This window comes from Coloeus monedula, assembly GCF_965178545.1.
Source record: "Coloeus monedula genome assembly, chromosome: W".
In the NCBI taxonomy this organism is placed as follows: Eukaryota; Metazoa; Chordata; class Aves; order Passeriformes; family Corvidae; genus Coloeus; species Coloeus monedula.
The window spans coordinates 20,668,948-21,245,663 of record NC_138821.1 but is presented as its reverse complement, the minus strand read 5'-3'; positions in this window follow the sequence as shown (position 1 = coordinate 21,245,663).

Here is a 576,716-nt window from a genome sequence, read left to right as displayed (position 1 = left end):
AAGCTTCCTCTGTTTGGGTAGCTATTAGGAAATCATCCACGTACTGCAATAGCTTTCCTTCTCCTGGTGGGGCTTCCCAGGACTCTATGTCTTTTGCGAGCTGTTCTCCAAACAGGGTGGGACTGTTCTTAAATCCCTGAGGCAACACCATCCATGTGAGCTGGGTTTTGCGCCCACTCTTAGGGCTTTCCCATTCAAATGCAAAAATTTTCTGGCTGGCTTCATGGAGAGGGAGGCAAAAGAAGGCATCCTTTAGATCTAAAACAGTAAACCAAGTTAGCTCTGGTGTTAAGCATGTTAACAGAGTGTAAGGATTTGCTACCACAGGATAGAGATCCTCAGTTATCTTGTTAACAGCCCGTAAATCCTGTACCACCCGGTAAGATCCATCAGGTTTACGGACAGGCAGGATAGGAGTATTGAAATAAGATTGGCACTCTTTTAAAAGTCCTAACTGTAAGAATTTTTCAATTATTGGGCCAATTCCTTCCTTGTCTTCCCTTTTAAGGGGGTACTGTTTAATTCTAACTGGTTGTCTCCCTTCTTTGAGTTTGATCTGTATTGGGGTTGCATTTTTGGCTCTCCCAGGTACATCTGTGGCCCAGACTCCTGGGAACACTTGGCTCATTATCTCTTCCCTAATTTCCTCTGCAGGGTCTTTGGTTGTTAATATTAGGCTCAGTATTTCCACATACTGTTGATTGTTTACCTCCAGAATAATTTCCCCATTCCTAAAAGTAATTGTTGCTTGTAATTGTTCCAATAGATCTCTTCCTAAAAGTGCTTTTGGAGAATTGGGTAAGTATAAAAACTTGTGAATACCCCATTGTTTCCCAATTTTATATTTCAACGGCTTGCAAAAATATGCTTTTTCAGATTGGCCAGTTGCTCCATGTACCACAATATAGTCATCCCCCACAGGCATTAAAGCTTTATTTAAAACTGAGTATGCTGCCCCCATATCCACCAAAAATTCTATTTCTTTTTCCTTTTCCCCTAGCTTCATTATAACCAGTGGATCTGATAGGGTAAAATCCCCCGGTCCTCTTCAATCTTCTTTCACGTGTGCAATCACCCTCCCTCTTCCTCATTTTCCCCTCTTCTGGCAGTCTTCTTGTCTTCTTTCTGGGCACTCATTTTTCCAATGGCCGGACCTTCCACAAATTGTGCATTGGTCTCTACCCAGCCGGGGTGGGCCCTGTCTGGGAGGTCCTTGTCTGGGGGGTTCTTGTCTGGGTTTTTCTCTTCCTTTACTACTGCTACTAATTTCCTCATCCCTTGCTTGTAACTTTCTTCTCGATTACTGAATACCCTCCAAGCTACATCTAATAGAGTTTCTGGGTTCCTCCCTTCTGGACCCTGAAGTTTTTGCAATTTACATCTCATATCTCCTGTGGATTGTCCGAGAAACAAAGATACCAGCTGTTGTACCCCTACCTCGGTCTCAGGATCCAGCGATGTACTGCGGCACATTGCGTCCCTCAGACGATCCAGGAATTCGGATGGTGACTCGGAAGGACCCTGTCTTATTGCGTACAAAGCTGACCAGTTTAGGGTCTTGGGAATAGCCTTTTCCATCCCTTTTGCTATCCATTCTTGATAACCTTTTAATTTCTTTAATTCAGCTGTTCTATTTGGACTCCAGTGTGGTTCCTGGAGTGGGAAGTAATCTTTTACATCTAATTGTTGTGCTTTGTAATAGTCCTCTGCCAAGACTCGAGCTGTTTTCAAAACTAACTGTCTTTCTGTCTCTGTTAGTCCACCCAATAATAATTGTATATCAGCCTGATCTGGATTATGCTGTTTAATTATAAGTCGCAAGCGCTCAGCAGTACCCTCTGGATCACTTCGGTAATTTTTGGCAACGTTATACCATGCATCTAGGTCAACAGTAGAGAAAGGTACTCTAATCAACACTGTATTCCCATCAGGTGCCACTGCCTCTCTCAGAGGTGCCATCAGTATCTGTTTCCTGGTTCAGGACGAGACCGGACTGCCCAGGGGACAGGGGGTTTGCATTGGTGTTCCTTCCAAGTCTGCATCCTCTTCCCGTCTCCTAAGGGGAGGCTTAAGCAAATCGGTTAGTTCATCATCATCTTATCCCTGAGCTGCTGCTTGATAGACTTTGTCTGACCTTGTACATCTCTGACCTATACTGCACAACAAACAGCACCGCTTAATTCTTCCTCGGCCTTTTTTATTTTCTTTTTCCAGAGCTAGCACCATAGGATCACTGGGGGGTTTGATTCCACAATCTCTCTGCCATTCAGGGTGTTTTCGGAGGGAGAACAATGCATCAGCGTAAGAAACTTCTTCCCATTTACCTTCCCATCTCAGAAACAGCATTAACTGAAGCAAGGTATTATAATCTAAAGTTCCATTAGATGGCCATTTGGCTTCATTTTCTAATTTATACAGTGGCCACCACTGGGTACAATATTTTATAAGGGTTCTTTTATTTTCTGTTCCTCCAGCTCCTACTGTCTCTTTCCAATGTGCCAAGATACAGCCCAGTGGGCTTGCTCTGGGAATTTCCTTACTTTGTCTGGTTCCCATCCTATTCAGAGTTTGAGTTTACTCAAATACGGTGCCACCCCTTTCGGGTCAATTGTATGGTGTATAAGCCACTCTTTATAAATTCTCCTATGCCTTCTATTACCGCAGGCCTGGTTCCTACGGTATATCACCGTGTCCCGCAGCCATAGGGAGGAGGAGGAGGAGAAGATCCAGCAGGCAGGAATTGTGCAGCAAGATTGGTTTATTTAATTATTTTACAAACTTTTTATAGACGTTTTTCTTCATGGTCTAATTGGACAAGGACCAGCCACCCCTTGGGGGTGATTGGCCAAAATCCTAAAACATCCATTATCAAAATATTTTCTACTATACCATAAATAAGACTTTCCAAGGTTGAAGGTGGCTTGGTTGTTTACATTCCCTGCTACCTCTTCTGTGTGAGAGAAAAATCTCTCACGGACTTAGAAAATAGCAAGAAATCCTCACTAACAGCATTTTGTACCTACAATTCCCCCTTTTTGTTTTATAAGATAACAACTCTACTATTAATCCTAAATAGAAATCTACGTCGGTTATTAATTCTAAATATGTCCTTAAGGCTTTATCTATCTGACTCCATAACAAGAAATTTAAAATTCAGTCTCTGCTTGTGGAAGGACCATCCCAGTCTCTGCTTGTAGGACCATCTGCCTGATGGTCGACATCCTGGTCATCATCAGAAGAGTCATTAGGCTGATGATCTACATTCTGGTTGCCATTTGGATGGTTGGCGTTCTGGTCATCATTTGGAGGTTGCCTGTTCTGCCTCTGGTGCCGTAGGTCTGGATGAACACATTTTGCAGGTAGCCACCGTACCCCAGTATCTGTGGAAACGCAAGCATACCCACGACCCCAAACTATAAGCTCATGTGGGCCTTCCCACTGGTTAGTGAGTAAATTCCGTACCCAGACTTTTGCCCGGGGTAGTTGTCTCTCGCCTGCAGACTGCAATGAGAGAAAATGATTCAGAATAACAGGATTATTTGAATTTTGTGGTACTGTAAGGTGATTAATTGTATACAAAGCTTTTGCTAGTCGGCTCTGTGGGGTTTCTCCATGCATTCCCCTTTTCTGCTTGTCCAAAACACGCTTCAAGGTACCATGAGCGCGTTCGACAATGGCTTGGCCAGTAGGAGAATGTGGGATACCAAAGGTATGGTCTACACCCCATAGGTGTAAAAACTGCCGCGTCTTCTCCGAGGCGTAGGCAGGACCATTATCTGTTTTCACAGAAGCTGGCACGCCCAGGACTGAGAAAGCCAATTTCCAATGGGCAATGACATCACGGCCCTTCTCTCCAGTGTGAGCAGTAGTCCACATAGCCAAGGAGAAAGTGTCAATATACACATGGACATATTTCAGCCGACAAAATTCTGGGATGTGAGTTACATCCGTTTGCCAAATCTGCAAGACTTTTAGCCCTCTGGGGTTTACCCCCGCTGGCAAAGGCACAGTGAGTCCGTGACAGTCAGCACAAGCGCTGACAATGTCGCGCGCCTCGGTTGGCGTTAAATGAAACTGCTTCTGCAGGGTATGTGCACATTGATGGAAGAAACCGTGCGATGCCTTGGCTTGTGCAATTTTGTCAGGCTGAGGCCCTACCCACACAGGGTTGGCCAGCATGTCAGCCCTGGCATTGCCTTCTGTTAGAAACCCTGGTAAATTGGTGTGGCTTCAAATGTGCAGAATGTAATATGGATGCACTCGAGTTTGAATTGCAGACCACAAGGTTTGCAACAGCAAAAACAGAGCCGCATTGCTCACCTCCTTCAGAAGTGAACAATCTAAGCATTGGGTGATATCTGCTACATAAGCAGAGTCAGTAACCAAATTCAAAGGTTCCTGTGAGAATTGCTGAAAAGCCATGGTAACAGCCCTTAATTCAACTAACTGAGCAGAGCCTGACTCGTGTTCCTTCAGCACCTGCCATTCCGATCCCTCCTTCCAGGTAACAATGGCTTTCCCAGTTTTCCCTGAACCATCCATAAAGACGGTGGGTCCTTGCACCGGTACTCGACTATTTCTCCGCCGCAAGGAAAGTACGGTCGATTTTGCCAACTGCAGTAATTTATGGCTGGGCAGATGGTAAGTGATCTGCCCTGAAAAGTTTTGCCGTGCGCTTTGCAAAGGAGCACTATGGATGAAGCTCCACTCAAAGTATTCCTTTGAGATCGGAATGACAATTACTGCAGGATCCGCAGCCATCAGTTGCAAACACCGTTGATGGCATTTGATTATCAGAGAAGCGACCAATTCAAACACTGTGGTCACAGTCCTTTTTGGCTGGTGAGGCAAAAAGTCCCATTCTAGGATGTGCAAAGGATCAGGCCATTGTGCATTCCACTGGCCAATGATACCTGTAGGATGGAGGTCTGGAATAGTAATGAAAACAGTGATAGCAATGAAGGGATCCACTCGATAAACCTGACGAGTGGAAACAGCCCGTTGGACCTCCTGCAGTGCTTGTCGTGCTTCCGGAGTCAACTCCCGAGGTGAATTCAGATCAGGATCCCCTTTTAATGTATTAAAAAGAGGGGAAAGCTGCTTTGCAGTTAGACTTAAATAAGGTCGTAACCAATTGATGACACCCAACAGCTTTTGAGCATCATTCAAGGTTTTAATCGAATCCGGGAATCGCACCTCTTGGCGTTGGATAGTTTGGTCCAAAATTTTCACTCCTAAATATTTCCAAGGAGGATGCTGTTGAACTTTCTCCGGAGCTACCTCTAATCCATAGGAATGCAGAGCTGTGAGCAGCTGAGGCTGTATTCTCAGCAGCTTGTCCCGGGTGGACGCTGCCACCAGGATATCATCCATGTAGTGGCAGCAGCGTGCATCAGGAAACTGCTTGAGAACTCTGGCTAAAGCTTGAGCGACATACCACTGACAGATAATTGGCCTGTTCCTCATCCCTTGAGGGAGGACCTTCCATTGGTATCTCTTAACAGGTTCAGCATTGTTAATGGCAGGCACAGTAAAGGCAAATTTTGGTTTGTCATCAGGATGCAAAGGAATTGTGAAAAAACAATCCTTTAAATCAATGATCAGGATGTCCCACCCCGAAAGAATCATGGTGGGAGAGGGCATGCCAGGCTGCAATGCCCCCATAACTTCCATTACTGCATTAAGTTTCCGGAGGTCCTGCAATAATCTCCATTTCCCTGATTTCTTCTTAATTACGAAAACAGGAATGTTCCAGGGGCTAGTAGAAGGTTCAAGGTGCCCCTGTTGTAACTGTTCCTGAACTAGCTGATGAAGGGCGTCTAACTTCTCTTTTGGTAGGGGCCACTGCGGCTCAAAGACTGGTGTGTTAGTCAGCCACCGCAAAGGCAGTGTAGGATACTGTGCGCCCTTACACACAGTGACCCCTGCTAAAAATTTGTCCCAATCTGTACGCCCTTAGCTGCCAACACATCCCACCCCCAAAGGTTAAGGGAAGCGGTAGCAATATAAGGCCTAATCGTAGCTGTGTGCCCCTCTGAGTCCTTCACCACCACAGGCCGTTCGCTTAAATAGCTCTGTGTGGTTCCTCCTAATCCTGCGATGGCCGATCCCACCGGGGCTAAAGGCCATGAGGGAGGCCATGCAGAGAAGGAGATGATAGTTACATCAGCACCCGTATCAATCAAACCTCGAAGCTGAGTCCGGGGTGGACGGGCGTTCGGCAGGATCAGGGTATATGTCATCTGTGGCCTTTGGTCAGAGATGTCTGCAGTCCAGAAAGCCAGCGGAAGTCCCGTAGATCCACTGCCGTTATCTTCGTGAGTTTGTTGCTCTATCCTGGGGACACAAGACTTAAAAGGCACTAATTTAGCAAGGCAGGTCTTTTCAGGAATAGTTACAGGGGGTTTTTGAGTGGAGACCATAGCGCAAATCTGACCTTTAAAGTCAGCATCAATAACTCCTGAGCGCACTATGATTCCTTGATGGGCAACGTCAGGTTTTCCCCACCAGCATCGCACTGGATCCCTGGGCAAAGGGTCCATATGCGTCCAAGGGAACCTTATAAATGCCGCTAGAGTCTAAGACGACTGCGGCTGCGGTGTGGACGTCAAACCCGTCTGATCCGTGGGTGCCGTCTGATCCCTGGGTGCCGTCTCTAGGGTGGCTGGGTAGGCCTGTGCCTGTGCCTGTGCCACTCTCTGGGGGAGCGACTGCATCGGAGAGCAATTCCCCCTCCTTGCACCCACGCAGAAGTCTCCTGGTAACGGCCGATCATCGGCATGAGTCCGGGATCTACAGCAGCCCGTGCAATGCCCTGGCCTGCCACACCTTTTGCACTGGGGGATAGGTGTGTTCTCTTTTTGGCTCGGCTTAGGCCGCTTCCGTTTCTTCACCTGTTTTGGTTGCTTTGGTTCACGACCACAAGATGCATGAACAGGCTGCAGGAACGCAGCCAAAGCAGACCTTTTCTGGTTCCCAGATCCCACCTTAGCGCAGGCTTCGACAATGTCTGTTCCCTCAGGATCCCCTGGTAAGGCATCTATGATTTTTCTGCACTCCTCGTTTGCGTTACCTCTCACTAACTGCCTTAACAACAACTGTCTTAACCCGTCATCCTCAACCTGCTTCTCAAGAGAAGCAGCGACTTTCTCTACAAAAGAAAGGAATGACTGATTTCCCTTGAACTATTTCAGTATAGCGCTTTCTGGGTGCTGACAACTCTATGGTTTTCAACAGGGCAGCCATGCCGACCTGTTGAGCTGGCTGCAGGACGCTAGAGGACAAGTTACCCTGTAGACTGGGATCAGAGAAGGGACCAGTCCCCATCAAAGCATCCACTCCTGCTGTCTGTCTAGGATCAGCAGCAGGGAGCTGCAAATTTGCTAATGCAGTCTTGCCAGCCAGCTTTCTCCAGGTTTTCTCAAAAACTGTAAATTGTACAGGTTGAAACAGATTTTGACCTGTCTGATATCAAATGGAGAAAGCAAATCTGTATTTATCACCCTTATTATTTGCATAACCTCAGCAGAACCTAGTCCATATTGTGCCACCTTGGATTGGAGGTCCTGGGCAACCTTCCAAGCAATTACCTCATGCTTGTCATGCTCCCCTGAATCTGGGAGAGCCTTATACACTGGGAAAGCTTGGATCTCTTTTGGGGAACCAGTACCATCCTGAACTTCTGGCACAGCCTGCAGATGGAATGTCACAGCTCCCCGGTTACCCCCAGAATCCTCAGATCTATTTGGCATTCCAAGGATTTCTAATAACCTCCAGTCACCCTCCTCCAATGCTTGCATCTTAAGAGACTCTAGGAAGCAATTATAATGCGTCGGACGTACAGTTACCGTGCAGTCCGGAAAGGTCCAGGGTCGAGACCGGCGCAGCCTTTTTCTTCGCCGCGTGGCTACAGCCGCCTGACAGCCTGGGGCCAGAACCTCATTTGCCTCACTGTCTGACGAGGAATCATCAAAGGCAATTTTGGGGTGCTGGGAGTGAACAGAAATGTGCAGGGAGGAGGGGCACTTTGGCTAAGTTCGCTAGAGCCAGAACAGACAGTACAGACTGCATCTGGCTGTGCGGCAGCTTTTACAGCAGTTTCTTTACGGGACGCCGTCTCGGCCAGTTCCGACCGAGCCAGTACTGAAGCTGCAGCCACTGTCTCTAGGGCTATGGCTGCGCCCGGCGCCGCGGCTGGCACCGCGCTTGTCTCTCGCACAGCAGCCGCGTTCGGCGCAGTCGCCGCTTCCACTGCTGTTTCGCGCTCCCCGGGCGCGCTCGGCGCCGCTGTCTCTGGCCTGTTCTCTGCGGACGCGCCCGGCGCCGCCGCCTCTGCCCGCCACTCCGCAGCCGCTGCCGCTTCCGGGTTTTCCAGCGGCAGCGCTGTTTCCGGTTTCGCCGCCGGCTGAGCCGTTTCTTGGCTCGGAGCCGTGTCTCCCGCGTCTGGCGGGGGGGATGCGGGCGGCGCGGGCGGCGCGGGCGGCGCGGGCGGCGCGGGCTCGGGCATTCGCCGCTCTAACAGGCTGAGCAAGTCCTCCATCCTTCGGGATAGGTTTCGTAGCTCTGCCAGAAAGGGTAGATGCTGCATTAAAAAATCCATGGCTCGGTTCTGCGACTGCGCAGAACAGTCCAGCGCCAGGGAGGGCAGCGGACCATAACCAGGCAGTCCCGGGGCAGGCACGCCCGGCGCTACGCCCGCTAAGTTAGATCCAGGTACATACGGAACTGAACTAGGAGCCTCCCTGGGCATCCAAGTTGCTAAGCCGCTGATCTGCGGCCCTGGATAAGCCGTGGCTGCCGTCCAGCCAAACGGCAAGGCAGGCTGTGTGCCCTCTCGCTGCCCTGACCTCCCCGCCTCTGGCGGCGCGGGGTTCCTGGGGGCTGCGGGTCCTGCGACTGTGCAGGGTGAGCCGGCGCAGGCTCTGCCTGTGGAGCCGGGGGGGTTATTCCGAATCCACCATCATTTTCCTCGGAAGCCCAGTCAGCGGGGCTCCCCTCGGACATTCCTCCGTCACTCATCACCGAGATAGGCGATCCAGCCCTGCTATCACAGTCAAGGGCTGTCAGCAGAATAAATAACGATTGCCAGGTTTTGTATAATTCTAACGCTGCTGGCTCCCCAGTCGGGAGCTCGTGTCGGACAGCAGAGCCGAGTTCCTGCCATAAGGAAAAGTCCAAGGCAGTTTCTCTGTCCATGGAAATCCCTTTTAAAGTAGCCCAGTCTAATAATTCCCGAACTGAGTTTTCAGGAATGGAGGTGCGCAATATGCTAAACACACCTTTCCAGACCAGTACGACAGCGTCGGTTTGTGAGCCGCTGTTCGCCATTTCTCAGTCCTGTCGGACCTCCCGGTCCCGGGGGGGGAAAAGGAACAGCGTACCTCTACAGGAATTCGGCTTGGCTCGCAGCAACAGGACACGTCAGAGAGTGCAAATCACGTCGGGCAGCACCAAATATTACCGCAGGCCTGGTTCCTACGGTATATCACCATGTCCCGCAGCCATAGGGAGGAGGAGGAGAAGAAGATCCAGCAGGCAGGAATTGTGCAGCAAGATTGGTTTATTTAATTATTTTACAAACCTTTTATAGACGTTTTTCTTCATGGTCTATTTGGTCAAAGGACCAGCCACCCCTTGGGGGTGATTGGCCAAAATCCTAAAACATCCATTACCAAAATATTTTCTACTATACCATAAACAAGACTTTCCAAGGTTGCAGGTGGCTTGGTTGTTTACATTCCCTGCTACCTCTTCCGTGAGAGAGAAAAGTCTCTCACGGACTTAGAAAAATAACAAGAAGATCCTCACTAACAGCATTTTTGTACCAACAATATCCCACACGGTCTCATTCGCACCGTAGTCCGGTTTCATTATTGCTAAAGCAGAAGTGTATTCTTGTGGCCCAAGTTGTATGAGTTTTCGCCACATGTATGGAATAACTCTGGCCTGGTCTGGACTCCTCAATCCTGGGTCATTTGCAAAGACAACCTCTACCACCCCTCGTTCTCTCAGGCGTTGGATCCCTTGTTCTATGGTCTTCCATGGGGTTTGCTGCATGTAGAGATCATCTCCACACATATATATCTTTCAGTCACGCCTGTCAAAACCCGTCTCCAGACACTGGTAGAGTCAGCCTCCCTTTTCATCGCTTGGTCGATCACTGGATCATGTGCCAGGGATCCCAAATGCCTTGCTTCAGCCCCGTCCAGCATCACATCATCACCTGCAGCATCCCAAATACGGACCATCCAACTTATTATGGATTCATCGGACCGTTGGGTGTAATCCTTTCTCAGGCTGTGAAGGTCCTTTATGGACATGGACTCAGTAATGGTTTCTGTTCCTGAGTCAGTTGGTGGTTTTGAAGTTCCTTCCCCTGCATTTTTGAGGTCCCTTCCCCTGCATCATCATCATCTTTCACTGGGTGATCAGTTTTGGTTGTGTGCTTTTTCCTCGTGACAGGAGCCACTGTCAGTGGCTTAGACTCTCCATCTGGTTTGACCTTCTGTCTGGTGTGGCTGCAGTCTGAGTGACTGGGGTGTCTGCAGGCTTTGCTGATTGATCTTCCTGCCCCTCTACCTTTACATTTTGCCGTGTGCGATAGGCATATGCCAAAGCCCAACATATTGCAAGGAGTTTGTTCTCATTAGAATTGTCATTGTATTTCTCTTTCAGATATTTTGCCACCTCAGCTGATTTCTGAACTTGTTCAGGGGGAAAATTGCAAACCATTGGGTCAGAGAATTTCTTCAAGATTTGGCCCATATCCTCCCATTCCCCACACCACTCAGGATGTTCCACCTCTGGGTCAGGTGTCTCGGCAGTCGTCCAGGAAATCTGAGCTCTCATTCTAGACAAGCTGTGAACCACATAGAGGAAGCTTACCAGATAAAATACAAGAAATACCAGGAAGGTGGTCTCTTTAACATCCAGGGGAAACTGAACACTCTCAAAAGATAACCTATCAAATTTAAAGAGAAGGGAAACCCCGTCTCCTCCTCCTCTAACAATCTGGGTGCAATTACTAATAAATTCCCAAAACAGGCTACCGAAGCTAGGACTGGGGTTAGGACGGAGAAACCACTTATCATACACACTTCGAACAGCTGCCTGTACCTCTATCAACTTCTTATAAATCATTATCACCGAGCACAAGAAGATAAAAATCCTGATTCATCTCCCTGCTCTGTAAAATTTACATATCAGGGACAAGATTGGAGCAAGTTGTGGATAGGCAAACAACCCTAGGGACCAAAAAAGCACTAGTACCTCAATGAAGCCTAAGGACCAGAAAGACATGAGTACATTGAGCCAGAGAGACATTATGAACTCAACCAGCATGGTGATTACTTTACCCCAACACAGAATAAGTAAATTCAAACCAAAATGTAATTAGCACAGGTTTTTTTTCACTTTCCTTCGAGCCACGCAGTTGGGCGCTATTACCGCTGGTGGTGGGGTCCGAGGCTGTGACCCAGGAAGAGATGACCGGTCCGGGCAGATGGTCCCGAAAGGAATCGCCTTCCCAAGGCCCGGTGTCTTCCTCTCAGCTGCTGGCAGAGGAGCCCTTGCAGAAGCTATCAGCTCTTTAGTGATTATCAGCTTGTGATTTCAGCTCAGCTCTGCAGGGCACCTCTAGGCCAAACCAGACCAGAGAGAGAGACGAGAAGACCCGTATGGCTGGTTCCGCATGAAGGTAGCTTTATTGTGGGTTACCTCCAGCGAAGGGAAAGCCAGGGACGAGCTCTCCCCTACAGAGGCGAACTGGTCTTGTTTTATAGGGATACAGGGGATCAGCAAGGGGACCAATGGATTACAGAGGGTCTGGGATAGACCAATGGGTTACAGAATGATCTGCATAGGGTATCCCAAAGGATTGTGGGTCTACTTTTCCTCACCATGACTCAAAAGTCCTTTCCAGGGAGTCCTGCTGGGCGATTGCGAAATCCTTTATCTCAGCAGACATCCCTCCAGGGCAGGGGCTGGGCATATCCCACAACTCCCCCTTCTGCATTTATTAAAAAGGCATTCCCAGCAGCCTTTCTGCAGCAACGTAGGAGGCAAGAGAACATAAGTAACACAGTAATAATTACAATGAATACCCACAGAGCTCCCTTAATCAAAGATGCAATCCATCCCGTTATTCCCCATCATACAAAAAGGTCATTGTCTACTTTTAGGTCATCAAGGCTGTGGTGAGGACAGCATCAACGTAGATACATTTCATCTTTGGGCAGGGAGGGGGCTTCTGAGAGGGAATACAAGCAAGATTTGTTAGCTTTGTGGTGAGAGGGGAGGTTTTGGGGTTTAGGGAAGTTAAGCAAGGGTTGAGGGAAGGGGATGTTCTGGGGTAACAAGGGGTGATAACATATAAACTAAGGATCAGCTTTCTCAGGCTGTGTCTGGCCTATGGCTTGACTTTTTGCTGTAGCTTCTTGTTCAGCTTTCTGTTTCGTCTGCTGCCATGTGGTGGGACGATCTTTTTCCTAGTTGGTGGGCATCCGGCGACGTTTTCGTCTCCATGCCGAGCTGGTCTGGTTTTGTGGAGGTCCTGTATTTGTCTCAGGAGAGTTCTTGGTGTTTGTGGTAGCAGTGTTTGTAGGGCCTAAGTATGGTTTAATGCTTTTTCCTGGGAACCACTTTGGGCCAGATGGTAGCTGGACACAAGCGTAGCCTCTCCCCCAGGTAATCAATTGGAAAGGCTCAGATACCTGGTGTGTTTCAGGGTCCTTCACCAGCACTGGTGGCTTCTCCGTGAGCTTAGCTTGGGTTGAATTTGAGAAGTGGCAGAGTACTGGTGGGTCAGGCTCTGATGATGTACCATTTAGGAAGTTAATGACATAGAGATCCTTACAGAGTCTTTCAACAGGAGACAAGATTTCTGTTTCTCTCCGTTGCTGGTTGAGGACTCTTTTGAGGGTTTGGTGGGTCCTTTCTACGATGGATTGTCCTGTGGGATTGCCAGGTATGCCTGTCTTGTGTTTTATTCCCCATTGGTTGAAGAAATCTTTTAACTTGTGAGAGGTGTAGGCAGGCCCATTATCTGTTTTGATTTCTTCAGGGATTCCCAGGGTGGCGAAGGCAAGGAGAAAATGCTTGATGACGTGGATGGCACTTTCTCCTGCATGGGCTGATGCAAACACTGCCCCAGAAAATGTGTCAACTGACATGTGCACGTATTTGGATCTCCCAAAGGATGGGAAGTGGGTTACATCAGTTTGCCACAATTGGCAGCTGTTCAGACTGCGGGGGTTGACTCCGGTACCCATAGATGGTATTTGGTAGTTCTGGCAGTTCGGGCACGTTGCAATGATAGCCTTTGCTTGATCTTTTGAAAGCTTGAACATTCTGACGAGTGCAGGAATGTTTTGGTGAAAAAATGCATGTGACAACTTTGCCTGGGCAAAGATGTCAGGGACGTTTGCAGTCTCTGCTGGCATGGCCAGTGCATCTGCTCTCCTGTTCCCTTCAGCAATGGGACCAGGGAGGTCAGTGTGTGACCTCACATGCATAATGTAGTAAGGCTGTTTTCTGTGCAAGATTAAATGGATTAATGTAGAAACCAATTGGTATAGTTTTTGGTTGGAGACCTCCTTTAGAAAAGCATGTTCAGCCCTCATAGCTATACCAGCGACATAAGCCGAATCTGTGACCAGATTAAAAGGTTCATCTTTAAACTTCTCAAAGGCTCTGACAACAGCTGCTAATTCAGCAATCTGTGGAGATCCCTCTACTATTTGGATATCAGATTCCCATTTCTGGGTATTGGGTTGTCTCCATGTCATGACAGACCGATGTGACGAACCATCAGTAAAGATGGTCAGAGCTTTAAGAGGTTTCCTACTTTGGATTAATTTTGGAATCAATTTAAAAGCTGCTTCACAGTAGAAAAGTCTATGTTTTGGCATGTGAATGGAAATTTGGCCTGTGTAGCTATCTAGGGATAACTGGAGGCTCCCATTGGTCCGGAGCAACAGCCTCAGATCTTCAGTGGTCAATGGCAAGTATACGCATGTGAACTCACACCCTGCAAGAGAGCGGAGACGAGCTCTGGCCTTTTTTATTAAATGTGCCATTACTTCTTGGAAGGTGGTTAATCTCTTTGTAGGTTGATGGCTTGTGAAGACCCATTCAAGTATCAGCAAAGGGTCTCTGAGTTTAGGGTCCCATTGGAAGATCAGTCCATGGAAACAGGGAGCTTTACCCAAAACTGCAAACTGAAGAGGCAGGCTGGGTTCAACGCGATGGGCTTGGCGTGAAGACAGGGCTTCTTGAACTTTAGTGATGGTATCTCGGGCTTCAGGTGTGAGGACGCATGGAGAGTTCAAGTCTTTGCCGCCGTGGAGGAGGTTGAAGAGGGGATCAAGGTCTTCATTTGTAACTCCCAGTAGGGGGCGTATCCAATTTATGGATCCACACAGGCTGTGTAAGTCCCTTAGGGTTTTAGGGTCCTTTTTGATGGAGAGTTGCTGGGGTACGATGGTTCTCTCACGGATCTGGAGGCCAAGGTAAGTCCATGGGCTGGAGTGCTGCACTTTGTCTTCATGAATCTCGAACCCTGCTTCTTCTATGGTTTCAATTGTCTTTTTAAGAGTTCTGTCCGAGTAAGTTTTTTCTGATGCACAGATTAGTATGTCATCCATATAGTGGTAAATGATTGCTTCTGGAAACAGGCTTCTGATGGGGGATAGAATGTGGGCGACATACCACTGGCAGATGGTCAGGCTGTTCTTCATGCCTTGTGGGAGGATGAGCCAATGGTACCTTCTGAGTGGGGCTTCATTGTTAAGAGAGGGGATGAAGAAGGCGAACCGTGGTGCATCCTGGGGATGGAGCGGGATGTTAAAGAAACAGTCTTTAATGTCTATGATGGCCAGCAGCCTGTCTCGGGGCAGTATTGATGGTGATGGTAGGCCGGGTTGGAGGGGGCCCATGTCTTCAATGACCTCATTGATCTTTCGTAGGTCATGGAGTAGTCTCCATTTGTTTGTGCCGGGCTTTTTCAGTACAAAGACAGGAGAATTCCAAGGACTTGTAGTCTCAGTGATATGACCTTTGGCAAGTTGCTCTTCCACCAGGGCTTCCAGCGCACTGAATTTTTCTTTATCAAGGGGCCACTGCCTTGTCCATTTTGGGTTGTCAGTCTTCCAGGTGAGCGGGGGAGTAGATGGCAGCGCGCGTTTCTCAGTGGCCCCAGTCAGAAATCCTGGCTGGGAATGGTAAGAGTGGCACCCCACTGGGATAGAAGGTCTCTGCCCCATAAGGTGATGGGGGCTCTTACCACGAATGGTCGGGTGGTCGCTATCTTGCCCTCAGGTCCTTCAATGACAACATTTTGTTTGCTCCTCATGGATACTGCAACTCCACCAATCCCGGAGATCATACCTGCCACTGGCTCCAGTTCCCAATTCCCTGGCCACTCGGAGTGGGCGATGATGGTCACGTCTGCTCCGGTGTCCAGCATCCCTGGGCGGTAGACCCTCTCTCCTTTACAGAACAAGCTGCACTCGATGGTCGGTTTGTTTGAGCCCACGATCTCTATCCACATTGCTGTAGGATTGCGAGGAAGCTGTTCTGGGAGGTTCTGTGGAAGTAAAAAAGCTTGAGCAATCGGTGTTCCCTGTGGGAGAAAGAAAGGTGTGTCCGTGCAGCAAAGCTGGACAAGAATCTCTTGTCCAGGGTGCACTGTTTGTATCTCAGGTAATACAAAGAGTTGTTCTGGACCATGGAGGGTTTCGCTTAGGATAAGAATGTCCCATGGGCCGTCATGCGGTCCATACTTTCCTGTGGGAATACGATAAAAACGCTTGTCAACAAAGTTAATTGGCAGTGATGTTACCAGTTGGCGTCTCATTCCAATCGGTAGCGCTCCGTGTGTTGGATCCTTCTCATGTGTTCTGGGATCGACTGGGATGATGGTGCTGGGCGAGGTCCAGCTGTCTGCTCTCGGTGGTCCGATGTGGAGTTCACAGCTGAAGCGGGGTAGTATGGCCTTTGATTTGTTGTCTGGGCGCGGGGCCTTGACACCGCGCTCCGATAGAAGTTTTTTGGACGCTGCCGGTGCTGTTGCTGTCTCTGGTGCCTTTGGTAGGTGGCGCGATGGTCCTGGGTGGGTGACCTTTGTGGGCAGTCCTTTATAAAGTGTCCAAGTTCGCCACAATAGAAACAGCGGGCATTCTCCTTAGAGACTGCTGCAGCAAATGCACCGGAAACTCCCTCTGTGATGCCCAACTGCTTGGGTCATTGTGTTCTCTGTGGATGTGTGTCTAGTATAGGTCTCTATCATTTGTTCTATTGTGGGTTCTGTGTCCATGGGTAGGGCCCTCAAGATATTCTTACATTGTTCGTTAGCATTTACCATGGCAAGTTTGCCCAAAAGTTCTTTTCGTCCATCTGGACTTTCTATCTGTTTTTCTAAGCTAGCTTTCAAACGATCAACAAATTGAATGAAGCTTTCATTTTCTGACTGTTTGATGTTAGAGAAATATTGTGTAGGAACAGAATCATCAGGGGTGAGAAACAGCGATGTCTTAGCTGCAATAGCTATGTCTTGTAATGCTACTTCAGGTAAGGTTGTAGCTTGATCTAAGGGTTTTTGGAGGTCACCTTCTCCAGCCAGTTGTTCTATTGTCCAATCTGTCTGATTTGCATCTTTAGCATAAGTGTCAGACAGTGTTTTTAAATGTCTTTTCCAATACCTTTCCCATAACATATATTTGGCAGGGGAAAGGATGCAGTTAATAATGTTTTTAATATCATGTGGTACTAATGTATAGGCAGAGAAAGTGGCTTCCAATAAGTTTCTAAAGAAATATGACCCTTTCCCATGGTCTTTTGCTGCCTTGCTAAGCTCTTTGATTTCTTTGTATGGGATAGGTTCCCATGTTTTTGTAGATGGACCACCCCTCCTCCCTCTCCCTATAATGACTGGAAAAGCTGAAATTTTCTGAGCCAACTCCCAATCCCCCTCCCGGTTTGCTTCCCTGCGTGTCTGTGCCCATCGGTCTTCAGATTCAGAGTCAGAGCTGCTGCTACTGTCATCTGAACAGGAGGGATAGGCCGTGGCAGGGCGGGGCTGGGATACAGGGGGCGTAGCACGGCGTTTTTGAAATGCCAGCTCTGCTTTACCCAGGGTGGGAATGGCGGGGGGTCGGGGGTGCTTTGAGGGGTGGGAAGGGGTCCTGTTATGGCAGCATGTGGGTGGAGAGGTTGTACAGCAGGAGGTCGTTTGGGGGGGCGGATTACAGGTAGTTCCGATTTCGCAATTCCATGTGGAGTCGGGGTGGGCGATAGGAGGATGGGGGGGGGGGGCAGTAGGCTCTAGCGCAGCAGCGGGGGGAATGGGGATTGCGCAAGAACCCGTAGTAGGGGGAGGGGTGGGTGCAGGGAGAGGGGGAACATCAGCAGGGATTGCGCAAGATGCAGCTGGGAGGGGGGAGAGCGGGTGTGCCGGCGCCTGCCAGGGTGGCAGAGCCATTTGCGGTGGGGGAAGGGGGGAGGGAGATTCCATTCTATGGGCGATAGCCTGAGGCGGTGCCGCGGATAGCTGCGTTCCGCCAGCGGCGAGGGGGGCAGACGCTGGCGGGGGGTGTGACGCTTGTTCCGTGCCCCACGATGTGTGCGCGGAGCTCTGCGGGACCGGTCCCGTGTTGTACCATGCTTGCTCCGTGGGTGCGGGGAGGGGCAGCGGCGGCGGGGCGGCTTGCTGGGACGGGGCCGCCGCGCTGGGGTGTGGGGGGGCAGGGCCGCGTGGAGCAGGGACGCGGCAGGGAGCTGGGAAGCGGCAGGAAACTGGGACGCGGTGGGGTGGGGGGGGTCGGAGGCACCGCGGGTCGGTGCGAGAGGGGGAAGGGTGGTGTCGTGCGGGGAGGGTTGCAGGATACCAGGGGCACAGGGAGACGGGGCTGCGGGGGCTCAGAGTCATCTATCCCGGGGAGTGGGGATGAGTCTGGGATGGGTGCCGCGTGCGCTGCCTGGGGGGTGACAGCGGAACCGGGGGACGAGCAGGGGGGGCCGGACACGGGGGGACCGCCGGGAACAGGGGATCGGGGAAGGGAAGTGGGGGGGCTGGCGCCCCTGCCGGGCCAGAGCCGGGGCAGCTGGCTGGGTCCGCGCTCTGGCTGGCCATTACCAGAGGCGGAGAGGGGGGGTGGGAGGGGGGAAGGGCAGAGAAGGGGTTTGGCTGAGGGGGGGTTTTCGCACGACACGTTTTAACCAGTAAATGAAATAAAGGAATGAATTTTGAAACTGAGGTTTCCCGAGGCTTGAGAGGAATACAGTTTGTTCCCCACACTGTTCCAGAACGAATCAGAAAGAACAGAATCGATGGTAGTTTCAGGGAAATTTAGAGATATCCAATTACTGAAAGATTTGAGATTTTTCTTAGAAAGATCACCTTTACGGAATTTAAAGTCAGATTTTAAGAGAAGGGTTAGAAGAAAGGGGTATAGGTCTCTCTCAGATTGGGAAAGGCTGGGTTTAGCTTGCCTATGTCCCATCTTAGTTCCTCCCTCAGCAGAAAAAGAGAAAAAAACCCCAAAATGACGTAAAATGCGCGCAAGAGGAGAGCAGAGCCCCAAGTTTAAACTTACAAATCCCGTTTTCTGGTGGGGCTGGCTCCTGGAAAGTCTGCTGAAGGGGTCGTCTGGCAGTTCGATCCTCAGGGACTTTGTCCGAGGTGGGAGATGAGGGACTCGAACTGTCCCCGTCCGAATGGCCTGCTAAAACATAGGTCTATTTTCAGAGGAGCAGCACACGAACGGCTGGTTCTGTCTTGGCGATCAAGACTCAGCTCAGGCCAGGTCCGGGGCTCCGGGGTCCAATGGCTGTTCGGGCGCCAGTTATTACCGCTGGTGGTGGGGTCCGAGGCTGTGACCCAGGAAGAGATGACCGGTCCAGGCAGATGGTCCCGAAAGGAATCGCCTTCCCAAGGCCCGGTGTCTTCCTCTCAGCTGCTGGCAGAGGAGCCCTTGCAGAAGCTATCAGCTCTTTAGTGATTATCAGCTCGTGATTTCAGCTCAGCTCTGCAGGGCAGCCTCTAGGCCAAACCAGACCAGAGAGAGACACGAGAAGACCCGTATGGCTGGTTCCGCATGAAGGTAGCTTTATTGTGGGTTCTCTCCAGTGAAGGGAAAGCCAGGGACGAGCTCTCCCCTACAGAGGCGAACTGGTCTTGTTTTATAGGGATACAAGGGATCAGCAAGGGGACCAATGGATTACAGACGGTCTGGGATAGACCAATGGGTTACAGAATGATCTGCATAGGGTATCCCAAAGGATTGTGGGTCTACTTTCCCTCACCATGACTCAAAAGTCCTTTCCAGGGAGTCCTGCTGGGCGATTGCGAAATCCTTTATCTCAGCAGACATCCCTCCAGGGCAGGGGCTGGGCATATCCCACAGGGCGCCACTAAATTTGTTCCGGTTTGGCCAAATTTAGAAATATATCCTCTGAGAGAAGGCACAACCACCCCTTCCCCCCCCAGGTTCAGGAAAAAAAAAATTTTCCTCGAAGGACAGTGAAGGAGATAAAACTATTGATTTACCAAACACACGGTAAAAGGAAAATAAGGCTAAATAATAAAATGTTTCGCTGTGGAGGAAAATCCTGGGAAAAAGTGTTAGAGTCCTCCCTTTGGTCTCCTTGGAGCTGGGGCTTGGCCCAGGGCCAGGCCCCCTGTGCCCGATGGAAAGTCCTCCCAATGTGCTTTGAGGTTGAAAGCAGTCCAGTAGAAAAGGGAGAAAATCCGGAATTCCAGAGAAGGTAAAGCAAAGTCCAGCTCTCAGTCTCTCTTCGGAGAACAAGAAACTGAAACAACTGGCCAAAAACTGACTGGAAAGCAGCAAGCCGGGTGCTTCCTCGGTCCCCTGCTGCAGCTGGGGAAAAAAAATTTGCTATCTCTATGTGACCTTGAACAAGCTGCAAACTGCTTTGAAAAAGTTTTGCTCAGTTTTTTCCTTCCCCCTCTCAGGCTCAGTTTAGAGGCATGGAAAGGCACAAAAATTAATTTCTGGGCATAGGCAGCGATATGGGATACACATCATAAGGTCACCCCAAGACACCCCTGTAGCTCTGATCACATCCACAGTGTCTTGACTCAGTTTACCTTTTAAAGTATTTAACACAGAATATGTTATTAACTCAACAACCACCCAGTTCTGATATCGCTTCAGCTTTTCCATCTGTTCTGGGACATTGGGATCCCAGACAGGGTTTGCTAGGGGATAGATATCATTAACTGACCCTTGGAGACTCCCAGTTGCAATTTGAGTTTCTATAGCAGATATAGCAGCTTTGTTGACCATTTCTCTCTCTGTTTTATCCAATAATTCATCTAGCATAACATTTAGATCACCTCAATCTGGGTTTGGGGATTTTATGGCCATTTCTACACGCATAGCTACTCTCTCTGGGTTGTCCCTGTACTTCCCAATTGAGTTTTTCCACTGCTGTAATTCTCCGAGGGAAAACGGTGTCTTTATATAAATGACTCCTTGATTTCCCACAGCCTGTCTCAGAGGTGCTTCTAATGCAAGTTCTTTCTCCCCCCCTTTACCTGCTTTGGACTTTGTGTGTTTAGCGACAGGACTGACTGCTTTCATAGCTTCTCGGGCTATTCTGCCCCTCCTTCTACCACCCTCCCCATGAGAACCATCTGTACCGGAATCATCCCATTCGCTTTTAATTGTAATTGATTCATTGGTTTTAAAGATTGTTCCAGGCGAATGTTGATTGGGAACTGTCTTGTTTTTTGCGGCAGTGGAGGGGTAGGGAGGCAGGGGCTGCAAGCAGCTTCTCCCATCCCTAGCTCTTCAAGAGGCACCTGGGTCGGGGACATCCTGTCTCTGGCTCGGAAACTTGCGGTTCACTGTATTGGGGAATGCCGCCGCAATTGCCCGTGTCCATTTCGGCTTTTACTTCCGTGTTCAGAGTATTTGGGGAAAGGTGGCCAGCCTGCCCCTTCCCCTCCCCCTTCCCCGTCTCTGCCTCTGGAAAGGTCACGGGGCGGCAGCCAGTCTGCACCTTCTCCGCCTCTGGGGCGGTCAGGGGGTGGTGGCACACCCTAATCTCTCCCGCCTCCGTGCCCGCCTTCCTCCCCTGACGAGGCTGGGGGCGGGGAGGCCCCGCGCTGCTCCGCCGGCTTGGAGCTGGCCGCTCGCCCCTTCCCCTGCCCTCGCTCAGGCAGCGGCGGAGGCGGCGGCGGCGGAGGCGCCCCCACCCCCACTGGTGCGGGCTGCCCCGGAGGCAGAGGCGGAGGTGGCGGAGCTGCTGCTCCCCCATCCCCCCCCCCCTCCCCCCACACCTGTGCAGGCCACCCCGGTGGTTGAACGGGGTGGGGAGACCCCCCCCCATTGCGCAAAGCTGGTGCTACCATATCCATATCTGTATCTGTCATATCAATTTCTCTGTCTGTATTAGTATACGAGCTAGCTTGCTGCAGCTTTTTCTTTCCCTTTCTCCTCCCCAAAGTCATTTCCATATTACTTTTGTCTACCACATATGCTTCTTCCCTGTTCAGATACATAGTAAAAAGTTCTGCATATCTTAGTTAATCAAACCTACGTAATGATCTCAATTCTACCATCAGGTCAGTAATGATGTTATTTTCCAAACTCCCATAGCAAGGCCAATTTCCTTGACTTAATTTTAAAGTCGGCCAAACCCGTGTGGACAGTCTGATCAATTCTCGGGTGTCCAAAGTAGTTTTTCGCCCTGTCAGCCATCTCCAGTGTTTTATTATCAGCTCTAATGTGCTGTTAGGAGGGATTTTTTCATTCACACCACCCATGTTTGCACACAGACAGGAAAACTCTGCCAGAGGGAAAGCTCTTAACTCTGGAATTCAGCCTGCAATCTGGCCTTGGAATTCCGATTTCCCAGGCAGTTTATCTAGGTGACTACACAAACACTTCAAAACAGCACTTTAAAACACTAAAAAGCAACTAGTTTTAGCAAGCAGTAATTGCACGCGTGCAAAAATCTGGTCTCAACAGGATTTGAACCCACAACTTCCCGACGTCCCAACCAACCAACCAACCTCTGAGCCACTCCTGCGGCTGCGTAGGGTGCAGCCTCTGGGCTCCTGTGGACTCCACGGAGGGCGTCCCCTCCTTTCCACAGTTTGCAGGGGAAAAAGTTTAAGCTTTCCCCTTTTGTGGGCTTCTATGCCCCCAACCTTTCCAACCCCCTCGGAGATCTCCTCCCCTAGTGCTAGCACAGTCTCAGTAATATCGGTCCCCTTTTCACTAACCTCTTTCTGTGCTTCTGCCTTTCTGTGCTGGGTCCTAAAGTCCTGGTCACAGTCTTAAATTGTTGTTCTGGCTCCTCTGTAATTTGCCGGCAAAGAGAGGGGTAAAGCAAGATGTGTTCCAACCTAAGACTGCGAGTTTCAAGGTCTTTAGGATCCCTTTGTGGTTGCCAGGACCTGATGCGTTTTCCTGGTCTTAAAATCAAGCGTCATACACGCTTAGAAGGGGAAAAGGGATTTTACTTTGGTATTTATTTCAAGGATCCTTAGGTGCACACGTCCAGGTCATATGCATCGAGATGCACCCCACCGAGTGTGTGTGTCCCCCCAACATCGGGTATAATCTTAGACGTTTTACTAATTAGCATATCTATCCAAGATTCCCCAATGAGAGGCTCAAGTGAGCCCCCCTCCCCAAGGAACCTTCTCCTGGATGGTTGTTGCCTCTCAGAGGCGTAGCGACCTGGTTTAAGAACGGCACGACGACCACCTCAAGGTCGTTCGGGCCATCAGCTCACAGACACCAATGTGGTGGACAGCAAATGGCGTTTATTCATGGGTTACATAGGGTTAAATAACCTGGGTTTACCGCGTCACTTCCTTCTGCTCACATATTACCTGTAGAGTGGAGGGGTTCTACCTGTCTTCCTAACGCCTGTCCCTAATCTCCTACATTACCCCCCCTCTATCCTGAATTACCCACATTCCCCCCCCCCCCCATGATTGATTAAAAAACATGCAAAGTATAAATGGTATAAAATTTCAAGAACTAGTAAAAACCTACATAACAAGTTATAAAAAGTGATATAACATTTACAAAATAAATGCGCTCTAGAGCAATTGTTGGCGGTCAACAAATAGAATGTTAACCTTTTCTAACCGGCTTTTAACAAATGACACTAATTTGTTTAGTATGCAAGGCCCGAAAATCAGCGTTAGGAGTAACATAGTGAGGGAGCCTATTAGAGTGGAAACAAGGGTGGTCAGCCATGGAGACTGGTTAAACCATGACTCGAACCATCCTTGTTGGGCTTCTCTTTCTCTTTTTCTCTGGGCTAGCCTTTCTCTTAGTTCAGTCATTGAGTCCCGTACAACTCCGGTGTGGTCTGCATAAAAGCAGCATTCTTCTTTCAAGGCTGCACACAGGCCTCCTTGTTGCATGAGCAAGAGGTCCAGTCCTCGCCTGTTCTGCAGGACGACTTCTGAGGAAGAGGAGACAGATTTCTCTAGAAAGGAGATGGATTTTTCAATTCTTTGCAAGTCCTCATCAATAGTCATCTGCAGCTGAGAAAGTCCCTGGTGTTGGGTCACGAGGGCTGAAACACCTGTGGCCGCGCCGGTGGCTCCAAGGCCGAGCAGCATTGTGATGGTTATGCCTGTTATTACTTCTCTCTTGTGGAGCCGGCTAGGTTCTTCAAAAGGGTGGTACATTTCTTCTTCTTGGTGATACAGGACTCTGAATGGCTGGTGAGGGTGATGTTCTGCATCGGCTTGCCCTCTGCCAAGGAGCTGTAAAAGCAAAATTATGCAAAGATACCGTTGTTGCTTGGATTACACTGGTGTAGGATTCTTGGGTGCTGCTGGGCTGCTCGATGACTTGTTGCTTCCCTCAGGCACAGGGATGTATGGGTCACGGGGGCGTCCAAAGATCCAGTCCTGCAAACAAAACTTCGCAGCTTTCATTAGTCTTATTCTGAAGGTCAGGTTTGATAGACTTAAGTGGACACCTTTTGACTCTACCATCTTTTTTAACAGCCGCGTACCCTCGCCCAATGAGCACTAGTCTCCAGCCTTGTTCCCATTCCTCCAACTCATTTTTGATTACAACTTGCGGGTCTTCATCTAGTGCTCAAGTGGCCCAGTGTTTTTGGGCGGGACTATTTGTCTCATCCCCCCTAGGGAATTGGTTCAGTGCTAGCAGGGCAGTTGTCAGTATGCGCGCCTGGTCTCCTGGGGGAATAGAATTGGTAAAGCCCTCTGTTTTTGCTAACACTTCTAATTTGGTTTTCAGGGTTTGATTTGCCCGCTCAACAATGGCCTGCCCGGTGCTATTGTACGGGATGCCATGTACCAGAGTGATACCCCACTTTGAAACAAATGTTTGGCTCGTTTTTGAGATAAAGTTTGGACCATTGTCTGTCTTGATCTGCTTCGGAACGCCGAGCCACGCCATAGCTGTTAGCCAGTGTTGGATGGCTGCTTTAGAATCAGTTCTTAGGTGTTGTGTGGCCATGATCATTCCGCTATATGTGTCCACAGTCACTGCAAGCCACGCTCGGGGTTTTAGCAGATGTCATAGTGTAAAGTCTGTTTGCCATATCTCTGAGGCTTTAAGACCTCGGGGGTTGACTCCACTGGACCACAGCGGTGATTTTTGACAGTGGGGGCATGTGGCTACGATGTGTTTCGCATCAGCAGTCGAAATCCCGCACCTTTTTGCTAGTGCTTTAGCTCTGATGTGGAGAGACTTGTGTAGCTGACGGGCATCTCTCAGTGTCCACAGTCCTTTTGCGGCGGCGTCTGCCTTGTCGTTTCCGATTTGAAAGAATCCTTTAACCGGATTGTGGCTGTTAACGTGGATGACAGATATGGTGCCTTTCCGCGAAGAGAGTGCTTGTTCAAGCATCACAGCCACCGTGGACACTGACACGCCAGGCCCTGACATGGCTAGGCAGAGCTTAGCCACAAACATAGAGTCAGTTACAATGTTGAGGTGCTCTTCCGGGAACAGTCCACACGCCAGCACAACGGCGGCTGCTTCGAGTTGTTGGACTGAAAGTGTAGGGTCGGTTGCTTTGATGCACTGCCACTGCCCTCCCGACTGCCACACCGCTGCTGCGGTTGAGGTTAGCAAAGATGCGTCTGTGAAGACCTTCGGTCCCGGTTGCGGTCGGTCGATGACTTTTGGCGGGAGATCGATGTCGATGATCGCAAGCAGCTGGGTCCATGGGGGTTTTGCAGCATAGCGAATCTCTCCTCCAAAACCAGTGAGGGCTATGGCTAAAAGCTCTGATATTGTCGGTGATTGCGCGGAGAGCTGTTTGCGGAAGGGTAGGTATATCTTGGCGGGTTCCGTGCCCAAGTGCCTTAGGGCAAGCCTTCTCCCTTTCATGATAAGGTTGCCAAGACACTCAACTCCCGGGGAAAATGCATGCGACGGCTTTCCCAAGACTACCCACTGTATCGGTTGGGCTTTGTCAGGGGGCCCCTGGGCTAGCGCTCCTACCCCTCCTTTCTTTGTAAAGTGGGCATACAAATCAAGAGGTGCTCCTGGGTCCCACCTGGTAAGCGTACTCACAGACATTTGCTGCTCGATAAAGTCGAGCGAGCTTGTTGCTTCTGGTGTCAGAACTTTCTGTTCCCATGAGTTTTTTCCTCTCAGGAGGTCATTTAAGGGGTCCATGACCTCGGGAGGAATCAGGATGATGTTGCGGAGCCATTGTAGAGATCCCACCAGCTGCTGCATATCGTGGAGTGTCTTGATATCCCTGCGGATTTTTATCTGGAGCGGGGTTATGTAGGAGCTTGTAATTCCCACTCCTAGAAAGGTTACACATGGTCCCTTTTTTATCTTTGCGCTCGCGATTTCAAAGCCATTTGCTTTCAGGGTTTCTGAGACCGTCGACACCAGTCGGTCTACCTGGCTCGTTGATGGCGTGGCGATCAGGATGTCATCCATGTACTGAATGATGGTCGCGGCTGGGTCGCTGCACCGGACTGGCGCTAGTGCTCGGTCCACCGTGATCTGGCAGATGGTGGGGGAGTTGACCATTCCTTGGGGTAACACCTTCCACTGGAAGTGCAGGTTAGGCCGTTGGCTGTTTGGGAAGACGATGGAAAAGGCAAACCGCTCTTTGTCTTCATCATGCAGGGGTATGGAAAAGAAACAGTCTTTAATGTCAAGCACCGCGCAGGGCTGCCCTTTTGGTATCATCGAGTTCATGGGCAGCAAAGTTTGGACTGGACCCATTGGTTGGATTTTCTTGTTCACCTCCCGCAGGTCGTGCAGGAGGTGAAAGCCCTCGCCAGATCGTTTGGGTATTACGAAAACCGGGGTGTTCCATGGGCTTGTGGAGGGCTCTATGTGGTTCCGCTGTAGCTCGCGGCTAACTAGCTCGAGGAGGGCGGTCATTTGAGGCTTTGACAAAGGCCACTGCTCGACCCAAACTGGATCAACCGATTTCCACACCAGTTTGATGGGCAGCGGTGGGTATGCGGCAGTGGCCCTTAGAATAAATTTGTCACCCTGACTTTCAGTAGGGCAAGGGCATCCCTCCCCAACAAGGGTGGACATTTTAGCATAACATATGGGAAAAGGGTCATAGTTTTCTCCGGTCCTCTTTTGGTGCGGAGCGTTATCGCTATCAGTTGGGTGCTTTTTTGGGCCCGAGATAGTCCCCCAACTCCGCCCACCATGGGGGCCTCCTCCAGTTCCCAATGTATAGGCCAGTATGTTTCTGGGACAACGGTAACATCTGATCCCGTATCAATCAAAAAGGGGAGACGAATAGCAGAGTCACCTGGGTTGTTATGGAGACAGCAAACTCCCCACACGATCGGCGGGTGGCTGCCCACCTTCATGGCCAAAGCCACCCAGGGATCTCGCTCCCAGGGGTTTGTTCCTGCTGTGCCTGGAGCGCAGACAGGTTTAACTGAGCTACCAGTTGAGCTGTGGAATTGGTCATTTCCCGGGGGGGCTGTGGGTGCGGGAGCTCCATGGCCCATTGGGGATTGGCATAGCTGGGCCGCTTCATGTCCTGAGTGGGAGGGAGCTGTGTGCGGCCCGGATGCCCCCTCCTCCTCCCGTTTCCCTGGAGCTTGGATCTGCATTCTCTGGCAAAATGTCCCTTTTTCCCACATGCCCAGCATGGCCCTCTAGGTCGGGTCTGGCGTGGGGGAACCGCTGTTGATGGAGGCTCTAATTGGGGGCAATTCATTACAACGTGGCCTGCCTGGCCACACTTAAAGCATGTCATTACACTGGTTATTGCAGTGCGGACGGCTGCCTGGATTGGGGCCAGATGTTCTTTTGCGACATGCTTAATCATATCTGCAATACTGGACCCGGCTGGTAATGACCGTAAAATGTCCTTAGTGGCTGAATTGCATTGTTGACGCAAGCATTCTGCCACCACAGGGCCCTTTGCTTCTGGGGGCAAAGCAGAGGAATCGACTGCTGCCTGGAGGCGGTCCACAAACTGTGTGAAACTTTCGCTCTCGTTCTGCTTTATTGTGGACCATGGCGATGGTCTGGCAATAACTCTGGAAGCAGAGCGAATAGCCTCTCTGGCGGGGCGGGTAGTTGCCATGACTTCGTGGGCCCATAGGCCCTCGGCCTGCGCCTGGGGTGTGATCATGGTTGGGTCCGTGCCCATTAGCCGCTGTAGGCTGGAGCCGTGTAGGAGGTGGTCTGCCCCAGCTACTAGGGCTAGTTGCTTTGCTCAATTGTCTTCCCACTCTTGTTTGAAAACAATCATCCCTGCCCCATCAAAAATTAATCTGCAGGTTTGTTTAATGTCAAATGGGAGCATGTCATCCCCTCCAAATAGGCTGTCGATGAGGGTGGAAACCATAGCCGAATTAATCCCTCTGTCTGCAATTGCTTTAACAATTGCTTGTATATCTTTAGGATTTATCGGTGAGTAAGTCCTCTGGTTTCCGGCTTGCCCTCCTACCCGGACCGGGAAAGCTAGCGTGGCTGAAGGGGCCCATTCAGCACAGGCTGTTTTTATCTTTCTCCAGTCTGTAAGCGGAGTACGTTCTTTTTCAAATTTCCCCTTGTCCCGAGTAGGAGCGCGGTGGTTATAGCTTTCATCTATTCTTAAATAATCTTTGTCGGAGTCGGTTACGGACCATTCGTCAGGCCACTCGCTCCAGCTATAGTCTGACTCGGAGCCGGAAGTCGACTGACTGGATGCTTCCGGGCTCCGGAGCTTTTTCACCGGGCTTCTACCCCGCCCCTTTCTCTTAGGATTGGGCCGTTCCTTCCCGCTGGGATCACCCCGCCTCCTGCTGAGGGAGGCCCTTGCTATATAAGGGCATGTTTCCGGGCGAGCGCTCTGGTTGGCCTTGGTTCCCCGTCCAGGATTCCCCCCCCTTTTCCGTTCACGCACGTCTGCGGTATCTGGCGGACCTTCTTTGATCCCGCCGGCTGTTGGGGTCCCTCCCCTGCCATGTAGCCCTGGGAGAGGGGCCCTGAGGGGACAGACACAGGGTTTCCCTGCCCCTGCTCAGCCTCGTTCCCATTGGTTGGTTTGTGTTCCCCTGCGCGGGCAGAAGGACCCTTGGTCCCGTGACTGGAACAGTTCCTCGGCAGAGCCCCAGCCATGCGGCTGGAGAAATAAACATCTCTGAAACAGCTATCAAGAATCTGTCTGTCCATATATATACTTCGTTTCCACGGGACTCCTGGTTTGGTATATGCATGTTGCAGTATCCCCACTGCGACAGCCGGCTGCGTCTGTGTTACCTGGAGCACCCCCCCCACTGCCGCTGGCCGCGTGTGTGTCTCGTGGCACACCTCCCCCGCTTGTGCCGGCCGCGTGTGCGCCTCCCCCATCCCCTCCGGGGTCGGCGCCATTCTGCGGGGCATAGGGCGGGGGTCTCGCCCCTGCCGTTTCGGACTCCGCTTTAATGGCAGCCCCCCTTGCCTCCTCCACCAGCCCGCCCCAGAATGACTGCGCCCGCTCCTTTCCCTCTGTAGGTAGGGTTGGGCTGGGGGGCGTGGAGAGGGTGCCTGCTCCTGCGAGTCTGTACGCTCGGCAGGGCTGCTTTCATCTGCAGTTTGCGTAGCCGCCCCAACTCCCAGCCGAGGTGTGGCCAGCAAACAGTTCCGTGCGGCTTTCCAGGTCTCCTGCTCTTGCAGAGCCTTATGCAAAGCCTGCACGACTTTTCCCCATAATTTAAGGTATTTCCCTGAACCCGAGGACATTGTTTCATCAGCTAGAACCTTGGAACATTTGTCCCATACTTCTGGGTGGAGTATATCCACCGGTCGGTCTATGACCCCAATTTCCAAAAGCCTCGCAACAGAGAGAGTAAAATCTTTTGGCTTGCAATCAATACCCCATTGCTTATGAATCTGAGATACGACCTTTGTGAGAGCTTCCATCCTCCTTGCTGGTCTGGGAGCATCCTCCCCGCCGGGCTGGTCCAGCCACGCCGGCCACCGTTCACCCGTCCAGGCGAATTCCCGATCCCGATTCCGATTCCGGATCCCGGGTTTTGGCACCACTTGTTGCCTCTCAGAGGCGTAGCGACCTGGTTCAGGAACGGCACGACGACCACCTCAAGGTCGTTCGGGCCATCAGCTCACAGACACCCATTTGGTGGACGGCAAATGGCGTTTATTCATGGGTTACATAGGGTTAAATAACCTGGGTTTACCGTGTCACTTTCTTCTGCTCACGTATTACCTGTAGAGGGGAGGGGTTCTACCTGTCCCGCACAACGCGATATCTTCCGAACGCCTGTCCCTAATCTCCTACATTTCCCCCCCTCTATCCTGAATTACCCACAGATGGTTCTATCTTGGTTTACAGAGTGTGTTCTGGAGAGGACCTTGGCGTCTGGGGCACACTGATCCCTAACTACGAAGCTTCTAAAATGTTTAGTCTCTTAGCCTGACAAACAAGTCCAGGAATGTAGGCAAAAAACACTAGGAATACAGAAGTTGTAAAAAAGTATAACAGGGGTATAAAAGAAAAGGCAAAAGTCTTCATGGCATCAGTACGATGGCTTTTTCAGTACTTTCCTAATCTGACCTCCGAGGACATAAGATCTCCTGAGTTTTGGGATAAGGTGGGGAGAAAACTCTCCTCTCTTAGGCATGCAGGAGACGAAACAGTTTCAAAATTCTTTCCTCTCCTGTTACTAAGTTATACTTTGCCAGAGAAAAAAGCAGTACATGAAAAGCCTCTGCAAAAACCCCCTGTTAATTCCCTTATACCCTCTTCCAACCCCTGTGTCCCAGACCCCTCTTCCCCTACGCTGGAAAACACAGCTAGAGCAGACTGCTTTTTAGCACAGGAGAGCTATCGTCCTCCTGGCTCACCCGTGTTTTCTCAGCACCCTGCCTTGGATGGGAATCCGCAGCCAGTCCCAGGACCTTTCCAAAACCTCTTCTCCACTCCCTTTTCCCCAGTTTCTAGCCCTCATGTTTCAAGCGCGCGTAAAAACCCCTTCTCCCCTGATCTCTTTGTTCCCAGGGACAGCCATTTCCATGTGCTCGCAGCCCGGGAAAAACCCCCTCCCCCCAACCCCTTTTCTCCAAGTTTGTTTGTCTCCAATAATGGCGGATGCAATGTTTTTTCATCTCCAAACTACACCTCCCACAATCCCTTTCTCCCCCACCCCACAAATCCCTTCTTGTCCCTATCCCCACCCACTCCTGCAGCAGAACCTGACCCCGCCACTAACCCCGCCCCCACAGCGTCGTGTTTCACCCCTCCCTCTGTTCCCACCCATGACTCAAGTACCACCCCCGCCTCCACTCCCCGCCCCTGCTTCCCATTCTCCCGCCCCAGGTTCCCACAATCCTGTGACTACCTCTCTAAAGCCGGGAACCCATGGCTACCAGGAAGTAACTCCAAATGCTACTACTACACTCTCTCGTATTAGCAATGGATCAAACCCTAGCTGGACACTCTTTCCTTATTCTAATATTAAGGATTTGTGCAAGGCAATTAAGGAGTTTGGAATGCATAGTAATTATTTTAAGAGCCTTTTAAGTGCTACTTTTGCAACTCACTTACTTGTACCTCATGATTTAATTACAATAATGCAAACCCTTCTCACACCTGGTGATTTTATGATGTGGAAAAAGCAATGGAAAATAATTTTATCTGATTTATTGAAAATTTTGTGGCAAACTCCAGATAATTACCTGGACTTTGACAACAATTATATCACATTCGACCTTTTATCTGGTGACAATAATATGGCAAATCCCCAAAAACAAGTAATGCTTATCCCTCGTCCAGTCCTTACTGAAATCACACGTGCTGCTGAAAAGGCCTTAACATTACTACCATCTCAAACTCCTACCTCTCATTATACCACCATCAAGCAATTGCCAAATGAAAATATTATTCACTTTTATAACCGTTTGTGCGAAGCTGTCTTTTCCCAGGTCCCTAATCCTGACCTCCAACAAGCACTCCTTCTCGAACTTCTCCAAGTTAATTCGAATGATGCTTGCAAACAAGTCATCCTCACTCTCCCTTTGCATCCTCCCCCGACTGTTGAATCCATCCTCTAAGTCTGTACAAAGAAGGTGCAGCTGAACACAGCTGCTCCCTTTTTGAAAAAAGTGGGGATGGTTGGGGAGGTTGTGCAGATTGCTATGGGTACAGGGGAAACTCACTCGCGAGGTAACTTTATATAGTATCGTTGTCAGAAAAAGGGACATGTAGCTGGCAATTGCAGAACGATTATAACTGCTGATAAAAACTCTCCAAAGACTGTTTCCCCAGGTCAACAGCAGGGAAACTAACGACTCAACGCGTCCTAACAGCTCCGCATTCCGACATAAATAGGGCTGCAGACAAAGCAACTTGGACTTCTGGACTCAGGTATAAGGTAACCTGTGATGAAACACACCATTTCAACAACAACAAACAGACTGTAATACCCATCTCATTCCAGAATGTGGACCACATGCCAGACTTTACATACCTTTTTTTGTTATTGGGGACACTCGGGAAACACCTGCTGGGATAGAGGTTACACCCACACTCATGAAAGTGGATCAGAGCGGGTGTTCTAACCTAATTGTACAATGTATATATCCACCGTACTTTATGCCAAAGGGTCAAGTCATTGCACAGGCCATTCCACTGCCCAAATACCTGCCCACAGATGGTCATATCCCAGCCATCTGTTGGACTGAGGTTTTGGGAAACGATAGACCTGTAATAGAATATAAGCTCTGTCACAAATCACATAAAATCAGTATCATGGGAATGATAGACACAGGTGCTGATGTGTCTGCCATTCCATTTGTTAAGTGGCCTGAGCAATGGGAATTGCAATCTTAGGGCATCATACGAGGGATTGGAGGTACCCAAATTGCGAAGCAATCCAAAAACACCATTCAAATTGAAGGTCCTGAAGGACAGATAGCAACACTTCGTCCATATGTCCTAGACACCAAATTCACCCTGTGGGGAAGGGATGCCATGTCTCAGTGGGGAACAAAAATTGATATCACCCCTAAACATCAAAATTTTCCCTTGCAGGCCACTGAAGCAGAGTGCCATCCACAAAAATTAACTTGGAAAACAGATGAACCCGTGTGGGTTAACCAGTGGTCGCTAAAAAAAGAAAACTTAGAGGCACTCAAAACATTAGTAGCTGAACAATTGGCTAAAGGAAATATAGTTCCAACTAACAGCCCATGGAATACACCCGTGTTTGTAATACAAAAACCGGGAAAGAACAAATATAGGCTCCTCCAAGATCTTAGAGAAATTAATAAGGTTATTGAAGACATAGGACCCCTTCAACCAGGTATGCCATCACCTTCAATGCTCCCACAACATTGGCATTTAGCTGTTCTTGACATTAAAGATTGCTTCTTTCATATTCCACTCAGATCTGCAGATGCCCCTCGATTTGCATTTTCTGTACCCTCTATTAATTGTGAAACTCCCATGGAACATTACCATTGGTTTGTGCTTCCCCAAGGTATGAAAAATTCCCCAACTCTCTGCCAAGAGTATATTGCTAAAATTCTATCTCCCATCTGTGCCAAAGCAGAGAAAGCCATCATCCTACATTACATGGATGGTGTGCTGGTATGTACTCCCAATAATCAGTATCTCGAGCAGACACTTAACATGGTGATTGAGGCCCTAGAGGCCAAGGGCTTTGAATTACAACCTGAAAAAATGCAGAGAACAAGCCCTTGGAAATACCTCGGACTCAAAATCACAGAAACTTCTATCACCACAACACCCGTCATGATTAATAGTAACCCAAAAACATTAGAGGAAGTGCAACAAATCTGTGAGACACTGACCTATCTAATGTCCTTTATAGGACTCACTGACACTGAACCGTGCCGTAAATTAAGTCCCTCCTGATGGGAGAGAATTTGCTGAAAGTCCTTGCAACGAGTTTCCAAGATAAACTGAGACTTTTCCTTGAGTTTCAATGTTTCCAGATAGTTGTTTATTAAGTCTTATCAGAGGAACAGAGCCACTAGCATGACCCAGGTACAGCATAGAAGACAGAAAAGCAGGAATGAGCTCAATTATCAAGATTTACACAGCCTTTTAAAGATATTTTAACCAATAGTTTCTGAAAATGTACATTATTTTCACTTTCCTACCAATTATTCAGTAACACAGGCAGGAACTGCGGAATTCTCTATCCAATCATCCCAAACTACTTTTACTGCAGAATATGGAGTAGTAGAAGAAGGAGAGGAAGGTTTAGAGAACAACAACAATCCTCAATTTTGATTTTTTTTACTCTTATCTATGTACTACAAAGAGAAGCCCAAAACCTCTAAATTTTTCACCCTGTGACAATCTTACATAGTAGTCTATCACCTAATTCACACCAGTGTATTTTCTAGTTCTTGTCTGACTGTTGGTAATTTTTTCCAAGGTTTGAAACTAAAACAGTGTTGTTCAGGGGGGTAAGAACCCTTAAAAACAGGCAGAGAAATATTCTCAGCACTCTGTGTTCCTACAGTCCCCCTCCTGTTTGAACCAAAAACACTTCCTTGGCAGCTTTGTCCGTGGCTCATCTAGCACAGTGGAGTATACAAGGTACAAATACTAAAAGAATAACAACAATTAAGACATACAAACCTATTTTCAAAATTTTTCTCCATAAGGGTGTAAGGTCAAACCAATTGAACAAATCGTTCAACAGTGATCCGCTTTCTTCTCCAAGTTTAGCTATTCCATCCTCTAACTGCCGTATACTTTCATGGATGGATTTTGAATGATCTGACAAATTCATACAACACATACCTTCAAATTCTTCACATCCATGTCCATGCACTAATAGAAGATAATCAATTGCCGCTCTGTTTTGCAGTCGCTTGTCTCACACTCTGAACATCAGTTAACATATCGCTCAGTGCGAGAGAGACAGCACGAGAGTTCTTACTTAGCCAACAGCCCAATTGATCCAATTGTCTTAAGGCTGCTCCTGCAGCAGCACCAGGTAAAAGGAGAGCTGCAGAAAACCTTTGTCCAAAATTCCAAGCTACAAATTTGTCGTTACAATCAGATTTATATTGCTCAACAAATCTTTTCTCCCTTCTCTTATGTTCTTTTATCATTTTTGCATTAGGTGTTAGCAAAGAAAGCTTTCCTGTCCGTTTCCCGCGCTTCACGTGTCGGAGGAAAATAACTTTAAGGGATGGGACTATGCAACTACACGAATTTATTGTTTAAAATAACAAACGCATCAGTCGAGGCGTGAGATTTTACAACACCTCCGAGTAATGGCGACTAGTCACAAGATTTAGGGTTACATCGTAATTTATAACTTTCTAATCCAATAGATACTTAAAACGACACTTTGTTTTAGATTAATGACCTATCACCTGTGGCACTTCTCACTGCAATGCAGCTATGTCTTGACCAATAACTTCTCATGTCACGTACACACAGTTGTCTCTCTTATACCATCTACATTGTTAACTTAAACTATATAAAACCACACTATTATATTTTAAAACCCTTCACCAAAACACCCAGTGTACAATTTTACTTATAATGATAGGAACACAAGTTTGTAATCCTTTTGCTTAAAGTCCACAAATCTCTGTCAATTAAGCCAGACCTAGTTTCTTCCAGGGTTGTAAATCAAAGCCTCCTTTAATTGCAGGATTTTCTACTCCTCTGTCTCCCACACTTTCCAAAGCTGCATGGACCACCCTTGACATTTGAGGGAATTGCAGGCCAAATTCTGTCTCCACAAATGAGAAACATCCCTCATGGCAATTGTAATGGATCCTGATTGAACGATATGCTCATCTTTACTGTTGAATTGCACCAAGATGTTGCATTTCTATATATTTTGTAATTTGGAATGACATCTGTTATCTTGTCTTTATTTTGTTTCAACCCCGGAGAACTGAATACTACACAAAACTCCATTTTTATTGAACCAAGAATTTCCAATTCCTGAGGTTCGTAAGGAGCCTCCAGAAGGGATTTGGTCCAAGCATCCCAACTTTCCACTGGATTTGAACCGAATCGTGAAAGTTTTAGATTAGCATGTTTGGAAGGTGGCCATTTGTCTGCTGGTAAACCAACTAAACGTTGAAAATGGCTTCTTTGGCCTTGTATGAGTTAGACAGATGGTATCTAAGCCTGATGCATTGGCCAAAGTCTCCCAGACATTTTCTTTTGGTTGTTTTACTGGGAAAGCTGCATTGCTTAAGGGAATCAGTGGGATGATAAGGCACAAGTGTAATACCTGATTGAGCTTCATTCTCAACAGCTTTATCCCACATAGGAATCTCTGATCTGTAACACAACTTCTAACACACTTACATACAAAATTTACACCATTAACTTTCCCACTTTTTGCATAAGACTCAGTCCACAGTTCTTGCACAAAAAGACAACTGGTGTCTGTGGCATCGACAGTAGTGTTGACACTGATTCACGTCTGCGTGCTTGCCTCCTTGTTCCCGGAGTCGATTCCTGCTTGTTTCTGGACTTGATAAGGTTTCACGTTTTTTGCTGGAATCCATTTTGGTCCTGCACCTGCCATTGTTAGTAACCTTGCTCTAGCTCTATAATTTGAGCTGCCATTTCTAAAGTTGTGAAAATTGTTTTAGGGGATCTGTAAGGCAGAAAAATCAACTCTAATATCAATAGAGGATCTTGCTGTGAAGAGTCCCATTGAAATATGAGACCATACAGTTGCATATTCTCTCCTAACACTGCAAGGAAAAACGGTTGGCTCAGTATAAAGCGATGTGCTTGTTTCTGTTGAAGAGCTCCAGCAATCTTTCCAAGAGCTTCTTGAGCTTCAGGTGAGAGGGTTCTAGGTGAATTGATATTACAGTCTCCCCTCAAGAGATTAAAAAGTGGTGCAAGTTCATCATTTGTGATTCCCAAAATTGGTCTGATCCAGTTGATCTCTCCCAAAAGCTGTTGTAGATCTCGCAGATTTTTAACTTGAGTTCTGACTTGTATCTTCTGTGGTCTTATTGCTTGCTCTGTAAGTCTCCATCCTAAATATCTCCACGGTGAATTGTCTTGAATTTTTGGAGTAGAGATTTTCAATCTGGCATTTTGGACTTCTGTAATCACACTGTCATGAGCTTCTTGTAGCTCTTGTTGTGTGGATGCTGCAATGAGCAGATCATCCATATAATGAATAATTATCGCTTGTGGGTGTTTCCTTCGCGCTGGATATAAGGCTCGCGCCACTAACCATTGACAAATGGTTGGAGAATTTTTGAGTCCTTGTGGAAGAACAACCCAGTGATATCTTTGCAGAGGTTCTTGTCTGTTGATGCTTGGGACAGAAAATGCAAATCGAGGAGCATCCTCTGGATGAAGTGGGATGTTGAAGAAACAATCTTTGAGATCAATGATTACAAGTGGCCAATCTCTTGGAATCATTGAGAGAGATGGAAGTCCAAGTTGAAGTGGTCCCATTTCTTCAATGACCTCATTAATCTTTCTGAGGTCATGGAGCAATCTCCATGAACCGGAGGTTTTCTTGCGAATCACGAATACTGGAGAATTCCAGGGAGTATTAGTTGGTTTTATGTGGCCTTTTTGCAATTGTTCTTTAACCAGACTCTTGAGAGCACTCAATTTCTTCTCTTCCAGGGGCCACTGGTCCACCCATACAGGTTCATCTGTTTTCCAGGTTAATTTCAAGGTGGTGAGTGCTGCAGCGACCCCTATTAAAAATCCACTTCTATCTTTGTTCTCCATTGTGATAAGATGTCTCTTCCCCATACTGTGATGGGCTTCTGCACAATGAAAGGACAAATGATTGCTGTTTTTCTTCCTGGTCCTGAAACAACGATTGCATGCTCACTCTGCAGGCATAGGGTATTTCCTCCAATACCTGAAAGCGAGTTCAGAGCTGCTCTCAAGCGCCATTCTTTGGGCCAAAAGAGATAAGAGATGACTGTAACATCTGCACCAGTGTCCAACATTCCCTTGATTGAAATTGTCTTGTGTCCACATGTTAAGCTGCAAACGAGCACAGGTCAATCACGGCCTATACGCTTGTAGCGGGTTGAGTTCGAAACTGGGCGGAAACACCAATGAAGTGTAGTGGTTTTGGTTCAAAATATTCATTACTTACTTATTTTCCTTCTGTGAGATAAGAATTAGGAGAAAAGCAAAGCAGGCACAAACCTTAAACAGTTGCAGTACAATGAAAGAGTTTTATTACTAATAGAATTAAAAGTAAAGAGAAAATAACAAGAAATTAAAGCAAATCCCCCTCCCCCCCCCCCTTCCAGCACTTCTCTCCTTTTACCCAGCTCGCACAAAGGATAACAGAACATGGGATGTTAGTCAGTGTTCCAGTTCTTGAAAAGTCTATTTCTTATGCTTAAGGAAAAAAGGGTTTTTCTTCAGTTGCACGTGGTTCCCAAACTGCTACTAACAGCAGACCCGCCCGGAAACAATCAATCTGCTGTGTGTAAAACATCTCTCCCATGAAAAAATCTCACAGTTCCTTCATACTGCAAAACATGGGCCATCACATGGGGTTATTAATCTTTTTAAGGATAAGTTATTTGTGCCTGCACACAAAGGCTTTTCTTCGCCACAAGTCTCTAACAGCCTCTTACTACTTCTATATAGCCTGGCATAGGCACTCTTCACAATCTTCACAGGCCACACAAGGATTCTCCATCCCCCCATGTACTTCAAATGGTTTAAATAGACAAACAGTTTGTGGTATTACAGTTTCTTACCACGGCATGCAAGAAGGTTTTTTAAGCTACGCGCGAGAATCGCGGCACTGCCCTCTTTTCTCCTGTCGCCATTTTCAGTTTCGTCTCACGTGACTCACTTTCTCTTTCTCTCTGACTCTGAAGCCGCCATGCTGAAGTGTCCTTGTTCAGGCTTTACAGTAGAGAAAGCCTCTCTCCCTTTGTGCTGCTGGTTGCGTGGTGTCTTCTTCAGTTTAGCACGAAGTGTGCTGGCTGCAGACAGGAGGCTCTGCTGGCTCCCATTGACTCTGCCGGCTCAGCATGGAGAGGAGAAGGACCCGCCTGTCCCCAGAAGCCGCGCTGGATGGGTTTAGCTGTGAGCAGTCCATGGCTGGTTTTAGCTGCCTGTGGCTCTGGGACAGTCCCCCCCCAGCGACCCAGGGTCCGTGCCGCAGTGTTGGGAAAGGGGGGAAGGGGCAGTGGCCCCCGTCCGGCCCAGCGGGGCCGGGAGGCTCGGAGCCCCCCCACCTTCCAGCAGGCGAGCTCCGACAAAAAGGGGAAGTCCCGCCTTTCCATGCGGTTTAAATATGTAAATTGTGAGAAGTGTCATTGGTCTAAAAGACTGTCCATCAACTCAGGTTCAACCCAATACACTGCTTCATCCAACTGGCATGAATATCCATGTCTTCAATGCCAAGTGAAGCTTGTTGATCAGTCACTGGCATGATCTGTTCTGTTGCATGAGATAGTAAGGCAATAGCTTTGGCTATTGGAGTATTTTCTGGAATAACTAGTGGAGGACGTAAAGGTTGAGCCAAAACTGTTAGCTCTTCATTTTGATCTGCTGAAACAATTGATGGAAAAACAGTGAGCCCTATGATGCTACATCTTTCCTTGCCTACTATTAAAAAGTCTTGTCTCTTCCAAGATGTTCCAGTGACCCCTGTGGGTATCACTGCATGATTTTCATTCATAAAACATACTAATTTGGAAGTTGCCAATTCGCATTGCGCCCCTGGTGGTAGCAATTCTGGGTCACTGGGAAATCTGCAGATGGTCCGGCTGACGGAGTTTGATTGACCTTCTCTGATAACTGTGTTCCTTGTGGGATTACGGATTGAGCCGTCACCATCACTTGTGTCGTAGCGTGTTGGCGTCCCGCACTCCTTTTCAAGTTTCCCGGAAGTGGCAAAAGATTCCCATCCACATCTGTTCTGGCCTCGACATTGATTGGCATGATGCTTTCCTCTTCTACATCTTGGACAGAGGCCTGACATTTTCACATTTTTTTCCGGTCCTGGACAATACTTTTTCATATGTCCATATCTTCCGCATTTAAAGCATGGTCTCCCAATGAATTCTGCTGCCATCACTTCCGTGGAGTTACTTCGTTGCAGATCTGAGCGAAGCGCTGCTATTTGCTCTTTAAGAAGTTTTCCAAGTTCTTGTCCAAAAGCATTTGCTTGGACTGTTGCAACATGCTGAGGTGTGCCCACCTTACTGCATGCTTCTATCATTTCAGTTATGGTTGCCTGACCAGGTATAGCACTGATTTTACGTTTGCACTCTGCATTAGCGTTTGCAAAAGCAAGACTTTGTAGCAGATATGGTTTTGCCGCTTCATCACTGACTTTATCCAAGGCTTGCTTTAGATGATCGACGAATCAGGTAAAAGTTTCAGCAAGACCTTGCTTTACTTCTGTGTAAATGCCCTCTGGGGTTCCAGTAGGTGGAATTTGTAAGATTGCTGTTTGTGCTGCTTCTTTGATATCTTTAAGCACATTTCGAGGCAAAACCACTGCCTGATCTTCAGGTCTAGCATGAGGTTCATCACCAGCCAATTGCTCTAATGTGAGAGCTGCATGTGGTCCTCTTGCATATTTTTCTCTCAGCTCACGAAGTGGTCTTCTCCATCTTGCATCCCATAGCAGGAGTTGTGCATCTGTAAGTATTGTTGAGGCAATACTTCTACAATCAAAAGGTACCAAATCATAATTGTTAAATGTGCCTCTCAAAAGCTGTTTGAAGTATGGACTTCCCAGTCCATGATTCTTCACTGCATCCATTAAATCTTTGATAACTTAATGATCCATAGGTTGCCATACAGGAGGATTTTGATTGTGTCTGGTATACGTAACTGGCATTACAATACTATCTGTTTCGGCCATAGTAAAATCTCCAAGTCCTTTTTTCCTAATACTTGACCAGTCTGTTGTAGCAGACTGTCTTGGGGTGACCTTATGATGTGTATCCCATATCACTGCCTATGCCCAGAAATTAATTATTGGCCTTTCTATGCCTCTGAACTGAGCCTGAGAGGGGGAAGAAAATAACTGAGCAAAACTTTCTCAAAGCAGTTTGAAACTTGTTCAAGGTCACATAAAGATAGCAGGTTTTTTTTCCCAGCTGGGGCAGTGGGGGGGGAGCGAGGAAGCACCCGGCTTGCAGCTTTTCCAGTCAGTTTTTGGCCAGTTTTTTTTCCGGTTCTTCTTGTTCTCCGGAGAGAGACTGAGAGTCGAACTTTTCCTTCTCTGGAATTTCGGATTTTCTCCCTTTTCTACTGGACTGCTTGATTGCTGTAACATCAGAGCACATCGGGAGGACTTTCCACCGGGCACAGAGGGCCTGGCCCTAGCCAAGCCCCAGCTCCGAGGAGACCAAAGGGAGGACTCGAACACTTTCCCAGGTTTTTCCTCTACAGCGAAAGATTTTACCATTTAACATTATTTTCCTTTCCCGTGTGTTTGTTAAATAAATAGTTTTATTTTCTTCACTTTCCTTCAAGGAAATTTTTTTTTTTTTTCCCGAACCTGGTGGGGGGAGGGGTGGTTGTGCCTTCTCTCAGAATATATATATATTTCTAAATTTGGCCAAACCGGAACAAATTTAGTGGCGCCCAACTGTGTGGCTTGAAGGAAAGTGAAAAAAAAACCTGTGCTAATTACATTTTGGTTTGAATTTACTTATTCTGTGTTGGAGTAAAGTAATCACCATGTTGGTTGAGTTCATAATGTCTCTCTGTCTTGATGTACTCATGTCTTTTTGGTCCTTAGGCTTCATTGAGGTACTGATTTTTTTTTGGTCCCTAGGGTTGTTTGCCTATCCACAACTTGCTCCAATTTTGTCCCTGATATGTAAATTTTACAGAGCAGGGAGACGAATCAGGATTTCTATCTTCTTGTGCTCAGTGATAATGATTTATAAGAAGTTGACAGAGGTACAGGCAGCTGTTCGAGGTGTGTATGATAAGTGGTTTCTCCGTCCTAACCCCAGTCCTAGCTTCAGTAGCCTGTTTTGGGAATTTATTAGTAATTGCACCCAGATTGTTAGAGGAGGAGGAGATGGGGTTTCCCTTCCCTTTAAATTTGATAGGTCATCTTTTGAGAATGTTCAGTTTCCCCTGGATGTTAAAGAGACCACCTTCCTGGTATTTAATCTGGTAAGCTTCCTCTATGTGCTCTGTATGTCTCGCAGCTTGTCTAGAATAAGAGCTCAGATTTCCAGGGTGACTGATGAGACACCTGACCCAGAGGTGGAACATCCTGAGTGGTGTGGGGAATGGGAGGATATAGGCCAAATCTTGAAAAAATTCTCTGACCCAATGGTTTGCAAGTTTCCCCCTGAACAAGTTCAGAAACCAGCTGAGGTGGCAAAATATCTGAAATAGAAATACAATGACAATTCCAATGAGAACAAGCTCCTTGCAATATGTTGGGCTTTGGCATATGCCTATCGCACATTGCAGCAGGTAATGGTAGAGAGGCAGGAAGATCAGTCAGCAAAGCCTGCAGATACCCCAGTCACTCAGGCTGCAGATAAACCAGACAGCAAGCCCAAACCAGACGGAGATTCTAAGCCACTGACAGTGGCTCCTGTCACAAGGAAAAAGCACACAACCAAAACTGATCGCCCAGTGAAAGATGATGATGATGCAGGGGAAGGGACCTCAAAAGATGCAGGGGAAGGAACCTCAAAACCACCAACGGACTCAGGCACAGAAACCATTACTGAGTCCATGTCCATAAAGGACCTTCACAGCCTAAGAAAGGATTACACCCGACGGTCTGATGAATCCATAATAAGTTGGATGGTCCGTATTTGGGATGCGGCAGGTGATGATGTGATGCTGGATGGTGCTGAAGTGAGGCATTTGGGATCCCTGTCACATGATCCAGTGATCGACCAAGTGATGAAAAGGGGGGCTGACTCTACCAGTCTTTGGAGGCGGGTTTTGACAGGCGTGGCTGAAAGATACATGTGCGGAGATGATCTCTACATGCAGCAAACCCCATGGAAGACCATAGAACAAGGGATCCAGCGCCTGAGAGAACTAGGGGTGGTAGAGGTTATCTTCACAAATGACCCAGGATTGAGAAGTCCAGACCGGGCCAGAGCTATTCCATACATGTGGCGAAAACTCATACATCTTGGGCCACCAGAATACGCTTCTGCTTTAGCAATAATGAAACCGGACTATGGTGCAAATGAGACCGTGCAGGATATGGCAGTGAAGCTCTGAGCATATGCAGACTCTGTGCATGGCCCAACACATGCAAGAATCGCAGCTGTGGAAACACGTATGCAGAAAATGGAAGATAAGATGGAAAGGAATCACCAGGAGATTAAAGAGTGCCTTCTCCGTGGACGTTCCCCAGAGAGAAGGTACATCCCACGAAGTGAGCTGTGGAATTTCCTGTGTGACAGTGGGGAAAACATGAGGAAGTGGGGTGGACAACCCACTTCTGCTCTGGCAGCACGAGTGTGTGAATTGAAGGAGCGCAAGTCTCAGAAAGGAGGATCTACCAAAAAGGAAGTAGCTCCAGTTGCATGTAGCCAAACAGCCGGAAATGATGGAAAAGACGATGGCATGTCCAATTCCCATGAAGGAACCTCTAAGATACAGGCCCAGGGAAAGAAGGATAACCAGGCATAGAGGGGCCCTGCCTCTAGCCAGGTAGAGGTCAGGGAAAACCGTGTTTTTTGGACTGTGTGGATTCGTTGGCCTGGTACATCAGAACCACAAAAATATGATGCCTTGGTTGGCACTGGTGCGCAGTGTACAATAATTCCATCGCAGCTTGTGGGGGTAGAATCTGTTTCTATTTCTGGTGTAACAGGTGGATCACAAAATTTGACCTTGGTGGAAGCTGAGGTGAGCCTGACTGGAAATGAGTGGAAGAGACATCTCATTGTGACTGGCCCAGAGGCCCCGTGCATTTTGGGCATAGACTTCCTCCGGAACGGGTATTTTAGAGACCCAAAGGGACTCAAGTGGGCTTTTGGAATAGCTGCTGTGGAGACAGAGGGCATTAAGCAATTGAACACTTTGCCTGGGCTATCAGAGAACCCATCTGCAGTCGGCCTTCTGAAGGTGGAAGAACAAAGAGTACCAATTGCCACCTCGACAGTGCATCGCCGACAGTACCGAACAACTCGAGATGCTGTGATTCCCATCCACAAGATGATCCGTGAGCTAGAGAGCCAAGGGGTGGTCAGCAAGACCCACTCACCCTTCAATAGTCCCATTTGGCCTGTGAGCAAATCTGAAGGAGAATGGAGATTGACTGTGGACTATCGTGCCTTGAATGAAGTGACTCCACCATTGAGCGCTGCTGTGCCGGACATGTTGGAGCTCCAGTACGAGTTGGAGTCCAAAGCAGTGAAGTGGTATGCCACTATTGACATTGCTAATGCATTTTTCTCCATTCCTTTGGCAGCAGAGTGCAGGCCTCAGTTTGCTTTCACCTGGAGGGGTGTGCAGTACACCTGGAACCGACTGCCCCAGGGGTGGAAGCATAGCCCCACCATCTGCCATGGACTAATCCAGACTGCACTAGAAAAGGGTGAGGCCCCAGAACATTTGCAGTACATTGATGACATCATTGTGTGGGGGAACACTGCAGCAGAAGTGTTTGAGAAAGGAGAGGAAGTTATCCGGATTCTCCTGGAAGCTGGTTTCGCCATCAAGAAGAGCAAAGTCAAGGGACCTGCTCAAGAGATCCAGTTCCTGGGAGTAAAGTGGCAAGATGGACGGCGTCAGATTCCCACTGAGGTCATCAATAAGATCACAGCGATGTCTCCACCAACCAACAAGAAGGAAACACAAGCTTTCCTAGGTGCCATAGGCTTTTGGAGGATGCATATTCCTGAGTACAGCCAGATTGTGAGTCCTCTCTACCTGGTTACCCGCAAGAAGAACGATTTCCATTGGGGCCCCGAACAGCAAAAAGCTTTTGCCCAAATCAAGCAGGAAATTGCTCACGCCGTAGCCCTTGGCCCAGTCAGAACAGGACCAGAAGTGAAGAACGTGCTCTACTCTGCAGCCGGGAGCCATGGCCTGTCCTGGAGCCTTTGGCAGAAGGTGCCTGGTGAGACTCGAGGTCGACCACTGGGATTCTGGAGCCGAAGCTACAGAGGGTCTGAAGCCAACTACACCCCAACAGAGAAGAAAATCTTGGCAGCCTATGAAGGAGTCCAAGCTGCCTCAGAGGTAATCGGCACAGAGGCACAACTCCTCCTGGCACCCCGACTACCAGTGCTGGGATGGATGTTCAAAGCAGAGGTTCCCTCTACCCACCATGCCACCAATGCCACATGGAGCAAATGGATTGCTCTCATCACACAGCGCGCCCGAATCGGAAAACTGAATCGCCCTGGGATTTTGGAAATAATTACCAACTGGCCTGAAGGTGAAAACTTTGGTCTCGCTGATGAAGAACAAGTGACACGCGCTGAAGAAGCTCCACCGTACAACCAACTGCCATCAGAAGACACACGCTACGCTCTTTTCACCGACGGTTCTTGTCGCATCGTAGGGATGAAACGAAAGTGGAAAGCAGCCGTATGGAGTCCCACACGACGGGTTGCAGAAGCTACTGAAGGAGAAGGTGGATCAAGCCAACTCGCTGAACTCAAAGCTGTTCAACTAGCCCTGGACATTGCTGAAAGGGAGAAGTGGCCAAAGCTCAACCTCTACACTGATTCATGGATGGTAGCCAATGCTCTGTGGGGATGGTTAGAAAAGTGGGAAAAAGCTAATTGGCAGCGTAGGGGAAAACCAATCTGGGCTGCTGCAGAGTGGAAAAACATCGCTGCCCGAGTAAGAAAGCTGGTTGTGAAAGTCCGCCATGTAGATGCCCATGTCCCCAAGAGTAGGGCTAATGAAGAACACCAAAACAACAAGCAGGTAGATCAAGCTGCAAAGATAGAAGTGTCACAGGTAGACTTGGACTGGAAACACAAGGGAGAGTTGTTCCTAGCTCGATGGGCCCATGATGCCTCAGGCCATCAGGGCAGAGATGCCACCTATAAGTGGGCACGAGACCGAGGGGTGGATCTAACCATGGACAGTATCTCCCAGGTTATCCATGACAGTGAGACATGCGCTGCGATCAAGCAGGCCAAGCGGGTGAAGCCCCTGTGGTATGGTGGGCGATGGTCCAAATACAAGTATGGGGAGGCCTGGCAGATTGATTACATCACACTGCCTCAAACCCGCCAAGGCAAGCGCTATGTGCTCACAATGGTAGAAGCCACCACAGGATGGCTGGAGACCTACCCTGTGCCTCATGCTACTGCCCGGAACACCATCCTGGGCCTTGAAAAGCAAGTCCTTTGGAGGCATGGCACCCCTGAGAGAATCGAGTCTGACAATGGGACTCATTTTAAGAATAGCCTTATTAACACCTGGGCTAGGGAACATGGCATTGAGTGGGTGTACCACATCCCTTACCATGCACCAGCTGCAGGCAAAGTGGAACGATGTAATGGGTTGTTGAAAACCACTTTGAAGGCACTGGGTGGGGGAACTTTCAAAAATTGGGAACAGAATCTAGCAAAGGCCACCTGGTTAGTTAACACCCGAGGTTCCACCAATAGAGCTGGTCCAGCCCAGTCTGAATCCCTGCATACAACCGATGGAGATAAGGTCCCAGTAGTGCATGTCAGAGGTCTGTTAGGAAAACCTGTGTGGATAAATTCTGCCTCGAGTACAGACAAACCCGTCCGTGGGGTTGTCTTTGCTCAGGGACCTGGTTGCACATGGTGGGTAATGCAGAAAGATGGCACAACACATTGTGTACCACAAGGAGATCTGATTGTTGTGTGAAAACCACCTATAATGTGGAATGCCTGTGTACCCCTGCTTGCTGATTGTCACTGTCACTGTTCGTATATAGCTGTATATATATATATTTACATATGTATTAATGTGTGTGTAGAATTAGAATATCTTCGTTTGGGCATTGAGCCAACAATATGGGATAAGGGGTGGAATGTCTTGGGGTGACCTTATGATGTGTATCCCATATCACTGCCTATGCCCAGAAATTAATTATTGGCCTTTCTATGCCTCTGAACTGAGCCTGAGAGGGGGAAGAAAATAACTGAGCAAAACTTTCTCAAAGCAGTTTGAAACTTGTTCAAGGTCACATAAAGATAGCAGGTTTTTTTTCCCAGCTGGGGCAGTGGGGGGGGAGCGAGGAAGCACCCGGCTTGCAGCTTTTCCAGTCAGTTTTTGGCCAGTTTTTTTTCCGGTTCTTCTTGTTCTCTGGAGAGAGACTGAGAGTCGAACTTTTCCTTCTCTGGAATTTCGGATTTTCTCCCTTTTCTACTGGACTGCTTGATTGCTGTAACATCAGAGCACATCGGGAGGACTTTCCACCGGGCACAGAGGGCCTGGCCCTGGCCAAGCCCCAGCTCCGAGGAGACCAAAGGGAGGACTCGAACACTTTCCCAGGTTTTTCCTCTACAGCGAAAGATTTTACCATTTAACATTATTTTCCTTTCCCGTGTGTTTGTTAAATAAATAGTTTTATTTTCTTCACTTTCCTTCAAGGAAATTTTTTTTTTTTTTCCCGAACCTGGTGGGGGGAGGGGTGGTTGTGCCTTCTCTCAGAATATATATATATTTCTAAATTTGGCCAAACCGGAACACAGACGTATCTCTTGAAACATATTTGTCAGGTGAAACCATGTCCATACCAGCATTTCGTGAACTTGCAGCTTGATTGGACTGCAGGGATGCAGGTTCTTCTTCACCAAAGAATCCATGCATTCCATCTTCTTCTCCCCCTCCTGGATGAGGAATAGGGGACGGTATTCGTGGCTGTGCACTGTAGGGTAATAAACGAAGAGTGGCTGAACCTGCCATCGCAGGTGGCTTTGATCTGGATACTGAAGGAGAGGGTACAGTGGATCTGGATAGGGTACTGCCATCATGCGGGATGGGTGAGGGCTGGGGACCCAGTGCATCAACCTCTTGAGGTAGATAATCTCCTGTACATTCTCTGAGTTGGAAATAAAGATGACGAACAAAGTCATCTGAAAGCCGAAAGTGACCGTGGAAAAATGAGGGATCAGATGCCTGTTGTTGTGGAATTCGAAACCTTGAAGAAGGCATACGAGAAGTTGGAGTTCTAGTGCTTGTTGTAAAAAAATGAGATGAAGCTCGAGAAGATAGAGGAATGCCTTCTGAAGCTGTGATGGTCACCATATCGTCTCCACTGAGGTCCTGAATAGGCACTTGAGGATGAGAAAGTCCCATAAAATCAGCTGAATGTCCCTGAGAAGTTCGAGAAGAATGTGCATGAAGTGGAATGTCTCTCTCCGAGACTTCACTTTTAATATGAATAACACGTGCTTGGCCCTGTTGTGATGGACCAGGTGTCAGTATACAGCTGAGAAAGTCCTCTCTCTCTTCTGGAGATAAAATAATTTTTGTTTCGCCAAAATCGTATGGGAAATGTGGTTCAACATAGTGTGATTGTTGTAATAATTCTCTGAGTGGCGTTGTCGGAGGGATGAGAGGTAGTAAATGCGATGATGACACGGTAGTTGCTGACATGCTTCTGCTGTGTGCCTTCGGCCGTGGCTGCGGTGCAGACGGGGGCTGTGTTGACACAGAACTGGTAGGAGGTGTAGCTGCTGAAAGCTTGTATGATGGAGCTGCCGTAGCCGAAGGAATTGCAGAGCTGGCTGGAGGTGCTGTGCGCACCGGCTGTGCCGGCGTAGCAGCTGAGGTGTCCGTGCCTGGTGGCCGTGCGGAGCGAGCACTCGGGACCGGGGGCAGGGCTGGGCTGGTCCGAGAAGTGCTGGTGCCGGGCAGTGGGGGCGTGGCTTCGCTGGAGCCGGGGTCATGGCTGACGCCAGGGCTGGGGGTGGGGCCAGGAGTGGCTCGAGCCGCGAGCAGCGTTGCCAGGGTAACCGCGGTGTCTGTGAACGGGTGGCTTATGCCGCGCCGCGCAGGCGTGGAAGTGATGTCTCCCGAACGCGGAAGTACAGCTGGGTCGGCAGGGACAGTGGCGGGACCCCAGACCCGGGAGGTACGGACCTGCCCCTGACTTGCGCCGTAATGGGTGGTTCGGGCAAGATGGAAACCACGCCCTCCAAGGTAGGCTCCATTTTTAGGGAGGTGGTCGGGGACCCCCCTCTTCCCCCCGGGCATGCGCGCGTGAAGGGAACTCTAAAATTGTCGTATCATGCTCCTCCGTCAGACCGATCAAAAGTTTTAATTTCGGGTGCGGCAAAAATTCCCGTTCCACATCCAGAATGGCCGTGCTCCCCCCCACCCGCCGCCTGCGGTGCCTGCAGGAACTCATAACCACTTTTGCTGAAAGCCTCGGGGACTTTGGCACGAACATCGCGTTTTCCGTCCGTCTCTGAGGGTGGGGAGAGTTCGAGCGGGGTTTTAAAAACTCCCGCTGTTTTTATGGGTGTCAACGCAGTTTCCGCGAGAGTTTTAAACATCTCCTCTTCATCAGAAGCAGGAGGTGCCACCTCTAAAACCGTTTCATAAATTCCTCTAGCTGGTGATATTAATTTTTGAGCCGTTTCATCTCTTAGATTAGCGTGGTGGTATAGAATAGTATTGATATTCTCCCAAAAAGATGGTAAATATAAATCTCCAATCACTGCATCAGGAAATTCTCTTTTTATCCAGGACAGCAAGCAACGTATTTCTTTTTTAGATGCTGGTAAGGGATGGTTTCAAACAAAGTTTTCAAAACTACGGACCACATTTGCCTCCGCTTAGGATGGAACTGCACCCATAATTTGTTTCTTGGTCTGGTTTTGGACAGTTTACCTTGTTTTTGGTAGATGTTATCGGCTCGTGAAATCCCAGTCCGAGTTCTGTCCAGCAGACCACGGCTCCTCCTCCCCCCTGTGCACTGAGGTTAGGAGATCCTGGAGTTTCAAGGCCGACCCCGGGGTTTTCTTTTCTTCTGTTTCTGGTTGCGCGCTGCTGTCCAAAAGGTTCTGGGTTGTTTCGTTCCGATGAGGTCGAACACGGGGCACCAATTGACACTGAACCGTGCCGTAAATTAAGTCCCTCCTGATGGGAGAGAATTTGCTGAAAGTCCTTGCAAGGAGTTTCAAAGATAAACCGAGACTTTTCCTTGCGTTTCAATGCTTCCAGATAGTTGTTTGTTAAGACTTATCAGAGGAACAGAGCCACTAGCGACACCCAGGTACAGCATAGTGAATCAGGGGGATGGGAAGCAGAAGAATTAGTTTGTTAGAAACAATGCATCTAGCTTGGTCAGCATACCAAAGCAGGAAGAAAAGATAAGAGACCACTGATAAGGGCAGGGGGAGTCTCAGACAGACATCCTGTGCTCAACCCAAAACTAGCTCAAACCAGTCTCGAAGCTTGAACTCGGGCCAGGGGTATAAAGAGCACGCGCAGGGAGGAAAGGTGAAAAGTTCAGGATGAGGAAGACTCCTGACTTCATATGAGGAAGACCCTAGGAGACCCCTGCCCAAGACCAACAGACAGCACTGCGCACGCGCAACGTGGATGTAAATGACTTTTTGGTTCATTTTAATACGAAGCGAGGCTGGGCGGGGCTAGGTGATGAATATGTATAGGCATATTGGGAAACTTAATGAATATCAAACTTGTAACCCAATAAATACCAAGCTGAATGCAGCTGTCGGCACGCATGGTTTTGGAGGAGCTATCCCTCATGTGTCCCAGCGCTGGAATAAACATACCTACTTTACTACTTATTTAGTAGTGGAGTCTTTTCCAATCATCATTTTGGCGAGCAGCCAGGAGAAGCTGTCCGGCTGCAGGATCGGCTGAGGAGCAGATGTCCTAGGCGCGCCCCAGGGCTTTCCTGGAGGATCTCCGCCCCTCAGCTCGCTCACTGCGGCGGACAGACAACGACCTGCTGAAACTGCGGATAAACGGTATGTTTTGCATTTAGGGTGCCTGTAAGTTGTACCCGTGGCAAGAGATGCTGGTAAGCCGCGAGGAGACATCCCGCGCACAGCGTAGTCCCTGTGAGGGTAAAGCTGGGGCTTGCAAGCAACCGGCTACGGGAGCCGGTAGGGGGAATTGCTGACCGGCAGAGTGACTGCTGGCGATCCTGAGAGTGGATCGGGTGATTCCAAAAGGGGGGTCCCGCCGGAACTTGTTACTGTGTTGGGAAAATATAAGTGGGACCCTGAAGCTATTACAAGTGAGTGTTGTTAACATTTTTGCTACTAGTAGCTGGTTTGAATGTTGTTGTGTTGCTTATATGTCTGTGTGGATATTGGTTGTTGTTGGATTGCTTTTATGTGTATGTGGCTGTGTATTAGCTCGCCTATTCGTTTGTAAATTGGAGACGTGCATGTTGCTGTGTGTTGTTTGAGAGTGTGATATTGAAGCATTTGTTTGGGGTGGTGCTTGATTGTTGAATTTGGAATCGTGGCTGGGAGAACCCCTTCCCCTCAGTGGTTTGGTTTGGATTTGTGGGAGTTTATAAATCCAATAGGACACTGGATAGAGAGGAGAGGCGAACGAGTTCCTTTAGAGGGAATATACAGAACCTCTACTGGAAGATTAGTGGCTTTAGATTCAGAACAACCAGCAGCAGAGGATTTAGGGTTTGAAAGAGTACATGGAATAGCTTGTTTCTGTGGATGTATCAGAACTTTTCACTCAACAAGAGGGTGGCATGTTGCATGGGTATTAATACAGTGTAAAGTTTGTAAGAGGAGGTGGTAGTGCTCTTCTGCCAGGTGGCAGAGCCTGTGTTCTCAGTGCTATCAGGGGTACCCTAGTGAAGTTGATTTTGAGCCTGAGATTTTAAAGATTGTGTGTGGAAAGTCGCATTTGGTACCTGAGATGTGGGAAGTTCTGGAAAAAAACTGGGAAAGAACTGTGAGAGAGTGCGAAGAAAGATTTGGGTGGAAGCGAGATAAAACTAGGAGATGGAGATAGAAACAACAGTGGCTAAGCAGGGAGGGAGGTCGTTGCCCCCCCATCCCTCAGTAGTTATATGGTAGAAGCATAGCCCCGACTCTTTCCGTTCATGTGTCCTATCTGCACAAGTGGTAGAAGGGACTCCCTGCTTTGTGTGTGAGTATAAGAAAACTCCAGCCCCACACCGGCTGTGGGTTTTAGCTCAGTGCGGATTTTGTAGAAGTCGGAGACGTTATAATTCTATTTATTTAGCAAGCAGAGATCCGTGCCCGGAGTGTTGGGAAAGCAAGGAACATTCTGTGTTGAAACTTTTGTGTGGCAAGGAGCATTACATTCCTAAAATAGCATGCTAGGAACAGATTGGGAGGAGATAATAAAGACTTTTGAAGAAGATTTTAAGTGGCAGCGAAGCAGGCTTGGCAGAAGGCATAGGAGAATTTATAAAGAGTGGCTTATACACCATACAAGTGACCTGAAAGGGGTGGCACCGTATTTGAGTAAACTCAAACTCTGAATAGGATGGGAACCAGACAAAGTAAGGAAATTCCCAGAGCAAGCCCACTGGGCTGTATCTTGGCACATTGGAAAGAGACAGTAGGAGCTGGAGGCACAGAAAATAAAAGAACCCTTATAAAATATTGTACCCAGTGGTGGCCACTGTATAAATTAGAAAATGAAGCCAAATGGCCATCTAATGGAACTTTAGATTATAATACCTTGCTTCAGTTAATGCTGTTTCTGAGATGGGAAGGTAAATGGGAAGAAGTTTCCTATGCCGACGCATTTTTCTCCCTCCGAAAACACCCTGAATGGCAGAGAGATTGTGGAATCAAACCCCCCAGTGATCCTATGGTGCTAGCTCTGGAAAAAGAAAATAAAAAAGGCCGAGGAAGAATTAAGCGGTGCTGTTTGTTGTGCAGTATAGGTCAGAGATGTACAAGGTCAGACAAAGTCTATCAAGCAGCAGCTCAGGGACAAGATGATGATGAACTAACCGATTTGCTTAAGCCTCCCCTTAGGAGACGGGAAGAGGATGCAGACTTGGAAGGAACACCAACGCAAACCCCCTCTCCCCCGAGCTGTCCGGTCTCGTCCTGAACCAGGAAACAGATACTGATGGCACCTCTGAGAGAGGCAGTGGCACCTGATGGGAATACAGTGTTGATTAGAGTACCTTTCTCTACTGTTGACCTAGATGCATGGTATAACGTTGCCAAAAATTACTGAAGTGATCCAGCGGGTACCGCTGAGCGCTTGCAACTTCTAATCAAACAGCATAATCCAGATTGGTTTGATATACAATTATTATTGGGTGGACTAACAGAGACAGAAAGACAATTAGTTTTGAAAACAGCTCGAGTCTTGGCAGAGGACTATTACAAAACACAACAATTAGATGTAAAAGATTACTTCCCACTCCAGGAACCACACTGGAGTCCAAATAGAACAGCTGAATTAAAGAAATTAAAAGGTTATCAAGAATGGATAGCAAAAGGGATGGAAAAGGCTATTCCCAAGACCCTAAACTGGTCAGCTTTGTACGCAATAAGACAGGGTCCTTCTGAGTCACCATCCGAATTCCTGGATCATCAGCGGCACGCAATGCGCCGTAACACATCACTGGATCCTGAGACCGAGGTAGGGGTACAACAGCTGGTATCTTTGTTTCTCGGACAATCCACAGGAGATATCAGACGTAAATTGCAAAAACTTCAGGGTCCAGAAGGGAGGAACCGAGAAACTCTATTAGATGTAGCTTGGAGGGTATTCAGTAATCGAGAAGAAAGTTACAAGCAAGGGATGAGGAAATTAGTAGCAGTAATAAAGGAAGGAAATGGAGAAAAATCCAGACAAGGACCCCCCAGACAAGGACCTCCCAGACAAGGACTACCCCGTCTAGGTAGAGACCAATGCGCAATTTGTGGAAGGTCCGGTCATTGGAAAAATGAATGCCCAGAAAGAAGACAAGAAGACCACCAGAACAGGGGAAACCGAGGAAGAGGGAGGGTGGTTGCACATGTGAAAGAAGATTGAAGAGGAACAGGGGATTTTACCCTATCAGATCCACTGGTTATAATGAAGCTAGGGGAAAAGGAAAAAGAAATAGAATTTTTGGTGGATATGGGGGCAGCATACTCACTTTTAAATAAAGCTTAAATGCCTGTGGGGCTGACTACATTGTGGTACATGGAGCAACTGGCCAATCTGAAAAAGCATATTTTTGCAAGCCGTTGAAATATAAAATTGGGAAACAATGGGGTATTCACAAGTTTTTATATTTACCCAATTCTCCAAAAGCACTTTTAGGAAGAGATCTATTGGAACAATTACAAGCAACCATTATTTTCGGAATGGGGAAGTTATTCTGGAGGTCAATGACCAACAATATGTGGAAATACTTAGCCTAATATTAACAACCAAAGACCCTGCAGAGGAAATTAGGGAAGAGATAATGAGCCAAGTGTTCCCAGGAGTCTGGGCCACAGATGTACCTGGGAGAGCCAAAAATGCAACCCCAATACAGATCAAACTCAAAGAAGGGAGACAACCAGTTAGAATTAAACAGTACCCCCTTAAAAGGGAAGACAAGGAAGGAATTGGCCCAATAATTGAAAAATTCTTACAGTTAGGACTTTTAAAAGAGTGCCAATCTTATTTCAATACTCCTATCCTGCCTGTCCGTAAACCTGATGGATCTTACCGGGTGGTACAGGATTTACGGGCTGTTAACAAGATAACTGAGGATCTCTATCCTGTGGTAGCAAATCCTTACACTCTGTTAACATGCTTAACACCAGAGCTAACTTGGTTTACTGTTTTAGATCTAAAGGATGCCTTCTTTTGCCTCCCTCTCCATGAAGCCAGCCAGAAAATTTTTGCATTTGAATGGGAAAGCCCTAAGAGTGGGCGCAAAACCCAGCTCACATGGATGGTGTTGCCTCAGGGATTTAAGAACAGTCCCACCCTGTTTGGAGAACAGCTCGCAAAAGACATAGAGTCCTGGGAAGCCCCACCAGGAGAAGGGACGCTATTGCAGTACGTGGATGATCTCCTAATAGCTACCCAAACAGAGGAAGCTTGCACAGCCTGGATGGTAAGCCTCTTAAACTTCCTGGGACTTCAAGGGTACAGGGTATCCAAGAAAAAGACTCAGGTGGTGAAACAGAAAGTGATCTATCTGGGCTATGAAGTCAGTGCCGGGCAACGAACTTTGGGGCAAGATCGCAAAGAAGCGATATGCCAAACCCCAAAACCCCAGACAGTGAAAGAGTTACGGACTTTTCTGGGGATGACAGGATGGTGTAAACTGGATTTACAATTACGGGCTGCTCGTGAAACCACTATATGAGCTCATTACAAAGGAAAGCAGAGATCTCCAGTGGACAAAGGAGGCCACGCGGGCCTTCAGCCAGTTAAAGAATGCCCTCATGTCAGCTCCAACTCCAGGACTTCCAGACGTGAGTAAGCCACTCTTTTTATTTTCCCTTCAGAAATGAGGGCTCGCCCTGGGAATACTAGCACAGGACCCGGGCCCATACCGCCGGGCAGTTGCCTATTTCTCTAAGCAGCTAGATGCAGCAGCCAAAGGATGGCCTGGGTGCCTCAGAGCTGTTGCAGCAGTCATGCTAAACATCCAGGAAGCACGCAAGTTCACCTTGGGTCAGAAAATGACTGTGCTAGTGTCCCACATGGTGTCCATAGTGCTGGAAGTGAAAGGTGGGCACTGGCTCTCCCCACAAAGGTTCCTGAAATATCAAGCCATCATGGTGGAACAAGATGATGTGGAAATCGTGGTAACTAACATTGTCAACCCAGCTTCCTTTCTCAGTGGAAATCAAGGGGAACCGGTATGCCATGATTGCCTGGAAACTATCGAAGCCACCTACTCCAGCCGCCTGGATCTAAAGGATACCCCTTTAGACAACGCAGAGACCTGGTTTACTGATGGGAGCAGCTACGTCATCAATGGAAAGCAGCATGCTGGGTATGCAGTTACCACCTGCCAGGAGGTGATAGAATCCGGACCCTTGCCAACAAACACCTCTGCGCAAAAGGCTGAAACAATTGCCCTAACCCGTGCCTTAGAGATAGCGAAAGGAAAGAAAATAAACATCTACACATACTCAAGGTATGCGTTTGGAGTTGTACATGCACATGGGGCCATTTGGAAAGAAAGAGGACTATTAAATTTGCAGGGAAAGAACATCAAACATGTGCAAGAAATAATGCGGCTGTTGGAAGCAGTCCAGCTACCTGAGAAGGTAGCAATCATGCACATAAAGGCACATCAAAAGGTGAGCTCAGAATTGGAAGAAGGAAATGAACTGGCAGACAGAGAGGCAAAAGAAGCAGCAAAAGGTGAGGTAACAACAACTGGAGCCTTGATCCCAGATGGACAACCTTCCATAGAGGGTAAGCCAACATATGATAGAAAAGACAGGAAATTGATTAAAGATGAAAGGGGAACATTTAACCAAGAGGGATAGGCTATCACTGCAGAAGGAAAATTGGTTATTCCCTCTCATTTGCTATGGGCCGTAGTTAGAGAAGAGCACCAGAAAACACATTGGGGAACAAATGCCTTATATAACCTCTTAATTGGGAAAATTATCGCCAGAAACTTATACGAAACTGTTGTGCAAATAACTCAACAGTGCAACCTTTGCCTCCAGACTAATCCCAAAAATACCCCCAAACCAAAAATGGGCCAGACTGGGAGAGGCCATGGGCCTGGACAGCAGTGGCAAATTGATTTCACGGAACTTCCAAGAAAAGGGGGGTATCGATATTTACTAGTGCTGACAGACACTTTTTCAGGATGGCCAGAAGCTTTTCCTACTAGGACCACTAAAGCTCGGGAAGTAACCAAAGTGTTACTACAAGAAATAATACCGCGCTTCGGAGTTCCAGCCACAATATCCTCAGATAGGGGACCACATTTTATTTCAAGGGTTGTACAACAAACTAGCCGACATTTAGGCATACATTGGGAACTACACACTCCATACCATCCCCAGTCGAGTGGTCAAGTAGAGAAAATGAATCATTTGATTAAACAGCAAATTGTGAGATTAGGGCAAGAAGCTAACCTACCCTGGCCCCAATCTCTTCCACTTGCATTGTTGCGAATTCGGACCAAGCCCAGAATTAAGGAAAAGCTAAGTCCCTTCAAAATACTTTATGGGAGACCATATGGGCTACAGAAAGTAATATCTACCTAAATAGGGGAAGAGACGCTAACCACCTATATGATTGCTTTAGATAAACAGCTTAGAGAAATTGTAAAACATGTGGCTGGAACTCGAAGTCGAGGCTTGGACGGTCCTGTACATGACATTCAGCCTGGAGATTATGTATATGTTAAGTCTCTTACAGAAAAGACTCTGGAACCACAGTGGGAAGGACCATTCCAGGTGCTTCTCACCACTTACACCGCAATTAAGATCAGAGAACAGAGTGCCTGGATTCACCATACCCGAGTAAAGAAGGCTCCAGAGGCCCCTTGGAAAGTGACCCCTGGGGATGATGAACTGAAATTGAAGTTTACCTGAACAAAATGAAAATGTCAGGGTGGCACGCAAGTATAACTCAGAAAATTGTTTTTTTCACAGTCATAATTGTAACCTTCAGTTGGGAAGTTATTCATGGGAGAGAAGACATATGGTCCCAAGCCTTTATGCGGTTTACTGGACTCATGGGGAAATATTCTGATTTAAAGGATTTAAACCTGTTGACTGTGGTCATGCACGGAAACCAAGTGTATACAAAGCAAGAATGGAAAAAACAAAAAACTTGGTAGCTCCAGGGAACTGTAGGAGAAAAAATCAAGATAGGATGCCGAATGATTAATGGAACTACTCATAGAAAAGCAACCCAAATCAGTGTCTCAACTACTCCTACAGACAAACACCGTGAGATCTGTAGTCATTCAAGTGAAGCAGATTGTTGGTATAATTTTACATTAGTACAGACCGTTGAAGTGGTTTGTCTTTGGGGCCAAGACAGTAATGGACTCTCATTCAAATTCCAGATAAATGCCATGGCTAGGCCTACTATGACCTAGTCTGGCAATCAGATCCAAACCCAGGTCACATCACTTAAATCTGAGCCAAAGGTTTATGAGATTGGCCCTTATGTAGTGAGGAACACAGGCCAGCAATTACTGCTGTTTAATCCAGAGTGGTCTCTTAAGTGTGTAGAAGTACTAATGCAAATTAACATTTCTGAGATCCAACCAGCCTGCTCCCCTTTAATACAAGCATCCTTTGAAGGGTGGACAGCCTGGCTGCAGAAGCAAACCCCCCTCCAAGGGTAGAATGCAGAGAGACCTGACTGGCATTCTGGGAACAGGACTGGGAGTCATAAATGGGATTGATTCAGAGATACTGATGAATAAATTGGCCACGGCAACCAGTGGCCTGACCAAATTAAAACAGCCCCTACAATCTGCCCTATTAGCATTGGGAAACAGCCAGTGGCAAGTCTCAAAAATACTCCCAGACCTCACAAAATTCAGCGACCAGGACCACGAACTGATATTAAACACACTTGGCACAGCTCAGGACAATGTCTCATTAGCCCTTAGCTGCATACCAGCTCAATTATGGATGCAGTCCACAGCTTCCTTAATCATAAGAGAAGGTAATGAAGGTGTTTTTCCTATTGAAATCCGAGGAGCTGTTTGGAATAATGCTACTAAATTAGAAAGAAAGCTCCAATCCTGGTGGACCTTGGTAAATTTCACCTATGACCCAATGACTAACATAGCTACTGCCTTTGTGCTTACGATACAGAATGCCACAGTTTATATAATTCATCCTATTGTTGCATTGGGACTAAACCATGAAGGGACAGTTTTTTACCCCTCCGAACATTGAGTATGGGCTCGGATGGTAGGAGGAAAATGGCAAACAGTAAATTTAGAATCTTGCATCACACGGGAACAACAAGGATTTATCTGTGAAAGTAATACACTTGATGCCAGAGACATATGTCTTGATGCAGAACAAGGCATATGTCACTTTGAGATCCACCCAGACACTTCACCAAAAACTGTACTTGTATATATTGGCCAAGTCTGTGTATGCTTAAGATCTGCACTTTTATGATGATAGATGACAGTAATATAAATGTAGCTGCCAAGAATCACTCTAATTTTTGTATTTGTAATGTTACCAAGATTGTTGGGTGTGACTTTTCATATTTAGCGCCGGTCGTGTCTCATCAATTAATAAGGTCTAACTACACCATTTACCATAAATTGCTACCCACACCTATTGGGATGGACCTAACATTAGTAAAGCAATTAGTGAAACATCAGGACCTAATGGAGATTTTAAGAGAAATCCAAAGAAACAGGGAAAGGACCTTAATCACTGTCCATTATGACACACAAGAAATCAGCAGAATCTTGCAAAGAGTAAAACAAGATGCAAGCCATAACTGGTGGGACTCGCTTTTCGGGTGGTCACCTACTGCGACTGGTATCCTAAATACATAATGTCACCCCATCATTGTCTTATTAACCTTGGTTAGTACCTGCCTCGTGCTGTCTATCACGTTACTTATTTGGAACTATAGAGTACTGAAAAGGTTATCAGTTTTAACTACTTTGTCAAATGCACACGCGAAAACATTAAGGGGTGCCTACCAAAAAATTCATTAGGCAAAGAATTGTGGAAGGTATCTTTTCAGCTTTATACCGGCTAGTGCTTGTATTTCAATGCCTTAGAAAACCTCGAGCAGCCTTGAGAGGTAGCATGGGCGATCTAGCACTTTAGTAGCTCTAAAATCGGTACCTGAATCAGCTGCAGAGCAAATACCATCAGCAGAAGCAAAGAGGGAGAAATATAGCTCCCTGCTCGCTCAATTCCCTGCAGTTAGAAGCTTTCAAATGAGACAGACAACCAGAGATGTTCACAGGAAAGTAGCTGAGCTGAGAGATGTTTATTTCTCCAGCCGCATGGCCGGAGCTCTGCCGAGGAACTGTTACAGTCACCGGACCAAGGATCCTTTTGCCCGCACAGGGGAACACAAACCAACCAATGGGGAACGAGGCTGACCAGGGGCAGGGAAACCCCGTGTCTCCCCCCCAGGGCCCCTCTCCCAGGGCTGCATGGCGAGGGAGGAGACCCCAACGCCTCACCCATTTTATTTTAATAAAAGGAGAATGAAAACAACTGGATAAACATAACAAGAACAGTTTCAAAACAAAACAAGCCACCCTCCTGAGCCTTTAAATGTCCAAACAGATTCTGTGGAACATCTTAGGGCTGACAAAGGGAGACAGAAGTCTCTGAGCATGCTTTGTGGGGAAACTGAGGCAGGAGAGGGTTTAACTTCTTCCCTCCCCCTTTTCATCCCCCACATGGCATTGGAAAGGGATTTTTGGGGAAACAATTGGCAAAAGCATGGTTTTGTGAGGGAAACCATGGATGAAAAACGGATTGGGAATACACTGGGGGTAATAGGACATAGGGTAAAAGGGAAAGGTGGGATTAGGAAAGGGAGACTGTAGGGGGGACTTACAATGGAGATATTGTCTAACATGACTACGATTTTTTGCATATATACTGCCTTTTACAGGAACACCATCAGGCCCAGTGACCTGCGATGCTTGTAACCCTTTCCTACCTCGTATAATTTTGAATTCCACCACCTCTCCATCTCCCAAGCTTAGGATGCATTTTTCAGGGTTATTCTTTTTAATAGCAGTTCTATGCACGAATATGTCTTGCTGGTTGTCACACCTTGTTATAAAACCATAATTTTGCTTAACATTATACCATTTTACTATCCCTAAGATCTTAGCTACTATGATCTTTTCCTTTTTCCGAGTAGCTGCTGTTTTCTGTCTCGCTGCATCTTTGCTCTCTCTTTTGGTCGCTCCCGTGTTGGAATTGTCGGAGCTGCTGGTGCCCGCGCGCTCTTCCCGGGGTCGCGTTCGGGGCTGCGTGGGCCGGGCCGGGCCGCGCCGCTCAGTTCTCCGTGCGTCGCCTCCTCTGGTCGCAGCTTCGCTGCTGATGCCAGCCACTGTACCCACGTCTCGGCCGGGCCCCCGAGTGACGACCCCCCCGTGCCCTGCTCCAGCGCGTGTTTCAGCTGGGCGCGGCTCCGCTCCACCGCCGCCAGCCGCCGCCCGCGCGCCGCCCCTCTCGGTCGGGTGTTCATGGGGCTCCCGCCGTGCCTCGCTCTGCTGCCGACACTGCGGCTAGCTTGGTTCCGCCTGCACGCGGGAATTGCCTTGCTGCTGCTCGCAGGGGGCTCGGTGCACGTGGCCTGGGTCGCACGGTCCCTGCGCCAGGCTTCCCTTCGCCAAGACACAGCTGACATTGCTCAACAGTCTTGGTAATTAAATAATATTCATGAAAATATTCTTCCATCGGCATATATTTTGACTCCAATATTAACTGTGTCCAAACGGTTTTCCAAAAGCCCTTTGTAAGAATTAAATCCCAAGAAACATAGAAAAAGTTCTTAAACAACCATGCCAGGAAGTGTTTCAGTTCTTTTTGAGCTTGAATCAAGCTAAAATTTACAAATCAAGAATCATTTTAAGTTTAAGATAAATGTCCATATGTGGCTCTGAGAGCCAAGAGTCTTCCCACGGTTCCTCCATAGTTTAGATATGGAATGGCAAAGCAAAAACAAGAAGAGGAATCCAAAGTTTCCAGGGTTTACTCACACAAATCAGTCGCTTAGGGATCGGGGATCGTTCTGCTGCCAATTCTCCACCATTTGCTACAGTGGGTATACTGTGACGCCTATATCAAACCAGGAGGCCCGTGGAAAAGAAATATATATGAACAGATTCTTGGTAGATGTTTCAGAGATGTTTATTTCTCCAGCCGCATGGCTGGGGCTCTGCCGAGGAACTGTTCCAGTCACCGGACCAAGGGTCCTTCTGCCCGCGCAGGGGAACACGAACCAACCAATGGGGAACGAGGCTGACCAGGGGCAGGGAAACCCTGTGTCTGTCCCCCCAGGGCCCCTCTCTCAGGGCTACACGGTGGAGGAGGAGACCCCAACAAAGAATTTATGTATTAGTAAAAGAATTTACTAACTCTTTAGAAAAGGGGGGACTGAATCAGGGGGATAGGAAGCAGAAGAATTAGTTTGTTAGGAACAATGCATCTAGCTTGGTCAGCATACCAAAGCAGGAAGAAAAGATAAGAGACCACTGATAAGGGCAGGGGGAGTCTCAGACAGACATCCTGTGCTCAACCCAAAACTAGCTCAAACCAGTCTCGAAGCTTGAACTCGGGCCAAGGGTATAAAGAGCATGCGCGGGGAGGAAAGGTGAAAAGTTCAGGATAAGGAAGACTCCTGACTTCATATGAGGAAGACCCTAGGAGACCCCTGCCCAAGACCAACAGACAACACTACGCACGTGCAACGTGGATGTAAATGACTTTTTGGTTCATTATAATACAAAGCGAGGCTGGGCAGGGCTAGGTGATGAATATGTATAGGCGTATTGGAAAACTTAATGAATATCGAACTTGTAACCCGATAAATACCAAGCTGAATGCACCTGTTGGTACGCATGGTTTTGGAGGAGCTATCCCCCATGTGTCCCAGCGCTGGAATAAACATATCTACTTTACTACTTATTTAGTAGTGGAGTCTTTTCTGCTTATCAATAAACGACAGAAAAGCAGGAGTGAGCTCAATTATAAAGATTTATACAGCCTTTTAAAGATATTTTAACCAAGTTTCTGAAAATGTACATTATTTTCACTTTCCTACCAATTATTCAGTAACATGACTAGGAACTGCGGAATTTTCTATCCAGTCATTCCAAACTACTTTTACTGCAGAATATGGAGTACTAGAAGAAGGAGAGGAAGGTTTAGAGAACAACAACAATCCTCCATTTTGTTATTTTTTACTCTTATCTATGTACTACAAAGAGAAGCCCAAAACCTCTAAATTTTTCACCCTGTGACAATCTTACATAGTAGTCTATCACCTAATTCACACCAGTGTATTTTCTAGTTCTTGTCTGACTGTTGGTAATTTTTTCCAAGGTTTGAAGCTAAAACAGTGTTGTTCAGGGGGGTAAGAACCCTTAAAAACAGGCAGAGAAATATACTCAGCACTCTGGGTTCCTACACTCACGACAGAGGATGTAGCTCCTAATGCAAACCTGTTAAAAGGGGAAGGTGGTCCAGCATCCCCTAGATCCCTGACAGAAGAGGCAAGGCAGTCTCTCAAAAAGATACAAGAGCTCATTTCCACCAGACAAGCACACAGGTATCACCCCTCCCTACCCTTTAAGCTTGTCATTCTAGGGAAGGTACCATGCTTTCACGGCCTCATATTTCAGTGGGACAAAGAGCAGAAGGAACCCCTCATCATAATTGAATGGGTATTCCTTCCACTCCAACCTCCTAAAACCATCACACAGCCACAAGAACTAATGGCAAAAATTATCATGAAGGGTAGAGCAAGGCTCCACACCCTGGCAGGATGTGACTTTGCATGCATCTACTTACCTGTAACAACAGACTCAGTAGATCACCTACTTCGAATAATATAAATTTACAATTTGCTTTAGATAGTTACTCAGGCCAAATCTCCAATCATTACCCAAAACATGGCATGTTTAATCTGCCATTCTCTTTCATCCCTCGAGAGATTCAAAGTAGAAAACCCCTCGATGCGATTACCATTTTTACCGATGCTTCAAAAAAAAGTAAAAAGTCAGTGATCACATGGAAAAACCCAAAGATGCAAAGTGGGAATCTGACATCAAGGTAATCCAAGGATCACCACAAGTAGCTGAACTAGCAGCTGTCGTTAGAGCATTTGAGAGGTTCAAAAAACCCTTTAATTTGGTCACAGACTCAGCATATGTAGCTGAGGTAACTGTTAGAGCTGAGCATGCTCTCCTAAAAGAAATCTCAAACAAAAAATTTATGATTTGCTCTCAAGGCTAATTTATCTGGTTTCCCACAGAGAGCATCCCTATTTTGTCATGCACGTGAGGTCACATACAAACCTGCTAGGATTTATTGCAGAAGGTAATTGTAGAGCTGATGCTCTGGCTATGCCAGCAGACATAGTTCTATCAGCCGACTTACCAAAGCTCCCCCAAGTTTTTGAACAAGCAAAATTGAGCCATGCCATGTACCATCAAAATATTCCTGCTCTTATCTGCATGTTCCACCTATCACGGACACAGGCAAAAGCAATAGTGGCAACATGTCCCAACTGCCAGAAGCTACAGCTTCCATCACTGGGCAAGGCATTGCTGAACGTGCCCATCAAACCCTCAAGCGAATGCTGCTACAACAATCAGGGACCACTAAACTCAACTCACCTGTCCTCAGACTCAGCAAAGCACTGTTTACCATAAACTTCCTGAATGGCATCTTTGAGGATCCAAACCCTCCCATCTATCGTCATTTCCAGAACACCGGGAGACAGAAACTGAAGGAGGATCCAGAAGTCCTGATCTGGGACCCAGAGACTCAAAAAAACCAAGGACCATTGAAACTTGTAACTTGGGGACGTGGGTATGCCAGTGTATCTACCCCTCAAGAACTGAGGTGGATGCCAGGGAAATGGGTAAAACCTTATGTCACTTCCTCAAAAATTAAGGAGGTTAAAACTGCCTCCTGGAGGAGATGCTGTAAAAAGGATCCTGATTTTACACCCTCATGTAAACCCCCTACTGCAGATTTTGATGTTAATCCCTTAAGTTGTTGCACTGTTTTGCACTCACGTTTTGCACTGTATTTTGTAAATCTTCGTCCTGATATCCCATACCATAGATGTCCTGACTAACCCCCTGAGTTTTGACTGGGGAACTAGTTTAAAGACATCCTAGGTACTGTCGAGTTGTAGGGACAATAGATTCCAATTATGTTTTGCACTGTTGTTTTGTTACTGTTCTATGCACTTTTAAGTTACTAAGAGTTACAACCCAGCTTTAAAGAAAAAAAATAGGGAATTGTTGCTGCCTGTTTAGAGCTGCCCCTCCCCCTCCCAAAGACACTTGCCTCTGCCATGTTCTCTGGACCCCTTTGTTCCAAAGCTCGGGCAAAACCAAATGTAACTCAAACTCTTTAGCAGTGTCTGGCCGGTCACCCCGGGTCTGCCCCCAGTCCTCCCCTTTCCCCTTCTCCTAACAAAAGAGAAGATCAAGGGAGCCCCGCCCTCTCTTGGCTCTGCTACCTTTCTGCGAACATCTCTTGTCGTCTGTTTCTTTTGAAAGCTTCTAACTGTGGGAAATTGAGCGAGCAGAGAGCTGTATTTCTCCCTCTTTGCTTCTGCTGGTGGTGTTTACTTTGCAGCTGATACAGGTACCGATTTTAGAGCTACTGAAGTGCTAGATTGCCCGTGCTACCTCTCTAGGCTGCTCGAGGCTTTCTAAGGCATTGAAATACAAGCACTAGCCGGTAAAAGCTGAAAAGATACCTTCCTCAGACTACTGTCAAGTTGAATAATTTTTTAAAAACTAGGCTACTTATATTTATCAAAATGATTTTATGTACCTCTTGTGCATGCTGGCCTTCAGGCAAAAGAACTGTATCAAGCAAGCCCTTTCCTCCTACCTCCTCTATTTCAGGTAAATAGAGAAATGGACCTTTGCATAAGTTGAGAGAAATGTGTCCAACATGCCTGTGGCATGTGAGCACTGGCAAAACAAAGTGTGATTTCTCATTTACAACCCAAATACTATGATCATTTCTATCAAATGAGAAATAAGCTGAGACTTCAAAATCATGAACCTGTTAGTGTCAAAAGCCAAACAAGAAAAATAATTTCTCCCCTCACATATCTTCTTTTCCTGGCATGTATATACATCTATTCATTGTCAATTGGTATAATTCTCTTGAAAAATAATAGGCTTATAGTAAATCTCTAATCAAAAGTGCATATGCCAGTTTACCACTGCAGCATTCTAATAGGCTTTTTCTATTGAAAGTCTTCACTGACTCCCATGAGGAAAAGAACCAAGTCACTGCTTAAATAGTCCCTTTACTTTTATAATGCTTCTCTATTAATTTACACTGTTTGAGGTTTTTTCCCCCTTTTTGCATGTTTTATAAAAATTTCAAAACTTTTTTCTTTGTTTGTCTAAGGAGACAAAATAAAAACTAAGTTCCCTATGAAAATATTTGAACTCAATTTAGTAGCTGATCATGGAGACATTCCTAATGGGATATTAGTTTAGAAGTGGTTTGCAAGTAGCAATATCAGTTAGATTCAAGTGCTAACAAGCTCAAAAGACACAAAAAAGTATTTTTGCAAACATAATTGTGAATACATATGGGTAGAATTATGTCAATATTAAATTAAGGGGAAATGGTGATTATACTGTCTTTTCCCCCTTCAGATCTCTGTTCAAATCACATCAGCAGTACTTTCAGTCCAGTATACCCATTTTCCATTTTAGTCTCCTATATGTGGCATCTTTGGGAGCATAAATCATGCAGAGACACTTCTGCTAAGGTCTCTTGCACTCAGGAGAAGTTTTTAAAATGGACTATAATTTAGAAACATTGTAAACAATATTGGCTTTCTTGGCAAGTAATATCTTATTTAGAAACCATATTGTAATACACATAAGGGAATCAGAACATTTTGCCTTTGAACATGACTGGAAACATGTAGCTGAGACATTTTTTCACACCACTTTTAATTCTATTTTCTTCTTTCTGCCCCTGTCTCCTGAGTGGTTTTGATCTCTGCTATATCTGCATGAATGCTATATCTTCATGAATGCTTATGTAACATTTATGAGTTGTGCATCACTTAAAAAAAAAAAAAGTTATGTAAGTTTTTTTAGTAACAGCACTTTCATGATGCTTCTATTTTGCTAAAAAATGCAACCACTTTATACTTCATTCTTCCACGTATCTTTAATTCTAATGTCCTAAAAAACAAGAGACCAAATAACTAAGTGTTAATTATCATTACAAATCAATCAATAGTCCTGGGAATTCGGTCACAATCTCTTGTGGGTAGCAAGATCCTTAAACTCTCTCCTTTTTTCTTTTTCTGTCACACTCAATCATCGTTCTAGTATAATTTTTAAAAATTAGTTTTCTATAAGAAAATGGATATAAACAGAGCAAGTGACAACATGAATGTTAGACATAACACAAGAGAAGATGACATGATGTCCTTTTGATATGTCTGTTCAATATTTACTGTCGCCTTCAACTAACATTTATATAATAGGAATATTTTAAACCAAACTCATTACTACATCCAAGTACTTGGGTAAATGTGTTACAACCAGCTCCACCCTCCTATGTTCCTTTAAATGCTAGCTAGTTGTCTGTGCAATGAAAGAGCAAAAAATCAGGAAATAATGGAAAATGAAATTGCTCTGATAGCTCTGATTTGGCACACTGCTCCTTCATAGGAGCTCTGTCATTCTTCCTTGTTTACCAGCAGAGTATCTTGAGTATTACCTCTATATTCAGAATTGACATTTTTAAAAGATGTGATAATTCTCCAATTTTTATATTAACTTCATGTAAGGTATTTTGGTATACAAATAAGATAAAGTGAAGATGAAAAAGAATCTGCCCTGGAACAAGGTCACGGTTCTGTGAACTACTGAAATGTGAGCTTTTAAGGTTCATGGTTGTACTGTCATACTAAGGTAGATATCCAGAAAAAAACTGAAGTTATAAATGCTGAAGATTCTGATGTATACCTAAAGTGATCTTATCTTCTGGCATCTCTTCTTCCCCTCTTTTCTTGTCCAGGGCTGAATTTTTGTGACAGGCCAAAAAATGGACTGATATACATAGTCTTTTAGGCAGTCATTGGCACCAAGTATTACATCCCCTTCTACATATCTGTCTCTATCAGCTCTGCTAGAGGTTCCTTATTTGTTTGTTATCGCTGAGCTAGCACCTTTGAATAAGGAAAGCAATATAAGAACCAGATATTTTTGTCTTTTTCCTATTGTCTTGCAACTTGTGTCTTGCTATGCTTTTATTAGGTGTACTCTGTGCTTGACCCACAAGGAAAATTGAGTTTGGTACAGCTTCTAACCACAAAAGCTGACTTTTTAGCTTTAGCTGTAAGACTAATGTTTAATTTTAGCAGCTCTCCATTCAATAGCTTGTGTTGGCCAAAAATATAACTCTCACATTAGAATATGATATAGTTATCTAGAAATTGTGCATTTAGTATGCATCACTGAGCCATTTCAACATTAGATTATCTTCATGTATTGATTATTAGCTTTATTTTAAGTTACACTGCTTTTTTGTTTGTTTGTTCGGTCTGTACTGAATGGACATCCTGACTCATAAAATGTAATAGATGTGATAGCTTATAGGAAATATGAACACAATAATATGTAGGGAGCACATGTTACAAAATCATCTACACAAGATAGCGCTAAGGAGTGTGAGCAAAGGCTGAACTTTATTAAAATAGATGAGTTAACAGGAGATACTCCAACAATCCTTTCAAGGAAACTCACTGATCAGGAGCAGTGTCTCAAAGACGGAAGGAATTTATCTAATTTACAACTTACTGACTAGTCCTAGAAAGTTGTTAGCCAAACAGAACTCAAATTAGGCAGGAAAGTGTTCCCTATATGTGGATGCTGAAAGCTTGATCGCAGAGAAATTTTCCGGCTTTCTGCCAGCATCCGTGTGAAAGTCTTGCTTTCACATGCACACTAGCTGGGAACAGTGAGAGGTTTTTGTAAACCAATACCTTTTATCTTGCAGCTGCAGTTTGTTATGCAATTTGTTACGTTACTGACTGGAGAAATATTTTAAAATGGGTGTTGTAGGGTTTAACCAATCATTCTAAGAGGTGGATGGTCAAAAGAACCAATAACCTTATGCCATTCAAGCGAACAAGGTTATATAAACGACTTTGGAAATTAATAAAAAAAGCCCCTTCCTCTCGACTGGAGTCCACGCCACTTTTCTCGCCGTCCCCGGTACAACAGCGACATCTGGTGACCCCGACATGTATTACAACCGCACGAGACGCGCTTACAACTTGATGCCTTTTCCTGGTCTTAAAATCAAGAGTCAAACACGGTTAGAAGGGGAAAAGGGATTTTACCTTGGTATTTATTTTAAGGAACCTTAGGTGCACACGTCCAGGTCAAATGCACCGAAATGCACACCCCCAAAAGATCTGGTCTAACATTATAGGTTTTACTAATTAGCATATCTATCAAAAATTCCCCAATGAGAGGCTCGAGTGAGACCCCCTCCCCAAGGAGCCTTTCCCTGGATGGTCCTATTTTAGTTTACAGAATGTGTTCTGGAGAGGACCTTGGGGTCTGGGGCACACTGATCCCTAACTATGAGGCTTCTAAAATGTTTAGTCTCTCAGCTTGACAAACAAGTCCAAGAATGTAGGCAAAAAGCACTAAGAATACAGAAGTTGTAAAAAGGTATAAGAGGGGTATAAAAGAAAAGGCAAAAAATCTTCATGGCATCATTTCCCCCCTTTGAGAGACTAACAAAACTTTACCTTGTCTAGTCTCTATTTTTTACCCACAGAACCGGTTTACACAACTGGCTGCTCCACAGGCAATTACACAGATAATAACTACAACTACAGCTATTATGAATATTTCTTTTACCCAGGCCCAGTTTGGTAACCATGAGGTGAGGGTATCAAAAATATGACCAAATTCTAAGGTTTTATTTCTAGAAGCTACTTCATGTAGAATTTGAGTTCCCTTCCAAATTTCATCTAAATCTTTCTTCTTCCATTTTGGTCCACATAAGAACAACAGGTGGTATTAATAGCACATACACATCCTTGTGTGGCAAGTATGAAATTGAGAACTATCCTATTTTGCATAACTGCACGGGACAGACTGTCAGCTTCCTCCTGTAAGGCTGAAATTGCATCTGCAGTATGCTGCTCAATACGTTCAATGACGGCCAAGATGTTTACAATTGCTCTCTCTAGTTCAACCACTCCGTAAGTGGGTACAAGGGCTCTGATTATGCTATGGAAAAGTGTGGGACGTTCAATGAGGGGATTAAGAGATCTTTTTCTCTTCTCATTTGGTTTTTCAAAATGGACAAATATTGTTATATTTGGGACCACAGCCCCAATAGCACAAGCCTGGTCTTTGTTCACGGGCATAACTTTCCAGGCCTGATCACCACATATCCAATGCAACCCTGTCCCAAATGGCTGAGCCAGTCTCCACCCTGTCAATTTCATCTTTGCTGCAATTCTTGGGTCTATTATTTCTCTGAAATGGGTCTGATGACAATATGAAGGAAGAACGGCTTTTCCTGTGGCATTTGCAATTGTACAAGGAACTGTATAGTTTGCACGCTCTACTAGGCCACTCAGGGTAATGGGGGGCAGAAGGGTGCTATTCATTGGTTCCCACGTTTCAGTGCGGTTCTCTTCTATTAAAATGCCAATGAATGGCCAGTGACCCCTCTTGTCTAGGGGTGGTAACTGAGTACAGATCTAGCAATCGCTCTTATTAAGAATTTTGGACGCATTTTGGACCACAGTCTTATGCAAATCATGGGGTGAACCCGGAACCATGGTTACCAGTTGGGCAAACAGCAAAAAACAGTTTAGACTGCATCTTTCTGATTTGTATCAGTCTCTGTCTTCTTGGTGATTTCGGGAGCAGAAGCTTTCTTCACCTTGGAGTAGTGAATCCACGGTCCTTTGCCAGCAACCTTGACCGCAGTAAAAGTGGTCAGCAAAACTTGGAATGGTCCCTTCCACTTGGCTTGCAAGGGGTTGCTGTCCCACCACTTGATGTAGACATAATCTTCAGGCTGAAACGGATGAGCAGGTGTATCCAGTCCTATTGATTTGGATAACACGATGAATCTCTGGAGCGTCTGCAAAGTGGAACTCAGAGTCATTAAATACTTCTGCAAATCATTTTTACCTCTCATATGAATTTCTCCTGGGATATGTGGAACCTGGTATGGCCTGCCATAAAATATTTCATAGGGACTGATGTTGTCCCTTCTCCTTGGCTGTATGCCGACTTTCAGCAAGTCTATAGGCAGGGCTTGAACTCATGTCATGGATGTCTCTTGACAGATCTTGCAAATCTGAGTTTTGAGGATCTCATTCATGCGTTCAACTTTACCACTTGCCTGGGGCCTGTATGGTGTGTGCAGGTCCCAGGTAAGTCCCAAAATCTTGCTAACTTCCCCAACCACTGTTGCAACAAAATGTGGTCCCGTATTTGATGACATTCCCAAAGGAACTCCAAATCTTGGTATTATATGATTGAGCAAAGCTTTCACTACTTCTTTTGCTGTGTTGGTGAGACAGGGGAAAGCCTCAGGCCATCCACTGAAGGTGCCAACCAGTACCAGTATATACCTGCATCCCTCTTTGCGTGGCATCTCAGCAAAATCTATTTGCCAATAATCTCCCGGGAGATCTCCTCTTTTTATCACTCCTAACACAACTCTCTTGCTTGTGTCAGGGTTGTTTTTACAGCAGGTTTCACACTTGCTTGTTACAGATTGTACAATATCAGTCATCTCTCTCCCTATCACTACTTTCCTCAAATGTTTTAAAAGATTTTCTGTTCCCCAGTGGGTACTTTCATGCTCTCGTTGAGCTATTTCCCGAAGGATCAGGGGTGGAACTACGACTTGTCCTACCGGGGTAACAGCCCACCCACCTTCTTTGATTTCAGCCTTAAGAAACTTAATTAATTTGTGATCCCTCTTGTTGGGGTGGGTCAGCCTGCTCTCGGGCTGAAACCATCAAATGTCAGTCACCAGAAGAGATCACTGAGGTCTAGGTTACCTCCCCCTGGGTGGCTCCCAATCCTAAATCACCTCCCCCTGTTCCAGAAAGTTCTCCCTTTTGTAGTTATTAATTGGTTCCCTGTTATGACTCCTGCCTCCCCGTTTTCCCCATTTGTTCTGAAAAATTGTATCCTCCCCTCTGCTTGTACCCCATTGGTTGTTTTCTCTTTCCCTGCCTTACTCCACCCCCCCATAAAGGGGCTAGCTTGCATCTCCTCAGGGCTTTTTTGCTGGTCCCTGGTCCCTCCTGCAAATAAATCTGTTGGAACTCACACCAGAAGCCCCTCCCGCCTTCTTTGCCTCCGGGCAAATGCCAGCCTGATCATCGGCTGCCCAACATGCTTCCTCTGAGGAGGAGCCAGGGCACGCACCCATCTCACGCTGATTCCACTGAGCTGTCCAGCGAGGACGCTGTGGAGGCTAACGCTGCGTCCCCTCTGCCCGAGGACACGCCGGGGCTTGTGATTACAAGCCCCCGGTTGCGTTAGGTTGGCGCACCGAAGAGGGACGACACACACGTGCGTTCCTGCATCGTCCTCGCTGCCAGGAGGCTGCGAGTGTGAGCGATTCGGAGCTGCCGACGCCTCTCGAGGCAGCGCGCTCTGTTTTAAAAGCCGCACTCTGAGAGGAGGCTGCCAACTCCTGCCAGGAGAGCAGCCTGTCCCGGAGGACCCCACCGTGCCTTTTTGTTTCCAGGACTGGACGCCTGTGTCTTCTTGTGAGTATTCTTGTGATTCCCGGCCCCTGGAAAATTATTTTTAATTTCTCCTTTTTGCCAGTGGTGGGTGAAGTTGAGGCTGAGGTTTAAGATGGGAGCTAAGCTTTCCCAGCCTCAGCGGGAGGTTTATCTCCAAGTTGGGGAGTCCCTGAAGAATTGTGGGTTAAAGTTATCAAAGGGGTTTTTGAAAAGGTTTGTTAAGTGGCTGTTCTTTTATTTTCCCCAGATGTCCCCTGCTAATTTGAAGTCAGCCACATTTTGGCAATTTGTGGGGGACAAAATATTAGAATTAAACCAAAGGGGAGATCCCTCTGGAGAGAGGTTTCTCTATATGGTCTGGGCTTTGAGAGATATGCACAAAGCTAATCGGAAAATAAAAGAAAAGCCCCGAGTTCTCCCCAGTTCTTCCCAAGTCCCTCCTCCCCTCCTCGCGTTCCTCATCCCACTACCCCGTCGCTGAAAAGACCGGGAGTTGTAAAATGCCCAGAGGCACAGGGCTGCCACCGTCTCCCTGACTCTCCTCGATTCTCTCAGCCGCCCTGCCGAAGTAGCCCTGGCCAAGCTGTTTCGGCTTCTACCCAAACCCGCTCTCCTATGCCGTCTTCCCCGGTTGTTCTCCCAAAAAGCGGTTCCCAGTTTTATTGCCCTGAAAATGGCGGCGAAGGCTTTTCTTCGTCCACCGTTTTGTCCCCTTTCCCTGCTGTTCCTGCACTCCCCCAAAATGGAGGAGACCGCATGGCACAGCCTGTCTTTTTTTCTTCTTCTTCCCGAAATCCTCTTGCCTCCCTCCTCCTCGCCCTGTCCTGGCCCTGCCCCCTCCTAACGTGACATCTGTGAGCTCCTCCTTCGCGTCGGGTCCCGCCCCCTGCATCGGGAGTCCCCACCCTTCCCGTGGCCACTCCTCTTTGTCCTCAGCCCTCGCCTACCGGGAGGAGCCTTCTGGTTCCCACGCCTCATCTTCCGGTTCCCACGCTGTGGAAACCGGAACTGACGCCATCTTGAACCCGGAACCAGGAGCCTCCTCCGGTCCCTTCGCTGCTCCGGTTACTTGTAACCAAGCTGGTGGCAACCCCACCTGGAAACCCTTTGACCCTGCTGGGCTCAAAGAACTTTGTAAAGCCCAGAAGGAGCTTGGGAGGGAGAGTCCCTATTTCCGGAATCTCCTGCGGGCCACCCTCACTAATACAGTCCTGGTCCCAGCAGACCTCCAAAGCATTTTTCTTGCTTGCTTTCTCAAGCGGAATTCGAGTTGTGGGATGACGGGTGGAGAAAGCAACTAAGAGAGGTCCTCCCAATCCCGTTGCAAGACCCTAATAACGCAGGGGTTTCCATGGACCACCTTACCAGTGAGGGGTTGCTTGCCAAGCCACAAGACCAGGCCCGAAACACCCCAGAGCCGGTCTTAAATGCTGTTAAACATGCGGCGGAGCAAGCATTTTTAATGATGCCCCCTAAATCGGCGCCTCTACTAAATTTTACTGAGATTCAGCAACTTCCAAATGAGCCATTTATTGACTTTATTGACAAATTAAAATTAGTGGTGGAGAAGCAAGTGGAAGATACAAGAATTAGAGAAAGCATAATCACTCAAATAGCAAGAGCTAATGCAAATGAACCTTGTAAGAGAGTGATTATGACCCTTCCACTTGATCCTGCACTAACATTAAAGCAGATGATTCGACACTGCACAACCTTAGTTCCAATTGGCCAACCAAATTTAAAAAGGAGGGGGAATGTGGTAGGAGCTGCGGGTGCCGCTGAGGCAATGGCACCTCAGGACAAGACGATGACAAACAGAACCTGGACTTGTCACAGATGTGGCAAGCCAGGACATGTGGCCCGGAACTGCAGAGCTCCAGCCCCGATTAATCAAAGTTCCCGAGCTGTTTCCCCAGGGCAAGTAGCATTGCCCACTCCTGTGGAGGGACAGCCGGGAAACTGAGGACCCAGCGCAGATAAAGAAGCCGCAACCAGAAAAACTGTGACTGCAGCCACTGTGACCACGATGGACTCCATCACACCTCGGCGGGTCCTCGTGAGCTGCGAAGGACTGAAAGACTGCTGCTTGTTTGTTATAGGAGACACCACACGCACACCACCAGAGATCTCAATAACACCAGAGATCGTCCAAGTAGGATCACAAGGACTCTTTACAATTAACATCCAATGTATTCACCCGCCTTTCTTTCTTGCAGCTGGCCAGGTTCTCGCCCAGGCCATCCTCATGCCCAGAAGTTCACCAGATAACTACAACCCATCTGTCTTCTGGGCTGAGGTGGTAGGGGAGGATAAGCCAATGCTAAGATGCAAGATTTCATGCCAGGGCTCGGACATCAGCCTATCAGGGATGATGGACACAGGGGCAGACGTGACGGTCATGGCCTCCAACAACTGGCTGTCACATTGGGGGTTGCAACCGGCAGAAGGTATTGTTACGGGTGTGGGAGGATCTGTGGCTGCCCAGAGAAGCAGGACTCTTGTCCAGATTGAGGGCCCAGAGGGGCGGATTGCAACAGTCCGTCCATTTGTTATTGACTCCGGGTTTACATTGTGGGGCAGGGATCTCATGTCCCAGTGGGGAGCCCGGGTTGAGATCCCATCTCAACCCCGGGATTTTTAGTAGGGGCCACTGTGGAGCGCCCCATCAAGAAATTGAATTGGCTCCCTGATAAAAGGGTCTGGGTGGATCAGTGGCCTTTAAAAACACACCAATTGAGAGCGCTCACTGCACTCGTGGAGGAGCAGCTGGGGAAGGGGAACATTGAGCCTTCCAACAGCGCTTGGAACTCCTCGGTCTTTGTGATCCGGACAGACAAGTGGAGACTCCTTCACGACCTGCGGAAAATTAATGAAGTCATTGAGGACATGGGACCTCTGCAGCCCGGAATGCCATCACCCTCTATGTTCCCTAGGCAATGGAAACTAGCAGTCATAGACATCAAGGACTGCTTCTTCCATATCCCCCTACATTCAGACGATGCACCCCGGTTTGCCTTCTCAGTGCCTTCCCTCAACCGAGAGGCTCCCATGCAGTGCTACCACTGGCAAGTTCTGCTGCAAGGCATGAAAAACTCACCCACCATCTGCCAGTGGTATGTCGCTCGCATTCTGTCCCCTGTCCGGAAAAAGGCAGCTAGAGCTGTGATCCTACACTACATGGACGTTGTTTTGGTGTGTGCACCCACACAGCAGTACTTGGACTGGACTCTGGGGGAGGTAATCAGGGCTTTAGAGGCAGATGGATTCGAAATCCATCCCGAGAAGGTCCAGAAGACCTCACCTTTTAAATATTTAGGACTAAAAATAGAGGAGCAGACGGTGGTGCCCCAACCATTAAAGATCAATGATAACCCCAAGACTCTGCAGAAACTCCATCAACTCTGTGGGTCCATCAACAGGGTGAGGCAGCTCCTGGGACTGACGACTGAGGACCTTGCCCCTCTGTTCAACCTGCTTCATGGGAACGAGGATCTCAAATCCCCGAGGCAGTTGACAGGAGAGGCAAGAAACTCCCTCATCAAGGTCCAAGAGGCGCTGTCATCTCGCCAAGCCCATCGTTATGCCCCAGGTCTGCCCTTTCAATTTATAGTGTTGGGGAAAATGCCATACCTCCATGGGCTGGTTTTCCAGTGGGACAAGGTGCAGAGGGATCCCCTTCTGATTATTGAGTGCGTTTTCCTCTCGCACCAGCCGTCCAAAAGTACTACCACGCCACAGGAGCTCATGGCTCAGTTGGTGATAAAGGCTAGGTCTCGCCTCCATACCCTTGCGGGGTGTGATTTCACGTGTGTTTACCTGCCACTGACAACCAATGCACTGGACCATCTCCTTCAAAACAACAATCATCTCCAATTTGCCTTTGATAGTTATTCGGGACAAATATCGGCTCACAACTCGAAACACAAATTGTTCAATTCGGCCTTTAAATTAATTCCAAAAGAAATTCAGAGTCGTGAACCCCTCAATGCCCTGACGATCTTTACGGATGGTTCTGGGGCATCTCACAAGTCTGTCATCGCTTGGAGGAATCCTTGCACTCAGAAGTGGGAGTCTGATGTGCAGGTGGTCGAAGGATCACTGCAGGTTGCAGAGCTTGCCGCAGTGCTCAGAGCATTTGAGCGGTTCAACGAACCTTTTAATTTGGTAACAGATTCTGCATATGTAGCAGGAGTAGTGTCCAGAGCAGAAAGAGCATCACTCAGAGAGGTGGCGAATCCAAAAATCTATAACTTGCTTTCGAAGCTAATCCAAATTGTCTCCCACCGAAAGCAACCCTTTTATGTAATGCATGTGAGGTCATGTTGGAGAATGGTTAGAGGATCAGGGACATTGATCATTGATAAAACCAGATCAATAAAAGAACTGTACAAGCAAAGGCCTGCAAGCAAAGGCCTGCGTGAGAAACAGGCCTGAGAACCAAAAGGGAGTTTTAAGGAGGTACAGTGCTGTGCTGATAAGATGTACTGACCATGAGAAGGGAGGAAGATCTTTGATCTCTCAAGTCAAAACATAAATAATAGAAGCTTGCCAAATGTAGTCTTTTATCTAACCCAATTATCTAGAAGTAAGAATGCGCTTTCGTAAGTTTGAACCAATTAAAGAACTGATAAGCATGTACACTCAATACTATATAAGTGCCTCTGTATTGCTAATAAACGAAGCTTGCTTTATCAATCACATTGATTGTCTGCATGTTTTCCCCCACCGAAGTCAGCAATTTGGTGCCCGAGCAGAGACTGGCACGTCGTTTTCTTGACTAGGCGGGAGACCGAAGAGGCACCGATAGCAGTGATCGGGGGACAGAAGATCAGCAGCTGCAGGCAAGCATCTGATCTGTGCCTGGACTGACCTGACAAGAGGGGTCTGCCGTTCAGCTGACAAGGGCAAACCTGATAAAGGCTGCACAATTCCTGTCGACAGGGACAGCGGTAAGACGCAGATTGCGGTAGGATGCAGATATGGAAACAGAGGTGGCCCTTGATTTATTTTTACGCTTTTTAGAAAAGCGGGGAGTTAAAGAAGTAAACCTTTGTAAGGAACTAGCTGACCCAAGATCGTTCAAAAAGAAAGCTAAGGAAGCAAAAGCTCTCGGCTTATCCTGGAGAGCAGTAACTGGCACTCTCGCAGAGATGAAAACAGAGAGAACTGTGGCCACAGCCGCCATAGAGGCTTTAGAGAGTGGCAGCTCTGGGTGTCGCAGCTCCGAGAAAGGAACAGACGGGGGTCTTACGGAGCAGCGGCCAGAGACCAGAGAGGAGTCCAGGGTAGCACGTTTCTTCGGGCTTGCCGCGAAAAGACCGATTAAAGGCACAGCAGCACCCGTCCGCTCACTGCAGGAGTTGCTGAACTCAGCAGGGCAAGAAGTTACCCTTCCAACGTCTGAGAGAGAAATGGACGCGAACGCGGAAGCAGAGCCGCCCGACCCAGGGGGCGGGGCGCAGGCGAGCCAAGGAGACACAGGCAGTCCGGGTGCCCGGCCGAAAGCGGCAGAGCAGACATGCGGTCCTAAAGCCCCTCTGCCAAACAGCGGAACGTCCGGCAGCGGAGCAGCTTCTGCGGTTTCTTCGGCTGCAGAGCCAGAGCCAGCCAGGGCTGCCGGGGGTCAGCCCCAAGAGGGGGAGAAGCACCAAGAAATGAGCAAACATCAAGGTGAAACACAAGACCCACTGTATGCACTCCAAGCTGACATGCTAACTGGGAGCAGAGCTTACAAGGCGACAGTAACACAGCTGACCATGTCCGTAGTCATTCATCAGTTGTCACAGACTCTTGCCCACAAAGCCTTGTTGTCAGTTCCTGAAAAGAAGAAGTCTCCCCCATATGCAGCAGTCCAACAGGGGCTGTCAGAACAATATGGTGTCCTGGATTGCAGTGTATTCTATTACCATCCCCATCAGCCGTTGAAATCAGGTGGGGCAGTGTTTCCTTGCCTCCTCCCCCCAGACTATCTTGCTGTTAATGGCCCATCATTGTCCTGCCGCATGACTCATAGATAACTCCCTCTGGACTATCATCTGTTAATGAGCCCAATCAACACCTGGCCTTATGACTCATTACCCCATTGTGAGATGCTCCACCCAGAGGGAGGAACCAAGCATCCCAGCATGGATATAAGCTGAGGTTGAACACCAGAGAGGAGGCCTTTCCACTGGATTTCCAGAGGACAGGAGCTACACAGCCACCACTGGACCTTCTGAGGAAGAGCAGACCCTCTTTTCTACAGGATCACCGCTTCAGAGGACTGCAGCCACCATTCTAGCAGACTGCTACCACCACCCTGCCTAACAGGGACTCAGGTTGTATCTTGACTCTGTCAGTTTGAACCAGTGTTTTCTTTTAGTTTTTTTTTCTTTCCTTTTCTTTAACTTCCCCATTAAATTGTTATTCTGACTTGGTGCCTCCCACTGGTTTGTTTTCAAACTAGTACATATGGTCAGTTCATCGACCGTTTGTCAGCAGCCTTAAAGGATGCAACTGAGCTCTCTGAAGAGCTCCAAGAGCAAATGTTCCGAACACTTGCCTTTGAAAATGCTAATAGGCAAACTAAGACAATTCTTGCCACACTGCCCCAAGGAGCAGGTGTAGACGAGATGCTCATACGTGCTACCCGTGCGGAACAGTCATCTCAAACAGCTGCTTTTACTGCAACACTGCAGAATGTCCTGCAACAACAGGGACAAGTCATCGCCGCAGCACTGACCAGAGGGGTGCCCAGCAAGCGGTGCCATGCTATGCATACAGGACCCCGAAGCGAGAAGGTGCAGTCAGCATCGGCTCCTGAGGAAAGTGACGCCACTACTTCAACAGCTGGAACTCTGAGACCTCCGTCCCGAGAAGCCTTGGGAGAGGCTGCAGACGTGGCTGAGTGAAGGAGCTGGGGACTTGCCAGATCCACCACTCTCCGTAGCAGGAGAAATAGCGAGACCCTGGTGTTGCAGTGGGGATACTGCAACATACATATATCAAACCAGGAGTCCCGTGGAAAAGAAATATATATGGACAGACAGGTTCTTGATAGATGTTTCAGAGAGATGTTTATTTTGCCAGCCGCATGGCCGGGGCTCTGCCGAGGAACTGTTACAGTCACGGGACCAAGGGTCCTTTGCCCGCGCAGGGGAACACAAACCAACCAATGGGGAATGAGGCTGACCAGGGGCAGGGAAACCCCGTGTCTCCCCTCTGGGCCCCTCTCCCAGGGCTACACGGCGGGGGAGGAGACCCCAACACCCTGGGGCGAATGTAACAGCTGCCCTAGGTGGTTGCTAGTGACTTGTAGTGGGTGTCGGGGAACCCTCTCCAAAGGCAAAACTAAGAAGAAGAGTTGCATAAATTTTTGGGTATAGCACCAAACACAGAGGTAGAGTGAGAAATTGTTTTTTTGACTGTCTTGAGACAAGAGCATTAGTGGACATTTTCAATCAGCTGTCCGTCCATTTAGATCGAGTGAAGGCAGTCAATTTGGCTAGCATCTATGTTTTTACCTGGTGCTTCAGCAGCCAGGGCTTACGCTATTTTGCATAAACTTGCTTGCTGGGAGAGAGATAAGTTAAACATAACTTTGCAGATGCTTGATGAGTTAAGCGTAGATGTTACTAGTGTTAGACATACAATATTACAAAATCAAGCAGCCATTGATTTTCTACTATTAGCTCACGGCCATGGCTGTGAAGAGTTCTAAGGTATGTGCTGTATGAATCTTTCTGACCACTCTGTCCTAATTCACAAGTATATAAGTGATTTACATCAATTAACCACACAATTACAGAAAGAAGATCGTCTCGGCTTAGAAGGATGGTTAAAGTCACTAGGTTTAGGACCATGGCTAGATTCACTCGTGCAGCATTTGATTACTGTAGGACTAGTAATATTATTAGTGTGCTTACCTTGCCTGTGCCAATGCTTGCAAAAGATGATATACAAAGTTACTACATCTGTAGCCAATCAAGTATTGCTTTTACAAAAAGAAAAAAGGGGAATTGTTGGAGAATGGTAAGAGGATCAGGGACATGGATCACTGATAAAACCAGATCAATAAAAGAACTGTACAAGCAAAGGCCTGCATGAGAAAAAGCCTACATGAGAAAATGCCTGCGTGAGAAAGAGGCCTGAGAACCAAAAAGGAGTTTTAAGGAGGTACAGTGCTGTGCTGATAAGATGTACTGACCATGAGAAGGGAGGAAGATCTTTGATCTCTCAAGTCAAAACATAAATAATAGAAGCTTGCCAAATGTAGTCTTTTATCTAACCCAATTATCTAGAAGTAAGAATGCGCTTTCGTAAGTTTGAACCAATTAAAGAACTGATAAGCATGTACACTCAGTACTATATAAGTGCCTCTGTATTGCTAATAAACGAAGCTTGCTTTATCAATCACATTGATTGTCTGCATGTTTTCCCCTGCTGAAGTCAGCAAGGTCACACACTGACCTGCCAGGATTTATTGCCGAAGGGAACAGGAGAGCAGATGCCCTAGCTATGCTCATCGAATTAGCGAATCTGCCTAACAGATTCCAGCAAGCCCAGCTGAGCCACGCAATGTTCCATCAAAATGCTCCAGCTCTCATTCGAATGTTCCACCTCACTAGAGACCAGGCGAAAGCCATTGTAGCAACATGCCCCAGCTACCAGAAACATCAGCTTCCATCATTAGGTCAGGGGGTTAACTCCCGAGGCCTAGGCAGTTGTGAGGTATGGCAAACAGATGTTACCCATTTCCCCCAATTCGGTTGCCACAAATATGTACATGTATCAGTAGACACCTTTTCTGGTGCGACCTTCGCCTCAGCCCATCGTGGGGAAAGGGCAAAAGATGTCACCAACCACCTGGTTCAAGCCTTTGCTGTGCTGGGGACACCGAAAAAAATAAAAACAGACAATGGCCCAGCATATACATTGGCAGAATTTAAAAGATTCTTTGATGAATGGGGTGTGGAACATGTCACCGGCATCCCCCATTCTCCTACAGGCCAGTCAATAGTTGAGCGCAAACACCAAACATTAAAAAGACTGCTTGAACAGCAGAAAGGAGGCCATGAGACTAATGCCCCCGTTTTAAGACTCGCCAAAGCGCTCTTCACTTTAAATTTTTTAAACTGCTCCCATGAAGAACCGAACCCCCCTATTTTAAGGCACTTTACAAATTCAACCAAGGCTAAGCTAACTGAAAGACCCGATGTCTTGGTAAAAGACCCAGACACGCTGCAAATATGCGGCCCATACCCCTTAATCACATGGGGAAGGGGGTATGGAAGTGTATCAACCCCAGAAGGACCTAAATGGATCCCTGGAAAGTGGATCAAACCTTTCTTAACAAAGACATCAACACCAAAGCAGCCTGAAAACGCAGTAGCAACTGCCTGGAAAAGGAGGAGAAACAAGACCTCCTGAATAAACAAGAAATTCTCCTCCCAGGCTGCAAAGACAAACATTCCCTTTCCCACCTTCTCTAATGTGTTTCCCTCCCCTAAGTGGCCCTTTGTTTTGAAAGAGGGGGAGTCTAAGGGAGCCATTGTTATTTGTTAATTGTATTTGTATTAATTTTATTTATGTTACACTGTCCCTAAAGTTATCTCCCATGACTGCGTGATGACATCCTACATGCTGCTGTCCACCTGCTGCTGCAGCTCCTCCTGTACACCGGGAGCTCCAGTGGCTGGATTCCTTCCATTATCAAGGACATTGTTTGGGTTTTGTTTATAGTGTTGTTAATTTTTTTAGCCCTTCCCATTTTAAGTGTTTGGTTTTGAAATCCCTTAAGCCTTTACCCTCATTTCAATGTAATAAAAAAGGGGGAGATGTTGGGTGGCTCAGCCTGCTCTCGGGCTGAAACCATCAAATGTCAGTCACCAGAAGAGATCACTGAGATCTAGGTTACCTCCCCCTGGGTGGCTCCCAATCCTAAATTACCTCCCCCTGTTCCAGAAAGTTCTCCCTTTTTTAGTTATTAATTGGCTCCCTGTTATGACTCCTGCCTCCCTGTTTTCCCCATTTGTTCTGAAAAATTGTATCCTCCCCTCTGCTTGTACCCCATTGGTTGTTTTCTCGCTCCCTGCCTTGTTCCACCCCCCCATAAAGGGGCGAGCCTGCTTCTCCTCAAGGCTGCTCTGGTCCCTGGACCCTCCGGCAAATAAACCTGTTGGAACCCACACCAGAAGCCCCTCACACCTTCTTTGCCTCCGGGCTAACGCGAGCCTAATCCATCAGCCGCCCGACGTGCTTCCTCTGAGGAGGAGCCAGCGCACGCACCCATCTCGCCTATTCCACTGAGCCGTCCAGCGAGGACATTGTGGAGGCTAACGCTGCGTCCCCTCTGCCCGAGGGCATGCCGAGGCTTGTGGTTACAAGCCCCCGGTTGCGTTACTTTAGATGCACCTGTTCACCCATGCCAACCTGGGGACTCTGTATATGTAAAGACCTAGAACTCTGAACCCTTGAAAGAAAAGTGGATAGGACCCTTTCAAGTCCTCCTGGTAACATACACTGCACTTAAGGTGGAAGGAATCAAACCCTGGGTCCATCACATGTGAGTAAAACCAGCAATCACACATTAAACACAGCAGAAACAAGATTAACACTGTGGAGTTTTCTTGTATATAAATCCTATTGTTTTACATATATGATGTGATTTTCTACGGGGATATTATTTATTGGATCTAAATGAAGATGATAAATAATTGCATATTTATTATAATAATAATAATAGAAACTATGTTGTTAATCTCTGGGAAGGGAAATGCGATCTTAAAGCTAGTGCAAGATTTTGGCAGATTACAGAATGTAACCGCTATAACAGCTTGTTTGCCAACACCAACCTCCACAGAAAATCCAGTTCTGTGGGGACCTTTAGTCAGCAATTTGACAAAAATTTGGGAACACGTGGGAAGGAAATAGTACCCATACCAATTGGACAGGGATGGAAGGAGAATACTCCTTACAATGGACACGTAAGAATGATACTGTTGAGAATTGTGATATCTCAAAACCAGATCTGGAAATAACCTCAGGAAATATTTATTGGCCCACAGACTGCACTAATACCCCTTGGGGATGTCAAATACTGGAAATATGGAACAGCACTCAAACAGGACAATGGGAATATATCCAGCCAGTTCAGTGATGTCTGGACTGAGAAGGGAATCCAGGCCTCCCAGAAGACCCCTTACAGGTCAGTATAGAATATCCTGATTTAATAAGGTCAAGGCAAAAGAATCCAAAGATAAAAGAAATGTGGAATTGCACTCAAGTATACACTTGTAAGAATCCTGAGATACAGCGACTGATGACTATTGCTCAAGCTCTAAGGTTAGGATGTGTTTGTAGAAATTATTCTACCTTTCTTAATGACACCTGGTCTCACCTAACAAATAACAAGACTTGGAGATGGACTGTCAGCAGGACATGGTAAAATCATTAGGACCCGCAGTATGGGTGGGAAGTAATGGAATCTGGACCACACATTTGCCCTTGGGAGACTCAAGAGTGCAATGGACACTGGGAATATTAACATTATGTCCCTTGTGGAAGGACTCACCACTGGGAACACAACTATGGAGAAAAGTTAAACACAATGAGACTTGGAAAAACCCCAGTACAGGAACCATAGCAGGATGGATTTTAGAATCCATCTTCACTTCCCAAATATCTACCTTCAGAAACAGACTTACCATACACAATTTGACTCTGCAAATGGAAACTTTAGCAAATGCAACTCAATTTGGGTTCACTGAAATAAATGAACAATCGCAAGACACAACTAAAATGACCTTACAATACAGATTTGCCTCAGACATTGCTGTTACATGAACATAGAGTATGTGGATACTTGAATTTAAACAACAACACTTGTTGTGTCCATATTACAAATGTGACTACTAAATTGGATGATCAAATAGAGAGGATAAAATCAGTTGCTGCATCCAGCAGAGAATTAAGGGCAGGATTAGAAAGTAACTGGCTAAACAAAATATTTAAAGGATTTGGATTTTCTCTAACTGGTTGGTTGGCCTCACTTTTGCAAAGTATAATTGCGATCATAGTAATATTTGTGATTATGATGTTTGCTTTAAGCTGCATAAAAAACATGATTGCTAATGCAACACGAGGAACTTATACGATGTTAGTAAAAACGAAAAGTGAGGCTTATGAAGGCTTGCAAAGAAGACAAGCTTCACAAGCTTTAAAGGGGGGGAATGTTACCAGATGATAAATGGCCTACACCTGGTGAACTAACACAATGCTTGTTCTCCAAAACTACTGGCCTACGGAAACTGCACAATGCCCATTGTGTAAGAAGGAGAACTGGAAGTTCACCAGCCTCAGTGTCCTGCCAACTCACCCAGGTCACCTGGAACATTGGGGTCTACGACCACCAGGGACCACCAGAAAGACCCCAGGACAGAAGAGGGGAAATGTATTCATGAATTCAGGGAAATGATTATCATATATATGTTTAGTCCGGGACAATCAATGAATATGTATGCAAAATACAGTATATAAACAGAAACATTTTGTACTCATGTACTAGTTTGAAAACAAACCAGTGGGAGGCACCAAGTCAGAATAACAATCTAATAGGAAATTAAAGAAAAGGAAAAAAAAATAAAAGAAAACACTGGTTCAAACTGACAGAGCCGGGATACAACCTGACACCCTGTTAGTCAGGGTGGTGGTGGCAGTCCAATAAAATGGTGGCTGCAGTCCTCCTGCAGTAGTGGATGTGGTTCTGTTGAAGCGGTGATCCTGTAGAAAGGGTCTGCTCTTCCTCAGAAGGTCCAGTGGTGGCTATGTAGCTCCTGTCCTCTGGAAATCCAGTGGAAAAGGGTGTCTGTGGTATTCAGGATCTCAGATTATATCCAGGATGAAATGCTTGGTTCCTCCCTCTGGGTGGAGCATCTCACAATGGGATGATGAGTCATGAGGCCAGGCACTGATTAGGCTCATTAACAGAAGATAGTCTGGAGGGAGAAGGCAAGGAAACACTGCCCCACCTGGTTTCAATAGCTCATGAAGATGGTAATAGAATACACTTCAACCCAGGGCATTATCCACCCCTTATTCTATTAGCATCTACATCATCCCAAATCAATACCTTCCTTAAACTCTACACATACACACACGCATATATATATACAATGAAACCCAACACACAGTTCTCACATAAGATTAGGTCTCCTTGTGGTACACAACGGGTTTCCCCATCTTTCTGCATTACCCACCAAGTGTAACCAGGTCCTTGAGCAAAGACAATCCCACAGATGGGTTTGCCTTTGCCTGAAGTGGGATTAATCCAAACAGTCTTTCCTAAAATACCTCTCATACGTACCACAGGGACTCTATCTCCATCCACTGTGTGCAAGGGTTCAGACTGGGCAGGACCAGCTCGATTGATGGACCCTCGGGTATTGACCATCCAGGTGGCCTTTGCTAAGTTCACTTCCCCATTTTTGAAGGTCCCCCCACCCAGTGCCTTCAGGGTGGTTTTAAGTAGTCCATTGCAGCATTCAACTTTCCCGGCAGCTGGTGTGTGATAAGGGATATGATATATCCATTTGATACCGTGTTCTCTGGCCCAGGTGTTGATGAGGCTGTTCTTAAAATGAGTCCCGTTGTCTGACTCGATCCACTCAGGGGTGCCGTGTCTCCACAGGACTTGCTTTTCCAGGCCCAAGATGGTGTTCTGGGCAGTAGCATGGGGCACAGGGTAGGTCTCCAGCCATCCAGTGGTTGCTTCCACCATGGTCAACACATAGCGCTTGCCTTGGCGGGTTTGGGGAAGGGTGATGTAGTCAACTTGCCAGGCTTCCCCATACCTGTACTTTGACCATCGTCCGCCATACCACAGAGGCTTCACCCGCTTGGCCTGTTTGATTGCAGCACAGGTCACACAACTGTGTATGACCTGTGAGATGCTGTCCATGGTAAGGTCCACCCCTCAGTCACGGGCCCATCGGTATGTTGCATCTCTCCCCTGATGACCAGAGGCATCATGGGCCCAACGAGCTAGGAATAATGCTCCCTTGTGCTGCCAGTCTAGATCCACCTGTGATACTTTCACCTTGGCAGCTCGGTCCACCTGCTCGTTGTTGCGATGTTCTTCATTAGCCCGACTCTTGGGTACGTGCGCATCCACGTGTCGAGCCTTCACGGTCAGCTTCTCTACTTGGGTGGCAATGTCCTGCCAAATCTCAGCAGCCCAGATGGGTTTCCCTCTGCGCTGCCAGCTGGCCTATCTCCAGCGATCCAGCCTTCCCCACAGAGCATTAATTACCATCCACGAGTCGGTGTAGAGATAGAGCCTCGGCCACTTCTCTCGTTCAGCAATATCCAAAGCCAGCTGGACGGCTTTAAGCTCTGCAACCTGACTCGGTCCACCTTGTCCCTCCGTAGCTTGTGCAACTCATCATGTGGGGCTCCATACTGCAGCTTTCCATTTCCGGTTAGTGCCTACAATTCCGCAGGAACCATCAGTGAAGAGGGCATAACGTCTTTCACTCTCCGGTCGCTCATTATATGGTGGGGCTTCCTCAGCACGGGTCACTTGCTCTTCCTCTTTTTCAGAAGATAATCCAAAAGTCTCACCTTCAGGCCAGTTTGTTAAAATTTCCAGAATTCCGGGGCGATTTGGGTTTCCAATATGGGCACGCTGTGTGATGAGAGCAATCCATTTGCTCCATGTGGTGTCGGTGGCGTGATGTGTGGAAGGAACCTTTCCCTTGAACATCCACCCCAGCACCGGTAGTTGGGGTGCCAGGAGGAGTTGTGCTTCAGTGCCGATTACCTCTGAGGCGGCTTGGACTCCTTCATAGGCTGCCAAGATTTCCTTCTCTGTGGGAGTGTAGTTGGCTTCGGACCCTCTGTAGCTTCAGCTCCAGAATCCCAGTGGTTGGCCTCAAGTCTCACCAGACACCTTCTGCCAAAGGCTCCAGGACAGGCAATGGCTCCCGGATGCAGAGTAGAGCACGTTCTTCACTTTGGGTCATGTCCTGACTGAGCCAAGGGCTACCGCATGAGCGATTTCCTGCTTGATCTGGGCAAAGACTTGTTGCTGTTTGGGGCCCCAGTGGAAATCATTCTTCTTGCGGGTAACCAGGTAGAGAGGACTCATGATCTGGCTGTACTTGGGAATGTGCATCCTGCAAAAACCTATGGCACCTAGGAAAGCTTGTGTCTCCTTCTTGTTAGTCGGTGGAGACATCACAGTGATCCTATTGATGACCTCGGTGGGAATCTGAGGCCGTTCATCTTGCCATTTCACTCCCAGGAATTGGATCTGTTGGGCAGGTCCCTTGACTTCACTCCTTTTGATGGCAAAGCCAACTTGCAGGAAAATTTGGATGATTTTCTCTCCTTTCTCAAATACTTCTGCTGCTGTGTTCACCCACACAATGATGTCGTTGATGTATTGCAGATGTTCTGGAGCCTCACCCTTTTCCAGTGCTGTCTGGATCAGTCCATGGCAAGTTGTGGGACTGTGCTTCCACCCCCAGGGCAGTCAGTTCCAGGTGTATTGCACACCCCTCCAGGTGAAGGCAAACTGGGGCCTGCACTCTGCTGCCAAAGGAATGGAGAAGAAGGCATTGGCAATATCTATAGTGGTGTACCACTTCGCTGCCTTGGACTCCAGCTCATACTGAAGTTCCAACATGTCCGGCACAGCAGCATTCAATGGTGGCATGACCTCATTCAGGCCACAGTAATCTACCGTCAGTCTCCATTCTCCACTGGACTTATGCACTGGCCATATAGGGCTGTTGAAAGGTGAACGGGCCTTGCTGACCACCCCTTGGCTCTCGAGTTCATGAATCATCTCATGGATGGGAACCACAGAGTCTCTGTCGGTGCGGTATTGCCAACGGCGCACTGTTGCTGTAGCGATTGGTACTTGTTCTTCAACTCTTAGCAGTCCCACAGCAGAGGGGTCATCTGAGAGGCCAGGCAAGGTACTCAGTTGTCTGATAACTTCTGTCTCTACAGCAGCTATCCCAAAAGCCCAATGATATCATTTTGGGTCTTTGAAATATCCATTTCTGAGATAGTCTATGACGAGGATGCATAGGTGTGGGATATGCCCAGCCACTGCCCTGGAGGGATGTCTGCTGAGATAAAGGATTTCGCAATCGCCCAGCAGGACTCCCTGGAAGGGACTTTTGAGTCATGGTGAGGAAAAGTAGACCCACAATCCTTTGGGAGACCCTATGCAGATCTTTCTGTAACCCATTGGTCTATCCCAGACCCTCTGTAATCCATTGGTCCACTTGCTGATCCCCTGTATCCCTATAAAAGACCAGTTCGCCTCTGTAGAGGAGAGAGCTCGTCACTGGCCTTCCCTTCGCCGGAGGGAACCACCAATAAAGCTACCTTCGTGCGGAACCAGCCATACGGGTCTTCTCGTCTTTCTCTCCGGTCTGGTTTGGCCTAGAGGCAGCCCTGCAGAGCTGAGCTGAAATCACGAGCTGATAATCACTAAAGAGCTGATAGCTTCTGCAAGGGCTCCTCTGCCAGCAGCTGAGAGGAAGACACCGGACCCCGGGAAGGCGATTCCTTTCGGGACCATCTCCCTGGACCGGTCATCTCTTCCTGGGTCACAGCCACGGACCCCACCACCAGCTGTAATATCTGGCGCCCGAACAGCCATTGGACCCCGGAACCGGACCTGGCCTGAGCTGCGTCTTGATCGCCAAGACAGAACCAGCCGTTCGTGTGCTGCTCCTCTGAAGATAGACCTACGTTTTAGCAGGCCTTTTGGACGGGGACAGTTCGAGTCCGTCATCTCCCACCTAGGACAAAGTCCCTGAGGATCGAACTGCCAGACCATCCCCCCAGCAGACCTTTCCAGGAGCCAGCCCCACCAGAAACGGGATTTGTAAGTTTAAACTTGGGGCTCTGCTCTCCTCTTGCGCACATTTTAAGTTATTTTAGGTTTTTTTTTCTCTTTTTCTGCTGAGGGAGGAACTAAGATCGGATAAAGGCAAGCTAAACCCAGCCTTTCCCAATCTGAGAGAGACCTATACCCCTTTCTTCTAACTCTTCTCTTAAAATCTGACTTTAAATTCCGTAAAGGTGTTCTTTCTAAGAAAAATCTCAAATCTTTCAGTAATTGGCTATCTCTAAATTTCCCTGAAGCTACTATCGATTCTGTTCTTTCTGATTCGTTCTGGGACAGTGTGGGGAATAAACTGTATTCCTCTCAAGCCTCGGGAAACCTCTCAGTTTCAAAATTCATTCCTTTATTTCATTTACTGGTTAAAACGTGTCGTGTGAAAACCCCCCCTCAGCCAAACCCCTTCTCTGCCCTTCCCCCCTCCCACCCCCCCTCTCCGCCTCCGGCAACAGCCAGCCAGAGCACGGACTCCGCCAAACGCCTCGACCCTGGCACGGCTGGGGCGCCGGCCCCCCCACTTCCCTTCCCCGATCCCCTGTTCCCGGCGGTCCCCCCGTGTCCGGCCCCCCCTGCTCGTCCCCCGGTTCCGCTGTCACCCCCCAGGCAGCGCACGCGGCACCCACCCCAGACTCATCCCCCCTCCCCGGTGTGGATGACTCTGAACCCCCCCCAGCCCCGTCTCCCTGTGCCCCTGGTATCCCGCAACCCTCCCCGCACGACACCACCCTTCCCCCTCTCGCACCGACCCGCGGTGCCTCCGACCCCCCCCACCCCACCGCGTCCCAGTTTCCTGCCGCGTCCCAGCTCCCTGCCGCGTCCCTGCTCCACGCGACCCTGCCCCCCCCACACCCCAGCACGGTGGCCCCGTAAGCCGCCCCGCCGCCGCTGCCTCCCCCCACACCCACGGAGCAAGCATGGTACAACACGGGACCGGTCCCGCAGAGCTCCGTGCACACCCTGTGGGACACGGAACAAGCGTCACACCCCCCGCCAGCGTCTGCCCCTCTCGCCGCTGGCGGAACGCAGCTATCCGCGGCACCGCCTCAGGCTATCGCCCATAGAATGGAATCTCCCTCCCCCCTTCCCCCACCGCACATGGCTCTGCCACCCTGGCAGGCGCCGGCACACCCGCTCTCCCCCCTCCCAGCTGCATCTTGCGCAATCCCTGCTGATGTTCCCCCTCTCCCCGCACCCCCCCCTCCCCCTACTACGGGTTCTTGCGCAATCCCCATTCCCCCCGCTGCTGCGCTAGAGCCTACTGCCCCCCCCCCCACTCTCCTATCGCCCACCCCGACTCCACATGGAATTGCGAAATCGGAACTACCTGTAATCCGCCCCCCCAAACGACCTCCTGCTGTACAACCTCTTCACCCACTTGCTGCCATAACAGGACCCCTTCCTACCCCTCAAAGCACCCCCGACCCCCCGCCATTCCCGCCCTGGGTAAAGCAGAGCCGGCATTTCAAAAACGCCGCGCTACGCCTGTATCCCAGCCCCGCCCTGCCACAGCCTATCCCTCCTGTTCAGATGACAGTAGCAGCAGCTCTGACTCTGAATCTGAAGACCGGTGGGCACAGACACGCAGGGAAGCAAACCGGGAGGGGGATTGGGAGTTGGCTCAGAAAATTTCAGCTTTTCCAGTCATTATAGGGAGAGGGAGGAGGGGTGGCCTATCTACAAAAACATGGGAGCCTATCCCATACAGAGAAATCAAAGAGCTTAGCAAGGCAGCAAAAGAACATGGGAGAGGATCACATTTCTTTAGAAACTTATTGGAAGCCACTTTCTCTGCCTATACATTAGTACCACATGATATTAAAAACATTATTAACTGCATCCTTTCCCCTGCCGAATATATGTTATGGGAAAGGCATTGGAAAAGACACTTAAAAACACTGACACTTATGCTAAAGATGCAAATCAGACAGATTGGACAATAGAACAACTGGCTGGAGAAGGTGACCTCCAAAAACCCCTAGATCAAGCTACAACCTTACCTGAAGTAGCATTACAAGACATAGCTATTGCAGCTAAGACATCGCTGTTTCTCACCCCTGATGATTCTGTTCCTACACAATATTTCTCTAACATCAAACAGTCAGCAAATGAAAGCTTCATTCAGTTTGTTGATCGTTTGAAAGCTAGCTTACAAAAACAGATAGAAAGTCCAGATGGACGAAAAGAACTTTTGGGCAAACTTGCCATGGTAAATGCTAACGAACAATGTAAGAATATCTTGAGGGCCCTACCCATGGACACAGAACCCACAATAGAACAAATGATAGAGACCTATACTAGACACACCTCCACAGAGAACACAATGACCCAAGCAGTTGTAAAGGGCATTACAGAGGGAGTTTCTGGTGCATTTGCTGCAGCAGTCTCTAAGGAGAATGCCCGCTGTTTCTATTGTGGCGAACTTGGACACTTTATAAAGGACTGCCCACAAAGGTCACCCACCCAGGACCATCGTGCCGCCTACCAAAGGCACCAGAGACAGCAACAGCACCAGCAGTGTCCAAAAAACTTCTATCGGAGCGCGGTGTCAAGGCCCCGCGCCCAGACAACAAATCAAAGGCCATACTACCCTGCCGCAGCGGTGAACTCCACATCGGACCACCGAGAGCAGACAGCTGGACCTCGCCCGGCACCATCATCCCAGGCGATCCCAGAACACATGAGAAGGATCCAACACACGGAGCACTACCGATCGGAACGAGACGCCTACTGGTAACATCAATGCCATTTAACTTTGTTGACAAGCGTTTTTATCGTATTCCCACAGGAAAGTATGGACCGCATGACGGCCCATGGGACATTCTTATCCTAAGCGAAACCCTCCATGGTCCAGAACAACTCTTTGTATTACCTGAGATACAAACAGTGCACCCTGGACAAGAGATTCTTGTCCAGCTTTGCTGCACGGACACACCTTTCTTTCTCCCACAGGGAACACCGATTGCTCAAGCTTTTTTACTTCCACAGAACCTCCCAGAACAGCTTCCTCGCAATCCTACAGCAATGTGGATAGAGATCGTGGGCCCAAACAAACCGACCATTGAATGCAGCTTGTTCTGTAAAGGAGAGAGGGTCTACCGCCCAGGGATGCTGGACACCGGAGCAGACGTGACCATCATCGCCCGCTCCGAGTGGCCAGGGAATTGGGAACTGGAGCCAGTGGCAGGTATGATCTCCGGGATTGGTGGAGTTGCCGTATCCATGAGGAGCAAACGAAATGTTGTCATTGAAGGACCTGAGGGCAAGGTAGCGACCACCCGACCATTTGTGGTAAGAGCCCCCATCACCTTATGGGGCAGAGACCTTCTATCCCAGTGGGGTGCCACTCTTACCATTCCCAGCCAGGATTTCTGACTGGGGCCACTGAGAAACGCGCGCTGCCATCTGCTCCCCCACTCACCTGGAAGACTGACAACCCAAAATGGACAAGGCAGTGGCCCCTTGATAAAGAAAAACTCAGCGCGCTGGAAGCCCTGGTGGAGGAGCAACTTGCCAAAGGTCATATCACTGAGACTACAAGTCCTTGGAATTCTCCTGTCTTTGTACTGAAAAAGCCCGGCACAAACAAATGGAGACTACTCCATGACCTACAAAAGATCAATGAGGTCATTGAAGACATGGGCCCCCTCAAACCCAGCCTGCCATCACCATCCATGCTGCCCTGAGACTGGCTGCTGGCCATCATAGACATTAAAGACTGTTTCTTTAACATCCCGCTCCATCCCCAGGACGCACCACGGTTCGCCTTCTCAATCCCCTCTCTTAACAATGAAGCCCCACTCAGAAGATACCATTGGCTCGTACTCCCACAAGGCATGAAGAACAGCCCGACCATCTGCCAGTGGTATGTCGCCCACATTGTATCCCCCATCAGGAGCCTGTTTCCAGAATCAATCATTTACCACTATATGGATGACATACTAATCTGTGCATCAGAAAAAACTTACTTGGACAGAACTCTTAAAAAGACAATTGAAACCATAGAAGAAGCAGGGTTCGAGATTCATGAAGACAAAGTGCAGCACTCCTGCCCATGGACTTACCTCGGCCTCCAGATCCGTGAGAGAACCATCGTACCCCAGCAACTCTCCATCAAAAAGGACCCTAAAACCCTAAGGGACTTACAAAGCCTGTGTGGATCCATAAATTGGATACGCCCCCTACTGGGAGTTACAAATGAAGACCTTGATCCCCTCTTCAACCTCCTCCACGGCAGCAAAGACTTGGACTCTCCATGCGTCCTCACACCTGAAGCCCGAGATACCATCACTAAAGTTCAAGAAGCCCTGTCTTCACGCCAAGCCCATCGCGTTGAACCCAGCCTGCCTCTTCAGTTTGCAGTTTTGGGTAAAGCTCCCTGTTTCCATGGACTGATCTTCCAATGGGACCCTCAACTCAGAGACCCTTTGCTGATACTTGAATGGGTCTTCACAAGCCATCAACCTACAAAAAGATTAACCACCTTCCAAGAAGTAATGGCACATTTAATAAAAAAGGCCAGAACTCGTCTCCGCTCTCTTGCAGGGTGTGAGTTCACATGCATATACTTGCCATTGACCACTGAAGATCTGAGGCTGTTTCTCCGGACCAATGAGAGCCTCCAGTTAGCCCTAGATAGCTACACAGGTCAAATTTCCGTTCACACGCCAAAACATAGACTTTTCTACCGTGAAGCAGCTTTTAAATTGATTCCAAAATTAATCCAAAGTAGAAAACCTCTTAAAGCTCTGACCGTCTTTACTGATGGTTCGTCCCATTGGTCTGTCATGATATGGAGACAACCCAATACCCAGAAATGGGAATCTGATATCCAAATAGTAGAGGGATCTCCACAGATTGCTGAGTTAGCAGCTGTTGTCAGAGCCTTTGAGAAGTTTAAAGATGAACCCATTAATTTGGTCACAGATTCGGCTTATGTCGCTGGTATAGCTATGAGGGCTGAACATGCTTTTCTAAAGGAGGTCTCCAACCAAAAACTATACCAATTGGTTTCTACATTAATCCATTTAATCTTGCACAGAAAACAGCCTTACTACATTATGCATGTGAGGTCACACACTGACCTCCCTGGTCCCATTGCTGAAGGGAACAGGAGAGCAGATGCACTGGCCATGCCAGCAGAGACTGCAAACGTCCCTGACATCTTTGCCCAGGCAAAGTTGTCACATGCATTTTTTCACCAAAACATTCCTGCACTCGTCAGAATGTTCAAGCTTTCAAAAGATCAAGCAAAAGTGATCATTGCAACGTGCCCGAACTGCCAGAACTACCAAATACCATCTATGGGTACCGGAGTCAACCCCCGCAGTCTGAACAGCTGCCAATTGTGGCAAACTGATGTAACCCACTTCCCATCCTTTGGGAGATCCAAATACGTGCACGTGTCAGTTGACACATTTTCTGGGGCAGTGTTTGCGTCAGCCCATGCAGGAGAAAGTGCCATCCACGTCATCAAGCATTTTCTCCTTGCCTTCGCCACCCTGGGAGTCCCTGAAGAAATCAAAACAGATAATGGGCCTGCCTACACCTCTCACAAGTTAAAAGATTTCTTCAACCAATGGGGAATAAAACACAAGACAGGCATACCTAGCAATCCCACAGGACAATCCATCGTAGAAAGGACCCACCAAACCCTCAAAAGAGTCCTCAACCAGCAACGGAGAGAAACAGAAATCTTGTCTCCTGTTGAAAGACTCTGTAAGGCTCTCTATGTCATTAACTTCCTAAATGGTACATCGTCAGAGCCTGACCCACCAGTACTCCGCCACTTCTCAAATTCAACCCAAGCTAAGCTCACGGAGAAGCCACCAGTGCTGGTGAAGGACCCTGAAACACACCAGGTCTCTGGGCCTTTCCAATTGATTACCTGGGGGAGAGGCTACGCCTGTGTCCAGCTACCATCTGGCCCAAAGTGGTTCCCAGGAAAAAGCATTAAACCATACCTAGGCCCTACAAACACTGCTACTACAAACACCAAGAACTCTCCTGAGACAAATACAGGACCTCCACAAAACCAGACCAGCTCTGCATGGAGACGAAAACGTCGCCGGATGCCCACCAACCAGGAAAAAGATCGTCCCACCACACGGCAGCAGACGAAACAGAAAGCTGAACAAGAAGCTACAGCAAACAGTCAAGCCGTAGGCCAGACACAGCCTGGAAAATCTGATCCCTAGTTTATATGTTATCACCCCTTGCTACCCCAAAATATCCCCTTCCCTCAACCCTTGCCAAACTTCCCTAAACCCCAAAACCTCCCCTCTCACCACAAAGCTAACAAAATCTTGCTTGTATTCCCTCTCAGAAGCCCCATCCCTGCCCAAAGATGAAATGTATCTACGTTGATGCTGTCCTCACCACAGCCTTGATGACCTAAAAGCAGACAATGACTTTTTGGACGATGGGGAATAACGGGATGGATTACATCTTTGATTAAGGGAGCTTTGTGGGTATTCATTGTAATTATTATTGTGTTACTTATGTTCTCTAGCCTCCTACGTTGCTGCAGAAAGGCTGCTGGGAATGCCCTTTTAATAAATACAGAAGGGGGAGTTGTGGGATATGCCCAGCCACTGCCCTGGAGGGATGTCTGCTGAGATAAGGAGATTGAGTAATCTCCCAGCAGGACTCCCTGGAAAGGACTTTTGAGTCATGGTGAGGGAAAGTAGACCCACAATCCTTTGGGAGACCCTATGCAGATCATTCTGTAACCCATTGGTCTATCCCAGACCCTCTGTAATCCATTGGTCTCCTTGCTGATCCCCTGTATCCCTATAAAAGACCAGTTCGCCTCTGTAGAGGAGAGAGCTCGTCACTGGCCTTCCCTTCGCCGGAGGGAACCCACAATAAAGCTACCTTCGTGCGGAACCAGCCATACGGGTCTTCTCGTCTTTCTCTCCGGTCTGGTTTGGCCTAGAGGCAGCCCTGCAGAGCTGAGCTGAAATCACGAGCTGATAATCACTAAAGAGCTGATAGCTTCTGCAAGGGCTCCTCTGCCAGCAGCTGAGAGGAAGATACCAGACCTCGGGCAGGCGATTCCTTTCAGGACCATCTCCCCGGACGGGTCACCTCTTCCTGGGTCGCAGCCACGGACCCCACCACCAGCTGTAATACATAGGGCCTCTGGGCCAGTCATGAGGGGGTGTTTCTGCCACTCGTTCCCAGTTAAACTCACTTCAGCTTCCAGTACAGTCAGCTGCTGGGATCCTCCTGTCACCCCAGAAATAGAAATTGGTTCTGCTCCCACATACCTTGATGGCATCAGAGTACATTGAGCGCCAGTGTCAACCAAAGCCATGTATTTTTGTGGGTCAGATGTGCTAGGCCATCGGATCCACACAGTCCAAATGACCCAATTGTCCCTTTCCTCTACCTGGCTAGAGGCAGGGCCCCTCTATTCCTGGTCATGGTACACGTTGCTCCCCTCCGTTGAATATGCTCCTGAGGTCCCTTCAAGAGGATCAGTCATATTATCATTCCTATACCGTCTGGAGTTCTGTGCATGAGACACCAGAGCAGCATTGACTCCAGATGAGCTTCTTGTGGTGGTTGTCCCTCTTTTTAGTTCACGTACCCTGGCTGCTAAGGAGGAGGTGGGTTTTCCATGCCACTTACTCATGTCTTCTCCATGTTCCTGAAGAAAAAACCAGAGATTACCTCGTGGAGTGTATCCTCTCTCCCTGGTTGGGGGACGCCTGCTCCTAATGGCAGAGACTCTTGTTGGTTCTGGCGGGATGTGGTAAATTTCTCCCTTAAGTTCCTTTTTCAGTTTCTGATGGCCTTCTTCAATCAAGCTCCGGACTTGCTCAGTCAGCCTTGTTTCTACGGACAAGACATGGGTGCAAAATGGGGCTGTGACAGTGTCCTCGTAAATCCTCAGTTTGTTGACCAAGACGTCCACCCTGTCCTCGCCTTCCCTCCATTGCAGCGTTGCCAGGTAACGGGAGTACATCTCTGGTCCAAGGCGTGCGAATCTCAACCACATCTGTGATGTGCACTGGACACCATCTGGGCTCTTAGGAAATCTCTTGTCTTCTGAGAAAATGACCTCCAGCACAGCCAATTCCCTCAGGCATCAGATACCTTGTTCCATTGTGCTCCATTTCCCTTGGTGCACCTGGAGGTCTTCTTTACAAAGGTACCTGTCCCTTACACTTGTCAGAAGTTGCCGCCAGAGGCTGAGAGTTTCTTGGGTTCTCCCGATCTCCTGGTCAATGACCACATCCCGGGACAGAGATCCCAGTTGCCTGGCCTCACTTCCGTCCAGAGTGGTGTCATTGGCTGCAGAGTCCCAGATACAGAGCAGCCAGGTCAGGATGGACTCGTTTGTCTGGTGGGTGAATTCCCTCCACAGGTCACGCAGCTCACCCAGGGATAGTGACCAAGTGATGATCTCTGGCTCTGCCTCTTCTGCTGTGTGCAAAGGTCCTGCTGTATCCTCGTCAGTCACTATGCGGACTGATTTGCTTTTTGATTTCTTCTTCTGAACGGGGGCAACTGCTATCGGTTTAGGCTGTTCTGGTTCAGTGATGGTTTGCGTGGAGATGCTGATGGTGCTTTTGGTTTCTTTCTCTTCTGCAACAGTCTGTGTAGACATGGGGTTTATTGCTTTGCTCCTTTTTTCCTCCTCCTCAAGCAGACATTGCACCACACCAAGTAGCGTTTTGTTTCTAAGCATGGTGTACACAATGCAGGCCATAGAGAAAAAAGATAATAGAACTGACAAGAAAATTATTCCATCCTTAACATCCAGAGGGAACCCAATATTTTCAAAAACTGCTGTGCCTGGCCTGAAAGGCTGGAAGAAACCACTCTCTACTCTTCCCACCAGGGGCTGGGTGCAATTGTTGAGGAGATCCCAGACATAGCAGCCCAGACTAGGACAGCCAAACAAAATTGAGTATATATTCCGAATGGTATTCATCGCCTCGCAGGTTATTATGCTGTAGACATAATAAATCAATAAAGCAATTCTCATACCATTCCCTGGTTTTAACAGGAGCAATACAACAGGCAGGTAGTTCCTCATGTGAGGAAAAATATAGAGCAAGATACAGTACCCATATAAACAAGCTGAGCACCATGGTGAATAGGTTTCTGTTAATAGAAAATTGTAATTCTGACTTTTTCTCAGAGCAAGCCCCACATTGGGCGCCAACATATGTACTAATTTGAAAACAAACCAGTGGGAGGCACCAAGTCAGAATAACAATCTAATAGGGAAATTAAAGAAAAGGAAAAAAAAATAAAAGAAAACACTGGTTCAAACTGACAGAGCCGGGATACAACCTGACACCCTGTTAGTCAGGGTGGTGGTGGCAGTCCAATAAAATGGTGGCTGCAGTCCTCCTGCAGTGGTGGATGTGGTTCTGTTGAAGCGGTGATCCTGTAGAAAGGGTCTGCTCTTCCTCAGAAGGTCCAGTGGTGGCTATGTAGCTCCTGTCCTCTGGAAATCCAGTGGAAAAGGGTGTCTGTGGTATTCAGGATCTCAGATTATATCCAGGATGAAATGCTTGGTTCCTCCCTCTGGGTGGAGCATCTCACAATGGGATGATGAGTCATGAGGCCAGGCACTGATTAGGCTCATTAACAGAAGATAGTCTGGAGGGAGAAGGCAAGGAAACACTGCCCCACCTGGTTTCAATAGCTCATGAAGATGGTAATAGAATACACTTCAACCCAGGACAACTCAGCATGCATGGCTTTGGGAGGAGCTATCCCCCCATGCATCTGGCCAAATAAAGAATGCCTGCTACGTTGGTGTTAAGTAGTTTTTTATTTTACTGAAATTTTGGTAACATACTGATGGGAGGGCAATGTTGGAAAGACATGCTGTGGAGCACTGCTCAGCAGTAGCCAAAACACTGGTGTGTTATCAACATCTTTCTAGCTCCCAATGCAAAGCACAGTGCTGTGAGGGCTGCTATGAGAAAATATACTCCAGCTCAGCCAGACCCAATACATATACACATGAGAAAAAGGGAGTAGCTGGTGGAGTAATTACACAGAAATCCTGACCACATCAGAGGCCCATAGCATTTTATTCAAGTTAGATCCTGTTGTATCCTCAGTGTATTAGGGCTATAGCCCCAGCAGCTGAGATGGTAGAGAAGAGCTGTCCTTTAATTTTAGGACATCAGTTATATGTACTTGTGCCACATGAAGTGGGAATATTGTTGGAACAATGCGCAATTCAGGCCCTATCACCACAAAGAGCTCCCATGTATGAGCTTATTTTGCTGATTGCAGGCAATAATTTAAGGTGGTGTAATCCCTTGAACCCTGCTAAGGTCTTGCCACGGCCAGAAGATATTACTCCGCACCATGATTGTTGAAAAGTCATTATGACAACTAGCAAACCAGGGGAGAATTTAAAAGATGAACCTATGTTAAACCCTGATTTAACCTTTTATGTGGATGAATCCTCATATTACCAAGATGGAAAATGTGTGATGGGATATGCAGTTGTAGACAATGAAGACAGTCTGGTGCCTTGCCAGCATAAATAAATGCTCAAGGTGCAGAATTGATAGCCCTTACACAAGCATTGAAACAAGGTAAAAATAAGTGAGCGAATATTTGTAGACTCACAATATACTTTTGGAGTGCATCATGCTGTAGGGATGCTATCGAAGGAGAGAGGATTTCTAATTACTGCAGGAAAAGAAATGGTAAATGGAAAAGAGGTAAAGAAACTGTTAGAGGCTATACACTTGCCAGAGAAAATATCAGTGATACACTGTGCAGCCCATACCCTGGGGGATAATTCAGTCACCCAGAGAAATGCCCTGGCCAGTGCTGCAGGTACTGGTTTCTATGTTTGTGTCTCCGAATCTGGAAGGACTGAATTTACCAGTGTCTTGCGGTGACTTTATGGTGTGTACCACATATCGCTGCCCTATGCCCAGAAATTAATTTTTGTGCCTTTCTATGCCTTTAAACTGAGCCTGAGAGGGGGAAGGAAAAACTGAGCAAAACTTTTTCAAAGCAGTTTGCAGCTTGTTCAAGGTCACACAGAGATAGAGACTTTTTTTCCAACTGCGGCAGGAGAGCGAGAGGGAAGGGAAGCACCCGGCTTGCTTTCCTTTCCAGCCAGCTTTCAGCAGTTTTTTTCCCCAGCTCCTTTTCCTCTGGAGAGTTGAACTTTTGTTTTTCCTGTGACTTCGTTTTTTTCCTTTTCTCTCTGCTGGACTGTTTCAACATCAGAATACATCGGGAGGACTTTCCACCGAGGCCTTGGCCCTGGAGGTGGGCCCACCACCCCATCCCAGCTCCAAGGAGGGGGAGAGAGAGATCTGCGGAAGGACTCTGAAATTTTCCCAGGTTTCTCTCAGCAGAGCGAGAAGTTTTATTATTTAGCATCATTATCCCTTTTCCTGTGTGTTTGTTAAATAAATAGTTTTATCTCTTTCACTTTCCTTTGAGGAAAATTTCTTTTTTCCCAAACCTGGTGGGGGAGGGGTAATTGTAGCCTGCCTTCTCTCAGAGGATATATTTCTAGATTTGGCCAAACCGGCACAACCAGGTATAATTGAACTATAAAAAGAATAAGCCTGGAGGAGAAAATCAATTGGGAAAAGTGGGAAGCAGTCCAAGACAAAAATGGTGCGTGGACAATAGGAGGAAAGCCTGTTTTACAAAAAAAATATATTTATTGGTCATTGATAGATGGTTCCACAATAAATCTCACAGTGGAGCAGAAAATATCACAAAGTGAGTGCAATGAATGTGGGCAGCATCAAGAATTTATGCTGCTGCAAAAAGGATTGGGGGGGATACAAAACTTTTCAGCAATTTATTGTTACCAATACCCATGAGCATAAGGGTGTTAGACCCCCAGCATGCTTTCCTTTTCAGAAGTTACCAATTAATTATACAGATGTGCCATCATCATTAGGATATAAGCATTTGTTGGTGACGGTGGAACAATTAACAGGGTGGGTGGAAGCTTTTCCTACCCAAATGGCAGATTCAGGAACTATAGTAAATATTTTACTGAAGGAAATCATTCCTACGTATGGAGTACCAGACACAATACATTCAGATAGAGGCTGGCATTTTGGAGCAGCTATATGCATTCAAGTATTCAAGGCATTGGGGATTTTACAACAATTACATACTCCTTACCACCCTCAATCATTAGGGAAAGTAGAGAGGACGAATAGGACAATCAAAGAAAAATCAGCCAAAGTACGAATGTAGACAGGATTAAAATGGCTGGAGGCTCTAAGTCTAGTTTTATGGGACATAAGAAATGTGCCCAAGCAACCAAAGTTTTGATAAGATAGAAAGAGGCAGCTCAAATCTATCTCATGATCATGAAATTACAAATCTTAGGACTCTGTCTATGGTGGGATGTGACCAGGGCATGGTTAGCTATAAAAAGAACAGGTGGCCTCAATGGGACACAAACAAGGGTTGCTGAAAATCAAAGAAAAATAGCCTGAGTTATAGGGGAATAGTGGTTCCCATCCCCAGTGTTCCAAGAACCCCCTGTTTTCTGCTATGAAACTGTTGGGGTCACTGAGTGTTGCAGTGGGGATACTGCAACATGCATATATCAAACCAGGAGTCCCGTGGAAAGGAAATATATATGGACAGACAGATTCTTGCTAGATGTTTCAGAGATGTTTATTTCTCCAGCCGCATGGCCGGAGCTCTGCCGAGGAACTGTTACAGTCACCAGACCAAGGGTCCTTCTGCCCGCACAGGGAACACAAACCAACCAATGGGAACGAGGCTGAGCAGGGGCAGGGAAACCCCGTGTCTGTCCCCTCAGGGCCCCTCTCCCAGGGCTACATGGCAGGGGAGGAGACCCCAACACCTCACCCGTTTTATTTTAATAAAAGGAGAATGAAAACAACTGGATAAACATAACAAGAACAGTTTCAAAACAAAACAAGCCACCCTCCTGAGTCTTTAAATGTCCAAACAGATTCTGTGGAATATCTTAGGGCTGACAGAAGGGAGACAGAAGTCTCTGAGCATGCTTTGTGGGGAAACTGAGGCAGGAGAGGGTTTAACTTCTTCCCTCCCCCTTTTCATCCCCCACTCGGCATTGGAAAGGGGTTTTTTGGGGAAACAATTGGCAAAAGCATGGTTTTGTGAGGGAAACCATGGATGAAAAAACAGATTGGGAATACACTGGGGGTAATAGGACATAGGGTAAAAGGGAAAGGTGGGATTAGGAAAGGGAGACTGTAGGGGGGGCTTACAATGGAGATATTGTCTAACATGACTACGATTTTTTGCATATATACTGCCTTTTACAGGAGCACCATCAGGCCCAGTGACCTGTGATGCTTGTAACCCTTTTCTACCTCGTATAATTTTGAATTCCACCACCTCTCCATCTCCCAAGCTTGGGATGCATTTTTCAGGGTTATTCTTTTTAATAGCAGTTCTATGCACGAATATGTCTTGCTGGTTGTCACACCTTGTTATAAAACCATAATTTTGCTTAACATTATACCATTTTACTATCCCTAAGATCTTAGCTACTATGATCTTTTCCTTTTTCCAAGTAGCTGCTGTTTTCTGTCTCGCTGCATCTTTGCTCTCTCTTTCGGTCTCTCCCGTGTTGGAATTGTCGGGGCTGCTGGTGCCCGCGCGCTCTTCCGGGGTCGCGTTCGAGGCTGCGGGGGCCGGGCCGGGCCGCACCGCTCAGTTCTCCGTGCGTCGCCTCCTCTGGTCGCAGCTTCGCTGCTGATGCCAGGCGCTGCACCCACGTCTCGGCCGGGCCCCCGAGCAACGACCCCCCTGCTCCCTGCTCCAGTGCGCGTTTCGGCTAGGCGCGGCTCCATTCTACCGCCATCGCCGCCCGCCGCCGCCCGCGCGCCGCCCCTCTCGGTTGGACGTTCACGGGGCTCGCTCCACCACGCGCTGCGCGGGGCCGGGTGGGCACCGCCGGGTCCCGCCGCGCCTTGCTCTGCTGCCGACGCTGCAGCTAGCTTGGCTCCGCCCGCACGCGGGAACTGCCTCGCTGCTGCTCGCCAAGCGCTCAGTGCACGTGGCCTGGGCCACACGGTCCCTGAGCCAGGCTTCCCTTCACCAAGACACAGCTGACATTGCTCAACAGTCTCGGTAATTAAATAATATTCACGAAAATATTCTTCCATCGGCATATATTTTGACTCCAATATTAACTGTGTCCAAACGGTTTTCCAAAAGCCCTTGGTAAGAATTAAATCCCAAGAAACATAGAAAAAGTTCTTAAACAACCATGCCAGGAAGTGTTTCAGTTCTTTTTGAGCTTGAATCAAGCTAAAATTTACAAATCGTTGTTCAAGAATCATTTTAAGATAAATGTCCATATGCGGCTCTGAGAGCCAAGAGTCTTCCCACGGTTCCTCCATAGTTTAGATATGGAATAGCAAAGCAAAACCAAGAAGAGGAATCCAAAGTTTCCAGGGTTTACTCACACAAATCAGTCGCTTAGGGATCGGGGATCGTTCTGCTCACAATTCTCTACCATTATGTTGCAGTGGGGATACTGCAACATGCATATATCAAACCAGGAGTCCCGTGGAAAGGAAATATATATGGACAGACAGATTCTTGATAGCTGTTTCAGAGAGATGTTTATTTCTCCAGCCGCATGGCCAGGACTCTGCCGAGGAACTGTTACAGTCCCGGGACCAAGGGTCCTTCTGCCTGCGCAGGGAACACAAACCAACCAATGGGAACGAGGCTGACCAGGGGCAGGGAAACCCTGTGTCTGTCCCCTCAGGGCCCCTCTCCCAGGGCTACACAGCGGGGAGAGGAGACCCCAACAACTGAGCCAGCAGCTGTGATGGTTGAGGGGCCAGGGAGCCCCGAAATAGCAAAGGCCTGCTGGTGGAAAAACTCAGAGGTTTGAAAACTTCCTTCTTACCTTGTGTAAAGAAAGGAAAAGCCTCTCCCACAATGCCTTGTGAATGAATTGTAACCCTACACACCTCCAGACCTTCCCTATTGGTTCCCTTACCCTAGTCCCGCCTTGGTACCGCCCTTGTGCCCTCAGATCATTAGCTCTGTAACACTATGTAAGCCTGCTTCTGAGCAGGCCACTTCCTCTTTCTCGTATCCGGTCACCCTTCACGGTGAGACTGAAATAAACCTCGTCCGTGGAATTATCATGCAGGAGAGCCTTCCTGACTCCTTGTCTCTGGTGATATTGAGCTATCTCGCTTGAGTGTGTGTGTCTGTGTAATTCGTGCCTAAACAGCTGCGCAGGAGGAGGGTGTAAGCTAGCTAGTGTGCTATACAGCCACACCCTAAGCGAACTCTTGCCAGAGACGCTTCAGGGGAAAATGCAGTGAACTCCTCTCCACCCGAACACCACCACACGTCATGAAACAGATAGGGCCCAAGATTTACTTCTGATAGAACATACTAGTAGACAGAAATCACACTGTTTTGAGAGCACCTCTTGCTGTTTAATACTAGATTCTGGATGTTGTGGGTGGGAGCTTCCTAGAGTATCTGCTAAAAGGGTATTTATTTGTTACAGTGGGGATACTGTAACACAATGTATCAAACAAGGAGGGCCGTGGAAAAGAAATATATATGGACCGATTCTTGATAGATGTTTCAGAGATGTTTATTTCTCCAGCTGCATGGCCGGAGGTCTGCCGAGGAACAGCCACAGTCACAGGACCTGAGGGTCCTTGCCCGCACAGGGGAACACAAAACAACCAATGGGGAATGAGGCTGACCAGGGGCTAGGGAAACCCTGTGCCTCCCCGCCAGGGCCACTCTCCCAGGGCTACATGGCAGGGGGGAGGGACCCCAACACTTATTAATGTGTCTTGTGAGATTGTCATACCAGTAAAGATAACTGTCTCTTCAACTACTGGGTTACCAACTACAAATGCCTTGAAAATGAAGAAGCGGACCTCACTAATACAAAATTGGGACATAATTTATAAAAAAATGTGGATTAGCAGCAAATGCTTTTTAATCATTCATGGTCATTAAAACGAATAAAATTGTCAATGCAGGTAAATGTTACCTCCATGAAGCCAATCTGTGTACCATATATAGGTATGTGCTCAGCAAGGTGGCTAGCTGGGCTACATGGACAAATTTTGTCCCGTGCCAAACTATTCCGGTTTGGCCAAATTTAGAAATATATCCTCTGAGAGAAGGCAGGTCACCACCCCTCCCCCACCAGGTTTGGGGAAAATAAATTTTCCTCAAAGGAAAGTGAAAGCGATAAAAACTATTTATTTAACAAACACACGGGAAAAGGATAATGATGCTAAATAATAAAATCTCTCGCTGTGGAGAAAAAACCTGGGAAAGTGTTAGAGTCCTCCCTTTGGTCTCCTCGGAGCTGGGGCTTGGCCCAGGGCCAGGCCCTCTGTGCTCGGTGGAAAGTCCTCCCAATGTGTTCTAATAATGAGCAGTCCAATAGAAAAGGGAGAAAATACGAAATTCCAGGGAAGGGGAAAAAAATCAATTCTCAGTCTCTCTCTGGAGAAAAAGAAGTTGAACAACTGGCCAAAAAACTGATTCGGGAAACAGCAAGCCGGGTGCTTCCTCCCTCCCCTGCCACAGCTGGAAAAAAACGCTATCTCTGTGTGACCTTGAACAAGCTGCAAACTGCTTTGAAAAGGTTTTGCTCAGTTTTTTCCTTCCCCCTCTCAGGCTCAGTTTAGAAGCATAGAAAGGCACAAAAATTAATTTCTGGGCATAGGCAGCGATATGGGATACACATCATAAGGTCACTCCAAGACAGTAAGTACAGATACTTTTGCTATTGTTAATACAAAGGCTGTAGCTTTATGGTTGTCTGGGTTGTAAGTGAAATTAACTAAATACCACCAGGATTTAAACTCCTTTTCAAATTTAGTTGTATTGTTGGTTCAGTTTTCCCAGCTCACTAAATGTTGTACTGAATTTGTGTGCAAGTATCTCAGCATCCATTCCATTAAGTATTACAAGTCTTGTTCCTAATCCTGAGGAGACAGTAATCAGACTTCTTTTCATTTGTTTGTGTCTTGGGGTGACCTTATGATGTGTATCCCATATCACTGCCTGTCACACAGAGATAGCTTTTTTTCCAGCTGCGTCAGGGGAGGGAGGAGGCACCCGGCCTGCTGCTTCCCGGTCAGCTTTTGGCCAGTTGTTCAGCTTCTTTTTCTCTGGAGAGAGACTGAGAGTTGAATTTTTTTTCCCTTCCCTGGAATTTCAGATTTTCTCCCTTTTCCACTGGACTGCTACAATATTAGAACACATTGTCCTCCGACTTTCCACCGAGTGCAGAGGTTCTGGCCCTGGGCCAAGCCCCAGCTCCAAGGAGACCAAAGGGAAGACTCTAACACTTTCCCAGGTTTTTTCTCCACAGCGAGAGATTTTATTATTTAGCATTATTTTCCTTTTCCTGTGTGTTTGTTAAATAAATAGTTATTATCTCCTTCACTTTCCTTTGAGGAAAATTTATTTTTCCCGAACCTGGTGGGGAAGGGGTGGTTTTGCCTTCTCTCAGAGGATATATTTCTAAATTTGGCCAAATTTGGCTAAATTTGCCCAAACCGGAACAAATTTAGTGGCGCCCAACTGCGTGGCTCGAAGGAAAGTGAAAAAACCTGTAGTAATTACATTTTGGTTTGAATTTACTTATTCTGTCTTGGGGTAAAATAGTCACCATGCTGGTTGAGTTCATAATGTCTCTCTGGCTTGATATACTCATGTATTTCTGGTCCTTAGGCTTCATTGAGGTACTAGTGCTTTTTTGGTCCCTAGGGTTGTTTGCCTATCCACAACTTGCTTCAGTCTTGTCCCCGATATATAAAATTTACAGAGAAGGGAGACGAATCAGGATTTCTATCTTGCTGTGCTCGGTGATAATGATTTATAAGAAGCTGACAGAGGTACAGGCAGCTGTTCGAGGTGTGTATGATATGCGGTTTCTCCATCCTAATCCCAGTCCTAGCTTCGGTAGACTGTATTGGGAATTTATTAGTAATTGCACCCAGATTGTTAGAGGAGGAGGAGACAGGGTTTCCCTTCCCTTTAAATTCGATAGGTTATCTTTTGAGAGTGTTCAGTTTCCCCTGGATGGTAAAGAGACCACCTTCCTGGTATTTTATCTGGTAAGCTATGTGTTTTGCAGCTTGTCTAGAATGAGAGCTCAGATTTCCAGGGTGACTGCCGAGACACCTGACCCAGATGTGGAACATCCTGAGTGGTGTGGGGAATGGGAGGATATAGGCCAAATCCTGAAGAAATTGTCTGACCCAATGGTTTGCAATTTCCCATCTGAACAAGTTCAGAAACCAGCTGAGGTGGCAAAATATCTGAAAGAGAAATACAATGACAATTCTAATGAGAACAAGCTCCTTGCAATATGTTGGGCTTTGGCATATGCCTATCACACACAGCAGCAGGTAATGATAGAGGAGCAGGAAGATCAATCAGCAAAGCCTGCAGACACCCCTGCAGTCACTCAGACTGCAGCCACACCAGACAGCAAGCCCAAACCAGATGGGGAGTCTAAGCCACTGACAGTTGCTCCTGTCATGAGGAAAAAACACACAACCAAAACTGATCGCCCAGTGAAAGATGAGCATAATGCAGGGGAAGGAACCTCAAAAGATGCAGGGGAAGGAACCTCAAAACCACCAACGGACTCAGGCACAGAAACCATTACTGAGTCCATGTCCATAAAGGACCTTCACAGCCTAAGAAAGGACTACACCCGATGGTCTGATGAATCCATAATAAATTGGATGGTCCGTATTTGGGATGCTGCAGGTGATGATGTGATGCTGGACGGTGCTGAAGCCAGGCATTCGGGATCCATGTCACGTGATCCAGTGATCGACCAAGCAATGATAAGGGGGGCTGAGTCTGCCAGTCTCTGGAGACGGGTTTTGACAGGCGTGGTTGAAAGATGTATGTGTGGAGATGATCTCTACATGCAGCAAACCCAGTGGAAGAACATAGAACAAGGGATCCAGCGCCTGAGAGAACTAGGAGTGGTAGAGGTTGTCTTCACAAATGACCCAGGATTGAGGAGTCCAGACTGGGCCAGAGTTATTCCATACATGTGGCAAGAACTCATACAACTTGGGCCACAAGAATATGCTTCTGCTTTAGCAATAATGAAACCGGACTACGGTGCGAATGAGACCGTGCGGGATGTGGCAGTGAAGATCCAAGCATATGCAGACTCTGTGCATGGCCCAACACATGCAAGAATCCCAGCTGTGGAAACACGTATGCAGAAAATGGAAGATGAAATAAAGAAGAATCACCAGGAGATTAAAGAGTGCCTTCTCCAAATCTCGACAGTACAGACTGGAGATTCTGATACCAAAAGTGGATGTTCCCCAGAGAGAAGGAACATCCCATGAAGTGAGCTGTGGAAATTCCTGTGCGACAGTGGGGAAGACATGAAGAGGTGGGGTGGACAACTCACCTTTGCTCTGGCAGCACGAGTGCGTGAATTGAAGGAGCGCAAGTCTCAGAAAGGAGGATCTACCAAAAAGGAAGTAGCTCCAGTTGCCTGTAGCCAAACTGCAGGAAATGATGGAAAAGACAATGGCATGTCCGATTCCCATGAAGGAACTGCTAAGATGCAGACCCAAGGAAAGAAGGATAACCAGGCATAGAGGGGCCCTGCCTCTAGCCAGGTAGAGGCCAGGGAAAACTGTGTTTTTTGGACTGTGTGGATTCGTTGGCCTGGTACATCAGAACCACAAAAATATGATGCCTTGGCTGACACTGGTGCGCAGTGTACAATAATCCCATGGAACATGTGGGGCTAGAATCTGTTTCTATTTCTGGTGTAACAGGTGGATCACAAAATTTGACCTTGGTGGAAGCTGAGGTGAGCCTGTGTCGCGGGTTGGGTTTGTAACCGGGCGGAAACACCAATTTAGTGTAGTGGTTTGGTCCAAAATACTCATTACTGTTTATTTGCTGTGAGATAAGAATTAGGAGAAATGCAAAGCAGGCACCAAACTTGAAAGAATATAAAGAAGTTTATTAACAGACCTAAAAGAAGGGAGAAAAGAAAAAAAAATGATACCACCTTCAGAACTCTCCTCCTCCCCTCACCTTCCTCCCTTCTCCCACTGACAATGTAAAAAGACAACCCTTGAGATGTTCAGTCTGTTTACCACTTCCATAATAACCTTGTTCAGTCCATTTAGAAAGAGAAGTCTCTTCTTGCTCATGCTATGAATGAAAACAGTATCACAACAAAACAGCCGCCCACTTCCAAATATTGCTCAGTCCATTTAGGAAGAGGAGTCTCTCTGCCTGCGTGTGAGTCCTTTCCCCCGACTTGCAGCTTTTCCCGCAACTGCTTTCAAGGGTCCACTCTTGAAGTTTTTTGGGGTACAATTTTAAGGTTGAGCCATTCAGAAACAAAAACCAGAGGCCCTTCTCCTTCCCTGGGAGCAAAGGGTCTTCATCATCTTCATCTTTAGAACTATCTCTGGGAGCATCTCTAGGGACTGAGGTTTTCTCCTTTCCCATTTGGAGCAAAAGTCCTCATCTGGTTCATCTCTCCCTGTCCAAACTTCTCATGAAATTACAGCTATGTCAGCATCTGCCTATCTCAGCGCAGGTGCTTTTGCTTACGAGTTGAACACTCCACCCCCCATATCTTCATGAAATTACAACAGGATATTCTGATGTATCATAGCTTCACAACAGAATTTCAGCTTTAAGCATCTCCTCTCTCTCTCTTCCCTCAGGTTTTCAGCTCTTCACAGCAGTAAAAGGGTTAATCTCACCTCGGCCTTGCAGCTTTGCAGCTGGAATGTTGAATTTTTCTTATCGCAGTGGAGAGGGGGGAGAGCCGAGCTGCTCCGGCTGCCCACGGCAAGGCAGTGGGGGGGGGTTCCACGGCTGGAACAGGTCCATCGACTCCAGGATGGCCATGGCCCGGCCCGGCCTGGCCCAAGCAGGGCCTGGCCGGGCCCGCTGGCCCCCACACGGGGCCTGCAGCCACCTGTCCCAGCACCGGAAACGAGAGAGAGCTTGGAGGGGAGTTTGCCTATTCTTAAATGTGGATCACAGAGGTGGTCAAACTTTAAGTGGCTTAGAGAATTGTCCATATTCAAACTGGCCAGCTGATAGGTTCTATCAGTTCCCAGAGGAAACTGTAAGCACCCCTTAGCAAGCACATCCCTTCCGGGACTATGCTTGCTAACCTATGACAGCCTGACTGGAAATGAGTGGAAGAAACATCTCATTGTGACTGGCCCAGAGGCCCCATGCATTTTGGGCATAGACTTCCTCCAGAACAGGTATTTTAGAGACCCAAAGGGACTCAAGTGGGCTTTTGGAATAGCTGCTGTGGAGACAGAGGGCATTAAGCAATTGAACACTTTGCCTGGGCTATCAGAGAACCTGTCTGCAGTCGGCCTTCTGAAGGTGGAAAAACAAAGAGTACCAATTGCTACCTCGACAGTGCATCACCGACAGTACCGGACAACTCGAGATGCTGTGATTCCCATCCACATGATGATCTGCGAGCTACAGAGCCAAGGGGTGGTCAGCAAGACCCACTCACGCTTCAATAGTCCCATTTGGCCTATGCGCAAATCGGAAGGAGAATGGAGATTGACTGTGGACTATCGTGCCTTGAATGAAGTGACTCCACCATTGAGTGCTGCCATGCCGGACACGTTGGAGCTCCAGTACGAGCTGGAGTCCAAAGAAGCCAAGTGGTATGCCACTATTGACATTGCTAACGCATGTTTGTCCATTCCTCTGGCAGCAGAGTGCAAGCCTCAGTTTGCCTTCACCTGAAGGGGTGTGCAGTACACCTGGAACCGACTGCCCCAGGGATAGAAGCACAGTCCCACCATCTGCCATGGACTGATCCAGACTGCACTGGAAAAGGGTTAGGCTCCAGAACATTTGCAGTACATTGATGACATCATTGTGAGGGGGAACCCTGCAACAGAAGTGTTTGAGAAAGGAGAAAAAATTATCCAAATTCTCCTGGAAGCTGGTTTCGCCATCAAGAAGAGCAAGGTCAAGGGACCTGCTCAAGAGATCCAATTCCTGGGAGTGAAATGGCAAGATGGATGGCGTCAGATTCCCACTGAGGTCATCAATAAGATTACAGCGATTTCTCCACCAACCAATAAGAAGGAAACACAAGCTTTCCTAGGTGCCATAGGCTTTTGGAGGATGCATATTCCTGAGTACAGCCAGATCATGAGTCCTCTTTACCTGGTTACCTGCAAGAAGAATGATTTCCATTGGGGCCCCGAACAGCAACAAGTCTTTGACCAAATCAAGCAGGAAATCGCTCACGCTGTAGCCCTTGGCCCAGTCAGGACAGGACCCAAAGTGAAGAATGTGCTCTACTCTGCAGCCCGGAGCCATGGCCTGTCCTGGAGCCTTTGGCAGAAGGTGTCTGGTGAGACTCGAGGTCGACCACTTGGATTTTGAAGGCGAAGCTACAGAGGGTCTGAAGCCAACTACACCCCAACAGAGAAGGAAATCTTGGCAGCCTGTGAAGGAATCCAAGCTGCCTCAGAGGTAATCGGCACTAAAGCACAACTCCTCCTGGCACCCCGACTACCGGTGCTGGGGTGGATGTTCAAAGCAGAGGCTCCCTCTACCCACCAAGCCACCAATGCCACATGGAGCAAATGGATTGCTCTCATCACACAGCGTGCCTGTATCGGGAAACTGAATACCCCTGGGATTTTGGAAATAATCACAAACTGACCTGAAGGTGAAAACTTTGGTCTCACTGATGAAGAGGAACAAGAGCAAGTGACACGTGCTAAAGAAGCTCCACCATACAACCAACTGCTATCAGAAGGCACATGCTACTCTCTTTTCACCGTTGGTTCTTGTCGCATCATAGGGATGAAACGAAAGTGGAAAGCAGCCGTATGGAGTCCCACACGATGGGTTGCAGAAGCTGAAGGTGGATCAAGCCAACTCGCTGAACTCAAAGCTGTTCAACTAGCCCTGGACATTGCTGAAAGAGAGAAGTGGCCAAAGCTCTACCTCTACACTGATTCGTGGATGGTAGCCAATGCTCTATGGGGATGGCTGGAAAAGTGGGAAAAAGCTAATTGGCAGCATAGGGGAAAACCAATCTGGGCTGCTGAAGAGTGGAAAAACATCGCTGCTCGAGTAAGAAAGCTGGTTGTGAGAGTCCGCCATGTAGGTGCCCATGTCCCCAAGAGGAGGGCTCATGAAGAACACCAAAACAACAAACAGGTAGATCAGGATGCAAAGATAGAAGTGTCACAGGTAGACTTGGACTGGAAACACAAGGGAGAGTTGTTTCTAGCTCGATGGGCCCATGATGCCTCAGGTCCTCAAGGCAGATATGCCACCTATAGGTGGGCACGAGACCGAGGGGTGGATCTAACCATGGACAGTATCTCCCAGGTTATCCATGATTGTGAGACATGCACTGCAATCAAGCAGGCCAAGCGGGTGAAGCCCCAGTGGTACAGTGGGCGGTGGTCCAAATACAAGTATGGGGAGGCCTGGCAGATTGATTACATCACACTGCCTCAAACCCGCCAAGGCAAGCGCTATGTGCTCACAATGGTAGAAGCCACCACAGGATGGCTGGAGACCTATCCTGTGCCTCACGCTACTGCCCGTAACACCATTCTGGGCCTTGAGAAGCAGGTCCTTTGGAGGCATGGCACCCCTGAGTGAATTGAATCTGACAATGGGACTCATTTTAAGAATAGCCTTATTAACACCTGGGCTAGAGAACATGGCATAGAGTGGGTGTACCACATCCCTTACCATGCACCAGCTGCAGGCAAAATGGAATGGTGCAATGGATTGTTGAAAACCACCTTGAAGGCACTAGGTGGGGGAACTTTCAAAAATTGGGAACAGCATCTAGCTGACCCAAAGGCCACCTGGTTAGTTAACACCTGAGGTTCCACCAATAGAGCTGGTCCAGCCCAATCTGAATCCCTGCATACATTAGATGGAGATAAGGTCCCAGTAGTGCACGTCAGAGGTCTGTTAGGAAAGACTGTGTGGATGAATTCTGCCTCGAGTACTGACAAACCCATCCGTGGGGTTGTCTTTGCTCAGGGACCTGGTTGCACATGGTGGGTAATGCAGAAAGATGGAACAACACGTGGTGTACCACAGGGAGATCTGATTGTTGGGCGAAAACCACCTGTAGTGTGAAATGCTTGTATACCCCTGCTTGCTGATTGTTACTGTCACTGTTCATATATAGATGTGTATATATATATATATACATATATATGTATTAATGTGTGTGTAGAATTAGAATATGTTAGTTTGGGCATTGAGCCAACAATATGGGATAAGGGGTGGAATGTCTTGGGGTGACCTTATGATGTGTATCCCATATCGCTGCCTATGCCCAGAAATTAATTTTTGTGCCTTTCTATGCTTCTAAACTGAGCCTGAGAGGGGGAAGGAAAAAAAGGAGCAAAACTTTTTCAAAGCAGTATGCAGCTTGTTCAAGGTCACACAGAGATAGCGTTTTTTCCAGCTGCGGCAGGGGAGGGAGGAGGCACCCGGCCTGCTGTTTCCCGAATCAGCTTTTGGCCAGTTGTTCCGCTTTTTTTTCTCCGGAGAGAGACTGAGAGTTGAATTTTTTCCCTTCCCTGGAATTTCAGATTGTCTCCCTTTTCCACTGGACTGCTACAATATTAGAACGCATTGGGAGGACTTTCCACCGAGGGCAGAGGGCCTGGCCCTGGGCCAAGCCCCAGCTCCGAGGAGACCAAAGGGAGGACTCTAACACTTTCCCAGGTTTTTTCTCCACAGTGAGAGATTTTGTTATTTAGCATTATTTTCCTTTTCCCGTGTGTTTGGTAAGTAAATAGTTTTATCTCCTTCACTTTCCTTTGAGGAAAATTTATTTTTTTCCGATCCTGGCGGGGGAGGAGTGGTTGTGCCTTCCCTCAGAGGATATATTTCTAAATTTGGCCGAACGGGAACACTTACTATACAGCCTATTATAGCATTAGGATTAAGCCATGAGAAAACTGTACTGTATCCAATAAGACACAGTGTGTGGGCTCATGGAACAGGAGACAAATGGCAAACAATTGATCAAGATGCATGTGTGTAGGTACAAAAATGCTGTTAGTGAGGATCTTCTTGTTATTTTTCTAAGTCCGTGAGAGACTTTTCTCTCACGGAAGAGGTAGCAGGGAATGTAAACAACCAAGCCACCTGCAACCTTGGAAAGTCTTGTTTATGGTATAGTAGAAAATATTTTGATAATGGATGTTTTAGGATTTTGGCCAATCACCCCCAAGGGGTGGCTGGTCCTTTGTCCAATTAGACTATGAAGAAAAAAGTCTATAAAAGAGTTTGTAAAATAATTAAATAAATCAATCTTGCTGCACAATTCCTGCCTGCTGGATCTTCTCCTCCTCCTCCTCCCTATGGCTGCGGGACACGGTGATATACCGTAGGAACCAGGCCTGCGGTAATTCATGTGTAGTGCATGAACAGTGGGGCTTTATATGCGAAAGTAACACCATCAGAGGCCAAGATATTTGCCTTGACACTGAGTAGAATATTTGTCATTTTGAGATGCATTCCAAGGAAACCTCTGAAACAGTACTTGTATATATTGGGAAAGAATGTGTTTATATAAGAATCCTCTGTGAATTTATATTTGTAGATAACATTACTGTAGATATAAATAACCACTCAAATATCTGTGTATGCAACTTTATCTACATACTGGGCTGTGATTTTAATTATTTAGCTCCTACTACCTCCTACCAGTTGCTGCAATCCAATTACACCCTGGTTAAGGAGTTATTACCCACTCCCATCGGAATGAATCTTACACTGGTAAAGAAGCTATTACGACATGACAACTTAAATTGAAAAGAGTGGACAAAACCCCCTAATCATGGTGCATCATTGTTGGAGTCACTAAGCCAACAGCTGAGCCAGCTGGTGGGCCAGAGAGCCCAGAAAAAGCAAAAGCCTGCTGGTGGAAAAACTCAGATATTTGAGATACCATTCTCACCTTTGTGTGAGTAAAGGAAAAGCCTCTCTCACAATTCCTTGCAAATGAAATGTAACCTTACACACCCCCCAGACCCTGGGTTAAAGAAAACTACCTCTCCCAGCAGCCTGTGTGGCTGCATACCTGACCTGGTCCCCCACTCTGCCCCTTCCCTCTGCTCATTTCTTCCCTTCCCTAGTCCCGCCTTTGTACCGCCCGTGTGCCTGCAGATCACTGGTTCTGTAACCCTATGTAAAGCTGATCATGAACACGCTGTTTCTCTTTCGCATCTGGTCTCCTCTGCGGGGGATGAAATAAACCTCGACTGTGGAACACGCCATGCAGAGTGTCGGGGTCTCCTCCCCCTGCCATGTAGCCCTGGGAGAGGGGCTCACCTGAGGGGAGGCACAGGGTTTCCCGAGCCCCTGGTCAGCCTCGTTCCCGATTGGTTGGTTTGTGTTTCCCTGCGCGGGCAAGGACCCTCGGTCCAGACTGTGGGAGTTCCTCGGCAGTGCTCCGGCCATGGGGCTGGAGAAATAAACATCTCTCTGAAACATCTATCAAGAATCGGTCCATATATATTTCTTTTCCACGGGACTCCTGGTTTGGTGCATCCTGTTGCAGTATCCGCACTGTAACAGCAGAGGACCCTCCTTGGCTCCTTATCTCTGGTAATATTGAGCTATCTGGCTTGAGTGTGCGTGTGTGTGTCATCAGCGCTTAAACAGCAGCTCAGGGTAGAAAGGAGAAGCTTACTAGCATGCTCAATTGCTGCACCCGAGTGGTCTTGCGCCCGAGACACTTTTGGGGAACACAGCAGCCATCTCCCAACCACCCTAACACCTCACACTCTTACACATCATAATGTAAAAGAAATACAGTGGGTTTTAGGGAGAGCAAAGAAAGATGCAGGACAACACTGGTGGGACAGTGGGTGGTCACAGACAGCCACGGAAATCTCTACCTTCATGTTCCATCCCATGATAGTCTTGTTTGATTTTGTTATGTCTATCATGTTAATATATATGAAAATATATTTTAGAAGCACAGGAGCAGCCAATTCCAGTGTGTCCTAAGTCAAGCAAGTGGGGCAGAATGATTAGAGCTATGATCTTATTGGCATCATGGAGACATGGAGGGGAGACTTCTATGGTTGGAGTGTTGGAATGGAAGGATACAGGCTCTTTAGGAATGATAGGCAAGGAAGATAAGGAGGTGATGTCACCCTCTGTGTCAATGAGCAACTGGAATGCGTGGAGCTCCACCTGAGGATAGATGAGGAACTGACTGAGAAATTATGGGTCAGGATTAAAGGGAGGCCAGGGACCCATGAAATTATGTTACAGCAGGATCCCTCTCGATCGTCTACCAAAGGTCTTGTGAGTTTGGGGAGGTGCCTGCAAATTGGAAGCTAGACAGTGTTATTCAAGTCTTCAAAAAGGAGATGAGGGAAGAGCTGGGGGACTACAGATCTGTTAGTCTAACCTCAGTACCTGGAAAAATTATGGGTAAGTTCATACTGGGTGCTGTTAAAAGACATTTAAAGAAAATTGAAATTTTTAGGCACAATCATGAGTTCACAAAGGGAAAGTCTTGTCTAACTAATCTGATATCGTTCTATGATAAGGTAAATCACCTAGTGAATGAAAGAATGGCAGCGGATGAGAAACCAGCAAGGCTTCACTATCACAGCATCCTGCAGTGGTAGGGAGGAGAAGAGAGATCCAACAGGCAGGAATTGTGCAGCAAGATTGATTTATTTAATTATTTTACAACTCTTTTATAGACTTTTTTCTTCATAGTCTAATTGGTCAAAGGATCAGACATCCCTTGGGGTGATTGACTAAAATCCTAAAACATCCATTGTCAAAATATTTTTCTACTGTACTATAAACAAGGCTTTGCAAGGTTGCAGGTGTTCATAGTTTTTACAACTCTACAAATATCTTCCGTGAGAGAGAAAAGTATCTCACAGGACTGGAAAGAAGCAAGAAAAATTCTTGCTAGGAGCATATTTGCATCCACTATTCCCCCTTTTTGTTTTATAAGGTAACAATTATACTAGGTATTAATCCTAAATAGAAATTTACATCAGTTATTATATTTTAAATATAGCCTTAAGGGCTTTAAATATCTGACTCCATAACAAGAAATTTAAAGTTCAGTCTCTGCTTGTGGAAGATCTATCCCAATCTCTGCTTGTGGAAGGACGATCGGCCTGACGGCTGACATCCTGGTCATCATCAGAAGAGTCATGTCTTGGGGTGACTCTGTGTTGTGTATCCCCTATTGCTGCCCCATGCCCAGGAATTAATTTTGTGCCTTTCTATGCCTTTAAACTGAGCCTGAGAGGGGGAAGGAAAACCTGAACAAAACTTTTTCAAAGCAGTTTGCAGCTTGTTCAAGGTTACACAGAGATAGAGACTTTTTTCAGCTGTGGCAGCGGAGTGAGAGTGGGGAAGGCACCCGGCTTGCTTTTGGCCAGTTTTTCAGTTCCTTTTTCTTTCTTCGGAGAGAGACGGAGAGTTGAACTTTTGTTTTTCCTGTGACTTCGTTTTTTTTTCTTTTTTTTCCCTCTGCTGGACTTTGTCAACATCAGAATACATCGGGAGGAATTTCCACCAAGGCCTTGGCCCTGGAGGTGGACCCACCACCCCGTCCCAGCTCCAAGGAGGGGGAGAGAGAGATCTATGGAAGGACTCTGAAATTTTCCCAGGTTTCTCCCAGCAGAGCAAGAGGTTTTATTATTTAGCATCATTATCCCTTTTCCTGTGTGTTTGTTAAATAAATAGTTTTATCTCTTTCACTTTCCTTTGAGGAAAATTTATTTTTTCCCGAACCTGGTGGGGGAGGGATGGTTGTAGCCTGCCTTCTCTCAGAGGATATATTTCCAAATTTGGCCAAACAGGAACATTAGGCTGATGATCTACATTCTGGTCGCAATTTGGATGGTCTGCGTTCTGGTCATCATTTGGAGGTTGCCTGTTCTGCCTCTGGTGCCGTAGGTCAGGGCGAACGCATTTTGCAGGTAGCCACCATACTCCAGTATCTATGGAAATGCAAGCATACCCACAACCCCAAACGATAAGCTCATGCGGGCCTTCCCACTGGTTAGTAAGTAAATTCCATACCCAGACTTTTGCCCGAGGCAGTTGTGTCTTGCCTGAAGATTGCAATGAAAGAAAATGATTCAGAATAACAGGATTATTTGAATTTTGTGGTACTGTAAGGTGATTAATTGTATACAAAGCATTTTCTAGTCAGGTTTGTGGGGTTTCTCCATGCATTCCCCCTTTTTGTTTCTCCAGAACACGCTTCAAAGTACCATGAGTGCATTCGGTAATGGCTTGGCCAGGAGGAGAATGTGGGATACCAAAGGTATGGTCTACACCCCATAGGTGTAAGAACTGCCGCATCTTCTCCGAGGCGTAGGCAGGACCATTATTGGTTTTCACAGAAGTTGGTACTCCCAGGACTGAGAAAGTCAATTTCCAATAGGCAATGACATCACGGCCCTTCTCTCCAGTGTGAGCAGTAGCCCACATAGCTGAGGAGAAAGTGTCAATAGACACGTGCACATATTTCAGCCGACCAAATTCTGGGATGTGAGTTACATCCGTTTGCCAAAGCTGCAAGGCTTTTAGCCCTCTGGGGTTTACCCCCGCTGGCAAAGGCGCAGCAAGTCCGTGACAGCACAAGCGCTGACAATGTCACACGCTTTGGTTGGCATTAAATGAAACTGCTTCTGCAGGGTATGTGCACATTGATGGAAGAAACCGTGCGATGCCTTGGCTTGTGCAATTTTGTCAGGCTGAGGCCCTACCCACACAGGGTTGGCCAGCATGTCAGCCCTGGCATTGCCTTCTGTTAGAAAACCTGGTAAATTGGTGTGGCTTCGAATGTGCAGAATGTAATACGGGTGCACTCAAGCCTGAATTGCCGACCACAAGGTTTGCAACAGTGAAAATAGAGCCGCATTGTTCACCTCCTTCAGAAGTGAACAATCTAAGCGTTGGGTGATATCTGCTACATAAGCAGAGTCAGTAACCAAATTCAAAGGATCTTGTGAGAATCGTTGAAAAGCCATGGTAACAGCCCTTAATTCAACTAACTGAGCAGAGCCTGACTCGTGTTCCTTCAGCACCTGCCATTCCGATCCCTCCTTCCAGGTAACAAGGGCTTTGCCAGTTTTCCCAGAACCATCCGTAAAGATGGTTTGTCCTTGCACTGGCACTCGATTATTTCTCGGCTTCAAGGAAAGTACGGTCGATTTTGCCAACTGCAGTAATTTATGACTGGGCAGATGGTAAGTGATCTGCCCTGAAAAGTTTTGCCGTGCGCTTTGCAAAGGAGCACTATGGATAAGGCTCCACTCAAAGTATTCCTTTGAGATCGGAATGACAATTACTGCAGGATCCGCAGCCATCAGTTGCAAACACCATTGACGGCATTTGATTATCAGAGAAGCGACCAATTCAAACACTGTGGTCACAGTCCTTTTTGGCTGGTGAGGCAAAAAGACCCATTCTAGGATATGCAAAGGATCAGGCCATTGTGCATTCCACTGGCCAATGATACCTGTAGGATGGAGGTCTGGAATAGTAATGTAAACAGTGATAGCAATGGAGGGATCCACTCGATAAACCTGAGGAGCGGAAACAGCCCATTGGACCTCCTGCAGCGCTCGTCGCGCTTCCGGAGTCAACTCCCAAGGTGAATTCAGATTGGGGTCCCCCTTTAAAATATTAAAAAGCGGGGAAATTTGCTTCGCAGTTAGACCTAAATAAAATCGTAACCAATTGATGACACCCAGCAGTTTCTGAGCATCATTCAAGGTTTTAATCGAATCCGGGAATCGCACCTCTTGGCGTTGGATAGTTTGGTCCAAAATTTTCACTCCTAAATATTTCCAAGGAGGATGCTGTTGAACTTTCTCCGGAGCTACCTCTAATCCATAGACATGCAGAGCAGTGAGCAGCTGAGGCTGTATTCTCAGCAGCTCGTCTTGGGTGGACGCTGCCACCAGGATATCATCCATGTAATGGTAGCAGCATGCATCAGGAAACTGCTCGCGGACTCCAGATAAAGCTTGAGCAACATACCACTGACAGATAATTGGGCTGTTCCTCATCCCTTGAGGGAGGACCTTCCATTGGTATCTCTTAGCAGGTTCAGCATTGTTAATGGCAGGCACAGTAAAGGCAAATTTTGGTTTGTCATCAGGATGCAAAGGAATTGTGAAAAAGCAATCCTTCAAATCAGTGATCAGGATGTCCCACCCCGTAGGAATCATGGTGGGAGAGGGCATGCCAGGCTGCAATGCCCCCATAACTTCCATTACTGCATTAACTTTCCGGCGATCCTGCAACAGTCTCCATTTCCCTGATTTCTTCTTAATTACGAAAACAGGAGTATTCCAGGGATTAGTAGAATGCTCAATGTGCCCCTGTTGTAACTGTTCCTGAACCAGCTGATGAAGGGCATCTAACTTCTCCTTTTTTGGTAGGGGCCACTGCGGCTCAAAGATTGGTGTGTTAGTCAGCAGCCGCAAAGGCAGTGTAGGATACTGTGCGCCCTTACGCACAGTGACTCCTATAAAAGTTTTGTCCCAATCCGTACTCCCCACGCTGCCAACACATCCCGCCCCCAAAGGTTAAGGGAAGTGGTAGTAACATAAGGCCTAATTGTAGCTGTGCGTCCCTCTGGGTCCCTCACCACCACAGGTCGTTCGCTTTAATAGCTCTGTGTGGTTCCTCCTAATCCTGCAATGGCCGATCTCACTGGGGCTAAAGGCCATGAGGGAGGCCACGCAGAGAAGGAGATGATAGTTACATCAGCACCCGTATCAATCAAGCCTTGAAGCTGAGTCCGGGGGGGACGGGCATTTGGTAGGATCAGGGTACATGTCATCTGTGGCCTTTGGTCAGAGATGTCTGCAGTCCAGAAGGCCTGCAGAAGTCCCGTAGATCCACTGCCGTTATCTTCATGAGTTTGTTGTTCTATCCTGGGGACACAAGACTTAAAAGGCACTAATTTAACAAGGCAGGTCTTTTCAGGAATAGTTACAGGGGGTTTTTGCGTGGGGACCATAGCACAAATCTGACCTTTAAAGTCAGCGTCAATAACTCCTGAGTGCACTAGGATTCCTTGTTGGGTAACGTCACGTTTTCCCACCAGCATTGCACTGGATCCCTGGGCTAAGGGTCCATATGCATCCAAGGGAACCTTATAAATACCGCTAGAGTCTAAGACAACTGCTGCTAAGGTGTGGACGTCAAAACCATCTGATCCCTGGGTGCTGTCTCTAGGGTGGCTGGGTAGGCCTGTGCCTGTACCTGTGCCACTCTCTGGGGGAGCGACTGCATCGGAGAGCAATTCCCCCTCCTTGCACCCCAGTGGAAGTTTCCCGACAAAGGCCGACCGCTGGCATGAGTCAGAGATCTACAATAGTCTGAACAATGCCCTGGCCTGCCACACCTCTTGCACTGGGGTATTGCTGTGTTCTCTTTTTGGCTCGGCTTAGGCCGTTTCTGTTTTCTTGCGTGTTTGGGTTGCTTTGGTTCACGAACAGAAGATGCGTGAACAGGCTGCAGGAACGCAGCCAAAGCAGACCTTTTCTGGTTCCCAGATCCCACCTTAGAGCAGGCCTTGACCATGTCTGTGAGTTCAGGTTCTCCTTATAGGGCATCTATGATTTTTCTGCACTCCTCTTTTGCGTTATCTCTCACTAACTGCCTTAACAACAACAGCCTTAACCTGTCATCGTCAACCTGCTTCTCAAGAGAAGCAGCGACTTTCTCTGTGAGAGAGATCTGATCTCCCTTGAACTATTTCAGTATATCGCTTACTAGGAGCATACAACTCTATGGTTTTCAACAGGGCAGCCATGCCAACCTGCTGAGCTTGCTGCAGGACGCTAGAGGATAAAGTACCCTGTAGGCTGGGATCAGAGAAGGGACCAGTCCCCATCAAAGCATCCGTCCCCACTGCACGTCTAGGGTCCTCAGCAGGGAGCTGCATATTCCCTAATGCAGCCTTGTCAGCCAGCTTTCTCCAGGTATTCTCAAAAACTGCCCCTTGTAAAGGTTGAAATAGGATTTGACCTAAGTTCCTGATATCAAATGGAGAAAGCAAATCTGTGTTTATCACCCTTATCATTTGCATAACCTCAGCAGAACCGAGCCCATGTTGTGCAACCTTGGATTGCAGATCCTGCGCAACCTTCCAAGCAATTACCTCATGCTTATCATGCTGGCCTGAATTTGGGAGAGCCTTATACACTGGGAAAGCTTGGATCTCCCCTTTCAGGGTGTCACTACCATCCTGAACTACTGGCACAGCCTTTGGATGCAGTGTAACAGCTTCCCGATTACTCTCAGAATCCTCAAATCTGCTTGGCATCCCCAGTGTTTCCAATAAATCCCAATCGCCCTCCGCCAGAGCCCGCATCTTAAGTGACTTCCAGAAACGGTTGTACTGGGTCGGACGCAGTGTCACAGTGCAGTCTGGGAAGGTCCAGGGGCGAGATTACAGCAGCCTTTTCTTTCACCGCCCGGCTACCACAGCTTTACGCCCTGGGTCCAAAGCCTCCTCTGCCTCACTGCCCGACGATGAATCGTCGGGTATGAGCAGCTTTGAGGAGCCGTGAACGAACAGACGTGGGCGGGGAAGAATCGACCGACCAGAAGAGGAACTGACAGCAGAGGCTGCAGTCAGCTGTGCAGGGGTTTGAACCGCAGCCGCTTCCGGGGATGCAATCTCAGGCGGTTTCGACCGATCTGGCGCTGGGGCTGCTGCAGCCATCTGCAATGCTGTGCCCGCACCTGGAGCCGCCGCTGTCTCCAGTGCTGCGGTAGCGCCCAGAGCCGCCGCCGGCCGGGGCACGGCCGCCGCGACCGCCGCTTCTTTCATCAGTCTCAGCTCCGCTGGCGGCTGGGACGCTGGCACAGTGCTGGTCGCTGACACCGTGACTGCCGCCGCTGGTTCTGGGTTGAGAGTGGCCGGCCGCTCCATTTCCGGGTTAGCCGCATCTTTCGCAGGCGGCCCGGGCCCGGCGAGCCCTGTGTGGCGGGGCGTCTCTGGCAGCTGCAACAGCTGCTTTTGCAAGCTGAGCAGCTCCTCCAGCTGCCGTGGTATGTTCGGCAGCTCTGTCAACAAAGGCAGATGCCGTATTAAAAGGTCGACTGCTTGGTTCTGCTTTTGTGCAGAACAGTCTGTCGCTACAGAGGGTGACGAGCCGCATCCAGGCATTCTCGGCATAGCGGGCACAAGCGCAGAAGGGCTAGAAGCCTCCATAGGGGTCCAAGAAGCAAGCCCACTGAAATGAGGCACTGAAAAAGTGGCGACCATCGCTGAGCCGAAAGGCAAGGCAGGCTGTGCACCACCCTGCTGCCCACACATCCCTGCCAGTTGCTCTGCCGGCGTGGGGTCCTCAGGGGGCGTGGGGTCCTGCGGCAGCACATGACGACCCAGTGCAGGCTCCGGGTCATTCTCCGCCCGTGGAGCCGGGGGGGTTTTTCGGATCTGCCACCACACCTCCCTAGAGCCAGGTCAGTAGGGTCTCCTTCAGGTATCTCTCCATCACACGCCACAGAGACAGACGAGCCAGGTCAGTAGGGTCTCCTTCAGGTATCTCTCCATCACACGCCACAGAGACAGACGAGCCAGCTCTGCTGCCACAATTAAAGTCTATCAGCAGATTAAACAAACCCTACCACGTGCGTAGTAATTCTAGCACCAGCAGATCCCCAGACGGGAACTTGCACCAGAGTGCAGAGTCGAGTTCCTGCCACAGCCCGAAATCCAGGGTGGTGTTGCTGCCTGTTCTGAGCTTCCCCTCCCCCTCCCAAAGACACTTGCCTCTGCCATGTGCTCTGAACCCCTTTGTTCTAAGGGCGGACAAAAACAAATGTAACTCAAACTCTTTAGCAGTGTCTGATTGGCCGATCACCCTGGGTCCGCCCCCAGTCCTCCCCTTTCCCCTTCTCCGAATAAAAGAGAAGATCAAGGGAGGCCCCACCTTCTTTTGGCTCTGCTACCCTTCCTGTGAACATCTCTTGTCGTCTGTTTCTTTTGAAAGCTTCTAACTGCAGGAAATTGAGCGAGCGGAGAGCTATATTTCTCCCTCTTTGCTTCTGCTAGAGGTATTTGCTTTGCAGCTGATACAGTTACCGATTTTAGAGCTACTAAAGTACTAGATTGCCCGTGCTACCTCTCTGGGTTGCTCGAGGCTTTCTAAGGCATTGAACTACAAGCACTAGCTGGTAAAAAGCTGAAAAGATACCTCCCACATTTGGCGCCCAGCGTGCTATCTCTGAACTCCAGTTCTGAGAGACTTTTAGGGTGTCCCAGCAGCTGCGTGTCTGCTGGAGTTAGCTCTGCACTCCCTGCTGTGCCTGCTCTGTGTAGTGAGCTGCTACATTTCGGGTAACAGTGAGCCCAGAGTCTCAGCCTGTACCCTCCCCCACACCATGTGGCGAGGTAACAGCTTGAAAGTAGAAGACCATGTTAGCTTGTTTTCTTTCTCCGGACCTGCTTTCCTGTGATAAATCCAAAATTCTGGTGAGTATTTCCCTGCTGGTTTAGGGGCTCCTGTCTTAAGCTGGTGCCAGAGCAAACTTTCTCATTTTTTTCCTCCTTTTTGCAATTAGGGATTGAGGTTTGTGGTGCTGCATTCATAATAGGATCTGAGGTTTCTGCACACCATAGACATATATACTACCAAGTTCAAAGCTACCTTTCTTGTACTGGGCATAAATACCCTAAGAATCTAGTTCAATCTTTTGTACGATGGCTTTTTCAGTACTTTCCTAATCTGACCTCCGAGGACATGAAATCTGAATTTTGGGATAAGGTGGGGAGAAAACTTTCCTCTCTTAGGTGTGCAGGAGATGAAACAGTTTCAAATTTTTTTCCTCTCCTGTTACTAAGTTATACTTTGCCGGAGAAAAAAGCAGTACATGAAAAGCCTCTGCAAAAACCCTCTTTCAATCCCCTTGTACCCTCTTCCAACCCCTGTGTCCCTGACCCCTCTTCCCCTATGCTGGAAAACACAGCTAGAGCAGACTGCTTTTTAGCACAAGAGTGCTATCGTCCTCCTGGCTCACCCGTGTTTCCTCAGCACCCTGCCTTGGATGGGCATCCGGAGCAAGTCCCAGGACCTTTCCAACCCCTTTTCTCCACTCCTTTGTCCCCAGTTTCTAGCCCTCATGTTTTAAGCGCGTGTAAAAACCCCTTCTCCCCTGATCTCTTTGTTCCCAGGGACAGCCATTGCCATGTGCACGCAGCCCGGGATAAATCCCCTCCCCCCAACCCCTTTTCTTCGAGTTTGGTTGTCTCCAAGAATGGCGGATGTAATGTTCCTTCACCCCCAAACTACACCTCCCACAATCCCTTTCTCCCCCACCCCACAAATCCCTTCTTGTCCCCGTCCCCTCCCACTCCTGCATCGGAACCTGTCCCCGCCCCCAACCCCGCCCCCACAGCGTCGTGTTTCACCCCTCCCTCTGTTCCCGCCCCTGATTCAAGTACCGCCCCTGCCTCCCACAACCCCGCCCCCAACCTCTCCCCTCCTTCCGCTGTGTCACCGCCTCCACTCCCCGCCCCTGCTTCCCATTCTCCCGCCCCAGGTTCCCACAATCATGTGACTACCTCTCTAAATCCGGGAACCCATGGCTACCAGGGAGTAACTCCAAATGCTTCTACTACACTCTCTCGTACAGGAGCTAACCCTGGCTGGACACCCTTTCCTTATTCTAATATTAAGGATTTGTGCAAGGCAATTAAAGAGTTTGGGATGCATAGTAATTATTTTAAGAGCCTTTTAAGTGCTACTTTTGCAACTCACTTACTTGTATCTCATGATTTAATTACAATAATGCAGACTCTTCTCACACCTGGTGATTTTGTGTTGTGAAAACAACAATGGAAAATAATTTTATCTGATTTATTGAAAATTTTGTGGCAAACTCCAGATAATTACCTGGACTTTGACAACAATTATATCACATTCGACCTTTTATCTGGTGACAACAATATGGCAAATCCCCAAAAACAAGCAATGCTTATCCCTCGTCCAAACCTTACTGAAATCACACGTGCTGATGAAAAGGCCTTAACATTACTACCATCTCAGACCCTACATCTCACTATACCAACATCAAGCAATTGCCAAATGAAAATATTATTCACTTTTATAACTGTTTGTGTGAAGCTGTCTTTTCCCAGGTCCCTAATCCTGACCTCCAACAAGCGCTCCTACTCGAACTTCTCCAAGTGAATACGAATGATGCTTGCAAACAAGTCATCCTGACTCTTCCTTTGCATCCCCCTCCAACTGTTGAATCCATCCTCGAAGTCTGTACAAAGAAGGTGCAGCTGAACACAGCTGTTCCCTTTTTGAAAAAAGTGGAGATGGTTGGGGAGGTTGTGGAGAATGCTACAGGTACAGGGGAAACTCAATTTTGTGGTAACTTTATATGCTATCGTTGTCAGAAAAAGGGACATGTAGCTCGCAATTGCAAAACAACTTCAATTGCTAATAAAAACCTCTCCAAAGACTGTTTCCCCAGGTCAACAGCAGGGAAACTAGGAACTCAACGCACCCTAACAGCTCTGTGTTCAGACATAAATAGGGCTGCAGACAAAGCAACTTAGACTTCTGGACTCAGGTTTAAGGTAACCTGTGATGAAACACACCATTTCAACAACAACAAACAGACTGTAATACCCATCTCATTCCAGAATGTGGACCACATGTGTCATAGGTTAGCAAGCATAGTCCCGGAAGGGATGTCCTTGCTAAGGGGTGCTTACAGTTTCCTCTGGGAACTGATAGAACCTATCAGCTGGCCAGTTTGAATATGGACAATTCTCTAAGCCACTTAAAGTTGTGAACACCTCTGTGATCCACATTTAAGAATAGGCAAACTCCCCTCCAAGTTCTCTCTCGTTTCCGGCGCTGGCACAGGTGGCTGCAGGCCCCGTGTGGGGGCCAGCGGGCCCGGCCAGGCCCTGCTTGGGCCAGGCCGGGCCGGGCCACGGCCATCCTGGAGCCATGGACCTGTTCCAGCCGTGGAACCCCCCCCACTGCCTTGCCGTGGGCAGCCGGAGCGGCTCGGCTTTCCCCCCTCTCCACTGCGATAAGAAAAATTCAACATTCCAGCTGCAAGGCCGAGGTGAGATTAACCCTTTTACTGCTGTGAAGAGCTGAAAACCTGAGGGAAGAGAGAGAGGAGATGCTTAAAGCTGAAATTCTGTTGTGAAGCTATGATATATCAGAGTATCCTGTTGTAATTTCATGAAGATATGGGGGGTGGAGTGTTCAACTCGTAAGCAAAAGCACCTGCGCCGAGATAGGCAGATGCTGACGCAGCTGTAATTTCATGAGAAGTTTGGACAGGGAGAGATGAACCAGATGAGGACTTTGCTCTAAACGGGAAAGGAGAAAACCTCAGTTCCTAGAGATGCTCCCAGAGATAGTTCTAAAGATGAAGATGATGATGACCCTTTGCTCCCAGGGAAGGAGAAGGGCCTCTGTTTTTGTTTCTGAACGGCTCAACCTTAAAATTGTACCCCAAGAAACTTCAAGAGTGGACCCTCGAAAGCAGTTGCGGGAAAAGCTGCAAGTTGGGGGAACGGACTCACACGCAGGCAGAGAGACTCCTCTTCCTAAATGGACTGAACAATATTTGGAAGTGGGCAGCTGTCTCGTTGTGATAATGTTTTCATAGCATGAGCAAGAAGAGACTTCTCTTTCTAAATGGACTAAACAAGGTTATTATGGCAGTGGTAAACAGACTGAACATCTCAAGGGTTGTCTTTTTACATTGTCAGTGGGAGAAGGGAGGAAGGTGGGGGGAGGAGGAGAGTTCTGAAGGTGGTATAATTTTTTTTTCTTCCCTCTTTTAGGTCTGTTAATAAACTTTATATTCTTTCAAGTTTGGTGCCTGCTCTGCATTTCTCCTAATTCTTATCTCACAGCAGATAAACAGTAATGAGTATTTTGGACCAAACCACTACAACATGCCAGACTTTACATACCTTTCTGTTATTTGGGACACTCAGGAAACACCTGCTGGGATAGAGGTTACACCCACACTCATGAAAGTGGATCAGAACGGGTGTTCTAACCTAATTGTACAATGTATATATCCACCGTACTTTATGCCAAAGGGTCAAGTCATTGCACAGGCCATTCCACTGCCCAAATACGTTCCCACAGATGGTCATATCCCAACCATCTGTTGGACTGAGGTTTTGGGAAACAATAGACCTGTAGTAGAATATAAACTCCGTCACAGATCACATAAAATCAGTATCATGGGAATGATAGACACAGGTGCTGATGTGTCTGTCATTCCATTTGATAAGTGGCCTGAGCAATGGGAATTGCAGTCTCAGGGTATCATACAAGGGATTGGAGGTACCCAAATTGCGAAGCAATCCAAAAGCACCATTCAAATTGAAGGTCCAGAAGGACAAATAGTGACACTTTGTCCATATGTCCTGGACACTAAATTTACCCTGTGGGGAAGGGATACCATGTCTCAGTGGGGAACAAAAATTGATATCACCCCTAGACATCAAAATTTTCCCTTGCGGCCGCTGGAGCTGACTACCAGCCATAAAAGCTAACTTAGAAAACGGATGAATCAGTGTGGGTTAACCAGTGGTCCCTAAAAGAAGAAAACTTAGAGGCACTCAAAATATTAGTGGCTAACAATTGGCTAAAGGGAATATAGTTCCAACTAATAGCCCATGGAATACACCCGTGTTTGTAATACAAAAATCAGGAAAGAACAAATATAGGCTCCTCCAAGATCTTAGAGAAATTAATAAGGTTACTGAAGACATGGGACCCCTTCAACCAGGGATGCCATCAGCTTCAATGCTCCCACAACATTGGCATTTAGCTGTTCTTGACATTAAAGATTGCTTCTTTCATATTCCACTCCACCCTGCAGATGCCCCTTGATTAGCATTTTCTGTGCCCTCTATTAATCGTGAAACTCCCATGGAACGTTACCATTGGCTTGTGCTTCCCCAAGGTCTGAAAAATTCCCCAACTCTCTGCCAAGAGTATATTGCTAAAATTCTATCTCCCATCTGTGCCAAAGCAGAGAAAGCCATCAACCTACATTACATGGATGATTTGCTGGTGTGTGCTCCCAATAATCAGTATCTCGAGCAGACAACATGGTGATTGAGGCCCTAGAGGCCAAGGGCTTTGAATTACAACCTGAAAAAATGCAAAGAACAAGCCCTTGGAAATACCTCGGACTCAAAATCACAGAAACCTCTATGACCCCAACACCCATCACCATTAATAATAACCCAAAAACATTAGAGGAAGTGCAACAGATCTGTGGGACACTGTACTATTTAAAACCCTGCTTAGGACTCACGGCAGAGGATGTAGCTCCTATTGCAAAGCTGTTAAAAGGGGAAGGTGGTCCAGCATCCCCTAGATCCCTGACAGAAGAGGCAAGGCAGTCTCTCAAAAAGATACAAGAGCTCATTTCCACCAGACAAGCGCACAGGTATCAGCCCTCCCTACCCTTTAAGCTTGTCATTCAAGGAGAGGTACCACGCTTTCATGGCCTCATATTTCAGTGGGACAAAGAGGAGAAGGAACCCCTCATCATAATTGAATGGGTATTCCTTCCACTCCAACCTCCTAAAACCATCACACAGCCACAAGAACTAATGGCAAAAATTATCATGAAGGGTAGAGCAAGGCTCCGCACCCTGGCAGGATGTGACTTTGCATGCATCTACTTACCCGTAACAACTGACGCATTAGATCACCTACTTCAAAATAATATAAATTTACAATTTGCATTAGATAGTTACTCAGGCCAAATCTCCAATCATTACCCAAAACATGACATGTTTAATCTGCCATTCTCTTTCATCCCTCCAGAGGTTCAAAGTAGAAAGCCCCTTGATGCAGTTACCATTTTTACCGATGCTTCAGGAAAAAGTAAAAAGTCAGTGATCACATGGAAAAATCCAAAGATGCAAAAGTGGGAATCTGACATCAAGGTAATCCAGGGATCACCACAAGTAGCTGAACTAGCAGCTGTTGTTAGAGCGTTTGAGAGGTTCAAAGAACCCTTTAATTTGGTCACAGACTCAGCATATGTAGCTGGAGTAACTGTGAGAGCTGAGCATGCTCTCCTAAAAGAAATCTCAAACAAAAAAATATTATGATGTGCTCTCAAGGCTAATTTATCTGGTTTCCCACAGAGAGCATCCCTATTTTGTCATGCATGTGAGGTCATATACAAACCTGCTAGGATTTATTGCGGAAGGTAATCGTAAAGCTGATGCTCTGGCTATGCCAGCAGACATAGTTCTATCAGCCGACTTACCAAAGCACCCCCAAGTTTTTGAACAAGCAAAATTGAGCCATGCCATGTACCATCAAGATATTCCTGCTCTTATCCGCATGTTCCATCTGTCACGGACACAGGCAAAAGCAATAGTGGCAACATGTCCCAACTGTCAGAAGCTACAGCTTCCATCACTGGGCATGGGAGTCAATCCCAGAGGCATTGATAGCGGTGAAGTGTGGCAGATGGACGTCACACATTTCCCTTAATTTGGGAGATTAAAATACATTCATGTTTCTATTGATACCTTCTCTGGTGCTATGTATGCCTCTGCACGTGCAGGTGAAAAGGCTAAGGATGTTGAAAAACATCTTGTCCAAGCTTTTGCTGTGCTCGGTATACCTGAGGAGATAAAAACTGATAATGGTCCTGCCTACACCTCTCAGGAGTTTAAAAACTTTCGTCAGCAGTGGGGATTTTGACATGTTACAGGTATTCCTCACTCCCCAACTGGACAAGACATTGTTGAACGTGCCCATCAAACTCTCAAGCGAATGCTGCTACAACAGTCAGGGACCACTAAACTCAACTCACCTGTCCTCAAAGCACTGTTTATCATAAACTTCCTGAATGGCATCTTTGAGGATCCAAACCCTCCCATCTATCGTCATTTCCAGAACACCGGGAGACAGAAACTGAAGGAAAATCCAGATGTCCTGATCCAGGACCCAGAGACTCAAAAAATCCAAGGAACATACAAACTTGTAACTTGGGGATGTGGGTATGCCAGTGTATCTACCCCTCAAGGACTGAGGTGGATGCCAGGGAAATGGGTAAAACCTTATGTCACTTCCTCAAAAGTTAAGGAGGTTAAAACTGCCTCCTGGAGGAGACGCCGTAAAAAGGATCCTGATTTTGCACCCTCATGTAAACCCCCTACTGCAGATTTTGATGTTAATCCCTTAAGTTGTTGCACTGTTTTACACTCACGTTTTGCACTGTATTTTGTAAATCTTCATCTTGATACCCCAGACCATAGATGTCCTGGTTAATCCCCTGAGTTTTGACTGGGGAACTAGTTTAAAGACATCCTAGGTACTGTCGAGTTGTAGGGACGATAGATTCCAATTATGTTTTGCACTGTTGTTTTGTTACTGTTCTATGCACTTTTAAGTTACTAAGAGTTACAACCCAGCTTTAAAGAAAAAAAATAGGGAATTGTTGCTGCCTGTTCTGAGCTTCCCCTCCCCCTCCCAAAGACACTTGCCTCTGCCATGTGCTCTGAACTCCTTTGTTCCATGCGCGGGCACAACCAAATGTAACTCAGACTCTTTAGCAGTGTCTGATCGGCCAGTCACCCCGGGTCCGCCCCCAGTCTTCCCCTTTCCCCTTCTCCGAATAAAAGAGAAGATCAAGGGAGGCCCCACCTTCTTTTGGCTCTGCTACCCTTCCTGTGAACATCTCTTGTCGTCTGTTTCTTTTGAAAGCTTCTAACTGCAGGAAACTGAGCGAGCGGAGAGCTATATTTCTCCCTCTTTGCTTCTGCTAGAGGTATTTGCTTTGCAGCTGATACAGTTACCGATTTTAGAGCTACCAAAATGCTAGATTGCCCGTGCTATCTCTATGGGTTGCTCGAGGCTTTCTAAGGCATTGAACTACAAGCGCTAGTCGGTAAAAAGCTGAAAAGATACTTCCCTCAGGGCGGTGTCTTCGTTCGGGGAGATGCCATGTAGGGCAGCCCAGTCTAATAACTCACAGATTGAGTTCTCAGAAATGGATGTGTCCATTAAACTGAAAACACCTTTCCAGACAGATAACACAGCATTGGTTTTTAAGCCGCTGTTTGCCATTCTTTTCGTCCCGTCGGACATCCCGGTCTGAGGGGGGAAACAACAGCGTACCTCTAGAGAAATGCGGCTTGGCTTGCAGCGTGCAGGACACGTCGGGGTTCACCAAATATTATGGCATCCCGCAGTGGTAGGGAGGAGAAGAGAGATCCAACAGGCAGGAATTGTGCAGCAAGATTGATTTATTTAATTATTTTATAACTCTTTTATAGACTTTTTTCTTCATAGTCTAATTTGTCAAAGGATGAGACATCCCTTAGGGTGATTGGCTAAAATCCTAAAACATCCATTGTCAAAATACTTTTCTACTGTACTATAAAAAAGGCTTTGCAAGTTCGCAGGCGTTCATAGTTTTTTGAACTCTACAAATATCTTCCGCGAGAGAGAAAAGTATCTCACGGGACTGGAAAGAAGCAAGAAAAATTCTTGCTAGGAGCATATTTGCATCCACACTTCACCAAGGGCAAGTCCTGCATGACCAACCTAGTGGCCTTCTATGATGGAGTGACTACATCAGTGGACAAGGGAAGGTCTACAGATCTGTCTTGGTTTGAAAGACAGGTGTCTGCTAAGGAAGGCAGAAGCCTCCCTTGGAATGGCAGATACAACCCTCTTCCCTCCGAGATCTTAAAATTTTGAAATCAAGGGCTTTTAGGCAAAGATGTGGGAAATAGGAATAACAGTTCCTTACTATTATATATATAACCAGTCAAACAAACAACAATAACTATGGCAGTAACAGCAAACAATCACAAACCCAGTCCCAGCCTTCTCGGCTGTTGGGCCCTTTTCCCCTTGGGTGCAGTTCTGCTTGCAGCCAGCAGGGGTGCTGGCGGCTCCCGGTGAGCAGGGCAGGTGCGATGGTTTCCCCGCGGCTGCAGGGGGCGCTCCGGAGCAAGCTCGGGGAGCACGCGGCACCGGTGGTCTGGGGTCCCGGGGAAGGATGGAACAAAGGCTTCACAAAAGCCTGGGCAGCTGGCCCCGGTGTCTGGCCGGACTCTCAGGAACAGCAGGCTGGAGAAGCAGGCTGGAGCGGTAGGCTGGAGCAGCAGGGACGAGCACAGGGACGCGATATATCCAAGTGGGAACCCCCCTGGAGGTCTCGGCAGGCAGGGCGAGCACGGCTACAACATAGCGAAAGGCTAGAAGCAGCGGCAGGGCAGGGTGGCCACAGCCCGGCCTCCAGTGGGGCGGGGAAGGCGGCTTTGGGATCCAGGTGTTGTCTCCAGAAGAAAGAAAATCAGCCAAAAAAGAACCAGCAGCTCCTCTCTCTCCGGACGCTGAGACCGAACTGCGACCACACCCAGGTGAAACAAAAGGAGCAGTCAGGTCTTTTTTCTCTCTTAAGCACCCAGCGATTTGTCATCTTAGTAGCAGTTTGGGGGAAAATTCCTTTAACAGAAAAAAAACCTAGACCTCTTAAAACCCCAACATTATCCACCCCAAATTTTTTCCCATACTAACATGTTACATGAAACTTAACCCTTTTAACTATATAAATACATGCATCACCCAAATTGTATACATATATACATGCTGATAGTGACACAAGTACAGAGCCATGGGTAGTTCACCCTAAAACAAGGTCCCCTTGAGGTAAGCATCGGGTCTCTCCATCCTTTTGCATCACCCACCAGGTGCAACCTGGTCCCTGAGCAAAAACGACCCCACGGATGGGTTTGTCTTTGCTCAAGGCAGACTTTACCCAAACAGTTTTTCCAAGCATACCTCTCATGTGCACCACTGGAACCTTATCTCCGTCTGTTGTTTGTAGGGGTTCGGATTGGGCAGGGCCTGCTCGGCTGGTGGAGCCTCAGGTGTTAACTAACCAGGTGGCTCTTGCTAAATGCATCTCCCAGTTCTTGAAAGTTCCCCCACCCAGTGCCTTCAAGGTGGTTTTAAGCAGTCCATTACACCGCTCAACCTTCCCAGCTGCTGGTGCATGGTAAGGGATGTGGTACACCCACTCTATGCCATGTTCTCTAGCCCAGGTGTTTATAAGGCTGTTCTTGAAATGAGTCCCATTGTCAGACTCGATTCTCTCAGGGGTGCCATGCCTCCAAAGGACTTGCTTTTCAAGGCCCAGGATGGTGTTACGGGCAGTAGCGTGAGGCACAGGGTAAGTCTCCAGCCATCCTGTGGTGTCTTCTACCATTGTGAGCACATAGCGCTTGCCTTGGCGGGTTTGAGGCAGTGTGATGTAATCAATCTGCCAGGCCTCCCCATACTTGTATTTGGACCATTGCCCACCATACCGCAGGGGCTTCACCCGCTTGGCTTGCTTGATCGCAGCGCATGTCTCACAATCATGGATAACCTGGGAGATACTGTCCATGGTTAGATCCACCCCTTGATCTCGTGCCCACTTATAGGTGGCATCTCTGCCCTGATGGCCTGAGGCATCATGGGCCCATCGAGCTAGGAACAACTCTCCTTTATGTTGCCAATCCGAGTCTATCTGGGACACCTCTATTTTTGCAGCCTGATCTACCTGTTTGTTGTTACGATGTTCTTCATTAGCCCGGCTCTTGGGGACGTGAGCATCTACATGACGGACCTTCATGGATAGCTTCTCTACCCGAGTGGCAATGTCTTTCCACTCCTCAGCAGCCCAGATTGGTTTTCCTCTGCACTGCCAGTTTGCCTTATTCCACCTTTCTAGCCAACCCAACAGAGCATTGGCTACCATCCATGAATCAGTGTAGAGGTAGAGCTTTGGCCACTTCTCTCTTTCAGCTATGTCCAGAGCTAATTGAACAGCTTTGAGCTCAGCAAATTGGCTTGATCCAACTTCTCCTTCAGTAGCCTGTGCAACTTGTCATGTGGGGCTCCATACAGCGGCTTTCCATTTCCGGCTAGCACCTACAATTTGGCAGGAACCATCAGTGAAGAGGGCATATTTTCTTTCACTCTCTGGTAGCTCATTATATGGTGGGGCTTCTTCGGCACGTGTCACCTGCTCCTCTTCTTCTTCAGAAGATAACCCAAAAGTCTCACCTTCCGGCCAGTTCGTAATTATTTCCAAGATCCCAGGGTGACTTGGGTTTCCAATTTGGGCGCTCTGCGTGATGAGGGTGATCCATTTGCTCCAAGTAGCGTCGGTAGCGTGATGTGTGGAAGGAACCTTTGCTTTGAACATCCACCCCAGCACCGGTAGTCGGGGTGCCAGGAGGAGTTGTGCCTCTGTGCCGATTACTTCTGAGGCAGCCTGGACTCCATAAGCTGCCAAGATTTCTTTCTCTGTGGGAGTGTAGTTGGCTTCAGATCCTCTGTAGCTTCAGCTCCAGAATCCCAGTGGTCAGCCCCGAGTCTCACCAGGCACCTTCTGCCAGAGGCTCCAAGACAGACCATTGTTCCCGGCTGCAGAGTAGAGCACGTTCTTCACTTCGGGTCCCGTCCTGACTGGGCCCAGGGCTACAGCATGAGCGATTTCCTGTTTGATCTGGGCGAAGGCTTGCTGCTGTTCAGGGCCCCAGTGGAAATCGTTCTTTTTGCAGGTAACCAGGTAGAGAGGTCTTAGGATCTGGCTGTACTCAGGAATGTGCATTCTCCAGAAACCGATGGCGCCTAGGAAAGCTTGTGTTTCCTTCTTGTTGGTCGGTGGAGACATTGCTGCAATCTTATTGATGACCTCAGTGGGAATCTGACGTCATCCATCTTGCCACTTCCCTCCCAGGAACTGGATCTCTTGGGCAGGTCCCTTGACTTTGCTCTTCTTGATGGCGAAACCAGCTTGCAGGAGAATTTGGATGATTCTCTCTCCTTTCTCAAACACTTCTGTTGCGGTGTTCCCCCTCACAATGATGTCATCAATGTACTGCAGATGTTCTGGAACCTCACCCTTTTCCAGCGCAGCCTGGATCAGTCCATGGCAGATGGTGGGACTGTGCTTCCAGCCCTGGGGCAGTCAGTTCCAGGTGTACTGCACGCCCCTCCAGGTGAAGGCAAACTGAGGCCTGCACTCCGCTGCCAGAGGAATGGAGAAAAATGCATTAGCAATGTCAATAGTGGCGTACCACTTCACTGTTTTGGACTCCAGCTCGTACTGGAGCTCCAACATGTCCGGCACGGCAGCGCTCAGCGGTGGAGTCACTTCATTCAAGGCACGATAGTCCACAGTCAATCTCCATTCCCCGTCAGACTTGCGCACAGGCCAGATGGGGCTGTTGAAGGGTGAGTGGGTCTTGCTGACCACCCCTTGGCTCTCTAGCTCACGGATCATCTTGTGGATGGGGATCACAGCATTTCGATTTGTCCGATACTGCCGGCGGTGCACTGTCGAGGTGGCAATTCGCACTCGTTGCTCTTCCACTTTCAGGACCCCAACTGCAGAAGGATTCTCTGATAGTCCAGGCAGGGTGTTCAATTGCCTAATGCCCTCTGCCTCCACAGCAGCAATACCAAATGCCCACCTGAGTCCTTTTGGGTCTTTGTAATAGCCATTCCGGAGGAAGTCTATGCCCAGAATACACGGGGCCTCTGGGCCGGTCACAATCGGATGCTTTTGCCACTCCTTCCCAGTCAGGCTCACCTCAGCTTCCAAAAGGGTCAACTGCTGTGATCCCCCAGTCACCCCAGCGATGGATACAGGTTCTGCCCCCACATGTCCCGATGGCATTAAAGTACACTGTGCCCCAGTATCAACCAATACATCATATTTTTTGTGGCTCTGATGTGTGAGGCCATCGGATCCACACCGTCCAGAAAACACGGTTCTCCCGTGCCCCTTCCTGGCTAGAGGCAGGGCCCTTCTAGCCCTGGTTATCATTCTTTCCCTGGCCATACATGCTAGAGTTCCCTTCAAGGGGATCCGACACATCATCCTCCCTTTTGTAATACCTGGCAGCTCGGTCACGGGAGGCTGAGGCTACTTTCACCTTAGTGGAACCCCCTCAGTTTAGTTCCTCCCTCCTTGAGTTCACGCACCCGCGCTGCCAGGACAGAGGTGGGTTTCCCATCCCACCTTCTCATGTCTTCCCCATGCTCACACAGGAAAAACCACAGCTCAGCTCGTGGGGTGTACCCTCTCTCTCTAGCTGGGGGATGACGGGCTCTGACTTGGGGGCCTGTGACTTGCACTGGTGCCACACTGACCTTCCTCATCTCCTCCCTCATCTCCTCCCGCATCTCCTTCATCTCCTCTTTGAGGTCCTGGACCACAGCAGAGACATGAGCTTTCAGTGGACCATTGACCATACTGTCATAATTCCTGAGCTTGTTGGAGACAGAGCCCACTGTTTCTCGGTTGTCCTAGGCATCAATCATTGCAATCAAGGTGATGTATTGTGGTGGCCCTAGCTTTGCCCGGTTCCACATCATCTGTCCTGTGCACTTGACCTTATCGGGGTCATTATCATGCTGGCCATCCCTCCCAAAGAGTACCTCTAATATTGCCACCTCTCTTAGCTGCTGGATTCCTTCCTCGAGTGTTTTCCACTGCATTCTATGATGGTACTCCTGCATTCTGTCTTTGTGAACGAACCTTTCTCTCACACTCGTTAAGAGCCGCTCCCAGAGAGAAAGGGGCCCTGGCTCCCTCACAAATATCTGGTCCACACCTGGGTCCTAGGTCAACGATCCCAGATACCTTGCCTCACCACTATCCAGTTGCACACCTGTGCCCATAAGGTCCCAAACCCGAAGCAGCCAGGTGGTATAAGGCTCACGCCCCCTTCGCACAATGTCGTTTCGCATAGCACGGAGACTGTCGTGCGACAGGGACTCAGTGATGATTTCTGGCTCTGGCTCTCCTGCTGGTTGTGAGGGCCCTGGTTCCCCATCATCATTAACTGGTCGTACTGATTTGGTCTTATACTTCCTCCTTTGCACAGGGGTGACTGCTGCTGGCTGTGGTTGTCCTTGTGGTTCAGCTGAAACCTGGACAGTTGTAACATCCGTGGGTTCCACTGCTGCACCATCGGACTCACCCTCTTTGGGGCAGGGAGAGGGTTTTTCACTAGCTGAGGAGGTGTATTCCCTTAGCAATTGGCATATCCCCTGGCGCATCTGGCCCATCTCCTGGCACACCTGGCCCATCTGTTGGCATATCTCCTGCATCCCTTTTGCCAGTACCCCCACCCAGTTCGGGTAGTCCATTTCTGAGGTGGGCTGTTGGGCGGTATCAGGCTGTGGTTCAGGGTCTCTAGTGTCTGGGGCTGGGTCAGTCTCTGGGGTAGGATCTCTAGTGTCTGTGGCCGTGTCAGGTTCTGGGGCAGGATCAGGCTCTGGGGTAGGATCTCTAGTCTCTGGGGCTGGTGTCTGGGTAGTTATCCAAGCCAATCTCAGCTTATCCCTGAGTGCTAAATAGAGTAGGCCTACCAGCACCAGTTGGTTAGTACTCAGAGGGAATCCAAACCCTTTGAAAATTGGTGGGGTGGGCCCAAAGAACTGGTTGAGGGGTTGGGAGAAAACTTCCCCTGGTGTCATTTCCTCACAGAAGGGACCATTTTTAACATAACCCCAAAAACATGCACTCAGTGTGTGATAGCCCTTTATCCATGTGCCCACATTACGGAGGAAGTTAAAAACTCATGAATTCCTCACCTTCTTGACTTATAGTGCAAGCTGAATAACAGCAATGGTAGCCTTAGTCAGAGGACCCATGTTTAGGTAAGGAGCTGCAAAGGGGAAGAATATAGCCATGACCGCCTGCGACCCGAACCAGGGTAAAATAGACCACATAGTGCTGCCTAGCAATGTTCCTATATCCAGCACACAAAAGTAAGTTATCCAGGAACTGTTATTCCTTTTTCACCTCTCTCTCTTAATGCCCTCAGGCCCCACGGTTGGGCGCCAAGATCTGTCTTGGTTTGAAAGACAGGTGTCTGCTAAGGAAGGCAGAAGCCTCCCCTGGAATGGCAGATGCGACCCCCTTCCCTCCGAGATATTATAATTTTGAAATCAAGGGGCTTTTAGGCAAAGATGTGGGAAATAGGAATAACAGTTCTTTACTATTATATATATAACCAGTCAAACAAACAACAATAACTATGGCAGTAACAGCAAACAATCACAAACCCAGTCCCAGCCTTCTCGGCTGTTGGGCCCTTTTCCCCTTGGGTGCAGTTCTGCTCGCAGCCGGCAGGGGCGCTGGCGGCTCCCGGTGAGCAGGGCAGGTGTGATGGTTTCCCCGCGGCTGCAGGGGGCGCTCCGGAGCAAGCTCGGGGAGCACGCGGCACCGGTGGTCTGGGGTCCCGGGGAAGGATGGAACAAAGGCTTCACAAACCGCTGGGCAGCTGGCCCCGGTGTCTGGCCAGACCCTCAGGAAAAGCAGGCTGGAGCGGCAGGCTGGAGCAGCAGGGACGAGCACAAATCCCGGGTGGCAGACGTGATATATCCAAGCGGGGAACCCCCTGGAGGTCTCGGCAGGCAGGGCGAGCACGGCTACAACGTAGCGAAAGGCTCGAAGCAGCGGCAGGGCAGGGTGGCCACAGCCCGGCCTCCAGCGGGGCGGGGAAGGCGGCTTTGGGATCCAGGTGTTGTCTCCAACAGAAAGAAAAACGGCTGAAAGGAACCAGCAGCTCGTCTCTCTCCGGACACTGAGACCACTGAGACCGAACTTCCCCCACACCCAGGTGAAACAAAAGGAGCAGCCAGGTCTTTTGTCTCTCTGAAGCACACAGAGATTTGTCGTCTTAGTAACAGTTTTTGGAAAATTCCTTTAACAGAAAAAAGACCCTAGACCTCTTAAAACCCCAACAAGATGTCATTTATCTGGACTTCTGTAAGGCCTTTGACACGGTCCCCCACAGCATCCTTCTCTCTAAATTGGAGACAGATGGGTTCACTGGCTGGAATGTTCAGTCACATTCAAATGGTAGTGGCCAATAGTTTAGTGTCGCTATGGACATCAGTGGCAAGTGGTGTTCCTTGGGGGTCTGTAGGAACCCAGAGTGCTGAAAATATTTATCTGCCTGCTTTTAAGGGTTCTTACCCCCCTGAACAACCCTGTTTTAACCTCAAACCTTGGAAAAAATTACCAACAGTCAGACAAGAACTAGAAAATCCAGTGGTGTGAATTAGGTGGTAGACTACTATGTAAGATTGTCACAGGGTGAAAAATTTAGAGGTTTTAGGCTTCTCTTTGTAGTAAATAGATAAGTAAAAAATATCAAAATGGAGGATTGTTGTTGTTCTCTAAACCTTCTTCTCCTTCTTCTATTACTCCATATTCTGCAGTAAAAGTAGTTTGGAATGATTGGATAGAAAATTCCACAGTTCCTGGTCGTGTTACTGAATAATTGGTAGGAAAGTGAAAATAATGTACATTTTTAGTAACTATTGGTTAAAATATCTTTAAAAGGCTGTGTAAATCTTGATAATAGGCTCTCACTCCTTCTTTTCTGTGCTCTATGCTGTACCTGGGTCACGCTAGTGGCTCTGTTCCTCTGATAAGACTTAATAAACAACTATCTGGAAGCATTGAAACTCAAGGAAAAGTCTCTGTTTATCTTTGAAACTCCTTGCAAGGACTTTCAGCAAATTCTCTCCCATCCGGAGGGACCTGATTTATGGCACGGTACAGTGTCAGGGGTCTGCATTGGGACAAGTGCTATTCAATATCTTCATCAATGACAGAGACAAAGGGATTGAGTGCACCCTCAGTAAATTTGCAAATGATATACCAAGCTACATGGTGTGGCTGACATGCCTGAAGGACAGGATGCTGTCCAGAGGGACCTGGAGAAGCTTGAGAAGTGGGCCCATGGGAGCCTCATGTGGTTGGACTTGTTAAATTTCATGCCATTGATGACTACCCAATGTACCAGTCTAGATCCCTCTGCAAGGCATCTTGTCCTTCAAGCGAGTCAACAGCACCTCCCAGTTTAGTATCCTCAGCAAACTTGCTGGTGCATTCACCTCCTGCATCCAGAGAAATATGAAATGAAATGAAATGAAATGAAATGAAATGAAATGAAATGAAATGGGTTTTCTTCATAGCATTTGGCTTCTTTGTTCAGCAGAGGCTGTTGCAACTGAAACAAAGCACAAAATGTAATGCCAACACTTTCACAGTGGTCTTTCCTAAGAAAATGAAATGCATTTGTTTACCAGGTTTGTGGAGGCCAGTGGGCCTGCTGGACAAGGAACGAAAGGAGTCCTACGGCGGGATAAGTCCTAGGTTCCTTTCCAGCTTATGGTGACTGAAAAGCTTCCCCCAGAATGCTTTGTTCTGTCATGTTAATGTACCCCAGTTCTGCTCCCCTGGTTGGCTCCGTTGGCCACCACAACCCTTGTCACCTGATATGTCCTTAGAGTTTCTGGATTAGTTCCCTTACCCTGGATCCCCCATTGCTCGAGCCCGGGACTTCTCTGAAACCTTGCATGAGTGTGGATGCATTAAATCTCTCCTGTAAAACCCTATGCGAAAACACTTCCTGTTCATTCATTGTCGGACTGTTTTAGCTAGCTATCCGGTGTGTGTGCAAGTGTGATGGCTGCACCAAGAGGCTTTCTTGGAGGCGCTTTTGGGTAGGTTGTGACATGCTACCATCTAATAGAATTGCGACACAGCTTTGGCACAATTTTAATCCAGATATTTAATCTAGGTTCATCACAAGGTTGACAGCCCACAGATGAAACAAGTAGTAATCTGTAACTTGATAATAAAGAAGAATACCTTGGAAAGGTGTGAATGTGTAGATCTGGAATGAGAAAATTTAGCTTAAGATAAAAAAACCTGAAGGTCTATAGAGACACACTTCTTTCTTATAAAAGTGAGTCTATAGAGGAAGGACTTCAATGAGGCACATCAAGTTTGAGAACTTTGATGCAGAGAGTGTGGGACAGCTACATATTGTAACCTTAAAGAAATGATAAAAGCTGATGAAAATGGAGGACATGTAGGCCTATATGTCATCCCCAAACTCAAAAAGAGGAAATTATTTGGAAGTCTGCTCTAAAAAACCAAAGCAAAAAAGGGACTGAGTCATGACCAACCAAAGGCATGGAACTCAAATGAAAAAACTTTCAAGGAGTATGGAAGAAGACATCCCAGGAGCACAGGTGACAATACACAGGGAATGATAAAGATATTTTTCTGAATTCCAGGAAAAATATACTTGAAGAAAAGAGAATAATCATGTGAAAAAACAAGTGTCAAGGAAGAAAAATAGGTAGTGAAAAGAGGCAAGGAATAATTTTCTGAAATGCAAATGAGAGTTAGTGGAAACAATAAAATTTGATCACTTTTTTGTCTCTCAAAAGAAGAAAGAACTAGATTCTGACTTACTCCTGATGAATGTTAACTCACACAAACAGCATTTACATTAAAATCGTGAGCTAAGTTTCTACTGAACATGAGTAAACATGACAGAATTGAACCTTTTTTTCCCCACTAAAAATGAGTAAAATTATTTCAGTATTTTCCTAATTTAATCTATATATATGCAACTGCTGTACAGGTCAAAGAGTCACAGAAGGGTTGATGTTGGAAGGGACCTCTGAAGATCATCGTCCAATCTCCCTGCTCAAGCAGAGACACCTAGAACCAGTTGCCTAGGACCATGTCCAGGCAGTTTTGAATATCTCCAAGGAGGGTGACTACAACCTCTCTGGGCAAGCTGATCCATTGCTCAGTCACCCTCACAGTAAAACAATGTTTTCTGATGTTCAGACAGAACCTCCTGTGTTTTTGTGCCCGTTGCTTTTTGTCTTGTCACTGGGTACTAATGAAAATAGTCTGGCTTTGCACATTTCCTTTGGGTATTTATATACATTGATAAGATCCCTCTGAGCCTTCTCTTGGCTAAACAGTTCCAGATCTCTGAGTGTTTCCTCATATGTGAGGTGCTCCAGCCCCTTAATCATCTTCATGGCCCTTCTCTGGACTCTCTACAGTATGTCCAGGCCTCTCTTGTACTGGGGAACCCAGAAATGGACACAGGATTCCAGGTGAGGCCTCACCAGCACTGAGGGGAAAGTTCACCTCCCTCAACTTGCTGGCAATACTTTGTCTAATGCAGCACAGGATACCATTTACCTGTTTGTAGCAAAGGCACACTGCTGGTTCATGTTCAACTAGGTGCCTACTAGGACACCCAGGTCCTTTTCTGCCAAGCTGCTTTCCAGCTGGGCAGCTCCCAGCATATATTGGGGCCTGAGGTTGTTCTTCCCCAGGTGCACAGAAATTTGCATGTCCCCTTGTTGAACTTCATGAGGTTCCTGTCAGTCCATTTCTCCAGACTGTTGAGGTCCCTCTGAATGGCAGCATAACCCCTGGTATATCAGCCAGACCATGACCAACCCCAGGGCCAGCCAGATCAAGTGGACCAAAAGGTCCATTGGTTTGATGCTGCCACAGCCCAAAAGCCCTGAGCATTCAAAAGGCTGTGAAAAATACATAAATCCATGCATTACCATTGGCCACAGCCCTCCCCTCGCTTATTTCTCATATTTGGTTGTACTTCCAGAGAGTTCTATGTTCTTCGGTTGTTAATTGGTCCTTGTTATTTCTCCCCGCCTACCCCTTCTCCCATTTGCTGTAATTCCTTCTCCCCGCCTCGGTAACATCCTCTGGCTGATGTTCCATTGGTTACTGTGTGTTTTCCACACCCCGATCATGGGAGTACATGACTCCCTGCAAGCCACGCAGCTTTAGCTTCTCTCTGTGGATTTTTCACTGCAATAAACCCCTTCCTCCACGACGGTGTCCCTCTGCTTTTTTCCTACCTCCTTGCGTGCCTTTGACACCGGTGGGCAAGGCGAACTCAAGCAGGTGCTTCACTGGCCCTCCTGCACCACGGTTGGTCTCCGTCCATCCTCACTCGAGGCAGGCAGAAGATTGCTTGGTGCCCGGGACATTGTGCTAGCCAGCACGGGACCATAGCAAGCCATTCCTCCCAGTTTTGTGTCATTAGCAAACTTGCTGAGGATTGTCATGGTTTAACAATGGTACTCCCCAATTTAGTGTTTCCACTGAAACGCCAAACCATGCAGATGCTCGCTCACTCCCCCCCCTTTCCCCCCTTCCCGCTGTGGTGGGCTGGAGAGGAGAATTGGAGGCACAAAAGGTGAAGGTCATGGGTTGAGATAAGAACAATTTACTGGAAACAGCAATGAGATAAGAAAACAAACAGTAACAGCAACAATATTAATGACAGAGGGTACAAGAAAAGAAATGTTATTGCTCACAGTGGAACCCCTTGACAACAGGCAATATCTGACTGCTGCCTCCACCACGCTACTTTAACCACTCCCTCCAGCTCAGAACTTGTGTTACCCAACCTCTCCCTCCAGCTTGGAACTGGGGCCACCCCACCGCTTCCTCTGCTATTAGTTTTCTCTGGTTTTGTATTTTGAGTTCTTTTACTCTGAGTTTGAATTAAGATGCAGGAGATCGAGAATTCTTGTTCGGACTTAGTTGTTTATTATATCTTATCAGTAATACAGCTGCACAGAGTGTGCCTCTTTGTTGGAAGGGTGGAAAATGGCCATGAGTCTTAACTTCCAAGGCTTTTTAAAGTCTAAATTAACCAATTATGAAATAACAAATAATATGTTTTTACTTGCAACCCAATTGCTAACTTTTCATGTCCTGCAGTGTGGGACTTTTGATCCAATGACAGAGCCCTCAGATTTGTGAAGAAGGAGAAAAGATGAAGAACAAATCCACACCCAAAATCGTCCATATTGTAACCTATTATTACCTATATCCCCTAAACCTAATTTTCTACATCTCTACATATTCCACTCAGTGATATAAGTTTTAATTACACAGCAACAACCTCAGTGTTATCACACAATTTAGGAAGCTTTTCCCAGGGTTTTGGATCAAATACAGTGTACTTTTGAGGATCACTGCCTCTCAGCACTGAAAGGCTGAAATTCTCAGAACCCAGGGTTCCAACATTGCCACACCTACTTGACCCGAGGAAACCCCTTCTCCTCAGAAGAAACTCCCTTCCCCCTGCCCCCGCCAATGACATGAGGCGGTATAGAATAACCTCTGTGTCCTAGACATGCCCCCTCCCGGCTGCTGCAAAAATTAACTCTGTCCTGACTGGAATCAGGACATTATCCACCCCTTATTCTATTCATGCCCAGATCCTACACCTTCCAACTGTGTGTATATATATATATATGTATGTGTGTATATATATATATATATACACACAAGCACAGGTATCATTGCTATAGTCAATGGCCATCCCTCCAAGATGTCTGTTGACTTCGTTTAGTCCATGACTATGGGTTCTATCTGTCCTAGATGTCTGCCAGCGCAGGAGGGTTGCTGTGCTGTTTGCTGGTTGCTGCATCAGGAGCTCACGACTGGTGTATCTAGAGCAGTCCATCCTCATTGGGCATAGGAGTGTCATTCAGCAAACAATATTATGCAATTCAATATTAGACTGTTCTCACCCAAAAATCAAATCCCCTTGAGGTACACATCATGTTTCCCCATCTCCCTGCATTACGCACCAAGTGCACCTGGGTCCTTGAGCAAAAACAATCCCACAGATGGGTTTGCCTTTGCTTGAGGAAGAACTAATCCAAACTGTCATCCCTAACATATTCCTCATATGCACCACAGGGACTTTATCCCCTTCTGTGGTATGTGGAGGTTTTGATTGGGCAGGGCCAACTGGATTGGAGGAGCCTCTAGTGTTAACTAATCAGGTGTCCTTTGCTAAATGTAGATCTCAATGTTTGAAGGTCCCACAGCCCATTGCTTTACATGTGTTTTTCAACAGTCCATTACACAGTTCAACTTTCCCAGAGACTGGTGCATGATAGGGAATATGATACACCCACTCAATACCATGGTCTCTTGTTGGGGTTTTAGCAGTTCTCCTTTTGTTTTTTTTTCTCTAAAGGAATTTTCCCCCATATGTGTTGCTAGGAGACAATAACGGCTGGATACTTAAGAGAGACAAAAGAAGTGGCCACAGCTCAGGGGAGGGGTGCAGCTGGCTACTCTCTCTTTACCTGGGGTTTCTCTGGGAAGAGCAGAGATATCATGATATTTGGGCTGGGGGAATGGGTTAGGCACAGCTCCTTGCTCTTGCTCTCTCTCTCTCTCTCGGCTTCTGAAGAGGACAGTTGGAGCTGCTGCTTGGGGGAGGGAATTTGCTGATGCCTCTGTAGCCCAGCTCAGTCCTGCTTCTTCTGCCATGGGGTGAGCCTCTGCTCGTGAGAGCAGCCACTGAACTGGGACCTTATTAATACCCTACCTCACAAAAAAAAGGACCCTTTCCATCTGTTAGGGTGCCTCAGACAAAAAGACCGAGACCCTGACCCCGTCCGCCCCTGGAGGGCATTTGCCCTGCTGCATGCAGCAGCTACTGCAGAAGAGCTGGGCTGTCCCTGCCCTGCCCCCACTGTTCTTTTGCCACTGCTCCAAGTTTTCACTACACTGTATCTCTATACCCTCTGCCCCACTGGGACGCCCTGCGGTTTCAGCTACAGCTGCCGAGTTTCTTATACATCTCATCTACCACTCCAGGACTTTTGCTCATCCCTGCCTTCCTAGCTTACTACTCCGAGGTTTCCTGCTACAGCTCCTTTTGCTATCCAGAGGGGGTACTGGAATCGGCTGGCCCTGTGAGTTCCTGAGGGGAGCCCCATTTCCATCCCTTCCGCCAAGCCTGTCCGCCATTGTCCATGTGGAGAGAGATGGCCGAAACTCACGCCACAGCGCCCCCTTCAGCGAGGGGAGAGTCATCGCACCCACCCTGCCCAGCTGGGAGCCACCAGCGCCCCTGCCGGCAGAGACTGTAACTACACCAAAGGGGAAAGTGCCTGCAGTTGAGAAGGCTGCTACTGGGTTTCTGGTTCTGTTTGTTGTTACTGCCACTGTTGTTGTTTGTTTGCCTTGTTATACATACTGATAAAGGACTGTTATTCCTTTTCCCATATCTTTGCCTGAAAACCCCTTAATTTCAAAGTTATAATAATTCGGAGGGAGGAGGGTCATATTCTCCATTCCAGGGGTAGTTTCCACCTTCCTTGGCAGACACCTATCTTTCAAACCAAGACATCTCTGTCCCAGAGGTCAGGCTATTTTTGAAATGATTCCTGTTGTTCAACTAAATTTCTTTTGGGATGCAGTATTGCCACAGGACTTGCTTTTCAAGGCGCAAGATGGTGTTCCAGGTGGTGGTGTGAGGCACAAGTTATGTCTCCAGCCATCCAGTGGTTGTTTCCACCATTGTAAGCACATAGCACTTGCCTTGGTGGGTTTGCAGGAGTGTGAAGTAATTGATCTGCCAGGCCTCCCCATATTTATATTTTGACCATCATCCCCCATATCAAAGGGGCTTTCGCCACTTGTCCTGCTTGATAGCAGTGCATGTTTCACAATCATGGATAACCTGAGAGATAGTGGCAATGGTTAAGTCCACCACTTAATCACAAGCCCATCTGTAGGTTGCATCTCTTCCCTGATGACCTGAGGCGTCATGGGCCCACCAAGCCAGAAATAATTCACCCTTATGCTGCCAGTCCAGTTCCACCTGATACATTTTAATCTTGGCAGCTTGATCTACCTGTCCATTGTTGCAATGTTCTTCAGTAGCCTGACTCTTGGTACTTGTGCATCTACATGACAGACATTCACAGTCAGATTCTCTACCTGGGCAGTGATTGCTTGCCACAATTCAGCGGCCCAGATGGGTTTTCCTCTTTGCTGCTGTTGGGAGGAAAGGGTGTGCCAGTTTGGACAAATTTAGAAATATATCCTCTGAGAGAAGGCAGGTTACAACCATCCCCCACCAGGTTCAGGGAAAAAAAAAAAAAGATTTTTTTTTCCTCGAAGGAAAGTGCAAGAGATAAAACCCATTTATTTAACAAACACACCGGAAGAGGATAATAAGGCTAAATAATAAAACCTCTCGCTTTGGAGAGAAAAACCTGGGGAAATTTCAGAGCCCTTTGGTAGGTAGCCTCTCTCCTCCTCCTCCTCCAGGGCCTCCACCTCGGTGGAAAAAGTCCCGATGTGTTCTGATGTTTAAACAGTCCAAGAAAAGAAGAAGGGAAAAATCGAAGTCCCAGGAAAACAAAGTTCAACTCTCTGGAGGAAAAGGAGCTGAAAAAAACTGAAAGCTGGCTGAAGAAATGCAAGCCGGGTGCTGTGGGGTATGCCCAGCCCCCGCCCTGGAGGGACATCTGCTGAGATAAGGAGAGTGCTCAATCTCCCAGCAGGACTCCCCTGGAAAGGGAGCTACTCTTCAGTTATGGCGAGAAGAAGACAAACCCAGAATCCTCTGGGAGACCCTATGCAGATCCTTTGTAACCCATTGGCCCTTACCCTCTGATACCCACCCTCTATATCCCTATAAAGCTAGCCCTCTGCTCCTGCGAGACAGAGAGATGTTCATCACTGGCCTCCCCTTTGCTGGACTAATAAAGCTACCTCGTGCGGAACTGCTATACAGGCCTCTCGTCTCTCTCTCTGGTCTGGTTTGGCCTAGAGGCTGCCCTGCAGAGCTGAGCTGAAATCACAAGCTGACAATCACTAAAGAGATGGCAGCCTCTGCACAGGCCCTCCAGCTAGCAGCTGAAGGAAGACACCGGGCCTCGGGAAGACGATCTCTTTCAGGACCATCTCTCCGGACCAGTCACAGCTTCCTCGGTCAGAGCTACTGACCCCTCACCAGCTGTAATAACTGGTGCCCGAACAGCCATTGGACCCCGGACTTCCAACGGACTCCTGGCTTGAGCTGTGTCTTGACCACGCCAAGACAGAAACAGACGTTTGTGTGCTGATCCTCTGAAAAAAGGACCTACGTTGTAGCAGGGCCTTTTTGAAGGGGACAGTTCGAGACCCTCGCCTCTCTCATCTGGGACAGAAATCTCTGAGGATCAAACTGCCAGACCCCCCCCCCCAGCAGACTTTTTTTTTGGACTTCAACAGGAGCCAGCCTCACCAGAAGATAGGATTTGTAAGTTTAAAATCGGGGCTCTCCTCTCTTTCTTGCACACAACACTTTTTAAGTCCTTTTTGGTTTTTTTTTTCTCTTTTTTGTCCTTAGTTTATATGTTACCACCCCCTTTTTACCCCAAAATATCCCCTTCCCTTATCAAACCTCCTTAAAACCCTAAAACCTCCCCTCTCACCACAAAGTTAACAAATCTCGCTTATATTCCCTCTCAGAAGCCCCATCCCTGTCCAAAGATGTAAATTATCTATGTTGATGCTGTCCTCATCGCTGCCTCGATGCTCTTCGCCATACCACATTCCTTCAGCTAGCTTGTCCCACAGCCTAGCCATAATATTTGGGTGACCCTAGCGAAGACGCTCAATCAAGACAATCTGTGCCTGTCCATGGGCAGCGTAGACAACCCACTCTCTACGTGCCTGGTAGGAATTCCCTTGGTAGCAGATGATTGGCCCATCCCTAACCCAGAGCTCCTCCGCACCACAGGTAAGAAGCCCAACCCGGTAGACACTTGGGATGAGTGGATAAAAATTCTGCCAGATGCTTGAGATGAACCCCAAGAACTGAACCTGCTAGGGTCCTCCAAAGCAACATATTGTGTCAAATTTTATTTTAGACAGCAAAGCCAACTCTGGCCAGGAATTGACCAGGCAAAAAATACATACAGAAAAGATATATCACCAATTAACAAAGCCTATAATAGCCAGGATTAGTGCAATTACACCAGTCACGTACTCTCTGTGTCCACTCTCCACCCGAAGGTGTTACCCCGGGGAGTGTTTCTTGTCTGTGATGACAGAGTATGGGCCGGGATCCCCTCACGCCTCCAAGGAGGCCCCTGTAGCCTTGGCAAGCTTTCTACCCTCACCCCAAATATCACACTGTTACATAATTAGAGACAAACAAATGAGGGAGGTATCTTTTCAGCTTTTTACCAGCTAGCACTTGTAGTTCAATGCCTTAGAAAGCCTCAAGCAACCCAGAGAGGTAGCACGGGCAATCTAGCACTTCAGTAGCTCTAAAATCAGTAACTGTATCAGCTGCAAAGCAAATACCTCTAGCAGAAGCAAAGAGGGAGAAATATAGCTCTCGACTCGCCTAATTTCCTGCAGTTAGAAGCTTTCAAAAGAAACAGATGACAAGAGATGTTCGCAGAAAGAGTTGCAAACCCAGAGAGGCCGGGCCTCCCTTGATCTTCTCTTTTGTTCGGAGAAGGGGAAAGGGGAAGACTGGGGGCGGACCCGGGGTGACTGGCCGATCAGACACTGCTAAAGAGTTTGAGTTACATTTGGTTGTGCCCGCGCATGGAACAAAGGAGTTCAGAGCACATGGCAGAGGCAAGTGTCTTTGGGAGGGGGAGGGGAAGCTCAGAACAGGCAGCAACAATTCCCTATTTTTTTCTTTAAAGCTGGGTTGTAACTCTTAGTAACTTAAAAGTGCATAGAACAGTAACAAAACAACAGTGCAAAACATAATTGGAATCTATCGTCCCTACAACTCGACAGTACCTAGGATGTCTTTAAAATAGTTCCCCAGACAAAACTCAGGGGGTTAGTCAGGACATCTATGGTATGGGGTATCAGGACAAAGATTTACAAAATACAGTGCAAAACGTGAGTGCAAAACAGTGCAACAACTTAAGGGATTAACATCAAAATCTGCAGTAGGGGGTTTACATGAGGGTGCAAAATCAGGATCCTTTTTACGGCGTCTCCTCAGGGAAGCAGTTTTAACCTCCTTTGTTGGAGAATGGTAAGAGGATCAGGGACATGGATTATTGATAAAACCAGATCAATAAAAAAGCCTGCAAACAAAAGCCTGCACGAGAAAAAGCCTACATGAGAAAATGCCTGCGTGAGAAACAGGCCTAAGAACCAAAAGGGAGTTTTAAGGAGGTACAGTCCTGTGCTGATAAAATGTACTGACCATGAGAAGGGAGGAAAATCTTTGATCTCTCAAGACAAAACATAAATAATAGAAGCTTGCCAAATGTAGTCTTTTATCTAACCCAATTATGTAGAAGTAAGAATGCGGTTTTGTAAGTTTAAACTAATTAAAGAACTGATAAGCTTGTATTTTCACACTATGTAAGTGCCTCTGTATTGCTAATAAACGAAGCTTGCTCTATCGATCACATTGTCTGCATGTCTTCCCTCGCTGGAAAGTCAGGAATTTGGCGCCCGAGCAGAGACTGGGACTTCGTTTTCTTGACTAAGGTGGGAGACCGAAGAGGCACCGATAGCAGCGATTGGAGGGCAAAAGATCAGCAGCTTCAGGCAAGCGTCTGATCCGTGCCTGGACTGACCTAACAAGAGGGGTCCGCCGTTACGGCTGACAAGGGCAAACCTGATAAAGGCTACACAACTCCTGTCGACAGGGATTGCGGTAAGACACAGATGCGGTAGGACGCAGATATAGAAACAGAGGTGACCCTTGATTTATTTTTACTCTTTTTAGAAAAGCGGGGAGTTAAAGAAGTAAACCTTTGTAAGGAACTAGCTGATCCAAGATCGTTCAAAAAGAAAGCTAAAGAAGCAAAAGCTCTTGATTTAATCTGGAGAGCAGTAACTAGCACTCTCGCAGAGATGAAAACAGAGAGGACAGTGGCCACAGCCGCCATAGAGGCTTTAGAGAGTGGCAGCTCTGAGAAAGAAACAGACGGGGGTCTTACGGAGCGGCGGGCAGAGACCGGAGCGGAGTCCAGGGTAGCACGGTCCTTCGGGCTGGCCGCGAGAAAACCGATTAAAGGCACAGCAGCACCCGTCCGCTCACTGCAGGAGTTGCTGAACTCAGCAGGGCAGGATGTTATCCTTCCGACGTCTGAGAGAGGAATGGCCGCGAAAGCGGAAGCAGAGCCGCCTGACCCAGGGGGCGGGGCACGGGCAGGCCAAGGAGACACAGGCAGTGCGAGTGCCCGGCCGAAAGCGGCAGAGCAGACATGCGGTCCTAACTCCCGGCCAAAAGCAGCAGAGCGCAACCCCCCTCTGCCGAACAGCGGAACGTCCGGCAGAGGAGGAGCTTCTGCGGTTTCGTTGCCTGCAGAGCCAGAGCCAGCCAGGGCTGCCGGGAGTCAGCCTCAAGTGGGGGAGAAGCACCAAGAAATGAGCAAACATCAAGGTGACACACAAGACCCACTGTATGCACTCCAAGCTGACATGCTAACTAAGAGCAGAGCTTACGGGGCAACAGTAACACAGCTGACCATGCTCGTAGTAATTCATCAGTTGTCACAGACTTTTGCCCACAAAGCCTGGTTGTCAGTACCTGAAAAGAAGAAGTCTCCCTCGTATGCAGCAGTCCAACAGGGGCTGTCAGAACCATATGGTGAGTTCATCAACCGTTTGTCAGCAGCCTTAAAGGATGCAACTGAGCTCTCTGAAGAGCTCCAAGAGCAAATGTTCCTGTCCTGGGTTGCGGTGTATTCTATTACCATCCCCATCAGCTGTTGAAATCAGGTGGGGCAGTGTTTCCTTGCCTCCTCCCCCCAGACTATCTTGCTGTTAATGGCCCATCATTGTCCTGCCGCATGACTCAGAGATAACTCCCTCTGGACTATCTTCTGTTAATGAGCCTAATCAACACTTGGCCTCATGACTCATTACCCCATTGTGAGATGCTCCACCCAGAGGGAGGAACCAAGCATCCCATCGTGGATATAAGCTGAGGCTGAACACCAGAGAGAAGGCCTTTCCACTGGATTTCCAGAGGACAGGAGCTACATAGCCACCACTGGACCTTCTGAGGAGGAGCAGACCCTTCTTTTTCTACAGGATCGCCACTTCGGGAGGACTGCAGCCACCATTCTACCAGACTGCCAACACCACCCTGACTAACAGGGTGCCAGGTTGTATCCTAACTCTGTCAGTTTAACCCAGTGTTATCCGCTTTTATTGTTTTTTTTCTTTCCCCCTCCTTTTATTTCCCTATTAAATTGTTATTCTGACTTGGTGTCTCCCACTAGTTTGTTTTCAAACTAGAACAGTTCCAAATACTTGCATTTGAAAATGCTAATAGGCAAGCTAAGACAATTCTTGCCACGCTGCCCCAAGGAGCAGGTGTAGACGAGATGTTCATACGTACTACCTGTGCAGAACAGTCATCTCAAACAGCTGCTTTTACTGCAATGCTACAGAATGTCCTGCAACAACAGGGACAAGTCATCGCCGCAGCAGTGACCAGAGGGGTGCCCAGCAAGTGGTGCCGTGCTACAAGACCCCAAAGCGAGAAGGCACAGTCAGCATCGGCTCCTGAAGAAAGTGACGCCACTACTTCAACAGCTGGAACTCTGAGACCTCCGTCCCGAGAAGCCTTGGGAGAGGCTGCAGAGGTGGCTGAGTGAGGGAGCTGGGGACTTGCAAGACCCACCACTCTCCGTAGCAGAAGAAATAGCAAGACTCTGGGGCGAATGTAACAGCTGCCCTAGGTAGTTGCTAGTGACTTGTGGTGGGTGTCGGGGAACAAGTATATAAGTGATTTACATCAATTAACCAAACAATTACAGAAAGAGATGGTCTCGGCTTAGAAGGACGATTAAAGTCACTAGGTTTAGGACCATGCTAGTTTCACTCGTGCAGCATTTGATTACTGTAGGACTAGTAATATAATGAATAATAGTGTGCTTACCTTGCCTATGCCAATGCTTGCAAAAGATGATATACAAAGTTACTACATCTGTAGCCAATCAAATATTGCCTTTACAAAAAGAAAAAAGGGGAATTGTTGGAGAATGGTTAGAGGATCAGGGACATGGATTATTAATAAAACCAGATCAATAAAAAAGCCTGCAAGCAAAGGCCTGCACGAGAAAAAGCCTACGTGAGAAAATGCCTGCGTGAGAAACAGGTCTGAGAACCAAAAGGGAGTTTTAAGGAGGTACAGTCCTGTGCTGATAAAATGTACTGACCATGAGAAGGGAGGAAAATCTTTGATCTCTCAAGACAAAACATAAATAATAGAAGCTTGCCAAATGTAGTCTTTTATCTAACCCAATTATGTAGAAGTAAGAATGCGGTTTTGTAAGTTTAAACTAATTAAAGAACTGATAAGCTTGTATTTTCACACTATGTAAGTGCCTCTGTATTGCTAATAAACGAAGCTTGCTCTATCGATCACATTGATTGTCTGCATGTCTTCCCCCACCAGAAAGTGAGCACTTCTTAACTTCTGAGGAAGTGACATAAGGTTTTACCCATTTCCCTGGCATCCACCTCAGTCCTTGAGGGGTAGATACACCGGCATAGCCACGTCCCCAAGTTGCAAGTTTGTATGGTCCTTGGATTTTTTGAGTCTCTGGGTCCTGGATCAGGACTTCTGGATTCTCCTTCAGTTTCTGTCTCCCGGTGTTCTGGAAATGACGATAGATGGGAGGGTTTGGATCCTCAAAGATGCCATTCAGGAAGTTTATGGTAAACAGTGCTTTGCTGAGTCTGAGGACAGGTGAGTTGAGTTTAGTGGTCCCTGACTGTTGTAGCAGCATTCGCTTGAGAGTTTGATGGGCATGTTCAGCAATGCCTTGCCCAGTTGGGGAGTGAGGAATACCTGTAACATGTCAAAATCCCCACTGCTGACGAAAGTTTTTAAACTCCTGAGAGGTGTAGGCAGGTCCATTATCAGTTTTTATCTCCTCAGGTATACCGAGCACAGCAAAAGCTTGGACAAGATGTTTTTCAACATCCTTAGCCTTTTCACCTGCATGTGCAGAGGCATACATAGCACCAGAGAAGGTATCAATAGAAACATGAACGTATTTTAATCTCCCAAATTCAGGGAAATGTGTGACGTCCATCTGCCACACTTCACCGCTATTAATGCCTCTGGGATTGACTCCCATGCCCAGTGATGGAAGCTGTAGCTTCTGGCAGTTGGGACATGTTGCCACTATTGCTTTTGCCTGTGTCCGCGACAGATGGAACATGCGGATAAGAGCAGGAATATCTTGATGGTACATGGCATGGCTCAATTTTGCTTGTTCAAAAACTTGGGGGTGCTTTGGTAAGTCGGCTGATAGAACTATGTCTGCTGGCATAGCCAGAGCATCAGCTCTACGATTACCTTCTGCAATAAATCCTAGCAGGTTTGTATGTGACCTCACATGCATGACAATATAGGGACGCTCTCTGTGGGAAACCAGATAAATTAGCCTTGAGAGCACATCATAATTTTTTTGTTGTTTGAGATTTCTTTTAGGAGAGCACGCTCAGCTCTCACTCCAGCTACATATGCTGAGTCTGTGACCAAATTAAAGGGTTCTTTGAACCTCTCAAATGCTCTAATGACAGCTGCTAGTTCAGCTACTTGTGGTGATCCCTGGATTACCTTGATGTCAGATTCCCACTTTAGCGTCTTTGGGTTTTTCCATGTGATCACTGACTTTTTACTCTTTCCTGAAGCATCAGTAAAAATGGTAATCGCATGAGGGGCTTTCTACTTTGAATCTCTCGAGGGATGAAAGAGAATGGCAGATTAAACATGTCATGTTTTGGGTAATGATTGGAGATTTGGCCTGAGTAACTATCTAATGTAAATTGTAAATTTATATTATTTTGAAGTAGGTGATCTAATGCGTCAGTTGTTACAGGTAAGTAGATGCATGCAAAGCCACATCCTGCAAGGGTGCGGAGCCTTGCTCTACCCTTCATGATAATTTTTGCCATTAGTTCTTGTGGCTGTGTGACGGTTTTAGGAGGTTGGAGTGGAAGGAATACCCATTCAATTATGATGAGGGGTTCCTTCTGCTCTTTGTCCCACTGAAATATGAGGACGTGTGTCATGGGTTAGCAAGCATAGTCCCGGAAGTGATGTTCTTGCCAAGGGGTGCTTACAGCTTCCCCCATGACCTGACAGAACCTATCAGCGGGCCAGTTTGAATATGGACAATTCTTTAAGCCACTTAAAGTTGTGACTGCCTCTGTGATTCACACTTAAGAATAGATTAACCCCGGGGGCAGAGGCTCTGTCTCGTTTCCGGTGCTGGGACAGGTGGCTGCAGGGCCCCGTAGGGGGGCCCGGCGGGCCCGGTCCAGGCCCTGCTTGGGCCAGGCCAGGCCAGGCCACAGCCATCTTGGAGCCAATGGGCCCTGATCCGCCCACAGAACCCCCCACAGACGGAGCAGCCCGGCTCTCCCTCTCCAGTGCAGCCAAGATTCAGCTGAAGCTGCCCTGCTGTCCGGGAAAAAATAATGTGACCAACAGCGATAAGCGACATTCCAGCTGCAAGGCCTAGGTGAGATTAACCCTTTTAGTGCTGTGAAGAGCTGAAAACCTGAGCAAGAAGAAAGAGGAGATTCTTAAAGCTGAAATTCTGTTGTAAAGCTATGATATATCAGAGTACCCGTTGTAATTTCATGAAGGCATGGGGGGTGGAGCATTCAACTTGTGAGCAAAAGCACCTGCGCTGAGATAGGCAGATGCTGACGCAGCTGTAATTTCATGAGAAGCTTGAACAGGGAGAGATGGAAGCAATGAGGACTTTTGCTCCAAATGGAAAAGGAGAAGACCGCAGTTCCTAGAGATGCTCCCAGAGATAGTCCTAAAGATGAAGATGAGGAAGACCCTTTGCTCCCAGGGAAGGAGATGGGCCTCTGTTCTTAGAGGTGAAATGCTCCCAGAGATGGGTGAAGAGAACTTTTTTTTCTGAATGGCTCAACCTTAAAACGGTACCCCAGTAATTCAAGAGTGGACCCTCGAAAGCAGTTGTGGGAAAAGCTGCAAGTCGTGGGAAGGGACTCACATGCGAGCAGAGAACAAACCCAGGCTGCTGTCTCGTTGTGATAATTTCTCCATAGCCTGGGCAAGAGAGACTCCTCTTCCTAAATGGACTGAACAAGGGTTTTATGGAAGTGGTAAACAGACTGAACATCTCAAGGGTTGTCTTTTTACATTGTCAGTGGGAGAAGGGAGAAAGGTGGGGGGGAAGGAAGAAAGGTGTGGGGGGGAGGGGAAGTGTTCTGAAGGTATGGTATGATTTTTTTTTCTTCTTTTAGGTCTGTTAATAAACTCCTTTATATACTTTCAAGTGTGGTGCGTGCTTTGCATTTCTCCTAATTCTTATCTCACAGCAAATAAACAGTAATGAGTATTTTGGACCAAACCACTACACTAAATTGGTGTTTCTGCCCAGTTACAAACTGAACCCACTACACCGTGAAAGCGTGGTACCTTCCCTAGAATGACAAGCTTAAAGGGGAGGGAGTGCTGATACCTGTGTGCTTGTCTGGTGGAAATGAGCTCTTGTATCTTTTTGAGAGACTGCCTTGCCTCTTCTGTCAGGGATCTAGGGGATGCTGGACCACCTTCCCCTTTTAACAGCTTTGCAACAGGAGCTACATCCTCTGTGGTGAGTCCTAACCAGGACCTTAAATACTTCAGTGTCCCACAGATCTGTGTCACTTCCTCTAATGTTTTTGGGTTATTATTAATGGTGATGGGTGTTGGGGTCATAGAGGTTTCTGTGATTTTGAGTCCAAGGTATTTCCAAGGGCTTGTTCTCTGCATTTTTTCAGGTTGTAATTCAAAGCCCTTGGCCTCTAGGGCCTCAATCACCATGTTAAGTGTCTGCTCGAGATACTGATTATTGGGAGCACACACCAGCAAATCATCCATGTAATGTAGGTTGATGGCTTTCTCTGCTTTGGCACAGATGGGAGATAGAATTTTAGCAATATACTCTTGGCAGAGAGTTGGGGAATTTTTCAGACCTTGGGGAAGCACAAGCCAATGGTAACGTTCCATGGGAGTTTCACGATTAATAGAGGGCACAGAAAATGCTAATCAAGGGGCATCTGCAGGGTGGAGTGGAATATGAAAGAAGCAATCTTTAATGTCAAGAACAGCTAAATGCCAATGTTGTGGGAGCATTGAAGCTGATGGCATCCCTGGTTGAAGGGGTCCCATGTCTTCAATAACCTTATTAATTTCTCTAAGGTCTTGGAGGAGCCTATATTTGTTCTTTCCTGATTTTTGTATTACAAACATGGGTGTATTCCATGGGCTATTAGTTGGAACTATATTTCCTTTAGCCAATTGTTCAGCTACTAATGTTTTGAGTGCCTCTAAGTTTTCTTCTTTTAGGGACCACTGGTTAACCCACACTGATTCATCCGTTTTCCAAGTTAGCTTTTATGGCTGGTAGTCAGCTCCAGCGGCAGCAAGGGAAAATTTTGATGTCTAGAGGTGATATCAATTTTTGTTCCCCACTGAGACATGGCATCCCTTCCCCACAGGGTAAATTTAGTGTCCAGGACATATGGACAAAGTGTCACTATTTGTCCTTCTGGACCTTCAATTTGAATGGTGTTTTTGGATTGCTTCGCAATTTGGGTACCTCCAATCCCTTGTATGATACCCTGAGACTGCAATTCCCATTGCTCAGGCCACTTATCAAATGGAATGACAGACACATCAGCACCTGTGTCTATCATTCCCATGATACTGATTTTATGTGATCTGTGACGGAGTTTATATTCTACTACAGGTCTATTGTTTCCCAAAACCTCAGTCCAACAGATGGCTGGGATATGACCATCTGTGGGCAGGTATTTGGGCAGTGGAATGGCCTGTGCAATGACTTGACCCTTTGGTATAAAGTACAGTGGATATATACACTGTACCATTAGGTTAGAACACCCGTTCTGATCCACTTTCATGAGTGTGGGTGTAACCTCTATCCCAGCAGGTGTTTCCCGAGTGTCCCAAATAACAGAAAGGTATGTAAAGTCTGGCATGTGGTCCACATTCTGGAATGAGATGGGTATTACAGTCTGTTTGTTGTTGTTGAAATGGTGTGTTTCATCACAGGTTACCTTAAACCTGAGTCCAGAAGTCTAAGTTGCTTTGTCTGCAGCCCTATTTATGTCTGAACGCGGAGCTGTTAGGGTGCGTTGAGTCGTTAGTTTCCCTGCTGTTGACCTGGGGAAAAAGTCTTTGGAGAGTTTCTATCAGCAATTAAAGTTGTTTTGCAATTGCGAGCTACATGTCCCTTTTTCTGACAACGATAGCATATAAAGTTACCACAAAATTGAGTTTCCCCTGTACCTGTAGCATTCTCCACAACCTCCCCAACCATCCCCACTTTTTTCAAAAAGGGAACAGCTGTGTTCAGCGGCACCTTCTTTGTACAGACTTCGAGGATGGATTCAACAGTTGGAGGGGGATGCAAAGGAAGAGTCAGGATGACTTGTTTGCAAGCATCATTCGTATTCACTTGGAGAAGTTCGAGTAGGAGCGCTTGTTGGAGGTCAGGATTAGGGACCTGGAAAAGACAGCTTCGCACAAACAGTTATAAAAGTGAATAATATTTTCATTTGGAAATTGCTTGATGGTGGTATAGTGAGATGGAGGAGTCCGAGATGGTAGTAATGTTAAGGCCTTTTCATCAGCACGTGTGATTTCAGCAAGGACTGGACGAGGGATAAGCATTGCTTGTTTTTGGGGATTTGCCATATTGTTGTCACCAGATAAAAGGTCTAATGTGATATAATTGTTGTCAAAGTCCAGGTAATTATCTGGAGTTTGCCACAAAATTTTCAATAAATCAGATAAAATTATTTTCCATTGTTGTTTTCACAACACAAAATCACCAGGTGTGAGAAGAGTCTGCATTATTGTAATTAAATCATGAGATACAAGTAAGTGAGTTGCAAAAGTAGCACTTAAAAGGCTCTTAAAATAATTACTATGCATCCCAAACTCCTTAATTGCCTTGCACAAATCCTTAATATTAGAATAAGGAAAGGGTGTCCAGCCAGGGTTAGCTCCTGTACGAGAGAGTGTAGTAGAAGCATTTGGAGTTACTCCCTGGTAGCCATGGGTTCCCGGATTTAGAGAGGTAGTCACATGATTGTGGGAACCTGGGGCGGGAGAATGGGAAGCAGGGGCGGGGAGTGGAGGCGGTGACACAGCGGGAGGAGGGGAGGGGTTGGGGGCGGGGTTGTGGGAGGAAGGGGCGGTACTTGAATCAGGGGCGGGAACAGAGGGAGGGGTGAAACACGACGCTGTGGGGGCGGGGTTGGGGGCGGGGACAGGTTCCGATGCAGGAGTGGGAGGGGACGGGGACAAGAAGGGATTTGTGGGGTGGGGGAGAAAGGGATTGTGGGAGGTGTAGTTTGGGGGTGAAGGAACATTGCGTCCGCCATTCTTGGAGACAAACAAACTCGGAGAAAAGGGGTTGGGGGGAGGGGATTTTTCCCGGGCTGTGAGCACATGGCAATGGCTGTCCCTGGGAACAAAGAGATCAGGGGAGAAGGGGTTTTTACACGCGCTTAAAACATGAGGGCTAGAAACTGGGGACAAAGGAGTGGAGAAAAGGGGTTGGAAAGGTCCTGGGACTGGCTCCGGATGCCCATCCAAGGCAGGGTGCTGAGGAAACACAGGTGAGCCAGGAGGACGATAGCACTCTTGTGCTAAAAAGCAGTCTGCTCTAGCTGTGTTTTCCAGCATAGGGGAAGAGGGGTCAGGGACACAGGGGTTGGAAGAGGGTACAAGGGGATTGAAAGAGGGTTTTTGCAGAGGCTTTTCATGTACTGCTTTTTTCTCCGGCAAAGTATAACTTAGTAACAGGTGAGGAAAAAAAATTGAAACTGTTTCATCTCCTGCACACCTAAGAGAGGAAAGTTTTCTCCCCACCTTATGCCAAAATTCAGCAGATCTTATGTCCTCGGAGGTCAGATTAGGAAAGTACTGAAAAAGCCATCGTACAAAAGATTGAACTAGATTCTTAGGGTATTTATGCCCAGTACAAGAAAGGTAGCTTTGAACTTGGTAGTATATATGTCTATGGTGTGCAGAAACCTCAGATCCTATTATGAATGCAGCACCACAAACCTCAACCCCTAATCGCAAAAGAGAGGGGGGAAAAAAAAAAAAAAAAGGGAAAGTTTGCTCTGGCACCAGCTTAAGACAGGAGTCCCTAAACCAGCAGGGAAATACTCACCAGAATTCTGGATTTATCACAGGAAAGCAGGTCCGGAGAAAGAAAAAACAAGCAAAAAGGGCCTTCTGCTTACCAGCCGTTCCCTCGCCACGTGGTCTGGGGGAGGGTACAGGCTGAGACTCTGGGCTCGCTGTTACCCAAAATGTAACATCTCACTACACAGAGCAGGCACAGCAGGGGGTGCAGAGCTAACTCCAGCAGACACGCAGCTGCTGGGACACCCTAAAAGTCTCTCAGAACTGGGGTTCAGAGATAGCACGCTGGGCGCCAAATGTGGGAGGTATCTTTTCAGCTTTTTAGCTTTTTAGCTCCAGAGCGCCCCCTGCAGCCGCGGAGGAACCATCGCACCTGCCCTGCTCACCGGGAGCTGCCAGCGCCCCTTCCGGCTGCGAGCGGAACTGCACCCGAGGGGAAATAGCCTGACAGCCGAGAAGGCTGGGACTGGGTTTGTGTTTGCTGTTACTGCCATAGATGTTGTTGTTTTGTTTGACTGGTTATATATATATATAGATATATATATATTACAGCTGGTGGTGGGGTCCGTGGCTGCGACCCAGGAAGAGATGACCGGTCCGGGGAGATGGTCCCGAAAGGAATCGCCTGCCCGAGGTCTGGTATCTTCCTCTCAGCTGCTGGCAGAGGAGCCCTTGCAGAAGCTATCAGCTCTTTAGTGATTATCGGCTCGTGATTTCAGCTCAGCTCTGCAGGGCTGCCTCTAGGCCAAACCAGACCGGAGAGAGAGACGAGAAGACCCATATGGCCGGTTCCGCACGAAGGTAGCTTTATTGGGGGTTCCCTCCGGCGAAGGGAAGGCCAGTGACGAGCTCTCTCCCACAGAGGCGAACTTGTCTTCTTTTATAGGGATACAGGGGATCAGCAAGGGGACCAATGGGTTACAGAGGGTCTGGGATAGACCAATGGGTTACAGAAAGATCTGCATAGGGTCTCCCAAAGGATTGTGGGTCTACTTTTCCTCACCATGACTCAAAAGTCCTTTCCAGGGAGTCCTGCTGGGCAATTGCGAAATCCTTTATCTCAGCAGACATCCCTCAAGGGCAGTGGCTGGGCATATCCCACAACTCCCCCTTCTGTATTTATTAAAAAGGCATTCCCAGTAGCCTTTTTGCAGCAACGTAGGAGGCAAAAGAACATAAGTAACACAATAATAATTACAATGAATACCCACAAAGCTCCCTTAATCAAAGATGCAATCCATCCCGTTATTCCCCATCGTCCAAAAAGTCATTGTCTACTTTTAGGTCATCAAGGCTGTGGTGAGGACAGCATCAATGTAGATACATTTCATCTTTGGGCAGGGATGGGGCTTCTGAGAGGGAATACAAGCAAGATTTTGTTAGCTTTGTGGTGAGAGGGGAGGTTTTGGGGTTTAGGGAAGTTTGACAAGGGTTGAGGGAAGGGGATATTTTGGGGTAGCAAGGGGTGATAACATATAAACTAGGGATCAGTTTTTCCAGGCTGTGTCTGGCCTACGGCTTGACTGTTTGCTGTAGCTTCTTGTTCAGCTTTCTGTTTCGTCTGCTGCCGTGTGGTGGGACGATCTTTTTCCTGGTTCATGGGCATCTGGCGACGTTTTCGTCTCCATGCCGAGCTGGTCTGGTTTTGTGGAGGTCCTGTATTTGTCTCAGGAGAGTTCTTGGTGTTTGTAGTAGCAGTGTTTGTAGGGCCTAGGTATGGTTTAATGATTTTTCCTGAGAACCACTTCGGGCCAGATGGTAGCTGGACACAGGCATAGCCTCTCCCCCAGGTAATCAATTGGAAAGGCCCAGATACCTGGTGTGTTTCAGGGTCCTTCACCAGCACTGGTGGCTTCTCCGTGAGCTTAGCTTGGATTGAATTTGAGAAGTGGCGGAGTACTGGTGGGTCAGGCTCTGACGATGTACCATTTAGGAAGTTGATGACATAGAGAGCCTTACAGAGTCTTTCAACAGGAGACAAGATTTCTGTTTCTCTCCGTTGCTGGTTGAGGACTCTTTTGAGGGTTTGGTGGGTCCTTTCTACGATGGATTGTCCTGTGGGATTGCTAGGTATGCCTGTCTTGTGTTTTATTCCCCATTGGTTGAAGAAATCTTTTGAGAGGTGTAGGCAGGCCCATTATCTGTTTTGATTTCTTCAGGGACTCCCAGGGTGGCGAAGGCAAGGAGAAAATGCTTGATGACGTGGATGGCACTTTCTCCTGCATGGGCTGACGCAAACACTGCCCCAGAAAATGTGTCAACTGACACGTGCACGTATTTGGATCTCCCAAAGGATGGGAAGTGGGTTACATCAGTTTGCCATAATTGGCAGCTGTTCAGACCACGGGGGTTGACTCCGGTACCCATAGATGGTATTTGGTAGTTCTGGCAGTTCGGGCACATTGCAATGATAGCCTTTGCTTGATCTTTTGAAAGCTTGAACATTCTGACGAGTGCAGGAATGTTTTGGTGAAAAAATGCATGTGACAACTTTGCCTGGGCAAAGATGTCTGGGACGTTTGCAGTCTCTGCTGGCAGGGCCAGTGCATCTGCTCTCCTGTTCCCTTCAGCAATGGGGCCAGGGAGGTCAGTGTGTGACCTCACATGCATAATGTAGTAAGGCTGTTTTCTGTGCGAGATTAAATGGATTAATGTAGAAACCAATTGGTATAGTTTTTGGTTGGAGACCTCCTTTAGAAAAGCATGTTCAGCCCTCATAGCTATACCAGCGACATAAGCCGAATCTGTGACCAGATTAAAAGGTTCATCTTTAAACTTCTCAAAGGCTCTGACAACAGCTGCTAACTCAGCAATCTATGGAGATCCCTCTACTATTTGGATATCAGATTCCCATTTCTGGGTATTGGGTTGTCTCCATGTCATGACAGACCGATGTGATGAACCATCAGTAAAGACGGTCAGAGCTTTAAGAGGTTTTCTACTTTGGATTAATTTTGGAATCAATTTAAAAGCTGCTTCACGGTAGAAAAGTCTATGTTTTGGCCTGTGTAGCTATCTAGGGCTAACTGGAGGCTCTCATTGGTTCGGAGAAACAGCCTCAGATCTTCAGTGGTCAATGGCAAGTATATGCATGTGAACTCGCACCCTGCAAGAGAGCGGAGACGGGTTCTGGCCTTTTTTATTAAATGTGCCATTACTTCTTGGAAGGTGGTTAATCTTTTTGTAGGTTGATGGCTTGTGAAGACCCATTCAAGTATCAGCAAAAGGTCTCTGAGTTGAGGGTCCCATTGGAAGATCAGTCTGTAGAAACAGGGAGCTTTACCCAAAACTGCAAACTGAAGAGGCAGGCTGGGTTTAATGCGATGGGTTTGGCGTGAAGACAGGGCTTCTTGAACTTTAGTGATGGTATCTCGGGCTTCAGGTGTGAGGACGCATGGAGAGTCTAAGTCTTTGCTGCCGTGGAGGATGTTGAAGAGGGGATCAAGGTCTTCATTTGTAACTCCCAGTAGGGGGCGTATCCAATTTATGGATCCACACAGGCTTTGTAAGTCCCTTAGGGTTTTAGGGTCCTTTTTGATGGAGAGTTGCTGGGGTACGATGGTTCTCTCACGGATCTGGAGGCCGAGGTAAGTCCATGGGCTGGAGTGCTGCACTTTGTCTTCATGAATCTCGAACCCTGCTTCTTCTATGGCTTCAATTGTCTTTTTAAGAGTTCTGTCCAAGTAAGTTTTTTCTGATGCACAGATTAGTATGTCATCCATATAGTGGTAAATGATTGCTTCTGGAAACAGGCTTCTGATGGGGGATTGAATGTGGGCGACATACCACTGGCAGATGGTCGGGCTGTTCTTCATGCCTTGTGGGAGGATGAGCCAATGGTACCTTCTGAGTGGGGCTTTATTGTTAAGAGAGGGGATGGAGAAGGCGAACCGTGGTGCATCCTGGGGATGGAGCGGGATGTTAAAGAAACAGTCTTTAATGTCTATGATGGCCAGCAGCCAGTCTCGGGGCAGCATGGATGGTGATGGCAGGCCGGGTTGGAGGGGGCCCATGTCTTCAATGACCTCATTGATCTTTCGTAGGTCATGGAGTAGTCTCCATTTGTTTGTGCCGGGCTTTTTCAGTACAAAGACAGGAGAATTCCAAGGACTTGTAGTCTCAGTGATATGACCTTTGGCAAGTTGCTCTTCCACCAGGGCTTCCAGCGCGCTGAGTTTTTCTTTATCAAGGGGCCACTGCCTTGTCCATTTTGGGTTGTCAGTCTTCCAGATGAGCGGGGGAGTAGATGGCAGCGCGCGTTTCTCAGTGGCCCCAGTCAGAAATCCTGGCTGGGAATGGTAAGAGTGGCACCCCACTGGGATAGAAGGTCTCTGCCCCATAGGGTGATGGGGGCTCTTACCACGAATGGTCGGGTGGTCGCTACCTTGCCCTCAGGTCCTTCAATGACACCATTTCGTTTGCTTCTCATGGATACTGCAACTCCACCAATCCCGGAGATCATACCTGCCACTGGCTCCAGTTCCCAATTCCCTGGCCACTCGGAGCGGGCGATGATGGTCACGTCTGCTCCAGTGTCCAGCATCCCTGGGCGGTAGACCCTCTCTCCTTTACAGAACAAGCTGCACTCAATGGTCGGTTTGTTTGAGCCCACGATCTCTATCCACATTGCTGTAGGATTGAGGGGAAGCTGTTCTGGGCGGTTCTGTGGAAGTAAAAAAGCTTGAGCAATCGGTGTTCCCTGTGGGAGAAAGAAAGGTGTGTCCGTGCAGCAAAGCTGGACAAGAATCTCTTGTCCAGGGTGCACTGTTTGTATCTCAGGTAATACAAAGAGTTGTTCTGGACCATGGATGGTATCACTTAGGATAAGAATGTCCCATGGGCCGTCATGCGGTCCATACTTTCCTGTGGGAATACGATAAAAATGCTTGTCAACAAAGTTAAATGGCAGCGATGTTACCAGTTGGCATCTCGTTCCGATCGGTAGCGCTCCGTGTGTTGGATCCTTCTCATGTGTTCTGGGATCACCTGGGATGATGGTGCCGGGCGAGGTCCAGCTGTCTGCTCTCGGTGGTCCGATGTGGAGTTCACCGCTGCGGCAGGGTAGTATGGCCTTTGATTTGTTGTCTGGGCGCGGGGCCTTGACACCGCGCTCCGATAGAAGTTTTTTGGACACTGCTGGTGCTGTTGCTGTCTCTGGTGCCTTTGGTAGGCGGCACGATGGTCCTGGGTGGGTGACCTTTGTGGGCAGTCCTTTATAAAGTGTCCAAGTTCGCCACAATAGAAACAGCGGGCATTCTCCTTGGAGACTGCTGCAGCAAATGCACTGGAAACTCTCTCTGTGATGCCCTTTACAACTGCTTGGGTCATTGTGTTCTCTGTGGATGTGTGTCTAGTACAGGTCTCTATCATTTGTTCTATTGTGGGTTCTGTGTCCATGGGTAGGGCCCTCAAGATGTTCTTACATTGTTCGTTAGCATTTACCATGGCAAGTTCGCTCAAGAGTTCTTTTCGTCCATCCGGACTTTCTATCTGTTTTTCTAAGCTAGCTTTCAAATGATCAACAAACTGAATGAAGCTTTCATTTGCTGACTGTTTGATGTTAGAGAAATATTGTGTAGGAACAGAATCATTAGGGGTGAGAAACAGCGATGTCTTAGCTGCAATAGCTATGTCTTGTAATGCTACTTCAGGTAAGGTTGTAGCTTGATCTAAAGGTTTTTGGAGGTCACCTTCTCCAGCCAGTTGTTCTATTGTCCAATTTGTCTGATTTGCATCTTTAGCATAAGTGTCAGACAGTGTTTTTAAGTGTCTTTTCCAATGCCTTTCCCATAACATATATTCGGCAGGGGAAAGGATGCAGTTAATAATGTTTTTAATATCATGTGGTACTAATGTATAGGCAGAGAAAGTGGCTTCCAATAAGTTTCTAAAGAAATGTGATCCTCTCCCATGGTCTTTTGCTGCCTTGCTAAGCTCTTTGATTTCTCTGTATGGGATAGGCTCCCATGTTTTTGTAGATAGGCCACCCCTCCTCCCTCTCCCTATAATGACTGGAAAAGCTGAAATTTTCTGAGCCAACCCCCAATCCCCCTCCCGGTTTGCTTCCCTGCGTGTCTGTGCCCACCGGTCTTCAGATTCAGAGTCAGAGCTGCTGCTACTGTCATCTGAACAGAAGGGATAGGCTGTGGCAGGGCGGGGCTGGGATACAGGGGGCGTAGCGCGGCGTTTTTGAAATGCCGGCTCTGCTTTACCCAGGGCGGGAATGGCAGGGGGTCGGGGGTGCTTTGAGGGGTGGAAGGGGTCCTGTTATGGCAGCATGTGGGTGGAGAGGTTGTACAGCAGGAGGTCGTTTGGGGGGGCGGATTACAGGTAGTGCCGGTTTCGCAATTCCATGTGGAGTCGGGGTGGGTGATAGGAGGATGGGGGGGGGCAGTAGGCTCTAGCGCAGCAGCGGGGGGAATGGGGATTGCGCAAAAACCCGTAGTAGGGGGAGGGGGGGGTGCAGGGAGAGGGGGAACATCAGCAGGGATTGCGCAAGATGCAGCTGGGAGGGGGGAGAGCGGGTGTGCCGGCGCCTGCCAGGGTGGCAGGGCCATGTGCGGTGGGGGAAGGGGGGAGGGAGATTCCATTCTATGGGTGATAGCCTGAGGCGGTGCCGCGGATAGCTGCGTTCCGCCAGCGGCGAGAGGGGCAGACGCTGGCGGGGGGCGTGACGCTTGTTCCGTGTCCCACAGGGTGTGCACGGAGCTCTGCGGGACCGGTCCCATGCTGTACCATGCTTGCTCCGTGGGTGCGGGGGGGGGGCAGCGTCGCGTGGAGCAGGGACGCGGGGGCGTGGGACGCGGTGGGGTGGGGGGGGGTCGGAGGCACCGCGGGCCGGTGCGAGAGGGGGAAGGGTGGTGTCGTGCGGGGAGGGTTGCGGGATACCAGGGGCACAGGGAGACGGGGCTGGGGGGGGTTCAGAGTCATCCACGCCAGGGAGGGGGGATGAGTCTGGGGTGGGTACCGCGTGCGCTGCCTGGGGGGTGACAGCGGAACTGAGGGGGCGAGCGAGGGGGGCCGGGTACGGGGGGACCGCCGGGAACAGGGGATCGGGGAAGGGAAGTGGGGGGGCCTGCGCCCCAGCCGGGCCAGGGCCGGGGCAGCTGGCTGGGTCCGTGCTCTGGCTGGCCATTACCAGAGGCGGAGGGGGGGGTGGGAGGGGGGAAGGGCAGAGAAGGGGTTTGGCTGAGGGGGGGTTTTCACACGACACGTTTTAACCAGTAAATGAAATAAAGGAATGAATTTTGAAACTGAGAGGCTTCCCAAGGCTTGAGAGGAATACAGTTTGTTCCCCACACTGTCCCAGAACGAATCAGAAAGAACAGAATCGATGGTAGCTTCAGGGAAATTTAGAGATAGCCAATTACTGAAAGATTTGAGATTTTTCTTAGAAAGAACACCTTTACGGAATTTAAAGTCAGATTTTAAGAGAAGAGTTAGAAGAAAGGGGTATAGGTCTCTCTCAGATTGGGAAAGGCTGGGTTTAGTTTGCCTATGTCCCATCTTAGTTCCTCCCTCAGCAGAAAAAGAGAAAAAAAACCAAAATAACTTAAAATGCGCGCAAGGGGAGAGCAGAGCCCCAAGTTTAAACTTACAAATCCCGTTTCTGGTGGGGCTGGCTCCTGGAAAGGTCTGCTGGGGGGATGGTCTGGCAGTTTGATCCTCAGGGACTTTGTCCTAGGTGGGAGATGAGGGACTCGAACTGTCCCCGTCCGAAAGGCCTGCTAAAACGTAGGTCTATCTTCAGAGGAGCAGCACACGAATGGCTGGTTCTGTCTTGGTGATCAAGACGCAGCTCGGGCCAGGTCCAGAGTCCAATGGCTGTTCGGGCGCCAGTTATTACAGCTGGTGGTGGGGTCCGTGGCTGCCACCCAGGAAGAGATGACCGGTCCGGGGAGATGGTCCTGAAAGGAATCGCCTGCCCGAAGCCCGGTGTCTTCCTCTCAGCTGCTGGCAGAGGAGCCCTTGCAGAAGCTATCAGCTCTTTAGTGATTATCAGCTCGTGATTTCAGCTCAGCTCTGCAGGGCTGCCTCTAGGCCAAACCAGACCGGAGAGAGAGACGAGAAGACCCATATGGCTGGTTCCGCACGAAGGTAGCTTTCTTGGTGGTTCCCTCCGGCGAAGGGAAGGCCAGTGACGAGCTCTCTCCCACAGAGGCGAACTTGTCTTCTTTTATAGGGATACAGGGGATCAGCAAGGGGACCAATGGGTTACAGAGGGTCTGGGATAGACCAATGGGTTACAGAAAGATCTGCATAGGGTCTCCCAAAGGATTGTGGGTCTACTTTTCCTCACCATGACTCAAAAGTCCTTTCCAGGGAGTCCTGCTGGGCGATTGCGAAATCCTTTATCTCAGCAGACATCCCTCCAGGGCAGTGGCTGGGCATATCCCACAGAGAAGGCTGGGACTGGGTTTGTGTTTGCTGTTACTGCCATAGTTGTTGTTGTTTTGTTTGACTGGTTATATATATATATATATATATATTAAAGAACTGTTATTCCTATTTCCCACATCTTTGCCTAAAGGCCCTTGATTTCAAAATTATAATAACTCAGAGGGAAAGGGGTTATATCTGCCGCTTCAAGGGAGGCTTCTGCCTTCCTTAGCAGACACCTGTCTTTCAAAACCAAGACAGGGCGTGTCGTCTCTCTCTCCCTGGTCTGGCCTGGAGGCTGCCCTGCAGAGCTGAGCTGAAATCACGAGCTGACAATCACTAAAGAGCTGACAGCCTCTGAACAGGCCCTTCAGCTAGCAGCTGAGGGAAGACACCGGGCCTCGGGAAGACGATCTCTTTCGGGACCATCTCTCCAGACCACTCACAGCTTCCTCAGTCAGAGCTACTGACCCCACACCAGCTGCCATAGGGTGCTTCCTCCCGCTCCTGCCTCTGCTGTTAGAAGCAAGAGGAGTCTGTGTATATCTGTGTCCTTGAAACAAAAACTGCTTTGAAGAGTTTGCTTGGTTTTTCCTCTCCCCCCTCTCAGGCTCAGTTTAAAGGCATAGAAAGGCACAAAATTAATTTCTGGGCATAGGGCAGCGATATGAGACACACGTCATAAAGTCATCCCGAGACAAAGGGTTAAAGCCAAAAGATTTGGTGAGGAGGGAATATTTTTGCCTTTAGTGACCTTGCAACTGGGAATGCTAAGAATGTTGGCATGGGAAAACTCCACTTATTATGCCTAGTGTTTTTCATCCTCTGCGTGTTTTGTGATGTAGAATTCCTGGGTAGAGATAACACACTCTCACAGACATACTTGAGCTTCCTGCTGGGAGAGACAGATATCATAAAAGCACAGCCTTGTGATAAGCTGCACATGCTTGAAGCCCTTTGATATATTGGGGCAGGCAGCATATGCTTCCCCCCCACTGTCCTCTAGGATGAACAAAGCCCGATGGAGCCTGTATCCTCGTGTCTCTGCTGTTTGGCGCTGTTAGCAAGGTAATGAAATAGACTCTGCATTTCAGCTGTGGTTTGGTGGTCGCTTTGGTTAGCTGTGTTGTTTCACACAGTTGCCAATTGGTCTTTTTTCATCGCTCTAGCCACCTCGACAGAGCAATTGCCACCATCCACGAGTCAGTGTAGAGGTAGAGCACTGGCTGTTTCTCTTGTTCAGTGATATCTAAAGCCAGCTGGATGGCTTTCATCTCTGCAACCTGACTTGATCTACCTTGTCCCTCAATAGCAGGCAGGCGCCATCTTGGAAAGGGTATTTCCACCATTTTGGATGTCTCTGTTTTGGGGGAGTTTGTGAGATTTAGCAATTTTGTATCTAGTGATTATTGACTTTTATTTTTTTGCCTGTTGTAGTTTTGCTTGTTAGTAAACTGTTATTTTTTCATTTATATCTACTTGTATTTCATTTCTCCTTATTGGTAGAAAGGGATTGGTTAATACAAAGTGGGGAGAACTCATTTTAGAGTGTTCCCCTTTAAATTGTCTTAAATAATGACACATGGCAAAGCACAAACAGCCCAGGAGGTTCCTGGAAAGAATTGATGACAACTTCTTGTGGTGGAGGAACCAACAAGAAATGGTGTGCTGTTTGACCTCATAGTAACAAACAGGAAAAGCCTTATTGGAGATGTGAAAGTGGTTGCAGTGACCATGAGATTGTGGAGTTCAATATCAGTCAAGGAGGAAGTAGGGCAGCAAGTAAGATTGTAACAATGGCCTCTTCAGGAGAGCTAATTTTAGCCTCTTCAGGGACCTTCTTAGAAGAATCTTGTGGGAATGTGCTCTGCAGGGAAGAGAAGTCCAAGAGAGGTGGTCAATATTCAAGCACCACTTCCTCTAGGCTCAAGAATGGTGCATCCCAATGAGCAAGAAATCTAGCAAAAGGGGCAAGAGACCCATGTGGATGAACAAGGAACTCCTGTCATTACTCAAGCACAAGCAGGTGTCCTGGTTACAGAGAAAAGGGGATGGAGATTTTAGCACTGTTTATTCCATACCATCAAAATCATCGCTGGGGGTGTGGTTTTGGCAGGAAAAGCCAGGCACCGGAAATAGAAAGTTTGCCATCTTGCCTTGGTCACTAGAGTGGAGTGGACTGTCCCCTTAAATCCCGGCAAACTTGGTCCCTTCTACTGCCTACCAGCTTTTACCACCCCCACCCCCACCCCCCATTTTTTCCTCTGGAGTGCTACTACGGAGTCATGGTGCTGAAACAGACAACTCCAAGATACAGCCGAGGCAGCAGGGGCCAGGTGGTGTGGGGTTGGCACTCCAGCAGAGACCTTTACCCCCCCCAAACAGCAGCAGAGAGTTGGGGGCAGCAGCTCAAGAAACTGTGGAGAACTGAGCTCAGCCAGCAGCTGCACCACCCCTTATTAGGATGAACTAGCTTTCAGGGTTTGTTTGTCCCTGCTTTTCTGTTGGTTTTGGGCTGGGGGAGGAGAACGTTAAGCTACAGGAACTCTCCTAGCCATATTGCCTTTGTCTCCTGAATACCATGTGACCTGGGCACGGGAACAGTCGTTATATTGCCTTTGTCTGGAGACCACACCAGGCCCTGTCTTCAGGAAGCATTTTCTTTTGTTCCCAGTGGTGAATGCCCTTTTTGGGCATAGGGCACCTTTTTTGTATACTTTTTTCTATTAATATTGCCATTGTTATTGCAATTTTAGTAAATTGTTATTTCAACTCATAACCTCCACTATTGGAAAGGGTGGGGGGACTTATTTGGAGTTTAGTTCCCTGCTGGTTCTTAAAACCAGCACAGCAGGAAATACACAGGAGGTGAAAGCAGGGACAGGCCACTTGGAACGACTATAGAGGGGTTGTCAAAGTAGAAACGAGACAAGGAAAGCTAAGGCCCATCTGGAATTAAATCTGGCCAAGGATGTCCAGGACAGCAAGAAAGGTTTCTTCAAATACATCAACAACAAAAGGAAAACTAAGGAAAAGGTGAGCCCATTACTAAATGGAGGGGGGACCCTGGTGACAGGATGCTGAGAAGGAATTTACTGAACATCACCTTTGCATCGGTCTTCACTAACAAGACCAGCCCTCAGAGATCTCTGACCCAGGAGACCAGGTGTTAAGATCCAATTATTAGAATTAGAGAGATTAATTAAGGTGCAAACAAGACCATATGCCAACATCAATAGTACAGATTTTTATTTAACAGTAAATGTGAGGTAAAGAGAGAGAGAGAAAGGGGGGGGGGAGAGAAAGAAAGAAAGTGAGAGAGAAACAGAAAAAATATCCTCACTCCATAGATTCTGATGATGTCCTGTTGGTCCCCTTCTTCTAATCTTCTTGGTGGTTGCAGTCTTGTCAGAGTGGTGGTTGCAGACTGTATCCATCAAGTGGCAGGGGGAAAGAGACCACAAAATACCGGGTCCATGGGGTTTATATTATGCTGAGGCTAGGTGGAAACACCCCCTGTACCTCCCCTGGATGATGTAATACTGGATCGAGGGACATTTCATGAGTCTTTGACATGTTCTAAGATGTTGCAGCCGTCAGTGTGGTTGAATCAATAGTGGCCCATCAGCCCATCAGCTGAGATGAATACCTTCATCCTGTGTGTGAATGTCCCAGTAATTTGGAAGGGAGTTTTCACAGCTGAGTCATTATGTAATGGAGGACATTGGCATGATAAGAAGGACTATCCCACCTTGAAGGATTTGCCTCTTATCAGCCTCTTCCCTTATCTGGAAACCCAGTTTGTAGCCTCAGGTGTGCATGCCCTTCTGCACCTGGAAGGCCACTCTGTGCATCACTAGCAAGGTACCCAGCTGATTGTTTGAGCCATTAGCACCAATAGTCCAGTCTCTTAGAACACCTAGGCAGTGCAAGTAGTTGAATGTTTGCATTATTAATCACTAGCAGTCTAGTCTCTCACAGCAGGAAAAAAAGAATGGTGGAAGGATGTTGTAACCGCTGGACTCTGTCTAGCAGGCTGCTGCGGCCTGAAAGCTCAGCGAGGGTTTCCTAGGGCCATGCGATTAATTGCATCCCGGACTCCATTTCAGACAGCCCTACGATCTGGCTCTGGCAGCTAGCAGTGTTACAACACAGTGGATGGTAAAGAAGGTAGAGAATGGTCTCTCATGAGGGTTTGAGATGACTTTAATCACATCTTGTCCCCGCGATGTTCAGAGGTGGAGAGACAGCGTGGTCTGAGTGCAGGATGGTTTTGTCAGGGGCCCAGGGGCGGTCTCTGGGCGGGGTTGGGGTACAGAACAAATAGGGAGAAACCAAGGGAGTGGCCAAGGCCAGGGAGGGAACAGGGGGAACATGTGAAATAGGAAAAGCAATGGATTAACAGATCCCCACAGAAGGAAGACTTTCCTGTGGTCAAGGAGGACTGGGTTGGAAAACTCCTAGGTAAACTTGACACACACAAGTCCATGGATCCTGATGGGATGCATCCATGAGTGCTGAAAGAGCTGGCAGACACCATAGTGAGGCCCCCAACAGTCATCTTTGAAAGTTTGTGGTAATCAGGAGAGGTGCCTGAGGACTGGAAGAAAGGAAATGCCAGCCTGGTCTTCAAAAAGGGCAAGAAGTAGGTCCCAGGGAACTACCAGCCAGTCAGCCTCACCTCAATCCCCAGAAAGGTGATGGAGCATCTCATTCTGGAGGCCATCTGTATGCACATGGATGATAAGACGGTGGTCAGGAGTGGTCAGCATGGATTCACTAAAGGTAAATTATGCTCAACCAACCTGATTGCCTTCTACAATGAGACAACTACCTGAGTGGATGAAGGGAGAGCAGTGGATATTGTCTACCTCAATTTCAGCCAAGGCTTTTGACACTGTCTTCAACTTCCTCATGGGCAAACTCAGGAATTGTGGGCTGGATGAGTCGACAGTGAGGTGGATTGTGAACTCACTGAATGGCAGATCTCAGAGGGTTGTAATCAGTGGCATAGGGTCTAGTTGGAGGCCTGTCACTAGCGGTGTCCCTCAAGGTTCAATACTGGGCCCAGTATAATTTAATTTACTCATTAATGACTTAGATAAAGGAAGAGATGCCTCCTCAGCAAGTTCACTGATCACACAAAGCTGGGAGAAGTGGCCGATACCCCAGAGTGCTGTGCAGCCCTTCAGAGGGACCTTGACAGGTTGGAGAGATGGGCAGAGAGGAACTGTCTGAAATTCAACAAAGGCAAATGCAGGGTCCTGCACCTGGAGAAGAACAACCCCATGCACCAGTACAGGCTGGGGGTGACCTGCTGGAAAGCAGTGCTGCAGAGAAGGATGTGGGGGTCCTGGTGGACAAGAAGCTGTCCATGAGCCAGCAGTGTGTCCTTGTGGCCAAGAAGGCCAATGGCATCGTGGGGTGCATTAGAAAGAACATTGCCAGCAGGTCAAGGGAGGTGATCCTGCCCCTCTACTCAGCCCTGATGAGGCTGCATCTGGAATGCTGTGTCCAGTTCTTGGCTCCTCAATACAAGACAGACATGGAGCTCCTGGAGCGAGTCCAACAGAAGGCTACAAAGATGACTAGGGGACCGGAGCATTTCTCTTATGAGGAAAGGCCAAGCCAGCTAGGCCTGTTTAGCCTGGAGAAGGGATGACTGAGAGAGGATTTTATCAATGTCTGTAGGTATCTGAAGGGAGGGTGTCAGAGGATGGTCCAGGCTCTTCTCAGTGGTGCCAAGCAATAGGATGAGAGGCAACAGGCAGAAACTGATGCACAGATGTCAGAGACTGAAATATTATAGTTTATGACTTAAACATTTTCTTAAAGGACTTTTAAAACTGTATTACAAAAGCTGCAGAGAAGACTATCGCACCCTGAATGGGGCCCTGACTGAGGCCTTACATTGCTCGCTGATGAAGATAAGATAAAGTAACAATTCAGGGCTGGGGACATTAATGGAACACAAGCTTAACACTTCCAAGGTGGAGACCACAGCCTCAGGGCTATCAGCTGCCATGCTTGAACAGACCCTCACACCAAAGGGTGGAGGGAAGAGAGGGTTTGGGTATCTTGGAGAAGCCTCTGATCAGAGGCGCAGTGACTGCCCATCCTCCACTGTGCTGAGGGGCCCTCACCGGGGGGGGAAACTTATCCACAGCAGAAAGGGGTGACATGGCTCATCAAAGGGGACCCCTCAAAGGGGTCCCCAGACCCTGCACCAGAGCACTAGACATGATGCAACAGATCCTCAGTGTTGCAAGGGACAGTTTGTCAAGCTAGCCCCTGCAAGGGGAGACACATGGGTGTTCCCACCTGGCCCAAAGTGTATATTAATCCACAGGATTCTGTACTCTTTGGCGTGTGGTGTGGTGGCATGTGGTGGCGTAGCCAAGGTGGCAATGGGGGACCCTCACCACCAGAAGACCAGATGGAGGGGAGCAACGAGACGTTGTTGGGACCCTTGGATGGGTGATATGCTTCCACCTAACCCCTGTCACTCCTCCCTGTCCCCCCACCCCCACCCCCCCCCCCCATGCACACTTCTTTTTCTTTCTCTTTCTTTCTTTCTTCCTTTCTTCCTGTTCCTGTTTGGCCAAATTTAGAAATATATCTTCTGAGAGAAGACACAACCACCCCTCCCCCCACCAGGTTTGGGAAGAAATAAATTTTCCTCGAAGGAAAGTGAAGAAGATAAAACTATTTATTTAACTGTAGGAGCTTGGGTGGGTCGGACGGTCGGGACGGACGGAGACGAGAGATCTCTGAAGTCAGATCTTGGAACATGCGGTTTATTGCAAAGGGCGTGGGTACAGGGGCACTGCTTAGAGCTGCCAGCCGCAGCTCGGAGCAGGCCCAAGAGAGCAAGAGTATAAAAGTAAGAGCAAGTAGGTAAGAGTGGAGTAAGAGTGAGCGAAGAGGAGGTAAGTAAGAGAGTAAGCGGATAAGGGGGTAAGTAGAGTGGTCGTGAAGTCTTGGTTACAATACAATAAATCATCTTCTGTACTGAATATTCTAATTTCCACTAACCAATCTAATACAAGATACAAATCCTATAGCATTTACATACAGCCTATAAGAATTGTTATATTACCATAGAGTGTTACATCTTAACTCCTAAAAACTACTCTTTGGACCCCTTCTGCTGAGCTAGTAGGGTCTGCTCTGACCCTTGGACCTGCCTGCAAGCAGAGGGTATTGTTCAATCAAAAGGGGATTACCTTCAGTCTGCCATACCATTGTTTTCCAGTTGTTCAGTAACTAAGACTTGGTATCTCAAAGGTGGCCTTCATTTCGATGTCGCTTATAGTTTTCATATTCCCAAAATCTTTTGTCAGGCAATCATATTTATAAGGCTTTCCTGTTTCATCTTCCCCAACATTTAACAAACACACGGGAAAGGAAAATAATGTTAAATTGTAAAATCTTTCGCTGTAGAGGAAAAACCTGGGAAAGTGTTCGAGTCCTCCCTTTGGTCTCCTCGGAGCTGGGGCTTGGCCCAGGGCCAGGCCCTCTGTGCCCAGTGGAAAGTCCTCCCGATGTGCTCTGATGTTACAGCAATCAAGCAGTCCAGTAGAAAATGGGAAAAAATCTGAAATTCCAGAGAAGGAAAAGTTCAACTCTCAGTCTCTCTCCAGAGAACAAGAAACTGGAAAAAACTGGCCAAAAGCTGACTGGAAAGCCGCAAGCCGGGTGCTTCCTTGCTCCCCTGCCCCAGCTGGGGAAAAAAAAACCTGCTATCTTTTTGTGTCCTTGAACAAGCTGCAAACTGCTTTGAGAAAGTTTTTGCTCAGGTTTTTTTTTTTTCCTTCCCCCTCTCAGGTTCAGTTTAGAGGCATAGAAAGGCCCAAATATTAATTTCTGGTCATAGGCAGCGATATGGGATACACATCATAAGGTCACCCCAAGACACTCTTCCTTTCTTCCTTTCTTCCTTTCTTCCTTTCTTCCTTTCTTCCTTTCTTCCTTTCTTCCTTTCTTCCTTTCTTCCTTTCTTCCCTTCTTCCTTTCTTCCTGTCTCGGTTTTGAAAGACAGGTGTCTGCTAAGGAAGGCAGAAGCCCCCCTTGAAGTGGCAGATATAACCCTTTTTCCCTCCAAGTTATTATATTTTGAAATCAAGGGCCTTTAGGCAAAGATGTGGGAAATAGGAATAACAGTTCTTTACTATATATATATATATATATATGTATATGCATATAACCAGTCAAACAAAACAACAACAACTATGACAGTAACAGCACACACAAACCCAGTCCCAGCCTTCTCGGCTGTCAGGCTATTTCCCCTCGGGTGCAGTTCCGCTCGCAGCCGGCAGGGGCGCTGGCGGCTCCCGGTGAGCAGGGCAGGTGCGATGGTTCCCCCGCGGCTGCAGGGGGCGCTCTGGAGCGAGCTCTGGAAACACGCGGCACCCGTGCCCTGGGATCCCGGGAAGGGAAGGAACAAAGGCTTCACAAACCCCTGGGCAGCCGATCCCGGACTCTCAGGAACGGCAGGCTAGAGCGGCAGGCTAGAGCGGCAGGCTGGAGCGGCAGGGACGAACGCAAATCCCGGGTGGCAGGCGAGATGTATCCAGATGGGAGAACCCCACGGATGCCCAGGCAGGCAGGGCGAGCAGGGCTACAGCGTAGCAAAAGCACGAAGCAGCAGCAGCGGGGCAGGGCAGCCACAGCTCGGCCTCCAGCAGGGCAGGGAAAGCGGCTTTTGGGGTCCCGGCGTTGTTTCCAGCAGGAAGAGAAGAACGGCCAAAAAGAAACAGCAGCTCCTTTCTCTGCAGCTTCTCTCTCCGGACGCTCAGAGCGAACTGACCCCACACCCAGGTGTAGACAAAAGGAGTAGCCAGGCCCGCCCCACTCCCTTTTTTGTCTTTCTTAAGTACAGCTATTTGTCCCCTAGCAACATGCATATGGGAGAAAATTCCTTTAACAGAAAAAAACTAAGACTAAACTAAAACCCCAACATTATCCACCCCGAATTTTTTCCCATGCTAACATGTTACATGAAACTTAACCTTTTTTTTTTTTAACCATATAAATCTATGCATTAACCAAATTATATACAAATATACATGCTGATAGTGACACAAGTACAGAGCCATGGGTAGTTCACCCTAAAACAAGGTCCCCTTGAGGTAAGCATCGGGTCTCTCCATCCTTTTGCATCACCCACCAGGTGCAACCTGGTCCCTGAGCAAAAACGACCCCACGGATGGGTTTGTCTTTGCTCAAGGCAGACTTTACCCAAACAGTTTTTCCAAGCATACCTCTCATGTGCACCACTGGAACCTTATCCCCGTCTGTTGTTTGTAGGGGTTCGGATTGGGCAGGGCCTGCTCGGCTGGTGGAGCCTCAGGTGTTAACTAACCAGGTGGCTCTTGCTAAATGCATCTCCCAGTTCTTGAAAGTTCCCCCACCCAGTGCCTTCAAGGTGGTTTTAAGCAGTCCATTACACCGCTCAACCTTCCCAGCTGCTGGTGCATGGTAAGGGATGTGGTACACCCACTCTATGCCATGTTCTCTAGCCCAGGTGTTTATAAGGCTGTTCTTGAAATGAGTCCCATTGTCAGATTCAATTCTCTCAGGGGTGCCATGCCTCCAAAGGACTTGCTTTTCAAGGCCCAGGATGGTGTTCCGGGCTGTAGCATGAGGCACAGGATAGGTCTCCAGCCATCCTGTGGTGGCTTCTACCATTGTGAGCACATAGCGCTTGCCTTGGCGGGTTTGAGGCAGTGTGATGTAATCAATCTGCCAGGCCTCCCCATACTTGTATTTGGACCATCGCCCACCATACCACAGAGGCTTCACCCGCTTGGCCTGCTTGATCGCAGCGCATGTCTCACAATCATGGATCACCTGGGAGATACTGTCCATGGTTAGATCCACCCCTCGGTCTTGTGCCCACTTATAGGTGGCATCTCTGCCCTGATGACCTGAGGCATCATGGGCCCATCGAGCTAGGAACAGTTCTCCTTTATGTTGCCAATCTAAGTCTATCTGGGACACCTCTATTTTCGCAGCCTGATCTACCTGTTTGTTGTTACGATGTTCTTCATTAGCCCGGCTCTTGGGGATGTGAGCATCTACATGACGGACCTTCACGGATAGCTTCTCTACCTGAGTGGCAATGTCTTTCCACTCTTCAGCAGCCCAGATTGGTTTTCCTCTGCGCTGCCAGTTTGCCTTATTCCACCTTTCTAGCCAACCCCACAGAGCATTGGCTACCATCCATGAATCAGTGTAGAGGTAGAGCTTTGGCCACTTCTCTCTTTCAGCTATGTCCAGAGCTAATTGGACAGCTTTGAGTTCAGCAAATTGGCTCGATCCACCTTCTCTTTCAGTAGCCTGTGCAACTTGTTGTGTGGGGCTCCATACAGCGGCTTTCCATTTCCGGCTAGCGCCTACAATTTGGCAGGAACCATCAGTGAAGAGGGCGTATTGTCTTTCACTCTCTGGTAGCTCGTTATATGGTGGGGCTTCTTCAGCACGTGTCACCTGCTCCTCTTCTTCTTCAGAAGATAACCCAAAAGTCTCACCTTCCGGGCAGTTCGTAATTATTTCCAAGATCCCAGGGCGACTTGGGTTTCCAATTCGGGCGCGCTGCGTGATGAGGGCAATCCATTTGCTCCAAGTAGCGTCGGTGGCGTGATGCGTGGAGGGAACCTTTCCTTTGAACATCCACCCCAGCACCGGTAGTCGGGGTGCCAGGAGGAGTTGTGCCTCTGTGCCAATTACTTCTGAGGCAGCCTGGACTCCTTCATAAGCTGCCAGGATTTCCTTCTCTGTGGGAGTGTAGTTGGCTTCAGACCCTCTGTAGCTTCGGCTCCAGAATCCCAGTGGTCGGCCCCGAGTCTCACCAGGCACCTTCTGCCAGAGGCTCCAGGACAGACCATTGTTCCCGGCTGCAGAGTAGAGCACGTTCTTCACCTCTGGTCCTGCCCTGACTGGGCCAAGGGCTACGGCGTGAGCAATTTCCTGTTTGATCTGGGCAAAGGCTTGCTGCTGTTCAGGGCCCCAGTGGAAATCGTTCTTCTTGCGGGTAACCAGGTAGAGAGGACTCACGATCTGGCTGTACTCGGGAATGTGCATCCTCCAGAAACCTATAGCGCCTAGGAAAGCTTGTGTTTCCTTCTTGTTGGTCGGTGGAGACATTGCTGTGATCTTATTGATGACCTCAGTGGGAATCTGACGCCGTCCATCTTGCCACTTTACTCCCAGGAACTGGATCTCTCGCGCAGGTCCCTTGACCTTGCTCTTCTTGATGGCAAAACCAGCTTGCAGGAGAATTTGAATTATTCTCTCTCCTTTCTCAAACACTTCGGTCGCGGTGTTCCCCCACACAATGATGTCATCAATGTACTGCAGATGTTCTGGAGCCTCACCCTTTTCTAGTGCAGTCTGGATCAGTCCATGACAGATGGTGGGACTGTGCTTCCACCCCTGGGGCAGTCGGTTCCAGGTGTACTGCACGCCCCTCCAGGTGAAGGCAAACTGAGGCCTGCACTCTGCTGCCACAGGAATAGAGAAGAATGCATTGGCAATGTCAATAGTGGCGTACCACTTTGCTGCTTTGGACTCCAGCTCGTACTGGAGCTCCAACATGTCCGGCACGGCAGCGCTCAGCGGTGGAGTCACTTCATTCAGGGCACGATAGTCCACAGTCAATCTCCATTTCCTGTCAGACTTGCGCACAGGCCAGATGGGGCTGTTGAAGGGTGAGTGGGTCTTGCTGACCACCCCTTGACTCTCCAGCTCACGGATCATCTTGTGGATGGGGATCACAGCATCTCGATTTGTCCGATACTGCCGGCAGTGCACTGTCGAGGTGGCAATTGGCACTCGTTGCTCTTCCACTTTCAGGAGCCCAACTGCAGAAGGATTCTCTGATAGTCCAGACAGGGTGTTCAATTGCCTAATGCCCTCTGCCTCCACAGCAGCAATACCAAATGCCCACCTGAGTCCTTTTGGGTCTTTGTAATAGCCATTCCGGAGGAAGTCTATGCCCAGAATACACGGGGCCTCTGGGCCGGTCACAATCGGATGCTTTTGCCACTCCTTCCCAGTCAGGCTCACCTCAGCTTCCAAAAGGGTCAACTGCTGTGATCCCCCGGTCACCCCAGCAATGGATACAGGTTCTGCCCCCACATGTCCCGATGGCATTAAAGTACACTGTGCCCCAGTATCAACCAATGCATCATATTTTTTGTGGCTCTGATGTGCCAGGCCATCGGATCCACACCGTCCAGAAAACTCGGTTCTCCCGTGCCTCTTCCTGGCTAGAGGCAGGGCCCCTCTAGCCCTGGTTATCATTCTTTCCCTGGGCGTACATGCTCGAGGTACCTTCAAGGGGATCCGACATATCATCCTCCCTTCTGTAATACCTGGCAGCTCGGTCACGGGAGGCTGAGGCTACCTTCACCTTAGCGGAACCCCCTCAGTTAGTGCCTCCCTCCTTGAGTTCACGCACCCGCGCTGCAGGACAGAGGTGGGTTTCCCATCCCACCTTCTCATGTCTTCCCCATGCTCACACAGGAAAAACCACAGCTCAGCTCGTGGGGTGTACCCTCTCCCTCTAGCAGGGGGACGACGGGCTCTGACTTGGGGGCCTGTGACTCGCACTGGTGCCACACTGACCCTCCTCATCTCCTCCCTCATCTCCTCCCTCATTTCCTTCCTCATCTCCTTCATCTCCTCTTTGAGGTCCTGGACCACAGCAGAGACATGAGCTTTCAGCGGGCCATTGATCATGCTGTCATAATTCTTGAGCTTGCTGGCAACAGAGCCCACTGTTTCTCGGGTATTGTCAGCATCAATCGTTGCAATGAAGGTGGTGTATTGCGATGGCCCTAGCCTTGCCAGGTTCCACATCATCTGTCCTGTGCACCTGACCTTATCGGGGTCATTATCATGCTGTCCATCCCTCCCAAAGAGTACCTCTAATATTGCCACCTCTCTTAGCTGTTGGATCCCTTGCTCGAGTGTCTTCCACTGCATTCTATGATGATAGTCCTGCATTCTTTCTTTGTGAATGAACCTTTCTCTCACACTCGTTAAGAGCCGCTCCCAGAGAGAAAGGGGCCCTGGCTCCCTCAAAAATACCTGATCCACGCCTGGGTCCTGGGTCAATGATCCCAGATACCTTGCCTCACCACTATCCAGTTGCACACCTGTGCCCATAAGGTCCCAAACCCGAAGCAGCCAGGTGGTATAAGGCTCACGCCCCCTTCGCACAATGTCGTTTCGCATAGCACGGAGACTGTCATGCGACAGGGACTCAGTGATGATTTCTGGCTCTGGCTGTCCTGCTGGTTGTGAGGGCCCTGGTTGCCCATCATCATTAACTGGTCGTACTGATTTGGTCTTACACTTCCTTCTTTGCACAGGGGCGACTGCTGCTGGCTGTGGTTGTCCTTGTGGTTCAGCTGAAGCCTGGACGGTTGTAACATCCGTGGGTTCTACTGCTGCACCATTGGACTCACCCTCTTTGGGGCAGGGAGAGGGCTTTTCACTAGCCGAGGAGGTGTATTCCCTTAGCAATTGGCATATCTCCTGGCACACCTGGCCCATCTCCTGGCACATCTCCTGGCGCACCTGGCCCATCTCCTGGCATATCCCCTGACGCACCTGACCCATCTCTTGGCACATCTCTTGCATCCCTTTTGCCAGTACCCCCACCCAGTTTGGGTAGTCCATTTCTGAGGTGGACTGTTCGGCGGTATCAGTCTCTGGGGCGGGGTCTCTAGTGTCTGGGGCTGCGTCAGGCTCTGGGGCAGGATAGGGCTCTGGGGTAGGATCTCTAGTGTCTGGGGCCATGCCAGGTTCTGGGGCAGGATCAGGCTCTGGGGTAGGAACTCTACTCTCTGGGGCCATGTCAGGTTCTGGGGCAGGATCTCTAGTCTCTGGGGCTGGTGTCCGGGTAGATATCCAAGCCAATCTCAACTTATCCTTGAATGCTAAATAGAGTAGGCCTATCAGCAGCAGATGGTTAGTATTCAGAGGGAATTTAAACCCTTCGAAAATTGATGGGGTGGGCCCGAAGAACTGGTTGAGGGGTTGGGGGAAAACTTCCCCTGGTGTCATTTCCTCACAGAAGGTACCATTGTTAACATAGCCCCAAAAACATGTGCTCAGTGTGTGATAGCCGTTTATCCATGTGCCCACATTCCGGAGGAAGCTAAAAACCCATGAATTCCTCACCTTCTCGACCCATAACGCAAGCTGGATAACAGCAATGGTAGCCTTAGTCAGAGGACCCATATTCAAGTAAGGAGCTGCAAAGGGGAAGAATATAGCTACGGCCACATGCCACCCGAACCAGGGTAAACTAGACCACATAGTGCTGCCTAACAAGGTTCCTATATCTGGCACACAAAATAAAGTTATCCAAGAACTGTTATTCCTTTTTTTTCACCTCTCTCTTTTAATGCCCTCAGGTCCCTGTTCGGGCGCCAAGATCTGTCTCGGTTTTGAAAGACAGGTGTCTGCTAAGGAAGGCAGAAGCCCCCCTTGAAGTGGCAGATATAACCCTTTTTCCCTCCAAGTTATTATATTTTGAAATCAAGGGCCTTTAGGCAAAGATGTGGGAAATAGGAATAACAGTTCTTTACTATCTATATATATATATATATATGTATATGTATATAACCAGTCAAACAAAACAACAACAACTATGACAGTAACAGCACACACAAACCCAGTCCCAGCCTTCTCGGCTGTCAGGCTATTTCCCCTCGGGTGCAGTTCCGCTCGCCGCCGGCAGGGGCGCTGGCGGCTCCCGGTGAGCAGGGCAGGTGCGATGGTTCCCCCGCGGCTGCAGGGGGCGCTCTGGAGCGAGCTCGGGAAACACGCGGCACCCGTGCCCTGGGATCCTGGGAAGGGAAGGAACAAAGGCTTCACAAACCCCTGGGCAGCCGATCCCGGACTCTCAGGAACAGCAGGCTGGAACGGCAGGCTAGAGGGGCAGGCTAGAGCGGCAGGATAGAACGGCAGGCTAGAGCGGCAGGCTAGAGCGGCAGGCTGGAGCGGCAGGGACGAACGCAAATCCCGGGTGGCAGGAGAGATGTATCCAGATGGGAGAACCCCACGGATGCCCAGGCAGGCAGGGCGAGCAGGGCTACAGCGTAGCGAAAGCTCGAAGCAGCAGCAGCGGGGCAGGGCAGCCACAGCTCGGCCTCCAGCAGGGCAGGGAAAGCGGTTTTTGGGGTCCCGGCGTTGTTTCCAGCAGGAAGAGAAGAACGGCCAAAAAGAAAGAAGCGGCAGCTCCTTTCTCTGCAGCTTCTCTCTCCGGATGCTCAGAGCGAACTGACCCCACACCCAGGTGTAGACAAAAGGAGTAGCCAGGCCCGCCCCACTCCCTTTTTTGTCTTTCTTAAGTACAGCTATTTGTCCCCTAGCAACATGCATATGGGAGAAAATTCCTTTAACAGAAAAAAACTAAGACTAAACTAAAACCCCAACACTTCCTTTCTTCCTTTCTTCCTTTCTTCCTTCCTTTCTTTCTTTCCTTTCTTTCCTTTTCCTTTTCCTTTTTCTTTCTCTTTCTTTTTCTTTTTCTTTTTCTTTTTTTCTTTCTTTCTTTCTTTCTTTCTTTCTTTCTTTCTTTCTTTCTTTCTTTCTTTCTTTCTTTCTTTCTTTCTTTCTTTCTTCTTCTCTTTGCCTCTCTACTATTAAATAAAATACATCAATTTTTTGGCATCAACATCTAACCTCGTTTGATTTTAATCTCATTTCTGGGAATATTTTGAACTTTCTTTCTGGTTTATGCACAGAGACTTAGCTTTCTTTGCTTTTCTGGGTTTAAACTGGATCGTATCAACAGGAAGTTCCACCTGTACATGAGAAAGAAGTTCTTTACTGTGCTGGTGACTGGAGCACTGGATGGAACAGGCTGTGGAGTCTCCCTCACTGAAGATATGCAAGAACTGCAATCCTGCACAATGTGTTCTAGGATAACCCTGCTTGAGCAGGGAGGTTAGACCAGATGACACTACTGTGGTTCCTTCCAACCTCACTCATTCTGGGATTCTGTGATTGATTCTGGTATTCTGTGATTCTGGGTGTGACAATCCAGCCAATTCCTTATCCACTGGTTGTCCCATCCATCAAAGCCATGTTTCTGCAGTTTAGAGACAAGGATGTCATGCAGGACAGTGTCAAATGCTTTCTACAGGTCCAGGTAGATGACATCAATCCCTCTTCCCTCATCTACCACCACTGCAACCCTGTCATGGAAGGCCACCAAATTTGTCAGGCATGATTTGCCCTTAGTGAAGCCATGTTGGCTGTCACCAATCACCTCCTTATTTTCCATCTTCCTTAGCATAGTTTCCATGAGGATCTGCTCCATGATCTTGACAGGCACCAGGGTGAGACTGACTGGCTTCTAGTTCTCTGGGTCTTCCTAATTTCCCTTTTTTAAAATGGGAGTTGCGTTTCCCCTTTTTCAGTTGGTGGGAACTTCACTGGACTGACATGATTTCTCAGATATGATGGATAGTGCCTTAGCCACTTCCTCAGCCAGTTCCCTCAGGACCTACAGACACACCTCATCACGTCTCTCAGACTTGTGCACCTTCAGGTTTCTTAGATGGTTTCAAAGCTGATCTTCCCCTACAGCATGCGGTTCTTCATTCTCCCAGTCCCTGCCTTCACCTTCTGCAAATTTGGTGGTGTGTCTGGAGCACTTGCCAATGCAGACTGAGGCAAAAATGTTTGAGTGCCTCAGCCTTCTCCATATCTTGGGCAACCAGATCTCCCATTTCCTTCTGGAGAGGGCCCACATTTTCCCTAGTCTTCCTTTTATCACCAACATAACTATAGAAGCTTTTCTTGTTGGCTTTGATATCCCTGGCCAGATTTAATTCTATCAGGGCTTTAGCTTTCCTAATCTGATCCATGGCTGAGCAGACAATCTCTGTATTTCTCCCAGGCTACCTGTCACTGCTTCCACCTTCTGTAGGCTTCCTTTTTACGTTTAAATTTGTTCAGGAGCTTCTTGTTTATCTACACAGGCCTCCTGGCATTTTAGCCTGATGCATCTCTCCTGAGCTCGGAGGAGGTGATCTTTGAATATCATCCAGCATTTTTAGGCCCCTCTTCTCTCCAGGGCTTTTTCCCATGGTACTCTACCAAGCATGTCCAACATTTTCTTTAGAATTCCTCTTGCTATTAACTACTTTAAAAAGCCCATCTTGTTACCTGTGTGTTCTGGTTTGGCCAAATTTAGAAATATATCCTCTGAGAAAAAGCACAACCACCCCTCCCCCACCAGGTTCGGGAAAAATAAATTTTCCTCGAATGAAAGTAAAGAAGATAAAACTATTTATTTACCAAACACACAAGAAAAGGAAAATAATGCTAAATAATAAAATCTATCGCTGTGGAGAAAAAACCTGGGAAAAAGTGTTAGAGTCCTCCCTTTGGTCTCCTTGGAGCTGGGGCTTGGCCCAGGGCCAGGCCCTCTGTGCCCGGTGGAAAGTCCTCCCGATGTGCTCTGATGTTACAGCAATCAAGCAGTCCAGTAGAAAATGGAGAAAATCTGAAATTCCAGGGAAGGAAAAGCAAAGTTCAACTCTCAGTCTCTCTCTGGAGAAAAGGAAACTGGAAAAAACTAGCCAAAAGCTGACAGAAAAGCAGCAAGCTGGGTGCTTCCTCGCTCCCCTGCGGCAGCTGGGAAAAAAACTGCTATCTGTGTATGACCTTGAACAAGCTGCAAACTGCTTTGAGAAAGTTTTGCTCAGCTTTTCCTTCCCTCTCAGGCTCAGTTTACAGGCATAGAAATGCACAAGAATTAATTTCTGGGCATAGGGCAGCGATATGGGATACACATCACAAAGTCACCCCAAGACATTCCACCCCTTATCCCATATTGTTGGCTCAATGCCCAAACTAAGATATTCTAATTCTACACACACACTTTAATGCATATATATATATATACACACACAGCTATGTGTGAACAGTGACAGTGACACTCAGCAAGCAGTGGTATACAGGCATTCCACATTACAGATGGTTTTCACCCCACAATCAGATCTCCCTGTGGTACACAACGTGTTGTTCCATCTTTCTGCATTACCCACCATGTGCAACCAGGTCCCTGAGCAAAGACAACCCCACGGATGGGTTTGTCTGCACTCGAGGCAAAATTTATCCACACAGTCTTTCCTAACAGACCTCTGACATGCATTACTGGGACCTTCTCTCCATCTACTGTATGCAGGGGTTCAGACAGGGCTGGACCAGCTCCATTGGTGGAGCCTCAGGTGTTAACTAACCAGGTGGCCTTTGCCAGATGCTGTTCCCAATTTTTGAAAGTTCCCCCACCCAGTGTCTTCAAGGTGGTTTTCAACAATCCATTGCACCGTTCCACTTTGCCTGCAGCTGGTACATGGTAAGGGATATGGTACACCCACTCAGTGCCATGTTCTCTAGCCCAGGTGTTAATAAGGCCATTCTCAAAATGAGTCTCATTGTCAGATTCAATTCTCTCAGGGGTGCCATGCCTCCAAAGGACTTGCTTTTCAAGGTCCAGAATGGTGTTCCGGGCTGTAGCATGAGGCACAGGATAGGTCTCCAGCCATCCTGTGGTGGCTTCTACCATTGTGAGCACATAGCGCTTGCCTTGGCGGGTTTGAGGCAGTGTGATGTAATCAATCTGCCAGGCCTCCCCATACTTGTATTTGGACCACCGCCCACCATACCACAGGGGCTTCACCCACTTGGCCTGCTTGATCGCAGCGCCTGTCTCGCAATCATGGATCACCTGGGAGATACTGTCCATGGTTAGATCCACCCCTCGATCTCGTGCCCACCTATAGGTGGCATCTCTGCCTTGATGACCTGAGGCATCATGGGCCCATCGAGCTAGGAACAACTCTCCCTTGTGTTTCCAGTCCAAGTCTATCTGGGACACTTCTATCTTTGCATCCTGATCTACCTGTTTGTTGTTTTGGTGTTCCTCATTAGCCCTACTCTTGGGGACATGGGCATCTACATGGAGGACTTTCACAACCAGCTTTCTTACTCGGGCAGCGATGTCTTTCCACTCCTCAGCAGCCCAGATTGGTTTTCCCCTACACTGCCAATTAGCTTTTTCCCACTTTTCTAGCTATCCCCACAGAGCATTGGCTAGCATCCATGAATCAGTGTAGAGGTAGAGCTTTGGCCACTTCTCTCTTTCAGCAATGTCCAGGGCTAGTTGAACAGCTTTGAGTTCAGCGAGTTGGCTTGATCCAGCTTCTCCTTCAGTAGCTTCTGCAACCCGTTGTGAGGGACTCCATACGGCTGCTTTCCACTTTTGTTTCATCCCTACAATGCGACAAGAACCGTCGGTGAAAAGAGCGTAGCATGTGTCTTCTGATGGCAGTTGGTTGTATGGTGGAGCTTCTTTAGCACGTGTCACTTCTTCGTCTTCATCAGTGAGACCAAAGTTTTCACCTTCAGGCCAGTTTGTGATTATTTCCAAAATCCCAGGGTGATTGCGTTTCCTGATATGGGTGTGCTGTGTGATGAGAGCAATCCATTTGCTCCATGTGGCATTGGTGGCGTGGTGGGTAGAGGGAACCTCTGCTTTGAACATCCACCCCAGCACCGGTAGTCAGGGTGCCAGGAGGAGTTGTGCTTCAGTGCCGATTACCTCTGAGGCGGCTTGGATTCCTTCATAGGCTGCCAAGATTTCCTTCTCTGCTGGGGTGTAGTTGGCTTCAGACCCTCTGTAGCCCTTCAAGCTACGCAGTTGGGTGCCACTAAAAAAGTCCCTATCCCTATGTGACCTTGAACAAGCTACAAACTGCTTTGAGAAAGTTTTGTTCAGTTTTCCTTCCCCCTCTCGGGTCAGTTTAGAGGCATAGAAAGGCACAAGAATTAATTTCTCGGCATAGGGCAGCGATATGGTATACACATCACAAAATCACCCCAAGACACTGTGAAATCCTGAATTCTTACTGAGAACATAGTTGTACAAGGTACTTTCAACAGATTTTCACCTTTTGATAGCCCTGTTCAGTCCAATCTTTTGCTGTAGACGATGTAGTTTACAGGCTTAAAGACTCGGGCCTTAGTTCTTCGAACTCTTCAATCACAAAATCCTGTTGTCTTCAATAGAAATTTGATATGAAAAAGCTTTTTAGGTTCGGACCCTGATTAAAATAATCATGCTCCAAATCCACAAGGGTAAAAAAGAATTAGAGGACCATCTTGTGAGTTCCATGCTTACACAGAGTAGCATTTTACCCCACAAGAAACACTGCTGAAATCAATAGATGTACTCATGAAGGAAAGTATTATTCAGGCAGAAGGCCTCACAGTTTTATCTTAGAGTAATTTAGAATAATCTGATGTCAATGTTCATTGTAAAGGACAGATTAACTTCAATAAGAATGCATAAAGTTCCATGTTATTTTCCAAAGGCATGAATAAAGTATGTAAGTTAACACTTCAGATTGAAGAGGTAAAAAATTATTAATATCAGCATTTTTGAAGTATAAGTTTATGGAGTGACAGTTGTCATTAACAGAATTGTTAGAAATAGATTTTTTGACAAAACAATTTGCTGGGTTCTATCTATGTGGTCATAGCAATATGTATAAAAACATTTATAAAAACAGCACCTCATCAATATAATTCTTTCTTTATAAGAAATTGTATCAAGCAATCCCTTCATTGCAATTTTTTTCATAGAAACAAATGAATGCAAGTGTTAACAAGGCCTAATCTTCTCCTTTGTATTTTTTTCTTCATTACGCTTTAATTATGCTTTTGCCTTTGCATTGAAGATTTGATGAGAAGATGATATGACAGGCTTGGCTTCTCCCAATGCAGCTGGCACTACTGAGGCCAAAATCCTAGGTCTGTTGTACTGGGATCATGAAAGATTCGTTCAGAGCACAGTTTGCCTGTCAGTTTTCCATCCACCTCAGAGCACTCAGCTTCACCCCTGAATCCCCTTAATGAGAAGCGGACAACAATACCAGTATTGCTGTTTTTATTTGGAATCTTGTGGAAAGAATAATTGCTGTTTACCCAAGCATTTGTACTACCCAAACTTTGAAGATAATTACTTCTAAAGCCCCTGATTAACTCTGCTCTCTGCTTCAGTACAAATAGCTATTGAAGTAAACACAGGACAGCTTTTTTTCTCTCTCAGTCTTTTAGTTTACTGAAGTCTCACTGAATATTGAATATTGGTTAGGCACAGTATTTGATGCAGAAACAACAATGCACCTTCATTCACACTCATTTATATCATGTGAACAAATAAGAAAATTGTGCTTTGGTCTAATGCTGGAAATACAACAAAAAAAGGCAGTTATGAAAAGTACTTCTCTGGTTTTTCGTTCCTGGTTTTCTTTACAACTGTCAATAATAAAAAGAGCCTTCTAATTAGCACTGACATTTCTCAGCAATTTATCCTTATTAAATTTTTATGGCTAAATATTTAGCACAAAAATACCAATTAATCTTAAGCATCATAAGGATAGTGCTACAGACTTTGTTTTGTTTTTGTAAACCAAGCAAACTGAGGCTGACACTGAGTCTATTTCTAGGATGCTGGTCATGATTTTAGTCTGTCAAATAATTTCTTCACCATCCTCCCTTCATATTTCCCCATCCAGACTGTTGCTACCACTATGCAAAACACCATCATGAATATGCACAATTATGGATATACACGGTAATTTTCCAGGGTTATCTGATGTGACATTTATAGGACAGCATCATGCATCAGTTTAAAAAAGACTGAAAAATATCTTATCCTTCTTATTTCTAGTGTATTTTTAATATGTTTTTGGTCTGTCCTGGGAGCAATGTAAACTGGTAAGAATTTGAATAAAATATTTTTAAAATTGATTACTTTACTAGCATACTACTTGTTAAAGATTCAGTTTATTTATATACATGTGATATGTGTACATGCATGTACAATAGTCTATCTTACCTTGAGATTAATTATTTACATGAAATGAAAAAAAGTATTTTTGTAGATATTTTGCATATTTTTATGTTTCTTGCATATAACAATGGAGGGTAAATTGTCTCATATTGGACTGATTTCTGAAAATAAGTTTCATCTAATTACTTTGAAAATCTGATCACTCATCTGATAGAATGATTTAGCAAGCTTCTCCTCTCATTTTTATTCTAAGTGCAGAATTTTGAAACAATGACACTAAATTGTCTCTTGGTATTTATGACATACTGGAATTATGTTCTAGATCTGTTGCACATCCTAGAAATTTCCATATGATTTTTATTAAAGAAATTAATTGGGATGTAGCCTAAGAATTTCCTATTTTCAATTATTAATAATAATGACTATTCAATATGATTTTTTCTGTTCTGTATATTTAAAGCAGCTAGTTCATCAGCTAGACCTTCAAATTCATGACATGATTTAATTTGAAATCAGTAAAGTTACTTTCAGATGAAAGTATAATGCATTGTGAGACCTCAAAATATCAGTAAATATTAACCATATATTAGTGTGTGCCAGTAAGATTGAGAAGTCTAGCTTTCTATTAAAAAAACCCAAATAAAATTGCCTGTTACACTGCAAATACTTATTACTGAGTACTGTTATAGAATTAATTAATTTGCAAAAACATATGTATTATTTAGGCTGCCACATGCCTCAAAATATTCACAAAACAATGCATGCAATATCAGTCCTATATGAATCCTTCAGTCTTAACAGAAATTATTCTATGGTTACATACCTAAACTTAAAAAATATTGCAGGCCAAATTAAAGAGAAAGCCCAATTTCAATTGTATATGTTCTTAGTTAAACTTACTCTCTGTTCATAAAATTTGAGTATACTTCATTGTGTCATAAATGCATAAATATATCACTGCATTTGCACTAATGAAATAAGCTATAATTTTTGTTTTATTCATTAATATTTTACTGATGTAGTCTACAGAAATTTTTAATGGACATAAGCCAAATACTGTCCTTCATGTGCAACAATGTAGTGGAAGAGAATCTCACTGAAAGTGAATTTATTATTACAATGTATGTTTTCTTTTTTTCTTAACAAGGTTCACTTGTGAGCAAATATTTGATAATCATTCTTTTTCAAAAACTGATATAATTTCATTTTATCAGGCTACAACAATAAAAAAATAATCCTATTTTGCAGGTAACCCAAAACATTATTGTGTTCCATATCTATTTGTGCCCAAACTTGTTACTGTCTCTTTAAGGATGAGCGGTGAACCCAGGAATGGAATCATGAGGTCAGGGGGAGTGGTTTTGTGGGTGCTTTTAAAGTCTGCTTGAGCAAGCCGCTTACCCCCTTTTGTTACATGGTGTTTGCTTTGCTGGCTGTTTGGTCTTTTATGGAAGAGGGCTTCGGTGGATTGATGCCACGCTTGTCCCTACTGGGTCCCTCGTGGACCGCTTAGGCAGCACTCTCCTAGCACCTATGCGTGCATACAATCTCACCTTCTCAGATAGTCACGAACAGCCGCTCACACACACAGTCTATGCATGAACCAGAGACAAAGAGGCGAGAGGGGTTCTCTGCATGCAATTCCGAGGTGTTTATTGGCAACACCCCAAAGGGAACAGAGGCAAGAAGAAAAACCAAACTGGACGCCCGCGCCAGTTTTATCCCGAAAACTCCCAAAGGCAGGCAGAGCATCCAAAACCAATAGTCTGAGGGCTAGGGAGCAGAGGCAAGGTTGAATGACATAACAGGGGACAATGGGAAAAGGGATGGGAGGGGGGAGAGGGCCAGTGACCAGCAGAATCAAGACAGAGGGAGAACTTTCTAGCACAGTGTTGTAAGGAGACACCACTTTTAAGGCAACTTGGGGGGTGTAAAGTGGACTTAGCCACTGCAACCTCTCTCCCAAATTTACCTTGAAAGACGGCCTCCCCCATTTACTTGGAACTAACTAAGGTGGGAATCGTTCTTCCCCTTTCTATGAGTGGGGAAAGTGTATTTTGATTTTTGACAGTGAGGGTCCAGGGTTGTGACAGTATTTCAAACAATGAATGGATGGCAGAACAACCAGAAACACCAGGAAAGCCTCTGAAGGGAGGCAACCCCTCCCCCGAGTTCCCAATGTCCCAACAAGTCCCGAGTTCCTTCAATGGCGCTGGGTGTGGTGGACCTTTCTGGGCTACCGAGGCTGCTATTTCCATGCTATTATCAGTCACAGCGTCTGTAGCCACTGCAGTGTCTCTGTGTACTTGCTCAGGTTAGGGACATCTAGGAGACGGCAGGGTGACAGGTGTCGGGTTCCATGGGGGAGTTGGGGCCGGTGTCTCTGTAAGGGTCTCAAACAAAGTTGTTAAGGATCATGGCAAGATTATTGAAAGATCGAATCACTCGAGAATACCTGAAACTGGAAATGTTCATTCTCCCTTTGTCAGTTTCCCTTTTCCATCCCCCCTTTTCAAAAAAGAAGGTAGGTATGGGGTATGGGAAGGGTAAGGGATTATTCAGGTGGGGAAACCATGAGGGAAGGTCAGAGGGGTTCAGGGGGATTTTAAACTGAAACAGTCTGGAGGGGATGCAAATTAGATGTTCATGTGGCTTGTCATGTGGCTATGTGGACGTCACCTCCGGGCGGCACTGGTCTCGTCTTTGGCTGATTCAGCATCAGAGTTATCTGTGTTTTTTCTCATGTTCTCAGGAGCTGTTGTCGGTGGTCCAAGGTAGGACTTGATATTCTTTCCCAGCACCCATTTCAAACCTGCTGGTGTGGAAACACAAGCATATCCCCTTCCCCAGGTGATGAGTGGAAAGGGTCCCTGAATTTGACAGCTCTATTGATCCTTGACCAACACCGGTGGCTGTTCTTTTAATTTGGCCTGTGTTGAATTGGTAAAGTGTCGGAATACAGGAGGGGTGGGTTCTGAGAAGGAGTTGTTTAAGAAATTGATGGTAAAGAGAGCCTTGCAGAGTCTCACAACAGGAGAATTAACCTCTGCACCTCTACGTTGTTGGTCAAGGACCCTCTTGAGAGTTTGGTGGGTCCTTTCAACAATAGACTGTCCTGTGGGGGAGTGGGGTATGCCTGTGGTGTGCTGGATGCCCCACTGACTAAAGAAATCTTGCAATTTATTAGAAACATAGGCAGGGCCATTGTCTGTTTTCACTTCTTTGGGCACTCCCAGGGTGGAAAAGGCAGGGAGAAAGTGTTTTATCAAGTCTGCTGCCTTTTCTCCCGCATGGGCAGATGCAAAGATGGCTCCAGAGAAAGTGTCTACTGACATGTGGACATATTTCAGTCTCCCAAATTGGGGGACATGAGTGACATCTGTCTGCCACAACTGGCAGCTGCTGAGGCCGCGGGGGTTTACCCCTGTGCCTAAAGATGGCACCTGATACTGTTGACAGCTAGGGCACATCGCTACAATTGCCCTTGCTTGATCTCTGCAAATGTTAAACATTCTAATGAGGCCAGGAACATTTTGGTGGAAAAACTGGTGGCTTAACTTGGCTTGTGCAAAGATGTCAGGTAAGTTGGGACTGTGCACAGCCATGGCCAGGGGATCAGCTCTCCGGTTTCCCTCTGTGATGGGTCCTGGCAGGTCTGTGTGTGACCTTACATGCATCACATGATAAGGCTGCTCTCGATGAGAGAGAAGGTAGACCAGCTCTGAGACTAGTTGGTAGAATTGGGGATTTGCCACTTTTTTTAACAGGGCATGTTCTGCTTTGGTGGTCATGCCAGCTACATAGGCCGAATCTGTGACTAAATTGAATGGTTCTTGAAATCTTTCAAATGCTCTAACCACGGCCGCCAATTCAGCAATTTGGTGGGATCCCTCTACCACCTGGACATCAGATTCCCACATCTGTGTCCTGGGGTCCCTCCAAGTCATCACAGAATTGTGCAAACTTGAACCATCTGTAAAGACTGTCAGAGCCTTGAGAGGGGTTCGACTTAGCAGTGATTTTGTCACCAGATTGAATGCTGTGTTAAACAGTTTGTGTTTGGGTTTGTGGACTGAAATTTGGCCTGTGTAGCTGTCCAGAGCATACTGGAGATGTTCATTTGTCTGGAGAAAATGCTCTAAGTTACCAACTGTTAATGGCAAATGCATTGCATGCAAAATCACACCCAGCGAGGGTTCGGAGGCAGGCCCTGGCCCTCATGATTAATTGGGCCATTTGTTCCTGTGGTGTTGTGATGCTTTCGGGCAACTGATGCGACAGAAAGATCCACTCTATAATGATTAGAGGGTCCTTCTGCGCTGTGTCCCACTGAAAGATCAGGCCATGAAATCTAGGTACGTTACCTAGAACAATGAAACTGAAAGGCAGGTGTGGAAGGGTCTGGTGAGCCTGTCGAGAAGACAGGGAGAGCTGCACCTTACTGATGGCTTCTCGGGTCTCCGCGGTGATGGCACATGGCGAGTCCAGGTCCTCACAACCCTTGAGAAGGTCGAACAGGGGCGAGAGGTCTTCCGTCATAACACCCAGCAGAGGACGTACCCAGTTGATGGACCCACAAAGCTGATGCAAGTCCCAAAGGGTCTTTGGGTCATCTTGGATGGTGAGCTGCTGGGGTACGACTGTCCGTTCACCAATGCGGAGTCCAAGGTAGGTCCACGGGCAGGTACGCTGGATCTTCTTGGTTTGAATCTCAAACCCTGCTTTCTCAATGGCTTGGAGAGTCTCTTGGAGGGTCAGGTCCAGGTAATTGTCGTCAGGTACGCAGATCAAGATGTCATCCATACAGTGGAGTAGGATAGCCCTGGGGAACTCTTTCCTGATCGAGGACGGGACGTGTCTGACGTACCACTGGCAGATTGTCGGGGAATTTTTCATACCCTGGGGTAGAACTCACCAATGGTATCTGTGCAAGGGGGCCTGCCGGTTCAGGGATGGCACTGAGAAGGCAAACCGAGGGGCATTGCATGGGTGTAAGCGGATAGCAAAGAAGCAGTCTTTAATGTCTATGACAGCAAGCTTCCACCGTTGGGGGAGCATTGAGGGTGAGGGCAGGCCGGGCTGCAGGGGACCCATATCTTCAATTATTTCATTAATTCTCTGGAGGTCCTGCAGAAGCCTCCACCTGTCTTTGCCTGGCTTTTTTAGAACAAAGATAGGGGAGTTCCAAGGGCTGTTGGAGGGAACAAGGTGGCCTTTGGCCAGCTGTTCCTCTACAAGGGACTGAAGCGCATGTACCATTTTAGCCGATAGGGACCACTGCTCGCTCCAGATACCTTTGTCTGTCATCTAGGTAAGAGCTGGAGTGGCATGCTTTCCAGTGGCCCCAACTAAAAAATCCTGAGATGGAGGTGGGGTTACCAGCTGAGTTCCCCATTGGCCAAGGAGGTCCCTGCCCCATAAGGTGAATCCTGATGGGATAACAAATGGCCTGATGGATGCATAGTGTCTGTCTGGGCCCTCGATAACGATGTCATTTGTACTCCTCATAGATGCTGCAGAACCCCCAATCGCTGTGACCACCCCAGCAGCTGGCTTAAGTCCCCACTGCCGTGGCCACTCTGCTTTGGATATGATGGTGATATCAGCTCCTGTATCCACCATCACCCCCAGTGTGGCTGTGGATTTCCCATTGCGTAGTTTGCAATGAAGGGTTGGTTTGTCCCATCCCACTACTTCTGCCCACCATATGGACGGCATCCTGTAGCACCTGGGGAAGTCTTCAGGGAGGATGATAGCCTGTGCTATCACTTGACCCTTTTGTAGAAACCAAGGGGTGTTAGCACAGGAGACAGCAATCTGTATTTGTCCACTGGAGTCTACCGTGTGCACCTCAGGTGAAATAGAGAGCTCGGGTGGACCCTGCACAGTGTCTCCAATTACTAAAATGTCCACTGTTTTATCCAAAAGCTTTTTCAAAACCTGTGTGTATGAGTTGCTGAGTTTTGTCATGGAAAAGGTGTGCACAGGTACTCACAAGCAAAAGTCTTTTGCCTGCTTCCCACTGTGGCGAGGAGTCACTGTCCGTGGTGTTGCCTCTGAAGGAGGCGTAGTGACCTGGTTCAGGAACGGTACGACGACCACCTCAGGTCGTTCGGGCCATCAGCTCACAGACACCAATTTGGTGGACGGCAAATGGCGTTTATTCATGGGTTACACAGGGTTAAATAACCTGGGTTTACCGCGTCACTTCCTTCTGGTCAGGTATTACCTGTAGAGGGGAGGGGCTTTACCTGTCCCGCACAACGCGATATCTTCCGAACGCCTGTCCCTAATCTCCTACATTTCCCCCCCCTCTATCCTAAATTATCCACATTTCCCCCCCCCCCATGATTGATTAAAAAACATGCAAAGTATAAATGGTGTAAAATTTCAAGAACTAGTAAAAACCTACATAACAAGTTATAAAAAGTCATATAACATTCAGAAAATAAATGTGCTCTAGAGCAATTGCTGGCGGTCAACAAACAGAATGTTAACCTTTTCTAGCCGGCTTTTAACAAATGACACTAATTTGTTTAGTATGCAAGGCCCGAAAATCAGCGTTAGGAGTAACATAGTGAGGGGGCCTATTAGAGTGGAAACAAGGGTGGTCAGCCATGGAGACTGGTTAAACCACGACTCGAACCATCCTTGTTGGGCTTCTCTTTCTCTTTTTCTCTGGGCTAGTCTTTCTCTTAGTTCAGTCATTGAGTCCCGTACAACTCCGGTGTGGTCTGCATAAAAGCAGCATTCCTCTTTCAAGGCGGCACACAGGCCTCCTTGTTGCATGAGCAAGAGGTCCAGTCCTCGCCTGTTCTGCAGGACGACTTCTGAGAGCGAGGAAACAGATTTCTCTAGAAAGGAGATGGATTTTTCAATCCTTTGTAAGTCCTCATCAATAGTCATCTGCAGCTGAGAAAGTCCCTGGTGTTGGGTCACGAGGGCTGAAACACCTGTGGCCGCGCCGGTGGCTCCAAGGCCGAGCAGCATTGCGATCGTGATGCCTGTTATTATTTCTCTCTTGTGGAGCCGGCTAGGTTCTTCAAAAAGGTGGTACATTTCTTCTTCCTGGTGATACAGGACTCTAGGAACAATTAGAACTTGGACACAAAAATCAGCAGAGTTATCAAACTTATCAAGAAGCACACAGGGGCTTATTCCAGATTGCTGGCAGACAAACATTCCTGACGCGGATGGGACCACCCACTTATTGGTCGTTCTGTCAAGTTTGACAAATTCAGTACAGACATTGCCCATTCGTTTTGCTAAGGCTGCATTGCCAAAGCACTTGCCTTGGCCTGTGATTTGACTCAGAGTAACTCCTCTGCGGGGGGTGTTCCACCTGCACTGGTGTGGATTTTGTGCTGCTGAGTAGCTAAAAGGAACATTAAGTGCAATGCCCTCATAAAAAGGGGGTTGCGCGTCATAACACAGCCAGCATGATTCAGTAAAGTTCGGGTTCGATTGATTCAGAGACAAAAAGGTAGCATTCAGTACGCTGAGAAACGGATCGTAAGGAGCTGACTTGGGCATCTGATAGGTACCTAATGGGCCAGGTGGGGTGAAGATAGGATTTCTATTTACCGTAAGAATCTGATTAGGCCCGACTGGTCGGGATTCTGACGGTAGGAGCTTGACAATTTGTACGTTCACCCAATAGTTGTGAGGGGCGCGAACATACACTGTCCACGCTCTACCTGAGGCTCAGCTCTTATGGGCCGGCTGTAGAATTGTCATTCTGTAGTGTGTGCAAGTGTGTCTCGTTCCATCTTGGGGCAGGTATATTCGCTTGTCAAGTGAGAATTTTGGCTCGCGACAGCCTTGGGGCGCATACTTGACTTGGAGGAACTCATCAGGTTGCTGCGGTCGCCATCTATCGCTTGTCACGATAGTCTCACACCCCCAATACCCACAATAACCATACCCAGGATAGTTACAGTAGTTTTTACCTGGGTTTGAAGCAGGACACCAATAGGTTTGGTACAGTGAAAAATCACCGAAATTAGGAAATTGCAGATGCGAGGGAAAAATGTCTTTTAGCTTAAACTCGAAAGATGGGCTGTCTGGTGTGACGGTTTCTTTGATTGCTCTGTCGCCCGAAAGGTGGCGTAGGACCCACCTGAATGGCTGGTGAGGATGATGTTCTGCATCGGCTTGCCCGCTGCCAAGGAGCTGTAAAAGCAAAATTATGCAAAGATACCGTTGTTGCTTGGATTTCACCGGTGTAGGATTCTTGGGTGCTGCTGGGCTGCTCGATGACTTGTCACTTCCCTCAGGCACAGGGATGTATGGGTCACGGGGGCATTCAAAGATCCAGTCCTGCAAACAAAACCTCACAGCTTTCATTAGTCTTATTCTGAAGGTCAGGTTTGATAGACTTAAGTGGACACCATTTGACTCTACCATCTTTTTTAACAGCCGCGTACCCTCGCCCCGTGAGCACTAGTCTCCAGCCTTGTTCCCATTCCCCCAACTCATTTTTGATTACAACTTGCGGGCCTTCGTCTAGTGCTCGAGTGGCCCAGTGTTTTTGAGCGGGACTATTTGTCTCATCCCCCCTAGGGAATTGGTTCAGTGCTAGCAGGGCAGTTGCCAATATGCGCGCTTGGTCTCCTGGGGGAATAGAATTGGTAAAGCCCTCTGTTTTTGCTAACACTTCTAATTTGGTTTTCAGGGTTTGATTTGCCCGCTCAACAATGGCCTGCCCGGTGCTATTGTACGGGATGCCATGTACCAGAGTGATACCCCACTTTGAGACAAATGTTTGGCTCAATTTTGAGATAAAGTTCGGACCGTTGTCTGTCTTGATCTGCTTCGGAACGCCGAGCCACGCCATAGCTGTTAGCCAGTGTTGGATGGTCGCTTTAGAATCAGTTCTTAGGTGTTGTGTGGCCACGATCACTCCACTATATGTGTCCACAGTCACTGCAAGCCACTCTCGGGGTTTTAGCAGATGACATAGTGTAAAGTCCGTTTGCCATATTTCTGAGGCTTTAAGGCCTCTGGGGTTAACTCCACTGGACCACAGAGGTGATTTTTGACAGTGGGGGCATGTGGCTACGATGTGTTTCGCATCAGCAGTCGAAATCCCGCACCTTTTTGCTAGTGCTTTAGCTCCGATGTGGAGAGACTCGTGTAGCTGACGGGCATCTCTCAGTGTCCACAGTCCTTTTGCGGCGGCATCTGCCTTGTCGTTACCGATTTGAAAGAATCCTTTAACCGGACTGTGGCTGTTAACGTGGATGACAGATATGGTGCCCTTCCGCGAAGAGAGTGCTTCTTCAAGCATCACAGCTACCGTGGACACTGACACGCCAGGCCCTGACATGGCTAGGCAAAGTTTACCCACAAACATAGAGTCAGTCACAATGTTGAGGTGCTCTTCCGGGAACAGTCCACACACCAACACAACGGCAGCTGCTTCAAGTTGTTGGACTGAAAGCGTAGGGTCGGTTGCTTTGATGCACTGCCACTGCCCTCCCGACTGCCACACCGCTGCTGCAGTTGAGGTTAGTGAAGACGCGTCTGTGAAGACCGTCGGTCCCGGTTGTGGTCGGTCGATGACCTTTGGTGGGAGATCGATGTCGATGATCGCAAGCAGCTGGGTCCATGGGGGTTTTGCAGCATAGCAAACCTCTCCTCCAAAGCCAGCGAGGGCTATGGCTAAAAGCTCTGACATTGTCGTTGATTGCGCGGAGAGCTGTTTGCGGAAGGGTAGGTATATCTTGGCAGGTTCCGTGCCCAAGTGCCTTAGGGCAAGCCTTCTCCCTTTCATGATAAGGTTGCCAAGACACTCAACTCCCGGGGAAAATGCACGCGACGGCTTTCCCAAGACCACCCACTGTATCGGTTGGGCTTTGTCAGGGGGCCCCTGGGCTAGCGCTCCTACCCCTCCTTTCTTTGTAAAGTGGACATACAAGTCAAGAGGTGCTCCTGGGTCCCACCTGGTAAGCGTACTCACAGACATTTGCTGCTCGATAAAGTCGAGCGAGCTTGTCGCTTCTGGTGTCAGAGCTTTCCGTTCCCATGAGTTTTTTCCTCTCAGGAGGTCATTTAAAGGGTCCATGACCTCGGGAGGAATCAGGATGATGTTGCGGAGCCATTGTAAAGATCCAACCAGCTGCTGCATATCATGGAGCGTCTTGATATCCCTGCGGATCTTTATCTGGAGCGGGGTTATGTAGGAGCTTGTAATTCCCACTCCGAGAAAGGTTACACATGGTCCCTTTTTTATCTTTGCGCTCGCGATTTCAAAGCCATTTGCTTTCAAAGTCTCTGAAACTGTCGACACCAGTCGGTCTACCTGGCTCGTTGATGGCGCGGCGATCAGGATGTCATCCATGTACTGAATGATGGTCGCGGCTGGGTCGCTGCACTGCACTGGCGCTAGTGCTCGGTCCACCGTGATCTGGCAGATGGTGGGGGAGTTGATCATCCCTTGGGGCAGCACCTTCCACTGGAAGCGCAGGTTAGGCCGTTGGCTGTTCGGGAAGACGATGGAAAAGGCAAACCGCTCTTTGTCTTCATCATGCAGGGGTATGGAAAAGAAACAGTCTTTAATGTCAAAGCACCGCGCAGGGCTGCCCTTTTGGTATCATCGAGTTCATGGGCAGCAAGGTTTGGACTGGACCCATTGGTTGGATTTTTTTGTTCACCTCCCGCAGGTCGTGCAGGAGGCGAAAGCCCTCGCCAGATCGTTTGGGTATTACGAAAACCGGGGTGTTCCATGGGCTTGTGGAGGGCTCTATGTGGTTCCGCTGTAGCTCGCGGCTAACTAGCTCGAGGAGGGCGGTCATTCGAGGCTTTGACAAGGGCCACTGCTCGGTCCACACGGGGTCAACCGATTTCCATACCAGTTCGATGGGCAGCGGTGGGTATGCGGCAGTGGCCCTTAGAATAAATTTGTCACCCTGACTTTCAGTAGGGCAAGGGCATCCCTCCCCAACAAGGGTGGACACTTTGGCATAACATATGGGAAAAGGGTGATAGTTTTCTCCAGTCCTCTTTCAGTGCGGAGCGTTATCGCTATCAATTGGGTGCTTTTTTGGGCCCGAGATAGTCCCCCAACTCCGCCCACCATGGGGGCCTCCTCCAGTTCCCAATGTATAGGCCAGTATGTTTCTGGGACAACGGTAACATCTGATCCCGTGTCAATCAAAAAAGGGAGACGAATAGCAGAGTCACCTGGGTTGTTATGGAGACAGCAAACTCCCCACACGATTGGCGGGTGGCTGCCCACTTTCATGGCCAAAGCCACCCAGGGATCTCGCTCCCAGGAGTTTGTTCCTGCTGTGCCTGGAGCGCAGACAGGTTCAACTGAGCCATTGGTTGAGCTGTGGAATTGGTCATTTCCCGGGGGGGCAGTGGGTGCGGGAGCTCCATGGCCCATTGGGGATTGACATAGCTGGGCCACTTCATGTCCCGAGTGGGAGGGAGCTGTGTGCGGCCCGGATGCCCCCTCCCCCTCCCGTTTCCCTGGAGCTTGGATCTGCATTCTCTGGCAAAATGTCCCTTTTTCCCACATGCCCAGCATGGCCCCCTAGGTCGGGTCTGGCGTGGGGGAACTGCTGTTGTTGGAGGCTCTAATTGAGGACAATTCATTACAACGTGGCCTGCCTGGCCACACTTAAAGCATGCCATTACACTGGTTATTGCAGTGCGGACGGCTGCCTGGATTGGGGCCAGATGTTCTTCTTTTGCGACATGCTTAATCATATCTGCAATACTGGACCCGGCTGGTAATGACCGTAAAATGTCCTTAGTGGCAGAGTTGCATTGTTGCCGCAAGCATTCTGCCACCACAGGGCCCTTTGCTTCTGGGGGCAAAGCAGAGGAATCGACTGCTGCTTGGAGGCGGTCTACAAATTGTGTGAAGCTTTCGCTCTCGCTCTGCTTTATTGTGGACCATGGCGATGGTCTGGCAATAACTCTGGAAGCAGAGCGGATAGCTTCTCTAGCAGCACGGGTAGTTGCCATGACTTCGTGGGCCCGTAGGCCCTCGGCCTGCGCCTGGGGGGTGATCATGGTTGGGTCCGTGCCCATTAGCCGCTGTAGGCTGGAGCCGTGGAGGGGGTGATCTGCTCCGGTTACTAGGGCTAGTTGCTTTGCGCAATTGTCTTCCCACTCTTGTTTGAAAACAATCATCCCTGCCCCATCAAAAATTAATCTGCAGGTTTGTTTGATGTCAAATGGGAGCATGTCATCCCCTCCAAAAAGGCTGTCGATGAGGGTGGAAACCATAGCCGAATTAATCCCTCTATCTGCAATTGCTTTAACAATTGCTTGTATATCTTTAGGATTTATCGGTGAGTAAGTCCTCTGGTTTCTGCCTTGCCCTCCTACCCGAACCGGGAAAGCTAGCGTGGCTGAAGGGGCCCATTCAGCACAGGCTGTTTTTATCTTTCTCCAGTCTGTAAGCGGGGTACGTTCTTTTTCAAATTTCCCCTTTGGCCCAAGTAGGAGCGCGGTGGTTATGGCTTTTATCTATTCTTAAATAATCTTGGTCGGAGTCGGAGTCGGTTACGGACCATTCGTCAGGCCACCCGCTCCAGCTGTGGTCCGACTCGGAGCCGGAAGTCGACTGACTGGATACTTCCGGGCTCCGGAGGTTTTTCACCGGGCTCCTGCCCCGCCCCCTTCTCTTAGGATTGGGCCGTTCCTTCCCCCTGGGCTCGCCCCGCCTCCTGCTGAGGGAGGCCCTTGCTATATAAGGGCATGTTTCCGGGCGAGCGCTCTGGTTGGCCCAGGTTCCCCCTCCGGGATTCCCCGCCCTTTTCCATTCAAGCGCGTCTGCGTTATCTGGCGGCCCTTCTTTGATCCCGCCGGCCGCGTCTGCGTTACCTGGCGCACCTCCCCCGCTCCCGCCGGCCGCGTGTGTATCTCCCTGCGCACCTCCCCCGCTCCCGCCAGCCGCGTGTGTGCCCCCCCCATCCACTCCGGGGTCGGCGCCATTCTGCGGGGCATAGGGTGGGGGTCTGGCCCACGCCGTTTCGGACTCCGCTTTAACGGCAGCCCCCCGTGCCTCCTCCACCAGCCCGCCCCAGAATGACTGCGCCCGCACCTTTCCCTCCGTAGGTAGGGTTGGGCTGGGGGGCTGTGGAGGGGGTCCCTGCTCCTGCGAGCCTCTATGCTCTGCAGGGGTACTTTCATCTGCTGTTTGCGTAGCCGCCCCAACTCCCAGCCGAGGTGTGGCCAGCAAACAGTTCCGTGCGGCTTTCCAGGTCTCCTGCTCTTGCAGAGCCTTACGCAAAGCCTGCACGACTTTTCCCCATAGTTTAAGGAATTTCCCCGAACCCGAGGACATTGTTTCATCGGCTAGAGCCTTGGTACATTTGTCCCATACTTCTGGGTGGAGTATATCCACCGGTCGGTCTATGACCCCAATTTCCAAAAGCCTCGCAACAGCGAGAGTAAAATCTTTTGGCTTGCAATCAATACCCCATTGCTTATGAATCTGAGATACGACCTTCGCGAGAGCTTCCATCCTCCACGCTGGTCCGGGAGCGTCCTCCCCACCGGGCTGGTCCAACCACGCCGGCCACCGTTCACCCGTCCAGGCGAATTCCCGATCCCGATTCCGATTCCGGATCCCGGGTTTCCAGCACCACTTGTTGCCTCTGAAGGAGGCGTAGCGACCTGGTTCAGGAACGGTACGACGACCACCTCAGGTCGTTCGGGCCATCAGCTCACAGACACCAATTTGGTGGACGGCAAATGGCGTTTATTCATGGGTTACACAGGGTTAAATAACCTGGGTTTACCGCGTCACTTCCTTCTGGTCAGGTATTACCTGTAGAGGGGAGGGGCTTTACCTGTCCCGCACAACGCGATATCTTCCGAACGCCTGTCCCTAATCTCCTACACGTGGCATGGGTGGCAGGGCAGGGAGAGATGGCCGCTGATTTGGTGTCCTCGTGCTGGGCCAGGCTGCGCTTCACTGCCTGTTTCCTGGCTGGTGCTTGCAGGTAGAACAGTCTGCAACAACAGGCTTTCTATTCCCGTTATATATCTTGGGTTTAGGGCAGTGTTTTACGAAGTGTTGAAAATTTCCACAACTGTAACACCAGGGCCTTTCATTATGATCCTTTCCTGCTGTTAATGCACCCAGTACCCCTTGTTGGAAGCTTGGGTTAACGGTGGATTCTCCCTCTACTAGTTTGGTGCACACTTCCACCATTTGGTCGAGGGTGGGGGCAGGGTCCAGGGGAAGGGCTCTTATGACACTTTGGCATCTTGCATTTGCATTATCTCTCGCCAAAGTTCTAAGCAGCTCTCTCTGAGCTGCTATGCTTTTGACCTGGATCTCTATTGCCCCTTTTAACCGGTCTACAAATTTGATGAAGCTCTCCCCTTGTTCCTGCATTATACTGGAGTAGCTGGCAGGAGGGGTAGAGCTGGTGGGGGTAAGGGACAACGCCCTCTCTGCAGCCCGCTTCAAGTCACCCAGGACTGGCTCTGGGAGTGTCCGGGCTTGATCTAAAGGCTTTTCTAGGTTGCCTTCACCACACAGCTGCTCTAGGGTCAAATTTGATCTGTTGGGATCGCTCTGGTAACTCGCATGGAGGTCCCGGAGCAGCCTTTTCCATGTCCTCTCCCACAATAGACATTCAGTTGAGGAGAGCAGGCAGGACATGATTCTCTTAATGTCATGCAGCACTAGAATGCTTTCGGCAAAAGTAGCCTGAACTAGGCTTTTGAAATAAGGGGATTCCTGCCCAAAATCATTTGCAGCCTTGCACAGTTCCTTTAAATTGTCAAACGGGAATGGTTCCCACTGGGCATTCTGTCCCTGCCTATTGTATGTAACAGGGACAGCTATGAACTCCCAGTCTCGGGTTACTTCCGGGTTTGTGGGACTGTGGGAACCAAAGGGGGAGGTGTGGGAACCGAAGGGGGAGGCGGGGTTAGGGGAGGGGTTGCTGAAGGAGGGGGCAGGGGTGTGGGCGGAGCCCATGACGAGAAAGGGATTCCCCACAGGGGCGGGGTCTGCCTCACAGAAGGGATGCCTGGTGATGTGGGAGAGTCCTGGCGCAGTAACACCCACTGACATAGGGGAGGGGCCCGGCGCGATGACGCATGTGGGAACAGGCAGGGAATGGGGACCGCGTGGTTGCGAAATGCCCGCCGCATGGTCTCTGCCATTTTGAGGAGCCGCCACTGACACGTGGCTTCCATTGTTCGGGGCAGGGGTGGGAGACCCTGTAGCGGGGGGGGATGGTGAGGCACTGGAGCTGGCCATGTGGCCCGAGCCATGTTTGTGGCACGGGGCCAGGGCCGGGGCTGGGGCCCACAAACTTGGAACCGGGGAAGGCGCTGTGGCGGGGCAGGCTATGCTGCCACCGCTACTCGGTGGACTCGGTGGAGGGGATGCACCCCGGCACGGCAGCTGCCATGAGCGGCTGCCCCATCTGTGGGCGGGTAGCGCCGTGCGGCAGGGAGGGGTGTCTCCTGCCTGGGAATCAACATTCTCAGGCGTTGCAGCGTCCTGTTCTGATTCCAAGACCACTTTATAAACTAAAACTGCAAATGGGAAAAACTTCTTAACCGACTCGTCCCTGTGGGGTATGCCCAGCCCCTGCCCTGGAGGGATCTCTGCTGAGATAAGAGGTTTCGCAATCGCCCAGCAGGACTCCTTGGAAAGGCAACCACTTCTTTGGTCACAGTGAGAAAAGACAGACCCACAATCCTTTAGGAGACCCTATGCAGATCCTTTGTAACCCATTGGCCTTCACCCATCCCCTGTATCCCTATAAAAGCAAGCCCTCTGCCCCTGTGGGACTCAGAGAGAGCTCTCGTCCCTGGCTTTCCCCCTCGCCGGAGTACGGACTGACAATAAAGCTACCTCCCATGCGGAACCAGCCACACGAGACTCTCGTCTCTCTCTCTCTGGTCTGGTCTGGCCTGGAGGCTTCCCTGCAGAGCTGAGCTGGAATCACAAGCTGATAATCACTAAAGAGCTGATAGCTTCTGCAAGGGCTCCTCTGCCGGCAGCTGAGAGGAAGACACCGGGCCTCGGGAAGGCGATTCCTTTCAGGACCATCTCCCCGGATGGGTCACCTCTTCCTGGGTCAGAGCTACTGACCCCATCACCAGCAGTAATACGTCCCCACCTTGCCTCAGGAAAGCCAGCCTCTCGATCACCCGGTCCCAGAACATGGGGTTCTTAACAGATTCTATTGTAACGTTAGGGAAGTAATAAAAAATCCACTGTATAAAGCATTCAAAAAGTCTCTTAGAGAAACAGATTTTCCTCGCTTTTAGGATATTTTTAACTTGGAGAAATGTTGCAAAATGATTAGAGGATCAGGGACATGGATTATTGATAAAACCAAATCAATAGAAGAACTGTACAAGCAAAGGCCTGCAAGCAAAGGCCTGCATGAGAAAAAACCTCCATGAGAAAGTGCCTGTGTAAGAAACAGGCCTGAGAAACAAAAAGGGAGTTTTAAGGAGGTACAGTCCTGTGCTGATAAGATATACTGACCATGAGAAGGGAGGAAGATTTTTGATCTCTCAAAACAAAACATAAAGCTTGCCAATTGTAGTCTTTTATCTAACTCAATTATGTAGAAGTAAGAATGTGCTTTTGTAAGCTTAAACCAATCAAGAACTGAGAAGCGTATATACTGATACTATATAAGTACCTCTGTATTGCTAATAAACGAAGCTTGCATTACTGATCACATTGATTGTCTGCTTGGCTTCCCCCACCCAAAAGTCGACAGAGAAAAGCCTCTCATTGGGGAATTGAGAATTTCGTACCCATCTTTCCCCAAAAACCTCACCCAGCCACCGAGAGAAAAAATGCTAATAAAAGAAAAGGTGAAAAGGGACCCGAATGAGCTTTCCTTGGCTTCACTCACCCCAAGTTTCGCTGGCTTTCACCGACTCTGAAGCCGCTCCGCTGAGCCCTCGCTGTGGCATTTCTGCTCATGCAGTGCTTCTGGCGCCGCACCTTGCCAAGCCCTCTGGCTCCCAGCTCCCAGGTAAAAGAAAAAATCTCGGTGGATGGTTCTCCGTTCGTCAGCCGGCTCTCTCACACTGAGAGAGGTATCGGCTGTCCTTCCAGGCAGGTCTAATAGAATTTAGATCTCCTGTTGGGTTCGTGGCGTTTTGGAACAGTGGCTCCTCGGGGCTTTCACTCACTGGGGGACACTCTTCCAAAGACTTCAGCCGAAGTCCCTGTTCGATGTGCCATTTATGGAAGAGGGCTTCGGTGGATTGATGTCACACTTGTCCCTACTGGGTCCCTTGTGGACCACTTAGGCGGCACTCTCCTAGCACCTACACGTGCGTACAGTCTCACCTTCGCTGGTAGTTGCAAACAGCCGCTCACACACACAGTCTATGCATGAACTGGAGACAAAGAGGCGAGAGGGGTTCTCTGCATGCAATTCCGAGGTGTTTATTGGCAACACCCCAAAGGGAACAGAGGCAAGAACCAACAACCAAACCGGACACCCATGCCAGTTTTATCCCAAAAACTCCCAAAGGCAGGCAGAGCATCCAAAATCAATAGTCTGGGGGCTAGGGGGCAGAGACAAGGTTGAATGACATAACAGGGGACAATGGGAAAAGGGATGGGAGGGGGGAGAGGGCCAGTGACCAGCAGAATCTAGACAAAGGGAGAACTTTCTAGCACAGTGTTGTAAGGAGACACCACTTTTAAGGCAACTTGGGGGGTGTAAAGTGGACTTAGCCACTGCAACAGTCTTTGCTTAAGCAGAGGTTTCTCCCATTTTGGGTTCTCTTTTCAGTTTTGTGTGGGTTTTTTTCCTTGTCTCAGAGAGACTGCAGTTAGTGGTTTTGAGCTGCCTTAGGGTGAATTCCACAGGTGCCTGCCTCTCACCACGGGTGGCCCCACTCTATCAAGCCAGCCCAGATCGATCAGCCCCTGCTCCAGGAGAGAAGACTAGGCTCCCCCTTTCATGGCAGCTTTTGCTGAAGGCAGGAGCTCTACTTCAAAGATGGTGGTTTTTTTGGGTTTGCAACTGTAGCCACTTGTAAAGACTGCATTTTGCAATTAAAAACTGTTTCAAAGTGAAATTTGTAAACTCTGCCAGCATCAAGGAAAAAAGCAAGCGAGTTCCTGGGGTCAGGTCGCTCCATGCCAGCACTGACAGAATGGTTCTATCCCCTCCACCACAGTTGCAGTGCAGAGCACAGCAGCGGCAGAGCCCAGTGAACAGCAGGAGGAAGCAGCGGGCAGCAGTATGGACCCCCATACGAGCCATCAAGTCTTCATCTGCCACTAGAACTGCGCTGTAGGCTCCTGCCTTTCCAGTATGGGTTGCCATCATCTTGTCTCTTTGTTCCTGGGGCCACGCGGTCTCCTGGAGGGCACCATCTTGGAAGGGGTGTGACATCATCATCCCTTTGTCTTCAAGCTACATGCTCGCCTCGGGCAGGCCCCATCTTGGGAAGGGTATTTCTGGCATTTCAGGTCTCTCTTTGTTCCCGTGAGGTTTGTGAGATTCAGCAGTTTGGTATCTAGCAGTTATTTACTGTTATTTTTCTGTCTATTGCTGTTCTGTTTGTTAGCAAACTGTTAAGAGGCAACTCATTCCAGAGTGTTTCTCCTTTTAAATTGTCTTAAACCAAGACAACTATATATATTCATTATTTATAGTGCCTACATTTTTCCCAGTTTTTATTTTAAGCAACAAGATAATGCACTATAAGTAAAATACTACTGTTCTAAACATAGTGTTGCACTTTATATTATAGAATGAAACTTATATATTTCAAAAAATATAGTGAATTTGCAAACAGATACAAAACACTTCACATCAAAATTATTTTGTTTGGGGTTTGGTTTTTTATTTTATAAGTGTAGTGTTTTTTTCAAGAGTGCTTCAGTAGTAAGGGGATTTAGAGTGGAGGGTATTTTTAGACCACATTGATTTCAGGGGGAAAGACCATGCAGTAAGATATACATGTACCGCAATTCATATTGTTGCTGTGCTTCTATTGTAAGTTTCCATCATGGCTGAGACATGGGGAGCTGCCTTCAAGACAGTGCTGAAACGGGGCGGGGGGGGGGGGGGGGGGGGCAGAGGTTAAATGATTTGTTAAGGAGCTGCTTGTTAAAACAATGCATATAGCTTGCTCAACACTTATTGCACCTACCAAGCAGAATGAGAAGATGCAAGACTATTGATAAGGGGAAGGAACTGTGACCAAAGATCCTGTTTTTGAACCCTGAAACCAGCTTAAACCAAGCCTTAAAGTTTGGACTTGGGCCAGGGATATAAAGAGCATGTTCAGGGAAGCAAGGTGAAAAGTTCAGCCCGAGGAAGACTCCTTACTTCATCTGAGGAAGACTCTTACTTCATCCCGGAGACCCCTGCCTGCAACCACCAGAAGACACTTCGCAAGCGCAATGCATATGTAGATGACTTTTGGGCTCATTATAATATGAAGCAAGGCTAGGAGGGGCTAGGTAATGAATATGTATAGGCATATTGGGAAACTTAATGAATATGGAGCTTGTAACTCAATATATACCAAGACGAATGCTGCTGTCGGGGAGCATGACTTTGGAGGAACTATCCCCCATGCGTCCCAGTGCTGGAATAAACATACCTACTTTACTACTTATTTCAGTAGTAGTCTTTTCCACGTATCATTTTGGCGACCCAGCAGGAGAAACTCTGTCCGGCTGCAGGATCGGCTGAGGGGCAGATGTCCTAGGCGTGCCCCGGGGCTTTCCTGGAGGAACTCCGCTTCTCGGTTTGCTCACTGCGGGGGCAGACAACAACCTGCTGGGACTGCGGAGGCAGACAACAACCTGCTGGGACTGCGGAAAAATGGTATGTTCTGGATTTAGGGTGCCTGTAAGTCATACACATGGCCAGGGCTGATGGCAAGCCTCGCAGAGATGTCTGGCGCAGAGCGTGGTACCTGTGTGGGTAAAGTTAGAGCTTGCAAGCAGCCGGCTGCGGAAGCTGGCAAGGGGGAGTCACCGACCGATAGAGCGGCTGATAGCAATCCTGAGAGCAGATCGGGTGATTCCGGGGGGGCTTTCTGCCAGAACTTGTTGATGATTGTATTGGGGAAAATAAATAAGTGGGACCCTGAAGTTATTACAAGTGAGTGTTATGAATATTTTGGCTACTAGTAGCTGGTTTGATTATTGTTGGATTGCTTATATGTCTGTGTGGATATTGGTTGCTGTTGGATTGCTTTTATGTGTATGTGGCTGTATATTAGCTCGCCTATTTGTTTGTAGATTGGAGATGTGTATGTTGCCATGTGTTGTTTGAAGCGTGTTGTATTGAAGCCTTTGTGTGGGGCAGCACTAGATTACTGATTTTTGTGCTAATAGAATTAGAATTGTGGCTAGGCGAGAGGTTAGAAGAACCCCTCCCCCTCAGTGGTTTGGTCTTGATTCTTGGGAATTTGTAAATCCAATAGAACATTAGATAGAGAGAAGAGCCGAATGAGTTCCTTTGGAGGGAATATATAGAACCTCCGCAGGAAGATTAGTAGCTTTAGATTGAGAACAACCAGCAGCAGAGGATTTAGGTTTTGAAAGAATACATGGAATAACTTGTTTTTGTGGATGCACTAGAATTTTTCGTTCAGCGAGAGGGTGGCATGCTGCGTGGGTACTAACACAGTGTAAAATTTGTAAGAAGAAGTGGTACCGTTCTTCTGCCAGGCGGCAGAGCTTATGCTTTCAGTGTTATCAGAGGCACTCTAGTGAAGTTGATTTTGAGCCTGAGATTTTAAAGTTTGTGTGCAGGAAGTCGTATTTAGTACCTGAGGTTTGGGAGGTTCGGGAAGAAAACTGGGAAAAAACGATGAGAGAGTGTGAAGAAAGGTTCGGGTGGAAGCAAGATAAAACTAGGAGAAGGAGATAGAAATAACAGTGGCTAAGCAGGGAGGGAGGTCGTTGCCCCCCTCCATCCCTCAACAGTTATATGGTAGGAGTATAGCCCCCGACTCTTTCCGTTCTTTCACCCTACCTGCACGAGTGATAGAAGGGATTCCTTGCTTTGTGTGGGGGCATAAGAAGACTCTAGCCCCACACCAGCTGTGGGTTTTAGCACAGTGCCAATTTTGTGGAAGTCGGAGATATTATGATTCTACTTATTTGGTAGACAGAGATCCATGCCCAGAGTGCTGGGAAAGTAAGGACCATTTTGTTTTAAAACTTTTGTGTGGCAAAGAGCATTGCATTCCCGAAAATAGTAGCGTGCTAGAAAAGGATTGGGAGGAAGTAGTAAAGGCTTTTGAAGATTTTAAGTGGCAGTGAAGCAGGCTTGGCAGAAAGCATAAGAGAATTTATAAAGAGTGGCTTATACATTATACGGGTGACATGGAGTGGGTGGCACACTATTTGAGTGAACTCGAACTCTGAACAGGATGGGAACTGGACAGAGTAAGGAAATCTCTAGAGCAAGCCCGTTTGGCTGTGTTTTGGCACATTGGAAAGAGATAGTAGGAGCTGGAGGCACAGAAAATAAAAGAACTCTTGCAAAATATTGCACTCAATGGTGGCCACTGTATAAATTAGAAGATGGAGCAAAGTGGCCACCTAATGGAACTTTAGATTATAACACCTTGCTACAGTTAATGCTGTTTCTGAGATGGGAAGGTAAATGGGAAGAAGTTTCCTATGCCGACGCATTTTTCTCTCTCCTAAATCACCCTGAATGGCAGAGAGATTGTGGAATCAAACCCCCCAGTGATGCTATGGTGCTAGCTCTGGAAATAGAAAATAAAAAAGGCCGAGGAAGAATTAAGCGGTGCTGTTTGTTTTGCAGTATAGGTCAGAGATGTACAAGGTCAGACAAAATCTATCAGGCAGCAGCTCAGGGACAAGACAATGATGAACTAACCGATTTGATTAAGCCTCCCCTTAGGAGACGGAAGTGGATGTGGACTTGGAAGGAACACCAACACCAATTCCCTCTCCTCCAGGCAGTCCTGTTTCATCCCGAACCAGGAAGCAGGTATTGATGGTGCCCCTGTGAGAGGCAGAGGCACCTGATGGGAATACAATGTTGGTTAGAGTACTTTTCTCTACTGCTGACCTGGATGCGTGGTATAACATTGCCAAAAATTACCAAAATGATCCAGCAGGTACCGCTGAACGCTTGCGACTCATAATAAAACAGCATAATCCAGATTGGGCTGATATACAGTTACTTTTGGATGGACTAACAGACACAGAGAAACAGTTAGTTTTGAAAACAGCAAGAGATTTGGTAGAGGACAATTATAATACACAACAATTAGATGTAAAAAATTACTTCCCACTCCAGGAACCCCACTGGAGTCCGAATAGAACAGCTAAATTAGAGAAATTAAAAGGTTAACAAGAATGGATAGCAAAAGGGGTGGAAAGGGCCATTCCCAAGACCCTAAATTGGTCAGCTTTGTATGCAGTGAAATAGGGTCCTTCCAAGTCACCATCCGAATTCCTGGATCGTCTGAGGGACGCAATGCACCGCAATACATCGCTGGATCCTGAGACCGAGGTAGGGGTACAACAGCTAGTATCATTGTTTCTAGGACAATCCACAGGAGATATCAGACGTAAATTGCAAAAACTTCAGGGGCCAGAGGGGAGGAACCAGTGCCCAGAAAGAAGACAAGAAGACCGCCAGAACAGAGGAGAATAAGAAAGAGGGAGGGTGGTTGCGCCCATGAAAGAAGATTGAAGAGGACTGGGGGATTCTACCCTAGCAGATCCACTGGTTATAATGAAGCTAGGGGAAAAGGAAAAAGAAATAGAATTCTTGGTTGATATGGGGGCAGCATATTCACTTTTAAATAAAGCTTAAATGCCTGTGGGGCTGACTACATTGTGGTACAAGGAGCAACTGGTCAATCTGAAAAAGCATATTTATGTAAACCACTGAAATATAAAATTGGGAAACAATGGGGTATTCACAAGTTTTTATATTAACCCAATTCTCCAAAAGCACTTTTAGGAAGAGATCTATTGGAACAATTACAAGCAACCATTACTTTTAGGAATGGGGAAATTATTCTGGAGGTAAATGACCAACAGTACGTGGAAATACTGAGCCTAATAGTAACAACTAAAGGCTCTGCAGAGGAAATTAGAGAAGAGATAACGAGTCAAGTGTTCCCAGGAGTCTGGGCCACAGATGTACTTGGGAGAGCCAAAAATGCAACCCCAATACAGATCAAACTCAAAGAGGGAAAGCAACCAGTTAGAATTAAACAATATCCCCTCAAAAGGGAAGACAGAAAAGGAATTAGCCCAATAATTGAAAAATTCTTACAGTTAGGACTGTTAAAAGAGTGCCAGTCTGATTTCAACACTCCTATCTTGCCTGTCCGTAAACCTGATGGGTCGTACCAGATGGTACAGGATTTATGGGCTGTTAACAAGATAACTGAAGATCTCTATCCTGTGGTAGAAAATCCTTACATTCTATTAACATGCTTAATACCAGAGCTAATTTGGTTTACCGTTTTAGATCTAAAGGATGCCTTCTTTTGCCTCCCTCTCCATGAAGTCAGCCAGAAAATTTTTGCATTTGAATGGGAAAGCCCTAAGAGTGGGCGCAAAACTCAGCTCACATGGACGGTGTTTCCTCAAGGATTTAAGAACAGTCCCACCCTGTTTGGAGAACAACTCGCAAAAGACGTAGAGTCCTGGGAAGCCCCACCAGGAGAAGGGAAGCTATTGCAGTACGTGGAGGATCTCCTAATAGCTACCCGAACAGAGGAAGCTTGCGTAGCTTGGACGATAAGCCTCTTAAACTTTCTGAGACTCCAAGGGTACAAGGTACCTAAAAATAGGCTCAAGTGGTGAAACAGAAAGTGATCTACCTGGGCTATGAAGTTAGTGCTGGACAACGAACATTGGGGAGAGATCGCAAAGAAGCGATATGCCAAACCCCAAAACCCCAGACACTGAAAGAGTTACGGACTTTTCTGGGGATGACAGGATGGTGCAGATTACGGATTTACAATTACGGGCTGCTCGTGAAACCGCTATACAAGCTCATTACAAAGGAAAGCAGAGATCTCCAGTGGACAAAGGAGGCCACGCAGGCCTTCAATCAGCTAAAGAATGCCCTCATGTCAGCTCCAGCTCTAGGACTTCCAGACGTAAGTCATTCTTTCTATTTTCCCATGAGAAACAAGGGATTGCCTTGGGAATATTAGCACAGGACCTGGGCCCATACTGACGAGCAGTTCCTATTTCTCCAAGCAGCTAGATACAGCAGCCAAAGGATGGCCTGGGTGCCTCAGAGCCATTGCAGCATTCGTGCTAAACATCCAGGAAGCACGCAAATTCACCTTGGGTCAGAAAATGACTGTGCTGGTGTCCCACATGGTGTCCGCGGTGCTGGAAGTGAAGGTGGGCACTGGCTCTTCCCACAAAGGTTCCTGAAATATCAAGCCATCATGGCAGAACAAGATGATGTAGAAATAGTGGTAGCTAACACTGTCAACCCAGCTTCCTTTCTCAGTGGAAATCAAGGGGAACTGGTATGCCATGATTGCCTGGAAACTATCGAAGCCACCTACTCCAGCTTCCAGGATATAAAGGATACCCCTTTAAAAGACACAGAGACCTGGTTTACTGATGGAAGCAGTTATGTCATCAGTGGAAAGTGGCATGCTGGGTATGCAGTTACCACCTGCCGGGAGATGATAGAATCCGGACCCCTGCCAACAAACACCTCTGCACAAAAGGCTGAAATAATCTCCCTAACCCGTGCCTTACAGATAGCAAAAGGAAAGAAAATAAACGTTTATACAGACTCAAGGTATGCATTTGGAGTTGTACACGCACATGGGGCCATTTGGAAAGAAAGAGGACTGTTAAATTTGCAGGGAAAAAACATCAAACATGCACAAGAAATAATGCAACTGTTGGAAGCAGTCCAGCTACCTGAGAAGGTAGCAATCATGCACATTAAGGCACATCAAAAGGTGAGCTCAGAACTGGAAGAAGGAAATGAACTGGCGGACAGAGAGGCAAAAGAAGCAGCAAAAGGTGAGGTAACAACTGGAGCCTTGATCCCAGATGGACAACTTTCCCTAGAGGGTAAGCCAAGATATAACAAAAAGGACAAGAAATTGATTAAAGATGAAGGGGGAACATTTAACCAAGAGGGATGGGCTATCACTGCAGAAAGAAAATTGGTTATTCCCTCCCATTTGCTATGGTCATTAGTAAGAGAAGAGCACCAGAAAATGCATTGGGGAGCAAATGCTTTATATAACTACTTAACTGGGAAAATTATCGCTAGAAATTTATACGAAACCGTTGTGCAGGTAACCCGACAGTGTAACCTTTGCCTCCAGACTAATCCCAAAAATACCCCCAAACTAAAAATGGGTCAAATTGGAAGGGGCCATGGGCCTGGACAGCAGTGGAAAATTGATTTTACAGAACTTCCAAGAAAAGGGGAGTATCGATAATCTGCTAGTGTTGACAGACACTTTTTAAAGATGGCCAGAAGCTTTTAACCTTAAGTTGGGAAGTTATTCATAGGAGACAAGACATACGGTCCCAAGCCTTTATGCGGTTTACTGGACTCATGGGGAAATATTCTGATTTAAAAGATTTAAACCTGCTGACTGTGGTCATGCACAGAAACCAAGTGTATACAAAGCAAGAATGGGAAAAACAAAAAACTTGGCAACTTCACAGAACTGTAGGAGAAGAAATCAAAATAGGATGCCGAATGATTAACAGAACTACTCATAGAAAAGAAACCCAAATTAGTTTCAACTGCTCCTACAGACAAACATAATGAAATCTATAGTCATTCAAGTGAAGTAGATTGTTGGTATAATTTTACATTAGTACAGACCGTTGAAGTAGTTTGTCTTTGGGCCCAGGACAGTAATGGGCTCTCATTCAAATTCCAGATAAATACCATGGCTAGGCCTACTATAACCTACGCCAGCAATCGAATCCAAACCCAGGTGTCTCGGTTTTGAAAGACAGGTGTCCGCTAAGGAAGGCAGAAGCCCCCCTTGAAGTGGCAGATATAACCCTTTTTCCCTCCAAGTTATTATATTTTGAAATCAAGGGCCTTCAGGCAAAGATGTGGGAAATAGGAATAACAGTTCTTTACTCTATATATATATATATGTATATGCATATAACCAGTCAAACAAAACAACAACAACTATGACAGTAACAGCACACACAAACCCAGTCCCAGCCTTCTCGGCTGTCAGGCTATTTCCCCTCGGGTGCAGTTCCGCTCGCAGCCGGCAGGGGCGCTGGTGGCTCCCGGTGAGCAGGGCAGGTGCGATGGTTCCCCCGCGGTTGCAGGGGGCGCTCCGGAGCGAGCTCGGGAAACACGCGGCACCCGTGCCCTGGGATCCTGGGAAGGGAAGGAACAAAGGCTTCACAAACCCCTGGGCAGCCGATCCCGGACTCTCAGGAACAGCAGGCTGGAACGGCAGGCGGGAACAGCAGGCTGGAACGGCAGGATAGAACGGCAGGCTAGAGCGGCAGGCTGGAGCGGCAGGCTGGAGCGGCAGGGACGAACGCAAATCCCGGGTGGCAGGCGAGATGTATCCAGATGGGAGAACCCCACGGATGCCCAGGCAGGCAGGGCGAGCAGGGCTACAGTGTAGCGAAAACTCGAAGCAGCAGCAGTGGGGCAGGGCAGCCACAGCTCGGCCTCCATCAGGGCAGGGAAAGCGGCTTTTGGGGTCCCGGCGTTGTTTCCAGCAGGAAGAGAAGAACGTCCAAAAAGAAAGAAACAGCAGCTCCTTTCTCTGCAGCTTCTCTCTCCGGACGCTCAGAGCGAACTGACCCCACACCCAGGTGTAGACAAAAGGAGTAGCCAGGCCCGCCCCACTCCCTTTTTTTTTTTCTTTCTTAAGTACAGCTATTTGTCCCCTAGCAACATGCATATGGGAGAAAATTCCTTTAACAGAAAAAAACCTAAGACTAAACTAAAACCCCAACACCAGGTCACACCACTTAAGCCTGAACCAAGGATTTACGAGATTGGCCCCTATGTAGTGAGGAACACAGGCCAGCAATTACTGCTGTTTAATCCAGAGTGGTCTCTTAAATGTGTAGAACTACTAATGCAAAGTAATATCTCTGAGATCCAACCAGCCTGCTCCCCTTTAATACAAACATCCTTTGAAGGGTGGACAGCCTGGCTGCAGAAGCAAACACCCCTCAAAGGCAGAATGCAGAGAGACCTGACTGGCATGCTGGGAACAGGACTGGGAGTTATAAATGGAATTGATTCACAGATACTGATGAATAAATTTGCCACAGCAACCAGTGACCTGACCAAATTAAAACAGCCCCTACAATCCTCCCTATTAGCATTAGGAAACAGTCAGTGGCAAGTTTCAAAAATACTCCCAGACTTCACAAAGACCAGCAACCAGGACCACCACAGACTGATATTAAACACACTTGGCACAGCTCAAGGACAATGTATCATTAGCCCTTAGCTGCATACAAGTCCAAATATGGATACAGTCAACAGCTTCCTTAATCATAAGAGAAGGTAATGAAGGCGTTTTCCCTATTGAAATCCGAGGAGCTGTTTGGAATAATGCTACTACGTTAGAAAGAAAGCTCCAATCCTGGTGGACCTTGGTAAATTTCACCTATGACCCAGTGACTGACATAGCTACTGCCTTTGTGCTTAACTATACTAATGCCACAGTTTATGTAATTCATCCTATTTTTGCATTGGGACTAAACTATGAAGGAACAGTTTTTTACCCCTCTGAACATAGAGTATGGGCTTAGATGGTAGAAGAAAAATGGCAAACAGTAAATTTAGAATCTTGCATCACACGGGAACAACAAGGATTTATCTGTGAAAGTAATACACTTGATGCCAAAGACATATGTCTTGACATGGAATAAGGCATTTGTCACATCGAGGTCCACCCAGACACTACACCAAAAACTGTACTTGTATATATTGGTCAAGGCTGTGTGTGCTTAAGAACTATCTGCACTTTTATGATGATAGACGACAGTAATATAAATGTAGTTGCCAGGAATCACTCTAATTTTTGTATTTGTAATGTTACCAAGATTGTTGGGTGTGACTTTTTGTATTTAGCACTGGTTGTGTCTCATCAATTGATAAGGTCTAACTACACCATATACCATAAATTGCTACCCATGATGCCATGAAGATTTTTTTCCTTTTCTTTTATACCCCTGTTATACCTTTTTACAACTTCTCTATTCCTAGTGCTTTTTGCCTACATTCTTGGACTTGTTTGTCAAGCTAAGAGACTAAACATTTTTGAAGCTTCGTAGCTAGGGATCAGTGTGCCCCAGACCCCAAGGTCCTCTCCAGAACACATTCTGTAAACCAAGATAGAACCATCCAGGGGAAGGTTCCTTGGGGAGGGGGGGCTCACTTGAGCCTCTCATTGGGGAATCTTTGATAGATATGCTAATTAGTAAAACCTATAATGTGATACCCGATGTTTGGGGACACATACTCGGTGGGGTGCATCTTGATGCATATGACCTGGATGTGTGCACCTACGGATCCTTAAAATAAATACCAAGGTAAAATCCCTTTTCCCCTTCTAACCGTGTATGACTCTTAAGACCAGGAAAAGGCATCAGTTGCTGGCGACCACGAAGGGACACTAAAGACCTTGAAACTCGCAGTCTTGGGTTGGAACACATCTTGCTTTGCCCCTCTCTTTGCCGGCAAATTACAGAGGGGCCGGAGCAACAATCTAAGACTATGAGCAGTACTTTAGGACCCAGCACCGAAAGGCAGAAGCACGGAAAGAGGTGAGTGAAAAGGGGATCGATACTACCGAGACTGCTAGCACTAGGGGAGGAGATCTCCGAGGGGGTTGGAAAGGTTGGGGGCATAGAAGCCCACAAAAGGGGAAAGCTTAAACTTTTCCCCTGCGAACTGTGGAAAGGAGGGGACGCCCTCTGTGGAGACCACAAGAGCCCAGAGGCTGCACCCTACGCAGCCGCAGGAGTGGCTCAGAGGTTGGTTGGTTGGTTGGGACGTTGGGAAGTTGTGGGTTCGAATCCTTTTGGAACCAGATTTTCGCACGTGCACATTTACTGCTTGCTAAAACTAGTTGCTTTTTAGTATTTTAAAGTGCTGTTTTGAAGTGTTTGTGCAGTAACCTAGATAAACTGCCTGGGAAATCGGAATTCCAAGGCCAGATTGCAGGCTGAATTCCAGAGTTAAGAGCTTTCCTCTGGCAGAGTTTTCTTGTCTGTGAGCAAACATGGGTGGTGTGAATGAGGAAATCCCTCCTAACAGCCCATTAGAGCTGATAATAAAACATTGGAGATGGCTGACAGAGCGAAAAACTACTTTGGACACCCGAGAATTGATCAGACTGTCCACACAGGTTTGGCCAACTTTAAAATTAAGTCAAGGAAATTGGCCTCGCTATGGGAGTTTGGAAAGTAACATCATTACTGACCTGATGGTAGAACTGAGATCATTACGTAGGTTTGATGAACTAAGATATGCAGAACTTTTTACTATGTATCTAAACAGGAAAGAAGCATATGTGGTAGACAAAAGTAATATAGAAATGACTTTGAGGAAGAGAAAGGGAAAGAAAAAGCTGCAGCAAGCTAGCTCGTATACTAATACAGACAGAAAAATCAGTATGACAGATACAGATATGGTAGCACCAGCTTTGCGCGATGGGGGAGGGGTCTCCCCACCCCGTTCAACCGCCGGGGCGGCCCGCACAGGTGGGGGTGGGGGATGGGGGAGCGGTGGCTCTGCCGCTGCCGCTGCCGCTGCCGCTGCCGCCGCCTCCACCTCCACCGCCCGGGCAGCCCGCACAAGTGGGGGTGGGGGCGGCTCTGACGCCGCCTCCGCCGCTGTCCGAGCAGGAGTGGGGGAGGGGGCGAGCGGCCAGCTTCAAGCCAGAGGAGCGGCGCGGGGCCTCCTCCCCCGCAGCCTCGTAAGGGGCAGAAGACGGGCACGGAGGCGGGAGAGACTGCGTTATGCCACCACCCCCTCACCACCCCAGAGGCAGAGAGGGTGCAGACTGGCCACCGCCCCCTGACTTTTCCAGAGGCAAAGACGGGGAAGGGGGAGGGGAAGGGGCAGGCTGGCCACCTTTCCCCGAATACTCTGAACACGGAAGTAAAAGCAGAAATGGACAAGGGCAAGTGCGGCGGCATTCCCCAATACAGAGAACCGCAAGTTTCCGAGCCAGAGACAGGAGGAGCCGCTCGCTCTCCCCACCCTGCGGCGTGGCCAATGCTAAAGCTGAGGACAGATAGGATGGCCCCGACCCAGGTGCCTCTTGCGGAGCTAGGGACGGGAGAAGCTACTTGCAGCCCCTGCCTCCCTACCCCTCCACTGCCACAAAAAACAAGACAGTTCCTCATCAACATTCGGCTGGAACAATCTTTAAAACCAATGAAGCAATTTCAATTAAAAGCGAATGGGATGATTCCGATACAGATGGTTCTCACAGGGAGGGTGGTAGAAGAAGGGGCAGGATAGCCCGAGAAGCTATGAAAGCAGTCAGTCCTGTCGCTAAACACACAAGGTCCAAAACAGGTAAAGGGGGGGAAAGAAGAACTTGCATTAGAAGCATCTCTGAGACAGGCTGTGGGAAATCAAGGAGTCATTTATAGAAAAGTACCATTTTCTCTCGGAGAATTACAGAAGTGGAAAAACTCAATTGGGAAGTACAGGGACAACCCAGAGAGAGTAGCTATGCATGTAAAAATGGCCATAAAATCCCAAAACCCAGATTGGGGTGATCAAAATGTTATGCTAGATGAATTATTGGATAAAACAGAGAGAGAAATGGTCAACAAAGCTGCTATATCTGCTATAGAAACTCAAATTGCAACTGGGAGTCTTCAAGAGTCAGTTAATGATATCTATCCCCTAGCAAACCCTAACTGGGATCCTAATGTCCAAGAACAGATGGAAAAGCTGAAGCGATACCAGAAATGTGTGGTTGTTGAGTTAATAACATATTCTGTGTTAAAAACTTTAAAAGGTAAACTGAGTCAAGACGCTGTGAATGTGATTGGAGCTACAGGGGTAAGTGAAACAAGGCCTTTTTTCCAACCTTTAAAATTTAAATTGGGAAAACACTGGGTCACTCACCAGTTCCTGTATATGCCAAATTCCCCAATGCCATTATTGGGCAGAGATTTATTGGAAAAATTGGAAGCAGAAATTAAGTTTTCAAAGGAAGGGGGAATGAAAGTTATAATCCCAGAATCTAAAATTATCGAAGCAGCTGCTATACTTGTACAGGAATGCCATGGAAAAATTCCCAAAGAAGTTGAAGAGGCTGTCATTCAAATAGTGTGGGCCAATGATTCTCCTGGGAGATCCAAAAAAGCTGAAGCTGTGAGTATCACACTTAAAGCAGGGGCTACACCAGTAAGGCAAAGACAATATCCTCTGAAATTAGAAGCTCATAAGGGATTAGTACCTGTGACTGAAAAGTTTCTCAATTTTGGGTTGTTAGTAGAAAGTGAATCCAGGTACAACACACCAATCTTGCCAGTAAAGAAAGCTGATGGTAAAAGCTACAGGTTGGTACAGGATTTGAGGGAAATCAGCAAGATAACAGAGGACATACACCCAGTGGTAGCAAATCCTTACACACTTTTGACAACACTAACAAATGAATTAGGGTGGTTCACTGTTTTAGATCTCAAGGATGCCTTTTTCTGCATTCCTGTGCACAAGAATAGCCAAGAACTTTTTGCTTTTGAGTGGGAGAATCCAGAAACAGGGAGAAAGACCCAGCTCACCTGGACAGTTTTACCACAAGGATTCAAAAACAGCCCGACCATATTTGGAAACCAACTGGCAAAGGAGCTTGAGGACTGGAGGAAACAAGAACCAGGAGGAGCAGTTCTTCAGTATATTGATGACATATTGATAGCAGCCAAGACACGAGATGACTGCATAGAGCTCACTGTAAGTCTGTTGAACTTTTTGGGCCAAAGTGGGTGTCGGGTCTCGAAAGAGAAGGCACAGGTTGCCAGGGAAACAGTAGTATACCTGGGCCTGGAAATTTTCCGTGGACATTGCCAACTCAGCAGAGAACAGAAGGAAGCCATCTGTCGACTTCCAGAGCCCCATACCATAAGGGAGATGCAGGCCTTCCTGGGAATGGTAGGTTGGTATCGCCTGTGGATATAAAACTACGGTCTACTGGTGAGACCTTTATATGAGGTCTTTAAAGCAGCTGAAAAAGGGACAATCATGTGGACAGAGAATGCCAGGGCTGCATTTAAACAGCTGAAACATTCCTTGATGTCAGCCCCAGCTCTGGGGCTGCCGGACCTGACTAAACCTTTTGAACTCTTTACACATGAGCGACTGAATGTTGCTCTGGGGGTACTGGCACAGCACCTTGGAGACCAGCGAAGGGCTGGGGCCTATTTCTCAAAACAACTAGACAGTGTAGCCCAGGGTTGGCCAGGATGCTTGAAAGCTGTGGCAGCAACAGTCCTTCTGATACAGGAGGCCTGTAAATTCACCCTTGGGCAGCACATTGTCATGTATATACCCCATGCAGTGATAAGTGTGCTGGAGCAAAAGGGGGGATGTCGGAAAAAAGGGTCTGTGGACTCCGGTGGGGGGAGGAATTGCAGTCCAAACCAATATGGTTGATAAAAGCAAGCTCCATTTATTAGCAATCCAGAGGCACTTATATAGTATACCAGCTTGTTAACTCTTAAGTGGCTTAAAACTTATCAAAGCGCATTTCTGCTTCTACATAATTGGACTTACATTGGCAAGCTTCTACAGTTATGTTATGAGTAAAAGAATTCAGAGTTCATCCTCCCTTCTCTCCCGGTCAGCACATCTTATCAGCACAGCTGCATCACTTCAAAACTCCCTTTTTGTTTCCCAGGCCTGTTTCTCACACAGGAATTTTTCTCATGCAGACAGTTTCTCACACTAACCTTTGCTTGCAGGCCTGTTGCTTGTATAGTTCTTTTATTGATCCCATAATTCTATCAGTGATCCATGTCCCTGATCCTCTAACCATTTCCCAACAGGGGGACACTGGCTCTCCCCTAGCAGGATGCTCAAATACCAATCCGTGTTATTAGAACAGGATGATGTTACTCTAAAGACAACTTCTGTGGTAAACCCTGCGATGTTTTTATCATCCACGTTACTTAACAGTGTGCCTGAGCATGACTGTTTGCAGACAATAAAGGAAACTTATTCCAGCAGACCAGACCTGAAAGATGTTCCTTTGAAAGATCCAGACTGGGAATTGTACACTGATGGGAGCAGCTTCATGAGAAATGATGTATCATCACAGAAAGCTGAACTCATTGCACTAACGAGAGCTCTAGAACTGAGCGAGGGGAAGAAGGTGAACATATGGACTGATTCCAAATATGCCTTCAGTGTTGTTCATGCCCACGGAGCTATTTGGAAGGAACATGGCCTGCTGACTGCTCAAGGTAATGAAGTTAAGCATGCTAAACAAATTCTTGCACTTTTACAGAGCATTTGGAAGCCTACGGAAGTGGCTATCATGCATTGCAAGGGTCATCAAAAAGGGAAAACAGCCCCCGAACTGGGAAATTGTTTTGCTGACGAAACAGCCAGGGGGATTGCAGAAAAAGGCATTTTTGCAGTGGTACCACAGAAAGAGATAGATTTGTCATCATTTACCCCAAAATACGATCAGAGGGATCACAAATTCATTAAGTTCTTTAAGACTGAAATCAAAGAAGGTGGGTGGGCTGTTACCCCGGTAGGACAAGTCGTAGTTCCACCCCTGATCCTTTGGGAAATAGCCCAACGAGAGCATAAAAGTACCCACTGGGGAGCAGAAAATCTTTTAAAACATTTGAGGAAAGTAGTGATAGGGAGAAGGATGACTGATATTGTACAATCTGTAACAAGCAAGTGTGAAACCTGCTGTAAAAACAACCCTGACACAAGCAAGAGAGTTGTGTTAGGAGTGACAAAGACAGGCGATCTCCCGGGAGATTACTGGCAAATAGATTTTGCTGAGATGCCACGCAAAGAGGGATACAGGTATATACTGGTACTGGTTGACACCTTCAGTGGATGGCCTGAGACTTTCTCCTGTCGCACCAACACAGCAAAAGAAGTTGTGAAAGCTTTTCTCAATCATATAATACCAAGATTTGGGGTTCCTTTGGCAATATCATCAGATAGGGGACCACATTTTGTTGCAACAGTGGTTGGGGAAGTTAGCAGGATTTTAGGACTTACCTGGGACCTGCACGCACCATACAGGCCCCAGGCAAGTGGCAAAGTTGAACGCATGAATGAGACCCTCAAAACCCAGATTTGCAAGATTTGTCAAGAGACATCCATGACATGGGTTCAAGCCCTGCCTATAGCCTTGCTGAGAGTCCACATACAGCCAAGGAGAAGGGTCAACATCAGTCCCTATGACATATTATATGGCAGGCCATACCAGGTTCCACATATCTCAGGGGAAATTCATATGAGAGGTAAAAATGATTTGCAGAAGTATTTAATGGCTCTGAGTTCCACTTTGCAGAAGCTCCAGAGATTCGTCGTGTTATCCAAACCAATAGGATTGGACACACCTGCTCATCCGTTCCAGCCTGGAGACTGGGTCTACATCAAGTGGTGGGACAGTGATCCCTTGCAAGCCAAGTGGAAGGGACCATTCCATGTTTTGCTGACCACTTTTACTGTGGTCAAGGTTGCTGGCAAGGGACCATGGATTCACTACTCCAGGGTGAAGAAAGCTTCTGCTTCTGAAATCACCAAGAAGACAGAGACTGATACAAATCAGAAAGATGCAGTCTAAACTGTTTTTTACATGTTTGCTGTTTGCCCAACTGGTAACCATGGTTCAGGGTTCACCCCATGATTTGCATAAGGTTGTGGTCCAAAATGTGTCCAAAATTCTTAATAAGAGCAATTGCTGGATCTGTACTCAGTTACCGCCCCTAGATGAGAGGGGTTACTGGCCATTGATTGGCATTTTAATGGAAGAATTAAGAAAGATTTAGATTAAATTTGGAACAGAACTCAAATTCTACATGAAGTAGCTTCTAGAAATAACACCTTAGAATTTGATCATATTTTTGATACCCTCACCTCATGGTTACCAAACTGGGCCTGGGTAAAAGAAATATTCATCATAGCTGTAATTGTAGTTATTATCTGTGTAATTGCCTGTGGAGGAGTCGGTTGTGTAAACCGGTTCTGTGGGTAAAGAATAGAGTAGAGTAGAGACTAGACAAGGTAGAGTTTTGTTAGTCTCTAAAAGGGGGGAAATGATGCCATGAAGATTTTTGCCTTTTCTTTTATACCCCTCTTATACCTTTTTACAACTTCTCTATTCCTAGTGCTTTTTGCCTACATTCTTGGACTTGTTTGTCAAGCTAAGAGACTAAACATTTTAGAAGCTTCATAGCTAGGGATCAGTGTGCCCCAGACCCCAAGGTCCTCTCCAGAACACATTCTGTAAACCAAGATAGAACCATCCAGGGGAAGGTTCCTTGGGGAGGGGGGCTCACTTGAGCCTCTCATTGGGGAATCTTTGATAGATATGCTAATTAGTAAAACCTATAATGTTATACCCAATGTTGAGGGGACAGAGATAGACTCGGTGGGGTGCATCTCGATGCATATGACCTGGATGTGTGCACCTACGGATCCTTAAAATAAATACCAAGGTAAAATCCCTTTTCCCTTTCTAACCGTGTATGACTCTTGATTTTAAGACCAGAAAAAGGCATCACCCACACCTATTGGGATGGACCTCACATTAGTAAAGCAATTAGGGAAACATCAGGACCTAAATGAGATTTTAGAAGAATACTGAAAGAACGGGAAAAAGACCTAAGTCACCTGTCACCATCCATCATGACACCCAAGAAATAAGCAGAATCTTGCAAAGAGTAAAACAAGATGCAAGTCATAACTGGTGGGACGCGCTTTTCGGGTGATCACTTACTGCAACTGGCATTCTGAATATGCTATGTCACCCCATAATTGTTTTATTAATTTTCGTGAGTGCTTGCCTTGTCTATTACGTTGCTTGTTTAGAACTACAGAGTGCTGAAGAAGTTATCAGTTTTAACTACTTTGTCAAATGCACATGGAAAGGCATTAAGGGATGCTTATCGTAAAAGCTTATTAGAAAAAGAATTTATGTATTAGTAAAAGAATTTACTAACTATAGAAAAGAGGAGACTGAATCAGTGGGAGGAGGGGGAAGCAGATGTTAAATGATTTGCTAAGAAGCTGTTTGTTAAAAACAATGCATACAGCTTGCTCAACACTTATTGTGCCTACCAAAGCAGAATGAGAAGATAGAAGACTATTGATAAAGGGAAGGAATCTTGACCAAAGATCCTGTTTTCGAACCTAAAACTAACTTAAACCATCCTTGAAGTTTGGACTTGGGCCAGGGACGTAAAGAACATGTGCAGGGAAGCAAGGTGAAAAGTTCAGGATGAGGAAGACCCTTTACTTCATCCCAGAGACCCTGCTCATGACCACCAGACAACACTGTGCAAGCGCAATGCAGATGTAAATGACTTTTGGGCTCACTATAATACGAGGTGAGGTTAGGCAGGGCTAGGTAATGAATATGTATAGGCATATTGGGAAACTTAATGAATATGGAGCTTGTAACCCGATATATACCAAGCTGAATGCTGCTGTCGGCACGCATGACTTTGGAGGAATGATCCCCCATGCGTCCCGGCACTGGAATAAACATACCTACTTTACTACTTATTCCAGTAGTGGAGTCTTTTCCACGTATCAGGGGGTGCAGGGTTACAGTGTAGCGAAAAAGCCAGAGCAGTGACAGAGAAACGGCAGGGCTGATTCCTTAGGATTTAGCTTTTATATTTTTCAGATCCTGTACTGCTTTAGTTTGTAACTCTAAAACTCCATAGCCTGTTAGCTACTGTTCTCACATTCTGGTTAGACATAACGAACCCTCTCTGGGCCTGGACTCAAGGACACCTTGTTGTCCCAGGCCCTGAAACATGTAAACTAAGCCTCTGGGGAGGGGGAACAAACTTGGCGTAATTACATCATTACTTGAAATTGTAATTGGAGAACTAACCCTGATATGCAAATGGACCAAACATACAAAAGTGTGAAAAACCAATGACTCGACGTCCATCTTGGGTGTAGCCCCTTGGAGGCTTTTTGACTCCCAAGGTGTTCCTGTTGAAGGCCCTCAATAAATAGCCGCTTTTATTCTCTTAATCTTGTCCAGCTTCTGTTTTCAGGTAGCTACTTCAAGACATCAGGGCAGCAGCAGCCCAGCTCCTGAACACAGCTGGGAGAGGCTCCCTTGGAGGGGGGAGAAGGCTCAGGGTCCCGGGTTTTCCCCTGAGGAACCTGAGTAGATGGTGAGGGTCTTTTCTAGTGAGGTAAGGTGTTAATAAGGTTCCAGTCCAACGGCTGCTCTTATGAGCAAAGGCTCACCCACAGTAAGGAAGAAGCAGTACAGGGCCAGGCTCCAGCTGTGGTAGTGAATTCTCCCCACAGTAAGCAACGGCTCGACCATCCTCCTCCGATGCCAATTCGGACAGTGAGAGATTGAGAGGAACCTTCCCCCACCTTGGCCATTTCTTTCGTCTCTTAAGTATCCGTAGTTATCGTCTCTTAGCAACAAATGGGAGAAAATTCCCTAAGAGAAAGAAAAAAAAAAGGAAAAATCCTAACCCCCAACAGTTTTGCATATTTAACAAATAACTAAGATGAGTAAGAGAACCAAAATCAGCCTGAGATCACAGAAACAACTAGACCTTTAAGACCATCAAGTCCAATCTATGACCTAACACTACCTTGTCAACTAGACCATTGGAGGGGTTTTCAGCCACTGGGAGCTGGCAGAAGGGGGTTTTACCCCTTGCGTGCCGACACAAAGAAGCCCGGAGGTCAACGCTGAAACCCCTCTGGAAGATGGCACTCAGTGCCCAACACACAATGAAAAAGGGGTAGAGCTCCTCACCCAAAAGGGGCTGTATCTTCCTGTCGCTGTTAAGCAGGCATGCAGGCGAAGGCAAAGAAGAAAAGAGAGGGGACTCTCCGTATGTCTTCCACGCAGGTTTATTCTGGTGAAAAGACAGGGACAAAGAGACCAATTGGTGGGAGGGTCCAGGGATCTTATACTGGGTACAGAATAGGTGGGGAAAGGGATCTCAGCCAATGGGATAGAGACAAGCAGGTGGGATTGACAGGAAGGGAACCAATGGGAACAACACATAGGAGGGACTCAGGGAAGGATCCAATGGGGCTTCGAGGAACAAGGAACTTTCTAGAACTAATACATATTAAAGAAGGAAAATGAATATACATAACTTCATACATAAAACAAGGAGACAAAATATTAACCAATCAGGGGAAAACATGCAAAAGGCAAAACAAGGGAATCATGGGTTCTCACCATGACTGTAAAGTTACATGCTAAACTTGGGTTGCTAACCACCACAGCTGGTTGTCTGAGTTCTGCTTAGGACAAAGAGTAGCTGCAGCCACCTGCACTGCCACAGACCATGACACTAAGTGCTACATCCAGTAATTTCTTAAACACCTCCAGGGGTGGTGACTCCACCACCTCCCTGGACAGCCCATTCCAATGCCCAATCACTCTTTCTGTGAAGAAATTCTTCCTGATGTCCAACCTAAACCTCTTCTGGCACAGCTTAAGACTGTGTCCTCCTGTTCTATTGCTAGTTGCCTTGGAGAAGAGATGACCCTCACCTTGTGTTCCGGTTTGGCCAAATTTAGAAATATATCCTCTGAGAGAAGGCAAAACCACCCCTCCCCCACCAGGTTCGGGAAAAATAAATTTTCCTCAAAGGAAAGTGAAGGAGATAAAACTATTTATTTAACAAACACACCGGAAAAGGAAAATAATGCTAAATAATAAAATCTCTCGCTGTGGAGGAAAAACCTGGGATAGTGTTAGAGTCCTCCCTTTGGTCTCCTCGGAGCTGGGGCTTGGCCCAGGGCCAGGCCCTCTGCGCTCGGTGGAAAGTCCTCCCGATGTGTTCTTATATTGTAGCAGTCCAGTGGAAAAGGGAGAAAATCTGAAATTCCAGGGAAGGGAAAAAAATTTCAACTCTCAGTCTCTCTCCGGAGAAAAAGAAGCTGAACCACTGGCCAAAAGCTGACTGGCAAGCCGCAAGCTGGGGTGCCTTCTCCCTCCCCTGCCGCAGCTGGAAAAAAATGCTATCTGTGTGTGACCTTGAACAAGCTGCAAAATCATCCAAATTCTCCTGGAAGCTGGTTTTGCCATCAAGAAGAGCAAGGTCAAAGGACCTGCTCAAGAGTTCCAGTTCCTGGGAGTGAAATGGCAAGATGGATGGTGTCAGATTCCCACTGAGGTCATCAATAAGATCACAGCAATGTCTCCACCAACCAACAAGAAGGAAACACAAGCTTTCCTAGGTGCCATAGGCTTTTGGAGGATGCATATTCCTGAGCACAGCCAGATTGTGAGTCCTCTTTACCTGGTTACCCGCAAGAAGAACAATTTCCACTGCGGCCCTGAACAGCAGCAAGCCTTCACCCAGATCAAGCAGGAAATAGCTCATGCCGTAGCCTTTGGCTCAGTCAGGACATGACCCAAAGTGAAGAACGTGCTCTACTCTGCAGCCGGGAGCCATGGTCTGTCCTGCAGCCTTTGGCAGAAGGTGTCTGGTGAGACTCGAGGTTGACCACTGGGATTTTGGAGTCGAAGCTAAAGAGGGTCTGAAGCCAACTACACTCCAACAGAGAAGGAAATCTTGGCAGCCTATGAAGGAATCCAAGCCTCCTCAGAGGTAATCAGCACTGAAGCACAACTCCTCCTGGCACCCTGACTACCAGTGCTGGGGTGGATGTTCAAAGCAGAGGTTCCCTCTACCCACCACGCCACCAATGCCACATGGAGCAAATGGATTGCTCTCATCACACAGCGCGCCCGTATCGGAAAACTGAATCGCCCTGGGATTTTGGAAATAATCACAAACTGACCTGAAGGTGAAAACTTTGGTCTCACTGATGAAGAGGAACAAGAGCAAGTTACACGTGCTAAAGAAGCTCCACCATACAACCAATTGCCAGCAGAAGACACACGCTACGGTCTTTTCACCAATGGTTCTTGTTGCATTGTAGGGATGAAACAAAAGTGGAAAGCAGACGTATGGAATCCCACATGATGGGTTGCAGAATCTACTGAAGGAGAAGCTGGATCAAGCCAACTCGCTGAACTCAAAGCTGTTCTACTAGCCCTGGACATTGCTGAAAGAGAGAAGTGGCCAAAGCTCTACCTCTACACTGATTCATGGATGGTAGCCAATGCTCTATGGGGTTGGCTGGAAAAGTGGGAAAAAGCTAATTGGCAGCATAGGGGAAAACCAATCTGGGCTGCTGAAGAGTGGAAAGACATCGCTGCCCGAGTAAGAAAGCTGGTTGTGAAAGTCCTTCATGTAGATGCCCATGTCCCCAAGAGTAGGGCGAATGAGGAACACCAAAACAACAAGCAGGTAGATCAGGCTGCAAAGACAGAAGTGTCCCAGATAGACTTGGACTGGAAACACAAGGGAGAGTTGTTTCTAGCTCGGTGGGCCCATGATGCCTCAGGTCATCAAGGCAGAGATGCCACCTATAGGTGGGCACGAGATCGAGGGGTGGATCTAACCATGGACAGTATCTCCCAGGTTATCCATGACAGTGAGACATGCGCTGCGATCAAGCAGGCCAAGTGGGTGAAGCCCCTGTGGTATGGTGGGCGGTGGTCCAAATACAAGTATGGGGAGGCCTGGCAGATTGATTACATCACACTGCCTCAAACCCGCCAAGGCAAGTGCTATGTGCTCACAATGGTAAAAGCCACCACTGGATGGTTGGAGACCTACCCTGTGCCTCATGCTACAGCCCGGAACACCATCCTAGGCCTTGAAATGCAAGTCCTTTGGAGGCATGGCACTCCTGAGAGAATTGAATGTGACAATGAGACTCATTTTAAGAATAGCCTTATTAACACCTGGGCTAGAGAGCATGGCATTGAGTGGGTGTACCATATCCCTTACCATGCACCAGCTGCAGGCAAAGTGGAACGGTGCAATGGATTGTTGAAAACCATTTGAAGGCACTAGGTGGGGGAACTTTCAAGAACTGGGAACAGCATCTAGCAAAGGCCACTTGGTTAGTTAACACCTGAGGTTCCACCAGTAGAGCTGGTCCAGCCCAATCTGAATCCCTGCATACAGTAGATGGAGATAAGTTCCCAGTAGTGCATGTCAGAGGTCTGTTAGGAAAGACTGTGTGGATAAATTCTGCCTCGAGTACAGACAAACCCATCCGTGGGGTTGTCTTTGCTCAGGGACCTGGTTGCACATGGTGGGTAATGCAGAAAGATGGAACAACACGTTGTATACCACAGGGAGATCTGATTGTTGGGTGAAAACCACCTGTAATGTGGAATGCCTGTATACCACTGCTTGCTGAGTGTCACTGTCACTGTTCGTACATAGCTGTGTGTATATATATATATGTATTAATGTGTGTGTGTAGAATTAGAATATCTTAGTTTGGGCATTGAGCCAACAATATGGGATAAGGGGTGGAATGTCTTGGGGTGACTTTGTGATGTGTATCCCCTATCGCTGCCTATGCCCAGAAATTAATTCTTGTGCCTTTCTATGCCTCTAAACTGAGCCTGAGAGGGTGTCATAGGTTAGCAAGCATAGTCCCAGAAGGGATGTCCTTGCTAAGGGGTGCTTTCAGCTTCCTCTGGGACTTGATAGAACCTATCAGCTGGCCAGTTTGAATATGGACAATTCTTTAAGCCACTTAAGAGTTGTGATCACCTCTGTGATACACACTTAAGAATAGACGAACTCCCCTCCCAAGCTCTCTCTCGTTTCCGGTGCTGGGACAGGTGGCTGCAGGGCCCGAGCGGGGGCCAGCGGGCCCGGCCCAGGCCCTGCTCGGGCCAGGCCGGGCCGGTCCACGGCTCCAGGATGACCCCCCCCCCAGCAGGGCTGTGGGCAGCCACAGCAGCTCGGAACCACCCCTCCCCCCCCCCCCCTCCACTGCGGCCAAGATTTCAGCAAAGTGGCACCGCTGTCCGACAGGTCAGGTGACCAACAGCGATAAGCCACACAGCTGCAAGGCCGATGTTGGGGAAGATAAAACAGGAAAGCCTTATAAATATGATTACCTGACAAAAGATTTTGGGAATATGAAAACTATAAGCGACATCGAAATGAAGGCCACCTTTGATATACCAAGTCTTAGTTACTGAACAACTGGAAAACAATGGTATGGCCAACTGAAGGTAATCCCCTCTTGATTGAACAATACCCTCTGCTTGCAGGCAGGTCCAAGGGTCAGAGCAGACCCTACTAGCTCAGCAGAAGGGGTCCAAAGAGTAGTTTTTAGGAGTTAAGATGTAACACTCTATGGTAATATAACAATTCTTATAGGCTGTATGTAAATGCTATAGGATTTGTATCTTGTATTAGATTGGCTAGTGAAAATTAGAATATTCAGTACAGAAGATGATTTATTGTATTGTAACGAGGACTTCTGCCCTTACCCCCTTACTCTCTTACTTACCTCCTCTTCGTTCACTCTTACTCCGCTCTTACCTACTTGCTCTTACTTTTACACTCTTGCTCTCTTGGGCCTGCTCCGAGCTGCGGCTGGCAGCTCTAAGCAGTGCCCCTGTACCCACGCCCTTTGCAATAAACTGCATGTTCCAAGATCTGACTTCAGAGATCTCGCGTCTCCGTCCGTCCCGACCATCCAACCCACCCAAGCTCCTACAGCCGAGGTGAGATTAACCCTTTTATTGCTGTGAAGAGCTGAAAACCTGAGGGAAGAGAAAGAGGAGATGCTTAAAGCTGAAAGTCTGTTGTGAAGCTATGATATATCAGAGTATCCCGTTGTAATTTCATGAAGATATGGGGGGTGGAGTGTTCAGCTCATAAGCAAAAGCACCTGTGCTGAGATAGGCAGATGCTGATGCAGCTGTAATTTCATGAGAAGTTTGGACAGGGAGAGATGGAAGCGATGAGGACTTTTGCTCCAAATGGGAAAGGAGAAAACCTCAGTTCCTAGAGATGCTCCCAGAGATAGTCCTAACAATGAAGATGAGGAAGACCCTTTGCTCCCAGGGAAGGAGATGGGCCTCTGTGTTTTGTTTCTGAACAGCTCAACCTTAAAATTGTACCCCAAAAAACTTCAAGAGTGGACCCCCGAAAGCAGTTGCGGGAAAAGTTGCAAGTCGGGGAAAGGGACTCCCACATGATGCGAGCAGAGAACCAACCCGGGCGGCTGTCTCATCGTGATAATGTTTTCATAGCACGAGCAAGAAGAGACTTCTCTTTCTAAATGGACTGAACAAGGTTATTATGGAAGTGGTAAACAAACTGAACATCTTAAGGGCTGTCTTTTTACATTGTCAGTGGGAGAAGGGAGGAAGGTGGGGGGAGGAGGAGAGCTCTGAAGGTGGTATAATTATTTTTTTTTTCCTTCTCTTAAGTCTGTTAATAAACTTCTTTATATTCTTTCAAGTTTGGTGCCTGCTTTGCGTTTCTCCTAATTCTTATCTCACAGCAGATAAACAGTAATGAGTATTTTGGACCAAACCACTACAGAGGGGGAAGGAAAACTGAGCAAAACTTTCTCAAAGCAGTTTGCAGCTTGTTCAAGGTCACATAGAGATAGCAATTTGTTTCCAGCTGTGGCAGGGGAGCGAGGAAGCACCCGGCTTGCTGCTCCCAGGTCAGTTTTTTTGGCCAGTTGTTCAGCTTCTTTTTCTCTGGAGAGAGACTGAGAGTTGAATTTTTTCCCTTCCCTGGAATTTCAGATTTTCTCCCTTTTCCACTGGACTGCTACAATATAAGAACACATCGGGAGGACTTTCCACTGGGCACAAAGGGCCTGGCCCTGGGCCAAGCCCCAGCTCTGAGAAGACCAAAGGGAGGACTCTAACACTTTCCCAGGTTTTTCCTCCGCAGTGAAAGATTTTATTATTTAGCATTATTTTCCTTTTCCTGTGTGTTTGGTAAATAAATAGTTTTATCTTCTTCACTTTCCTTCGAGGAAAATTTATTTTTCCCGAATCTGGTGGGGGAGGGGTGGTTGTGCCTTCTCTCAGAGGATATATTTCTAAATCTGGCCAAACCGGAACAGATGCATATTGCATTAAGAGGAGGGAACGTCTGTATTCTAGGAGAAGAAAGGGGAAAGAGGGGGTGGGGTCCAGATTGTTTAAAAAAAAAAAAAAAGTGGGAAACAAAGGCCTGGGAAGGGTAGATAAGATTCTGAGAAAATGGGACATAAAACCAGTAAGCAAGAATCAGGAAATAAAAAAAGGAATAGAGGTGTTCCAGCAGTGACACCCCAGGAAAGCCCTCTGGGAGTTATGTTAGCTAACTGGAATACTAACCCAAGTACAAGAAAAAAGTGCAAAGTCAAAATGATACAGTTGTGTATGTTTGATTGGGCCGAGAAGGAAATAAGATCTGACCATGTTTTCTGGCCCAGTTATGGCTCTTTTGAAGTTTGGATCTGTCAGGCTTTACAAGTATTTGTAAATGCAAAAGAACCCTTTAACACAGAAGAAGGCAAGTATGATTCATGCTGGGTGGGAAACATAAAAGCCTAAGGGGATAAGAATTTTTAAGTTGTCAGAGACCCCAGAAAAGAAGCAAAGGGAAAACAAGAAAGAGAAGGGCTGGGACCCCCTGGAAGCATTGCCACCCCCATTCCTGCTTGCCTCCCCCCAAGCCCAGGCTCCTGTTGCGCCACTCGCAGCTGCACCGCCGATCTTGGGGCCCGAGGTCCCGCCCGTCCTGGCTCTTATGGCACCCCCCGCAGCTCCACCACTTGTCCCAGCGGCGGCACCTCCACCGGTAGCCCCTGCCTTCCCGCCACCCCCTTCAGCCCCCACGTGTCCTGTGGCAGCCCAGCCCGCCGCTTTTGCGGTTCCCCCCGCCCCTGCCCCGGCTCTGGCCGTGGTCCTGGCTCCGGCCCTGGTTCTGATGCCCGCGGCTGTTCCATCAGCCCCTGCCCCCGCTGCGTTGTCTGCCACGGCTCCGCCGGTAGCCCCGGCATTCCCACCTCCCCCTCCAGCCCCCAAGGGTCCAGTGGAAGCCCAGCCTGCCGCTTTCGGTGTCCCGCCCATCCCTAGTCCGGGTATCTGCTCTGCGGCAGCCCAGCCCACCGCTTTTGGGGTCCCCCCCACCCTTGCCCCTGCCCCGGCCCCGGTGGCGGCCCCAGTCCTGGCTCCGGCCCCGGTTCCGATGTCCGCGGCTGTTCCACCAGCCCCTGCCCCCCCTGCGTTGTCTGCCACGGCTCCATTGAACCCGGCTTCAGCCCTGAAGGCCGTGCTTGGTCCGCCGGCAGCACAGAGTCCTGCCGCCATGACTGCTATAAACCACGTGCAGAGACTCCACGCTAAAATCTGGTATCCTCCGGAAGAACTTGTCCCCTTGGTAGTTCCGGTGGCAGTCCTCGCTTACGCCCCCCCACTCCTGGAGGAATCAGCTTCGGAGAGGACTCCTACCCCCTACTCCCACCTCCTCGCCTACGTCACCGTTCCCCTGGCAACGACCGCTTCTGCTGTTCCTCTTAAGGAGGAAGCAACACACCAAAGTACGGGGAGCTCAGTTACAGAACAGCCCTCTCCCAACACCCCCCCAAGACAGGAAAGAAGTATCATAAGAGAAAAAGGACACAAGAATTGGGATAGGGAGGTCCGTTTGTTCCCTTTAAGGGAAGTTCCAATGGGAGCTGGGGGAACAGGATTTGTAAACGTCCCACTCACTTCTTCCGAGGTTAGAATTTTTTAAAAAGAGATCAAAGCACTATTGGACGATCCTATAGGTACAGCTGAACAATTAGATCAATTTTTAGGTCCATTTTCACTTGGGAAGAGATGCAAGCAATAATGAAAATATTATTTTCTCAAGAGGAATGAGAAATGATTAGAGTTTCGGGTATGAGAATCTGGGAAAGAGAAAACCAGCAGGGACCACCAGGAGACCAGAAGATGCCATTGACACCCCCTGCTTGGAATGACAATGAAGAGGCTGGGCAAAGGAATATGAATGATTATCGTAATTTAACAATCAAAGGAATAAAAGAGGCAGCACCTCAAGGGCAGAATTTAAAAAGGGCTTTTGAAGGGCAATTGGGAAAGGAAGAGTCTCCAAATGAATGGTTAGAGAGACTTAGGAGAAATATGAAACAATTTTCTGGGATAGATCCCGAGACAGTAGCTGGGCAGGCTCTATTAAGAGTCACTCATGCTTGGCCAGATATAAGGAAGAAACTAGAAAAATTGGAAGACTGGCACGAAAGATCATTAAATGATTTATTAAAAGAGGCTCAAAAAGTTTATGTCAGGAGAGATGAAGAAAAAGCCAAAGTAGAAGCAAAAATTATGGTAGCCACTTGTCGCGGGTTGGGTTTGAACCGGGCGGAAACACCAATTTAGTGTAGTGGTTTGGTCCAAAATATTCATTACTGTTTATCTTCTGTGAGATAAGAATTAGGAGAAATGCAAAGCAGGCACCAAACTTGAAAGAATATAAAGAAGTTTATTAACAGACCTAAAAGAGGGGGAAAAATTATACCATACCTTCAGAACTCTTCTCTTCCCCTCACCTTCCTCCCTTCTCCCACTGACAATGTAAAAAGACAACCCTTCAGATGTTCAGTCTGTTTATCACTTCCATAATAACCTTGTTCAGTCCATTTAGAAAGAAGAGTCTCTCTTGCTCGTGCTATGAAAACATTATCACAACGAGACAGCGGCCCACTTCCAAATAACTTTGTTCAGTCCATTTAGGAAGAGGTCTCTCTGCCTGCATGTGAGTCCCTTCCCCCGACTTGCAGCTCTTCCCGCAACTGCTTTCGAGGGTCCACTCTTAGAGTTTTTGGGGTACAATTTTAAGGTTGAGCTGTTCAGAAATAAAAGTTCTCTTCACCCATCTCTGGGAGCATTTCATCTCTAAGAACAGAGGCCCATCTCCTTCCCTGGGAGCAAAGTGTCTTCCTCATCTTCATCTTTAGGACTATCTCTGTGAGCATCTCTTGGAACTGAGGTTTTCTCCTTTCCCATTTGGAGCAAAAGTCCTCATCGCTTCCATCTCTCCCTGTCCAAACTTCTCATGAAATTACAGCTGCATCAGCATCTGCCTATCTCAGCACAGGTGCTTTTGCTTATGAGCTGAACACTCCACCACCCATATCTTCATGAAATTACAGCGGGATACTCTGATATATCATAGTTTCACAACATAATTTCAGCTTTAAGCATCTCCTCTTTCTCTTCCCTCAGGTTTTCAGCTCTTCACAGCAATGAAAGGGTTAATCTCACCTCGGCCTTGCAGCTGGAATGTGGCTGTGCAGAGGTGGAAATTTTTGTTAGTAGTAACAGACCATCTTACCCATTGGGTGGAAGCTGTTCCCACTGTCAGAGCCACAGCCAATGTAGTATGTAAAACCCTCTTAGAACAAATTATTCCCAGGTACGGAATGATTAATAGGATAGACTCAGATAGAGGGACACACTTTACATCAAAAGTTCTACAGCAACTAACTTAAGCCTTGGGAATAAAGTGGGAACTACATACCCCATGCTACCCACAGAGTTCAGGACGGGTAGAGAGGATGAACCAAACTTTAAAGAGATCCTTAACTAAATTAATAATTGAAACTCAAATGTCGTGGGTAAAATGCATACCTCTGGCTTTATTGAGGGTTCGGACACAACCCAGGTCAGACCTGGGAGTGTCACCTTACGAAATGATATTTGGGTTACCCTTTCTGACCACCCAACATGAAACTGCTACCTATGAAGTAGAGGAAATGAGTGTTAAAGGATACGTCAACACAATTGCAAGGACCTTTGAAGATTTGCGGTTGAAATGGATAATCCCTTGAACCACACCTTTCGACTTTAAAATCCATAATATCCATCCAGGGGAGTGGGTACTAATAAAAACATGGAAAGAGCAATCTTTAACTCCACAATGGGAAGGTCCTTTTCAGGTGCTACTGATGACTGAGGCAGCCATCCGGACCAAGGAGCAAGGGTGGATCCACGTCAGCAGAATCAAAGAACCCGTGAAAGAACCTAAGGAGTGGACTATAACATCTAAGCCTGGTGATACCAAGTTGACTGTTAAGAGGGAACTGGGTGGTAATGCACTGGGAAGACCCAAATGATCCATGGGATGCACCAAGAATCCCACCTGATTGGGAAATAAGGCCAAGCTTATATCAGTGGTTTCAAGTGTTGCCTGGACAAGTCCTGAGACACCTCCGATACCCCCCTTGGGAAGTAATACTTTCACTCCAAACAGGAGGATCAGGACTATTTCGGTCCGAGGGTTCTCATATTCTGGCCTTAGCCTGTGACTTATTTAAAAAGGAGGAGGAATTGCCACTTCCAACAGTGCCATACCATATACACTGTCTGATTCATCCCAATACTGGATATGCTAGCCGGGTTAAATGTAAATGTCTAGACTGTAAAAATATTGGTATTGTAGTTCACTAAAACAACACTCTCACTGCATGAAGTGTCGAACGCCAAATTTATTCCCCATCCAGGTAGAGCAAAGAACAGCTGAAATAGTAACCTTGCTTTGTGAATGGGAATTACTAGTGCCTGTTGAATGGGAGATACCTGAGGAACAGTGGGAAGCTACAATTAAGAAGTGTCAAAAACAATTTGCCTGGAAATTAGTGAAAAGGAAGTGACGAGGAAATAGAGGGCAAGACCGAATTGACCACTGTACCTGCCACCAAGAAGATCATATACCCCTGGTGTGGGTAGCAACCCCATAGGCATGGGAGGTGGCGGTATAAGCCATATCGGACCTCTGTTATTCCTTTATCTGTCACTCCTCTTTTGTCTCTTCCCTCTGGGGATACCGACAAAGCCATGCCATAGGTGTTACCGAAAGCTGTATATGGAAAAACAGCGAGGTTCCTTTTTCATTGCACATACCCATGTCAACAGTCACTGTTATAACCCATCCAAAATAGAAAACTGTATGCAAAGTGGGAAAAAGCACTGGATTGCAGAAAACCTAGGAACAAGCGGTAGCAGGTAGGGAAGTAAATGTCCAAAAGGAGAAAGATGGGTTTGTTTCACATATATTGTTGGGAGTAAAGTCTCAGGCTTAGTAAAAGAACAACTGGTAAACAAAAGAGCAAAGCTAGCACAGCAATCTAACTCTATATCAACCCCAATTCAAGACCTACGTGAAACTCAAGCAACAATTAGAAAATGAAAAGGATATCTCAAAATTTGGAAAAAATCTGTTTGTGGAATTAGGGGAAAGGATAGGTAAAGAGCTTAATGTAACCAACTGTTGGGTCTGTGGAGGGCCTCTGATGACAGAGGAATGGCCATGGAAAGGCAGTAGCTTAAGCCCAATAGAACTCCTTAAGTGGAATCGGGCAAGGATAAGGGGAGAAAAGAGACTAGAAGGGTGGGTACTTGTTGCAAAATTATTAAAGGATCAGGGGCATGGATCATTGATAGAATTATGGGATCAATAAAAGGACTGTACAAGCAAGAGCCTGCAAGCAAAAGGCCTGTGTGAGAAAAACCCTCCATGAGAAAATCCCTGTGTGAAAAGCAGGCCTGGGAACAAGAAGGGAGTTTGAGAAGGTGCAGCTGTGGAGATAAGACCCGGAGGGAGGAGGGTGAACTCTGAATTCTTTTAATCATAACATAACTGTAGAAGCTTGCCAATGTAAGTCCAATTAGGTAGAAGCAGAAATTCGCTTTGATAAGTTTTAAGCCACTTAAGAGTTAACGAGCTGATATACTATATGAGTGCCTCTGGATTGCTAATAAATGGAGCTTGCTTTTATCAACCATATTGGCTGGGTCAGCAATTTCTCCCCCCGCCGGAGTCCACGGACCCTTTTTTCTGACAGGTACTGAGTTCAACAGTGATAGGAGAGGAGTGTCTCTGGCGTACCGGGAACAATTTCCTCAACAAAGTAGGAAATACTCCTTGTAAGAGATATAAGGTCAGTAATGGAACTTTTACATGGTGGGTTCCTGAGAAACCAGCTCTGTATTGGACTCAGAGAAAAACAAAGGAAGAGAATTGTAAGTACAGTAATAGGATCACACTCCTTCAATGCAATGATACAAACAAAAATCCTTATTTTGGGATCCCAGACATATCAAAATTTTGGGAAGATATAAATCAACAAAAATTTGATTACTGGAAGGCACCAGATGGCCTATTTTGGATATGTGGAAAAAGGGCATATGCATAGCTCCCCTCTTGGTGGAAAGGGAGTCGTACCCTGGGAATAATACACCCAGGATTCTTTCTTTTACCAGAGCCAGACGGAGATCAACTAGGAATACCAGTGCATGAGGATCTAAAAAGAAATAAGAGAATTGATTGGAGGATCTCAAAAATGGGGAGACGAGGAATGGCCCGCTGAGTGCATAATTGAAACATATGGGCTAGCCACCTGGGCGCAAGATGGGAGTTGGGGATATCGAACCCCAATTTACATGCTGAATCGGATTATAAGACTCCAAGCAGATGTAGAAATAATAACGAACCAAACCGGTCAGGCATTGGAATTACTAGCTAGCCAACAAAGCCAAACAAGAGCTGCCGTGTATCAGAATAGGTGGGCTTTAGACTATCTCTTGGCTGAAGAAGGAGGTGTTTGTGGAAAATTTAATACATCAGATTGTTGTTTGAAGATAGATGACCATGGGGATGCCATCCTAGATATAGCCAAAAATATCAGAAAAATAGCCCATGTACTGGTCCAAAAGTGGGAATCCGCACTAAAACTTAGCTGGTGGGATAATGTATTGGGAATAGAATGGTGGAAGAAGCTAGGTTTCTTCCTTTTATGTGCCACCACAGGCTTGATATTTCTCCCTTGCCTGATCCCCTGTTTTATTCAATAAATATCTACTGTGGTCCAAAGCATGCAAATAGTACCAATGCCTGTGGAACCAAAATTGGCTACATCTGGAATGGCACAAAAGATCATGGTGTTGAAGAAGCAAAATGATATCAAAGATCCCTTTGAAGAAGCAAGATTGATTTGTGGAAAAAATGAGCAAATAATAAAGGCTAGAAAACAAGGTATACTGCTCAAGCCAAATGATCTGTAAAAAAAAAGGAAAAGGGAGGTATTGTTATGAATGTACTGTGATGTTGGCTTTTCGCATGTTACTTAATGTTAGAAAAACTTTACCTAGGTTCTGTAATGCAATACATGATATAGAATGTCTATTGTTTATGTAGTCAATTTAGAAAAGATAGGCAGAGCAAGTCTTCACATTCCTGGAGTATCTTATCAGAGAAGAAGAAAACCAGAAACCAGAGAGAAGAATTTATGGAGGGAGCAGAGACAGAATGGAGCCAAGGAGGAAGATAAGGCTGATGGGATGATACACAGAAACTCCAAAGAATTTATGAATCATGCATGATTGTGATGAATATGCAATAAGAGATGTACTTTTAAAGACGATCTTTTGGATGTAGAGGTGTGCCTCTGGCTCTCTGCCAAAGCACCTGTCCGTAATACTCCTTTTTGCTATTGTCTCCCAATTGTCCCTTTTATTAAACTTTTTTAAAAACTTTACAAAGAGTGAACCTCGTTTTTCAGTTTTGTGGCCAAAGTGCAGGACCCGGCACTTGGTCTTGTTTAATGTGAGAAATGAGACAACTCTTAAAAAGATTAATTTATTGAAAACAGAAAAATTGAAAAATTACAGAAATCAAAAAAATATAAAAATTTGGGATCCTAAGGCTCAGTAGATGGTATGCCCCAGGAGCGCAGGGATATGAGATCTTCTGGCTGAGACAGCACTAGACCTCAGGTAGAGAAAAAAAACTTGCAGTGCTGGGTTGACTTTAAAAAATTACTAAAAGCCCCTTAAAAGGGGTAAGGCTTTTAATGCCCAGCACCGACGTCTCCCACAGCTAGTCTGGAGAGAGCAAGAGGGAAAGAGAGAAGAGAGCCCACCTCTTTGCTTCGTCCTTTTTATAGTTTTTGCTCCGCCTCCAGTCCGCCCACAGCCCGCCCCTTCGGTCCAAAGCGATTGGTGCTTTCCCTTTGATGGATCATCTCTGTCCACCAAGGGCTCATCGTTGTCAAGGGGGGGGTGGTATCAGTTAGAGATAAGGGAATACAATACCTTCATTAAAATTCAGGTATTCAGGTTGCCATGGAACTTGCCTGTAGAGTAATGGCTGTGGCTAAAAATAACTGCTGGCTATTAAGACTGGGTGGGGTTTTGGCCTTGGAATCAAAATGCAAGTGAAACACTTACAAAAAGTATTCCAACACACCTCAAAACACTTGTAAAAGTATACAGTAAACACAGGAAAGGTAACTCTTATGGTGTACCAGTGGTTTGAATTTTGAGAAGGGGCAAGTTTGTGATTTTTAACTGGGAAAATTTTAACTGGGAAGGGTGCAACTCTATTAATAAACTTTAAACAAATGGAAACACTGATAATGGAACTGGATTTTTGTACCTGGGCTGATGGGTTAATTGTAACATTCAATTTAAAAATAATTAACTCAAAATTAATTACTTAAAGCACTTAATATGCGAAGACCAAGCACAAATAGGGATTTCATGTATGACATTTAACCTCATATCATTAGATTTGGCCCATCATCTAGCCTGTCCAGGTTCCTCTGCACAGCCTTCCTACCCTCCAGCAGATCGACACATGCTCCCAGCTTGGTGTCATCTGCAAATTTGCTGATGGTGGACTCAATCCCCTCATCCAGATCATCAATGAAGATATTAAACAGGACTGGCTCCAGCACTGATCCCTGTGGGACACCACTAGTGACTGGCTGCCAACTGGATGCAACACCATTCACCACCACTCACTGGGCCCAGCCATCCAGCCAGTTCTTAACCCATCCGAAGCGTGCCCCTGTCCAAGCCGTGGGCTGCCAGCTCTCCCAGGGAATGCTATGGGAGACAATGTCAAAGGCTTTGCTGAAGTCCATGTAGACACATCCACAGCCTTCTCCTCATCCACCAGGCAGGTCACCTGGTCATAAAAGAAGATCCAGTTGGTCAGGCAGGACCTGCCCCTCCTAAATCCATGCTGGCTGGGTCTGATCCCCCAGATGTCCTGTAGGTGCCATGTGATTGCACTCAAGATGATCTGTTCCATAACCTTGCTGGGCACCGAGGTCAGGCTGACAGGCCTGTAGTTTCTTGGATCCTCCTTCCAGCCCTTCTTATGGATGGGTGTCACAATGGTCAGCTTCCAGTCATCTGGGACCTCCCTGGTTAGCCAAGACTGATGATAAATTATGGAGAGTGGCTTAGTGAGCTCTTCTACCAGCTCCCTGTTCCGGTTTGGCCAAATTTAGAAATATATCCTCTGAGAGAAGGCACAACCACCCCTCCCCCCACCAGGTTCGGGAAAAATAAATTTTCCTCGAAGGAAAGTGAAGAAGATAAAACTATTTATTTAACAAACACACGGGAAAGGAAAATAATGCTAAATAATAAAATCTTTCACTGTGGAGGAAAAACCTGGGAAAATGTTAGAGTCCTCCCTTTGGTCTCCTCAGAGCTGGGGCTTGGCCCAGGGCCAGGCCCTCTGTGCCTGGTGGAAAGTCCTCCCGATGTGCTCTGATGTTACAGCAATCAAGCAGTCCAGTAGAAAAGGGAGAAAAATCTGAAATTCCAGGGAAGGAAACATTCAACTCTCAGTCTCTCTCCAGAGAAAAAGCAGCTGAACCACTGGCCAAAAAAAAAACTGTCCTGGGAGCTGCCAGCTGGGTGCTTCCTCCCTCCCCTGCTGCAGCTGGGAAACAAATTGCTATCTGTGTGTGACCTTGAACAAGCTGCAAACTGCTTTGAAAAAGTTTTGCTCAGTTTTTTTCCTTCCCCCTCTCAGGCTCAGTTTAAAGGCATAGAAAGGCACAGGAATTAATTTCTGGGCATAGACAGCAATATGGGATACACATCATAAGGTCCCCCCAAGACACTCCCTCATCACTCTAGGATGGATCCCATCTGGTCCCAGAGACTTGTGAGCATCTAAGTGGCTCAGCAGGTCACGAACTGCTTCCTCCTGGATTACAGGGGGCCTATTCTGTTCCCTGTCCCTCTCTACTAGCTCAGGAGGTCAGTTGTCCTGAGGATGACCTGTCTTATTGTTGAAAACTTAGGCAAAAAAGGCATTAAGTACCTCAGCCTTTTCCTCAAAGTTACCAAAGGATAACTATATTCCCCCCCACATCCAATAAAGAATGGAGGCTTTCCTTGCTCCTCCTTTTGCTATTAATGTTTATAAAACCGTTTTTTATTATCCTTTACAGAAGTGGCCAGGTTAAGTTCTAGTTGAGCTTTTGCCTCTCTAATTTTCTTTCTGCATGATATAATGACATCCTTAAACACTTCCTGAGTTGCCTGCCCCTTTTTCCCAAGTTGATACACTCTTTTTTTCCCCTGAGTTTCTGCAAAAGCTCCTTGCCCAGCCAGGCTGGTCATCTTTCCCGCCAGCTCATCTTTTGGCACATAGGGACAGTCTGCTCCTTTCCCTTCAGGATTTCTTTCTTGAAGTACGTCCATCCTTCCTGTACCCCTTTGTTTTTAAGGGCTGTTTCCCAAGGTACTCTCTGAATCAGTCTCTTGAATAGGCCAAAGTCTGACGTCCTGAAGTCCAGTGTAGAAGTTTTGTTGATGCCCCACCTTGTTTCACCAAATATTGAAAACTATTGTTTCATGGTCACTGTACTCCAGACAGCCTCTGACCACCACATCTCCCACCAGCCCTTCTCTGTTTGTAAACAGCAGGTCTAGCAGAGCCCCAGCCCCTGGTAGGCTTGCTCACCAGCTGTGACGAGAAGCTCTGCTCCATACACTCTAAGAACCTCCTAGACTGCCTCTTCTCTGCTGTGTTAAGTTCCCAGCAGACATCTGGAAGATCTCATTAATGCTTTCACAGAATAAGAGTGGTGCTACAACTAAAAGTACTGAAGAGATTAAATTTTTTTGTTACATTTTAAATTTATAAAATATTGTTAGAATGAAGTACTCTCTTCATAAGAGCTTGACTGGGCATTTGCACCTGAAAACAACATAAACATTTATTTCACTTCTACAATTAGAAACCACTAGAAATTAGAGAAGGTTGTACATACATACAGATATAAATATATATATCATTATGTGAGCAATTCCTCTTGAAGAATGAGAATATCATGTTTGTGTTGGGACATATTTTGACTTGGCAACAAGCATGCAATTGTGACAGCTATTAGAAAATTTGTGCATGTATGCTAAGGAAGGATTTTTCTTTAAGAGATCTTAATATCTTTCTGAGATGATACTTAGCCAAAGTGAAGAAGGCATGCATAATTTTCATAAGGAAGCAGAATGAGAGAGAAACTTCCAATCTCAGTGTATAGTCTGCTGGGTTTTTTTCTACAATCACTTAAAGAAAGCATTTCAAAATAATATTTTAAAGCAATCAAATTAGTTTTCATGCATATTGTTTGCCAAATCATACTTGCCTTATATATATGTCCCAGTAGAATTGATTCTTCCTTGATTTTATATCAGGCTTATCCTGATACAAAATGATTGCAACTGAAACATCTTTTTTGATGTACACCAGGTTAAGGGAAAGCAGAATTTGAGCATTTTCTCTAACAAGAAACATAGCCTTTGTAGCATCAGACTGTATGATTAACTGTCCACATTCTCGTTAAAATTGTCTGATTTTCCTTTAATGGGATCTCTGGTGGTTGGAAAGGCTTTACAAATTAACTGAAAACAATGCTCTTGTATTTTCCTTTATGCTGTGTATTCTTAGGCAAATAATTAGTTAGTTAATCTTCACAGTAATTTTAAAAGGTGCTTCATTGTGGCAGAAGTCTGGACTATAGTTGTTATCAAAACCTGTCCATCACCTAGAGAAGTATTTTGTTCTGTTTACTAAATATCCCTCAGAAAGGAATTTATGTTTACCATGTCTCATAGTGATGATGCCCTCAGGTTTGCCCATTTTCCTGAGGTTTTTTTTTCTTAAGGCATATAGAACTTCTGCCAGGCATGACATTGTCAAAGCACAGTCAGCTAGACATACACCACTTTGGGCTTCTTGCCTTTCAGCAGTATTATGTTAGATTGGTAAAGAACACTTCATACTGGTCTAATTCCAAGAATAATTAAAAACAGACATCTCAGTCATTCTCCTTAAGGTAAATAAGTTACTAGTCATAGTAGTTTGAAACATAGAATTATTAAGTGTATTAAAGATGTTTTCTGTAAAGCATGTTCATTTTTATAGTTTAAATATGAATTTAAAGAACCAAATCTTCCCTCTTTCATTCCCTGTGCAATACACTAATGCAAATGTGTGCTTATCTACCAAGAGAAAATTAATTGTCAATTTTACAGGTAGCAGGACACAAAAATAATTATACTTTCATCTTTTGGATATTTTCCTCTTTAACAGTCTTGTCATAACAAAGTCATTTATATTAAAGAGCAAAGGAAGTAGGAATATCAAGTAGTCTATGAACAGCTCTGGAAAACCCTTAGTTTTAACCCTAGTTCTGATAACATCTTGACCTCAAGTAAACTCTTTTACCTCTGTATATATCTCTATTCCTATGAAATGGAAATAAAAGGATAATTTACTCTTTGCCATAGTGACTGAGGTTTATTACTTTGACACAAGTATACTGATTTTAAGGCATTATTTAATAGTAATTTTTATTAATGGAGGTAAAGGCAAGAAATCTCTTTTAAAGATATATTTACTGGTCACAAAAAATATTACAGCTTGAGTAAATTGTAAGAGGATTTTGCAGGAGTTAGCAGTGTCTGTTTAGCTTAGGTTTTTTGCACAGTGATTGTTACCATCTTACCAGCTGAAGCCCCAAGCTACCTATTACCTAACCTAGGAGACTAGAATAAACGATTTTTATAATTCATGGATCAAAGAAACCTAAATATTGTGGCTACATTGAAACTGTCCTGTTAAATTTTATCTTGAATTCATATATGAACTCTAACTTCCTTGATCATTTATATGGCCCAGGTAATAGTTTGCACCCTGATTCTGGTGTGAAATAATCTTATTGTTCTATTATCAGAGAACTTCATACATAGGACAGTGGCTGACTTGCATTCAAGTTCTGCACTTTCAGGCACCAAGAACAGAGAAACCTAAGTCACTAGCCTCTCCAGATTCTACTGTTCTGAGTAATTGTATTTAGGCCCAAAAATATCTAGTTCAAATTTAGTTAGGATAAGCATCCAAAGATTCTCTAAAGGATTGTCTTCCTTAAGCACTAAATCTAAAGTACTAGTAGTCTTGCTGGTAGCCCATGCAGAATTGTGAAATGCCTGTGGAGACTTTGGGCCAGGTATGTGCGGCATCCCACCCTGAAGGGGAAAGGAGCACCCAAGATTCTTAGATGCTCTTGGTCGAAAGGAAGGACAAAAGTCAGAGGGTCTGCAAAAGCTTACAAAGTTTTATTAGTAAATTATACACTTGGCATGGAAATTGGTATGTTGGTCCCTGATCTCCCAGTATAAGCACAGGGCAGTGGGTTTTGGATAAAGGGGTAGGGTGAAAGGGAAGAAAGAGAAATGAATTAAAGCGGGGGAGAGAGAAAGAAAGTGAGATAAACAGAATTGCCCAATCAAAATTTATAAAGAAATAACATTTATTATGCGACCAAAATATCGGTCTCAAAAGCCACGATCGAGAAAAGCAGCTCCGAGCCCAGGGTCGGAGCTGGGTGAACACGCATAGATCTGATCTCTATCGCACCAGACCTCCCAAGTTCATGAATGCTGCTTCGGCTGGTCCCTTCTTATACAGTTTTTGGGCAGAGTCCGAATTAATTCTATTCTTCTGGTAATTTTAGCATATTCATGAAGTTTTCTTGTCCCGGAGTTGGGCTGCACAAAGCCTTTCCTGGATCTGATGAATTGTCCATCCTGAGTGATGAGTGGGCCATTTCTGGTGATGGAAGGGCCATCTCTGGTTCCTGGAACAGTTATTTTTAGTTCCCAGAATGTCCGATTCCTTATCAGATGAGATGTAGATATCAGAGTGTGGTGATCAAGTCGGTATGGTGCAAATGTCCCGGTGATAAGATCCAATCCCACCTAGGTGGAATCCTCACTTATTGTGAGAGAACTTCTTTTAGTGTTGTGAAATTTTTCTGTCAGCCAGGCTGGTGGAGGGATTTCGAAACTCTGTCTCTACATGGTCTGATTACATTCCAGTTTTATACATAATAGCATGAATTACATACTTTATTTATAACAATTCCCCCCCTTTTTATATGGAAACATTAATTCGTGCTACCTTTTTTCACTATAAAAAAATAGAAATACTATCATCAAATATTTACTACAAATATAAAGGTATGAATATTCAAACAAAATAATTCCTTTTAGTCATAGCTATTTCGTTTTTCTTGTAACTCTAGCTTTTCCTCCTTTATCTGCTTTTCAAACTTTATCAGAACCTCGGTAGCTTTACTATTTGCTTCTTTTTCTTTTAATTCCATGATTTTAGAGATTTTATTGGTTTTGCCTAATCCTCCAGCAGCTAGTTCCGGGTCCATGGGCATTGCAGCTATTTGCATACCTTGTACTACTGAGTATATTAATCTAATAAAACATGGTATCATGCAGGGTATGAATATCACCCTGGCCACTGAACAAAGTATGAAAAATGCTGCCTTCTTCCACTATGTACCATCAAATAATTGTTCCCACCAAGATGCTTGTAAGATGGAATTCCATTTTTGGACTGGAACATGTGCCACCTTTTTGATCTCAGCTGCGAGGTCCCTGATGGTCTCTCCATAGTCATCGATTTCTATGCAGCATTCTGATTCATTGAACTTGCCACAGGCTCCCCCTTCCTCAGCTAACAAATAGTCTAATGCAATTCGGATTTGGTATACAAAGGCCCGCATCTGAGAATGTTGTTTAGCTAACAGTTCTAGTGCATCCGAGGTATGATTTGAAACCACTTCTACTACAGCTTGGAGCCTTATGAGTCGATTGAGTAAATTTACAGGGGTTCTATACCCCCAGCTCCCATCATGTGCCCATGTTGCTGGGCCATAATATTGGATTATTCTTTCTGCGAGCCATTCTTCTTCACCCCACTTTTGACTCTCACCTGCTATAGGTAGTGTTTTCTTTATCCCCCTTTTCTTTCGGCTTAAGGTTTCGTACAAGGGAGCTCCTAACAGGCCACTTTCTGATTTGGGGAGTGTAAAGAAAGAAGGCCGAATCATACCTAGAGTGCATGAACCTTTCCATTTACTGGGTAGTTTGCTGTATGCCTTTTTGCCACATATCCAGTATATACCATTAGGGGCTTTCCATTTTATTCTCGTATTTTCTGGTTCTCTCCAATATTCTTTTAAGTCTTCTAAGGATTGGTAAGGGTTAACTCCAGATTGCTTGCACCAGCAAAGGTTGACTCGACTATTCCAATCACAATTTGCTTTTCTTTCTTGACTCCAATATCCTGCAGGGAGTTCTGGTTGCCAGATTTTGCTTTTATTATTCAAATATATTGCTAGGGTGGATATACATGGGGTGTATCCCACAACCTCAGTATATTCATTTCCTTCCCTGCTGATGCAAATTATTCCTATTATTCGTTGGTCTAGAATCCAACCTTCAGGCCTCTGTGTAGTCTCTGATTTTTATCTCTTTTTAGAAGTTGTTCTGGAGCTAAGTCTTCACCCTTCCAAGGCCATTTTTCTGCGGTTTTTAGCCCCCCACATATCCAACAGTTGGATAAACCTAACTCAGTAGCAATTTCTTGCATCAGGTCTATGAACAAGTTAGTGTTAGGGTTTGGCCATTCCCAATCATTATACTGCTTTTCTAGTAAGTCATATTGTTTGCTTAATGTCAATAGTCTCTCTTGTTCTATTCTCTTTTTTCTTATTTCTGATTCTTGTTTCTTAAGGTCTAATGCTACTTGTTTCATAGTGTTTTCTGGGTCCATGCCATCCTTGTTCTTAGAAAAGCAAAAGGTGTTATCATATTGCAAGCATGCCCTGTCATAATATTGGATATTTAACAAGGCTAAGGGGAGACATTTTACCCATGACATTTTTGTTTCTAGCATTAATTTAGATAATTGAGCTTTTAGTGTCTGATTCATTTTATCAACTTGACCCGAACTCTGGGGGTGCTAAGGAGTGTGATACTCCCATTGAGTTCTCAGAGCTTCAGCCAATTGCTTAATAATTTTTGAGGTAAAATGTGTCCCCTGATCTGAGTCTATATAATTTATCATGCCATATCAGGGTATAATTTCTTCTAATAATATTTTTTTAATAAGGTTTGGGCTGTACTTCTAGGGGTTGGGAAAGCCTCTACCCAATGTGTTAACTTATCTACTAAACTAACAGATTTTTATACTTCTCCACTGTAGGCAACTCTGTAAAATTTATTTGAATTTTCTTAAAAGGCCGGTGGGCTGCAGGGCAACTTCCCAACACTGCTCATTGGGATTTAGCCCGGTTTACTTTTTGGCATGTCATGCATCCTTGTACCTCCTGCTTGGTTAACTCATAAATTCTTACATCCGAAAAATTTTTAAAAAATTGTTCTACTAGAGCCTGTGCCCTCCAGTGAGTTTGCTGATGTAGTCTTTTTAGAATTTTCCTACTGTATTCCTTTGACAGTAGCTCCCTTCCATAGGTAACTTCTACTCACCTTTTTTTAACTTTTTCCCTTATTTTTAAATAGACTTCAATCTCCTGTTTGGAAGGTTATGGGGGGGTATTCTCTGGGTTCTCTTTGCTCGACCTCCGGGGTACTCACCTTTAATAATGTTGCGTTTTCGCCTCTTTATCAGCTCCTCGGGTCTGGAACTGCATTCCTGTATGCACTATTGAAATCACCTCTGGCTCCCTGACAACTTCCAGGATATGTTTTATTATTTCCCCATGGATTAATCCTCTCCCTCTGGTGTTAATTAACCCTCTTTCTTCCTGAATTTCCCCAAAAGTGTGTACCACACCAAATGCATACTGGGAGTCTGTAAAAATAGTTCCCCCCCTTCTTTTTCTTTTTTTTTTATTTTTTTCGTTAGCCAATGTCCCAGGTATTCTAACTCGGGTTCAGTGAACTGGGGTTTTGATTTGGAGACTTTTAACCCCTTATCTCCTAAGAAATCTAACAACTTTATAGTGGCTTCTCTCAAATCCCTTTCTGCTGGTCCAGCCACCAGCAAGCCATCCACGCTCTGAGGCAGCCTGGCTTCCTGAACAAAACTGGCTGAGCAATTGCCCAAGAGCTCGACCAAACAAGCTCGGTGAGTCCACAAACCCCTGAGGTGTAGATACAAAAATGCTGCTAGCAAGGATTTTCTTGCTATTTTCTAAGTCCGTGAGAGACTTTTCTCTCTCACAGAAGAGGTAGCAGGGAATGTAAAGAACCAAGCCACCTGCAACGTTGAAAAGTCTTGTTTATGGTATAGTAGAAAAATATTTTGACAATGGATGTTTTAGAATTTTAGCCAATCACCCCAAGGGGTGGCTGATCCTTTGTCCAATTAGACTATGAAAAAAGTCTATAAAAGAGTTTGTAAAATAATTAAATGAATCAATCTTGCTGCACAATTCCTGCCTGCTGGATCTTCTCTCCTCCTCCTCCTCCCTATGGCTGCGGGACACGGTGACATACCCTAGGGTCCAGGCTTGAGGTAATATTTGGTGCTGCCCAATGTGATCTGCACTCTCTGACGTGTCCTGTGCGCTGTGAGCCAAGCCGAATTCCTCTAGAGGTACGCTGTTCCCCTTCCCCCCCGGGACCGGGAAGTCCGACAGGACTGAGAAATGGCGAACAGAGGCTCACAAACCGACGCCGTGGTACTGGTCTGGAAAGGTGTGTTTAGTATAATGCACACCTCCATTCCTGAAAACTCAGTTCGGGAATTATTAGACTGGGCTACCTTAAAAGGGATTTCCATGGACAGAGATACTGCCCTGGACTTTGCCTTATGGCAGGATCTTGGCTGTGCTGTCTGACACGAGCTCCCGACTGGGGAGCCAGCAGCGTTCAAATTATAGAAAACCTGGCGTTCGTTATTTATCCTGCTGACAGACCTTGACTGTGACAGCAGGGCTGGCTCGCCTATTTTGGTGATGAGTGACGGAGGAATGTCTGAGGGGGACCCCTCTGACCGGGCTTCTGGGGCAAATGATGGTGGATTCAGAAAAACCCCCCCGGCTCCACAGGCAGAGCCTGCGCCGCCTCACCCTGCACAATCGCAGGACTCCGCGGCCCCCAGGGACCCCACGCCGGCAGAGGCGGGGGGGTTGGGGCAGCGGGAGGGCGCACAGCTTGCCTTACCGCTCAGCTCGGCGGCGGCCATGGCTTATCCAGGGCCGCAAATCAGCGGCTTAGCAAACTGGACCCCCAGAGCAGCTCCTAGCCCGGTTGTGTATGCACCTGGATCTAACTTCTTAGCTGGCGTAGCACCGGGCGTGCCTGCACCGAGACTGCCTGGGTGTGGTCCGCCGCCCTCCTTGGCGCTGGACTGTTTTGCACAGTCGCAGAACCGAGCCATCGACCTTTTACTACAGCATCTGCCTTTGCAGACAGAGTTACCGAACCTATCCCGAAGGATGGAGGACCTGTTCAGCTTGATAGAGCAGCGGATGCCAGAGCCACCCTGCCGTGCGGGGCGTGCCGAGCCCGTGCCGCCAGCACCGCCCGCGGGAGGCGCGGCTCCGAACCAGGAAGCCGCGCGACCGGCGGCGAACCCGGAAGCAGCGCTGCCGCGGAGCACGGACTAGCAGCGGCGCCTAATGCGGCCGGGGAGTGCGAAACAGTAGCAGTTTCGGCAGCGATCACGCCGAACGCGGCTGCGGTGCAAGAGACAAACGCGGCGCCGAGCACGGCTGTAGCCCCAGAGACGGCAGCAGCAGTTCCAGTACCGGCTCGGTCGGAACTGGTCGAGACGGCACCCTGTAAAGAAGCTGCTGTCCTAACTGCAGTGCAGCCAGCTGCAGTCTGTGCTGTCTATTCTTCCTCTAGCGAACTTAGCCAAAGTGCCCCTCCCCGTCCATTTCTGTTCACTCCCAGCACCCCAGAGTTGCCTTTGCCTGATGATTCATCTTCAGGCAGTGAGGCAGATGAGGTTCTGGCCCCAGGTCGTCAGGCGGCTGCAGCCGCGCGGCGAAGAAAAAGGCTGCGCCGGTCTCGCCCCTGGACCTTTCAGGACTGCACGGTAACAGTGCGTCCGATTCACTACAATCGCTTCGTAGAGTCAGTTAAGACGCGAGCATTGGAGGAGGGTGACTGGAGGTTATTGGAAACACTTGGAATGCCAAATAGATCTGAGGATTCTGGAGGTAACCGGGGAGCTGTAACACTTCATCCACAGGCTTTGCCAGATGTTCAGGATGGTAGTGATTCCCCAAAAGGGGAGATCCAAGCTTTCCCAGTGTATAAGGCTCTCCCAAATTCAGGGGAGCATGACAAGCATGAGGTAATTGCTTGGAAGGTTGCCCAGGACCTCCAATCCAAGGTGGCACAATATGGGATAGGTTCTGCTGAGGTTATGCAGATAATAAGGGTGATAAATACAGATTTGCTTTCTCCATTTGATATCAGACACTTAGGTCAAATTCTATTTCAACCTGTACAATTTACAGTTTTTGAGAAAACCTGGAGAAAGCTGGCCAACAAGGCTGCATTAGCGAATATGCAGCTCCCTGCTGCTGATCCTAGACAGACAAAAGTAATGGCTGCTTTGATGGGGACTGGTCCCTTCTCTGATCCCAGTCTACAGGGTAACTTGTCCTCTAGTGTCCTGCAGCCAGTTCAACAGGTCGGCATGGCTGCCCTGTTGCAAACCATAGAGTTGTCTGCACCCAGAAGGCGATATACTGAAATAGTTCAAGGGAAATCAGACTCATTCCTTTCTTTTGTAGAGAAAGTCGCTGCTTCTCTCAAGAAGCAGGTTGAGGATGACGGGTTAAGACAGATGTTGTTAAGGCAGTTAGTGAGAGATAACGCAAATGAAGAGTGCAGAAAAATCATAGATGCCTTACCAGGGGATCCTGAGGTAACAGACATGGTTGAAGCCTGCACTAAGGTGGGATCTGGGAACCAGAAAATATTACAGCTGGTGGTGAGGTCCAAGGCTGTGACCCAGGAAGAGATGACTGGTCCGGGGACATGGTCCCGAAAGGAATCGCCTTCCCGAAGCCCGGTGTCTTCCTCTCAGCTGCTGGCAGAGGAGCCCTTGCAGAAGCTATCAGCTCTTTAGTGATTATCAGCTCGTGATTTCAGCTCAGCTCTGCAGGGCAGCCTCTAGGCCAAACCAGACCAGAGAGAGAGACGAGAAGACCCGTATGGCTGGTTCCGCACGAAGGTAGCTTAATTGTGGGTTCCCTCTGGCGAAGGGAAGGCCAGGGACGAGCTCTCCCCTCTACAGAGGCGAACTGGTCTTCTTTTATAGGGATACAGGGGATCAGCAAGGGGACCAATGGATTACAGAGGGTCTGGGATAGACCAATGGGTTACAGAAAGATCTGCATAGGGTCTCCCAAAGGATTGTGGGTCTACTTTTCCTCACCATGACTCAAAAGTCCTTTCCAGGGAGTCCTGCTGGGCGATTGCGAAATCTCTTATCTCAGCAGACATCCCTCCAGGGCAGTGGCTGGGCATATCCCACAACTCCCCCTTCTGTATTTATTAAAAGGGCATTCCCAGCAGCCTTTCTGCAGCAACGTAGGAGGCAAGAGAACATAAGTAACACAATAATAATTACAATGAATACCCACAAAGCTCCCTTAATCAAAGATGCAATCCATCCCGTTATTCCCCATCGTCCAAAAAGGTCATTGACCCAGTCTAGGCTCTTATCTACTTTTATGTCCTTTACTAGGTCTTGTAGTTTCTGGATGTTTGCCTGGATGGATGTTGAGTGCGAAGAAAGATTGAAGCAGCACATCCCTTCCAAGTCTTGGCAGCCATGTCCATGGGCTAGCAGTAGGTAGTCTATTGCTGCTCGATTCTGTAGGGTTGCATGTCTAGTAGTCTCCTCATCTCTTAAAAGATCGCTCAAGGCGGCAGATGTCGCATTGGCCTGTTTGCTTAGCCAACACCCTAGGTGATTGATATCCCCAAGAGCCTTGAGTGCAGCTAACCAAGGGGTGAACACGGAAGCTGCAACTTGTCCTGCCTTATTCCAATTGTAAATGCGGCTGTCACAACTTTCATCAAACTCAGCAAAGGATCTCTTTTGACGTGTTGATATGTTTGTTTGTCTCCAATTATGTAACAATGTAATATTTGGGGTGAGAGTAGAAAGCTTGCCAAGGCTACAGGGGCCTCCTTGGAGGCGTGAGGGGATCCCGGCCCATACTCTGTCACCACAGACAAGAAAGACTCCCGGGGTAGCAATTCTGGGTGGAGAGTGGACACAGAGAGTACGTGGCTAGTGTAATTGCACCAATCTTGACTATTATAGGCTTTGTTAAATGGTGATATGTCTTTTCTATATGTGTTTTTTGCTTGGTCAATCCCTGGCCATTGTTGGCTTTGCTGTCTAAAATAAAATTTGACACAATATGTTGCTTTGGAGGACCCCAGCAGGTTTAGTTCTTGGGGTTCATCTCGAGCATTTGGCAAAATCTTTGTCCACTCATCCCAGGTGTCTACCGGGTTGGGCCTCTTACCTGTAGTGCAGAGGAGCTCTGAGTTAGTGATGGGCCAATCATCTGCTACTAAAGGAATTCCTACCAGGCACGTAGAGAGTGGGTTGTCTATGCTGCGCATGGACAGGCATAGGTTGTCTTGATTGAGTGTCTTTGCTAGGGTCACCCAAACATTATGGCTAGGCTGGGGGACAAGCCAGCTGAAGGCATGTGGTACGGCGAAGAACATCGAGGCAACGGTGAGGAGAGCATCAACGTAGATACATTTCATCTTTGGGCAGGGATGGGGCTTCTGAGAGGGAATACAAGCAAGATTTTGTTAGCTTTGTGGTGAGAGGGGAGGTTTTAGGGTTTAGGGAAGTTTGACAAGGGTTGAGGGAAGGGGATATTCTGGGGTAGCAAGGGATGATAACATCTAAACTAGGGATCAGTTTTTCCAGGCTGTGTCTGGCCTACGGCTTGATTGTTTGCTGTAGCTTCTTGTTCAGCTTTCTGTTTCGTCTGCTGCCGTGTGGTGGGACGATCTTTTTCCTGGTTGGTGGGCATCCGGCGACGTTTTCGTCTCCATGCCGAGCTGGTCTGGTTTTGTGGAGGTCCTGTATTTGTCTCAGGAGAGTTCTTGGTGTTTGTAGGAGCAGTGTTTGTAGGGCCTAAGTATGGTTTAATGCTTTTTCCTGGGAACCACTTCGGGCCAGATGGTAGCTAGACACAGGCGTAGCCTCTCCCCCAGGTAATCAATTGGAAAGGCCCGGAGACCTGGTGTGTTTTAGGGTCCTTCACCAGCACTGGTGGCTTCTCCGTGAGCTTAGCTTGGGTTGAATTTGAGAAGTGGCGGAGTACTGGTGGGTCAGGCTCTGACGATGTACCATTTAGGAAGTTGATGACATAGAGAGCCTTACAGAGTCTTTCAACAGGAGACAAGATTTCTGTTTCTCTCCGTTGCTGGTTGAGGACTCTTTTGAGGGTTTGGTGGGTCCTTTCTACGATGGATTGTCCTGTGGGATTGCTAGGTATGCCTGTCTTGTGTTTTATTCCCCATTGGTTGAAGAAATCTTTTAACTTGTGAGAGGTGTAGGCAGGCCCATTATCTGTTTTGATTTCTTCAGGGACTCCCAGGGTGGCGAAGGCAAGGAGAAAATGCTTGATGACGTGGATGGCACTTTCTCCTGCATGGGCTGACGCAAACACTGCCCCAGAAAATGTGTCAACTGACATGTGCACGTATTTGGATCTCCCAAAGGATGGGAAGTGGGTTACATCAGTTTGCCACAATTGGCAGCTGTTCAGACCGCGGGGGTTGACTCTGGTACCCATAGATGGTATTTGGTAGTTCTGGCAGTTCGGGCACATTGCAATGATAGCTTTTGCTTGATCTTTTGAAAGCTTGAACATTCTGACGAGTGCAGGAATGTTTTAGTGAAAAAATGCATGTGACAACTTTGCCTGGGCAAAGATGTCAGGGACGTTTGCAGTCTCTGCTGGCATGGCCAGTGCATCTGCTCTCCTGTTCCCTTCAGCAATGGGGCCAGGGAGGTCAGTGTGTGACCTCACATGCATAATGTAGTAAGGCTGTTTTCTGTGCGAGATTAAATGGATTAATGTAGAAACCAATTGGTATAGTTTTTGGTTGGAGACCTCCTTTAGAAAATCATGTTCAGCCCTCATAGCTATACCAGCGACATAAGCCGAATCTGTGACCAAATTAAAGGGTTCATCTTTAAACTTCTCACAGGCTCTGACAACAGCTGCTAACTCAGCAATCTGTGGAGATCCCTCTACTATTTGGATATCAGATTCCCATTTCTGGGTATTGGGTTGTCTCCATGTCATGACAGACCGATGTGATGAACCATCAGTAAAGACGGTCAGAGCTTTAAGAGGTTTTCTACTTTGGATTAATTTTGGAATCAATTTAAAAGCTGCTTCACGGTAGAAAAGTCTATGTTTTGGCATGTGAATGGAAATTTGGCCTGTGTAGCTATCTAGGGCTAACTGGAGGCTCTCATTGGTCCGAAGCAACAGCCTCAGATCTTCAGTGGTCTATGGCAAGTATATGCATGTGAACTCACACCCTGCAAGAGAGCGGAGACGAGTTCTGGCCTTTTTTATTAAATGTGTCATTACTTCTTGGAAGGTGGTTAATCTTTTTGTAGGTTGATGACTTGTGAAGACCCATTCAAGTATCAGCAAAGGGTCTCTGAGTTTAGGGTCCCATTGGAAGATCAGTCCATGGAAACAGGGAGCTTTACCCAAAACTGCAAACTGAAGAGGCAGGCTGGGTTCAACGCGATGGGCTTGGCGTGAAGACAGGGCTTCTTGAACTTTAGTGATGGTATCTCGGGCTTCAGGTGTGAGGACGCATGGAGAGTCCAAGTCTTTGCCGCCGTGGAGGAGGTTGAAGATGGGATCAAGGTCTTCATTTCTAACTCCCAGTAGGGGGCGTATCCAATTTATGGATCCACACAGGCTGTGTAAGTCCCTTAGGGTTTTAGGGTCCTTTTTGATGGAGAGTTGCTGGGGTACGATGGTTCTCTCACGGATCTGGAGGCCGAGGTAAGTCCATGGGCTGGAGTGCTGCACTTTGTCTTCACGAATCTCGAACCCTGCTTCTTCTATGGCTTCAATTGTCTTTTTAAGAGTTCTGTCCAAGTAAGTTTTTTCTGATGCACAGATTAGTATGTCATCCATATAGTGGTAAATGATTGCTTCTGGGAACAGGCTCCTGATGGGGGATAGAATGTGGGCAACATACCACTGGCAGATGGTCGGGCTGTTCTTCATGCCTTGTGGGAGGACGAGCCAATGGTATCTTCTGAGTGGGGCTTTATTGTTAAGAGAGGGGATGGAGAAGGCAAACCGTGGTGCATCCTGGGGATGGAGCGGAATGTTAAAGAAACAGTCTTTAATGTCTATGATGGCCAGCAGCCAGTCTCGGGGCAGCATGGATGGTGATGGCAGGCCGGGTTGGAGGGGGCCCATGTCTTCAATGACCTCATTGATCTTTCGTAGGTCATGGAGTAGTCTCCATTTGTTTGTGCCAGGCTTTTTCAGTACAAAGACAGGTGAATTCCAAGGACTTGTAGTCTCAGTGATATGACCTTTGGCAAGTTGCTCTTCCACCAGGGCTTCCAGCGCGCTGAGTTTTTCTTTATCAAGGGGCCACTGCCTTGTCCACTTTGGGTTGTCAGTCTTCCAGGTGAGCGGGGGAGTAGATGGCAGCGCGCGTTTCTCAGTGGCCCCAGTCAGAAATCCTGGCTGGGAATGGTAAGAGTGGCACCCCACTGGGATAGAAGGTCTCTGCCCCATAAGGTGATGGGGGCTCTTACCACGAATGGTCGGGTGGTCGCTATCTTGCCCTCAGGTCCTTCAATGACAACATTTCGTTTGCTCCTCATGGATACGGCAACTCCACCAATCCCGGAGATCATACCTGCCACTGGCTCCAATTCCCAATTCCCTGGCCACTCGGAGCGGGCGATGATGGTCACGTCTGCTCCGGTGTCCAGCATCCCTGGGCGGTAGACCCTCTCTCCTTTACAGAACAAGCTGCACTCGATGGTCGGTTTGTTTGAGCCCACGATCTCTATCCACATTGCTGTAGGATTGAGGGGAAGCTGTTCTGGGCGGTTCTGTGGAAGTAAAAAAGCTTGAGCAATCGGTGTTCCCTGTGGGAGAAAGGAAGGTGTGTCCGTGCAGCAAAGCTGGACAAGAATCTCTTGTCCAGGGTGCACTGTTTGTATCTCAGGTAATACAAAGAGTTGTTCTGGACCATGGATGGTATCGCTTAGGATAAGAATGTCCCATGGGCCATCATGCGGTCCATACTTTCCTGTGGGAATACGATAAAAACGCTTGTCAGCAAAGTTAAATGGCAGTGATGTTACCAGTTGGCGTCTCGTTCCGATCGGTAGCGCTCCGTGTGTTGGATCCTTCTCATGTGTTCTGGGATCGACTGGGATGATGGTGCCGGGCGAGGTCCAGCTGTCTGCTCTCGGTGGTCCGATGTGGAGTTCACCGCTGCGGCAGGGTAGTATGGCCTTTGATTTGTTGTCTAGGCGCGGGGCCTTGACACTGCGCTCCGATAGAAGTTTTTTGGACACTGCTGGTGCTGTTGCTGTCTCTGGTGCCTTTGGTAGGCGGCGCGATGGCCCTGGGTGGGTGACCTTTGTGGGCAGTCCTTTATAAAGTGTCCAAGTTAGCCACAATAGAAACAGCGGGCATTCTCCTTGGAGACTGCTGCAGCAAATGCACTGGAAACTCCCTCTGTGATGCCCTGTACAACTGCTTGGGTCATTGTGCTCTCTGTGGATGTGTGTCTAGTACAGGTCTCTATCATTTGTTCTATTGTGGGTTCTGTGTCCATGGGTAGGGCCCTCAAGATGTTCTTACATTGTTCGTTAGCATTTACCATGGCAAGTATGCCCAAAAGTTCCTTTCGTCCATCCGGACTTTCTATCTGTTTCTCTAAGCTAGCTTTCAAACGATCAACAAACTGAATGAAGCTTTCATTTGCTGACTGTTTGATGTTAGAGAAATATTGTGTATGAACAGAATCATCGGGGGTGAGAAACAGCGATGTCTTAGCTGCAATAGCTATGTATTGTAATGCTACTTCAGGTATGGTTGTAGCTTGATCTAAAGGTTTTTGGAGGTCACCTTCTCCAGCCAGTTGTTCTATTGTCCAATCTGTCTGATTTGCATCTTTAGCATAAGTGTCAGACAATGTTTTTAAATGTCTCTTCCAATGCCTTTCCCATAACATATATTCGGCAGGGGAAAGGATGCAGTTAATAATGTTTTTAATATCATGTGGTACTAATGTATAGGCAGAGAAAGTGGCTTCCAATGAGTTTCTAAAGAAATGTGGCCCTCTCCCATGGTCTTTTGCTGCCTTGCTAAGCTCTTTGATTTCTTTGTATGGGATAGGTTCCCATGTTTTTGTAGATGGACCACCCCTCCTCCCTCTCCCTATAATGACTGGAAAAGCTGAAATTTTCTGAGCCAACTCCCAATCCCCCTCTCGGTTTGCTTCCCTGGTGTCTGTGCCCACCGGTCTTCAGATTCAGAGTCAGAGCTGCTGCTACTGTCATCTGAACAGGAGGGATAGGCCGTGGCAGGGCGGGGCTGGGATACAGGCGTAGCGCGGCGTTTTTGAAATGCCGGCTCTGCTTTACCCAGGGTGGGAATGGCGGGGGGTCGGGGGTGCTTTGAGGGGTAGGAAGGGGTCCTGTTATGGCAGCATGTGGGTGGAGAGGTTGTACAGCAGGAGGTCGTTTGGGGGGGCAGATTACAGGTAGTTCGGGTTTCGCAATTCCATGTGGAGTCTAGGTAGGCGATAGGAAGGTGGGGGGGGGGGGGGCAGGAGGCTCTAGCGCAGCAGCGGGGGGAATGGGGATTGCGCAAGAACCCGTGGTAGGGGGAGGGGGGGGTGCAGGGAGAGGGGGAACATCAGCAGGGATTGCGCAAGATGCAGCTGGGAGGGGGGAGAGCGGGTGTGCCGGCGCCTGCCAGGGTGGCAGAGCCATGTGCGGTGGGGGAAGGGGGGAGGGAGATTCCATTCTATGGGCGATAGCCTGAGGCAGTGCCGCGGATAGCTGCGTTCCACCAGCGGCGAGAGGGGCAGACGCTGGCGGGGGGCGTGACGCTTGTTCTGTGTCCCACAGGGTGTGCACGGAGCTCTGCGGGACCGGTCCCGTGTTGTACCATGCTTGCTCCGTGGATGCGGGGGGGGGTAGCGGCGGCGAGGCGGCTTGTTGGGACAGGGCCGCCGCGCTGGGGTGTGGGGGCGGCAGGACCACGTGGAGCAGGGACGCGGCAGGAAGCTGGGACGCGGTGGGGTGGGGGGGGTCGGAGGCACCGCGGGTCGGTGCGAGAGGGGGAAGGGTGGTGTCGTGCGGGGAGGGTTGCGGGATACCAGGGGCACAGGGAGACGGGGCTGGGGGGAGTTCGGAGTCATCCACGCCGGGGAGGGGGGATGAGTCTGGGGTGGGTACCACGTGCGCTGCCTGGGGGGTGACAGCGGAACTGAGGGGGCGAGCGGTGGGGGCCGGACACGGGGGGACCGCCGGGAACAGGGGATCGGGGAAGGGAAGTGGGGGGGCCGGCGCCCCAGCCGGGCCAGGGCCGGGGCAGCTGGCTGGGTCCGCGTTCTGGCTGGCCATTGCCGGAGGTGGAGAGGGGGGGTGGGAGGGGGAAGGGCAGAGAAGGGGTTTGGCTGAGGGGGGGTTTTTGCAGGACACGCTTTAACCAGTAAATGAAATAAAGGAATGAATTTTGAAACTGAGAGGTTTCCCGAGGCTTGAGAGGAATACAGTTTGTTCCCTACACTGTCCCAGAACAAATCAGAAAGAATAGAATCTATGGTAGCTTCAGGGAAATTTAGAGATATCCAATTACTGAAAGATTTGAGATTTTTCTTAGAAAGAACACCTTTACAGAATTTAAAGTCACATTTTAAGAGAAGAGTCAGAAGAAAGGGGTATAGGTCTCTCTCAGATTGGGAAAGGCTGGGTTTAGCTTGCGTTGTCCCATCTTAGTTCCTCCCTCAGCAGAAAAAGAGAAAAAAAAACCAAATTAACTTAAAATGCGCGCAAGAGGAGATCAGAGCCCCAAGTTTAAACTTACAAATCCCGTTTCTGGTGGGGGGGGCTCCTGGAAAGGTCTGCTAGGGGGATGGTCTGGCAGTTCGATCCTCAGGGACTTTGTCCTAGGTGGGAGATGAGGGACTCGAACTGTCCCCGTCCGAAAGGCCTGCTAAAACGTAGGTCTATCTTCAGAGGAGCAGCACACGAATGGCTGGTTCTGTCTTGGTGATCAAGACGCAGCTCAGGCCATGTCTGGTTCCGGGGTCCAATGGCTGTTCGGGCGCCAGATATTACAGCTGGTGGTGAGGTCCGAGGCTGTGACCCAGGAAGAGATGACCGGTCCGGGGAGATGGTCCCGAAAGGAATCGCCTTCCCGAGGCCCGGTGTCTTCCTCTCAGCTGCTGGCAGAGGAGCCCTTGCAGAAGCTATCAGCTCTTTAGTGATTATCAGCTCGTGATTTCAGCTCAGCTCTGCAGGGCAGCCTCTAGGCCAAACCAGACCAGAGAGAGAGACGAGAAGACCTGTATGGCTGGTTCCGCACGAAGGTAGCTTTATTGTGGGTACACTCTGGCGAAGGGAAGGCCAGGGACGAGCTCTCCCCTCTACAGAGGCGAACTGGTCTTCTTTTATAGGGATACAGGGGATCAGCAAGGGGACCAATGGATTACAGAAGGTCTGGGATAGACCAATGGGTTACAGAAAGATCTGCATAGGGTCTCCCAAAGGATTGTGGGTCTACTTTTCCTCACCATGACTCAAAAGTCCTTTCCAGGGAGTCCTGCTGGGCGATTGCGAAATCTCTTATCTCAGCGGACATCCCTCCAGGGCACTGGCTGGGCATATCCCACAAGAAAAGGTCTGCTTTGGCTGCGTTCCTGCAGCCTGTTCACGCATCCTCTGGTCGTGAACCAAAGCAACCAAAACAGGCGAAAAAACGGAAGCGGCCTAAGCTGAACCAAAAAGAGAACACACCGATCCCCCAGTGCAAGAGGTGTGGCAGGCCAGGGCATTGCTCGGACTATTGTAGATCCCAGACTCATGCCGATGGTCAGCCATTGTCGGGAAACTTCCGCCGGGGTGCAAGGAGGGGGAATTGCTCTCCAATGCAGTCGCTCCCCCAGAGAGTGGCACAGGTACAGGCACAGGACTACTCAGCCACCTTAGAGACAGCATCCAGGGATCAGACAGCACCCAGGGATCAGACTGTTTTGACGTCCATAGCCGCAGTCATCTTAGACTCTAGCGGTATTTATAAGGTTCCCTTGGATGCATATGGACCCTTAGCCCAGGGATCCAGTGCAATGCTGGTGGGAAAACCTGACATTGCCCATCAAGGAATCTTAGTGCACTCAGAAGTTATTGACGCTGACTTTAAAGGTCAGATTTGAGCTATGGTCTCCACGCAAAAACCACCTGTAACTATTCCTGAAAAGACCTGCCTTGCTAAATTAGTGCCTTTTAAGTCTTGTGTCCCCAGGATAGAACAACAAACTCACGAAGATAATGGCAGTGGATCTACAGGACTTCCGCAGGCCTTCTGGACTGCAGACATCTCTGACCAAAGGCCACAGATGACATGTACCCTGGTCCTGCCGAACGCCTGTCCACCCCGGATTCAGCTTTGAGGTTTGATTGATATGGGTGCTGATGTAACTATCATCTCCTTCTCTGCGTGGCCTCCCACATGGCCTTTAGCCCCTGTGGGATCGGCCATCGCAGGAGTAGGAGGAACCACACAGAGCTACTTAAGCTAACGGCATGTGGTGGTGAAGGATTCAGAGGGGCACACAGCTACGATTAGGCCTTATATTGCTACCACTTCCCTTAACCTTTGGGGATGGGATGTGTTGGCAGCTTGGGGTGTACGGATTGGGACAAATTTTTAGCAGGGGTCACTGTGTGTAAGGGCGCACAGTATCCCACACTGCCTTTGCAGTGGTTCATTAACACACCAATCCGAGTCAGGCTCTACTTAGTTAGTTGAATTAAGGGCTGTTATCATGGCTTTTCAATGATTCTCACAGGAACCTTTGAATTTGGTTACTGAAGCCGACTAGCAAAAGCTTTGTATACAATTAATCACCTTACAGTACCACAAAATTCAAATAATCCTGTTATTCTGAATCATTTTCTCTCATTGCAGTCTGCAGGCGGGAGACAACTGCCCCGGGCAAAAGTCTGGGTGCGGAATTTACTCACTAACCAGTGGGAAGGCCCGCATGAGCTTATCGTTTGGGGTCGTGGGTATGCTTGCGTTTCCACAGATACTGGGGTACGATGGGTACCTTCAAAATGCATTCGCCCTGACGTATGGCACCAGAGGCAGAACAGGCAACCTCCAAATGATGACCAGAACGCCATCCATCCAAATGGTGACCAGAATGTAGATCATCAGCCTAATGACTCTTCGGATGATGACCAGGATGTCAACCATGAGGCAGATGGTCCTTCTACAAGCAGAGACTGGGATGGTCCTTCCACAAGCAGAGACTGAATTTTAAATTTCTTGTTATGGAGTCAGATAGTTAAAGCCTTATTAACTTAAATTAGCCAATTAACTTAAATAACAATGGCTCCCTTGGACTCCCCCTCTTTCAAAACAAAATGAGGGTTCATTTTGGGAAGGGAGACACATTTTAAGGAGACTGAGAGGTGGAAGGTTTGTTTTTCAGGCCTAGAGGAGGAGCCTTTTTTCAAGGCGGCTTGGTTTTTATTCTTTTCCAGACTGTGGCAGCTTCTTTTCTTTGCTTGGCATCCACAGGTGGTTTCAAAAAGGGTTTGATCCACTTCCCAGGGATCCATCTTGGACCCTCTGGGGTGGATACACACCCGTAGCCGCTACCCCAGGCGACTAGGGGGTATGGGCCACGTATGTTCAGGTTTGGCCAAATTTAGAAATATATCCTCTGAGAGAAGGCACAACCACCCCTCCCCCCACCAGGTTTGGGAAGAAATAAATTTTCCTCAAAGGAAAGTGAAAGAGATAAAAACTATTTATTTAACAAACAAAGGGGAAAGGAAAATAATGTCAAATGGTAAAATCTTTTGCTGTAGAGGAAAAACCTGGGAAAGTGTTAGAGTCCTCCCTTTGGTCTCCTCAGAGCTGGGGCTTGGGCTGGAGCCAGGCCCTCTGTGCCCAGTGGAAAGTCCTCCAGATGTGCTGTGATGTTACAGCAATCAAACAGTCCAGTAGAAAAGGGAGAAAATCTGAAATTCCAGAGAAGGAAAAGTTCAACTCTCAGCCTCTCTCTGGAGAACAAGGAACTGGAAAAACTGGCCAAAAGCTGACTGGAAAGCAGCAAGCTGGGTGCTTCCTCCCTCCCTGGCCGCAACTGGGGAAAAAAAACCCTGCTATCTTTTTGTGTCCTTGAACAAGCTGCAAACTGCTTTGAGAAAGTTTTGCTCAGTTTTTTTCTTCCCCCTCTCAGGCTCAGTTTAGAAGCATAGAAAGGCACAAAAATTAATTTCTGGGCATAGGCAGCGATATGGGATACACATCACAAAGTCACCCCAAGACATTCCACCCCTTATCCCATATTGTTGGCTCAATGCCCAAACTAAGATATTCTAATTCTACACTCACATTAATACATATATATATATATATATATACACAGCTATATACGAACAGTGACAGTGACAATCAGCAAGCAGAGGTATACTGGTATTTCACACTACAGGTGGGTTTCACCCAACAATCAGATCTCCCTGTGGTACACAACATGTTGTTCCATCTTTCTGCATTACCCACCATGTGCAACCAGGTCCCTGAGCAAAGACAACCCCACGGATGGGTTTGTCTGTACTCAAGGCAGAATTTATCCAAACAGTCTTTCCTAACAGACCTCTGACGTGTACTACTGGGACCTTATCTCCATCTGTTGTATGCAGGGATTCAGATTGGGCTGGACCAGCTCTATTGGTGGAACCTCAGGTGTTAACTAACCAGGTGGCCTTTGCTAAATGCTGTTCCCAATTTTGCAAAGTTCCCCCACCCAGTGCCTTCAAAGTGGTTTTCAACAATCCATTGCACCGTTCCACTTTGCCTGCAGCTGGTGCATGGTAAGGTGTTGGGGTCCCTCCCCTGCCATGGAGCCCTGGGAGATGGGCCCTGGGGGGGAGACACGGGGTCTCCCTGCCCCTGGTCAGTCTCATTCCCCATTGGTTGGTTTGTGTTCCCCCGGGTGGCCAAGGACCCTTGGGTCCCGTGACCGGGGAGTTCCTGAGCTGAGCCCCGGCCATGCGGCTGGAGAAATAAACATCTCTGAAACATCTACCACGAATCTGTCCATATATACTTCGGTTTCCACGGGACTCCTGGTTTGAAATATACTTGTTGCAGTAATCCCCGCTGCAACAGTAAGGGATATGGTACACCCACTCAATGCCATGTTCTCTAGCCCAGGTAGTAATAAGGCTATTCTTAAAATGAGTCCCATCGTCAGATTCGATTCTCTCAGGGGTGCCATGCCTCCAAAGGACTTGCTTTTCAAGGCCCAGGATGGTGTTCCGGGCTGTAGCATGAGGCACAGGGTAGGTCTCCAGCCATCCTGTGGTGGCTTCTACCATTGTGAGCACATAGCGCTTGCCTTGGCGTGTTTGAGGCAGTGTGATGTAATCAACCTGCCAGGCCTCTCCATACTTGTATTTGGACCATCGCCCACCATACCACAGGGGCTTCACCCGCTTGGCCTGCTTGATCGCAGCACATGTCTCACAATCATGGATCACCTGGGAGATACTGTCCATGGTCAGATCCACCCCTCGATCTCGTGCCCACTTATAGGTGGCATCTCTGCCCTGATGCCCTGAGGCATCATGGGCCCATCGAGCTAGGAACAACTCTCCCTTGTGTTTCCAGTCCAAGTCTACCTGTGACACTTCTATCTTTGCAGCCTGATCTACCTGCTTGTTGTTTTGGTGTTCTTCATTAGCCCTACTCTTGGGGACATGGGCATCTACATGAAGGACTTTCACAACCAGCTTTCTTACTCGGGCAGCGATGTTTTTCCACTCTTCAGCAGCCCAGATTGGTTTTCCCCTATGCTGCCAATTAGCTTTTTCCCACTTTTCTAACCATCCCCACAGAGCATTAGCTACCATCCATGAATCAGTGTAGAGGTAGAGCTTTGGCAACTTGTCTCTTTCAGCAATGTCCAGGGCTAGTTGAACAGCTTTGAGTTCAGCGAGTTGCCTTGATCCAGTTTCTCCTTCAGTAGCTTCTGCAACCCGTCGTGTGGGATTCCATACGGCTGCTTTCCACTGTCGTTTCATCCCTACGATGCGACAAGAACTGTCAGTGAAAAGAGCGTAGCATCTGTCTTCTGATTGCAATTGGTTGTATGGTGGAGCTTCTTCAGCATGTGTCCCTTGTTCTTGTTCTTCTTCATCAGTGAGACCAAAGTTTTCACCTTCAGGCCAGGTTTTGATTATTTCCAAAATCCCAGGGCGATTCAGTTTTCCGATACAAGCGCGCTGTGTGATGAGAGCAATCCATTTGCTCCATGTGGCATTGGTGGCGTGGTGGGTAGAGGGAACCTCTGCTTTGAACATCCACCCCATCACTGGTAGTCGGGGTGCCAGGAGGAGTTGTGCCTCAGTGCCAATTACCTCTGAGACGGCTTGGATTCCTTCATAGACTGCTAAGATTTCCTTCTCTGTTGGGGTGTAGTTGGCTTCAGACCCTCTGTAGCTTCGGCTCCAAAATCCCAGTGGTCAACCTCGAGTCTCAGCAGACACCTTCTGCCAAAGGCTCCAGGACAGGCCATGGCTCCCGGCTGCAGAGTAGAGCACATTCTTCACTTCTGGTCCTGTCCTAACTGGGCCAAGGGCTACTGCATGAGAAATTTCCTGCTTGATTTGGGCAAAAGCTTGTTGCTGTTCAGGGCCCCAATGGAAATCGTTCTTCTTGTGGGTAACCAGGTAAAGAGGACTCACAATCTGGCTGTACTCAGGAATATGCATCCTCCAAAAGCCTATGGCACCTAGGAAAGCTTGTGTTTCCTTCTTGTTGGTTGGTGGAGACATTGCTGTGATCTTATTGATGACCTCCGTGGGAATCTGACGCCGTCCATCTTGCCATTTCACTCCCAGGAACTGGATCTCTTGGGCCGGTCCCTTGACTTTGCTCTTCTTGATAGCGAAACCAGCTTGCAGGAGAATCCGGATAACTTTCTCTCCTTTCTCAAACACTTCTGTTGCGGTGTTCCCCCACACAATGATGTCATCAATGTACTGCAAATGTTCTGGAGCCTCACCCTTTTCTAGTGCAGTCTGGATCAGCCCATGGCAGATGGTGGGACTGTGCTTCCACCCCTGGGGCAGTCGATTCCAGGTGTACTGCACACCCCTCCAGGTGAAAGCAAACTGAGGCCCGCACTCTGCTGCCAGAGGAATGGAGAAAAAGGCATTAGCAATGTCAGTAGTGGCATACCACTTCGCTGCTTTGGACTCCAGCTCGTACTGGAGCTCCAACATGTCCAGCACAGCAGCGCTCAATGGTGGAGTCACTTCATTCAAGGCACGATAGTCCACAGTCAATCTCCATTCTCCTTCAGATTTGCGCACAGGCCAAATGGGACTATTGAAGGGTGAGTGGGTCTTGCTGACCACCCCTTGGCTCTCCAGCTCACGGATCATCTTGTGGATGGGAATCACAGCATCTCGGTTTGTCCAGTACTGTTGGCGATGCACTGTCGAGGTAGCAATTGGTACTCTTTGTTCTTCCACCTTCAGAAGGCCGACTGCAGACGGGTTCTCTGATATTCCAGGCAAAGTGTTCAATTGCTTAATGCCCTCTGTCTCCACATCAGCTATTCCAAAAGCCCACCTGAGTCCCTTTGGTTCTCTAAAATACCCGTTCTGGAGGAAGTCTATGCCCAAAATGCACGGGGCCTCTGGGCCAGTCACAATGAAATGTCTCTTCCACTCATTTCCAGTCAGGCTCACCTCAGCTTCCACCAAGGTCAAATTTTGTGATCCACCTGTTACACCAGAAATAGAAACAGATTCTACCCCCACATGATGTGATGGAATTATTGTACACTGCACACCAGTGTCAACCAAGGCATCATATTTTTGTGGTTCTGATGTACCAGGCCAACGAATCCACACAGTCCAAAAAACACGGTTTTCCCTGACCTCTACCTGGCTAGAGGCAGGGCCCCTCTATGCCTGGTTATCCTTCTTTCCCTGGGCCTGTATCTTAGAGGCTCCTTCATGGGAATTGGACATGCCATCGTCTTTTCCATCATTTCCGGCAGTTTGGCTACAGGCAACTGGAGCTACTTCCTTTTTGGTAGATCCTCCTTTCTGAGACTTGTGCTCCTTCAATTCACACACTCGTGCTGCCAGAGCAGATGTGCGTTATCCACCACACTTCCTCATGTTTTCCCCACTGTCACACAGGAAATCCCACAGCTCACTTCGTGGGATGTACCTTCTCTCTGGGGAATGTCCGTGGAGAAGGCACTCTTTAATCTCCTAGTAATTCTTCTTCATTTCATCTTCTATTTTCTGCATATGTGTTTCCACAGCTGCAATTCTTGCATGTGTTGGGCCATGCACAGATTCTGTGTATGCTCGGAGCTTCACTGCCATATCCTTCACAGTCTCATTCGCACCGTAGTCTGGTTTCATTATTGCTAAAGCAGAAGCATATTCTTGTGGCCCAAGCTGTATGAGTTTTCGCCACATGTATGGAATAACTCTGGCCCGGTCTGGACTCCTCAATCCTTGGTCATTTGCGAAGACAACCTCTACCACCCCTCGTTCTCTCAGGCATTGGATCCCTTGTTCTATGGTCTTCCACGGGGTTTGCTGCATGTAGAGATCATCTCCACACATCTATCTGTCAGTCACGCCTGTCAAAACTCGTCTCCAGACACTGGCAGAGTCAGCCCCCCTTTTCATCGCTTGGTCGATCACTGGATCACATGACAGGGATCCCAAATGCCTCGCTTCAGCACCGTCCAGCATCACATCATCACCTGCAGCATCCCAAATACGGACCATCCAACTTATTATGGATTCATCGGACCATCGGGTGTAATCCTTTCTTAGGCTGTGAAGGTCCTTTATGGACATGGACTCAGTAATGGTTTCTGTGCCTGAGTCCGTTGGTGGTTTTGAGGTTCCTTCCCCTGCATCTTTTGAGGTCCCTTCCCCTGTATCATCATCATCATCTTTCACTGGGCGATCAGTTTTGGTTGTGTGCTTTTTCCTCGTGACAGGAGCCACTGTCAGTGGCTTAGACTCTCCATCTGGTTTGGGCTTGCTATCTGGTTTATCTGCAGCCTGAGTGACTGGGGTATCTGCAGGCTTTGCTGATTGATCTTCCTGCCTCTCTACCATTACCTGCTGCAGTGTGCGATAGGCATATGCCAAAGCCCAACATATTGCAAGGAGCTTGTTCTCATTAGAATTGTCATTGTATTTCTCTTTCAGATATTTTCCCACCTCAGTTGGTTTCTGAATTTGTTCAGATGGGAAATCCCAAACTATCGGGTCAGAGAATTTCTTTAGGGTTTGGCCGATGTCCTCCTGTACTAGTTTGAAAACAAACCACTGGGAGGCACCAAGTCAGAATAACAATTTAATGGAAATTAAAGAAAAGGAAAAAAAGTAAAAGAAAACACTGGTTCAAACTGACAGAGTCAAGATACAACCTGACACCCTGTTAGGCAGGGTGGTGGTAGCAGTCTGCTAGAATGGTGGCTGCAGTCCTCTGAAGCAGTGATCCTGTAGTAAAAGAGTCTGCTCTTCCTCAGAAAGTCCAATGGTGGCTGTGTAGCTCCTGTCCTCTGGAAATCCAGTGGGAAGGGTTGTCTCTGGTGGTCAGAGTCCTAGATTATATCCACGATGGGATGCTTGGTTCCTCCCTCTGGGTGGAGCATCTCACAATGGGGTAATGAGTCATGAGGCAAAGTGTTGATTAGACTCGTTAACAGAAGATAGTCCGGAGGGAGTTATCTCTGAGTCAGGCGGCAGGACAATGATGGGCCATTAACAGAAAGATAGTCTGGGGGGAGGAGGCAAGGAAACACTGCCCCACCTGGTTTCAACAGCTCCTGAGGATGGTAATAGAATACACTGCAACCCAGGACACCTCCCATTCCCCACACCACTCAGGATTTTCCACCTCTGGGTCAGGTGTCTCAGCAGTCACCCTGGAAATCTGAGCTCTTATTCTAGACAAGCTGCGAGACATACAGAGCACATAGAGGAAGCTTACCAGATTAAATACCAGGAGGGTGGTCTCTTTAACATCCAGGGGAAACAGAACACTCTCAAAGGATAACCTATCAAATTTAAAGGGAAGGGAAACCCCGTCTCCTCCTCCTCTAACAATCTGGGTGCAATTACTAATAAATTCCCAAAACAGGCTACTGAAGCTAGGACTGAGGTTAGGACGGAGAAACCACTTATCATACACACCTCGAACAGCTGCCTGTACCTCTATGAACTTCTTATAAATCATTATCACCGAGCACAGCAAAATAAAAATCCTGATTCGTCTCCCTTCTCTGTAAAATTTACATATCAAGGACAAGATTGGAGCAAGTTGTGGATAGGAAAACAACCCTAGGGACCAAAAAAGCACTAGTACCTCAATGAAGCCTAAGGACCAGAAAGACATGAGTACATCGAGTCAGAGAGACATTATGAACTCAACCAGCACGGTGACTACTTTACCCCAACACAGAATAAGTAAATTCAAACCAAAATGCAATTAGCAGAGGTTTTGTTCACTTTCCTTCGAGCCACACAGTTGGGCGCCACTAAATTTGTTCCGGTTTGGCCAAATTTAGAAATATATCCTTTGAGAGAAAGCACAACCACCCCTCCCCCACCAGGTTCGGGAAAAATAAATTTTCCTCAAAGGAAAGTGAAAGAGATAAAAACTATTTAATAAACACACAGGGAAAGGAAATTAATGCTAAATAATAAAAATCTCTCACTGTGGAGAAAAAACCTGGGAAAGTGTTAGAGTCCTCCCTTTGGTCTCCTCAGAGCTGGGGCTTGGGCCGGGGCCAGGCCCTCTGTGCCCGGTGGAAAGTCCTCCCAATGTGCTCTGATGTTACAACAATCAAGCAGTCCAGTAGAAAAGGGAGAAAATCTGAAATTCCAGAGAAGGAAAAGTTCAACTCTCAGTCTCTCTCCAGAGAACAAGGAACTGGAAAAACTGGCCAAAAGCTGACTGGAAAGCAGCAATCTGGGTGCTTCCTCGCTCCCCTCCCGCAGCTGGGGAAAAAAAACCTGCTATCTTTTTGTGACCTTGAACAAGCTGCAAACTGCTTTGAGAAAATTTTGCTCAGTTTTTTCCTTCCCCCTCTCAGGCTCAGTTTAGAGGCATAGAAAGGCACAAAAATTAATTTCTGGGCATAGGCAGCGATATGGGATACACATCATAAGGTCACCCCAAGACATTGATTGGCATTATGCATTATTTAGAATTAATAACTGATGTAGATTTCTATTTAGGATTAATAGTAGAGTTGTTATCTTATAAAATAAAAAGGAGGAGTTGTAGAGACAAAAATGCTGCTAGCAAGGATTTTCTTGCTATTTTCTAAGTCCATCAGTGACTTTTCTCTCCCACAGAAGAGGTAGCAGGGAATGTAAACAACCAAGCCACCTGCAACCTTGGAAAGTCTTGTTTATGGTATAGTAGAAAAATATTTTGATAATGGATGTTTTAGGATTTTAGCCAATCACCCCCAAGGGGTGGCTGATCCTTTGTCCAATTAGACTATGAAGAAAAATGTCTATAAAAGAGTTTGTAAAATAATTAAATGAATCAATCTTGCTGCACAATTCCTGCCTGCTGGATCTTCTCTCCTCCTCCTCCTCCCTATGGCTGCGGGACATGGTGACATACCCAAGGGCCCAGGCCTGCGGTAATACTTAGGCAAGGAGGCTCACCCGAGCCGCTGCCCCTAGGGGGTTTCCGGATCCCCCCACCAAAAAGTGAAACAATCCCAGCTCTCCTCTGCCAGAGGACAAGTCCAAAAGACACCTCTCAAGTCCACCACACTACACCAGGTATCTCGGGGGGGGGGGGGGGGGGGGGGTTCCACCCCGCAAAGTGCACGGATTAGGGGACCGTGGGGAACAGCACCCCATCTATTACTTGCTTTAGTCTCTTTCTCCCTTCTATAGGAAGAGGATATTGTTTAACCTCTGATCAGATCTTCTGGCCTTTTAATCTCGATACGAATGGGTGTCATTTCTATTCTGCCTGCCTCTCTTTTGGTTTACTAGACTTTCGGATTCACCTTTTTTTCATCCTCTCTGGTTAGTTTGTATAAGATCACTACAAGCTGTGACTCCTGAACAGTCAAGCTTACCTCCAAAGCCACCATCAAATCTCTTTCTAACAAATTGTAGTCCGCCTCTTCAATCAACAAAACATTCCCTAGGCATGTCCTGGTTTCAGATTCGAACTCTACATTTTTAATAACCGGGACCTTAAAGGATTCCCCTTTTACTCCGACCACCGTCGGGGTATCTTTGCTTGTTGTACATCCACTCGGCAGTTGCTGAACAGTGGTTTGTTCAGCTCCCGAGTCTACCAAAAAAATCAGTTCCTGCTTTAGGGGTCCGACTTTTAATTTTATCAAGGGCTTCCTGGACCGTAAATTGAGAAGCCCCTGACACCCCTAGACCTCCTGAAAGATTTTCTCATCTTTCATCCTTCTCCCATGCATCAACCCCTTTCTCTTCTTGAGTGCTAAATATTCCAGTGTGCAGGCGAGGGAGGGGGGGTAGGAGGTGGGAATCCTCTCCGAGGCTAATTCCTCCAGGAGTGAGGGGTGTTGCTGCCTGTTCTGAGCTTCCCCTCCCCCTCCCAAAGACACTTGCTCCTGCCACGTGCTCTGAGCTCCTTTGTTCTAAGCACGGGCAAAACCAAATGTAACTCAAACTCTTTAGCAGTGTCTGATTGGCCGGTCACCCAGGGTCCGCCCCCAGTCCTCCCCTTCCCCCTTCTCCGAATAAAAGAGATGGTCGAGGGAGGCTCCGCCCCTCTCTTGGCTCAGCTATCTTCCTGTGAACATCTCTGGTTGTCTGTCTCATTTGGAAGCTTCTAACTGCAGGAAATTGAGCGAGCAGGGAGCTATATTTCTCCCTCTTTGCTTCTGCTGATGGTATTTGCTTTGCAGCTGATACAGGTACCAATTTTAGAGCTATTAAAGTGCTAGATCGCCTGTGCTACCTCTCTAGGCTGCTCGAGGCTTTCTAAGGCATTAAAGTACGAGCCTAGCCGGTATAAAGCTGAAAAGATACCTTCCACATTTGGCGCCTAACGTGCTATCTCTGAACTCCGGTTCTGAGAGACTTTCAGGGTGTCCCGGCAGCTGTGTGTCTGCTGGAGTTGGCTCTGCACGTCCTGCTGTGCCAGCTCTGTGTAGCGAGCTGTTACTTTTTGTGTAACATTGAGCCCAGAGCCTCAGCCTGTACCCTCCCCCACACCACATGGTGAGGGAACAGCTGGTAAGCAGAAGACCCTTCTCACATGTTTTTTTTCTCCGGACCTGCTTTCCTGTGGTAAATCCAGAATTCTGGTGAGTATTTCCCTGCTGGTTTAGGGGCTCCTGTCTTAAGCTGGTGCCAGTGCAATCTTTCTCTTTTTTTTTTTTTATCCTTTTTGCGAATAAGGGTTGAGGTTTGTGGTGGTGCATTCATAATGGGATTTGAGGTTTCTGCACACCATAGAGAAATATACCACCAAGTTCAAAGCTACCTTTCTTGTACTGGGCATAAATACCCTAAAAATCTTGTTCAATCTTTTGTACGATGGCTTTTTCAGTACTTTCCTAATCTGACCTCCGAGGACATGAAATCTGAATTTTGGGATAAGGTGGGGAGAAAACTCTCCTCTCTTAGGCGTGCAGAAGACGAAACAGCTTCAAAATTCTTTCCTCTCCTGCTACTAAGTTATACTTTGCCAGAGAAAAAAGCAGTACATGAAAAGCCTCTGCAAAAACCCCCTGTTAATTCCCTTATACCCTCTTCCAACCCCTGTGTCCCGGACCCCTCTTCCCCTACGCTGGAAAACACAGCTAGAGCAGACTGCTTTTTAGCACAGGAGAGCTATTGTCCTCCTGGCTCACCTGTGTTTCCTCAGCACCCTGCCTTGGATGGGAATCCGGAGCCCGTCCCAGGACCTTCCCAACCCCTTTTCTCCACTCCCTTGTCACCAGTTTCTAGCCCTCGTGTTTCAAGCGGGCGTAAAAACCCCTTCTCCCCTGATCTCTTTGTTCCCAGGGACAGCCATTGCCATGTGCTTGCAGCCCAGGAAAACCCCCTCCCCCCAACCCCTTTTCTCCGAGTTTGTTTGTCTCCAGTAATGGCGGACGCAATGTTCCTTCACCCCCAAACTACACCTCCCACAATCCCTTTCTCCCCCACCCCACAAATCCCTTCTTGTCCCCATCCCCTCCCACTCCCGCGTCAGAACCTGACCCCGCCCCTAACCCCTCCCCCACAGCGTCGTGTTTCACCCCTCCCTCTGTTCCCGCCCATGACTCAAGTACCACCCCTGCCTCCCACAACCCCGCCCCCAACCCCTCCCCTCCTCCGGCCGTGTCCCCGCCTCCACTCCCCGCCCCTGCCCCTTCACTCCCCGCCCCTGCTTCCCATTGTCCCGCCCCAAGTTCCCACAATCCTGTGACTACCTCTCTAAATCCGGGAACCCATGGCTACCAGGAAGTAACTCCAACTGCTTCTACTACACTCTCTCGTACTAGCAATGGAGCAAACCCTGACTGGAAACCCTTTCCTTATTCTAATATTAAGGATTTGTGCAAGGCAATTAAAGAGTTTGGAATGCATAGTAATTATTTTAAGAGCCTTTTAAGTGCTACTTTTGCAACTCGCTTGCTTGTACCTCATGATTTACTTACATTGATGCAAACTCTTCTCACACCTGGTGATTTTATGATGTGGAAAAAGCAATGGAAAATAATTCTATCTGATTTATTAAAAATTTTGTGGCAAACTCCAGATAATTACCTGGATTTTGAAAACAGTTATATCACATTAGACCTTTTATCTGGTGACAATAATATGGCAAATCCTCAAAAACAAGCAATGCTTATCCCTCGTCCAGTTCTTACTGAAATCACACGTGCTGCTGAAAAGGCCTTAACATTACTACCATCTCAAGCTCCTAACTCATTATACCACCATCAAGCAATTGCCAAATGAAAATATTATTCACTTTTATAACCATTTGTGCGAAGCTGTCTCTTCCCAGGTCCCTAATCCTGACCTCCAACAAGCGCTCCTACTCGAACTGCTCCAAGTTAATATGAATGATGCTTGCAAACGAGTCATCCTCACTCTCCCTCTGCATCCTCCTCCTACTGTTGAATCCATCCTCGAAGTCTGTACAAAGAAGGTGCAGCTGAACACAGCTGCTCCCTTTTTGAAAAAAGTGGGGATGGTTGGGTGTTGGGGTTTTAGTTTAGTCCTAGTTTTTTTTCCTTTTAAAGGAATTTTTTCCCATATGCATGTTGTTAGGGGACAAATGGCTGTACTTAAGAGAAGACAAAAGACCTGGCTACTCTTTTGTTTCACCTGGGTGTGGGGTCAGTTCTCTCTCGGCGTTCTCGGGGAGAGGAGCCCGGTTCTTTTCGGCCGTTTTTCTTTCTGCGGAGAAAGATCCCAGGACCCCCGGCCCACCTTCCCTGTCCCGCTGGAAGCCGGGCTGTGGCTGCCCTGCCCCACCGCTTATTGGAGCCTTCGCTGCGTTGTAGCCGTGCTCGCCCTGCCTGCCTGGACCTCTGGGGGGTTCCCCGCTTGGATACATGGTGTCTGCCACCCGGGATCTGTGCTCATCCCTGCCACTTCAGCTTGCCGTTTCAGCCTGCCATTCCAGCCTGCCGCTCCAGCCTGCTGTTCCCGAGGCTCCAGCCGGACACCGGGGCCAGCCGCCTGGGGTTTGTGAAGCCTTTTTTCTATCCCTTCCCAGGATCCCAGGGCATCAGTGCTGCGTGCTCCCCGAGCTCGCTCCGGAGCGCCCCCTGCAGCCGCGGGGGAACCATCGCACCAGCCCTGCTCACCGGGAGCCGCCAGCGATCCCTGCCGGCTGCGAGCGGAACTGCACCCGAGGAGAAAGGGCCTGATATCTGAGAAGGCTGGGACTGGGTTTGTGATTGTTTGCTGTTACTGCCATAGTTATTGTTGTTTGTTTGACTGGTTATATACATATATAACAGTAAAGAACTGTTATTCCTATTTCCCACATCTTTGCCTAAAGGCCCTTGATTTCAAAATTATAATAACTCGGAGGGAAAGGGGTTACATCTGCCACTTCAAGGGAGGCTTCTGCCTTCCTTAGCAGACACCTGTCTTTCAAACCAAGACATTGGGGAAGTTGTAGAGAATGCTACGGGTACAGGGGAAACTCAATCGCATAGTAACTTTATATGCTATCGTTGTCAGAAAAAGGGACATGTAGCTCGCAATTGCAGAGCGATTATAACTGCTGATAAAAACTCTCCAAAGACTGTTTCCCCAGGTCAACAGCAGGGAAACTAGCGACCCAACACGTCCTAACAGCTCCGCGTTCAGACATAAATAGAGCTGCAGACAAAGCAACTTGGACTTCTGGACGCAGGTTTAAGGTAACCTGTGATAAAGCACACCATTTCAACAACAACAAACAGACTGTAATACCGATCTCATTCCAGAATGTGGACCACATGCAAGACTTTACATACCTTTTTGTTATTGGGGACACTCGGGAAACACCTGCTGGGGATGCCATGAAGATTTTTGCCTTTTCTTTTATACCCCTGTTATACCTTTTTACAACTTCTGTACTCCTAGTGCTTTTTGCCTACATTCTTAGACTTGTTTGTCAAGCTAAGAGACTAAACATTTTTGAAGCTTCGTAGCTAGGGATCAGTGTGCCCCCGACCCCAAGGTCCTCTCCAGAACATATTCTGTAAACCAAGATAGAACCATCCAGGGGAAGGTTCCTTGGGGAGGGGGGCTCACTTGAGCCTCTCACTGGGGAATCTTTGATAGATATGCTAATTAGTAAAACCTATAATGTTATACCCAATGTTGAGGGAACAGAGATAGACTCGGCAGGGTGCATCTCGATGCATATGACCTGGATGTGTACACCTAAGGATCCTTAAAAAAAATACCAAGGTAAAATCCCTTTTCCCCTTCTAACCGTGTATGACTCTTGATTTTAAGACCAGGAAAAGGCATCACTGGGATAGAGGTTACACCTACACTCATGATCAGAACAGGTGTTCTAACCTAATTGTACAATGTATATATCCACTGTACTTTATGCCAAAGGGTCAAGTCATTGCACAGGCCATTCCACTGTCCAAATACCTGCCCACAGATGGTCATATCCCAGCCATCTGTTGGACTGAGGTTTTGGGAAACGACAAACCTGTAATAGAATGTAAACTCTGTCACAAATCACATAAAGTCAGCATAATGGGAATGATCGACACAGGTGCTGATGTGTCTGTCATTCCATTTGATAAATGGCCTGCGCAATGGGAATTGCAGTCTCAGGGCATCATACAAGGGATTGGAGGTACCCAAATTGCGAAGCAATCCAAACACACCATCCAAATTGAAGGTCCTGAAGGACAAATAGCGACGGTTCGTCCGTATATCCTAGACACCAAATTCACCCTATGGGGAAGGGGAACAAAAATTGATATCACCCCTAAACATCAAAATTTTCCCTTGCAGGCCACTGAAGCAGAGTGCCAGCCACAAAAATTAACTTGGAAAACAGATGAACCCGTGTGGGTTAACCAGTGGTCGCTAAAAGAAGAAAACTTAGAGGCACTCAAAACGTTAGTAGCTGAACAATTGGCTAAAGGAAATATAGTTCCAACTAACAGGCCATGGAACACACCCGTGTTTGTAATACAAAAACCGGGAAAGAACAAATACAGGCTACTCCAAGATCTTAGAGAAGTTAATAAGGTTATTGAAGACATGGGACCCCTTCAACCAGGTATGCCATCACCTTCAATGCTCCCACAAAATTGGCATTTAGCTGTTCTTGACATTAAAGATTGCTTCTTTCATATTCCACTCCACCCTGCAGATGCCCCTCGATTTGCATTTTCTGTACCCTCTATTAATCGTGAAACTCCCATGGAACATTACCATTGGCTTGTGCTTCCCCAAGGTCTGAAAAATTCCCCAACTCTCTGCCAAGAGTATATTGCTAAAATTCTATTTCCCATCTGTGCCAAAGCAGAGAAAGCCATCATCCTACATTACATGGATGATGTGCTGGTATGTGCTCCCAATAATCAGTATCTCGAGCAGACACTTAACATGGTGATTGAGGCCCTAGAGCCCAAGGGCTTTGAATTACAACCAGAAAAAATGCAGAGAACAAGCCCTTGGAAATACCTCGGACTCAAAATCACAGAAACCTCTATCACCCCAACACCCGTCACCATTAATAATAACCCAAAAACACTAGAGGAAGTGCAACAGATCTGTGGGACACTGAAGTATTTAAGGTCCTGGTTAGGACTCACCACAGAGGATGTAGCTCCTATTGCAAACCTGGTAAAAGGGGAAGGCGGTCCAGCATCCCCTAGATCCCTGACAGAAGAGGCAAGGCAGTCTCTCAAAAAGATACAAGAGCTCATTTCCACCAGACAAGCACACAGGTATCAGCCCTCCCTACCCTTTAAGCTTGTCATTCTAGGGAAGGTACCGCACTTTCATGGCCTCATATTTCAGTGGGACAAAGAGCAGAAGGAACCCCTCATCATAATTGAATGGGTATTCCTTCCACTCCAACCTCCTAAAACCATCACACAGCCACAAGAACTAATGGCAAAAATTATCATGAAGGGTAGAGCAAGGCTCCGCACCCTGGCAGGATGTGACTTTGCATGCATCTACTTACCTGTAACAACTGACGCATTAGATCACTTACTTCAAAATAATATAAATTTACAATTTGCATTGGATAGTTACTCAGGCCAAATCTCCAATCATTACCCAAAACATGACATGTTTAATCTGCCATTCTCTTTCATCCCTCGAGAGATTCAAAGTAGAAAACCCCTCGATGCGATTACTGTTTTTACTGATGCTTCAGGAAAGAGTAAAAAGTCCGTGGTCACATGGAAAAATCCAAAGACGCAAAAGTGGGAATCTGACATCAAGGTAATCCAAGGATCACCACAAGTAGCTGAATTAGCAGCTGTCATTAGAGCATTTGAGAGGTTCAAAGAACCCTTTAATTTGGTCACAGACTCAGCATATGTAGCTGGAGTAACTGTTAGAGCTGAGCATGCTCTCCTAAAAGAAATCTCAAACAAAAAATTTATGATGTGCTCTCAAAATTAATTTATCTGGTTTCCCACAGAGAGCATCCCTATTTTGTCATGCATGTGAGGTCCCATACAAACCTGCCAGGATTTATTGCAAAAGGTAATCGCAGAGCTGATGCTCTGGCTATGCCAGCAGACATAGCTCTATCAGCCGACTTACCAAAGCTCCCCCAAGTTTTTGAACAAGCAAAATTGAGCCATGCCATGTACCATCAAAATATTCCTGCTCTTATCTGCATGTTCCATCTGTCACGGACACAGGCAAAAGCAATAGTGGCAACATGTCCCAACTGCCAGAAGCTACAGCTTCCATCACTGGGCACGGGGGTCAATCCCAGAGGCATTAATAGCGGTGAAGTGTGGCAGATGGACGTCACACATTTCCCTGAATTTGGGAGATTAAAATACGTTCATGTTTCTATTGATACCTTCTCTGGTGCTATGTATGCCTCTGCACATGCAGGTGAAAAGGCTAAGGACGTTGAAAAACATCTTGTCCAAGCTTCTGCTGTGCTCGGTATACCTGAGGAGATAAAAACTGATAATGGACCTGCCTACACCTCTCAGGAGTTTAAAAACTTTCGTCAGCAGTGGGGATTTTGACATGTTACAGGTATTCCTCACTCCCCAACTGGACAAGGCATTGTTGAACATGCCCATCAAACCTTCAAACGAATGCTGTTACAACAGTCAGGGATCACTAAACTCAACTCACCTGTCCTCAGACTCAGCAAAGCATTGTTTACCATAAACTTCCTGAATGGCACCTTTGAAGATCCAAACCCTCCCATCTATCGTCATTTCCAGAACACCGGGAGACAGAAACTGAAGGAAAATCCAGAAGTCCTGATCCAGGACCCAGAGACTCAAAAAATCCAAGGACCATACAAACTTGTAACTTGGGGACGTGGGTATGCCGGTGTATCTACCCCTCAAGGACTGAGGTGGATGCCAGGGAAATGGGTAAAACCTTATGTCACTTCCTCAAAAGTTAAGGAGGTTAAAACGGCCTCCTGGAAGCGACGCCGTAAAAAGGATCCTGATTTTGCACCCTCATGTAAACCCCCTACTGCAGATTTTGATGTTAATCCCTTAAATTGCACTGGTTTGCACTCAGGTTTTGCACTGTGTTTTGTAAATCTTCGTCCTAATAGTCCATACCATAGATGTCCTGACTAAACCCCTGAGTTTTGTCTGGGGAACTAGCTAGAAGGCATCCTAGGTACTGCCGAGTTGTAGGGACAATAGATTCCAATTATGTTTTGCACTGTTGTTTTGCTACTGTTCTATGCACTTTTAAGTTACTAAGAGTTACAACGCAGCCTTAAAGTAAAAAAAATAGGGAATTGTTGCTGCCTGTTCTGAGCTTCCCCTCCCCCTCCCAAAGACACTTGCTCCTGCCACGTGCTCTGAGCTCCTTTGTTCTAAGCACGGGCAAAACCAAATGTAACTCAAACTCTTTAGCAGTGTCTGATTGGCCGGTCACCCAGGGTCCGCCCCCAGTCCTCCCCTTCCCCCTTCTCCGAATAAAAGATGGTCGAGGGAGGCCCCGCCCTCTCTTGGCTCAGCTATCTTCCTGTGAACATCTCTGGTTGTCTGTCTCATTTGAAAGCTTCTAACTGCAGGAAATTGAGCGAGCAGGGAGCTATATTTCTCCCTCTTTGCTTCTGCTGATGGTATTTGCTTTGCAGCCGATACAGGTACCGATTTTAGAGCTATTAAAGTGTTAGATCGCCCGTGCTACCTCTCTAGGCTGCTCGAGGCTTTAAAGTACTAGCCTAGCCGGTATAAAGCTGAAAAGATACCTTCCACGGGGGGGGGGGGGGGGGGGGGGGGGAGGGGGGATAAGCGGGAAGTGCCGCTGGAACTGGCAAGGGGACAAGCTCTTCTGGCGGACACCAGAGCCCGGCGTGGACCCTCTGCACACAGTCCACAGCAGCCACAGCAGCAAGATTCTGTGCTGCTGGCTGGCCCAGCGCAGCCCGCGGGGCCGCAGCCGGGTTCAATGGAGCTATGTCAGACAACGCAGCGGGGGCAGGGGCCGGCGGAACGGCCGCGGACATCGGAACCGGGGCCGGAGTCGGGACTGGGGCCACCACTGGGGCCCGGGCAGGGGCACGGGTGGGGCCCAAAAGCGGCGGGCTGGGCTGCCGCGGAGCGGATGCCCGGGCTAGGGACAGGCGGGACGCCGTAAGGGGATGCTGGTCTGTCGCTGGACCCGCCGGACCCGCAGGGGTTGGAGGGGGCAGCGGGAACACCGGGGCTACCGGCGGAGCCGCCGCCGCTGGGACAAGCGGTGGAGCCGCGGGTGGTGCCATGAGAGCTGGGACAGGCGGGACCTCAGGCTCCAGAACCGGCGGTGCAGCTGCGAGTGGCGCAACAGGAGCTTGGGCTTGGGGGGGGAGGGGGGTAATGCTTTCAGGGGGCCCCAACCGCTCTCTTGTTTTCCTTTTTCTCCTTTCCTTGGGTTTATTTCTCCTTTCGGGACAGTCCCCCCAATGTTCTAGTATCCAGCCTAGGGGACTATGTCACGGGATTTCAGGTATCCCTTGCTCTTTCCCATCCCCTGATTTTTCTTGGGGTTTCCTCGGGATTTCACTCTTTTTCTGTCTCATCTTAAAGAAAAATGAAAAAAAGATAAAAAAATTATGTCGCTAGCGTATCATACCTGGATTTTGCGCAGAGTCCTCTAAGTTCCCGAATTCGGTACCATTTCAAATTTGTATTTAATTTGTTACCGATATAGTAGCCCTCGCAGAGGACCGCTCCCGGGGTCATCCTCCGGTAACTGCTCTCGAAGTTCTGACTTTTACCTGGACTAACTATGTCCGAGACTAGGGGGCTTACCAATCCTTGAACTTGATAAAGGACGTACCCTTCCCCCTAGCCGTCCGCGGTCGATCCCCCGAATTTCTCGATTTATTCGGGCTTGACGTGTGGAAAAGAATTAGGTTTTTACCCCGTGTCTTTCGCTTCCCCCATGACCGACCTCTTCCCTCGCGGGAGAGAGGAACTGCGATCTTGGGGTCTGATAATATCGTCTCACACACACGCTCGACCGCCCTCACTCAACCACGCAATACTTACGGTCCGCCTTCCTGCGTGGATTCTTCGTGCACTTAGATTTTTATGAGTGAATTACCCTGCCGCGGCTCTGGGGATCCCACCCTGGGTCCCCCCCCCGAGTTCCCTGAGAGCTCGTTTTATTTCCTTTTCTCGATCGAGGTGCTGCTTTAAATTAGGTTTGTTGATACGATTGGTCCGCAGGATCCCCTGTCCGGCCAGGCCGCTAGAAAAATTAGCGGGGCGCCTCCTGACCGAAAAAGGGGTTCGCAATACCCCAAATCGCATCACGTCGGGGTCACCAAACTAATATAAACAGAATTGCCCAATCAAAATTTATAAAGAAATAACATTTATTATGCGACCAAAATATCGGTCTCAAAAGCCACGATCGAGAAAAGCAGCTCCGAGCCCAGGGTCGGAGCTGGGTGAACACGCATAGATCTGATCTCTATCGCACCAGACCTCCCAAGTTCATGAATGCTGCTTCGGCTGGTCCCTTCTTATACAGTTTTTGGGCAGAGTCCGAATTAATTCTATTCTTCTGGTAATTTTAGCATATTCATGAAGTTTTCTTGTCCCGGAGTTGGGCTGCACAAAGCCTTTCCTGGATCTGATGAATTGTCCATCCTGGGTGATGAGTGGGCCATTTCTGGTGATGGAAGGGCCATCTCTGGTTCCTGGAACAGTTATTTTTAGTTCCCAGAATGTCCGATTCCTTATCAGATGAGATGTAGATATCAGAATGTGGTGATCAAGTCGTCATGGTGCAAATGTCCCGGTGATAAGATCCAATCCCACCTAGGTGGAATCCTCACTTATTGTGAGAGAACTTCTTTTAGTGTTGTGAAATTTTTCTGTCAGCCAGGCTGGTGGAGGGATTTCGAAACTCTGTCTCTACATGGTCTGATTACATTCCAGTTTTATACATAATAGCATGAATTACATACTTTATTTATAACAAAAGGAAGAGACAAAAATACATCACCAGTCCTGGCTCCAGCATCGATCCAGCTGATGGGATGTCCTGGGTCCTGGAGGCACCCGGGCTTCATGGGGGTACCTTTTCATTGTTAAGTTTTTCCTGTCTTGGAGATAAGGTTCTCACTTTCTATGCAATACAGATATAATGTGCAGTCCGTTCTTCTAGACCTTTCTGTAAATGGGTCAGAGGGCTTTGGGGGTCTTTGGTGGTCTTGATCTCCCCCTACAGTCCATGCCCACTTCTCGACCTCATTCCTGTGCTTGTACTGTACTGTTGTGCTTATATCCAGGAGCCAGAACAAGGATGTTTGTCCCAGAAAAGTGATGCTGTACCTCCGTATGGCCCCTTCTCCAACTACATCCTGTTTGTTCTCACAGTGTATTATTACCAACAATCCTTGGTTGTCTCTACAGCTCTCTGGCTATCGGTGTCTGAGACATACACATTAACCCCTTTATCTTCTAGGCTTCTACAGTATACAGGCAACAAACTTCCAATAGTGTGTCTGTTGTCATCAAAACTGATTGAATTGATTGTGTCCATTCCTCATACATACAGTAGAATCACATCAAAGTCATATGTCAAAGCACACCAAAGAAATAAAAGAAGGAAGTAGACTACTGAAATACACCTGCAAAATAACTTTGGTGTTTCAATGCTACATACATATGTATGATGCAAGTCTTTTATATAGGAAGCTATGAAATCTAGTAGCTATACTTTGCTCCTAGACTTTGGTTCTCTGTGGACAAGAGGTTTGAAGTACGATTTTCAATGTAATTTGGCAAAAAAAAAAAATACAAGGCTGTTATCTTTGACTTTCCACAGAATGTCATCAAATCCCAGACTTGAGAAGCACATCTTCTCTGTGTGGGATGGAAGATACCAAAACTCTCATCAGCTGTGCTCTCTACTGTAAAACTTTAATAGAAAAATATTTCCAAGTTTCAAGTAACATTAAAATAAAGCACTGCATGAAAAAAGTTTATAATATACTTAGTATCTTCTGTAAAAGCATGGATTCTACTTAAGAACCCAGTCTAAAGTTTTTTAAATTGTAATCACTAGTCCAGGAAAGGAACTGTTCAGTGATACAAGAATTTGCTTATCCATAGTCAAACAGCATTCATATTTTGTAAACTAAGTTGGACAATGTCAGTGACCAAGATAAGAAATTGATTATACCAGAAATTGTTTTTATGTATCAGTAGCTGGTGTGCTTCTGCATAAGTAAGTGTAAGATTAAATATTCAAGTGCGAAGTCAATTGCATTATTTTGCTAAAATTATGACTTGGCTGAGAAGAAAATCTAGGTCCTATTACTATACTGGGTAAAAAAACCTTGATAATTATCTGCATAAGAGCAAAAACTCATCCCCCTGTATGAATTAACATAATACTCTGAACATTTCCTATTCATCTAGCATTTATGTGAATTATAAGCCTAAAAATAATACATGTGCTGATGTGAATACATTTCAACTCACACAAATTTTTCAGTCATAGAGTTCATTACAAATGTTGACTATGATTTTTGTAATTGTTCACAGCATGCTGCAATTGAAAAAATAATCCTTATTCTCATCTGCTTACTAGACTCAAACATCTTTGGGAGAAGAAACAATCAATCATAGAATCATTAAGGTTGAAAAAGACCTTTAAGATCATCATTTCAAACCTTTAACCCAGCACCACTGTCGGGTGGAGTCGCGGGAGACAAGCACTCAAGGCATGATGTTCAGCAAGTCTCGATTTATTTTTCAAAACTACACTTACTTATAGTACCTTTAATTAGCTCATACATATTGCAAAAGTTGAGCTCCTCATTGGTGGGAGCTATTCCGTGGGATCTGCAAACACGGTGGTCTTATCTTTCTCTTCCATATGGTTTCTGTCTTCTTACTTATCTGAATGCACATTCTGTTATCTATGCAACTTCTTGCTCAAGGACTCAGTGTCTGCATCTTTACTAAGCCTCCTGTGTTATCATGACCTTTGCTTTTTAGCCATTCTTCAGAAAGACTCTCAACACTTCCCCTGTTTTCTTTTTGCATGATCATAGTCATATTGACTGACTTCGAAATTAAATTTTTTACACATGACATTATACAGCTAAGCATAAGTAAACCAAGCAAAACAATTATTAGCAACAGCATTAAAGATTTAATCACACTTTTCATCCATCCTTCTAAGCCCATCCACTCTGTAAGTCCTTCTAATCCGAAAAATCCGGAGTCTTTTTTTATTTTTTGGGAGTGTTCAATCAAATTCTTAATTTCGGCGTGGATGGACTTAGAATGATCCTCAAGATCCATACAGCACATTCCTTCAAAGTCTTCACAGCCATGGCCGTGGGCTAAGAGTAGAAAATCTATAGCTGCTCTATTCTGAAGCAGGGCGTGTTGGACTGAACTCAGATCTTCTGCAAGTTCAGACAACACTCGGCTGGTACCGTTTGCCTGTTTAACTACCCAACATGCCAGTTTTTCTAAGTGACGATGGGCTCGTGCCGCAGCTGCACCAGGAACAAAAAGGGAGGTAAAAAGCACTTCTGATTTGCTCCATAGCGTGAGGTCATCCTGACATTCAGGTGTTATAGTTTCTGTTAAAGACCTCTGCCATCATGTTCGGTGTGTAGCATTAGGATGGTGCTGTGGAAGTGCAAGACTCAGTTGGCCAAAGGTACAGGGCCCACCTACAGGCCTGGATGGAATACCTGACCAGGCACGATTCCCACAAATTAGGAAAAACCCTCTGGGTAATTTTCGAGGGAAAAACGTTCCAGGGGCTGCAAGAGATCGATTTCTCATGGTAACGTTGCACCATTCTAAATCCCACTGTGAAGCATTGCCAATAGGATAAATCAAGGTGGGGTTGGATTCATTCAGTCGACAGCCATTAAGGCTGCCCTCTTGGCATAAATTACGTGAACTATTAATATAAATACAGGCTGTAGCGTTAAGAGAATCAACTAGTTCTATCTCTTGTGGCTCAGGGCCCACCGGGAGTTTATCATCCCAGCTATCATACTCTTGTAGGCCAGCGGTAATATTCATTGTGGATTTTAATGGTCTAATAATTTTGAACTGGTTCTGGGTCTCGATTACGAAGTTACGCCATGTATTATCTGTTAGTGGTACTCCAACTAAGCATGTCAAAAATGGGGTACTGGGTGTGGCTAGGGAGGCACAGAATGTTGTGGTGTTCAATTCACGTGCCAAGGAGACCCAGATATTATCTCTAGGGTCAAACACCTTAGGAGGGTAGGAAAGGGGGTGACCCATTACTGAGCCTGCGATTAGCAGCACGATGCTTAAACCGCCGGCAAACATGATCCCACTTTCTTGGGTCAACTTGCCACTGAATGGGGACCCCGATATTTGGTTGGCACGAGGATTGCAAAACTACAGAGTAGCTATCGGCTAAGATCTTTTTTGCTAAATGCTGTACTGACCACACTAATTCTCTTAGCCGCAGATCTTCAAGATTTTCAACTAATTGCAAACTGTCAATGATATTTTTGCCTGTGAGTTGTACTAATGCTCCTTGAGCCGTCTCATGGTGCCAGTGAAAACTGCAAGACTGACACCAAAACCCTTCTGATAGATGTTGCTGGTGGACCCACCACTGTAAATTACAGCCTCCGCAAAGCAATCTTACCCACACCTTATGATTATTACAATTACATGCAAAGCAACTAGACTGGCAAAAGCGCAAAAAGTGTCTCTGCAAATGTGGGAGGAGATAACCCTCTATCTCCTGTTCAGAGTCCACAAGGAAGGTAATGCAAAACCGCTGCTCAACTTCCTGCAGGATCTGTGAGATCTTCCTCTGTACCCTTCTTTTCTTCCTCTGTTGTGGGTTGCTCATCAGTGACAACAGGCTTAGTCCATTTGGCCGGAACCCATAGGGGACCTGTCGGAGTGGACACACATAAGTAACCTCTTCCCCAGTACAAGGTTTTTACAGGATCCTGCCAAAGTCCCGTCTTGGGGTCTTTGTAGCTCACCCAAGGCATGGGCGTCGGGGGTTGAGGATAGGTAAAATGAACAATGGCAGGAGGCACTTCTTTGTCACCGAACACACAAAGGTGATTTAGGACAAAAAGGCATTTTAGTAATTTATCTTGTGGGTTGGACAATTCAGGATATTTCTGCAGGTATGTTTTGAGGGTACCATGTGCCCTCTCTACAATAGCCTGACCTGTGGGCGAGTGGGGAATGCCTGTTTTATGAGTAATACTCCAATTCTGCATATATCTGTCAAAGCGGGTGCTGCTATAAGCAGGGCCATTATCAGTTTTGATTATTAAAGGAACTCCCATAACTGCTATGCAGCTATTCAAATGACGTTCAACATGTCTCGCTTGTTCTCCTGTCTGAGCCGTAGCCCATATGAAATGACTGTATGTGTCAATTGACACATGAACATACTTCAAGCGCCCAAAACTGGGGACATGTGTGACGTCCATTTGCCATATTTCATTGGCTTTAAGTCCCCGAGGATTGACTCCTATACCTAAACCGACCCCAGCATTATGAAAGCTACATAACGGACATGCTTTTACTATGGCGCGTGCGTCACGTAGGGGGATATGGAAATCTCTTACTAATCCTTTCGCATTTTGGTGAAACATACTGTGACTTTCTCGAGCCCTAGTATTTTTGGGAACATTCTGACTGAGTGACACGATCTGATCTGCTCTCTCATTGCCCTCTCCTAAGCCTTCTTGCCACTTATGGCTGCGTATATGGAGAATTGCATAAGGGTGGGATCTGTTCCGCAACACACGTTTTAGTTGTAATAACAGATCAAAAAGTCGCTGGTTTTTCACTTCCTTGATGACAGCGTCCTCGATCCTAGAAACAATTCCTACAACATAAAGAGAGTCTGAAATGACATTGAGGGGTTCCGAAAAATGAAGGGCGGCCCACAGTACTGCTACAAGTTCTAAGGTTTGTAATGTATCAGTAGGGGTAGCTGCGATCTTATGGTGGCACCATTGTTGATTATAGTGCCAAACAACGGCAGCTGTCCTGGTTCTGTGTCCGGCATCAGTAAAAACTGTTAGAGCATCAGGGATAGGCCCTCGGTGCTGCAACGGTTTGGATATCCAGGTCCAGTTTCCCAACCAGTTGAGTAATTTTGGAGCTAATGGGCCGGTGCGAACTTCTGCTCCAGAAGAGAGCAATGCTTCAGTGAGCTGCGAGGAGTTGAGTAGGTACCAATCTAAGGTAGGTTTTTCCATGGGGAGGTAGATAACTGCAGGTTCAAGGCCACTAATTTCCCAGGTGCGTAGACGTCCTTTCTTTAAAAGAGTTGCTAAATTTTCAATCTTTGGAGTGACTGTTTTTCTTTGCTGCAAGGGGGGCGAAATCCATTCTAGAACGGAGATGTCCCCCGTTTTCTTTTGCTGAGTAATGGCTCCTAGGAGATGTTCTCCGCTGTTCCAGACAGTTAAGGATAAGGGGGTGTCGGGGTCTAGACGGTCAACAAAGCCTCTGGAGATACAGGATGTAATTTGCTGCAAGACTTTAGACTGTTGCGGCGTAAGCGTCACAGGAGTACATGGGTCTGTGCCCTTTAGCAAAGGACGTAGCTGTTCCAATAGCATGTTGGGAATTCCTGTAATGGGTTTAAGCCATTGTAGGTCTCCTAGAAGTTTCTGGGCCTCATTTAGGTTTGAAATAGATGCTTGAATATGTAACTTCTGAGGCTTTATTCTTTGAGCGGTAATAGTCCATCCTAGATATTTCCATGGAGCAGAAACTTGTATTTTGTTGGGTGCCACAACAAGGGACCAGGCAGCCAAGGAGGCAACAATAATTTGCATCTGGGCAGGGGTGAAGGGATCCCTTTGAGCAAAGAGAATGTCATCCATGTAGTGATAAATAATGGCATCAGGCATCTGTCTCCGTAAGGGTTGTAAGGCAGCATCAACATACAGTTGGCACAAAGTAGGTGAGTTTTTCATCCCTTGCGGCAATACAGTCCATTCAAATCGTCTAGCTGGTTCTCCTTTATTCAGGGCAGGTAAGGTAAAGGCGAAGCGCTTGGTGTCATCTGGATGCAATGGAATAGTAAAAAAGCAGTCCTTGAGATCTATAATTAAAAGAGGCCAGTTTTAGGGCAACATGGCTGGGTTGGGGAGACCAGGTTGTAGTGCCCCCATAAACTCCATCTGTTGATTTACTGCACGGAGGTCATGTAAAAGGCAAAACGCACCAGACTTCTTGCGTATGACAAAAATAGGAGTATTCCAAGGACTGACAGATGGTTTTAGGTGGCCCTGTTGGAGTTGTTCGGTTACCAAAGCATGGGCTTGTTCTAAATTTTCCCGTTTTAAAGGCCATTGCTTTACCACTACAGGGTCGTTAGTAGTCCATGTCAGCGGCAACGGGAATGTCCAAGCAATGGCCTCTAGTGTAAATGGTGGTCGTTGGTCAGCACGAGGCCTAATTGAGCCAAAACATCTCTGCCCAGCAAACAGTCCACAGTTGTTGGTAGGGGCATGATGGAAATTATAGCCGGCACTTGTTTGCCATCAACTTCAATGTGGAGCAAAGGAGACTTTTGGGCAAGTCTCATACCTCCGATACCTGTGACTGTAGTTGTAGCGGGCAAAATGGGCCAATTGGAAGGCCATTTTCCAGGGTCGATGACACTGGAGTCAGCTCCTGTGTCAAGAAGGGCTTCCAAGGTGATGGACTCTGCCTGATACAGCAGGAGACAACGCTTCCGTGGGCGGGAGGTGAGATCAATAGTGAGTAAGGTCAGAGATCCAGTAGAGCCAGGACTTGGCTGACACCTAGGTGCATCACAAACAGGCGGAATGCTTGAAGCTAGATGTGGTAATGGTACTAGTTGTGCTAACTTTTGTCCTGCTGGGATCTTAACGGGAGGATAATCGGTATGTGCTAAAATAAAAATTTCTCCAGCGGAGTCAGCATCAACAAGACCAGTCTCTACTAGGAGTCCCATTGTAATTGCAGATGAACGACCTACAATAAGTCCTCCCATAGCTTGGCCATTAATGTACACAGGTCCGATGACACCAGTGGGAATGCGATGGATTTCTGATGTTAGCAACTCGGTATCTACTGAGGCTGCCAGGTCCAGGCCGAGACTTCCGCTTGTCGCTGGGCGGGGACAGGTAGAGGTGCTGGAGCGGTTACTTGTGTCGTCGCGCGGCCGCTGTTCGCGCTGGGTCGGGAGTTTCCCTGTTTCTTGTTGCTATTACGGCATGCGTTCGAGTTGTGCGTATTGGATTGACACTTGTTGCACCAAATTCCTGCGGCTGTACATTCGCGACGAATATGACCGGGTGTCCCACAGCGATAACACTTCATGCGGCCACCTGGAGCTGGGCGGGGACGTGCTGCTGCCGCTTGGAGAGGAGCAAGGGCTGCCATAACCTGATTTTGAGAGCTAATAGCCTGTTCTTTAAGCCCTTCACCTAATTTTGCTAAGGCTTGTGCTAAGAATAGTTGCGAGCCAGTGGGCATGGTCGCAGCTTTCTCTAAAAGTTGCTGGACAGTCCAATCCCCTGGGGTGGAAGTAATAAGGGCATGGGTGGCTTGGTTACCATTTTGTAGGAGACATTGTTTTAATAATGGGTCGTGCATGTGCTCTTGCACCCCGGCTTTTGAAATTGCCTCCATGACTTTATCAACAAAAGAGCCTAAAGATTCCTCTCTGCCTTGCTTAATGTTCATATACATAGGGATCCCACCCGGGGCTCGGACTTTATCCATAGCTTTCTTAGCAACTGCCATAGCTTCCCGCAATTTAGCAGGGCCTAGTGCAGCCTGAGCCTCAACCCTCATATGTTGACCCTGTCCTAGAAGTTCATCTACAGTGATATCTGCTAACGGATCTCCCTGGGGTCTAGCGAGATCTGCACTAACAGCTGCCTCCTCCCTCCAGCGAACCTCAAAAAGCAGTTGCTGATGCGGGGTATACATGAGCTTAGTAATGCCTTTAATGTCAGCAGGAAGAAGGGTAAAAGCGTTAAAAATATAATCAAGCATCTGTTTAACTGGTTCACTGGTGACACCGTAATTCCCCACCGTTGCTCGTAGCTGAGCTAACAGCTTCCAATCCAGATTAGTCACCTGCGCGATATTGCCGCCCCCTTGCGGATTAGGGACAAATAAGACAGGGAACGCTATGCTGTCCTGAGCAGCCGCTAGCATGTCAGAATCACCCTTTTGTAAGCCCTCACGAGCAACCGCAGCCCAAAGTTCTCGATGGCCCCTAGCCATGGCCTCCGCGAGGTCAGACTCTGCCCCAGGGACAGGCTCAGGGCTAACAAAGGGGTTTCGCGAGCGAGAACAGTCCGGCGGAGACGGGTGAGCCAAGGGCGGAGGAGCAGGCTGCGGCAAGGAAGGCGTGGGAGGAGCAGGAGGTGTGGGGGGGGGGGAGGCGCGGAAGGCAACTCAGAGGCAAGAGCCTCAGGGGGTACGTGAACCGTAGCAAAGGTGGGGGGATTAGGCGGACCAGAGAAGGGAGAGGGACCATGTTCCCCGTAAAGACGATTACGGTCCTGTGCAACTTTAATCTTTTCTGCGGCTTTCTTTTCTGCCTGTACCATTAAAAGTTCATTATAAACAACTCTACATAGTTTAGCCATCTTTTTAGCTGGCTTATCGTCATCTAAGACAAGATCCCAGAGTTTGTCACTATACGCGCGCCACTGACTTAATTCATGAATGGAGTGGGGGTCAGCGAAAAAACCGTAAGAGCGCGCATGCGTTAAAAGAGCGGGGAGGTCTTTATCAAGATCAATCCCTTTAAAATTACGCTTAAGCAAAAAAGCCTTAAAAAGTTCCTGTGCTGCTTGCCTTTCCATACTTACGACGGTACCGTTGCTAGCCCCTCCAGGCTTCGGCAGCACGTATCGGGGAGCGGAGGAAATCGTTGCAGTATACGAGACCTCTTTCGCCGTCCGTCTAGCTGCGGGACCCGACCCCAACGCAACTCCCCCGTCGCATAAGGCTAGGGCAACTTCTCCTGTTCGGGCGCCAGATGTCGGGTGGAGTCGCGGGAGACAAGCACTCAAGGCATGATGTTCAGCAAGTCTCGATTTATTTTTCAAAACTACACTTACTTATAGTACCTTTAATTAGCTCATACATATTGCAAAAGTTGAGCTCCTCATTGGTGGGAGCTATTCCGTGGGATCTGCAAACACGGTGGTCTTATCTTTCTCTTCCATATGGTTTCTGTCTTCTTACTTATCTGAATGCACATTCTGTTATCTATGCAACTTCTTGCTCAAGGACTCAGTGTCTGCATCTTTACTAAGCCTCCTGTGTTATCATGACCTTTGCTTTTTAGCCATTCTTCAGAAAGACTCTCAACACACCACCACCAAGTTTACCACTAAACCATGTCCTCAAGTGCCATATCCACATGTTTTTTGAACACTTCCAGGGATAGTGACTCTATCACTTCCCTGGACAGTCTGTTCCAATGCTTTACAACCTTTTCAATGAAATTTTTCCTAATATCTAATCTAAACCTTCCCTAATGTTTAAACAGATAAAGTAAAATAATGACCCTATCAGTATTATAGGGACCACTGATAAGAAGTGACAGCTACCCCACCTCCAGCTTCCAGCATAAGTCCTGCCCCTTGCGGGCAACCACATACTTCATTCTCCCTTGGAAGTCACTCCCATCTTCCATTCATGTGCTCTGCTGTGATTGGTTGACTGGACCAGCCACCCCTTCCAATTTACCTGAAAGTACATCAGACCAGGAAGCCCCTTTCCCTACATACATAGGAGACCACCATTTTGTTTCAGCCATCATTTTATGGCAGGGATCTGCCATTTTGTTAAATGTCATAAACCCCATGTTTTCGACCTGCCCTGTGATTGGCTGACAGACATTTCTTGACATGGTCATACCCATGTGTTCCCAGACACCCCTGTGATTGGCTGGCTGGACCAGCCATCCACTTCCTGTTTACCCCAGAAGGATATTACAGCAGGAAGTCCCGTCAGTCTAAATACACATGGTGTTCCATGATGTTTCAGCTGCCATTTTATGGCAGGTAGGCACCATTTTTAACAATGTCATGTCCCATGTGTTTTCATAGTGCCCTGTAATTGGCTGCTAAGACTATCTGCCCCTACCAGTGTACCCAGAAGTATGTCAGAAAAGGAAGCCCCATCTCACTACATGCAGGGAGACCACCAGTTTTGACAGTGCCATTTGCCATGTGTTTTGTGATTGGCTGGTTGCCATTTTTTGACACTGTCATATTCACAGGATCTCAGACCACTCTCCAACTGGCTGTCCATTTCATTTGGTCCAGGGAGCACACGGCTATAAAAATATATATATTTATATACAATATCTACATAGAAATATATAAGAAGGACCATTCAAATATATATAAACAGATATTATACATATAGTAACATGTAGCAGATCCACAAGCAAGGGGATGTCACTCAGCATGACACTCAGCATGGGGTGGCACAGGCCACCTCAGTTTGTCATGTAGCTCTTTTGCTCTGCTTTACAGTTCTGCATGTCAGATCCCTCAGTCCTCTAAGTGCTGCAAGATGGCCAGCAAAAAAATTATTGTCACTGTTATTTAGATCATATTTAGATTCAATAGCTCTGGGATTTTGTCTATAATTTTGGAATGTAGGATAGACTGTAGGGTTCTGTGAACTCCACCCCCAACAGCTTTTACAATAATGATAGCCAGGTGGGACACCTGGTCAAAACACAGCTCTCTTAATTTGCAGGAGAGTACTAAATCAGTCTAAAATTGTCTCTGCATTCATATTGCTTAAATTAATAGTGGGAGAATATAGAGTTGTGCATGCTGACAGCTTCAAGACAGAACTGAGCATAATTGCCAGGTTAAAATAGCTGGCATAAATGGTCAGAAACTTGCTCTACACTCCAAACAAATGTTTTGTAAGCTTCATGTACTGAAGGAGGAGATTTTCTACTCTGATAGGAGATATGTTCACTGGGCCATCAGGTTCAGAAAAGCAGTTTATATTGAAGGGGCCTTATGGTAACCCCTTGACAACACAACTCTTGCAGCAACACAAAATTTGTTTAATTTTCCTAATTAGCACTTTCTTGTAACTTTTTTTTTAGTTTGCTAGCCTGTAAGCCAAGGCCCCAGAACTAACAGTCCCACTAGCCCTTTTATCACCACCATCCTGCCTGCCACCCCTTTGTGTCCAAAAGATAATCATGGTCTTTCAGCTCTGCAATACCCCCATTGCTCTTACTAATCTGCTTGTTCTTCCTGCAGTAAGAGCATGGGCTGCAGCCTGTTTCCCAAAGCCTGCATCTTGCTGCTTTTGCAGTACTCATTGTCTATCAGGACAGTCTTGACTGCATGCTTGGTCCTCTGCCTCTTTGCAACATTCCCCTAAGGATAAGGAAACATATAGCAGCAGCCTGCCCCACACAATAGTCTTACAGGTAGCTCTAGAGAACCCACATAACCATGGACAAATATATTTTTTCCCATATACATTTATGAATATATATATAAAAAATAGTGTATCCATTAATAAATAATATATATACATACATATCTGTACACTCTTTTATATATATCATTGTATATATTGCATATGTTGCATATAATTGTATTTTTTTTTTATAGCTGTGCACTTTATTTCTGGGAAATCAGCATGCTGAGGAGCCTCTCTCAAGTGCCTGTACACTAACACACACTGCATGGGAAATAAACATGAGAAATTAGAGAACTGTGTGCCATTGCAGAGCTATGATCTTCTTGGGATCACAGAGATGTGTTGTAGTGGCTTGCATGACTGGAGTGTTGCAATGGATGGATACAGGGTCTTTAGGAAGAACAGACTGGGAAGACAAGGAGATAGAATTGCCCTTTAAGTGAGAGAGAATCCAGAATGCATGGAGCTCTGCCTGGGGATGAATGAGGAGCCTCTTGAAAGCTTATGGTAAGGATTAAAAAGGAGACTTGTATGAATGACATTGTAGATGGCATCTGCTATAGGCTGCCTGATCAGAAACTGAATGAGGCCTTCCAAAGACAGCTAGAATCAGTCACATTTTCAGGCCCTGGTCCTCATAGGGGACTTCAACAACCCCAATATCTGTGGAGGGACACCACAGCAGGGCATAAGCAATCCAGGAAGCACTGATGACAACTTCCTTAACAAATGATAGAGGAGCCAACAAGGAGAGGTGTTGTACTGGACCTCATACAAACAAGGAAGGGCTCATTGGGAATTTGAAGGTCAAGGGCAGCCTTGGCTGCAGTGAACATGAGATGGTGGAGTTCAGAATCCTGAGAGAAAGGAACAGGGCAAAAAGCAAACTCACAACCCTGGACTTGGGAGAAGAACAGACACTGGCCTCTTCAAAGATATGCTTGGAAGAGTCCCATATGTCCTGGGTTGCAGTGTATTCTATTACCATCCTCATGAGCTGTTGAAACCAGGTGGGGCAGCGTTTCCTTGCCTCTTCCCTCCGGACTATCTTTCTGTTAATGGTCCATCAATGCCTTGCCTCATGACTAATCATCCCATTGTGAGATGCTCCACCCAGAAGGAGGAACCAAGCATTTCATCCTGGATATAATCTGAGATTCCAAACACCACAGACAACCTCTCCACTGGATTCCCAGAGGACAGGAGCTACATAGCCACCACTGGACCTTCCGAAGAAGAGCAGACCCCTCTACAGGACCACTGCTTCGACAGAACCACATCCACCACTTCAGGACTGCAGCCACCATTTTATTGGACTGCTACTGCCACCCTGACTAACAGGGTGTCAGGTTGTATCCTGACTGTCAGTTCAACCCAGTGTTTTCTACCTTTATTTTTTTTTTTTAATTTCCCTATTAAATTGTTATTCTGACTTGGTGCCTCCCACTGGTTTGTTTTCAAACTAGTACACCATAAGATAAGCCCCTGGAGGGAAGAGGAGCCCAAGAAAGCTGGTTAATATTCAAGGGTCACCTCCTCCATGCTCAAGAGCAGCCCATCCCAATGAACAAGAAGACAGGCAAAAATGGCAGGGGGCCTGTATGGATGAACAAGGAGCTCCTAGCAAAGCTCAAACACAAAAAAGAAGTATACAGAAGGTGGAAGCAGGGATAGGTAACATATAAGGAATATAGAGGCACTGATTGAGCTTGCAAAGATGCAGTTATGAAAGTCAAAACCCAACTAGAATTGAATCTAGCAAGGTATATCAAAGGCAAGAAGTACATAGGTGGCAAAAGGAAGACTGGGGAAATGTGGGCCCACTGTTGAATGAGACAGGGGCCCTGGTGACATAGGACAGGGAAAAAGCTGTGATACTGAATGTCTTCTCACTTCAGTCTTTACTTGCAAGACCAGCCTTCAGGAATCCCAGGTCCCAGAGACCAGGGGGAAAGGTTGGAACAAGGAAGATTTACCCTTGTTGGAAGAGGATGAAGTCAGGAAGTGTTTAAGCAAATCAGACATACCATGGTCCATGGTTCCTGATGGTATGGACCCAAGGGTGCTGATGGTCACTGCAAGGCCACTCTCAATAATTTTTGAACAGACATAGAAACTGGGAGAGGTGCCTGATCAGAAAGAACATGGAATAGTTAGCAGAGGAAAGGGAGTGTTGTGAATGCCTTATTTCCCTCAAATAACCTTTCACAGCAAAACAAACTCATCTTCAAATTCACTATGCACATCAACCCCTAAAGTCTGAGGAAACTTCCAACAGAGAGCAATAGATATATATAATTATCTATCAGAGAGCTTTGACAGAGCTTATAAAATACTACCCATAACATTTGAGTAAATAGCCATCAATTTGCAGATACAGTCCAAAATCTATCTCAGCCTGGTAGCAAATACTTCTGAAGTTCATATCAAATAGGTAAGTCACCACTAGACTTTAGCATCCAAAATCATTCTTTGTGCCTTTTATAACTGAGCAGTTTGTATGTACAGATAATGTTTAGTCAACAGCTGCACTCAGAAATTAAATTTCCTCTAATTGCTTTCTATTTATTAATTTACATGAGGCCTAAGCTAAATTTGATGTTGAAGTACAAAGCCCACTGAAAATTACAGACTTTTTTTAGCATTTCAGGATGAAACTAATACTGCTACTGATTATTACTAAGAATGCCTAATTTCTTTTTTAAGTTAGGCATTGTATTCCCAAAGCAAGCATTTTCTTTTCCCAGAAAAGTTTACTTTTACTGAAATCAGAAGACAATGTAAGTCTGAGAACAGAGAAGAGGCACAAACATGATAAAAAATAACTAACTATGGTTATTTAGCAAAAAAAAAGTTTACCTAATGGTTGTTATTTCAATGTGTATAACTCATAAAATAAATAAACTCCCAAGCATTCAAAACGATCACCTGGGTTGCTTTAATTTTAATGCAGAAAACTGGACTTTAACCAGAGATCTGACTAAGAGGAAGATGGGTGGTTTGTAACACAGTTCACTATGTCACTAAGGAGACAAAAAGACAGATAAGGAGAGAAGCAGTCAGCCAGGGCACCAGGAGTAACATCATTAGTAGAAAGGAGAGGGCAGAGGCAGGCTGTAGTGGTTTTGGTTCAAAATATTCATTACTTACTTATTTTCCTTCTGTGAGATAAGAATTAGGAGAAAAGCAAAGCAGGCACAAACCTTAAACAGTTGCAGTACAATGAAAGAGGTTTATTACTAATAGAATTAAAAGTAAAGAGAAAATAACAAAACAAAATTAAAGCAAATCCCCCCCCCTCCAGCACTTCTCTCCTTTTACCCAGCTCACACAAGGATGACAGAACATGGGATGTTAGTCAGTGTTGCAGTTCTTGAAATAGTCTCTCTCTTATGCTTAAGGAAAAAAGGGTTTTCCTTCAGTTGCACATGGTTCCCAAACTGCCACCAACAGCAGATCCGCCCGGAAACAATCAATCTGCTGTGTGTAGAACATCTCTCCCATGAAAAATCTCACAGTTCCTTCACATTGCCAAACATGGGCCATCACATGGGGTTATTCATCTTTTTAAGGATAAGTTCTTTTGGCCTGCACACAAAGGCTTTTCTTCGCCACAAGTCTCTAGCAGCCTCTTACTACTTCTATATAGCCTGGCATAGGCATTCTTCACAATCTTCACAGGCCACATGAGGATTCTCCATCCCCCCATGTTCTTCAAATGGATTAAAGAGACAAACAGTTTGTGGTATTACAGTTTTACCACGGCATGCAAGGAGGTTTTTTTAAGCTGCGCGCCAGAATCACGGCACTGCCCTCTTTTCTCCCGTCGCCATGCTCAGCTCCGTCTCACGTGACTCACTTTCTCCTTCTCTCTGACTCTGACGCCGCCATGTTGAAGGGTGTTCTTGTTCAGGCTTTACGGTGGAGAAAGCCTCGCTCCCTCTGTGCTGCTGGCTGCATAGTGTCTTCTTCAGTTCAGCATGAAGTGTGCTCCCGTTGACTCCGCTGGCTCCACATGGAGAGAAGAGGGACCCGCCTGTCCCCAGAAGCCGCGCTGGATGGGTTTAGCTGTGAGCAGTCCATGGCTGGTTTTAGCTGCCTGCGGCTCTGGGACAGTCCCCCCCCAGTGACCCAGGGTCCGTGCCACAGCGTTGGGAAAGGGGGAAAGGGGCAGTGGCCCCGGCCCGGCCCGGCAGGGCCGGGAGGCTCGGAGCCCCCCCCACCTTCCAGCAGGCGAGCTCCGACAAAAAGGGGAAGTCCCGCCTTTCTGTGCGGTTTAAATATGTAAATTGTGAGAAGCGTAATTGGTCTTAAAGACTGTCCATCAACTCAGGGTCAACCCAATACACAGGCCAAATAAAGTAAGACAGTATTATGAAGAGGTGTGAATCCTGAATTTAGCAGGGAGGTGCTGAATTTGAGAGATATACAAGACTTAGTAGGATGTGCTCAACACTCTGTAGAATTGCATTTGAAGCATGAATTTTCATCACTGATGGGACATTGTGCATCAGTAACCACTGAAGAATTAGGTATTTCTTACAGATGTTATGCTTATATTCTGAGCAATGACAGGAACAGAAAAAAATCAAATGAACAATTTAAAACAGAGGCCCAGATTAAATGTTTTTTAACAGTAATTTTCTTATTGCTGTTATCTCTGTTAAGGGTATTATCAGCACAGTCCCATAATACTAGCATCTTCAGGGGGAAATTATTGCAAACACAGGCTGTCACTTTTAGTTTGTGAATTTCTTTGATTGCTGGAATCCTATATTTTTATTCTGAAATATATGTGTGTGTGTGTGTGTTTAAAATCTGTTTGATCTGTTAATAAAGAGAAATGTGTAATCCCTATTGTCATAGGTTAGCAAGCATAGTCCCGGAAGGGATGTCCTTGCTAAGGGGTGCTTACAGTTTCCTCTGGGAACTGATAGAACCTATCAGCTGGCCAGTTTGAATATGGACAATTCTCTAAGCCACTTAAAGTTGTGACCACCTCTGTGATCCACATTTAAGAATAGGCAAACTCCCCCCCAATCTCTCTCTCGTTTCCGGCGCTGGGACAGGTGGCTGCAGGCCCCGTGTGGGGGCCAGCGGGCCCGGCCCAGGCCCTGCTTGGGCCAGGCTGCGCTGGGCCACGGCCATCCTGGAGCCATGGACCTGTTCCAGCCGTGGAACCCCCCCCCCACACTGCCTTGCCGTGGGCAGCCGGAGCGGCTCGGCTCTCCCCCCTCTCCACTGCGATAAGAAAAATTCAACATTCCAGCTGCAAAGCTGCGAGGCCGAGGTGAGATTAACCCTTTTACTGCTGTGAAGAGCTGAAAACCTGAGGGAAGAGAGAGGAGATGCTTAAAGCTGAAATTCTGTTGTGAAGCTATGATATATCAGAGTATCCTGTTGTAATTTCATGAAGATCTGGGGGGTGGAGTGTTCAACTCGTAAGCAAAAGCACCTGCGCCGAGATAGGCAGATGCTGACGCAGCTGTAATTTCATGAGAAGTTTGAACAGGGAGAGATGGAAGTGATGAGGACTTTTGCTCCAAATGGGAAAGGAGAAAACCTCAGTCCCTAGAGATGCTCCCAGAGATAGTTCTAAAGATGAAGATGATGAAGACCCTTTGCTCCCAGGGAAGGAGAAGGGTCTCTGTATTTGTTTCTGAACGGCTCAACCTTAAAATTGTACCCCAAAAAACTTCAAGAGTGGACCCTCGAAAGCAGTTGCGGGAAAAGCTGCAAGTCGGGGGAAGGGACTCACACGCAGGCAGAGAGACTCCTCTTCCTAAATGGACTGAACAATATTTGGAAGTGGGCAGCTGTCTCGTTGTGATAATGTTTTCATAGCATGAGCAAGAAGAGACTTCTCTTTCTAAATGGACTGAACAAGGTTATTATGGCAGTGGTAAACAGACTGAACATCTTAAGGGTTGTCTTTTTACATTGTCAGTGGGAAAAGGGAGGAAGGTGGGGGGAGGAGGAGAGTTCTGAAGGTGGTATAATTTTTTTTTCTTTTCCTTCTTTTAGGTCTGTTAATAAACTTCTTTATATTCTTTCAAGTTTGGTGCCTGCTTTGCATTTCTCCTAATTCTTATCTCACAGCAGATAAACAGTAATGAGTATTTTGGACCAAACCACTACACTAAATTGGTGTTTCCGCCCGGTTACAAACCGAACCCGCGACACCTATGCATATAACATACCTAAAGACCAGACACTGAGCCAGAGCAGTTGAAAGAAGGTGAATAGCATATTCTAATGCATCTATTCTTGGTCCTCCTCCATCTCTCATTATGCAAGAAGTGATAATGTTTCAGAAGAATGTCTTGAAAAACAATATAGCAACCTCAAAAGATCTTCACTTTTTACTGAGGCTAATTTGGTGTTCCTGAAACTATTCTTCTACCTGTCTGATGCTGAGCAAACACTCGGTCTCAACATTCAAATTAAAATGTAATTGACTGCTTTGCTTAAGAATGTATTGGGTTTGCGTGGCAAGGTTTTGATAATGGGGGAGTATTACCGCAGGCCTGGTTCCTACGGTATATCACTGTGTCCTGCAGCCATAGGGAGGAGGAGAAGATCCAGCAGGCAGGAATTGTGCAGAAAGATTGATTTATTTAATTATTTTACAAACTCTTTTATAGACTTTTTTCTTCATAGTCTAATTGGACAAAGGACCAGCCACCCCTTGGGGGTGATTGGCCAAAATCCTAAAGCATCCATTATCAAAATATTTTTCTACTATACCATAAACAAGACTTTCCAAGATTGCAGGTGGCTTGGTTGTTTACATTCCCTGCTACCTCTTCTGTGTGAGAGAAAAGTCTCTCACGGACTTAGAAAATAACAAGAAGATCCTCACTAACAGCATTTTTGTACCTACAATTCCCCCTTTTTGTTTTATAAGATAACAACCCTACTATTAATCCTAAATAGAAATCTACATCAGTTATTAATTCTAAATATGTCCTTAAGGCTTTAACTATCTGACTCCATAACAAGAAGTTTAAAATTCAGTCTCTGCTTGTAGAAGGACCATCTGCCTGATGGTCGACATCCTGGTCATCATCAGAAGAGTCATTAGGCTGATGATCTACATTCTGGTCACCATTTGGATGGTTGACGTTCTGGCCATCATTTGGAGGTTGCCTGTTCTGCCTCTGCTGCCGTAGGTCAGGGCGAACGCATTTTGAAGGTAGCCACCGTACCCCAGTATCTGTGGAAATGCAAGCATACCCACAACCCCAAACGATAAGCTCATGAGGGCCTTCCCACTGATTAGTGAGAAAATTCCATACCCAGACTTTTGCCCGGGGCAGTTGTATGTCGCCTGCAGACTGCAATGAGAGAAAATGATTCAGAATAACAGGATTATTTGAATTTTGTGGTACTGTAAGGTGATTAATTGTATACAAACCTTTTGCTAGTCGGCCCTGTGGGGTTTCTCCATGCATTCCCCTATTTGTTTGTCCAAAACACGCTTCAAGGTACCATGAGCACGTTCGACAATGGCTTGGCCAGTAGGAGAATGTGGGATACCAAAGGTATGGTCTACACCCCATAGGTGTAAAAACTGCCGCGTCTTCTCCGAGGCGTAGGCAGGACCATTATCGGTTTTCACAGAAGCTGGCACGCCCAGGACTGAGAAAGCCAATTTCCAATGGGCAATGACATCACGGCCCTTCTCTCCAGTGTGAGCAGTAGCCCACATAGCCGAGGAGAAAGTGCCAATAGACACGTGCACATATTTCAGCCGACCAAATTCTGGGATGTGAGTTACATCCGTTTGCCAAATCTGCAAGGCTTTTAGCCCTCTGGGGTTTACCCCTGCTGGCAAAGGCGCAGCGAGTCCATGACAGTCAGCACAAGCGCTGACAATGTTGCGCGCCTCGGTTGGCATTAAATGGAACTGCTTCTGCAGGGTATGTGCACATTGATGGAAGAAACCGTGCGATGCCTTGGCTTGTGCAATTTTGTCAGGCTGAGGCCCTACCCACGCAGGGTTGGCCAGCATGTCAGCCCTGGCATTGCCTTCTGTTAGAAACCCTGGTAAATTGGTGTGGCTTCGAATGTGCAGAATGTAATACAGATGCACTCGAGCTTGAATCGCAAACCACAAGGTTTGCAACAGCGAAAACAGAGCCACATTGTCCACCTCCTTCAGAAGTGAACAATCTAAGCGTTGGGTGATATCTGCTACATAAGCAGAGTCAGTAACCAAATTCAAAAGTTCCTGTGAGAATCGCTGAAAAGCCATGGTAACAGCCCTTAATTCAACTAACTGAGCAGAGTCTGACTCGGATTGGTGTGTTAATGAACCACCTCAAGGGCAGTGTAGGATACTGTGCGCCCTTATGCACAGTGACCCCTGCTAAAAATTTGTCCCAATCCGTACGCCCCAAGCTGCCAACACATCCCATCCCCAAAGGTTAAGGGAAGTGGTAGCAATATAAGGCCTGATCGTAGCTGTGTGCCCCTCTGAATCCTTCACCACCACATGCCGTTAGCTTAAGTAGCTCTGTGTGGTTCCTCCTAATTCTGCGATGGCCGATCCCACAGGGGCTAAAGGCCATGAGGGAGGCCATGCAGAGAAGGAGATGATAGTTACATCAGCACCAATATCAATCAAACCTCGAAGCTGAGTCCGGGGTGGACGGGCGTTCGGCAGGACCAGGGTACATGTCATCTGTGGCCTTTGGTCAGAGATGTCTGCAGTCCAGAAGGCCTGCGGAAGTCCCGTAGATCCACTGCCGTTATCTTCGTGAGTTTGTTCTATCCTGGGGACACAAGACTTAAAAGGCACTAATTTAGCAAGGCAGGTCTTTTCAGGAATAGTTACAGGGGGTTTTTGCGTGGAGACCATAGCGCAAATCTGACCTTTAAAGTCAGCATCAATAACTCCTGAGTGCACTAGGATTCCTTGATGGGCAACATCAGGTTTTCCCATCAGCATCGCACTGGATCCCTGGGCTAAGGGTCCATATGCATCCAAGGGAACCTTATAAATACCGCTAGAGTCTAAGACAACTGCGGCTGCGGTGTGGACATCAAACCCGTCTGATCCGTGGGTGCTGTCTGATCCCTGGGTGCCGTCTCTAGGGTGGCTGGGTAGGCCTGTGCCTGTACCTGTGACACTCTCTGGGGGAGCGACTGCATCGGAGAGCAATTCCCCCTCCTTGCACCCCGGCGGAAGTTTCCCGGCAACGGCTGACGATCGGCATGAGTCCGGGATCTACAGTAGCCCGTGCAATGCCCTGGCCTGCCACACCTCTTGCACTGGGGGATCGGTGTGTTCTCTTTTTGGCTCGGCTTAGGCCGCTTCCGTTTTTTCACCTGTTTTGGTTGCTTTGGTTCACGAGCAGAGGATGCGTGAACAGGCTGCAGGAACGCAGCCAAAGCAGACCTTCTCTGGTTCCCAGATCCCACCTTAGCGCAGGCTTCGACCATGTCTGTTACCTCAGGATCCCCTGGTAAGGCATCTATGATTTTTCTGCACTCCTCGTTTGCGTTATCTCTCACTAACTGCCTTAACAACAACTGCCTTAACCCATCATCCTCAACCTGCTTCTTGAGAGAAGCAGTGACGTTCTCTACAAAGGAGAGGAATGACTCTGATTTGCCTTGAACTATTTCAGTATATTGCTTTCTGGGTGCTGACAACTCTATGGTTTGCAACAGGGCAGCCATGCTGACCTGTTGAACTGGCTGCAGGACGCTAGAGGACAAGTTACCCTGTAGACTGGGATCAGAGAAGGGACCAGTCCCCATCAAAGCATCCACTCCTGCTGTCTGTCTAAGATCAGCAGCAGGGAGCTGCATATTTGCTAATGCAGCCTTGTTGGCCAGCTTTCTCCAGGTTTTCTCAAAACCTGTAAATTGTACAGGTTGAAATAGAATTTGACCTAAGTGTCTGATATCAAATGGAGAAAGCAAATCTGTATTTATCACCCTTATTATTCGCATAACCTCAGCAGAACCTAGCCCATATTGTGCCACCTTGGATTGGAGGTCCTGGGCAACTTTCCAAGCAATTACCTCATGCTTGTCATGCACCCCTGAATCTGGGAGAGCCTTATACACTGGGAAAGCTTGGATCTCTTTTGGGGAACCAGTACCATCCTGAACTTCGGGCACAGCCTGCGGATGGAGTGTAACAGCTCCCCGGTTACCCCCAGAATCCTCAGATCTATTTGGCATTCCAAGGATTTCTAATAACCTCCAGTCACCCTCCCCCAATGCTTGCACCTTAAGAGACTCTAGAAAGCGATTATAATGCGTCGGACGCACTGTTACCGTGCAGTCCGGAAAGGTCCAGGGGCGAGACCGGCGCAGCCTTTTTCTTCGCCGCGCGGCTACAGCCGCCTTACGACCTGGGGCCAGAACCTCATCTGCCTCACTGCCTGACGAGGAATCATCAGGCAAAGGCAACTTTGGGGTGCTGGGAGTGAACAGAAATGTACGGGAAGGGGGGGCACTTTGGCTAAGTTCGCCAGAGCCAGAGCAGACAGCACAGACTGCAGCCGGCTGTGCGGCAGTTTTTACAGCAGTTTCTTTACGGGAGGCCGTCTCGGCCAGTTCTGACCGAGTCGGTACTGAAGCTGCAGCCGACTCTGGGGCTACGGCTGCGCCCGGCGCCGCGGCCAGCGCCGCGCTCGTCTCTCGCGCAGCAGCCGCTTTCGACGCGGTCGCCGCTTCCGCTGCTGTTTCGCGCTCCCCGGGCGCGCTCGGCGCCGCCGTCTCTGGCCGGCGCTCCGCGGATGCGCCCGGCGCCGCTGCTGGCCCGTTCTCCGCAGCCGCTGCCGCTTCCGGGTTTTCCCGCGGCAGCGCTGTTTCCGGTTTCGCTGCCGGCCGCGCCGTTTCTCGGCTCGGAGCTGCGTCTCCCGCTTCTGGCGGGGGCGGCGCGGGCGGCGCGGACGGCACGGCCGGCGCTGGCGCCGCTTGCGGCGCGGGCTCAGGCATTCGCCGCTCTAACAGGCTGAGCAAGTCCTCCATCCTACGGGATAGGTTTCGTAGCTCTGACAGAAAGGGCAAATGCTGCATAATAAAGTCCATGGTTCGGTTCTGCGACTGCGCAGAACAGTCCAGCGCCAGGGAGGGCAGCAGGCCATAGCCAGGCAGTCCCGGGGGAGGCATGCCCGGCGCTATGCCCGCTAAGTTAGATCCAGGTGCATACGGAAGCGAACTAGGAGGCTCTCTGGGCGTCCAAGTTGCTAATCCGCTGATCTGCGGCCCTGGATAAGCCGTGGCTGCCGTCCAGCCAAACGGCAAGGCAGGCTGTGCGCCCTGCCTCTGCCCTGACCCCCCCGCCTCTGCCGGCGCGGGGTTCCTGGGGGCTGCGGAGTCCTGCGACTGTGCAGGGTGAGCCGGCGCAGGCTCTGCCTGTGGAGCCGGGGGGATTATTCCAAATCCACCATCACTTGCCCCGGAAGCCCAGTCAGTGGGGCCCCCCTCGGACATTCCTCCGTCACTCATCACCGAGACAGGCGATCCAGCCCTGCTATCACAGTCAAGGGCTGTCAGCAGAATAAATAACGAACGCCAGGTTTTGTATAATTCTAACGCTGCCGGCTCCCCAGTCGGGAGCTCGTGTCGGACAGCAGAGCCGAGTTCCTGCCATAAGGAAAAGTCCAAGGCAGTTTCTCTGTCCATGGAAATCCCTTTTAAAGTAGCCCAGTCTAATAATTCCCGAACTGAGTTTTCAGGAATGGAGGTGCGCAATATGCTAAACACATCTTTCCAGACCAGTACGACAGCGTCGTTCTGTGAGCTGCTGTTCGCCATTTCTCAGTTCTGTCGGACCTCCCGGTCCCGAGGGGGAAAGGGAACAGCGTACCTCTACAGGAATTCGGCTTGGCTCGCAGCAGCAGGACACGTCAGAGAGTGCAAATCACGTCGGGCAGCACCAAATATTACCGCAGGCCTGGTTCCTACGGTATATCACCGTGTCCCGCAGCCATAGGGAGGAGGAGAAGATCCAGCAGGCAGGAATTGTGCAGAAAGATTGATTTATTTAATTATTTTACAAACTCTTTTATAGACTTTTTTCTTCATAGTCTAATTGGACAAAGGACCAGCCACCCCTTGGGGGTGATTGGCCAAAATCCTAAAGCATCCATTATCAAAATATTTTCTACTATACCATAAACAAGACTTTCCAAGATTGCAGGTGGCTTGGTTGTTTACATTCCCTGCTACCTCTTCTGTGTGAGAGAAAAGTCTCTCACGGACTTAGAAAATAACAAGAAGATCCTCACTAACAGCATTTTTGTACCTACAGGGGAGGCTACAGGAGTGGCTTCTGTCAGAAGCTACTAGAAGGTTCCCCTATGTTTGATACAGCCAAGGCCTTCCTCATATTGAAGAAAAAACAGAAAAAAGTTAGTTTTCAGTTTATGACATGAAGAAGTCCTAGCAGCCAAAACATCACCTTTAACTCAGTTTCTATTTTTGAGTATCATTTGCTATCAACTCTTCTTTCCTTTTACAGCTTTTGTACAGCTGCCACACTATCAGTACTTCCACTTATTTTTATGAAGCATCAGATTCTTTCTGAAGAATTTCAGTGATCCAGATTGTGCAATTGACTTTTGAGCAGAACCTCCTTTTCAAGTCAGTGGTGAATTCTTTGTAAAAATCAATTGCATAAATCTGACCCAAAATGAATTAATAGGTCTTTGAGAAAAGCAAGAAATGAAAGCTTAATGCAAAAATGGGCATTTTGTATGGATCCCTAAAAGTTGAGCACTAAACAATATGCATAGTCTTCCTTCTTTTAACTAAATAGTTACATAGAAAAAGAAAATTGGGTCTTACGTAGATTGAGAAACAAAAAAACCCGCAAGCTAATGTTAATTATCTAGTAAGAGATTTTGCCACATTTCATTCCTTAAATGTTTTGCTTAGTAGAAAGATGTAATTATCCTTATTTTTCTATTTATAATTTACATTTTAAATGTTCATAAAGCATATTAAAACATATTCTAATTTCAAACAACTCTTCACAACTAACACACAAATATCACATTTACTGCCATTTTTATTACCATTATGTTGCAATATCTTTCTATTAGCTACCATAGAAATGCTGCCTTATTTGAAAGATTGTTTTGATTGTGTTTTAAAATTCATAAATGAGATAGTCAAATGTTGCTTTTGGTATATTGCAGTTTCAATTTTTAATTTTTTAAATTTTATTTTAACAACTGCTGGTATTTGTGAAAGTTACAAAACTCACAATAATGTAGCAATGAAATTATTATTTCAGAAGCTATTAGATTCAATCCAAAACAAGAACTATCAGAATACCTAAACCAGTGCTTTTCAAACATGAATTTGGAAATTCATCTTTGGTACAAGATGCATCAAGATGCAATACATTTTAAAAACATATTTTTACCTTTTAAACTGGAGCATCTATAATTTGAAATTACTTCTCTGCTTGATGCTGAAATAAACTTTACAAAGACTACGTAATCAAACTGGAAAATATTTCCCATCCTTAATTTAGGCTAGTATGTTTCAGTCTTAGGTGAACATGTTTCTGATAATATTTTTCACTTTGCTAAGATAATAGATTAATAAAATAGAGTAGAATAGTTCAGTTGGAAGGGACCTACAATGATCATCTAGTCCACCTGCCTGACCACTTCAGGGCTGACCAAAACTTAAAGCATACTACTAAGGACATTGTCCAAATGCCTCTGAAACACTGACAAGCTTGGGGCATCAACCACCTCTCTAGGAGGCCTCTTCCAGTGTTTGATGATGCTCTCAAGAAGGAAATGCTTCTTAATGTCAAGTCAGAATGTCTCCTGACACAGCTTTGAACCATTCCCATGTGTCCTATCACTGGATACCAGAGAGAAGAGATCAGCACCTCCCTCTCCATTTTCCTTCCTCTGGAAGCTGTAGAGAGAAATGAGGTCACACCTCAGCCTCCTTCCCTCCAAACTAGACAAACCCAGAGTCCTCAACTACTCCTCACAGGACATTCCTTCCAGCCCTTTCACCAGCTTTGTTGCCCTCCTCTGGAGGCACTTCAAGGACCTTCACATCCTTTTTTAATTGCGGGGCCAAGAAGCGCACACAACACTCAAGGTGAGGCTGCACCAATGCTAAATACAGCAGGATAATCATCCCATCATGCTGTGTTTCATGCACCCAGGAACACGGTTTGCCCTCTTGGCTACCAGGGCTCACTACTGACCCTGATTGAGCCTGCTGTCAACCAGCACCCCCAGATCCCTCTCTGCAGGGCTGCTCTCCAGCCACTTCTCTCCCAATTTATACTTGTGCCCTATGTTACTCTATCCCATGTACAGAATCTGGCATTTGTTCTTGTTAAATTTCATGTCACTGATGATTGCCCAATGCTCTGATCTATCTAGATCCCTCTGCAAGGCCTCTTGTTCCTCAAGAGAGGCAGCAGCACCTCCCAATTTAGTATCAGCAGCACACTTACTCATGCTGCATTCAACTCCTGCATCCATATTAATGATACACTGAACAGGACTGGCCCTAGAATCATGCCTTGAGAAATACTGCTGGTGACTGGTGTAGGAATGAGGCCTAAAGCCATGAGATATGCCATGAGATGTGGTGAATGGATTAACAGGGGCATGATAGCATGCTGATGGGGATGATAGATTGTTAGGTGGAGGCCACACAAACCTTATTGCTGCCTTTCATGGGTTAGCATAGCTCCAGAAGTGATTTTCTTGCAAAGAGGTGCTTACAGCTTCCTCTATGACCTAACAGAACCTATCAACTAGCTAGCTTGAATATTGACAATTTTTTAAGCCACTTAAAAATTTTGACCACCTCTATGGTCCACATTTAAGAATGGATGAACCCCGGGAAATCTCTCTCTTGCTTCCGGCCTTGGGACAGGTAATTGGGCTGGGCCTGTATGGGGCCCGGCAGGGCCAGGCCAGGCCCTGCTCAGCCTGGGCCGGGCCGGGACACAGCCATCCTGGAGCCGTGCGGCCCTGTTCCATCCACGGCCCTTCCACAGCTCTGTTACGTGCAGACAGCGCGGCCCGGCTCTACATCCCGCCCCCCCCCCCCCCCCCAGTGCGGCCGAAGATTCAGCTGAAGCTGCCAGCTGCCTGGCAAAGATCATGTGACCAACAGCGATAAGCGAATTCCAACTACAAGGCCTGGGTGAGATTAACCATTTTAGTGCTGTAAGTTTTCCCCAGAACAGATGAAGCCTGCAGACATTAAGAAAGAAGAGCTGAAATCCTGAGGGAGGAGAAAGAGGAAATGCTTAGAAGCTGAAATTCTTTTGTAAAGCTATGGTGGTGATGGACTATGATATATCAGAGTACCCGTTGTAATTTCATGACAGCATGGGGGGTGGAGCGTTCAAACTGTACTTGTGAGCAAAAGTACCTGTGCTGAAATAAGCAAATGCTGAAGCAGCTGTAATTTGATGAGAAGTTTGAACAGGGAGAGATGGAAGTGATGAGGACTCTTGCTCCAATCGGAAGGAGAAGACCTCTGTTCCTAGAGATGCTCCCAGAGATAGTCTTAGAGATGAAGATGATGAGGACCCGTTTGCTCCCAGGGAAGGGGGAGGGCCTCTATTTCTAGAGAAGTAGATGCTCTCAGAGATGGGTGAAGAGAACCTTTGTTTCTGAACAGCTCATCCTTAAAATGGTACCCCAGTAGCTCAAGATTGGACCCTGGAAAGCAGTTGTGGGGAAAGCTGTAAGTCAGGGGAAGGGACTCTCACATGTGAGCAGAGAACCAACTCGGGCGGCTGGCTCATTGGGATACTGAAGTCATGAGAGAACTTCTTGTGGAGATGTCTCCATAGCATGAGCAAGAGACACTCCTCTCCCTAAGCGAACTGAACAAGGTTATTATAGAAGTGGTAAACTGACTGAACATCTCAAGGGTTGTCTTTTTACATTGTCAGTGGGTGAAGGGAGAAATGTGGGGGGAGGAGAAGTGTTCTGAAGGTGTCGTCTGATTTTTTTCTTCTTTTAGGTCTGTTAATAAACTTCTTTATATTCTTTTAAGTTTTGTGCCTGCTTTGCTTTGTCCTAATTCTTATCTCACAGAAGGTAAATAAGTAAGTGATGAGTATTTTGGACCAAGCCACTACACTGCCTCAGCCATGTGGAAGAGGGAGTGATACTAATGTGTCATAGTTCTGTTCTGCTTTTTAATTGAGACTCTCAATATCCCTCATTTACATATAATTTGGCTGCCCTCCATCATTTATGATGGCAGCAACAGAATATTTGAAAATAGTCTGTAGTGGTTTGGTCCAAGATACTCATTACTGTTTATCTTCTGTGAGATAAGAATTAGGAGAAATGCAAAGAAGGCACCAAATTTGAAAGAATATAAAGAAGTTTATTAACAGAACTAAAAGAGGAAAAAAAAAATTCTCCCACACCTTCAGAACTCTCCTCCTCCCTCCACCTTCCTCCCTTCTCCCACTGACAATGTAAAAAGACAACCCTTAAGATGTTCAGTCTGTTTACCACTGCCATAATAACTTTGTTCAGTCCATTTAGAAAGAGAAGTCTCTTCTTGCTCGTGCTATGAAAACATTATCACAACGAGACAGCTGCCCACTTCCAAATAACTTTGTTCAGTCCATTTAGGAAGAGGAGTCTCTCTGCTCGCATGTGAGTCCCTTCCCCCGACTTGCAGCTTTTCCCGCAACTGCTTTTGAGGGTCCACTCTTGAAGTTTTTTGGGGTACAATTTTAAGGTTGAGCCGTTCAGAAATAAAAGTTCTCTTCATCCATCTCTGGGAGCATTTCATCTCTAAGAACAGAGGCCCTTGTCCTTCCCTGGGAGCAAAGTGTCTTCCTCATCTTCATCTTTAGGACTATCTCTGGGAGCATCTCTAGGAACTGAGGTTTTCTCCTTTCCCATTTGGAGCAAAAGTCCTCATCACTTCCATCTCTCCCTGTTCAAACTTCTCATGAAATTACAGCTGCGTCAGCATCTGCCTATCTCAGCGCAGGTGCTTTTGCTCACGAGTTGAACACTCCACCGCCCAAATCTTCATGAAATTACAACAGGATACTCTGATACATCATAGCTTCACAACAGAATTTCAGCTTTAAGCATCTCCTCCTTCTCTTCCCTCAGGTTTTCAGCTCTTCACAGCAATAAAAGGGTTAATCTCACCTCGGCCTTGCATCTGGAATGTGGCTTATTGCTGTTGGTCACCTGACCTCTGCCGGATAGAGGTGCCGCTTTTGCTGAAATCTTGGCCACAGTGGGGGGGTGGGGGTGGGGTGGGGGGTGGGGTGGGGAGGGGGAAGCCCAGCCGCTCTGGCTGCCCACAGCCCTGCTGGGGGGGGGGGCGTGGTTCCATGGGTGGAACGGGGCCCATTGGCTCCAGGATGGCCGTGCCCCGGCCTGGCCTGGCCCGAGCAGGGCCTGGGCCGGGCCCGCTGGCCCCCCGCACGGGGCCCGCCGCCACCTGTCCCAACATCGGAAACGAGAGAAAGAGAGAGAGCTTGGGGGGGAATTTGTCTATTCTTAAGTGTGGATCACAGAGGCGGTCACAATTTTAAGTGGCTTAAAGAATTGTCCATATTCAAACTAGCCATCTGATAGGTTCTGTCAGGTCATAGAGAAAGCTGTAAGAAGAACATCACCTCCGAGACTTAGCTTGCTAACCTATGATACAGTCTTACCTCTACTTCTCCCAAAAGTATAATTTTGTCATTTGAAATCCTCCATGGCAGAGGATAGGAATGCGACCACTTTGCAGACAATTTGACAGTCTTGCTCCTCTCTCCTTCCCAAAGCAAGGACGCCTTTTTGGGAAGATTTGTGCCTCCAGCTGCATTGAAGCATACCCAGGAACAGTTGTCCATAGTGCTATACACTTATATTTTGTACATCTAGTGCATTTATGACAAGCAGTCTAACACAAATTTATAGCCTGTTGCTTCAATAAACTACACTATTCCTGAATATGCGATCATGAAAGTTCTTATTGAACATAACCATACATATAGTGCTGAGTAAGGGACTTGGACAGGGATGTGAAGAATAACAAGAAGGGATTCTATAAGTACATAGGTCAGAAAAGAAAGGCCAGGAACAGTGTACTCCCCCTTATAAATGAGAAGGGAGAACTGGTGACAACAGATATGGAGAAAGCCTAGGTGCTCGAGTTCTTCGCCTCAGTCTTCACTGGCTGCCAGGCTTCCCACTTCTCTCAAGTCCCTGAACCTCCAGGAGGGGGCTGGAGGAGCAAAGTCCTTCCCACTGTAAGGGAAGAGATGGTTCAAGACCATTTTTCTATGGGGCCTGATGAGATGTATCCCAGGGTCCTGAGGGAACTGGATGATATTATTGCCAAGCCACTCTCCATCATATTTGAAAAGTCATGGCAGTCAGTCAAAGTCCCCAGTGACTGGAAAAATGTAAACATCACTCTTATTTTTAAAAAGGGTGGAAAAGAAAACCCAGAGAGCTACAGACTGGGGACCCTCACCTCTGTGCCTGGGAAAACCATGGAATAGACCCTCATGGAAGCAATGTTAAGGCATATACAAGACGAGGAGACCTGAGGCAGCCAGCACAGCTTTACTAAGGATAAATTGTGCCTGACCAATCTGGTGGCCTTCTATGATAGAATGACTGCAAAGTGTTGACAATGGAAGACCGACTGATGTCATCTACCTAGACTTCTGTAAGGCCTTTAATACAGTCCCACACAACATCCTTATTTCCAAACTGGAGAGACATGGATGGATTTGAAGGCTGAATGGATGCAGCCAGAGACTTGTGGTCAATGGCTCTATGTCCAGGTGGAGGCCAGTGATGAGTGATGTCCCTCAGGGCTCTGTCTTGGGACCAGAGCTGTTTAATATCTTTATCAGTGACATAGACAGTGAGATTGAGGGCACCCTCAGCAAGTTTGCAGATGACACAAAGCTGAGTGGCTCAGCTGACACAACAGAAGGAAAGTATGCCATCCAGGGAGACCTGGACAAACTTGAGAAGTGAGCCATGAGAACCTCATGAAGTTCAACAAGTCCAAGTGCAAGGTGCTGCACCTGGGTTGGGGCAATCCCAGACATGAGCACAGACTGGGAGAAGAAGTCATTGAGAGCAGCCCTGCAGAAAAGGACTTGGAGATTCTTGTGGAAGAAAAGTTAGACATGAGCCAACAGTGTGCGCTTGCAGCCCAGAAGGCCAACTGCATCCTGGGCTACATCAAGAGTTGCAGCCAGCAGGTTGAGGGAGGGGATTCTTCCCCTCTGTCCTCATGAGACCCCACCTGGAGTACTGCATCCAGCTCTGGGCTTCTCAGCACAAGAAAGACCTGGACCTGTTTGAGCAGGTTCAGAGGAGGACATGAAAATGATGAGAGGGCTGGAGCACTTCTCCTAGGAAGACTGAGAGAGTTGGGGCTGTTCAGTCTGGAGAAGAGAAGGCTCTGGGGAGACCTCATTGTGGCCTTCCAGTACTGAAAGGGGGCTTATAAAAAAGAGGGAGAGGGAATTTTTGCAGACATAGTGATAGGACAAGGGGTAATAGTTTCAACTAAATTAAGAGAGATTTAAATTAGGAAGGAATTCTTTACTCAGAGGGTAGTGAGGCATTGGAACAGGTTTCCCAGAGACATTGTGGATGCCCCATCCCTGGAAGTGTTCAAGGCCAGGTTGGATAGGGCTCTGAGCAACCTGATCAGGTGGGTGGCATCCCTGCCCATGGTGGGGGAGTTGGAACTAGATGATCTTTAAGGTCCCTTCTAACTGTCATGGGTAGCACAAAATGTTGTATTCCATATCTATCTGTGCCCAAAAATTGTTACTGTCTCTTTAAGGCCCGAAGGCATGGCTGGAACCAGAATCTTGGGACAGGTGGGGATTGCTGTGGTCCCATTAAAAGGTCGGAGCACTGGATCCAAGACCTTGCTTGTTTTGTGGTCTTCACTCAAGGCAGACACTCCATATTTTTCCCCTTCTCTTTTATTTCTCTCTTGCATCTTAGACTGCCTCAAAGAAAATTCCCCAAGTGCTTGCCTGCAGTCACGACACCATGCTGGAAAGAAACAGAGCAGCCTCGCTCCAGTCCGAGTTGTGTGCAGCTCGCCGGCAGTGCCCAGCCGAGGAGAGATAGCACCAAGTCTGCCCAGCCCAGCCCAGCCACTTTACCTGGCCTTGCCTGCCCTGCCATCTCCTGCCACGAGGAAGGTGAAAGTCCATTCACAAGTTCTAACCCTCGACTGAGAACCAGTGTGTGCCAGCTGCCTTTCTTGATGGAGCTTTAGCCACCGGAGAGATGAGGGGAGGGAGGCCTGAGGCCATTTTCCCTTTGTCTTTTGAGCCATGCACTTGGCTGTGGAGCACCATCTTGGAAGGGAGGGGTATTCTGCCATTTTGGGTTTCTCTTTGCTCTTAGGGAGTCCACGAGATTTAGCAATTTTGTATCTAGTGATTATTCAGTGTTATTCTTTGCCTGTTGCTGCTTTGCTTGTTAGTAAACTGTTGTTTTTCCACTCATATCTACTTGTATTTTGTCATACATTAAATCCCTATTTGTGCTTGGTCTTTGCATATTAAGTGCTTTAATTAATTAATTTTGAGTTAATTATTTTTAAATTGAATGTTACAATTAACCCATCAGCCCTGGTACAAAAATCCAGTTCCATTATCAGTGTTTTCAATTGTTTAAAGTAGTTTATTAAGAGAGTTGCACCCTTCCCAGTTAAAATTTTCCCAGTTAAAAATCACAAACTTGCCCCTTCTCAAACTTCAAACCACCTATACACCATAAGAGTTACCTTTCCTGTGTTTACTGTATGCTTTTACAAGTGTTTTGAGATGTGTTGGACTTGCATTCTGATTCCAAGGCCAAAACCCCACCCAGTCTTAATAGCCAGCAGCTATTTTTAGCCACAAAGCCATTACTCTGCAGGCAAGCTCCATGGCAACCTGAATACCTGAATTTTAATGAAGGCATTGTATCTCCCTTATCTCGACCAATACCACCCCCCCGACAACGATGAGCCATTGGTGGACGGAGATGATCCATCAGAGGGAAAGCACCAATCGCTTTGGACCGAAGGGGCGGGCTGTGGGCGGGCTGTGGGTGGACTGGGGGCGGAGCAAAAACTATAAAAAGGACGAAGCCGAGAGGCAGGCTCTCTTCTCTTTTCCCCTCTTGCTCTCTCCAGACCAGCTGTGGGAGACATCGGTGCTGGGGCATTCAAAGCCTTACCCCTTTTAAGGGGCTTTTAGTAATTTTTTTAAAGTCAACCCAGCACTGCAAGTTCTTTTTCTCTACCTGAGGTCTAGTGCTGTCTCAGCCAGAAGATCTCACATCCCTGCGCTCCTGGGGCATACCATCTACTGAGCCATAAGATCCCAAATTTTTATATTTTTCTAATTTCTGTAATTTTTCAATTTTTCTGTTTTCAATAAATTAATCTTTTTAAGAGTTGTCCCATTTCTCACATATTTTGTTTCTCCTTTGTGGTAGCCTGTTAAACTACTGCTTTTGTGATGCCATGTTTCCCCTCCTGTTCTCCCCTTCCCTTAGCCTTGGCCACTCCCTTGGACTCTCCCTATTGGTTCCTGTACCCCAATCCCGCCCAGGGACCACCCCTGGGCCCCTGACAAAACCCCCCCACACCCAGACCACGAGGTCTCTCTACCTACGGGGGTCGCTAGGACAAGATGTGAGATTAAAATCCTCTTAACCCACATGGGGAGACCCTTCTCTACCTCTTTTGTCATCACTGCATTGTAACACTGATAGCCGACCAGAGCTAGATAGTGGGCCCGTCTGAAATGGACTACGGGATGAAGACTGAGTCACATTGCCCAAGCAGCCCCTCTAAGCTCTTAGGAAGTTACAGCCTGCTAAGCTAAATCTAGCATTACAACACTCCTTATTGGTGGAAAGGGATTGGTTGAAACTAAGGGGATGTTGTGAGAAACTGGAAAGATCGATGTCTCGAGACATTTTGGGATGCACGTGTGTGGGGGAGGGGGCAGGTTGGGCCTTGCCCTGGTGAGGCAGTGCCCTGCTCTGCACACCCCTTCCCCCTAGAGCCAGTATCCCAGCCTGGCAGTGGTGTCAATCATGGCACAGTGGAGGCAGTGCTCCCCTAACCCAGCTCCTGAGTGGCCAAATGACTGGAAGTCCCACCTGGGGGAAGGGCTCAGGAAGGCCAAGGGGTATTTAAGGCCAAACACAAGGCTATCACACTGTCCTAACCCTACTTTACTCTTGGAAGTTCTGTCTGAACACTGTTGGAACCCAGGAGTTGGTAGCTATATGTGTGCTTTTCTATGTCTTTTCTGTCTTCCTCTCTTTCTTATTCATCTAATTCCCTCTTCTTGGAATATTTTGAGTAACTTAACATTGAACCGGCCTAAAGTTTGCTAAGCTGAATGGGCCAACTTAATGCTTTGAGAAGTGTTTTATGTTGATTAAATGTTGTACTAAACCTTTTGCCAAAGTTCTCTGATTTTCTAAAGTGCCAGTAAAGTCTTTTGTGTTGTTTTGACCTCTTGAGAATATCTTGTCTGTATTTCTCCCATGCATCCAACTCAGAGTACATGAACCATTGTAAGCCCTTTTAAAAGTCTCATCGAGTGAGTTGATTGGGGTCTTACAGAGGTAACTCATTTTAGCATGTTGTACTAGTTTGAAAACAAACCAGTGGGAGGCACCAAGTCAGAATAACAATTTAATGGGGAAGTTAAAGAAAAGGAAAGAAAAAAAACTAAAAGAAAACACTAGTTCAAACTGACAGAGTCAAGATACAACCTGAGTCCCTGTTAGGCAGGGTGGTGGTAGCAGTCTGCTAGAATGGTGGCTGCAGTCCTCTGAAGAGGTGATCCTGTAGAAAAGAGGGTCTGCTCTTCCTCAGAAGGTCCAGTGGTGGCTGTGTAGCTCCTGTCCTCTGGAAATCCAGTGGAAAGGCCTTGTCTCTGGTGTTCAGCCTCAGCTTATATCCACGCTGGGATGCTTGGTTCCTCCCTCTGGGTGGAGCATCTCACAATGGGGTAATGAGTCATGAGGCCAGGTGTTGATTGGGCTCATTAACAGATGATAGTCCAGAGGGAGTTATCTCTGAGTCATGCGGAAGGACAATGATGGGCCATTAACAGCAAGATAGTCTGGGGAGAGGAGGCAAGGAAACACTGCCCCACCTGATTTCAACGGCTGATGGGGATGGTAATAGAATACACTGCAACCCAGGACATTATCCACCCCTTAGTCTATTACCATCTACATCATCCCAAATCAATACCTTCTTTAAACTCTACACACACATACATATATACATATATATATATATATATATATACACAATGAAACCCTACGCACCGTTCTCACCTAAGATTAGGTCTCCTTGTGGTACACAATGGGTTTCCCCATCTTTTTGCATTACCCACCAAGTGCAACCAGGTCCTTGAGCAAAGACAATCCCACGGATGGGTTTGCCTTTGCCTGAGGTGGGATTGATCCAAACAGTCTTTCCTAAAATACCCCTCAGGTGTACCGCAGGGACTCTATCTCCATCCACTGTGTGCAAGGGTTCAGACTCGGCGGGACCAGCTCGATTGATGGACCCTCGGGTATTGACCATCCAGGTGGCCTTTGCTAAGTTCACTTCCCAATTTTTGAAGGTCCCCCCACCAAGTGCCTTTAGGGTGGTTTTAAGTAGTCCATTGCAGCGTTCAACTTTTCCGGCAGCTGGTGCATGATAAGGAATATGATATATCCATTCGATACCATGTTCTCTGGCCCAGGTGTTGATGAGGCTGTTCTTAAAATGAGTCCCGTTGTCCGACTCGATCCTGTCAGGGGTGCCATGTCTCCACAGGACTTGCTTTTCCAGGCCCAGGATGGTGTTCCGGGCTGTAGCATGAGGCACAGGGTAGGTCTCCAGCCATCCAGTTGTCGCTTCAACCATGGTCAACACGTAGCGCTTGCCTTGGCGGGTTTGGGGAAGGGTGATGTAATCAACCTGCCAGGCTTCCCCATACCTGTACTTTGACCATCGTCCACCGTACCACAGAGGCTTCACCCGCTTGGCCTGTTTGATTGCAGCACAGGTCTCACAACTGTGGATGACCTGTGAGATGCTGTCCATGGAAAGGTCCACCCCTCGGTCACGGGCCCATCGGTTTGTTGCATCTCTCCCCGGATGACCAGAGGCATCATGGGCCCAACGAGCTAGGAATAATTCTCCCTTGTGCTGCCAGTCCAGATCCACCTGTGATACTTTCACCTTGGCAGCTCGGTCCACCTGCTCGTTGTTGCGATGCTCTTCATTAGCCCGACTCTTGGGTACGTGCGCATCCACGTGTCGAACCTTCACGGTCAGCTTCTCTACTCGGGCGGCGATGTCCTGCCAAATCTCAGCGGCCCAGATGGGTTTCCCTCTGCGCTGCCAGTTGGCCTTTCTCCAGCGATCCAGCCATCCCCACAGAGCATTAGCTACCATCCATGAGTCGGTGTAGAGATAGAGCCTCGGCCACTTCTCTCGTTCAGCAATATCCAAAGCCAGCTGGACGGCTTTAAGCTCTGCAACCTGACTCGATCCACCTTGCCCTTCGGTAGCTTGTGCAACTCGTCGTGTGGGGCTCCATACTGCAGCTTTCCACTTTCGGTTAGCGCCTACAATTCGGCAGGAACCATCAGTGAAGAGGGCATAACGTCTTTCAGTCTCCGGTAGCTCATTATATGGTGGGGCTTCCTCAGCACGAGTCACTTGCTCTTCCTCTTCTTCAGAAGATAATCCAAAAGTCTCACCTTCAGGCCAGTTTGTTATAATTTCTAGAATCCCAGGGCGATTCGGGTTTCCAATACGGGCACGCTGTGTGATGAGGGCGATCCATTTGCTCCATGTGGTGTCGGTGGCGTGATGCGTGGAAGGAACCTTTCCCTTGAACATCCAACCCAGCACCGGTAGTCGGGGTGCCAGAAGCAACTGTGCTTCAGTGCCGATTACTGTTGGGGTCCCTCCCCTGCCATGTAGCCCTGCGAGATGGGCCCTGGGGAGGAGACACGGGGTTTCCCTGCCCCTGGTCAGTCTCATTTCCCATTGGTTGGTTTGCGTTCCCCAGGGTGGCCAAGGACCCTTGGGTCCCGTGACCGGGGAGTTCCTGAGCTGAGCCCCGGCCATGCGGCTGGAGAAATAAACATCTCTGAAACATCTACCACGAATCTGTCCATATATACTTCGGTTTCCACGGGACTCCTGGTTTGAAATATACTTGTTGCAGTAATCCCCGCTGCGACAAACTGGTTGAGGAATGCAAGCAAGATACCGATCCCTGAGGACAATTTGTGAGTAAAATAACCACTCTAGACCTCTCTCTTCTCATCTTGGTTTGGATATTCTCTCTGGACTATGGAAGAATCGTGGGAAATGGGGCTCTCTGAGACACAGAGAAATATGTATCTAGAAGTAAAAGGAATCCTTGAACAACAAAACAAAAAAGTAATGCAACCGGGAGATCTAGAACACTTTTTCATCTGGCTTTTCAAAAGGTTCCCCTGTATTTCTCGAGACTTACTTTTTAATATCGAACCTCCTGTATCTTGTGAGGGGTGTTTCGGGGATGAGATCTGGGATAAAGTATGGGATCAAAGAGAAGCTTGCCGTGCATACCTTATAATCAGGGAAACCCCGTGTCTCCTCCCCAGGGCCCATCTCGCAGGGCTACATGGCAGGGGAGGGACCCCAACAGATTACCTCCGAGGCAGCTTGGACTCCTTCATAGGCTGCCAAGATTTCCTTTTCTGTGGGAGTGTAGTTGGCTTCAGACCCTCTGTAGCTTCGGCTCCAGAATCCCAGTGGTCGGCCACGAGTCTCACCAGGCACCTTCTGCCAGAGGCTCCAGGACAGACCATTGTTCCCGGCTGCAGAGTAGAGCACGTTCTTCACCTCTGGTCCTGTTCTGACTGGGCCAAGGGCTAGAGCATGAGCGATTTCCTGCTTGATCTGGGCGAAGGCTTGCTGCTGTTCAGGGCCCCAGTGGAAATCGTTCTTCTTGCGGGTAACCAGGTAAAGAGGACTCACAATCTGGCTGTACTCGGGAATGTGCATCCTCCAGAAACCTATGGCGCCTAGGAAAGCTTGTGTTTCCTTCTTGCTGGTCGGTGGAGACATCGCAGTGATCTTATTGATGACCTCGGTGGGAATCTGACGTTGTCCATCTTGCCACTTTACTCCCAGGAACTGGATCTCTTGAGCAGGTCCCTTGACTTTGCTCCTTTTGATGGCAAAGCCAGCTTCCAGGAGAATCTGGAGGATTTTCTCTCCTTTCTCAAACACTTCCTTTGCTGTGTTTCCCCACACAATGATGTCATCGATGTATTGCAGATGTTCTGGAGCCTCACCCTTTTCCAATGCAGTCTGGATCAGTCCGTGGCAAATGGTGGGACTGTGCTTCCACCCCTGGGGCAGTCGATTCCAGGCATATTGCACACCCTTCCAGGTAAAAGCAAACTGGGGCCTGCATTCTGCTGCCAAAGGAATGGAGAAGAAGGCATTGGCAATGTCAATAGTGGAGTACCACTTCGCTGCTTTGGACTCCAGCTCGTACTGAAGTTCCAACATGTCCGGCACAGCGGCACTCAATGGTGGTGTGACCTCATTCAGGCCACGGTAATCCACCATCAGCCTCCATTCTCCACTGGACTTACGCACTGGCCATATAGGGCTGTTGAAAGGTGAATGGGCCTTGCTGCCCACCTCTTGGCTCTCCAGTTTGCGAATCATCTCATGGATGGGAACCACAGAGTCTCTGTCGGTGCGGTATTGCCGACGGTGCACTGTTGCTGTGGCGATTGGCACCTGTTGTTCTGCAACTCTCAGCAGTCCCACAGCAGAGGGGTCATCTGAGAGGCCAGGCAATGTACTCAGTTGTCTGATATCTTCTGTCTCCACAGCAGCTATCCCAAAAGCCCAACGATGTCCTTTTGGGTCCTTGAAATACCCATTTCTGAGATAGTCTATGCCGAGAATGCACGGGGCCTCCGGGCCCGTCACGATGGGGTGTTTCTGCCACTCGTTCCCAGTTAAACTCACTTCAGCTTCCAGTACAGTCAGCTGCTGGGATCCTCCTGTCACTTCAGAAATAGAAATGGGTTCTGCTCCCACATACCTTGATGGCATCAGAGTACATTGAGCACCGGTGTCAACCAAAGCCGTGTATTTTTGTGGGTCAGATGTGCCAGGCCATCGGACCCACACAGTCCAAAAGACCCGATTCTCCCTTTCCTCTACCTGGCTAGAGGCAGGGCCCCTCTATTCCTGGTCATGTTGCATGTTGCTCCCTTCCGGTGAATACGTTCCTGAGGTCCCTTCAAGAGGATCGGTCATATTATCATTCCGGTACCGTCTGGAGTTCTGTGTGCGAGAGACCGGAGCAATATTGACTCTAGATGCGCTTCTTGTGGTAGTTGTCCCTCTTTTTAGTTCACGTACCCGAGCTGCTAAGGAGGAGGTGGGTTTTCCATCCCACTTACTCATGTCTTCTCCATGTTCCTGAAGGAAAAACCAGAGGTTACCTCGTGGGGTGTATCCTCTCTCCCTGGTTGGGGGACGCCGGCTCCTAATGGCAGAGACTTGTTGGTTCTGGCGGGATGTGGTAAATCTCTTCCTTAAGTTCCTTTTTCAGTTTCTGATGGCCTTCTTCAATCAAGCTCCGGACTTGCTCAGCCAAAAGACTTGTTTCCACGGATGAGACATGGGTGCGAAACGGGGCTGTGACGGTGTCCTCGTAAATCCTCAGTTTGTTCACCAAGACGCCCACCCTGTCCTCGCCTTCCCTCCATTGCAGCGTTGCCAGGTAACGGGAGTATATCTCTGGTCCAAGGCGTGCGAACCTCAACCACATCTGTGATGTGCACTGGACACCATCTGGGCTCTTAGGAAATCTCTCGTCTTCTGAGAAAATGATCTCCAGCACAGCCAATTCCCTCAGGCACCGGATACCTTGTTCCATTGTGCTCCATTTCCCTTGGTGCACCTGGAGGTCTTCTTTACAAAGGTACCTGTCCCTTACACTTGTAAGCAGTCGCCACCAGAGGCTGAGAGCTTCTTGGGTTCTCCCGATCCCCTGGTCAATGACCACATCCCGGGACAGAGATCCCAGCTGCCTGGCCTCACTTCCGTCCAGAATGGTGTCATTGGCTGCAGCGTCCCAGATGCGGAGCAGCCAGGTCAGGATAGACTCGTTTGTCTGGCGGGTGAATTCCCTCCGCAGGTCACGCAGCTCACCCAGGGATAGCGACCGAGTGATGATCTCTGGCTCTGCCTCTTCTGCTGGGTGCGAAGGTCCTGCTGCATCCTCGTCAGTCACAATGCGGGCTGATTTGCTTTTTGATTTCTTCTTCTGAACGGGGGCAACTGCAATTGGTTTAGGCTGTTCTGGTTCGGTGATGGTTTGCATGGGGACACTGAGAGTGCTTTTGGTTCCCTTCTCCTCTGTGTCAGTCTGCGTGGACATGGACGCTGTTGTCTTGCATCTGGGTTCTTTCTCCTCGGTGTCAGTCTGCGTAGACATGGACGCCGTTGTCTTGCATCTGGGTTCTTTCTCCTCGGTGACAGTCTGCGTAGACATGGACGCTGTTGCTTTGCATTTGGTTCCTTTCTCCTCTGTGTCAGTCTGCATAGGCATGATGTTAGTTGCTCTGCTCTTTTTCCCTCCCTTATCCTGAGGATGCTGTGCCATGGCTCTGATTCTAAGCATGGTGTACATGGTGCAGGCTGTACAGAGAAGACAAAGCAGAACTGACAGCAAGTTTATGCCGTCTTTAACATCCAGAGGGAATTCAATATTTTCAAAAACTGCTGTGCCTGGCCTGAAAGGCTGGAAGAAACCACTCTCTACTCCTCCCACCAGGGGCTGGGTGCGATTGTTGAGGAGATCCCAGACTAGGACGGCCAAACAAAACTGAGTATATACTCTGAATGGTATTCATCGCCTCGCAGGTTATTATGCTGTAGACATAATAAACCATTAAAGCAATTCTCATACCATTCCCTGGTTTTAACAGGAGTAATACTACAGGCAGGTAGTTCCCCATGTGAGGAAAAATATAGAGAGCAAGATACAGTACCTACGTAGACAAGCTGAGCACCATGGTGAATAGGTTTCCGTTAACACAAAATTGTAATTCTGACTTTCTCTCAGAGCTGTCCCACATTGGGCGCCAAATTATGTACTAGTTTTAAAACAAACCAGTGGGAGACACCAAGTCAGAATAACAATTTAATGGGGAAGTTAAAGAAAAGGAAAGAAAAAAAACTAAAAGAAAACACTGGTTCAAACTGACAGAGTCAAGATACAACCTGAGTCCCTGTTAGGCAGGGTGGTGGTAGCAGTCTGCTAGAATGGTGGCTGCAGTCCTCTGAAGAGGTGATCATGTAGTAAAGAGGGTCTGCTCTTCCTCAGAAGGTCCAGTGGTGGCTGTGTAGCTCCTGTCCTCTGGAAATCCAGTGGAAAGGCCTTGTCTCTGGTGTTCAGCCTCAGCTTATATCCACGCTGGGATGCTTGGTTCCTCCCTCTGGGTGGAGCATCTCACAATGGGGTAATGAGTCATGAAGCCAGGTGTTGATTGGGCTCATTAACAGATGATAGTCCAGAGGGAGTTATCTCTGAGTCATGCGGCAGGACAATGATGGGCCATTAACAGCAAGATAGTCTGGGGAGAGGAGGCAAGGAAACACTGCCCCACCTGATTTCAACGGCTGATGGGGATGGTAATAGAATACACTGCAACCCAGGACACATGTCCACCTCTTAAAATTGTCTTAAACCAAGACAGTAACCCAAGTCATTTTATGATTCCGTGATTCTATGAATTGGTAAACTGCACTATTTGTGAATCTGTGATCGTGAAAGTTCTTATTGAATGTGACCAGACTTACAATGCTTAATTGGTTCTAATCAGAAATTAAGCCTAGCTGCACCCAGCCCCTCTGGTCTCTGAGGACCAGATGGAATGCAAGGGGGTTTATTTTCTGTCAAATTTCTATAACCTTAATGCAGCAACTGGTCACCAGCCAGATGTAGCCCCATTCACTAACATCCTTTGAGCTCTGCCCTTCAGACAGTTCTTCACCCAGGGCACCATGTACGGGCTCATCTCACAGCTGGACAACTTGTCCAGAAAGATGCTGTGAGGGACATTATCAAAAACCTTAACAAAATCCAGAAAACTACATCCACCACCTTCCCTTCATCCACTAGGCAGAAATAAGAAAGAAGGGAAATTATGTTGGGTTTTTTTGCAATTTATGTGAAGAAGCATCTTTTCAATGAGTAAAAATGACCACATTTACTAGCCACAGCAATTTAGTCTAAGGACTCTTCTCTTTGTGACAAAGTCCAATGCAGGGAAAATCAAATATCCTCAACAGAGGGATGCAAACTTAAAATTAAGGCATAAATTGAGGTCCGTAGTAGCGTATCTACATGGAATAATAGATGAGGTTTTATAAGTGTTAGAAGTGCAGGCTCACCATCAAGTTCTGCTCATATGTGTGGTGGCTGGTGAGCCTACGATACAAGGGACAGAGTCCACTGGTAGGACAGTCCCTAAGACCAGAGATTCCTCCCCAGGTTAGGGTGACAAAAAGGGCTTCCCACAGGCTGCTTTGCTTTGCTATGTTAATGTACCCCATTTCTGCTTTCCTGGTTGTCCATTTGCCTCCCCGCCCCCTTGTTACCTTATATGTCCCATGCCCTAGAAGGTTCTCCACTCCAGGTTCCCCCCATTGACCCTTGCCCCTCGCCACTCCCCCAGAGCTTCCCCATTGGCTCCCATACCCTAGTCCCACCTGTGTACCACCCCCGTGCCCTCAGACAATTGGTCTCTGATTCTCCCTCTGCTCCCGTATAAAACCCTGGACCCTCTATTGTTCCTTGTCTTTGTCCCTGGATCCCTTCACGAGTGTGGCTGCAATAAACCTCGTTTGTGGAACCCCATACAAGGACCCTTCCTGCCTCTTTGCCGTCAACCCATATTACTGGAGCTATCCGTGTGTTTGTGCATGTATGCATGTGTGAGTGTGTGGTGGTCCTGCCACGTGGCTTTGCTAAGGAGACGCTTTTGGGAAGATCGCGGCTCCTCACTATCTGGCACCTGCAGCAACCCGGAGCATGATACATATGCATTACCAAAGTACTGTTAAAAATAAAAGCAATTATTGCAACTAAAATCACTTTTTAAAATAAACAAGGATATTATCTTTGTTCTTTATTGGTCTAGACAGGAATCTGCCAGTTTTCTTCACAGGGGAATCAATAACATTGCTTAAATTATTCATCATCCCAGTAAAAAGAATCTTGCACTTCACTACTCAGCCACATTTTATCTACACTAGCCACAGATCTTGATTTTATCTCTATTGCCCAAATGGACACAATGGATGTCTGAAGTAGACATGAAATTTTGAAAAATGAAAAATAGAGGGTCTTAGCTTTTTGCTTAACCTAAACAAGAACACATCTGCACAAAGAACCTAACACCGGACTTGCATTTCATTGGTTTTCTCTAGATTAATGTAAGAAATGAGACAACTCTTAAAAAGATCAATTTATTGAAAACAGAAAAATTGAAAAATTACAGAAATTAGAAAAATATAAATATTTGGGATCCTATGGCTCAGTAGATGGTATGCCCCAGGAGCGCAGGGATGTGAGATCTTCTGGCTGAGACAGCACTAGACCTCAGGTAGAGAAAAAGAACTTGCAGTGCTGGGTTGACTTTAAAAAAATTACTAAAAGCCCCTTAAAAGGGGTAAGGCTTTGAATGCCCCAGCACCGATGTCTCCCACAGCTGGTCTGGAGAGAGCAAGAGGGGAAAAGAGAAGAGAGCCTGCCTCTCGGCTTCGTCCTTTTTATAGTTTTTGCTCCGCCCCCAGTCCACCCACAGCCCGCCCACAGCCCGCCCCTTCGGTCCAAAGCGATTGGTGCTTTCCCTCTGATGGATCATCTCCGTCCACCAATGGCTCATCGTTGTCGGGGGGGTGGTATTGGTCGAGATAAGGGAGATACAATGCCTTCATTAAAATTCAGGTATTCAGGTTGCCATGGAGCTTGCCTGCAGAGTAATGGCTTTGTGGCTAAAAATAGCTGCTGGCTATTAAGACTGGGTGGGGTTTTGGCCTTGGAATCAGAATGCAAGTCCAACACATCTCAAAACACTTGTAAAAGCATACAGTAAACACAGGAAAGGTAACTCTTATGGTGTATAGGTGGTTTGAAGTTTGAGAAGGGGCAAGTTTGTGATTTTTAACTGGGAAAATTTTAACTGGGAAGGGTGCAACTCTCTTAATAAACTACTTTAAACAATTGAAAACACTGATAATGGAACTGGATTTTTGTACCAGGGCTGATGGGTTAATTGTAACATTCAATTTAAAAATAATTAACTCAAAATTAATTAATTAAAGCACTTAATATGCAAAGACCAAGCACAAATAGGGATTTCATGCATGACAATTAAGATGATTTTTTTTCTTGGCTTTTATTACAGCTGGTGGTGGGGTCCGAGGCTGTGACCCAGGAAGAGATGACCGGTCCAGGGAGATGGTCCCGAAAGGAATCGCCTTCCCGGGGTCCGGTGTCTTCCTCTCAGCTGCTGGCAGAGGAGCCCTTGCAGAAGCTGTCAGCTCTTTAGTGATATCAGCTCGTGATTCCAGCTCAGCTCTGCAGGGCAGCCTCTAGGCCAAACCAGACCAGAGAGTGAGACGAGAAGGCCCGTGTGGCTGGTTCCGCACGAAGGTAGCTTTATTGTGGGTCCCCTCCGGCGAAGGGAAGCCAGGGACAAGCTCTCCCCCCTACAGAGGCAAATTGGTCTTCTTTTATAGGGATGCAGGGGATCAGCAAGGGGACCAATGGATTACAGAGGGTCTGGGATAGACCAATGGGTTACAGAATGATCTGCATAGGGTCTCCCAAAGGATTGTGGGTCTACTTTTCCTCACCATGACTCAAAAGTCCTTTCCAGGGAGTCCTGCTGGGCGATTGCAAAATCTTTTATCTCAGCAGAGATCCCTCCAGGGCAGTGGCTGGGCATATCCCACAACTCCCCCTTCTGTATTTATTAAAAAGGCATTCCCAGCAGCCTTTCTGCAGCAACGTAGGAGGCAAGAGAACATAAGTAACACAGTAATAATTACAATGAATACCCACAGAGCTCCCTTAATCAAAGATGCAATCCATCCTGTTATTCCCCATCGTCCAAAAAGGTCATTGACTATTTTTAGGTCATCAAGGCTGTGGTGAGGACAGCATGAACGTAGACACATTTCATCTTTGGGCAGGGATGGGGCTTCTGAGAGGGAATACAAGCAAGATTTGTTAGCTTTGTGGTGAGAGGGGAGGTTTTGGGGTTTAGGGAAGTTTGACAAGGGTTGAGGGAAGGGGATATTCTGGGGTAACAAGGGGTGACATCATATAAACTAGGGATCAGATTTTCCAGGCTGTGTCTGGCCTACGGCTTGACTTTTTGCTGTAGCTTCTTGTTCAGCTTTCTGTTTCGTCTGCTGCCGTGTGGTGGGACGATCTTTTTCCTGGTTGGTGGGCATCCGGCAACGTTTTCGTCTCCATGCAGAGCTGGTCTGGTTTTGTGGAGGTCCTGTATTTGTCTCAGGAGAGTTCTTGGTGTTTGTGGTAGCAGTGTTTGTAGGGCCTAAGTATGGTTTAATGCTTTTTCCTGGGAACCACTTTGGGCCAGATGGTAGCTGGACACAGGCGTAGCCTCTCCCCCAGGTAATCAATTGGAAAGGCCCGGAGACCTGGTGTGTTTCAGGGTCCTTCACCAGCACTGGTGGCTTCTCCGTGAGCTTAGCTTGGGTTGAATTTGAGAAGTGGCGGAGTACTGGTGGGTCAGGCTCTGATGATGTACCATTTAGGAAGTTAATGACATAGAGAGCCTTACAGAGTCTTTCAACAGGAGACAAGATTTCTGTTTCTCTCTGTTGCTGGTTGAGGACTCTTTTGAGGGTTTGGTGGGTCCTTTCTACGATGGATTGTCCTGTGGGATTGCCAGGTATGCCTGTCTTGTGTTTTATTCCCCATTGGTTGAAGAAATCTTTTAACTTGTGAGAGGTGTAGGCAGGCCCATTATCTGTTTTGATTTCTTCAGGGACTCCCAGGGTGGCGAAGGCAAGGAGAAAATGCTTGATGACGTGGATGGCACTTTCTCCTGCATGGGCTGACGCAAACACTGCCCCAGAAAATGTGTCAACTGACACGTGCACGTATTCGGATTTCCCAATGGATGGGAAGTGGGTTACATCAGTTTGCCACAATTGGCAGCTGTTCAGACCACGGCGGTTGACTCCGGTACCTGCCTCTGCGTCCTTTTTTGGAGCAGTTCCCACTTTGCCTGGTCAGCTCTGGACGCAGCAGGCTGCGGGGACCAGCCTCCGGAATCCGGGAGACCAGAGGTCTGGCTCGTGGGTCCTTCCACAGGACCGTGGCAATAGAGGCAGGTGGTGGAAGGAGGAGGCAGGCTCAATTGTGGATGAAGTCCAGAAGGTTTATTGTGTCTCCGAACAGGGGACCTAGCCCCCCGGGGGTGTCCAGCAATGAGCAACCCTGAACGCGCCTCCCAGGGGTTTTATGGGGGGGTGGCAACAGGGGAGGGATGACAACGGCATCGAATCAGGGAAGGAGAAGGATGGGTCTGCGGGATGAGGGACACACAAGGGAACCTATCTTGGGAAAGGAAGGGAGGGATCCTCCCCCAAAGACCAATCACTCGACGCCCCTGCCAGAACTTTCTAGAAGCTTGGGAGGGGTGCCAGGGCAATTGGCAGGGGTCTGGGAGGAGACAAATAGAGAAAGCAGGGTTATGAACACGAAACCAGGAGGGTATAAACTGGGATGGTACAGTAACACGAAACCCAAATGGGAGACCCAGACTGAACCAAACAAAACACACTCCCACATCTCCCCCTTTTTTGTTTTTTAAGATGGTTTAAAGTTCGGCTGGGGGTAATATTCAGAGTCCGGATAAAAGACCTTGAACTCTTGCAACTCAGGAGCCGTAGGTTCGAGCTCCGGTTCCTGCAGGGTCTCTGCATCCGGGAGTACCTCGGCTCGGTCAATATCCGTAGGGGAGGGGGAGCTTGTAATCAACTTTACTAACATTCTCTTGAGGAGTCCAAACAAAATTAGGGCAACCAACAAAACAAAAAGAAAAATCAGTCCAGATCGGAAAATAGATCCTGCCCATCCGGATAGTCCTCATTTGCTGAAGATGTCGCCGAGCCAGTCACCAGTTTCTTTCCGAATTTGCATCACCATGGCCTGCATCTTGTCTGTGGATGTTCTCCGCCCTTGATGTAAACATATGTGGTCTTGGCCCACGGTTTGCGCCAGGACTGACCGCACGTTTGCTGCCGGTTGGGGAACTATCCATGGCAACGCAGGCCATGGGAGCCGCTGCAGGATGACAACAAGCTGCAGGCTTCTGGCGATGGCTCGGATGGACGGTGCAGGATCCGTTTCTGTAGTCTCTAAACTAGAAAGGAACTCAAAAGGAAGAATATCAAAATTGGGAAGAATACCTGGGGGCGAACTTAGGGTCCAAAGGGGCATAGGGTTAACCCACCCCGGTTTTAGGGGGTGCTTGACTCCTTCCTCTGGTGGGCTGGGAAATACACAGTTTCACCCATTTTGATGGGATCCACCTGGGGCCCTCGGGGGTGGATATGCATGCATATCCCTTCCCCCATGTAACTAGTTCATGAGGGCCCTGTATTTCCCGAGTCTCCGGGTCTTTAACCAACACCGGAGGCCTTTCTTTCATTTGCAGCTGCTGAGACCGCCTGAAGTGCCGCACGATCGGTGGATTCGGGTTCTCAAAGGCACAGTTGAGGAAGTTTAGCGTGAACAGTGCCCTTGAGAGTCTGACAGCTGGGGATTCTAATTTCTTTGAGGACCTTTGCCTTTGTAGCATCCTCTTGATATTTTGGTGAGCCCTCTTGACTATCGCTTGACCTGTCGGGGAATAGGGGATGCCCGTCTTATGTTCTATTCCCCATTGCTGCAGGAAGCCCCTGAACTCCTTGGATGAATACGTAGGGCCATTGTCCATTTTGATGACTTTGGGGATGCCCAGGGTGGCGAATGCCTGCACTAAGTGCCTTCCGACATCGCTAGCCCTTTCCCCTGTGTGGGCAGAAGCAAAGACGGCTCCGGAGAAGGTGTCCACTGACACATGTACATACTTCATTCTGCCGAAAGAAGCGACATGTGTCACGTCCATCTGCCACACCTCGCAACTACTGAGTCCACGGGGGTTAACGCCGGTGCCAATGGTGGAAAGAGCTAATTGATGACATTTGGGACATGCGGCCACGATCGCTCTGGCCTGGTCATGCTTCAGATTGAACTGCCGGACCAGGGCAGGCGCGTTTTGATGGAACAGCTGATGGCTAATTTTGGCCTGCCCAAATACATCTGCGATCGGGGCCATCGCGGCTGGCGCAGCAAGGGCATCTGCCTTCCTGTTGCCTTCCGCGATGAACCCAGGCAGGTCCGTGTGTGACCTGACGTGCATCACGTAATATGGTTGCTCTCGGTGGGAGACTAGGTTAACCAATTTTGAGAGCAACTCATATAAAGCCATGTTGGAGACCTCTTGTAAGATGGCATGTTCGGCTCTGGAGACTACTCCTGCAACATATGCAGAGTCGGTTACTAAATTTAGAGGTTCGGGAAACCTTTCAAAAGCCCTGACGACTGCGTCTAACTCAGCGACTTGAGGTGATCCTTCCACCTCTTTAATATCAGCCTCCCACCGCTGAGTTTGGGGGCTTTTCCAAGTCATGACTGACTTGTGAGATGCCCCAGATGCGTCAGTAAAAACGGTCAAGGCCTTTAAAGGTTCCTTGCTCCGAACACTCTTCGTGCTTAATTCGAATTGAACTTCTGAATTGAAAATTTTGTGGGCCGGCCTATGTAGAGAAATTTGGCCTGTGTAACCTTCCAGAGCGAATTGCAAGGCTTCACAATCCTGAAGCACGCTCTCCAACATTGCTTTGGTGATTTGGCCCGTTCGCATCCTAATTGGTACATGGATGCAGTCAAAGTCACGTCCCGATAGTTCCCTGATCCGGACTCTAGCTTTCCGGATCAGTTCAGCCATCAGCTCCTGTGGCCGTGTCATCCTTTTGGACCTATTATGACTGAGAAAGACCCACTCTATGATCAAGAGAGGGTCCCTCCGGTCCTGGTCCTCCTTGCTCTTCCTTTTGTCTTCCCATTGGAAGACAACCCCGTGTAGGTGCGGCAGTTTACCCAGGATGATAAACCTGAATGGCAAGTCAGGCCTGTACCTGCTTGCCTGCCTGGTGGACATCAGGTGTTGCACCTTCTCCAAGGCTGTCCGTGCCTCTGAGGTAAGCGTCCGGGGAGAACTAAGCTCCTCTCCCCCTTTCAACAAATCGAAAAGGGGGGCTAGGTCTTCAGTGGACAGACCCAGCCACGGCCTTACCCAGTTTAAGGACCCATACAGTTTGTGGACATCCGCCAATGTCTTAATATCTGTTTGAATTGCCAATTTTTGCGGCACAATGGTCCGCTTTGTAATTTCAAGGCCCAGGTATTTCCAAGGTGTCATCCTTTGAATTTTTTCACTTTGGAGCTCGAACCCTGCAGCAACCAATGCTCTGATTGTCAGGTCAAGCACACTCGCAAGCATGTCATCATCGGGGGCACACACGAGGACATCATCCATATAATGAAGGATGATGGCCTCCTTTGCGGCTGCGCGAACTGGGGCAAGCAAGGAAGGGACATACCATTGGCAGATGGTCGGGCTGTTCTTCATGCCCTGTGGCAACACCTTCCCATGATATCTCTTTCTTGGGGCTCCTTGGCTGATGACCGGAACCGAGAAGGCGAAACGTGGGGCATCGTCAGGGTGTAGAGGAATTTGGAAAAAACAATCTTTAATGTCAATCACGGCCAAATTCCAATTTTGGGGAAGCATCGTCAGGGACGGCATCCCTGGTTGGAGAGAGCCCATGTCCTCTATCATGTCATTAATTTGGTGAAGGTCCTGGAGGAGCCGCCATTTGTCTTTGTTGGGTTTTTTAATTGCAAAGACAGGGGAATTCCAGGGGCTGTTGGTTTCCACGATATTCCCCTTCCTGAGCTGCTCCTCCACAAGCTTCTCGAGCCCCTCTAATTTCTCACCGTAGAGCGGCCACTGTTCTACCCACACTGGCCGGTCCGTTTTCCATGTCAATTTCTGTGTAGGGCGCTCCTCAGTGACCGCTGCGCAAAAATTCTGTGGGGGGTCAGGAATGTCAATGGTGACTCCCCACTGCTGCATGAGGTCTCTCCCCAAGAGGGGTTCCTTGTAATCCAATACAAACGGACATATATTGGCCAATTGTCCGCTCGGCCCCTTAATTTGTACGACGCTTTTAGACTGTTAAGCCAATTGGATGCCCCCAACACCTTGTACGTGCCCTGCCACGTTTTGCAGTTCTCAATGTGCTGGCCATTCCTGTGTGGGAATGATCGTCACATCTGCCCCTGTGTCCAGAAGTCCCTTGAGGTGAAGGACTTCTTCCCCTCTGTTGATTTTACAGTCTACCCTCGGCTTCCCTGTCCCTATTACATGAGTGGCACACACCATTGGGTTTGGCCCTCCTGCAGGGATAGTCTGGGCGACCATCTGCCCTCTGGGCAGAAACAGAGGTGGACGGACACAGCGCAGCCAGAGAACGGGTCCTTCAGGACTAGATGTCATTAGCCCCGGAGCGACTTCGATCTCGGGGGGTGTGCAGTTAACATCTCCGATGATGACATACCTGTCAGGGCTCTGATCTCCCGCCCCCAGCTCACCACCGGTGCTCACCGGTGCGGCGTGCCACTCGCTATTTCTCAGGAGGAGCGGTGTCAACAGCTGCAACCTGAAAGAACAGTCGGAAAAAGAAGTCAAGTTTGGCTGAAGTGTCATATCCGGTGATTTTGTGTCATCGCTATCTGCCCTCCCCTGTCCCTCCTCCCCCTCGCGTCCCGTCCCTTTTTTGTCTTCACGCGGGGCGGGCGCGTGCTCCTCATTCAGTTTTTTTGTTCCTGGCCCTCAAGCCCCCCCGACCCTTGTTCTCTTTTAAATTGACAAAACTGTCTCTTGAGTGGACAATCTTTGGTCCAATGCCCGGGCTGGTCGCAGAGGAAGCAGGTGTTCTTGGTCTGCTGTTGAGGCCGCTTCTGGCTGTTCTTTGCCTAAAGTGGTCTGTTGCTTCGGCCCGCGGTCCTCTTCTGGTCCGCAGGAGTATGGTGTGTTGCTGTTCCCACCGAAAGCGTTCCCCGGGATCGCTGCTTATCCGAGCCGGCAGGTTGTAGGTGTGGCGCCTTCGCAGCGCAAACCTCTAACATCGCCTGTATCGTCGGCGGAGGGTCCAGGGGGAGGCTTAGCATGGCCACCTTGCACTGCGGGTTGGCGTTGACCATTGCCATCTCTGTGATGACCTTCTGTGGGATACGCCCAGCCACTGCCCTGGAGGGATGTCTGCTGAGATAAAGGATTTCGCAATCGCCCAGCAGGACTCCCTGGAAAGGAAAGGACTTTTGAGTCATGGTGAGGAAAAGTAGACCCACAATCCTTTGGGAGACCCTATGCAGATCTTTCTGTAACCCATAGGTCTATCCCGGCCCCCCCACTTCCCTTCCCCGATCCCCTGCTCCCAGCGGTCCCCCCGTGTCCGGCCCCCCCCGCTCGCCCCCTCGGTCCCGCTGTCACCCCCCAGGCAGCGCACGCAGTACCCACCTCAGACTCATCCCCCCTCCCCGGCGTGGATGACTCTGAACCCCCCCCAGCCCCATCTCCCTGTGCCCCTGGTATCCCGCAACCCTCCCCGCACGACACCACCCTTCCCCCTCTCGCACCGGCCCGCGGTGCCTCTGACCCCCCCCACCCCACCGCGTCCCAGTTTCCTGCCGCGTCCCAGCTCCCTGCCGCGTCCCTGCTCCACGCGGCCCTGCCCCCCCCACACCCCAGCACGGCGGCCCCGTCCCAACAATCCGCCCCGCCGCCGCTGCCCCCCGCCCCGCACCCACGGAGCAAGCATGGTACAACACAGGACCGGGCCAGCAGAGCTCTGTGCACACACTGTGGGACATGGAACAAGCATCACGCCCCCCGCCAGTGTCTGCCCCTCTCGCCGCTGGCGGAACACAGCTATCCGCGGCACCGCCTCAGGCTATTGCCCATAGAATGGAATCTCCCTCCCCCCTTCCCCCACCGCACATGGCCCTGGCACCCTGGCAGGCGCTGGCACACCCGCTCTCCCCCCTCCCAGCTGCATCTTGCGCAATCCCTGCTGATGTTCCCCCTCTCCCTGCACCCCCCCTCTCCCCCTACTACGGGTTTTTGCGCAATCCCCATTCCCCCCGCTGCTGCGCTAGAGCCTACTGCCTCCCCCCATCCTCCTACCGCCCACCCCGACTCCACATGGAATTGCGAAACCGGCACTACCTGTAATCTGCCCCCCCAAACGACCTCCTGCTGTACAACCTCTTCACCCACTTGCTGCCCTAACAGGACCCCTTCCTACCCCTCAAAGCACCCCCGACCCCCCGCCATTCCCACCCTGGGTAAAGCAGAGCCGGCATGTCAAAAACGCCGCGCTACGCCTGTATCCCAGCCCCGCCCTGCCACGGCCTATCCTTTCTGTTCAGATGACAGTAGCAGCAGCTCTGACTCTGAATCTGAAGACCGGTGGGCACAGACACGCAGAGAAGCAAACTGGGAGGGGGATTGGGAGTTGGCTCAGAAAATTTCAGCTTTTCCAGTCATTATAGGGAGAGGGAGGAGGGGTGGCCTATCTACAAAAACATGGGAGCCTTTCCCATACAGAGAAATCAAAGAGCTTAGCAAGGCAGCAAAAGAACATGGGAGAGGATCACATTTCTTTAGAAACTTATTGGAAGCCACTTTCTCTGCCTATACATTAGTACCACATGATATTAAAAACATTATTAACTGCATCCTTTCCCCTGCCGAATATATGTTATGGGAAAGGCATTGGAAAAGACATTTAAAAACACTGTCTGACACTTATGCTAAAGATGCAAATCAGACAGATTGGACAATAGAACAACTGGCTGGAGAAGGTGACCTCCAAAAACCCTTAGATCAAGCTACAACCTTACCTGAAGTAGCATTACAAGACATAGCTATTACAGCTAAGACATCGCTGTTTCTCACCCCTGATGATTCTGTTCATACACAATATTTCTCTAACATCAAACAGTCAGCAAATGAAAGCTTCATTCAGTTTGTTGATCGTTTGAAAGCTAGCTTAGATAAACAGATAGAAAGTCTGGATGGACGAAAAGAACTCTTGAGCAAACTTGCCATGGTAAATGCTAACGAACAATGTAAGAACATCTTGAGGGCCCTACCCATGGACACAGAACCCACAATAGAACAAATGATAGAGACCTGTACTAGACACACATCCACAGAGAACACAATGACCCAAGCAGTTGTAAAGGGCATCACAGAGGGAGTTTCTGGTGCATTTGCTGCAGCAGTCTCTAAGGAGAATGCCCGCTGTTTCTATTGTGGCGAACTTGGACACTTTATAAAGGACTGCCCACAAAGGTCACCCACCCAGGACCATCGCGCCGCCTACCAAAGGCACCAGAGACAGCAACAGCACCAGCAGCATCCAAAAAACTTCTATCGGAGCGCGGTGTCAAGGCCCCGCGCCCAGACAACAAATCAAAGGCCATACTACCCTGCCGCAGCGGTGAACTCCACGTCGGACCACCGAGAGCAGACAGCTGGACCTCGCCCAGCACCATCATCCCAGGCGATCCCAGAACACGAGAAGGATCCAACACACGGAGCGCTACCGATCGGAACGAGACGCCAACTGGTAACATCACTGCCATTTAACTTTGTTGACAAGCATTTTTATCGTATTCCCACAGGAAAGTATGGACCGCATGACGGCCCATGGGACATTCTTATCCTAAGCGACACCATCCATGGTCCAGAACAACTCTTTGTATTACCTGAGATACAAACAGTGCACCCTGGACAAGAGATTCTTGTCCAGCTTTGCTGCACGGACACACCTTTCTTTCTCCCACAGGGAACACCGATTGCTCAAGCTTTTTTACTTCCACAGAACCGCCCAGAACAGCTTCCCCTCAATCCTACAGCAACGTGGATAGAGATCGTGGGCTCAAACAAACCGACCATCGAGTGCAGCTTGTTCTGTAAAGGAGAGAGGGTCTACTGCCTAGGGATGCTGGACACCGGAGCAGACGTGACCATCATCGCCTGCTCCGAGTGGCCAGGGAATTGGGAACTGGAGCCAGTGGCAGGTATGATCTCCGGGATTGGTGGAATCGCAGTATCCATGAGGAGCAAACGAAATGTTGTCATTGAAGGACCTGAAGGCAAGATAGCGACCACCCGACCATTTGTGGTAAGAGCCCCCATCACCTTATGGGGCAGAGACCTTCTATCCCAGTGGGGCACCACTCTTACCATTCCCAGCCAGGATTTCTGACTGGGGCCACTGAGAAACGCGCGCTGCCATCTACCCCCCCGCTCACCTGGAAGACTGACAACCCAAAATGGACTAGACAGTGGCCCCTTGATAAAGAAAAACTCAGCGCGCTGGAAGCCCTGGTGGAAGAGCAACTTGCCAAAGGTCATATCACTGAGACTACAAGTCCTTGGAATTCTCCTGTCTTTGTACTGAAAAAGCCTGGCACAAACAAATGGAGACTACTCCATGACCTAAGAAAGATCAATGAGGTCATTGAAGACATGGGCCCCCTCCAACCCGGCCTGCCATCACCATCCATGCTGCCCCGAGACTGGCTGCTGGCCATCATAGACATTAAAGACTGTTTCTTTAACATCCCGCTCCATCCCCAGGATGCACCACGGCTCGCCTTCTCCATCCCCTCTCTTAACAATAAAGCCCCACTCAGAAGGTACCATTGGCTCGTCCTCCCACAAGGCATGAAGAACAGCCCGACCATCTGCCAGTGGTACGTCGCCCACATTCTATCCCCCATCAGAAGCCTGTTTCCAGAAGCAATCATTTACCACTATATGGATGACATATTAATCTGTGCATCAGAAAAAACTTACTTGGACAGAACTCTTAAAAAGACAATTGAAACCATAGAAGAAGCAGGGCTCGAGATTCATGAAGACAAAGTGCAGCACTCCAGCCCATGGACTTACCTCAGCCTCCAGATCCGTGAGAGAACCATCGTACCCCAGCAACTCTCCATCAAAAAGGACCCTAAAACCCTAAGGGACTTACACAGCCTGTGTGGATCCATAAATTGGATACGCCCCCTACTGGGAGTTACAAATGAAGACCTTGATCCCCTCTTCAACCTCCTCCACGGCAGCACAGACTTGGACTCTCCATGCATCCTCACACCTGAAGCCCGAGATACCATCACCAAAGTTCAAGAAGCCCTGTCTTCACGCCAAGCCCATCGCGTTGAACCCAGCCTGCCTCTCCAGCTTGCAGTTTTGGGTAAAGCTCCCTGTTTCCATGGACTGATCTTCCAATGGGACCCTAAACTCAGAGACCCTTTGCTGATACTTGAATGGGTCTTCACAAGCCATCAACCTACAAAAAGATTAACCACCTTCCAAGAAGTAATGGCACATTTAATAAAAAAGGCCAGAACTCGTCTCCGATCTCTTGCAGGGTGTGAGTTCACATGCATATACTTGCCATTGACCACTGAAGATCTGAGGCTGTTGCTCTGGACCAATGAGAGCCTCCAGTTAGCCCTAGATAGCTACACAGGCCAAATTTCCGTTCACATGCCAAAACATAGACTTTTCTACCGTGAAGCAGCTTTTAAATTGATTCCAAAATTAATCCAAAGTAGAAAACCTCTTAAAGCTCTGACCGTCTTTACTGATGGTTCGTCCCATTGGTCTGTCATGACATGGAGACAACCCAATACCCAGAAATGGGAATCTGATATCCAAATAGAAGAGGGATCTCCACAGATTGCTGAATTAGCAGCTGTTGTCAGAGCCTTTGAGAAGTTTAAAGATGAACCTTTTAATCTGGTCACAGATTCGGCTTATGTCGCTGGCATAGCTATGAGGGCTGAACATGCTTTTCTAAAGGAGGTCTCCAACCAAAAACTATACCAATTGGTTTCTACATTAATCCATTTAATCTCGCACAGAAAACAGCCTTACTACATTATGCATGTGAGGTCACACACTGACCTCCCTGGCCCCATTGCTGAAGGGAACAGGAGAGCAGATGCACTGGCCATGCCAGCAGAGACTGCAAACGTCCCTGACATCTTTGCCCAGGCAAAGTTGTCACATGCATTTTTTCACCAAAACATTCCTGCACTCGTCAGAATGTTCAAGCTTTCAAAAGATCAAGCAAAAGCTATCATTGCAACGTGCCCGAACTGCCAGAACTACCAAATACCATCTATGGGTACCGGAGTCAACCCCCATGGTCTGAACAGCTGCCAATTGTGGCAAACTGATGCAACCCACTTCCCATCCTTTGGGAGATCCAAATACGTGCACGTGTCAGTTGACACATTTTCTGGGGCACTGTTTGCGTCAGCCCATGCAGGAGAAAGTGCCATCCACGTCATCAAGCATTTTCTCCTTGCCTTCGCCACCCTGGCAGTCCCTGAAGAAATCAAAACAGATAATGGGCCTGCCTACACCTCTCACAAGTTAAAAGATTTCTTCAACCAATGGGGAATAAAACACAAGACAGGCATACCTGGCAATCCCACAGGACAATCCATCGTAGAAAGGACCCACCAAACCCTCAAAAGAGTCCTCAACCAGCAATGGAGAGAAACAGAAATCTTGTCTCCTGTTGAAAGACTCTGTAAGGCTCTCTATGTCATTAACTTCCTAAATGGTACATCATCAGAGCCTGACCCACCAGTACTCCGCCACTTCTCAAATTCAACCCAAGCTAAGCTCACGGAGAAGCCACCAGTGCTGGTGAAGGACCCTGAAACACACCAGGTCTCCGGGCCTTTCCAATTGATTACCTGGGGGAGAGGCTACGCCTGTGTCCAGCTACCATCTGGCCCAAAGTGGTTCCCAGGAAAAAGCATTAAACCATACTTAGGCCCTACAAACACTGCTACCACAAACACCAAGAACTCTCCTGAGACAAATACAGGACCTCCACAAAACCAGACCAGCTCGGCATGGAGACGAAAACGTCGCCGGATGCCCACCAACCAGGAAAAAGATCGTCCCACCACACGGCAGCAGACGAAACAGAAAGCTGAACAAGAAGCTACAGCAAAAAGTCAAGCTGTAGGCCAGACACAGCCTGGAAAATCTGATCCCTAGTTTATATGTTATCACCCCTTGTTACCCCAGAACATCCCCTTCCCTCAACCCTTGTTAAACCTCCCTAAAACCCAAAACCTCCCCTCTCACCACAAAGCTAACAAAATCTTGCTTGTATTCCCTCTCAGAAGCCCCATCCCTGCCCAAAGATGAAATGTATCTACATTGATGCTGTCCTCACCACAGCCTTGATGACCTAAAAGTAGACAATGACTTTTTGGACGATGGGGAATAATGGGATGGATTGCATCTTTGATTAAGGGAGCTTTGTGGGTATTCATTGTAATTATTACTGTGTTACTTATGTTCTCTTGCCTCCTACGTTGCTGCAGAAAGGCTGCTGGGAATGCCCTTTTAATAAATACAGAAGGGGGAGTTGTGGGATATGCCCAGCCACTGGCCTGGAGAGATGTCTGCTGAGATAAAGGATTTCGCAATCGCCCAGCAGGACTCCCTGGAAAGGAAAGGACTTTTGAGTCATGGTGAGGAAAAGTAGACCCACAATCCTTTGGGAGACCCTATGCAGATCATTCTGTAACCCATTGGTCTATCCCAGACCCTCTGTAACCCATTGGTCTCCTTGCTGATCCCCTGTATCCCTATAAAAGAAGACAAGTTCGCCTCTGTGGGAGAGAGCTCGTCACTGGCCTTCCCTTCGCCGGAGGGAACCCCCAATAAAGCTACCTTCGTGCGGAACCAGCCATACGGGTCTTCTCGTCTCTCTCTCCGGTCTGGTTTGGCCTAGAGGCAGCCCTGCAGAGCTGAGCTGAAATCACGAGCTGATAATCACTAAAGAGCTGATAGCTTCTGCAAGGGCTTCTCTGCCAGCAGCTGAGAGGAAGATACCAGACCTCGGGCAGGCGATTCCTTTCGGGACCATCTCCCTGGACCGGTCATCTCTTCCTGGGTCGCAGCCACGGACCCCACCACCAGCTGTAATAGCCTCCTCTCTGGCCGCTGGCTGCTTAACCTGCAACTCTACGGCTCGGGTTAATCGCTCCACAAACCGGAGGAACGATTCAGTGGGTTGCTGACGGACCTGCGAGTACGTTAGCACGGGTGCGTCCGGCCTCAGGCCAAGGAATGCCTTTCCGGCCACTTCCTTGACCTGTTGCAGCACCTCTAAAGGCAGACCTTGGGCCTGCTTCGGCGCCAACGCCCATTCTCCCTCGCCGCTCAGATGGTCCATCATTATTTCCTGATTGTCGGCATCAACGGCCATATCCGAACTTTGCAGAAGCACCAGAAGGAGTCGACGGAGCTCCTTTTCCCGTGCTGATTTCCAGAGCAGAAACTCTACTGAGGAAAGCAAGCACGAGAAAAGCTGGCGCAAATCAAAAGGCGTCATTACTGCTCCGGAGAGATTTGCCCTTAAAAGACCGCGAAAATATTCGCTTTCTCTCCCGAACTCCTTCTGCGCCTTGCAAAGCTCCTTTATTGTTTGATGGGAGAGGGGTTCCCAACTGGCGTGGGTCATTCCCCCTCTCCGGGACCTCTGATAAAGAACCGGAGCGGCCGAAGGAATGGGGTCCAGTTCCGGGTTCCGGTCATCAGGCCCCTCCCCTTCCGGCCACTCACCGTGGGAACCGGAAGGCCAAGCGTGGGAACCGGAAGCAGGAAGCGGGTGGCAACCAGACACGGACCTACAACTTCTAGGGGCGGAGCACGGGGGCGTGCACTGATGACAGGTGGAAGGGGCAACAGGGGTGGACGCAGCTTGGGTGTGGGAGGAGTTAGGGTACTGGGAGGGGTCATGACAAAAGGGGTTGGGACTTGAGAGAAAGGGGTTTTGGGATGAAGAAACGGGGGGAGGGCAAGAGGGGGTTTCTGCCATGTGGCACCCGCCATCTTGTCCTCGTCGGGCAGGGAATCCATTTTCTAAGTTCTCAATATAACTAAAGCGAACCCGGGGTCTAGCAACTGGGGAAGTCGGGGAACGGGATAAGCCCCGGGCAGTCTGGCCAGGACTGTCTGGGCGGGGGGGCCGAGAATCCCGAGGGGAGCCAGGGAGTCGGTGGCAACCCTGCGCAGCATCGCGGTTTGCTTCCCTCAGGATGCCTGGTTTAGGGGACACGGGTTTAGGAGAAGGCTTAGGGGTAACAACTGGGGAACCCGGGGTTGACTGTCCTTTCCTCTCCCTTTTTTTGTTTAGAGCGGACCAAATCTGTAGATATAACAAAGAAAACTTATCTAAATCCTTTTCTTTTGCCAATTGAAATTGCACCAATTTTGCTCCCACGGCGTTCCAAAAGGGAACGCTTAAAACCGAACTGTGGGAGCACTGAGGGAAATGCTGGAACAGCCACCGCACAAACCGTTTTAAACACCCTTTAGAAAAACGTTTCCCCCCACCTCCAGGAGTCCCGCAACTTGGAAAAATACCCCCTTTTGTGCTGTGGACAATTTTGCGCCCATAATCCACAGCACGACGTCTGGAGCTTTAAAAATAAACCAACCCTCGGACACCGATTCCCCGAAACAAACCGGAAGCAAGCAACACACTCGCCCCGGGGCTGCGCAGCCTACCCTGGGCTCCTACGAGCCGCGGACCGTGCGAAGCCGTTCACCACGCGCTGCGCGCGGCTGGGCGGGCACCGCTGGCTCCCGCCGCTCCCAGCGCGCTTCGCTCCGCCGCCGACACTGCGGCTCGTGTGGCTTTGCCCGCACGCGGGAACTGCCTCGAAACGCTTTACGGTAAGTTCCCCCCCCGGGGAAATACTTACCTGCTGGTCTCCAGGCGAGCTCCAGGCGTCCCGATTTCCACCGAGGACGACTGCTGGCGCGGGCGGAGCTACCGTCCTCCTCCCCAGGAGCGCAGCTCACTAAAACGGAGCCTGCTGCAACTGGGGTAGCTTGACGTCCCAAGGACGCACTTGGAAGTCCAATCAGTCCCTTCCGTGGGGTCCGGTGGAAGCAGGGGCCCCGCGATGGGCGCCAAGCTGCCTCTGCATCCTTTTTTGGAGCAGTTCCCACTTTGCCCGGTCAGCTCTGGACGCAGCAGGCTGCGGGGACCAGCCTCCGGAATCCGGGAGACCAGAGGTCTGGCTCGTGGGTCCTTCCACAGGACCGTGGCAATAGAGGCAGGTGGTGGAAGAAGGAGGCAGGCTCAATTGTGGATGAAGTCCAGAAGGTTTATTGTGTCTCCGGACAGAGGACCTCACCCCCCAGGGGTGTCCAGCAATGAGCAACCCTGAACGCGCCTCCCAGGGGTTTTATGGGGGGGTGGCGACAGGGGAGGGATGACAACGGCATCGAATCAGGGAAGGAGAAGGACGGGTCTGCGGGATGAGGGACACACAAGGGAACCTATCTTGGGAAAGGAAGGGAGGGATCCTCCCTCCAAGACCAATCACTCGACGCCCCTGCCAGAACTTTCTAGAAGCTTGGGAGGGGTGCCGGAGTGATTGGCAGGCGTCTGGGAGGAGACAAATAGAGAAAGCAGGGTTATGAACACGAAACCAGGAGGGTATAAACTGGGATGGTACAGTAACACGACACCCAAAGGGGAGTCCCGGACTGAACCAAACAAAACACACTCCCACAGGTACCCATAGATGGTATTTGGTAGTTCTGGCAGTTCGGGCACGTTGCAATGATAGCTTTTGCTTGATTTTTTGAAAGCTTGAACATTCTGACGAGTGCAGGAATGTTTTGGTGAAAAAATGCATGTGACAACTTTGCCTGGGCAAAGATGTCAGGGATGTTTGCAGTCTCTGCTGGCATGGCCAGTGCATCTGCTCTCCTGTTCCCTTCAGCAATGGGACCAGGGAGGTCAGTGTGTGACCTCACATGCATAATGTGGTAAGGCTGTTTTCTGTGCGAGATTAAATGGATTAATGTAGAAACCAATTGGTATAGTTTTTGGTTGGAGACCTCCTTTAGAAAAGCATGTTCAGCCCTCATAGCTATACCAGCGACATAAGCCGAATCTGTGACCAGATTAAAAGGTTCATCTTTAAACTTCTCAAAGGCTCTGACAACAGCTGCTAATTCAGCAATCTGTGGAGATCCCTCTTCTATTTGGATATCAGATTCCCATTTCTGGGTATTGGGTTGTCTCCATGTCATGACAGACCAATGGGACGAACCATCAGTAAAGACGGTCAGAGCTTTAAGAGGTTTTCTACTTTGGATTAATTTTGGAATCAATTTAAAAGCTGCTTCACGGTAGAAAAGTCTATGTTTTGGCATGTGAACGGAAATTTGGCCTGTGTAGCTATCTAGGGCTAACTGGAGGTAAGTCCATGGGCTGGAGTGCTGCACTTTGTCCTCTCGAATCTCGAGCCCTGCTTCTTCTATGGTTTCAATTGTCTTTTTAAGAGTTCTGTCCAAGTAAGTTTTTTCTGATGCACAGATTAGTATGTCATCCATATAGTGGTAAATGATTTCTTCTGGAAACAGGATCCTGATGGGGGATAGAATGTGGGCGACATACCACTGGCAGATGGTCGGGCTGTTCTTCATGCCTTGTGGGAGGACGAGCCAATGGTACCTTCTGAGTGGGGCTTTATTGTTAAGAGAGGGGATGGAGAAGGCGAACCGTGGTGCATCCTGGGGATGGAGCGGGATGTTAAAGAAACAGTCTTTAATGTCTATGATGGCCAGCAGCCAGTCTCGGGGCAGCATGGATGGTGATGGCAGGCCGGGTTGGAGGGGGCCCATGTCTTCAATGACCTCATTGATCTTTCTTGGGTCATGGAGTAGTCTCCATTTGTTTGTGCCGGGCTTTTTCAGTACAAAGACAGGAGAATTCCAAGGATTTGTAGTCTCAGTGATATGACCTTTGGCAAGTTGCTCCTCCACCAGGGCTTCCAGCACACTGAGTTTTTCTTTATCAAGGGGCCACTGCCTTGTCCATTTTGGGTTGTCAGTCTTCCAGGTGAGCGGGGGGGTAGATGGCAGCGCGCGTTTCTCAGTGGCCCCAGTCAGAAATCCTGGCTGGGAATGGTAAGAGTGGTGCCCCACTGGGATAGAAGGTCTCTGCCCCATAAGTGATGGGGGCTTTTACCACGAATGGTCGGGTGGTCGCTATCTTGCCCTCAGGTCCTTCAATGACAGCATTTCGTTTGCTCCTCATGGATACTGCAACTCCACCAATCCCGGAGATCATACCTGCCACTGGCTCCAGTTCCCAATTCCCTGGCCACTCGGAGCGGGCGATGATGGTCACGTCTGCTCTGGTGTCCAGCATCCCTAGGCAGTAGACCCTCTCTCCTTTACAGAACAAGCTGCACTCGATGGTCAGTTTGTTTGAGCCCACGATCTCTATCCACATTGCTGTAGGATTGAGGGGAACCTGTTCTGGGCGGTTCTGTGGAAGTAAAAAAGCTTGAGCAATCGGTGTTCCCTGTGGGAGAAAGAAAGGTGTGTCCGTGCAGCAAAGCTGGACAAGAATCTCTTGTCCAGGGTGCACTGTTTGTATCTCAGGTAATACAAAGAGTTGTTCTGGACCATGGATGGTATCGCTTAGGATAAGAATGTCCCGTGGGCCGTCATACGGTCCATACTTTTCTGTGGGAATACGATAAAAACGCTTGTCAACAAAGTTAATTGGCAGTGATGTTACCAGTTGGCGTCTCGTTCCGATCGGTAGCGCTCCGTGTGTTGGATCCTTCTCACGTATTCTGGGATCGCCTGGGATGATGGTGCCGGATGAGGTCCAGCTGTCTGCTCTCGGTGGTCCGATGTGGAGTTCACAGCCAGGGTGGGGTAGTATGGCCTTTGATTTGTTGTCTGGGCGCGGGGCCTTGACACCGCGCTCCGATAGAAGTTTTTTGGACGCTGCTGGTGCTGTTGCTGTCTCTGGTGCCTTTGGTAGGCGGCGCGATGGTCCTGGGTGGGTGACCTTTGTGGGCAGTCCTTTATAAAGTGTCCAAGTTCGCCACAATAGAAACAGCGGGCATTCTCCTTGGAGGCTGCTGCAGCAAATGCATCGGAAACTCCCTCTGTGATGCCCTTTACAACTGCTTGGGTCATTGTGTTCTCTGTGGATGTGTGTCTAGTACAGGTCTCTATCATTTGTTCTATTGTGGGTTCTGTGTCCATGGGTAGGGCCCTCAAGATATTCTTACATTGTTCGTTAGCATTTACCATGGCAAGTTTGCCCAAAAGTTCCTTTCGTCCATCCGGACTTTCTATCTGTCTCTCTAAGCTAGCTTTCAAACAATCAACAAACTGAATGAAGCTTTCGTTTGCTGACTGTTTGATGTTAGAGAAATATTGTGTAGGAACAGAATCATCAGGGGTGAGAAACAGCGATGTCTTAGCTGCAGTAGCTATGTCTTGTAATTCCCACTGAGGTCATCAATGAGATCACAGCAGTGTCTCCACCAACCAACAAGAAAGAAAAACAAGCTTTCCTAGGTGCCATAGGCTTTTGGAGGATGCATATTCCTGAGTTCAGCCAGATTGTGAGTCCTCTTTACCTGGTTACCCCCAAGAAGAACGATTTCCATTGGGGCCCTGAACAGCAACAAGCTTTTGCCCAAATCAAGCAGGAAATCGCTCAAGCCGTAGCCCTTGGCCCTGTCAGGACAGGACCAGAAGTGAAGAATGTGCTCTACTCTGCAGCTGGGGGCCATGGTCTGTCCTGGAGCCTTTGGCAGAAGGTGTCTGGTGAGACTCGGGGGCGACCACTGGGATTCTCGAGCCGAAGCTACAGAGGGTCTGAAGCCAACTACACTCCAACAGAGAAGGAAATCTTGGCAGCCTATTGTCTTGGTTTTGAAAGACAGGTGTCTGCCAAGGAAGGCAGAAGCCTCCCTTGGAATGGCAGATGTAACCCCTTTCCCACCGAGATATTATAATTTTGAAATCAAGGGCCTTTAGGCAAAGGTGTGGGAAATAGGAATAACAGTTCTTTACTATTATATATATAACCAGTCAAACAAAACAACAATAACTATGGCAGTAACAGCAAACAATCACAAACCCAGTCCCAGCCTTTTCGGCTGTCAGGCCCTTTCCCCTCGGGTGCAGTTCTGCTTCTAGCCGGCAGGGGTGCTGGCGGCTCCCGGTGAGCAGGGCAGGTGCGATGGTTTCCCCACGGCTGCAGGGGGCGCTCCGGAGCGAGCTCGGGGAGCACGCAGCACCGGCAGTCCGGGGTCCTGGGGAAGGACGGAACAAAGACTTCACAAACCCCTGGGCAGCTGATCCCGGTGTCCGGCTGGAGCGTCGGGAACAGCAGGCTGGAACGGCAGGCTGGCATGGCAGGCTGGAGCGGCAGGCTGGAGTGGCAGGGATGAGCACAGATCCGAGAGGACAGACGAGATGTATCTAAAGGGGGAACCCCCCAGACGTCGGGCAGGCAGGGCAGGCACGGCTACAGCGTAGCGAAGACTCAAAGCAGCAGCGGGGCAGGGCGGCCACAGCCCGGCCTCCAGCAGGGCAGGGAAAACAGCTTTGGGATCCCGGCGTTGTTTCCAGCAGAAAACGACCGAAGAAAAAGAACCAGCAGCTCCTTTCTCTGCAGTTTCTCTCTCCGAATGCCGAGAGCGAACTGACCCCACACCCAGCTGAAACAAAGAAGTAGCCAGGCCCACCCCACCCTCAATGGGCAGCTCTTTTTGTCTTTCTTAAGAACAGCCATTTGTCCCCTAGCAACATGCGTATGGGAAAAAATTCCTTTAACAGGAAAAAAAACTAGGACTAAACTAAAACCCCAACACCTATGAAGGAATCCAAGCCGTCTCAGAGGTAATTGGCACTGAGGCACAACTCCTCCTGGCAGCGCAATTACCGGTGCTGGGATGGATGTTAAAAGCAGAGGTTCCCTCTACCCACCACGCCACCAATGCCACATGGAGCAAATGGATTGCTCTCATCACACAGCGCGCTTGTATCGGAAAACTGAATCGCCCTGGGATTTTGGAAATAATCAAAAACTGGCCTGAAGGTGAAAACTTTGGTCTCACTGATGAAGAAGAACAAGAACAAGTGACACGCGTTGAAGAAGCTCCACCGTAAAACCAACTGCCATCAGAAGACACACGCTACGCTCTTTTCACCGACGGTTCTTGTCGCATCGTTGGGATGAAACGAAAGTGGAAAGCAGCCGTATGGAGCCCCACACAACGGGTTCCAGAAGCTACAGCAGGAGAAGGTGGATCAAGCCAACTCGCTGAACTCAAAGCTGTTCAACTAGCCCTGGACATTGCTGAAAGAAAGAAGTGGCCAAAGCTCTACCTCTACACTGATTCATGGATAGTAGCCAATGCTCTGGGGGGATAGCTAGAAAAGTGGGAAAAAGCTAATTGGCAGCGTAGGGGAAAACCCATGTGGGCTGCTGAAGAGTGGAAAAACATCGCTGCCCAAGTAAGAAAGCTGGTTGTGAAAGTCCTCCATGTAGATGCCCATGTCCCCAAGAGTAGGGCTAATGAAGAACACCAAAACAACATGCAGGTAGGTAGATCAGGCTGCAAAGATAGAAGTGTCACAGGTGGACTGGAAACACAAGGGAGAGTTGTTCCTAGCTCGATGGGCCCATGATGCCTCAGGTAATCAAGGCAGACATGTCACCTATAGGTGGGCACGATATAGAGGGGTGGATCTAACCATGGACAGTATCTCCCAGGTGATCCATGAGTGTGAGACATGCGCTGCGATCAAGCAGGCCAAGCGGGTGAAGCCCCTGTGGTATGGTGGGCGATGGTCCAAATACAAGTATGGGGAGGCCTGGCAGATTGATTACATCACACTGCCTCAAACATGCCAAGGCAAGCACTATGTGCTCACGATGGTTGAAGCCACCACTGGATGGCTGGAGACCTACCCTGTGCCTCACGCTACAGCCCGGAACACCATCCTGAGCCTTGAAAGGCAAGTCCTTTGGAGGCATGGCACCCCTGAGGGAATTGAGTCTGACAATGGGACTCATTTCAAGAATAGCCTTATTAACACCTGGGCTAGAGAACATGGCATTGAGTGGGTGTACCATATCCCTTACCATGCACCAGCTGCAGGCAAAGTGGAACGGTGTAATGGATTGTTGAAAACCATTTGAAGGCACTAGGTAGGGGAACTTTCAAAAATTGGGAACAGCATCTAGCAAAAGCCACCTGGTTAGTTAACACCCGAGGTTCCACCAATAGAGCTGGTCCAGCCCCATCTAAATCCCTGCATACAACTGATGCCATGAAGATTTTTGCCTTTTCTTTTATACCCCTGTTATACCTTTTTACAACTTCTGTACTCCTAGTGCTCTTTGCCTACATTCTTGGACTTGTTTGTTAAGCTGAGAGACTTATCATTTTAGAAGCTTTGTAGCTAGGGATCAGTGTGCCCCAGACCCCAAGGTCCTCTCCAGAACATATTCTGTAAACCAAGATAGAACCATTCAGGGGAAGGTTCCTTGGGATGGGGGGCTCACTTGAGCCTCTCATTGGGGAATCTTTGATAGATATGCTAATTAGTAAAACCTATAATGTTATACCCAATGTTGGGGGGGTGTTGCCTCTCGGAGGCGTAGCGACCTGGTTCAGGAACGGTATGACGACCACCTCAGGTCGTTCGGGCCATCAGCTCACAAGCACCAATTTGGTGGATGGCAAATGGCATTTATTCATGGGTTACATAGGGTTAAATAACCTGGCTTTACCGCGTCACTTCCTTCTGGTCAGGTATTACCTGTAGAGGGGAGGGGTTTTACCTGTCCCGCACAACGCGATATCTTCCGAACGCCTGTCCCTAATCTCCTACATTTCCCCCCCCTCTATCCTAAATTATCCACATTTCCCCCCCCCCCATGATTGATTAAAAAACATGCAAAGTATAAATGGTATAAAATTTCAAGAACTAGTAAAAACCTACATAACAAGTTATAAAAAGTGATATAACATTCATAAAATAAATGCGCTCTAGAGCAGTTGCTGGCGGTCAACAAACAGAATGTTAACCTTTTCTAACCGGCTTTTAACAAATGACACTAATTTGTTTAGTATGCAAGGCTCGAAAATCAGCGTTAGGAGTAACATAGTGAGGGGGCCTATTAGAGTGGAGACAAGGGTGGTCAGCCATGGAGACTGGTTAAACCACGACTCAAACCATCCTTGTTGGGCTTCTCTTTCTCTTTTTCTCTGGGCTAGTCTTTCTCTTAGTTCAGTCATTGAGTCCCGTACAACTCCAGTGTGGTCTGCATAAAAGCAGCATTCCTCTTTCAAGGCTGCACACAGGCCTCCTTGTTGCATGAGCAAGAGGTCCAGTCCTCGCCTGTTCTGCAGGACGACTTCTGAGAGAGAGGAGACAGATTTCTCTAGAAAGGAGATGGATTTTTCAGTCCTTTGTAAGTCCTCATCAATAGTCATCTGCAGCTGAGAAAGTCCCTGGTGTTGGGTCAACGAGGGCTGAAACACCTGTGGCTGCGCCGGTGGCTCCAAGGCCGAGCAGCATTGCGATGGTTATGCCTGTTATTATTTCTCTCTTGTGGAGCCGGCTAGGTTCTTCAAAAAGGTGGTACATTTCTTCTTCCTGGTGATACAGGACTCTAGGAACAATTAGAACTTGGACACAAAAATCAGCAGAGTTATTGAATTTATCAAGGAGCACACAGGGGCTTATTCCAGATTGCTGGCAAACAAACATTCCTGACGCGGATGGGACCACCCACTTATTGATCGTTTTGTCAAGTTTGACAAATTCAGTACAGACATTGCCCATTCGTTTTGCTAAGGCTGCACTGCCAAAGCACTTGCCTTGGCCTGTGATCTGACTCAGAGTAACTCCTCTGCGGGGGGTGTTCCACCTGCACTGGTGTGGATTTTGTGCTGCTGAGTAGCTAAAAGGAACATTAAGTGCAATGCCCTCATAAAAAGGGGGTTGCGCGTCATAACACAGCCAGCATGATTCTGTAAAGTTCGGGTTTGATTGATTCAATGACAAAAAGGTGGCGTTTAGTACGCTGAGAAACGGATTATAAGGAGCTGACATAGGTATTTGATAGGTACCTAATGGGCCAGGTGGGGTGAAGATAGGATTTCTATTTACTGTAAGAATCTGATTAGGCCCGACTGGTCGGGATTCTGATGGTAGGAGCTTGACAATTTGTACGTTCACCCAATAGTTGTGAGGGGCGCGAACATACACTGTCCACGCTCTACCTGAGGCTCAGCTCTTATGGGCCGGCTGTAGAATTGTCATTCTGTAGTGTGTGCAAGTGCGTCTCGTTCCATCTTGGGGCAGGTATATTCGCTTGTCCAGTGAGAATTTTGGCTCGCGACAGCCTTGGGGCGCATACTTGACTTGGAGGAACTCATCAGGTTGCTGCGGTCGCCATCTATCACTTGTCACGATAGTCTCACACCCCCAATACCCACAATAACCATACCCAGGACAGTTACAGTAGTTTTTACCTGGGTTTGAAGCAGGACACCAATAGGTTTGGTACAGTGAGAAATCACCGAAATTAGGGAATTGTTGATGCGAGGGAAAAATGTCTTTTAGCTTAAACTCGAAAGATGGGCTGTCTGGTGTGACGGTTTCTTTGATTGCTTTGTCGCCCGAAAGGTGGCGTAGGACCCACCTGAATGGCTGGTGAGGGTGATGTTCTGCATCAACTTGCCCTCTGCCAAGGAGCTGTAAAAGCAAAATTATGCAAAGATACCATTGTTGCTTGGATTTCACTGGTGTAGGATTCTTGGGTGCTGCTGGGCTGCTCGATGACTTGTCGCTTCCCTCAGGCACAGGGGTGTATGGGTCACGGGGGCGTCCAAAGATCCAGTCCTGCAAACAAAACCTCACAGCTTTCATTAGTCTTATTCTGAAGGTCAGGTTTGATAGACTTAAGTGGACACCATTTGACTCTACCATCTTTTTTAACAGCCGCGTACCCTCGCCCCGTGAGCACTAGTCTCCAGCCTTGTTCCCATTCCCCCAACTCATTTTTGATTACAACTTGTGGGCCTTCGTCTAGTGCTCTAGTGGCCCAGTGTTTTTGAGCGGGACTATTTGTCTCATCCCCCCTAGGGAATTGGTTCAGTGCTAGCAGGGCAGTTGCCAATATGCGCGCCTGGTCTCCTGGGGGAATAGAATTGGTAAAGCCCTCTGTTTTTGCTAACACTTCCAATTTGGTTTTCAGGGTTTGATTTGCCCGCTCAACAATGGCCTGCCCGGTGCTATTGTACGGGTTGCCATGTACCAGAGTGATACCCCACTTTGAAACAAATGTTTGGCTCGATTTTGAGATAAAGTTCGGACCACTGTCTGTCTTGATCTGCTTCGGAACGCCGAGCCACGCCATAGCTGTTAGCCAGTGGTTAGCAGATGGTTGCTTTAGAATCAGGTGTTGTGTGGCCATGATCATTCCACTATATGTGTCCACAGTCACTGCAAGCCACTCTCGGGGTTTTAGCAGATGGCATAGTGTAAAGTCCGTTTGCCATATTTCTGAGGCTTTGAGGCCTCTGGGGTTAACTCCACTGGACCACAGAGGTGATTTTTGACAGTGGGGGCATGTGGCTACGATGTGTTTCGCATCAGCAGTTGAAATCCCGCACCTTTTTGCTAGTGCTCTAGCTCCGATGTGGAGAGACTAGTGTAGCTGACGGGCACCTCTCAGTGTCCACAGTCTTTTTGCGGCGGCGTCTGCCTTTTCGTTTCCAATTTGAAAGAATCCTTTAACCGGATTGTGGCTGTTAATGTGGATGACAGATATGGTGCCTTTCCGCGAAGAGAGTGCTTCTTCAAGCATCACAGCTACCGTGGACACTGACACGCCGGGCCCTGACATGGCTAGGCAAAGCTTAGCCACAAACATAGAGTCAGTTACGATGTTGAGGTGCTCTTCTGGGAACAGTCCACACGCCAACACCACGGCAGCTGCTTCGAGTTGTTGGACTGAAAGTGTAGGGTCGGTTGCTTTGATGCACTGCCACTGCTCTCCCGACTGCCACACCGCTGCTGCAGTTGAGGTTAGTGAAGACACGTCTGTGAAGACCGTCGGTCCCGGTTGTGGTCGGTCGATGACCTTTGGTGGGAGATCGATGTCGATGATCACAAGCAGCTGGGCCCATGGGGGTTTTGCGGCATAGCGAATCTCTCCTCCAAAATTGGTGAGGGCTATGGCTAAAAGCTCTGACGTTGTCGTTGATTGCGCGGAGAGCTGTTTGCGGAAGGCTAGGTATATCTTGGCAGGTTCCGTGCCCAAGTGCCTTAGGGCAAGCCTTCTCCCTTTCATGATAAGGTTGCCAAGACACTCACCTCCCGGGGAAAATGCACGCGACGGTTTTCCCAAGACCACCCACTGTATCGGTTGGGCTTTGTCAGGGGGCCCCTGGGCTAGCGCTCCTACCCCTCCTTTCTTTGTAAAGTGAACATGCAAATCAAGTGGTGCTCCTGGGTCCCACCTGGTAAGCGTACTCACAGACATTTGCTGCTCGATAAAGTCGAGCGAGCTTGTCGCTTCTGGTGTCAGAACTTTCTGTTCCCATGAGTTTTTTCCTCTCAGGAGGTCATTCAAAGGGTCCATGACCACGGGAGGAATCAGGATGATGTTGCGGAGCCATTGTAGAGAACCCACCAGCTGCTGCATATCATGGAGCGTCTTGATATCCCTGCGGATTTTTATCTGGAGCGGGGTTATGTAGGAGCTTGTAATTCCCACTCCGAAAAAGGTTACACATGGTCCCTTTTTTATCTTTGCGCTCGCGATTTCAAAGCCATTTGCTTTCAGGGTTTCTGAGACTGTCGACACCAGTCGGTCTACCTGGCTCGTTGATGGCGCGGCGATCAGGATGTCATCCATGTACTGAATGATGATCACAGCTGGGTCGCTGCACCGGACTGGCGCTAGTGCTCGGTCTACCGTGATCTGGCAGATGGTGGGGGAGTTGACCATCTCTTGGGGTAACACCTTCCACTGGAAGCGCAGGTTAGGCCGTTGGCTGTTCGGGAAGATGATGGAAAAGGCAAACCGCTCTTTGTCTTCATCATGCAGGGGTATGGAAAAGAAACAGTCTTTAATGTCAAGCACCGCGCAGGGCTGCCCCTTTGGTATCATCGAGTTCATGGGCAGCAAGGTTTGGACTGGACCCATTGGTTGGATTTTTTTGTTCACCTCCCGCAGGTCGTGCAGGAGGCGAAAGCCCTCGCCAGATCGTTTGGGTATTACGAAAACCGGGGTGTTCCATGGGCTTGTGGAGGGCTCTATGTGGTTCCGCTGTAGCTCGCGGCTAACTAGCTCGAGGAGGGCGGTCATTCGAGGCTTTGACAAGGGCCACTGCTCGGTCCACACGGGGTCAACCGATTTCCATACCAGTTTGATGGGCAGCGGTGGGTATGCGGCAGTGGCCCTTAGAATAAATTTGTCACCCTGACTTTCAGTAGGGCAAGGGCATCCCTCCCCAACAAGGGTGGACACTTTGGCATAACATATGGGAAAAGGGTGATAGTTTTCTCCGGTCCTCTTTCAGTGCGGAGCGTTATCGCTATCAGTTGGGTGCTTTTTTGGGCCCGAGATAGTCCCCCAACTCCGCCCATCATGGGGGCCTCCTCCAGTTCCCAATGTATAGGCCAGTATGTTTCTGGGACGACGGTAACATCTGATCCTGTATCAATCAAAAAGGGGAGACGAATAGCAGAGTCATCTGGGTTGTTATGGAGACAGCAAACTCCCCATGCAATCGGCGGGTGGCTGCCCACCTTCATGGCCAAAGCCACCCAGGGGTCTCGCTCCCAGGAGTTTGTTCCTGCTGTGCCTGGAGCGCAGACAGGTTCAACTGAGCCATCGGTTGAGCTGTGGAATTGGTCATTTCCCGGGGGGGCAGTGGGTGCGGGAGCTCCATGGCCCATTGAGGATTGGCATAGCTGGGCCGCTTCATGTCCCGAGTGGGAGGGAGCTGTGTGCGGCCTGGATGCCCCCTCCCCCTCCCGTTTCCCTGGAGCTTGGATCTGCATTCTCTGGCAAAATGTCCCTTTTTCCCACATGCCCAGCATGGCCCTCTAGGTCGCGTCTGGCGTGGGGGAACTGCTGTTGATGGAGGCTCTAATTGGGGACAATTCATTACAACGTGGCCTGCCTGGCCACATTTAAAGCATGCCATTACGCTGGTTATTGCAGTGCGGACAGCTGCTTGGATTGGGGCCAGATGTTCTTCTTTTGCGACATGCTTAATCATATCTGCAATACTGGACCCGGCTGGTAATGACCGTAAAATGTCCTTGGTGGCAGAATTGCATTGTTGACGCAAGCATTCTGCCAGCACAGGGTTCTTTGCTGCTGAGGGCAAAGCAGAGGAATCGACTGCTGCTTGGAGGCGGTCTACAAATTGTGTGAAGCTTTCGCTCTCACTCTGCTTTATTGTGGACCGTGGCGATGGTCTGGCAATAACTCTGGAAGCAGAGCGGATAGCTTCTCTGGCGGCGCAGGTAGTTGCCATGACTTCGTGGGCCCGTAGGCCCTCGGCCTGCGCCTGGGGTGTGATCATGGTTGGGTCCGTGCCCATTAGCCGCTGTAGGCTGGAGCCGTGGAGGGGGTGGTCTGCCCCAGCTACTAGGGCTAGTTGCTTTGCGCAATTGTCTTCCCACTCTTGTTTGAAAACAATCATCCCTGCCCCATCAAAAATTAATCTGCAGGTTTGTTTAATGTCAAATGGGAGCATGTCATCCCCTCCAAATAGGCTGTCGATGAGGGTGGAAACCATAGCCGAATTAATCCCTCTGTCTGCAATTGCTTTAACAATTGCTTGTATATCTTTAGGATTTATCGGTGAGTAAGTCCTCTGGTTTCTGCCTTGCCCTCCTACCCAGACCGGGAAAGCTAGCGTGGCTGATGGGGCCCATTCAGCACAGGCTGTTTTTATCTTTCTCCAGTCTGTAAGCGGGGTATGTTCTTTTTCAAATTTCCCCTTGGCCCAAGTAGGAGCACGGTGGTTATGGCTTTTATCTATTCTTAAATAATCTTGGTCGGAGTCGGAGTCGGTTACGGACCATTCGTCAGGCCACTCGCTCCAGCTGTAGTCCGACTCGGAGCCGGAAGTCGACTGACTGGATACTTCCGGGCTCCGGAGCTTTTTCACCGGGCTCCTGCCCCGCCCCCTTCTCTTAGGATTGGGCCGTTCCTTCCCCCTGGGCTCGCCCCGCCTCCTGCTGAGGGAGGCTCTTGCTATATAAGGGCATGTTTCCGGGCGAGCGCTCTGATTGGCCCTGGTTCCCCCTCCGGGATTCCCCACCCTTTTCCATTCACGCGCGTCTGCGTTATCTGGCGGCCCTTCTTTGATCCCACCGGCCGCATCTGTGTTACCTAGCGCACCACCCCTGCTCCCGCCGGCCGCCTGTTTGTCTCCCTGCGCACCTCCCCCGCTTGTGCCGGCCGCGTGTGCGCCCCCTCCATCCCCTCCGGGGTCGGCGCCATTCTGCGGGGCATAGGGTGGGGGTCTGGCCCACGCCGTTTCGGACTCTGCTTTAACGGCAGCCCCCCGTGCCTCCTCCACCAGCCCGCCCCAGAATGATTGCGCCCGCTCCTTTCCCTCTGTAGGTAGGGTTGGGCTGGGGGGCTGTGGAGAGGGTCCCTGCTCCTGCGAGCCTGTACGCTCGGCAGGGGTACTTTCATCTGCCGTTTGCGTAGCCCCCCCAACTCCTAGCCGAGGTGTGGCTAGCAAACAGTTCCGTGCGGCTTTCCAGGTCTCCTGCTCTTGCAGGGCCTTACGCAAAGCCTGCACGACTTTTCCCCATAATTTAAGGTATTTCCCCGAACCCGAGGACATTGTTTCGTCGGCTAGAGCCTTGGAACATTTGTCCCATACTTCTGGGTGGAGTATATCCACCGGTCGGTCTATGATCCCAATTTCCAAAAGCCTCGCAACAGCGAGAGTAAAGTCTTTTGGCTTGCAATCAATGCCCCATTGCTTATGAATCTGAGATACGACCTTCGCGAGAGCTTCCATCCTCCACGCTGGTCCGGGAGCGTCCTCCCCGCCGGGCTGGTCCCGCCGCGCCGGCCACCGTTCACCCGTCCAGGCGAATTCCTGATTCCGATTCTGGATCCCGGGGTTTTGGCACCACTTGTTGCCTCTTGGAGGCGTAGCGACCTGGTTCAGGAACGGTACGACGACCACCTCAGGTCGTTCAGGCCATCAGCTCACAAGCACCAATTTGGTGGACGGCAAATGGCGTTTATTCATGGGTTACATAGGGTTAAATAACCTGGGTTTACCGCGTCACTTCCTTCTGGCCAGGTATTACCTGTAGAGGGGAGGGGTTTTACCTGTCCCGCACAACGCGATATCTTCCGAACGCCTGTCCCTAATCTCCTTCATTTCCCCCCCCTCTATCCTGAATTATCCACGGGGGGGGGGGGGGGGGGACGGGACAGACACAGAGATAGACTCGGCAGGGTGCATCTCGATGCATATGACCTGGACGTGTGCACCTAAGGATCCTTTAAATAAATGCCAAGGTAAAATCCCTTTTCCCCTTCTAACCGTGTATGACTCTTGATTTTAAGACCAGGAAAAGGCATCGCAACAGATGGAGATAAGGTCCCAGTAGTGCATGTCAGAGGTCGGTTAGGAAAGACTGTGTGGATAAATTCTGCCTCGAGTACAGACAAACCCATCCATGGGGTTGTCTTTGCTCAGGGACCTGGTTGGACATGGTGGGTAATGCAGAAAGATGGAACAACACGTGTACCACAGGGAGATCTGATTGTGGTATGAAAACCACCTGCAGCGTGAAATGCTTGTATACCACTGCTTGCTGATTGTCACTGTCACTGTTCGTACATAGCTGTGTGTATATATACATATGTATTAATGTGTGTGTGTAGAATTAGAATATCTTGGTTTGGGCATTGAGCCAACAATATGGGATAAGGGGTGGAATGTCTTGGGGTGACTTTGTGATGTGTATCCCATATCGCTGCCTATACACAGAAACTAATTTTTTTGCCTTTCTATGCCTCTAAACTGAGCCTGAGAGGGGGAAGGAAAAAACTGAGCAAAACTTTTTCAAAGCAGTTTGCAGCTTGTTCACAGTCACACACAGAGAGAAGTTTGTCTCCCAGCTGCACCAGGGGAGGGAGGAAGCACCCGGCTGGCTGTTCCCAGGACAGTTTTTCTTTTGGCCAGTGGTTCAGCAGCTTTTTCTCCGGAGAGAGACTGAGAGTTGAATTTTTCCTTCCCTGGATTTTTTGATTTTTTCCCCTTTTCTACTGGACTGCTTGATTGCTTTAACATCAGAGCACATCGGGAGTGCCTCTGCGTCCTTTGTGGAGCAGTTCCCACTTTGCCCGGTCAGCTCTGGACACAGCAGGCTGCGGGGGCCAGCCTCCGGAATCCGGGAAACCAGAGGTCTTGCTCGTGGGTCCTTCCACAGGACCGTGGCAATAGAGGCAGGTGGTGGAAGGAGGAGGCAGGCTCAATTGCGGATGAAGTCCAGAAGGTTTATTGTGTCTCCGAACAGGGGACCTAGCCCCCCGGGGGTGTCCAGCAATGAGCAACCCTGAGCACGCCTGCCAGGGGTTTTATGGGGGGGTGGCGACGGGGGGGGGATGACAAAGGCATCGAATCAGGGAAGGAGAAGGATGGGTCTGCGGGATGAAGGACACACAAGGGAACCTATCTTGGGAAAGGAAGGGAGGGATCCTCCCCCCAAGACCAATCACTCGACGCCCCTGCCCGAACTTTCTAGAAGCTTGGGAGGGGTGCCGGAGTGATTGGCAGGCGTCTGGGAGGAGACAAATAGAGAAAGCAGGGTTATGAACACGAAACCAGGAGGGTATAAACTGGGATGGTACAGTAACACGAAACCCAAAGGGGAGACCCGGACTGAACCAAACTGTTGGGGAAGACGAAACAGGAAGGCCTTATAAATATGATTGCCTGACAAAAGATTTTGGGAATATGAAAACTATAAGCGACATCGAAATAAAAGCCACCTTTGAGATACCAAGTCTTAGTTACTGAACAACTGGAAAACAATGGTATGGCCAACTGAATGTAATCCCCTCTTGATTGAACAATACCCTCTGCTTGCAGGCAGGTCCAAGGGTCAGAGCAGACCCTACTAGCTCAGCAGAAGGGGTCCAAAGAGTAGTTTTTAGAAGTTAAGATGTAACACTCTATGGTAATATAAGAACTCTTATAGGCTGTATGTAAATGCTATAGGATTTGTATCTTGTATTAGATTGGTTAGTGACAATTAGAATATTCAGTACAGAAGATGATTTATTGTATTGTAACCAGGACTTCAGACATTCATGCTCTCTCTCTTACTATACACTCTTACTATACACTCTTACTGTAGACTCTTACTATTCTCTCTTTGCTTACCCGCTTACTCTCTTGCTCTCTTGGGCCTGCTCAGAGCTGCCAGCTGCAGCTCTAAGCAGTGCCCCTGTACCCACGCCCTTTGCAATAAACCGCATGTTCCAAGATCTGACTTCAGAGATCTCTCGTCACCACCCGTCTCCGTCCGTCTACGCCCGGTCCAGACCGAACCCCTCCCAAGAACCTACACCAAACAAGACACACTCCCACTCGGGAGGACTTTCCACCAGGAACAGAGGGCCTGGCCCTGGGCCAAGCCCCAGCTCGGAGGTGACCAAAGGGAGGACTCTGAAACTTTCCCAGGTTTTTTCTCCACAACGAGAGATTTCATTATTTAGCATTATTTTCTTTTCCCGTGTGTCTGTTAAATAAATGGTTTTATCTCCTTCACTTTTCTTCGAGGAAAATTTATTTTTTCCCGAACCTGGTGGAGGAGGGATGGTTGTACCTTCTCTCAGAGGATATATTTCTAAATTTGGCCAAACCGGAAGAGCCAGTCACCCCGGGTCCGCCCCCAGTCCTCCCCTTTCCCCTTCTCCAAATAAAAGAAGGACCGGAGAGCGGGCCCGCCCTCTTTTGGCTTTGCAATCCTTCTGCGAACATCTTGTCATCTGTCTCTATTTGAAAGCTTCTAATTGCAGGAATTAGGCAAGCTGAAAGCTATATTTCTGCCTCTTTGCTTCTGCTGGTGGCATCATCTTTGCAGCAGCTATTTACCGCTTTTAGAGCTACTAAAGTGCTAGATTGCCCATGCTACCTCTCTAGGCTGCCCAAAGCTTTTTAAGGCATTGAACTACGAACCTAACCAGTAAAAAGCTGTAAGTATCTCCACATCTGGCACCCAGCATGCTCTCTCTGAGCCCAGTTCTAAGAGACTTTTAGGGTGTCCCAGCAGTTGCGTGTCTGCTGGAGTTAGCTCTGCACATCCTGCCCTGACAGCTCTGTGTAGAGAGCTGTTACTTTTTGCATAACAGCAAGCCCAGAGCCTTAGCCTTTACCCTCCCCCACACCACGTGGCGACGGAATGGCTGGAAAGTGGAAGACCCATTTAGCTTATTTTTTTCTCCAGACCTGCTTTCCTGTGATAAATCCAGAATTCTGGTGAGTATTTCCCTGCTGGTTTAGGGGCTCCTGTCTTAAGCTGGTGCCGGTGCAAACTTTCTCTTTTTGTTCCTCCTTTTTGCAATTAGGGGTTGAGGTTTGTGGTGCTGCATTTGTAATGGGATCTGAGGTTTCTGCACACCATAGACATATATACTACCAAGTTCAAAGCTACCTTTCTTTAACTGGGCATAAATACCCTAAAAATCTTGTTCAATCTTTTGTACAATGGCTTTTTCAGTACTTTCCTAATCTGACCTCCGAGGATATGAGATCTTCTGAATTTTGGGATAAGGTGGGGAGAAAACTCTCCTCTCTCAGACAACTGGGAGATGAAACAGTTTCAAATTTTTTCCTCTCCTGTTACTAAGTTATACTTTGCTGGAGAAAAAAGCAATACATGGAAAGCCACTGCAAAAACCCTCTTTTAATTACCTTACACCTTCTTCCAACCCCTGTGTCCCGGACCCCTCTTCCCCTACGCTGGAAAACACAGCTAGAGCAGACTGCTTTTTAGCACAAGACTGCTATCGTCCTCCTGGCTCACCCGTGTTTCCTCAGCACCATGCCTTGGATGGGAATTGGGAGCCAGTCCCAGGACCTTTCCAACCCCTTTTCTCCACTCCTTTGTCCCCAGTTTCTATCCCTCATGTTTTAAGAGTTCGTAAAAACCCCTTCTCCCCTGATCTCTTTGTTCCCAGGGACAGCCATTGCCATGTGCTCGCAGCCCGGGAAAAACCCCCTCCCCCCAACCCCTTTTCTCCAAGTTTGTTTGTCTCCAGTAATGGTGGACGCAACGTTTCTTCACCCCTAAACTACACCTCCCACAGTCCCTTTCTCCCCCACCCCACAAATCCCTTCTTTTCCCCATTCCCTCCCACTCTCGCGTCGCAACCTGTCCCCGCCCCCACAGCGTCGTGTTTCACCCCTCCCTCTGTTCCCGCCCATGACTCAAGTATCGCCCCTGCCTCCCACAACCCCGCCCCCAACCCCTCCCCTCCTCCCGCCGCGTCCCTGCCTCCACTCCCCGCCCCTGCCCCTTCACTCCCCGCCCCTGCTTCCCATTGTCCCGCCCCAAGTTCCCACAATCCTGTGACTACCTCTCTAAATCCGGGAACCCATGGCTACCAGGAAGTAACTCCAACTGCTTCTACTACACTCTCTCGTACTAGCAATGGAGCAAACCCTGACTGGAAACCCTTTCCTTAGTCTAATATTAAGGATTTGTGCAAGGCAATTAAGGGGTTTGGGGTGCATAGTAATTATTTTAAGAGCCTTTTAAGTGCTACTTTTGCAACTCGCTTGCTTGTACTTCATGATTTAATTACAATAATGCAGACTCTTCTCACACCTGGTGATTTTGTGTTGTGAAAACAACAATGGAAAATAATTTTATCTGATTTATTGAAAATTTTGTGGCAAACTCCAGATAATTACCTGGATTTTGAAAACAATTATATCACATTAGACCTTTTATCTGGTGACAATAATATGGCAAATCCCCAAAAACAAGCAATGCTTATCCCTCGTCCAGTTCTTACTGAAATCACATGTACTGCTGAAAAGGCCTTAACAATACTACCATCTCAGACTCATATATCTCATTATACCAACATCAAACAATTGCCAAATGAAAATATTATTCACTTTTTGACACTGAACCATGCCGTAAATCAAGTCCCTCCGGATGGGAGAGAATTTGATGAAAGTCCTTGCAAGGAGTTCCAAAGATAAACCAAGACTTTTCCTTGAGTTTCAGTGCTTCCAGATAGTTGTTTATTAAGTCTTATCAGAGGAACAGAGCCACTAGCTTGACCCAGGTACAGCATAGAGCACAGAAAAGCAGGAGTGAGGCCTCTCTATCAAGATTTACACAGCCTTTTAACGATATTTTAACCAATAGTTACTAAAAATGTACATTATTTTCACTTTCCTACCAATTATTCAGTAACACGACTAGGAACTGAGGAATTCTCTATCCAATCATCCCAAACTACTTTTACTGCAGAACATGGAGTAGTAGAAAAAGGAGAAGAAGGTTTAGAGAACAACAACAATCCTCCATTTTGATATTTTTTACTCTTATTTATTTACTACAAAAAGAAGCCCAAAACCTCTAAATTTTTCACCCTGTGGCAATCTCACATAGTAGTCTATCACCTAATTCACACCACTGTATTTTCTAGTTCTTGTCTGATCATTGGTAATTTTTTCCAAGGTTTGAAGCTAAAACAGTGTTGTTCAGGGGGGTAAGAACCCTTAAAAACAGGCAGAGAAATATTCTCGGCACTCTGGGTTCCTACATCTCCCCCTCCTGTTTGAACCACAACCACTTCCTTGACAGCTTTGTCCGTGGCTCATCTAGCGCAGTGGAGTATACAAGGTACAAATACTAAAAGAATTACAACAACAGTTAAAACATACAAACCTATCTTCAAAATTTTTCTCCATAAGGGTGTAAGGTCAAACCAATTGAACAAATCGTTCAACAATGATCTGCTTTCTTCTCCAAGTTTAGCTATTCCATCCTCTAATTGCCGTATACTTACATGGATGGATTTCGAATGATCTGACAAATTCATACAACACATACCTTCAAATTCTTCACATCCATGTCCATGCACTAATAGAAGATAATCAATTGCTGCTCTGTTTTGCAGAGTCACTTGTCTCACACTCTGAACATCAGTTAACATATTGCTCAGTGCGAGAGAGACAGCATGAGAGTTCTTACTTAGCCAACAGCCTAATTGATCCAATTGTCTTAAGGCTGCTCCTGCAGCAGCACCAGGTAAAAGGAGAGCTGCAGAAAACCTTTGTCCAAAATTCCAATCTACAAATTTGTCATTACAATCAGATTTATATTGCTCAACAAATCTTTTCTCCCTACACTTATGTTCTTTTATCATTTCTGCGTTAGGCATTAGCAAAGAAAGCTTTCCAAAGCTGCATGGACCGCCCTTGACATCTGAGGGAATTGCAGGCCAAATTCTGTCCCCACAAATGAGAAACATCCCTCTTGGCAATTGTAATGGATCCTGGTTGAACGATATGCTCATCTTTACTGTTGAATTGCACCAAGATGTTGCATTTCTATATATTTCGTAATTTTGAGTGACATCTGTTATCTTGTCTTTATTTTGTTTCAACCCCGGAGAACTGAATACTACATAAAACTCCATTTTTATCGAACCAAGAATTTCCAATTCCTGAGGTTCGTAAGGAGCCTCCGGAAGGGATTTGGTCCAAACATCCCAACTTTCCACTGGATTTGAGCCGAATCATGAAAGTTTTAGATGAACATGTTTGGAAGGTGGCTATTTGTCTGCTGGTAAACCAACTAAACATGTTGAAAATGGCTTCTTTGGCCTTGAATGAGTTAGACAGATGGTATCTAAGCCTGATGCATTGGCCAAAGTCTCCCAGACATTTTCTTTTGGTTGTTTTACTGGGAAAGCTGCATTGCTTAGGGCAATCAGTGAGATGATAAGGTACAAGTGTAATACCTGATTGAGCTTCATTCTCAACAGCTTTATCCCATATAAGAATCTCTGATCTGTAACAGAACTTCTAACCCACTCTTACATACAAAATTTACACCATTAACTTTCCCACTTTTTGCATAAGACTCAGTCCACAGTTCTTGCACAAAAAGACAACTGATGTCTGTGGCATCGACAGTAGTGTTGACACATCTGCATGCTTGCCTCCTTGTTCCCGGAGTTGATTCCTGCTTGTTTCTGGACTTGATAAGGTTTCACGTTTTTTGCTGGAATCCACTTCAGTCCTGCACCTGTTGAGACACAAGCATACCCTTTGCCCCAAGTTATTAGTTGAAATGGACCCTCAATCTTTCTCATCTCTAAATCTTTGATCAAGACTAAAGGATTTTCTCTCAATTTTGCCTGAGTACTATTTGAAAAATGCCTGATAATTGGTGGAGTAGGTTCTGAAAAGGAGCTATTCAAGAAGTTTAAAACATACAAAGCTTTGTTCAACCGCATCTGAGGCGTAGCGTCTGCTTCCCCCCTTTTCTGTTTATCCAAAAGGGATTTTAAGGTGTGGTGTGTTCTCTCAATGATGGCTTGGCCTGTAGAAGAATTAGGAATGCCAAATATATGATGAACACCCCAATTTTTCAAAAATGTGTCAAGGGTTCATCCTCTGTAAGCTGGACCATTGTCTGTTTTAATTTCCTGAGGAACACCCAATGCTGCAAATGCTTGCAAAAAATGTCAACATGTATGTTTCGCTGTTTTGCCTACATGTAGGGAAGCAAAGACTGCACCTGAAAAGGTGTCCACAGATACATGAATATTTTTAAATCTCCCAAATAATGGGTATTTTGTAACATCTGTCTGCCATAATTGCAGCCTCTGCAATCCTCTCAGATTGACTACTGTGGATACAGGGGGCTGCACAAGCTGACAGTCCAGACAGGCACTTATAATGGCCTTTGCTTGATCTTTAGAAATGCGAAATGTCCGCATTAGTGCTTGTGCGTTCTGATGAAAAAATGCATGACTCAGTTTTGCTTGTTCAAAAATGTTCGGCAAAGTGTTTGAAATGACCATGGTCAATTTGTCTGCTTGTGCATTTCCTTCTACCAAAAATCCCGGGAGAGAAGAGTGTGTTCTGATGTGGGAAATAAAATATTTGTGTTCTCTCTGTTCTAGTAATTTTTTCAGACACAAAAGATAAGAACACAGATTCTCATTATCAACTTCTTTCAAAAATGATCCTTCTATTCTTTTAATTATATTTGCCATGTAAGATGAATCTGTAATTAGATTGAATGGTTCTTGAAACAAATGAAATGCACGAACAACTGCTGCTATTTCCACAATCTGGGGTGAGCCTTGTACTATCTGAATATCTGATTCCGATTCTTTTGTAGTTGCATTCTGCCATGTTATCACTGACCTATGTGTTTTCCTTGAACCATCAGTAAATAACGTTATTGCGTCTAATGGCACTTCACTTATCATGGGTTGTTCTCTAAAGCTTATTTTTGCTTGTAGCAGTTTGTGGCTTGGAAAATGAATTGAGCAAATGCCTGAGTAATCTAACAATGCAACCTGAAAATCATCTGATTTTTGCATTGCCCAATCAAAATATTTCTTTTTCAAAGGCAGATAGATTGTCATGAAATCCTTGCCTGCCATTGTTAGTAACCTTGCTCTAGCTCTGATTATAATTTGAGCTGCCATTTCTAAAGTTGTGAAAATCGTTTTAGGGGATCTGTAAGGCAGAAAAATCCACTCTAATATCAATAGAGGATCTCGCTGTGACGAGTCCCATTGAAATATGAGACCATACAGTTGCATATTCTCTCCTAACACTGCAAGGAAAAACAGTTGGCTCAGTATAAAGCGATGTGCTTGTCTCTGTTGAAGAGCTTCAGCAATCTTTCCAAGAGCTTCTTGAGCTTCAGGTGAGAGGGTTCTGGGTGAATTGATATTACAATCTGCCCTCAAGAGATTAAAAAGTGGTGCAAGTTCATCATTTGTGATTCCCAAAATTGGTCTGATCCAGTTGATCTCTCCCAAAAGCTGTGTAGATCTCGTAGATTTTTAACTTGAGTTCTGACTTGTATCTTCTGTGGTCTTATTGCTTGCTCTGTAAGTCTCCATCCTAAATATCTCCATGGTGAATTTTCTTGAATTTTTGAAGTAGAGCTTTCCAATCTGGCATTTTGGACTTCTGTAATCACACTGTCACGAGCTTCTTGTTGCTCTTGTTGTGTGGACGCTGCAATGAGCAGATCATCCATATAATGAATAATCATTGCTTGTGGATGTTTCTTTCACGCTGGATATAAGGCTCGCGCCACAAACCATTGACAAATGGTTGGAGAATTTTTGAGACCTTGTGGAAGAACAACCCAGTGATATCTTTGCAGAGGTTCTTGTCTGTTGATGCTTGGGACAGAAAATGCAAATCGAGGAGCATCCTCTGGATGAAGTGGGATGTTGAAGAAACAATCTTTGAGATCAGTGATTACAAGCGGCCAATCTTTCGGAATCATTGAGAGAGATGGAAGTCCAAGTTGAAATGGTCCCATTTCTTCAATGACCTCATTAATCTTTCTGAAGTCATGGAGCAATCTCCATGAACCGGAGGTTTTCTTGCGAATCACAAATACTGGAGAATTCCAGGGACTATTGGTTGGTTTTATGTGGCCTTTTTGCAATTGTTCTTTAACAAGACTCTTGAGAGCACTCAATTTCTTCTCTTCCAGGGGCCACTGGTCCACCCATACAGGTTCATCTGTTTTCCAGGTTAATTTCAAGGTGGTGAGTGCTGCAGCGACCCCTATTAAAAATCCACTTCTATCTTTGTTCCCCATTGTGATGTCTCTTCCCCATACTGTGATGGGCTTCTGCACAATGAAAGGACAAATGATTGCTGTTTTTCTTCCGGGTCCTGAAACAATGATTGCATGCTCACTTTGCAGGCATAGGGTATTTCCTCCAATAACTGAAAGCGAGTTCAGAGGTGCCCTCAAGCGCCATTCTTTGGGCCAAAAGAGATAAGAGATGACTGTAACATCTGCACCAGTGTCCAACATTCCCTTGATTGAAATTGTCTTGTGTCCACATGTTAAGCTGCAAACGAGCACAGGTCGATCACGGCCTATCTGCTTCATCCAACTGGCATGAATGCCCACGTCTTCAATGCCAAGTGAAGCTTGTTGATCAGTCACTGGCATGATCTGTTCTGTTGCATGAGATAGTAAGGCAATAGCTTTGGCTATTGGAGTATTTTCTGGAATAACCAGTGGAGGACGTAAAGGTTGAGCCAAAACTGTAGTCTCTTCATTTTGATCTGCTGAAACAATTGATGGAAAAACAATGAGCCCTATGATTGATGCCTTTTCCTGGTCTTAAGAGTCATACACGGTTTGAAGGGGAAAAGGGATTTTACCTTGGTATTTATTTTAAGGATCCTTAGGTGTACACGTCCAGGTCATATGCATCAAGATGCACCCCGCTGAGTATATCCCCCCCAACATTGGGTATAACATTATAGATTTTACTAATTAGCATATCTACCAAAGATTCCCCAATGAGAGGCTCAAGTGAGCCCCCCTCCCCAAGGAACCTTCCCCTGGATGGTTCTATCTTGGTTTACAGAATGTGTTCTGGAGAGGACCTTGGGGTCTGGGGCACACTGATCCCTAGCTACAAAGCTTCTAAAATGTTTAGTCTCTTAGCTTGACAAACAAATCCAAGAATGTAGGCAAAAAGCACTAGGAGTACAGAAGTTGTAAAAAGGTATAACAGGGGTATAAAAGAAAAGGCAAAAATCTTCATGGTATCATGATGCTACATCTTTCCTTGCCTATTATTAAAAAGTCTTGTCTCTTCCAAGATGTTCCAGTGACCCCTGTGGGTATCACTGCATGATTTTCATTCATAAAACATACTAATTTGGAAGCTGCCAATTCGCATTGCGCCCCTGGTGGTAGAAATTCTGGGTCACTGGGAAATCTACAAGATGGTGCGGCTGACGGAGTTTGAGTGACCTTCTTCGATAACTGTGTTCCCTGTGGGATTACGGATTGAGCCGTCGCCATCACTTGTGTCGTAGCGTGTTGGCGTCCCGCGCTCCTTTTCAAGTTTCCCGGAAGAGGTAAAAGATTCCTATCCACATCTGTTCTGGCGCGACATTGATTGGCATGATGCTTTCCTCTTCTACATCTTGCACAGAGGCCTGACATTTTCACTTTTTTCAGGCCCTGGACAATACCTTTTCATGTGTCCATATTTTCCGCATTTAAAGCATGGTCTCCCAGTGAATTCTGCTGCCATCACTTCTGTGGAGTTACTTCGTTGCAGATCTGAGCGGAGCGCTGCTACTTGCTCTTTAAGAAGTTTTCCAAGTTCTTGTCCAAAAGCATTTGCTTAAACTGTTGCAACATGCTGAGGTGTGCCCACCTTACTGCATGCTTCTATCATTTCAGCTATGGTTGCATGACCAGGTATAGCACAGATTATACGTTTGCACTCTGCATTAGCGTTTGCAAAAGCAAGACCTTGTAGCAGATATGGTTTTGCCGCTTCATCACTAACTTGTCTGTCCAAGGCTTGCTTTAGACGATCGACGAATGAGGTAAAAGTTTCAGCAAGACCTTGCTTTATTTCTGTGCAAACGCCTTCTGGGGTTCCAGCTGGTGGAATTTGTAAGATTGCTTTTCATGCAGCTTCTTTGATATCTATAAGCACATTTCAAGGCAAAACAACTGCCTGATCTTCAGGTCTAGCATGAGGTTCGTTGTGGGAGTGTGTCTTGTTTGGTTCAGTCCGGGTCTCCCCTTTGGGTTTCGTATTACTGTACCATCCCAGTTTATACCCTCCTGGTTTCGTGTTCATAACCCTGCTTTCTCTATTTGTCTCCTCCCAGAACCCTGCCAATCGCTCCGGCACCCCTCCCAAGCTTCTAGAAAGTTCTGGCAGGGGCGTCGAGTGATTGGTCTTGGGGGGAGGATCCCTCCCTTCCTTTCCCAAGATAGGTTCCCTTGTGTGTCCCTCATCCCACAGACCCATCCTTCTCCTTCCCTGATTCGATGCCTTTGTCATCCCCCCCCTGTCGCCACCCCCCCATAAAACCCCTGGGAGGCACGTTCAGGGTTGCTCATTGCTGGACACCCCCGGGGGGCGAGGTCCCCTGTTCGGAGACACAATAAACCTTCTGGACTTCATCCACAATTGAGCCTGCCTCCTTCTTCCACCACCTGCCTCTATTGCCGCGGTCCTGTGGAAGGACCCACGAGCCAGACCTCTGGTCTCCCGGATTCCGGAGGCTGGCCCCCGCAGCCTGCTGCGTCCAGAGCTGACCGGGCAAAGTGGGAACTGCTCCAAAAAGGACGCAGAGGCAGCTTGGTGCCCATTGCGGGGCCCCCCGCTTCCACCGGACCCCACGGAAGGGACTGATTGGACTTCCAAGTGCGTCCTTGGGACGTCAAGCTACCCCAGTTGTAGCAGGCTCTGTTTTAGTGAGCTGCGCTCCTGGGGAGGAGGACGGCAGCTCCACCTGCGTCAGCAGAGTCGTCCTCGGTGGAAATCGGGATGCCTGGAGCTCACCTGGACACCAGCAGGTAAGTATTTCCCCGGGGGGGAACTTACCGTAAAGCCTTACGAGGCAGTTCCCGCATGCGGGCGGAGCCACATGAGCCGCAGTGTCGGCGGCGGAGCGAGGCGCAGCGGGAGCGGCGGGACCCGGCGGTGTCCTCCCGGCCGCGCGCAGCGCGTGGTGGACGGCTTCACACGGTCCGCGGCTCGTAAGAGCCCAGGGTAGGCTGCGCAGCCCTGGGGCGAGTGTGTTGCTTGCTTCCGGTTTGTTTCGGGGAATCGGTGCCCGAGTGTTGGTTTATTTTTAAAGCTCCAGACGTCGTGCTGTGGATTATGGGCGCAAAATTGTCCACAGCACAAAAGGGGGTATTTTTCCAAGTTGCGGGACTCCTGGAGGGGGAAACGTTTTCCTAAAGGGTGTTTAAAACGGTTTGTGCGGTGGCTGTTCCAGCATTTCCCTCAGTGCTCCCACAGTTCGGTTTTAAGCGTTCCCTTTTGGAACGCCGTGGGAGCAAAAATAGCTCAGTCTGAATTGACAAAAGAAAAAGATCTAGATAGATTTTCTTTATTATACCTACAAATTCGGTCTGCTTTAAATCAAAAACGGGAGAGGGAAGGACAGCCTGCCCCCGCTTCCCCAGTTACCCCTAAGCCTTCTCCTAAACCCGTGTCCCCTAAACCAGGCATCCTGAGGGAAGCAAACCGCGATGCTGCGCAGGGTTGCCACCGACTCCCTGGCTCCCCTCGGGATTCTCGGCCCCCCCGCCCAGACAGTCCTGGCCAGACTGCCCGGGGCTTATCCCGTTCCCCGACTTCCCCAGTTGCTAGACCCCGGGTTCGCTTTAGTTATATTGAGAACTTAGAAAATGGATTCCCTGCCCGACGAGGACAAGATGGCGGGTGCCACATGGCAGAAACCCCCTCTTGCCCTCCCCCCGTTTCTTCATCCCAAAACCCCTTTCTCCCAAGTCCCAATCCCTTTTGTCATGACCCCTCCCAGTACCCTAACTCCTCCCACACCCAAGCTGGGTCCACCCCTGTTGCCCCTCCCACCTGTCATCAGTGCATGCCCCCGTGCTCCGCCCCTAGAAGTTGTTGTAGGTCCGTGTCTGGTTGCCACCCGCTTCCTGCTTCCGGTTCCCACGCTTGGCCTTCCGGTTCCCACGGTGAGTGGCCGGAAGGGGAGGGGCCTGAGGACCAGAACCCGGAACTGGACTCCATTCCTTCGGCCGCTCTGGTTTTTTATCAAAGGTCCAGGAGAGGGGGAATGACCCACACCAACTGGGAACCCCTCTCCCACCAAACGATCAAAGAACTCTGCAAGGCACAGAAAGAGTTCGGGAGAGAAAGAGAATATTTTCGTGGCCTTTTAAAGGCAAATCTCTCCGGAGCAGTAATGACGCCTTTTGACCTGCTTCCGCTTTTCTCGTGCTTGCTTTCCTCGGCAGAGTTTCTGCTCTGGAGGGCGGCATGGGAAAAGGAGCTCCGCCGACTCCTTCCTGCGCTTCTGCAGAGCTCTGATACAGCTGTTGATGCTGACAACCAGGCATTAACTATGGACCATTTAAGCGGCAAGGGGGAATGGGCCTTGGCGCCGAAGCAGGCCCAGAGTCTGCCCCTAGAGGTGCTGCAGCAGGTCAAGGAACTGGCCGGTAAGGCATTCCTTGGCCTGAGACCGGACGCGCCCATGGAAAGTTACTCACGGGTCCGACAGCAGCCCTCGGAGTCGTTCCTCCGGTTTGTAGAGAGACTAACCCGAGCAGTAGAGTTGCAGGTCAGGCAGCCGGCGGCCAGAGAGGAGGTCATAACAGAGATGGCAATGGCAAATGCTAATTCCCAATGCAAGACAGCTATCCTGAGCCTCCCACTGGACCCCCCGCCGACAATCCAAGCCATGTTAGAAGTCTGTGCTGCGAAAGCACCGCACCTGCAACCTGCCAGCTCGGACAAGCAACGGTCCCGAGGAGCGGTCTCGGTGGGAACAACAACACACCATCCTGCTGTGGACCAGAAGAGGACCACGGGCCGAAGCAGCGGACAACCTCCATCGAGGAACAGCCAGAAGCGGGCCCAACAGCAGACCTGAAACACCTGCTTCCTTTGTGACCAACTTGGGCACTGGACCAAAGACTGCCCGCTCAAGTGGCAATTTTATCAATTTAAACAGGAGCAAGGGTCTGGGGGATTAGGGAGCCAGTTACAAAAAAACTGAGTGGGGGACCGCGCGACCGACCCGCGTGACGATATAAAAAGGTCCTTATTTTGCACCCTCATATAAACCCCCTACTGCAGATTTTGATGTTAATCCCTTAAGTTAAGTTGCACTGTTTTGCACTCATGTTTTGCACTGTATTTTGTAAATCTTCATCCTGATACCCCATACCATAGATATCCTGACTAACCCCCTGAGTTTTGACTGGGGAACTAGTTTAAAGACATCCTAGGTACTGTCGAGTTGTAGGGACGATAGATTCTAATTGTGTTTTACACTGTTGTTTTGTTACTGTTCTATGCACTTTTAAGTTACTAAGAGTTACAACCCAGCTTTAAAGAAAAAAAAATTGGAAATTGTTGCTGCCTGTTCTGAGCTTCCCCTCCCCCTCCTCAAGACACTTGCCTCTGCCATGTGCTCCTGAACTCCTTTGTTCCAAGTGCGGACAAAAACCAAATGTGACTCAAACTCTTTAGCAGTGTCTGATTGGCTGGTCACCCTGGGTCTGCCCCCAGTCCTCCCCTTTCCCCTTCTCCAAATAAAAGAAAGGACCCAAGAGGGGGCCCGCCCTCTTTTGGCTTTGCAATCCTTCTGCGAACATCTTGTCATCTGTCTCTGAAGGCTTCTAATTGCAGGAATTAGGCGAGCTGAAACCTATATTTCTGCCTCTTTGCTTCTGCTGGTGGTATCAGCTTTGCAGCTGCTATTTACTGCTTTCAGAGCTACGGAAATGCTAGATTGCCCGTGCTACCTCTCTAGGCTGCCCGAGGCTTTTTAAGGCATTGAACTACGAACCTAGCCGGTAAAAAGCTGTAAGTATCTCCACAGTGCCCGTGCAGAGAAGCTATTAGCTCTCAGTGATTCTCAGCTCGTGATTTCAGCTCTTGCTCTGCTGGGCAGTCTCCAGGCCAGACCAGGGAGAGAGAGACAAGAGGCCCGTATAGCAGTTCCGCACGAGGTAGCTTTATTAGTCCATAGCTGGCAAAGGGGAGGCCATTGACGGGCTTCTCTCTGCCTCACAGGGGTAGAAGGCTAGCTTTATAGGGATACAGGGGGTGGGTGTCAGAGGGTAAAGGCCAATGGTTTACAAAGGATCTGCATAGGGTCTCCCAGAGGATTCTGGATCTGTCTTCTTCTCACCACAGATGAAAAGTGGTTGCCTTTCCAGGGAGTCCTGCTGGGAGGTTAAGCAATCTCCTTATCTCAGCAGGCGTCCCTCCAGGGCAGGGGCTGGGCATATCCCAAAACTCCCCCTTCTGTATTTATTAAAAAGGCATTCCCAGCAGCCTTTCTGCAGCAACGTAGGAGGCATGAGAACATAAGTAACACGATAATAATTACAATGAATACCCACAAAACTCCCGTAATCAAAGATGCAATCCATCCTGTTATTCCCCATCGTCCAAAAAGGTCATTGACCCAGTCTAGGCTCTTATCTACTTTTATGTCTTTTACTAGTCCTTGTAGTTTCTGGATGTTCGCCTGGATGGATGTTGAGTGCGAAGAAAGATTGAAGCAGCACATCCCTTCAAAGTCTTGGCAGCCATGTCCGTGGGCAAGCAGAAGGTAGTCTGTTGCTGCTCGATTTTGTAGGGTTGCGTGTCTGGTAGTCTCCTCATCTCTTAAAAGATCACTCAAGGTGGCAGATGTCGCATTGGCCTGCTTGCTTAGCCAACACCCTAGGTGACTGATATCCCCAAGGGCTTTGAGTGCAGCTAACCAAGGAGTGAACACGGAAACTGCAACTTGTTCAGCCTTATTCAAATTGTAAATGCGGCTGTCACAGCTTTCGTCAAACTCAGCAAAGGATCTCTTTTGACGTGTTGATATGTTTGTTTGTCTCCAATTATGTAATAATGTGATATTTGGGGTGAGGGTAGAAAGCTTGCCAAGGCTACAGGGGCCTCCTTGGAGGCGTGAGGGGATCCCGGCCCATACTCTGTCACCACAGATAAGAAACACTCCCCGGGGTAACAGTTTTGGGTGGAGAGTGGACACAGAGAGTGCATGACTGGTGTAATTGCACCAATCCTGACTATTATAGGCTTTGTTAATTGGTGATATGTCTTTTCTGTATGTATTTTTTGCCTGGTCAATTCCTGGCCAGAGTTGGCTTTGCTGTCTAAAATAAAATTTGACACAATATGTTGCTTTGGAGGACCCCAGCAGGTTTAATTCTTGGGGTTCATCTCGAGCATTTGGCAGAATCTTTGTCCACTCATCCCAAGTGTCTACCGGGTTGGGCCTCTTACCTGTGGTGCGGAGGAGCTCTGAGTTAGTGATGGGCCAATCATCTGCTACCAAGGGAATTCCTACCAGACACATGGAGAGTGGGTTGTCTATGCTGCCCATGGACAGGCACAGATTGTCTTGATTGAGTGTCTTTGCTAGGGTCACCCAAATATTATGGCTAGGCTGTGGGACAAGCCAGCTGAAGGCATGTGGTACGGCGAAGAGCGTCCAGGAAGCGATGAGGACAGCATCGATGTAGATTAATTTCATCTTTGGACAGGGATGGGGCTTCTGAGAGGGAATATAAGCGAGATTTGTTAGCTTTGTGGTGAGAGGGGAGGTTTTAGGGTTTAAGGAGGTTTGACAAGGGTTGATGGAAGGGGATTTTCTGGGGTAAAAAGGGGGGTGATTACATATAGACTAAGGATCAATTTTTCAGGCTGTGTCTGGCCTACGGCTTGACTTTTGCCGTAGCATCTTGTTCAGCTTTCTGTTTTGTCTGCTGCTATTTGGTGGGACGGTCTTTTCTCTGGTTGGTGGTCATTCGGCGATGTCTCCATCTCCATGCAGAATTGGTCTGGTTTTGGGGAGGTCCTGTATTTGATTCAGGAGAGTTCTTGTTGGTGTTTGTGGGAGCAGTGTTTGCAGGGCCTAGGTATGGTTTTATATTTTTTCCTGGGAACCACTTCGGGCCAGATGGTAGCTGGACACAGGCGTAGCTTCTCCCCCAGGTAATCAATTGGAAAGGCCCAGAGACCTGGTGTGATTCTAGGTCCTTCACCAGTACTGGTGGCTTCTCTGTGAGCTTAGCTTGGGTTGAATTTGAGAAGTGGTGCAGTATTGGGGGGTTAGGCTCTGATGATGTACCATTTAGGAAGTTGATGACATAGAGAGCCTTACAGAGTCTTTCAACAGGAGACAAGATTTCTGTTTCTCTCCGCTGCTGATTGAAGACTCTTTTGAGGGTTTGGTGGGTCCTTTCTACGATGGATTGTCCTGTGGGATTGCCAGGTATGCCTGTCTTGTGTTTTATCCCCCACTGGTTGAAGAAATATTCCAACTTATGGGAGGTGTAGGCGGGCCCGTTATCTTTTTTGATTTCTTCAGGGACTCCCAGGGTGGCGAAGGCAAGGAGAAAATGCTTGATGACGTGGACGTCATTTTCCCCTGGGTGAGCTGATGCAAACACTACCCCAGAAAACATGTCGACTGACACGTGTACATATTTAGATCTCCCAAAGGATGGGAAGTGGGTTACATCAGTTTGCCACAATTGGCAGCTGTTCAGACCGCGGGGGTTGACTCTGGTACCCATAGATGGTATTTGGTAGTTCTGGCAGTTTGGGCACGTTGCAATGATAGCTCTTGCTTGATCTTTTGAAAGCTTGAACATTCTGACGAGGGCAGGCATGTTTTGGTGAAAAAATGCATGTGACAACTTCGCCTGGGCAAAGATGTCGGGGACATTTGCAGTCTCTGCTGGCATAGCTAGTGCATCTGCTCTCCTGTTCCCTTCAGCAATGGGACCAGGGAGGTTGGTATGTGACCTCACATGCATAATGTAGTAAGGTTGTTTTCTGTGGGAGATTAAATGAATTAATGTAGAAATCAATTGGTATAATTTTTGATTGGAGACCTCTTTGAGGAAAGCATGTTCAGCCCTCATAGATATGCCAGCGACATAAGCTGAATCTGTGACCAAATTAAAAGGTTCGTCTTTGAATTTCTCAAAGGCTCTTACAACGGCTGCTAACTCTGCAATCTGTGGAGATCCCTCTACTATTTGAATGTCAGACTCCCATTTTTGAGTATTGGGATGCGTCCAAGTCGTGACAGACCGATGTGATGAGCCAGAGCCATCTGTAAAGATGGTCAGAGCTTTAAGAGGTTTTCTACTTTGGATTAATTTTGGAATCAATTTAAAGGCAGCATCAAGGTAGAAAAGTCTATGTTTTGGCATGTGGATGGAAATTTGGCCTGTGTAGCTATCTAGGGCTAACTGGAGGCTCTCATTGGTCTGGAGAAAGTGCTTCAGATCTCCAGTGGTCAATGGCAAGTATATGCATGTGAACTCACCCTGCAAGAGAGCAGAGACGAGTTCTGGCCTTTTTTATTAAATGTGCCATTACTTCTTGGAAGGTGGTTATTGTCTTTGTAGGTTGATTGCTTGTGAAGACCCATTCAAGTATCAGCAAAGAGTCTCTGAGTTTAGGGTCCCATTGGAAGATCAGTCCGTGAAAACAGGGAGCCTTACCCAGAACTGCAAACTGGAGAGGCAGGCTGGGTTCAACGCGATGGGCTTGGTGTGAAGACAGGGCTTCCTGGACTTTGGTGATGGTACCTCGGACTTCTGGTGTGAGGGTATGTGGATAGTCCAAGTCTCCGCTGCAGTGTAGGAGGTTGAAGAGGGGGGCAAGGTCTTCTGTTGTGATTCCTAGTAAGGGGCGTATCCAATTTATGGATCCGCACAAGCTGTGCAAGTCTTTCAGGGTCTTTGGATCATCTCTGATGGTGAGTTGCTGGGGTACGATGGTTTTCTCACGGATCTGGAGGCCGAGATAAGTCCATGGGCTGGAATGTTACACTTTGTCCTCATGAATCTCCAACGCTGCTTCTTCTATGGCTTCAATTGTCTTTTTAACAGTTCTGTCCAAATAAGTTTTTTCTGATGCATAGATCAGGATGTCATCCATATAGTGGTGGATGATTGCTTCTGGGAACAGGATCCTGATGGGGGACAGAATGTGGGTGACGTACCACTGGCAGATGGTCGGGCTGTTCTTCATGCCTTGTGGGAGGATGAGCCAATGGTATCTTCTGAGTGGGGCTTGTTCGTTAAGAGAGGGGACAGAGAAGGCGAACCGTGGTGCATCTTGGGAATGGAGCGAGATGTTAAAGAAACAGTCTAATGTCTATGATGGCCAGCAGCCAGTCTCGGGGCAGCATCGATGGTGATGGCAGGCTGGGTTGGAGGGGGCCCATGTCTTCAGTGACTTCATTGATCTTACGGAGGTCATGGAGTTGTCTCCATTTGTCTTTGCCAGGCTTTTTCAGCACAAAGACAGGGGAATTCCAGGGGCTTGTGGTCTCGGTGATGTGACCTTTGGCAAGTTGCTCTTCTACCAGGGCTTCCAATGCACAGAGTTTTTCTTTATCAAGGGGCCACTGCCTTGTCCATTTTGGGTTGTCAGTCTTCCAGGTGAGTGGGGGAGTAGATGGTAGCGCGTGTTTCTCAGTGGCCCCAGTCAGAAATCCTGGCTGGGAATGGTGAGGGTGTCCCCCCACTGGGATAGAAGGTCTCTGCCCCATAAGTGATGGGGGCTCTTACCACGAATGGTCGGGTGGTCGCTATCTTGCCCTCAGGTCCTTCGATGATGACATTTCGTTTGCTCCTCAAGGATACTGCAACTCCACCAATCCCGGAGATCATACCTGCCACTGGCTCCAATTCCCAATTCCCTGGCCACTCGGAGCAGGCGATGATGGTTACATCTGCTCCAGTGTCCAGCATCCCTGAACGGTAGATCCTCTCTCCCTTACAGAACAAGCTGCACTCAATGGTTGGTTTGTTTGACCCCACAATCTCTATCCACATTGCTGTAGGATTGAGAGGAATATTTTCTGGGCGGTTCTGTGGAAGCAAAAAGGCTTGTGCAATCAGTGTTCCCTGTGGGAGAAAGAAAGGTGTGTCTGTGCAGCAAAGCTGGACAAGAATCTCTTGTCCAGGGTGCACTGTTTGTATCTCTGGTAATACAAAGATTTGTTCTGGACCATGTAGAGTATCGCTTAGGATAAGGATGTCCCATGGGCCGTTCTGTCGTCCGTACTTTCCTGTGGGGATACGGTAAAAACGCTGGTCAACAAGGTTAAGTGACAGTGACGTTACCAGCTGGCGCCTGGTTCCCATCGGTAGCGCTCCGTGTGTTGGATCCTTCTCACGTGTTCTGGGATCGCCTGGGATGATGGTGCCGTGTGAGGTCCAGTTGTCTGCTCCCGGTAATCCGATGTGGAGTTCGCAGCCGGGGCAGGGTAGTATGGCCTTTGATTTGTTGTCTGAGTGCGGGGCCTTGATACCGCGCTCCGATGCGAGTTTTTTGAGCGCTGCTGCTGCTGTCTCTGGTGCCTTTGGTAGGTGACGCGACGGCCCTGGGTGGGTGACCTTTGTGGGCAGTCCTTTATAAAGTGTCCAAGTTTGCACAGTAGAAACAGCGGGCATTCTCCTTAGAGACTGCTGCAGCAAGTGCACTGGAAACTCCCTCTGTGATGCCCTTTACAACTGCTTGGATAACACAACCGGGGGCTTGTCACCACAAGCCCCGGCGTGCCCTCGGGCAGAGGGGATGCAGCGTTAGCCTCCACAGCGTCCTCGCTGGACGGCTCAGTGGAATCAGTGTGAGATGGGTGCATGCACTGGCTCCTCCTCAGAGGAATCACGTCGGGCAGCCGATGAGCAGGCTCGCGTTAGCCCGGAGGCAAAGAAGGCGGGAGGGGCTTCTGGTGTGAGTTCCAACAGGTTTATTTGCAGGAGGGATCAGGGACCAGCAAAAGCCCCGAGGAGACATGGGCTAGCCCCCTTTATGGGGGGGTGGAGTAAGGCAGGGAAAGGGAAAACAACCAATGGGGTACAAGCAGAGGGGAGGATACAATTTTTCAGAACAAATGGGGAAAACAGGGAGGCAGGAGTCATAACAGGGAACCAATTAATAACTACAAAAGGGAGAACTTTCTGGAACAGGGGGAGGTAATTTAGGATTGGGAGCCACCCAGGGTGCGGTAACCTAGACCTCAGTGATCTCGTCTGGTCCGCCTTCCGATCCACTGTCCTGGGTGGGGAAATCCACCCCGTGGATAGCCCTGGTTTGACTGACATTTGATGGTTTCAGCCTGAGAGCAGGCTGATCCACCCCAACATCTCCCCCTTCTTTATTGCATTGAAATGCGGGTAAAGGCTTAAGGGATTTCAAAACCAAACACTTAAAAATGGGAAGGGCTAATAAAATTAACAACTCCATAAAGAAACTCCATACAATGTCCTTGATAATTGAAGGAATCCGGCTACTGGAGCTCCCAGTGTACAGGAGGAGCTGCAGCAGCAGGTGGGACAGCAGCATGTAGGATGTCATCATGCAATTATGGGAGATAACTTTAGGGACAGTGTAACATAAATAAAATTAATACAAATACAATTAACTTAAATAACAATGGCTCCCTTGGACTCCCCCTCTTTCAAAACAAAGGGCCACTTAGGGGAGGGAAACACAGAGAAGGTGGGAAAGGGAATGTTTGTCTTTGCAGCCTGGGAGGGGAATTTCTTGTTTATTCAGGAGGTCTTGTTTCTCCTCCTTTTCGAGGCTGTTGCTACTGCGTTTTCAGGCTGCTTTGGTTTTGATGTCTTTGTTAAGAAAGGTTTGATCCACTTTCCAGGGATCCATTTAGGTCCTTCTGGGATTGAAACACACCCGTAGCCTCTACCCTGGGTGACTAGGGGGTACGGGCCACATATCTGTAAAGTGTCAGGGTCCTTTATTAGGACCTCAGGTCTCTCAGTCAGTTTATGTTTAGCAGAGTTTGTGAAGTGCCTCAGGATGGGAGGATCAGGTTCCTCATAGGAACAGTTTAAAAAGTTCAAAGTGAACAATGCTTTGGACAGTCTTATGGTGGGGGCAGCGATCTCATTGCCACCCTTTGTTGTTCAAGCAGTCTTTTTAGTGTCTGATGTTTCCTCTCCACGATGGCTTGGCCTGTGGGCGAGTGAGGGATGCCAGTGATGTGATGCACACCCCACTCACTCATGAATCTGTTCAACTCTGCAGAGGTGTACGCAGGGCCATTGTCAGTTTTTAATTTATTTGGTGTCCCCAACACAGCAAAGGCCTGTACCAGGTGGTTGATGACATCTTTGGCCCTCTCCCCACGGTGAGCTGAGGCAAAGGTTGCACCAGAAAAAGTATCCACAGAAATGTGAATATATTTCTGGCGGCCAAACTGGGGGAAGTGGGTGACATCTGTTTGCCATACCTCACAACTGCCTAGGCCTCGGGGGTTAACCCCCTGACCTAGTGATGGAAGCTGATGCTTTTGGCAGTTGGGGCATAACGATGGGCTTGGCGAGATGACAGCGCCTCCTGGACTTTGATGAGGGAGTTTCTTGCCTCTTCTGTCAACTGCCTTGGGGATTTGAGATCCTTGTTCCCACAAAGCAGGTTGAACAGAGGGGCAAGGTCCTCAGATGTCAGTCCCAGGAGCTGCCTCACCCATTTGATGGACCCGCAGAGTTGATCAAGTTCCTGCAGAGTCTTGGGGTTATCATTGATCTTTAACGGTTGGGGCACCACTGTCTGCTCCTCAATTTTGAGTCCTAGATATTTAAAAGGTGAGGTCTTCTGGACCTTTTTGGGATGGATTTCGAATCCATCAGCCTCTAAAGCCCTGATTACCTCCCCCAGAGTCCAGTCCAGGTACTGCTGCGTGGGCGCACACACCAAAACATCGTCCATGTAATGTAGGATCACAGCTCTAACTGCCTTTTTCCGGACAGGGGACAGAATGCGAGCGACATACCACTGGCAGATGGTGGGCGAGTTTTTCATGCCTTGCGGCAGAACTCGCCAGTGGTAGCGCTGCATGGGAGTCTCTCGGTTGAGGGAAGGCACCGAGAAGGCAAACCGGGGCGCGTCGTCTGGATGCAGGGGGATCTGGAAGAAGCAGTCCTTGATGTCTATGACTGCTAGCTTCCACTGCCTGGGGAGCATAGAGGGGGATGGCATTCCGGGCTGCAGGGGTCCCATGTCCTCAATGACCTCGTTAATTTTCCGCAGGTCGTGAAGGAGTCTCCACTTGTCTGTCCCCGGCTTCCGGATCACAAAGACCGGGGAGTTCCAAGCACTGTTGGAAGGCTCAATGTTCCCCTTCCCCAGCTGCTCCGCCACAAGTGCAGTGAGCGCTCTCAATTGGTGTGTTTCTAAAGGCCACTGATCCACCCAGACCCTTTTATCGGTGAGCCAATTCAATTTCTTGATGGGGCGCTCCGCAGTGGCCCCTACTAAAAATCCCGGGGTTGAGATGGGATCTCAACCCGGGCTCCCCACTGGGACATGAGATCCCTGCCCCACAATGTAAACCCAGAGTCAATAACAAATGGACGGACTGTTGCAATCCGCCCCTCTGGACCCTCAATCTGGACAAGAGTCCTGCTTCTCTGGGCAGCCACAGATCCTCCCACACCCGTAACAACACCTTCCGCTGGTTGCAACCCCCAATGTGACGGCCAGTTGTTGGAGGCAATGACCGTCATGTCTGCCTCCGTGTCCATCATCCCTGCTAGGCTGATGTCCGAGCCCTGGCATGAAATCTTGCAGCTTAGCATCGGCTTGTCCTCCCCTACCACCTCAGCCCAGAAGACAGATGGGTTGTAGTTTTCTGGTGAACTTCTGGGCATGAGGATGGCCTGGGCGAGAACCTGGCCAGCTGCAAGAAAGAAAGGTGGTGTCCTGGGTTGCAGTGTATTCTATTACCATCCCCATCAGCCGTTGAAATCAGGTGGGGCAGTGTTTCCTTGCCTCCTCTCCCCAGACTATCTTGCTGTTAATGGCCCATCATTGTCCTGCCGCATGACTCATAGATAACTCCCTCTGGACTATCATCTGTTAATGAGCCCAATCAACACCTGGCCTCATGACTCATTACCCCATTGTGAGATGCTCCACCCAGAGGGAGGAACCAAGCATCCCAGCGTGGATATAAGCTGAGGCTGAACACCAGAGACAAGGCCTTTCCACTGGATTTCCAGAGGACAGGAGCTACACAGCCAGCACTGGACCTTCTGAGGAAGAGCAGACCCTCTTTTCTACAGGATCACCTCTTCAGAGGACTGCAGCCACCATTCTAGCAGACTGCTACCACCACCCTGCCTAACAGGGACTCAGGTTGTATCTTGACTCTGTCAGTTTGAACCAGTGTTTTCTTTTAGTTTTTTTTTCTTTCCTTTTCTTTAACTTCCCCATTAAATTGTTATTCTGACTTGGTGCCTCCCACTGGTTTGTTTTCAAACTAGTACATAATTTGGCGCCCAATGTGGGACAGCTCTGAGAGAAAGTCAGAATTACAATTTTGTGTTAACGGAAACCTATTCACCATGGTGCTCAGCTTGTCTACGTGGGTACTGTATCTTGCTCTCTATATTTTTCCTCACATGGGGAACTACCTGCCTGTAGTATTACTCCTGTTAAAACCAGGGAATGGTATGAGAATTGCTTTAATGGTTTATTATGTCTACAGCATAATAACCTGCGAGGCGATGAATACCATTCGGAGTATATACTCAGTTTTGTTTGGCTGTCCTAGTCTGGGCTCCTATGTCTGGGATCTCCTCAACAATCGCACCCAGCCCCTGGTGGGAGGAGTAGAGAGTGGTTTCTTCCAGCCTTTCAGGCCAGGCACAGCAGTTTTTGAAAATATTGAATTCCCTCTGGATGTCAAAGACGGCATAAACTTGCTGTCAGTTCTGCTTTGTCTTCTCTGTACAGCCTGCACCATGTACACCACGCTTAGAATCAGAGCCATGGCACAGCATCCTCAGGATGAGGGAGGGAAAAAGAGCAGAGCAACAAACATCATGCCTATGCAGACTGACACAGAGGAGAAAGGAACCAAATGCAAAGCAACAGCGTCCATGTCTACGCAGACTGTCACCGAGGAGAAAGAACCCAGATGCAAGACAACGGCGTCCATGTCTATGCAGACTGACACAGAGGAGAAAGAAACCAAATGCAATGCAACAGCGTCCATGTCTATGCAGACTGACACCGAGGAGAAAGAACCCAGATGCAAGACAACAGCGTCCATGTCCACGCAGACTGACACAGAGGAGAAGGGAACCAAAAGCACTCTCAGTGTCCCCATGCAAACCATCACCGAACCAGAACAGCCTAAACCAATTGCAGTTGCCCCCGTTCAGAAGAAGAAATCAAAAAGCAAATCAGCCCGCATTGTGACTGACGAGGATGCAGCAGGACCTTCGCACCCAGCAGAAGATGCAGAGCCAGAGATCATCACTCGGTCGCTATCCCTGGGTGAGCTGCGTGACCTGCGGAGGGAATTCACCCGCCAGACGAACGAGTCTATCCTGACCTGGCTGCTCCGCATCTGGGACACTGCAGCCAATGACACCATTCTGGATGGAAGTGAGGCCAGGCAGCTGGGATCTCTGTCCCGGGATGTGGTCATTGACCAGGGGATCGGGAGAACCCAAGAAGCTCTCAGCCTCTGGTGGCGACTGCTTACAAGTGTAAGGGACAGGTACCTTTGTAAAGAAGACCTCCAGGTGCACCAAGGGAAATGGAGCACAATGGAACAAGGTATCCGGTGCCTGAGGGAATTGGCTGTGCTGGAGATCATTTTCTCAGAAGACGAGAGATTTCCTAAGAGCCCAGATGGTGTCCAGTGCACGTCACAGATGTGGTTGAGGTTCGCACGCCTTGGACCAGAGATATACTCCCGTTACCTGGCAACGCTGCAATGGAGGGAAGGCGAGGACAGGGTGGGCGTCTTGGTGAACAAGCTGAGGATTTACGAGGACACCGTCACAGCCCCGTTTCGCACCCATGTCTCATCCGTGGAAACAAGTCTTTTGGCTGAGCAAGTCCGGAGCTTGATTGAAGAAGGCCATCAGAAACTGAAAAAGGAACTTAAGGAAGAGATTTACCACATCCCGCCAGAACCAACAAGAGTCTCTGCCATTAGGAGCCGGCGTCCCCCAACCAGGGAGAGAGGATACACCCCACGAGGTAACCTCTGGTTTTTCCTTCAGGAACATGGAGAAGACATGAGTAAGTGGGATGGAAAACCCACCTCCTCCTTAGCAGCTCGGGTACGTGAACTAAAAAGAGGGACAACTACCACAAGAAGCGCATCTAGAGTCAATATTGCTCCGGTCTCTCGCACACAGAACTCCAGACGGTACCGGAATGATAATATGACCGATCCTCTTGAAGGGACCTCAGGAACGTATTCACCGGAAGGGAGCAACATGCAACATGACCAGGAATAGAGGGGCCCTGCCTCTAGCCAGGTAGAGGAAAGGGAGAATCGGGTCTTTTGGACTGTGTGGGTCCGATGGCCTGGCACATCTGACCCACAAAAATACACGGCTTTGGTTGACACCGGTGCTCAATGTACTCTGATGCCATCAAGGTATGTGGGAGCAGAACCCATTTCTATTTCTGGAGTGACAGGAGGATCCCAGCAGCTGACTGTACTGGAAGCTGAAGTGAGTTTAACTGGGAACGAGTGGCAGAAACACCCCATCGTGACGGGCCCGGAGGCCCCGTGCATTCTCGGCATAGACTATCTCAGAAATGGGTATTTCAAGGACCCAAAAGGACATCGTTGGGCTTTTGGGATAGCTGCTGTGGAGACAGAAGATATCAGACAACTGAGTACATTGCCTGGCCTCTCAGATGACCCCTCTGCTGTGGGACTGCTGAGAGTTGCAGAACAACAGGTGCCAATCGCCACAGCAACAGTGCACCGTCGGCAATACCGCACCGACAGAGACTCTGTGGTTCCCATCCATGAGATGATTCGCAAACTGGAGAGCCAAGGGGTGGTCAGCAAGGCCCATTCACCTTTCAACAGCCCTATATGGCCAGTGCGTAAGTCCAGTGGAGAACGGAGGCTGACGGTGGATTACCGTGGCCTGAATGAGGTCACACCACCATTGAGCGCCGCTGTGCCGGACATGTTGGAACTTCAGTACGAGCTGGAGTCCAAAGCAGCGAAGTGGTACTCCACTATTGACATTGCTAATGCCTTCTTCTCCATTCCTTTGGCAGCAGAATGCAGGCCCCAGTTTGCTTTTACCTGGAAGGGTGTGCAATATGCCTGGAATCGACTGCCCCAGGGGTGGAAGCACAGTCCCACCATTTGCCACGGACTGATCCAGACTGCATTGGAAAAGGGTGAGGCTCCAGAACATCTGCAATACATCGATGACATCATTGTGTGGGGAAACACAGCAAAGGAAGTGTTTGAGAAAGGAGAGAAAATCCTCCAGATTCTCCTGGAAGCTGGCTTTGCCATCAAAAGGAGCAAAGTCAAGGGACCTGCTCAAGAGATCCAGTTCCTGGGAGTAAAGTGGCAAGATGGACAACGTCAGATTCCCACCGAGGTCATCAATAAGATCACTGCGATGTCTCCACCGACCAGCAAGAAGGAAACACAAGCTTTCCTAGGCGCCATAGGTTTCTGGAGGATGCACATTCCCGAGTACAGCCAGATCGTGAGTCCTATCTACCTGGATACCCGCAAGAAGAATGATTTCCACTGGGGCCCTGAACAGCAGCAAGCCTTCGCCCAGATCAAGCAGGAAATCGCTCATGCTCTAGCCCTTGGCCCAGTCAGAACAGGACCAGAGGTGAAGAACGTGCTCTACTCTGCAGCCGGGAACAATGGTCTGTCCTGGAGCCTTTGGCAGAAGGTGCCTGGTGAGACTCGTGGCCGACCACTGGGATTCTGGAGCCGAAGCTACAGAGGGTCTGAAGCCAACTACACTCCCACAGAAAAGGAAATCTTGGCAGCCTATGAAGGAGTCCAAGCTGCCTCGGAGGTAATCTGTTGGGGTCCCTCCCCTGCCATGTAGCCCTGCGAGATGGGCCCTGGGGAGGAGACACGGGGTTTCCCTGATTATAAGGTATGCACGGCAAGCTTCTCTTTGATCCCATACTTTATCCCAGATCTCATCCCCGAAACACCCCTCACAAGATACAGGAGGTTCGATATTAAAAAGTAAGTCTCGAGAAATACAGGGGAACCTTTTGAAAAGCCAGATGAAAAAGTGTTCTAGATCTCCCGGTTGCATTACTTTTTTGTTTTGTTGTTCAAGGATTCCTTTTACTTCTAGATACATATTTCTCTGTGTCTCAGAGAGCCCCATTTCCCACGATTCTTCCATAGTCCAGAGAGAATATCCAAACCAAGATGAGAAGAGAGAGGTCTAGAGTGGTTATTTTACTCACAAATTGTCCTCAGGGATCGGTATCTTGCTTGCATTCCTCAACCAGTTTGTCGCAGCGGGGATTACTGCAACAAGTATATTTCAAACCAGGAGTCCCGTGGAAACCGAAGTATATATGGACAGATTCGTGGTAGATGTTTCAGAGATGTTTATTTCTCCAGCCGCATGGCCGGGGCTCAGCTCAGGAACTCCCCGGTCACGGGACCCAAGGGTCCTTGGCCACCCTGGGGAACGCAAACCAACCAATGGGAAATGAGACTGACCAGGGGCAGGGAAACCCCGTGTCTCCTCCCCAGGGCCCATCTCGCAGGGCTACATGGCAGGGGAGGGACCCCAACAGTAATCGGCACTGAAGCACAGTTGCTTCTGGCACCCCGACTACCGGTGCTGGGTTGGATGTTCAAGGGAAAGGTTCCTTCCACGCATCACGCCACCGACACCACATGGAGCAAATGGATCGCCCTCATCACACAGCGTGCCCGTATTGGAAACCCGAATCGCCCTGGGATTCTAGAAATTATAACAAACTGGCCTGAAGGTGAGACTTTTGGATTATCTTCTGAAGAAGAGGAAGAGCAAGTGACTCGTGCTGAGGAAGCCCCACCATATAATGAGCTACCGGAGACTGAAAGACGTTATGCCCTCTTCACTGATGGCTCCTGCCGAATTGTAGGCGCTAACCGAAAGTGGAAAGCTGCAGTATGGAGCCCCACACGACGAGTTGCACAAGCTACCGAGGGACAAGGTGGATCGAGTCAGGTTGCAGAGCTTAAAGCCGTCCAGCTGGCTTTGGATATTGCTGAACGAGAGAAGTGGCCGAGGCTCTATCTCTACACCGACTCATGGATGGTAGCTAATGCTCTGTGGGGATGGCTGGATCGCTGGAGAAAGGCCAACTGGCAGCGCAGAGGGAAACCCATCTGGGCCGCTGAGATTTGGCAGGACATCGCCGCCCGAGTAGAGAAGCTGACCGCGAAGATTCGACACGTGGATGCGCACGTACCCAAGAGTCGGGCTAATGAAGAGCATCGCAACAACGAGCAGGTGGACCGAGCTGCCAAGGTGAAAGTATCACAGGTGGATCTGGACTGGCAGCACAAGGGAGAATTATTCCTAGCTCGTTGGGCCCATGATGCCTCTGGTCATCCGGGGAGAGATGCAACAAACCGATGGGCCCGTGACCGAGGGGTGGACCTTTCCATGGACAGCATCTCACAGGTCATCCACAGTTGTGAGACCTGTGCTGCAATCAAACAGGCCAAGTGGGTGAAGCCTCTGTGGTACGGTGGACGATGGTCAAAATACAGGTATGGGGAAGCCTGGCAGGTTGATTACATCATCCTTCCCCAAACCCGCCAAGGCAAGCGCTACGTGTTGACCATGGTTGAAGCGACAACTGGATGGCTGGAGACCTACCCTGTGCCTCATGCTACAGCCCGGAACACCATCCTGGGCCTGGAAAAGCAAGTCCTGTGGAGACATGGCACCCCTGACAGGATCGAGTCGGACAACGGGACTCATTTTAAGAACAGCCTCATCAACACCTGGGCCAGAGAACACGGTATCGAATGGATATATCATATTCCTTATCATGCACCAGCTGCCGGAAAAGTTGAACGCTGCAATGGACTACTTAAAACCACCCTGAAGGCACTTGGTGGGGGGACCTTCAAAAATTGGGAAGTGAACTTAGCAAAGGCCACCTGGATGGTCAATACCCGAGGGTCCATCAATCGAGCTGGTCCCGCCGAGTCTGAACCCTTGCACACAGTGGATGGAGATAGAGTCCCTGCGGTACACCTGAGGGGTATTTTAGGAAAGACTGTTTGGATTAATCCCACCTCAGGCAAAGGCAAACCCATCCGTGGGATTGTCTTTGCTCAAGGACCTGGTTGCACTTGGTGGGTGTTGGGGTTTTAGTTTAGTCTTAGGGTTTTTTTTCTGTTAAAGGAATTTTCTCCCATATGCATGTTGCTAGGGGACAAATAGCTGTACTTAAGAAAGACAAAAAGGGAGTGGGGCGGGCCTGGCTACTTTTTTGTCTACACCTGGGTGTGGGGGCAGTTCGCTCTGAGCGTCCGGAGAGAGAAGCTGCAGAGAAAGGAGCTGCTGTTTCTTCTTTTTTGGCCGTTCTTCTCTTCCTGCTGGAAACAACGCCGGGACCCCAAAAGCCGCTTTCCCTGCCCTGCTGGAGGCCGAGCTGTGGCTGCCCTGCCCCACTGCTGCTGCTTCGAGTTTTCGCTACGCTGTAGCCCTGCTCACCCTGCCTGCCTGGGCATCCGTGGGGTTCTCCCATCTGGATACATCTCGCCTGCCACCCGGGATTTGCGTTCGTCCCTGCCGCTCCTGCCTGCCGTTTCCAGCCTGCTGCTCCTGAGAGTCCGGGATCGGCTGCCCAGGGGTTTGTGAAGCCTTTGTTCCTTCCCTTCCCGGGATCCCAGGCCGCCATTGCCCGCGTGTTTCCCGAGCTCGCTCCGGAGCGCCCCCTGCAGCCGCGGGGGAACCATCGCACCTGCCCTGCTCACCGGGAGCCGCCAGCGCCCCTGCCGGCTGCGAGCGGAACTGCACCCGAGGGGAAATAGCCTGACAGCCGAGAAGGCTGGGACTGGGTTTGTGTGTGCTGTTACTGCCATAGTTATTGTTGTTTTGTTTGACTGGTTATATACATATACATATATATATATATATAGTAAAGAACTGTTATTCCTATTTCCCACATCTTTGCCTGAAGGCCCTTGATTTCAAAATATAATAACTTGGAGGGAAAAAGAGTTATATCTGCCACTTCAAGGGGGGCTTCTGCCTTCCTTAGCAGACACCTGTCTTTCAAAACCGAGACAGATCTTGGCGCCCAACGTGGGGCCTGAGGGCATTAAGAGAGAGAGGTGAAAAAAAGGAATAACAGTTCTTGGAACTTTATTTTGTGTGCCAGATATAGGAACCTTGTTAGGCTGCACTATGTGGTCTAGTTTACCCTGGTTCGGGTGGCATGTGGCCGTAGCTATATTCTTCCCCTTTGCAGCTCCTTACTTGAATCTGGGTCCTCTGACTAAGGCTACCATTGCTGTTATCCAGCTTGCGTTATGGGTTGAGAAGGTGAGGAATTCATGGGTTTTTAGTTTCCTCCGGAATGTGGGCACATGGATAAACGGCTATCACACACTGGGCACATGTTTTTGGGGTTATGTTAACAATGGTACCTTCTGTGAGGAAATGACACCAGGGGAAGTTTTCCCCCAACCCCTCAACCAGTTCTTCGGGCCCACCCCATCAATTTTCGAAGGGTTTAAATTCCCTCTGAATATTAACCATCTGCTGCTGATAGGCCTACTCTATTTAGCACTCAAGGATAAGTTGAGATTGGCTTGGATATCTACCCGGACACCAGCCCCAGAGACTAGAGATCCTGCCCCAGAACCTGACCTGGCCCCAGAGAGTAGAGTTCCTACCCCAGAGCCTGATCCTGCCCCAGAACCTGACATGGCCCCAGACACAAGAGATCCTACCCCAGAGCCCTATCCTGCCCCAGAACCTGGCACGGCCCCAGACACTAGAGATCCTACCCCAGAGACTGACGTAGCCCCAGACACTAGAGACCCCGCCCCACAGACTGATACCGCCCAACAGTCCACCTCAGAAATGGACTACCCAAACTGGGTGGGGGTACTGGCAAAAGGGATGCAAGAGATGTGCCAAGAGATGGGTCAGGTGCGCCAGGGGATATGCCAGGAGATGGGCCAGGTGCGCCAGGAGATGTGCCAGGAGATGGGCCAGGTGCGCAAGGAGATGTGCCAGGAGATGGGCCAGGTGCGCCAGGAGATATGCCAATTGCTAAGGGAATACACCTCCTCAGCTAGTGAAAAGCCCTCTCCCTGCCCCAAAGAGGGTGAGTCCGATGGTGCAGCAGTAGAACCCACGGATGTTACAACCGTCCAGGCTTCAGCTGAACCACAAGGACAACCACAGCCAGCAGCAGTCGCCCCTGTGCAAAGGAGGAAGTGTAAGACCAAATCAGTACGACCAGTTAATGATGATGGGCAACCAGGGCCCTCACAACCAGCAGGAGAGCCAGAGCCAGAAATCATCACTGAGTCCCTGTCGTACGACAGTCTCCGCACTATGCGAAACGACATTGCGCGAAGGGGGCGTGAGCCTTATACCACCTGGCTGCTTCGGGTTTGGGACCTTATGGGCACAAGTGTGCAACTGGATAGTGGTGAGGCAAGGTATCTGGGATCATTGACCCAGGACCCAGGTGTGGACCAGGTATTTGTGAGGGAGCCAGGGCCCCTTTCTCTCTGGGAGCGGCTCTTAATGAGTGTGAGAGAAAGGTTCATTCACAAAGAAAGAATGCAGGAGTACCATCATAGAATGCAGTGGAAGACACTCGAGCAAGGGATTCAACAGCTAAGAGAGGTGGCAATATTAGAGGTACTCTTTGGGAGGGATGGACAGCATGATAATGACCCCGATAAGGTCAGGTGCACAGGACAGATGATGTGGAACCTGGCAAGGCTGGGGCCATCGCAATACACCACCTTCATTGCAACGATTGATGCTGACAATACCCGAGAAACCGTGGGCTCTGTTGCCAGCAAGCTCAGGCATTATGACAGCATGATCAATGGCCCGCTGAAAGCTCATGTCTCTGCTGTGGTCCAGGACCTCAAAGAGGAGATGAAGGAGATGAGGAAGGAAATGAGGGAGGAGATGAGGGAGGAGATGAGGGAGGAGATGAGGAGGGTCAGTGTGGCACCAGTGCGAGTCACAGGCCCCCAAGTCAGAGCCCGTCGTCCCCCTGCTAGAGAGAGAGGGTACACCCCACGAGCTGAGCTGTGGTTTTTCCTGTGTGAGCATGGGGAAGACATGAGGAGGTGGGATGGGAAACCCACCTCTGTCCTGGCAGCGCGGGTGCGTGAACTCAAGGAGGGAGGCACTAACCGAGGGGGTTCCGCTAAGGTGAAGGTAGCCTCAGCCTCCCGCGATCGAGCTGCCAGGTATTTCAGAAGGGAGGATGATATGTCGGATCCCCTTGAAGGTACCTCGAGCATGTACACCCAGGGAAAGAATGATAACCAGGGCTAGAGGGGCCCTGCCTCTAGCCAGGAAGAGGCACGGGAGAACCGAGTTTTCTGGACGGTGTGGATCCGATGGCCTGGCACATCAGAGCCACAAAAATATGATGCATTGGTTGATACTGGGGCACAGTGTACTTTAATGCCATCGGGACATGTGGGGGCAGAACCTGTATCCATCGCTGGGGTGACCGGGGGATCACAGCAGTTGACCCTTTTGGAAGCTGAGGTGAGCCTGACTGGGAAGGAGTGGCAAAAGCATCCGATTGTGACCGGCCCAGAGGCCCCGTGTATTCTGGGCATAGACTTCCTCCGGAATGGCTATTACAAAGACCCAAAAGGACTCAGGTGGGCATTTGGTATTGCTGCTGTGGAGGCAGAGGGCATTAGGCAATTGAACACCCTGTCTGGACTATCAGAGAATCCTTCTGCAGTTGGGCTCCTGAAAGTGGAAGAGCAACGAGTGCCAATTGCCACCTCGACAGTGCACCGCCGGCAGTATCGGACAAATCGAGATGCTGTGATCCCCATCCACAAGATGATCCGCGAGCTGGAGAGCCAAGGGGTGGTCAGCAAGACCCACTCACCCTTCAACAGCCCCATCTGGCCTGTGCGCAAGTCTGATGGGGAATGGAGACTGACTGTGGACTATCGTGCCCTGAATGAAGTGACTCCACCGCTGAGCGCTGCCGTGCCGGACATGTTGGAGCTCCAGTACGAGCTGGAGTCCAAAGCAGCAAAGTGGTACGCCACTATTGACATTGCCAATGCATTCTTCTCTATTCCTCTGGCAGCAGAGTGCAGGCCTCAGTTTGCCTTCACATGGAGGGGCGTGCAGTACACCTGGAACCGACTGCCCCAGGGGTGGAAGCACAGTCCCACCATCTGTCATGGACTGATCCAGACTGCACTAGAAAAGGGTGGGGCTCCAGAACATCTGCAGTACATTGATGACATCATTGTGTGGGGGAACACCGCGACCGAAGTGTTTGAGAAAGGAGAGAGAATAATTCAAATTCTCCTGCAAGCTGGTTTTGCCATCAAGAAGAGCAAGGTCAAGGGACCTGCCCGAGAGATCCAGTTCCTGGGAGTAAAGTGGCAAGATGGACGGCGTCAGATTCCCACCGAGGTCATCAATAAGATCACAGCAATGTCTCCACCGACCAACAAGAAGGAAACACAAGCTTTCCTAGGCGCTATAGGTTTCTGGAGGATGCACATTCCCGAGTACAGCCAGATCGTGAGTCCTCTCTACCTGGTTACCCGCAAGAAGAACGATTTCCACTGGGGCCCTGAACAGCAGCAAGCCTTCGCCCAGATCAAGCAGGAAATCGCTCATGCGGTAGCCCTTGGCCCAGTCAGAACAGGACCAGAGGTGAAGAACGTGCTCTACTCTGCAGCCGGGAACAATGGTCTGTCCTGGAGCCTCTGGCAGAAGGTGCCTGGTGAGACTCGGGGCCGACCACTGGGATTCTGGAGCCGAAGCTACAGAGGGTCTGAAGCCAACTACACTCCCACAGAGAAGGAAATCCTGGCAGCTTATGAAGGAGTCCAGGCTGCCTCAGAAGTAATTGGCACAGAGGCACAACTCCTCCTGGCACCTCGACTACCGGTGCTGGGGTGGATGTTCAAAGGAAAGGTTCCCTCCACGCATCACGCCACCGACGCTACTTGGAGCAAATGGATTGCCCTCATCACGCAGCGCGCTCGAATTGGAAACCCAAGTCGCCCTGGGATCTTGGAAATAATTACGAACTGGCCGGAAGGTGAGACTTTTGGGTTATCTTCTGAAGAAGAAGAGGAGCAGGTGACACGTGCTGAAGAAGCCCCACCATATAACGAGCTACCAGAGAGTGAAAGACAATACGCCCTCTTCACTGATGGTTCCTGCCGAATTGTAGGCGCTAGCCGGAAATGGAAAGCCGCTGTATGGAGCCCCACACGACAAGTTGCACAGGCTACTGAAGGAGAAGGTGGATCGAGCCAATTTGCTGAGCTCAAAGCTGTTCAATTAGCTCTGGACATAGCTGAAAGAGAGAAGTGGCCAAAGCTCTACCTCTACACTGATTCATGGATGGTAGCCAATGCTCTGTGGGGTTGGCTAGAAAGGTGGAATAAGGCAAACTGGCAGCGCAGAGGAAAACCAATCTGGGCTGCTGAAGAGTGGAAAGACATTGCCACTCGGGTAGAGAAGCTATCCGTGAAGGTCCGTCATGTAGATGCTCACATCCCCAAGAGCCGGGCTAATGAAGAACATCGTAACAACAAACAGGTAGATCAGGCTGCGAAAATAGAGGTGTCCCAGATAGACTTAGATTGGCAACATAAAGGAGAACTGTTCCTAGCTCGATGGGCCCATGATGCCTCAGGTCATCAGGGCAGAGATGCCACCTATAAGTGGGCACGAGACCGAGGGGTGGATCTAACCATGGACAGTATCTCCCAGGTTATCCATGATTGTGAGACATGCGCTGCGATCAAGCAGGCCAAGCGGGTGAAGCCTCTGTGGTACGGTGGGCGATGGTCCAAATACAAGTATGGGGAGGCCTGGCAGATTGATTACATCACACTGCCTCAAACCCGCCAAGGCAAGCGCTATGTGCTCACAATGGTAGAAGCCACCACTGGATGGCTGGAGACCTACCCTGTGCCTCACGCTACTGCCCGGAACACCATCCTGGGCCTGGAAAAACAAGTCCTTTGGAGGCATGGCACCCCTGAGAGAATCGAGTCTGACAATGGGACTCATTTCAAGAACAGCCTTATAAACACCTGGGCTAGAGAACATGGCATAGAGTGGGTGTACCACATCCCTTACCATGCACCAGCAGCTGGGAAGGTTGAGCGGTGTAATGGATTGCTTAAAACCACCTTGAAGGCACTGGGTGGGGGGACTTTCAAGAACTGGGAGATGCATTTAGCAAAAGCCACCTGGTTAGTTAACACCCGAGGCTCCACCAGCCGAGCAGGCCCTGCCCAATCCGAACCCCTACAAACAACAGACGGAGATAAGGTTCCAGTGGTGCACATGAGAGGTATGCTTGGAAAAACTGTTTGGGTAAAGTCTGCCTTGAGCAAAGACAAACCCATCCGTGGGGTCGTTTTTGCTCAGGGACCAGGTTGCACCTGGTGGGTGATGCAAAAGGATGGAGAGACCCGATGCTTACCTCAAGGGGACCTTGTTTTAAGGTGAACTACCCATGGCTCTGTACTTGTATCACTATCAGCATGTATATTTGTGTATAATTTGGGTAATGCATAGATTTATATGGTTAAGAAAAAAGTTAAGTTTCATGTAACATGTTAGTATGGGAAAAAATTCGGGGTGGATAATGTTGGGGTTTTAGTTTAGTCTTAGGTTTTTTTTTCTGTTAAAGGAATTTTCTCCCATATGCATGTTGCTAGGGGACAAATAGCTGTACTTAAGAAAGACAAAAAGGGAGTGGGGCGGGCCTGGCTACTTTTTTGTCTACACCTGGGTGTGGGGGCAGTTCGCTCTGAGCGTCCGGAGAGAGAAGCTGCAGAGAAAGGAGCTGCTGTTTCTTCTTTTTTGGCCGTTCTTCTCTTCCTGCTGGAAACAACGCCGGGACCCCAAAAGCCGCTTTCCCTGCCCTGCTGGAGGCCGAGCTGTGGCTGCCCTGACCCACTGCTGCTGCTTCGAGTTTTTGCTACGCTGTAGCCCTGCTCACCCTGCCTGCCTGGGCATCCGTGGGGTTCTCCCATCTGGATACATCTCGCCTGCCACCCGGGATTTGCGTTCGTCCCTGCCGCTCCTGCCTGCCGTTTCCAGCCTGCTGCTCCTGAGAGTCCGGGATCGGCTGCCCAGGGGTTTGTGAAGCCTTTGTTCCTTCCCTTCCCGGGATCCCAGGCCGCCATTGCCCGCGTGTTTCCCGAGCTCGCTCCGGAGCGCCCCCTGCAGCCGCGGGGGAACCATCGCACCTGCCCTGCTCACCGGGAGCCGCCAGCGCCCCTGCCGGCTGCGAGCGGAACTGCACCCGAGGGGAAATAGCCTGACAGCCGAGAAGGCTGGGACTGGGTTTGTGTGTGCTGTTACTGCCATAGTTATTGTTGTTTTGTTTGACTGGTTATATACATATACATATATATATATATATAGTAAAGAACTGTTATTCCTATTTCCCACATCTTTGCCTGAAGGCCCTTGATTTCAAAATATAATAACTTGGAGGGAAAAAGAGTTATATCTGCCACTTCAAGGGGGGCTTCTGCCTTCCTTAGCAGACACCTGTCTTTCAAAACCGAGACACAGCTTCTGTGAAAACCAATAATGGTCCTGCCTATGCCTCAGAGAAGACACAGCAGTTTTTACACCTATGGGGTGTAGACCATACCTTTGGTATCCCACATTCTCCTACTGGCCAAACCATTGTCGAATGCACTCATGGTACCTTGAAGCGTGTTTTGGACAAGCAGAAAAGGGGAATGCATGGAGAAACCCCACAGAGCCGACTAGCCAAAGCTTTGTATACAATTAATCACCTTACAGTACCACAAAATTCAAATAATCCTGTTATTCTGAATCATTTTCTCTCATTGCAGTCTTCAGGCGAGACACAACTGCCCTGGGCAAAAGTCTGGGTGCGGAATTTACTCACTAACCAGTGGGAAGGCCCGCATGAGCTTATCGTTTGGGGTCGTGGGTATGCTTGCATTTCCACAGATACTGGGGTACGATGGCTACCTTCAAAATGCGTTCGCCCTGAACTATGGCACCAGAGGCAGAACAGGCAACCTCCAAATGATGGCCAGAACGCCAACCATCCAAATTGCGACCAGAATGTAGATCATCAGCCTAATGACTCTTCTGATGATGACCAGGATGTCAACCATCAGGCAGATGGTCCTTCTACAAGCAGAGACAGGGATGGTCCTTCCACAAGCAGAGCCTGAACTTTAAATTTCTTGTTATGGAGTCAGATAGTTAAAGCCTTAAGGACATATTTAGAATTAATAACTGATGTAGATTTCTATTTAGGATTAATAGTAGGGTTGTTATCTTATAAAACAAAAAGGGGGAATTGTAGGTACAAAAATGCTGTTAGTGAAGATTTCCTTGTTATTTTCTAAGCCCGTGAGAGACTTTTCTCTCTCACAGAAGAGGTAGCAGGGAATGTAAACAACCAAGCCACCTGCAACCTTGAAAAGTCTTGTTTATGGTATAGTAGAAAATATTTTGACAATGGATGTTTTAGGATTTAGGCCAATCTCCCCCAAGGGGTGGCTGGTCCTTTGTCCAATTATACTATGAAGAAAAAAGTCTATAAAAGAGTTTGTAAAATAATTAAATAAATCAATCTTGCTGCACAATTCCTGCCTGCTGGATCTTCTCTCCTCCTCCTCCCTATGGCTGCAGTACACGGTAATATACCGTAGGAACCAGGCCTGCAGTAATAGTTGTGTCTCATCAATTGATAAGGTCTAACTACACCATATACCATAAATTGCTACCCACACCTATTGGGATGGACCTCACATTAGTAAAGCAATTAGTGATACATCAGGACCTAATTGAGATTTTAGAAGAAATCCAAAAGAACGGGAAAAAGACCTTAGTCACCATCCATCACGACACACAAGAAATAAGCAGTATCTTGCAAAGAGTAAAACAAGATGCAAGTCATAACTGCTGGGATGCGCTTTTTGGGTAGTCACCTACTGCAACTGGCATTCTGAATAAGTTATGTCACCCCATAATTGTCTTATTAATTTTGGTTAGTGCCTGCCTTGTGTCATCTATTATGCTGCTTGTTTGGAACTATAGAGAACTAAAAAGGTTATCAGTTTTAACTACTCTGTCAAATGCACATGGGAAAGCATTAAGGGATGCTTACCGTAGAAAATTATTAGGAAAAGAACTTACGTATTTGTAAAAGAATTTACTAACTCTATAGAAAAGGGGGGACTGAATCAGGGGGGATGGGGAAGCAGAGGTTAAATGATTTGCTAAGAAGTTGTTTGTCAGAAGCAATGCATACAGCTTGCTCAACACTTATTGTGCCTACCAAAGCAGAATGAGAAGATAGAAGACTATTGATAAAGGGAAGGAATCTTGACCAAAGATCCTGTTTTTAACCTAAAGCTAACTCAAACCAGTCTTGAAGTTTGGACTTGGGCCAGGGACATAAAGAGCATGCGCAGGGAAGCAAGGTGAAAAGTTCAGGATGAGGAAGACCCTTTACTTCATCTGAGGAAGACCCTTACTTCATCTCAGCGACCCCTGCCCACAACCACCAGACAACACTGTGCAAGCGCAATGCGGATGTAAATGACTTTTGGGCTCATTGTAATACGAGGCGAGGCTAGGTGGGGCTAGGTAATGAATATGTATAGGCATATTGGGAAACCTAATGAATATGGAGCTTGTAACCCGATATATACCAAGCTGAATGCAGCTGTCGGCATGCATGACTTTGGAGGAACTATCCCCCATGCGTCCCAGCGCTGGAATAAACATACCTACTTTACTACTTATTTCCGTAGTGGAGTCTTTTCCGCATATCAAGCACAGCTCACAGAAGCCAGGTTTACGCAGACCACCCCCCCCCAACTGAGGGGGGAGGAGGAGGTTGTGTGTGACGTAACCTCTGGTCAGAGGCAGTGAACACCCATCCTCCGTTACACAAATTGGCCCAGCTTTGGAACCCCCAACCCCACAGGTCACATCCATGGGACTTTCATGTGAGAGGCTTTGCACCACAGGACTGCACGTGATGCAACAGATCCAGAGTCTGCTGAGAGAGACTTCCTCCCCTCCTCCAGGGGGACATGCCTGGACATTGCTACCTGGCTCAAGGGTATATAAACCCATTGGATTCTATGCTTTTTGGGGGAACCTTCAGCACCAAGAAGACCAGCTGGAGAGGATCAACAGAACATCGTTGGGATCCATGCAGTGGTGATATTTTCCTTATTGTCTTCCTGTCACTCTTTCTGTCCCCCCCACCTATTTTCTACCTACCTTTCTTTCTTTCTTTCTTTCTTTCTTTCTTTCTTTCTTTCTTTCTTTCTTTCTTTCTTTCTTTCTTTCTTTCTTTCTTTCTTTCTTTCTTTCTTTCTTTCTTTCTTTCTTTCTTTCTTTCTTTCTTTCTTTCTCTTTCTTTCTTTCTTTCTTTCTTTCTTTCTTTCTTTCTTTCTTTCTTTCTTTCTTTCTTCCTTCCTTCCTTCCTTCCTTCCTTTCTTCCTTTCTTCCTTTCTTCCTTTCTTCCTTTCTTCCTTTCTTTCTTTCTTTCTTTCTCTTTCTTTCTTTCTTTCTTTCTTTCTTTCTTTCTTTCTTTCTTTCTTTCTTTCTTTCTTTCTTTCTTTCTTTCTTTCTTTCTTTCTTTCTTTCTTCCTTCCTTCCTTCCTTCCTTCCTTCCTTCCTTCCTTCCTTCCTTCCTTCCTTTCTTCCTTTCTTCCTTTCTTCCTTTCTTCCTTTCTTCCTTTCTTCCTTTCTTCCTTTCTTCCTTTCTTCCTTTCTTCCTTTCTTCCTTTCTTCCTTTCTTCCTTTCTTCCTTTCTTCCTTTTGTTTTCTCTTTCTTTCTTTCTTTCTTTCTTTCTTTCTTTCTTTCTTTCTTTCTTTCTGTCTTTTTTCCTTCCTTCCTTCCTTCCTTCCTTCCTTCCTTCCTTCCTTCCTTCCTTCCTTCCTTCCTTCCTTCCTTCCTTCCTTCCTTCCTTCCTTCCTTCCTTCCTTCCTTCCTTCCTTCCTTCCTTTTTCTTTCTCTTTCTTTCTCTTTCTCTCTTTTTCTCTTTCTTTCTTTCTTTCTTTCTTTCTTTCTTTCTTTCTTTCTTTCTTTCTTTCTTTCTTTCTTTCTTTCTTTCTTTCTTTCTTTCTTTCTTTCTCTCTCACTCTCTGTGTCTCATATTTACCATCAAATAAAAACCTTACTATTGACTGGCATATGGTCTCGTTTGCACCTTAATTAGGGCAGAGGCATTTCTAAGAACCTTAATAACTGGATCTTTATGTCAGTTCTGTTCATGTGTGTTTCTAAAGTAAAAAGATAGTCTACATAGCTGTCATATGAAACTGATTTATGCCATGTAAGAATTATGTGAATTTAGAGGAAGATATAAATTACTATTCATATATTTCCAACAATATGTTTATGGCTACTGGCAAAATATTGGTACCTCATGAAATCCTTAATAATTATATAAACAATAACCTATGTAATGTATGCTTATATCAATTACAGTAATAGAAAATTAAGTTTTAATGGTCTTTTTTTAAGCAAATATTTAATACAGAAAAATAAGTGAAGAATTAGCTTCACTTTCATTTCAGTTGGCAGCACCACAAGGTTATACCTTTACATGCACCTACTGAGAATTCTACAGTGCTTCAATAGAAATTGCTTTCTGTGACAGAAAACATCTAAAACAAATAATTTATATTTATACAAAAGAGTTTTAATTTTACATTTTTTGATGTAAAAAACTGCTGCTGATTTAGGTGAGAAAAAAATCACACGTACATTCTATCCTTATTGTGCAGGTTTTCTGTTACTGACTTTGGCTTTCTCATACAAGGTTATAGTATTAGATTCCAATTACATTAAACTATTACTGATATTATCATGATGATATTTTATAACACCCCCAACTGTTTCCTAAAGATAATATTATACATGTCAATGACAGAAGAGTATTTATATGTTAACATCCCTTTCAGAGAACTGACATTAATAACAGAATAAATGTATCTTATTTGAAAAAATGTCTCTTAAAAATTCTGATTTTAAAAAAAAACTATAAGCCACTTTGCATAGAGTTTATTTTGGAATTAAAATGATCCTGATCAGAAGATACAGGTTCTTTACCAAGGGCCAAATGCTGATACTATTCAAGTCCAAAGATACACTGACCAGGCTTTGACCCAAAGCATGAAATATTTTTTTCCCCAAACACCTCTTCTTAGACTTTAAACAAGACACAATATTGATAATTTCTCATAGTCATTAATTTATAAAGTTCATTTTGATCTAGTTTCTATTTTCTCCATACTGATACACAAACTGGAAGTGGAAAGGCTAAACAGAAGGCAGTTCCTTACCAAAATCTTTTATATTGGCAGTTTCCTTAGTTTCTGTATCAGAGGAGGCTGGTGATCCTGCTCACTGCTGTGCCCTTACTCACATGGTTTTCAGCATCATCAAAGCCATAATAGTCTACAAAACATTAAGCAAATGAAGATAACCTGTGTTATTATCACATTGCACTTTAGCATAGATATTTAAATAATCATTATTTAGGATAAGTGAATAAATAAAAGTTCGTCCTTACCTGTTGGCGTAACAGGTGTTGGTGTAAGGAAAGAGGTAAACAGAAAGCAACAGCAGCAGTGACGACAGCAGCAGCAGCATCTCCCTGGCCAGTGTGTACCTGAGACAGAACTGGATGAAGAAGTTTCTACATCAACATAGAACAGCACACCATCTCCACTATTCCATGAAGAAACTTGGAAAAGTACGCACTTTGCGCTCTACTAGCCATGAGAACAATAGAAGATGTCAAGAAGACTGATTTATTGTGGAACTGTGATTAAGCCTGTGCATTGTAACCAAAAAATAGCTCTTAGGAGTAGAAATATATATACTGATGCTTCTGAATAAAACCTTAGATTCTCTTGCATCTCTGCTGGTGGGTCTCTTCCCTTCATGTATCACAATTAATGTCCAGTGTTCGGAATGTTACCTCAGCTTTTTTGTAAGAGATCAAGGAATTGAAAATTATGATCTCGCATCAGGCCACCTACACCTGGAGGAAAAAGCTCAATCCTGCCCTGAACTCTATGTATCCTGTGATTATGATGCAGAAAAGATTTTTGGCCTTTTCTTTTATAACCCTGTTATACCTTTTTTACAACTTCTCTATTCTTAGTGCTTTTTGCCTACATCCTTGGACTTGTTTGTCAAGCTGAGAGACTAAACATTTTAGAAGCTTCATAGCTAGGGATCAGTGTGCCCCAGACCCCAAGGACCTCTCCAGAACACATTCTATAAACTAAGATAGAACCATCCAGGGGAAGGCTCCCTGGGGAGGAGGGCTCATTCAAGCCTCTCATTGGGGAATCTTTGATAGATATGCTAATTAGTAAAACCTATAATGTTATACCAGATCTTTTTGGGGAGGGCATTGCAGTGTGCATTTCAGTGCATTTAGCCTGGACGTGTGCACCTAAGGATCCTTAAAATAAATACCAAGGTAAAATCCCTTTTTCCCTTCTAACCATGTTTGAGTCTTAATTTTAAGACCAGGAAAAGGCATCAGTTGCTGGCGGCTACGGAGGGACACTAAAGACCTTGAAACTCGCAGTCTTGGGTTGGAACACTTCTTGCCTTGCCCCTCTCTCTGCCGGCAAATTATAGAGGGGCTGGAGCCACAATCCAGGACCGTGACCAGGACTTCAGGACCCAGCACAGAAAGGCAGAAGCACGGAAAGGAAGGTGAGTTAAAAAGGGACTGATATTACCGATATTGTGTTAGCACTAGGGAAGGAGATCTCCGAGAGGGTTGAAAGGTTGGGGGCAGAGAAGCCCACGAAAGGGGAAAGCTTAAAACTTTCCCCTGCAAACTGTGAAAAGGAGGGGACACCCTCCATGAAGTCCACAAGAGCCTAGAGGCTGCACCCTATGCAGCTGCAGGAGTGGCTCAGAGGCTTCGGAGGTTGGTTGGTTGGTTGGGAGGTTGTGAGTTCAAATCCTGTTAAGACCAGATTTTCATGTGCGCATTTACTGTTTGCTAAAACTAGTTGCTTTTTAGTATTTTAAAGTGCTGTTTTGAAGCGTTTGCATAGTAAGCTAGATAAACAGCCCAGGAAGTCAGAATTCTGAGGCCAGATTGCAGGCTGAATTCTGGAGTTAAAAGCTTCCCTCTGGCAGAGTTTTTCTGTCTGTGAGAAAACATAGGTGGTGTTTTTTCAGATGAAAATGAAAAAATCCCTCCTAACAGCCCATTAGAGTTGATAATAAAACACTGGAAATGGCTGACAGGGCGAAAAACTACTTTGGACACCCGAGAATTGATCAGACTGTCCACACGGGTTTGGTCAACTTTAAAATTAAGTCAAGGAAATTGGCCTCGCTATGGGAGTTTGGAAAGTAACATCATTACTGACCTGATGGTAGAATTGAGATCATTACGTAGGTTTGATGAACTAAGATATGCAGAACGTTTTACTATGTATCTGAACAGGGAAGAAGCATATGTAGTAGACAGAAGTAATATGGAAATGACTTTGAGGAGGAGAAAGGGAAAGAAAAAGCTGCAGCAAGCTAGCTCACATACAAATATGGACAGAGAGATCGATATGACAGGTCTAGATATGGTGGCCCCAGCTTTGCATGACGGGGAGGTCCCCCCCGTTCAACCACTGGGGCAGCCCGCACAGGTAGGGGTGGGGGACAGAAAAACGGGGCAGCTGCTGGGGGTGGGGACAGGGGGTAGAAGGGCGGCGGCTCTGCCGCCGCCACCTCTGCCACCAAGGAAGCACGCACAGGTGGGAGTGAGGGCGGGAGGTAGAGGGGCGGCGGCTCTGCCGCCGCCACCTCTGCCGCCGGGGCAGCCTGCACAAGTGCAGGATGGAGGAGCGGCGGCACTGCCAGTGGCGCTGCCGCCTCCACTGCTGCTTCCGCCACCCCAGACTCTGTCCGAGCAGGGGCGGAGGAGGGAGCAAGCGGCCAGCTCCAAGCCAGAGGAGCAGTGTGAGGCCTCCCTCCCCCCAGGCTCGTCAAGGGCGGAGGGCGGGCACAGAGGCAGGAGAGATGAGGGCATGCCACCACCTTCTGATCGCCCCAGAGCCGGAAAAGATGTGGACTGGCCACCGCCCCCTGACTTTTCCAGAGGCAGAGACGGGGAAGGGGAAGGGGCGGGCTGGCCGCCTTTCCCCGAGTTTCCCGAACACAGAAGTGAAGGCAGAAATGAGCACAGGCGGTTTCGAGTACCTTCGCCAGTGCAGCGAATTGCAAGTTTCCTAGCCAGAGACAAGAGGAGCTAGTCGCTTTCCCCACCTTGCGGCCCAGGCAATGTTAAATCTGAGGGCAGACGAAATAGCCCCGACCCAGGTGCCTCTTGCAGAGCTAAGGACAGGAGAAGCTGCTTGCAGCCCCTGCCTCCCTACCCCTCCACTGCCGCAAAAAGTGAGACAGTTCCTGATCAACATTCAGCTGGAACAATCTTTAAAACAAATGAAGCAATTTCAATTAAAAGCGAATGAGATGATTCGGATACAAATAGTTCCCACGGAGAGAGTGGTAGAAGAAGGGGCAAGATAGCCCGAGAAGCTATGAAAGCAGTCAGTCCTGTTGCTAAACACACAGGGTCCAAAGCAGATAAAGGAGAGGAGAGAGAACTTGCATTAGAAGCACCTCTGAGACAGGCTGTGGGAAATCAAGGAGCCATTTATATAAAGACACCATTTTCCCTTGGAGGATTACAGCAGTGGAAAAACTCAAGTGAGAAGTACAGGGACAACCCAGAGAGAGTAGCTATGCGTGTAGAAATGGCCATAAAATCCCAAAACCCAGATTGGGGTGATCTAAATGCTATGCTAGATGAATTATTGGATAAAACAGAGAGAGGAATGGTCAACAAAGCTGCTATATCTGCTATAGAAACTCAAATTGCAACTGGGAGTCTCCAAGGGTCAGTTAATGACATCTATCCCCTAGCAAACCCTGGCTGGGATCCCAATGTCCCAGAACAGATGGAAAAGCTAAAGCGATACCAAAAATGGGTGGTTGTTGGGTTAAAATGTGCCGTTCCTAAAGCAATGAATTGGTCTAGGTTATATGAGATCAAACAAAATCCAAATGAGATCCCCACAGAGTTTCTAAATAAGCTTAAGGAAGCTGTACAAAAATACACTACCCTAGACCCTGACTCACCTGAGCAGCACATCCACCTGGCCTACCTGTTTATAGGTCAATGTGCTAATGACATAAAGAAAAAGCTGCAAAAGATAGATGAGCCACCGACATAAGTAAATTGTTGAATGTAGCCTGGAAGGTATACCAGAACAGAGACTTAGCAGACAAAGATAAACATCATAAACCCCACCACAAGAAGAAGTATGATAAGGGAAAGTCATCTGACACATCAAAAAGGGGTCCCCCTTTTCCCCTAGCTGAGGACCAGTGTGCAATTTGCAAAAAGCAGGGGCACTAAAAAAATGAGTGTCCATCATGAGCAAAAAAGAAGCCCCCAGTTCCGGAACTTACTGTAAATACGGACTGACAGGGACCGAAGGTAACTACCCCAGCAGAGCCTTCGGTTGTAGTTAAGCTGGGGAATGATGATGTTGAATTTCTGGCTGATACAGGGGCAACGCATTCTGTGTTAAATAATTTAAAAAGTAAACTGAGTCAAGACACTGTGGATGTGATCAGAGCTACAGGGGAAAGTGAAACAAGGCCTTTTCTCCAACCTTTAAAATTTAAATTAGGAAAACACTGGGTCACTCACCAGTTCCTCTATATGCCAAATTCCCCAATGCCATTATTGGGCAGAGATTTATTGGAAAAACTGGAAGCAGAAATTAAAGTTTCCAAGGAGGGGGGAGTGAAAGTTATAATCCCAGAATCTAAAATTATCAAAGCAGCTGCTATACTTGTACAAAAATGCCATGGAAAAATTCCCAAAGAAGTTGAAGAGACTGTCATTCAAATAGTGTGGGCCAATGATTCTCCTGGAAGATCCAAAAAAGCTGAACCTGTGAGTATCACACTCAAAGCAGGGGCTACACCAGTAAGGCAAAGACGATATCCTCTGAAATTAGAAACTCGCAAAGGATTAGTGTGGGAGACAGAGGAGTAGAAACTCCTGCAATTAAAGGAGGTTTGGATTTACAACCCTGGAAGAGAATAGGTCTGGCTTAATTGACAGAGATTTATAAATCTTAAGCAAGAGGATCACAAGCCTGTGTTCCTATAGTTATAAGTAAAAATGAACACTGGGCGTTCTGGTGGAGGGTTTTAAATATAATAGTGTGATTTTATATAGTTTAAGTTAAGAATGTAGATGGTATAATAGAGACATCTGTGTGTACATGACGAGAAGTTATTGGTCAAGACACAGCTGCACTGCAGTGAGAAGTGACACAGGTGATAGGTCATAAATCCAAAACAAAGTGTCGTTTTAAGTGCCTATTGGATTAGAAAGTTATAAATTATGATGTAACTCTAAATCTTGTGACTATTCGCCATTATTCGGAGGTACTGTAGAATCTCACGCCTCGACTGATGCATTTTGCTATTTTAAACAAGAAATCCATGTAATCGTGTAGTCCCATCCCCAGAAGTTATTTCCTTCGACGAGTGGAACACGCGAATATTCTACAAGTGGTGCCCGGTGTGCGGCGGATTTACGGCGGCGACGTCGGAGTAGAGAAGATGATGCCCCCGGTCAAGGTGAGCCTGATTTAGTCTAACCCTAAAAGGAAGGGTGATCCAGCGGCAGCTAAAGCTGAAGGGAAGCTCGATGGATGATCGCTGGACGATTTATCCCATAGCATGCTGGTAGAAGAACTGCCTTCTAAGTCGAGTGAAGGTAGGGACCGGGGAAGGACAAGATGGGTGAAAATATCTCAAAAGAACAAAGACATGTTTATAATAAATTAGATGCCTTGCTCAAGTTACATTCTGAGCCTCTTCCCAGCAGGGAAGTGAAGGATTTATTGCTTTGGGTTTTTCGTAATTGCCCTGATGTTAACTTTGAACTTCTTCTTACTAAATCAGCCTGGGATGATACTGCAACTAGACTTTACGATCTCACTTCGAAACGCGATAAAGCGGCGGCTGTGTTAATCCCTGCTTGCCGAGTGGTGATAGAATTGTTGAACAGCTCAGTGATTAATGGTGGCTCTGAAATTTTAACTGCGCCATTGGCTACCTTACAGTCGCCCCCCTCCAGCTGCTTGTGATATTGCACCCGACAGGGGGGATGGTGAAGAAGGGAGGGGGGAGGCCTCGGAAGTGATGCATGATGCTTGAGGGCGGGAGGCCCCGGAAATTACATCTCCGGAAGTGACATCCCCAGAAATGACAACTCCGGAAACGATGAAAACAAAGATGGATGCCCCCATGACAACTCGGAGGGTTGCTAGTAGCAAAGCAGATGTGCAAACTCAGGATGAGTGTTTACCATCAGTGGATGAATCTAATTTAAGCCTTCAAGATATGAATAGGCTTTCCTCTGCCGATAAGCAGAGAGAAGTAAATCTGAGAGAAAAGCCTGTTTTAACAAATTGGAATGCTATACATCGGGAGGTATCTAAAGAGGATGATCTTATCCCAGCTCGTAAATCGTTGTTAGCATTGCCAGTGAAGTATGGCAGAGCAGGAGCAAACCCAAGATGGGAAGCTCTCAAACATGATGACATTAAGGATTTAAGGAGAGCTATAAAAGAGAGTGGCTTGGGATCTCCCTACTTTAAGCAGCTGTTAAAAGCAACTTTAGATCACGTGGACTTGACACCTTTTGACTGTAAAAATATTGCTTCAATGCTTTTAACTGGTTCACAGTGTTTACTGTGGGATTTAAAGTGGCGTAGACTTCTTGGAAAACTAATAGAGAATTATGCAGGAGGTCCTAATGCAGCTCTGACACTTGCACAACTGGCAGGGGATCCACCTCATGACAGGCCAGAAGATCAAGCAGACCTGGCAAGGACGGTCCTTGCTGACCTCAAAGAAGCAGCTAAAAAGTCACTTTTGCAAATTGAGCCTGTGGGTTCTCCACAAGGTGCCTACACACAAATTAAGCAGGGTCCTACCGAGATCTTTTCTTCCTTCATTGATCGGCTGACCCAGGCTTTGGAGAGACAGTGTGATGATGATGTTGCTCATCCAATTTTGTTACAGAATCTTGCTTATGTTAATGCTAATGAGGAGCGTCAGTGAACTATTAGAGCTTTACCAGGGATACAACCAAGTATTTCAGATATGCTTGAAGCATGTAGTAAAGTTGGTACTGCACAGAATATGGCTGTAGTTCAAGCTGATACATTAGGAGAAAGACTGGAAAGAGCTATTAACAATCAAGCTGAAATGATGGACAAAAAGCTCTCTGCTCAAGTGGAGGTGTTGGATAAGAGACTTATAACAGCACTTAATGCTCTTGCTGTAAGCAATTCTCGAGCAATGCCACAAGCTTATACAGCTAAGAGATAAGGGACATCACCAACCTAGACTTCCTTCTCTCTGATCCCAAGAGATTGGTCATTAGTTATCATTGATTTAAAGGACTGTTTTTCAACATTCCACTTCAACCAGAAGATGCGATTAAGTAAAACCTTGTATGTTTATAACTTTTTGAATAGTTCTTCTGCAGAGCCTGATCTTCCAATATTTAGACATTTCTCTAATAGCACACATGCAAGATTAAAAAAAACCCCTTTAGTTCTGATTAGAAATCCAGAAACAGGACAAATAGAAGATACATTTCCACTAATAACCTGGGGCAAAGGGTTTGCTTGTGTCTCTACAGGTACAGGACCTAGGTGGCTTCCTGCCAAGAATGTGAAACCATACCATGCGCAGAAAGAAGTTGACAACTCCACGAGAAGAGAGTACGCAGACGTGAACTACACAGAGACTACAACCCATACCTGCAATCTTTTGTTTTATTGCTAAAGATGTAAATTTTAGGTTTTAGGACAATATAAGAGTGCATAAATGAAAATATTGTAAAGCTCTTTTGGCAAATAATCCTCATCTTTCTATTTAAAGAAGGTACAAAATATCTTTGTGCCTCATCATTAAATAAAGTGTAAACAAAATTGGGAAAATACAAAAAATATTCTTAAAAATTCATTTAGACATTGAAATTTGAGGAGTCTTTTGCCAAGAGAACTTTCAAGAAATATGAAGTTTAATCAAATGTTAAGGGGTTTTTTTGCTTTGTTTGTTTTGTTTGCTTTTAGTAGTGTAGCTTTGCCAGTCGATCAACCTAAGACCAATGTTTGGGTGACTTTAGCTAATGCTTCAGGGTTGGATACTCTATGTTTGTCTAACACAACTCCAGAGAATCCATTTTCAACTTGTTTAGTCAATGATCCAATAGAGAATTGGCCAATCCCAGAGAAAAGTCATAGAGCCCTATGAGGTACCTTTGCAGGATCAAAAGTTTGGGAACACTATACCCCAGTAAATACATGGGAATGGTGGACTCCTTATTTTCCTAAAGCCTCTGATGAACCCCAAGAATTAGAAATCCTTGGTTCTGTGAAAGTAAAATTCTGTGTTGAGTTCCATTCTACAAACACTAATCAGTCAATGATGAGACATGTTTCTCCACATCACCCTGTGTATAAGAACCACTCCTTTTGGTGTAATAGTGATGCCATGAAGATTTTTGCCTTTTCTTTTATACCCCTGTTATACCTTTTTACAACTTCTGTACTCCTAGTGCTTTTTGCCTACATTATTAGACTTGTTTGTCAAGCTAAGAGACTAAACATTTTAGAAACTTCGTAGCTAGGGATCAGTATGCCCCAGACCCCAAGATCCTCTCCAGAACATATTCTGTAAACCAAGATAGAACCATCCAGGGGAAGGCTCCCTGGGGAGGAGGGCTCATTCAAGCCTCTCATTGGGGAATCTTTGATAGATATGCTAATTAGTAAAACCTATAATGTTATACCCAATGTTGGGGGAGACAGAGATAGACTCGGCGGGGTGCATCTCGATGCATATGACCTGGACGTGTACACCTAAGGATCCTTAAAATAAATACCAAGGTAAAATCCCTTTTCCCCTTCTAACCGTGTATGACTCTTGATTTTAAGACCAGGAAAAGGCATCAATAGTACTTATATAGTCTCATCTGCACCTAGCTCTATTCCTCTGCAATTGCCAAGAGGAATGTTTTTTGTATGTGGAGACAGAGCATGGCCAGCTATCCCTTCAAATATTAAAGGCGGTCCGTGTACTTTGGGAGAGCTTACATTATTTACTCCTAATATGAAGACAATTGCCAACATAAGACACAAATAAAAAAGATCTTTTACCCATCAATACGGACCAGAATATAAAGATGATTTTACCCCATGGGGTTATGGAAAAAGGCTTGCAGCATCTCTTCTTATGCCACCACTTGCCTCAGTAGCTGCATTAAAGCAGTTGGATCAGTTGGGATGTTGGCTGAGTAAACAATCTAATGCCACATCCCTTGCATTAAGTGGCCTTTTAGCAGATGTCAAAGATGTGAGGCATGCAACTTTACAAAATAGAGCAGCAATTGATTTTCTTTTGCTAGCCCATGGACATGGATGCAAAGACTTTGAGGGGATGTGCTGTATGAATCTGTCTGACCACTCAGAATCTATTCATAAGAGCATACACCAACTTAAAGAGGGTGTGTCAAAAATAAGAATCGATGATGGAACTTGGGTGGATGATTTGTTTAGTGGATGGGGTTTAGCATCGTGGGTAAAGAAATGTCTTACAACAGGCCTATACATTTTGGCAGCCATAGTTGTCAGACTGGTACCTTGTCTGTTTCAATGTGTGCAGCAAATGATTGATAAATCCATCAATGGGAGTTTTTTTGGTACAGAAAGGAGGGGGAGATGTGGGAGACAGAGGAGTAGAAACTCCTGCAGTTAGAGGAGGCCTTGATTTACAACCCTGGAATAGGTCTGTCTTAATTGACAGAGATTTATAAATCTTAAGCAAGAGGATCACAAGCCTGTGTTCCTATAGTTATAAGTAAAAATGAACACTGGGCGTTCTGGTGGAGGGTTTTAAATATAATAGCGTGATTTTATATAGTTTAAGTTAAGAATGTAGATGGTATAATAGAGACATCTGTGTGTACGTGACATCAGAAGTTATTGGTCAAGACACAGCTGCACTGCAGTGAGAAGTGACACAGGTGATAGGTCATAAATCTAAAGCAAAGTGTCATTTTAAGTGCCTATTGGATTAGAAAGTTATAAATTATGATGTAACTCTAAATCTTGTGATTATTCGCCATTATTCGGAGGTACTGTAGAATCTCACGCCTCGACTGATGCGTTTGTTATTTTAAGCAATAAACCCAATTAATCGTGTAGTCCCATCTCTTCTAATTATTTCTTCTGACGAGTCAAAACACAAAATCCTACAGATTAGTACTTGTGATTGAAAAGTTTCTCAAATTTGGGTTGTTAGTGGAATGTGAATCCAGGTACAACACACCAATCTTGCCAGTAAAGAAAGCCGATGGTAAAAGCTACAGGTTGGTACAGGATTTGAGGGAAATCAACAAGATAACAGAGGACATACACCCAGTGGTAGCGAATCCTTACACACTTTTGACAACACTAACAAATGAATTAGGGTGGTTCACTGTTTTAGATCTCAAGGATGCCTTTTTCTGCATTCCTGTGCATAAGAATAGCCAAGAACTCTTTGCTTTTGAGTGGGAGAATCCAGAAACAGGGAGGAAGACCCAGCTCACCTGGACAGTTTTACCACAAGGATTCAAAAACAGCCCGACCATATTCGGAAACCAGCTGGCAAAGGAGCTTGAGGACCGGAAGAAACAAGAACCAGGAGGAGCCATTCTCCAATATGTTGATGACATCTTGATAGCGGCCAAGACACGAGATGACTGCATCCAGCTCACTGTGAATCTGTTTAACTTTTTGGGCCAAAGTGGGTATCAGGTCTTGAAAGAAAAGGCACAGGTTGCCAGGAAAACAGTAGTATACCTGGGCCTGGAAATTTTCCATGGACATCACCAACTCAGCAGAGAACGGAAGGAAGCCATCTGTCGACTTCCAGAGCCCCATACCATAAGAGAGATGCAGGCCTTCCTGGGAATGGTAGGTTGGTGTCGCCTGTAGATATCAAACTATGGTATACTGGTGAGACCTTTATATGAGGTCCTTAAAGCAGCTGAAAAAGGGACAATCATGTGGACAGAGAATGCCAGGGCTGCATTTAAACAGTTGAAACATTCCTTGATGTCAGCCCCAGCTCTGGGGCTGCAAGACTTGACTAAACCTTTTGAACTCTTTACACATGAGCGACTGAATGTTGCTCTGGGGGTACTGGCACAGCACCTTGGAGACCAGCGAAGAGCTGTGGCTTATTTCTCAAAACAACTAGACAGTGTAGCCCAGGGTTGGCCAAGATGCTTGAAAGCTGTGGCAGCAACGGTCCTTCTGATACAGGAGGCCTGTAAATTCACCCTTGGGCAACACATTGTCGTGTATGCACCCCATGCAGTGATAAATGTGCTGGAGCAAAAGGGGGGACACAGGTTCTCCCCTAGCAGGATGCTCAAATACCAATCTGTGTTGTTAGAACAGGATGATGTTACTCTAAAGACAACTTCTGTGGTAAACCCTGCGATGTTTTTATCATCCACGTTACTTGACAGTGTGCCTGAGCATGATTGTTTGCAGACAACAGAGGAAACTTATTCCAGCAGACCAGACCTGAAAAATGTTCCTTTGAAAGATCCAGACTGGGAATTGTACACTGATGGAAGCAGCTTCATGAGAAACGGTAAGAAGATGACCGGTTACGCCGTAACCACCTCAGATAAAATCATTGAGGCAAAAGCCTTGCCTCCAGATGTATCATCACAGAAAGCTGAACTCATTGCACTAACGAGAGCTCTAGAACTGAGCGAGGGGAAGAAGGTGAACATATGGACTGATTCCAAATATGCCTTCAGTGTTGTGCATGCCCATGGAGCTATTTGGAAGGAACATGGCATGCTGACTGCTCAAGGTAATGAAGTTAAGCATGCTAAACAAATTCTTGCACTTTTACAGAGCATTTGGAAGCCTACGGAAGTGGCTATCATGCATTGCAAGGGTCATCAAAAAGGGAAAACAGCCCCCGAACTGGGAAATTGTTTTGCTGACAAAACAGCCAGGGGGATTGCAGAAAAAGGCATTTTTGCAGTGGTACCACAGAAAGAGATAGATTTGTCATCATTTACCCCAAAATATGATCAGAGGCATCACAAATTAATTAAGTTCCTTAAGGCTGAAATCAAAGAAGGTGGGTGGGCTGTTACCCCGGTAGGACAAGTCGTAGTTCCACCCCTGATCCTTCGGGAAATAGCCCAACGAGAGCATGAAAGTACCCACTGGGGAACAGAAAATCTTTTAAAACATTTGAGGAAAGTAGTGATAGGGAGAGGAATGACTGATCTTGTACAATCTGTAACAAGCAAGTGTGAAACCTGCTGTAAAAACAACCCTGACACAAGCGAATTGTGTTAGGAGTGACAAAAACGAGATCTCCCAGGAGATTATTGGCAAATAGATTTTGCTGAGATGCCACGCAAAGAGGGATGCAGGTATATACTGGTACTGGTTGACACCTTCAGTGGATGGCCTGAGGCTTTCCCCTGTCGCACCAACACAGCAAAAGAAGTAGTGAAAGCTTTGCTCAATCATATAATACCAAGATTTGGGGTTCCTCATTGAACGTCCCACACTTTTTCATAGCATAATCAGAGCCCTCGTATCCGCTTACAAAGTGGTTGAACTAGACTGAGCAATTGTAAACATCTCAGCTGCCATTGAACCTATTGAGGAGCATACTGCAGATGCAATTTCAGCCTTACAGGAGGAAGTTGACAGTCTGTCGCATGCAGTTATGCAAAACAGGATAGCTCTCAATTTCATACTTGCTGCACAAGGAGGTGTATGTGCTATTCTCAATACCGCCTGTTGTTATTATGTGGACCAAAATGAGAGAGTTAAGAAAGATTTAGATGAAATTTGGAAGGGAACCCAAATTCTACATGAAGTAGCTTCTAGAAACAACACCTTGAATTTTGATCATATTTTTGATACCCTCACCTCATGGTTACCAAACTGGGCCTGGGTAAAAGAAATATTCATAATAGCTGTAGTTGTAGTTACTCTCTGTGTAATTGCCTGTAGAGCAGCCGGTTGTGTAAACCGGTTCTGCGGGTAAAGAATAGAGTAGAGTAGAGACTAGACAAGGTAGAGTTTTGTTAGTCTCTAAAAGGGGGGAAATGATGCCATGAAGATTTTTGCCTTTTCTTTTATACCCCTGTTATACCTTTTTACAACTTCTGTATTCCTGGTGCTTTTTGCCTACATTCTTGGACTTGTTTGTTAAGCTGAGAGACTAAACATTTTAGAAGCTTCATAGGTAGAAGATAGTGTGCCCCAGACCCCAAGGTCCTCTCCAGAACACATTCTGTAAACTAAGATAGAACCATCCAGGGGAAGGCTCCTTGGGGAGGGGGGCTCATTCAAGCCTCTCATTGGGGAATTTTTGATAGATATGCTAATTAGTAAAACCTATAATGTTATACCAGATCTTTTTGGAGAGGGCATTGCAGCGTGCATTTCGGTGCATTTAGCCTGGACGTGTGCACCTAAGGATCCTTAAATACCAAGGTGTAGTGGTTTGGTCCAAAATACTCATTACTGTTTATCTTCTGTGAGATAAAAATTAGGAGAAACGCAAAGCAGGCACCAAACTTGAAAGAATATAAAGAAGTTTATTAACAACTCTAAAAGAGGGAAAAAATTATACCATACCTTCAGAACTCTCCTCCTCCCCCCACCTTCCTCCCTTCTCCCACTGACAATGTAAAAAGACAACCCTTGAGATGTTCAGTCTGTTTACCACTTCCATAATAACCTTGTTCAGTCCATTTAGAAAGAGAAGTCTCTTCTTGCTCGTGCTATGAAAACAGTATCACAACGAGCCAGCCGCCCACTTCCAAATATTGTTCAGTCCATTTAGGAAGAGGTCTCTCTGCTCGCATGTGAGTCCCTTCCCCCAAATTGCAGCTTTTCCCACAACTTCTTTCGAGGGTCCACTCTTGAAGTTTTTGGGGTACAATTTTAAGGTTGAGCCGTTCGGAAACAAAAGTTCTCTTCACCCATCTCTGGGAGCATTTCATCTCTAAGAACAGAGGCCCTCCTCCTTCCCTGGGAGCAAAGTGTCTTCCTCATCTTCATCTTTAGGACTATCTCTGGGAGCATCTCTAGGAACTGAGGTTTTCTCCTTTCCCGTGTGGAGCAAAAGTCCACTTCCATCTCTCCCTGTTCAAACTTCTCATGAAATTACAGCTGCGTCAGCATCTGCCTATCTCAGCGCAGGTGCTTTTGCTTACGAGTTGAACACTCCACCCCCCATATCTTCATGAAATTACAACGGGATACTCTGATATATCATAGCTTCACAACAGAATTTCAGCTTTAAGCATCTCCTCTCTCTCTTCCCTCAGGTTTTCAGCTCTTCACAGCAATAAAAGGGTTAATTTCACCTCGGCCTTGCAGCTGTGTGGCTTATCGCTGTTGGTCACCTGACCTCTGCCGGACAGAGGTGCCGCTTTTGCTGAAATCTTGGCTGCAGTGGAGCGGGGGAGGGGGGGGGGGCGAGGTGGTTCCGAGCCTCTGTGGCTGCCCACAGCCCTGCTGCGGGGGGGTCATCCTGGAGCCGTGGCCCGGCTCAGGCCCCGCAGCCACCTGTCCCGGCGCCGGAAACGAGAGCTTGGGGGGGGGGGGGAGGAGTTTGTCTATTCTTAAGTGTGTATCACAGAGGCGGTCACAACTTTAAGTGGCTTAAAGAATTGTCCATATTCAAACTGGCCAGCTGATAGGTTCTATCAGGTCCCAGAGGAAGCTGTAAGCACCCCTTAGCAAGGACATCCTTTCCAGGACTATGCTTGCTAATCTATGGTTTTACCTTGTAAAATCCCTTTTTCCCTTCTAACCGTGTTTGACTCTTGATTTTAAGACCAGGAAAAGGCATAAATTATGTCTACATTACGTGTGTGTTTGCCATTCTACTATAAGTTATTTTACAAATACCTCTATTTAGGTGTAGCCCAGATTAAAAAAAAATAAAACTGAATAACATTACAAACAAAACATCATTTTCCAAATGCTGCTTCTTAGAAGATGCTGTAAATCTACTATTGATGTAGCAACTAACCAGAAACATTTGCATTGTATCAAATATTGCTTCAGAGGTAATTAAAGCAAAAAAATTCTAGCATGGAAAAATTAGCCCTCATTATCAGCCTATGGCAGAGCCCTAGGAAAGAGCAACTCTGTTGGAACCGCTGTTGTTTACCTATGAAAGAAAAAACTTAGCAAGGCCTTGATACTGGGGAGGCAACATTAGTCGTTAGGGTGCATTTTAGAAATGAAGCTTTACCCTGACTGTTGATAGAACATTGAACTAGAAAAGGCAATAGCAGGCAGTTGGAATGTCCCCGTCTGACCAGGTGTCCTTGTATCATACTTGCCCTTACTCCTTGTGTTCCTTGGCCTCCATGCAGGCAGAAAGGAAAGTGGTCGTGCACCATACTGAGGTGGATTTAGCTACATCTTAAAAAATTGAAATGTTAAGATGGTATCATTAGCTGTGGACAGCATGATTTCTCTGTAATCCTTCCAACAAGTTTAAATGTCCATGCATGATGTTATTAACTGGCTTTAGTAAGTACTTAAGACTCATAATTTTTTTTGTAAACAACCTCTTGTCAACTTCTTTCTATCTAGAGGGGAGAGCAGAGCCGTCTGAGAACACATTGGTCAAGAGGTAACTCTCCACTGCACAGGAGGCTTTCCTGAGGTACGAGGAGGGAAGGGGGGCAGGGAGCAGCTCCCAGTACCACTGTCACCACCACCCTTATTGCCATGTTGTGATGATGTAAACTTGCACAAAGGCATGCCAGAACCATTATTGGCTGCCAGTGTCTCCCTCGACATGCAGTCCTCATGGCCAGGCAGCAGGGTGTGCCAGTGTCTTGGGGTGACTTTATGATGTGTATCCCATATCGCTGCCCTATGCCCAGAAATTAATTCTTGTGCCTTTCTATGCCTTTAAACTGAGCCTGAGAGGGGGAAGGAAAACCTGAGCAAAACTTTTTCAAAGCAGTTTGCAGCTTGTTCAAGGTCACACAGAGATAGCGACTTCTTTTTCCCAGCCAGCTTTCAGCCAGTTTTTTTTTTTTGTTGTTGTTTTTTTTTTTTTGGTTTCTTCTTCTCTGGAGAGAGACTGAGAGTTTAACTTTTTTTCCCTTCCCTGGAATTTCGGATTTTTCCCTTTTTCCGTGGATTGCTTCAATATCAGAACACATTGGGATGACTTTCCACTGAGCACAGAGGGCCTGGCCCTGGGCCAAGCCCCAGCTCTGAGGAGACCAAAGGGAGGACTCTAATGCTTTCCCAGGTTTTTTCTTCACAGCAAAAGATTTTATTATTTAACATTATTATCCTTTTTCTGTGTGTTTGTTAAATAAATAGTTTTTATCTCTTTCACTTTCCTTCGAGGAAATTTTTTTTCCCCCAAACCTGGTGGGGGAGGGGTGGTTGTGCCTTCTCTCAGAGGATATATCTCTAAATTTGACCAAACTGGAACAGCCAGGCAAGGGGCCACCAGGCAACCCTCAAGCCAGAGACAGTTGCTCACCTGGAGAGTTTTCACTTTATTCACAGGAGGAGCTTTCCACATGCAAATAAAAGCCCTTGAGATAATGACAAACCAGTATAATAATAACTCAGTTACTTTGCAATACCTGCTGGGAGGGGACTCTGCTTTTATAGCTTGTTTGTGTGAGCCTGTGGACACAAATGACTGCTTCTTAGTAAAGGAAGTGCTAATTAATATTAATCACTAGCAACAATTAATAGCTGTAATTAATAATGCACACTTTGTAGCCCAACAGATAGAAGAACCTAAATTATTAATTGTGTCTATAACTATATATAAGTATACAAGCTAAATACATATGTATGTAACTATATATAGGACTATAGGGGAGAAAAAGGCAGGCAACCAAGGGGGTGGGAGGGAGGGTGATCCCCAGCATGACTAACCTGGCCCAGCAGCACCTGGGAGAGCCCTGCTGCAGCTGCTGGATTTCTAGGAAACGCTAATCAGCACCCCAGTTGCAGGAGGCACTCAAAGCTCCACTGGTAGGGAATAGCTCCACTGCCATCTTGGCATAGCAGTGGCCCTCAGTAGTGGGAGGTCATGGGGGTTAGGCCTTGCAGGGGTGCCTCCTGCATGTCCCTTGCTTCCGACTGAGACCAGGGCAGCAAGAGGTTTCCAACACCAAGGTTTCTGCTCATCTTTGGTTTAATTCAGTTGTTCAGTTGAAAAAGCTGTTAAAGGGTGATGTGTCCCTTCTCTGGGAAGCCAGCAAGCCTCAAGCTTGCCAAGGATGACCAGGACCCACACTGGGTGAGCTCGGGTGGGAGGGTAGCAGGCACAGGCCCCTGTCAGCTCTGCCTGCAGCTTCCTCACTTTCTAGAAGGGAATCCTCATGCATGGACCCTACAGGACCAAAGCACAGGGCCTTTCCTTCATTGGGGTCCCAAAGAATCTTTCTTCTCCCCTGACCCATATGTTTGTTCCCTGTAGACAGCCAGAGCTCCTTCCTTGGCAAGCTACACTTTAATAATAGATTTCCCCAATTAATACTGTCAGATATGACACAAGATCAATATCAAAATCTATGAAGACTAATGATAGCTATTTCATTGACCTATTTTCCAACTTATCCAAAAGCAAATCACACTGTCTTCAACATGTATGAGTATGGGCAACCATGAATCCAATCTTTCAGTGGCACTTCTAAGAGCAAGGACTGCAAAATTTGGCTCATTGATTGCTTAGTCTTAATCATATTGAATTAGAGGGGGAATTGCATTACCTTTAATGACAGACTGAACACCCCACTCCCCTTCCTTTTTCCTAATATATGTATGTATATAAATCAACAACACTCTGGTATGAGACTCAGTCTTGCTTCCAGCAAAGCTAATAACAATTTCATCCAGATTAGACTCTGGACCTTGCAGGTAATCTTCACACCTGCTTTACACCACACACTATAAATCTATAGGTCTATATATACATGTACATATGTATATAGCTAAATATGTGCAACAGGTTCAAGAATAACAAAATAGATTATTGTTAGTAGACAACTACAAATCCAAAGGGCTCCTTTCTCCTCCTTTTCCATTCCCTCAAGAGAAGTCCATAAAAATGTATTCATTTTTATCTCATGCATTTACCATTTAGTGGGGAAATTTAATTGTCAGAAGCCTGGCATTTTCTTTCCTGTAAATTAAAATAATGAAGGAGGTAAGAGCTAATTATTGTGCTCATCCCAGAGTATGCAATCGATGAAAGTGTTGTGCATTTAAAAAATCTAAATGGACTTTTCCATTGTGTCTCTGTGGGACTGCTACTTCACCCTCACTTCTGGAGCTAGTCAACAGAAATGAGAAAACAACTTCTAATTCACATGGGAAAGGCCAAATCTGCCCTTAAAGACAGCACACTCAAGTTCTTTGTAAAATGAAATATTTCCCATATTGAAATTGAAGTATTTCCATTTCAATTGAAACAAATAATGAATTTCTTCTATGTTAATGCATATTAATGGCAACTTTAGGAAGGCATAGATGCACTCATGAATATGTCCATTCATACAACCAATTTCTGGACTGGTAAATATAGTTTCCCTCACTGTCAGCTTTTGTTACTCTCAATGCAACAGCCCCACTAGCACTATGGCTTACAGAGTTTTGCCTTTTTTTTCTACCTGCTATGAATGGAATATAAACATGTGCTAGTGTCATTCTGCTCTTTATACTTCAAGTCTGGATTATCCTAATTTGTATTATTGTTCTTAACAAAAGATTTTAAGAAAATACAACTTTTCTAACATTAATTTTTCACAAGCCACTCTGAGTGGTCTCTGTCAGTATTACACAATAGAACTACAAATGACAAATGCTGCAGATATTGTTTCTGCTTAGAAATTTACTAGTTAATGTGGTTGGCACAGATGTATTATTCATCAAAAGTGTAGTTTCTCATTGCTTTGCAGTTTTATGCTAAGAACTGTATGACATTTTAATGAAACTAACAAACTCACAGTCAATTAGATTAAAAACACAGATGTTCTAATAAAATATGTAACTAACTCCTTGTAATGTATTTGAACTGTTTCTTTTTCTTAGTCTGCATTATGCCAATTGATATATGAATCCTAAACAGAAGACTGAACTGAATAGTATTTATAATAGAAACTATTATCATATCAAACAAGAAAAGAAAAGGTAATAAAAACTAAGAGAACTGAAAACATTTCTTCTGGTGCCTGGATCTACACTGAGATCTATTAATATATTTCATTAGCACCTACAGAAATATATTACCTATTACTTTGTTTATCAACTTCAGCCTTATTTCTTCTAATTATTCAAGCATAAATCTTTCCCTAGACTCAACTCAGAAGCAACCTGTGTAATATGGATTATACTTATTTGTGTTTTATCAGTCCCAAGCTAGAGTTGGAATAGTTGCAAGATACAAGCTTGCTGACACAGTTTATTTTCTTAATTACATAAAAAGCTGGTTTATAACTTGAACTTCTCAGGAAACAATAAGCCATCTCTATATGCTGAATTCAAGTTCCCATAAGAAAATTAATAAGTTTATCTGAATAAAATAAATTGTAAATCAACTCATTTTTTTCTGATTCTTTTTGTATTTTGGGCATTGTAGACCTTAGCAATGATATTAGTTCTAGTGTGGGAAAATATTATAATTGAAATCTGGTAAGTTATTTGCAGATTTCAAGTTTTTCTTTACACTGTGCTGACATTTAGTACCGCCTCGGTGAGGAAAACAATACTGCCATTCATAGCTCTAGACCTAGATTTCAATTGACTTAAGCAGGCACAATGAAACTTGGTCATTCACTGGTTACCCATATTGTGTTCTCAAATTTTCTCTCAGCAAAAGTATAATGACTCAGTATTGTATGGTCACATAGACAGGGGCCCAGAACAAGAGATGCTAGTTTTGTCTGATGGTGTGAGAAAGTTGTGAAAGGATCTTTTCTTCCAGATGGTGTTAAATTCAGCTGCCTTTTTAACATTGGCCTTGCACAGCAACTGCTGCTCCCTTTTCACAGAGAATAAGCCTGGATTCCTGCTAGTTAACATGCATACTCACACAACCTGCAACTTCACTCCAACTGTTTTATGACAGAGTGGCATGCTAAATAAATTTGATCTGGTTTTTCCTAGTGCTAAAACTAGCCTTCAAAGGACTGCTCAACTGATATTTACACTTTTTTTTGTTTAAAAATGTATATTGTTTGGGGGTTTCTACAAGTTTTAAGGAAACAACAATTTACAGATAGATAATTTTGCACAACATTATTTGCTACATGAGGCAGGCATAAACTTGGAGAGCATGCTACATTTTAAGATGCTCTCTTTTCTCAAGTCAGATTTGCAGGAGATGGGGCATTTTGCTTCTAAGCAATGAAGGAAAAATAATAGCAACAATAACAATAATATAATTAGTAGTAGTAGTAGTAGTAGTAGTAGTGTTTTATTAATTTATAGTCATGTAACTTCAATATGGTACAAATCAATTTAATATTACAATGGACAACATGATTATAAAATTTGTGTTTTTCCTAGGTGTTTTCCTTAACAAATTTGCGTAAAATACCAAGATGCAAGCAAAAGCTTAAGTTAATTGACTCCACTGGATGCCTGAGTAAACAATAGGTTTCCCCAGAAAACAGTTTATTGCCTTAACTGAAGGTCTTTCAGAAAGAAAACCACATACTTTGTAATGTAAATATTAATTGTCGTAGACAATCGATCTAGGTAAATAGCACCCCTGGATAGAAGTAAATGAAAGGTATACAGGCACTCAAAATGAAAGACTGGTTGCACAAACAGTGCTTCAAATGTAAATAAACAAGGGGCTTCTCAGTGGTCACTACAGTAGTAAAACTTTGGCATGTGTACAGCAGCTAAAGTGGGAATTCATGTAAATACAGATTGGCTGGGGAACTAGCTGAATCTCAGTAAAAAAGGCACCGAGTAAGCCTTAAAAATCCTATAGAATATATTTGGAACTACAGGGAAGATGAGATTACTTTGGAGGTTAATTATTTATTTTAAATCAACAGTGCGTGTCTTGTTTCTAGGACCTGTTTGATGGTTCTCTGCTTCCTTTCTCTCAGAGTATGTGATGTAAAGGTAAGTATTTCCATTATAAACACCCGAACAGTATTTTATGTGTCATCCAATTCATAAGTAAAAATTGAAAAAAACCAAAACAAAACCAAACAACCCCTCAAAACACCAAACCCACAAACTAACAGCCTGTACAAAGTCAACCCTTTAATTTATGAAGAACGTTGAGAATTGTTTCCTTATCTCTGATCTTATTTTAATCTACCTTAGAAATGTTCAATTTCTAAGATGGTGTTAGACACTAGTCTGCCTCTGGAAAGATGTTTAGGTTGAATTCAAAGGAAAATGTTGCCCTTAAAAATTAAACCTGCTCAATTTCGCTGTAAAAGGTGCCTAAACTGCAATAATGATAAATATGAATAGCACCCAAACAAGTGTTTACTAAAACCCATCAGATGTTTGCAAGGTCAACACATTATGTCTGCTATTATTTTCCATCAGGGAAGAGAGGCACAGTCTCCATAGCTGCACCTCCCAGGTTGCCTTGCATCTGCCTTGCCTCTCTTAAATCATCTGCAATACTTGGGCCACGGAAGAAAAGTGAAACTTGCTCCCAAGGAACTTGTACTGAGGTTCCAGAATTAACAGAAAGAGAGTGTGCAGCCACAGAGCAGTTGGTGTTCTCACTTGGCAGCCTGCAGATGGTTGTGGGTGGGAAATACTTCCACTTATGGAGGCAATGGAGATGAGTATGGTATAGTGCACTTGAGGGTTTTTTCATTCTGCAGCCCCCAGCAGAGCTGTCTGTCACGGGCTGCCGAGGCATGGAATTGCCACTTGCCCTGAGCGTGGGAATGGGAGTGCCCAGCCGTTCACATCTCCTGCAGGTCGTTTAACGGAATCAATTAGGCAAGACAGACCGTCAGCTTCCCCACCCCCTTTCCATTTCTGTCAGGTCTATATACGTCCTAATTATTTCAGTTTGGGATGCCAGAACTGTTTCCTAGATAGACCTGATCATCCTTAAACAAGAAGAGAGGAGGCACACACGTGGATTTTTTGAGTAAATGTCACTTTCATTTCCAATGCTAGGCACAGAGTAAGACAGAACATTTTTAACACTGACAAGGGAGGAGGCAATCTCATCTCCATCATGTCCTTCTGCTTCAATAGCCTCCTCAAGGAAACCTTCGTGGAACAGAGAAGCATCTGTGCTTGCATTTTGAACAGAAGAATAAAAAACAGCCATCACTTTTTTCATCCTTGTGCAGTTGCACCAAGTTCTCAGTAGCTATAAATTGTTAAGCTTGCCTACACTTCAATGTAAACTTTTTTTGAAAGCATGGTTTCATGTTATTTGAAATAAATCCCTCAGTGGTTTGTCTAAGATGAATGCAGACTGATTTTTTTCCAGTTCAGTCCACACTGTATCATCACCACCGACAGCAACCATCATCATCATCCTAACCAACTATCAGCTTTATTTTTAAAGTCATTTCATTGCAATGAATAATTTTGCAAAATGAAACAGCATTTCCAAATAACTTTCTAAAAAAAAAAATCTCAGCTCAGTTAAACATTAACTAGTCTAGGTTTCTCTTTATTTATTTATTTAACAGCAATGGCTGCACATGAAATGTTTACCATTGGTACAATTTCCTTGTTGCATCATTCAGCATCTGACAATTTCATATTTTGGACTAAGTATGCTATTTAATTCCCTCCACTCCCACCTTTAGCTATAAAAATGTTGATTCAATGAGAATTGCTGACCTTTCTCGGTTGGTTTGTTTTTTGGGTTTTTTTTTTGTTGTTGTTTATTTGGGGTTTTTTTTACTCTCTTGCAGTAGTCTTTCATTTTCACACGATGTACGATGATCTTGAAGGAGTTTTTACTTTCGGTTATCTAGCTTTATGAAGACCAAAACACTCATACAGCTAGATAACCAAAGATAACAACTCACTTCCCTCTAGCTTTCCTTGCTAGAATCCAAATTTTTTTTTTGATAGATGTGCAATTTCCTCCAAGAGTACCAGTGCTGCTTTAAAATAGTCATCCTTTTATGCAATCATGACCTGATGTGTGTCTGTGCATGTGCGCATGCTCAGCTAATAACATCCAAAAGAGATCTGTTGTCTTCAAAGTTTATTCCAAACTTTTTATTTCAGTCAGTAATTTCCAGCAGGGATAGCCAACAATTCATCTGTTAATATCAGAAAAAAACCAGCTATTAAGATGTATCAAGATGTGATAAGACTGAAAAAGCATTCATCCCTTCACAAGCTTCTATTTGCATTATAAATTGCTTCAGCCTCACGAAAGACTCTTTGACTCCATAAAGATGTAAAACCATCGGCAATTTCCAGCACAGTGTAAGGAAGAAAAAAAAAAATCACATTTCAGTAAAAAGTGACAAGATGATTTGAGGATTCAGCTCCTGATTGCTTTAGATTATGCATGGTATAGAGATTTTTACCAAATGGTGGCAACTTGACTGTAAATATCTTGCATGTATGTGTGTTTTGCAGGGGGGAAATCCTTGCCTTCTCAGGACTCCTAGAACTGGGAAGAAACAGTTGCTGGCTTGCTGCTGCCCCCGGTCTGAAAGAAGGAGAAAAGTGGCATCACTGGAGGACCTTTAGCATCAAAATGTGGACCAGTCCAGCATGATCAGAGGTCCTGGACTGCAGGAGGCAAAGGTAATGATGATGTCATGAGAAATTTCAAATATGCATGGTTATTGATATGCATGAGTGATCAGCGATCTACCCCTGCCAGCCACACCAGCAGCAGCAGCAGCAGCCTGGGACTAAGCCCTCTGTTGCTCCCGACTGCAGGAAAATCCACCTGCTGCCTTTACCTTCCTTCTTGCTAGCATAGATCACTCTAATATCCGAAGACTGGAAGAATTCTCTCTCTAAGGATAGATAAAAGCACTTCAGATCTGTGGAATGTCTTTGCCTGCATTTCTCTTTTGGCAGCCTCTGCTTGTGCAGAGAGATGTGAGGCACTTCGCTATATCTTAAAGTAGGGCCTTGCTTTCTGAGACTGGGGATCAGATCTGCATTACACAGTAGTTGATGTATAACTACTTTGACAATTTTCCCTGCTGTGATGTGTTTTTAATGGCTTCACAGCTTGGTTATGTTTTGTGTCTATAGCAATTTGCAGGTATTTACACCAGGATGACTGTGCAATGCATTTTCCTCTATGTGTTTATTTGGAATGCTGCTTATATTAGTCAATAAATTGATGAAGGCAAGTCTTTCTAAACTGTTAGAATGAATTATGCACCTAAGATTTAAGTCTTTCCATTCATCTTTCCTTCACATTATACTTTGAATTACTTAACATTATAATTTGTATAGAATTTTTCTAAGTCCAAAGTGCAAAAAATAAAGGTCTCTCAACTATACATGATACAATGATATTCCGGTCTGAGAGCTACCATATTTACTGTTGAAATTAATAAATGTATTTCAAAAGCTCATACATACTGTGGTCAGTATAAGATGCATATTGAAGAATTCAGCACAGAGAATATGAACTGCTCTACACTTCTAAAGGAATTATTAATTGAAATTCATGGTGCTACTATTCTTTTAAGGTGTAAAATAAAACAAAATGCATCACGTTTTATGTTCCTGTAGAGTTATATGGAATGCACCTCACTGCATTTAAATAGATTTCTTTGTAAATTAACCTGTTTGCATTATTACTATTTTTAAGGGGAAATATTTAAATGCATGAAGTTGAACTGAAATTCTTATTCTGTAATGACTGTATAGCCTGCTCACATAATAAAGCATATGTGTGCTTGTATGTACACAGGAGAACCGTGTATACATGTGTGGGACTAAGTACATGTGTACAGGTAGTTGCATTTAAATACATATATATATAAAATATGTGGTTACACTGTAAAATTACATCTATATAAACCAGTCCATTTTTTATCATAGATTAATATTACAAAAGCATGAAAAAGGGAAAACATTATAATTTATCAGACAAGGCCCAAAATTAATACTGCTACCAAGAAGAAGTAACACATAAATATTACTAATGTGCCAAATCCTGAATTCAGTAGTGATATTACTAATGAGGCCATTCATTTGTACTTTCAGATTATCAGCCTCTACAATTGACCATTTTTTAAAAAAATGTGTGTTAGATACTCCGGTATAAGGAAACACTACAATTTGCCACCAGTGCTTGGTATATGTGAGATGTATGAGCTAATTATGCCAGTGCTCTTTTCAGATTATACAGTTTGGCATAAAATGGTTCAAATTCTTATAACACTATACTATTCATTACTGTGCTTGACAATTAGACATCTGATATATCTAAAGGCACATGATCATTTTGATATGTAAAATTCTAATGAGCTTCTCTAAACTGGAAGTTGAAAGATGTTTTTTCTTGCAATAGCTAAAGGCAGCAGTATTAATGGTTAGGCATGTGTCGGGGTCCCTCGCCCTGCCATGTAGCCCTGGGAGAGGGGCCCTGAGGGGACAGACACGGGGTTTCCCTCGCCCCTGGTCAGCCTCGTTCCCCATTGGTTGTTTTGTGTTTCCCTGTGCGGGCAAGGACCCTCAGCGCAGACTGTGAGGCTTCCTCGGCAGAGCCCCGGCCATGCAGCTGGAGAAATAAACATCTCTGAAACATCTACCAAGAATCCGTCCATATATATTTCTTTTCCACGGGACTCCTGGTTTGATATATGCGTGTTACAGTAATCCCCGCTGTAACAAATGGTGGAGATTTGTGAGCAGAATGATCCCCGATCCCTAAGCGACTGATGTGTGTGAGTAAACCCTAGAAACTTTGGATTCCTCCTCTTGGTTTTGTTTTGCTATTCCATATCTAAACTATGGAGGAACCGTGGGAAGACTCTTGGCTCTCAGAGCCGCATGTGGACATTTATCTTAAAATGATTCTTGAAAAACGATTTGTAAATTTTAGCTTGATTCAAGCTCAAAAAGAACTGAAACACTTCCTGGCATGGTTGTTTAAGAACTTTTTCTATGTTTCTTGGGATTTAATTCTTACCAAAGACTTTTGGAACACCATTTGGACACAGTTAATTTTTGAGTCAAAATACATGCCGATGGAAGAATATTTTCGTGAATATTATTTAATTACCGAGACTGTTGAGCAATGTCAGCTGTGTCCTGGTGAAGGGAAGCATGCCTCAGGGACTGTGCAGCCTCGGCCACGTGCACCGAGCGCTCTGCGAGCAGCAGCAAGGCAATTCCCGCGCGTGGGCGGAGCGATGCGAGTCGCAGTGTCGGTGGCGGAGCGAGGCGCGGCAGGAGTGGGACGACCCGGCTGTGCCCGCCCGGCCCCGCGCAGCGCGTGGTGGAGCGAGCCCCGTGAACGCCCGACCGAGAGTATAAAAACAACTATACAGAAATTGCTAATTTTTTCCAAAATCACTTTAGAGGGATCTGCATATTGGGAGATATGGAATCCAAACATTTATTTTTTCCTCCTGCCTTCCTAATAAATGCCCATTAATGGCCTTTAAATTGGTATGTGATTGCCATGCTTGTTTTCCAATTTTTTTATAGGTCTCCAGATGACTGTGATGTAAAAAAGAAACATCGTCCATGTATTTCTTAAGAACAGTCTCTATTTATTTTAAATAGGAATAGTTATGATTCTGTAATTATTACAGAGACTTGTTCCAATGACAGTATCCCCATCTTCTGTATGGAATATTCATAGGAACTCTATTTAAACTGCTATGAAGTACATAACTATATAACATTATATGAATACTCTTTTTCCACTAAATTAGAATAGGACTCACATAAATTTAAAACATCACACCAATACAATACAGGCAATAATTTCCTGCATAATATCCCTTTCCTTTCAGCCAGGTAAGTCACTTGACTGGCTTGCCTTCTAATAAAAGTGTCTTATAATTTCTTTTGTGACCACAATTGAATTTTACAGGCAGCTGTGGATTACATTTCTGTTATGTTGAACATATGGTATGCAAAGGGATATCCATAGTACAAAATAAGATTAGGCAGACTATCAAGAATGCATCATTTTGGAAAAGGAAAACCACACTCAGTAATTTCACATGACTACACTACACACTGTTAAAGAACATGTTCTATCACCTGACTTTTATTATTAAACAAAAAACCAAAAATACCATTCCTTGCCCTGATTGTCATTTCCTGTGGTCTTCCTGCATTGATTAAATCTGAAAAATAGCTATGAAAAAGGCAAAGGATCACAATATAAATGATTTCACTGTTCTTGTTCATTAAATGTATGTAAATATATAAATGCATGTGTGTTCAGGAGGTGGTGTGTATATCAACATTTGGAGATTATTGAATAAATTGCTAAAACGCTTGACTCTGGATTAAACAGGGAAATAGCTAGCCACATTTCCCGCAGATGATCTAATACGACATAAAAAAGATACGAGTAATGTACTCCAGTATTTGCAGGGTTAAATGTGGTAATTAATATTTGCAGAACGTAATTAATAACAAAAAAAATCCAATTCCATAATTATTTGTGGACACCTATCATGAAAAAGAAAACAATTTAATAATATTTGGGACTGCTGAATACAGATACTGAAAGGTACAGAGGCATATATAATATTTGCATACTGTAAGCTGCCAGTTACTTTAATACTTCAGTCTCATGAAAAGGAGGAGATGGAGGCCCCATCTACCCTTCGGTTCAAAACATGTGAAACACATTTAAGCCAGTATGTTCTAAATAGAATTTCCATGTCTTTCACATCACCAATGTCCTGAAATCAGGATCATTAGAAAGGCATGATCTATATTTGCAAAACTGTTAGTATATCGAGTTGTATGTGTAAATAATTATAACACTGTTTTTTCATCATATTGATTACATCAGCTCTAGTTTTAAAGTATATTATTTATTACAAAATAACTGAGTTCTTCTATTTTATGGTAAGTTTTTCCCCCCATTTCATGAATCCTGGGCTAGAATTGTTCTTGGAGAGGTATGCTAATTCGTGGGTGGGTGTTTTGGTGGGTGGGTGAGATGGAGTACTAAAAGCACCATTGTATAAATCCCTTTCTTCAATTACGCTCTCTGCCTACCGGTGTCCCGGAGGGCCCACGCCAAGGCTGGAGGCAGTGGCAGCCGGGACTGTGCCGTGCCCCAGCAGCCATTCCCGGACTTTCGGGGCAGCAGCGCCTAGAGCCACGGCATGGCCACTGCAGCCGCCTCCCCCTCTCAAAAAGGTGTACGTTTTAGTCAGGCTGAGCTATGCCGGATGCATCGCACCTGCCCCTGCCACCCTGGACAAGATGAGAATAATTATAACCTCATGAAACATTTATTAAATCACCCCTGCTCAAAGGGATAGATATTATAATCAAGCTACATTTTGGACAACCCAGTAAGTAATGCCTGCTTGCAATTAAGTGGCCCACAAAGCACAGAGGCACATGGATTTATTAACTATAGTGAATAATGTCCACCACTTTGACAATCTCAAAAATATGAGTTCACCTTTTAATTTTTTTTAAATTTCATTTTTTAGAAAACAGTTTGAAAATGTAGAATTGACAGAAATTAGTTCCATTATTCTAATTTAAAACCCAGTGAATGATTGTTCCTATGTCTATACACCTTAAAAAGGTACCCAGGTACTGCTAAAAAGCTTCTTCTCTGCATACTTAAACATTATAACTCTGCTTTTACCATCAATATGCTTGATAATTAAGAATTCCCACACCTAACCACACACATAACCAACAAGTTTAGCATAAGACATACAAAATCAGCTAACCAATATAAGCCACTATGTTAACTCATAAAACCGTGCCTTGTTAATCAAATTTCCCTCACAGTCTCCAGTGGAAGTTCCTGGAGCCCTATTTAAGATCACCTGTTTTGTTTGACGCTGGGTGAGGCAGCCCCTATCCCTGAACCTGTCACAGAGCTGCTAACTGAGCTCAGGTTCCCATATACCCACTCCTTCAATTGGAAAACATGGAAGTGCAATAAAGTTGATCTCTCTCCCTTCTACAATGAATTCAGGTTCTGTAAATCCCCTCACAATACTTACATTTGTTCTTTATAAAATAAAGATTTGACCCCAGATATAAATGAATCTCTAGTAGAAAACAAAGATTCCCACCATGGTGAAGACCCCTTTAAAGCACAGAAAGCAGGTTCTTTCATATCTCCAGAAATTCAGATCTTTCTCCTTGTGATCTCTATTTAAAAGTGCCACTTATTTCCATGGTGTAATTCTTGCATGATTGGTTATAAATAATTAGAAAGCTTCCATAAAGAAAAATGGAGAAGAGGCAAAAGGGTGTAGTTTTGGGGTGTTTTTTTCTTTTTTCCATATTGCTTCCTAAGCCCCAGAGTAGAAAGTGAAGTGTTGCATGTGAGGCTCTACAAGGGGTTTTTTTTTGGCAGAGGAGAGACAGATTGGTCAAGGTCTAGTCCAGCCCTCTCTGCTGAGGAGGACGTGCTCTGAAATTCAACCAGTTTTCCCAACGCTTTTGTTGCTGATGAACTGAAGTCCTTTTGTTCATCCATTGCCACGGTCTTTCCCCATTCCTACTATATGTTTATGCATTGCCAGAGATAATGAATTTACACCAAAACCTCTCATAGTCCCATTTTGACAGAGAGAACAAATTAGAAATGCCTCGTCTAAAGAAGAGCAATGGCTACATATTCCTAGAGAAGGAAAGCACACATTTCTTTTGAAACACCAAATGGTTGAGTTTTTCTAAGGTGCTTTCCTCTGGCTAACTTCTGAAGAAGTGATTCTTCTGGGTCCTGGTTTTGGGAGATATTACCATTTTGTGTATCTTGTCAAAATTGATCAACCAGTCAACAACAACAATAATAATAATAACAACAAATAAAATCCCTTTCAATTTGTTATCATGAAACTTGTAGTGTGACCTCTCGTCAACACAGTGATTGCTGGAAGGAGGCTTTCTTAAATTTTTTTGTGGTTTCCTTCTTTTTCTTCTCATTCAATGCTTCAGGTTCAAAACCAGTGGCACAGAACCAACACCTTGCCCATGAAAACACCAGCTCTTTTTAGAGTCCAGGAGCTAGACAAAGAGCTGCATGGTGCCTTTGGAGAAGTTTGCCGGTGTGTCTGATCACAGAAGGTGTGGGGAGAGGGAGGGGGTGCACCACAAGAGAGGGAGGCAGGATGGCTCTCTGGTATGTGCCCAGGAGGATGCAGCAATGGGGTTGTGCTCAAAGTTTGTGGTGAGCAGGAAATGGGTTGGCAGGGGTGGTTACAGGGCAGAGGTGCTAATGGACAAGCCTCAGAGGGGATTTGGGGAAGGCCAGGGGTTTGGGAGTCTGCCAGACAGCCTGTCCCTGCCTGGGGTGACTGCATGACACCCACACATGGTTTTTTTCCATGTGCTGTGCTGTAGTCATGTGGGCAGGTGTCAAGGAGTGTGAACATGTGTGAAGAATATGTTGGGGGAGGTATTGGGGCGGGGACAATACTAAAAAATGTGCATATACATATACATATGTCATGTGTGTATGGTGCATATATATATATATGGTGCGTATATATATATATATATGTTATATGGGAATCCCATACAGAGTGTGGCTCCAGGGAGAGAGTAGTCTGCAGAGGCACAGATTTCCTGCCAGCTACTGCCAAGGACAGCAGTTCAGCCATCCTGTCCTGGCCATGGCCCTTCACAGCCCCTGTCGCAGCCCAGACACGCATAGCACCCATGGATTCTCCTGCCAACACAGCCCCTGGGCACAAGGCAGACCAACAGAACTCTATAAGAATAAAAATGCAATCTCAGACTAAAATAACAAAATTCAGGGGAAACTCTGGCTACACAAAACTGCTGAGAGGATTTATAAAAGCCTGGATCAGTCTCTCAATCAGAAATACACTCATATTTCCATTCCCTGGCTTGGCCATTTAAGTGTAGTCAAGATGTTTGAATAGAGAAACAGCACATGAGTGTGTGTGGGTATAAGCAGGTGTGCGCATGTATGTAGCCGCTGGCTTGCAGCTGTTTTGCTCTGACTGTGTCAAGTTCTAAAGAGATTCTCTGGAACATAACAAAACAGACAAACACAAAAAAGCTTAGATCCTAATAAAGACTACCATTCATTTTCAAAACATCCATTGTATTTAATTCTACAGCTTCACCAGTAAAAATTCTCCTAGAGCTAAAAGTTCTCAAATCATTATAAACCAAGGTGTTTCTAAAGGGAAAAAGAGTGCAGGGAAAGATATAGAGTAAACATCTTTAGAAAATTGCTCACATCTACCCTTTTCTACCTTGGTAACAAAGCCAACTTTCTACAGTCAGATATCTGAGAACCCTTTAATACAGCTTCTCTTGCCAAATGGGAAAAATCAGTACAAATACAGGAGAGTAGTTTTGACTTGCAGATCAGATCGGCTGGAGGAGTGAATAGCTTGCCCAGAGCCTAGCAACTTTTTTATTTTCTGTCTCTTCTTCCTTAAACCGGCACTGATATCAGTGAACCCTTTACACAAAACTGCTAACACTGCTTTGATACAGTAATTCGAAATTATTATTTACCTGCACTGCGTGTGTCATGCAATACTGGGGGGGGGGGGGGGCGGGGGGGAGAGTTTTTGTGTCTTGATCGGTATTTTCTATCTCCTGCTCATCATCTGATGAAGAGGAGCAGCGGAGTTCCCGGGGAGGGTGATAGAGCACCGAGAGGGTGGGCTTTATTTTGCCTCGGTGTAGGGAGAGAGGGTGGCCCAGCCAGGTTAATGTTTTTAGTGGTTTTTTTTTTTTTTTATTTTATTGGGCAGGGGCTCTGATCAGTTTGGCAAAGCGACGAGCAGAGCCAAGCAGCCAACGCTGCTGTGGACGGTGCCTACCGGCAGTCCGGCCACTTCCCCACTACGGTCGCCGCTCTGGACTGCCCCGGCATGGTCCGATGAGGCTCGGCTGGGAGCGGCTCTGGCTATGCACCCCTGTCGCGTCCCCCATCCTCGCTTCACGTTCAAGGTTTAACAGCGAGGTCATATTCATTGACGTCAGCTTGAGGTTTACTGTATGTCCGGCTACATTTGCATACATCAGAGAAATTAGGGCATTAAATAAATATGCAAATCCTACTGCTTGGAGAAGAGACTGAAGATTCTTGGAGAGATCGTCCCTATTAATGAAGATGGCAATTAATGAAACAAACAATCCGTTCTCCCGTCCTCCCCTCTGCCAAACATCATAAACAACAATAAAAACCCTGAAGTAACAAATATCAGTTAGGCACGGAAGCCTGAGGTGCACCGGCTGGGACCTGAGACCACGTGGCACGGAAAAGAGCCCGTCTCAGAGCAAGCTGCTCTAGACGGCTCCCTATGCGTAATCAGGGCTTCACTGCTGCGCCATTCTCCACCATTCCACTCCCCTCCCCTCCTCTCCTCTCCTCTCCTCTCCTCTCCTCCTCATCCTGTTGGTTCCACGGTGAATTATTTTTAATATTGAAGCATATGTAAAGTTATATTTGCATTTTTAAATTAACCGAAAGTTAGAAGTTATCGCTTTTTCTCTGATCTTTCCTTCCTTTTTTTGTCCCCTCTTTTCTCCCCTCCCCTTCCCCTTTTGGCATGACTCTGATGTGTATGTGTTTCTATATGTAGTTTCCTCCCTGCTTCTGTTTGTATAAGGTTACAAAATATGCACAAAGCTAATAAAGCAAATAAAGGTGCACAACATGCTTATCGGGTCTTAAGAGGAGAGACACATATCACTGCCATGTTCAGCAATAACACCAAGAGGTCGAACCTGGAAATTTGACCACCTAATTAACTTCATATTAGGGAAAAAAAAATACTGTTTTAAAGTATGAGGCAATATAGATAATGCATGTAATGGGGACTGATTCAAATGATTTATAATATTTAATTGCAGAATTGCGACCTATAAACGTACTTATATCTCTCTGGATTTCAGGAATGTTTTATTTCAGTATATTATCTTAAAATGTGTAGACCCAGGTATGGAGTGCTTTTTCTAAGGAAGACATTTTGTCCGTTCTGTCTTAACTGCTTTCTTTATTAAATGTATTACAATTCATGTTAACATGGGTAGTTTTAAAGCAACTACCTAAGTCTTTACTGGAAAAACATTTTTAAAGTTTATTTTAAAATGTTTCCATTATCATTACATTATCTGAAAATCCACAGGCCTTGAATTACATTTAAAAACAATATTAGCTCATTTCTCTTTACCTTTATGAGGAAATTCTTATTTTAAAAAAGAGAGTAGTTTAAACGTGATTAAAACCAGATTACTCTATTTTTATATTCCAGAAATAATATATTTTAAACGAGTAATGTTTTCCATAAGAACAATGCCCAATCATATATACATTTTTTCTTTAAAAAATAAATCTAAATACATGCATAGATAATTACTTACACCATGGATTACTTACCTACATAAACGTATAAGGTGAAAATTACCTCCCCATCAAGACTGCCACTCATATTTATTTTTTTTTTAACTAAAGATCAGAATGTCATACTTGGTTTGTATTGCTCAGTACCTATTTCACAACATGTATACTTTCTTCAGATTTCTTATGGTATTTCCAGCACTACCTCTAGCTCCAGTTGCACAAGACCTAAACTGAAGTGCTCATATATGTCACCCAAGAAAAAGTGGTCAGATGCCTACTCGTAAAACATTAAAAAATCACGGAAACAGATACTATAATCCATTAGGTTAGTTATTACCTTACCATATAGAGCAATAATTTATATAAGTAGGTATTTTTTTTTGTACATTCTTATGAATAACCGTCGAGGAACACATGTATCTGCAGGTACCCATTTACAAGTGATGTTGGGGACTCAGTTTTATTTTCACTGCTTTTAATTAGCTCACATGAATCATGCTCCCTTATAAATTTGTAGTAACATATGGAGACAGACCCACAGAAGTGAGTGTCTAGCCCAAGTTCGGGTGTGTGCACAGGTAGCAGATGGCACAGAGGGAGAGCGAGGAGTGTATGTAGGTTTTGGTGAGCAGGGCTATATTGGTATGTTATATCCCCTCTGCCCACAGCACGAATGTGCGGCGGTGTCTGTCTCCCGCGGAAGCGCGGCCCTGGCCACCTCCCTGCCCCCGGCTGCCTCGGTGGCGCAGGGCAATGACCCCACGCCCCGTCACTCCCCGTGCTGCTGCTGCTTACCCCCGCCGCCGCCTCTCTGAGCACCGCCGTTGCCCCTGACGGCACCGCACCCGGCGGGACGGGACGTAAAACGCCGATGCCAGGGCTCTGCCCCAGTTGGGCTGCCTCAGGAGCAGTGCCCCTCCAGCTCCCCTTCGGCTCTACCCTCGTCGCTACAGCCACACACCTGCCCTGCCCCCCCCCCCCATTACCATACGGAGGCTGAATCCCCGCGAATCACAGAGGCAGCGGGCGACATTTGAATAAGCCCCGCAGCCGGCAGCAGCACCGACTCCTGCAGCGACAGCACTCTGCGCGGGCGGTTTCCTCAGTCCGTCCTCTCCTCCCTCGCCCCTACATGTGCCACAGGCATGGTGGGGACAGCTGTCTTACCTCAGTCACTTGCCACTTTAGCGCTAATTTCACGGGTAGAATATGAACAATAAATACTCCCCCAACTTGTTACCTGATACTTAGCCTTTTAAAGCTAAAAATAAAGGCGCGTAAAACTCACATATTATTTCAAAATGCCGCCGAAGTGACGATTTGATGGATTTCAGATCGAAAAAAAAGGTAGCATTAATAATATTCAAATTTGGGGTAATTGTTACACATGAGAGAGGGAGTCAGGTTGACGCAATGGACATGGATGAAATAGATCCCCTTCCTCGTCTTTTTTGCAATACTTTTAATGGCTAAAATCACCTAAATATTCAATATTTTAAACTTATATTTCCTTCTCTTCAGCCATGTCTATCTATCTTTTAATCATAATCTGAGCTCTATGTGTGAACATTCATGTTTTGGCATTATTTACAGATTGGGTTAGAAGAAGGGAGACATAGGTAAAGAAAAAGCCTTCTTATTTTTCTCTAAATTTAAACCTTTGAAGGAAAAATTGAAAAATGACAACCATGTAATTTTAGGTAGAATAACCAAACCTTAAAATGAGAATTTTTTTTTTTTAGTAAGGAAAAGGCTGGATTTAGTGGCTTTTGCCCTTACAAAAGTTTGTAATTTGGACCTCTTTATATGTCCAGTGTGAATGCACCTAATAATACACATCCTTTAGAAAAAAACCCCAAAGCCATGCTAATGTCTCCTTATTTAATAATGTCTCCCCTAATTAGAGGTAGAAAGACAAGAGGAGCGGCAGGGGAAGAGGAACTGAGAATTTTAATATTCATTATTTTCATGCATATTTTAAATAATCGCTAAATTGTTAGATTTCCTGGCAGGAGAGTGAAGGGGAGATGTAAACTCTGTTAGATACATTTTTTAGTGAGCATTCAAAACATCAACATCAATCTAGGAAAAGTAGCCAATGCAGTTGAGTTCCCATACACGATATATTTATGGGTTTTAGTACTAATAGCTAAATTGTCTTGATATCTTTTATGTTGTTCTATTTTTGTAATCAGTTTATAACTTGGCATAAAATAAGCAATCAATAAATTAAGGTTCGAAATGAACAGTTATTTTTCCTGTTTTCCATAACTGACTCACAGAGAGGACTAAACCTGATTTTGTTTCGGTTTGGATAATTTTTTCCTTTACATCAGCTTCGAACCAAGTGGAAAAGGTTGTCAGGGCGTGGGTATCCCTCAGCTCCATGACTCCTCGACTGTTTCCTACCCAAAGTCCTCTCCTTTGCTCCGCTCTGTGGCGGGCTCCTTGCACGCCGGTGAGATCAGGAGGGGGATGCCGCTGCTCGAGGCCGGCTGCCTGCAGTCCAGGAGACCCGAGCCAGGTTGGGGTGTCCCAGTAGGCGCAGCTTTCCAGCCCCCGAGGAGGCTGCGTCCGGCAGAGAGACAGCGACATCTACCGGTATTCGGCACAGCCCTGGTGAGCGCGGTCGATCGGCGGGGTTAGGGCGAGAGGAGGGGCCACACCGCACCGCGCTACTTTGCCCAACCTAGCGCAGCCTGGGGAGAAGACATCAAGGCAACGATCTTCTCTGCGTGACCCGCTGTAAAGCAAGAATTCAGCCCTACTAGAACGACCATTTCATTGGGCACACCTCCGCATATACACACTCCTGACTCCAGATTTGGGCTGTATCCCACAAAAACTAGAGACCTCATCGGGATGATGATTGCCTCACTGGGAGCAAAGTCTTCCCAGAGAAGGACGCACTGAGAGCAGAGGGAAGGGCAGCACCTGTGTGTTCTCCCTGCCGTTGCTATCTCACCCCAGCATGTCTCCCCTTATTTGTATTGCCTTATATACACGCGGAAAGGCAATATTCCACAAACACATTTCAGCAGGAATAATAGCTGCCTTCTCAGTGCTTTGCATTTTACTTGCCAGGATAAAAAAAAAAAAAAAAAAAAGGGATCACTTTGTGTATTCCTGTTTTGAAGAAAAGCATGGCTTATAAACCGTGAGAAGGGGAACGACAATATTATCCAAAGCAAGAGTAAAATTTTACTATTTGCCCCAGTGGAATGGCCCTATTCTTTATTTAATTTTTGTGCTGATGCTGTGCAAAGAACTTTTTATTGTAAACACTTTCTATCTGATCGTATTACTCTTTACCTTATCCATATTATTTTTCCTCTTTTTAATAATTAAAAAAATTAAAATTAAAGGGACAGATTTATGTTACTAAAAGGCAGTTTTTATAAGTACAAAAGGCAATGAAGGAGCACTAATCGTGTTGTTTCTAGGAGGGTGAGACGTATCCGAGAAGCTGGAGGCTAAATTTGATTGGATTAACTGCCCCTTTCTGTTGTTTTTATTCTAGTAGTTCATTAGCCAGGTGTACTATGATAATTAACTTCCGAGATCTCATTCTAGGAATACTGGTTGTTTTGTATATCAATAGGCTTTCCTCAACGGGCTATAGTTGGAGAAAATAGTAACTTGTCTGTTTTGAATTACATTTTTTGTGCATGTGCAAGTGAAAAATTTTGCTAAATAATCCTAGTCTTGAGAATGAGTTTGTCACTAGTAGCATTACAAGACCAAGGAGCATCAGTCTTAGAAAATGTATGTCTACTTAAAGGAACCAATATAACATTAAAATCAACAAAAAATCAGCTTGTATCCTCAAGTACTGAAGAGGTCTCTAAATATCGGTTGATCATACCTAGTCCAAAATCAAGAACAAGTGCTAACATTTTCCTGGCTCTTTTTCTCCGAAGAACATTGTTCTCTTCTTTTACTAACTCCAAGAACTGCTGATAATAATTTTTACACTAAAATAATAGTAACGGGTGTCTCTCATTTTGCCCTAGACACGCCGACATCCTCCCATCCCATCCTGACTCATACCCCAAACCCAGAGAGAGCAGCGGCCAGGGCTGGCTGTCGCACATCTCCATACCGTGCTGGCAGGACGCACGAGCAGATCGACGGCGCGCCGGCCCTGAGGCTGACCGACGCCACTGCTCGGACACATTCCCACGCTCTTAGAACCCCCTGGAAGAGAATTGCAGCACCTTCATTAAATCCTTGCCATTTTGCTGAGAGCTGTGTGCATGCCTATTTGACAAAAAGTGTCAGACATCTCCTAATATATTTCTCTCTCGTGTCTGATAACATTAGGACTACTTATTTAATAAAACACCACAGGGTATTGACAGTCCAAACCCACAAAATCATTATAGTCCTTTGCCCTACAAGTGTGTGCATCCGACCCCCCTTCCCTTTTCTTTCCCAGCTTTTCAGTAGTAATGAATGAATCAAGAAGTAGAGTAGCATATTCAAATATAAATGAATCAGAACATATAAACCCATCATCTTCAATCGTCAAGTTGAAGAATCGTCAAGAAAGACGGCAGCCTATAGTAGTAGGCATATTGCAGAAAACCTGGGAATGGTTGGCAAAGGAGTGCAGTTTGCAGCCGATTAACAGACTCATAGAGTGGGATAAAACGGTCACCTACCTTTCCAGGGCACCTCCCCTCACACCCTAAAAGCCGAACTCAGTGAGAGTAGAAAGAAGTGTATAGAGGGACTTTAAAACCTGCATAGTCATTATAAAAGGCTTTCTGAAGCTAACCTACTTTGCCAACCTAACTAAGCAGAAGTTTTATTTATTTTCTTCCACTTGTCTCCCTCACATGGACAGTTTTCCAACAGCATTTCTTTTTTTTTCCAACTAATGGACAGACGGTCCTGGGAAAAGCAATTGTCAGCCTTATACACCCAGGGCAATCAAGAAACCAAACCCTTCCACCTCACCCTAACCAGCAGCAAAGTCTTATTTATTTTGATTATTTGTTAAAAAGCATCCGGATGGGAACATAACAATTTGCTCTCTCTCTGATACCAGCAGGTGTGTGTACGTATTGCCTTAGGTGTACCAGCTCTACCCGAAACTGTGTGAATACCAGTTTCCCTACAAGTGTTACCGCTTCCAGCTCAATGCAGCCTCCGATAGATGTGTGCCCGCGCCTGTGCTTGTGTGTGTTTAACAAACCAATAGGTAAGTCGCTATCAGGTGATCAGGCTTGTAATCCAATAGTCTTTGTTCGGTTAAATAAGATTTATCATTAAAAGCAAAAAAATAAGGAAATGGGAGTAAGGACAAAGTGTGGGGGGAGGGAGGCACAGAGAAATCTCTCCCTGCTCTCCCAGGCTCTGCTGCTGTCTGGGGCTACTGCGTCCGTCGCAGCATAAACTTTCAGAAGACTGAAGTGCCATAGAAAGCAAAGGGATCCGAGGAATCGAAGGGCGGTAAGGAGGCCGGAGGGGGAGTGGGAGGTGATGCCCTGCCTTTTCCTCCCGAGCCCTCGGGAGACTGCGGGCAGGGTCGCCCTCCCCAGGCACTGTCTTCCTGCCCCGTGGGTGACACAGCGTGGCTTCCTCCGGAGCCCAGCGGGGCATTGTCTGGTCTTACCAAGCCCTTGGTAAAGCCCGAGCCCCCGCAAGAGTGCGTGTGTGGGAGCGGCGAGGCTGCCGCGGCGTAGGGTGGCAGGGCTTCTCTGTGCCCCAGTACTTACCGCCGCGATGCCTGCCACCGATTCGCTCCCCTCCGCAGCCCCCTCAGCAAGACACATACGTCACATACATCCTCGCAGAGATCAGTTGTGACTTTTCGAGTCTAACCCTGCTCATTCAACGGTAGGCAGGAGAGGAAAATATAAGGGGTGATGAAAGGAGAGGGGTAGCCACGGATGCTGCCTCACACTGAACTGCAACGAGGCTCCCCCCTCCCCTTCTCCCTGACATTTCCCACCCACTCACCTCCTTCCTCCCGCCCCGAATCAGAAAGCCACGGGAGGGAGGGACGACACGCGGACCCGTGCTGGCTGCTGGGGCTCCTCAGAGGCGCTCTCTCAACACCCGCACACTGGCTTCTGAGCCTCGGTCCTTCCGCGGCGCCCCAGGACTTTGTTTGTGGGGCGCAGCGTTTGAGGAGAAAAGGAGGAGGAAGGGGCTGAAGGACCGTCCGAGGCATGCCCGCCCGCCTGCCCATATGGGGGTCACACGCCACACGTGAGGCGTGCAGAGCTCCGAGGTGCGAGGCTACCGCACGGGATACAAATGGGCTGCCGGCTGCGGCGGGCATCGCCTCCCCTCCTTCCTATTGCTATTTTTAACATTATTCCTAATTATACCAATAATTAATGTTAAAGATCTTTGCAAATGTAAAATGACAGCTGGAGCTGAGGAGCAAAAGTAGCTGTTTTAAACAATAGTTTAGAAACACTAGGAAGTGTCTCCGCAGGGAATGGAGATTTTTTGCTTCGTCAAAGGTGAGGTCTGCTGCCTGCTTATTAGTACAGTGACACCTTCGGTTCCCGACTAAATACAATAACGCAGGTTCTCGTGATTAATACAAGAAGCTTTATGAACTGTGGTCCCTCCCTTGCTCTTTCACAGACACTCGCAGCACACCTATATCTGTGAGAGACTGGAGTTGGCGGGGTGCTGGCAGTGGACCGAGTCAAAAGTTTCAATATTGCAGACACAGTAATTGTCTTTCTGATTTTCTTAGTTAAAATTTTATTTGGCGAATTGCAAATTTTCCCAAAAGATTCACTGATTCACAAAAATATGCTTGCATCTATATCTGCCAGAGATGGTGCAGAATAAAAATGCCTGAGTAGACCTCGTCTGAAATCAAATCTCCACATTTATAATAGTTACAATATACAACAAATAATTAACAATTTGCTCACCAGAGATGGCATAATTCTAAGCCTTCTTTCCTTTGTAAGGCAAATGATGGCAAAATATGATTTGCCATTTAACTAATTGGAACAGAGAACAGTACAGCAGACAGACTCTGGATTATGCAAATTTCATGTTTAAATAGAATGAAAAATATCAAACATTAATTAATTATGGTGAATTTGACAACGTGTTTTAGGATGCCTTTACCTGATACATACTATATCCTAATAATAAAAATAATTTAATGAGAGATCATATTAATGGTGTTGAAATAAAATTAATAAATAAGAATTAAACTATATTTTAAAAATAGGTTGCATTACAATAAAAATGTCTTTGATGGTTTAGGATAAACCATATATATTGTAAAAATCCTATATTTTGTTCAGAAGCATAACATAATCTTTGATTTGTATCAATTTTGGTGTTGTATAAAATGATTAACATAATAAATAGAAGCAGCTGAGTCAGACTAAGTAGAAAGCTACTATTATTTAAATTCTCAAAATAAAATCCATTAAATAATGTTTTCCATTCTAATGAGCATGGAAATGTTTCTCTTCTAATTTACTTATTTTCAAAACAGACATTAAAATAGGTTAGAACCGATTTTCTTTCAAATCAGAAAAGTTAATATTAGAACAATTGTCTGCATATTTTTTTTTTGTAACATGCCATCACTTGAAACACATAAATACAAAGACTTAGCTCTGGAAATTGAATTTTTTTTTTTTTTTACACTGTCTATAAACATTGCTATGTGATTACATGTACTCACTTTCTTGTATGGACTATCCATTATCTGGTGTCTACATCTTTCAGAATGTATTCACAGTCATGTTTAATTTTCTTAAAGCAGTTACTAGATATACAATAATGTCAACACACATATAGATGTACATGAAAATTTCTTTTGACCTTCAGAAATCAGCGAAGCCCTCTGGGCAAGTCAGTTCCAGTGATGCTAGGCATGAGTTGCTGTTGAGCTCTAATAATTCAAGTGGAGAAAAATAGTGGATTATGAAGTAGGGAATAATCAGCACATTTATTTATTTATTAAATTTATTTCAAAGGGGCAGAGTTTGGTCCAGTTGATCAGGTTATAAGGATGTGTAGCTATTGATATAAAAATGTAGTTCTTAAGCCCATCTCTTGTTAACCTTACAGGCTTACATGTGAAAGCAAGCTATTCAGTAGTGTTTTCACAGGAATTTAAGGGGGGGACACACACTACTGAATTTAAAATTATTTACTCCCAAAATACATTAGATTTTACAGTATCAGCCACTTGGCAAGACAACTTCTTCTAAAAAGTATCTTTCATACAACTGCAACTACTGGATAAAAAAAATGGAGATAAAACACTTAAAATACTTTTTAATTATTCTGGCAAGGTGTAATGCTTTAATTCTATTTTTCCATCTTTTCTCTAATGACTTTCTCTCCTCAGAACTCTATGTGCAAATAGTATACCTGCATTTGTGAGCAGAAAGTAGGCCACTTTGAAAATTTTCTGGCCAAGCAATGAAAGTACCAAAGCCAGAATCACAGTCCTCAGTCGGTACATGCCTTGCCATAGGAGAGGTGTCTGTAAAACTCCATATTGTAGAATTCATCTTGAAAAAAACCCCACCATACTTTGTCCTCTTCACAAGATTAAATTGCTTGAAATACACAATAACTGTGAGATATATTATTTTTGTGTTAGTTGTTTGAATAATTTAAGAAAGACTTCCACTGCTTAATTCAAACTTGCACAAAACTTTCATTAGGTCAGAGGGTACTTTTCCAAGGGATGAACTGAATAGTCTCAAAATCCAAGATAGAAAGTTTGATGTGTTCTTTGGAAGTTAAGTTTTAAAAAGTTTGAACGTGATGCCATTATAAAAATGTATTTAAGTAATAAAATGAGAACTTCTGAACATGCCTTGACTCTACATGTTTGGCTTTCTAAAACTCTGCAAAATTAGGCAAGGTTCTGTTTCCACTGAAGTAAAATACAAAATCCTATTGTTTTCCATTATAGCAAGAAGGGCCCTTAAATTACTTTTGTTTACACACACAATTTGGATCTCATTTGTGTATGTCTTCAAGGCACTCCTGAAAACCAGGGCTCTGATATGTGTATTGATTCATGTGGGATCTCTGCATCAGAAAAGACATTATGTTATCTTTATATTTTCTGTATAAATGAAGTATCAACCAATTACTTCTAAGCAAAAATGTGATAAGTATCAAACAATTCTTTCATGAACTTCATCACTGTCCTATTTTAGCCAAGATTATTATTCTTACAGAAGGAAAATGAATAATTGTATGAATTGACATAATGGACGTGGGTTTATTTTGGGGGGTTTTGTTTGTTTGTTTGTTTTTTGGGGTGATGACACTTTCTGGATGCATTTAAAAGGGATTATTTCTCCCAAGTAGTGAAGAAATGACAGGAGCAATTTTCAAAAGATAGTTCACTATCTTCCTGCATGTTTTTTTTCTTCCCCAAATGAACAACTAGACTTATTGAACATCGAAGGAATCAATTTTTATCTTAAACAGATTTAAAGCTTTCTGGTGTATCGAACTTGGACGTGAGGGCAGTGATCCACCTGGAGAATGTAATTAACAATTTGGAGGATCGAGTCTGCAAATCCACATTTGCATGTTATATGAAACTTTAGGAATTTCATGTGTGTCTATAGATCTACAGATACCCATATAATGTGTAATATGCAATATAGTATGCATATAATCTCTATTATTACATATTATTAAACATAGATGCTATCATACAAGCATGAAAATATATAATAAAAACGGAGCACCTGGATTATAAAATGCAAAGCTATGTTGAGAAGGGAGTCCAGACACTTCCTTGTGGAAGTTCCTGCTAAGTAAGGAAACTCATACATTCTGCATTGTGAGCTTCTCTTGAGATACACTGTATCAGAAGTCAGAATTGCTTATTTCTTCCTAGTCCAAGAAAAGGCTCTTTTTCTCGCACACAGGTTCCCAAGCATCTCAGATGGGAAGGACTGCAAAATACACTGCTGAAAATGAGATGCATAAGTTCTGGGGGGTGGTACCATTTGATTCATTTGGTAAGATCATTTAACTAAGCTGCCCGTGCATGTGCAGTGCATCCATCTCCATACATGCACACTGCAAAGAGCTTGTTAGGTGTTATTGTCAAACCATTTATACCTACATATTTATACCTCTGTCTCACTGCCTCCAAGACTGAGAGGCAGAGGTATCAAAGAGTTACGCTTAGCTTTGGAATCTTTAGCAGAGTGAAATTAATAATGAGAAAGAAAGAAAGAAAGAGAGAGAGAGAGAGAGAAAGAAAGAAAGAAAGAAAGAAAGAAAGAAAGAAAGAAAGAAAGAAAGAAAGAAAGAAAGAAAGAAAGAGAAAGAAAGAAAAAGAAGCACTTTTAAAAGTTGGGTTAATGCTACTTTTTAAATTCTTATGCAAGAGTGTTTCTGTCTGATTTTGAGCTCCCAAGACAAAATCAGTGTTTGACCCATCTAAACATGTCTCTTTCTTTGGGGCAGTTAAATAATTGTCTGCTCAGACAGGGAATTTCACTTTATGAAAACCTCACATTTCAGTTCCGTTAAATGTCAGCCAGCTCCTGAAGAAGTGAAGCGATAGATGCACTTATTAAAGAAAGAAGAGGAAAAAATAAACAAACCGGTCAAACCAATCAGACCTATCTTTTAGATAACAGTCAAAACCAGCCCTGTACCTGGCTGCCGAGAAGGGCAGGAGACAAGCAACACGACTGACTTTATGGGGAGCGGGCTTACAGTCGCAGCGCTGGGGGAAGAGGGGGAGGGAAGGCGAAGAGACGCGGGGATCTGAGCGCGACGCACGCTCTGCGGGGCCACCCGGTGGGACAGGGAGGGGGCCTTCCCCTCGCCCTCCCCGACTGTCTAAGCTCAATTGTGAGCCTGCCCCGTACTGAGCTTCTTCTCTGACCCTGAAGCACAAAACGTTCCCGAAAAGGTTAAACTCCTCACGGTCACGAAATGACCTGCTCGGGCTTGGGAAGCGGCACCACCCCGATACTGTCATTACTGCTTCTTCTACTCACACGGCCCCTACGAGCAGGAGAACTTCCTCTCGGACCAACGTTAAGACGCCTTTTTGGACAGCCGTCCGAGTCTCCGAGAACAAACGGATTAAACTTCTCACCGAGGCCCCCAAGAACTCAGGAATACTGCACACACAGGCACCCACCGCATCACAACATACGCACGCACTCGGAGAAACTCTCTGCCTCTCCGCTGGCCCGGCCTGCCCCCCGGAGTCCTTGGGCGGGCCCTGGACATCACGCCGGGCCGCGGGGACTCTGCCAGGCGTGAATAGTTCTAAGGCTGGGAGGGGCGATTCCCCCTTGCCAGGGTCGGGGTCCGGGCCGGTCTCCCCCGCAGCGGCCCTGAGGAGACGTAGGATAGCCACGACACTGTATCTTGCCCCGATCACTCAGGTCCACGCCTTCCACTTTGCAGGGTGTGGCGGGCTATAGCAAGTGGTGTATGTTGAAACGCGCACGCACGGGGACCTAGCTCGATTAAGCTACACGAATCCAAGAACAGTTGCGGCGTTAATTACAGACATTCTAGTTTGAGCGAGAAGCGGTGAGCGCGCGGGCGGGAAAGGGAAGGCGGGGTGAGGTGGAATGCGGGGGAAAGGCGAGATGCACTGCGGCGCTGCTGCCCCCTGGCGGAGCCGCGCAGTGCCGTGCTGGACGGGATCTACTCAGCACCTGTGGAGCCTCAGTGCTGGCTGCGTCCTATCGGCGCTCCGGGCAAAGGATTAAGCAACGTGCGGAGCCCCGCGCAGAGCAGCTTAAGCAGTGCAACACCCGCAGGGAAGCGCGGGCCAGCCCTCAGCCCGCAAAACCAGGCAAAGTAATTTCCGCCCTAAAATGCCGGCCTGAACTCTGCGGTGCTGAGGGCAGGAGCAGCCTTTGGCCTTCGTCCTAAGCCTTCACCTACAGGCTGGCCCGGGTCAGTGCAGCAGCGCGGCAGGGCACGTAAGGGGACACGGCCACTCCGCCTTTTGCAAGAGGGGAGCCGAGGCCCCGACACTTCTTCGCGGTGCCGAGAGGCGCCCAGTGGCTGCCGGGGCGTTCCGGGACCTAGATGGGACCAGCGAAATGGCTCCAAAGAAGAAACCATAGGAGAATGGTATTAATGGTTCTTTGGATACGTAAACATAGAGGCATTCCCCCCACCCTCCCCCCCCCCCCCCCCCCCGCCCCTCGTTCCCTTGTTTTTATTAATATTGTCTCACAAAAATAAGTTGCGGGACGAAGTAAAAAATTGCTACTTCGTTTAAAGCTAAGCCTAGTTACCAGCTTTGTAAATGTCAAACTTTGTACAAATAGCCCAGATTTACATCTTTTTTACTCACTGTTTTAAGTAAAGAAAGAAAGAGAGAGAGAAGTGGAATAGATAAAAGAAAGGGCAGAGGGGGAAAAAAAAGAACACTAAAGCAATATAGATAACGCAGGGGAAAACAACAAAAAGCTCTTGGCATTATTCATATTCTATTGGATAAAACAAATCGAAATAAGTGTAAAACGTTAAGTAAAGGAGGCATTTTGGTTCTCAGGAGTTGCCAGAAACTTCAGAAAAACATCAAAAAATGTAAAAATAAGAACGAGACAGAGGCACAAAGTATGTACAGGTACTTCCCCTGATGAGGTTCACACAAATCCTACAGTCTTGCTGGCACAGCAAGGATTTAAAAATAAGAAGTATAAAAAAGGAAAAAACTTGGAAATTATGCTATCAACATCCCCCAGCTGACTGCTGACATAAGGACTTCCCTGGAGCAGGGCAGACAGTGTGTGAAGAGGTGTGGCTTGAAGAGGACACCTGCCACATCCTGGCGTGGCTGCACTGGAAGCATGGTGAGGAGCCCTTGGCAACAAAGATTAATTCCATCGGGTAAAAAGGGGGATCCAAGGAGTAAGGAATGGGAACAAAAGCATTTAGAGAGATTCAATACAGGGAAATTAAATCAAGGAGAAAGGTATCACTGTCTGGAACCAAACACAGTTGTGGAAACAATGAAGCAACCGACAGATATGATGGAAAGAATCACAGCAAAAGACATGAAACAGAAATGTGAAAAATCTCCCAGAGTGGAGGAAAGGGTAACTTTCTCATTCCTTATTGGTTTTTATTTGTTGGACTTTTATCTTCTGTGCAATGCAAGTAGAGTTTCCATCAGTCAGGGCAGAGATATATTGTGCACTCATACTCCTCCCAGGATTCTTGCTGAGGTCCTGGGTGAGGGCGTGGACTTTCTGTGGTACACAGGGAGTCAAGGGGACCACCAGCCACTGCACCTGCAGCTGCTGTGCTCTTTGTGTGCTGTGGCACAAGGCTCACAGGCTCCCATACCTACAGGAGCTAAGCAATATCTACTGCATTTAACTTTGCAGCAGAGAAACCAAACTTGCACTGAACTACAGTCAGCAAAGGAGGTCTTCCCATGTGGGGCAGAGCATGGAAGGCCACAGAGCTGGGTGGTGTGTATGGAGGGTGGCTGGGTGTGCCTATCTGCCTTCCTGTGTGCGCACAATTGCAGTGTAACTTGTTTTTATTTCCCCTCCCAGGACAAGTTATATTAGGATATCAGGAACTGCTGGCACAGGAGTTTTTGTGCGTGCTGATTCAGAGTGGCGAAATCTGGCAGCCTTTAATGTGGGCACTGTCATGGGGAGAGTGGAAGCTTGACAAAGTTTATTAAAGTAGCCATGCTGCTGTGTTTGAGGGTCAGAAAGGACTCCTTCGTGTATTTAAACTTTCACAGAAAGGGGTTTAAATGAAGGTAAATCCTTTTTTAGCCTCAGATTTTGGCAACAGTTTAAATTTAAGGAATCACTTTGGCCTGTGAGTTCTAATGATGGCAAATCAGAAATATTTATATAAAAATGAATTATTTATTAAACAGACAAAAAGATAACAGATGAAAGGTCTTAGAATTATTTACTACACAGTATAAAACTAAAGAACTACTAGTAGATTACAGCATAACATAAAACAGTTTGCCATATCAAGGTTCCTTTATTAAAGCTAGCAAAAGACACAGTATTGATTAGGAGTCAAGTGTAACTTGCCACCGAAATGACAATAATGTACAAAGATTCCTTCACTCAAACTCCGTGGGAGTAACCGCAAAGCAGGAGTCCCTGCTCATGGGAGCACCCCACACATTACCAGGAAAATGTATAGAAGATTTCTGCTTTGTGAAAGTTTGCTGTGGCTTTTATAGTTTGTAAAGTGAGTGTCTGTCAGTCACAAATCCAGCTTATCTTGTCAGATCCCACTTCAACAGTAAGATGTTTATTGGCAGTTGGGAGCTGCCAGACCAGTGTTAACCCCATGACACCAAAATTACTCACTACAACACTGTTTGAGTTATCTGACCCGTTAACAAACAACAGATAAGCTCTTGGGGGGGGGGGGGGGGGAGGGGGGGGGAGGGGGGGGGAGGGGTGAGATGCCCTGCTACATCACTGTTCAACAATAGCCAAAACACTGGTGTGTTATGTGACAAATACAAAACACAGCACACTGAAATAGAATTTTTTGTTTAACTCTTAACTTGTGCTTCTTGTCCTTTGCTGATGGCTAGCTGATTGTTTGAGGGACTATATTCTTGTAAACATTTCTCAGCTTGTCCTAAGAACCAATTTCCTTATGAAGCTTATAATTGAACCATTATTCCTGCTAAGTGCTACTGCAGTTCTGTCATTCCTGAATGTGTTCTCACGCTTGGAGTGTTTCTGGGTTTGTGCTAAGTTTCTGAAGAGGGTTTGATCTATGATTTTAAATAGTTGATGTTTTCTAATTAATTGGATGTTTTTTGAGACTCAGGCTGTACAGAGTTTTTAGTTTTCACAAAATATGATATTTTCCAAGGATTACATTGCATGCTAAAATGTTGATATGTTTTTAGGAATAAGTAAGGCAAGTGAAGTTGGTGAAAATATGGATTTGTGGAAAAGTGCATATGGAGAAAGAAAAAGCAATAAAACTGTGCTTACTGATTGTTGCTGTTAGTTCGAGATGACTGAAAGTTCCAAAGTGTAAACACTTCCTTAAGTCTGTTAAATGTAAGCTTTATCCACACTTAAAATTTTGTAAAGGAAGACCATTGGTTTCACCACAAGAACAAAAAGGCAGGGGCAATTTTTGTCGGTGTTATTGAGGGTTTTTTTATTTTGCTCTATAAGATTTTATGGCTAGTTTTCCTTTTAAAATGTTAGTGGTGTTTGATGCTTTTTACAGATGAGCAAGTTGAAAGCAAGTTATCCTGTCCACTGAACCACAGTCATTTCTTCCAGGTCAGGATAGGCCCTTAAAGAACTTTATCTCTTTGCCAAGGACAACTGGAAATCATCAAAACCATGTCATGTAATAAACGGACAGGAACAAACTCAGACTATCCTAATCTTTAAATTTAAATGTGATTTACCAAAATATGAATATCGATCTAATATCAATATCCAACTAAGATAGACAAAAACTCTCTAACAGTTTAGAGTTAGAAAGTGTATGTTTTATTTGGCGCCAGGCACTGCGTGGGATAGTTCCCTAAGGTGCAGGGCCCCGATACAAGCAAACACAAAGCTTTTTATTTACAAAAATTATGAATATCCAAAATACAAGTGCATATTCATAACTTTAACACCTCCCATTCTCCGCTTTGTATGGAAATGAGCTTAAATGTCATTAAGCATGTGTAGTGTGTGTTCTGAATTGAGTCGGTGGTCTTGAATTGGGTCAGTGGTCCCAAAAAGATGAAGTATGCTCATCTTCCTCATTTTGACCTTTTTGCCTTTCTGAACTTTAACAACCCTAATTACTTTAGTGACCTCTAAGTTTCCTCTTGTGTGACTTTTGAACGGGTTCCCACAAAGGGAGGAAATTGGTAATTGTCCTTGTTCCTTAGACCAACTTATCAATGTTTCTGTTCCTTGTTCTAAGCACAGCTAAGCAAACATACAAATGACAGATCATCAATTATTCAGTAATCAATTACTAACATCTTGAAAACTGTTTCAGGTCCAGCTCTCTTAACTATTTTAATTAGCTCTAGCTGGGCCCGAGTTCCTTCCTATTCTAACTAATTTCAACACAGCTAACCTATAACTAAAATCTTTATATTTCTTTTAAATCTATGTTTCAAATGGAAGACCTTATTTACTGACAGGAATGGCTGGCAGCCTATAATTAGTGAATTATTTATCTTACTGCGTGCACTCAAACTTCCACTGAACTGAACAAGAGTTACACCAGTACTTTAGACCTTTTAAGACTGCAAATTTTATGGTTTGTAAGTCTTCAAAATAGACACTGTGCAGACTTTGATATAAACTATGCTGATTCTCCCCAAATGTGAACCCACTATGTAATGATTAGTAGCCATCATAGTCTTGGGCATTATATGCTAGAAAACTGTAGCAATTCACTAAACCTCAGCTTGTTCCTATTGATCCATTTATAGAAAATAATGGAAAACTATAAATAGAAATAAATTTCCTGTAGTTTCCTACTCTTACTGAGTAATTTCACAGTAACTATAAAGTCAGCATCTGCCAAATTTATAGAGTTGACTATTTACTAGATGGTGGGATAAAGGGATTTGCTTAAAATAATTTCTTAGTAAAATCCTTTTGAAAGTCAGTTGTTTATCTCCTTTTTCTTCCTTCAGAGTAATTTATGTGACATTTTTCCTCTCAGCAAACACCAACTTATTTTGAAAGCATTTTTTCCTTTTGTTTCTCAAGTGCTGCATTACACATGTATACAGTTGTGCACAAAGGTATTTCCTGGTCCTGAAGGCATGTAGCATAGCACAGGTCATACCCATATGGTTAAGCTCTCCTCTCCCTCCAAAAGATGGCCACGTTGATACCAGGAACAGTCCCAGGTCTGTACCAATCCCAGGCATTGTCTTGTAGAATGCTAGTTGGCATGGTCCAGAATCCTGTCATGGAATATATTATCCATGTCAATGTGTGACCCTGTACCTGGGTCTGTTTATTGGTAAAGATTTAGCCACAGAAAATGAAATCCTGCACACCAGTGCAGAGAGCACAACTGCCAGGAAAAAGCATAGCAGTCATTAGAAAGTCCCTCACTCACCTGAAATAGCTGGAAAAGGATAAAGCAATCCTTGAGGGAGTGGCTCAGGAAAATCAGTGACTTTATCTGGAGGAAGAAACATTGGGCTTTTAGTTTAGGGGTCTGTCAGAGAGCAGCAAGGGTCAACTGCTTCCAAGGGGCAGGTGAGCTGGGACCCAGTGGTGACCCCAGTGCAGGCAGTATACTCACTGATGGGGTACAGTCCCTAAGCATCTGAACACAGCAGACAGAGACAGGTGCTGATAACAGGGCCCATAAACATTCACAGACAAGGCAAGGTGATAAACCAGGTGCAGGGTCCATCCAGTGAGCCCAGTCAGGAGTAAAAGGAGACAAGACCAGAGACAAGTCTACAGCATGGGTCCACAGCTGGTAACGTTGGAGAAGAAAGAGAGCTTAATCAAAAAACATAAAAGAGCTTTTTCTGGCTGTCAGGGCACAGAAAGAACTGGCAGCTCCATAAGGGCTGGGAATCCCAGAGCCAAAACAGTCAACATATCCACCAGGACAGAGGCTTCACCAACTACAGCCCTGTCCTACTACCTCTAAAAACAGCAAGCAAGGCAGGCCTGAGGGATGAGGAAGCCCAGATCATCACTATGGTGAGGAGACAGGTACAAGGACAAACCAGGAAGTCAATCCACAAGTCAGGATGAGGTGTCATAGGGTAACCAGAGCCAGACACAGTCCACTTATCAGGAAGGCCCCTAGTAAAAAACAGGTCTGAGATCAAGCCTGGAAGTGAGTGTTGGGGAGGATGAAAGTTTGGTAAGAAAGTTTCACAGATATGTAGGCTTGGCAGAAAGATCTCTGAATGTAGAAACTGAGGATGAGATAGAAATGAAAGCAAGTTTTGATATAGAGTAAACGATGTTTTGCTGAAACACTGACCACTGAATAACTGAGAAGGCAAAGGTTGGAGATGAGTTGGAAAGAGATTTTTATGAATAGGACAAAGGTATGTGACTACAAACAAAGACATGTTTTTCACCAAGTAAATAAGTCTCAAGAAGAGCATAAGTAAATAGAAAACATGTCTTTACCAAAAAGAGAGATATCACAGACAAACAAGAAATGTTGATGTAGGAAGAAGAAAAGAGGTCTGAGAATTTTCCAGTGTAAGCTTAAATTGTAACTTACTTACTCTTGTGATTGGATAATAATGACTATAATATGGTGATGGTAGTAGTTATGATAGGCTATAGGCAAATGTAAAGGTATTGTGTATGGTGCTTATTGGTTGTTATGTATTAAGATACTCAGCAAAGAAAAGTATATAATGCTTTGTAACTTGAACAGCAAGCAGCTTCAGGTATGCCTACAGCTGGAGCTGGCAGCTGTAGGGCTGGCTCTGGATACCCACTCCCTGAAATGCTGTAACTTTCACCTATGCAATAAACAGCTTTCAAGAGAGCCGCCTGAAGTCCAGACATCCTTAGTGAAACTTTCTCCTATAAGTGAGTTTGTGGCTTGAGGTCCCAATTAATAGTATCCATAATCAGACACCACCATGGCTATGGTAGAACTACAGACAAACAAAATCACAACAAAGCTCAAGCAAAGACTAAAGGCTGAGCTAAAAGGAACCCTTGGGTCCCAGGCAGAGGGTGTGGGTGGAGACCTTGCCTGAGGCTGTTCGAGACCACTAAGATTTATTAGTTCCCTTAGGGCTCTGCTAGTCTTTCTGGCATGTGTCTAATGAGATACTTGCTCCATAGGAAATCAGGATTTGAAGTTCCACTGAAGTTTATAGCAATTTTTTATAGATCGCTATTTATAATTCATTTTCTGGATTTAAAACCAGGGCTAGGTGGAGTTTACTACCACATGCCTCTAGATGTTTGACTGTTAACAGAATGATGAGGACATTAATGCTTAGCCTTGTAGCTCATTAAATCCTATCTCTCTTTTGCATGTGTTAGCCAGTAAATAATTGCCTTATACTTGTATATACATGTATATATATGCAGTCTTCTTACATACAACTAAATATATTTCAACAAAGAGGAAGAGTTAAACATAGTATTACAGTTTTGACTGTAAACAGACAGAAACCTTGAGAACAAATGGACTCAAATATTCAAGGTTGCAAGAAAGATATTTTGAAATGAAAAAAAGCAAGATGAGATAAATCCACAGATGTTGATAATGAAGAAATGTATGATTATCATATAGTTTGTCAGGAACTGTAAGGGAGTAAAAGTAAATTTACAAATAATAAAAACACCATCTCTCAGGACAGGTCTCTGGTGGGTTGACCTTGACTGGTCAGAAGGTGCCTACCAACCCACTCTATAACACCCTCTCCATTACCAGGATGAGGGAGAAAATATGATGAAAAGCTCATGGGTTGGGATAAGGACAGGGACATCATTTACCAGTTATCATCATGGGCAAAACAGACTCGACTCAGGGAAACTAATTTATTGCAAATCAAAATCAGAATAGGATAATGAGAAATAAGAACAAGCCTAAAAACACCTTCACCCCACCCCTCCCTTCTTCCCTGTCTCAGCTTCACTCCTGACTTCTCTACCTTCTCCCCCTGCTTTGTCTCTGCCACTACTTCCTCCTCACACTCTCGCCTGCTCCACTATGAATTCTTGAGGTGTCCTGTGCAGGGTCAGGAGTTGGACTTGATCCTGATGGGTCCCTTCCAACTCTGCATATTCTATGATTCTAAGTACCATTCTAAGTACATGCTCAGTCCCTCCCCACCAGCAGTGGGATGGGGAGGAGAATCAGAAAAAGTGGTGGCTTGAGATAAGAACAGCTTAATAACTGAAACAAAATAAAATATAATAATACTACTAATAATAACGGTAATGAAAAGGAGATGGAGGGAGGGAGGGAGGAATAAAACCCAAGAAAGACAAGTGATGCACAACATAATTATTCACCACCCACTGACCGATGCCCAGCCCATCCCGCAGCAGCAATCGGCAGCTCCTGGCCAACTCCCCCCAGTTTATATACTGAACATGATGTTCTATGATATGGAATATCCTTTAGGCCAGTTCAGGTCAGCTGTCCTGGTTATGCTCCCTCCCAGCCTCTTGTGCACCTGCTCACTGGCAGAACCAGAGAGACTGACAAGTCATTAATTTAGGGTAAGCACTACTTAGCAACAACCAAAACCTCAGTATGTTATCAACATTAGTCTCATACTAAATCCAAAACAAATCACTGTACCAGCTACTAAGAAAAAATTATCCCAGCTAAAACAAGGACATTATCCATCCCTTATTCCATACCATTTATGTCATGGCAGGTCCTATGCTTTCAAATACCCTATCACCTTTCCTGTCTTTTGATAGATATACACACAGATATCATTCCTTTAGTCTAATGGAACATCCCTATAAAAGTCCATTGAGTTAATTTAAATCCATGACCTTGGGGTCCATCTATTGATGCCATGAAGATTTTTTGCCTTTTCTTTTATACCCCTGTTATACCTTTTTTACAACTTCTCTATTCTTAGTGCTTTTTGCCTACATCCTTGGACTTGTTTGTCAAGCTAAGAGACTAAACATTTTAGAAGCTTTGTAGCTAGGGATCAGTGTGCCCCAGACCCCAAGGTCCTCTCCAGAACACATTCTGTAAACTAAGATAGAACGATCCAGGAGAAGGCTCCTTGGGGAGGGGGGCTCATTCAAGCCTGTAGGGGTTTTAGTTTAGTCTTAGTTTTTTTTCTGTTAAAGGAATTTTCTCCCATATGCATGATGCTAGGGGACAAATAGCTGTACTTAAGAAAGACAAAAAAGGGAGTGGGGCGGGCCTGGCTACTCCTTTTGTCTACACCTGGGTGTGGGGTCAGTTCGCTCTGAGCGTCCAGAGAGAGAAGCTGCAGAGAAAGGAGCTGCTGTTTCTTTCTTTTTGGCCGTTCTTCTCTTCCTGCTGGAAACAACGCCGGGACCCCAAAAGCCGCTTTCCCTGCCCTGCTGGAGGCCGAGCTGTGGCTGCCCTGCCCCGCTGCTGCTGCTTCGAGTTTTCGCTACGCTGTAGCCCTGCTCGCCCTGCCTGCCTGGGCATCCGTGGAGTTCTCCCATCTGGATACATCTCGCCTGCCACCCGGGATTCGCGTTCGTCCCTGCCGCTCTAGCCTGCCCCTCTAGCCTGCCGTTCCAGCCTGCTGTTCCTGAGAGTCCGGGATCGGCTGCCCAGGGGTTTGTGAAGCCTTTGTTCCTTCCCTTCCCGGGATCCCAGGGCACCGGGGCCGCGTGTTTCCCGAGCTCGCTCCGGAGCGCCCCCTGCAGCCGCGGGGGAACCATCGCACCTGCCCTGCTCACCGGGAGCCGCCAGCGCCCCTGCCGGCTGCGAGCGGAACTGCACCCGAGGGGAAATAGCCTGACAGCCGAGAAGGCTGGGACTGGGTTTGTGTGTGCTGTTACTGCCATAGTTGTTGTTGTTTTGTTTGACTGGTTATATACATATACATATATATATATATATATATATAGTAAAGAACTGTTATTCCTATTTCCCACATCTTTGCCTAAAGGCCCTTGATGTCAAAATATAATAACTTGGAGGGAAAAGGGGTTATATCTGCCACTTCAAGGGGGGCTTCTGCCTTCCTTAGCAGACACCTGTCTTTCAAAACCGAGACAAAGCCTCTCATTGGGGAATTTTTGATAGATATGTGTCTTGGTTTGAAAGACAGGTGTCTGCTACGGAAGGCAGAAGCCTCCCTTGGAATGGCAGATGTAACCCCTTTCCCTCCGAGTTATTATAATTTTGAAATCAAGGGCTTTTAGGCAAAGATGTGGGAAATAGGAATAACAGTTCTTTACTATTATATATATAACCAGTCAAACAAACAACAATAACTATGGCAGTAACAGCAAACAATCACAAACCCAGTCCCAGCCTTCTCGGCTGTCAGGCCCTTTCCCCTTGGGTGCAGTTCCGCTCACAGCCAGCAGGGGCGCTGGCGGCTCCCGGTGAGCAGGGCAGGTGCGATGGTTTCCCCGCGGCTGCAGGGGGCGCTCCGGAGAGAGCTCGAGGAGCACGCGGCACCAGTGGCCTGGGATCCCGGGAGGGATGGAACAAAGAAACTTCACAAACCCCTGGGCAGCTGGTCCCGGTGTCCAGCTGGGCCCTCGGGAATGGCAAGCTGGAACGGCAGGCTGGAGTGGCAGGGACGAGCACAAATCCCGGATGGCAGACGAGATGTATCCAAACAGAGAAACCCCCGGAGGTCTAGGCAGGCAGGGCCAGCACGGCTACAACGTAGCGAAGGCTCGAAGCAGCAGTGGGGCAGGGCGGCCACGGCCCGGCTCCGAGCGGGGCAGGGAAGGCGAGCTTGGGATCCCGGTGTTTCTCCAGCAGAAAGAAAAGAGGCCATAGAAAAAACAGCTTCCTCTCTCCCTGGATGCCGAGACGGAACTGCCCACACACCCAGGTGAAACAAAAAGAGCAGCCAGGTCCTTTGTTTTCCTTAAATACCCAGCCATTTGTTCCCCTAGCAACATGTATAGGGAGAAAAATCCTTTAACAGAAAAAAAACTAGGACTAAACTAAAACCCCAACAATATGCTAATTAGTAAAACCTATAATGTTATACCAGATCTTTGGGGGGGGGGGGGGGGCATTGCGGTGTGCATTTCGATGCATATGACCTGGACGTGTGCACCTAAGGATCCTTAAAATAAATGCCAAGGTAAAATCCCTTTTCCCCTTCTAATCGTGTATGACTCTTGATTTTAAGACCAGGAAAAGGCATCACTATCATAACAGTCTTTCAGGGCAGGAAAGATGGTGCATGGTGGTGGACTGCTGCCTGTTGAAGCCAGTCCTGTTTCCATCACTGCTGTGCTTGTCCAGTTTCATCAAAGTTCATTCTTCATTAATATGGCAATCAAAAGTGAGTTGGGTTCACATCCCCAAATCCAAAGTCGCAGAGACTGGTGCTGTGAGGCACCCAGTGCTGTGATGGTGTCATAGGTTAGCAAGCATAGTCCCGGAAGGGACGTCCTTGCTAAGGGGTGCTTACAGTTTCCTCTGGGAACTGATAGAACCTATCAGTGGCCAGTTTGAATATGGACAATTCTCTAAGCCACTTAAAGTTGTGAACACCTCTGTGATCCACATTTAAGAATAGGCAAACTCCCCCCCAAGCTCTCTCTCGTTTCCGGCGCTGGCACAGGTGGCTGCGGGCCCCGTGTGGGGGCCAGCGGGCCCGGCCAGGCCCTGCTTGGGCCAGGCCGGGCCGGGCCACGGCCATCCTGGAGCCATGGACCTGTTCCAACCGTGGAACCCCCCCCACTGCCTTGCCGTGGGCAGCCGGAGCGGCTCGGCTCTCCCCCCTCTCCACTGCGATAAGAAAAATTCAACATTCCAGCTGCAAGGCTGCAAGGCCGAGGTGAGATTAACCCTTTTACTGCTGTGAAGAGCTGAAAACCTGAGGGAAGAGAGAGAGGAGATGCTTAAAGCTGAAATTCTGTTGTGAAGCTATGATATATCAGAGTATCCTGTTGTAATTTCATGAAGATATGGGGGGGTGGAGTGTTCAACTCGTAAGCAAAAGCACCTGCGCCGAGATAGGCAGATGCTGACGCAGCTGTAATTTCATGAGAAGTTTGGATAGGAAGAGATGAACCAGATGAGGACTTTTGCTCTAAACGGGAAAGGAGAAAACCTCAGTCCCTAGAGATGAACCAGATGAGGACTTTTGCTCCAAATGGGAAAGGAGAAAACCTCAGTACCTAGAGATGCTCCCAGAGATAGTCTTAATGATGAAGATGATGAAGACCCTTTGCTCCCAGGGAAGGAGAAGGGCCTCTGTTTTTTTGTTTCTGAACGGCTCAACCTTAAAATTGTACCCCAAGAAACTTCAAGAGTGGACCCTCGAAAGCAGTTGCGGGAAAAGCTGCAAGTCGGGGGAAAGGACTCACACGCAGGCAGAGAGACTCCTCTTCCTAAATGGACTGAACGATATTTGGAAGTGGATGGCTGTCTCGTTGTGATAATGTTTTCATAGCATGAGCAAGAAGAGACTTCTCTTTCTAAATGGACTAAACAAGGTTATTATGGAAGTGGTAAACAGACTGAACATCGTAAGGGTTGTTTTTTCACATTGTCAGTGGGAGAAGGGAGGAAGGTGGGGGGAGGAGGAGAGTTCTGAAGGTGGTATAATTTTTTTTCTTCCCTCTTTTAGAGTTGTTAATAAACTTCTTTATATTCTTTCAAGTTTGGTGCCTGCTTTGCATTTCTCCTAATTCTTATCTCACAGCAGATAAACAGTAATGAGTATTTTGGACCAAACCACTACACTAAATTGGTGTTTCCGCCCGGTTGCAAACCGAACCCGCGACAGATGGACATATAACCTCCATAGAAGTGATAGTATGCAGTGTTCTATAGCAGTTAGAATAATAGAATTTCATTCATTGTCTCTTCTCACCCAAAATCAAATCCCCTTGAGGCACGCACCAGACTTCCACATCCTCCTGCATTACCCACCAAATGCAGCCTAGATGGGTTTCTCTCTGCACTGCCAGTTATTCTGCTTCCATTGTTGTAACCACCCTCATAGGGCATTTGCCACCATCTATGAGTCAGTATAGTGGTAAAGTGTTGGGTGGAGTCGCGGGAGACAAGCACTCAAGGCATGATGTTCAGCAAGTCTCGATTTATTTTTCAAAACTACACATACTTATAGTACTACTAATTAGCTCATACATATTGCAAAAGTTGAGCTCCTTATTGGTTGGAGCTATTCCGTGGGATCTGCAAACACGGTGGTCTTATCTTTCTCTTCCATATGGTTTCTGTCTTCTTACTTATCTGAATGCACATTCTGTTATCTATGCAACTTCTTGCTCAAGGACTCAGTGTCTGCATCTTTACTAAGCCTCCTGTGTTATCATGACCTTTGCTTTTTAGCCATTCTTCAGAAAGACTCTCAACACTTCCCCTGTTTTCTTTTTGCATGATCATAGTCATATTGACTGACTTCGAAATTAAATTTTTTACACATGACATTATACAGCTAAGCATAAGTAAACCAAGCAAAACAATTATTAGCAACAGCATTAAAGATTTAATCACACTTTTCATCCATCCTTCTAAGCCCATCCACTCTGTAAGTCCTTCTAATCCGAAAAATCCGGAGTCTTTTTTTATTTTTTGGGAGTGTTCAATCAAATTCTTAATTTCGGCGTGGATGGACTTAGAATGATCCTCAAGATCCATACAGCACATTCCTTCAAAGTCTTCACAGCCATGGCCGTGGGCTAAGAGTAGAAAATCTATAGCTGCTCTATTCTGAAGCAGGGCGTGTTGGACTGAACTCAGGTCTTCTGCAAGTTCAGACAACACTCGGCTGGTACCGTTTGCCTGTTTAACTACCCAACATGCCAGTTTTTCTAAGTGACGATGGGCTCGTGCCGCAGCTGCACCAGGAACAAAAAGGGAGGTAAAAAGCACTTCTGATTTGCTCCATAGCGTGAGGTCATCCTGACATTCAGGTGTTATAGTTTCTGTTAAAGACCTCTGCCATCGTGTTCAGTGTGTAGCATTAGGATGGTGCTGTGGAAGTGCAAGACTCAGTTGGCCAAAGGTACAGGGCCCACCTACAGGCCTGGATGGAATACCTGACCAGGCACGATTCCCACAAATTAGGAAAAACCCTCTGGGTAACTTTCGAGGGAAAAACGTTCCAGGGGCTGCAAGAGATCGATTTCTCACGGTAACGTTGCACCATTCTAAATCCCACTGTGAAGCATTGCCAATAGGATAAATCAAGGTGGGGTTGGATTCATTCAGTCGACAGCCATTAAGGCTGCCCTCTTGGCATAAATTACGTGAACTATTAATATAAATACAGGCTGTAGCGTTAAGAGAATCAACTAGTTCTATCTCTTGTGGCTCAGGGCCCACCGGGAGTTTATCATCCCAGCTATCATACTCTTGTAGGCCAGCGGTAATATTCATTGTGGATTTTAATGGTCTAATAATTTTGAACTGGTTCTGGGTCTCGATTACGAAGTTACGCCATGTATTATCTGTTAGTGGTACTCCAACTAAGCATGTCAAAAATGGGGTACTGGGTGTGGCTAGGGAGGCACAGAATGTTGTGGTGTTCAATTCACGTGCCAAGGAGACCCAGATATTATCTCTAGGGTCAAACACTTTAGGAGGATAGGAAAGGGGGTGACCCATTACTGAGCCTGCGATTAGCAGCACGATGCTTAAACCGGCGGCAAACATGATCCCACTTTCTTGGGTCAACTTGCCACTGAATGGGGACCCCGATATTTGGTTGGCACGAGGATTGCAAAACTACAGAGTAGCTATCGGCTAAGATCTTTTTTGCTAAATGCTGTACTGACCACGCTAATTCTCTTAGCTGCAGATCTTCAAGATTTTCAACTAATTGCAAACTGTCAATGATATTTTTGCCTGTGAGTTGTACTAATGCTCCTTGAGCCGTCTCACGGTGCCAGTGAAAACTGCAAGACTGACACCAAAACCCTTCTGATAGATGTTGCTGGTGGACCCACCACTGTAAATTACAGCCTCCGCAAAGCAATCTTACCCACGCCTTATGATTATTACAATTACATGCAAAGCAAGCAGATTGGCAAAAGCGCAAAAAGTGTCTCTGCAAATGTGGGAGGAGATAACCCTCTATCTCCTGTTCAGAGTCCACAAGGAAGGTAATGCAAAACCGCTGCTCAACTTCCTGCAGGATTTGTGAGATCTTCCTCTGTACCCTTCTTTTCTTCTTCTGTTGTGGGTTGCTCATCAGTGACAACAGGCTTAGTCCATTTGGCCGGAACCCATAGGGGACCTGTCGGAGTGGACACACATAAGTAACCTCTTCCCCAGTACAAGGTTTTTACAGGATCCTGCCAAAGTCCCGTCTTGGGGTCTTTGTAGTGCACCCAAGGCATGGGCGTCGGGGGTTGAGGATAGGTTCCAAGGTGATGGACTCTGCCTGATGCAGCAGGAGACAACGCTTCCGTGGGCGGGAGGTGAGATCAATAGTGAGTAAGGTCAGAGATCCAGTAGAGCCAGGACTTGGCTGACACCTAGGTGCATCACAAACAGGCGGAATGCTTGAAGCCAGATGTGGTAATGGTACTAGTTGTGCTAACTTTTGTCCTGCCGGGATCTTAACGGGAGGATAATCGGTATGTGCTAAAATAAAAATTTCTTTAGCGGAGTCAGCATCAACAAGACCAGTCTCTACTAGGAGTCCCATTGTAATTGCAGATGAACGACCTACAATAAGTCCTCCCATAGCTTGGCCATTAATGTACACAGGTCCGATGACACCAGTGGGAATGCGATGGATTTCTGATGTTAGCAACTCGGTATCTACTGAGGCTGCCAGGTCCAGGCCGAGACTTCCGCTTGTCGCTGGGCGGGGACAGGTAGAGGTGCTGGAGCGGTTACTTGTGTCGTCGCGCGGCCGCTGTTCGCGCTGGGTCACTAAATTCTTGCGGCTGTACATTCGCGACGAATATGACTGGGTGTCCCACAGCGATAACACTTCATGCGGCCACCTGGAGCTGGGCGGGGACGTGCTGCTGCCGCTTGGAGAGGAGCAAGGGCTGCCATAACCTGATTTTGAGAGCTAATAGCCTGTTCTTTAAGCCCTTCACCTAATTTTGCTAAGGCTTGTGCTAAGAATAGTTGCGAGCCAGTGGGCATGGTAGCAGCCTTTTCTAGGAGCTGCTGGACAGTCCAATCCCCTGGGGTGGAAGTAATGAGAGCACGAGTGGCTTGGTTACCATTTTGTAGGAGACATTGTTTTAATAATGGGTCGTGCATGTGCTCTTGCACCCCGGCTTTTGAAATTGCCTCCATGACTTTATCAACAAAAGAGCCTAAAGATTCCTCTCTGCCTTGCTTAATGTTCATATACATAGGGATCCCACCCGGGGCTCGGACTTTATCCATAGCTTTCTTAGCAACTGCCATAGCTTCCCGCAATTTAGCAGGGCCTAGTGCAGCCTGAGCCTCAACCCTCATATGTTGACCCTGTCCTAGAAGTTCATCTACAGTGATATCTGCTAACGGATCTCCCTGGGGTCTAGCGAGATCTGCACTAACAGCTGCCTCCTCCCTCCAGCGAGCCTCAAAAAGCAGTCGCTGATGCGGGGTATACATGAGCTTAGTAATGCCTTTAATGTCAGCAGGAAGAAGGGTAAAAGCGTTAAAAATATAATCAAGCATCTGTTTAACTGGTTCACTGGTGACACCGTAATTCCCCACCGTTGCTCGTAGCTGAGCTAACAGCTTCCAATCCAGATTAGTCACCTGCGCGATATTGCCGCCCCCTTGCGGATTAGGGACAAATAAGACAGGGAACGCTATGCTGTCCTGAGCAGCCGCTAGCATGTCAGAATCACCCTTTTGTAAGCCCTCACGAGCAACCGCAGCCCAAAGTTCTCGATGGCCCCTAGCCATGGCCTCCGCGAGGTCAGACTCTGCCCCAGGGACAGGCTCAGGGCTAACAAAGGGGTTTCGCGAGCGAGAACAGTCCGGCGGAGACGGGTGAGGCAAGGGTGGAGGAGCAGGCTGCGGCAAGGAAGGCGTGGGAGGAGCAGGAGGTGGGGGGGGGGGGGAGGCGCGGAAGGCAACTCAGAGGCAAGAGCCTCAGGGGGTACGTGAACCGTAGCAAAGGTGGGGGAATTAGGCGGACCAGAGAAGGGAGAGGGACCATGTTCCCCGTAAAGACGATTACGGTCCTGTGCAACTTTAATCTTTTCTGCGGCTTTCTTTTCTGCCTGTACCATTAAAAGTTCATTATAAACAACTCTCCATAGTTTAGCTATCTTTTTAGCTGGCTTATCGTCATCTAAGACAAGATCCCAGAGTTTGTCACTATACGCGCGCCACTGACTTAATTCATGAATGGAGTGGGGGTCAGCGAAAAAACCGTAAGAGCGCGCATGCGTTAAAAGAGCCGGGAGGTCTTTATCAAGATCAATCCCTTTAAAATTATGCTTAAGCAAAAAAGCCTTAAAAAGTTCCTGTGCTGCTTGCCTTTCCATACTTACGACGGTACCGTTGCTAGCCCCTCCAGGCTTCGGCAGCACGTATCGGCGAGCCCGCCTGTGCGGTCACTAGGGCGCGGAGGAAATCGTTGCAGTATACGAGACCTCTTTCGCCGTCCGTCTAGCTGCGGGACCCGACCCCAACGCAACTCCCCCGTCGCATAAGGCTAGGGCAACTTCTCCTGTTCGGGCGCCAGATGTTGGGTGGAGTCGCGGGAGACAAGCACTCAAGGCATGATGTTCAGCAAGTCTCGTTTATTATCATAAACTACACTTACTTATAGTACTACTAATTAGCTCATACATATTGCAAAAGTTGAGCTCCTTATTGGTTGGAGCTATTCCGTGGGATCTGCAAACACGGTGGTCTTATCTTCCTCTTCCATATGGTTTCTGTCTTCTTACTTATCTGAATGCACATTCTGTTATCTATGCAACTTCTTGCTCAAGGACTCAGTGTCTGCATCTTTACTAAGCCTCCTGTGTTATCATGACCTTTGCTTTTTAGCCATTCTTCAGAAAGACTCTCAACAGTAAAGTACTTGCCATTTTTCTCGTTCAGCAATGTCTAAGGCCAACTGGATGGCTTTCACCTCTGGAAGCTGACATGATTCACCTTCTTCAGCAGTTTCTACAACTTGTTGGAGGGGACTCCATACAGCCACCTTCCATCTCTAATGCTTTCCTACAGTAAGACAGGATCCATAATTAAACAAGGCATATTGCTTCTCACTTTCTGGTAATTAATTATACAGTGGGGCCTCTTCAGCACACATCACACTGCTCTCCTAGATGTCAATGCTGGTGACGAGCCTGAGGAAAGATGACAGCAAACCTCTGCAGAACAATTTCCAGATGGTGCAGGACCTGCACAGGTGACAGGTGCTGGCAAATTTTCAGACAACTCTCCTTTTGGTGAAGCAGCTGTGTTCCAGTAAGGAGCGTGTGAATGTTCTCAGGCTGCACCCAGTGCAGAGATGCAGGGATAGAGTGAGAAGCAGGTGTTCAGGCTTCACATCTCTTTTGGAAATGCAGTATTTGCATGGGTTAGCCCTGCCCAGCAGGTGACTTGTGGTAGTACTGGTCTCAGCGTCCCACTTTCCCCATTTCTGCTCTTGTCTCACCCCACTTGGGGAAGATCAGCTCCCAGGAACTATTTTGTCCTTGGTCTTGCAAAAGCAACAGTAGTACAGCGGGTGAATGTTATGGTCAAGGGTGAATGGCCAGCTGTGTTGATACAGCACGGCCTGGGTTTTTGGTGCCGGGGGAGGGCCACAGAAGTGGCTTCTGTAAGAAGCTGCTAGAAACTTCCACCATGTCTGACAGAGCCAATCTCTGATAGCTCTGAAGATGGCCATGCTACTGAGCCAATTAGAGAGGTTGGTAACACCTCTGTGATGACATATTTAAGAAAATCAAAACAGTGCATATGCAGTTTTTTCCCAGGGGTGGCAAGGTGCTGTGGCCACCACCATCCCAGGGCAGCGTGCGGAGATGGGCCATAGCTGCTGCCATCTCGGCGTGACCCATGGTGAGCCTTGCCGCGCTGTGGGCAGAAGGGCAGGGGCAGTGGCGGCAACTTCTCCTTCCTGGTGCCCCACATGAGGAGAGGCGTTATATAGCGCCAGTGCCGCGGTGGCCACCACTGCCCACTCAGTGGTGGCGGGGCCGCCTGGCCAACTGCAAAAACATGGCGAACGACTCCCCGACATGGAACCCAGACGAGATCAACCTCTTGGCACTGCGGAATCCTGCAGGAATCTTTGAATTGGTGGAACTTGTTGGCAATGGTACCTACCGGCAGTAGTTTTTTTCTAGTCAGAGAAGAGGAGAAAGTGAGGACATGTGAGGAAAAGCAACATGGAGATACCAAGGTCAGTGGAAAAAGAGGGGGAGGAGGTGCTCCAAGTGCCGGAGCTGAGTTTACTCTGCAAGCCGTGGTGAGGACCATGGTCAAGCAGGCTGTCCCCCTGTAATCCATGAAGTCCACGGGGGATGCAGAGATCCACCCACAGCCTGTGGGAAAGGTGCTCATGCCGGAGCTGGTGGATGCCAGAGAAAAGCTGTGATCCAGTGGGAGACCTGAATAGAGAGAGAGGGCCCCAGCTTCCAGAAACAGAGAAAGAGGGCCCTTGCTTCCAAGCTAAAGCAGCCTATCCTTCAAAGACTGCACCCCAGGGACTAGTGACCCACGCCACAGCAGTTTTGGGAAGACTGTTTGCCCGTGGGAGGGACCCCATGGCATAGCAGAGGAAAGACTCCTCTCCCTGAGTGAACAGAAGAAGATCTCGAGTGACAAACTGACCAAAACCCCCATGCCCTGTCTCCCTGTGCTGGCTGTGGGAAGGAGGGAGGGGCTGGGGGGGAAAAAAAGGTGTTTTAAAGGCTTATTTTACTTCTCATTATCCTCCCCTGATTCTGTTAATAATAAATTTGCTTTATACCTTTAAATTTAAACCTGTTTTGCCCTTAGAGTGTTTTCTCCCAGTCCTCATCTGAACTCATGAGCCCTTCGTTAATGTGCCAGTTTGAGACAAATTCGGAGGAACGTCCAAATTTGAACATCCTCTGATAGAAGGCAGGTTACAGCCACCCTCCCCCACCAGGTTCAGGAAAAAAATTTCCTCAGAGGAAAGTGAAGGAAAAAACTATTTATTTAGCAAACACATGGGAAAAGAACAATAATGCTAAATAATAAAACCTCTCGCTGTGGAGAGAAACCTGGGAAGATTTTAAAGTACTTTCTGTGGTCTCTCTCTCTCCCCTCTTTGGAGCTGGAGTTTGGCGTGGGCCCCCCTCCGGGCCAACAGTGTAGGGTCTCCTGGTGTGTTCTGGTATTGTTGAACAGTCCAGAAGAGAAGAAGAAGAAACCAAAGTCCCAGGAAAACAAAGAAGTTTAACTCTCCATCTCTCTCTTCCAAGAAAAGGAGCCAAAAGCCGGGAAAAGCAGGAAGGTGCTTGCCTCCACTCTTGCCGCCACAGAAGTACGCAGAGAAGATAGAGTAACCTTGGAGCACAAACGGCTTTGAAAAGTTTGTCTTTTTTTTTTTTTCTTTCTCTCTCACCCAAAGATGCAGAAAGGCACAGAACTCATGTCTGGGCATAGAGCAGCGATAGGGGATACATATCATAAAGTCACCCCAAGACAGTTAATTTTTTTTCCCTCTCCCCTGCCCAGCTGAGAGCAAGGGAAGGTGAGCAAACGACTTTCATGGGTGCCTGGCGTTTGGCCAGTGTCAAACCACAACAGCAATTCCTAGCATCTCAGCCAGATTCTTCGTATCATTAGCTCATCATTAGCTTAGCGATAGCTAAATTTGGTAGGAGCTGCAGAGGTACAGGCTTGCAGCGAGCACCCCACTGCCAAGTGCCAAGACTTGCAGAAAGGGCAGTGCAGGGCACCCGTCCTAAAGGTTGCATTCTGCCAGTGGGGTGACACAGCCATCTTGGCCGGATGTACTGTCCCCTGCCCAATGCAGGGCCATCAGGTGCAAAGCAAGCAGCACCCCTGAGAAGAAAACAGCCCCAGCGGTGTACCTGATCTTGGCAGTTATACTCTTAGAAGAGATTGGGGAAAAAACAGACACGGTTCAGAGAAGGGCTCAAAGAGGTAGAAAAATTATTTGGGGGAGAAAACTGAGAGAGCTTTTCTTAGGTTACAATGTTAGATGTAACCAAAAGTATGTATTCTATCACCATCTTCGTGAGCTGTTAAAAACAGGTGGGGCACTGTTCTTTATCTCTTCCATGACTCATCCCTGATAACTCCCTCTGGATGCTATCTTCTGCTAATGGGCCATCAAGGCCTCACTGAATGACTCATAAAATTACATCATCCCATTGTGAGATGCTCTGCCCAAGGGGAGGAACCAAACATTCCTACCTGGATATAATCTGAGGTTTGGAACACCACAGGCATCTTACCTATTGGATTCCCTGAGGACAAGAGCTACATAACCACCACTGGACTTTCACAGGAAGACCAGACCCTTCTATAGGATCACCGCTTCAACAGAACTACATCTATCATTTCAACAGGACTGCAACCACCATTTAATTGGACTGCTACCACCACCGTGACCAATGGGGTGTCAGGTTGTATCCTGACTCCATCAGTTTAAGTCAGTGTTTTCTGCTTTTATTTTAATTTTCCAAACCACTACGCTATTAAATTGTAGTTCTGACTTGGAGTGTCCCACTGGTATGTTTTCAAACTAGTACAGAGCTGGACTTCATAAGTTTTATCAGCTAGAGGTATGGCAGGTGAGGACAATGCTAGATGGGTTTGCAGCCCAGGGAGGACAGCAGATTTTGCAAACAGAGAGCTGCAGGGCAATGAAATACAGTGGCTTGTGTTAAGAGGTTACTGCATGGAGCTTTGCTACCCTCTGCCTACCCACCTCCGACAGCACTCTGCTGCAGGGAGTGGTGTGAGCCTGCATACTCAGCCCCTCCAGCCTTCCCCCAGCTCCTTGCCCCACATCAGGGCCCAGTCAGCTGGGAAGGTGGGGACCACTGGGGGGTAACAAGGGATGCAGACTCCAGCATCATCTCCTCTTGTCTTCCTGCCTGGCCCAGTGCAGCATTTATCCTTCTATACAAAAGCAGTACTCATGCCTTGGAGTGGCTACCTGAAAACAGAGGCCAGACAAGAATAAGAGAATAAAGTAGGTATTTATTTGAAGGGCCTTCAAAGGTACACCCTGGGCAGTCAAAAAGGCTACACCCAAGATGGACTCTGGGTCACGGGTTCTTCACACTTTTATAAGTTTGGTCCATTTGCATATCAGGGTTAATTCTCCAATTATAACTTCAGTTAATGATGTAATTACCCCAAGTTTGCCCCTCCTCTTCAGAGGCTTCTAGTTTACACATTTTGGGGCCTAGGACAACAAAGTGTCCTTGAAGAGCAAACCTAGAGAGGCTTTGTTATGTCTAACCAGCATGAGAGAACAGTAGTTAACAGGCCACACGAAACTTCCGAGTTACACAGTAGGCAGTACAGGATTTGAAAACTATACAAGTTAAAACCTAGGGCATTAGTACAGGCTGCAGCATATGCTCACCCAGCAGGCAGCATAAACCCCCACACTCTGGGCTGGCAGTGCCAGGTAGCTGCAGAGGCTGCACTCAGACTTTGCCTGGGCTGGCCAGGGCGCTGAGCATGAGGCTGGCTGAATCATTAAAAAACCCGGTATTCACGGACAAAAGCTCTCTAACTAATTAAAGTTAGGAAGTGGTATGTTTATTATGCTGGTGGGCGGTACAGGAGTTGCCTCCTAGAGACGTGCCAGCCGCTTACACGGTCATTTGCCCTCTATTTATTTCACAAGGTGTTACATATTAATCATATACATATCTCCAGCACCTCCCATTCCCGCTTCCTATTAAAATGAGGTTACTAGTCCTGTGTGTGTGTGCAATTCTTTTCTTGATTTGGGTCGGTGGTCTTGAAAGATGAAGTCAGGGATCTCTTAGTCACCATGAACTTTCTACCTTCTATTGTGGGCAAGCCTCGGCAAGCCTTCTGGAGACGGTCCATACCTCCTGCCTGTATTTGATCATGCAATCTAGGTGCTAGCTATAATTCTATCATCTTCTTTTGTCCTTATGACAGTTCATTTACTATAAGCAAGGTTTCAGACAGGTACATAATACTGAATAGCACTATACTTCTTGGCTAAATTTCTAACTCTTTGTTAACATATCTTTTGGTTCAATCAGTACAAATTGCTTCTAACTCCTAGCTAAAGTTTAACTCTTCATTGTCGCTGTTGTCCCAAGGGACGGCAATAATCACCACATGGAATTCCAGGAAAATGGGATTATTTAATTAATTATCACCTTGTTTATATGACTTGGATCACAATAGAGAAATGACATTATTGGCTGCTTGACCATACACCTCCCAGAGTGATTGGTTGAATGCTACGACGCCTATTTCAAAATATTTTCTTCAGTAAACCAAAACAAGACTGCAGGTGAAAGATAGAGAGTTAGCTTACAAAACCATCTTTCACTGTTTCTCAGCTAAAGCATGAGAAAGGAAAACTTCATAAAATGCTTCAGCAGCTGGAAAATTCCTCTACTCCTGCTTTTTAGCATCCACAATTCCCCCTTTTTGTTTGAGACCAAAAAGATCACATTTGTAATCCTCTGCGGGATCCTTTGCAGCAAGGAGAACAAACACAGCATAAGGGGTTTGTTTGGTAGTGGCCAGTTACCAAATGGAATCTAAATCAGACACCAATTTAAAGCAGGCAGAGAGATTCTCCAGCAATACCATGGGAGATACATCTAGCAAATCCAGCTATACGTCCAGTCATTAATTCTGAATAGCCTTAAGGGCTCTACATCAGTTACTAATTCTGAATAGCCTTAAGGGCTCTAACATTCTGCATAACATTCTGACTCCATAACATAAGAAACTTGAAATGCAGTCTCTGAAATTCAGTCTTTGCTTGTAGAAGGACCAGGCTGATGGTCGACATCTTGGTCATCATCAGAGGGATCATTCAATGGATGATCTGCATTCTGGTCATCATTTGAAGGTTGCCTTGGAGGTTGCCTGTTCTGCTGCTGGTGCTGCAGGTCAGGGCAAACGCATCTTGCAGGTAGCCATCGTACCCCAGTATCTGTGGAAACGCAAGCATACCCACGACCCCAAGCAATGAGCTCATGCGGGCCTTCCCACTTCTTAGTGAGGAGGTCCTTACCCAGACTTTCACTCGAGGCAGGTGCGTCTCACCTGCAGACTGCAATGAGAGAAAATGATTCAAAATAACAGGATTGTTTGAATTTGGTGGCACTGTAAGGTGATTAATTGTATATAACATTTTTTCCAGTCGGCTCTGTGGGGTTTCTCCATGCATTCTCCCTTTTTGTTTCTCCAGAACACGCTTCAAAGTACCGTGAGTGCGTTCAACAATGGCTTGGCCAGTAGGAGAATGTGGAATACCCAAAGTATGATCTACACCCCATAGGTGCAGAAACTGCCACATCTTCTGAGAGACATAGGCAGGGCAATTATCAGTCTTCACAGAAGAAGGTACACCCAAGATTGTGAAAGTGAGTTTCCAATGGGTGATGACATCACGGCCTTTCTCCCCAGTATGAGCAGATGCCCACATAGCTGATGAGAACATGTCAATAGACACATGCACATACTTAAATCTGCCAAATTCAGGAATGTGTGTTACATCCATCTGCCAAAGCTGCAAGGCCTGTAGGTGTCTGGGGTTTACCCCCAATGGCAAAGGTGCAGCGAGTCTGTGACAGTCAGCACAAGCGCTGACAATGTCCCGAGCCTCAGTTGGCGTTAAATGAAACTGCTTCTGCAGAGTGTGTGCGCTTTGATGAAAGAAATTGTGTGATGCTTTAGCTTGTGTAATTTTGTCAGGCTGAGGTGCTACCCAGGCAGGGTTAGCTAGCCTGTCAGCCCTAGCATTGCCTTCTGTTATGAAACCTGGCAAATTAGTGTGGCTTTGAATATGCAAAATGTAATATGGATGCACTCAAGCTTGAATTGCCCTCCACAAGGCCTTCAGTAGTGAAAACAGAGCCACATTATTCACTTCCTTCCAAAGCGAACAATCTAAGCGCTGAGTTATGTCTGCTACGTAGGCAGAATCAGTGACCAAATTCAAAGGAACCTGAGAAAACTGCTGAAGAGCCATGGCAACAGCCCTTAGTTCAACCAGCTGGGCTGAGCCTGACTCATGGCCTTCCAGCACCTGACACTCAGATTCTTCCCCCCTTTTTTTTTTTTCAATGTTCTAAGTTGACTGTTGCTACGGCGTGCACATTCACGCCGGTCGATCCCTGGGTGCCGGCTCTAAGCTGGCTGAGTAGGCCTGTCTCAGAGGAGCTATGCCCTGAGGAAATATTTGACTCCCCTTTGCGTTCCTGGTCAATTTCCCTAAACATATCAGAGGTCGACCATTGGCATGATAGACTGGCAGTAGTCTGAAGAATGACCTGGCCTACCGCATCTTTTGCATTGAACAAGTCTCCTGTTCTCCTTGTTTCTCCTCCTTCATTTAAGCTGTTTCTGCATGCTCTCAACCTTAGGTCTCTTTTTTGATCCACCAGAATTTAATTGAAGAGGTCTTAGAACTGCTGGTAAAGCAGATTTATGCTCTCCAGATCTCACCTTAGCACAGGCGTCAACCATTTGTGTTACTGTGGATTCTCCAGGCAGGGCATCTATGATCCTTCTGCACTCATCATTAGCATTATCTCTTGCTAGCTGTCTGCACAACAGCTGCCTCATGGTCTCATCTTCAACCTGCTTTTCCAAGGCTGCAGCAATCTTTTCCACAAAAGATAAAAAGTTCTCTTTCTGGCCCTGAGATATTTTCTCATATCTCGTCTTAGGAGCAGCTGTATCTAAGCTCTTTATGAGAGCTGCCATGCCAACCTTTTGAATCTGTTCCAGGATTTGAGGATGCCAGGTAGCCTGAACATCAGGGTCCCAATAATTATTGAGTCCCATAAAAGCATCCACAGGAACTAGACGCCTGGGATCAGTTTGAGGCAATTCCATATTCCCAGATACAGCCTTCTCAGCCATCCTTCTCAAATTGGCTTCAAAAACTGAATATTGTACAGGTTGAAATAATGTCTGACCTAAATGCTTAATATCAAATGGAGAAAGCAGGTCAGTATTCAACACTAATAATCTGCATGACCTCAGGAGAACTTAATCCATGCTCAGCAACCTTAGTTTGCAAATCCGGAATCACTTTCCAAGTGAAACACTCATGTTTGTCAGTCTGACCAGAGTTAGGAGGAGCTTTCTGCACAGGGAAAGCCTGGACAATTCCGTCTGTATCATCACTACTTTGTTTCATTGTTACATCGCTTTGATCTGCCTGCCCTCTACTCTGAGACAAGGTAGCAGGTCGCTCAGGTGCCATTTGCCCGTCAGACATCCCAATTCTTTCTAGCAACTCCCAGTCCCCATCCTGCAACGCACACCTTTTAACCTGTTCCCAGAACCGTTTCAGATTTCTAGGATGGACAGCCACTTTACAGTCTAGGACGGTCCAAGGATAGTTGCGGAACTCGGCGCGTTGCACGCTGGTGGCGTCTGAGCGCCGCCCCGGATTCCCGCCGCAAAGCAGGCATTTCCGTGGCAACGCTGCTTCCATCATTATCCAGGAGTGTGCTGGATGATCTCCCAGGAGACTGGCGTCCCGACTCTGAGCCAGTGGGCGGGGTAGCGACTTCGGCAGCTAGGGTAGCAGAGGGGGGAGCAGCGGGGGCTGGAGCGGAGGTGGCCGCCATGGCAGCTAAGGCCGCAGCGGCGGCGGCCGCACCAGGCGCCTGGAACGTTGCAGCTCGGATCAGCGCCGGCTTTCGTGCAGGCACGGACGCCGGCTTTCGCGTGGGCGCCAGGGCCACCAGCGCCGCGCCCAGCTTCGCATACGAGCCCAGCCCCGGCGGCACGGGTGGCTCCAGCGGCACGGCTGGTCCTGGCGTCTCCACGGTCGGCCGCGGGGCTGGAACGGCCGGCTCTGCCCGCAGTCCCGCGGACGCAGCCGCCGGCTCTGGCGGGGATCCAGCCCCGACAATCTGCTGCAACACCTCCTGCTGCGCCTCGAGCTGTTGCTTTATCTCATGCAAAGCTGCCAAGATTTGTTCCCCGAGAGAGTCAGATATTGGGGAGCACGGCCGTGGCTGCTTCCTCCCCTGAGCCGAAAAATTCCCATCGCTTATATCAGCTCCTGCGAGCTGTATCACAGATTTGAATGCAGAAAGCATCGTGCTTTCTTTTGAGGATTTATGCTCCATTTCTCAGTCTAGTTTCATGCGGCCTCGGGGGAGGGGGCCAGTCGCAGTCTGTCACGTACCTTCTTAGAGGCTTCAGTTGCAGTATACGTCGGGCGGTCACCAGATGTCGCTGTTGTCCTCAAGGACGGCGTGAAGAACGACACAGAATCCAAGTCCAGGATAAATGGGATCTTGCCGGCAGAGAGAGGGGCAAAGCGAGATGTGTTCCAACCCAAGACTGCGAGTTTCAAGGTCTTTAGGGTCCCTTCGTGGTCGCCAGCAACTGGTGCCTTTTTCTGGTCTTAAAATCAAGAGTCATACACGCTTAGAAGGGGAAAAGGGATTTTACCTTGGTATTTATTTTAAGGATCCTTAGGTGCACACGTCCAGGTCATATGCATCAAGATGCACCCCCCCCCCCCCCCCCCGTGTATGCCCCTAAAGATCGGGTATAACATTATAGGTTTTACTAATTAGCATATCTATCAAAGATTCTCCAATGAGAGGCTCAAGTGAGCCCCCCTCCCCAAGGTACCTTCCCCTGGATCGTTCTATCTTGGTTTACAGAATGTGTTCTGGAGAGGACCTTGGGGTCTGGGGCACACTGATCCCTAGCTACAAAGCTTCTAAAATGTTTAGTCTCTTAGCTTGACAAAAAAGTCCAAGAATGTAGGCAAAAAGCACTAAGAATACAGAAGTTGTAAAAAGATATAACGGGTATAAAAGAAAAGGCAAAAAATCTTCATGGCATCACTGCTACCTTCCTTCTACCATGAGTGGGGCTCTGCTTGCTGGAGCAGCCCTTGAACTGGGACCCTATTTAACACTCTACCTCACTGAGGGGGGAACTTCTTCGCCATCTGCTTGGGTGCCTTGGGGGGACCCTGGGATCCCAAGCCTGCCTTTCCCTGCCCAGCTGGGAGCCGGGCCGTGGCTGCCCTGCCCCCGCCCTTCCTTTGCTGCTGCTCTGAGCCTTTGCTACTGTGAAAAACGAGGTTCACTCTCCTGTTAGGATTTAAAAGTTTAATAAAGGACAATAAGGGACAAAGACAATAAAGCAAAATTCACCGTGCCAGGTGCTTTGACACTCAGCCAAGAGCACACCTGTTATTGTGGAGACACCCTTTACATACCTGTCTTATTGCATCAGCCGAATGCATATTTATAATCAATTATGCATATTCAAACTTTTCCTTAAACTAGTTTACATGTTCCAGGAACTGTTTAGCACGGCTCCTCCTTGGATACGCCTTTTTAGAGCATGTGCATTTCTTGGCTGTGGTTTTAGTCAGTTTTTATTATCATCCTCAGAGTGGGCTTTGGTCCATGGTTTCTGCAGACAGTACTTGCTGATAGTTGGCATGTCAGTAGCGGAGGTCTTTAACACACGTTGGTTGGATGTTATCCAACCAAGCAGACAGTTCAATTACCACAAGCATAACTATATTAGCTATTTCACTATTATGTCTAAGTTTAGTTAATGACAGAAATAAAGGCATTAGTTATTGTTACAAAACTACATCTTTATAACAAAGCTACTTTAACATTATACATATAGCATTCATTTTAACATTTGCAGAAAGCCACTATTATAATATGTATCTATCACACTACACTGCAGGTCCGCATTCCCTGCCTGCTGAGACCTCCCCAGATTCCCGCTGCAGCTCCGGAGTTTGATACATCTCATCTACCACACAGGAATTTGTGCTTGTTCCTGCCATTCCAGCCTGCTGTTCCTGAGGGTCCTGCTGGGGCACTGGCATCGGCTGCCCCAGGGGGTTTGTGAAGCAAACTTTTCTTCCATCCCTTCCCAGCTCGGCCAAGCTGCCATTACCGCGTGCTGCCCGAGCTCACTCTGGAGCGCCCCCTGCAGCCACAGGGGAATCATCGCCCCTGCCCTGCTCACAGGGAGCTGCCAGCACCCCTGCTGGCTGTGACCATAACTGCACCAAAGGGGAAAGTGCCTGACAGCCAAGAAGGCTGGCACTGGGTTCCTGGTTCTGTTTGTTGTTACTGCCATACTGCCATAGTTATTATTGTTTGTTTGCATTGTTATATATATATATATATATATATGTATAAAAGTAAACGACTGTTATTCCTATTCCTCATATCTTTGCCTGAAAGCCCCTTAATTTCAAAATTATAATAATTCGGAGGGGAGGAGGTTACATTTTCCATTCCAAGGGAGGCTCCTGCCTTCCTTAGCATACACCTGTCTTTCAAACCAAGACATCCTGTCATTCATCACTTGGGAAAAGAGGCCTACCCTCACCTCTCTACAACCTCCTTTCATGTAGCTGTAGAAAGCGATAAGGTTTCCCCCAAGCCTAAACAACCCCAGCTATCTCAGCCTCTCCTCATAAGACTTGTGCTTTGGTCCTTCTTCACCCTGGGCTTCTTGGTGATAGGGGTCCTGGAGTTGTTTTTCTGGGGATACCACCTTCATACAGTCCAAGTTTCAGGTATCCATGGGGTGGTGACAGATGCTGTTCCCATAACTTGGGGTGATATGTGTATCAGCAGTTGCTTCCTTTCCCACAGTTTGCCACAGTGGGAATTTTTGTCTGGATGCATTAACCACGATGTGCTAACCAGATCTCACCTCCACTAGGCCTGAAATTAGTGCCTTCCTGTCACAAATTCCTCCCTTCTGTGCTTATCTCAAGTTCCCACTGTGGTGGCTTATCTTACGGCAAGTTCCTTCTGTGGCCTTGACAGTGTTCGAGACAGGCAACTGTGCTCTTTAAGTCCTTACAGCCAGCCACGCTATTTCTGATAAAGCCAGGATGTTATTGGCCTTCTTGGCCACTGTTATGAATGGATGATGTGGGTTTAAAAAAGTCCCTGCCTTTTGCCCAGGCCTCTGGCAGATGGCAGTCACATTATTGAGGTGGCCAGCACCCCAAGACCCACTGTCATTCGTAAGTTCTTTAACAATGGCTGATTCGGTCTATTATAGAATGAATTATTTATTAATAGACACAAAACTAACAGACAGAAGACTTAAAACAGACTATTACTACACAGGAATAAGACAAAAGGGAATATTAATATTATACACGCAGGGTTAAAGGTACCATTAAATTTACAGCTAGCAAAGAAATAGTATAACTAAGGATCAAATATTTCTCACCACCAAACTGTTGAAGGGGCACACATCAAAATCCTTTCCCTCAATTTCCGAAAAAGTAACCACAAAGTTGTATCCAAGCTTCAAGAAGAAATTGTCTCGCATGTTCCCAAGGAGTGTGTAAGACTTCTGACTCTGTGATAATTTGTGTGGTTTTATAGACATAAGAACCATGTCCTTTGGTCACTGATGTTTTGTGGATACAAAAAATCCTGCTAGCAAGGATTTTCTTGCTATTTTCTAAGTCCATGAGAGACTTTTCACTCTCACAGAAGAGGTAGCAGAGTTATGTAAACAACCAAACACCTGCAGCCTTGAGAAGTCTTGTGTATAGTACAATAGAAAAATATTTTGACAATGGATGTTTCAGGATTTTAGCCAATCACCCCAAGGGGTGGCTGATCCTTTGTCCAATTAGACTATGAAGAAAAAAGTCTATAAAAGAGTTTGTAAAATAATTAAATAAATCAATCTTGCTGCACAATTCCTGCCTGCTGGATCTTCTCTCCTCCTCCTCCCTACGGCTGCGGGACACGGTGATATACCGTAGGGCTTAGGGCTGCAGTAATATTTGGTGACCCCAACGTGATCTGCACGCTGTGACGTGTCCTGCTGCTGTGAGCCAAGCCGAATTTCTCTAGAGGTACGCTGTTCCCCTTCCTCCCCCGGGACCGGGAGGTCAGACAGGACTGAGAAATGGCGAACAGCAGCTCAAAAACCGACGCTGTGGTAATGGTCAGGAAAGGTGTGTTTAGCATAATGCACACCTCCATTCCTGAAAACTCAGTTCAGGAATTATTAGGTTGGGCTACCTTAAAAGGGATTCCGATGGACAGAGACACTGCCTTGGACTTTGCCGTATGGCAGGAACTTGGCTGTGCTGTCCGACATGAACTCCCGTTTGGGGACCCAGCAGTGTTAGAATTATACTGAACCTGGCGTTCGTTATTTATTCTGCTAACAGACCTTGACTATGGCAGCAGAGCTGGCTCACCTGTTTCAGTAATGAGTGATGGAGGAATGTCCAAGGAGGACCCCAGTGACCGGGCTTCAGGGGCAAGTGATGGTGGATCCGGAAAACCCCCCCTGGCTCCACAGGCAGAGCCTGCACCAGCTCAACCTGCACAGTCGCAGGATTCGGCGGCCCCAAGGGACCCTGTGCCGGCAGAGGCGGGGGTGTCGGGGCAGCGGGAGAGCACACAGCCTGCCTTGCCGCTTGGCTCGGCGGCAGCCACGGCTTATCCAGGGCCGCAGTTTGGCAACCTGGACCCCCAGAGAAGCTCCTAGCCCGTTTGTGTATGCGCCAGCAGAGCCAAAACCACCCGGATGTCCCTTCTTGGCGGGCGTAGTGCCAGGCGTGACTGCACTGAGACTACCTGGGTGTGGTCTGCTGCCCTCCTTGGCACTGGACTATTCTGCACTGCTGCAGAACCGAGCCATCGACCTTTTAATACAGCATCTGCCTTTGCTGACAGTTGCCAAACATATCACAGAAGCTGGAGGAACTGCTCAGCTTGCAAAAGCAGCTGCTGCAGATGCCAGAGGCGAACCCTGCTGTGCGAGGTGCACCGGGCCCATGCCGCCCACAAGAGACCCGGTTCCGAACCAGGAAGCGGCGCGGCCAGCGGTGAACCCAGAAGTAGCACTGCTGAGGGAAAACCTGGAAGCAGTGGCTGCCGCACCGAACACAGCCAGGGAGCGAGAAACAGCACAGTGCAGCATTAGGGAATATGCAGCTCCCTGCTGCCAATCCTAGACAGACAGCGGGAACGGATGCTCTTACGGGGACTGGTCCCTTCTCTGATCCCAGCCTACAGGGTACCTTGTCCTCTAGCGTCCTGCAGCAAGCTCAACAGGTCGGCATGGCTGCCCTGTTGCAAACCTTAGAGTTGTCTGCTCCTATAAAGCAATATACTGAAATAGTTCAAGGGAAATCAGAGTCATTCCTCTCTTTTGTAGAGAAAGTCGCTGCTTCTCTCGAGAAGCAGGTTGAGGATGACGGGTTAAGACAGATGTTGTTAAGGCAGTTAGTGAGAGATAACGCAAATGAAGAGTGCAGAAAAATCATAGATGCGTTGCCAGGAGAACCTGAGGTAACAGACATGGTCGAAGCCTGCGCTAAGGTGGGATCTGGGAACCAGAAAAGGTCTGTTTTGGCTGCGTTCCTGCAGTCTGTTCATACATCTTCTGATCGTGAACCAAAGCAACCAAAACAGGCGAAAAAATGGAAGCGGCCTAAGCTGAGCAAAAAAGAGAACACAGCGATTCCCCAGTGCAAGAGGTGTGGCAGGCCAGAGCATTGCTTGGACTATTGTAGATCTCTGACTCATGCCAATGGTCGGCCGTTGTCGGGAAACTTCCGCCGGGGTGCAAGGAGGGGGAATTGGTCTCCGATGCAGTCGCTCCCCCAGAGAGTGGAACAGGTACAGGCACAGGCCTACCCAGCCACCCTAGAGACGGCACCCAGGGATCAGACAGTTTTGATGTCCACACCACAGCCACAGTCGTCTTAGACTCTAGCAGTATTTATAAGATTCCCTTGGATGCATATGGACCCCTAGCCCAGGGATCCAGTGCGATGCTGGTGGGAAAACCTGACGTTGCCCATCAAGGAATCTTAGTGCACTCAGGAGTTATTGATGCTGACTTTAAAGGTCAGATTTGCGCTATGGTCTCCATGCAAAAACCCCCTGTAACTATTCCTGAAAAGACCTGCCTTGCTAAATTAGTGCCTTTTAAGTCTTGTGTCCCCAGGATAGAACAACAAACTCACGAAGATAACGGCAGTGGATCTACGGGACTTCCGCAGGCCTTCTGGACTGCAGACATCTCTGACCAAAGGCCACAGATGACATGTACCCTGATCCTGCTGAACGCCCAACCACCCTGGATTCAGCTTCGAGGTTTGATTGATACGGGTGCTGATGTAACTAACTATCATCTCCTTCTCTGCATGGCCTCCCTCATGGCCTTTAGCCCCTGTGGGATCGGCCATCGCAGGATTAGGAGGAACCACATAGAGCTATTTAAGCAGGTGGCCTGTGGTGGTGAAGGACTCAGAGGGGCACACAGCTACAATTAGGCCTTATGTTACTACCACTTCCCTTAACCTTTGGGGACGGGACGTGTTGGCAGTTTGGGGCATACGGATTGGGACAAATTTTTAGCAGGGGTCACTGTGTGTAAGGATGCACAGTATCCTACACTGCCTTTGAGGTGGTTGACTAACACACCAATCTTTGAGCAGCAGTGGCCCCTACCAAAAGAGAAGTTAGATGCCCTTCATCAGCTGGTTCAGGAACAGTTACAACAGGGGCACCGTGAACCTTCTACTAGCCCCTGGAACACTCCTGTTTTGGTAATTAAGAAGAAATCAGGGAAATGGAGATTATTGCAGGACCTCCAGAAAGTTAATGCAGTAATGGAAGGTATGGGGGCATTGCAGCCTGGCATGCCTTCTCCCACCATGATTCCTACGGGGTGGGACATCCTGATCATTGATTTGAAGGATTGTTTTTTCACAATTCCTTTGCATCCTGATGACAAACCAAAATTTGCCTTTACTGTGCCTGCCATTAACAATGCTGAACCTGCTAAGAGATACCAATGGAAGGTCCTGCTGAGAATACAGCCTCAGCTGCTCATTGCTCTGCATGTCTATGGATTAGAGGTAGCTCCGGAGAAAGTTCAACAGCATCCTCCTTGGAAATATTTAGGAGTGAAAATTTTGGACCAAACTATCCAACGCCAAGAGGTGCGATTCCCGGATTTGATTAAAACCTTGAATGATGCTCAGAAGCTGCTGGGTGTCATCAATTGGTTATGACATTATTTAGGTCTAACTGTGAAGCAAATTTCCCCACTTTTTAATACATTAAAAGGGGACCCCGATCTGAATTCACCTCGGGAATTGACTCCAGAAGCGCGATGAGTGCTGCAAGAGGTCCAACGGTCTGTTTCCGCTCCTCAGGTTTATCGAGTGGATCCCTCCATTGCTATCACTGTTTTCATTACTATTCCTGACCTCCATCATATAGGTATCATTGGCCAATGGAATGCACAATGGCCTGATCCTTTGCATATCCTAGAATGGGTCTTTTTGCCTCATCAGCCAAAAAGGACTGTGACCACAGTGTTTGAATTGGTCACTTCTCTGATAATCAAATGCCATCAACGGTGTTTGCAACTGATGGCTGCGGATCCTGCAGTAATTGTCATTCCGATCTCAAAGGAATACTTTGAGTGGAGCCTTATCCATAGTGCTCCTTTGCAAAGCGTGCTTCAAAAACTTTTCAGGGCAAATCACTTACCATTTGCCCAGCCATAACTTACTGCAGCTGGCAAAATCGACCACTGTAGGAGCTTTGGGGTGGGTCGGACGGTCGGGATGGACGGAGACGAGAGATCTCTGAAGTCAGATCTTGGAACATGCGGTTTATTGCAAAGGGCGTGGGTACAGGGGCACTGCTTAGAGCTGCCAGCCGCAGCTCGGAGCAGGCCCAAGAGAGTAAAAGTGTAAAAGTAAGAGCAAGTAAGTAGAGTGGATTAAGCGAAGAGGAGGTAAGTAAGAGAGTAAGTAGAGTGGATTAAGAGTGTGTGTGAAGTCCTGGTTACAATACAATAAATCATCTTCTGTACTGAATATTCTAATTGTCACTAACCAATCTAATACAAGATACAAATCCTATAGCATTTACATACAGCCTATAAGAGTTCTTATATTACCATAGAGTGTTACATCTTAACTTCTAAAAACTACTCTTTGGACCCCTTCTGCTGAGCTAGTAGGGTCTGCTCTGACCCTTGGACCTGCCTGCAAGCAGAGGGTATTGTTCAATCAAGAGGGGATTACCTTCAGTCGGCCATACCATTGTTTTCCAGTTGTTCAGTAACTAAGACTTGGTATCTCAAAGGTGGCTTTCATTTCGATGTCGCTTATAGTTTTCATATTCCCAAAATCTTTTGTCAGGCAATCATATTTATAAGGCTTTCCTGTTTCATCTTCCCCAACAGACCATACTTTCCTTGCAGCCAAGAGATAATCAAGTACCAGTGCAAGGACCCACCGTCTTTACGGATGGTTCAGGGAAAACCGGGAAAGCCATCATTACCTGGAAGGAGGGATCGGAATGGCAGGTGCTGAAGGAACGCGAGTCAGGCTCTGCTCAGTTAGGTGAATTAAGGGCTGTTACCATGGCTTTTCAACGATTCTCACAGGAGCCTTTGAATTTGGTTACTGACTCTGCTTATGTAGCAGATATCACCCAACGCTTAGATTGTTCACTTCTGAAGGAGGTGAACAATGCTGCTCTGTTTTCACTGTTGCAAACCTTGTGGTCTGCAATTCAGGCTCGAGTGCACCCATATTACATTCTGCACATTCAAAGACACACCAATTTACCAGGTTTTCTAACAGAAGGCAATGACAGGGCTGACATGCTGGCCAACCCTGCGTGGGTAGGGCCTCAGCCTGACAAAATTGCACAAGCCAAGGTATCGCACGGTTTCTTCCATCAAAGTGCACATACCCTGCAGAAGCAGTTTCATTTTACGCCAACCGAAGCGCGCGACATTGTCAGAGCTTGTGCTGACTGTCTCGGACTCTCTGCACCTTTGCCAGCGGGGGTAAACCCCAGAGGGCTAAAAGCCTTGCAGCTTTGGCAAACGGATGTAGCACACATCCCTGAATTTGGTCGGCTAAAATATGTGCACGTGTCTATTGACATTTTCTCCTCAGCTATGTGGGCTACTGCTCACACTGGAGAGAAGGGCCATGATGTCATTGCCCATTGGAAATTGGCTTTCTCAGTCCTGGGTGTGTGTAGCGGGTTGAGTTCGAAACCGGGCGGAAACACCAATTAAATGTAGTGGTTTTGGTTCAAAATATTCATTACTTACTTATTTTCCTTCTGTGAGATAAAAATTAGGAGAAAAGCAAAGCAGGCACAAACCTTAAACAGTTGCAGTACAATGAAAGAGCTTTATTACTAATAGAATTAAAAGTAAAGAGAAAATAACAAAACAAAATTAAAGCAAATTCCCCCCCCCCCCCCCCCCTTTCCAGCACTTCTCTCCTTTTACCTAGCTCACACAAGGATGACAGAACATGGGATGTTAGTCAGTGTTGCAGTTCTTGAAAAGCCTCTCTCTTATGCTTAAGGAAAAAAGGGTTTTTCTTCAGTTCCCAAACTGCTACTAACAGCAGACCCGCCCGGAAACAAACAATCTGCTGGGTGTAGAACATCTCTCCCATGAAAAAGTTCACAGTTCCTTCACACTACAAAACATGGGCCATCACATGGGGTTATTAATCTTTTTAAGGATAAGTTATTTTGGCCTGCACACAAAGGCTTTTCTTCGCCACAAGCCTCTAACAGCCTCTTACTACTTCTATATAGCCTGGCATAGGCACTCTTCATAATCTTCATAGGCCACAAGAGGATTCTCCATCCCCCCATGTTCTTCAAATGGATTAAAGAGACAAACAGTTTGTGGTATTACAATTTCTTACCACGGCATGCAAGAAGGTTTTTTTTAAGCTGGGCGCCAGAATCTCGGCACCGCCCTCTTTTCTCCCGTTGCCATTTCCGGCTCCGTCCCACGTGACTCACTTCTCTTTCTCTCTGACTCTGACACGGCCATGTTGAAGAGTGTTCTTGTTCAGGCTTTATGGTGGGGAAAGCCTCGCTCCCGCTGTGCTGCTGGCTGCGTGGTGTCCTCTTCAGTTCAGCACGAAGTGTGCTGGCTGCAGACAGGAGGCTCTGCCGGCTCCCATTGACTCCTCCGGCTCCGCATGGAGAGGAGAGGGACCCGCCTGTCCCCAGAAGCCGTGCTAGATGGGTTTATCTGTGAGCAGTCCATGGCTGGTTTTAGCTGCCTGCGGCTCTGGGACAGTTCTCCCCAGTGACCCAGGGTCCGTGCCGCAGTGTTGGGAAAAGGGGAAAGGGGCAGTGGCCCCGGCCCGGCCCAGCGGCTCGGAGCCCCCCCCACCTTCCAGCAGGCGAGCTCCAACAAAAGGGGAAGTCCCGCCTTTCTGTGCAGTTTAAATATGTAAATTGTGAGAAGCGTAATTGGTCTTAAAGACTGTCCATCAACTCAGGGTCAACCCAATACAGCGTGCCAGCTTCTGTGAAAACCAATAATGGTCCTGCCTACGCCTCGGAGAAGACGCGGCAGTTCTTGCACTTATGGGGTATAGACCATACCTTTGGTATCCCACATTCTCCTACTGGCCAAGCCATTGTCGAACGCGCTCATGGTACCTTGAAGCGTGTTTTGGACAAAAAGAAAAAGGGAATGCATGGAGAAACCCCACAGAGCCAACTAGAAAAAGCTTTGGATACAATTAATCACCTTACAGTGCCACAAAATTCAAATAGTCCTGTTATTCTGAATAATTTTCTCTCATTGCAGTCTTCAGGCGAGACACAACTGCCCCGGGCAAAAGTCTGGGTGCGGAATTTACTTACTAACCAGTGGGAAGGCCCATATGAGCTTATCATTTGGGGTTGTGGGTATGCTTGCATTTCCACATACTTGCATTTCCACATGCTTACAATTCCACAGATACTGGGGTACGATGGCTGCCTGCAAAATGTGTTTGCCCTGACCTACTGCACCAGAGGCAGAACAGGCAACCTCCAAATGATGACCAGAACACCAACCATCCAAATGGCGACCAGAATGTAGATCATCAGCCTAATGACTCTTCTGATGATGACCAAGATGTCGACCATCAGGCAGATGGTCCTTCTACAAGCAGAGACTGGGATGATCCTTCCACAAGCAGAGACTGAACTTTAAATTTCTTGTTATGGAGTCAGATAGTTAAAGCCTTAAGGACATATTTAGAATTAATAACTGATGTAGATTTCTATTTAGGATTAATAGTAGTTATCTTATCAAACAAAAGGGGGAATTGTGAATACAAAAATGCTGCTAGCAAGGATTTTCTTGCTATTTTCTAAGCCCGTGAGAGACTTTTCTCTCTCACAGAAGAGGTAGCAGAGTTATGTAAACAACCAAACACCTGCAACCTTGGAAAGTCTTGTTTATGGTATAGTAGAAAATATTTTGACAATGGATGTTTTAGGATTTTAGCCAATCACCTCAAGGGGTGGCTGGTCCTTTGTCCAATTAGACTATGAAGAAAAAAAGTCTATAAAAGAGTTTGTAGAATAATTAAATAAATCAATCTTGCTGCACAATTCCTGCCTGCTGGATCTTCTCTCCTCCTCCTCCCTACGGCTGCGGGACACGGTGATATACCCTAGGGTTGAGGTAATATTCCTCCTGTTTGTTGCCCATGCTGCGTTCATTGATGTAGATGCACTTCAGTTGGGCTACTGATCCCACCATCTTTATTGAGGGACAAGCCCTATTTTCTATGTGACCATTGTCAGGCACTTCTGTGGTTTCTAACTGTCACGGTTTGATGCTGGCTAAGCGCCAGGCACCCATGAAAAAACAATTTTTATTTTCCTCAGCAATAGCTGAGCAGAGGAGGGGCAATTGAAAACGTAATTTTCATGAGTTAAGTATTATTGAAAAAAAACCACTTTAAGGCAAAACAGGTTCAAAACTACCAGTATAAAGAAGATTTATTATTAACAGAATTAAAAGTAGAAAGGGTAATGAGAACCAAAGCAAATCTTCAGAACACCTTCCTTTCCCAGTCCCTCCCTCTTTCCACTGATGGCACAAGGAAACAAAACATGGGGTTTTGGTCAGTATTTCACTTCTAAAAAATCTTTCTTCAGTATGCTCAAGGAAAAAAGTTTCTCCTGCTGTGCCATAGGATCCTTCCCACGGGAGATAGCTCTCTGCGAACTTTTCTAGGGTGGTTTTAACCTCCACAAGCAGCACTCCCGCCTGAGCCTACTGCAATGTGAGTCCTTCCCACAGGCCAAGCAGTCTTCCCACAGCTGCCTAGTGTGGGTCATTTTAGTTCATGGGGTTTAGTCTTTTAAGGATGAGCTGTTCTAGTTTGGAAGCGAAGGCTCTCTTCATCTATCTCTAAAAGCAAGGGTCATCCCTCTCTGAATTCCTCACTAGATTACAGCTTTTCAGTATCCACGCGCTCCAGCGTGAGTACTCTTCTTCACAGGCTACGTGTGGATCTCTGCACCTCCCCATGCACCTCATGAATTATAGGGAAACAGTCAGTTGTATTATAGTCCTCACCATGGCTTGCAGGAGAATCTCAGCTCTGGTGCTTGGAGCACCTCCTCCCTCTTCTTTTTTTCACTGACCTTGGTGCCACCATGTTGATTTTCCTCACGTCCTCACTTTTCCTTTTTCTCTGACTTGGAAGAAAGTTGGCGTCTGTAAGTTGCAGTTGAGAGGTTGATCTCGTCTGGGCTCTGCATCAGGGAATTGCTTGCCATGTCTCTCGCTGCTGGCCGCGTGGTCCCTGCCGGCACCGCATGGTTGGCCCCGGCTGTGTGGCCCTCACTGGCACAGCACAGGCGGCTCCGGCCTCAGGAGGGCCCCGGCTGCGCTGTCCCGGCCTCAGGAAGGCCCCGGCCGCCTGGCCCCCTGCCACCCCGGCCGGGATGGGCCCCAGCGGCAGCCCCACCACCCCTCAGGAGAAGAAAAAGAGCTTCCCGTGGTTTTTCCTTTTTAAATATGTCATCACAGAGGAGTTACCAACTTGTCTAATTGGGCTAGTAACTTGCCCATCATCAGAGCCTTCAGTGATTGGCTCTGTGCCAGACATAAAAGTTTCGAGCATCTTTTCTCCCTCCCCCACCAAAACCAGGCTGTGTTAAACCAACACACTAACACATCAATAACCCTTGCGTCTTTGCTGCCGCGTGGATCTCCATCCCCTACCTGCACTGAGATGGCAGACCAAAGGACCTCGCTAGCACACTGTCCCTCAAACATTGGTATGCTGCCTAAAGGCTTATCACTAGTGAGCCTGGTTTTATCCCCTTCCCATGATCAAAAAACCAAAAATTCTGCTGACAACTGTAGGAACCCAGAGTGCCGAGAATATTTCTCTGCCTGTTTTTAAGGGTTCTTACCCTCCTGAACAACACTGTTTTAACCTCCAACCCTGGAAAAAATGACCAACAATCAGACAAGAACTAAAAAATACAGTGGTGTGAATTAGGTGATAGACTACTATGTAAGATTGTCACAGGGTGAAAAATTTAGAGGTTTTGGGCTTCTCTTTGTAGTAAATAGATAAGAGTAAAAAATATCAAAATGGAGGATTGTTGTTGTTCTCTAAACCTTCTTCTCCTTCTTCTACTACTCCATGTTTTGCAGTAAAAGTAGTTTGGGATGACTGGATAGAGAATTCTGCAGTTCCTGCCCGTGTTACTGAATAACTGGTAGGAAGGTGAAAATAATATATGTTTTTAGTAACTATTGGTTAAATTATCTTTAAAAGGCTGTGTAAATCTTGATAAAAAGAGACTTCTCTCCTGCTTTCTGTGCTCTATACTGTACCTGGGTCACGCTAGTGTCTCTGTTCCTCTGATAAGACTTAATAAACAACTGTCTGGCAGCATTACAACTCAAGGAAAAGTCTCGGTTTATCTTTGAAACTCCTTGCAAGGACTTTTTGAAAATTCTCTCCCATCAGGAGGGATTTGATTTATGGCACGGTTCAGTGTCATTTGGTGCCCCGTGTTCAGCCTCATCGGAATGAAGCAACCCAGAACGTTTTGGACAGCAGCGAGCGACCAGAAAGAGAAGAAAAGAAAACCCCGGGGCTGGCCGTGAAACTCCAGGATCTCCTAACCTCTGTGCACAGGGGGGAGGAGGAGCCGTGAACTGCTGGACAGAACTCGGACTGGGATTTCACGAGCCGATAACGTCTATCAAAAACACAGTAATCTGTCCAAAACTAGACCAAGAAACAAATTACGGGTGCAGTTCCGTCCCAAGCCGAGGCAAATATAATACATAGTTTTGAAAACCTAGTTCATAACCATCCCTTACCAGCATCTAAAAAAGAAATACGTTGTTTGGTGTCCTGGGTAAAAAGAGAGCTTCCTGATGCAGTAATTGGAGATTTGTATTTACCATCTTTTTGGGAGAATATTAATTCTATTCTATACCATTACGCGAGTCTAAGAGATGAAACAGCTCAGAAATTAATACCACCACTAGAGTAATTTATGAAACACTTCTAGAGCTGGCACCTCCTGCTTCTGACGAAGAGGAGATGTTTAAAACTCCCGCGGAGACTTCGCTGACACCTGTGAGAGCAGCGGGAGATTTTAAAACCCCGCTCGAACCCTTCCCACCCTCAGGCGGAAAACGCGATGTTCGTGCAAAAGTCCCCGAGGTTTTTAGCAAAAGCGATTATGAGTTCCTGCAGGCACCGCAGGCGGCGGGGGAGGGGGGGGGGGAAGTGCGGTTATTCCAGAGGCGGAACAGGAATTTTTGCCGGACCCGAAATTAAAACTTTTGATCGGTCTGACGGAGGAGCATGATACGGCAGTTTTAGAGTTCCCTTCACGCGCTCATGACCGGGGGGGAGAGGGGGGGTCCCCGACCATCTCCCTGAGGATGGAGCCTGCCTCGGAGGGCGTGGTTTCCATCTCGCCCGAACCACTCATTACAGCGCAAGTCAGGGGCAGATCCGTACCTCCCGAACCCGGGGTCCTCCCATCAGATGAACCATGCGCGCGGCCAGGTTCCAGAGATTCCATCTGTCCCTCCCGCTACCCCCACGCAGCACAGATTCGCGACCGCTTCCGCGTTTGAACTGCCCGCCGCAGCGGCGGCGGCGGAGCCTGCTTCTGACGTCATCACTCCCGCCGCTGCCGAACCAGCTTATTTCTGTTTGCGAAACCTCGCTTCCACGCCTGCGCGGCGCGGCATAACCCGCCCCCCCCCCCCCGTCCTCAGATACCCCGGTTACCCCGGCAACGCTGCTCACGACTCGAGCTGCTCCTAGCCCTGCCCCCAGCCCTGGCCAGGGCGTCAGCCACGCCCCTGGCTCCAGCCAAGCCGCACCCCCGGTCCCGGCCCCAGCGTTTCTAGGACCAGCCTGGCCCCATCCCCGGTCCCGGCTGCTAGCCCAGCACGGCTGCCAGACACGGACGCCTCAACTGCTACGCCGGCACCGCCGGTAGGCACAGCACCTCCAGCCAGCACTGCAATTCCATCAGCTACTGCAGCTCCATCGTACAAGCTTTCAGCAGCTGCAGCTCCCACCAGCTCTCTGTCAACACAGCCCCTGTCTGCACCGCAGCCACAGCCAAGGGCATACAGCCGAAGCATGTCAGCAACTACCGTGTCACCATCGCATGCACCCCCTATCATCCCTCTGACAACACCACTCAGAGAATTATCATGACAATCACACAATGTTAAACCGCATCCCCCACACGGTTTCAGCGAGACAAAATCGATTTTATCTCCAGAAGAGAAAGAGGACTTTTTCAAATATATACTGGCACCTCTTCCATCACAACAGGACCAAGCATGTATTATCTCTATTTAAAGTGAAGTCTCGGAGAGAGACATTCCACTTCATGCACATTCTTCTCGAACTTCTCAGGGACGCTCAGCTGATTTTATGGGACTTTTTCATCCTCAAGTGCCTGTTCAGGACCTCAGTGGAGATGATATGGTGACCATCACAGCTTCAGAAGGCATTCCTATATCTTCTCAAGCTTCATCTTATTTTTTTACAATGAGCACTACAACTCCAACTTCTCATATACCTCCTTCAAGGCTTCGAATTCCACAACAACAGGCATCTGATCCCTCATTTTTCCATCGTCGCTTTCAGCTTTTGGATGACTTTGTTCGTCATCTTTATTTCGGACTCAGAGAATGTGCAAGAGATTATCTACCTCAAGAGGTTGGTACACTGGGTCCCCAGCCCTCACCCATCCCGCATGGTGGCAGTACCCTGTCCAGATCCACTGTACCCTCTCCTCCAGTGTCCAGATCAAAGCCACCTGCGATGGCAGGTTCAGCCACTCCTCGTTTATTACCTTACAGTGCACAACCACGAATACCGTCCCCTATTCCTCATCCAGGAGGGGGAGAAGAAGATAGAATGCATGGATTCTTCGGTGAAGAAGAACCTGCATCCCTGCAGTCCAATCAAGCTGCAAGTTCATGAAATGCTGGTATGGACATGGTTTCACCTGACAGATATGTTTCAAGAGATACGTCTGCTACAACAGACTGGTCAGGTATTGGGAGAAAAGGACTCAAAGACAGAGATTTTAATATGGCTGAAACAGATAGTATTGTATTGCTGGTTACGTATACCAGACACAATCAAAATCCTCCTGTATGGCAACCTATGGATCATCAAGTTATCAAAGATTTAATGGATGCAGTGAAGAACCATGGACTGGGAAGTCCATACTTCAAACAACTTTTGAGAGGCACATTTAACAATTATGATTTGGTACCTTTTGACTGTAGAAGTATCGCCTCGACAATACTTGCAGATGCACAACTCCTGCTATGGGATGCAAGATGGAGAAGAACACTTCGTGAGCTGAGAGAAAAATATGCAGGAGGACCACATGCAGCTCTCACATTAGAGCAATTGACTGGTGATGAAGCTCATGCTAGACCTGAAGATCAGGCAGTGGTTTTGCCTCAAAATGTGCTTATAGATATGTCTTGGGGTGACCTTATGATGTGCATCCCATATCGCTGCCTATTCCCAGAAATTAATTCCTGTGCCTTTCTATGCCTCTAAACTGAGCCTGAGAGGGGGAAGGAAAAAACTGAGCAAAACTTTTTCAAAGCAGTTTGCAGCTTGTTCAAGGTCACACACAGATAGCCATTTGTTTCCAGCTGCGGCAGGGGAGCGAGGAAGCACCTGGCTTGCTGCGCCCAGGACAGCATTTTTTGGCCAGTGGTCCAGCTGGTTTGTTCTCCGGAAAGAGACTGAGAGTTGAATTTTTCCTTCCCTGGAATTTCGGATTTTCTCCCTTTTCTACTGGACTGCTTGACTGCTTTAACATCAAAGCACATCAGGAGGATGTTCCACTGGGCACAGAGGGCCTGGCCCTGGCCCAAGCCCCAGCTCCGAGGAGACCAAAGGGAGGACTCTAACACTTTCCCAGGTTTTTTTCTCCACAGCGAGAGATTTTATTATTTAGCATTATTTTCCTTTCCCGTGTGTTTGTTAAATAAATAGTTTTATCTCCTTCACTTTCCTTCGAGGAAAATCTATTTTTTCCCGAACCTGGTGGGGGAGGGGTGGTTGTGCCTTCTCTCAGAGGATATATTTCTAAATTTGGCCAAACCGGAACAAATTTAGTGGCGCCCAATGTGGTGCTTCACCCGCTTGGCCTGCTTGATCACAGCGCATGTCTCACAATCATGAATCACCTGGGAGATACTGTCCATGGTTAGATCCACCCCTCGATCTCGTGCCCACCTTTAGGTGGCATCTCTGCCCTGATGGCCTGAGGCATCATGGGCCCATCGATCTAGGAACAACTCTCCCTTGTGTTTCCAGTCCAAGTCTACCTGTGACACTTCTATCTTTGCAGCTTGATCTAGCTGCTTGTTGTTTTGGTGTTCTTCATTAGCCCTACTCTTGGGGACATGTTGGGTGGAGTCGTGGGAGACAAGCACTCAAGGCATGATGTTCAGCAAGTCTCGTTTATTATCATAAACTACACTTACTTATAGTACTACTAATTAGCTCATACATATTGCAAAAGTTGAGCTCCTCATTGGTGGGAGCTATTCCGTGGGATCTGCAAACACGGTGGTCTTATCTTTCTCTTCCATATGGTTTCTGTCTTCTTTCTTATCTGAATGCACATTCTGTTATCTATGCAACTTCTTGCTCAAGGACTCAGTGTCTGCATCTTTTCTAAGCCTCCTGTGTTATCATGACCTTTGCTTTTTAGCCATTCTTCAGAAAGACTCTCAACACTTCCCCTGTTTTCTTTTTGCATGATCATAGTCATATTGACTGACTTCAAAATTAAATTTTTTACACATGACATTATACAGCTAAGCATAAGTAAACCAAGCAAAACAATTATTAGCAACAGCATTAAGGATTTAATCACACTTTTCATCCATCCTTCTAAGCCCATCCACTCTGTAAGTCCTTCTAATCCGAAAAATCCGGAGTCTTTTTTTATTTTTTGGGAGTGTTCAATCAAATTCTTAATTTCGGCGTGGATGGACTTAGAATGATCCTCAAGATCCATACAGCACATTCCTTCAAAGTCTTCACAGCCATGGCCGTGGGCTAAGAGTAGAAAATCTATAGCTGCTCTATTCTGAAGCAGGGCGTGTTGGACTGAACTCAGATCTTCTGCAAGTTCAGACAACACTCGGCTGGTACCGTTTGCCTGTTTAACTACCCAACATGCCAGTTTTTCTAAGTGACGATGGGCTCGTGCCGCAGCTGCACCAGGAACAAAAAGGGAGGTAAAAAGCACTTCTGATTTGCTCCATAGCGTGAGGTCATCCTGACATTCAGGTGTTATAGTTTCTGTTAAAGACCTCCGCCATCGTGTTCGGTGTGTAGCATTAGGATGGTGCTGTGGAAGTGCAAGACTCAGTTGGCCAAAGGTACAGGGCCCACCTACAGGCCTGGATGGAATACCTGACCAGGCACGATTCCCACAAATTAGGAAAAACCCTCTAGGTAACTTTCGAGGGAAAAACGTTCCAGGGGCTGCAAGAGATCGATTTCTCACGGTAACGTTGCACCATTCTAAATCCCACTGTGAAGCATTGCCAATAGGATAAATCAAGGTGGGGTTGGATTCATTCAGTCGACAGCCATTAAGGCTGCCCTCTTGGCATAAATTACGTGAACTATTAATATAAATACAGGCTGTAGCGTTAAGAGAATCAACTAGTTCTATCTCTTGTGGCTCAGGGCCCACCGGGAGTTTATCATCCCAGCTATCATACTCTTGTAGGCCAGCGGTAATATTCATTGTGGATTTTAATGGTCTAATAATTTTGAACTGGTTCTGGGTCTCGATTACGAAGTTACGCCATGTATTATCTGTTAGTGGTACTCCAACTAAGCATGTCAAAAATGGGGTACTGGGTGTGGCTAGGGAGGCACAGAATGTTGTGGTGTTCAATTCACGTGCCAAGGAGACCCAGATATTATCTCTAGGGTCAAACACTTTAGGAGGATAGGAAAGGGGGTGACCCATTACTGAGCTTGCGATTAGCAGCACGATGCTTAAACCGCCGGCAAACATGATCCCACTTTCTTGGGTCAACTTGCCACTGAATGGGGACCCCGATATTTGGTTGGCACGAGGATTGCAAAACTACAGAGTAGCTATCGGCTAAGATCTTTTTTGCTAAATGCTGTACTGACCACGCTAATTCTCTTAGCCGCAGATCTTCAAGATTTTCAACTAATTGCAAACTGTCAATGATATTTTTGCCTGTGAGTTGTACTAATGCTCCTTGAGCCATCTCACGGTGCCAGTGAAAACTGCAAGACTGACACCAAAACCCTTCTGATAGATGTTGCTGGTGGACCCACCACTGTAAATTACAGCCTCCGCAAAGCAATCTTACCCACGCCTTATGATTATTACAATTACATGCAAAGCAAGCAGATTGGCAAAAGCGCAAAAAGTGTCTCTGCAAATGTGGGAGGAGATAACCCTCTATCTCCTGTTCAGAGTCCACAAGGAAGGTAATGCAAAACCGCTGCTCAACTTCCTGCAGGATCTGTGATATCTTCCTCTGTACCCTTCTTTTCTTCCTCTGTTGTGGGTTGCTCATCAGTGACAACAGGCTTAGTCCATTTGGCCGGAACCCATAGGGGACCTGTCGGAGTGGACACACATAAGTAACCTCTTCCCCAGTACAAGGTTTTTACAGGATCCTGCCAAAGTCCCGTCTTGGGGTCTTTGTAGCGCACCCAAGGCATGGGCGTCTGGGGTTGAGGATAGGTTCCAAGGTGATGGACTCTGCCTGATGCAGCAGGAGACAACGCTTCCGTGGGCGGGAGGTGAGATCAATAGTGAGTAAGGTCAGAGATCCAGTAGAGCCAGGACTTGGCTGACACCTAGGTGCATCACAAACAGGTGGAATGCTTGAAGCCAGATGTGGTAATGGTACTAGTTGTGCTAACTTTTGTCCTGCCGGGATCTTAACAGGAGGATAATCGGTATGTGCTAAAATAAAAATTTCTTTAGCGGAGTCAGCATCAACAAGACCAGTCTCTACTAGGAGTCCCATTGTAATTGCAGATGAACGACCTACAATAAGTCCTCCCATAGCTTGGCCATTAATGTACACAGGTCCGATGACACCAGTGGGAATGCGATGGATTTCTGATGTTAGCAACTCGGTATCTACTGAGGCTGCCAGGTCCAGGCCGAGACTTCCGCTTGTCGCTGGGCGGGGACAGGTAGAGGTGCTGGAGCGGTTACTTGTGTCATCGCGCGGCCGCTGTTCGCGCTGGGTCGGGGGTTTCCCTGTTTCTTGTTGCTATTACGGCATGCGTTCGAGTTGTGCGTATTGGATTGACACTTGTTGCACCAAATTCCTGCGGCTGTACATTCGCGACGAATATGACCGAGTGTCCCACAGCGATAACACTTCATGCGGCCACCTGGAGCTGGGCGGGGACGTGCTGCTGCCGCTTGGAGAGGAGCAAGGGCTGCCATAACCTGATTTTGAGAGCTAATAGCCTGTTCTTTAAGCCCTTCATCTAATTTTGCTAAGGCTTGTGTTAAGAATAGTTGCGAGCCAGTGGGCATGGTCGCAGCTTTCTCTAAAAGTTGCTGGACAGTCCAATCCCCTGGGGTGGAAGTAATAAGGGCACGGGTGGCTTGATTGCCATTTTGTAAAAGGCATTGCTTAAGTAACGGGTCATGCATATGCTCTTGAACCCCAGCTTTTGAGATGGCTTCCATAACTTTGTCAACAAAAGAGCCTAAAGATTCCTCTCTGCCTTGCTTAATGTTCATATACATAGGGATCCCACCCGGGGCTCGGACTTTATCCATAGCTGTCTTAGCAACTGCCATAGCTTCCCGTAGCTTGGCAGGGCCTAGTGCAGCCTGAGCCTCAACCCTCATATGTTGACCTTGTCCTAGAAGTTCATCTACAGTGATATCTGCTAACGGATCTCCCTGGGGTCTAGCGAGATCTGCACTAACAGCTGCCTCCTCCCTCCAGCGAGCCTCAAAAAGCAGTCGCTGATGCGGGGTATACATGAGCTTAGTAATGCCTTTAATGTCAGCAGGAAGAAGGGTAAAAGCGTTAAAAATATAATCAAGCGTCTGTTTAACTGGTTCACTGGTGACACCGTAATTCCCCACCGTTGCTCGTAGCTGAGCTAACAGCTTCCAATCCAGATTAGTCACCTGCGCGATATTGCCGCCCCCTTGCGGATTAGGGACAAATAAGACAGGGAACGCTATGCTGTCCTGAGCAGCCGCTACCATGTCAGAATCACCCTTTTGTAAGCCATCACGAGCAACCGCAGCCCAGAGTTCTCGATGGCCCCTAGCCATGGCCTCCGCGAGGTCAGACTCTGCCCCAGGGACAGGCTCAGGGCTAACAAAGGGGTTTCGCGAGCGAGAACAGTCCGGCGGAGACGGGTGAGGCAAGGGCGGAGGAGCAGGCTGCGGCAAGGAAGGCGTGGGAGGAGCGGGGGGGGGGGGGGGGGGAAGGCGCGGAAGGCAACTCAGAGGCAAGAGCCTCAGGGGGTACGTGAACCGTAGCAAAGGTGGGGGGATTAGGCGGACCAGAGAAGGGAGAGGGACCATGTTCCCCGTAAAGACGATTACGGTCCTGTGCAACTTTAATCTTTTCTGCGGCTTTCTTTTCTGCCTGTACCATTAAAAGTTCATTATAAACTACTCTCCATAGTTTAGCTATCTTTTTAGCTGGCTTATCGTCATCTAAGACAAGATCCCAGAGTCTGTCACTATACGCGCGCCACTGACTTAATTCATGAATGGAGTGGGGATCAGTGAAAAAACCGTAAGAGCGCGCATGCGTTAAAAGAGCGGGGAGGTCTTTATCAAGATCAATCCCTTTAAAATTATGCTTAAGCAAAAAAGCCTTGAAAAGTTCCTGTGCTGCTTGCCTTTCCATACTTACGACGGTACCGTTGCTAGCCCCTCCAGGCTTCGGCAGCACGTATCAGCGAGCCCGCCTGTGCGGTCGCTCGGGCGCGGAGGAAATCGCTGCAGTATACGAGACCTCTTTCGCCGTCCGTCTAGCTGCGGGACCCGACCCCAACGCAACTCCCCCGTCGCATAAGGCTAGGGCAACTTCTCCTGTTCGGGCGCCAGATGTTGGGTGGAGTCGCGGGAGACAAGCACTCAAGGCATGATGTTCAGCAAGTCTCGTTTATTATCATAAACTACACATACTTATAGTACTACTAATTAGCTCATACATATTGCAAAAGTTGAGCTCCTCATTGGTGGGAGCTATTCCGTGGGATCTGCAAACACGGTGGTCTTATCTTTCTCTTCCATATGGTTTCTGTCTTCTTTCTTATCTGAATGCACATTCTGTTATCTATGCAACTTCTTGCTCAAGGACTCAGTGTCTGCATCTTTTCTAAGCCTCCTGTGTTATCATGACCTTTGCTTTTTAGCCATTCTTCAGAAAGACTCTCAACAGGGACATGGGCATCTACATGGCAGACTTTCACAACCAGCTTTCTTACTCAGGCAGCGATGTCTTTCCACTGTTCAGCAGCCCAGATTGGTTTTCCCCTATGCTGCCAATTCGCTTTTTCCCACTTTTCTAGCCATCCCCACAGAGCATTGGCTACCATCCATGAATGTAGCGGGTTGAGTTCGAAACCGGGCAGAAAACACCAATTAAATGTAGTGGTTTTGGTTCAAAGTATTCATTACTTACTCATTTTCTTTCTGTGAGATAAGAATTAGGAGAAAAGCAAAGCAGGCACAAACCTTAAACAGTTGCAGTACAATGAAAGAGTTTTATTACTAATAGAATTAAAAGTAAAGAGACAATAACAAAACAAAATTAAAGCAAATCCCCCCCCCCCCCCCCCCCCAGCACTTCTCTCCTTTTACCTAGCTCACACAAGGGATAACAGAACATGGGATGTTAGTCAGCGTTCCAGTTCTTGAAAAGTCTCTCTCTTATGCTTAAGGGAAAAAAAAGGTTTTTCCTTCAGTTGCACGTGGTTCCCAAACTGCCACCAACAGCAGATCCGCCCGGAAACAAACAATCTGCTGTGTGTAGAACATCTCTCCCATGAAAAATCTCACAGTTCCTTCACACTGCAAAACATGGGGCATCACATGGGGTTATTCATCTTTTTAAGGATAAGTTCTTTTGGCCTGCACACAAAGGCTCTTCTTCGCCACAAGTCTCTAACAGCCTCTTACTACTATAAAGCCTGGCATCGGCATTCTTCACAATCTTCACAGGCACACGAAGATACTCCATCCCCCCATGTTCTTCAAATGGATTAAAGAGACAAACAGTTTGTGGTATTACAGTTTCTTACCACGGCATGCAAGAAGGTTTCTTTTAAGCTGCGCGCCAGAATCGTGGCACCGCCCTCTTTTCTCCCGTTGCCATTTCCAGCTCTGTCCCATGTGACTCACTTCTCTTTCTCTCTGACTCTGACGCCGCCATGCTGAAGGGTGTTCTTGTTCGGCCTTTACGGTGGGGAAAGCCTCTCTCCCTCTGTGCTGCTGGCTGCGTGGTGTCTTCTTCAGTTCAGCACGAAGTGTGCTGGCTGCAGACAGGAGGCTCTGCCGGCTCCCGTTGACTCCGCCGGCTCCGCATGGAGAGGAGAGGGACCCGCCTGTCCCCAGAAGCCGCGCTGGATGGGTTTAGCTGTGAGCAGTCCATGGCTGGTTTGAGCTGCCTGTGGCTCTGAGGCAGTCCCCCCCCAGCCACCCAGGGTCCGTGCTGCAGCATTGGGAAAGGGGGAAAGGGGCAGTGGCCCCGGCCCGGACTGGCCCGGCGGGGCCGGGAGGCTCCGGAGCCCCCACCTCCCAGCAAGCGAGCTCCGACCAAAGGGGAAGTCCCGCCTTTCTGTGCAGTTTAAATATGTAAATTGTGAGAAGCGTAATTGGTCTTAAAGACTGTCCATCAACTCAGGGTCAACCCAATACAATGAATCAGTGTAGAGGTAGAGCTTTGGCCACTTCTCTCTTTCAGCAATTACAGCAATCAGTATTACAGCTGGTAGTGGGGTCCGAGGCTGTGACCCAGGAAGAGATGACCAGTCTGGGGAGATGGTCCCGAAAGGAATCGCCTTCCCGAGGTCCGGTGTCTTCTTCTCAGCTGCTGGCAGAGGACCCCTTGCAGAGACTGTTAGCTCTTTAGTGATATCAGCTCGTGGTTTCAGCTCAGCTCTGCAAGGCAGCCTCTAGGCCAAACCAGACCAGAGAGAGAGACGAGAAGGCCCGTGTGGCAGGTTCCACACGAAGGTAGTTTTATTATGGGTCCCCTCCGGCAAAGGGAAGAGCCACAGACGACCTCTCTCTACAGAGGTGAATTGGTCTTCTTTTATAGGGATACAGGGGATCAGCAAGGGGACCAATGGATTACAGAGGGTCTAGGACAGACCAATGGGTTACAGAATGATCTGCATAGGGTATCCCAAAGGACTGTGGGTCTACCTTTCCTCGCCATGACCCAAAAGTAGTTGCCTTCCCAGGGAGTCCTGCTGGGCGATTGCAAAATCTTTTATCTCAGCAGACATCCCTCCAGGGCAGTGGCTGGGCATATCCCACATCTCCCCCTTCTATATTTATTAAAAAGGCATTCCCAGCAGCCTTTCTGCAGCAACGTAGGAGGCAAGAGAACATAAGTAACACAGTAATAATTACAATGAATACCCACAGAGCTCCCTTAATCAAAGATGCAATCCATCCCATTATTCCACATTGTCCAAAAAGGTCATTATCTACTTTTACGTCATCAAGGCAGCGGTGAGGACAGCATCACCGTAGATACATTTCATCTTTGGGCAGGGATGGGGCTTCTGAGAGGGAATACAAGCAAGATTTGTTAGCTTTGTGGTGAGAGGGGAGGTTTTGGGGTTTAGGGAGGTTTAACAAGGGTTGAGGGAAGAGGATATTTTGGGGTAGCAAGGGGTGATAACATATAAACTAGGGATCAGTTTTTTCAGGCTGTGTCTGGCCTACGGCTTGACTTTTTGCTGTAGCTTCTTGTTCATCTTTCTGTTTCGTCTGCTGCCATGTGGTGGGACGATCTTTTTCCTGGTTGGTGGGCATCCGACGACGTTTTTGTCTCCATGCCGAGCTGGTCTGGTTTTGTGGAGGTCCTGTATTTGTCTCAGGAGAGTTCTTGGTGTTTCTGGTAGCAGTGTTTGTAGGGCCTAAGTATGGTTTTATACTTTTTCCTGGGAACCACTTTGGGCCAGATGGTAGCTGGACACAGGCGTAGCCTCTCCCCCAGGTAATCAATTGGAAAGGCCCAGAGACCTGGTGTGTTTCAGGGTCCTTCACCAGCACTGGTGGCTTCTCCGTGAGCTTAGCTTGGGTTGAGTTTGAGAAGTGGCAGAGTACTGGGGGGTCAGGCTCTGACGATGTACCATTTAGGAAGTTGATGACATAGAGAGCCTTACAGAGTCTTTCAACAGGAGACAAGATTTCTGTTTCTCTCCGTTGCTGGTTGAGGACTCTTTTGAGGGTTTGGTGGGTCCTTTCTACGATGGATTGTCCTGTGGGATTGCTAGGTATGCCTGTCTTGTGTTTTATTCCCCATTGGTTGAAGAAATCTTTTAACTTGTGAGAGGTGTAGGCAGGCCCATTATCTGTTTTGATTTCTTCAGGGACTCCCAGGGTGGCGAAGGCAAGGAGAAAATGCTTGATGACGTGGATGGCACTTTTTCCTGCATGGGCTGACGCAAACACTGCCCCAGAAAATGTGTCAACTGACACGTGCACGTATTTGGATCTCCCAAAGGATGGGAAGTGGGTTACATCAGTTTGCCATAATTGGCAGCTGTTCAGACCATGGGGGTTGACTCCGGTACCCATAGATGGTATTTGGTAGTTCTGGCAGTTCGGGCACGTTGCAATGATAGCTTTTGCTTGATCTTTTGAAAGCTTGAACATTCTGGCAGGAATGTTTTGGTGCAAAAATGCATGTGAAAACTTCGCCTGGGCGAAGATGTCAGGGACGTTTGCAGCCTCTGCTGGCATGGCCAGTGCATCTGCTCTCCTGTTCCCTTCAGCAATGGGGCCAGGGAGGTCAGCGTGTGACCTCACATGCATAATGTAGTAAGGCTGTTTTCTGTGCGAGAATAAATGGATTAATGTTGAAACCAATTGGTATAATTTTTGTTTGGAGACCTCCTCTAGAAAAGCATGTTCAGCCCTCATAGCTATGCCAGCGACATAAGTCGAATCTGTGACCAAATTAAAAGGTTCATCTTTAAACTTCTCAAAGGCTCTGACAACAGCTGCTAATTCAGCAATCTGTGGAGATCCCTCTACTATTTGGATATCAGATTCCCATTTCTGGGTATTGGGTTGTCTCCATGTCATGACAGACCGATGTGACGAACCATCAGTAAAGACGGTCAGAGCTTTAAGAGGTTTTCTACTTTGGATTAATTTTGCAATCAATTTAAAAGCTGCTTCATGGTAGAAGAGTCTATGTTTTGGCATGTGAACGGAAATTTGGCCTGTGTAGCTATCTAGGGCTAACTGGAGGCTCTCATTGGTCCAGAGCAACAGCTTCAGATCTTCAGTGGTCAATGGCAAGTATATGCATGTGAACTCACACCCTGCAAGAGAGTGGAGATGAGTTCTGGCCTTTTTTATTAAATGTGCCATTACTTCTTGGAAGGTGGCTAATCTCCTTGTAGGTTGATGGCTTGTGAAGACCCATTCAAGTATCAGCAAAGGGTCTCTGAGTTTTGGGTCCCATTGGAAGATCAGTCCATGGAAACGGGGAGCTTTACCCACTACTGCAAGCTGGAGAGGCAGGCTGGGTTCAACGCAATGGGCTTGGCGTGAAGACAGGGCTTCTTGAACTTTAGTGATGGTATCTCGGGCTTCAGGTGTGAGGGCGCATGGAGAGTCCAAGTCTTTGCTGCCGTGGAGGAGGTTGAAGAGGGGAGCGAGGTCTTCATTTGTGACTCCCAGTAGGGGGCGTATCCAATTTATGGATCCACACAGGCTGTGTAAGTCCCTTAGGGTTTTAGGGTCCTTTTTGGTGGCGAGTTGCTGGGGTACAATGGTTCTCTCACGGATCTGGAGGCCAAGGTAAGTCCATGGGCTGGAGTGCTGCACTTTGTCTTCATGAATCTCGAGCCCTGCTTCTTCTATGGTTTCAATTGTCTTTTTAAGAGTTCTGTCCAAGTAAGTTTTTTCTGATGCACAGATTAGTATATCATCCATATAGTGGTAAATGATTGCTTCTGGGAACAGGCTTCTGATGGGGGATAGAATGTGGGCGACGTACCACTGGCAGATGGTCGGGCTGTTCTTCATGCCTTGTGGGAGGACGAGCCAATGGTACCTTCTGAGTGGGGCTTCATGGTTAAGAGAGGGGATGGAGAAGGCGAACCGTGGTGCATCCTGGGGATGGAGTGGGATGTTAAAGAAACAGTCTTTAATGTCTATTATGGCCAGCAGCCAGTCTCGAGGCAGCATTGATGGTGATGGCAGGCCGGGTTGGAGGGGGCCCATGTCTTCAATGACATCATTGATCTTTCGTCGGTCCTGGAGTAGTCTCCATTTGTTTGTGCCGGGCTTTTTCAGTACAAAGACAGGGGAATTCCAAGGACTTGTAGTCTCAGTGATATGACCTTTGGCAAGTTGCTCCTCCACCAGGGCTTCCAGCGCGCTGAGTTTTTCTTTTTCAAGGGGCCACTGCCTTGTCCATTTTGGGTTGTCAGTCTTCCAGGTGAGCGGGGGAGTAGATGGCAGTGCACGTTTCTCAGTGGCCCCAGTCAGAAATCCTGGCTGGGAGTGGTAAGAGTGGCACCCCACTGGGATAGAAGGTCTCTGCCCCATGTGATGGGGGCTCTTACTACGAATGGTCGGGTGGTCGCTATCTTGCCCTCGGGTCCTTTGATGACACCATTTCGTTTGCTCCTCATGGATACTGCAACTCCACCAATCCCAGAGATCATACCTGCCACTGGCTTCAGTTCCCAATTCCCTGGCCACACGGAGCAGGCAATGACGGTCACGTCTGCTCCGGTGTCCAGCATCCCTGGGCAGTAGACCCTCTCTCCTTTACAGAACAAGCTGCACTCGATGGTCGGTTTGTTTGAGCCCACGATCTCTATCCACATTGCTGTAGGATTGCGAGGAAGCTGTTCTGGGCGGTTCTGTGGAAGTAAAAAAGCTTGAGCAATCGGTGTTCCCTGTGGGAGAAAGAAAGGTGTGTCCGTGCAGCAAAGCTGGACAAGAATCTCTTGTCCAGGGTGCACTGTTTGTATCTCAGGTAATACAAAGAGTTGTTCTGGACCATGGATGGTATCGCTTAGGATAAGAATGTCCCATGGGCCGTCATGCGGTCCATACTTTCCTGTGGGAATACGATAAAAACGCTTGTCAACAAAGTTAATTGGCAGTGATGTTACCAGTTGGCGTCTCATTCCAATCGGTAGCGCTCCGTGTGTTGGATCCTTCTCATGTGTTCTGGGATTGCCTGGGATGATGGTGCCAGGAAAGGTCCAGCTGTCTGCGCTCGGTGGTCCGATGTGGAGTTCACAGCTGGGGCGGGGTAGTATGGCCTTTGATTTGTTGTCTGGGGGCGGGGCCTTGACACTGCTCTCCGATGGAAGTTTTTTGGATGCTGCTGGTGCTGTTGCTGTCTCTGGTGCCCTTGGTAGGCGGCACGATGGTCCTGGGTGGGTGACCTTTGTGGGCAGTCCTTTATAAAGTGTCCAAGTTCACCACAATAGAAACAGCGGGCATTCTTCTTAGCGACTGCTGCAGCAAATGCACCGGAAACTCCCTCTGTGATGCCCTTTACAACTGCTTGGGTCATTGTGTTCTCAGTGGATGTGTGTCTAGTACAGGTCTCTATCATTTGTTCTATTGTGGGTTCTGTGTCCATGGGTAGGGCCCTCAAGATATTCTTACATTGTTCGTTAGCATTTACCATGGCAAGTTTGCCCAAAAGTTCCTTTCGTCCATCCGGACTTTCTATCTGTTTATCTAAGCTAGCTTTCAAACGATCAACAAACTGAATGAAGCTTTCATTTGCTGACTGTTTGATGTTAGAGAAATATTGTGTACGAAAAGAATCATCAGGGGTGAGAAACAGCTATGTCTTAGCTGCAATAGCTATGTCTTGTAATGCTACTTCAGGTAAGGTTGTAGCTTGATCTAAGGGTTTTTGGAGGTCACCTTCTCCAGCCAGTTGTTCTATTGTCCAATCTGTCTGATTTGCATCTTTAGCATAAGTGTCAGACAGTGTTTTTAAATGTCTTTTCCAATGCCTTTCCCATAACATATATTCGGCAGGGGAAAGAATGCAGTTAATAATGTTTTTAATATCATGTGGTACTAATGTATAGGCAGAGAAAGTGGCTTCCAATAAGTTTCTAAAGAAATGTGACCCTCTCCCATGTTCTTTTGCTGCCTTGCTAAGCTCTTTGATTTCTCTGTATGGGATAGGTTCCCATGTTTTTGTAGATGGACCACCCCTCCTCCCTCTCCCTATAATGACTGGAAAGGCTGAAATTTTCTGAGCCAACTCCCAATCCCCCTCCCAGTTTGCTTCCCTGCGTGTCTGTGCCCATCGGTCTTCAGATTCAGAGTCCGAGCTGCTGCTACTGTCATCTGAACAGGAGGGAAAAGCTATGGCAGGGCGGGGCTGGGATACAGGGGGCGTAGCGCGGCGTTTTTGAAATGTCAGCTCTGCTTTAGGCAGGGTGGGAAAACCGGGGGTCGGGGGTGGTTTGAGGGGTGGGAAGGGGTCCTCTTATGGCAGCATGTGGGTGGGGAGGTTGTACAGCAGCAGGTCGTTTGGGGGGGGGTCGGGTTACAGGTAGTGCCGGTTTCGCAATTCCATGTGAAGTCGGGATGGGTGATAGGAGGGTGGGGGGGGAGCAGTAGGCTCTAGCACAGCAGCGGGGGGGATGGGGATTGCGCAAGAACCCGTAGTAGGGGGGGGGGGGTGCAGGGAGAGGAGGAGCATCAGCAGGGATTGCCCAAGATGCAGCTGGGAGGGGGGGGAGCGGGTGTTCCGGCGCCTGCCAGGGTGGCAGAGCCATTTGCCGTGGGGGAAGGGGGGAGGGAGATTCCATTCTATGGGCGATAGCCTGAGGCGGTGCCACGGATAGCTGCGTTCCGCCAGCGGCGAGAGGGGCAGACGCTGGCGGGGGGCGTGACGCTTGTTCCGTGACCCACAGTGTGTGCACGGAGCTCTGCGGGATCGGTCCCGTGTTGTACCATGGGTCCTCCGTGGGTGCTGGGGGGGGAAGCGGCGGCGGGGCGGCTTGCTGGGACGGGGCCGCTGCGCTGGGGTGGGGAGGGGGCAGGACCGCGTGGAGCAGGGACGCGGCAGGAGGCTGGGACGCACGGGCGTGGGACGCGGTGGGGTGGGGGGGGTCGGAGGCACTGCGGGCCGGTGCGAGAGGGGGAAGGGTGGTGTCGTGCGGGGAGGGTTGCGGGATACCAGGGGCACAGGGAGATGGGGCTGGGAGGGGCTCAGAGGCATCCATCCCGGGGAGGGGGGATGGGTCTGGGATGGGTGCCGTGTGCGCTGCCTGGAGGGTGACAGCGGAACCGAGGGGGCGAGCGGGGGGGGCCAGGTACGGGAGGACCATCGGGAACAGGGGATTGGGGAAGGGGAGTGGGGTGGCCGGCACCCCTGCCAGGCCAGGGCCAGGGCGGCTGGCTGGGTCCGCGCTCTGGCTGGCCGTTGCCGGAGGCGGAGGGGAGGGGGGTGGGAGGGGGGAAGGGCAGAGAAGGGGTTTGGCTGAGGGGGGGTTTTCACACTACACATTTTAACCAGTAAATGAAATAAAGGAATGAATTTGGAAATGTAGAGGTTTCCCGAGGCTTGAGAGGAATACAGTTTGTTCCCCACACTGTCCCAGAATGAATCCGAAAGAACAGAATCGGTGGTAGCATCAGGGAAATTTCGAGATATCCAATTACTGAAAGATTTAAGATTTTTCTTAGAAAGAACACCTTTATGGAATTTAAAGTCAGATTTTAAGAGAAGGGTTGGAAGAAAGGGGTATAGGTCTCTCTCAGTTTGGGAAAGGCTGGGTTTAGCTTGCCTGTGTCCCATCTTAGTTCCTCCCTCAGCAGAAAAAGAGAAAAAAAAAAACCAAAATTACTTAAAATGCGCGCAAGAGGAGGAGAGTCAGAAGTTTAAACTTACAAATCCCGTTTTCTGGTGGGGCTGGCTCCTGGAAAGGTCTGCTGGGGGGATGGTCTGGCAGTCCGATCCTCAGGGACTTCCGTCCTAGGTGGGAGGCGAGGGTCTCGAACTGTCCCCTTCTAAAAGGCCTGCTAAAACGTAGGTCTTTCTTCAGAGGATCAGCACACGAACGGCTGGTTCTGTCTTGGCGATCAAGACGCAGCTCATGCCAGGTCTGGAGGTCCGGGGCCCATGGCTGTTCGGGCGCCAGATATTACAGCTGGTAGTGGGGTCCGAGACTGTGACCCAGGAAGAGATGACCGGTCCGGGGAGATGGTCCTGAAAGGAATCGCCTTCCCGAGGTCCGGTGTCTTCCTCTCAGCTGCTGGCAGAGGACCCCTTGCAGAGACTGTTAGCTCTTTAGTGATATCCTCGTGGTTTCAGCTCAGCTCTGCAAGGCAGCCTCTAGGCCAAACCAGACCAGAGAGAGAGATAAGAAGGCCCGTGTGGCTGGTTCCGCACGAAGGTAGCTTTATTATGGGTCCCCTCTGGCGAAGGGAAGAGCCACGGACAACGTCTCTCTACAGAGGCGAATTGGTCTTCTTTTATAGGGATACAGGGGATCAGCAAGGGGACCAATGGATTACAGAGGGTCTAGGACAGACCAATGGGTTACAGAATGATCTGCATAGGGTATCCCAAAGGATTGTGGGTCTACCTTTCCTCGCCATGACCCAAAAGTAGTTGCCTTTCCAGGGAGTCCTGCTGGGCGATTGCGAAATCTTTTATCTCAGTAGACATCCCTCCAGGGCAGTGGCTGGGCGTATCCCACAGTCCAGGGCTAGTTGAACAGCTTTGAGTTCAGCGAGTTGGCTTGATCCAGCTTCTCCTTCAGTAGCTTCTGCAACCCATAGTGTGGGACTCCATAGGGCTGCTTTCCACTTTCGTTTCATCCCTATGATGTGACAAGAACCGTTGGTGAAAGGAGTGTAGCATGTGTCTTCTGATGGCAGTTGGTTCTATGGTGGAGCTTCTTCAGCACGTGTCACTCGTTCTTCTTGTTCTTCCTCGTCACTGAGACCAAAGTTTTCACCTTCAGGCTAATTTGTGATTATTTCCAAAATCCCAGGGCGATTCAGGTTTCCAATACAGGCGTGCTGTGTGATGAGAGCAATCCATTTGCTCCATGTGGCATTGGTGGCGTGGTGGGTAGAGGGAACCTTTGCTTTGAACATCCACCCCAGCACCGGTAGTCGGGGTGCCAGGAGGAGTTGTGCTTCAGTTCCAATTACCTCTGAGGCGGCTTGGATTCCTTCATAGGCTGCCAAGATTTCCTTCTCTGTGGGGGTGTAGTTGGCTTCAGACCCTCTGTAGCATTGGCTCCAGAATCCCAGTGGTCGGCCTCGAGTCTCACCAGGCACCTTCTGCCAGAGGCTCCAGGACAGACCATTTTTCCCGGCTGCAGAGTAGAGCACGTTCTTCACTTCGGGTCCTGTCCTGACTGGGCCAAGGGCTATGGCGTGAGCGATTTCCTGCTTGATTGGGGCAAAAGCTTGTTGCTGTTCAGGACCCCAGTGGAAATTGTTCTTCTTGTGGGTAACCAGGTAAAGAGGACTCACAATCTGGCGATACTCACTAATATGCATCCTCCAAAAGCCTATGGCACCTAGGAAAGCTTGTGTTTCCTTCTTGTTGGTTGGTGGAGACATTGCTGTGATCTTATTCATGACCTCCGTGGGAATCTGAAGCCGTCCATCTTGCCATTTCACTCCCAGGAACTGGATCTCTCGGGCAGGTCCCTTGACTTTGCTCTTCTTGATGGCGAAACCAGCTTCCAGGAGAATCCCGATAACTTTTTCTCTTTTCTCAAACACTTCTGTTGCGGTGTTCCCCCACACAATGATGTCATCAATGTACTGCAGATGTTCTGGAGCCTCACCCTTTTCTAGTGCAGTCTGGATCAGTCCATGGCAGATGGTGGGACTGTGCTTCCACCCCGGGGCAGTCGGTTCCAGGTGTACTGCACACCCCTCCAGGTGAAGGCAAACTGAGGCCTGCACTCTGCTGCCAGAGGAATGGAGAAAAATGCATTAGCAATGTCAATAGTGGCGTACCACTTCGCTGCTTTGGACTCCAGCTCGTACTGGAGCTCCAACATGTCCGGCACAGCAGCACTCAATGGTGGAGTCACTTCATTCAAGGCACGATAGTTCACAGTCAATCTCCGTTCTCCTTCTGATTTGCGCACAGGCCAAATGGGATTATTGAAGGGTGAGTGGGTCTTGCTGACCACCCCTTGGCTCTCTAGCTCGTGCATCATCTTGTGGATGAAGAAGCAGCGCAAAAAGCAGTCTTACAAATTCCACCAACTGGAACCCCAGAAGGGTTTTACCCAGAAATAAAGCAAGGTCTTGCTGAAACTTTTACCTCATTCGTCGATCATCTAAAGCAAGCCTTGGACAGACAAGTTAGTGATGAAGTGGCAAAACCATATCTGCTACAAGGTCTTGCTTTTGCAAACGGTAATGCAGAGTGCAAAAGTATAATCAGTGCTATACCTGGTCAAGCGACCATAGCTGAAATGATAGAAGCATGCAGTGAGGTGGGTACACCTCAGCATGTTGCAACAGTTCAAGCAAATGCTTTTGGACAAGAACTTGGAAAACTTCTTAAAGAGCAAGTAGCAGCGCTTCATTCAGATCTACAACGAAGTAACTCCACAGAAATGATGGCAGCAGAACTCTCAAGAAGGCCATGCTTCAGGTGTAGAAAATTTGGATACATCAAAAGATTTTGCCCTGAGTCTGCAGAGGATACAAGAGTACCGAATCACTGCGCAAGATACGGCGCTTAGAACCTGCTTTGACAATCTGCAGGACCTACAGTAGCTCTTAGGAACCATAAATTGAAACAGGACAATGTTGGAGAACACCAGTGATGGACTTGCTTCAGTTTTTGACTTGCTAAGAGGTGACTGTGACATCATGTCTCCCAGGACTCTTACTCCTGAGGCTCAAAAGGCTCTTGACAGAATGGCAAATGCCAAATACTCATTTTTTGGAAAATATAAAAATATCCATCTGCCAGTGGATACATTTTCCAATGCAGTTTTTGCTTCCTTGCACACAGGAGAAATAGCGAAACATGCATGTCAGCATTTTCTGCAAGCATTTGCATCATTAGGTATACTTTAAAAGATAAAAACAAACAATAGTCTAGCTTATATAGCAAAAGAGCTACATAAATTCTTAATGAGTTAGGGTGCATGTCACTCCTTAGGTATTCCTCATTCTCCTACAGAGTAAGCAATTATTGAAAGAACACACCAAACTTTAAAATCCCCTTTCGATTAAACAAAAAAAGGGGGGAGGCACAGACTATGCCTCAAATGCGCTTGAATAAAGCGCTGTACATTTTAAATTTTTTAAACAGTTTTTTTGCAGAATCAAATTCGCTTATAATTAGACATTTTTCCAACACCATATAGGCAAAGTTAAAGGCAAACCCTTTGGTTTAGATCAGAAATCCAGAGACAGGGAAAATTGAAAGTCCGTTTTAATCAATAACCTAGGGCAAAGGGTATGCTTGTGTCTCAACAGGTACAGGACCGAATTGGATTCCAGCAAAAAACGTGAAACCTTATCAAGTCCAGAAACAAGCAGGAATCGACTCCGGGAACAAGGAGGCAAGCACGCAGACGTAAATCAGTGTCAACACTACTGTCAATGCCACAGACATCAGTTGGCTTTCTGTACAAGAACTGTGGATGGAGTCTTATGTAAAAAGTGGGAAAGTTAATGCTGTAAATTTTGTATGTAAGAGTGTGTTAGAAGTTGTGTTACAGATCAGAGATTCCTATGTGGGATAAAGCTGTTGAGAATGAAGCTCAATCAGGTATTACACTTGTGCCTTATCATCTCACTGATTGCCTTAAGCAATGCAGCTTTCCCAGTAAAACAACCAAAAGAAAATGTCTGGGAGACTTTGGCCAATGCATCAGGCTTAGATACCTGTTGGGGTGGCTCAGCCTGCTCTCGGGCTGAAACCATCAAATGTCAGTCACCAGAAGAGATCACTGAGGTCTAGGTTACCTCCCCCTGGGTGGCTCCCAATCCTAAATTACCTCCCCCTGTTCCAGAAAGTTCTCCCTTTTGTAGTTATTAATTGGTTCCCTGTTATGACTCCTGCCTCCCTGTTTTCCCCATTTGTTCTGAAAAATTGTATCCTCCCCTCTGCTTGTACCCCATTGGTTGTTTTCCCTTTCCCTGCCTTACTCCACCCCCCCATAAAGGGGGCTAGCCCGCATCTCCTCGGGGCTTTTGCTGGTCCCTGGTCCCTCCTGCAAATAAACCTGTTGGAACTCACACCAGAAGCCCCTCCCGCCTTCTTTGCCTCCGGGCTAACGCCAGCCTGATCATCGGCTGCCCGACGACGTGCTTCCTCTGAGGAGGAGCCAGCGCATGCACCCATCCCACGCTGATTCCACTGAGCTGTCCAGCAAGGACGCTGTGGAGGCTAATGCTGTGTCCCCTCTGCCCGAGGGCATGCCTGGGCTTGTGGTGACAAGCCCCTGATTGCGTTAGATACCATCTGTCTAACTCATTCAAGGCCAAAGAAACCGTTCTCAACATGCTTGGTCAGTCTACCAGCAGACAAATGGCCGCCTTCCAAACATGTTCATCTAAAACTTTCACGATTCAGTTCAAATCCAGTGGAAAGTTGGGATGCTTGGACCAAATCCCTTCCAGAGGCTCCTTACGAACCTCAGGAATTGGAAATTCTTGGTTCAATAAAAATGGAGTTTTGTGTAATATTTAGTTCTCCAGGACTGAAACAAAATAAAGACAAGATAACAGATGTCACACCAAATTACAAAATATATAGAAATGCAACATCTTGGTGCAATTCAGCAGTAAAGATGAGCACACCATTCAACCAGGATCCATTACAATTACCACGAGAGACGTTTCTCATTTGTGGGGACAGAATTTGGCCTGCAATTCCCTCAAATGTCAAGGGTGGTCCATGCAGCTTTGGAAAGCTTTCTTTGCCAATGCCTAACGCAGAAATGATAAAAGAACATAAGAGTAGGGAAAAAAGATTTGTTGAGCAATATAAATCTGATTGTAATGACAAATCTGCAGCTTGGAATTTTGGACAAAGGTTTTCTGCAGCTCTCCTTTTACCTGGTGCTGCTGCAGGAGCAGCCTTAAGACAATTGGATCAATTAGGCTGTTGACTAAGTAAGAACTCTCATGCTGTCTCTCTCGCACTGAGCGATATGTTAACTGATGTTCAGAGTGTGAGACAAGCGACTCTGCAAAACAGAGCAGCAATTGATTATCTTCTACTAGTGCATGAACATGGATGTGAAGAATTTGAAGGTATGTGTTGTATGAATTTGTCAGATCATTCGAAATCCATCCATGAAAGTATACGGCAATTAGAGGATGGAATAGCTAAACTTGGAGAAGAAAGAGGATCATTGTTGAATGATTCGTTCAATTGGTTTGACCTTACACCCTTATGGAGAAAAATTTTGAAGATAGGTTTGTATGTTTTAACTGTTGTTGTAATTCTTTTAGTATTTGTACCTTGTAAACTCCACTATGCTAGATGAGCCATGGACAAAGCTGTCAAGGAAGTGGCTTTGGTTCAAACAGGAGGGGGAGATGTAGGAACCCAGAGTGCCGAGAATATTTCTCTGCCTGTTTTTAAGGGTTCTTACCCTCCTGAACAACACTGTTTTAACCTCCAACCCTGGAAAAAATGACCAACAGTCAGACAAGAACTAAAAAATACAGTGGTGTGAATTAGGTGATAGACTACTATGTAAGATTGTCACAGGGTGAAAAATTTAGAGGTTTTGGGCTTCTCTTTGTAGTAAATAGATAAGAGTAAAAAATATCAAAATGGAGGACTGTTGTTGTTCTCTAAACCTTCTTCTCCTTCTTCTACTACTCCATGTTCTGCAGTAAAAGTAGTTTGGGATGACTGGATAGAGAATTCTGCAGTTCCTGCCTGTGTTACTGAATAATTGGTAGGAAAGTGAAAATAATATATGTTTTTAGTAACTATTGGTTAAATTATCTTTAAAAGGCTGTGTAAATCTTGATAAAAAGAGACTTCTCTCCTGCTTTCTGTGCTCTATGCTGTACCTGGTGTAGGAACCCAGAGTGCCGAGAATATTTCTCTGCCTGTTTTTAAGGGTTCTTACCCCCCTGAACAACACTGTTTTAGCTTCAAACCTTGGAAAAAATTACCAACAGTCAGACAAGAACTAGAAAATACAGTGGTGTGAATTAGGTGGTAGACTACTATGTAAGATTGTCACAGGGTGAAAAATTTAGAGGTTTTGGGCTTGTCTTTGTAGTACATTTTCATGGGTTAGCTAACCTAGACTCGGAAGTGATGTTCTCGCAAAGGAGTGCTTACAGTTTTCCCCATGACCTGACAGAACCTATCAGCTGGCCAGTTTGAATATGGACAATTCTTTAAGCCACTTAAAATTGTGACCGCCTCTGTGATACTTAATAATAGACAAACACCCCCCCAAGCTCTCTCGTTTCTGGTGCTGGGACAGGTGGCTGCGGGCCCCATGCAGGGGGCCAGTGGGCGCGGCCCAGGCCCTGCTCGGGCCAGGCCGGGCCCGGCCACAGCCATCCTGGAGCCGATGGGCCCTGCTCCATCCGTGGAACCACCCCCTACTGCCTTGCTGTGGGCAGCCAGAGCGGCTTGGCTCTCCCCCCTCTCCACTGCGATAAGCAAAATTCCAGCTGCAAGGCCGAGGTGAGATTAACCCTTTTATTGCTGTAAAGAGCTGAAAACCTGAGGGAAGAGAAAGAGGAGATGCTTAAAGCTGAAATTCTGTTGTGAAACTATGATATATCAGAGTATCCCGTTGTAATTTCATGAAGATATGGGGGGTGGAGTGTTCAACTCGCAAGCAAAGGCACCTGCACTGAGATAGGCAGATGCTGATGCAGCTGTAATTTCATGAGAAGTTTGGACAGGGAGAGATGGAAGCGATGAGGACTTTTGCTCCAAATGGGAAAGGAGAAAACCTCAGTTCCTAGAGATGCTCCCAGAGATAGTCCTAACAATGAAGATGAGGAAGACACTTTGCTCCCAGGGAAGGACAAGGGCCTCTGTTCTTAGAGATGAAATGCTCCCAGAGATGGGTGAAGAGAACTTTTGTTTCTGAACGGCTCAACCTTAAAATTGTACCCCAAAAACCTTCAAGAGTGGACCCTCTGTGGGTGATTAGGGATAGGCGTTCGGAAGATTTCGCGTTGTACGGGCAGATAGAACCCCTCCCCTCAACGGGTAATACGTAAGCAGAAGGAAGTGACACGGAAAACCCAAGTTATTTAACCCTATGCAACCCATGAATAAATGCCATTTTGCCGTCCACCACATTGGTGTCTGTGAGCTGATGGCCCGAACAACCTGAGGTGGTCGTCGTGCCGTTCCTGAACCAGGTCGCTACGCCTCCAAGAGGCAACAAGTGGTGCCGAAACCCGGGAGCTGGAATCGGAATCGGGATCGGGAATTCGCCTGGATGGGTGAACGGCGGCCGGAGAGGCAGGAGCAGCCCGGCAGGGAGGACCAGCGAGGAGGATGGAAGCTCTCACGAAGGTCGTATCTCAGATTCATAAGCAATGGAGTATTGATTGCAAACCGAAAGATTTTACTCTCCCTGTTGCGAGGCTTTTGCAAATTGGGGTCATTGACCGACCGGTGGATATACTCCACCCAGAAATACGGGACAAATGTACTAAGGCTCTGGCCGAGGAAACAATGTCCTCGGGTTCGGGGAAAAACCTTACATCATGGGGAAAAGTTGTACAGGCTTTGCGTAAGGCTCTGCAAGAGCAAGAGACCTGGAAAGCTGCACAAAACTGTTTGCTGGCCACACCCCGGTTGGGAGTTGGGGCGACCACGCAGACTACAGATGAGAACAGTCCTGCCGAGCGCACAGATTCGCAGGAGCAAGGACCCTCTCCACAGCCCCCTAGCCCAACCCTACCTACAGAGGGAAAGGAGCGAGCGCAGTAATTCTGGGACGGGCTGGTGGAGGAGGCCAGGGGCCTGCCATTAAAGCGGAGTCCGAAACGGCGTGGGCAAGACCCCCGCCCTATGTGCCACAGAATGGTGCTGAACCCCAAAGGGATGGGGGGGGGCGCAGACGTGGCCGGCGGGAACAGAGAAGGTCTGCTAGATAACACAGAATGGAAAAGGTGGGGGAATCCCGGAGGGGGAATCAAGGCCAATCAGAGAGCTTGCCCGGAAACGTGCCCTTATAAAGCAAGAGCCTCCCTTAGCAGGAGGCGGGGCGAGCCTAGGGGGAAGGAGCCGCCCAACCCTATGAGAAAGGGGCGGGGTAGGAGCCCGACAAAAAAGTTCCGGAGCCCGGAAGTATCCAGTCAGTCGACTTCCGGCTCTGAGTCAGACTGTAGCTGCAGCGAGTGGCTTGACGAGTGGTCCGTAACCGACTCCGACTCCGACAAGGATGAAGTGAGAGTAGATAAAAGCTATAACCACTGCGCTCCTACTTGGGCCAAGGGGAAGTTAGAAAAAGAACGTACTCCGCTTACAGACTGGAGGAAAATAAAAATAGCATGCGCCGACTGGGCCCCATCAGCCACGCTAGCATTCCCAGTCTGAGTAGGAGGGCAAGGCGGAAATGAGAGGATTTACTCACTGATAAATCCTAAAGATATACAAGCAATTGTTAAAGCAATTACAGAGGGATTAATTCGGCTATGGTTTCCACCCTCATCAACAGCCTTTTTGGAGGGGACGACATGCTCCCATTTGACATTAAACAAACCTGCAGATTAATTTTTGATGGGGCGGGGATGATCGTTTTCAAACAAGAGTGGGAAGACAATTGCGCAAAGCAACTAGCCCTAGTAACTGGGGCAGACCATCTACTACACGGCTCCAGCCTACAGCGGCTGATGGGCACGGACCCAACCATGATCACACCCCAGGCGCAAGCCGAGGGCCTACGGGCCCACGAAGTCATGGCAACTACCCATGCTGCTAGAGAAGCTATCCGCTCTGCTTCCAGAGTTATTGCTAGGCCATCGCCATGGTCCACAATAAAGCAAAGCGAGAGCGAAAGTTTCACACAATTTGTGGACCGCCTCCAGGCAGCAGTCGATTCCTCTGCTTTGCCCTCAGAAGCAAAGGGCCCTGTGGTGGCAGAATGCTTGCGTCAACAAGGCAATTCAGTCACTAAGGACATTTTACGGTCATTACCAGCCGGGTCCAGTATTGCAGATATGATTAAGCATGTCGCGAAAGAAGAACATCTGGCCCCAATCCAGGCAGCCGTCTGCACTGCAATAACCAGTGTAATGGCATGCTTTAAGTGTGGCCAGGCAGGCCACGTTGTAATGAATTGCCCCCAATTAGAGCATCCATCAACAGCAGTTCCCCCACGCCAGACGCGACCTAGAGGGCCATGCTGGGCATGTGGAAAAAAGGGACATTTTGCCAGAGAATGCAGATCAAAGCCCCAGGGAAACGGGAGGGGGAGGGAGCATCCGGGCCACACACAGCTCCCTCCCACTCGGGACGTGAAGTGGCCCAGCTATGCCAATCCTCGATGGGGCGTGGAGCTCCCGCACCCACTGCCCCCCCGGGAAATGACCAATTTCACGGCTCAACCGATGGCTCAGTTAAACCCGTCTGAGCTCCAGGCACAGCAGGAACAACCCCCTGGGAGAGCAGTGGCAATGCATCAAAGCAACCGACCCTACGCTTTCGGTCCAACAACTCGAAGCAGCCGCCGTAATACTGGCGTGCGGACTGTTCCCAGAAGAGCACCTCAACATCGTAACTGACTCTATATTTGTGGCTAAGCTCTGCCTAGCCATGTCAGGGCCCAACGTGTCAGCGTCCACGGTGGCTGTGATGCTTGAAGAAGCACTCTTTTCATGGAAGGGCACCATATCTGTCATCCACATTAACAGCCATAATCCAGTTAAAGGATTCTTTCAAATCGGTAACGACAAGGCAGACGCCGCCGCAAAAGGACTGTGGACACTGAGAGATGCCCATCAGCTACACGAGTCTCTTCACATCGGAGCTAAAGCACTAGCAAAAAGGTGCAGGATTTCAACCGCTGATGTGAAACACGTCGTAGCCACATGCCCCCACTGTTAAAAATCACCGCTGTGGTCCAGAGGAGTCAACCCGAGAGTCCTTAAAGCCTCAGAAATATGGCAAACAGACTTTACACTATGTCATCTACTAAAACCCCGAGCATGGCTTGCAGTGACTGTGGACACATATAGTGGAATGATCGAGGCCACACAACACCTAAAAACTGACTCCAAAGCAACCATCCAACATTGGCTAACAGCCATGGCGTGGCTCGGCGTTCCAAAGCAGATCAAAACAGACAACGGCCCAAACTTTATTTCAAAATCGAGTCAAACATTTGTTTCAAAGTGGGGTATCACTCTAGTACATGGCATCCCGTACAATAGCACCGGGCAGGCCATTGTTGAGCGGGCAAATCAAACCCTGAAAACCAAATTAGAAGTGTTAGCAAAAACAGAGGGCTTTACCAGTTCTATTCCCCCAGGAGACCAGGCGCGCATACTAGCAACTGCCCTGCTAGCACTGAATCAATTCCCTAGGGGGGATGAAATAAACAGTCCCGCCCAGAGACACCGGGCCACTCGAGCACTAGACGAAGGCCCACAAGTTGTAATCAAAAATGAATTGGGGGAATGGGAACAAGGCTGGAGACTAGTGCTCATGGGGCGAGGGTACGCGGCTGTTAAAAACGATGGTAAAGTCAAATGGTGTCCACTTAATCAAACCAGACCTTCAGAATAAGACTAATGAAAACTGTGAGATTTTGTTTGCAGGACTGGATCTTTGGACGCCCCTGTGTCCCATTCATCCCAGTGCCTGAAGAAAGCGACAAGTCATCGAGAAGCCCAACAGCACCCAAGAATCCTACACCAGTGAAATCCAAGCAACAACGGTATCTTTGTGTAATTTTGCATTCACAGATTCTTGGCAGAGGGCAAGCCAATGCAAGACATTACCCTCACCAGCCATTCAGGTGGGTTCTACCCCACCTTTCGGGTGGCAAAGCAATCAAAGAAACCATCACACCAGGCAGCCCATCTTTCGAGTTTAAGCTAAAAGATATTTTTCCTTCGCATCTACAATTCCCCAATTTTAATGATTTATCACTGTACCAAACCTATTGGTGTCTGTTCCGGTTTGGCCAAATTTAGAAATATATCCTCTGAGAGAAGGCACAACCACCCCTCCCCCCAGCAGGTTCGGGAAAAAATAAGTTTTCCTCGAAGGAAAGTGAAGAAGATAAAACTATTTATTTAACAAACACACGGGAAAGGAAAATAATGTTAAATGGTAAAATCTTTCGCTGTAGAGGAAAAACCTGGGAAAGTGTTCGAGTCCTCCCTTTGTTCTCCTCGGAGCTGGGGCTTGGCCCAGGGCCAGGCCCTCTGTGCCCGGTGGAAAGTCCTCCCGATGTGCTCTGATGTTACAGCAATCAAGCAGTCCAGTAGAAAAGGGAAAAAATCTGAAATTCCAGAGAAGGAAAAGTTCAACTCTCAGTCTCTCTCCAGAGAACAAGGAACTGGAAAAACTGGCCAAAAGCTGACTGGAAAAGACGCAAGCCGGGTGCTTCCTCACTCCCCTGCCCCAGCTGGGAAAAAAAAAAACCTGCTATCTTTTTGTGTCCTTGAACAAGCTGCAAACTGCTTTGAGAAAGTTTTGCTCAGGTTTTTTCCTTCCCCCTCTCAGGCTCAGTTTAGGGGCATAGAAAGGCCCAAAAATTAATTTCTGGGCATAGGCAGCGATATGGGATACACATCATAAGGTCACCCCAAGACATTCTGTTGGGGAAGATGAAACAGGAAAGCCTTATAAATATGATTGCTTGACAAAAGATTTTGGGAATATGAAAACTATAAGCGACATTGAAATGAAAGCCACCTTTTGAGATACCAAGTCTTAGTTACTGAACAACTGGAAAACAATGGTATGGCCGACTGAAGGTAATCCCCTCTTGATTGAACAATGCCCTCTGCTTGCAGGCAGGTCCAAGGGTCAGAGCAGACCCTACTAGCTCAGCAGAAGGGGTCCAAAGAGTAGTTTTTAGAAGTTAAGATGTAACACTCTATGGTAATATAAGAACTCTTATAGGCTGTATGTAAATGCTATAGGATTTCTATCTTGTATTAGATTGGTTAGTGACAATTAGAATATTCAGTACAGAAGATGATTTATTGTATTGTAACCAGGACTTCAGACACTCTCTTAATATACACTCTTACTATTCACTCTTACTATACTCTCATCTCTACTACTTCCATTCTCTCTCACTACTTCTTCACCCTCATTCCTCTCTCTCCCTCTCTCTCTTTACTTACCCTCTTACTCTCTTGCTCTCTTGGGCCTGCTCAGAGCTGCCAGATGCAGCTCTAAGCAGTGCCCGTGTACCCACGCCCTTTTCAATAAACCGCATGTTCCAAGATCTGACTTCAGAGATCCCTCGTATCCGTCCGTCACCATCTCCCACCTGTCACCATCCGTCTCCGCCCTGTCCAGACTGAACCCCAAAGCTCCCAAGAACCTACACATTCCACCCCTTATCCCATATTGTTGGCTCTATGCCCAAACTAAGATATTCTAATTCTACACACACATTAATACATATATATATATACACAGCTATATACGAACAGTGACAGTGGCAATCAGCAAGCAGGGGTATACAAGCATTTCACACTACAGGTGGTTTTCACACAACAATCAGATCTCCCTGTGGTACACAATGTGTTGTTCCATCTTTCTGCATTACCCCCCATGTGCAACCAGGTCCCTGAGCAAAGACAACCCCACGGATGGGTTTGTCTGTACTCGAGGCAGAATTTATCCACACAGTCTTTCCTAACAGACCTCTGACATGCACTACTGGGACCTTATCTCCATCTGTTGTATGCAGGGATTCAGATTGGGCTGGACCAGCTCTATTGGTGGAACCTCGGGTGTTAACTAACCAGGTGGCCTTTGCTAGATTCTGTTCCCAATTTTTGAAAGTCCCCCCACCCAGTGCCTTCAAAGTGGTTTTCAACAATCCATGGCACCGTTCCACTTTGCCTGCAGCTGGTGCATGGTAAGGGATGTGGTACACCCACTCAATGCCATGTTCTCTAGCTCAGGTGTTAATAAGGCTATTCTTAAAATGAGTCCCATCGTCAGATTCAATTCTCTCAGGGGTGCCATGCCTCCAAAGGACTTGCTTTTCAAGGCCCAGGATGGTGTTCCGGGCAGTAGCATGAGGCACAGGGTAGGTCTCCAGCCATCCTGTGGTGGCTTCTACCATTGTGAGCATATAGCGCTTGCCTTGGCGGGTTTGAGGCAGTGTGATGTAATCATTCTGCCAGGCCTCCCCATACTTGTATTTGGACCACCGCCCACCATACCACAGGGGCTTCACCCGCTTGGCCTGCTTGATCGCAGCGCATGTCTCACAATCATGGATCACCTGGGAGATACTGTCCATGGTCAGATCCACCCCTCGATCTCCTGCCCACCTATAGGTGGCATCTCTGCCTTGATGGCCTGAGGCATCATGGGCCCATCGATCTAGGAACAACTCTCCCTTGTGTTTCCAGTCCAAGTCTACCTGTGACACGTCTATCTTTGCAGCCTGATCTACCTGCTTGTTGTTTTGGTGTTCCTCATTAGCCCTACTCTTGGGGACATGGGCATCTACATGGCGGACTCTAACAACCAGCTTTCTTACTCTGGCAGCAATGTTTTTCCACTCTTCCGCAGCCCAGATTGGTTTTCCCCTATGCTGCCAATTAGCTTTTTCCCACTTTTCTAGCCATCCCCATAGAGCATTGGCTAGCATCCATGAATCAGTGTAGAGGTAGAGCTCTGGCCACTTCTCTCTTTCAGCAATGTCCAGGGCTAGTTGAACAGCTTTGAGTTCAGCGAGTTGGCTTGATCCACCTTCTCCTTCAGTAGCTTCTGCAACCCATCCTATGGGACTCCATACGGCTGCTTTCCACTTTCATTTCATCCCTACGATGCGACAAGAACCATCGGTGAAAAGAGCATAGTGTGTGTCTTCTGATGGCCGTTGGTTGTACGGTGGAGCTTCTTCAGCGCGTGTCACTTGTTCTTCTTCATCAGGGAGACCAAAGTTTTCACCTTCAGGCCAGTTTGTAATTATTTCCAAAATCCCAGGGCGATTCAGTTTTTCGATTCGGGCACGCTGTGTGATGACAGCAATCCATTAGCTCCATGTGGCATTGGTGGTGTGGTGGGTAGAGGGAACCTCTGCTTTGAACATCCACCCCAGTACTGGTAGTCAGGGTGCCAGGAGGAGTTATGCCTCAGTGCCAATTACCTCTGAGGCAGCTTGGATTCCTTCATAGGCTGCTAAGATTTCCTTCTCTGTTGGAGTGTAGTTGGCTTCAGACCCTCTGTAGCTTCAGCTCCAGAATCCCAGTGGTTGGCCCCGAGTCTCACCAGGCACCTTCTGCCAAAGGCTCCAGGACAGACCATTTTTCCCGGCTGCAGAGTAGAGCACGTTCTTCACTTCGGGTCCTGTCCTGACTGGGCCAAGGGCTATGGCGTGAGCGATTTCCTGCTTGATTGGGGCAAAAGCTTGTTGCTGTTCAGGACCCCAGTGGAAATTGTTCTTCTTGTGGGTAACCAGGTAAAGAGGACTCACAATCTGGCGATACTCACTAATATGCATCCTCCAAAAGCCTATGGCACCTAGGAAAGCTTGTGTTTCCTTCTTGTTGGTTGGTGGAGACATTGCTGTGATCTTATTCATGACCTCCGTGGGAATCTGAAGCCGTCCATCTTGCCATTTCACTCCCAGGAACTGGATCTCTCGGGCAGGTCCCTTGACTTTGCTCTTCTTGATGGCGAAACCAGCTTCCAGGAGAATCCCGATAACTTTTTCTCTTTTCTCAAACACTTCTGTTGCGGTGTTCCCCCACACAATGATGTCATCAATGTACTGCAGATGTTCTGGAGCCTCACCCTTTTCTAGTGCAGTCTGGATCAGTCCATGGCAGATGGTGGGACTGTGCTTCCACCCCTGGGGCAGTCGGTTCCAGGCGTACTGCACACCCCTCCAGGTGAAATCAAACTGAGGCCTGTACTCTACTGCCAGAGGAATGGAGAAAAATGCATTAGCAATGTCACTAGTGGCGTACCACTTCGCTGCTTTGGACTCCAGCTCGTACTGGAGCTCCAACATGTTCGGCACAGCAGCACTCAATGGTGGAGTTACTTCATTCAAGGCACGATAGTCCACAGTCAATCTCCGTTCTCCTTCTGATTTGCGCACAGGCCAAATGGGATTATTGAAGGGTGAGTGGGTCTTGCTGATCACCCCTTGGCTCTCCAGCTCACGGATCATCTTGTGGATGGGGATCACAGCTTCTCGAGTTGTCCTGTACTGTCAGCGATGCACTGTCGAGGTAGCAATTGGTACTCTTTGTTCTTCCACCTTCAGAAGGCCTACTGCAGATGGGTTCTCTGATAGTCCAGGCAAAGTGTTCAATTGCTTAATGCCCTCTGTCTCCACATCAGCTATTCCAAAAGCCCACCTGAGTCCCTTTGGTTCTCTAAAATACCCGTTCTGGAGGAAGTCTATGCCCAAAATGCACGGGGCCTCTCGGCCAGTCACAATGAGATGTCTCTTCCCCTCATTTCAAGTCAGGCTCACCTCAGCTTCCGCCAACGTCAAATTTTGTGATCCACCTGTTACACCAGAAATAGAAACAGATTCTACCCTCACATGCTGTGATGGAATTATTGTACACTGCGCACCAGTGTCAACCAAGGCATCATACTTTCGTGGTTCTGATGCACCAGGCCAACGAATCCACACAGTCCAAAAAACATGGTTTTCCCTGGCCTCTACCTGGCTCGAGGCAGGGCTCCTCTATGCCTGGTTATCCTTCTTTCCCTGGGCCTGTATCTTAGAGGTTCCTTCATGGGAATTGGACATGCCATCGTCTTTTCCATCATTTCCGGCAGTTTGGCTACAGGCAACTGGAGCTACTTCCTTTTTGGTAGATCCTCCTTTCTGAGACTTGCGCTCCTTCAATTCACTCACTCGTGCTGCCAGAGCAGAAGTGGGTTGTCCACCCCACTTCCTCATGTTTTCCCCACTGTCACACGGGAAATTCCACAGCTCACTTCATGGGATGTACCTTCTCTCTGGGGAACGTCCGCGGAGAAGGCACTCTTTAATCTCCTGGTGATTCTTCTTCATTTCATCTCCAATGTTCTGCATATGTGTTTCCACAGCTGCGATTCTTGCATGTGTTGGGCCATGCACAGAGTCTGCATATGCTCGGAGCTTCACTGCCATATCCCACACGGTCTCATTCGCACCGTAGTCCGGTTTCATTATTGCTAAAGCAGAAGCGTATTCTGGTGGCCCAAGCTGCATGAGTTTTCGCCACATGTATGGAATAACTCTGGCCCAGTCTGGACTCCTCAGTCCTGGGTCATTTGTGAAGACAACCTCTACCACCCCTAGTTCTCTCAGGCATTGGATCCCTTGTTCTATGGTCTTCCACGGGGTTTGCTGCATGTAGAGATCATCTCCACACATATATCTTTCAGTCACGCCTGTCAAAATCCGTCTCCAGAGACTGGTAGAGTCAGCCCCCCTTTTCATCACTTGGTCGATCGCTGGATCATGTGACAGGGATCCCAAATGCCTCGCTTCAGCACCGTCCAGCATCACATCATCACCAGCCGCATCCCAAATACGGACCATCCAACTTATTATGGATTCATCGGACCGTCGGGTGTAATCCTTTCTCAGGCTGTGAAGGTCCTTTATGGACATGGACTCAGTAATGGTTTCTGTGCCTGAGTCCGTTGGTGGTTTTGAGGTTCCTTCCCTGGCAGCTTTTAAGGTTCCTTCCCCTGCATCATCATCATCTTTCACTGGGTGATCAGTTTTGGTTGTGTGCTTTTTCCTTGTGACAGGAGCCACTGTCAGTGGCTTAGACTCTCCATCTGGTTTGGGCTTGCTGTCTGGTTTATCTGCAGCCTGAGTGACTGGGGTGTCTGCAAGCTTTGCTGATTGATCTTCCTGCCTCTCTACCTTTACCTGCTGCAGTGTGCGATAGGCATATGCCAAAGCCCAACATATTGCAAGGAGCTTGTTCTCATTAGAATTGACATTGTATTTCTCTTTCAGATATTTTCCCACCTCAGCTGGTTTCTGAATTTGTTCAGATGGGAAATCCCAAACTATCGGGTCAGAGAATTTCTTTAGGGTTTGGCCGATGTCCTCCCATTCCTCACACCACTCAGGATTTTCCACCTTTGGGTCAGGTGTCTCAGCAGTCACCCTGGAAATCTGAGCTCTTATTCTAGAGAAGCTGTTAATCATATAGAGGAAGATTCCCAGATTAAATACCAGGAGGGTGGTCTCTTTAACATCCAGGGGATACTGAACATTCTCAAAAGATAACCTATCAAATTTAAAGGGAAGGGAAACCCCGTCTCCTCCTCCTCTAACAATCTGGGTGCAATTACTAATAAATTCCCAAAACAGGCTACTGAAGCTAGGACTGGGGTTAGGACTGAGAAACCACTTATCATACACACCTCGAACAGCTGCCTGTACCTCTATGAACTTCTTATAAATCATTATCACCGAGCACAGCAAAATAGAAATCCTGATTTGTCTCCCTTGTCTGTAAAATTTACATATCAAGGACAAGATTGGAGCAAGTTGTGGATAGGGAAACAACCCTAGGGACCGAAAAAGCACTAGTACCTCAATGAAGCCTAAGGACCAGAAAGACATGAGTACATCGAGCCAGAGAGACATTATGAACTCAACCAGCATGGTGACTACTTTACCCCAACACAGAATAAGTAAATTCAAACCAAAATGTAATTAGCACAGGGTTTTTTTCACTTTCTTTCGAGCCACACAGTTGGGCTCCACTAAATTTGTTCCGGTTTGGCCAAATTTAGAAATATATCCTCTGAGAGAAGGCACAACCACCCCTCCCCCCAGCAGGTTCTGGAAAAAATAAATTTTCCTCGAAGGAAAGTGAAGAAGATAAAACTATTTATTTAACAAACACACGGGAAAGGAAAATAATGTTAAATGGTAAAATCTTTCGCTGTAGAGGAAAAACCTGGGAAAGTGTTCGAGTCCTCCCTTTGGTCTCCTCGGAGCTGGGGCTTGGCCCAGGGCCAGGCCCTCTGTGCCCAGTGGAAAGTCCTCCCGATGTGCTCTGATGTTACAGCAATCAAGCAGTCCAGTAGAAAAGGGGAAAAAATCTGAAATTCCAGAGAAGGAAAAGTTCAACTCTCAGCCTCTCTCTGGAGAACAAGGAACTGGAAAAACTGGCCAAAAGCTGACTGGAAAAGATGCAAGCCGGGTGCTTCCTCACTCCCCTGCCCCAGCTGGGAAAAAAAAACCTGCTATCTTTTTGTGTCCTTGAACAAGCTGCAAACTGCTTTGAGAAAATTTTGCTCAGTTTTTTCCTTCCCCCTCTCAGGCTCAGTTTAGAGGCATAGAAAGGCACAAAAATTAATTTCTGGGCATAGGCAGCGATATGGGATACACATCATAAGGTCACCCCAAGACAGTGTCCTGCTTCAAACCCAGGTAAAAGCTACTGTAACTATCCAGGATAAGGATATTGTGGGTATTGAGGGTGTGAAACTATCGTGACAAGCGATAGATGGCAACCACAGCAACCTGATGAGTTCCTCCAAGTCAAGTATGCACCCCAAGGCTGTCGCGCACCAAAATTTGGACGTGACAAGCAAATATACATGCTCCAAGACGGGAAGAAACACACTTGCAAAAACTACATAATGACAATTCTACAGCCGGCCCATAAGCGTTGGGCCACGGATAGAGTGTGGTCAGTGTTTGCTCTCGCCTTTCGCGACATTTGGGTAAACATACGAATTATCAGGCTCCTACCGTCAGAATCCCGACCAGTTGGACCTAATCAGATTCTTACGGTAAACAGACCCAAGACCGATTTTAGGCTTAATACACAAATATTAAATCCCACCTCCACCCCACCCAGCCCATTAGTTACCTATCAAATACCTAAATCAGCTCCTTGCAATCTGTTTCTCAGCGTATTAAACGCTACCTTTTTGTCATTGAATCAATCAAACCCGAACCTTACAAAATCATGCTGGTTGTGTTACGATGCGCAACCCCCTTTTTATGAGGGCATTGCACTTAATGTTCCTTTTAGCTACTCAGTGGCACAAAATCCACACCAGTGCAGGTGGGACACCCCCTGCAGAGGAGTTACTCTGAGTCAGGTCACAGGCCAAGGCAAGTGCTTTGGCAATGCAGTCTTAGCAAAATGAATAGGCAATGTCTGTACTGAATTTATCAAGCTTGACAAAACGACCAATAAGTGGGTGATCCCATCCGGGTCAGGAATGTTTGTCTGCCAGCAATCCGGAGTAAGCCTCTGCGTGCTTCTTGATAAATTCGCTTAACTCTGCTGATTTTTGTGTCCAAGTTCTAATTGTTCCTAGAGTCCTGTATCACCAAGAAGTGTACCACCTTTTTGAAGAACCTAGCTGGCTCCACAAGAGAGAAGTAATAACAGGTATAACCATTGCCATGCTGCTCGGCCCTGGAGCCACCGGCACGGCCACAGGTGTTTCAGCCCTCGTGACCCAACACCAGGGACTTTCTCAGCTGCAGATAACTATTGATGAGGACTTACAAAGAATTGAAAAATCCATCTTCTTTCTAGAGAAATCTGTTTCCTCGCTCTCAGAAGTCGTCCTGCAGAACAGGCGAAGACTGGACCTCTTGCTCATGCAACAAGGAGGCCTGTGTGCAGCCTTGAAAGAAGAATGCTGCTTTTATGCAGACCACACCGGAGTCGTACGGGACTCAATGACCGAACTAAGAGAAAGGCTAGCCCAGAGAAAAAGAGAAAGAGAAGCCCAACAAGGATGGTTCGAGTCATGGTTTAACCAGTCTCCATGGCTGACCACCCTTGTTTCCACTCTAATAGGCCCCCTCACTATGTTACTCCTAACGCTGATTTTCGGGCCTTGCATACTAAACAAATTGGTGTCATTTGTTAAAAGCCGGCTAGAAAAGGTTAACATTCTGTTTGTTGACCGCCAGCAATTGCTCTAGAGTGCATTTATTTTCTGAATGTTATATCACTTTTTATAACTTGTTATGTAGGTTTTTACTAGTTCTTGAAATTTTACACCATTTATACTTTGCATGTTTTTTAATCAATCATGGGGGGGGGGAGAAATGTGGATAATTTAGGATAGAGGGGGGGGAAATGTAGGAGATTAGGGACAGGCGTTCGGAAGATATCGCGTTGTGCGGGACAGGTAAAGCCCCTCCCCTCTACAGGTAATACCTGACCAGAAGGAAGTGACGCGGTAAACCCAGGTTATTTAACCCTGTGTAACCCATGAATAAACGCCATTTGCCGTCCACCAAATTGGTGTCTGTGAGCTGATGGCCCGAACGACCTGAGGTGGTCATGGTACCGTTCCTGAACCAGGTCGCTACGCCTCCAAGAGGCAACAACCCTCGAAAGCAGTTGTGGGAAAAGCGGCAAGTCGGGGGAAGGGAGCAGAGAGACCTCTTCCTAATTGGACTGAACAAAGTTATTTGGAAGTGGGCGGCTGTCTCGTTATGATAATGTTTTCATGGCACGAGCAAGAAGAGACTCCTCTTCCTAAATGGACTGAACAAGGTTATTATGGAAGTGGTAAACAGACTGAACATCTTAAGGGCTGTCTTTTTACATTGTCAGTGGGATAAGGGAGGAAGGTGGGGGGAGGAGGAGAGTTCTGAAGGTGTGGTATAATTTTTTTTTCCTTCTTTTAGGTCTGTTAATAAACTTCTTTATATTCTTTCAAAGTTGGTGCCTGCTTTGCATTTCTCCTAATTCTTATCTCACAGAAGATAAACAGTAATGAGTATCTTGGACCAAACCACTACATACATAGATAAGAGTAAAAAATATCAAAATGGAGGACTGTTGTTGTTCTCTAAACCTTCTTTTCCTTCTTCTACTACTCCATATTCTGCAGTAAAAGTAGTTTGGAATGAGTGGATCGAAAATTCCTCAGTTCCAAGTCGTGTTACTGAATAATTGGTAGGAAAGTGAAAATAATGTACATTTTTAGTAACTATTGGTTAAAATATCTTTAAAAGGCTGTGTAAATCTTGATAATTGAGCTCACTCCTGCTTTTCTGTCTTCTATGCTGTGCCTGAGTCACGCTAGTGGCTCCATTCCTCTGATAAGTCTTAATAAACAACTATCTGGAAGCATTGAAACTCAAGGAAAAATCTCGGCTTATGTTTGAAACTCCTCTCAAAGACTTTCAGCAAATTCTCTCCCATCAGGAGGGACTTGATTTATGGCACGGTTCAGTGTCACCTGGGTCACGCTAGTGGCTCTGTTGCTCTCATAAGACTTAATAAACAACTATCTGGCAGCATTAAAACTCAAGGAAAAGTCTCGGTTTATCTTTGAAACTCCTTGCAAGGACTTTTAGAAAATTCTCTCCCATCAGGAGGGATTTGATTTATGGCACGGTTCAGTGTCAGACAACCTCAGGGTTGGAGCCAGGTATTCATCTGCTGTTTCTTCACTCAGCATTCCCTGCAACTGAAATTATAGAGGACCTTGTACTGGTACCAGTGGTCTATGAACCCCATGCCATTACCAATACCAGTGTCCCTCTCTATCATGTCCACACCATGTCGTGACAACAATGGGACCAGTATAATACTAGTGCTGGACCCTCTATTGTGAAAAGAATAGTACCAGCATGAGGACTGGTACTGGTGCCCCTGTCATGCCCACAACAGTACCAGTATGAATATTGGTGCCTCTGTTCTGCCTGCAATGGTACCAATGCAAGTATGGATAGTGGTGCCCTTGTCTTATTCACAAGGGTAGGAGCACCAGTACTGGTGGTCCTGACATGCTCAAAACCACACCAGTACGAGTACTGGTGTCCCTGTCATGCAAGAAACAGCACCAGCACTAGTTCCCCCATTGTGCCTCTGCCAGTACCAATCACATTCCTGTCATGCCCATGCTGGTACCTGTTGGCTTCCAAAGAGGCTGGGGGTGGACAACCCAGTGTGCCACGACCTTCCTAGAAAGAGTGTCCTGCAAGGAGCAACTCTTCCAGGGGCCATGGCCAGCTTCCCTGGGCAACAAGTGATTTCAGCAAGTGTAGCGATTTCTCAGCTACAAGTGATTCCATCTCTTGTGATTCAGCCCTTTGTGAAATCACCCAAGGTGAACTCAGGGATAGAGAGACAGGAGCCTTGTATAGAAGTTCCACAGAGGTAGCCTTTATTGTCCAGCAGTCCCTGTGAAGGGGTGGCTAGGGACAAGGCTCCCTGCATCAGGGCTAGGGGGCAGAGGTTATATGGGGTAGGCAGGGGGTGGGGTAGAAACCAACTTGCCAACTGGGTACTGGGTATTACCATATAGAAACAAGGCATGCTGGGGGTGGTTCACTTTCTCACCATGACCCAGAGGAAGGTTGCTTATCTCTGGGGAAGATCGTCTTGCCCTCAGGCCTGTCTTCTCCAAGGGAGAGCAGAGGTCTCCTGTGCCAAGGGCTCCCAGCCCTCCACAACTCCCCCTTCTTTTTTTACTAAGAATGCCTCCCCAACGGCCTTTTTAAAGCAGAGTAAAAAACATGAGAACATAAGCAATACAATAAGAATTACAATGAAAATCCACAAAACACCCTTAACTAAAGAAAGTGCCCACCTTTAGAGTCCCCATTGTCCAAGAACGTTGTTGAGACCTTCTGTGATTTTTTCTTCTGTCTTGATTTGGTGGACTTGATCTTTTAGCAGCTGGATGTTCTTTGAGATGGAGTCACTACGTGATGTTAAATCAAAACAGCACATGCCTTCAAAATCTTGATAGCCATGTCCATGGGCTAGGAGCAGGAAGTCAATGGCTGCTCGGTTTTGCAGTGGTTTCTTCATCTTGGAGGAGATCACTAAGTGCGTGTAGTGGTTTGGTCCAAAATACTCATTACTATTTACCTTCTGTGAGATAAGAATTAGGAGAAAGCAAAGCAGGCACAAAACTTAAAAGAATATAAAGAAGTTTATTAACAGACCTTAAAGAAGGAAAAAAAATCATATCACATCTTCAGAACTCTTCTCCTCCCCCCACCTTTCCCCCTTCTCCCACTGTAAAAAAAGACAACCCTTGAGATGTTCAGTCTGTTTACCACTTCCATAATAACCTTGTTCAGTTCATTTAGGGAGAGGAGTGTCTCTTGCTCATGCTATGGAGACATCTCCACAAGAGGTTCTCTCATGGCTTCAGTATCACGAGACAGCCACCCATGTTGGTTTTCTGCTCGCATGTGAGAGTCCCTTCCCCAGACTTGCAGCTTTTCCCACAACTGCTTTCGAGGGTCCACTCTTGAGCTACTGGGCTACCATTTTAAGGTTGAGCTGTTCAAAAAGAAAAGTTCTCTTCACCCATCTCTGGGAGCATTTTCATCTCTAAAAATAGAGGCCCTCCCCTTTTCCTGGGAGAAAAGGGTCCTCATCATCTTCATCTCTAAGACTATCTCTGGGAGTATCTCTAGGAACTGAGGTCTTCTCCTTCCAATTGGAGCAAAAGTCCTCATCGCTTCCATCTCTCCCTGTTCAAACTTCTCATCAAATTACAGCTGCTTCAGCATTTGCTTATTCCAGCACAGGTGCTTTTGCTCACAAGTGCAGTTTGAACCCTCCACCCCTCATGCTTTCATGAAATTACAATGCGTACTCTGATATATCATAGTCTATCACCACCATAGCTTTACAACAGAGTTTCAGATTTAAGCATCTCCTCGTCCCTCAGGTTTTCAGCTCTTCACAGCACTAAAAGGGTTAATCTCACCTGGGCCTTGCAGTCGGAATTTTGCTTGTTGCTGTTGGTCGCATGATCTTCACCGGGCAGTGGGCAGCGGGCAGCTTCAGCTGAATCTTCAGCTGCACTGGAGAGGGGGGGACCGGGCTGGGCCGTCTGCAGGTAGCAGGGATGAGGGGAAAGCCGCGGGTGGAACAAGGCCACACGGATCCAGGATGGCTGTGTCCCGGCCTGGGCCTGGCCTGAGCAGGTCCCAGCCCAGGCCCGCTGGGCCCTCTACGGGCCCAGCCCAGTTACCTGTCCCCCGGCCGGAAGCAAGAGATAGACAGCTTCCCAGGGTTTGTCCATTCTTAAATGTGGACTACAGAGGCGGTCAAAATTGTAAGTGGCTTAAAAATTTCTCAATATTCAAACAAGCCAGTTGATAGGTTCTGTTAGGTCATAGAGGAAGCTGTAAGCATCTCTTTGCAAAAGACTCACTTCCGGGGCTATGCTTGCTAACCCACGACAGGGACACAGCCTCCTTTTTATCCTAATTTTATCCTAATATGTTTCATTGGCCTGCCTGCTAAGCCAGCACCCCGGGTAATTTAGCTCACCAAGGGCTTTAGCAGCGGCTACCCAAGGTAGAAGTAGGGACACTGCTACCCTTTTTCCTTTACTTCAATTAATAACTTGGGAATCACAATTTTTGTCATATTCCACATACGATCATTTTTGGCATGCCAATTTGTATGCCAAATTATTCTTTAAACCTTGGAGTATCGTAATGTTTGGGGTGAGGATAGTAAGCTGGCCAAGGCTACAAGGACCCCCTTGAAGGCATCAGGGGATCCTGGCCCATGCCCTGTCTCCACAAATAAGAAACACTCCCTGGGGCAACACTTTGGGATGGAATGAGGATGAAGAAAGTGTATGACTGGTGTAATTGCACCAATTTGGAGGATTATAAACTTTGTTATTTGGTGACACATTTTTTCATGGGTAGACCTAATAAGGTCAAGGTGGTTCAAATGTTGGCCGGATAGTTTATAATGAAATTGCACACAGTAATGAGCTTTGGAGGACCCCAATAAATCCAATCCCTGGGGTTCCTCTGGCTCTTGTGGAAGAATCTTGGTCCACTCGTCCCCAATGTCTACCGAATTGGGTTTCTTACCTGTATATGGGTATTCATGTGCTGCTAGAGGAATCCCTACCAGGCAAGTCAACAATGGGTTGTCTAGGTTGCCCATGGACAGGCACAAGTCATCTTGTTTTAATGTCCTTGCTAGGGTTACCCAGATGTTATGGCTGGGCTGCGGGACAACCCAGCTGAGGGCCTGTGGTGCTGTGAGGAGTGTCCAGGCAGCAGTGAGGGCAGCACCAAGATAGATGGGTCTCATCTTTAGACAGGGATGGGGCTTCTGATAGGGAATATAAATGAAAATTTGTTAGCTTTGAGGTGAAGGGGAAGAGTTGTCTTCACTTTTCCTCCCTCGTCCCTTTCCATTTCCCCTTTCTTTGGTTTTTTTTTTTTTTTTTAATTAATACTGATGGGGGGGATAGAGGGTTTGGGATATTCTGGTTGGAGGTAAATGAGGGCTGGGGAGGAGAGGGAAGGGAGGGAACAGGAAGGTAGGTATATAGGTAAGTGGGGTTTTAGAGGTAACTGGGGAATAACTTATTATTTATAACAGTGTTGGCCAGATGTATGTCTGGCCTGTAGTTTGCATTTTGTTAAGTAGAGTCCTTCTTGGAGCTGCGTTTTGTCTGTGACCTGGTGACGGGACGGTGGATTCTTCTTGGCAGTTGACGCTTCCTCCATCTCCAGGCTGAGCTTCTCTGGTTATCTGGACCTGATGTGTCAGACTCCGGGATATTTCAGTTATTATTTGTGGAGGCAGTGTTTGCAGGACCTAAGTATGGTTTGATGTTTTTTCCTGGGAACCATTTGGGGCCAGATGGTAGTGAAACACAGGCATACCCCCTCCCCCAGGTAATCAACTGGAAAGGCCCAGAAATCTGATGTGTTTCTGGATCCTTGATCAGCACTGGCAGTTTCTCAGTGAGCTTAGCTCGGGTCGAATTTGAGAAGTGCCAGAGTACGGGGGGGGGTCAGGCTCTGATGATGTACAATTTAGGAAATTAATAATGTAGAGAGCCTTACAGAGTCTCTCAATGGAAGACATAATCTCTGTTTCGCTCTGTTGCTGATTGAGGACTCTTTTGATGGCCTGATGAGTCCTTTCTACTATGGATTGTCCTGTGGGATTAGCGGGTATGCCCCTCGTGTGTTTTACTCCCCACTGGTTGAAGAAATCTTTCAATTTGAGGGAGGTATAGGTGGGCCCATTATCTGTTTTTATTTGCTCAGGGTCTCCCAGGGTAGCAAATACAAGGAGAAAATGCTTGATGGTGTGGACAGCATTTTCCCGTGTGGGCTGACGCAAACACTGCCCCAGAAAACGTGTCGACTGACACGTGCACATACTTACTTTCCAAAGGATGGGAAGTGGGTCACGTCAGACTGCCATAGTTAGCAGTTGTTCAGGCCCCGGGGGTGTCTTGGGGTGACCTTATGATGTGTATCCCATATTGCTGCCCTAAGCCCAGAAATTAATTTTTTTACCTTTCTATGCCTTTAAGCCGAGCCTGAGAGGGGGAAGGAAAACCTGAGCAAAACTTTTTCAAAGCAGTTTGCAGCTTGTTCAAGGTCACACAGAGATAGCGACTTTTTTCTCAGCTGCGGCAGGGAAGCGAGGAGGCACCCGGCTTGCTGCTTTCCAGTCAGCTTTTGACCAGTTGTTCAGTTTTTTTTTTCTCTGGAGAGAGACTGAGAGTTGAACTTTTTTTCCTTCCCTGGAATTTCAGATTTTTCCCTTTTCTACTGGACTGCTTCAACATCAAAGCACATCAGGAGGACTTTCCACTGGGCACAGAGGGCCTGGCCCTGGGCCAAGCCCCAGCTCCGAGGAGACCAAAGGGAGGACTCGAACACTTTCCCAGGTTTTTCCTCTACAGTGAAAGATTTTATTATTTAGCATTATTTTCCTTTTCCGGTGTGTTTGTTAAATAAATAGTTTTTATCTCCTTCACTTTCCATTAAGGAAAATTTATTTTTCCCGAACCTGGTGGGGGAGGGGTGGTGACCTGCCTTCTCTCAGAGGATATATTTCTAAATTTGGCCAAACTGGAACAGGGGGTTAACCCCGGTACCCATAGATGGTGTCTGGTAATTTTGGCAGTTTGGACATGTTGCTACAATTGCTCTCGCTTGGTCTTTCGAGAGTTTGAACATCCTGATGAGGGCAGCTATATTTTGATGATAGAATGCATGTGATAACTTCACCTGGGATGTTAGCAGTCTCTGCAGACATGGCTAGCGCACCTGCCCTCCTGTTCCCTTCTGCAATGGCACCTGGGATGTCAGTGTGTGACCTTACATGCATAATATAGTAAGGTTGCTTTCTGTGGGAGATTAAATTAATCAATGTAGAAATCGATTGGTGTAAATTTGGATTGGAGACCTCCTTGATAAAGGCCTGGTGAGCCCTCATAGCTATGCCAGCAACTTAAGCTGAATCTGTGACCAGATTAAAGGGTTCATCTTTGAATCTCTCAAAGGCTCTGACGATGGCTGCTAGCTTGGCAATCTGTGGTGATCCTTCCACTACTTGGACATTAGACTCCCACTTCTGAGTCCTGGGGTCCCTCCAAGTCATTACTGACTTGTGGGATGACCCAGAGCCATCGGAAAAAATGGTTAGAGCTTTTAGAGGTGTTATACTTTGGATTAATTTTTGGGATCAAATTAAAGGCCGAATCATGATTAAAAAAGTCTATGTTTTGGCATGTGGATGGAAATTTGGCCTGGGTAGCTATCCAAGGCAAACTGGAGGCTCTCATTGGTCTGGAGCAAATGATCCAGATCCCCAGTGGTCAATGGCAAGTATATGCATGTGAATTCACACCTTGCAAGACAGCGGAGGTGAGTTCTGGCCTTTTTTATTAGATATGCCATCATTTCCTGAGGAGTGGTTATTGTTTTTGTAGGCTGATTGCTTGTAAAAATCAATTCAAGTATTAATAAAGGGTCTCTGAGTTGAGGCTCCCACTGAAAAATCAACCCATAGAAAGGGAGGGCCTTACCCAAAATGGTAAACTGGAGGGGCAGGCTGGGCTCAACGCGATGTGCTTGGCGTGAAGACAGGGCCTCCTGGACTTTGGTGATGGAATCTCGGGCTTCTGGCGTGAGGGTGCATGGAGAGTCCAGGTCCTCCCCGCCACAGAGAAGACTGAAGAGGGGGGAGAGGTCTTCTGTCGTAATCCCTAGCAGGGGACGTATCCAATTGATGGATCCGCATAACTTGTGTAAGTCTCTTAGGGTCTTTGGGTCATCTCAGATGGCAAGTTGCTGGGGTACGATTTCGCATACTGGTCGAGGTGATACGGCTTTTGATTTGTTGTCAAAGCATGAGGCCATCCTGCGCTCCACTGGAAGTTTCCTGGGTGCTGTTGGCACCGCTGCTGTCTCTGGGGCCTTCGGTAGCTGGTGCGACGGTCCTGGGTGGGTGACTTTTCTGGGCAGTCCTTTATAAAGCGTCCAAATTCTCCGCAATTGAAACAGCGGGCATTATCTTTCAAAGCCACTGCTGCGAATGCACCAGATACCCCTTCTGCAATGCCCTTCGCAACTGCTTGGGCAACTGCATTTTCGGTGGACATATGGCGTGTGCAGCCTTCCACCATTTGCTCTATGGTGGGTTCTGTGCCCAGGGGAAAAGCCCTTAGGATAGCCTTACATTATTCATTAGCATTTGACATAGAAAGTTTACTCAAAAGTTCTTTTCGTCCCTCTGGACTTTCTATTTGTTTTTCCAGGGCTACCTCTAACTTGTCCATGAATTTAATAAAACTCTCGTCCTCTCCTTCTTTGATGTTAGAAAAATGTTGTGTGGGTATCGAGTCATCAGGGGTAAGAAGCAGTGATATTTTTGCTGCAATGGATATATCTTGCATTGCAGCTCCAGGTATAGTGTTTGTGTGGTGTGTCAGTTTGGTCAAATTTAGAAATATATCCTCTGAGATAAGGCACAACTACCGTCCCCCACCAGGTTGGGGAAAAAAAAATTTTCCTCGAAGGAAAGTGAAAGAGATAAAAGCTATTTATTTAACAAACACACAGGAAAAGGATAATGATGCTAAATAATAAAACCCCTCACCCTGCAGAAAGAAACCTGGGAAAATATCAGAGTCCTTCCATAGATCTCTCTCTCGCCCTCCTTGGAGCTGGGATGGGGTGGTAGGTCCACCTCCAGGGCCAAGGCCTGGGTGGAAAGTCCTCCCAATGTATTCTGATGTTGAAACCGTCCAGCAGAGAGAAAAGGAAAAAAACGAAGTCCCAGGAAAACAAAAGTTCAAATCTCCGAAGGAAAAAAAAGAGCTGAGGAAAAAAACTGGCCGAAAGTTGGCTGGAAAGAAAAGCAAGCCAGGTGCTTCCCTTCCCTCCTGCTCTCCTGCTGCAGCTGGAAAAAAAAAAAGTCTATCTCTGTGTGACCTTGAACAAGCTGAAAACTGCTTTGAAAAAGTTTTGTTCGGGTTTTCCTTCCCCCTCTCAGGCTCAGTTTAAAGGCATAGAAAGGTAAAAAAATTAATTTCTGGGCTTAGGGCAGTGATATGGGATACACATCATAAAGTCACCCCAAGACATTCCACCCCTTATCCCATATTGTTGGCTCAATGCCCAAACTAATGTATTCTAATTCTACACACACACATTAATACATACATATATATATATATATATATATATATACATACAGCTATGTATGAACAGTGACAGTGACACTCAGCAAGCAGGGGTATACACGCATTTCACATTACAGATGGTTTTCACCCAACAATCAGATCTCCCTGTGGTACACAACATGCTGTTCCATCTTTCCGCATTACCCACCATGTGGAACCACATCCCTGAGAAAAAACATCCCCACTGATGGGATTGTCTGTACTCGAGGCAGAATTAATCCAAACAGGCTTTCCTAACAGACCTTTGACATGCACTACTGGGACCTTATCTCCATCTATTGTATGCAGGCATTCAGATTGGGCTGGACCAGATCTATTGGTGGAACCTCGGGTGTTAACTAACCAGGTGGCCTTTGCCAGATGCTGCTCCCAATTTTTGAAAGTTCCCCCACCTAGTGCCTTCAAAGTGGTTTTCAACAATCCATTACACCGTTCCACTTTGCCTGCAGCTGGTGCATGGTAAGGGATATGGTACACCCACTCAATGCCATGTTCTCAAGCCCAGGTGTTAATTAGGCTATTCTTGAAATGAGTCCAATTGTCAGATTCAATTCTCTCAGGAGTACCATGCCTCCAAAGGACTTGCTTTTCAAGACCCAAGATGGTGTTCCGGGCTGTAGCACAAGGCACAGGGTAAGTCTCCAGCCATCCAGTGGTGGCTTCTACCATTGTGAGCACATAGCACTTGCCTTGGAGTGTTTGAGGCAGTGTGATGTAATCATTCTGCCAGGCCTCCCCATACTTGTATTTGGACCACTGCTCACCATACCACAGGGGCTTCACCCGCTTGGCCTGCTTGATCGCAGTGCATGTCTCACAATCATGGATAACCTGGTGGGGGGCATGCCCAGCCCCTGCCCTGGAGGGATGTCTGCTGAGATAAGGAGAGTGCCTAAACCTCCCAGCAGAACTCCCTTGGAAAGGGAGCTATTCTTCAGTTACAGCGAGAAGAAGACAAACCCAGAATCCTCTGGGACACCCTATACAGATCCTTTGTAACCCATTGGTGCTTACCCTCTGACATCCACCCCCTGTATCCCTATAAAGCTAGCCCCCGGCCCCTGCGAGGCCAGAGAGATGCCAGTCCCTGGCCTCCCCTTCGCTGGACTAATAAAGCTACCTCATGCAGAACAGCTATACGGGCCTCTCGTCTCTCTCCCTGGTCTGACCTGGAGGCTGCCCCGCAGAGCTGAGCTGAAATCACGAGCTGACAATCACAAAAGAGCTGACAGCCTCTGCACGGGCCCTCCAGCTAGCAGCTGAGGGAAGACACGGGGCCTCGGAGAAGACGATCTCTCCAGACAGGTCACCTCTTCCTCGGTCAGAGCGACTGACCCCACATAAGCGGCCATAAAATGGGAGATACTGTCCATGGTTAGATCTACCCCTCGATCTCATGCCCACTTATAGGTGGCATCTCTGCCTTGATGACCTGAGGCATCATGGGCCCATCGAGCTAAGAAAAACTCTCCTGTATGTTTCCAATCTACCTGTGACACTGCAATCTTTGCAGCCTGATCTACCTACATGTTGTTTCAGTGTTCCTCATTAGCCCTACTCTTGGGGACATGGGCATCTACATGGCAGACTCTCACAACCAGCTTTCTTACTTGGGCAGCGATGTCTTTCCACTGTTCAGCAGCCCAGATTGGTTTTCCCCTACACTGCCAATTAGCTTTTTCCCACTTTTCTAACCATCCCCACAGAGCATTGGCTACCATCCATGAATCAGTGTAGAGGTAGAGCTTTGGCCACTTCTCTCTTTCAGCAATGTCCAGGGCCAGTTGTACGGCTTTGAGTTCAGTGAGTTGGCTTGATCCACCTTCTCCTTCAGTAGCTTCTGCAACCCGTCGTGTGGGACTCCATACAGCTGCTTTCCACTTTTGTTTCATCCCTACAATTCGACAAGAACCGTCGGTGAAAGGAGCGTGTATCTTCTGAAGGCAATTTGTTGTGTGGTGGAGCTTCTTCAGCATGTGTCTCTTGTTCTTGTTCTTCCTCGTCACTGAGACCAAAGTTTTCACCTTCAGGCCAGTTTGTAATTATTTCCAAAATCCCAGGGCGATTCAGTTTTCCGATGCGGGCGCGCTGTGTGATGAGAGCAATCCATTTGCTCCATGTGGCATTGGTGGCGTGGTGGGTAGAGGGAACCTTTGCTTTGAACATCCACCCCAGCACCGGTAGTCGGGGTGCCAGGAGGAGTTGTGCTTCAGTGCCAATAACCTCTGAGGCAGCCTGGATTCCTTCATAGGCTGCCAAGATTTCCTTCTCTGTGGGAGTGTAGTTGGCTTCAGACCCTCTGCAGCTTTGACTCCAGAATCCCAGTGGTCGGCACCAAGTCTCACCAGACACCTTCTGCCAAAGGCTCCAGGACAGACCATGGCTCCCGGCTGCAGAGTAGAGCATGTTCTGCACTTTGGGTCCTGTCCTGACTGGGCCAAGAGCTATGGCGTGAGCGATTTCCTGCTTGATTTGGGCAAAAGGCTTGTTGGTGTTCAGGGCCACAATGGAAATTGTTCTTCTTGCGGGTAACCAGGTAAAGAGGACTCACAATCTGGCTGTACTCAGGAATATGCATCCTCCAAAAGCCTATGGCACCTAGGAAAGCTTGTGTTTCCTTCTTGTTCTTTGGTGGAAACATTGCTGTGATCTTATTGATGACCTCCGTGGGAACTTAATGCCATCCATCTTGCCATTTCACTCCCAGGAACTGGATCTTTTGAGCAGGTCCCTTGACTTTGCTCTTCTTGATGGCGAAACCAGCTTCCAGGAGAATCCCGATAACTTTTTCTCCTTTCTCAAACACTTCTGCTGTAGTGTTCCCCCACACAATGATGTCATCATCAATGTACTGCAGATGTTCTGGAGCCTCACCCTTTTCTAGTGCAGTCTGGATCAGTCCATGGCAGATGGTGGGACTGTGCTTCCACCCCGGGGCAGTCGGTTCCAGGTGTACTGCACACCCCTCCAGGTGAAGGCAAACTGAGGCCTGTACTCTGCTGCCAGGGGAATGGAGAAAAATGCATTAGCAATGTCAATAGTGGCATACCACTTCACTGCTTTGGACTCCAGCTCGTACTGGAGCTCCAACATGTCCGGCACAGCAGCGCTCAATGGTGGAGTCACTTCATTCAAGGCACGATAGTCCACAGTCAATCTCCATTCTCCTTCCGATTTGCGCACAGGCCAGATGGGGCTGTTGAAGGGTGAGTGGGTCTTGCTGATCACCCCTTGGCTCTCCAGCTCACGGATCATCTTGTGGATGGGAATCACAGCATCTCGAGTTGTCCGGTACTGTCAGCGATGCACTGTCGAGGTAGCAATTGGTACTCTTTGTACTTCCACCTTCAGAAGGCCTACTGCAGATGGGTTCTCTGATATTCCAGGCAAAGTGTTCAATTGCTTAATGCCCTCTGTCTCCACAGCAGCTATTCCAAAAGCCCACTTGAGTCCCTTTGAGTCTCTAAAATACCCGTTCTGGAGGAAGTCTATGCCCAAAATGCACAGGGCCTCTGGACCAGTCACAATGAGATGTCTCTTCCACTCATTTCAAGTCAGGCTCACCTCAGCTTCCACCAAGGTCAAATTTTGTGATCCACCTGTCACACCAGCAATAGAAACAGATTCTACCCCCACATGCTGTGATGGAATTATTGTACACTGCGCACCAGTGTCAACCAAGGCATCATATTTTTGTGGTTCTGATGTACCAGGCCAACGAATCCACACAGTCCAAAAAACACGGTTTTCCCTGGCCTCTACCTGGCTAGAGGCAGGGCCCCTCTAGTCCTGGTTATCCTTCTTTCCCTGGGCGTGCATCTTAGAGGTTCCTTCATGGGAATCGGACATGCCATTGTCTTTTCCATCATTTCCGGCAGTTTGGCTACAGGCAACTGGAGCTACTTCCTTTCTAGTGGAACTTCCTTTCTGAGTCTTGCGCTCCTTCAAGTCATGCACTCGTGCTGCCAGAGTGGAAGTGGGTTGTCCTTCCCACTTCAACATGTTTTCCTCACTATCAATCAGGAAATCCCGCCGGTCTCTTCGTGGGAGGTACTTTCTCTTTTGGGAACTGTGGAAGGTATCTTTTCAGCTTTTTACTGGCTAGGCTTGTGGTTTAATGCCTTAGAAAGCCTCGAGCAGCCTAGAGAGGTAGCACGGGCAATCTAGCACTTTAGTAGCTCTAAAATTGGTACCTGTATCAGCTGCAAAGCAAATACCATCAGCAGAAGCAAAGAGGGAGAAATATAGCTCCCTGCTCGCTCAATTTCCCGCTGTTATAAGCTTTCAAAAGAAACAGCTGTTAGTTGGAACTATATTTCCTTTAGCCAATTGTTCAGCTACTAGTGTTTTGAGTGCCTCTAAGTTTTCTTTTTTTAGCAACAGCTGCTTAACCCACACGGGTTCATCTGTTTTCCAAGTTAATTTTTGTGGATGGCACTCTGCTCCAGCAGCCGCAAGGGAAAATTTTGATGTCTAGGGGTGATATCAATTTTTGTTCCCCACTGAGACATGGCATCCCTTCCCCACAGGGTGAATTTGGTGTCTAGGACATAGGGACGAAGTGTCGCTATTTGTCCTTCAGGACCTTCAATTTGGATGGTGTGTTTGGATTGCTTGGCAATTTGGGTCCCTCCAATCCCTTGTATGATGCCCTGAGATTGCAATTCCCATTGCACAGGCCTCTTATCAAATGGAATGACAGACACATCAGCACCTATGTCTATCATTCCCATTATACTGACTTTATGTGATTTGTGACAGAGCTTACATTCTATTACAGGTTTATCATTTCCCAAAACCTCAGTCCAACAGATGGCTGGGATACGACCATCTGTGGGCAGGTATTTGGGCAGTGGAATGGCCTGTGCAATGACTTGACCATTTGGCATGAAGTACGGTGGATATATACATTGTACAATTAGGTTAGAACACCCGTTCTGATCCACTTTCATGAGTGTGGGTGTAACCTCTATCCCAGCAGGTGTTTCCCAAGTGTCCCCAATAACAAAAAGGTATGTAGAGTGTCTTGGTTTTGAAAAGACAGGTGTCTGCTAAGGAAGGCGGAAGCCTCCCTTGAAATGGCAGATGTAACCCCTTTCCCTCCGAGTTATTATAATTTTGAAAATCAAGGGCCTTTAGGCAAAGATGTGGGAAATAGGAATAACAGTTCTTTATTATTATATATATAACCAGTCAAACAAACAGCAATAACTATGGCAGTAACAGCAAACAATCACAAACCCAGTCCCAGCCTTCTCGGCTGTCAGGCCCTTTCCCCTTGGGTGCAGTTCTGCTTGCAGCCGGCAGGGGCGCTGGCGGCTCCCGGTGAGCAGGGCAGGTGTGATGGTTTCCCCGCGGCTGCAGGGGACGCTCTGGAGCGAGCTCGGGGAGCACATGGCACTGGTGGCCTGGGATCCTGGGGAAGGATGGAACAAAGACTTCACAAACCCCTGGGCAGCTGACCCCAGACTCCCGGGAACAGCAGGCTGGAGCGGCAGGGACGAGCACAAATCCCGGGTGGCAGACGAGATGCATCCAAATGGGGAACCCCCCGGAGGTCCAGGAGGGCAGGGCGAGCACGGCCACAACACACCGAAGGCTTGAAGCATCAGCGGGGCAGGGCAGGCACAGCCCGGCCTCCAGCAAGGCAGGGAAAGTGGCCCTGGGATCCCGGCATTGTTTCCAGCAGAAGGAAAAATGGCCGAAAAAAGGAAGCAGCAGCTCCTTTCTCTGCAGCCTCTCTATCCAGACGCTGAGAGCGAACTGACCCCACACCCAGGTGAAACAAAAGGGGTAGCCAGGTCTTTTGTTTGCTCTCAAGCACCCAGAGATTTATCGTCTTAGTAACAGAATGGGGGAAAATTCCTTTAACAGGAAAAAAACTAGACCTCTTAAAACTCCAACATAGAGTCTGGCATGTGGTCCATATTCTAAAATGAGATGGGTATTACAGTCTGTTTGTTGTTGTTGAAATGGTGTGCTGCGGGAGCTTTGGGGTTCAGTCTGGACCAGGCGTAGACGAGAGATCTCTGAAGTCAGATCTTGGAACATGCGGTTTATTGCAAAGGGCGTGGGTATAGGGGCACTGCTTAGAGCTGCCAGTCGCAGCTCGGAGCAGGCCCAAGAGATTAAGAGTGTAAGCGAGTAAGTAAGGAGAGAGAGAGAGAGACAGAGGAATAAGAATGAAGAAGAAGTGATGAAGTCCTGGTTACAATACAATAAATCATCTTCTGTACTGAATATTCTAATTTTCACTAGCCAATCTAATACAAGATACAAATCCCATAGCATTTACATACAGCCTATAAGAGTTCTTATATTACCATAGAGTGTTACATCTTAACTTCTAAAAACTACTCTTTGGACCCCTTCTGCTGAGCTAGTAGGGTCTGCTCTGACCCTTGGACCTGCCTGCAAGCAGAGGGTATTGTTCAATCAAGAGGGGATTACCTTCAGTCAGCCATACCATTGTTTTCCAGTTGTTCAGTAACTAAGACTTGGTATTTCAAAAGTGGCTTTCATTTCGATGTGGCCTGTAGTTTTCATATTCCCAAAATCTTTTGTCAGGCAATCATATTTATAAGGCTTTCCTGTTTCATCTTCCCCAACAGTGTGCTTTATCACAGGTTACCTTAAACCTGAGTCCAGAAGTCCAAGTTGCTTTGTCTGCAGCCCTATTTATGTCTGAACGCGGAGCTGTTAGGACGCGTTGAGTCGCTAGTTTCCCTGCTGTTGACCTGGGGAAACAGTCTTTGGAGAGTTTTTATCAGCAATTATAATCGCTCTGCAATTGTGAGCTACATGTCCCTTTTTCTGACAACGATAGCATATAAGGTTACCACGCGATTGAGTTTCCCCTGTACCCGTAGCATTCTCCACAACTTCCCCAACCATCCCCACTTTTTTCAAAAAGGGAACAGCTGTGTTCAGCTGCACCTTCTTTGTACAGACTTCGAGGATGGATTCAACAGTTGGAGGGGGATGCAAAGGGAGAGTGAGGATGACTTGTTTGCAAGCATCATTCATATTAACTTGGAGAAATTCGAGTAGGAACGCTTGTTGGAGGTCAGGATTAGGGACCTGGGAAAAGACAGTTTCGCACAAACGGTTATAAAAGTGAATAATATTTTCATTTGGCAATTCCTTGATGGTGGTATAATGAGAATTAGGAGTTTGAGATGGTAGTAATGTTAAGGCCTTTTCATCAGCACGTGTGATTTCAGTAAGAACTGGACGAGGGATAAGCATTGCTTGTTTTTGAGGATTTGCCATATTGTTATTACCAGATAAAAGGTCGAATGTGATATAATTGTTGTCAAAGTCCAGGTAATTATCTGGAGTTTGCCACAAAATTTTCAATAAATCAGATAAAATTATTTTCCATTGCTTTTTCCACATCATAAAATCACCAGGTGTGAGAAGAGTTTGCATCAATGTAAATAAATCATGAGGTACAAGTAAGTGAGTTGCCAAAGAAGCACTTAAAAGGCTCTTAAAATAATTACTCTGCATTCCAAACTCCTTAATTGCCTTGCACAAATCCTTAATATTAGAATAAGAAAAGGGTTTCCAGTCAGGGTTTGCTCCATTGCTAGTACAAGAGTGTAGTAGAAGTTGGAGTTACTTCCTGGTAGCCATGGGTTCCAGGATTTAGAGAGGTAGTCACGGGATTGTGGGAACTTGGGGCGGGACAATGGGAAGCAGGGGCGGGGAGTGGAGGCGCAGGGGTGGGGAGTGGAGGTGGGGACACAGCCCGAGGAGGGGAGGGCTTGGGGGCGGGGTTTTGGGAGGCAGGGGCGGTACTTGAGTCATGGGCGGGAAGAGACAGAGGGGTGAAACACGATGCTGTGGGGGCAGGGTTAGTGGCGGGGTCAGGTTCTGACGCGGGAGTGGGAGGGGATGGGGACAAGAAGGGATTTGTGGGGTGGGGGAGAAAGGGACTGTGGGAGGTGTAGTTTGGGGGTGAAGAAACGTTGCGTCCACCATTGTTGGAGACAAACAAACTCGGAGAAAAGGGGTTGGGGGTTTTTCCCGGGCTGCGAGCACATGGCAATGGCTGTCCCTGGGAACAAAGAGATCAGGGGAGAAGGGGTTTTTACGCACGCTTGAAACATGAGGGCTAGAAACTGGGGACAAGGGAATGGAGAAGAGGGGTTGGAAAGGTCCTGGGACGGGCTCCGGATTCCCATCCAAGGCAGGGTGCTGAGGAAACAAGGGTGAGCCAGGAGGACGATAGCTCTCCTGTGCTAAAATGCAGTCTGCTCTAGCTGTATTTTCCAGCGTAGGGGAAGAGGGGTCCAGGACACAGGGGTTGGAGGAGGGTATAAGGGAATTAACAGGGGGTTTTTGCAGAGGCTTTTCATGTACTACTTTTTTCTCCGGCAAAGTATAACTTAGTAACAGGAGAGGAAGGAATTTTGAAACTGTTTGGTCTCCTGCACGCCTAAGAGAGAAGAGTTTTCTCCCCACCTTATGCCAAAATTCAGCAGATCTTATGTCCTCGGAGGTCAGATTAGGAAAGTACTGAAAAAGCCATTGTACAAAAGATTGAACTAGATTTTTAGGGTATTTATGCCCAGTTAAAGAAAGGTAGCTTTGAACTTGGTGGTATATTTCTCTATGGTGTGCAGAAACATCAGATCCTATTATGAAAGCAACACCACAAACCCTCAACCTGTAATCGCAAAAAGGAGGAAAAAAAGAGAAAGTTTGCACCAGCACCAGCTTAAGACAGGAGCCCCTAAAGCACCAGGGAAATACTCACCAGAATTCTGGATTTACCACAGGAAAGCAGATCCAGAGAAAAAAAACATGCAAGAAGGGTCTTCTGCTTACCAGCTGTTCCCTCGCCACGTGGTGTGGGGGAGGGCACAGGCTGATGCTCTGAGCTTGATGTTACACAAAAAGTAACAGCTCGCTACACAGAGCTGGCACGGCAGGACGTGCAGAGCTAACTCCAGCAGACAAACAGCTGCCGGGACACTCTGAAAGTCTCTCAGAACCAGAGTTCAGAGATAGCACGTTGGGCACCAGATGTGGAAGGTATCTTTTCAGCTTTTTACCGGCTAGGCTAGTGGTTTAATGCCTTAGAAAGCCTCAAGCAGCCTAGAGAGGTAGCATGGGCAATCTAGCACTTTAGTAGCTCTAAAATCGGTACCTGTATCAGCTGCAAAGCAAATACCATCAGCAGAAGCAAAGAGGGAGAAATATAGCTCCCTGCTCGCTCAATTTCCCGCAGTTATAAGCTTTCAAAAGAAACAGACAACAAGAGATGTTCACAGGAAGGTAGCTGGGCCAAGAGAGGGCGGGGCCTCCCTCAATCGTCCCTTTTATTCAGAGAAGGGGAAAGGGGAGGACTGGGGGTGGACCCGGGGTGACCGGCCAATCAGACACTGCTAAAGAGTTTGAGTTACATTTGGTTTTGCGCGCACTTAAAACAAAGGAGCTTGGAGCACATGGCAGAGGCAAGTGTCTTGGGGAGGGGGAGGGGAAGCTCAGAACAGGCAGCAACAGGGAACGTCAGCATTTGGTATCAGAATCTCAGATCTGTACCGCTGAGATTTGGAGAAAGCCCTCTTTGATCCCCTTCATAATCTCCTGCTTAAGTTCCTGGGAATTCTTATCCATTTTATCTTCAATTTTCTGCACACGTGTTTCCACAGCTGTGATTCTTGCATGTGTTGGGCCATGCACAGAGTCTGCATATGCTCGTAGCTTCGTCGCCACATCCCGCACAATCTCATTTGCACCGTAGTTTGGTTTCATTATTGCTAAAGCAGAAGCGTATTCTGGCGGCCCAAGTCGTATGAGTTTTTGCCACATCACTGGGTCAACTCTGATGCTGTCTGGACTCCTCAATCCTGGGTCATTCATGTAGACGGTCTCTACCACTGATAGTTCTCTCAAGCATTGGATCCCTTGTTCTATGGTCTTCCATGCGGTTTGCTGCATATAGAAGTCGTCTGCGCACAGATATTGTTCATTCATGCCTGTCAAAACCAGTCTGCAGAGACTGACAGAGTCAGCCCCCCTAATAATCGCTTGGTCGATAACTGGATCATGTGACAGGGATCCCAAATGCCTCGCTTCAGCACCGTCCAGCATCACATTGTCACCTGCAGCATCCCAAATACGGACCATCCAACTTATTATGGATTCATCAGACCGTCGGGTGTAATCCTTTCTTAAGCTGTGAAGGTCCTTTATGGACACGGACTCAGTAATGGTTTCTGTGCCTGAGTCAGTTGGTGATTTTGAGGTTCCTTCCCCTGCACCATCATCATCTTTCACTGGGTGATCAGTTTTGGTTGTGTGTTTTTCCCCGTGACAGGAGCCACTGTCAATGGCTTAGACTCTCCATTTGGTTTGTGCTTGCTGTCTGGTTTGGCTGCAGTCTGAATGACTGGGGTGTCTGCAGGCTTTGCTGATTTATCTTCCTGCCCCTCTACCTTTACCTTCTGCTCTACAGTACCTAGCAGTGTGCGATAAGCATATGCCAAGGCCCAACATATTGCAAAGACCTTTTTCTCAGAATTTTCATTGTATTTCTCTTTCAGATATTTCCCCACCTCAGCTGGTTTCTGAATTTGTTCAGACGGGAAATCCCAAACTATTGGGTCAAAGAATTTCTTCAGGATTTGGCCCATACCCTCCCATTCTCCACATCACTCAGGATTTTCCACCTCTGGATCAGGTGTCTCAGCAGTCACCCTGGAAATCTGAGCTGTCATTCTAGACAAGCTGAGAACCACATAGAGGAAAATTACCAGATTAAATACCAGGAGGGTGGTCTCTTTAACATCCAGGGGAAACTGAACATTCTCAAAAGATAATGTGTCAAATTTTAAGGGAAGGGAAACCCCATCTCCTCCTCTTCTGACAATCTGGGTGCAATTACTAATAAATTCCCAAAACAGGCTACTGAAGCTAGGACTGGGGTTAGGACGGAGAAACCACTTATCGTACACACTTCGAACAGCTGTCTGTACCTCTGTCAACTTCTTATAAATCATTATCACTGAGCACAGAAAAATAGAAATCCAAATTCGTGCCCCTGCTCTGCAAAAATTCCTTATCAAGGATAAGATCGGATCAAGTTGTGGATAGGCAAATAGGCCTAGGGACCAGAAAGGCAATAGTACCTTAAATAAGGGGACAGACCAGAAAGACATGAGTACATCAAGCCAGAGAAACGTTATGAACTCAACCAACATGGTGACTATTTTACCCCAACACAGAATAAGTAAATTCAAACCAAAATGTAACTAGCACAGGTTTTTTCACTTTCTTTTGAGCCACGCAGTTGGACGCCACTAAAGTTGTGCCGGTTTGGACAAATCTAGAAATATATCCTCTAAGAGAAGGCAGGTCACAACCAGCCCTCCCCCACCAGGTTCGGGAAAAAAAAAATTTCTCCTCGAAGGAATGTGAAAGACATAAAAACTATTTATTTAACAAACACGGGGAAAAAGGATAATAATGCTAAATAATAAAACCTCTCACTCTGCTGAGAGAAACCTGGGAAAATTTCAGAGTCCTTCCATAGATTTCTCTCTCTCCCCCTCCTTGGAGCTGGGACGGGGTGGTGGGCCCACCTCCAGGGCCAAGGCCCCGGTGGAAATTCCTCCCGATGTAGTCTGATGTTGAAACAGTCCAGCAGAGAAAAAGGAAAAAAACAAAGTTCCAGGAAAACAAAAGTTCAACTCTCTGTCTCTCTCCGGAGAAAGAAAAAGGAGCTGAAAAAACTGGCCTAAACCAAGCCGGGTGCTTTCCCCACTCTCCCTCTGCTGCCACAGCTGAAAAAAAGTCTCTATCTCTGTGTGACCTTGAACAAGCAGCAAACTGCTTTGAAGAAGTTTTGCTCAGGTTTTCCTCCCCCCCCTCAGGCACAGTTTAAAGGCCCAGAAAGGCACAAAATTAATTTCTGGGCATGGGGCAGCGATAGGGAATATACATCACAAAGTCACCCCAAGACAACTGGTGAGGCTGCACCTCGAGTCCTGTGTCCACTTCTGGGCCCCTCACTGCAAGAAAGATATTGAGGTGCTGGTGATTCCTTAAGAGGCCTCCCAGAAACAGAGACTAGACAGGAATAAGGGAATAAAAGTAGGTATTTATTTGAAAGGCCTTCAAAGGTACCCCCGGGGACTCTGAAGCTATTCTCAAAATGGACCCCAAGATGGACCCCAGGTCACGAGTTCCTCACCCTTTTATAGGTTTGGTTCATTTGCATAGCAGGGTGTCATGGGTTAGCAAGCATAGTCCTGGAAGTGATGTTCTTGCAAAGGGGTGCTTACAGCTTCCTCTATGATCTGACAGAACCTATCAGGTGGCCAGTTTGAATATGGACAATTCTTTAGGCCACTTAAAGTTGTGACCGCCTCTGTGATTCACACTTAAGAATAGGAAACTCTGAGGCAGAGTCTCTCTGTCTCGTTTCTGGTGCTGGGACAGGTGGCTGTGGGCCCGTGCGGGGGCCAGGAGGCCCGGCCCAGGCCCTGTTCAGGCCGGGCCGGGCCAGGCCACGGCCATCCGGGAGCCGATGGACCTGTTCCACCCGCAGAACCCCTGCCCCCAGAGCGGCTCGGCTGCCCCCCCCCCCCCCCCCCCCCCCCCCCGCCCCCGTGGCCAAGATTCAGCAAAATCGGCACCCGCTGTCCGGCAGTGGTCATGTGACCAACAGCGACAAAGCCACATTCCAGCTGCCAGGCCGAGGTGAGATTAACCCTTTTAGTGCTGTGAAGAGCTGAAAACCTGAGGGAAGAGAAAGAGGAGATGCTTAAAGCTGAAATTCTGTTGTAAAGCTATGATATATCAGAGTACCCGTTGTAATTTCATGAAGATATGGGGGGGTGGAGTGTTCAACTCATACTTGTGAGCAAAAGCACCTGTGCTGAGATAGGCAGATGCTGATGCAGCTGTAATTTCATGAGAAGTTTGAACAGGGAGAGATGGAAGCAATGAGGACTTTTGCTCCAAATGGGAAAGGAGAAAACCTCAGTTCCTAGAGATGCTCCCAGAGATAGTCCTAAAGACAAAGATGAGGAAGACCCTTTGCTCCCAGGGAAGGAGAAGGGCCTCTGTTCTTAGAGATGAAAATGCTCCCAGAGATGGGTGAAGAGAACTTTTATTTCTGAATGGCTCAACCTTAAAATTGTACCCCAAAAAACTTCAAGAGTGGACCCTCGAAAGCAGTTGTGGGAAAAGCTGCAATTTGGGAGAAGGGACTCGCATGCGAGCAGAGAGACTCCCCTTCTTAAATGGACTGAACAAATTGATTTGGAAATGGGCAGCTGTCTCGTTGTGATAATGTTTTCATAGCATGGGCAAGAGAGACTCCTCTTCCTAAATGGACTGAACAAGGTTATTATGGAAGTGGCAAACAGACTGAACATCTTAAGGGTTGTCTTTTTACATTGTCAGCGGGAGAAGGGGGAAAGGTGGGGGGAGAAGAAGAGTTCTGAAGGTGTGGTATGATTTTTTTCTTCTTTTAGGTCTATGTAGCGGGTTGAGTTCGAAACCGGGCAGAAACGCCAATTAAATGTAGTGGGTTTGGTTCAAAATATTCATTACTTACTTATTTTCCTTCTGTGAGATAAGAATTAGGAGAAAAGCAAAGCAGGCACAAACCTTAAACAGTTGCAGTACAATGAAAGAGTTTTATTACTAATAGAATTAAAACTAAAGAGACAATAACAAAACAAAATTAAAGCAAATTCCCCCCCCCCCCCCCCCCCAGCACTTCTCTCCTTTTACCTAGCTCACACAAGGGATAACAGAACATGGGATGTTAGTCAGTGTTCCAGTTCTTGAAAAGTCTCTCTCTTATGCTTAAGGGAAAAAAGGGTTTTTCCTTCAGTTGCACGTGGTTCCCAAACTGCCACTAACAGCAAATCCGCCCGGAAACAAACAATCTGCTGTGTGTAGAACATCTCTCCCATGAAAAATCTCACAGTTCCTTCACACTACAAAACATGGGCCATCACATGGGGTTATTCATCTTTTTAAGGATAAGTTCTTTTGGCCTGCACACAAAGGCTTTTCTTCGCCACAAGTCTCTAGCAGCCTCTTACTACTTCTATATAGCCTGGCATAGGCATTCTTCACAATCTTCACAGGCACACGAAGATACTCCATCCCCCCATGTTCTTCAAATGGATTAAAGAGACAAACAGTTTGTGGTATTACAGTTTCTTACCACGGCATGCAAGAAGGTTTCTTTTAGGCTGCGCGCCAGAATCGCGGCACCGCCCTCTTTTCTCCCGTCGCCATTTCCAGCTCCGTCCCACGTGACTCACTTCTCTTTCTCTCTGATGCCGCCATGTTGAAGGGTGTTCTTGTTCAGGCTTTACGGTGAGGAAAGCCTCGCTCCCTTTGTGCTGCTGGCTGTGTAGTGTCTTCTTCAGTTCAGCACGAAGTGTGCTGGCTGCAGACAGGAGGCTCTGCCGGCTCCCGTTGACTCCGCCGGCTCCGCATGGAGAGGAGAGGGACCCGCCGGTCCCCAGAAGCCGCGCTAGATGGGTTTAGCTGTGAGCAGTCCATGGCTGGTTTTAGCTGCCTGCGGCTCTGGGACAGTTCCCCCCAGCGACCCAGGGTCCGTGCCGCAGCGTTGGGAAAGGGGGAAAGGGGCAGTGGCCCCGGCCCGGCCCGACGGGGCCGGGAGGCTCGGAGCCCCCCCACCTCCCAGCAAGCGAGCTCCGACCAAAAGGGGAAGTCCCGCCTTTCTGTGCGGTTTAAATATGTAAATTGTGAGAAGCGTAATTGGTCTTAAAGACTGTCCATCAACTCAGGGTCAACCCAATACAGTCTATTAATAAACTTCTCTATATTCTTTCAAGTTTTGTGCCTGCTTTGCATTTCTCCTAATTCTTATCGCACAGAAGATAAACAGTAATGAGTATTTTGGACCAAACCACTACACTAAATTGGTGTTTCCGTCCAGTTACAAACCAAACCCGCTACACAGGGTTAATTCTCCAATTAAAGCTTCAGTTTTCCCCATCAGCTTTCCCCCCCCTTAGCAGCTCTTTGGTTTATACTTTTGGCCTAGGACAGTCTTGGTGTCCTTGGGAAGCAGGGCCGGAGAGGCTTTGTTATGTCTACCTAGCATGAGAGAGCAGAAATTAACAGGCTACAAGAAACTTCAGTCACACACCAAGCAGTACAGAATTTGAAAAATATAAAAGTTAAAACCTAAGGCATCATCTCCCCCCCCTTTAGAGGCTTGACAAGGCCTCTCTCTTGTCGAGACTCTATTCCAAATATTCTAAATATCTACTAATAATATGAGTCTGACAGCAGTATATATCTATAAACAAGAATTATAATTACAATCATTATAAACAATCTTTAGTCCAGGGTCAGTTTGGTAACCATGAAACCAGGGTGTGGAAGATACAATCTGCTTTGAATGCTATCCAATGTAAGATCTAAGTTAATTCTTATATTGTAAACAAATTTTGTTGATCTTTTCACTTCAGTTTACATGTCAATTACTAGTTTTGTATCCAAATGAATGCCTTTGGATATACTTTGGACTAGAATCATATGCAAAATTTAGTTCCAAACCTGATCCAGGGTTACCAACTGTGTAGATAATAAGCACAGGAAAAATCATTTAAACTACATCATCTTTGTTTGTATCAGTCTCTCTTTTCTCAGTTGTTTCAGGAGCAGAAGCCTTCTTAACTCTGGAGTAGTGAATCCAGGGTCCTTTGCCAGCAACTCTGACTGCGGTGAGGGTGGTCAGCAAAATCTGGAATGGTCCTCTCCACTTGGCCTGTAGAGGATCACTGTCCCACCACTTAACACAGACCCAGTCTCCAGGCTGAAAGGGATGTGCAGGGGTGTCCAGTCCTATGGGTCTGGATAACACGATGTAATTCTGGAGCTTCTGCAAAGTAGAACCTAAAGCCATTAGATATCTCTGCAAATCAAGTTTTCCCCTCACTTGAATTTCACCTGGAACATGTGGAATTTGATATGGCCTGCCATACAATATTTCATAGGGACTGATGTTATCCCTCCGCCTTGGTTGTATGTGGATCCTCAGTAAAGCTATAGGCAAGGCCTGAACCCACGTCATGGATGTCTCTCGACAAATTGTCTTGGGGTGACCTTATGATGTATATCCCATATTGCTGCCTATGCTCAGAAATTAATTTCTGTGCCTTTCTATGCCTCTAAACTGAGCCTGAGAGGGCGAAGGAAAAAACTGAGCAAAACTTTTTCAAAGCAGTTTGCAGCTTGTTCAAGGTCACACACAGATAGCAATTGGTTTCCAGCTGCGGCAGGGGAGGGAGGAAGCACCTGGCTTGATGCTCCCAGGACAGTTTTCTTTTTGGCCAGTGGTTCAGCTGCTTTTTCTCCGGAGAGAGACTGAGAGTTGAATTTTTCCTTCCCTGGAATTTCAGATTTTCTCCCTTTTCTACTGGACTGCTTGATTGCTTTAACATCAGAGCACATTGGGTGGACTTTCCACTGGGCACAGAGGGCCTGGCCCTGGCCCAAGCCCCAGCTCCGAGGAGACCAAAGGGAGGACTCTAACACTTTCCCAGGTTTTTTCTACACAGCGAGAGATTTTATTATTTAGCATTATTTTCCTCTCCCGTGTGTTTGTTAAATAAATAGTTTTATCTCCTTCACTTTCCTTTGAGGAAAATTTATTTTTTCCCGAACCTGGTGGGGGAGGGGTGGTTGTGCCTTCTCTCCGAGGATATATTTTCTAAATTTGGCCAAACCGGAAGACAAATTTTGCTAATTTGTGCCTTAAGGGTCCCATTCATGCGTTCCACTTTACCGCTTGCTTGGGGTCTGTAAGGTGTGTGCAGATCCCAACCAATTCCCAAAATCCGGCTAACGTCTTGAATCACATTTGCAACAAAATGTGGTCCCCTGTCCGAGGACATACCCAAAGGAACCCCAAACCTTGGTATTATATCATTAAGCAAAACTTTCACCACCTACGTGGCTGTGTTAGTGAGACAGGGGTAAGCTTCGGGCCATCCACTGAAGGTGTCAACCAATACCAGTATGTACCTGTATCCTTCTTTGCGTGGTAACTCAGCAAAGTCTATTTGCCAGTCATCTCCAGGAAGATCCCCTGCCTTTGTTACTCCTAACACAACTCTTTTCCACGTATCAGGATTGTTTTTGCAGCAGATTTCACACTTGCTCACTACTGATTGTACAATATCTGCCTTTCCCTTTCCTATTACTACCTTTTCAGATGTTTCAGAAGACTTTCAACCCCGAAATGTGTGCTTTCATGTTCTCTTCGAGCTAGCTCTCGAAGGGTTAGAGGTGGGACTAGAACCTGATTTGCAGGTGTGACAGCCCATCCATTTTCTGTGATCTCAGCCTTAAGAAACTTAATTAACTTGTGGTCTGGCCTGATCATATTTTGGGGTGAACCCTGACAAATCAATCTTTTTTTGTGGAATTACTGCAAGAACACCTTTTTCTGCAGCCCTTCTTGCTGTTTCATCAGCAAAGTGATTTCTCAATTCTGGAGTGGTTTTCCCTTTCTGGTGACCCCTACAATGCATGATAGCTACTTCTGTGGGTCTTTTAATGCTGTCTAAGAGGGCAAGGATTTGTTCAGCGTGTTTGATCTGGTTACCTTGAGCGTTCAACAGTCCTCTCTCCTTCCAGATGGCTCCATGGGCGTGGACAACACTAAATGCATATTTGGAGTCAGTCCATATATTTACCTTCTTTCCTTTGCTCAGGTCTAGGGCCCTTGTCAGTGTAATCAGTTCAGCTTTCTGCAATGACACATCTGCCGGCAGGGCCTTCGCCTCGATCACCTTGTCCTGGGTTGTTACTGCATAACCTGTCATTTGCTTACCATTTCTTATGAAGCTTCTCCCATCTGTAAACAGCTCCCAGTCTGGATTTTCTAGGGGCACATCCTTCAGGTCTGGTCTGCTGGAACAGACCTCCTCGATTGTCTGCAAATACTCATGCTCAGGCACATCGTCGGTTAAAGTAGAGGACAGAAACATGGCAGGGTTAACAACAGAAGTTGTTTTCAGGGTAACATCATCCTGTTCTAACAGCAGTGACTGATAGATAAGCATTCAGTTGCCAGACAGCCAATGTCCTCCTTTCTGTTCCAGTATTGCTGCTACTGCATGTGGCACATACACTACAATGTGTTGTCCAAGGGTGAGTTTCCGGGCCTCTTGAATCAGGATGACAGTAGCCGCCACGGCCTTCAAACACCCAGGCCACCCTTGGCTAACATTGTCTAACTGTTTGGAAAAGTAGGCCACAGCCCTCCATTGGCTTCCGAGGCGCTGTGCTAATATGCCCAGCGCCACATTCAGTCTCTCTCGTGTAAAAAGTTCAAAAGGCTTAGTCAAGTCTGGTAAGCCCAGTGCTGGAGCTGACATTAGAGAGTGTTTCAGCTGTTTAAATGCAGCCCTTGTGCTTTCAATCCAAATTATAATGCCATTTTCAGCTGCTTTTATTGCTCCATACAAGGGTTTTACCAACAATCCATAATTTGCTATCCACAAACGACACCAACCTACCATTCCCAGAAAAGCCTGCATCTCTCTCACGTTGTGTGGCTCTGGAAGTCGGCAGATGGCTTCTTTCCGCTCCTTGCTGAGCTGTTGGTGTCCACGGAAGATCTCAAGTCCCAAGTAAACTACTGCTTCCTTGGCAATCTGTGCTTTGTCTTTGGAAACTCTGTATCCACTCTGTCCCAAAAAGTTTAACAAGCTTACAGTGAATTGGATGCAGTCATCTCTGGTCTTGGCTGCAATCAAGATGTCATCAACATACTGAAGGATAATCCCTCCTGTCTCTTGTCTCCTCCAATCTTCCAATTCCTTTGCTAGCTGGTTTCCAAATATTGTTGGGCTATTCTTGAAACCCTGAGGTAAGACTGTCCAGGTAAGCCGACTTTTCCTCCCTGTTTCAGGGTTTTCCCACTCGAAAGCAAAAAGATCCTGGCTGTTTTTATGTACAGGAATGCAGAAAAAGGCATCTTTTAGGTCCACAACAGTAAACCACCCTAATTCATCTGTCAGTGTGGTCAAAAGTGTGCATGGATTGGCAACCACTGGGTGTATGTCCTCTGTAATTTTGTTAATTGGCCTCAAATCTTGGACTAACCGGTAACGCTTACCATCAACTTTCTTCACTGAAAGGATTGGCGTGTTATACCTGGACTCACATTGCACTAATAACCCATGGTGGAGGAATTTTTCAATTATAGGTGCCAGTCCTTTGCGACTCTCTTGTTGCAGTGGGGATACTGTAACACGCATATCAAACAAGGAGGCCCACGGAAAGAAATATATATGGACAGATTCTTGCTAGATGTTTCAGAGATGTTTATTTCTCCAGCCGCATGGCCAGGGCTCTGCCGAGGAACTGTCACAATCCCCGGACCCGAGGGTCCTTGCCCACGCAGGGAAACACAAAACAAACAATGGGGAATGTGGCTGACCAGGGGCGAGGGAAACCTCGTCTCTCTCCCCTCAGCGCCCCTCTCCCAGGGCTACATGGCGGGGGGAGGGACAACAACATTTCACCCGTTTATTTTTAACAAAAAGAGATTTAAAACTTAACATTGAAAACAACTGGATAAACATAACAAGAACAGTTTTAAAACAATACAAGCCACCCTCCTGAGACTTTAAATGTCCAAACAGATTCTCTGGAACATCTTAAGTCTGACAGAAGGGAGACAGGACTCTCCGGCATGCTTTTTGGGGAAACTGAGGCAGGAGAGGGTTTAATTTCTTCCCTCCCCCTTTTCATCCCCCACTCGGCATTGGAAAGGGATTTTTGGGGAAACAATTGGCAAAGGCATGGTTTTGTGAGGGAAACCATGGGTGGAAAAACGGATTGGGAATACACTGGGGGTAATAGGATATAGGGTAAAAGGGAAAGGTGGGATTAGGAAAGGGAGACTGTAGGGGGGGCTTATAATGGAGATATTGTCTAACATGACAACGATTTGCAGCATATATACTGCCTTTTACAGAAACACCATCAGGCCCAGTGACTTGCGCTGCCTGCAACCCTTTTGTACCTTGTACAATTTTGAATTCCACGACTTCTCCATCTCCCAAGCTTGGGATGCATTTTTCAGGGTTATTCTTCTTAATGGCAGTTCTATGAACAAATATGTCTTGCTGGTCGTCACATCTTGTTGTTAAACCCTAATTTTGTTTAACATTATACCATTTTACTATTCCTAAAACCTTAGCTATGGTGATCTTTTCCTTTTTCCGAGAGGCTGCTGTTTTCTGTCTCGCTGCATTTTTGCTTTCCCTTTCGCTCACTCCCGCGTTGGAATTGCCAGGGCTGCTAGTGCTGCCAGGGCCGCCAAAGCTGCTCATGCTTGCGTGCTCTTCCCGGGTTCGCGTTCGAGGCCGCGTGGGCCAGGCCAGGCTGCGCCGCTCAGTTCTCCGTGCGTCGCCTCCTCTGGTCGCAGCTTTGCTGCCGCTGCCAGGCGCTGCATCCACGTCCCGGCCGGGCCCCCAAGGGATGACTCCCCCGCGCTCTGCTCCAGCGCACGGTTCGGCTAGGCGCGGCTCTGCCGCGCCGCCACCGCCGCCAGCCGCCGCCTGCGCACCCCTCCTCTCGGTCGGGCTTTCACGGGGCTCGTTCCACCACGCGCTGCGTGGGGCCGGGCGGGCACCGCCGGATGGCGCCGCTCCCGTGGCACCTTGCTCCGCTGCCGACACTGCAGCTCGCATCACTCCGCCTGCGCGCAGGAATTGCCTCGCTGCTGCTCGGAGAGCGCTCGGTCCACGTGGCCTGGGTCACACGGTCCCTGAGCCAGGCTTCCCTTCGCCAAGACACAGCTGACATTGTTCAACAGTCTCGGTAATTAAATAATATTCACGAAAATATTCTTCCATCGGCATATATTTTGACTCAAAAATTAACTGTGTCCAAACGGTGTTCCAAAAGTCTTTGGCAAGAATTAAATCCCAAGAAACATAGAAAAAGTTCTTAAACAACCATGCCAGGAAGTGTTTCAGTTCTTTTTGAGCTTGAATTAAGCTAAAATTTACAAATCGTTGTTCAAGAATCTTTTTAATATAAATGTCCATATGCGGCTCTGAGAGCCAAGAGTCTTTCCACGGTTCCTCCATAGTTGAGATATGGAATAGCAAAACAAAAACAAGAAGAGAAATCCAAAGTTTCTAGGGTTTACTCACACAAATCAGTCGCTTAGGGATCGGGGATCGTTCTGCCCGCAATTCGCTACCATTATGTTGCAGGGGGGATACTGTAACACGCATATCAAACAAGGAGGCCCATGGAAAGAAATATATATGGACCGATTCTTGCTAACGTGGGCAGCCGGAGCGGCTTGGCTCTCCCCCCTCTCCACTGCGATAAGAAAAATTCAACATTCCAGCTGCAAAGCTGCAAGGCCGAGGTGAGATTAACCCTTTTTATTGCTGTGAAGAGCTGAAAACCCTAGGGAAGAGAGAGAAGGAGGAGATGCTTAAAGCTGAAATTCTGTTGTGAAGCTATGATATATCAGAGTATCTCCTTGTAATTCCATGAAGATATGGGGGGTGGAGTGTTCAGCTCGTAAGCAAAAGCACCTGCCCTGAGATAGGCAGATGCTGACGCAGCTGTAATTTCATGAGAAGTTTGGACAGGGAGAGATGGACCAGATGAGGACTTTTGCTCCACACGGGAAAGGAGAAAACCTCAGTCCCTAGAGATGAACCTGATGAGGACTTTTGCTCCAAACGGGAAAGGAGAAAACCTCAGTTCCTAGAGATGCTCCCAGACATAGTCCTAACAATGAAGATGAGGAAGACCCTTTGCTCCCAGGGAAGGAGAAGGGCCTCTGTTTTTGTTTCTGAACAGCTCAACCTTAAAATTGTACCCCAAAAAACTTCAAGAGTGGACCCTCGAACGTGGGAAAACCAATTGCTATCTGTGTGTGACCTTGAACAAGCTGCAAGTCGGGGGAAGGGACTCACATGCAGGCAGAGAGACTCCTCTTCCTAAATGGACTGAATAATATTTGGAAGTGGGTGGCTGTCTCGTTGTGATACTGTTTTCATAGCATGAGCAAGAAGAGACTTCTCTTTCTAAATGGACTAAACAAGGTTATTATGGCAGTGGTAAACAGACTGAACATCTTAAGGGTTGTCTTTTCACATTGTCAGTGGGAGAAGGGAGGAAGGTGGGGGGAGGAGGAGAGTTCTGAAGGTGGTATAATTTTTTTTTTTTTTCCCCCTTCTTTTAGGTCTGTTAATAAACTTCTTTATATTCTTTCAAGTTTGGTGCCTGCTTTGCATTTCTCCTAATTCTTATCTCACAGAAGATAAACAGTAATGAGTATTTTAGACCAAACCACTACACCCTGTTGCCCCAACTACATGAACAGTTTCGTGACTCAGTTTCCCCTCTAAAGTATTTAACACAGAATATGCTGCGCTGGTGTCTACCAGAAATTCTATATCATCTTTCCCCAGCTTGGCTATAACCGAAGGCTCTGCTGGGGGAGAAGCTTCTGGTCCCCATCATTCTGAGTTTGAGTTTTGTTCCAATGGGAGCTGTGGAACTGGGGGTGTCTTCTTCAACATCGGACAGTCAGCCTTCCAATGCCCTTTCTTCTTGCAATAAGCTCAAGTGTCTTTGTCCCTAGGGGGAGTGACGAAAGTCACTGCTCGCTCAGTCAGCAGATTTACCGGTCTCTGCTCTGGAAAGCCTCGGGCTGCCTAGAGAGATGGCACGGGCGATCCAGCAGCTCGGCAGCTCCGATACGCAACAAGTGTTAGCTGTAAAGCTATTGTCAAAGCAGAAGCAAAGAGTAGAAATGTAGCCCAGACTCCATGCCTGTATTCCTGTTTTCTTTATTCCTCCTGTCCCGAGAGAGATGAGAGAGACTTCGCAGGAGAGGCAGGAGCAAGAGGGGCAGGGCCAGCTGGGATCGCTGCTTTATTTGGGGGAAGGGAAAGGGGAGAGCTAGGGGTGGACCCGTGGTAACCAGCCAATTGGACTCTGTTTCGGGGGAGTCTGTGCTACTTTCAAGTTTTACCCGCGCTTGGAACAAAGGGGATTCAGAGCACATGGCAGAGACAAGTCCAGACATGCCTGGGCAGTCCCGGGGCCGGGCTGCACCTCGGGGCAGGCAGCAACAGAAGAGAGGCTTTCTTAGATGACTTTTCCTGACTATCTTTCTTCCTGGGACAGGGTTTACCTTTGTCACTGGAGTCTCTATCTCAAAACACTCTCCAGGCTACTTCTAACAATTTATTCATGTCTTGAACCCCTTCTAACTTTTGCAACTTTCTTCTTATATCATTTGAAGCCTGACCCATAAACAAATAAGCCAGATGATTTCCCCCTTCCACTGTATCAGGATTTATGTTTGTGTATTTGGTAGCAGCTTCTCTTAACCTATTCAAAAAATCAGTAGGAGTTTCATTAGGACCTTGCTTCATAAAGCTTTGCCCAGTTAAGAGCTTCAGGGACACCATGCTTTAACCCATATACTATGAGATCTTGATACCATTTTAATCTTTGCATTTCTGCTGGCACATTTGGGTCCCACCTTGGATCATCTGTTGGAAAAATTTCTGCAACCGTACCTTGTAGCGTCCCGTTAGCTATGCCTGATTCCACAGAGTCTATAATAGCTTTGTTTACCATCTGTCTTTCAGTGGGATAAAGCAATGTCTCTATCATAGCTGCCAAATCACTCCAGTCAGGGTTCTGTGTTTGAATTGCTCTTTGTACCAAAGTAGCCACTGTGTCTGGATTTTCTTTATATTTTCCCACTGTACTCTTCCATTGTTCTAACTCTATAAGGGCATACGGAACCTTCACATAGATTGGCCCTTGATTACCTGCAGCCTGTCTCAGAGGGGCTTGCAAAACTGGCTCCCTTTTTGCTCTGGTCCATTTAGCAATTGGGCTTCACTCCCTTATTGCTTTTCTTGCTATCTTTCCCCTCTTTTCGCCTGCTTAAAGCAGCTATCTCATCTTCCTCCTCAGAGGAACTGCCCGAGTGAGAGCCGCCTGATTGCGCGGAGTCGGCTGTGTCAGGTCTGCCCCGGCCCGCTCTGGTACTTGGTATCACTGTCAGGGACCTGCTCCGCCGCAGGGACCGGGCAGTGTCCCTGGGCCTGCGCGCTTCGATGACCTCATCCTCTAAGCCAGCCGCCTGGGAGAGGGAGGAAAGCCACCCCCCCCCCCCCCCCGAGGGAGGTTCCCTCCCCACCCTCTTTTAGATGCGGCCCTGTCAGAACCTGAGTCACAGCTGGGAAGTCTCCCAGGTCCGCGGGAGGTGGCAGGGGCGGCCAGTCCGCCTCTGCCTTCTCCTTTTTCACTGGCCGGAACCCATCTAAAGCTGCCTCTTCTCCCCCCCCGCCCCTGGGACCCATGTCGGCTGAGAAGGAAGAGGAGGAGGGAGAGGTGGTGGAGGAGGAGGAGAGGGAGGAGGGGGGCCCAATCTCAAGACAGGAGCTATTAAATCCATCTCCACGTCTTCCCCTTTTGTCAGGTCCAACATAGACTTCTTAACCGTTTTCTCTTTTTTCCTTAAAAACAGTATATGCTCTTTTTTAGATATTTGTAACTTAGATGCAGCCAAGAAGAGCTCCGCATACTCTAATTCTAAGAAACAGTGATCTCTTCGATGATACGATATTAAACTCAATATTAATTCTTCATCTAAGGTTCCAAATTGCAGCCACTTTTGCCAATTATCTAACCTATAAGCTGGCCAAATCAATGTAGAAAGCCTAATTAATTCTGCTTTTGTACGGGTTTTATCTTTGCCAATCAATTTTGCCCAGTTATCTAATACAAAGCTTAAAGGGGTGTTCGGTGGTATTTCACTCCCCATACAAGAAATATTACTGCCCATGGTTTTATGCTTATAAACAGAAAATTCACAAAAATAAAGCAACAAGATCTAAAACACTCTATAAAGCAGAGAGAGAAAACTAGAGAGAAAACTAAAGAGAAAACTAAAGAAGGTAGGATTCGAACGCACAACCCCCGGGGATTCAAACTGAGGCTTGAAATATGATCCAAGCCGCTGTGCTACTTGGCTGAATGCCAAAGGGTGGTGGCTGGACGGAAGCTAGCAACAAACCAACAGAGAGAAAATTAAATTCCCTGGAACTCTCACACGAGTTCCCTGACAAGCTCTCATGAGCTGACAAGCTAACAAAAGGGGAAACACCAAACGAAAACCCCTTGGACCCTCCCAGGTCCCTAAACAAACTGTAAGAGATCTCTTAATACCCAATCCAGGTGTTAACAACAGAATACCACCTTTATTCAGTTACTCACGTGCCTCTGTGCTGGATCTGGAGAGTTTTCTGGGCTCTTGGGGCTTCTCTGCCTCCTGGACTGTCGCAACTGCCTCCCCCCGGGTGCCGGCAAGGGGGGGGGAGCTGAGCTGGATCTTTCTGAGTCGCAGAGGATTTTTGGAAGCCTCGTTGTCCCATCTGGGGTGCCAAAGAACTGATGCCTTAAGAGGCCTCGCAGAAACAGAGACTAGACAGGAGTAAGGGAATAAAAGTAGGTATTTATTTGAAAGGCCTTCAAAGGTACCCCCTGGGGACTCTGAAGCTATTCTCAAAATGGACCCCAAGATGGACCCCAGGTCACGAGTTCTTCACCCTTTTATAGGTTTGGTTCATTTGCATAGCAGGGTTAATTCTCCAATTAAAGCTTCAGTTTTCCCCTCAGCTTGCCCCCCCCCCCCCCCCCCCTTAGCAGCTCTTTGGTTTATACTTTTGGCCTAGGACAGTCTTAGTGTCCTTGGGAAGCAGGGCCGGAGAGGCTTTGTTACGTCTACCTAGCATGAGAGAGCAGAAATTAACAGGCTACAAGAAACCAGAGTCACACACCAAGCAGTACAGAATTTGAAAAATATAAAAGTTAAAACCTAAGGCATCACTGGAGTGTGTCCAGAGAAGGGGAATGAAGCTGGTGAAGGGTCTAAAGAGTAAGTCATATGAAGAGCAGCTGAGGATACTGGGGTCGTTTAGTCTGGAGCAAAGGAGACTCAGGCGTGACCTTACCCCTCTCTACAACTACCTGAAAGGAGGTTGTAGCCAGGTGGGGGTCAGCCTCTTCTACCAGGTAACTAGTGATAGGACAAAAGGACATAGCCTCAAGCTGCACCAGAGGAGGTTCAGGTTGGACATCAGGAAAAATTTCTTAATGGAAAGGTTTGTCAAGCATTGGAATGGGCTGCCCAGGGAGGTGATGGAGTCACCATCCCTGGAAGTGTTCAAGAAATGACTGGACGTGGCACTTAGTGCTATGTTCTAATTGACAAGTTGGTGGTGGGTGAAAGGTTGGACTCGATTATCTTGGAATTCTTTTCCAACCTTAATGATTTTATGATTCTGTGATATTCCCAGACCGCCCCCATGGGACATGGGATGGGGATGACTGGCTTCCATGCCATGTCTCAGCTGGTAGGAGAGGGAGTAAGAAGCGAGGCTGCTTCTTCTGCAGAGGAGAAGCACAAAGGTAGAGTATTCTCATCTTTGCAGCAGGAGCCAAGAGGAGGTTTTCCCCCTCTTCCCACAGGCATGACCTTGATACTTACAGTTGAAATGAGTCCCTGGGACCACTGTCTGTCATTTGCTGCATTGGCAGGGATGGTGTCCACAGGTGAGGCAGGAGAGGAGGAGTGAGGCTCACTGCCCTGCACACCCCTTGACATAGGGCCCAAGGGAGAGCCTAACACAGCCCTAGATTTTCTTTCCCCCTCCCAGTCTTACCTTTCTTTGTGTCACTAATTCTCATTGGTCTGCTGAGGCTGCCTTTGCCAGGGGGCTCATGGCTGCAGCAATGGATTTGGCAGCTTCCAGGATCTGGTTCTTTAAGTTCAGGTTCTCATCTGCTTGCTGAGGACAAAAGCAGGGCATCAGTCCCAGGCAGGGGTTCTGGGACACACAGGGCAGGAAGAAGGCTGTGGTGGGCACATATCATAGAATCATAGAATCATAGAATCATAGAATCATAGAATCAGAATCGTTTACGTTCAAAGAGACCTTAAAGATCATCTAGTTCTAACCAATACAAAATACAGTAAGGATTGAAATTCTTCCAGATGGTTTCTCCCAAAATATTAGCCACAACGGAATTGGAATTGTTTACACCAACAGGTTGCATGGTGGGACCGCAACCTATTAATCTAGATCTGAACATTCATATAATAACCCCTGACAATGCAGTATGGTTCTGTACTCTGACTTCTCCCCTTATTCTACATCCTCAATAATATCCTATTCTCGAGTTATTGTATTTCAAGTATCTTTGACGATTTCCCATGCCTTATGTAGGGGAGATAGCATTGGAACTATGTTATTGGTGTCACAAACACAACACGGAACTGAAGTTCAATCTGAAAAAGCTTACTTTTGAGTCTTGCAGCAGCAAGGGGGCTATTAGAGCTGAGAAAGCTTAGCAAGGCAATAGAGCACCAGCACAGAGTCTGGCAAAGAGCTGCTGGGGGAGACAGACCTGATAGAGAACTTTCCCCAAGAAATGAAAATTTAACTTATATGGTTTATTAATGCTTGTTACAACCCCGGCAACTATTTAAATCCCCCTAGTCCTGGCTAGTGGTGATGGATACAAGTAGAAGGGAGGAGCAGAGACAGAAAGGACAGCAGGCTCAAAGAGCTAGATGAATATTTCACTTCCAAATGTGTTTTTCTAACTCCAAAGCCCCTAAATTTCTTCTGGAATGTCAAGGAAGGAGCCTGAGTAGCTTATCCCTTTGCCTCAGTTGGGCAGGAAGACTTGAACCTTGATCCCACATCCCTCCACTCCTCTGTGCTGGCTAGGAAAACCCAGACAGACGTGGAGACAAAAGAGGAAAGGGAAGCCAGTGAAATGCCAGGAGTAAAGCTGGAGTGGCCCTGACACAGTAGCACAGCGAACAGCCCCATGGCAGACTTACACTGTCCCATCTGGGCCTCGAGCACCCACTCATGGATCATCCAGCAGGCATCGTACACCATGGTGCAGGGCTCAAACTGCATTGTCTTCACCACATTGCTGATGCTGATCTTCAGTGAGAGGGTGACCACGGTGTCAGCTTGGCTGTCCTCACTTCTGTGTCACCTGCTGCAGAAGACACACCAGTTACCTCTGACTGCCATCCCTGTGCAGTCCCCTCTGTTGCACAGAGTCCTTCCTCTTCCTCTTCCTCTGGCAGCATCTCTTCTCCATAGAAGATGGGCCCTGGCTTCTAGCAGCAAGCAAAGGTTGCACCATATGCTGGTGAGCCTATGAGGGGGTTGCATTTTCCAGATTTGGGCTGACCTCTAGCCAGTGTTGGGACACTTGTCTCACTGTCCCAAGGTCCCAAAGCCAATTTCCTTTCAGGAATGACGTCAGCTGGTACTCGGCAGAGATACTGTGCGTAAGGAGGAACCAAGTGTGGGAAAACATGCAAGATAAGCTGTGATAGTGATGCCTTAAGTTTTAACTTTTATATTTTTCAACTCCTGTACTGCCTAGTGTGCAACTCTGAAGTTTCTTGTGGCCTGTTAGCTACTGTTCTCTTATGCTAGTTAGACATAACAAGCCACTCTAGGTTTGCTCTCCAAGGATTGTCCCAGGCCCCAAAATATGTAAACTAAGGCCTCTGTAGAGGAGGGGCAAACTTGGGGTAATTACATCATTAACTGGGGTTGTAATTGGAGAATTAATCCTGATATGCAAATGAATCAAACTTAGAAAAGTGTGAAGAACTCATGACCCAGGATCCATCTTGGGTGTAGCCTTTTAACTCCCCAGGGTGGCCATCTCAGGCATCAGTTTTTTTGTCACCCCAGATGGGACAACAAGGCTTCTGGAAATCCTCTGGGACTAAGAAAGATCCAGCTCAGCTCCCCCCCTCTCTGCCGGCACCTCCGGGGGGGGTGTTGCCTCTTGGAGGCGTAGCGACCTGGTTCAGGAACGGTACGACGACCACCTCAGGTCGTTCGGGCCATCAGCTCACAGACACCAATTTGGTGGACGGCAAATGGCGTTTATTCATGGGTTACACAGGGTTAAATAACCTGGGTTTACCGCGTCACTTCCTTCTGGTCAGGTATTACCTGTAGAGGGGAGGGGCTTTACCTGTCCCGCACAACGCGATATCTTCCGAACGCCTGTCCCTAATCTCCTACATTTCCCCCCCCTCTATCCTAAATTATCCACATTTTCCCCCCCCCCATGATTGATTAAAAAACATGCAAAGTATAAATGGTGTAAAATTTCAAGAACTAGTAAAAACCTACATAACAAGTTATAAAAAGTGATATAACATTCAGAAAATAAATGCACTCTAGAGCAATTGCTGGCGGTCAACAAACAGAATGTTAACCTTTTCTAGCCGGCTTTTAACAAATGACACCAATTTGTTTAGTATGCAAGGCCCGAAAATCAGCGTTAGGAGTAACATAGTGAGGGGGCCTATTAGAGTGGAAACAAGGGTGGTCAGCCATGGAGACTGGTTAAACCATGACTCGAACCATCCTTGTTGGGCTTCTCTTTCTCTTTTTCTCTGGGCTAGTCTTTCTCTTAGTTCAGTCATTGAGTCCCGTACAACTCCAGTGTGGTCTGCATAAAAGCAGCATTCCTCTTTCAAGGCTGCACACAGGCCTCCTTGTTGCATGAGCAAGAGGTCCAGTCCTCGCCTGTTCTGCAGGACGACTTCTGAGAGCGAGGAAACAGATTTCTCTAGAAAGGAGATGGATTTTTCAATCCTTTGTAAGTCCTCATCAATAGTCATCTGCAGCTGAGAAAGTCCCTGGTGTTGGGTCACGAGGGCTGAAACACCTGTGGCCGCACCGGTGGCTCCAAGGCCGAGCAGCATTGCGATCGTGATGCCTGTTATTATTTCTCTCTTGTGGAGCCGGCTAGGTTCTTCAAAAAGGTGGTACATTTCTTCTTCCTGGTGATACAGGACTCTAGGAACAATTAGAACTTGGACACAAAAATCAGCAGAGTTATCAAACTTATCAAGAAGCACACAGGGGCTTATTCCAGATTGCTGGCAAACAAACATTCCTGACGCGGATGGGACCACCCACTTATTGGTCGTTCTGTCAAGTTTGACAAATTCAGTACAGACATTGCCCATTCGTTTTGCTAAGACTGCACTGCCAAAGCACTTGCCTTGGCCTGTGATCTGACTCAGAGTAACTCCTCTGCGGGGGGTGTTCCACCTGCACTGGTGTGGATTTTGTGCTGCTGAGTAGCCAAAAGGAACATTAAGTGCAATGCCCTCATAAAAAGGGGGTTGCGCGTCATAACACAGCCAGCATGATTCAGTAAAGTTCGGGTTCGATTGATTCAGAGACAAAAAGGTAGCATTTAGTATGCTGAGAAACGGATCGTAAGGAGCTGACTTGGGCATCTGATAGGTACCTAATGGGCCAGGTGGGGTGAGGATAGGATTTCTATTTACCGTAAGAATCTGATTAGGCCCGACTGGTCGGGATTCTGACGGTAGGAGCTTGACAATTTGTACGTTCACCCAATAGTTGTGAGGGGCGCGAACATACACTGTCCACGCTCTACCTGAGGCCCAGCTCTTATGGGCCGGCTGTAGAATTGTCATTCTGTAGTGTGTGCAAGTGTGTCTCGTTCCGTCTTGGGGCAGGTATATTCGCTTGTCAAGTGAGAATTTTGGCTCGCGACAGCCTTGGGGTGCATACTTGACTTGGAGGAACTCATCAGGTTGCTGCGGTCGCCATCTATCGCTTGTCACGATAGTCTCACACCCCCAATACCCACAGTAACCGTACCCAGGATAGTTACAGTAGCTTTTACCTGGGTTTGAAGCAGGACACCAATAGGTTTGGTACAGTGAAAAATCACCGAAATTAGGAAATTGCAGATGCGAGGGAAAAATGTCTTTTAGCTTAAACTCGAAAGATGGGCTGTCTGGTGTGACGGTTTCTTTGATTGCTTTGTCGCCCGAAAGGTGGCGTAGGACCCACCTGAATGGCTGGTGAGGATGATGTTCTGCATCGACTTGCCCTCTGCCAAGGAGCTGTAAAAGCAAAATTATGCAAAGATACCGTTGTTGCTTGGATTTCACTGGTGTAGGATTCTTGGGTGCTTCTGGGCTGCTCGATGACTTGTCGCTTCCCTCAGGCACAGGGATGTATGGGTCACGGGGGCATCCAAAGATCCAGTCCTGCAAACAAAACCTCACAGCTTTCATTAGTCTTATTCTGAAGGTCAGGTTTGATAGACTTAAGTGGACACCATTTGACTCTACCATCTTTTTTAACAGCCGCGTACCCTCGCCCCGTGAGCACTAGTCTCCAGCCTTGTTCCCATTCCCCCAACTCATTTTTGATTACAACTTGCGGGCCTTCGTCTAGTGCTCGAGTGGCCCAGTGTTTTTGAGCGGGACTATTTGTCTCATCCCCCCTAGGGAATTGGTTCAGTGCTAGCAGGGCAGTTGCCAACATGCGCGCCTGGTCCCCTGGGGGAATAGAATTGGTAAAGCCCTCTGTTTTTGCTAACACTTCCAATTTGGTTTTCAGGGTTTGATTTGCCCGCTCAACAATGGCTTGCCCGGTACTATTGTACGGGACGCCATGTACCAGAGTGATACCCCACTTTGAAACAAATGTTTGGCTCAATTTTGAGATAAAGTTCAGACCGTTGTCTGTCTTGATCTGTTTTGGAACGCCGAGCCACGCCATAGCTGTTAGCCAGTGTTGGATGGTTGCTTTAGAATCAGTTCTTAGGTGTTGTGTGGCCACGATCATTCCACTATATGTGTCCACAGCCACTGCAAGCCACTCTCGGGATTTTAGCAGATGACATAGTGTAAAGTCCGTTTGCCATATTTCTGAGGCTTTAAGGCCTCTGGGGTTAACTCCACTGGACCACAGCGGTGATTTTTGACAGTGGGGGCATGTGGCTACGATGTGTTTCGCATCAGCAGTCGAAATCCCGCACCTTTTTGCTAGTGCTTTAGCTCCGATGTGGAGAGACTCGTGTAGCTGACGGGCATCTCTCAGTGTCCACAGTCCTTTTGCGGCGGCGTCTGCCTTGTCATTACCGATTTGAAAGAATCCTTTAACCGGATTGTGGCTGTTAATGTGGATGACAGATATGGTGCCCTTCCGCAAAGAGAGTGCTTCTTCAAGCATCACAGCCACCGTGGACACTGACACGCCAGGCCCTGACATGGCTAGGCAAAGCTTAGCCACAAACATAGAGTCAGTCACGATGTTGAGGTGCTCTTCCGGGAACAGTCCACACGCCAACACCACGGCAGCTGCTTCGAGTTGTTGGACTGAAAGCGTAGGGTCGGTTGCTTTGATGCACTGCCACTGCCCTCCCGACTGCCATACCGCTGCTGCAGTTGAGGTTAGCGAAGACGCGTCTGTGAAGACCGTCGGTCCCGGTTGTGGTCGGTCGATGACTTTTGGTGGGAGATCAATGTCGATGATCGCAAGCAGCTGGGTCCATGGGGGTTTTGCGGCATAGCGAATCTCTCCTCCAAAACCAGCGAGGGCTATGGCTAAAAGCTCTGACATTGTCGTTGATTGCGCGGAGAGCTGTTTGCAGAAGGGTAGGTATATCTTGGCAGGTTCCGTGCCCAAGTGCCTTAGGGCAAGCCTTCTCCCTTTCATGATAAGGTTGCCAAGACACTCAACTCCCGGGGAAAATGCACGCGACGGCTTTCCCAAGACCACCCACTGTATCGGTTGGGCTTTGTCAGGGGGCCCCTGGGCTAGCGCTCCTACCCCTCCTTTCTTTGTAAAGTGGACATACAAATCAAGAGGTGCTCCTGGGTCCCACCTGGTAAGCGTACTCACAGACATTTGCTGCTCGATAAAGTCGAGCGAGCTTGTCGCTTCTGGTGTCAGAGCTTTCTGTTCCCATGAGTTTTTTCCTCTCAGGAGGTCATTTAAAGGGTCCATGACCTCGGGAGGAATCAGGATGATGTTGCGGAGCCATTGTAAAGATCCCACCAGCTGCTGCATATCATGGAGCGTCTTGATATCCCTGCGGATCTTTATCTGGAGCGGGGTTATGTAGGAGCTTGTAATTCCCACTCCGAGAAAGGTTACACATGGTCCCTTTTTTATCTTTGCGCTCGCGATTTCAAAGCCATTTGCTTTCAAAGTCTCTGAGACTGTCGACACCAGTCGGTCTACCTGGCTCGTTGATGGCGCGGCGATCAGGATGTCATCCATGTACTGAATGATGGTCGCGGCTGGGTCGCTGCACCGGACTGGCGCTAGTGTTCAGTCCACCGTGATCTGGCAGATGGTGGGGAAGTTGACCATCCCTTGGGGTAACACCTTCCACTGGAAGCGCAGGTTAGGTCGTTGGCTGTTCGGGAAGACGATGGAAAAGGCAAACCGCTCTTTGTCTTCATCATGCAGGGGTATGGAAAAGAAACAGTCTTTAATGTCAAAGCACCGCGCAGGGCTGCCCTTTTGGTATCATCGAGTTCATGGGCAGCAAGGTTTGGACTGGACCCATTGGTTGGAATTTTTTGTTCACCTCCCGCAGGTCGTGCAGGAGGCGAAAGCCCTCGCCAGATCGTTTGGGTATTACGAAAACCGGGGTGTTCCATGGGCTTGTGGAGGGCTCTATGTGGTTCCGCTGTAGCTCGCGGCTAACTAGCTCGAGGAGGGCGGTCATTCGAGGCTTTGACAAGGGCCACTGCTCGGTCCACACGGGGTCAACCGATTTCCATACCAGTTTGATGGGCAGCGGTGGGTATGCGGCAGTGGCCCTTAGAATAAATTTGTCACCCTGACTTTCAGTAGGGCAAGGGCATCCCTCCCCAACAAGGGTGGACACTTTGGCATAACATATGGGAAAAGGGTGATAGTTTTCTCCAGTCCTCTTTCGGTGCGGAGCGTTATCGCTATCAGTTGGGTGCTTTTTTGGGCCCGAGATAGTCCCCCAACTCCGCCCACCATGGGGGCCTCCTCCAGTTCCCAATGTATAGGCCAGTATGTTTCTGGGACGACGGTAACATCTGATCCCGTGTCAATCAAAAAGGGGAGACGAATAGCAGAGTCACCTGGGTTGTTATGGAGACAGCAAACTCCCCACACGATCGGCGGGTGGCTGCCCACTTTCATGGCCAAAGCCACCCAGGGGTCTCGCTCCCAGGAGTTTGTTCCTGCTGTGCCTGCAGCGCAGACAGGTTCAACTGAGCCATTGGTTGAGCTGTGAAATTGGTCATTTCCCGGGGGGGCTGTGGATGCGGGAGCTCCATGGCCCATTGGGGATTGACATAGCTGGGCCGCTTCATGTCCCGAGTGGGAGGGAGCTGTGTGCGGCCTGGATGCCCCCTCCCCCTCCCGTTTCCCTGGAGCTTGGATCTGCATTCTCTGGCAAAATGTCCCTTTTTCCCACATGCCCAGCATGGCCCCCTAGGTCGGGTCTGGCGTGGGGGAACTGCTGTTGTTGGAGGCTCTAATTGAGGACAATTCATTACAACGTGGCCTGCCTGGCCACACGTAAAGCATGCCATTACACTGGTTATTGCAGTGCGGACAGCTGTCTGGATTGGGGCCAGATGTTCTTCTTTTGCGACATGCTTAATCATATCTGCAATACTGGACCCAGCTGGTAATGACCGTAAAATGTCCTTGGTGGCAGAGTTGCATTGTTGCCGCAAGCATTCTGCCACCACGGGGCCCTTTGCTTCTGGGGGCAGAGCAGAGGAATCGACTGCTGCTTGGAGGCGGTCTACAAATTGTGTGAAGCTTTCACTCTCGCTCTGCTTTATTGTGGACCATGGTGATGGTCTCGCAATAACTCTGGAAGCAGAGCGGATAGCTTCTCTAGCAGCACGGGTAGTTGCCATGACTTCGTGGGCCCGTAGGCCCTCGGCCTGCACCTGGGGGGTGATCATGGTTGGGTCCGTGCCCATCAGCCGCTGTAGGCTGGAGCCGTGGAGGGGGTGGTCTGCCCCGGTTACTAGGGCTAGTTGCTTTGCACAATTGTCTTCCCACTCTTGTTTGAAAACAATCATCCCTGCCCCATCAAAAATTAATCTGCAGGTTTGTTTGATGTCAAATGGGAGCATGTCATCCCCTCCAAAAAGGCTGTCGATGAGGGTGGAAACCATAGCCGAATTAATCCCTCTATCTGCAATTGCTTTAACAATTGCTTGTATATCTTTAAGATTTATCGGTGAGTAAGTCCTCTGGTTTCCCCCTTGCCCTCCTACCCGGACCGGGAAAGCTAGCGTGGCTGAAGGGGCCCATTCAGCACAGGCTGTTTTTATCTTTCTCCAGTCTGTAAGCGGGGTACGTTCTTTTTCAAATTTCCCCTTGGCCCAAGTAGGAGCGCGGTGGTTATAGCATTTATCTATTCTTAAATAATCTTGGTCGGAGTCGGAGTTGGTTACGGACCATTCGTCAGGCCACCCGCTCCAGCTGTGGTCCGACTCAGAGCCGGAAGTCGACTGACTGGATACTTCCGGGCTCCGGAGCTTTTTCACCGGGCTCCTGCCCCGCCCCCTTCTCTTAGGATTGGGCCGTTCCTTCCCCCTGGGCTCGCCCCGCCTCCTGCTGAGGGAGGCCCTTGCTATATAAGGGCATGTTTCCGGGCGAGCACTCTGGTTGGCCTTGGTTCCCCCTCCGGGATTCCCCCCCCTTTTCCATTCACGCGCGTCTGCGTTATCTGGCGGCCCTTCTTTGATCCCGCCGGCCGCGTCGGTGTGACCTGGCGCACCTCCCCCGCTCCCGCCGGCCACGTGTGTATCTCCCTGCGCACCTCCCCCGCTCCCGCCGGCCGCGTGTGCATCTCCCGGCGCACCTCCCCCGCTCCCGCCGGCCGCGTGTGCGCCCCCCCATCCCCTCCGGGGTCGGCGCCATTCTGCGGGGCATAGGGTGGGGGTCTGGCCCACGCCGTTTCGGACTCCGCTTTAACGGCAGCCCCCCGTGCCTCCTCCACCAGCCCGCCCCAGAATGACTGCGCCCGCACCTTTCCCTCCGTAGGTAGGGTTGGGCTGGGGGGCTGTGGAGAGGGTCCCTGCTCCTGCGAGCCTCTATGCTCTGCAGGGGTACTTTCATCTGCCGTTTGCGTAGCTGCACCAACTCCCAGCCGAGGTGTGGCTAGCAAACAGTTCCGTGCGGCTTTCCAGGTCTCCTGCTCTTGCAGAGCCTTACGCAAAGCCTGCACGACTTTTCCCCATAGTTTAAGGAATTTCCCCGAACCCGAGGACATTGTTTCGTCGGCTAGAGCCTTGGTACATTTGTCCCATATTTCTGGGTGGAGTATATCCACCGGTCGGTCTATGACCCCAATTTCCAAAAGCCTCGCAACAGCGAGAGTAAAATCTTTTGGCTTGCAATCAATACCCCATTGCTTATGAATCTGAGATACGACCTTCGCGAGAGCTTCCATCCTCCACGCTGGTCCGGGAGCGTCCCCCCCGCCGGGCTGGTCCAACCACGCCGGCCACCGTTCACCCGTCCAGGCGAATTCCCGATCCCGATTCCGATTCCGGATCCCGGGGTTTTGGCACCACTTGTTGCCTCTAAGGAGGCGTAGCGACCTGGTTCAGGAACGGTACGACAACCACCTCAGGTCGTTCGGGCCATCAGCTCACAGACACCAATTTGGTGGACGGCAAATGGCGTTTATTCATGGGTTACACAGGGTTAAATAACTTGGGTTTACCGCGTCACTTCCTTCTGGTCAGGTATTACCTGTAGAGGGGAGGGGCTTTACCTGTCCCGCACAGCGCGATATCTTCTGAATGCCTGTCCCTAATCTCCTACATTTCCCCGCCCTCTATCCTAAATTATCCACGGGGGGGGGGGGGGGGGGGGGGGAAGTTGCCACAGTCCAGGAAGCGGTGGAGCCCAGGAGCCCAAAAATTCTCCAGATTCAGCAGAGAGGCATGTGAGTAAGTGAATAAAGGTGTTATTTTGTTATTAACACCTGGGTTGGGTGTTAAGAAATCTCTTATAGTTTTGTTTGGGGACTCGGGAGAGTCCAAGGGGGTTCTAGTTTGTTTGTTTCCCCCTCCATTAGCCTGCTAGCTCGTGAGAGCTTAGCACTGCAGTGACGGCCATTTGGCTCAGAGCCAGTGGTGACACAGCAGTTTGAGCCCCTGCCAGCTGCCCTTAGAAAGCCCAGACTTGTCAGTTCAAATCCTGCTCCTTTTTGTTGCCTCTCTTAGCTTATTAGTGTGTATTAGATTGCTTTGCTTTATTTCTGTTAACTTTTCTGTTTATAAGCATAAACAATGGGCTGTAATCTCTCATGCGGGGACTGAAGTACCACAGGACACGCCTTTGAGCTTAGTATTAGAAAACTGGCAACAATTGACTGGCAAAGATAGATTCCTTACAAAACCAGAATTGATTCGGTTCTCCAGACTAATCTGGCCAGCTTATAAATTGGACAACAATCAGAGGTGGCCTGAGTTTGGCAGCCTAGACGAGAAATTAATATTGAATTTGATATCTCGCCTTTGTAAAGATCGCTGTTTCTTAGAACTTGATTATGTGAGGCTTTTTTTGGTTGTATCCCAGTTACAAAGATCTAAAAGAGAGCACATACTGCTTTTAAAGAAAAAAGGGAAAAAGGATGAGAAGGGAGAACCTACGTTGGATGTTGAGAGTCTTTCTGAAGAATGGCTAAAAAGCAAAGGTCATGATAACACAGGAGGCTTAGAAAAGATGCAGACACTGAGTCCTTGAGCAAGAAGTTGCATAGATAACAGAATGTGCATTCAGATAAGAAAGAAGACAGAAACCATATGGAAGAGAAAGATAAGACCACCGTGTTTGCAGATCCCACGGAATAGCTCCCACCAATGAGGAGCTCAACTTTTGCAATATGTATGAGCTAATTAAAGGTACTATAAGTAAGTGTAGTTTTGAAAAATAAATCGAGACTTGCTGAACATCATGCCTTGAGTGCTTGTCTCCCGCGACTCCACCCAACATCTGGCACCCGAACAGGAGAAGTTGCCCTTGCCTTATGCGATGGGGGAGTTGCGTTGGGGTCGGGTCCCGCAGCTAGACGGACGGCGAAAGAGGTCTCGTATACTGCAGCGATTTCCTCCGCGCCCGAGCGACCGCACAGGCGGGCTCGCCGATACGTGCTGCCGAAGCCTGGAGGGGCTAGCAACGGTACCGACGTAAGTATGGAAAGGCAAGCAGCACAGGAACTTTTCAAGGCTTTTTTGCTTAAGCGTAATTTTAAAGGGATTGATCTTGATAAAGACCTCCCCGCTCTTTTAACGCATGCGCGCTCTTACGGTTTTTTCGCTGACCCCCACTCCATTCATGAATTAAGTCAGTGGCGCGCGTATAGTGACAAACTCTGGGATCTTGTCTTAGATGACGATAAGCCAGCTAAAAAGATAGCTAAACTATAGAGAGTTGTTTATAATGAACTTTTAATGGTACAAGCAGAGTAAAGGGCAGCAGAAAAAATTAAGGCAGCCCATGATAAAAACCGTAATTACGATTCTGCTGCTTCCCTTTACTCCGCTGCCCCTAACCCCCCCACCTTTGCTACAGTCGAGGTTCCGCCTGAGGCATTTGCCTCCGGCCCGGCTTCACACTCACCCTCTGCGCCCCCTGATCCTCCCCTGCAGTCCCCGCCCCCGTCCCCCTCGCGGCAGCCGCGGCAGCCGCAGCAGCCGCCGCCGCCGCAGCCGTCTGTTCCTCCGGATCGCTCTCGTTCGCAAAACCCTTTCCTAAGCCATGAGCCTGTCCCTGGGGCAGATTCTGACCTCGCGGAGGCCATGGCCAAGGGTCATAGAGAGCTGTGGGCGGCTCTCGCTCGTGACGGTTTGCATAAGGGCGATGCAGAGATGCTAGCGGCTGCCCAGGAAAGCTTGGCTTTCCCTGTTCTGTTTGTTCCTAATCCACAGGGAGGCAATATTGCGCAAGTTACTAACCTCGACTGGAAGCTGTTAGCTCAGCTACGAGCAACGGTGGGGAATTACGGTGTTACGAGCGAGCCCGTAAAACAGATGCTTGATTATATTTTTAACGCTTTTACCCTTCTTCCTGCTGACATTAAAGGCATTACTAAGCTCATGTATACCCCGCATCAGCGACTGCTTTTTGAGGCTCGCTGGAGGGAGGAGGCAGCTGTTAGTGCAGATCTCGCTAGACCCCAGGGAGATCCGTTAGCAGATATCACTGTAGATGAACTTCTAGGACAGGGTCAACATATGAGGGTTGAGGCTCAGGCTGCACTAGGCCCTGCCAAGCTACGGGAAGCTATGGCAGTTGCTAAGAAAGCTATGGGTAAAGTCCGAGCCCCGGGTGGGATCCCTATGTATATGAACATTAAGCAAGGCAGAGAGGAATCTTTAGGCTCTTTTGTTGACAAAGTTATGGAAGCCATTTCAAAAGCTGGGGTGCAAGAGCACATGCACGACCCATTATTAAAACAATGTCTCCTACAAAATGGTAACCAAGCCACCCGTGCCCTCATTACTTCCACCCCAGGGGATTGGACTGTCCAGCAGCTCCTAGAAAAGGCTGCTACCATGCCCACTGGCTCTCAGCTGTTCTTAGCACAGGCTTTAGAAAAGTTAGGTGAAGGGCTTAAAGAACAGGCTATTAGCTCTCAAAATCAGGTTATGGCAGCCCTTGCTCCTCTCCAAGCGGCAGCAGCACGTCCCCGCCCAGCTCCAGGTGGCCGCATGAAGTGTTATCGCTGTGGGACACTCGGTCATATTCGTCGCGAATGTACAGCCGCAAGAATTTAGCGACCCAGCGCGAACAGCGGCCGCGCGACGACACAAGTAACCGCTCCAGCACCTCTACCTGTCCCCGCCCAGCGACAAGCGGAAGTCTCGGCCTGGACCTGGCAGCCTCAGTAGATACCGAGTTGCTAACATCAGAAATCCATCGCATTCCCACTGGTGTCATCAGACCTGTGTACATTAATAGCCAAGCTATGGGAGGACTTATTGTAGGTCGTTCATCTGCAATTACAATGGGACTCTTAGTAGAGACTGGTCTTGTTGATGCTGACTCCGCTGGAGAAATTTTTATTTTAGCACATACCGATTATCCTCCCGTTAAGATCCCGGCAGGACAAAAGTTAGCACAACTAGTACCATTACCACATCTGGCTTCAAGCATTCCGCCTGTTTGTGATGCACTTAGGTGTCAGCCAAGTCCTGGCTCTACTGGATCTCTGACCTTACTCACTATTGATCTCACCTCCCGCCCACGGAAGCGTTGTCTCCTGCTGCATCAGGCAGAGTCCATCACCTTGGAACCTATCCTCAACCCCCGACGCCCATGCCTTGGGTGCGCTACAAAGACCCCAAGACGGGACTTTGGCAGGATCCTGTAAAAACCTTGTACTGGGGAAGAGGTTACTTATGTGTGTCCACTCCGACAGGTCCCCTATGGGTTCCGGCCAAATGGACTAAGCCTGTTGTCACTGATGAGCAACCCACAACAGAAGAAGAAAAGAAGGGTACAGAGGAAGATCTCAGAAATCCTGCAGGAAGTTGAGCAGCGGTTTTGCATTACCTTCCTTGTGGACTCTGAACAGGAGATAGAGGGTTATCTCCTCCCACATTTGCAGAGACATTTTTTACGCTTTTGCCAGTCTAGTTGCTTTGCATGTAATTGTAATAATCATAAGGCGTGGGTAAGATTGCTTTGCGGAGGCTGTAATTTACAGTGGTGGGTCCACCAGCGACATCTATCAGAAGGGTTTTGGTGTCAGTCTTGCAGTTTTTACTGGCACCGTGAGACGGCTCAAGGAGCATTAGTACAACTCACAGGCAAAAATATCATTGACAGTTTGCAATTAGTTGAAAATCTTGAAGATCTGCGGCTAAGAGAATTAGCGTGGTCAGTACAGCATTTAGCAAAAAAGATCTTAGCCGATAGCTACTCTGTAATTTTGCAATCCTCGTGCCAACCAAATATCGGGGTCCCCATTCAGTGGCAAGTTGACCCAAGAAAGTGGGATCATGTTTGCCGGCGGTTTAAGCATCGTGCTGCTAATCGCAAGCTCAGTAATGGGTCACCCCCTTTCCTATCCTCCTAAAGTGTTTGACCCTAGAGATAATATCTGGGTCTCCTTGG